General features: G+C 42.3%; 4 protein-coding genes and 1 pseudogene across 22 annotated transcripts; 3 read left to right on the top strand and 2 right to left on the bottom strand.

Moving 5' to 3' along the window:
- Positions 1-38,440: 38,440 nt before the first annotated feature.
- Positions 38,441-196,439, top strand: SLC45A4 (solute carrier family 45 member 4). 4 transcript variants are annotated; one of them, XM_072999399.2, is made up of 10 exons: positions 38,441-38,857; positions 83,993-84,038; positions 140,529-140,658; positions 147,819-148,473; positions 179,077-179,265; positions 182,930-183,109; positions 184,824-185,899; positions 187,806-187,905; positions 189,364-189,575; positions 189,905-196,439. In XM_072999399.2, exons 4-10 carry the CDS (start codon positions 148,233-148,235, stop codon positions 190,265-190,267), a joined length of 2,361 nt encoding a protein of 786 aa, XP_072855500.1. In that variant the 5' UTR covers positions 38,441-38,857; positions 83,993-84,038; positions 140,529-140,658; positions 147,819-148,232; the 3' UTR covers positions 190,268-196,439. The 4 variants fall into 4 exon arrangements, with proteins under 4 accessions (XP_072855500.1, XP_072855501.1, XP_072855499.1 ...); XM_072999400.2 differs by lacking the exon at positions 140,529-140,658 and having other exon boundaries at positions 38,554-38,857; XM_072999398.2 differs by lacking the exons at positions 38,441-38,857; positions 83,993-84,038 and adding an exon at positions 91,951-92,195.
- Positions 196,440-199,173: 2,734 nt separating this feature from the next.
- DENND3 (DENN domain containing 3) lies at positions 199,174-247,341 on the bottom strand. 5 transcript variants are annotated; one of them, XM_072999396.2, is made up of 23 exons: positions 246,619-247,341; positions 240,505-240,784; positions 239,559-239,674; positions 238,716-238,855; positions 237,584-237,695; positions 234,340-234,459; positions 230,838-231,056; positions 227,885-228,006; positions 227,445-227,600; positions 224,678-224,774; positions 218,325-218,428; positions 217,761-217,942; positions 216,029-216,550; positions 212,431-212,693; positions 210,553-210,723; positions 208,824-208,953; positions 208,235-208,342; positions 207,616-207,752; positions 205,222-205,382; positions 204,276-204,409; positions 202,159-202,268; positions 201,908-202,045; positions 199,174-200,659 (listed from the first exon to the last, which is right to left on the bottom strand). In XM_072999396.2, exons 1-23 carry the CDS (start codon positions 246,700-246,702, stop codon positions 200,459-200,461), a joined length of 3,807 nt encoding a protein of 1,268 aa, XP_072855497.2. In that variant the 5' UTR covers positions 246,703-247,341; the 3' UTR covers positions 199,174-200,458. The 5 variants fall into 5 exon arrangements, 4 of the variants coding, with proteins under 4 accessions (XP_072855497.2, XP_020660208.3, XP_078248141.1 ...); XM_020804549.3 differs by lacking the exons at positions 240,505-240,784; positions 246,619-247,341 and adding an exon at positions 236,117-236,487; XR_012087017.2 differs by lacking the exons at positions 199,174-200,659; positions 201,908-202,045; positions 202,159-202,268 and having other exon boundaries at positions 205,222-205,302.
- A 65,131-nt stretch (positions 247,342-312,472) lies between these two features.
- On the top strand, positions 312,473-569,426 carry PTK2 (protein tyrosine kinase 2). 12 transcript variants are annotated; one of them, XM_078391685.1, is made up of 36 exons: positions 312,473-312,612; positions 328,526-328,588; positions 356,161-356,187; positions 412,098-412,324; positions 414,970-415,136; positions 425,320-425,407; positions 439,870-439,949; positions 446,917-446,979; positions 455,271-455,325; positions 457,099-457,239; positions 458,421-458,498; positions 461,773-461,880; positions 462,659-462,776; positions 465,222-465,252; positions 468,269-468,321; positions 478,407-478,490; positions 479,839-479,856; positions 488,053-488,109; positions 491,109-491,129; positions 492,206-492,303; positions 493,156-493,240; positions 509,651-509,751; positions 511,403-511,518; positions 513,364-513,464; positions 516,033-516,122; positions 518,212-518,416; positions 527,291-527,402; positions 534,348-534,434; positions 535,818-535,955; positions 539,792-539,923; positions 554,855-554,917; positions 558,154-558,193; positions 558,680-558,786; positions 565,371-565,526; positions 567,055-567,135; positions 568,383-569,426. In XM_078391685.1, exons 4-36 carry the CDS (start codon positions 412,130-412,132, stop codon positions 568,593-568,595), a joined length of 3,282 nt encoding a protein of 1,093 aa, XP_078247811.1. In that variant the 5' UTR covers positions 312,473-312,612; positions 328,526-328,588; positions 356,161-356,187; positions 412,098-412,129; the 3' UTR covers positions 568,596-569,426. The 12 variants fall into 12 exon arrangements, with proteins under 12 accessions (XP_078247811.1, XP_078247812.1, XP_078247813.1 ...); XM_078391686.1 differs by lacking the exon at positions 356,161-356,187; XM_078391687.1 differs by lacking the exon at positions 478,407-478,490.
- LOC144589370 (U2 spliceosomal RNA) lies at positions 365,669-365,869 on the top strand (annotated as a pseudogene).
- A 2,348-nt stretch (positions 569,427-571,774) lies between the features above and the next one.
- RPLP1 (ribosomal protein lateral stalk subunit P1) lies at positions 571,775-576,336 on the bottom strand. The gene is made up of 4 exons (XM_020804558.3): positions 576,123-576,336; positions 573,862-573,936; positions 572,091-572,205; positions 571,775-571,902 (listed from the first exon to the last, which is right to left on the bottom strand). Exons 1-4 carry the CDS (start codon positions 576,192-576,194, stop codon positions 571,823-571,825), a joined length of 342 nt encoding a protein of 113 aa, XP_020660217.1. The 5' UTR covers positions 576,195-576,336; the 3' UTR covers positions 571,775-571,822.
- Between the last annotated feature and the right edge of the window lie 380 nt (positions 576,337-576,716).

Raw genomic sequence — 576,716 nt, 5'->3', positions numbered from 1 at the left:
TGGTCTTTGTGTGTCGTGGAGGATTTGATTGGTAAACATAGCTAATTAGCCCTCTCTCATTTTTAAATAAAAGTTTTCTGAAGGGTGTCCCTTTTAAAGAAAAGCACAAACCAGAGACACACATAGATCCAACGACTGATGCAAGGAAGGAAGGATATACGGTAACATGGTATGTCAATTATGTACAAATCTCAAATGAGAGGTCAGTTTCCAGGCTTGGATCTTCTGAAAGCACCGTTCAGACCTTTCCTCTGAAATAACTGATTGTTGCCTAGCTAGATATTTCAGTAAATCTACAGTGACTTTTCTTTCCCTTTTGTATATATTTGGGTTTTTCTTTTCCAGAAAGCTGCAAAAATACAAAGCAGAAGGCATTTCAGTAAGATATTAAGCGCAACAGCTTATTTGATTTGATTTGATTTGATTTACATCTCAACATTGTGCCAAGGTAGCTACCCGGTCACAGTCTTGTACATTACGACGAGCGGTAGCATATTTCCATTTCAATGGTAGTCATGACATGTAGTTGTGGTGATACAGTATTTGCATTAACATGCCATCTGATGTCTGAATTTGCCGTAACTAGACAGGTTAATAGCAGGGGACTGGATTCAATGGCCATATAGGTCCTTTCCAACTCTATGATTCTACGCTCCTGATCATTCGCTCCTGATCAGTCTACATCCCAATCCCAAAGAAAGGCAGTGCCAAAGAATGCTCCAACTACCGTACAATTGCACTCATTTCGCACGCTAGCAAGGTTATGCTCAAAATCCTACAAGGTAGGCTTCAGCAGTATGTGGACCGAGAACTCCCAGAAGTACAAGCTGGATTCCGAAGAGGCAGAGGAACTCGAGACCAAATTGCTAACTTGTGCTGGATTATGGAGAAAGCCAGAGAGTTCCAGAAAAATATCTACTTCTGCTTCATTGACTATGCGAAAGCCTTTGACTGTGTGGACCACAGCAAACTATGGCAAGTTCTTAAGGAAATGGGAGTGCCTGACCACTTTATCTGTCTCCTGAGAAACCTATATGTGGGACAGGAAGCAACAGTTAGAACTGGTCATGGAACAACTGAGTGGTTCAAAATTGGGAAAGGAGTACGGCAAGGCTGTATATTGTCCCCCAGCTTATTTAACTTATATGCAGAATACATCATGCGGAAGGCTGGACTGGAAGAAACCCAAGCCGGAATTAAGATTGCCGGAAGAAATATCAACAACCTCCGATATGCAGATGATACCACTCTGATGGCAGAAAGTGAGGAGGAATTAAAGAACCTTGTAATGAGAGTGAAAGAGGAGAGTGCAAAAAACGGTCTGAAACTCAACATCAAAAAAACTAAGATCATGGCCACTGGTCCCATCACCTCCTGGGAAATAGAAGGGGAAGATATGGAGGCAGTGTCAAATTTTATCTTCCTGGGCTCCATGATCACTGCAGATGGAGACAGCAGCCCTGAAATTAAAAGGCGCCTTCTTCTTGGGAGGAAAGCGATGACAAATCTGGACAGCATCTTGAAAAGCAGAGACATCACCTTGCCAACAAAAGTCCGAATAGTCAAAGCTATGGTTTTTCCTGTTGTGATGTATGGAAGTGAGAGCTGGACCATAAAGAAAGCAGACCGCCGAAGAATTGATGCCTTTGAATTGTGGTGCTGGAGGAGGCTCTTGAGAATCCCCTGGACTGCAAGGAGAACAAACCTATCAGTTCTAAAGGAAATCAACCCTGAGTGCTCACTGGAAGGACAGATCCTGAAGCTGAGGCTCCAGTACTTTGGCCATCTAATGAGAAGAAAAGACTCCCTGGAAAAGACCCTGATGTTGGGAAAGTGTGAAGGCAAGAGGAGAAGGGGACGACCGAGGATGAGATGGCTGGACAGTGTCTGCGAAGCAACCAACATGAACCTGACACAACTCCGGGAGGCAGTAGAAGACAGGAGGGCCTGGCGTGCTCTGGTCCATGGGGTCACGAAGAGTCGGACACGACTAAACGACTAAACACACACACACACGATCATTCGAAAGACAGTCTGGAGAATAGGAACTCACTCTGTCCTGTCTTGAACACTTCCCTAAAAATATAAGCTAACAGTTTTCATGTACTCCTGCATTCAGCCCTGAGTCTGCATGCCTGTATATTAACTATATAACTTACTATATTCATGCAAATGTCAATTTTCTTTACGGGAAAAGGAGAAATGTGAAATGGTATAGAAATGCAAAATGCGCCAGCAAAGCGATTATTTTTCATTTCAGAGTCCTTCAACAGTCTGTAACGGGTAACATATAAGCGTAGATAAATAGACTGAAGACATATATAGTGGAGAAAAGCACATGTTCAGAGAAATCCTTTTATAGAAGAAGTGCTCCCTCCAGCGGTGAAAAAGGTGCAATTGTACAAAAAGGAGAAAAGCCTGTGCCTGCTGACTTATCTCTGGAACCCAACCAATACCTTTCATTGTATGTCTCATCGTGTCACATCATGTCCCGTGTTAGTGATGGGGAAATAGAAAAGCTAGAAAGACAATTTTCTTAGAAAAAAATGCTTGAAAATCTTTTCCTGTGCTGAAGTCTGATACTGAAAAAGGTTACAGTGTTGGGCATGCAGGTGTGGTGAAGCTATCATTCCAATTAATTCTTTTTAAGTTAATTTCTAAGCTGTGATTGAAGTCAGAATTGCTTCTGTCATGTATAACAGAACACTATTGTTTTCAATGTTTAATAATAAGCTGCCATGCTCAGTTCGGCCATGGTAGAGGATGCTATTCTGATATCAGGACAAGCCAAGTTGGGATTTGTACATCACATGGAAGAGTGTTCTCATATGTTTTGCCTCAGGCAGCCAAATCGCTTGGGTCAGCTCTACTCCAGGCTGCATCAGGCTATAGTGGCTGATCTTTCATACTCGTTGTTCTCTACTTGACCAGCAGAGGGCGGCCATATAACGAGCTGCTTTATGATTACTGTAATTTACCAGTTCTGCTTGAACTGTCTCCAGCTACTGATTCTTTCCCTTAACTCTTAGTAAAGATAGTTCTAAAATGTATTAATGTATTGTTTGTGCTACTGAACAGAGTTTAAGAAATTTATCCTTCCTGACCAGAATTCAAAAATTGCCAAAGCCTGCATCACCCCGCCGGCTGACAAATTCTGTATTCCCTAAAGTAACTTTGCGTAGTTCAGAAAACGGTTCGATAAAGGCATCATCCGCTTCTCCATTTTCCTAATTTGGGTGTTTGAGACCACCTGGTGTCTAAAAGCTTGTTGTGACCTCTGGCACTCTCTTAGAATCGTAGAATGATTTGAGTTGGAAGAAGCCTATAAGGCCATTGAGTTCAATCTCCTACTCAGGGCACGTATCCAAATTAAAGCAGATCTGAGAGATGATTGTCCAGTTTTATCTTGAATGCCTCCAGTGCTGGAGCACTCACCACCTCCTGAGGTCATGGGCTCCATTGTTGAACTGCTCTGACAGTTATGAAGTTTTCCTGATATTCACTATCGGTGAATGCTGACAGATGGATGATGAACCCAGCCTTTAAAAAGTCCCTTCCACTCAGAGGGCAGTGTCTTTGAGTTGGACAGGGTCACTGAAGCAACCAACATGAATTTGACCAAACTCTGGGAGGCAGTGGAAGACAGGAGGGCCTGGCGTGCTCTGGTCCATGGGGTCACGAAGAGTCGGGCACGACTTAACAACTAAACAACAACAACTCAAAGAAGCTAAAGGCAGGATGCGAGGTTGTAAAAACTCCAACAGAGACTTTAGGCAGTGCTACTCCAGGGCAATGATGCCTGCTCCTCCTTGCGGCTCGTGGGGCAGAAGACACAGCAGCCAATGCTGGAGATGGCTAACCAGGTATTCATATCTGCAGGTAGATAAGCAGACAGATAAACAAGCAGGCATTCACTGCTTCTCACCCACCACATCCATGGGCTCCATAACTCGGTGGAAGAGTAGGACGAGAAACATTTTCTCCTCCTCAAAACACATTTAATTTTATTGCACATTCCCACCCACAGAGCATGAACGGGTGGGCTTGGCTGGAAAGGAATACAGAGAAGTGCTCAGTATGGACCCAGACAGGAGGGGGCTGCCTAGCTGGCAGATTTGGGGTAGCCAGACCCTCGTCTTGAGCAGTACTTCTTTTGCTATAAGGGAACAGCCAGCTACATATAAATTCAGGGCCCTAGATCCGTCACGGTCCTGGAGCGTTTGATGGCTCCTTAGTTACCAGACTTTAAATCATCAGCTGAGTGATTTCTGGGCAGGAGGTGGCATAAAACATTTCCTCCAAGGCCTGGGCGGCAGCTGGCAGACGCCCAGTCTCACCCTGCCCTAAAGCCCTTCTGAACCGATTCGTTCTTAATCCTCCAGAGAATGCCAACCGACAGCAAGACAACACGGGCAGAGGTAGAAGGTTTATTGCCTCTCCCTTACCTGGCCCTCACCTCCAGCTCACCTTTTAAAAAAGAAATTAGAATCTGGATGAATGACAGGCTGCAGGTGAGGCCCGAGTGAGCAGCGTTCAGGCAGGAGAAAGGGCCAAACCCACCAAACTGGACCGGCAGGCAGGGCCCCACGCCAGCATCTCGCTCGTGCAAAACAGTTTTCATGAAGAGGACTCCTCAGCCCAAAAGGCCGCCCACAACATGTCGTGTGGAACTTCAGAAAGGCACAAATTTGTTGTTTTTGTTTAGTTGATAAGTCGTGTCCAACTCTTCGTGACCCCGTGGACCAGAGCACACCAGGCCCTCCTGTCTTCCACTGCCTCCCGGAGTCAGGTCCAATTCATGTTGGTCGCTTCGGTGACACTGTCCATCCATTTCATCCTCTGTCGTCCCCTTCTCCTCTTGCCTTCACTCTTTCCATCAGGATATTTTTCCAGGGAGTCTTCTCTTCTCATGAGGTGGCCAAAGTATTGGAGCCTCAGCTTCAGGATCTGTCCTTCCAGTGAGAACTCAGGGTTGATTTCCTTCAGAACGGATAGGTTTGTTCTCTTCGCAGTCCTGCGGACTCTCAAGAGTCTCCTCCAGCACCACAATTCCGAAGCATCAGTTCTTTGGCAGTCAGCCTTCTTACTGGAAAAACCATAGCTTCGACTAGGCACAAAATAAGCAGCCTTTAATCTGACAACGCAAGAGAGGCAGAACTCCTCCTCAGAGGTTGGGAAACCTGCCTTTTTTGGGCAACAGCTCCAAGAATCCCCCAGCCAGCCATGGCAGCTGAGAGACCAGAGGAAGCTGGTGCCCAAATACTGTAATGAACTTCCCCAAACTTTGCTGCTTCTCCATAATCTAGAGAAGCCTGGAGATGGCAACTGGCTTCTTTTATACAATTTGCTTCCTGAAGAAATGATATGAGGTCGGCTCTCTATGTCAGCTCTGAAACGCTGAGAACAGAACTCAGAACAGTTCTCTGTCATCTAGTGCTCCATGTCAGTACCTCTATATCACAGTAGTGGATACACCATAAAAAGTGAATAGCTGGTCGATCCCAGCATTTGTTGATTCCATATATACTGCTCCTGGACATGGGTGTTCAAATTTAGTTATACCGGCATGAACAATTAATAGAATTATTTCATCATATCATAGAATCATAGAACCGTCATAGGGTTGAAAGGGACCTTGGAGGTCTTCTAGTCCAACCCCATGTCCAAGGCAGGAGACCTCATACCCTCCAGGACAGATGGCTGTCCAATCTTTCCTGGAAAAACTTCAGCCATGTGGCACCCATGACATAGGGACTCAAGCTGTTCCACTGCTTCATGGTCCTCACTGTCAGGAAATCATCTATAATAATGTGTAGATATTTGTGTGTTCAGGTGTTTAAAGCATTCCCATCACAAGCCTTCATAGGCTGTAACATTATTCTATATCTATACCTATACCTATAGATAAACCTAGAGCTATAACTATCTTTGCAGTCTCTGACCTCCTTAGACCAGTTCACACTAAACACAGTGACTGAAATTCTCTTGTTCAGTTACTTAGCAAGCGTAACATTTACAGGTGAATTGAGTCAAGAAATCCCACATTTCTTAAGTTATGCAACTAATAATGTTTGGGGAGATTTCTTAATTGAAACAATTTTGCCGTTAAAAGTTATGTGAAGAAGTAAACTATTGTGTATATAGAATGTAAAAAATAACGGGGAGTATGGAAAAAGAAAGTGAAAGTGCTTTTGAAATTCAGGCTTGAACAATAGTTTACTATAACCATTGTAAAACAATTAGTGAAGGTTGAGCAAGGTTGTTCTACAATAACAATCTTGACAGTAGAATCTGTTTATGTTACAAGTCATAAATATGGAGACGGCATTTGCAAGTCTTATAGTTTGCACACTCGGTGATTACAAGGTTCTGGTGTTCCAGAATCTTGGAATTACAAGATCCTGGTGTTACAAGGGCTTTATGCTACAGAATCTTATTCCTCTAAGCTCTGCAAACTTTTCATCAAAACAATGATACTATCATCATAGTGGCAGCCTGGCAGATTTTAAGTTACATACCCTTGGAATTCCAATATGTGCAACAATAATTGGTTTCTGTATTGAAAAAAAATGGGTAGCCCTGACTCCTGGACCTCCAAGCCCTGTAGAAAGGTTACTTATAAAATAATAAAGAGAAAATAAGGGTATAAGTAATGGCAAGAAAAGATAGTAAAGTGCAGGGAGCACAAAATGCCACGAGAGTACAGTACTATTAGAGGGTAGAAATCTCTGCTCCAGATAGGGTAAGATTTTTTCCCTCTAGGCTGATGTGATTTTATAATTGCTTATGCTCTAGTTTAGTTTTTTAATTACATCATCTGTTAAGAGACTTTTTATAGATGTGACTTAACTGAGAGTTAAATTTTTATATCTTATAAAGTATGCCTCTGTAACACCATGTTATTATTAAGTATTTTGTAACACTTTAAATACCATCTTATTATTTCCCTACTTAAGTACCATATTAATTTTTAGAACATTTTAAAGTTTTTATATTTCAGTTTAGTTGGTTAAGTTTTCATAATTATATTCTTATAACATGGTATGATGTTTTTATAGTTATGTATTTGTGAAGGCTTTCATGGCCGGGATCTAATGGTTGTTGTGGGTTTTTCGTTTTTTATAGTTATCTTGTTATTTTTTGGGATGAACTATTTGAGGATTTTCAGAAGAAGGGAGAGCTTTAAGGTACAAAATACTTTTCTGGGTCATAATGGGATAAACTATAAATGCCAGCTGTGACAAACACAGGTTTCTGATTTCCCCCCCCCCTCCCCAAACCTGGAGATCTATAATGTTCTATAAGGAGAGGTTTAGGCGTCAGCTTTCCCGACCTGATATTTCTGCCTTTTCTGTACCACGCAACAGGATTTCAACCAAAGAATCTTGTGTTAAAAACTACAGCTCTATCTTGTTATAGCACTGTATGCAGACCTTTGAACGAACTATTTCCAAACAACTACTCAGAGTGCGACTACACTGGTGTAGGATAGTGCAGTCTAAATAGGGTCACTTCAGGTCAGGAGGGAGAAGTACTATGGCATTTGGTGTGATCCCCACATCTAAGCAGCATACCAACCTTGAACAACATCTGGGTTTTCTAAAGCAGCTAAAAACAACTAATTTATAACTAATTTAGTAACTGGTTGAATTACTTTTAAAGTAATGTATGTTACTTTTAATTTGTTACCTCTTAAATGATAAAAATAGGTGGAAAAAAGTAACCCTACTACTGACTAACGACGTGGGGGAGTCTTGAGAATGTAACTAGAAGTAACTACTTTAAAAAGTAACTTTTAAGAGTAATTTCTGAAACCCTGATTCTACAGTGAAGAACTTGGTGTCTATTCCTGGATTCATCCCTCAGGTTTGATGCCCAGCTCTCGGTGGTGGCCAGGAGTGCATTAGCACAGCTAAAGCTGGTGCGCCAGCTCCACCCGTTCCTTGAGATGTCAGATCTGGCTACAGTGACACATGCCTTAGTTCCATCCCATTTGGATTACTGTAACACGCTGTATGTGGGGCTGCCTTTGAAGACGGTTCGGAAACTTCAGCTGGTGCAAAACTGAATCCCTGAACCCCATTTTAGCAGATCATTTTAATCTTTTCCACGTTTTCATGTTTTAAACTTTAATTTTATTTTAAATCATATATTGTTTAATTTGTTTTTTAATATTTAACTTATTGTGTTTCTTTTTTAATTGGGTGAATTTTAATGCTGAGAGACGCTTTGGGTCCCTTGTTGTGAGAAATGCGGCTTATAAATAAAACTAATAACAATAATAATAATGGCATACTTTCATTATTGCATCAGATGGGGCAAACACGTCTTGTTCCTTGCCCAGCACCCACTGAAAATAATTTTCCCAGGGCGTCTGTGAGGGGCTTTCTTCCGTTCTACACATGAAGTGTCCAGGCACTGAAGAAATAATACTATAAATCTGCTGTGGAGATTTATGTGTCTGTTTATTTTGATTGCTAGAGAGCAGAAGAAGGAAGACTTATTTGGTGAAATTTCTGCAGCATGCAAACTATCGTAGACTCGTAACCCATTGGTTCTGTTCAGGATCACTTCATCCGCTTGGTTTGATTTTGGTTTGCCTCAGAAGGTGGAACACCCACAATGAAAGCACATTTCAGACACTGAGGAAAATCACTGTCTCACAAAGTGGGCAAACATAACCCATTAACTATTTCCTCTTCGGCAAAATACCACAAAGCCCAAGAAAACCACTTCCAAAGCTAACAGAGTGTGAACAGGTTTTCTGTGACCTTCCTTCTCCTAAGCAACGCTTTTCAAAATACAGAAACTTGACAAATCAACAACATGACCAGGAAATCTAGGCATAAGCAGCAGCTATAAACAACCACACCGCCCTCTTTTTTGATATTGTTGATCTGGACTTCTTGTAATTTTTGTCCATTGGGTGATGACGACAACAACTCTCCTTCTGGAGGTTGAACTGTCCTCAGTGGCTAGTTAGACTTTGCATATGGCATCTTTAATCTTAGTTGTATTGCATCCAAACAGATGATCCTACAGTAGGATCTTGAATCAAGGCTCCCGGGTTCTCGAATCAAGAAGTTCTTTTCCTTCCTGTTGTAATTCACCCTCCTTTTTTTACCTTGAATTATCAGATGCAACAACTTATGTTTTTCTATCTCATTCAATGACCAAAATAGTCTAGCTTTCTCTCCTGCATGTTTTTAATGATTTCCTTACCCTTATTTATTTGCACTAGTATTTCTTTTTGGGTCCCTTATGCGTCCAAGAAGTTCTTAGCATGTTGCATCCTGCAATATATCCACACTGAAATGCTTATTTTTTTCATCTGTGTTAAAGTCCCATGCTCTTTACGATAGAATCAAGATTGGTGGTTGTGGGTTTTTCGGGCTCTTTGGCCGTGTTCTGAAGGTTGTTCTTCCTAACGTTTCGCCAGTCTCTGTGGCCGGCATCTTCAGAGGACAGGAGTAGGAACTCTGTCCATGCTCTGGAAGATGCCGGCCACAGAGACTGGCGAAACGTTAGGAAGAACAACCTTCAGAACACGGCCAAAAAGCCCGAAAAACCCACAACAACCATTAGATGCCGGCCATGAAAGCCTTCATGAATACACAGAATCAAGATAGCTTAGCACTGTATAGTATTTGTTCTTTAAGTCCTTTTTTATATTTAATTTATTTTAAATATTTTTACCTTCCTTAAGAAGGACCCAAGGCAGCTTAAATCATATTCACCCGATCTCCTGAATAGAACAAAAAGCTGATCGCACAGCAATAAATACTCAACTATCCCACAAACTGCACCAGAACACGGACAAGAGTTCTGACTCCTGTCCTCTGAAGATGCCGGCCACAGAGACTGGTGGAACGTTAGGAAGAAAAACCTTCAGAATACGGCCAAACAGCCTGAAAAACCTACAACAACCATCAGATCCCAGCCATGAAAGCCTTCGTTAAAAGCAATGCATTCAAAGCAATAAGGCACAGTCATCCACATAAAAAGCCGTATTTTTCCTGCATTCTTCATCTTAAGGAAATGATAGCAGCAGGAGACACCCTACTGAATAGACAAAAATGTTAACTCTTTAGTACGGTAGGACTCCCATGCCCACAGAGGATTGGTTCCAAACCCCCACATGGATGCTGAAAAACACGGATAATAGCAAATGCTACCGTATATATACAGTAGTATGATCTCTAGCTCCCTCTAGTGCCCAATTCTAGTAATGTCATCATTAAAAAAATTTTCAGAGAATTTTTAAAATATTTTTAATATTTTCAGACTGTGGATAAGTAAATCTGCGGATAAGGGGTTCCTCCTGTAATGACATCAAAACAGTGCATAATCTGGGTGCATTTTCTTTCCTAGATCAGCCTCAACGTCTAGCAAACACTGTACTCACCAGCCTGTTTAACAGGCACACTGGCTGGGTCTTCTCACCCCATAGGATTTCTCCCCTCCTCTTCCAAATAAATTTATTTATTTATTTATTTATTTATTTATTTATTTATTTATTTATTTATTTATTTATTTATTTATTTATTTATTTATTTTATTTATATCCCGCCTATCTAGTCACGGTGGACTACTCTAGGCGGCATAAAGAATGATGTTCTACATATGTATATTTCTGATGGCATCATCATTTTTTAAAAAGAAATGACTCTTTGGGCAGCCTTCCAAGCTGCGCAGGGTCTGAAACCAGCCTGGATTACATAAATCATTGATAAATTATGGTGTTTGGCATGAAGGATGTTAAGGAGAAGAGGTGGGGTTCTCTTGAGGATTACTGTCAGAGCAAGTGAGAAGTAAAAGTCACTGCCATCTTTCTCTACAGATGTTTTTCTCATTTTTCTGGGCCGCTTATTAAACACGTTTTATCTTCCCTTTTGTCGTGAAGTTAAAACATGTGTAATAAGTGCCAAGAAAAATGAGGGAAACATCTGTTCAGACAGAGGACAAGGACCTTTACTCCTGACCTGATCTGACAGTAATCTTCAAGATTCTCCTCTTAAATATAACATCTTCCAAGGACACGAAAACAGCCCTTTTCTTAGTAACATAATGACTGTGCAGTGTGTTAGCTTTTTTTAACTGTATAATGCCCAGTGCATGTGAAGAAAGATTCAGCAGTTCAAGTTCTCCCAGCAACCATTAACAGATTAATTTTAGAAATGTGACAGAAGAGTTGGTTGGTTGGTTGGTTGGTTGGTTGGTTGGTTGGTTGGTTGGTTGGTTGGTTGGTTGGTTGGTTGGTTGGTTGGTTGGTTGGTTGGTTGGTTGCTTGCTTGCTTGCTTGCTTGCTTGCTTGCTTGCTTGCTTGCTTGCTTGCTTGCTTGCTTGCTTGCTTGCTTGCTTGCTTGCTTGCTTGGTTCATTCGTTCATTGGTTCGTTCGTTCTTACACTTTTATGCCACATCATCTGGCTGGAGACCGCACTGGGCAGTATACAGCAAGAGCAAAACACAGTTAATAATCATAATCATAATAAACTGCGATAATAACATAATAAAATACAGTGAAAACAGATTAAAAAAATCAGTGAATAAAATTCTGAATTAATAAACATTAAAAACAGAGCAGCACCTATAGGTGTTAAGTATACACGCGTGTGTGATTTTATTAACAGGTATTAATATTTAATATTGCAATATTTACAAATATTGCTAAATAATGCAAATTAAATGCATATCAGTAGCAGCCAGGTCTCCGGCTGTGGAGCCCGAGGTTGGAAATTCGATTCGTCCCTGGGAGCTTCAGGGAGAAGAGCCAGCCTGGGTGGCCTTGGGCCAGCTGCACCATCCCAGGGCACCCCCTAGAGGAAGGGAAGGGTGAGCCACTTCTGAATATTCTTTGTCTGGAAAAACCTGAAAAGGGTCACCATAGGTCGTCATTGACTTGACAACACATTACTAATATTAATTGCTTATTAAATTACAGTATTTAATCTACATCTGATATTGGGTGGTTTTGTTTTCGTTTGTTCTTTGTTATTAAAAAAATTAATGAGCAACCTTTACAAAAAATGTACATAGATACACACAGCCTGGCTACTGAGAAACCTGTCATGCCGGGTCCTCCATCTTAATTGTTCCATGCCTTGAAGAAAAGATTTTAGTGACATTGCTTTAAGCTCTTAAATCCTTCTTGACCTTCTCAGTCTTGAAATCCATCAACATATTAACTTGGCAAGGGACGTGTTTCTACTATAATCTTTCATGCCTTCTATTGTGTTGTGGGAGCAAACAATCTACAGCACTTAATCGAGAGCAATTCCAGGATGAGGAACAAGGTGTGGTGTGACACCCACAGAAAGACACCGACCTACCTGTCAGTCTTTTCTCTTACATTGAATGCACACACACACACACACACACACACACACACACACACACACACACACACCCTTGTTTTGAACGGACGACTTCACTTTCTATCTGAAGGTACACAAACGCCTGATGTTCCCCATTATCTGGCACTGCTAACCTCACAGGAGAAAACAACAAGATGTCAGAGAAACAAGGAAGTCACATCTGAAGTATTTGCAATGATTCTGGGAGGGTGGAACTGCGGAGATTGTTACTGCAACTGCTGCTACAACGGAAAGAGTGAACAGCCATCTACAGTAAGCAGGCTTAAAATGATGATGATGTCCAAATATTACACAAACAGATTACTGTATACAGTTAGACATGATAGAGGGTCAAAAGTACAGTGGTGCCCCGCATAGCGAGGTTAATCCGTTCCGGATTAACCATCGCTATGGGGAAACATCGCTATACGGATCAAAAAAACCCACTGGAACGCATTAAACATCGTTTAATGAGTTCCAAATGGGCCCAAAACTCACCATTCTGCAATGTTTCCCCATGTTCCGGCGGCCATTTTGAGTGTTCTGGCGGCCATTTTGGGTGTTCCGGCGGCCATTTTGGGTGTTCCGGCGGCCATTTTGGGTGGTTCCGACAGCCATTTTGGGTGTTCCAATGGCCATTTTGGGTGTTCTGGTGGCCATTTTGGGTGTTCCGGCCCGCTGTTCCCCCTCGCAATGCGAGGAAACATCAGTATGCGATCACATTAGCGATCGCAAAATCCGCATCGGTATGCGGATTCATCGTTAAATTGTGCACTCATTATGCGAGGCACCACTGTAATGCACTTGTCATTATGCAAATATATAACTTGCCACCTCCAAAAACCCATGGGAACATCAAGTAGAGAAGGTGTCAGAAAACGACATCAAGATCTCGTGGGATTCACCCTGATAGACACCATGAGCATAACACACCAGACATAGTAGTGACTTGTTTCCCCGAAAATAAGACCTAACCTGAAAAGAAGCCCTAGTAGGATTTTTCAAGATGCTCGTCATATAAGCCCTACCCTAAAAATAAGCCCCAGTGAAGTGAAGGCCCACCCTGCACCATTGTGCAGCCACCAGAAGAAGATGACACAACTGTATTTGAATAACCGTAGATGGTTGTAGATGGAAAAAAATAAAACATCCCCTGAAAATAAGCCCTAATGCCTTTTGGAGCAAAAATTAATATAAGACCCTGTCTTATTTTCAGGGAAACATGGTAATAGAACAACGAAATGTTTGGATCATTGACATTGAAATTCCAGGGGATGCCAGAGTTGAAAATAAAGAATTGGGAAAACTCACAAAGTACAGAGACCTGGCAATTGAAACATCTCACCTCTGGAAGAAACACACTTCAGTGGTCCCCTTAGACATTGGGGCTTTGGGAAAAATATCAAGAAATTTCACGTAGCATTATAAGCAGTTACTCGGAGGGTGATGATTAATGGCTTTTTCTGAAACTGGGAGGAAATAACAATTGGCTCAGTCCTGGGTCCAGTGCTCTTCAACATTTGTACAGTGGTGCCCCGCATAGCGACGTTAATCCATTCCAGGATTAACGTCGGTATCCGGATTCGTCACTATGCAGGGGGGAAAACCCCATAGGAACACATTAAATGCATTCCTATGGGGGGAAACTCACCGGTAAGCGAAGATTCCCCCATCCAACCGCCATTTTCGCTGCCCGGTAAGTGAGGGCAGGGCGCAAAAACGCTGCGGGCAGCCATTTTGCTGATCCGGCGGCCATTTTTGAACCACCAATCAGCTGTTTTCTAAACATCGCAATGCGAAGTTTAGCCTATCTAAACATCGCAATGCGATCGCATTAGCAATCGCAAAAAACGCGTCGCTATGCGGATTTGTCGTTAAATGGTGCACTCGTTATGCGAGGCACCACTGTACCTCATGAGATTTGGAGACTATACTTCCGTTAATGCAGCCTAAAATAGCATTGGCCTTTTTTGTAGCCTCATCACACTCTTGGCTCATATTCAACTTCTGATCTGCAATGATTCCAAGATCCTTCTTGCTCATAGTATTGCTGAGCCAGGTATCCCCCATATTGTAACTGTGTGTTTGATTTCTTTTTCCGAGTTGCAGCACTTTGTATTTATCCCTGTTGAATTTCATTCTGTTGTTTTCAGCTCAGTGTTCAAGCCTATCCAGATCATTTTGAATTTTGTTTCTGTCTTCCAGGGTATTAGCTATTCCACCCAATTTTGTGTCATCGGCAAATTTGTTCAGCATTTCCTTCCTACCCAGGTCCAGGGCATTAATAAAAATCATAAAAACATTGACTGATATTATATAACAGATACAAGCTTTAACCGTAAACCTGAGCATTAAGTATTAATGTAGTATATATGCTGTTCCTCATACTGCCATTATTTGTAGCTGTAATTATGTTATTTCTCAAATCTGCAACTGCTTGAAAGGGCTGTCCTACAGAGGAGGGGCAGGATCTGTTCTCTATCATCCCAGAGTGCAGGATATGCAACAATGGGCTCAAGTTACAGGAAGCCAGCTTTTGGGTGAATATCAGGAAAAACTTCCTTACTGTTAGAGCAGTACGACAATGGAACCCGTTACCTCGAGAGGTGAGGAGTGAGTGCTCCAACAGTGAAGGCAATGAAGAGAAATTTAGACCAGTGGTTCTTAACCTTTGTTACTCGGATGCTTTTGAACTGCAACTCCCAGAAACCCCAGTCAGGACAGCTGCTGGTGAAGGCTTCTGGGAGTTGCAGTCCAAAACTCCTGAGTAACCCAAGGTTAAGAACCAGTGATTTAGACCACCACCGGGTAGATATCCTTTGATTTGTATCCCTGCATTGAGTAGGGGGCTTGGCCTTAACTTCATTATTCTATGATTCTATAATAAATGCAAAAACAATGCATTTATTATAGAATCAAATGCATAAGTAGGCAGAACTAGGAAACATAACATTTTGCATTTCCCAGAATCCATTAAATAGCATGATGGCTGGACATGATCAGCTGAGGGAGTTTGACACTTATAGTTTCTAAAAGGAATTTCTCACCCTGGCAAAACTTGCCTCTTCCTATTGAACTATCATTCTTGTTACCCTTCTTTGTTACGACACGTCCTCTGCTTCCTGGGAGTTCTTCGGCGTCCTCATGGAGTGCCATCCATTCGATTCTGTCTTCTAATCATTCTTTTCAAGGTTTCCAAGCAGAGAATGCTCAGACGTGGTTCTGCCGTTCTCTTCTTCTCCGGATGACTTGAGATTGTGCAGCTTGCCCAAGGTCATCCTGGCTAGTTCTACTTGCAGGAAGCGTTGGAAGTTATTGAGCAGCCCTTCACCCAGAAAAAGTCGTGGAAGGCCCCTCAAAAGCTTTCTGCAGCCGGTCCGCGCAATCCAATCAGGCAGTAAATTTCTTACAGATGATGACACAACAGATCCTGGTATAATCCAATGTTTCATAAATGCCTTAAGAGATTATAGCCTCATTTACTGTCCATCTCTCTCTTTCTCCCTGGGAAAAAATTGCGTCTCTGCAGAATAAATGCCAGCAACAATCTCGCGTAAGAGAGACACAGCAGAATTTGCAAAGTGCCTCTTTTGTGAATCTGGACAAGGGCAATTACATAATCAAGGCCCTCCATCTATCCGATGCAATCCTTTTCATTAAGCAAAATGGCCTGGAGAAAGAAAACAGACATGTGTCCATTCTGGGAACAGGCCAGAAGATGGAGATCAGGTCAGCTAAACAAACATTTAACCCTTAAGTGCGTGGTGGGACTTTCGCTTTTCATCTGAAGTATGCCTGTTAGTCCCTGAGACTAGGCTCCATTTTAATTTCTTTTCTAAGAAACTATATATGTTTATCGTTGAGTCCAGGCTCCACAGACAAAAGGTCCTGAATTCAGCCCCTGGCATCATCATCATCATCATCATCATCATCATCATCATCATCATCATCATCATCATCATCATCATCATCATCATCATCATCATCATCAGGAAAAGAATATCAAGGCTGGCAAACACACTTGCCCAAGGTAGCAGATACTATGCTTGAAATTGGAGTGGACTGTTCCTCAAAAACAGAAGAAACTTCTGTTTAAAGCAAAATGGTATGGTTGAAGATGTACTCTAAAATTCCAGACAACGGATTAACAGTCATCAAAATGGACATAGTGATGCACCCTTTTCGTGTAAGATGTGTGATGGCTCACTTGGCAGGATCTTTAGCAGAGGTAAAGGTAAAGGTTACCCCTTGACATTTAGTCCAGTCCTGTCTGACTCTAGGGGATAGTGCTCATCCCCGTTTCCAAGCCGTAGAGCCAGCGTTTATCCGAAGACAGTTTTCGTGGTCACGTGACCAGCATGACTAGACATGGAACACCATTACCTTCCCACCGAGGTGGTACCTATTTGTCAACTCGCATTTTTACATGCTTTCGAATGGCTAGGTTGGCAGGAGCTGGGAGAAGCGACAGAAGCTCATTCCGTCGCGTGGATTCGATCTTACGACGGCTGGTCTTCTGACCTTGCAGCACAGAGGCTTCTGCAGTTTAACCCGCAGTGCCACCACGTCCCTTCTTTAGCAGAAGGAGAAGCTAAATATGAGTCAACTGTGTGATGCCATGGCAAAAAGCAAAGAAATAAATACAATACACAATGACATCCAGAAGTACAGCATCCAGATCAGAAGAAGGGAGAGGTGGTACTCAATTCTGCTTTGGTCAACCCTCATCTCAAATACTGTGTTCACTTCTGGGCATCGTTGGTGAATAACTTGGACTTTATCTAGAAGAGGGCGACCAGGACAGTAAAAGGTCTGGAAATGAAATTTTGTGAGGGAGCGAGGCTGAGGGGGTAACAAGACAGGGTGGCTATCTTTCCATTTTCAAAAGACTGTCCCGTGGATGATGGAGCAAGCTGACTTGTGTGGCTCCAGAGGGTAGGTCCCAGAGGATGGATTCAAATTGTGAGGAAGGAGATTTTGGCTAAATGTCAGGGAGAACAAGAAAGATAGAACAGCCTGAAGGTGGTGGCTTCTCCTTCATTGGAGTTTTTTGAGGAGAGGCTGGATAGCCATCTCTCAGAGAGGCTTCAGCTGAGGGTTTCCTGCTTTGCAAGGGGTTAGATTTTGTTACCTTAGGGATCCCTCCCTTCTGGCTCTAAAACCCTCTTCAATTCTTGTCAACTAAAAGCCATGGCTTCTTTTATTCAGCCAATCCACCTCACATCCAGTCTTCCTCTTTCCCTACTGCTTCCCATTTTTCTTACCATTATTGTCTCATCTGGCCGCAAAATAGTCCAAAGTACATCAGCCTGGTTTTCTTCATTTGATAAGCACACCTTTATTTACATGGTAATGGAGTCTGAATGTGTCAGGGAAATGGAGAGCAATTCCATCAGAAAACTAGACAGGGAACATCCAGTCCCTTCAGGAATTAACATTTGTATCAGTATAAAAGATTCAGAACTTTTCAACCCCACTGAGGATGGAGAAATTCTGGAAGGGCAGCTATTGGTCAGTAGCAACAGTAATGGAAAGCGATGCCATGAGGGGACTTTTCGTAGAGAACACCAGTGGCATTTGTGCTGGCAAAATCATCACCCATCCCAACCGTTCCTTAAGAACTGTGACACCTAAGGAGGCCTGTAAGGAGACTGTATACAGTAAATCTGCCTTTTACTAGTAGTAGTAATAATAATAATAGGGACATGGTGGCGCTGCGGGTTAAACCGCAGAAGCCTTTGTGTGCTGCAAGGTCAGAAGACCAGCCGCCGTGAGATCGAATCCACGCTGTGGAGCGAGCCCCTGTCACCTGTCCCAGCTCCTGCCAACCTAGCAGTTCAAAAGCATGCAAATGTGAGTAGATAAATAGGTACCACCTTGGTGGGAAGGTAATGGCATTCCATGTTTAGTCGCGCTGATCATGTGACCACGGAAACGGTCTACGGACAAACGCTGGCTCTATGGCTTGGAAACAGAGATGAGCACCACGCCCTAGAGTCGGACACGACCGAACTAAATGTCAAGGGGAACCTTTACCTAATAATAATAATAATAATAATAATAATAATAATAATAATAATAAGAAGAAGAAGAAGAAGAAGAAGAAGAAGAAGAAGAAGAAGAAGAAGAAGAAGAAGAAGAAGAAGAAGAAGAAGAAGAAGAAGAAGAAGAAGAAGAAGAAGACATTTTTACTAACTGACCTGGGATGTTCAAATTTCTTTCAGATTTGCTTAATTTATTTAAATACAGGATTTATCCATTCAGCTAGGGACAGAGTGTTTTACTGTATTCATTGTATTTTGCAGGCTTGTTATATGACTGTAACCAACATGCTCCGGGAGCAGGGTTGTGGCTGCAGTTGGAAGGAAAATGGGCAACAACACTAGCACAGCCCTAATGCAGCACTATGTGCCTGTATGCCCACATGCCCAGATGGCTTAGAGGGAATGTTGATTGTAATTCTATTTTATGGGTGGTTGACTGTCTAGAGAGTGTTCACACTAATGGGACAGAAGGATAGATAGATAGATAGATAGATAGATAGATAGATAGATAGATAGATAGATAGATAGATAGATAGATAGATAGATAGATAGATAGATAGATAGATAGATAGATAGATAGATAGATAGATAGACAGACAGACAGACAGACAGACAGACAGACAGACAGACAGACAGACAGACAGACGGATGTGCAGGAGATGGCAATGGTAAAAAGGTTCTCTAGATTTATATCTCAAAACCTCTACAATGAAACATTTCAGACGAGATGCGCATATCTACCCTATTCACATATGCACATGCCCCAGTGGGGGGGAAAATCAGAGTGACAGGAAAAGAGCAAGGAGAGAGAAGGAGAGATGGAGATTCAAACAGGGAGAAAAAGGGTTTTGAATCCAAGCACTGGCTCACTGCAGGAGTTGCTTTCTGAAGCCTTGTCAAATAATCTGGACAAACAAGCATCAGTCATGAAGAGATTACGTATGGAGGCCTTTGCAGAAAGCCAGACAAGAGGGTCATTCAGAAACTGTACGAGTGAACCCAGTTCCAAAGGACGGGGGTCCCATCTGAGTAAATAAATATAGTGAAATATGACTGTTGAATCACACGATTCAGGATACGGCCACTGACACATAGAGGAGATTTGCCGGGAGGTGACCTGTTTCCATGCCACTCTGTTATTCTTTATGATCATTTGGATTTAATTTCCACCCCTCCCCAAAATTAAATTAAATAATGCTAGGGAGTCAATGGCATCTCCGTAAAGACTGAGGTCAAGCAGAAACACCTCCCAGGTCTGTGTTAACTGGAAGACCGGTTCACCGCACCTTTTTCCATAAATTCTGTCTTGAGGGGCCACGCCTTCACGGTGGACCCCATGCCTTGCATGTTGATTGTCATTTTCCGGCTCCTGCAGTTAAAAGGATGAGGTCATTAACCAGAGCTTGGAACTCTTACCCTTGTTTCTACTACGACTCCCAGAAGCCCCGGCTGGGGAATTCTGGGAGTTCCAGTCCCTGCAAGTCACAAGACTTGCAAGATCTGGCTCTTTCATCACTGACTTTTTTGAATTTTAATTTTATTTTACAGCTGGAATGTTTTCCACATACATGGAAGGTTCCCATTACTTGCTCTAATGAATAATGAATTCACGAATAATGAATTTATGATTTTTTTCCCTGCCAAATCGGTGAATCAATTCATCCATTTGATTTTGCCTTTAAACCCATACAAAATTCCCCCAGGCACCTAGAGACGCCAAAATCACATAGAAGTGTCTATTGACTTTCATCTACAATCTCTCCAAATTTGGTGAAGACTAGATTTCAGAAATCTAAGTAGTTTAGTCGTTAGTCGTTGTTTCAGACTCTTTGTGACCCCATGGACCAGAGCACGCCAGGCCCGCCTCTCTTCCACTGCCTGCCGAAGTTGGGTCAAATTCATGTTGGTCGCTTCGATGACACTGTCCAGCCATCTCGTCCTCTGTCATCCCCTTATCCTCTTGTCTTAACACTTTCCCAACAACAGGGTCTTTTACAGGGAGATTTCTCTTCTCATGAGATGGCCAAAGCATTGGAGCCTGAGCTTCAGGATCTGTCCTTCCAGGGAGCACTCAGGGTTGATTTCCTTCAGAATGGATAGGTTTGTTCTCTTTGCAGTCCAGGGGACTCTCAAGAGCCTCTTCCAGCACCACAATTCAAATATTCCCACAGCTATACTCCCACAAAGTGGGTCCTCTCAGGAAAGTGCCCTTCAGCAGCTGGCTTGGGAAAACCAATCTTCACCAAACTTGACAGGACTATAGAGGAGAATCACCAGAAGTGTCCCTGCAATTTTGGCATCTCTAGGTGTTGGGGGGGGCATTTTATAGCCCCCCAAAAATTAACAAATCAAAAATCACAAATAATTCATTAATTCTAAATTTGTTAGTGGCCATCAATTCCGATGATTATGAATTGACAGATTAGCAATTTTTGATGACTTTTGCCATTTGTTTTTTTAATCTGTGCCCATCTCTAATTAGTGGTAATGAGCTAGCTACAGCAAATTATGCAAGCTTGACACAAACACCAGCCGGATTGTGTTACTTTGTCATAATTGAATGTATTTAGCTGCCCCATAAGAGAAGCTTTGCAAGCGGCTGGAAAAAGCATATAGCATTAAATTTTAGTATTAATCCATGGAGATGATTAAAAACTATTACACAAGGCTTGTGTTCTTTTGGCAACATGGAAAACCCCAGTTTCTTAGAGAAAACCATGCTGGGATAAGGTGTGCTCCATCAAGATGATGAAACTGCTCACTGCATGTTCCATTTGCATATGACATTCAAGAGCATGGTACAACCCCCATCTGGCTTTCTCCATTAATCTGTGTTCATGAAGAACATTGCATTCAATACTATTGGTGCATGAATATTCAGCAATTATATTGAACTGCAGGTAAAGCCTCTTTTTTTTGCACTATGCAGTATTTTGGCTCACTGTGTTAGAATTATTTGGTATTTTAGTGACGGAGGCCAATGACCTCGTTGCTAAGCTTGTGACTGCAGATGGGCACAAAACACTAGTTTGCCAGTTCATGCTGGTTCATTTTTCATCTGAACAAGATATTTGGTGCTTCCGAGCCCTGCCTCCTCCAGCAGCCGCCTAATCAAAGGCAGTGCTCTGGCTTCATTTGCCCTGCCTCCTCTGGTTGCTGCTTTGGAGTGAGTGTACCACAGAGGGGGCAGGGCTGAGAAGAACCAAACACCTGTTCGGATAAAAAACGAACCTGCACAAACTGCCAAACTGATTGTTTCTGCCCATCTCTACTTGTGACTATTGAATGGAAGGAATCAAGACTGAGAGGAAGAACTAGTTATTGACCAAAGTCCTATAGGAGGGAAAATGTGTACATAGTACCATATTTTTCCATGTACAAGACCCCCCCATGTATAAGACACCCCCACTTTTCTAATCCAGAATAAAGAAATCTAAGTGGGGCTTAGCAAGTGTAGGGTGGAAGGGATCAAAGCGCTGCAGGATTGCTTTGATCCCTACTTTCCCCTTCACATTATTATTATTATTATTATTATTATTATTATTATTATTATTATTATTATTATTATTATTATTATTATTATTATTATTATTATTATTATTATTATTATTATTATTATTATATCCTGCCTATCTAGTCGTGGTGGACTACTCTAGGCGGCCAACAACAGAGATAAAATACAATAACATAAAACAGCATAATTACAACAACAATTAAAAATAGGGAGACAATAAAGGAGAGAAGAAAATCAAAAGTAATCTGGAGAGAAGGCCTGCCGAAACATCCAAGTCTTTAATAGGTTCTTAAAGGTGCCCAGCGAGGGAGCTCCGCGAATGCCAGGAGGTAAGTTATTCCAAAGGCGAGGAGCAACCGCCGAGAAGGCCCTATTTCTTGTTTTCTATTTTCGGGCCTCCCTCGGCGTTAAGCTCCTCAGCCTCACCTCCTGGCTCGCCCGTGTGACCCGGGTAGAACTTGGTGGGAGTAGGCGTTCCGCCAGGTATCGAGGCCCTAAACCGTTTAGGGCTTTATACGTAATCGTTAACACTTTGAAGTCGATGCGGAACCTGATGGGCAGCCAATGCAATGCGGCCAGAGTGGGCGAAATATGTTGGAATTTTTTCACTCCACTAAGTAATCTGGCCGCCGCATTCTGCACCACCTGTAATTTCCGCAGCAACCTCAAAGGAAGCCCCACGTAGAGCGCATTACAGTGGTCTAATCTTGAGATTACGAGCGCGTGTACTAAGACGGTGAGTGCCCCCACATCCAGGTAGGGCCGCAGCTGGGCTATCCGCCTGAGGTGAAAAAAGGTGGTGCGGACCACCGACGCCACCTGTGACTCCATGGAGAGCACCGGGTCCAGATGGATCCCCAAGCTGCGTACACCATCCTTTGCAGGGAGAGTCACCCCCCCAAAAGAGAGGGAGTTTCCCAAATCCCCAACTTCCGTCTTGTCCGGGTTCAGCCTAAGCCCGTTCTCCTGCATCCATTCCAGTATAGTCCCCAGGCAGCGCTGAAGGCACAGGATGGCTTCTCCTGCAGTTGGCAAAAAGGAGATGTAGAGCTGCGTGTCGTCCGCATACTGGTGACACGAAGCACCACCCCCCCTGATGACCCCACCCAGCGGCCTCATATAGATGTTAAATAGCATTGGGGAGATAATCGACCCCTGTGGAACCCCACAATTGAGGCTCCACGGGGCCGAGACTCTCCCCCCAAGCTGAACTCTCTGGGGGCGGTCCTCCAAGAAGGAACGGAGCCAGGACAATGCCAGGCCACCTATTCCCAACTCGGAGAGCCTCCCCAGGAGGATACCGTGGTCAATGGTATCAAAGGCCGCTGAGATGTCGAGGAGGACCAACAGGGACACTTTGCCCCTATCGGCCTCCCTCAATAGGTCATCACACAGGGCGACCAAAGCCGTTTCTGTGCCGTGGTGCGGCCTGAAGCCCGACTGGAATGGATCCAGGGCATCTGTTTCATCCAGGAGCGCTTGAAGCTGGTCGGCCACCACCCTCTCGACTACCTTGCTAAGGAAAGAAACATTGGCGACGGGCCTGTAGTTGCCAATTTCGTCCGCCGCCAAACTAGGTTTCTTCCTGATGGGCCTAATGAGTGTGTCCTTCAGGGCAGATGGAAATCTGCCCTCAAGGAGAGACCCATTTATTATAGTCGTGGCCCACTCCGTTGTTAGCGGCCTGGCTGCTTTGATTAGCCAGGCCGGGCAAGGGTCCAAAGAGGAGGTGGTGGCACGACAGCGGTCAAGCGCCCTGGAGACAGTGTCAGGCGTAACAGGCTGAAAGGTGTCCAGGATCACATGTTTTTGTTCTCTCCTCAGCTTACTTCCGTGTATAAGACGGCCCTCAATTTTTAGTCTAAAGATTTTAGACATAGTCTTATACATGGAAAAATACAGTAATCCAAGAGGAAATCATCAGTCACTTTGGGTGTGATCAGATAGATGCAAAGGGGCACAGTCCCATTCCACTGGGAATGATCTCCATTCAAGTAACACTTCCGTCTGCAGCGGAATTGCTCTAGCGTTGGCCCACAAAGTAGAAACCCTACAAGTGGACTCAAAAAGGTCCAGCTGGGGCATAGATCAGGGTTGCCATTCCCTGTGGATGATAGGATTGTTGTGAAATAGATTGCCACTGACTGCTCCACAAGCAGTCCTGGGAACTGTTTTCTCATGGGATCAGAAGTCTGTAGAGCTGGCTCCTTGGTTTGCATGTCTACTCAGTCCACGAGGCTCCAGGAAGTCAATGAAACCCAACCCCAATGTTGTAAAACTGAGTGAAGACAAAGTTCTCCACCTGTCTAGTCTGTCTGAGGCATCCATCCAAGCCCTCTTGTGAGGGTCACCCCAAACAAAGTTGTCAGCTACAAGTTCTCAGGTCCGGTTCTGGACACAGATGTTCGACTTGTTGTGTGTTGGAGAGCTCCCTGGTTTCCCATGGCCACAGGGCGAACTAAGGCTTCACTTCCACCATCCTACAAATATTGTTAGCTTCTCAGTGTCCAGATCAATGGATTCCTTTATCTAGCTCTTTGGGACATGTCCAAGAAAGACTGCTTAGGAGCCACTCAAGGAAGGAAAGGAAAATAAAAACAGGATGATGAACTCTTGGTTGAGAAGCAATTACTCTCATTAAACCATTAAACAAACACAAGGCTCTGTGTGTGTGTGTGTGTGTGTGTGTGTGTGTGTGTGTGTGTGTGTGTGTGTGTGTGTGTGTTTCATCCTTACTTCAAGGCAATGTGTGTCCGTTGAGTGGGTTGGCAAAGCGATTTGTGCTGCTCGTGAGTCATCAGATGCTAATCCCAGCCCTGCAATCAGAAGAGAGCAATGTTCGCTTTGCACTGGTGGGTAAATTGCAGAGCTTAGAAAAGCTGCATTTTTGTACTATAACCCCTGGCATCTCCTAACTCCCTGTACAAGAGATCCATCACAAATCTTTTGCATTACCTGTTCGGACTACATCTCTCAAAATTCCCCCAGAAGTGAAGCCACTGAGGAAGTCTGGGAGGTATAGTTTAAGAAAGAACATTTTCGAACTCTGGACCTTCTACACCAGTGGTGGGCGCCACATGGCCCAGGGCTCCACGAGGCCACTGAAGAACACCCACCACCCTGACACCCCCACATGGGTTAAAAACTTTGAAGGAAACGAGTTGGCTCAAAAAGTGTAGGAGCTTTTACAATCTCGCATGCTGCCCTAAAGTTTGTTTTGCTGGGAGAGACCTTTCTGGATCGGAGTGACTATCAATTTAACCAGCATTAACCAATTGTTTACCCCCACCTCTTTTTCTTTTCCCTCTGTTGGAAGCAAGTTGTTTAGTTTGCAGTCCATCCCTTCACAACTGTAAGTAAAGAAATGTTTTATTCGTTCTCCTACAAATGTGAGTTATTGAGACTCACATGAAAGCTAGCCTGGCTTGCTAACCTTTCAGGCTTGCTTTGTCAAAAGGCAGTGAATTCAGTAGGAACAGAGTAACAACATATAGAAGAAGTAATATGAACCAATTGTGTACAGGAGGACAGGAAAATAAAAAGGCCAGGCTAGTGTTTCCCTAATTGTCTTTTCTAGAGCTACATGTAAATTGCTATTAGTAGGCTTCCTTCTTCTTTTTCAAGCATCACTTTCCACTTCTTTCCTCTTCCTAGCTATAGGGAAAAAACCTCACCCAGATGCTGTTGAACAGAACTGTGCACGGAGCAGCCATATGTTATGGGAGAAAATAACAATCTCGCATGCAATCTAACAGTGGGGTTGAGGGAGAAGGGGGCTTCACCACCTAATATAATTATGCCTTTCCACTGACCAGTTGTTAAAATTTCTTTTTCCCTTCTCTGGCTTGCCCATCCTCTCTTCCTATTCGTTTCTTTCATTTCCACTGCTAACATCTCTTCCTCTCTGATCTCTGACAAAAGCAAATATGTAATTTTCTGCTCTTGACTTCTTAGTATGTGGTTGTATGATGAACTGAGTGTCCCCCATGGCTGAGACTGAAATTTCTTTCTTCCTTTCTTCTATACTTCTGACTGTAACTAAAGATAGAGCTTGTAAGTAAAGATAATTTTCTACTTAAGGTGCTTTTAATGTGATTTTATTATACAGAGTCATCTCTGAGACATGAGCTGTTCTCCTACACTTTTTATGTGAAGTTGTGGTTTGTACTTTAAACTCTGCTAATAACCAATTTGCACAACTCATGTACAGGATTCCATACTAAGTTTAAGGTTCGTTATCCTATTCTTTCCTTGACCATGTTTCCTGAAGTTAGAAGCTTATGAGATGCCAAAGTAATTAAGTCTTTCTTATTTTTTCTCTCCTTTTATGCCATGCCATCTTGGTAGTCTTCAAATTATTTGTTCAATTGTAATTCTAATTTTATTATTTTTATATTTATATATTATATTGTTCTATTTTATCTATGTAAGCCGCCCCGAGTAGACATGGTTTAGAGGGGCAGGGTAAAAATCCAATGAATGAATGAATGAATGAATGAATGAATGAATGAATAAATAAATAAATAAATAAATAAATAAATAAATAAATAAATAAATAAATAAATAAAGTAGTTACTCCCATTCAACAGCCTTAGCACTAGCTTTCTGCAGTCTTCGAGCATAAATCATAAATATTCTTGCATATCCACAGATACTTGTATGAAATGAGTATTTTACGATGCCTTAAGGATAGATTTGTTGCAGCAGGCTTACACATAGGTTGCTAGGTGCTCTTTGGTTAGCTACAAGGAACACCCATGATGGCTGTTGCCTAAGACTAACACTAGTGTGATTTACTACTTGTGAAACACCACGTTGTTTCCTTTTAACTCCCTCCTTCTAAGTTTTATTGAATGCTCAAGCAATAATCAGTGTGCTGGTCTTTAAAATGCTATGTGATGCATTGTTGTTTCCTGTTTTGTCATTAGAAAGTCCAAGAGGAAAATAAGCCCCCCAAAAAAGATTACCTTTGATGATGCCCAGAATGATTAGCTTCAAATTCCCAAAACTGCAATCTCACTGCAAAGCCATGCCCCCCGTTTTTAAAGTGTTCAGGAGAAGTCCAGATGTGGCTAGTTAATTAGTGCAGAGCAGTTAGGCTGAAAACATGTCACCATGGCAGCATAAAGGATGAAAATTTCTCAGCTGATTATAGGATTAAACTCTAACTGCCACAGAGGAACTAATTTTCATTTTTAATTGTTCCTTTCCCGCCCGCCCCCCCAGCCGTCACAGCAATGTTTATGTCAGAGTTCGGCAAAATCCTACAAAGACATTAGAGAGGGGTGTTGAGAGGGTCAAGAGGATGGAGGGCACTTTGGTGAACAACAGCTGGAACGTAAGCAAAGCACGGCCTGCACTGCTTAGGGATCTCACACTGCTAATATTTCGAATAAGTGCTGGAAATGTAAAAACCAAGAAGGAATCTATTACCACACATGGTGGACATGTGATATTGCAAAGAAATATTGGGTCAAAATGTATACATGGATTAAGCAAATGATTAAGCAAGAAATACAATTTAAACCAGAAACTTTTTTATTGGGACTAATACCAAATAATATAAATAAGCAAAGTTACTATTTAATATCACATGTCCTTACAGCTGCTAGATTAGCATGGGCACAAGTATGGAAAGAGGGAGACCCACCAAAAGACAAATTGATTATCAAAAAAATACTAGAGTGTGCAGAAATGGATAGACTTACAAAGAGACTAAAAGGGCAAGAAAAGTCAACTTATTATGAAAGCTGGAACATGTTCTATGAATGGTGGAAAACAAAAACTTTGTAATAAATAGAAAGTAAGGTAAAGGTAAAGGTTCCCTTTGACAGTTTTTGTCCAGTCGTGTTCGACTCTAGGGGGCGGTGCTCATCCCCGTTTCCAAGCCATACAGCCAGCGTATTTCCGAAGACAATCTTCCATGGTCACATGGCCAGTGCGACTTAGACACGGAACGCTGTTACCTTCCCAGCGAAGTGGTCCCTATTAATCTACTTGCATTCGCATGCTTTCGAACCGCTAGGTTGGCGGGAGCTTGGACAAAGCAACGGGAGCTCACTCCGTTGCGTGGATTCGATCTTACGACTGCTTGGTCTTCTGACCCTGCAGCACAGGCTTCTGCGGTTTAGCCCGCAGCGACACCACGTCCCTGGTGACCAAAATGAATAATGAGAAGACACTGCTGAAAGAAATGTGTTATTATACAAAAGGCTTGTAGGCTAAGCTTTACAGTATGTATTGTTTGTAGATAGAGATTTAGGCATACGTGTGTATATATATGTCTATGCATGTGTATGGATATGCGTATATATATTAAAAATATATATTAAAAAAGAAGGATGTTCAGAGAAGGACAAAACATTTAAATGTGCCACCAAAACCCATTCGAGAAAGACTGAGCTATCAATATATAAATACAAAATAAAAGGTGTCTGGACATTTTTTAAAAAAGGGATCTCACACTGAAGAAGGAAGAAGCTCAACTGGAGGGGGAAAAGGTGGAAGCAGTTAGAAACTCAGATTGTTTAGAAATGAGGGTGCTATGGCCACTAATGTATGCTTGTATCGTATCTCCCATTATGCTTTATTGTTTTCGTCATTGCCAAATTGCCTCCGACTTATGGTGACCGTATAAATGAACCATCTCCAATGTGTCCAGTCCACATCTGCCCTGCTCAGCTCTTGTAACTCAAGCTCTATGGAGCCAATCCATCTCAGATTGGGTCTTCCTCTTTTCCTGTTGCCTTCCACCTTTCCTGACATTATTGTCTTTTCCAGAGAACCCTGCCTTCTTCGGATGTGCCCAAAGTAGGACAGCATCAATAGCAACATTTTTGCCTACAGAGATTATCCAGGCTTGATTTGATCTAGGACCCTTTCTGCTAGTCCAGGGTATCCACAAAACTTTCATCCAGCATTTGAAATGAATCTATTCCAGTATTTGAAACGAATCCATTATTTTCCTGCCAACTTTCTGTATTGTCCAGCCTTCACACCGATACATGGTGATCGGAATTACAAGAGTATGGATGTGACTCCTTCTTTTCCTCGCTTTTTAATCTGCACCAAATTCAGATATACAGGGTGGTGGCACTGCGGGTTAAACTGCAGAAGCCTCTGTGCTTCAAGGTCAGAAGACCAGCCATCATAAGATCGAATCCACGTGACGGAGGGAGCTCCTGTCGCTTGTCCCAGCTCCTGCCAAGCTAGCAGTTCAAAAGCATGTAAAAATGCGAGTTGATAAATAGGTACCACCTGGGTGGGAAGGTCACGGCATTCCGTGTCTAGTCATGCAGGCCACATGAACGCGGAAACTGTCTTTGGACAAACGCTGGTTCTATGGCTTGGAGACGGGGATGAGCCCCGCACCCTAGAGTCGGACAGGACTGGATTAAATGTCAAGGGAAACCTTTCCATAAATTCAGATAGATAAGTATGAATCTTAAGGAGGAGGAGGAGGAGGAGGAGGAGGAGGAGGAGGAGAAAGAGAGCATGCAGTGCATCCAGTTCAACCTTAACTATTGCACAGATTTGAGACGGTCCGTTCTTTTTAACTAATACGTCCCAGATCTCCCTGGGTGAGGCCAGCCAGAGACTTCTGGGAATTGTAGTCAAAAAGGCTAACTCTGTCCAGCTCTATCATTGTCACATACAGCACTGATGGTACCTGTCTGTCATGGGTTTGGAGGGAAAGTTCCATCCTATGGGGAGTGGAAGGCGGGACATCAGGGGGGAGGAGCTGTACTGTATATATATTTGGAGCTGATGTGGAGAGTTAAGAGTGGGAATCTGTGTGTCAGACTGGGTACAACTGTTCGTCAGTTAGTATATACCTGATAGGTTCAGGTCTCTATCTAGGTAGCCAGAACTGATAGGTTCAGGGTCTGTGCGTTACCTTAAAGTGTTCTGTGGGAACCAAACTGTTGTATGTATATGATTGGGACTATGCCACGTTACAGTATCCTATTTACCTGATCCTTTTTATTTACCCTGTTTGTTATTTCAATAAACCTTGTTCTTTTGTTTATTAAAATCCATTCCTGGTCTGTGTGACTCCTTATAGGGAATGGTTGGTGGCAGCATAACTAAAAGGTGGTATACTCCAGTAGGTCTGGGGTTGCCACAATCATTACTACTCTCATTGCTGCACTTCAGTTCTCTTGTGTCTGCCCAGAATTAGGCTGCTTAAGTAGTCCACTTCTTTCGTTACTCCAGCAACATGACCTTTGCCCTCCTAAAACATCCAGACCGGATTTCCACTTAAGTTACCATGTGTAGAAACGTCCCGGGAATCACTGTGTTAGTCTCGAGATGCTGCAAGGGTCATTGCTACATTTGTTGCAAGAGACAGACACGTTGTATCTGGTGTCAGCTTTTCTGGAGTCCAGAAAAGCTTGCACCAGATACTTCATAAAATGTTCGTGGAGTGCTGGCAGCTATGCTTCATTGACTTGGCGGATGACTGTAATCAGCGGGACCCCAAGATATACAAAAAAAGTGATAATTCCCATAACAACAGACCCTTCCCCGAATTTATCAAGATATTCAGACCTCTCTGCTACGGCTCAAATCCCGATGAAAGCTTTTTAATCACATTTAAAAGTTTAATAGAACCTCTCCATGCAAGGATATCTGTATTATCACCAGCTCTTTGCTTATTAAAGGTCATTGCCATTGTCTGTACTTTCTGCACTTCGGTTCTGACCTTGGTGGTTGCAATCCTCCACCCACAGACTGGGAAAAAAAGTATCAAAGTTTTTTTATTTCATGCCATCAAGCTAAGCACCAAAGAATTATCCCTTAGGGTACATCCACACAAATTGTGTGGCCTGGCCTGAAACAAGTTGGAAGGGTATCCATCATTACAGAGAGATCCAGAACCAGACACTCCAAGCTTCCGCACCTCTTTTAATTTTTCCTTGAATGCCATCTGGATTCTTCCAAATTGAACTGCTATACCACAGGGCATCCCCTTGCTTCTTCCTCCCAGCAATCCCCCTCCTCCCTCCTCAGGCCCTCCCCATTCTCTGCCCCATCTCCATCCATCATCTCTTTCCCTTCCACAGCATGGGGGTCGATGCCTGACCCGGAAGTCCCACCTTAAAGGGGCGTGGCACCTGTAAAAAAAAACGAGTTTGATGAATGCTAGTCCCTTATAGTACTACTCATGAGGTCCTCGTAGAAGTAAGGCATGCCCACAGATGACATCACAGCTGATGTCAGAGGGGCTCAGATAGAAATACGAGACAAGGCTGACACATTTAGAATGAACCCCCAGCTGACAGACAGACAGACAGACAGACAGACAGACAGACAGACAGACAGACAGACAGACAGACAGACAGACAGAGATCACATTTCCCAGTAAAGAAAAACAATTCTGAAATAGAAAGGAAGTGGAGGGGATCAATTTTAGTCTCCAGTAATTGGAATCCATAAGAAATGGAAGCACCTCTTTCATGGACGCAAACAGGATGTGTGGGTGATCCCTAAGAAAGAAGATTCTGAAGGTAATTCATCAGCACCCAAAACAAACAAACAAACAAACAAACAAATGAAAACCCCACCACTTGCAACTACATATGGGAGAAAATAAGAAGAGATCTAGGCAGCTAGGTTTCCCTGTGTGAATTCACTTTAGCCAACTATACAGGAATCAGCAGAGAGAGAGAAAGGAGGAAATTGGCAATCAGCCTTATTTGTTAAGGTAGCCCTGCTGTGGCCATCTAGATCTGAAGCAGGCATGGCTACATCAGAGCTACCGCAACAACTCATTACTAATTTCCTCCTAACTAGGTCCTTGCTCCTTTCCCCTCTTGGTTTACTAGAACAATGGCACTCTTTTAAAAGTGGGTGGCAGAGGGAAAGTGGAGGAAGAGGAAAACAAGCACCAGGTTTGGAAAGGAGAGGATTCAATGGCAGCCAGTTTCCCACCTGCTGCCCTGCCTCACTGCTGCAGTCACTGGGTGGAATGGTTTAAAGGAGCCCTTCATAAAAGGGTCAAACTGTACGCATAGGGTTGTTGTTGTAGGTTTTTCAGGTTGTTTGGCCATGTTCCGAAAGCTTTTCTTCCCAACATTTCGCCAGACTCTGTGCCTGGCATCTTCAGAGGACAGGAATCAGAACTCTGTCTGTGTTCTGCTGCAGTGTGTGGGATAGTTGAGTAGTTGTAGCTGTGGGGTCAGCTTTTTGTCCTTTTTAGGAGATGGGGTGATGATGATGATGATGATGATGATGATGATGATGATGATGATGATGATGATGATGATGATGATGATGATAATAATAATAATAATAATAATAATAATAATAATAATAATAATAATAATAATAATAATAATAATAATAATTTATTGTCATTGTAATATTGTCACCATATTATCATCATTCTGGTGATCAGAGGGTTTTTTTTTGTTATGGGTGTATTGTTGTGATGGGGGGGGGAGATGATCTGTCACTGCGATTGAAGATGGCCACTGGGGAATTCTGTGAGCTGTAGTCCAGGAGCCCATCCTTGCCAAACTGTGCTTTTGTTGTTTTGTTATTCTTAAAACTTAATCTCAGTTTCATTTGAGATTATTCCCATTACACTCACAAATAATCATAGGAATTGTATGTTGGTACAGTAAAAGAGTTAACCAACTTCTTTCCGAGATGCCTAGCACCCCTTTCATGCTCAAAGATTTTCCAATGTATATTCATTCCAAAGCCAGTTGTAGCATTCAGCTATTCAAAGTAGACTTCAGCCAACCTCCTAATGCTTTTAATATTTCACGCCTGGGGTGCTGACAAATCAACCGAATAAATGCAAAGAATGTGTCATCTGGGATAGGAAGAAAGGAGGCCGGCCGCTCCTCCTTGTGCACCGATGGAGAAATGGCCGCTGGATCATGGTTTAACATGCCCTGTGAGTATATTGTTCATGTTCTACTAGGGAATGTGCAGCTGTTCTTTAGCAGATGTCATCGTCCAGAAGCAAATCTGGTTTGGCAGGTGCTTATCGATCAGTGAGGAAACAACTCTACCTTCAGTCCTCTCTCAACTGAGCTGACTCAGAGAATTTAAAGACACTGGAGTGAAAATTAAATGGATGTGACATGACCGGTTGCTCTAAAAGGATCAGAGGTGGCCCATGCCATATTATATCTCTAAGTACCTGTTTCATGGAACAGATCAAAGTCAAAGGCTGTTGCCTCGAAGTTAAGAATGTAAATATCCAGAACTATCTGCCTGGCTGCACTTCAGGAAAAGCTGAAAATTGAGGGGTACTTGGCTCAGTAATACTGTGAGCGAGAAGGATCTTAGAATTGTTGTAGATCAATATGGCTGGCCGAATATGAGCCAACAGTGTGATGTGGCTGCAAAAAAGGCAAATGCAATTTTAGGATTCGTTAACAGAAATATAGTCTCCAAATCCTTTGAGGTACAGTGGGGTCTCTACTTAAGAACTTTATCCGTATTGGAAGGTGGTTCTCAAGTGGAAAAGTTCTTATGTAGAATCTGCATTTCCCATAGGAATGCATTGAAAACCATTTAATCCGTATCTGCTCTTTTCCGTCCATAGAAACTAATGGGAAGCTGCTATTCCGCCTTCTACCACTAGAGGGGGATGTTTTTTTTTTTCCCCTTAGGTCAGGGAACAGTGTTAAAAGCACTTCTGACGAAGCTAATTTTGAAGCAATGGACTGAAAACCAATTAATCTGTTCTGGCTGTTTTTTTTATGTAGAGGTGCGTTCGTACATTGAAGCATTAGTTCCCATAGGAACTAATGCAAAGCTGGTTAATACGTACTCTACCACTAGGGGGAGAACTTTTTTAACCTAAGATGACCTAAGGTTAAAAAAAGAGCAGGAAAGTTTTTTTTTTCCTGTTCTTATCTGGATTTTTGTTCTCAAGTAGAAGCAAAATTTAGCAAATGGAGCTGTTCTTAAGTGGAATTGTTCTTAAGGGATGTTTTTAAGTAGAGACCCCACTGTACTAGTTTCCATCTATTAAGACACTGCTTGGGCCTCATCTTGTGCGCTGTGTCCAGTTCTGGACATTGCACTTGAAGAAGAATGCCAACAAACTGGAGCAAGTTCAGAGGAAGGCAACAAAGATGATCAAGGGACTGGGGGCAGGGGGGGGTAACCCGAGGAGGAAAGACTGAAAGAACTGGGCATATTCAGACTGGAGAAAATAAAACTGAGGGTAGATAGGATAGCACTTTTCAAGTACAGTGGTGCCTCGCATAGCAAGGTTAATCCGTTCCGGATTAACCTTCGCTATGCTGAAGCATCGTTGAACGGGGCAGGGAATTCCATTGGAACGCATTATACATGGTTTAATGCGTTCCAAATGGGCCGAATACTCACCGTTCAGCGATGCTTCTTAATGGCCGGCAGCCATTTTCGCACCCTCCCCTCGCTTAACGAGGGCGCGAAAACACTGCGCGTGGCCATTTTGGGCCATTTCCGGGCGAAATGCTTACCGATCTTCGCAAAGCGAATTTTGCCCTATCTAAAAAATGTTGAGGGATCGCTATGCGATTTCGTCGTTGTACGGTGCGCTCGTTAAGCGAGGCACCACTGTATTTGAAAGGTAGTCCTACAGAGGAGGGGCAGGATCTGTTCTTAATCATCCCAGAGTGCAGGACATGGGATGAAGCTACAAGAAGCCAGATTTCGGTTGAATATCAGGAAAAATGTCCTGTTAGAGCAGTACAACAATGGAACCAATGACCATGGGAGGTGGTGAGCGTTCCAACGCTGGAGGCTTTCAAGAGAAAATGGGACCACTCTCTGTCAGATCTGCTTTGATTTGGATTCTTGCTTTGACCAGAGAGTTGGACGCAATGGCCTTAGAGGGCCCCCTTCCAACTCCATTATTCTACGATTGTATAATTCTATTATTCTTGCCCGAAGGGGGAGACCACTTTGCCTGCAGAGCTGGGAACATCTGAACAGCAGCAACAAGGGATAGAAAACAGAGAATTGCCGACACTCTCATGCTCTGATGAGTTTCCAGAAGCATCTGGCTTTACACTGCTGGGAACAGAATGCTGGGTTGGATCGACCTTAACTAGCTTTAGAAGAGTCTTCCACCATGCGGTGCGCTCCAGCTGGGCTGGACTGAAGCTCCCACCCTTTCCAACCAACAGGGTGAACGACGCCAGGAAAGGCACCTTTTTTTGTGCTAGACTTCTCAGAATCCCTTATTTATTTGTTTCTTTCTTTCTTTGTTTAAAATACTTTTACCCTGCCTTTTCTATTTAAAAAAAGAGACCCAAGGGACCTTATATCACTAAAAACGCAGCACTAAAAGCTAAAAGCAGTCATAGAAACCATCGAAGCATTGAGCTGGAAGGCCATCAGGTCCAACCCCCTGCTCAAGGCAGGAATCCAAATCGAAGGAGATTTGCCAGTTGGTTGCCACTTATTTAAACAATTTAAATGAATTATATAATCATAATTATATTAAACATGTTAGGTAACAACGTTATTAAAACAGAATTAAAAACGGCAAAAATGCAAACCATCCCATGTTGAGCTTCTCTTAGACAGTCTGCCACCAAGGGAAAGCCTGCCTGAAGAGCAGTCTTCACCTGCTTGTGGAAGGACAGCAATAATGAGGCCAGTCTGGCTTCCAGTGGGAGGGAGTTCCAAAGTCTGGGACCAGCAACAGAGAAGGCCCTTTCCTGTCTTCCCATCAGACATGCCCAGGAAGTTGGCAGGAATGAGATAAAAGCCTCTCCAGAGGTTCATAACATCGGAGCCAGCTCATAATGGGAGACACGGCCTTTGAGAAAGCTTGGATCCAGGCCATTTAGGGCTTTATGGGTTAGAATCAACACCCTGAATTCAATCTGGAAACAGGTCAGCTGCCAGTGGAGCTGCTGTAATAGGGGGCTGTGTGATCCTTGTAACCACCCCCCTGTAACAATTCAGCTGCAATGTTTTCAAAGGGCTACAAAAACACATGCATGATTGCACCCAAAAGCATGGCTTTCATGGGACCAACCTCCTTTAAAGCAATCCTACCGTCTCCCGGTGAATCACTCCACTCCAGCCCCCCAAAACAGAAGCCTTACAATTCGGCTAAAACTACCCAGTGCAGGGTTGGAGCACGTTTCTTCATGTCTCATTTGATCATTGTGAAAGAGATTGCACTAGACCGATCCACTAGAGGTTCAAATTTTGACCTCTTTCCCAGTGTGATCACACATTTGGGTAATAAGATGTCTCTTGTCAGCCCTGGAGTGAGATTCCCACCTGCTCCCAGCATAGGTAAAGGTAAAGGTTCCCCTTGACATTTAGTCCAGTCATGTCTGACTCTAGGGGGCAGTGCCCATCCCCGTTTCCAAGCTGTAGAGCCAGCGTTTTTGTCCGAATACCGTTTCCGTGATCACGTGGCCAGGGCGACTAGACATGGAACGCTGTGACCTTCCCACCAAGGTGGTACCTATTTATCTACTCACATTTTTACATGCTTTTGAACGGATAGGTTGGCAGGAGCTGGGACGAGCGACGGGAGCTCACTCTGTCACGTGGATTCGATCTTATGACGGCTGGTCTTCTGACCTTGCAGCACAGAGGCTTTTGTGGTTTAACCTGCAGCGCCACCACATCCCCCTTGCTCCGAGCATACACACAGACAAATTTACTATCAGCCCTTTCAGATTCCCCTAAAGCCAACGAGGTATAGTGCTTAGCACACCCAGCCAGGACCATGCTGAAACCACCAAATGGCCATTAAACCTAGTTGGTAACTTTGACCTAATAATGCTCTCTTGTGCCTTTATTTACCAGAATGGTATTTGTTTGATCTTCATATTTATATATTATCTCCCCCCTCCCGGCTTTAAATATTGTCTTTTAATGATGTAATTTATTTATTTATTTATATTTATTTATTTATTTATTTATTGGACTTATATACCGCCCCATAGCGCTACAAGCACTCTCCGGGCGGTTTACAATTTTTTAATTATACAGGCTACACATTGCCCCCCCAGTAAGCTGGGTACTCATTTTACCGACCTCGGAAGGATGGAAGGCTGAGTCAACCTTGAGTCGGCTACCTGGGATTTGAACCCCAGGTCGTGAGCACAGTTTTAGCTGCAGTACAGCGTTTTAACCACTGCGCCACGAGGCTCCTTGGGTCCTTTTTAAAAGGGAAAAGCAAGAGGAAAACATATTTTAAATAAATAAATAAACCATATACACAATCTTGAACTCCTTCAAGGCAAGGGGAGATATTTATTTATTTATTTTATTTGTACCCCGCCCATCTGGTCTTACGACCACTCTACACGTGTTAATTAATCAGGATAACTCATCCTCCTAATGACACGGCTTCCATGTCATTTTTGTTTTGTTTTTATCGGCTAAAGAGAGCTGGTTTTGTTTTGACTTTCAATTGACTGATTTTTTTTACAAAAACTATAATCTCACCGTTTCTCATTGAACCCAATAAAAAGCTTCAGTTTATTTTATTTAAAATATTTTCACCCCACCTTTCTCCTTAAAGGGACCCCAGGGGTGTTCCATCATTAAAAGGACAATATTTGGATGAAGGCTAAGGTTAGAGCTGACCAGAAACATTTTGCTTGCTCCAGGTTGGTGGAGTAGCAACAGAGGCCCCCTATTTATTGGCTGTCTTGAGTTACTTATTTATTTCTTTAATTCAATTCCCTCCCACCATTCTCGCCTTGCAGGAGGGCTGTGAATTGACCAGATAATGTCTGTGCAGATGGGGAGGTGCAGAAGTTGAAAAAAGTAATAAATTAGGCATCCTTCAGTCTCGAGAGACTAGGGGAACGTGCTCTGAATAGAGGTCTTGGAAAAGCGTCTAGTGTGGCTGAGAAGGGCAATTTGAGAGTGACAATCCCATCCACTCTGAAGACAAATACAATCTGTCCCCTGTCCAGCTCCTTGATTTTGCTGCTTTAGGGACTGCTTCTTCACCTTGGCCTGCTGGACAAGGGTCTCTTCAAATTGGGAGAGGCCATGATGCACCGCCTGCCTCCAGGCTGAACGCTCAGAGGTCAGGGTTTCCCATCTGTTGAGGTCTATTCCTAAATCCTTCAGATCCCGCTTGCAGATCTCCTTGTATTGCAGCTGTGGTCTCCCTCTGGAGCAATTTCCCTGCACTAATTCTCCATACAGGAGATCCTTTGGAATCCGACCCTCAGCCATTCTCACAACATGCCCAAGCCAACGTAAATGTCGCTGTTTCAGTAATGTATACATGCTAAAAATTCCAGCTCATTCCTGCCAGGTGATACCAAAAATGCGTTGGAGACAACGCATAGGGAAGGTGTTCAGCTTCCTCTCCTGCCGTGCACAAAGGGTCCAGGACTCACTGCAGAAGAGGAGTATGCTCAGGACACAGGCTTTACCTAAGGGCTCCCCACGACCCTGGTCAAGAGGCGTTTCTCCAACAGCCAACTCAGCTCCTTGGTTCCAGGAAAAATCATCGTAGGGCAGGAAAATCCTCAGGGGCCCTGTTGTCTGGAGGATTGTGGGGTTTGTAGTCCTTCCCTCCGAAATGCTTTCCAACCTCTGAGCAGTCCTTTAAGTGTAGATGCCCCTTCCGGGGGTCAACGCACGTCCATTATATATTTAGCCAGCAATTATTTTTTAAAAAAAAAAACTAATATTGTGCTGCTGATTTCATCCATCAGCGAACGGGGGGGGGGGCGGAGAGCTAGGATGGGGGGGAGGACTAGAGAGGGGAGCATCTCCCGATGGAGAGACCTGCCGGTCGCCTCCAGAGCGGATCTCTGCGTCTGCGAGAACTTTCAAACGTGCCCTTCAAGAGGCGATCGGGGAATCTGGGGGAGGGATCTGGCGTGTGTGTGTGGGGGGGGGTGCCGTCGTCTTTCTAAGTCCCGCAGCTCAGGGTGATGCAAAGAGATGCAGCCGCGGGTCCTCCTGAACAGGGACAGAAAAGCGAAGAAAGGTGAGTCCCTTCCTCCAAGGCGGCTTCTTCTTTAGAGCATCTTTACCTGGGGCCGGATAGAGGGGAGGGCGGGAGGGGGCAGGATTGGATCCACCACCTCCCCTCCCTAGGCTGAGCGTGCGTCCCTGTCCCACCTGCCAAAAAAGGGGGGAAAGGGAAAACATCTGGCCGAAAGGAGCAGCTCCAGAGAACCCCGGGGCTCCGAGTACCGCGGCGCGGTCTTCCAGGGGGTCCGCCGGCGACGCAGGGCGGCCTCGTTCCTTCTGGAGGTTGTGTAACTGCGGGTGTGTGTGTATGTGTGCGGGTGTGTGTGTGTGTGTTAGTGGAAGGAGGCCAAGGCTCTGGCGAGGAAGGGGGTGTTCAACGCGAACCAAGCAAGGTCAAACCCCCAGAATTTTGGGGGGGCACACATAGGGTGTGTTTGTGCCAGTTGTGAAAAAAAATTGGGGGGGGGGTTTCCAGGTGTGTCTTGAGAGAGGGATGCTGAGCCGGGATTCAAGTCACCAGGGCCCAAAGAGCCTGTTTGGTGATAGGGGTGCCAAAGAGAAGGAGAGGATGATAGTTGTTCTCATCATTGAGTGGCAAGTTTCAGGGGTCCCCCCTCCGGAAGCCCCATGGGGAAGATGCTTTTACTTATTCGGTATAGGTAGATAGGCTGCTTGGATAGCTTGGTAGTTTAGGTCTCCGGCTGCGGGGCCAGAGGTTAGGAGTTTGATTCCACCCGCTGGGTCTCCCAGGAGAAGAGCCAGCCTGGGTGACCTTGGGCCAGCTGCACCCTCCGAAGGGTGCCTCCAAGGAGAAGGCAAGGGGGGGAACCACTTCTGTGTATTCTCTACCTAGAAAACCCTGGGACGGGTTGCCCTAAGTCCAAATGGCAATGAATTTGAATTATAATTAATTATATGTAGATAGGGCTGCAGAAACTCGATCAAATCCTGATTAATTCCATTGCTTGCTCTGTGTGTTCTCATACCCTACCAGAATTGAAATCCCCCGCTAAATCCGGTTTGTCAAAACAGCGGAAGTGGAATGATCCAGCATTTGGACCAAAATCCCCCCCCTTCGGGAAGTTGTGATCTAAAATGGATTCCCCCCCCCCAAGCTCCAGAATTGTCCACCACTAAAACCTTATTATTATGCTACTTTCTTGCCGTGGTTTGCAAATTGTTTGAATGTCTTGAAAAGAGTCCAAAATGAAAAGGCAATAAAATGCACCGCAGGAAATAAAACAGAGAACTAAATCAATGGCGCAAATGACAGCGTTTGGAGTCATAAAAAGCCTGTAACAACCACCTTCACTGCCCACTTGAAAACAGTCAGCAAGAGAACCAAGCATCCTTCTGTTAGGGATCTATATCCAATTCTAGGGCCCACAGCAGAGGAGGCCCTGCTCCACATACCTTCCCGCGTGACCTCTGTTGGTGGCAGAACTTGGGAAAATCCTGAACAGGACAAGAGATGGGTTGGGCAGGTTCCAAGATGTTCTGATCCAAAATCCTTTAGAGCTTTGAAGGTCAAAGCTAGCACCTCGAACCGAACCTAAGAACAGACCAGAACAAAAGGAAGCCCATCATGGATCAAGGAGATGTGATTGGAAAGGATAGCTGGATAGCTTAGTGGTTTAAGTCTCTGACTGTGGTGCCAGAGTTTGGGAGTTCAATTCCCCACTGTTCCTCCTGGCAAGGAGCCAGACTCATAGGTTTCCTTCCTGATCCAAAAGTTCTAAGATGATCATCATGACTAGCTCCCATCAGAAACCACACAGCTACATCTCAGACTAAGGGCAACCCCATATAAAATGTATCACAGTTGCCGAGTGAGAAGTTTGATATGCCTTTAATTGAGTTGCTGTTTTAATCGTATAACCTATCTGGTGAACATGCACCAGGATATTTTCCTGGTGCATTTTCTGACCCCACCAGAACCCCAGTGTACTGGGCAATTGACTGTAAGGTTAGCAGTGCGGCTAGGTTTAAGGGAATTCATGTACACCTGTCGTATTTGCTGAATGCACTGAAAATTTCAGTGTCCCTCCCAAATGGAGAATATATCCATGCCATTTTTTAAAGTGAACCATATACTATACATATTAAATTGCAATTCATCACATTAGAGGGGACAAAAAAAATAAATGGCATTAGGAAGGATAAGGGTTAGAAGCACACTCCCAAGAACAACGCTTGCTGATTTTTGTTGGAAAACTATCCTCGTTGGTACCTTCTCTTGTTTCCTTTTCTCTTATGACTTTTCCCCCCTTTCTCTCCTGCCTGTGTACTTGCTATAGTCTGCCACCTATGGTTATTCTATTGTGTATTTAATTTTTCTTCTTCTTAAGAGTTGCTTTTAGTATTAGCAATGCTAATTTTGAGAGCTTATGATGCTTTTCAAGGTTGTCTGCTGTTAATTTTATTATTGCTTTTGTATGTTTCTGTTATGTCATTTGTATGCCATCCCAGAATAGTGGCCTTACCACTAGTAGGGCAGGGAACACACACACACACACACACACACACACACACACACATGGAGGGAGAGAGAGAGAGAGAGAGAGACCATCTGCCCCAATCCTACAGATGATTCCTGGGAGAAACTGCCCATTGGGCAAGCTCTTCCACCCAGTGAGAGGGCATCTCAAGTGATCTTTCGTCTCCTTGCTAAGAAGGCAAAGTGGTAATGTACCAAATTCCTGAGCAAAGCAGGAAGGGTGTGTGTGTGAAGAACTGGCGAGCATCTCCTTGGCTGCCTCTTGTCTTGCAGGGCCTTCCAGAAAAAGAGGGTTGCCAGTTGAGAATGCACTTCCCGTCTCCAAAGTTGGCAAAACAGAGGCTGAAAGGGGGAGGGGGATCATCGCTATATCCATAAGTCACTCTGCTATTTTAATGCATGAAACCTATTTTACTGGAACATCTCCATGTTCGCCATAATCCTTGGCGATAAGAGGTGTAGTTATGATCTCAGTGACATACAACAATGTTCCCACCCCTATGCACACACAGGAGCGGTGACTGAACATCTCAGCGAGGATAACAGACGCGCCTTGTAAAAGTTTTGCTTTATGCCCAGGTAGGCTCTGTACACCCTTTTTGTGGGACTGCCCCCACACATGGCTTCCCTGAAGATATGGTGGCACCCCCTTTCTGAAGGCCCAGGATAGATCGCCTGTCCTCATGAACAGTTCCGTGGTTTTAGCTTCTGGCTCCAGAGCCAAAGGTAGGGAGTTCGATTCCTCCCAATCTCGGCGGGAGGAGGTGGAGGCTGGTCTGGCAGATATAAAGCAGGGCGAGGAGGAGTTACCACCAGCCTGGGAATGGTTCTGGATAGAGGACCCGTGGACGGGGAAGGTGGAAAAGCTAAGAATACCCAAGGAAGAGGCGGTTGCCAGGAGGAGGAGAGAGAGTAGCCCAAAGCCTTCATATTAGGGTGAGAGAGAGACTAAAGAGTGGAGGAGGAAGTTGAAAGAGGAAAAGGACATGGTAGAAAGAGAAATAAGAGAGAGGATAGAATGGAGGGTGAGGGAGATGCCAATGAGGGGAGAGCTTAGGGACCCTGGCAGGTTCCCACCGCCTCCAGAGAATTGGCCTGGCTGGAAGACCGAGACGAGGACACAGTCCCCTTACTGGAGGGGGAGACCGGACAGGTACTAAGCCGGGGAGGTGCTATGGACTGTCCGGGACCGTGGGATGTCCAAGGGGGAAACCCTTTTAAGGCTGAAGAATGGAAACCCCTGTCCGACCTGTTGTTGGAGGGGAAAAAAGGTTGGAATACGTCTGCAGACACAGGTTTTTTTTTGTTTTTTTGGTTAAGTAATGCAATAAATATCACTCCTATTTCTAAACCGCGCAAGTCTGATGATTTACTCGGAGCTGAACAAGAATTAAAATCTGAACCTTCCCATATGGAAAAATCGAGAAAATAATTTGACCAATCTCCCCAGCTCCATCTGGAATAGGCGAAATGCTTTGAAAGACAAGGTTTTATTCACTTAAAATGCCAAGAACTCTATAGTCTAAAACTGGGATGTAAATCCGTTTGCAGATTCAGAAAACAATGACTCCTGTGTGTAGGTGTAGACGTCCCCACAGGGCTTGGATGCAAGATGTGTTTCGGCACCAGGCAGACGCTGCAGCCTTCATGAGAAGAGCATGGGGGGGGTAGCTCTTTGATGCTTGTGAATGTTGTGTTCAGCTCTGTCCTTAGTACAGGGGAGGAAATCGGCAGCGTCGAGAGTTCCCGAGATCACACACCCCCATCCCGGCCACTTAGAAGGTTACGCCTCATCCAGCAATAGCGTTTTGGTGGGGTGTGTTTTTTTAACAAAAATGAAAGCAGGGCTATTGAAAGGAGCCCCCTAGTGACCAAAAATAATTAAATAATAAAAATTGCTGGGCCACTCAGGAAATATTGGCTTCTACAACCTCTAGAGCAGTGGTCCCCAACCTTGGGCCTCCAGATGTTCTTGGACTACAACTCCCAGAACCCTTCACCACTACCTCTGCTGGCCAGGATTTCTGGGAGTTGAAGTCCAAGAACATCTGGAGACCCAAGCTTGGGGACCACTGCTCTAGAGGGCACCCGGGGACCTTATGAGGTGTTTTGACAAAAAAAATTTTTAAAAAGAAGGGGAACATGGGGTTAGCAGGGAGTCGTGAGAGATTCTAGGGAGATGGGTTATACATCCCTGGGAACTATATATAGTGCAAACGTTGCGTGTGACCCTATGCCAATATGTGGTATATTCACAATTTTGCTTATACAAAGTTTTCACATTTTAAAAAATCCTAAATATGTTAGTTTCGGAGATGCCTGGTGTGGGGGTAGAGGATAGAGTCGATGGCATCCTTCAGTCTCGAAAGACTATGGTAATGTGCTCTGTATCGAGGACTTGAAACAGCGTCTAGTGTGGCTGAGAAGGCCAACTTGAGAGTGACAATCCCTTCCACACTGAAGAAAAATCCAATCAGCTCCCTGATTATGCTGCTTTTGTGACTTCCTCTTTGCCTCAGCCTGCTGGACAAGGGTCTCTTCAACTTGGGAGAGGCCGTGATGCACCGCCTGCCTCCAGGCTGAACGCTCAGATGTCAGGATTTCCCATCTGTTGAGATCCATTCCTAAGGCCTTCAGATCCCGCTTGCAGATGTCCTTGTATTGAAGCTGTGGTCTCCCTCTGGGGCAATTTCCCTGCGCTAATTCTCCATACAGGAGATCTTTTGGAAACCGACCATCAACCATTCTCACAACATGCCCAAGCCAACATAGATGTTGCTGTTTCAGTAATGTTTAAATGCTAAAACTTCCAGCTCGTTCTAGGAGTACTCTATTTGGAACTTTGTCCTGCCAAGTGATAATAATTAATGGGTCTTTCCTTGAGGGCAGATTTCCATCTGCTCTCAAGGAGACACTCATTAGGCCCATCAGGAAGAAACCAAGTTTGACGGCGGACGAAATTGGCAATTATAGGCCCGTCGCCAATGTTTCTTTCTTAAGTAAGGTGGTGGAGAGGGTGGTGGCCGACCAGCTTCAGGCGCACCTGGACGAAACAGATGCCCTGGATCCGTTTCAGTCGGGCTTCAGGCCGCGCCACGGCACAGAAACGGCATTGGTCGCCCTGTGTGATGACCTACTGAGAGAGGCCGACAGGGGCAACGTGTCCCTGCTGGTCCTCCTCGACATCTCAGCGGCCTTTGATACCATTGACCACGGTATCCTCCTGGGGAGGCTCTCCGAGTTGGGAATTGGGGGCCTTGCACTGGCCTGGCTCCGCTCCTTCTTGGAGGACCGTCCCCAGAGAGTGCAGCTTGGGGAGAGCGTCTCGGCCCCGTGGAATCTCAATTGCGGGGTTCCACAGGGGTCGATCATCTCCCCAATGCTGTTTACCATCTATATGAAGCCGCTGGGTGGGGTCATCAGGGGGTGTGGAGCTCGGTGTCATCAGTATGCTGATGATACTCAGCTCTACATCTCATTTCCACCTTCCGCAGGAGATGCCGTTCTGTCCCTCCAGCGCTGCCTGGGGACCGTACTGCAATGGATGCAGGAGAACGGGCTGAGGCTGAACCCGGACAAGACGGAGGTACTAAGGGTGGGTGCCCCCACAGTCGGGAACTTGGGAAACTCCCTCTCTTTTGGGGGGGTGACCCTTCCTGCTAAGGATGGGGTCCGCAGCTTGGGGATCCATCTGGACCCGGCGCTCACTATGGAATCCCAGGTGGCGTCGGTGGTCCGAACCGCCTTCTACCATCTTAGGCGGGTAGCCCAGCTGCGGCCCTAAATCGATGTTGGGGCGCTCACCACTTTGGTGCATGCGCTCGTAATCTCAAGATTAGACTACTGTAATGCGCTCTACGTGGGGCTGCCTTTGAGGCTGTTGTGGAAACTTCAGGTGGTGCAGAATGCGGCGGCCAGACTCCTCAGTGGGGTGAAAAAATTCCAACACATTTCACCCACTCTGGCCGCATTGCATTGCCTGCCCATCAGATTCCGCATCGACTTCAAAGTGTTGATGCTTACGTACAAAGCCCTAAACGGTTTAGGGCCTCGATACTTGGAGGAACGCCTTCTACCACCAAGATCTACCCGTGTCACTCGCGCGAGCCAGGAGGTGAGGCTGAGGAGCCTAACGCCGAGGGAGGCCCGGAAGGAAAAGACAAGAAATCGGGCCTTCTCGGCGGTGGCTCCTCGCCTCTGGAGCCTTCCCCCTGATATTCGCGCAGCCCCCTCGCTGGGTATTTTCAAAAAGCAATTAAAAACATTGATGTTTCGGCAGGCCTTCCCTCCTAGTTAATTCCTGATCCCCTTCTCTTTTCTTTCCTAATGTTTTAACCCAATTGTTGAAAGTTTTCTTTTATGTAATTCTGTTGTTTTTATTGTGGTATCCCATGTTGTAAGCCGCCTAGAGTGGTCTATCGACTAGATAGGCGGGATATAAATAAATAAATAAATAAATAAATAAATAAATAAATAAATAAATAAATAAATAAATAAATAAATAAATAAATAAATACCAAAAATGTGTTGGAGGCAATGCATATAGAACGTGTTCAGCTTCCTCTCCTGCCGTGCACAAAGGGTCCAGGACTCACCGCAGGACAGGAGTGTGCTCAGGACACAGGCTCTAGAGACCTGGATCTTGGTATATGTCGTCAGCTTCTTATTGAGCCATACTCAATAAGAGGATAGAGTGATGGACAAGGATTCGGGGGTTAAAGATGGGCATGAACTTCCAGTTTGGAAATTCGTCCAGGTACGTTTACAGGTGTTGGGTGGTTTGGCAGCCCATCCCGCCTCCAGCGGGGGGGGGCACTCAGAATCAGCACCCCGGCTGCACTGGCCCACTTCCTCTGGGCATCGTTTGTGAGTGGGCACCCACCCAAAGGGGCAGGGCATCTGTTGTGACAGTAAACAAACTAGGATGAACTACCAAACTAGCAGTCTGGGCCCATTTCTGTTCAGGAGGCCTGGGTTTAAATTCCCTGCTTAGCCATAGAAACTCGCCAAAGGAAGAAATGGAATGGTAAAGTCTATTGATTTCAAAGAAGTATGGACTTTATACTTTGAATGTGCCTTGTTGAAGGGGAAAAGGTATAGGCCAGCTGAAGAATCAGTGTATTATTTGGAAAGGAACGGGGTGAAAAGTTGCAAAATTATATTATTGGTTACCTCGTCCCGAGGGGGGAGTTGGCACGGCTGGGAAATGTTTATTGTGTATACTGTGTAGTTACTACTGAGTTTGCATATTAGTTTTAATTTTGTTATTTGCAATTTTCTTTTTCTACCGATTAATTTCTTTTTTAAAAAAAGGGTGTGGAACTAGTAAAACCACTCCTAAAATATCTTGCTTACCTTCAAAGCCCTGTTAGGATCACTATTAGTTGGTTCTGACTTGATGCTAAACATGTCTGATTATACCACCTCCATGTGCTTCAGACATCTGCTAAGTGGGAAGTTTTACCAGTTTTACCAGTGCAAAAACGCCAGCTTGCACTCCTCCTGCAAGCAGAATGTGGGTCTCCATCACAGAGATCACCGCTTGTCCACAAGCAGCCCCAAATTCCATGTTACTCTGCCAATGAGACTTTGCACTCAGCCGAAACTCAGGAATATTCTGGGCTTTGCTAGAAATGAAGCATTTTGTATTGCTAAAGCAGTAACGTTAAGTGTAAGTGTGCTCTGAACATTGATAGTGAGCATGTTTTATTCCCTCCCCCGTGTGCATTCTTCCTAAGAGGAAAAGTGTCCCCCACCTCTTCACCACCTGGCTTCATGATTTCCAGAAATGTTAGATGCCTACAGCCCACTGCGATCTGAACACATCTATCAGACACCATCAGAGACAGATGATCGGGGGGGGGGGGAGGAGGAGGGCAAAACGAGAAGAGTCAGTTTTGTGGACTCCGTTTGGCTTGTGCAAGTACTTTTGTAAACACTGTTGTAAATACCCCTATAAGCCTGTGACGACATGGCTGTAGCTGTAAAATGGATTATATAATATATACTGGATTCTGAAGACAGTGACTAGGAGAAAGGCAGTTACCTCTTTGTGTACAAGATAAACACAGGCTTGTTGGGTGGATGCTCCCCATAACTCTCTAATCAGTATATTATTGTCCCAGTGCTTTACTGGGTACTTTCCATTTACAGCATGTCCTCAAATTCTGATATGATAAGAAGGTCTCGTCATCGTGTTTTCTTCTCACTGGACAACTAACACCTTCACCGTCATCCGAGCTTCTGTAGATCTCTTTGGGGAGAGAAAGAACAGTCTCTGTGCCAGTGATCGGACATTAATCTCGTAATCTCAAGATTAGATCACTGTAACACGCTCTACGTGGGGCTGCCTTTGAGGCTGACACGGAAACTTCAGGTGGTGCAGAATGCGGCGGCCAGGCTCCTTACAGGAGTGAGAAAATATCAACACATCTCTCCAACGCTGGCCGCATTGCATTGGCTGCCCATCTGTTTCCATGTCAACTTCAAAGTTTTAATGCTTACTTATAAGGCCCTAAATGGTTTAGGACCTCGATATTTGGCGGAACGCCTCCTCCCAACAAGGTCTACCCGGATCACCCGCGCGAGTCAGGAGGTGAGGCTGAGGAGCCTGACGCTGAGAGAGGCCCGGAAGGAGAAGACACGAAACCGGGCCTTCTCGGCGGTGGCTCCTCGCCTCTGGAACAATCTCCCTCCGGAGATTCATGCAGCCCCCACGCTGGGCACCTTTAAAACCCAATTTAAAACATGGCTGTTTATTCAGGCCTTCCCTCCAGCCAACTCTTGATTTTTTCTTACTTTTCCTTGTTATTTTTACTGCTGTTCTTGTCTGATTATTATGTATTTGTCTATGTTTTATTATTTGATTTTATATTTGGAAGCCGCCTAGAGTGGTCCGGTGGGCCAGATAGGCGGGGTATAAATTAAATAAATAAATAAATAATATTTGGCCCAGCTGGGTGACGCCGACGTGTGAAGCCCTCCACGGCCTTATACAGAGACCCACTAGTGGTTTGTTCAATTTAGTATTGTTGGTTCTTTAGCACTGGGTTTACTGCGAAACTAAGGATGTGTTCAGACAAGGAAATAGCTTGCATTTTAGACCACTTGGGGTGGGTGTGAGTTATTGCTCAGTGATCCCATGGCATATGGACACTTGTGATCCACCCTAACCTTGATTCCTTCCCCCTTGCTGGACCTTTCGGGTGCAGTAACTAGGGTAGTCTTTTTTGGGGCTGAGATGGAGTCATTCCCCAAGAGAGAGAAAGATCATTTTAGAGTAGATGGCTCCCAGCAATACAACCTTTTCTGATATGATCAGACGTGCACTTTTCTTGCCATCCGAATCCCACCTTCTATAAGTTACAATCAGTGTCTCAAATTATGAGGTGCCTCTCAGTTAAGACTAGAGAGCCTGCTTCAGACCAATGTTTGACTTCATCGGGGAGATTCCTGGGAGTGCACCCCAACAGGGATAGGAACCTGAGTTGCAGGACTTGGCTGTCAAGTTGGATTTAAGTTGCGCTGGGAACTTGACTCAGTGTTGTTGTTTTTAATGACTGGGACTCAACTCATGACCCACTCACTCCCCCCTCTTTTTGTCTGGGGAAGAAAAGCTTGTTTTTTTAAATAGAGACTTGGGCTTGGGGCTTGGAACTCAGGACTTGGGTACAAGCTGCCAGTCCGGTACAGTGGTGCCTCGCATAATGAGCGCACCGTTTAACGATGAGGGCGCAAAAATGGCGGTGCTATGGAGGAACTTCGCTGAACGGTGAGTTTGGGCCCCATAGGAATGCATTAAACGAAGTTTAATGCGTTCCTATGGGTTTTTCCGTTCCGTTTAGCGATGTTTCCACATAGCGACTATTAATTCGGAACGGATTAACATCGCTATGCGGGGCACTACTGTAGTTCACGTTCATCTCTAAGCACTTGACTCCTAGTATTTATATCAGGTTAACCAATCCAGGGTCCCCGTGCTGCCAGCCAATGGCAGCATCTGATATTGCCCCTGCTGTTCTCCTCTATGCATGAAGACGTCTCTGAGAGCAGAGCCTTTTTGAACCCAAGCAGCAAAAGCTGCTCAACCCGGAACGTTCCTCTTTAGGAACATGACAAGCAGCCTGGCGCGCAAGGCCACGCCACGTCTCCGTCCACTGCAGTATGGTCTAACTGGCAGTGGCTCTCCGGGTTCTTAAGCAAAGGCCTTTCCCATCAAATGCAATCTGATCCTTTCAATAGGCAACACGAGGGATTGAACGGGACACCTTCTGCTTGCAAAGCACATGTTCGTACCACTAAAGCCACCTCTCCACACCTAGAAAATTCCACAATGCATGCTCAAGACCACAAAGGTCTAAATGCCAAGTATAGAGTCACAATGGCATTAATGATGTGACAGCGTATTTCCTTTTCATTTGTTTTATGTGTTGTTTTTTTAAATCCCAATCTGACCTGTAGAATGAAGAGTTATATTCCTGGCACTTCATGTTGTGGAACAATTTGTCCTTAGGATGTCCGTATTCCTGCTAGCAACTTGGCATGTCAATTATCTTTGGGCCTAATGCATTCTCTCTGAACTTCCCATTAATTTCTAAGTTTCTGAAGGAGCTAGATGTTCCCTTGGCCTAAAAGTCATTTTATCATCTACGTATTATGCAGGCTCCTGTTCTTGTCTCTGTTCCTTGTTCGGTATTTCAGCTGATTCTAATTAACCTCAAGGATATGAAAGTCTTAAAACCGAATCTCAAAAAAGCGTTGCTCTGTTGACTGTATGAGACATAAAGATAATGTTCAAGGGTGGAAGACAAAGACATTGCTAAGGAAAGAAACTCAAATAGGGAGAAAGCTTTGACACTGAGGACTCGCTAGGCTGTATACACTAAAGCAACTAAGCCAATTCTATAGAACAAGAGATGTGAAAAGTTCAGCTATTAGTAGTTTAAATCACAGACAATTTTCCAGTGGAGCAAGCTGTATTTGGCACATACACACCCCAGGCCACCAGGGATTATGTCACAACTACTGCTGCTGCCAAACTTAGGTGGCTGCTGCTTGGGTACCCGGCTCCCATTCCTGTTGCTGCCAAAATTCTTGTACCTTAACTTCCACTCCAAGTAAGCACAAGGAGTGAGCACCACACTATGGGCAAAATCCTGTTGCCATCAATTTACATTGGCATAACCTTGACTGGGTGCCAGAAATGATTAATTTAAGTGAATCGTAGATTCACTTAAATTAATGGAAGAGACCACAGGGGGCATCGAGTCCAACCCCCTGCCACGCAGGAACTCCCATCGAAGCACTCCCGACAGATGGCCATCCAGCCTCTGCTTAAAAACCTCCCAAGAAGGAGACTCCACCACACTCCGAGGCAGCCTATTCCATGGCCGATTAGCTCTGACTGTCAGGAAGTTCTTCTCTTTTCCATGTTGAAATGTTGGGCACATCATAAGAAGGCAGGATTGTGTGGGGAAAGACGGCAGCAGGGAAAGGTGGAAGGCAGCAGGAAAAGAGGAAGACCAAATATGGGACGGACAGACTCCATCCAGGAAGCCAAAGGTTTGAGTCTTCAGGAGCTGAGCGGGGCTGTTGAGGGCAGGACATATTGGAGGTCATTCGTTCATAGGGTCGCCGTGAGTCAGAGGCAACTTGACCAACAACAAGAACAGCAGGGAAGGACTCCATGCAGCTGGCTGTTCCTTTGACCAAAAAAACTGATTCTGAAAATGAAGGAAATCCACACACACACACACAATTTGTAGGGAAAAGATTTGCAAAAGACAGGAGAGAATGTGGGATCCCAATGGACTGTTCCACAGCTGACACTGAGGTTTGGATAAGCTTGCTTCTGCAGTGGGAAAGCAGAGTTGTTGTTGTTAGTAGTGGGGCTGGTGCTGGTGGTTTCCAATTATATTCCAGGCAGCATTGGCAGAAGGAAGGTTGCCGGCTACCTGCACCAACTAGGCGAGGATAAGAGACTGACGAGGCTGCCTGGCAGCCCCTGGGCCCCATGGTTGAGCAAAGGATGCCTTTTAAGTAGAGTAATCAATTAGGTTGCCAACATATTATTTGAATTAGAAATCAAATCAAGGGTTTTCAGTAAGAGCAGATTGGAATGGTGGCTTGGAACGGAATTCAGCCCGGAGAATATTGGGCACTGAAGCCTGGGAGTTATATAAGGAAGACGTTTGTGGCACTTTAAATATGTTAAAGATTAATGGGTTTTATTTGGCATACGCTCGGATGGACCGTAGCCCACCTCATCAGATACACAGAGCATTTCCAGAGCAGGCGCCAAATAAGACATGCTGGCCTTCAAGAAGCCATAAGACTCTTTGTTCGTTTCTGCTGTGACTAACAGACCCCCCGAAATATCTGCGCTTATATGGTATTTTTAAACAAAGCAAATAAAATAAAGGATAAAACTAAAGTGCCAGAATACTCAATAGGATGTGTTTTTTCTGCCCATATCTAATGAGGATGGAATCCTTAAGGATCCCATTATACCCATTATGGGCTGAGCATCAACTTGTGACTCTTCGGTCAGTTATAGGTAAAGGTTCCCCTTGACATTTAGTCCTGTCATGTCCGACTCTAGGGTGTGGTGCTCATCCTGTCTCCAAGCCATAGAGCCAGTGTTTGTCTGTAGACAGTTTCTGTGGTCACATGGCCAGCGTGACTAGACACGAAATGCCATTGCTGCTTGCATTACATGCTTTCAAATGGCTAGATTAGCAGGAGCTGGGACAAGTGACGGGTGCTCCCTCCGTCACCTGGATTCGATCTTACGGCATCTGGTTTTCTGACCTTGCAGCACAGAGGCTTCTGCGGTTTAACCCGCACCACCACCACGTCCCACTCTTGGTCAGTTATATCCACACCTAATTCCTGGCTGGTAGACCTCTGTGCCCTTTGTGAGTTTAGTGTGGCTTATTAGGTTAGACTGCCAAGTCCTGTCTTGTGTATGTGAACACACAACTCAAAATATGAAGACTTGCTTGAGTTTTTCCCACACATTTTGGCTTGGAACGACCAGCTCCCCCTGCTTGTTCTCCTGAAAGAGGCAAGACAGAAGTGCCTCAACAGAATCAATACAATCCTCTCAGATGACTAAAGTGAGTGTCCGCCAGGTTGTTATGCTTAGCGGGCCTCAAGCGGCCAAAGGAGACACACATGGTATGGTCTTGTTTTGTAATTCTGTGGTTACCTTTTTAGACCTTCTCACTTCCCATTTATAGAGTTGGCTTTCTTCGAAGGAAGATGTGTTAGAAACGTCTGCTTACCAAGAAACAAATTATTAATCACAGGAACAGAAAACAGCTCTGTCAGAAGTTCTGGTTGTTGATGATTCTCTCTTGGACATCATCATGGCATCCTTCATATTGGGAGCAACAGCATGATCAGCTGTAACAAGCTGTGTTCTACTGTTCTGCATGCTATGTGTTCATCATTCCTTGGTATGGATCCATTCCCTTCAGTAGTTTCTAACTGGTAACGTTCTTGGTCCAGGAAATCTTTAGCATCTTGCAATAAATCCATACTTCAAGTACTTTTTTTAAAAAAACAGTAGTAGTTCATATTAGAGTCCAGAGACCAGTGAAAAAGTGCATAGACCGTTGTGGATTTTTGTTGCACATTGTATTCATTATCTTAAGGTATGTCCTCTGGGCCATCTTGTGTTCAGCTTTTTATTGTGTGGCCAGATTCCAAGGTGCTTTTTATTTTAGATCCCTAACAACATTTCTCGGGCGGCTTGCTTCTTAACATGAACTTGGCTTTCTTAAAGTTCATTTTTTAGTCTAACTTCATTGCTTAACTTCAATGACTTAATTGAGTAACTTTTGCCAACCATTTAAATTGTAATACTATACTGTGTACGTTAGCCATTCTCAACTTTTTTTTAGCCATGGTCATAAACACAATATGAAAAAAATTACAGGCAAAAGCAAGATTGTATAAGTCGCATAACAAACCTTGTAAGCTGGTGTGTGAAGAACTGTTTCCGTTCTGTGGCCCCCTTTGAATGTGCCAAGGTCCCCCACAAGGCCCTATAGCCCCCATTGAGAATGGCTGGTCTATATAATGGATCGTGTTGATAACTTTCCCACCAACCATGATATCTTCATTTGAATCCACAAGTGCTTCTCTACAGATGTTCTCAGAGTAGAAATTGAAACCTGGTAAGAGTGTACATCTTTACTTTCCTTTGTATCTCAATGTCCTTTGTAATCTGAGTTCCACTATTCATGGCATTTTTTCTTGTTGCTGCTGATTGTTGTCGTTTAGTCATTAAGTCATGTCCGACTCTTCGTGACCCCATGGACCAGAGCACACCAGGCCCTCCTGTCTTCCTCTGCCTCCCGGAGTTGGGTCAAATTCATGTTGGTTGCTTCGATGACCCTGTCCAACCATCGCATCCTCTGTCATCACCTTCTCCTCTTCCCTTTACACCTTCCCAACATCAGGATCTTTTCCAGGGAGTCTTCTCTTCTCATGAGATGGCCATGAGTATTGGAGCCTCAGTTTCAGTTTGCCAATCCTATGAATCTCTCCTTGTGTGCTCTATTGGAGTTTCTCGTAGCTGCTAGGGCAGACGTACATATCCATGTTCATGTAATGGCCTATCTCCCCAAATTCATGTAGACAAAATATGATCAGTTTGATACTTCCAAATCATCCTCTGATTTTTACCTCTGACATCAAGTAGCAGAGATGTATTGCTGTCCATCATTAGCGGGCACTGTTGAGCATTGTTTATTTTTAATATATATATATATATATCTACGTTCATTGATCGATGGACATTAAAAGGAGTTTTGCTTCTTCTCTGGGTTTTCTATTTCGAAAATTAAAAACAAAGTGAGTAAATTTTAATTAATTAAAAGAAAATTAAAAGGGCCCAATCCTGTTCGCCAATATTGCATGCCCTAGGGCGCCATTTTCTCCCTCGGGTGGGCGGTCCTTTGCACAACCGGCCACATGTCCAATTTCACAACCAGCCGGCCAACCACATCCACAAAGGGGAGCCCTCTAGAAGGATGGAAACTCTTGGACCGTTGTCCTTCAGGGGTCATGTAAGGAAGCGGGATTATGGCCAAAATCTTTAAAGCATTATCAGGTTTCTTATCTGTATACAGTGGTGCCTCGCAAGACGAACACCTCGCAGGACGAAAAACCTGCAAGATGAATGGTTTTTGTGATCGTCTTGGTGACTCGCAAGACAGCTTCTTCTATGGCCGTGCTTCGCAAGATGATTTTTTCCTCAAGACCAATTCCTCACAAGACGAAAATAATTCATTTGTCTTGCGAGGTTCCCATGGGAAACCGCTTTTCACAAGACAAAAATTTTGCAAGACAGCACTACTCGCGGAACGAATTACTTTCGTCTTGCAAGGCACCACTGTACTTTCAGGCTCTGCCAACCTATTATAGAGGCTACATGAAAGCAGCAACCTCTTCTCTTGAGAATAGCCACTGAGAACATGAAGAACACAACAGTCATGTGGGAGGCAGAGCTAAGTACTGGCTTCTAAATGAATTTACACTGCTGCCTTTGGTAGGGTGTTGAAGAGGGCTAATGTCTGCTGCACCAGTATTTTGCACATCACAAACATACAGGTACTTACTCCCCAGCCTTGCATTCTTACAGTGAACTGGCTGGAGAACCTAGCCAGTTAGGAAACACGGTGAACACATGCTGGAGAACCTAGTCAATCAGGGATCCTTGGCACCAGATACAGTTTGCTCTTCACACATGACTTGTGTATTTTGCAGGCAACAGTAGTGTGACCACAGCTTAGATGATTTCAGGCACTGTGAAAAAGACCTTCCTAATGAGGATGGCCTATGAAGCAAGCAATTCAAGTAACTTCTTGGAAGGTTGTTACCTACCCCCAGCCCAATCAGATCTCTATAGCTTGCTTTCTACACATGTGACTTCGAAGTCCTTCTTTCTGCAGGGTTACTGTGTAGGAGTAAGCTTGGTTTCTTTTATAGATGCTAGTTTTGACACAATATTCCTCAGCCCCTGGAACTTTCCGTCCTGCAAAATCTCACACAGCGGGGTTGACCCAGACTCTAAATGGTATCTGCACGGACTCGCTCTCTCACAGGCCATTTTTAGCACTCTCAGTGTGCGCTTGAAGAGAACCAAAAAGGCAAATGGCTTGATGGCTGTTGTCCTGCAGCGATCTCAGCCTTTGTTCCCAATGCCAGCTGGCCGCTTTGTTCTCTGAAATACATCTCTTCTGATGCTGTTGAGACAGAAAGTGTTCAGAGGAAAGCGACACCCATACAGTTCTTTGCTGTTTTTACTTAGGAACCCAAATGACCTGAATGCACTACCACCACCACCCCCTGCTTGGAATTGCCACCTGCTTGCCCCATGCGGTAGTGATGCCTACTGGTTTATGCCACTGTGCTGGACTGAAATAAGAATACGGGGTGGGTCCAGAACTTGGTTATCTTTACAGATTGTTGTTGTTATGTGCAGCCACACTTAATAGCAACCCTAATAGGGTTTTCAAGGTAAGTGAGATATTTAAAGAGTGGCTTTACCAGTGCTAGGGACGTGGTCGTGCTGCGGCTTAAACCGCAGAAGCCTCTGGGCTGCAAGGTCAGAAGACCAGCTGTCATGAGATTGAATCCATGTGACAGAGTGAGTTCCTGTCATTTGTCCCAGCTCCTGCCAACCTAGCAGTTCAAAAGCATGTAAAAATGCGAGTAAATAAATAGGTACCACCTCAGTGGGAAGGTCACGGTGTTCTGTGTCTAGTCATGCTGGCCACGTGACCACGGAAACTGTCTTCGGAAAAACGCTGGCTCTATGGCTTGGAAACAGGGATGAGCACCACGCCCTAGAGTTGGACACGACTGAACTAAATGTCAAGGGGAACCTTTACTTTTACCTTTACCAGTGCTAGCCAGTTGCAGCCAAGAAATCAGAAGAACACTGAGACTCAGAAGGGCAGCAATGAAGGAACTAGAAAAGATCATCCATTGTAAGGATGTGTCACTGGAGACCAAGACCAAGTTCGTCCATACTCTTGTATTTCCGATCACCTTGAATGGGTATGAAACCTGGACAGCAAAGAAAACTGACAAGAAAAAAAACCGGATCCATTTGAAATGTGGTTGTGACATACCCCTGCGTGTCCCCAGATTATTTCACTAACCCAAGGGCCACGCCACATTCTCTCCTTTTATGCTGCCACCCGTTGATCTCTATTAACAATATTTATTAAGAAAGATGGAGGTCCATACTGCGTGTAGAGTTTAACTAAACAGGTTTATTGGTTACAGGTTTGTTGTTCACGTAAACAGATCCCTTAAAGACTTTGAAGTATTCACACTTCACTTGTTTCACGCTTAACCCTCTATAAGTTCCACACTCTCAACTGCCTCCTTGAACTCCTCGCAGACTAACTCCCTTCTCTGAGTCTCTAACTGACTTCTCACGTCAGACTCTCTCACGATCTAACTCTAACTGACTCACTGACCAACCGCTCTTCTCTGCCTCACCCCTCCCTTCTAGTGCCTCTGGCTCTTGTCTCCCAACAGCTACCATTGATGCATGCAAATCCTCACACAGGAGCAAAGGCAGGGTGATCGCTACCGTGGTGCTGGAGGAAAGCTTTTTGGATGCCCTGGACTGCCACAAAGACAATCAAGTGGGTCCTAGAGCAAGGGTGAAATATCTCTGAAGGCAAGAAGGTTGAAGTTGAGACGGTCCTACTTTCATCATGAAATGAAAGGATTCTCTGGAAAAGGCAATCATGTTTGGAAAAGGTTGAAAGCAGCAGGAAAAGAGGGAGACCAAATATGAGATGAACCAATTCTCTAAAAGAAGCCATAGGATAGAGTTTACAAGAGTTGAGCAGGGCCATGGACCAAAGGACATTTTGGAAATCGCTCCTTCATGGGTCACCAGAAGTCAGAGGTGACTTGAGAATACATAACAACAACCATCCCACCCACCCACCCCAGTGAATGTTTGTGGCTGAGCAAGGATTCAAACCCAGATCTCCTGAGTCCTAGTAAATTGCTCTATCCATCACACCATGCTGGGTATCCTATCTTTTGAGTAGACCCACTGAAATCAGTTGAAAATTGATATACTGTAAAGTCATTACCCTATATTTGTTCCCTTTGACTGGTTGTGACACTCCCAGGTCTTGCTCAAAGAGCTTTCTTGGTCATTCTACCCTTCGTTTGGTCCCTCTGCAGACAAAGCATGTGTTTTCCCCAACAATTTGTGACTCCTCTTCTTCTCTCTTGCATGACGTCAAGATAAAGACTTCCAAGCATTCCTTCAATGTCGGCATCCCGGAGGGCATTGCTAGCGATCTGCACAGTTGGAGTGTGACTGCTTTTCATATGGTTAAGATAATGTGAAGCCCAACTGTTTGCGGTTTCATGCTCTTACAGATGGGTTCAGGAGAGCCAGTCATCTGAACCTTCCCCGAAAAAAACCACAGCACAAATGCGGCGTGTAAATTATATTTATTTTTTTTTAAACCACTGGTTCAAAGTTTTTTCTTGTAAGTGACTGGAAACCCTGTGAAGTAAATCTCCAAAGTAATATTTCATGATGAATCATGCCCTTCTGTCCATCAGACCTAGGCAGATAAAGATTAGAAGGAATCAAACTTTCACAATGTCATCAAGTTAGATAGTAGTTTTTAGCGGATGATCAAGAAAGCCAGTTGGGTGCTCAGTAGAGATTGGAAAAATAACCGTTTTGGACTACAGCGGTGTCTCGACTTACGAACATCCCTACTTACGACCATTTCGAGTTACGACCCGCTCTGGCTGCAAAATTTTGCTTTTGCTTGCGAACGGAGCTTCCACTTACGAACAGAAAAAGGCGGTAAATTCAAATTTCTAACTGTAGGTGGCGACGAGGCTGCTTCTTTGTAGCTCTTTCACCCCAGCAGTTAGAGAGTGTGCCTTCTAGTCAGAGGCTTGGGACTGCCTCCCTCTGCTTCTGAGAGAGAGTGTGTGTGTGTGTGTGTGTGTGTGTGTTTGCAGGAAGGCCTCGGGCTGCCTGGTAAGGTAAGGTGTTGTTTTCTGCTTTTTAAAAACTGTTCTGGGTGTTTTTGCAGTGTGGTTTTGGACTGGGGGGTTATGTTTCTGTGCTGTGATGGGTCTTGGGGGTTTTGTTGGTTGGTTGGTTCCCCCCCATTTCCAATGGGTCTTTGGGGGGTTGTTTCTTTTTTTTGAGTGTTTTTTCCCATTTCCGAGGGTCTTGGGGGGTTGTTTGCTTTTTTGGGGGGTTCCCCATTTCCAATGGGTCTTGGGGGGTTTGTTTGTTTGTTGCCTTTCCCCGCCCATTTCCGATGGGTCTTGGGGGGGTTGGTTGCTTTTTGGGGGGGTTCCCCCATTTCAAATAGGTCCTGCATGCTTCCCTTGCTTTTTCCTTTGTTTTCTTTGCATTTCCGACCTGCCCCTTTGTTCTCTGTGCATTTCCGATCTGCTCCATTTGTTTTCTGTGCATTTCCAATGGGTCATGCATGCTTGATTGCTTTTCTTCTTTTTCCCTCCTTCAGCCGGAAGGGATTAATCACATTTCCAATGAGTCTTGCAGTGATTTTTTTTAATTTTTTTTTTTTCAGCCGGAATGGATTAATTGCATTTCAGTGCGTTGCCATCGGAAATGGTGCTTTGACGTATGACCACTTTGAGTTACATCCATCTTCTGGAGCGGATTATGGTCATAAATCGAAGCACCACTGTACAGTGACCAGAGCCCCTAGTCATCGTGACTATTCTGACTCCTGGATTCTGAGAGTTAGAGTCCAAAAAGAGAGAATAGCTCCAGGATTCTGTAATGTTTCTAATAGGCCAGTGGATTGATATGGAGTTCACCATTCGTACTGGATGTGATGTTATTTGCATTCCAACCCATAGCCCCCTTTCCTTCCTTCCTTCCTTCCTTCCTTCCTTCCTTCCTTCCTTCCTTCCTTCTTTCCTTCTTTCCTTCTTTCCTTCTTTCCTTCCTTCCTTCCTTCCTTCCTTCCTTCCTTCCTTCCTTCCTTCCTTCCTTCCTTCCTTCCTTCCTTCCTTCCTTCCTTCCTTCGCTGATCTGACAGGGAATGGACGGGGCACAAATACAGAAATAACAATGTCCCAGCAATACGGTGATAGGGTGATCTATCTCATATATGTAAGAATTTTTTAAAAAAAATTGGAAGATGATCGGGGAGAGGAAAGAATGCAGAGGCATGTTCCCCTGGATCTGAAGTTCATGGCCCAAATGCCTACTTTACCAAAATACAGACAAGCCATCATCTTTATAAGAACATATTTCAACTAACTACATGGGGGGGGGGGGACATTTGAATCATTCTGGCTCGAAAAAGTAGAAACCCTCCCCCTGAGTGGCAAAGAAAAAAAATCTGTTTTGGAAGCAAAAATGGCTGAACCAATTCGAATCAGCGTTTGCATTATGTAGCCAGTAAAAAAAAAAATACTTCAAATTTGCCCATTTTTATAAGTGGAGCAAACCCTGCAGTATTTGACCACGTAGTTGCATCTATAGTCCTGTTGGATTAATTCTTTGGGTTCGCCCCCCCCAACATTCTTCGCTTAAAAAAAGAGACTGATTCAGAAACAACTGTGTAAATCTTCTCCAAGAAGTCAGAGTATGGGCTGTCTGGGTGTGACTTGGATGGCAAATATATTGACAGCCCATGCTCCGGCTTCTTCCATTGTTCCTCATGCTAGCAGGGCTAGATAAGACGGACAGGAAAAGACACAGACTAAGGTCTTGAGAGTTATGGGCACATCATCCCTCCCATAGTCATTTCCTCCTTTTTGGTAGCAGCCAGTAGCCAGACACGCATGCAGCTTGAGTTTCTATCTACGCTACAGCATCATAGGACATTAAAACAATCCACTAAGATCAATGCCGCTTTTGGAAAACTGTGCAAACTACAGAGAGCGGCTCACTGATCTGGCTGCCTTTCACTCATGAGGTCACAATGCCAAGTGAAAGGTAATTCTAAGTGCAAGTAGCAGCAGCCGCTGAGCATATTTTGCCACCTGGCTAGTCACTGAAATATATATACAGTGATGCCTCGCAAGACGATGTTAATTCGTTCCGCGAAAAACGCTATCTTGCGAAAACATCGTCTTGTGAAACGCGGTTCCCCATTGGAATGCATTGAAATCTATTTAATGTGTTCCAATGGGGAAAAATTGTCGTATTGCAAAAATTGTCCATAGGAAACCATTGTCTTGCGAAGCGCAGCAGCGATCACAAAAACTAATCGTCTTGCGGATTAATCGTTTTGCGAGGTAATCGTCTTGCGAGGCAACACTATATATACATTTTTTGCAGGCTCTGGGTTGCCATGTTGCGGACATAACCTGGATTCTGAGCCCATTTATCCACATTCTCCTTGTGCCCATTTTCACAGTCTGATAGCCCAGAAGTTGTTCCGGCCCCGCACCACCCAACCTTTGCTTGTCTAGCCTGTATGGCATTCCATGGATCCATCCTCTGGCTGAAAGCACAGCCTGAATCTCAGCCAGTGGGGTGCTGTTGACCTGGCAACGCTACAGGAGGCCAGCCTACAGCAGATTAGATTATTTATTTACCCAGGCTAGAGCTACTGATTGTGTCCAACAGCATGTCTTCAGAGTCTCTGGGAGCAGTGTCTCCAGTAACCTCCAGCTTGGGTCCTCCCAGTGGGAGTGGATTCTGCCAGACATACCCCATACCTCTGAGGTACATGTCTTCCTTCAGACACTGAGCTAGGGCTTCTCTGCACCATCCATGAAGGAGTTGTGCTAAGAAGTGAGATTTTTTTCTCCACGAAAGCTTGAAATTTGTTCCATTTTCAGTGGTCCAATAAAAAAATACCGCCCACTCTTAGCTTTGAGTAATTTCTGGAGATCAGACAGCCTTTTCCTTGTTCTCCCTTAGAGGAGGAATCCAAGCTCCCATGCATCGTTTTCTGGATCTGGTGTATAGCTGAACCTTCCACCAGACAGAAGGAAGAAACGTCTTCTGTTGGTAGAGTTTGCCTTGTTTCCAAAGAAATGAAATGTGATATTGATCTAACTGGGTGTTTTTCTGTTGCCTGTATCTCTGTCTGAGTTTCCGGCTGCCCATTTCCTTGTTTGCCCCATCTCCTTGTGCATGACATTTGAAGCTACACAATCCCATTTTGCTACCTTTGATAGCGAAACATCTCTAGCGGGCCCTGGCTGGAGAAGTAGAAGAATCTTGGGAAGAAACCAGAAAGCCCTCTCCAGGGAGAAATCTAAGTAAAGCTGCCTCTGATCCCCTTCTGGTCTCTAGAGAGCCGAAAGTCGCAAAAATCCATATCAGAGTCTATCCCTGTCTGTTCAGGTCTCCTCTGAGGAGTTGCCTGTACATATTTTATGAGTGTTTGCTCGCCCGCTGTGCTCTGTTTATTTTGGTCTGCTTTCCCTTAGCCAGTGAAAACAAGGTGGCTGTTTTTTCCATTTCAGTGTCAGCCAGCAAATATTATTGCCGTTGGCTCGGTCCCATTGGTACCCGAGGGAATCCGATGTCGATGCACAGAAAGCCTGGGACCCTGCATCACCCAGAATTGTTCTTGGACATGATACACTTGACAACAGTTGCTACAGAACCTACCCCCCCCCCCCCCGCAGCACCCAGCTAACCAAAAACAGCTCAGTGGTTTAGTTATCTGACTGCGGAGCTAGAAGCCAGGTCCCCCATGGTTTCTCCTTGACATGGGCTGGATTCAAATGATCCATACGGTCCCTTCCAGCTCTGGAATTTTAGGATTATTATATATATAAACAGCACGCTTTTTATTATTATTATTATTATTATTATTATTATTATTATTATTATTATTATTATTATTATTATTATTATTATTATTATTATTATTATTATTATTATTATTATTATTATTATTATTATTATTATTATTATTATTATTATTATTATTATTATTTTATTTTATTTTATTTTATTTTATTTTATTTTATTATTATTATTGCAAGCAACATGGTGATCCTCTCATCACCAAAACATCTGTGATTTAAGATGATCCATGAGCATGTTTTCCTCCTGAACACCTTTGAGGTGTTACGTATTCCACTAGTAATGTGCCTGTTGAATTTCTTGGCAACTCTGACACATGGAGGTAAGTTGCTTTCGCATAATGGTGATTAGAAAACCCCATCTGATTGTGCTTCTTGGCCAGCACTGCCCAGCCCAGATTGATACGCTACAGCTGACCACAAAGTTCTCCATCCAAAACGCGAAACCATAAATTGATCCAAAATGTATGGTGTGGTGCAGAGCAAGAAAGGGTCTAAGCAGAGATGGGCACACACTGCTAGTGTTCAGCCAGATGGGTGTTTGGTGCTTCCGATGTAAGATCACTTTGTTGTATCACTTGCCTCCATTGGCTGCTTCTTGTGACAATGGATGCTCGAAATTGGATGGCATCACATCCTCTACATTAGTCCATGTGACAGAGGAAAAGAAAACAATAATATGGAAAGAAATAATGGCGTGCTTTCTGGGGATCCTCCCTGATCTGGAGGATCCCCAGAAAGCACATCATGAGAAGAGGACGTTTTGTGAGTGCTAAAAGCGCCCGGTGGTCACAAGAAGAGCTTTTCACATTACCTGTAATTTTCTGAATTAGTTTACTTCGTTTTTTTCTGGAGCTTCTAGACCTAAACACAGGCTTAATTTGCCAGTCCGATTTCTCACACACAAAGGTCTGACGGAATCAGGTCTCTGGAACGCTAATGCGATTTCAGCTAGAACAATGTGTTCTCTGATGGATATCTGATGTTTGCCCCCCAAAATATAACAAAACAGAGGAAAATCACCATTCTCAGATCTCCACTTTTCTCTCCTTTGATCCAGTGAAGTTTGCCTTGCTTACGGCTGGACTAAGCCCAGGTTAGAACTATCTGTTTTTTTTTTAATTGCAGATGACTAGACTAGTAGTCGCTGATGATCAGGACTAAGCTGGAAGTGTCCTGAGACACATTGGGTCAAAGGAGAGAAAAGTGAGGATGAAGCAAATGTCTGCAAGTAATATCACTTTGCACAGTGTTGGTTTCAGTGTTTTCCTGCCATCCAGCTAATGCAATGTTGGATCTAGTATCTCCAGTGACTTTACTTCTGCCTTCCCATGCTTTTTTGTCACTGCAGAGTGTGTGGTTTATTTTGCTCTAGGGATTTGTTCCGGAGTAGAATTTAGTGCCATGGCAATGACAATGAGAAGTTCATTTCCATTAGGGAGGCTTCTGACTTTCAATAAGCTTACAAATATGGGGTGCAGGACGAAGAGAGAGAGAAACGACTAGTTTTGGAAACAAAGCTCCAGTGGGAAAGTACATTTCAGATATTTGTATTTAAGGCTTTTATTGAATAAAACCTCTCCAGAGACACGGACAGTCACGGTTTGGACGAGAATATGGGTAAACGGCATGGTTTGGATGAGAATACGGGTGAATGGTGTTTTGTGCCAAACTGGGACCAACTGGGACTAATTGGAGCTGAACTTTTGCTCTGTCGTGGATAAGCCCCAAGTTTCAGTTAGAACCTTTAGACAACTGTGTGTTGACCCGTAGTGCTATGCACACTTAGTCAGACTTAAATCTGGTCGAGTTCCTTAGGACCAAAGCACAGAAACATGACTTTTTAAAGACTTTTTGTGGGAATTCTCCAGCCTGTATGGCCCATAATTTTTCTAAGCTTCCAATAAGGCTCAGTAATTGTATCGCTTGAGGAGGGGTAGCATCCAATGCAAGCAACGGTTGGCCATCACGTCCAGCCAAAAGTTATGGAAAGCTGGTCGTAAGTGGTGTGCTCTCTTCATTGCAGAATTTCACTTGGGTGGGGTGAAAAATAATTAAAACTTCCTCCTCCCAACAGAACAAAGTGTGATATGGGCTTGGCTGTTTTTTTCAGTGTAAGGAGCAGATGTGCTGAGAATTAATCAGAAATGGTCAGTTCTGATTATTTTGTCATTTCAACGGATGCGATTAGATCTGTCCCAGGTTCATTCAGCTCAATTGGAAATTTTCTATTGCTGTTGCCATTCACACAAAATGTTGAATTATCCTGGGCAATTTTGGTGGCAAGAGTCCGCACTGCATCTCTAATTGCTACAAATCTCACAATGCTCACCCTCCTCTGTCATTGACACTACCTTCTTCCCCACCATTTGTTTTACTCTTTAGGCATGTGACAGAGAGCTGAATTGATATTTGACGCCGGAGGCTTATCTGATATAGCACTAAATATTATAAGCATAATTTTTAAAAACTTAAAAATCGTTGAGAGGAGACATAAGAAGTGTGAGAAATGGAGTTTGTAATAGCAACTGAAATATCTTTATTTCCCCGTTGTTTCACAACGGAAGGCCAGTCACCTTGGAGTCAGAATTAAGTCGCAGGTTCCCTAACCATCCGACAGCATTGATCAGCACAAATAATCACTCAGATGATGTTTTAAGGTATAAAGAGAGAAAAACAACTATGTTTACTCACTGCTATCTATAGATTTCACAAAGGTCAGTAGAAGGAATGAAGAAAAATAAAACAAGTAAAAGCAAAGAAAGATCCCCTCTCTTGTCCCAGATGGCTGAGGAAAATGGTGGACATCACATGGAAATGCTCAGGAAACATCCATGCTTTTAGGCATCCCATTTGCAAGAGAACTACTCAGAAACAACAAACAATTAAAAAGTAGCAATAAGAGTAATTTTCTAGCCTACGAAATGAAGAGGTTTAGTAACTGGACAGTAAGGGACAAAGGAAAGGAGCTAGCAAGTTAGACGACAGGTTTCTTCCTCCCCTGTGACCATGCATAATATTTGCATGCAGGATTGTAACTATTCCTAACAAGAGGTACTCACTTGAGGGAGATGTTCCTGCTGAAGGGGCTGCTGATCCGTTTCAGGGCACAATTCAAAGGGCTGGTTCTAACTTACAAAGCCCTTAATGACTAGGGTCCAAGCCATCTCAAGGACTGTGTCTCCTTTATGAACCTGCACGAGTATTAAGGTCATCAGGTGAGCATTGTGAGATTTGGTCCCACCACCTTCACAGGAGCATTTGGTGCGAACACAGGAGAGGGCTTTCTCTGTCGCTGCTCCCAGACTTTGGAATTCCCCCCCACTGGAAGCCAGACTGGCTCTATCTTTGCTGTTCTTCTGCAAGCAGGAAAAAAAATTCCCTTAATGACTGATGGTCTGAGAGGGGTTTTAAATGGATTGTTGCTCTAAATGTGTTGTAATATCGATAGTATTTACCTTCTAATACAATACTTGTTTAATTCTTTTTAAACGTTTGTATACTTACTGTTTGAAGCTTTTAAATAGTTTTTTTTAATGATGTAAGCTGCCTTGGGACTTTTTTAAGGGAGGTAAAAAAATATCTTAAATAAATAAATAAGAAACCGTGCCCTGCTGAAGATGTCACTGTTACTCTCGGATACACCTTCATCTCCCCCTTTGGAGTGACATAGCCAGTCACACATGCTGGGGAAACTGGATGCTGGATAGGGTGGGGAGAGAGATGCGAGAATAATTGTTACCCCCCCTCTTTAAAAAAGCCCCTAATCTTGCCAGTTGAACAAAAAGCAACAAACGCTGAAGAGAAAAAACCCTGGCTTATTCACAGTTCGCTGAACAACTAATTTAACCAAGCCAATTCCTGCACAAAACACTGGGGAAATAAATAAATTTTAGAATTGCAAATCTGGACAGGAGTTTACGGATCAATGAGTCTAGCCTCTGTGGAGGAGGCACCACCGGGGAATCAAACTCACAACCAGACACCTTAATCCCTGAACTATCCAACAGTTCTACTGCAGTGCAGTCACACCCCAAGGACAATAAAAAAAATAGCAATTGGGGAGAGTGTTAAAATGTTCATTTATTCCTTCTTTTATGGTACAGTACTGATATTTCTGCCTTTCCTCAAAAACTGGGACCTGTTTTCCAAGAACGCTTTTTATGAATAATGTTTGCCTTCCTGCACATACCCCACAGACCCCCATTCCATTTGTTGGCACTCTTCCTCTGTCATTCCACCTCTGCCCCATAGATTTCATTTTCTTTTTTCACTATTATAGGGGTCACAGGAGATCCCAGTTGACCAGGATTACACAGTATCCAGGGTGACTTTGTAGGATTATGCAGCCAAACAGAGTTTGCTTACATGATCGTATCACTGAGGGTAAATGAAAGGGCAATTAGTGGTATGTGGTGGTTTTTTTTAATGAATCCAATGACAGCATCAATACTGCAATCTGGTTTGTAGCAATTTCCATCTGGTTAGCCAGTCTCTCTCACTCTCCCCAAATTCCAACCTTTCCCATCACAGATGATAATATTTCTCAATTTCTGAACAGGAGCTGAGAGAAGCCCAGAAATGTCTTATCTCCGATCATCCCCTGATCTGAGATAAGAGACTTTCTCTGCTGAATATCTCTTCTATCTGAATGCAAATTGAAGACAGGAAATTTTCCATGCTTCACATTTTCTTTGATGCATTTGGACTTTTCAAAGGCCTCAGATAGGGGAGATTTAATTACGCGATGGCACCATTAAACGGGAGCGAAAAGCGAGAGAGGGGAAACAAGGCGAGTAATTCTGGAAATGGTGCCAGAAAACAGTGGAAATGGGAAAGAGATGCTTAATGCTGCGGAAATTTTCCCAAGAAGGGTCAACTTTGTTTGGCACAACATTCATTCGGAGCCCTTCTCCTTTCCTCGATTTGGAATTGCAGCATATTTTAAAACCATCTCTTTTGCAAACATACTTGATAAGAATTCATGAATAAAACGGAGAAAAACATATGTATTAATTTCCATTTATGGAAATCTGTCGTTGCTGGGTGTGTGTGTGTGTGTGTCAATTGACACACGTATTGAGGGAATTTCACTGTTGCCACGGTAACCACTGTAACCGAACAGTTACATAAGAAATGGGAAGGTGAATTCATTGTCTCTTGTTTCTAAGGCAGAAATATAATTACTGAGAGAGGAAATGAGCAAAAAAGAGAGAGTTGAAGTTCTAGGTTCAGAACCCACCTCGGCTAAATAGGGCTCCTGAAACAGGCAGAAATTCAGCAAGGATGCTGCCCATCATCTCCATTATTGTGACCAAAACTGGGGGAAGTTACATCTGATTAATTTCCCTCCATCGCACACGTGTTCAGGATCCCAGTTGGATGTGCAATCTTCCTGGCACAGCCAACAGCTTTGCAAGGCACAGAATGGATAGGACGAAAAGACCAGACTGTTTATTTTTTTAATTTGGTTGTTTTATTTATATGCCGCTTTTCTCCCAATAAGGCGACCTAAGGTGGCGCGCTATATTAAAAGGAAGAGAGTTAAAAACAGAACCAATTAAACAAAAAATATATATAATTCAACTACCTGGTAATTAAAATATGATTGAATAATTCAAAGGAAGTGAGCATTAAAAGCTATCTGACTCTAAGAAGGCTAGATTTTAACATCCTAAACTAAATTTTAACTTCCTTTGCAGGATGCTCCGATGAGTTGCCGTTGCTACCAATGCAGACAGATGGGTGTAGTATCAAAGTTACCCAGCAGGCTGTGATGTTTTCAAATGTGGTTCAAATATCATATGAAAAAAATTTAATTTATTGCTAATAGGCAATGCTACTTCCACCAGGACTAGCTGCTACTATGAGTTTGTTGTTTTCATGGTCAGGTATAAAGGAAATGAAATAAAGCAAAGTGGCTGTCCAACAAGGCCTTACAAACAACAGAGAAGAGAAACAAAATGCAAGGGAGATAGGGAAAGTTACAGAAAATGGAATACAGACTTCCAAAGAATAGCAAGGAGAGACAAGAAGGCCTTCTTAAATGAACAATGCAAAGAAATAGAGGAAAATAATAGAAATGAAAAGAGCAGAGAAAAACTGGAGATATTGAAGGAACATTTTGTGCAAAGACGGACATGAGGTCCATTTTTGTCCTTTATCATGTCCATCTTTGCACAAAATGTTCCTTTAATATCTCCAATTTTCTTGAGGAGATCTCTGGTTTTTCCCTTTCTATTATTTTCTTCTATATCTTTGTCCTGTTCATTTAAGAAGGCCCTCTTATCTCTCTTTGCTATTCTTTGGAAGTCTGCTTTCCATTTTCTGTAACTCTCCCTATCTCCCTTGCATTTTGTTTCCCTTCTCTTCTCTGCTATTTGTAAGGTCTCGGTGGACAGCCACTTTGCTTTCTTGCATTTCCTTTGCTTTGGGATGGTCTTCATTGCTGCCTCCTGTACAATGTTAGGAGCCTCCATCCATCACCCATCTGGTGATGTCCACATGTAGAGTTGCCTCTTGTGATTGTGCCTCATCACAAACACTCTTTTCCAACAACGAGGTTGTCCTCTTGACAAAAGTCTATTAGTCTTTGCCTTGCTTTGTTTTGAACTCAAAGGCCAAACTTACTTGTTGTTCCTACTGTAACATTCCATAATGAGAAGAACATATTTCTTTGGTGTCAGTTCTAGAGTTGTAAGTCTTCATAGAATTGGTCAATTTCAACCTCTTCAGCATCAGTAGTTGGTGCATAAACTTGGATTACTATGATGTTGAAAGGTCTGCCTTGGATTCATATTGAAATCATTCTATCATTTTTGAGGTTGTATCCTATTACACCTTTTCCTGCTCTTTTGTTGACTATCAGGGCTACTCCATTACTTCTACGGATTTCTTGCCCACAATAGTAGATATAGTAATCGTCTGAATTGAATATGTCCGTTCCCATCCATTTTAGTTCACTGATGCCCAAGATGTCTCAGTGTTTATTCTAGCCATCTCTTGTTTGACCACATCCAGCTTACCAAGGTTCATAGATCTTACATTCCAGGTTCCTATGCAGTATTTTTCTTTGCAGCATCGGACTTTCCTTTCACTTCCAGGCACGTCCACAGCTGAGCGTCCTTTCGGCTTTGGCCCATCCACTTCATCAGCTCTGGAGCTACTTGTCCTTGTCCTCCGCTCTTCCTCAGTAGCATGCTGGATGCCTTCCAACCTAAGGGGCTCATCTTCCGGCATCATATCTTTTAGCCTTTGTTTCTGTTCATGGGGTTTTTTTGGCAAAGATACTGGAGTGGCTTGCCAATTCCAACTCCAGGTGGATTGCGTTTAGTCGGAACTCTCCACTATGACCTGTCTGTCTTGGGTGTCCCTGCACAGTATAGCCAATAGTTTCTCTGAATTACTCAAGCCCCTTCGCCACGACAAGGCAGCAATCCATGAAGGGGGATGGTGAGGTAGTCATCCTTAAATATTTGACGAAAGAAGATGGAAGATAGCAGAGGTAGGACCTGAATCAATGGGTTCAAATCATAAGAATACAAATTCTGACTAAACATTATGAATAATTTATTGACATTATGAATCATAGAAGCATGGAGTTGGAAGGGGCTTATGAGGCCATTGTGTCCAACCCCCTGCTCAAGGCAGGGATCAAAATAAAATCTGGCAGATAGTTGTCTAAGTTTCTCTTGAATGTCTCCAGTGTTGAAGCACCCACCACCTCCCGAGCTAATTGGTTCCATTGTCATATTGCTCCAACAATTAAGATATTTTTCCTGATACTGTATTCAGCCTAAATCTGACTTCCTGTAGCTTGAGCCCATGGTTATCTGTCTGGCACTCTGGGATGATTGAGGACAGATCCTACCCCTCCTCTCCCTCAGTCTTCTTTTCTCAAAACTAAACATGCCCAGTTCTTTCCGTCCTGCTCAGCTGGGGAGTGGACCACCTTAGAATGTAGTCGACTTTCCTTCCCTGGAGGTTTTCAAACACAGGTTAGATGGCCATGTGGCCAGGCTGCAGATTTCCTGCTTCATCAAGGATTGGACTCAACGTGTGCAGCCTCTTTGATCTCTAAAATTCTGCGAGTCTATGAAATAAGATGCTGGCCATGCATGGATAGGTAAAGGTGGTAAAGGTTCCCCATGACATTTAGTCCAGTCGTGTCCAACTCTAGGGGGCAGTGCTCATCCCCGTTTCCAAGCCATAGAGCCGGAGTTTATCCGAAGACAGTTTCTGTGGTCACGTGGCCAGCGCGACTAGGCATGGAACACCGTTACCTTCCCACTGAGGTGGTCCCTATTTATCTACTTGCATTTTTACATGCTGTCGAACTGCTAGGTTGGCAGGAGCTGGGACAAGCAACGGGAGCTCTCTCCGTCACATGGATTCGATCTTACAACGGCTGGTCTTCCGACCTTGCAGCACAGAGGCTTCTGCGGTTTAACCCGCAGCGCCAACATGTCCCTATGCAATGCACGGATAACAGTAGCCAAATATATTGTCTATGAAGGCTTGTGGCTGGCAGATGACCTAAGCTGGTGAAAGATGCCTTATGGAGATGGGAAGGTTTCTGTGTCTCTCAAATGTCTGCATATATGTAGAGGGTTTGAAGAGAATCAGAAAGATTGTTGGAACAGTTTTCTGTTTCAAGCGAAAGCCCACTGTCAAACCATTAACTTTGGTGGTAAGCATTCAGAATGTTTAGCTGCAGGCATGAAACAAGACCTTTGACAGGAGAATTACAAATTTTTTTGGAAAGATTTTCCACTCATCCCTTTTTTTGTGTGGGGTGTGTGTGTATTAATATAGCTCCTCACACTCCATTTCAGCTGCTGGTCCCTTCCCCTGAGGACTGCTGTGGTGTGATGGAAAAACCGGAATCTTTCCAGAGCTGTCTTGTGCCCCATGAGGAGCTGAGAAGCATAGTTTATGGGGTTTTTTTTTAATTATTGCTGTCCCTCACTGCTGCAGCCAAGTCTCCCTCTCTAAACCCCCAGCGCATCAAGCTTCCCAAAGGGGATTGCTTTTGTGCACATGTGCGTAGGCAGACAGTGAAGAAACAACCCACTTGTTCAAATCTTTGCCTTCCAGTGCTTAAAGCACCTCTGCATTTTCTAGAGCCAGGATAGAGTAGCAGTTGGTGTATTGAGTTCAGGAAGCTGGGGTTCATATCCAAACTCACCTATGAAGCTTTCTGGGTCTTCCAGCGATGGCGCAAGGTGTCCGAGCCCACATCTTTCTTTGTGAGATTAAAGAGGGGAAATCTTTTGTCTCTATTGGAGGAAAGGTGGAGTACCACAGGGCATGAAGGATGCAAATATCGTCACATTGTACAAGAACAAAGGTGATAGGGCTGACTGCAATAACACTGTGGCGTCTCTCTTCTCAGCATTGTAGGGAAGCTGCTTGCCCGTGTTGTGCTGAAGAGGCTCCAGGTGCTTGCAGACAGAGTCTATCCAGAACCACAGCAGGGATTCTGAGTTAATAGATCCACCGTAGATGTGGTATTCTCCCTCAGTTGCAGGAGAAATGCAGGGAACAACAACAGCCACTCTTTGTGGCCTCCATAGATCTCACAAAGGCCTTTGACTTGGTTAGCAGGGGCGGCCATTTTGAAATCCTTCCCAAGATTGGATGTCCACCTTGACTCCTTAACATCATCAGGTCCTTTCCTGAGGGAATGAACGGCACTGTAGTTTTTGATGGCTCAACATCAGATCCCTTTGACATCCAAAGCAGTGTAAAACAGGGCTGTGTCCTCACACCAACCCTTTTGGGGATCTTTTTTGCTGTCATGCTAAAGCACGCCTTTGGAACTGCAACAGAAGGTGCCTATCTCCGGACTAGATCAGACAGAAAGCTCATTAATCTCTCTAGATAGAGAGTGAAGACTAAAGTCCAGCTGAAATGCACGTGGGACTTCCTCTTTGCCGATGATGCAGCTGTTGTTGCCCATTCTGCTGAAGACCTAAAAACAACTTATGAATCGTTTTAGCAAGGCCTGCCAAGACTTCGGACTAACTATCAGCCTGAAGAAAACACAAGTCATGGGCCAGGGCGTGGATTCACTTCCCTCTATTACCATCTCCATGCAAGAATAGGAGGTTATTCATGACTTTGTGTACCTTGGCTCAACAATCTCTGGCACCCTCTCTCTAGATGTCAAGCTGGATAAACACATTGGCAAAGCAGCTAGCATGTTCTCTAGACTCACAAAGAGAGTATGGCTCAATAAGAAGCTGACAGCATAGACCAAGATCCAGGTCTATAGAGCCTGTGTCCCGAGCACGCTCCTCTCCTGCAGTGAGTCCTGGACTCTTTGTGCATGGCAGGAGGGGAAGCTGAACACATTCCATATGTGTTGCCTCCAATACATTTTTGGTATCACCTGGCAGTTCCAAATAGAGTACTCCTAGAACGAGCTGGAAGTTTTAGCATTTAAACATTACTGAAACAGCGACGTCTACGCTGGCTCAGGCATGTCATGAGAATGGCTGATGGTCAGATTCCAAAAGATCTCCCGTATGGAGAATTAGTGCAGGGAAAGCACCCCAGAGGGAAACTGCAGCTGCGATACAAGGATATCTACAAGAGGGATCTGAAGGCCTTAGGAATGGACCTCAACAGATGGGAAACCCTGACATCTGAGCGTTCAGCCTGGAGGCAGGCGGTGCATCATGGCCTCTCCCAGTTTGAAGAGACCCTTGTCCAGCAGGCCGAGGCAAAGAGGCAGTTACGAAAGCAGCAAAACCAGGGAGCTGGACAGGGGACAGATTGTGCTTGTGCTCAGTGTGGAAGGGATGGTCACTCTCAAATTGGCCTCCTCAGCCACACTAGACGCTGTTCCAAGACCTCTATTCAGAGCACGTAACCATAGTCTCTCGAGACTGAAGGATGCCTACATATGAAAGAGGGGAGGAAAAGATACATCTATGGTACCTTGAGGAAGGGTATAAATCTAGCAAATAAGTAAATAAATAGGGCTATGCAACCATATATTTGACTATGTAGCTCCCATTAGCATGAGGTGTAATGGCAATCGGAGACTGGAATACCAAAACATGTGACAAGTAACTTGAGCCAGATCCTGGCCACAAAAGACAAGCCAGGAGGAAGGGAGACTCGATTATCTTCATTTCTCTTGATTATCTTGGTTTCTTAATGACCATCTGATGATGTAAATTACATTACTTCCTCTACCTTCTCAGACACCTCGTTGTTTACCTTTGTTACACAGAGGGAACCACACAGAGCTTCATCTTCCTAAGGTCTACCACCATCACCCCATGCGTATAAGTCAGCTTCAGGGGTGTCTCTTAACTAGTTTTAGGTCCTCCTGCACTGACCCAGAACCGATTTCCTGAATCAATAAAAGTGTCTTTTCCAGTCTGACTTCATTGTGAGACGCTGTAGCTACAACCTCAACACCAGCATGTTGTTGTTGTTTAGTTGTTCAGTTGTGTCCGACTCTTCATGATCCCATGGACCAGAGCATGTAAGGCCCTCCTGTCTTCCACTGCCTCCCGGAGTTGTGTCAAACTCATGTTGGTCGCTCCGATGACCCTGTCCAATCATCTCTTCCTCTATCGTCCCCTTCTCCTCTTGCCCTCACACTTTCCCAACATCAGGGTCTTTTCCAGGGAGTCTTCTCTTCTCATGAGATGGCCAAAGTACTGGAGCCTCAGCTTCAGGATCTGTCCTTCCAGGGAGCACTCAGGGTTGATTTCCTTCAAAATGGATAGGTTTGTTCTCTTTGCAGTCCAGGGGACTCTCAAGAGTCTCCTCCAGCAGCACAATTCAAAAACATCAATTCTACCCTGTGCTAATATAAACTTGGGATGACAGCTCCAAGAATCTTTTTTGGATTGATTGATTGATTGATTGATTGATTGGTGGTTGTTGTGGTTGTTGATGTTATTATTGTTGTTATTATTGTTGTTGTTATTGTTATTATTTTGGATTACAACTCGTAAAGTCCCCCTGCCTCCGGCTCACACCCTGGGTGGCATGGACGAGCAAGCAAGGGTACGAGACGCTAGCTGGAGATGCCATTTCCAGACAGAGCCGCAAGTACGGATTTGCGGCTGCTGGTTCTTGTTCCCTGACATCTGGGGGCCAAAACTGGAGGCAAGAAGATGCGCCCTCACAACGCCATGAGAATGTGTCTTCAGAGAAACAGGACAAGTTTCAGAACGTTTCCTCTGCCAAAGCAAATGTTCTACATATTTGTTTGTTTGTTTGTTTGTTTGTTTGTTTGTTTGTTTGTTTGTTTGTTTGTTTGTTTGTTTGTTTGTTCGATTTATATCCTGCCCATCTGGTATATTCTACCACTCTGGGCGGCTTACAGAATATAAAAACAATTAAAAAACATAAAAACATTAGCATACAACAATAACAAATAGTGCAGGAATAAATAAATAATAAATAGCAAAGCAAAAGAAATTAGTAGTTGACAGGAGGGAAGGCCTGGATGTACATCCATGTTTTCAGCTGGCATTTGAAAGTAACCAGCGTAGGGGCATCACAAATCTCCGGTGGGAGGTTGTTCCAAAGGTGAGGAGCCACCGCCGAGAAGGCCCGGCTTCGAGTCTTTTCACTCCGGGCCTCCTTCAGCGTCAGGCTCCTCAGCCTCACCTCCTGACTCGCGCGGGTGATCCGAGTAGATCTTGGTGGGAGCAGGCACTGGTACGCTGCATCTCAGTCTTTTCGCTTTTCGCTCCCCGCCATCGCTCAAAGGCAGCCTCTTCTTCCACAAATTTCTTGAAAATTACATTTGACCTTCAGGCCGAAAACGTTTCCTTATTCTTTTTGCTCCCACCCCCTTCCATTCTGCTGCTTAAGTTGACCCACTGCCTTGCCAAGACGAAGGGCAGGGAAATTGCTTTAAAAGTTTGTTTCCAAAAAGCAATAATTATCAGTGTTTCTCTCCCCCCCCCCCCCCCGCCGTCCTCCAGTGGCAGTCGATTAATAGTTCGACAAAAACAGGATGCAAAGTTCTGGTTTTAAAAGAAAGAGGCTTCCAAAGGGAGTTTATAGAACAAGGCAATTTTAGCAAGTCAGAAACTGGTTTTATTTTCTTTAAGCTGCCAGTGTTTGCTGAGCATGCTTTTTTCCACAAAGGCTTGGATGGCTCTCCCTCCACTCTGGGGACTGAGAGCTGTTTGCTCGTTCGCTGCTTCCTTTCCTTCCGGCCTCCACACACACACACACACACACACACACAAACGTCTTAAGTAGTTTTTACCAACACGTTCAGGATCCCCAGAAGGATGATACAGGAAAAAGCGCATTTCCTTTTGCTTCACTTTCTATTCAAAAAGCGAGAGTGTTCCCAGCTTAACGTGTGATGGATGGTCATTTATCTGACCCTTGGGTTGCCTGCAATTATAGGAAGGAATTTTTATTGCCTTAGAGAGTGAGGAGCAGGCGGAGGGAGGAGCAGGCCTTTGGCTCCTGAACAAAACGTAAGAAGCTACAACAGGGTCGCCCCTTCCACCTCGGGAGATTTCACAAAAACACAAATAGACACACCAAAGAACCATGTTATTGGGAGCAATTCTGTAACTCTTGTTGGGGGGGGGGGTTGTAAAACAGGTGGTACCGGGAAAGATACCTTTAAAAAGTCATTTGCTATGTGACTTCCTAAAGTAGCTTGTTAACTGTTACAGGGTAGAATCCCATTAATGGTGTCCCATAGGAGTATCAGCGTACATCTTGACAGTGCCTGCTTGGCCACTAGGGGAGAAACTGGAGCTTTCGTTCGAGTTGCGTAGCAGTTGTGTAACGTGGTGCACAACAAAAAAATCCAGCAATTTATCTAGCAGCAATCTGCCCCTAAAATGTATGCCAATGGTTCCCCTTGACATTTAGTCCAGTCGTGTTCGACTCTAGGGGGCGGTGCTCATCCCTGTCTCCAAGCCATACAGCCAGCGTTTTGTCCAAAGACAATTTCCGTGGTCACGTGGCCAGCGCGACTAGACATGGAATGCCGTGACCTTCCCACCGAGGTGGTACCTATTTATTGACTCGCATTGAGCTGGGACAAGCGACGGGTCGCGTGGATTCGATCTCACCATGGCTGGTCTTCTGACCTTGCAGCACAGAGGTTTCTGCCGTTTAACCCGCAGAGCCACCACATCCCTGGACTTACACTGGTGTAATTATTCAGTTAGCTGGCTGGATATCTGAGCGTTCAGCCTGGAGGCAGGCGGTGCATCATGGCCTCTCCCAGTTTGAAGAGACCCTTGTCCAGCAGGCCGAGGCAAAGAGGCAGTCCCGAAAGCAGCAAAACCAGGGAGCTGGACAGGGGACAGATTGGATTTGTCTTCAGTGTGAAAGGGATTGTCGCTCTTGAATTGGCCTTCTCAGCCACATTAGACGCTGTTCCAAGTCCTCCATGCAGAACACGATGCCATAGTCTCACGAGACTGAAGGATGCCAATTCTGGCTGGATAGCTTAGAGGCTGAGACTTTGATTCTCCACTTTGCCTCCCTGTGAAAAGAATCAGACTGGATGGCCTTGGGCAAGCTGCACAGTCTCAGGATGCCCCCCCCCCCAAAAGGGAAGGGTAAACCACTTCTGTGTGTTCTCTACCTAGAAAACCCTGAAAAGGCTATGCGTAAGTCAGAATTGGCATCATATGGTTATTATTAATAATTTCATTGAATTCTGGCCACTGTTTCTTATGGCTAATTAGTAGTTAGTTACATCAATTGTTACATTTTTGTTTCTTAGTTTTAAAGTACTCCTTTAGGGAAGAAAAGTCTACTTGAAAAGTGAGAAAACAGCCTAAAACGGGGGAGAGGGGTATGATGTTCTGAAAATGCTCTCACAAAACGTTTTTGCCATTTAAAATAAGTTACAGTAATGAGAAAACATTACTTGCTGTGTTGAAGAAAAAAATACAATATTACGAGTTATCATGTAACATACACTTTAAAAAGTCATTTTTCTGACTTGTTACCAAAGAAAGGAGCATGTTACAGGTAATATCAATATTTATAATAGTTGAAATTCTTTTGGCATAACTGTCCCTGTAGAAAACTGAAGACATTATCAACAAAGGACAATTTTCTACAATAAAAAATGTCCTGTTCCACAGCTTTTTGGACTCCCTTCCATAGCATGGAAGCTGAAGGACAAGAGGAGGAAGTCTTTTATTATAGAAATTCTCCTCCTGCTGGAACTGTTATCAGGAGGTAGAAATTTCCAATAATTAAATACTGTCTTCCTATATCCTGTGGCTCCTGTGCGATGAAAGAATTACACAGAACGTGAGAAAGCAGAGGGACAAAAGTAGGAAGTTTTTGATGAATAAACATCACCCCCTACTGATAATGTCATCACCCTTCCGCAGGATTTCAGCCAGTGTGTTAGCTCCACACTCTGTACTGGACTTCAGATATTAACGGAGTACAGTGGTGCCCCGCTTGACAACGATAACGCCTTCCAGCAAAATTGCTGTACAGTGAAATCGCCGTCAAGCGAAAGTAAAAAACCTATTGGAATGCATTGAAAACCAGTTAATGTGTTCCAATGGGGGAAATACCTGCTCGTTTTGCAGAGATCGCCCATAGAGAACCGCCGAACAGCTGCTCTAATTCACTGTAATGCGAAGCTTCCATCTGGAAAACATCCATTTTGCGAAGGGAAGGTGCCCATTTTGCGAAGGGAAGCCATTTTACAAGCCGGGAAAATCGTCATCAAGCAAAAAAATGGTTCCTGAAACAAGGACCAAATCAACATCAAGCGGAAAAAAAAAACATAGAAACATAGTTTTGCAATCGCTATAGTGATCGCAAAAAAGTCATCGTACAGAATTTTGTTGTCAAGCGGGGTCATCGTCAAGTGGGGCACCACTGTAATCTAAATCTGATTCATTGTGGGCAACCACCAAGCCACTGTTGCATCATAAGTTCTGTCTGAACACAAGTAGTGAGGATGAAATTAATGGGTGCTTCTTTGTTATTTTTTCTTCTGGTGAATATTGGTCCCCTCTCCCCTCCTGTTGACCTCAGTGGGGAATTCTGTTGCCTCACGGAGGCATCAGGGGGCGCTAGAATGTGCCACTTGTTGCCAATAGGAAGAGTTCCCTTAAGTATAATTGATGCTTTGGGACAGAGAGGTGTTCTCTCAGATAACAGAGCGAACGGGAACCTCCATAGCCTCCTAACCTTTTCCAGGCATCAAATTGTAGACCCTTGGTCTAGATGGGTGGGACAGAAATCTAATAAAAAATAAATAAATAAATTGGAAGGTGGAGACTGCGGGATTCATTTGCCAGTGTCATATTTCTGAAGGCATTCTGCTTCAAAAGAGTCTTGTTTGAAATGCATCATGAGTAAAAAACAGTCTTTCCGTCCAGGATTACGACCCAGAACACTGTGAAGATTATTGTGATCGAGATACGCCAAACGGTTCGAAAAAGGAGCAGGGTGGGGCCTGCAAACCGGGCCTTATGCGAACATGCAGAATTACGAGTAGCAGCTGATGGAGAAAACGGCTGAACCCGGATGGCCAGAATTTGGTCTCCAGCAGAGCTATTTGGTTCTCAAAAAATATCTCTCTCTTCTACTGCTCCTCTTGACTGGGAGAATGCCTCCAGCTTTGTAGAATCATTTCAACAGCCCAGATGATCTCCAGATGCCTTTAAAATGTGCTTCTTTCAATCTCCCTTTGAGAAATACCTCTGCTATCTACTGACTTTTTCCTTTTTTAAACTCCTTTTCTTTCTGAGGGTTTGTGTAACCTGATCCCACTAGTGCAGGTCAGGCAATTGGTAATCTAATTACGGCAGACTCTGCTTCAAAGCCATCTGCTCTTCCATTTAAAGTACCAGGCCCTGGATAACTTTTTCTAATCAGCCTGCAAAATGGGAACCACTGCTATTTATTCCAAAGTTTGAAGGTTAAAAAAAAGAGCGTCCATCTTTTTCTCTTTTTCTCTCTTCCTTTCTTTGAGATGTGAGAAGCAAAGCAACGGGCATTGGTTGGTGAATAGAAATGCATTATTCAACAGTATTTGGAAGAGAATGAACAGAGATAACAAGAGCATTGCTCCTGGAAGAAACCAAGGGAAGTGCCTGTTATGATAGTAGCTGCGAGTGATCTGCCTGAGAGACATTGCATCAAGATTTTTGTCTGCCAATGGTATGTCCCCCCCCCCCCATCGCTACCAAATGCCAATTGGAAAATGAGCTTCATGATTAGGTAAAGGTAAAGGTTCTCCTTGACATTTAGTCCAGTCGCGTCCGACTCTAGGGGTCGGTGCTCATCCCCGTTTCCAAGCCATAGAGCCAGCGTTTGTCCGAAGACAGTTTCCGTGGTCACGTGGCTGGCACGACTAGACACGGAACGTCATGACCTTCCCACCATGGTGGTCCCTATTTATCTACTTGCATTTTTACATGCTTTCGAACTGCTAGGCTGGCAGGAGCTGGGACAAGTTCACTCCATTGTGTGGATTCGATCTTACAACTGCTGGTCTTCTGACCCTGCAGCACAGAGGCTTCTCCAGTTTAACCCACAGTGCCTCCACGTCCCCACTCATGATTAGGACAACCTAAACTGTCAATGGTAACTGCTCGGAGACAGAGCACAAACCTGGCAAAATATTGTGGGCCTCATCACCCTACAACTTAACAGTCATTCCTTCTTCCTGTGGAACATTGAGAATGATTTTGCCCAGCGAATGAAGGTGAACGATCTACTAGAGAAACATGTTACGGTCTTCATGCCGCTTCTTTAATCTAGAATTTATGGACAAGATTTGAAACATGATGAAGAAGTTCTGTTCTGTTTTCACCATTAATGGAGGGACCATCAGATGCAGCCCTGGCTTGGAAAGATTCTGTATCCAGTGACAAGGCTGAGCCATTGGGCCGTTGGTCTGATGGCTTTATGTTTCAGATAAGTAATGATCTGCATGAGTGAATAAATGATCAAAGACAGCCTTTCCACATCAGCAAACGCATCTCACAAGGATCTGGTCCACCCACAAATCCATGCAGATACTGAATAACCAGGAAAGATCAAAGCAATGTGCACGTAGGGGGGAGCAAGTTCTGTTAAAACCCTTTTCGTCTTGAACCAGCTTAGAATCATTCACCTTGGTTAATATCTGTCTGGCTATTCCTCTCTCCTTCCTACTTGCCCAGGTGCAGTATTGGATCCAGAGGTTGCTTCACTATTCACCTCCTCTGTCTTCACAATTCAGAGACCAGTTAACAAAAGGCTTATCCCCAATGGATAAACTCACGTTGTTGCTTCCGGAGTGGAAGGATCAACCCGCAGGTGGTGTAGTCAAATTCTTCAGGGACACTCCTTCCATATGAAGGGCTAAGATTTGCTTCCTGCCAGCTCAGGTAGGCCTGATGTCAACGGTGGTCTGACAACATCTGGAGAGCCCCTCTCTGCTATGAGGCCAGGTTAGGAATGATCTAAGGAAAGGTCAAGGCATGGGTGGCCTTTTTGACACCAGGTTTATTAACACAGCCAGCCCAAGTAGTTTTTGCTGCCTGAGTTAAAAGGTTTGCTGCCCACATACCCAACTGATTCCATGCCTAGAAGCCAACAGGATGCACAGTTGAATCTTGCTTCAGCAAACTATGGGATGCCTGAAAACTGTCATCTGTCTCCTCAGAGATCTGTCTCATTCTGTCAACTGGAAGACATGGCAGGGCAAATACCCTGTTTCCCCAAAAATAAGACCTAAACTGAAAATCAGCCCTAGTAGGATTTTTCAGGATGCTCGTCATATAAGCCCTACCCCAAAAACAAGCCCTAGTTAAGTTGAAAGCCCACCCTCCACCCTTGTGCAGCAACCGGAAGAAGAGGACAGGACTGTATTTGAATAAACGTAGATGGTTGTACATGAAAAAAATAAAACATCCCCTGAAAATAAGCCCTAATGCTTTTATTGGAGGGAGCAAAAATTAATATAAGACCCTGTGTTCTTTTTGGGGAAACACGGTAGCAATCAATGATCACAATTTAATTTTTTTTTAAAAAAATCAGTTTTTTGAATTAAACCATCAAAACTCCATTTTTAAAAATTTAAATCCACTCTGAGAGATGGCATTGTTACTTGGCCAGGAAAGCGATGCTATGCCATTATCTCCGCTACGCATGGCCATGCTTTTTCATTTTCATTTTTCCCTCTGAAAATGCTGCTTGACATCCAGAATTCTTCATCCCATCTTTTCAGGAACTCACAAGAAAAAGACAATCAGGCACACATGTACTTCATTTACTCAGCTCAGGTTCATCCAGACACACCGGCACACAGGAACATCCTGGTTTCAGTAAGCCTGTCATTATAAGAGGTCCCTGATGTGAATCCAGGAAAGCAAAGCAAACTTTGATCCTCAATATTTCAACAGTTTGAAGCCAAATCCCCTACATTTATTTATTTATTTATTTATTTATTTATTTATTTATTTATTTATTTATTTATTTATTTATTTAGTTAGTTAGTTAGTTAGTTAGTTAGTTAGTTAGTTAGTTAGTTAGTTAGTTAGTTAGTTAGTTAGTTAGTTAGTTAGTTAGTTAGTTAGTTAGTTACAGTGGTGCCTCGCATAGCGAGGGTAATCCGTTCCGGATTAACCTTCGCTATGGCGAAACATCGCTGAATGGGACAGAAAAGCCCATAGGAACGCATTAAACATCATTTAATGCGTTCCAAATGGGCCGAAAATTCACCGTTCAGCGATGCTTCCTGGGTCCGGCAGTCATTTGCCCGCCCTTGTTAAGCAAGGGCAGGGCGCGAAAACGCTGCGGGCGGCCATTTCGGGGCTTCCGGCGGCCATTTTGGAGCCACCAAACAGCTGATCGTCGGTCTTCGTTTTGCGAAGATCGGTAAGCGAAACGCTTATCGATCTTCGCAAGCAAGTTTTGCCCATAGGGGCCATCGGTATGCGATCACATTTGCGATTGCTGTGACCCCATCGCTATGCGATTTCGTCATTATACGGTGCGCTCATTAAGCGAGGCACCACTGTATTTATTTATTTATTTATTTATTTATTTATTTATTTATTTATTTATTTTATATCCTGCCTATCTAGTCGATTAAGACCACTGTAGGCAGCTTACAACAATAATATAACAATGTGAATAAGAACAGTTTTAAATAAGGGGAAAACTTTGGACAAATGGGATAGACACTAGAAAAGGTGAGAAAGGGAAAAGGAAAGGAGAGGGGGTTATAACAGCACTATCAGACTCTGTGCTCTAAACCCAAATGTTGTAGTTGTGATTCTAGCAGGTCGTGGTTAAGGGATGAGTTTGGATGTACAAGTGCTCACCAGGAACAATCCTTAACCCTTCCTCCCACACACAGAGGCAAAAGCTGGGTTGGTTCATGTTAATGAATGAGGAATGGCTCTTTTGTAAAATGGATGGCTTTTAATGGCCAATTCAAGACTAAACTGACTTCAAATCATCTTCATAGGCATCCTTCGGTCTCAAGAGACTATGGTAACATGCTCTGTATCGAGAAGTGTCCTCTCCAGAGCATGAAGCCTGGATAAAGTAATATGGAGGATAGGCTGTTACCCAAGCAGAAGATCCCCCCTCTCCACATTGCTGAAATGGTCCAATGGAAAGGCAAGAGCCAATACGACTGGTTCCAGCAACGTCGCAGGAGTTGGCAGAACGACACAAGTTGCCTTCGGGACTCCAGCTCCGGATTTTGCCTCTAGGTTAACTCCTGAAGCCTTTTCCATGAGTGGATATAGCCATAAGGCAGTGGAGGTTTGAAATCGGAGTTTTCCTTCTCCTAGATGGGCTGCCTTCCATGGCTGACAAGCCCCACCTACTCGGCCTGCTCTTTAATAGTGCGGAAGTATGATCCAACCCTTAAAACTTTCCTGCCTCCTCATAACAGGGTTGGTTGGGTACAATATACTCTTCCCACAAAAATCCATTTCTTTCCCAGCTGGTATGAGAACTGCTGCTAAACTCAGGAGGCACAGGGAAGTTGTGAGGTTTTGAGTTTGGGATCTCATGATCCCTAAAACCAGAAAGTCCAAAGATGTGTGAGCCCTGGCTCCATAATTCCATTGGTTACAGGACTTTCTTACTTTCTTCTAAGAATAATAATCTTAAAATGGAAGAACTGGAAGGGACCCTGTGGATCATCCAGTCCAGCCCCATCACGGAAGTGGTGTGGGGAATCAAACTCCTAATCTTCGGCTCTGCAACCAAAGACCTAAACCACTGGGGTGGCTCTAGATTTCATACTATCAGATGGAAAACGAAAATCTTCTCCTTATGCACTTTCTCCACGCTGCACGACATTTTATGTTTTTCTATCATACCTCCTCTCACTTGGCTTTCCCCTTTCAAGGAAAAACCCTCAGCTGGTGAAACCTTCTTTGCTCACGAGTAAATAGGTTCAGCCCAGTGGTCCTTCGTTCTGGTTCCCTTTTCTGCAAGGACTTTGGCGTTGTTATTATGTCCCATCAAGTCACCTCCGATTTAGGACGACCTTATGAATGAGTGATCTCCAAAATGCCCTGTCCTCGGCAGCCCCGCTTAGCTTTTGTAAAATAAAGGCTCTGGTTTCCTTGACGGCGTCCTTAGATCCTGTGTTCTTTATTGCTGTTCCAAAAGGCACTCCAACACTGTTCCTCTGAAATCATTATACTGTACTCTGCTTCTTTTCATGAATGACTTATTAACTCCTTTGATCAGTGAAGCATCAGGCAGCTATAAGTAAAGTACCCTTAAACAAGCGTATGGTTTAAAATAGCTAGCAACCTATTTACGTCCTGTAACACTTGAATTTATTCTCTTCTCTTCTCTCTTCCTTTGCAGGAGACCTACACGGGGCAGAAGTGGTGGATGGAGGCAACCAGAGTCGGTAGGAATAATTGGACAGAATCAGCAATCTGCTGTCTCCTGTTGTGTTTTATTTCATTCAACCAATGTACTTCTAAATTCCATTGTGCCTTTTTGCTCATGGAAGGGAGCCCCTGGAAGGCCATCAGCAGTAAAATAATAAACAAATTCAAGGCTGCCTGTAATGAGAAACTGCCATAAAAATAAAGTAAGGAAAGATGGATGACAGCTAGTTGGTTCCACCAAAGACAGGCTGGAGCAGTGTTGTATTTGGCTGCCCTCTGAATGCTGAAAAGGAGGCTGCAAAGCAAACTGTTTCAGAGTAGAAGAGTTCCACAGGCTAGGTGCCACCACTGAGAGGACCCCGTCTATATTATTGCTGCCTGAGAGTGCCGCCATAATCATGTGCTGGCACAGCAAGTCAGCAGTTTATAAGGCAATTATAAAAATGAGGGCAGCCCAGACAAAAAATGATAATGCTGGTCACAGAGATGGGCGAAACGTTAGGAAGAACAATCTTCAGAACACGGCTGAAGAAACCAAAAACCCCACAACCATCAAAAAATTCTAACTCTGAAACTGGGCTTCAGATCAGCACCTTTGGCACAATTGTAGCAGGCAGTCTGTTCGACCTCTGTGCAAAATTTGGGGAAGTGTGGGCAAAGGTTTTCTGAGTTACAGTTTTTAGAAGTAAAACTGTTTTATACCCGCTCCCATTCAGAAACAAGAAGCCCTAAAATTGAAAGAAAATTGGGGGCCCACCTATCTTCAATAAACATTATCTCAAGATTTCTAAGACCAAACAGCCTCCTCATGTAAGTATTCATAGGAAGAATCAGCTCTACCTCTGCAGCAATCTCAATGGACAGTTAGCTAACTTTTTAACTCCTTCCTGCCAAAGAGGTTTATCAAAATCATGCTTGCAAGGGGATTCCATGTCAGGTTGTAAGCTTGGAGACACAAAGAAGAACATTTGATTTAAAAAAAACAGATATTGATTTTAATATATATATATTTTAAAAGAATACAGAACAAATATTTGGAAGCTCACCTGTTTAAGCTGTGAAATTACTGTCTTTTGGTTTTGTAGCTGAGGGTGGTCTTACTTGGGGCCTATATCCTCTCATAGTCTCTGGTTAAAGTCTTCATTCCAACCATTTTGTCACTATACAATTGCTGAATGATTTTTTTAAAAAAACTCCAAAGATATGATGTGACATCAAGTCACTTCAGATGTGTGGTGACTAGATGAGTTGATGACTTCCAAAATGTCCTATCATTAACAGCTCTGCTCAGATCTTGCACACCGACATCATCTGATAGTAGGTCGTTCTCTCTTCCTACTCTCCTCTACTTCCTAACAATATGGTCTTTTCTAGTAAGTTCTGCTTAGTGCTTGCAAGCTAACTGTCGCATATTTTCTCGAGGAGAAAAATGGGATATAAATATTTTAGACAAACAAACAAATTAGTCCTTTAGCAGTGGTGTGGGCCTTTCCTTCCTGCACAGAAAGACCTTTGAGGGGCCATACAAATCATCCCATCTTCATCTTGTTCAAAGGCTGCGGGGTTGTGGTTTTGCTCCAAATTGTACTATTTTTCCGAACCCTCTGTATGTATTTGCTGCACGTACTTTGCTCTGACTCGCAAAGACAGAAGTGGGGCTGATGGGTCTCCATCTTCCATCCAAAACACATTGTGGTTGTATTGTGAAATTAAAAATTGGTAGCTGTCTTCCATTGACTCCACCTAAGATCAGACAAAAAGACAGAAGTCTAAAAACCGTGGTAAATTTTAGCCACAGCTAAAACTTAGTGCCATTCATAAGGACCAAACTCAGTACTTAAATGAAGGATTGGCTTAAAGCTGTCTCTTTTGGTTAATTCAGTCTTGTAAAAAGTCATAGGACTGAAGATAATTATACATGACTGACTACCGTAAACCCTGCTGGAACTGTGGTTTTTAGTTTTTCTGCCTTCGGGGAATCCTTTGTACACCCATTTGTCTACCCAGAAGCACCTGCTACAGAGACATGGAACTGCCAGGGCTTACAACCAGACAAGGTAATCCTTGATTGGTTCTTAAAACATTGAACACAGGTAAGATTTCAAGCTTTCCTGTCTTCCACTGCCTCCAGGAAGTACTGTAGTGGAAAACAGGAGAGCCTGGCGTTCTCTGGTCGATGGGGGTCACGAAGAGTCGGACACAACTTAACAACTAAACAACAAACAATAACAAGATTTCAAGCTCTATGGGGCTCTTCTGCAGGCTGTGCAGAATTTGGGTGTGGGTAGAGAGGAGCAGGAAACTCTTCTTGGCAGACTTCAGAAGCTATAGTTAGGTAAACAGAGCATTCAGAGAGAGAATGGTGCCCTTTCATCGGTAAAAATAACAACTGAATGTGGTCCAGTCAGTTCTGACTTCTGGTGACCCTTGCCAATGTGTTCTGGGTACAGAGTAATCGGAAGTTGTCCTGCACAGCTTGCCCAAGGCTACCTAGGCTGGCTGGAACTCATCTTCTCCTGGGACTCATCATGAAGAATCAAACTCCCAACCTCTACCTAACTCACTGAGCTGTCCAGCCAGCTATATGTCTTCCATCTATATAACTGGAGGAAGACACTTGACTCTACAGGACAAGGTAAAGGTTCCCCTTGACAATTTTTGTCCAGTCGTGTCCGACCCTAGGGGGCGGCACTCATCCCGCTCTTCAAGCCATAGAGCCAGCGTTTGTCCGAAGACAATCTTTCCGTGGTCACATGGCCAGTGTGATTTAGACACGGAACGCTGTTTACCTTCCCACCGAGGTGGTCCCTATTTATCTACTCGCATTTGCATGCTTTCGAACCGCTAGGTTGGCGGGAGCTGGGACAAGCGACGGGTGCTCATTCCATTGCGTGGATTTGATGTTACGACTGCTTGGTCTTCTGACCCTGCAGCACAGGCTTCTGTGGTTTAGCCCACAGCGCCAACACGTCTCCAGCCGCCACCACGTCTACAGGACAATCTTGATCCAAATGCTTCTCCAGCTGGTTTTACAAACATAGAGTCTCGTTTTGGGATTCTTAACTCCAGATCCCAGAGCCTCGACATCTGATCAGGTTGATTGTGGGATTTTTCTCTTCCTCCTTCCCCCTGCAAGCTTTACGGTGCTCAGCATGGAGAGGAATCCTACAACATTCAATAGCACACCAGTTATTTAAAAAATGATCCAATCCAATCATCACCCTTATTTTCAGATTTTGAATGACCACAACAGACAAGTACTGTTAGCACTTTATAGACTACTAGAATTGTTTCAGTGTAATGATCCAGAAAAGCTTGCACTTCCCCGAATCTGTTTATCTTTCAAGGTTGTCCTTTGCTTTTTCTCCGTGTTATTTTCGTTTCTGTTTTGCTTGTTCCCCTTTCATGCTGTTAGCAAGTCTTTTCAAAGGGCGGAAATTCAGGGACATTACCCACAATTCTTTTGGTGACAACCTACAGTATATCTTGTAGATATACGTTGCAGCTTCTTGTATTTCTTGGGATTTCCATTTCTGGCACATGAGAATTAATGCTGCAGCATACCCTGATATTTTTATAGAGGAAAATGTCTAATTGCAGTTTTCTTTGCAATTAAACCTCTGTTCTGCTTCATCATTTAATTGTCTGAAGTCTTTCATGCAAAATACAAATATAACACATATTCCACAAAAATAATTTTAACAACTATTATACATTTTTAAAAACCTAAAGAAATTCCACATATACACATAATGTGCTCCCCACCCCAACTAGGACCAATGGAAATACTCTCCTTGCTATTACAGAGCCCTCTTCCCCCTAACCAGGAATACATTGATTCTTGCAAAGTTACACAATCATTCCCCTTTGTTAATACAAAGTCAATAAATTCTCCCCATATCTCTCTAAGCGTATTCTTATTTGACATATCTTTTTTTACTTTAATATTGCAAGTTACTTTCTTTATTAATAACTCTATTCCACACTTTTAAAATACGATTCATATAACTCGGGATCACACTTACGGTAACTTTCCAAATTAACTTAGCCACTGTTAGTAGATTTGTGATCAATTCTTTCATTGTCCAATTCACTCTCAAATATCAATAAGTTTAGGACATATTCCTAGATTTAACATTAATATTCCATTAATTTCTTCGAAAAACAGCTTGCAGAATTTAAATATATATTCACCCTTCCCACCACATATGAAAATAGATGTAAAAGACATAGCAATTGTTGTTGCTGTTTAGTTGATAAGTTGTGTCTGACTTTTTGTGACCCCATGGACCAGAGCACGCCAGGCCCTCCTGTCTTCCACAGCCTCCTGGAGTTGGGTCAAATTCATGTTGGTGGCGTCAATGACACTGTCTAACTATCTCGTCCTCTGTCATCCCCTTCTCCTCTTGCCCTCACACTTTCCCAACATCAGGGTCTTTTCCAGGGAGTCTTCTCTTTTCATGAGATGGCCAAAGTATTGGAGCCTCAGCTTCAGGATCTGTCCTTCCAGTGAGCACTCAGGGTTGATTTCCTTCAGAATGGATAGGTTTGTTCTCTTTGGAGTCCAGGAGACTCTCAAGAGTCTCCTCCAGCACCACAATTTAAAAGCATCAATTCCTCGGCGGTCAGCCTTCTTTATCGTCCAGCTCTCAGTTCCATACATCGCTACTGGAAAAACCATAGCTTTGAATATGCGGACCTTTGTCGGCTAGGTGATGTGTCTGCTTTTTAAGATGCTGTCTAGGTTTGTCACCACTTTCCTCCCAAGAAGCAGGTGCCTTTTAATTTCGTGGCTGCTGTCCCCATCTGCGGTGGTCATGGAGCCCAAGAAAGTAAAATCTGTCACTGCCTCCGTATCTTCCCCTTCTATTTGCAGCAATACTAAATTTTAATTTCTCATGACGTATGTGGAGGAAGAACTTGTCAATCTGTTATGAGGACACTTTTCTAAAAAACAAGCAGCTTATCTTGTGTTGTCACACATGTTTTGAATTTGTCTGTCTGTCATATCCGGTTTGTTCTGTGGTTAAGCTTTTCAGCAGTTGCTTTACCACTGGGCAGGACTGTCCCTATGCGGTGGGAGGGGTGCAGCTGAATGGAATTTTTTTCACTTTCCTTGAAGGTAAGGGACATGCTTGCCTCGTGGCGCAGTGGTTAAACTGCTGTCCTGCAGCCAAAACTGTGCTCATGACCCGGGGTTCAATCCTGGTAGCCGGCTCAAGGTTGACTCAGCCTTCTGTCCTTCCAAGGTCATTAAAATGAGTACCCAGCTTGCTGGGGGGGCAGTGTGTAGCCTGCATAGTTAACTTGTAATTCGCACAGAGTGTGCTTAAAGCACTATGGGGCGGTATATAAGCAGCACGCTTTGCTTTTGCTTTCATTGACAAACTGTGCAGTGTAGAAACCCCGTAACCAGGATAGCAAGGGGTCAGGCATTGCATCTCTACCAGATGCATCACCCATTGCATCTGGGTGACGACAGTATCTGTTCTCAGTGCCAGTGTGGACATTTCTGAGGTATGTCCTTTAGACCATGCACAGAATGCATTACTCTCACTGCTGAATTACAATGCTCTCCTTCCTCGAGAGAGCAGTGATTCCCCACCTTACATCACCGGGGGGGGGGGGTGTTCTTGGACTGCAACTCCCAGAAACCCTGGACAGCACTGCTGGTGGCGAAAGCTTCCGGGAGCTGCAGTCCAAGAACCCCCAGGTGATCCACGGTGGGGAACCACTTGCTCTAAAGCATAGCTTTTCCAGGTGAGAGGACATATCACTTTCTGTACTTATCGAATTCCATTATCCTCTGAACGGTGTACACTTCCACACACACACTCCAACCCTGCATCTAAAGAAACTAATTCGAGAGAACACTTCATGCATCCATCAAAGCAGACTGTGGCCCCTGGCAGCTTACGTCATTACAGCTTGAATCCTATTGCAAACAAAATTAAGTAACAGTGTGATGAGGGAGCGATCTCCCTGAAAGCTGCCCTTCCAGGAACCAGCTCCAAAAAAGGACAGCATGGCAATTGGACCCGAACGGTCTGTCTTGGGCACAGAGTAGGTTCAGACTGGTTCACAATCTTCTGTATGTTGTCTGATCACTGGAAAAGTATCCACACTGGACTGTACCACAAACAATTCAAAATCTGAGCTATATCTTGATTGCTCCCTAAATATTGGCACTTGTTAATGAGGTGCTGGGTGCACTCCCAGTTTTATGCCTAAGGGTGCATGTTCAGGAAGGCAACCAGCACCTTGTTTATGAGCAGCAATGTGCCACAATAAAAGTGTAAATCAGCAATGCAATGATGGCCAATAAATGCAAACTAATGCAGCATTCAAATGCTTCCAAGTAGACGGGTGCTGTTCACCTCCCCTGCTATTCCTCTGTCTGTGGATTTGGTTTCTTCATTTAAAAAGAGAGAGAGAGAGAGAGAGAGAGGCGGGTGAAGCTGTGGAAAAGCAAGGTGGGGGGTTATCAATAGTGCCGTCTTCGCACCCCTCATGTTCTGTAAATGAGGCAGAAAATGGAAAAGAAAGCAAATTGCTACACAGGTTTGTTTGTTTGTTTGTTTGTTTATTTAATGGAAACTTTGAGGCTTTTTAACTGAGGAGAAAAAGGCCAATGAGGAAGGCTGTACTGCCAGTGTGTCTGTTTTTAATGCATGGCGTAGCTGGTGGTGAAGGCTTCTGGGAGTTACAGTCCAAGAACATCTGGGGACCCAAGATTGGGAACCGCTGGTGTTGAGAAATTGGCTAGGGAGGAAAAGGTCTTTCCTGTAATAATAGAAAACAGCAGGAACACCACCACCCCCAGTCTCGCCTCCACAAGGTGAAGGGGGGGAAAAATGAAATTTCTAAAGAACTATGAGGGATACAAGCACCTGGTGTGGTGTAATGGAGACAGTAAGACCCGGGAAACTCACTGGCAACGGGCAGGGGGCATAGAACTGGTAAAAAAAAAACCCACTCTTGAACTGGGTGGATTGTTAGTTCACTTGTGGAACTCACCAGATGCAGTCATCCTGACCAGTCTGGACGGCATTGAAAAGGGGTGATGGGTGGAGCGGACCCTAGAAAAAGGCTTTCTAGGGGTTTTCTATCCCTAACCCTTAAGTCTCCCATTGGGGGGCGGGGGGTTTAAGGCAGGGCGGGCTGCTTCTCTGGACTAGAAAAAGGCGGCTTTTGCCTCTCTTCCTTCCCCCCCCCTCAGGCGCGCAAGGACCACAATGGTTCTCTTCCCCCCCCCATCCCCGCTCATGGCATTCCGGTCCTCAACTTGCCACCCCGTGCCTCCCTTTTTTTGGGGGGGACTACAACTCCCAGAATCCCCCGCTCCCAGCCAGCATCCTGGGATTTGTAGTCCGAATGCAACGCCCTGCCCTGCCCGTTGGGATGGCTCGCTGTGGGCTGGGTGGTGGGCGGGCCAGACTTTACCTGGGCGACCCCACCTGTGATGCAGCTGATGCAACCTTTCCCCCCCTCCCTCCCTCGCTCCCTCCCTTCCTCTCCTCCTCCCCTCCTCCCCTCCCCTTCCCCAAAGACGTCACCACGAGCCTTGGCAGGTTCTCCCTACCTTTAGCCCTGCGCAGCCAATCAGCGCTTGCCTTCTGCCTCCCCCCCCCCTCTCTGCAGGAGAGGCGGGGCTAGGGCCGCCCTGCCCTGCCGCTCATTGGCTGAGCGTGCCCTCCCTCCGAACCTGTCTTTTCCCCCCCTCCCGCTCCTCCTCCTCCTCCCACCTTGGGTTGTTTGGTCGCCTTCGCTCCTCCTCCTTCTTCCTTCTTCTTCTCCCCCCCCCACCCGGTGATATTTGCATATTCATGAGGCGGGCGGGCGCGAGGGAGGGGCGGAAGCGGAAGCGTTGCGCGGAGACGGTTTCCGAGGAGCCGAGGCTATAAAAGCGCCCGCCCGCTGCTTCTCGGCTCGGGTGAGAGGAGAGTCCGTCGCTGCTTCAGCCGCCGCCTGGCCGGAGGAGTCCGGAGCGCTCCTTTTTTTCCCCCCCTCCCCCGTCCGCGCCTGAGGTGACCGCACCGGCCGCTCGACCGACTGACTGACCGCCCGACTGCCCAGCCCGTTACCTTGACCCGGACCCGTCCCGAGCGGCGCTGGCGAGGGGGGGTGAGCAGCCGGGCCCCGGCGGGAGCAGCGCGGTCCGTGAGGAGGAGCAGGTTAGCGGCTGAGGCGAGGGAAGGAGGGAGGGAGGGAGAAAGAAAGAAAGAAAAGGGTCGGGTTGGGCTGGTGGGCTTCACACGACACCCTCCCTCCTTCGGGCCGCTCCCGTCCTTCGACACGCATCTGCACGTCTGAATCCCCCCTTGGCTGGGAGACGGCCGTGTCCAAGGGGTCGTGGTTTTTATTTTATTTTTTTTCTCTCGTTCCTCGGCCCTTTGGGGAAGCCCCTCACAAACACAGCCCATCCCGCCTCCTTCTGGGCCTCTCTGAGGCTCGCCAGGTCCCTCAGAGGTAGACTGCGGCTGCCTCTGGCAGCTCGACGGGGGGGGTTGCCTTCGGAAGTGGTGGAGAGCTTTTTCCTCCCCCCTCAGGTTCTGCCCAACGGCCCCGAGGCCGTGATGGGTCTTCATTCGAAAGAGGCTCGGTCCTGGCGGGGGAGGGGGGAGGCTCATGTTCCTCAGGTGGACTGCCAGCTTTCAGACACGGATGTTAGGAGACCCGCTTCCTCTGGGTTTACTTTGCCTAATGGGTGTTTTTTTTTTAAAGCTTATGTTCCCGATGGATCAGTTTATTACACTTGTTTTCTGCTGCTGACCTGAAAGCAGCAGATTTCACGTAGCTTTTTAATGCTCCGATCCAGGGCTGGGTCAGGAGGAGAGTGTGGGTCCCCCCTACGAGTCTCCTCACGAAAGGAGGGTTTAAACCCAGGCCTCCTGAGTCCCATTAGGTGCAGTTTAGAGGTAAATCTTGAAGTGTGGGTTGTCACTGTGATAGCTCCTGTAGCTAGCTGGCTTCTCCAAGGAGAGCAGAAAAAAATGCAGACTGCTGGATAGCAACAGATGAGGAGCAGGTCTTTTATAAAGGCAATTGCTCTTAATTGCAAAACCAGGGAGCTGGACAGGGGACAGATTGTATTTGTCTTCAGTGTGGAAGGGATGGTCACTCTCGAATTGGCCTCCTCAGCCACACTAGACACTGTTCCAAGTCTTCCATACCATAGTCTCCCCAGACGGAAGGATGCCTAATCTGCTCTTAATTGTCCACTGGAACCCAGACTCCTTTCAGATACTTTATATTACAGCAGAGATAGCTAGCAGTGATAAGCTATTCTTGGGAAACAAGGTAGATTGGAGGTTGGGGTGAGGGATGGTGCCATAGTCCCTGCTGCTCAGAAAGTCCGAGGGGGCTGACTCTACGAGCCCGGATACCACTACCATCAGTGGCAATGTCACACTAGTTCTGCAATATAAGAAAGACCAGTGGTCCACCTGCCCCAGTGTTTGGTTTCTGGGGGGCTTTTAGGAAGCCTCCAGTTAGAACATGTAGGCAATGGTTTTCTTCTGATGCTGAGAGTATTATCCAGATACTGTATCTGGGATTCAGAGATATGCTTCTCCTCAAAAATGGGTATTGCACTGATTTATCCTGGTTAACAGCAACTAGTGTTTACTTGCATTTAGCATTCTTGGCACAGTATGGGCATTCAGAGCAGTGAAATACCAGCCGTGAGGGTGTGTTTCTCCCCCTTGAATGCAAGTCTCCAAATGGAGTTGCTTGCAGTGGAGAGAGCCTTTCTGTGTCCTCTTATCTGTTTTCCAGAGATGGATTGTCTCTTTACAGAGAGGTTCCATTTTTAATGTCTTGGTCTGTTAACATGGCTGGCATAGTCATCATGATGAATATATCACCAGTCCTGTTTTTCAGAAAGCCAGCTAAGCTGTTGGCTTGCTGCTCTGTGGTACAAGGGAAAAACAAACATCTAACCAGTAGCTTTGGTGCTTCCCTCCAGGTGGTGAAAATGAGATTTTAGAGCAGCGCCGCATAAGCTGTAAGGAACGGAGTGGTGGAATAAGGAGTGTGAGGAAGGGTCAGAAGGGGAAAGAGCTTGGCAGCAAGATGCCAAAGGGAGGGAGTGTTCTAGAGAAAGATGTGCGTTGATGTGATGATAATGAGGTCCTTAAGATGTGAAATGAGGGTGTATATAGGAAGTCTGGGAATATAACACTCTTGGAAGTGGTAACTCTGAGGGTGCAGGTAAGGAGGAAAGGGCCAAGGCAGGAGGAGAGAAGCGGCACCTTCTTCGGAGAGGGGCTTGATGGATGATTTAATAGCTAGAGAAAAGGGGGGATGCATAGCCCACTTGGGAGTGGTCCTCAGGAGAAGGGTTGACTTTGGGAGCTTGTTTTCATGGAAACATCAGAGAAGACTCAGGAGTGTGTGCTTTGGGAGGCAGAGGCAGCAAAGGAGAGCAAGGAGAGAAAGACAAGGGAACGTTCTGTATTGGCGGGGGGGGGGGCAAGCATTTCAAGCATAGAAAGGGAAAAGGCCAAAGTGAATACCAGACGAGGACGGTAGCTAGCCCTGATCAAGTCAGTATTGCAAAAAAGAGGGTTGTCTTTGAGGGATGGGTGTGAAGGAGCTGAAGTGCAAAAGGAAAGAGGGAGAGCAATGGGTTTGGGCCGGCAAGAGTGGAATTCATCCAGGGCTTCAGCGTAGCAGGCGGCAGGCGTGAATGAGGCAGCTTTGGTGATGTATCTTTCTGATGGCAGATGCCAAGGAGAGCGGTGGAAAGGAATTCATGCCAAGGTAGTAAAGCAGTGAAAGAAGGTTTAAAAAAAGATATACAAAGGCATAAGAAGAATAGATGCAACAGAGGATTCTCAGCAAACAGGGTATGAAAAGAGGAGAGGATTGAGGCTGCCCTTTGAGGGGAAAGAGTAGCCAAGGTGGGATTGAGGGCCGCTGGGAGTAATTTGAGAGTGCTGCTTTAGAAGACAGAGTGGGAAGGGGCACAAGAGGAGGGGCAGGGTTGTCTGGTTGTTAGATAAGAAGCAGTTGCAGAATAAAAAAGAGGGTTAGCTGTCAAGAGTCTCTGTTGTTGAGAGGAAAAATCAAGTGTGGGAGGAGTACAGGGTTAGACCCCTTGTGTAGGAGACCCCAGCATCTGTGCAAGGGAAGAGACCCTCTAATCTCCAAGGAGGGTTGTACCGGCAAGGATCAGGTGTGGAAGGAGCTGTAAGGGGACATCCTGAAAGAGGAGGAGATTGATTCTCTCTAGTCAATGTGGATTTTGGAGACTGATGGCCCATGCATGGTGTGGACGTTTACGGATATTTAGAGGAGAGGAGCAAATAAAGGAGATGTGGGGCATGAGAGAGGATTGGGCTTGTTTGAGGTGGATGGCTGAGGGCTACCAGAAAAGTCAGTTGCTTTCTGGTGCAAAAGTCCACAAGAACAGTCTTCCTTTCGACAGTCCTTTCGACAGCTCTGTTGTTCTCTTTGCAAGTGACGGGGGGGGTGTCTGTTTCTGAAGCTAGTTATCCAAACAGTAGAAAAGGGAAGACAAGAGCAAGTGCCAGGAATGAGGGGCTTTTCCCTTCAAAGTTCTTGAGTAGGCAACTGTCCGGACACACTTGTTGGGGGGGATAGGAAAAGGGGGAGAGACAGTCACAAGGAGGATCTGGCAGGGACTCAGGACAAAAGGGAAGTCTCGGAGGCAGACAGAAAAGCAGAGATCTGGAGCAGCTGGGCAGAGCAAGTGAGGACCTGGCCATATGCAGTATTGCATAACTTATATAGCAGGTGAAGTTGGCTGGATAGCTCAGTGGTTTAGGTTGGGAGTTACTGTAGATTCCCCACTGTGCCTTCTATGAGTAGAGCCAGCCTGCGTGGCCTTGGGCAAGCTGCACAGTCCCAGGGCACCCACAGAAAAAGGGAGTGGCAAACCACTTCTGAGAACACTCTACCTGGAAAACCCGGAAAGGGGTTGCCATAAGTCAGAACTACCAGCTGGAGTGGAGTGTAAGGTAATGCCAGTGGTGGGATAAACTGTCATTTTGGCAAGGTTTGGCAGCTGAGCATTTAATTTGGCTATTACCCTATCAATCTTTTTGTTGCAAGGCTGTCCTGTTCTCTGGGATGCTTCTCTGTCCAGTAAAAAAGACTGTGGGAAGTGGTGACTCAGTTTTTATTGCTGCATTTCAATAGATGAAATGCAGGAATAAAAAATGTGGTTTTCAAGTCCAAAAGGCAGAATAACTCCTGCATGCACCGAGTAGCATAGAAGAGGTGAGGTCCTTGAGCACGTTGACTCAGAACAAGAACTTATTCTGGGTTTCACAACAAGGCTTTTTCTTTTCCTTTTTACACACAAATCCACTCCAGCTATCCCACTGAGCTTTTTATCATTTCAACCACTTAATTTGGCACCTTTAACACCACCACCTTGTTGGTGGTGTTAAATGTTTGGGATGCAGCAGTTTTGGCAATGTCTTGAAGAGCACCCAGAGTTCTACCACCAGAACACGGCTTGCCTTCTGCCACTCCTGCCATTGTGGACAAACGGGGAGGGAATAGCAAAACAAGACCAGAGTCTGAGTGTGTGTGTGTGTGGATAAGTATCTTCTAGGAAAATCTATTGGCTTCTGTGCATTTTATTGATATGTAGCTTTAAATTAAGTGAAGTCTGTTCCTCTGTATACGTTCTACCTGTTTAAAAAAACGTTTATTATTAGTTTATAGTTGCATTAGTATTGTGCATTTCCTCCTTTAAACACAAGATTGTGTATACAGGGCCCCTCCTTAATTATCTTAGAATCACAGAGTAATGGGGTTTGGAAGGGACCCATAAGGCCATCAAGTCCAGCCCCTACTCGATGCAGGAATACAAATCAAAGTAGATCTGAGAGATGGTTGTGCAATTTTCTCTTGAATGCCTCTGACGCTGGAGCCCTCACCACCTGCCAAGGTAATTGGCTCCATTGTTGTACTGCTCTTTTAAGATGTGTTAACGCTTACATATAAGGCCCTAAACGGTTTAGGACCCCAATACTTGGCGGAACGCCTGCTCCCACCTAGATGTACTCTGATCACCCGTACGAGCCAGGAGGTGAGGCTGAGGAGCCTAACGCCGAGGGAGGCCTGGAAGGAAAGGACACAAAACCGGGCCTTCTCAGCGGTGGCTCCTCGCCTCTGGAATAACCTTCCTCCGGTGATTCGTGCGGCCCCTACGCTGGGCACTTTTAAGAGTCAACTAAAAACATGGTTGTATGTTCAGGCCTTCCCTCCTGTCAATATTTTTAATTCTTTCTTTATTTTTTCTTTCATTTATTATTTGTTTTATTATTGTATGTGTTATGGACTGTTTGTAAAATCCTTATGTTTCATCGTATACACCTTATTGGAAGCCGCCCAGAGTGGTCGACCAGACCAGATGGGCGGGATATAAATCAAATAAATCAATAAATAAATGTTTTTCCTGATATTCTTGAAATCTGGCATTATTATGTGTCCTGCACTCTGGGATGATGGAGAACAAATCCTGTCCCTTCTCTGTATGGCTACATTTCAAGTACAGTGGTGCCCCGCATAGCGAGGTTAATCCGTTCCGGATTAACCCTCGCTATACGGAATTGTCGCTACCCGTTCAGCGAGGATTCCCCTTGCCGGCAGCCATTTTCGTGCCCTCGCTAAGCGAGGGCAGGGCGTGAAAACGGCTGCTGGCAGCCATTTCCGGGCTTCCGGCGGCCATTTTGGAGCCGCCGAACAGCTCCAAAATGGCCGCCGCAATACCCGATCTTCGCAATGCGGGTTTTCCCCATTGCGAAGATCGGGTATGTTTCCGTATAGCGATCCCGAAAAAGGGATCGCTATACGGAAATATCGCTATACGGTGCACTCGCTAAGCGAGGCACCACTGTATTTGAAAAGTGCTATCCTGTCTTCCAACAGTCTTCTTTTCTCAAAGCTAAACATGACCCATTCTTTCAATCTTTCGACATAGGGTTTCGTTTCCAGTCCCCTGATCATCCTTATTGCTCTCCTCTGAACTTGCTCCAGTAAGTTGGCATCCTTAAAATACGGTGTCCAGAACTGGACACAGTACTGTAGATGAACCTAGAGTAGTGCCGAATTGATGGGAACTAGTACTTCATGGGACTTGAAGCCTATACTTCCGGTCATGCATCCTAAAATAGCATTTGCCTTTTTTGCAGCTACATTGCACTGTTGGCTTATAGTCAGCTTTTGATCTAGAACAAATCTAAGATCCTTCTTACTCATACTATTACTGAGCCAAGTGTCCACCATCTTGTAACTGTGCATTTGCGGTTTTTTCCCCTTATGTGTAGAACTTTGCACATACCTCTGGTAAATTCTATTCTGTTGTTTTCAGCCCATAATTGTCTCATTTGGAATGGGATTGGGGGGGAGAAATGGGGTATGATTTAGTTCAGTGTTTATTTGGAAGATGCCCCTGCAAACTTCCAGAGGGTTTCTGAGAAGTAACGCCTTGAAGAAGACATCAGCAATATAACAGGCAATCAGTCTTATTTTGTCACAGTACGCTTGTAATAAAAATAGTCAACGCTTTGTGATGATCAACTGAAGTGCTTGGGTTTGCATATCTGTGGTTTCGCCACTGCAAGATGAAATCCTTTGTCCTGTGTATTATAAATATGCAAGAGCAGAAAACATAAACTTGCAGATATAAATATGCAAGAGCAGAAAACATAAACTTGGAGTTACACAGAGAAACAGAGTTTTTGCTGACCTGCACATTCAAGAGACTTTTGTCCTATATGTTCTTGAATGCAGTACAGTACTATGTTTTTTACTTTGGGGAACAGCCGTTTCCTAGATTTTGGTCAGAATGGAGACCCTCCTCCTAAAACAATAATTGAAGTGAAAAATTCTCCTGGTCACAGGCATAATTGGCTATTATATGGCTGAAGTGCTTTTATTAAAAAAGAAAATTCTTTTTGGTATTTCACTCCTGATTTTGAGACTGTCTGAAAAAATGCAGTGGGTTTTCTTGATAAAACTCTCCACAGTGAAAGAAGTCTGAAAAACTATTCTAGCATAGTTTTTCCACCCTTTCCTTGACTGACCGTGTTCCCCCCCCCCCAAAAAGACAGGGTCTTACATTAATTTTTGCTCCAAAAAGGCATTAGGGCTTATTTTCAGGGAATGTTTTATTTTTTGCATGTACAACAATCTACATTTATTCAAAGACAGTCATGTCATCTTCTTCTGGTTGCTGCACAAGGGTTGAAGGCGGGCTTTCACTTAACTAGGGCTTATTTTGGGGGTTGGGCTTATATTACAAGCATCCTAAAAATCATACTAGGGCTTATTTTCAGGTTAGGTCTTATTTTCGGGGAAACGGTATTATTTTTTGGTTAACTGTTGTTACAGTGAGAGGAGGAACTAGGAGGCCCTGTTGAAGCATGTGGGTAATGAAACTGATTAGCTAGCTAGTTTATGAGAGAAGAGAAGCTGAAAAAAGCTGAACATTTGTGGACTGAGGCACAAATTGGAGGTTCTCTCCCACAAAAGTCAGTGAATGCGTAATTGGGAATTATCAGTAAAGATCTGGCAGTGTTCTTTGGCATTTTTTAATTTTTGCAAACGTGCATCCTTAAATCAGTTGCAATGCTTGCTCTTCTGGTCTTTAGTCTTTCACTACTTATAAAATATTATTGCATTACATTGCATTGCTTGGCTTAAGGAGTGCTGCTAACTTGTGTTTCAAATACAGTATCTGCCACCCATCTCCTCTTGATGCAAGTGGGTGGATAGTTCCTTGGCTTTGCAGCAGACGGGCGAGTGTAGCTCAAAACAGTCTTGATAACCAGGAGGCGTATACTGTACTGTATCTTTAAGCTATAGCGCTAGCTCTGCACCCTCTGCTCCCTGTGTTTATGTGTAGCTCTTCTCAGTACCTAATATTCTGCTGCAGGAATTAAGGTACAGTTAGTCATCTTTGGAACAGATGTAACATTGAATGCCTTCAATCCAAGGTTTCCAGCTGAGAGGATGATAGTGCAGTTCAGGGCCTGTGTTTTTAAATGGCTTGCCCATTAGTGACAAAGGCTTTGGAACCAGTCTTCCTTAAAAACATGATTTAAAAGGGAAATGGTTCTGTTGATGATCTGTGAACAGTTGTGTACTTCACAGCAAAGAGGGAAGTATCTTGAGGTTATTATTGGGGCCTGCTGCTTTTACTGGGGAGGCTGCCAAGAAGATGAAAAATGCTGACCCTAAAACGGGACCACTTAACCAAGGTAGCAAGTGGCAGCTGTTGTCTTGGCAAAAAGCATTCTGCTCAGCCTTTCAGAAGTGCAGTTTTACTCGAGTGGGCATTAATCATTTTTCTGGGGTGTCTTTAAAGGGCATTTTCTTCCAGGAGAATCTGAGGGAGTCTCAGAAAAGCTGATACTCCTATTTGGTGAATACTGATGCTGAACCTGTCAAGCTGCAGATGCAGAAAATCAGAGGGAGAAGCCTGTGGTGGCCGCACAGCTTCTGGTTGCCATTGGGGAGTAAGGGGAGGATGCCATTTTTAAACACTACTGTCATGAGAGGTAGGTAAATAAACAGAGCCGGGTAGGGAAGTGTTCCTGCCTCTGCCTGCTCTTCTGTATTAGCTCTTTGTTTGCAAGGAGGGTTTCTTGCATAGAATACGACCTACAACACAGGGAGACTGTTCTTCTGCCACTTCATCTTGAGTTTGTTTTCTCTCTCTGCTGAAACTGCAGACCAAATATAATGCTGTCCACTCATTAGTCTCTCTCTTTCTCTCCCTCATATTAATGGACTAGCAATGCTTTCATCCACTTTTGGGCCGGGGACTTTTCCTGACCTGCTGCTGCAGATTATTTCTCAGGGAAAACCGGTGCCTGGACCTTCTTAACCTCTTAACCTTCTGCAGTCAGAACCGAGTGTACCACCGCTGAGCTGTGGACCCAACCCAAATACTTATTATGTTTGCATCTTGCTAACAACCTTGCCAGGTAGTTTAGGCTGGATGTAACTGGCCAGGTGCCATCCTGCAGCTCACTGGCTCAGCGTAGATCAGTAATTGGACCTGCACGGCTGGGCAGCCACTACTACGCCGCTCTCTGTTTACAAGTTTGATTTGCCCATGCATCACTGAATAGAGAAGATCAAGGCTGATGGTTAGGCCATGGAAACAAAAAGGGCCCCTTCCACCTGCAAAAATTGCTTGTTCGGAGAGAGCAGGCTTGATTGGGGAGTAATTTAATAAGCAGTAGTAGAACCTCAGTAAAGTTGAAAGAGACTGTCCCAACTGTAAAACTCTGCTCTTCCAAAAACATGGAAAGGTTGCCTAATGTTTTCTCAGCTGGTGTTTACACAGTGAAGAAGCCTGAAGTCAGGCGTAGATATTGCTTATATAGACTGCTGTTCTGCGTGCTTCACGATTCAAGCTACTTATTCATGCGAAAGGGGCAGCAGGAGCAAGTAATCCTGTGTTTCTGTAAGTGTTTTTCTTGGGCTTTGCTGGACATGTGGCTTGCTCATAATGAAATCTTCCTTTGAATCTGGGTACTTTGTGTACAAGCTTACTTTTATGACTGAACTTCAGCAAAATTGCTCAGAGTTACTGCTTTGTGCAAGTTTAATTGGTTTATTCCAGAGAGTAATTTTTCTAATTTGGAGAACACTTATACTTGACAACTCTCTTATATAAGCTACTTGCAGGAATTGAAAATGTTTAAAATTCCATGTTGTTCTATATGGGAAGTACTGTTTAAGAAAGCTCCATTTCTGAGTAGAAAATGGTGTGAAACTAGAAGGAATTTGCACAGTTTAAACCATGTTGTGCAGATGGAGGAAGGTGAAGAGTTTCCAATAGGCTCAAGCGTTAATATATTAGAATCTTTTTTCTTAGTATTGGAGATACGATTACCAGCATAGGGTACGTAACAGTCTGTTTATGGAGAGTACTTCAGCTTAAGCTTTACTAGGAATTCTATAAATGACTAGTTAAAAGCTTAAGTTGTTAAATCCCAACCTAGCTGGGAAGGTGACACTGTTTATGCCTTCTGTATGCTTGGCAGCTCATTTAGATATATTGGTTGGTTGAAACTTCTACCCCACCCATTTAGTGGACACACCACTGCTCTGGGTGGTTTCCAGAAAATAACAAAAGTATTCATTGCTGCTCTGCTTTGCAAGCTAAAGTAGTCTGGTGTTCAACTGGTCTCCTTCCACTGGTTATCATAAGCTTGTTATGATCCTTCTTAGTTTCAAGCACCCTGCATTCCAGCCACTTGGCTGGTTGAGGAACTGAAGTTCACCCCAAGGTCTGGAGCCACTGCCAAGGTCTTGAAAAAGATGTTTGTTTATCCTGCAATAAGATGTCATGGGCTTGGCAGCTGTCAAACAACAAGCTGCCAAGCTTGGCCATGGGCTTTGATTGTCTGCATAACGTGGCCTTTTTTGTGCTTTTATTGGCCCCTTGCTTGGCTTTTAAACTCAGTCTCAAACGGAAACAGAGGAGAGATCTCATGATCTAATATTGCTAATCTTCATTAGCCACAAACTCCGGTTAGTGTTTTGTGCTCCTCTCTGTAATTCATCATTCTGAGCAGACATGGTCACAGTGTAGAGAGGCCAGCTGCTGCCCATTGGAAAGAAAGAGATTTTTCCGCCATAGCACAAAACAGTTTACAAGCTAGGAACGTTTGCCTAATCTAGTGGTTATGACCTAATCATAGGGCCATTGTGTGTGTGTCATCTTTGAAAACTGTCAGATGTATTTTGCAAGCAAGACTGATTAGACAGGCGCTGGCCTAATTTCATTCCCCATAGATCGCTTGTCTCTTTGCATATACTGTTTCCCACATCATATGCTTGAAGTCTGTGCATATTTGAAATTCCACCCTGCGCTCTTCAGCAAATCAAGTGACAATCCAAGATGTTGTTTTCAGCCACAGCTAGAAAAATGTGACGACAAGACCCCTCTCAGTATCTTCACCACTCTAGAGTATGTTTGGACAGTGAGAATTGAATGGTTAAGACAGCGATCTGTTTTTATGGTGTCATTGGCGCAAATCTGACTCCTTAGATTCTGTAGCTGTTTTCATTTGAGAATGACCTGTTGCAGTTTGGAAAGTAGATAAAATTTAGCAGTGAATACCTTTTGGGATGTTAGGCAATTAGCTGAGCTAATTCTTATGTTAACTAGCTGACATACTCTTTAACACTGATGATGATAGCTTACCCCACTAGTGACTGGGAGGGGTTTCAAACTAACCCTAAGGAACAGACTGGGCCAGAACTTAAATGCTGCATTACACCTGCAGTTTTTTTTTTACCATAGGAGGGATGTTGATTTTTATTGGAGTCTCAGTAGGTGACAGAGGGAATTTAATCCATCTCTCCTTGATTTTTTGTTCTATTAGCATCTAATTTGCCCATAATACTTTAAGAAAAAGCCAGGTTACATGGGATTTAAATGCTAAATTAAATGCCGGCGACAGAGTTTCGATGAGACCGTACTTCCATACTTAAGGAGTCTGGTTCCCAACTGGAGCATACTAAGAATTTTCCCATTTACAGATCTCTAATCTACTGGATGTGGTGGCGCTGCGGGCTAAACCGCAGAAGCCTGTGCTGCAGGGTCAGAAGACCAAGCAGTCGTAAGATCGAATCCACGCGACGGAGTGAGCTCCCGTCACTTGTCCCAGCTCCCGCCAACCTAGCGGTTCGAAAGCATGCAAATGGAAGTAGATAAATAGGGACCATCTCGGTGGGAAGGTAACAGCGTTCCGTGTCTAAGTCGCACTGGCCATGTGACCACAGAAGATTGTCTTCGGACAAACGCTGGCTCTATGGCTTGGAAACGGGGATGAGCACCGCCCCCTAGAGTTGAACACGACTGGACAAAAATTGTCAAGGGGAACCTTTACCTTTACCTAATCTACTGGAAAAGGTAATACTGTGAAATTGACATTTTGGAATTAAACAAGCCCATAGTTGTTGTTTTTTTAAACTTATTTTTATTAACTGACTTTGCAGAAAGAAATATCTCATCTCAACTGTCTTGGATTGGTACTAGCAATTATTTGATCCTTGATATGTAAACTATCTTCTCAGTATGCTTATCGTCTGTAGTTTCAGTTATATAATTCCCCACCTATAGCCAGAGGAGAAAACTCACCTTTTTTGTTATTGGTCTAGAAAGCAAAGCTTGTGAATTTGCCGTAACATAGGTCTCAAATATGTCAAATGGGAAAGCTTGCAAAAACAGCGATTATTAGCTTTATTTTGTTCCCTACCCATGCTAATTACGATTTTAGTTTTCAACAGCATACTTGGCACTGGTCAGAGTGCAGTATAAATTCTGCAGCCCCTGCCAAGGGAGAGGAAGAGAGAGAGAGATATTATGCTGTTCATTCCGGCAAGTTAACCGATTCCATAATTTATACAAACGCTAATCTTAGTTTGTATTCTCTGGTGCTGTTCACATTCTCTGCTGGTTAAACCTCCTAGTCAACAAGTGTCAGCAGCTAAATCTACAAGCACTCTCTAGCAGCTCCTGCTTATGCAAACTTGGCATTTATTTCTCTGTGTGCCAGCGGGATTGGGGGGGCACTGGTGCTTTGCCAGTTCTTTTGAAACCAAGGGTGCATGGCAGCCCGCCTCAGGGTTTCATTTTCTGTATTTAGTTGCAACTTGAATCGTAGGATAGTTATGTCATAGTCACTGCTTGCTTTGTAATTGGCACGTGTTAATGGCTTACCTGGAGGCTTACCAACTTGCATGTTCTGTGTTCTTACTAGAGATCATTTGGTAGGTTATTCCAAACCAAAATCAGCTGCAGCTTTCCTCAGAAGTGATCTTGCTTCTCATGTGCAGTTCCTTCCATTTTCTCCTGTAAAAGGTAAAGGTTCCCCTTGATAATTTGTCCAGTCGTGTCCGACTCTAGGCAGCAGTGCTCATCTCCGTTTCCAACCCATAGAGCTAGCGTTTGTCAGCAGACAATCCTCTGTGGTCACGTGGCCAGCGTGACTAGACACAGAACACCTTTTACCTTCCCACCAAAGTGGTACCTATTTATTTACTCGCATTTTTGCATTTTGCATGCTTTCGAACCGCTAGGTTGGCGGGAGCTGGGACAAGCAACGGGGGCTCACTCCGTGGTGTGGATTCAATCTTACGACTGCAGGTCTTCTGACCTTGCAGCACAGAGGCTTCAGCGGTTCAACCCGCAGCCTTTAATCTCTCAGACTACTTTCCTGCCCCTATTCTTTATTCCCTGATCCTTTGCAGCATGCCCTATTCCAGGTTACCTTCCCCAGGCTCTCTGTTTCTCTGAGCAGGGCCATCTTTCTAGGTTCAAGCTTGTTTATTTTTGTCTTGGCATTATCTGCCTTCCATGACCCTCACTAGCATTTGGGCAATTTAACCAGTGGCAGCTAGATCCTCGTGTAACCTGAAACTTCAAACACTGATGGCTAGACTATTCACTGTTACTCCCCCAGGGACTCGGGTTGAGTTAGCAAATAACTGCAGTCAGCACTGTAGATTTAAGGAGTTGAAAGTGTGCATGAGAGCTTGATCAAAGGTCAGTTTGGGCTTGCAGTTAGTTACAAGAAATAGGCTTCATAAATATCTGCCCAAAGCTCTTCCACCATACCTAGTCTGGGCTTGATCCAGATCTCCTGAAGCAACTTTAAAGCTTTGAAATGGTTCTAGCTAATATTGTGGCTTGTCTTAGTGTTCAGGGTGTGTTCAGTAGGAGGGCTACGAGAGTGGCTATTTCACTGAACCTTTTCACTTTTCTAGCAAGTGAGTGGTAAGGATGGGATCTTTTGCACTGCACATCCCATAATTCTCCATTCTGGTAGTTCCATCTGACCATAGAGACACCTAAATGTGGATCACCTGGGCGAAAGCCCTCAACTGGAAGGTTTTAGGACTGAGCTAGGCCTAGTTCCACCCAAATGTCCTGTTCCTGCCCCAGTTCTTTGTTGCTGAACAGGAAGCCATACAGAGCTAAGCTTTACTTTCAAGTAAGCCACATCTAGGTGTCTATCAGATAGAACTCCCAAAATGGAGAATTAGGGCAAAAACCCCATCCCTAGTGGATGGGTTGATTCAGCTGTGGATGCGTTAAAAACTTTAGCCTGTTAGAGGGCCATTCCTTTAAGTTTTACCCCAAAGAAAAGAAAGTGGACTGTCTGAAAATAGAGAGGAGGACCCCACAAAGCAAATAAGAAGACATTTTTAAAGACCCTGTTGTAAAATTGTTTAAAAACATCTAAAAAGTAGGATGTTATGTACCTTGTCATGTGTAAAATGGAGAAAGAAGATGTGTGTGCGTAATTTAAGGTAGGACATATTTCTGAAAGCCAAGCAGAGACTTTTAAAACTAAATTTGGCATACCCAGTTTGTATGCTGGGATCCACACATTAGTCTGCCTTGGTGGAGTTCATTCTCTGTTGCCTAGTGCAATATGATTCTGCTTCTCTCATTTAATCCTTAGGAAAGAGATGAGGAGCATCATCATTGACTTCTCTTTGTACAGTGGTGCCTTGCATAGCGATCGCTCCGTTTAGCGACAAAATTGCTTTGTGAAGCATTTTTTGCGATTGCAAAAGCGATCGCTTTGCAATGTTCCCTATGGGGGAATTTCCCTTTGCGATGATCGGTTCCCTGCTTCGGGAACCGAGCATCGCTAAGCGACGATTTTAAAACAGCTGATTGGCAGTTTCAGAATGGCCGCCGGGTAAACAAAATGGGATGGATTCCTCGCCTAAGAGGCACCAGAAATGGCCGCGCTATGGAGGATCTTTGCTGAACGGTGAGTTTTAAGCCCATAGGAACGCATTAATCGCGTTTTAATGCGTTTCTATGGGCTTTTTTATTTCGCATTGCAACATTTTCGTTCTGCAGCGATTTTTGCGGAACGAATTAACGTCGCAATGCGAGGCACCACTGTATATTGGAGCAATGCTGGAATGGCAGAAGATCCCATCTTTCTCCTCAAGATGGTGGAGGGTCAATGTTACAACAACCACATATTTGTACTAAAAAGGAGGTGAGCATAAATTGAAGAAATAAATGAAACCGTTCAGAGGCACTTTGGTGTGCTATGTTGATCGAACTGATCTTACAGCAGAGCTCAGATATAGAGTTTTCTACTGGAGTCTCCATTGCCTTTCATTGTTTGGGGAATGGTAATGTTTTTATAGCTGAATATGACACCAGTGTTTTGCTGACCCTACATATTTTCCCTTTTCAGCTGGCCAGATGTTGGCTGCAAGCACTGCTGGCTCATTAAAACATGCACACACTTCAAAACAAGTCCATTATCACCTTGAAGTGCCAAATGTCTGAAAGGGAAGGGGAGTTAAGGGGGAAAAATACCAAGGTTGTCTGTATATATTTTTCCTTCCCCACCCTCCTCTCTTGCCCTTGATTTTATCCAATCCTTCTGCCTTGCTGTGTTCCAGAAAGTGCTCCATCACTGGCTGCCCTTTTCTAGCAGACCACCCTGGCTCTTAATCTCTTTGAAACTCTTATCTTGTTGATTGTTTGGCCACAGTGTCCCCACACACACATAATATGTCTTTGCAGTACAAAATGGTGACTGAAAAGTAGGTGGCTGGTATGATTGGGGAAAGTCACAGGGCAAGCTCAGGCCAAACTCATATCTTTCAGCCTCCGTCTTTCAGTTGTTGGGTGTTGAAGGGGAAATTGTAGAATCACAGATTCATGGAGTTGGAAGGGATCCATAAGGACCTCAAGTCCAACAACCTGTTCAAGGCAGGAATCCGAAGCAAAGCAGATCTGAAGATGGTTGTCCAATTTTCTCTTGAAATCCTCCAGTGTGGGAGTGCTCACCAGCTCCCAAGGTCATTGATATCGTTGTTGTACTGCTCTAACTATCATAAGAAGCTTTTCCTGATACTCACTCTAAACTTGGCTTCCTGTCGCTTGAGCCCATCATTATGTTTCCTGCACTCTGGGATGACTGAGAACAGATCCTGTCCCTCCTCTGTATGGCTACATTCCAGGTATTTGAAAAGGGCTACCTATCTCCCCTCAGTCTTCTTTTCTCAAGGCTAAACATACCCAGTTCTTTTAGTCTTTCCTCCTAGGGCTTGGTTTCCAGTCCCCTGATCATCCTTATTGCCCTTCTCTGAACTTGTTCAAGTTTGTCAGCATCCTTCTTAAAGTGTGGTGTCCTGAACTGGATAAAGAAGATGAAGGAAGAAGATAACCTTGTAGGTCCCTTGATCTCACTGGGGGCGAGGGAATGGATATAACTGTAAAATAAATAAAATGGGTACGTTGTAAGAAACTGGTATTTAAATAGGGGCAGGAGCAAATGGAGATTGAACGAGTCGTGGTTACAAATTTCAATCTTTTACACTGTTTTTACATCCACTTTTAGCAGCCCATGCATAAAGGTAAGGAAGGATTTGTGACAGTCCAAAAGTCGAGGACTGAATTCAGAAATACCACTGGGCAAACGCAATTCCTATGTGGATATGATGGGATTTTCCCCCTCTCCACATCCCACATATTTTCCTCCCCTGGGCACCGTGCAGATGCACTTTAATCCAATTTACATGGCCAGCATTGTCCCATTGCCCAGGACATCTGGAAGCACTAGCTTGGGGAAGGATGCTATAGTGCAAACCCCCTTATGTCTGGCATAGCCTAGGTTAGAGTATGGTGTCATCATAGGCATCCTTCAGTCTCGAGAGACTATGGTAACATGCTCTGAATCGAGGAGTGTCCTCTCCAGAGCATGAAGCCCGGGTAAGGTAATATGGAGGATAGGCTGTTACGCAAGCAGCAGACCCCCCTCTCCACATTGCTGAAATGGTCCAATGGAAAGGCAAGAGCCAATACGACTGGTTCCTGCAACGTCGCAGGAGTTGGCAGAACGACACGAGTTGCCTTCGGGACTCCAGCTCCAGATTTTGCCTCGAGGTTAACTCCTGAAGCCTTTTCCATTGGTGGATATAGCCACAAGGCAGTGGAGGTTTGAAATCGGAGTTTTCCTTCTCCTAGATGGGCTGCCTTCCATGGCTGACGAGCCCCACCTACCCGGTGTATGGTGTACAGTACTTGTAAATGAGCTAATCCAAGCAATGTTGGAACTGGACCCCCGTGATCTTTCAATCTTCACATAGCTGAGGAAAGTTTGACCTGCTTCCTGGAATGAAGAGATTCACATAGGGATCTCTTGTTTCCCTAGCTTTCACCTTATCATTTCTTCTCTGTTATCTACATGTATGTTTGAGGATGAGAAAAGGGCAATCCTGGCTGTGTTCGAAAACAAACAAGGAGCCTTTAACCGCAAGCGAGCCACTGCAGTCTTCGTGCCATTCGAAGGAAACCAGCTCCAGCAAATACTTCATCTTCCTGTCTCCCTTTTGGCTATGCAGAGAGCAGCTTATACTTGGAAAGGCCTTGGCCACTTTTCAGAGAGGCTTAAGATGTTTCTACCGTTGCTTCATGTTTACTTATGAAGGGACAGCTGTGTGTGCCTTCCATGTGGGCCAGGTTAGTCCCAGATGAGTGACTTAGCAGAGTGTACTTTCCTTGCCTGTTTTGTAGATAAATAGAATTATATTCTATCAGTACAGTTTATAAGCACTAATTTTATAGCAATTAGGCTTAAAAAGTTCATCTCGCTTCTCTAGGAGCAGGTGTGTGTGTGTGTGTGTGTGTGTGTGTTTATGAGAGAGAGAGAAAGAGCAAGTGTAAACAGTCCAGCATCATCTACACCCCTTCATGTTTCACTTTTCGGAAAAAGATTGGAGAAGCATGATTGGATTACTGTTACCCTTCTCTGAATGGAAGATGATCAAGGGGGAATAACTGTCGTGAGGGTTCCTCTAATACCCCTGCCCCTTTCACCATGACACAGCCTTTGTTCACTTACTCGTTTTTGCGTTGGTCGGCTTCTGTTCCAAAAGGTTGACATGCCTTGGTCTCTTACAGATTATTTCCTGGCAGTTTAAGCTTTAAATCTATTTTAGGTCCTACCCTAAACCCCAGTCAGCACTAAAATCCAGCTCTATGACTTTTTCTCAGTCAAGTTGAAAAAAGTATCCCACTCTTTCCTTATTGCTGGGCTGTTTTAGCAGGTCTGAAGGTTTCGGTAAGTTTTGGTCCTTCGGAAATCCGTTTTGAGATGCCCTCCCAAGATGTAAAACTCCATTTGAAACAAGCTTGCTTTGAACTCATTAGAATGATTTCCTCTTGGTGAGAAGCATTTGAAGCATGCGATTGCTTGTTTGAAATGGTTTCTCCCCTGTAGGCTGCCACATTTCAGTGGCAAAATGTAAAAAGCCGCTTAAAATTTCCCCTTCCCTCATCTCAAGACTAGGCTGCTACCAGATTATGGTAAACCAGTTCCCTGGGATGCTGGGAGTGGTGCACAAGCAACCTAGGGTGGGGGGTAGGGGAGGTGCTTACCTGATTCCTACTCCTGCCTTGGAACGGAAGGTGGACAAACTAAGGGTAGCCTTAGAGAAACAGGGACACGCCATGTATTGTGCTGATTGATCCAGCGCTCTGATAGTCATAGTCTTGAGTAGGATGAGAGGGGAGATGCAGAGCAAAGTAACCCAATCAAATATTTAAATGTTTTGATTTTTTTTAAAAAAATATATCAACACAGGCTTGAAAGGAGAGTTGTAAACAGAAAAGCACCTAATACTGGTTTGGTAGGTGCCTGAGTAGCCCTTGTCTTAGCAGCGTATTTCTTTCCCTGTTTGCTTTAATGACCAAATGCCTGATATTTGGACAGCAAGACTGTTTGCCTAAGAATCCACTGGCTTCTTGAGCCCTCCTTTCCTGGAAGCTTTACCTAAGCCATCCAGTGGTTGATAAACCACACAATCTGTCATCGTTATAGATCAGTTGGATGAAAGGTGCAGCCTACCAGTATCTGTGTGGCTACTCAGATATGCTCTCAGACATGAACTCCTACACCTGAGGTACACCTGCAAAGGATCTTTGAACCATAGGGCATTTCCCTGCCCTGGCCTAAGCAATTTTTGACGTGATTTGGTTCCAGGCAGAGCTGAATAAAGGTGGAAAGGATTTGGTACAGCTCTTTTAGGTCTTGCCTGTTTTAAATATCTTTCACCCTTAGCCTTCTGTTGTTGTTTTCTTTCTTTGTTTTTTAAGAAGTTTAAATAGGATCCTGTGAAATCTTGGGCCTGGCAATGAAGCTGTTTGCAGTTAAAATCTAGTGTGTAAACTGATCGGTGTGATGGCAAGAGTAGTCCTGAATTTGTGGTGTTTTTTTTACTCTTGGTACAGTTGGATTTATCTCTTCGTTCTCATGCCTCAGAACATTGTCTAGCTTTAAGGCAGTCATGTTTAATTCATGGACTGCTGTTGGCAGCGCCCAGTTATTCAGCAGCAAAGACCGCATGGAAATTTACAGTAGTAACTGAGAAGTCTGCATATTATAGTTCCAGGTGATTGACGTCCATTGCAAGTTTTTAGGGAGGCGCAGGCTGCCAAGCTGCAGTTGGTGGACATGTTTATTCCACACTGGTTTGCTTGTTTGTTTTAATTTACAAATTCTTGTTAGATGCCCAAAGCATGTTTTTTTCTAACATTCTCTCTCATATAGGCAGGTAAAACAAATACTTGCATTGACACGACATGTGATAGCTGTTAACCTACAAACCTTTTGAGGAGGCACTGGTGATGTCAGACCATAGATTGCTGAGCTGTTGATCTGAGCTGGTCATTCAATACAGTTCTTTCATTCTCACTTCTGTTGGCAAAAAAAGAGAGTGTTTCTTAAGCAATCATCACATCCTGACTGGCCTGGCACGTGGTAAAACTAACATTTATCCTGGAAAATATCTTGAAAATGCTACACTGGAACGTAATGGAGTCTTGTGTATTAATCCTCTTGAATAAGGCATTGTTCCAGCGGTAAACTGAGGCATTGTTTACATGAACAGATACATTATGTCTCAGCCTCCAACCTTTTCATGCAGAAGTTCTTTTTTTGTCAACATTTTTGAGCTGGTCTTATAAATGTTCCTTTTATTCATGTGAGGGTGTGAGTTAAGGTTTAGTTGGCAGTGAGTTGAAGAAGTGGAGAATTTGTTGACCAGCCAAATAACTGAAGTATTTATCATATGTAGTTGCTTCATTTCCTGGGCAGAAGCCAAGTCTTCCTACTGTAAGTGAACCAAGATGAAGTTAAAACTAGCCCTTTGAACTCTGGGAGATAGGAGAAGCCTGAAAGAAATGACACCTTATTGTGCACTGGGAATATCAGATCCAATGACCTCGACATGTATTACAGAGTAAGGGAATTTCCTTGTTTGGCATCATTTTGCTTGAGTGTAGAGGGGCAGTCACCATGACCCTGAAGAGTAGCAAATTAGTCTTATCACCTTGCCCCAGGTTCTCATGCATCATCATCACCTGCACATACTCAAATTCTCTTCCACAGGCCAAAAAGCTTTCAAAACGGCTGGAGATTCTAATGAAGCTATATTTTGTATTTTTACTATGTGTACACGTTGCAGAGGTTTTTTTTAAATTGCAAGAATAGAAAATCCATTATTTCCTTAGGTAACATCTAAGTTAAAAACAAATGTTAGAATTTAAAGCATGTTGAGGCAAATGACGAATTTGCCTTATTGACTTAATAGGCAATAAAATTAGAGCAATTAGAAAAGAAGGCATTATATTGTTGCTGTTCTCAGTTTGCCCAAATATAGCTTGGCAGTTTAAATTTCACAGTATGTCCCTGCAGCATTTTCCCATTCAGCAAGAGAGAAAAAAATGTGTTGTTTTCTTTATCTAGCAAAGCAGCCTGTGGGTGCTCCAAAATATAAAATACAGTCTTGTGGGTTGGGGTTGATTTATTTCTCCTATATGCCCACGTTTATGAGAAAGAAATATTGCATCATAAAATTGTTAGGTACTGTACAGTGCCTAGAGAAATATATGGTATTACGACGCATTAAACAAAATGGGAAAGAGAGAATGCTAGAAGGCCTACAGTTAGTTTCTCCTCAGAGTGGGAATTTGATCAGTCAATAGAGAGAGAGAGAGAAGTAATTATTGGTAAAATACTTTTCAAGCATTAATTTTCTGTGAAGCAGTTTCCGTACCACATGAACAATATCCATGTTCTACAGTGCCCATTGAGCCCACCCCCCCTGCCCATTGCAGGAATCCAAATCAAAGCAGATCTGACAGATGGCTGACCAATTTTCTCTCGAATGCATCTAGCATTGGAGCGCTTGCCACCTTCCAAGGTAATTGGTTCCAATGTTGTACTGCTCTAACAATTAAAAAGTTCTTTTCTCGATATTCAGCTGAAATCTGGCTTCATATCACTTGAGCCCATTACATGTCCTGCACTCTGGGGTGATCGAAAACCACAGATCTTTCCCCCTCCTGTTTATGACTACCTTTCAAGTATTTGAAAAGTGCTATTATATCTCCCCTCAATCTTCTTTTCCCAAGGCTAAATATGCCCCTTTATTTCACTCATAGGGCTTGGTTTCCAGTCCTCTGTACATCCTTGCTGCCCTCCTCTGTATTTCCTCCAGTTTATTGGCATCTTTCTTAAAGTGTGCTGGCCATAACTGGACACAGAATTCTAGATGAGCTCTAAACCGTGCCAAATAGAGGGGGAGTGGTACCTATCTATATGCTGCTAGTATCTATCTATACCTGTGTACTGTATATCTATATAAAATGTTTTACCCCACCTTTCTCCTTAAAAAAGGCTCAAGGCAGCTTACATCATTAAAAGACAATATTTAAAGTTAAAAAAACAGTAAGTATACAAATCCTAAAAGAATTAAGCAGACACCACAATGGTAGATAAAAACGACATAAAAAAACTCAGTCAAAGCAGCATTCCATTTTAAAAACCCTTAACTTATGTAAACCCTGAACTGTTTGGGGCATCATTGCTTGTTGGAGTGCCTCTCCCCAAAAATATTTGTGCAGTCAAACCCGTTCACCCCAAGGGGAGTACAGAAACCCATCATGAGGAATCGGGGGGGGGAGTTCATTAGTGACACCCTTGGTATGGAACAAGCTCCCTTTAGAGATTAGACAGGTCCCCTCCTGATAGTATTTCAGAAGATTACTAAAGACAGAATTGCTTAGGGAGGCCTATGTCAACATTCATTGTTAATTTTTTTTAATGACTCGTATTTGTGGTATGGATTTGACTGTGTTTTTATTATTTGTTATTTATTGTTTGGCTATATTATATACAGTGGGGTCTCGACTTACGAACGGCTCGACATACGAACGTTTCGACTTACGAACTGCTCTCATAGGAATATATGGACTCAACTTACGAACTTAGATTCGGGTTACGAACTCTTTTTTTCCTTTTTTTAAAGCTAAGTCATCTTAGGTGAAAAGGAAAAAAGAAAAAAATATCTCCCTCTAGAGGCAGAAAGCGGAATAGCAGCTTCCCATTAGTTTCTATGGACGAAAAGAGCAGATACGGATTAAATGGTTTTCAATGCATTCCTATGGGAAATGCAGATTCGACTTAAGAACTTTTCGACCTGAGAACTGCCTTCCAATACGGATTAAGTTCGTAAGTCGAGACCCCACTGTATCTGTTCATTCTGTTATGGAGTTGTAATTTTGTTCTGGTTATTAATGGCAAGAGTCAGCTCTGGGTTGCTGTTTTTATTTTTGTCTCTGTTAATAAGATTAGGTTATTTGAGGGTATTTTCTTTGATTATTTTTAAGTTTGATGGTATGGTTTTGTTTTATGTGACGTAAACCACCCTGAATAGTGATTTCACTGAGTCAGGCAGTCTATAAGCTTTATAAATAAACAAACATAAAAAAACTGGCCTACTGGCCTACTCAGGCAGCCAGTTAATAAGGGATAGGTTGCTAGATAAATTCAGTTACTTACCATAGTAAAATACAAATACAAGAAACGGAGGTACCTTTAGAGACCACTAAAATTTCATCCTACAGTACACGAGCTTTCGTGAATTAAAACACCATCAGGTTTGTACCAGTGTGAAGAAATTAAAATGGGGAATTGCTGAATCATAAATTCTATTGAGCCAAATGAGCCTACTTCTAGTAGTGTCATTGATCTGAGCATAGTAAATTGCAACCAGACTGGGCCCATTTTGATCCGTGAAACCTACGGACTAGATTCATTTGACCTACTGTAATAGGCTCTACTCTACTACGCTGAGCAAAAGATTTCAGCCACAGTGTGTAATAACTACTTACTGCTAAGCTTGTATTTTTGGTGCATTTGTACATGCCTGAAGTCAGTTTTAAAACATTTAATGACATGCATTTCAGACATCCTGCTTAGGGCTATGTGTGTAAGTTGCTGTCTGCTCATGCCATTAATTAAACCCCTTCTGTATAATATTGTTACATAAGGAGAAACCTATGTAAAATGGTTGCAAAGTTCTCAGGGAAATCTTTGTTATTTAATATTAAACATGCAACATTTCTGTTGGAGGCCCCCCTCCCCTTTATTTGAAATGCACTTCAGTTGGTGCCTGATGTGAGGAACAATCCCACAACTTTGAGTTTAAAAAAATCTGTGTTCTTCTATATGAACTACCGTAGTTTTCCATAAGACAATTCTTTTGTCTAAAATCTTTAGACTAAAAATTGGGAGTCGTCTTATACATGGAAGTAAGCTGAGGAGAAAAGAGAATGAGCCCATACCATGCCTCTGCAAACAGGCTTCCTTCAGTCACAAGCCTTATGTAACTGATGTCAGCTGATGCTGAGCAATCCAATTGGAACACTCGTCATTGGATGTGATTCCTGTGTAGGCTCAGATACAACAGGGACTCATAATGTCTGAGCATTCTGAGCCCAGAGGCTGACTACTCAAAGTTACCACATTTTTCCATGTGTAAGACCCCCCAATGTATAAAATGACCCCCAATTTTGAACCTTGCCAGAGGCGGAGGCAAAGGAGCAGCCACGCTTGGCCGCCCCTCGCGGCTGCCCATTGACTGCTGCTGCCGCCGCTTGATCACCTCCTCCAGTGCGACTCGTGGGCTCCCTTCAGGTAGGGGACTAGGCGGTAGCGTGAGCTGGAGGTGAGCCCCGGCAGTGGCACTGGAGAAGGCGATCGGGTGGCAGTGGTGGCAATCAATAGGCACCCGCAAGGGGCGGCCAAGCATGGCTGCTCCTTCACCTCCTGCTGGTGCTGGTGCTGGTGCTGATGTTGCCTGATCGCCTCCTCCAGCACCACTGCTGGGGCTCACCTCCAGCTCACGTCGCCGCCTTGTCCCCTGCCCAAAGGGAGCCCGCGCGTGGTGCTGGAGGAGGTGATCTGGCAATGACGGCAGCAGTCAATGGGCAGCTGCAAGAGGCGGCTGAGCACGGATGCTCCTTCACCTCTGCCTCCTTTCGTGTATAAGATGACCTTCGATTTTTCCTCTAATGGCTTCAGGAAAAGTGTCATTTTATACACGGAAAAATATGGTAAGTTAAGATTTATTAATTTGAAGTTAGAAAAGGGGGGGCGTCTTATACATTGGGGCATCTTATAAATGGAAAAATACAGTACTTCTGTATGAACTAGCAGGTGCCAAGGGCTATTGGCTTATATTTTGAGATGTACACTATATAATTTTATCTTCACAGTAAGATTTTTTAAAAAATTTCAGTTGCTTGAAAGTCTTGTACAGTGGTGCCTCGCTTAACGAGTGCACCGTATAGCGATGTTTCCGTATAGCGATCCCTTTTTCGGGATCGCTATACGGAAACATCCCCGATCGTCGCAATGGGGAAAACCCGCATTGCGAAGATCGGGTATTGCGGCAGCCATTTTGGAGCCGCCGAACAGCTGATCGGCGGTTCCAAAATGGCCGCCGGAAGCCCGGAAATGGCTGCCGGCAGCCGTTTTCGCGCCCTGCCCTCGCTTAGCGAAGGCGCGAAAATGGCTGCCGGCACCTGGAATCCTCGCTGAACGGGTAAGTAACAAAGGTATTGGAACGCATTAAACGACGTTTAATGCGTTCCAATACATTTCCCCTACCCGTTTAGCGACGATTTCGCATAGCGAGGGTTAATCCGGAACGGATTAACCTCGCTATCCGGGGCACCACTGTATTAGAAAACAGCCCCCTCCAAAATTATACTCTCTTCAACAGAATTCATGTCTAAAATGTAACCTTATTCATTCACTCATTCATTCATACCACTCATCTGGCCTGAGGCTACTCTGGGTCGTTTACAACAAAATGTAGGTGTTCATACTGGGTAAGGATGGGAGGGCTGCTTTGCCCAAAGCCAGGTGCTAGTTTTTTTCAACAGTCTCTGTCTCTCTCTCTCTCTTTCTCTCTCTTTTGTGTGTGTGTGTGTGTGTGTGTGTGTGTGTGTATGAGAGAGAGAGAGAGATTTAGCACCACCACTGGTGATGTTTGTGTGCGTGTGAGGCTCCCAAGGTGGAAGCCTTGGTAGGAGTGCCGCAGCTCCCGAAGAGTAACAGCCAGACTCAGACAACTCCCCCACCATCCTCACCGCGACGGGAAGAGAGAGGTGTGGAAACCCCTGATTGGGAGACAGAATGCGGCGGAACCCTCACCCTGAACAAGGGGGTAGATACCCGAGACCTAGAGGAGGCTGTGAAAGGGTTAAAATTCACCCGCGAACCGGGGCAGGTTCAGGCGGGAAAAAGAGGGGAGGAGATAGAGGCAGGGATGGGAGATATAAGAGGGAGGGCCAGGGATATTCCAGGCGGCTGGGAGTGGGTTTGGATGGAGGATCCCTGGACCCACAAATGGGAGCAAGTCCGGATCCCTCATGAGGAGGCCGAGAAGCGTCGGCAGCTGGGGTTGAAGCCTCGCCCTTCCTATTGGGGAGAAACGGAGGCTAAAGAGTGGCGAAGGAAGCTGAGGGAGGAACGAGAGGCGGTAGCCCGGGAATTAGAGCGCAAACGGCAATGGCATATCGCCGAGTTGAAGAAGCTGGGGGGTTACCTGGCCCATGGGGCGTCGAAGGAGGAGAAGGATCCTCCTGGGACGGATGGAGCGGCGATGAGGAGACCCTACCGTTGATCTCACTAGAGGAAGAATTGAACCCTGGACTAGGACCTGTGCCGCCTTCAACAGGTCCTTGGAATCCAGAGAACACCAACCCCTTTGTACATAGTTTGTGGACTCCTTCCAAGCCTAACCTTGGTCTTCAGACCTCCCTTAACCCTTTCTTAGGGGTAGTTCCTGATGATGTTAATGTCGAAATAAATACTGTTCCGTTTGATGTTACTTCTGCGCCTCGCCTGTTTATTGAAGAGAAGACAGCACACACCAGCGAACCCTCACAGTGCGAGACAGAGAGGTGGGATTTAGCACCACTAGTCAATCAGGGAGTTTGAAGATGAAGAGAAGAGGAGGAAGAGGGCTCCATGCTCTGCGAATAACCAAGTCTGCTACTGCCTGGGTAGGGTGCAAAAGTTGGGAATAAGTTAATAATCTTAAGGAGGGGTGTCTGAATCTGAGCCACATACAGCCTTCCCAAGTAGTTATAGGCAAGTTGGAATATGATCTGCCTGTGAACACGAGAAGCCTACTTCCTACATGTGCTTTCCCAGATTAGTGTGCAGATTCACTCATGGACAGCATAACCCTGTAGTCTTGCTGTCTTATGAAATGGAGTCTTCTTTAGGGTAGGCGACTCACTTGCTGTGCAATACACCTGTGCGTCTGCTCTGCAAGCTGGCATGGTGTGTAGCATTTTGTGGGGATTTCTTTGCCAACCCTATTTGGCTTTCCCAGCTCTCCACCCCACTCCCAACGTTCAGAGAACTTGGGCCGGCTTTGAGGTCTTTTGCAATCGCGTGTATGCAATACCAGCCCTGTCTGCACAGGCTTTGTGTCTGTTTGCAACCTCTGCCTGCCAAAAAGGGGGCACCTCCAAGCTGTCTGTCCTTGCAAGGCTCCCTTGCTATATGTTTCGGTTCTGTTTGTTACAGCAGCGGAAGGAGCATGGAAGGGCAGATACAGACACAACTTGATTTGCTGGTCAGCACAGAGTTGGATACAAGGAAGTTGTGAATGAGAAGGTGCTTCAGAAATGCAACCTGGAAGAAAAATACTGAATCGAGCTGTATAGCATGTGCGGGCCATCTCTCGGGAGTAGCTTTTAGCTGTTACAGTTCACTCTCGCTGTGTTCTCCCTTCTCTCTTACTTCATTATGGCAAAATGTGGTTTTGATTTGCAGTCCAAGAATCAAATTTCTGGAGCAGTAGCCAGTGCAGTGGGATGTTTCTGGTCAGAGGAGGCAGGAAAAGAACTGCAGAGATTCTGTAATTGCTGACGTGTTACTCCACTACCAGATTACTGAATTCACTCACTCCCATCCGCAGCCTACTGGAGATTTGGGGAATCCAGACGGGCATCTGTCTTTAAGTGAGAAGGGCATTCTGTAATCCACAGAGCAGCACAGTTGGGAGGGCCAGGGCATTTAAAAAGTAGTTATTTTCCCTGCAGTTCGTATGGTTCCTCACGCTGGCACAGACATCGCTGACATCTAGTTTTCTGCAGCAGTTGCAAAATGTTCTCATTAAGATAAGCTAAATTTGTGATGAACAAATATGTGTGGATTTCCATGGGAACGTTAGCTAGAAAAAGCGGTCTTCTGTGAATACTGCAAATATCAATGCAAGGGCACTAGCTTTGGAATTGCAGAATCCTGGCAAACTGGAAATTGTGGTGGTTCAGTGGTTAGCCAAACCGTTGTGTGGAGCTGCAATATAAAGTGCATCCATAATCATAGCTGGCCTTTCCTCAACATCCAGTATAGACATGAAACCCTCGCAAAAGGAGTTTCCCCTTTGCCACCAGCATTGTGTTGATTATGATACTGTACTGCCTAACCAAGTTCTCACTTTGATTAAGTGTTCCTATTCCCATTTTTGAATGTGAACCTCAAGAGCTATAAATTGAAATGAGGGATATTTGGGAAGATTGCAAAGACGATTCCTGTGGTAAGAAGAAAACAAAACCTAGATGGGTGACAGAAAAAACACTTCAAATTGTAAAGGACAAGCAAGAAGCAAAAAGTAAAAGGTAATAGAAATAGAGGGAGAATCCTGAACGCAGCTTTTCAGTGACCATCATGTAGAGACAAAGAGAAACATTGCAAGAACCAGTGCAAAGAAATAGAGGAGGGCAACAAAGGAGAAAAAATAGAGATCTCTTTTGGAAGATACAAGAAATCAAATGAAAATTTAAGCTTAAATTAATAACCTTTGAGTCATACCTTTGAACTGCAAAGCTGGAAGGGATACTATGGATCATCCAGTGCAGTCCCTCTGAAAGAGTCACAGTGGAGATTTGAACTCCAAACCTCTGGTTCTGCAGCCAGAGACCTAAGCCACAGAGCTATGCAGCAGTTAGGAATGTGAATGATGAACAGGGAAGTGTACTATCTGACCAGGAGAAAATAAAAACAAGGTGGAAACCATACAGTATACTCAAAAGGATGATAGACTCCTTCAAAGAAGAATCCTGTGATGAAGAAAATGAAATGAAAGCTGCTCTGAAAACTTTGGGAAGAAATAAATCATAAGGGGTAGGTGGAATACTGATAGAATCAGTTTCAAGCTATAGAGGCTGAATCTGTCAAAATCCTAACAAGAGTTTGCAAACAAATATGGAAGACAAAATAATGGCCCACAGACTGGCAACATTCCAATCCCCAAGAAATGAGACGCCAATGAGTGCAGGAACTATAGGATCATTGCTCTAATTTCCCATGCACAGAAATTCACGGGTTTGATTTTGCAAGAGTTGAATGGGGCTGCTGAGGACACAGCACTTTGGAAATCACATAGGGTCGCCATAAGTCGCAGGCAATTTGACAGTACATAGCAATAGTGCCCTAAGGTGCTAGAGGTCTTTCAAAACACGACGACTTGGAACAAAAATATTAATATATATATATATTAATTGTGATGCTGGGGGTGACCCTTGGACGCATGTTCCCCCACTCCAGCACGAGACTATATCACTACTGGCAGATCTTCTTCTTTTTTTTTTAAAGGGCACACACTTCTGCTGTGTATGTGCTTTAACATACAGCTTGAGAATCGCCTCGTAAGCTTTCATGTTTAGGGGAAAACGTAAGGAGCAAACCGTTGCAAGCCTTCTGATTCTTAATACTTTTTTGTTCCCTTAAAGTTGGGGGTCCTTTCCATCTAGAGAGGAAATTGAATGTAGCTCGGTTGGTCCAGTGATCTGGCTCTGCAAAGCACTCCCATCTGCAGCTTCCTGGTTAGCTGCAGCTGCAGACGTTCCTGTTAACTACGTACTTTATCCTTCTCTGCTTTGCATCAGAGCTCAGTTCAGCCAAGTGTTGGCAGCATTAGAGAATCATTTTGCTCCAGGCTGCATATTAAAATAAGCCACCCACAGACTGATTCCTGGAGCATGTGGACTAGGCAGCTTCTTCCCACCTGTCTCTTCTGGCAGTATGGGTTGCCTAAGCCTTATTGGCGTCCCCTTGGCATTCAGTAGGCACACCCACATCCTAGCAGCGCCAGCCAGCGATCCCTGACAGGAGTTGAGCTCCTCCTCTCAACCCCATGCTTTTATTACCCTTTGAGCAAAAAAGGTGCAATGAAATTATTTTCTCAGTCCTTGGTTCACCACACGTTTTGGACTGCAAGCCTTCAGAATGCCCATAGAAAGTATCTTGCATTACACAGGAAGTATGTGCAGAAGGTTAAAGATAGGCTACCTGAACCCCTCTGGTCTGTAAAAGGCAAGAGACTGCATCTATGTGTATCACAATGTTTTATTTTCACACACAGTACTCCCTGCCTTAATAATTACAGTTGCTTTGACAATACATAGCATTACAGTTTTCCAGAAAAGCTGCACAGTTTTTTTCAGGGATATTTTCTGACTGAACACCTCCTTAAACTAGAACAGGAAAATCTAGGTTCATTTTCTGTCCATGGATTAATGAATTGTTCCCATATCAACCTAAGGTATTATGTTCAGAATGGAACAGTTTTGAGTAGCCTGCTCTGAAGATAGCAGTTGTTTTGATACTCATTGGGTCAGCTCAGTGAAGCGTATTTGTTTAATGGTAGTACTTGGGGAAGCAGATATAGAATTTTAAAATCAAGAGGGGGAAATCAGGGGGCCAACTGAAAAAAATCAAGAGGACAGATTTGAAGAACATTTGAAAATTTGCACTCTTAGCACCAAATATTAGACCTAAAATCATTTTTGTTCTTAGGAACATAAATAGTATTCTGTATAACTAGGTTTACTACTTGGATTAGAACATGTGGGTATATTAGATGTAAAAATGCAGCTTCCCTAGATTATATTTACACACAATTTCCCGTAGAAATTTCCATTTTAATTGTTTTCAGTTCCTATTGCAAATTGAACTGCAAGCTGTTGAATTCTAATAAATCTTAGCTTGGTGTGGTTTATGAGAAACTGGCAAAGAGTTGAAGTTGAAAAAAGAAGAAACTGTCAGCATTATAATGAAACAAAGAAAATTATTATGTATTCTAAACTTGGTCTCTCTGGTACTCTCAGGCAGATGCAGAAAACAGTCATTTCCAGAAAAACAATTTTTAAAAAAGAGAGACACATACTCCCAAGTCTCAGTGAATACTAATCTTGCTCCATGAAGCTGTTGAATCAGTCTATTTCCTGCACTACGATCATCAATACTTTCAGCTTTTTCTCTACCTTAATTTTTTAAAAATCTTTATGGATGTGTGAAAACTAGAGGTTTACCTGAATAGAGACAAGCTTCTCTGCTCTTCCTCTTGTCGATTTAGTTTTGATTTTTTTTATGTTCACCATAGACCCTTTTCTATTTGGTGCTTTGGGGCTACTGTTGGCTGTATTTCAGAACCAAATGTCTGAAGAAGTTCTCTGTTATACAGCATTTGTAATTTCCTCTTCAATAAAGTCTTAAGTATGCTTAGAAATCATTCTGGGGGAAAGTAAAGATTCTTTTTGACAGCTGCACAAGCTAACAATCAATTTCTAGACACAATTCCAAGTGCTGGTTATTATCTTCAAAGCCCCATATGACTTGCTTGGATTTTTAAGATCTTGCTGGGGTATATCTTCTCACAGTCCCACCACTTTCAGATGTCTGTTTGGGGAGAACTCAAGAAACAGTGTTCTCTGTGGCCACACCCATGCTCTAGAACTCATTGCCAAGACATGCCCAAAATAGGACCATCTCAAGTTCCATGGCTTTTGCTCCCAGAGGAAATTTAGACTTGATTTGTTGTGGGACCCACTTAATTGTCTTTCTAGCAATTCAGAGTGTTGGCAAAGCTCGTCAGTATACAAATCTATTATCTTCCTCTGAGCTTTGAGTGTGATTCCAGGCAAAGGGAATTTTTTTTTTTTGGCTGATTTTACAGGATCTTCAGATCTCTACCCAGGGGACAAATAAGTGAAGAAATTTGATTTCGCACCCTATTTATGAACTTTCTACAGACTTCTAGTTGGCCACTGTGAAAAGCAGAACACCAGCCAAATATTCTTTTGGTTTGATCCAAGAGGTACTGTTTTTTCCAGTAGCGATGTATGGAAGTGAGAGCTGGACCATAAAGAAGGCTGACCGCCGAAGAATTGATGCTTTTGAATTGTGGTGCTGGAGGAGACTCTTGAGAGTCCCCTGGACTGCAAGGAGAACAAACCTATCCATTTTGAAAGAAATCAACCCTGAGTTGCTCACTGGAAGGACAGATCCTGAAGCTGAGGCTCCCATACTTTGGCCATCTCATGAAAAGAGAAGAATCCCTGGAAAAGACCCTGATGTTGGGAAAGTGTGAGGGCAAGAGGACAAGGGAACGATAGAGGATGAGATGGTTGGACAGTGTCATCAAAGCGACCAACATGAATTTGACCAAACTCTGGGAGGCAGTGGAAGACAGGAGGGCCTGGCGTGCTCTGCTCCATGGGGTCATGAAGAGTCGGACACGACTTAATGACTAAACAACAACAAAGAGGTCCCTTGAGTTCTGTACCAACTTTCCAAAATGACATGCAAAAAGAGCTAGGGCAACACTATGTGGAATATGGGCAAGTTCCTTTTTTGGACTGCAACTTCCATAAACCACCATGAGCCATGATCAGTGGCCATTATAGCTGGAGGATTCTGGGTAGTCCAAGAAAAGAATTGCTAAGCGTTGACTTTGGATTTGCTTCAGATGGCCTTGACACTTCGTGTCACGCAGTTCTTTAGCAGGCTGAGGCATTTCTGTGCAAACAGGGGTTTCCTTTTCTTTATAAGTGGTAGCTCCTGCCATTCTTTTTTCTTACGGCATGAAACTATAGAAGCTACCACCAGCTAAGTGTTGAAGGAATTACCTGTGCATCTTTTAAATATAATGATGGTATTTCTGCCTTTGCATGTTCTAAGATGCTAACAGAGCACTTGATGATTAGCTTGCTTACATTAGCTGCATAAATAGCTGCCAAGCTGCTCAGGGTAAACCTGATATATTTCCTGACAGCGTTTGGTTCCATGTGGGATTCTGCGTCAGGGATTAAAAGGCTAGGATGGCTAAAAATATAAGCTCGTAGTGATAAACATTGAGCTCTAAGCCATTTGAACATACACAGGAATTTGTGCTGTGTACAGTATCTCCTCAGGACAAAAGTGCTGGAGTTGAGTGCTGATGGAGGCTGTTCTAGCTCTTATCTTTTCTTTCCAATATTCAGGACTGTGCTCTGCTTTCCTTTGATTCTATGTGTTGTAAAGGAACACACAGTTACAAGCAAGTTGTTGTCTTAGTATACAAGACCATTGAATGCAAAATTAAGAAGCTGGAAGGGGGGAGATGTTTATTCTCTGCTAACTAGGATATAAGGATGTGGTGTCACTGTGGATTAAACCGCGGAAGCCTCTATGTTGCAAGGTTGGAAGACCAGCAGTCGTAAGATCAAATCCACATGACGGAGTGAGCTCCCGTCGCTTGTCCCAGTTCCCGCCAACCTAGCCGTTCGAAAGCATGCAGGTGCGAGTAGATGTATAGGTACCACCACGGTGGGAAGGTTACAGCACTCCGTGTCTAGTCAAGCTGACCACGTGACCACGGAAATTGTCTTCAGACAAATGCTAGCTCTACGGCTTGGAAACGGGGATGAGGACCGTGCCCTAGAGTCGGACACGACTGGACTAAATGTCAAGGGGAATGTTTACCTTTAAACTAGGATGTGCTTCCCAGAATATAGTTCTCTCTCTCTCTCTCTCTCTCTCTCTCTTTTTCTTTTTCTGGGTGCCATTCTCAGTTTTATGGCAAGTTGAGGTCTTCCTAAGGCTGTATGGTTATATCTGGCCTTGACAAAAGAGGCAGGAAGGGCAGTAATGGTACAGTGTGGCACGTGCAGCCCTTCGACCCTCCCTAGTTACTCTCCTGAATTTAGAAGATACCATGGTCAGTGAACCTTGCTAAGTGGACGTAATTGAACCTTGCTAATTCCTTGTGATTGTTCTTCAGCACAGCAGTGATTCTGTAAAGACACTTGTGTGTCTGTTAGTGGTACTGATGTTCTTGGTCTGCCATTCAGTCAGCTGACACTGCAATGGAGGAGGATGATCGCTATATTTGCAGATACTTTGCGTTAAAGATTGGTTTGCTATATGTCTTACATTTTCCCAAATAACTCAAGGTGACATATGTCTTTCTGTCTGATTTCATCCACACAACAACTGTCTGTAGTTGTTCAGACTGAGAGATAATAACTATTCTAATCATAGGTCAGCTTCTGCTGCCACCTTCAGATGCTGAGTTTGGATGGGTGAGTACCAGAGTGGCTCAATATGTTGGGATAATCATTTCTCACAAGCTTGCCCGTATAAATCTCAACCGGCCACTTTTTGAGTTTAAAAAAAGTCGCCAGGCACTCCAGGGAGTAAAAAGGGGCCAAGAAGACGAAGTAGTACATTTTCTCGTTATCAGCAAGACACAAGCTTGTTGCATGAAAAACCCTCCCTTTTAATGACAGAAATCGGCTATGTGCACTGCCTGATTTCACAGCAGCCTCGTCTCTGATTTGCAGATGAGTGCGAGCTATGAGGGGCTATGTACGATTCCAGCCTTGGCTGTCTGGAGACAGAAGACAAATGTATGTAAGTTGAAGTCATAGCACACACGCACACGTGCAATCAGTGTTTTCTAATATGTAACATAAATCCTGTCTCTCCCTACGGATGAGGCCCCCTTTGTCTTCTAGGGGTGCCAGCTTGTTTCCTCGCTGCCCTTTTCTCATGCCCTCCGGTACTTTCCTTCATTCTGTGTCTGTGCTTTGCCCATTCCTTATCTAATGGAGAGGCTACAGACAGGACGCAACAGGAAGCAGAAAGGAAATGACTCAAAAGTTTTTATGTGAGAAGGTGCTTGGATTTAGGGATTAATAACGAGCCTGGTGCCAAAGACAGTATTTAAAATAATACATGCAAAGAGAGGAGAAAAAGACTGAACCATGGGCAGCTGCTGGACACTCCACTTTCTCGGTAGAAGGGTTTTTTTAATGGCAAGGTCTCTTATCAAGGAGTGTTTTGGATCTAGGTATGAATTTGAGAGGGAGCAAACAAAATGCCAGTTTGAAGTGTTTGAACTGTGTGTGCACAGAAAATAGAAATACTACTGTATATGGTTTGAACCGATCTCCAGCTTAGATAAAAATTCTAGGTCCATTGCCATTTGTGAATGGCATGTGAAAACTATATCTATTTACAGTTGGCAGTAGAGACAGACCAATATCTGTATCGCCTAGGGCAGTGATGGCTAACCTTTTGAGTCCAAGTGCCCAAAATGGGTGGGGGTAAAAAAAAACCCAGGGGGTGGCGCAAGGGGGAATTCCAGGCACAGAGGTGCCTCCAGACCCCACTCCGGATTTGCCTCCAATTGTGCCCAACTCCCACCAGCACCAGCTGCTCCAGATCCTGGCCTGCTGCCTGTCGGGGCGCTAGCCTCCTCAGGTTTGGCTGTCCAGGGTAGCGATCGGGTGACTTACTGCTCATCTGCCCGTAGAGAGGGCTGTGCGTGCCAGCTGTGGTGCACGTGCCATAGGTTTACCATCGCTGCCCTAGGGTATGATCTTTGGGTGTTACTCTGGTCTCACGCCATCTCAGTATTGTTCTGTGAACCCTGTTCCCTTGATCGCTCCATGCCACCGTTGTGGCACACATTTTTTAAAAAGCATCTTGAACATCAAAAACAATACTTGGTGTCCATATTGTGCTTCAAAATGTTTAACTCCCATTCCAGAAACCTTTCCACAAGCCTTGTGAGTTAGGTAAGAGGCTTAAAATTACCACCAGGTTGACACCATGATTTGCATAATGTAATTTACTGAATGAATGGATGTGGTAGGGTGTGATGTAAGAAACTGCCTGCTGGTGCTTTGCATTTTCATGCTTGCCTTTGTGCATCCTAGCCTCTGCAGTAGCCTCTGAAAATTCATGATAGAAATGGGAAAGGTAGAACTTTTCATAGGCTGACCTTAGCCTTCTTGCAAGCTCTTACTAGCCAAGGATGGAATGGAAAGTGTTTTCAGTATTGTCTGTGATAACATCCATTAGCTCTGGGCCTTCAACTGTTGCACAATATACTTTTTGTTACCTATCCAGATTTTTAAAGGTAATTCAATCACAAGCTAATAACTTGCATTAAGGTCTTGCAGAGTGAAGAGCTGGTTGTTAACCAGATGCAGATAATGTTTTCGCCTCAAATTGATAATTTTGTGTTTACAAGGAGCCTGTTTACTACTTCTGCCTTTTCAGAATGAAAAAGGAGAGCTGATTTATCAATCTGTATTTATCACTCACATCAGAGTGCTATCCTGGATTTTAAATGAGCAGGATAATAAGAAGATAAAAGGAAAAACCTGGACTGCTATTACAGCAGTCTGCTTTATTCAGACTTTCAAGTTAATAGAATAATTACCTACTCTTTATTACTGAAGACAGCACTGATAAATTGGGTGAGAGGTTGTCCTGTTCCACCATAACTTCCATGAAAGATTATTCAGCATGAGCCGCACACACTGACATTTTGTTGAAGAACATTTGGTTACCGGAGCTACGCTTGAAAAGATAAGCCACCCCCATATGTCAAATTCAGAAAAATAACTGTAGGGATGAATTTCGAATCTTACCTTGCTTAGTCGCAGAGGAAGCCTATGTTTAATGCACTGCAGATGCCATTATCTGCTTTAAATATCTGAAAACTTAAACCACTTTTGTGCTGTGAGTATTCCTTTTTTAAAATTTTATTTGCCCTGCCCTTTTTTTCTCTTGCTTTCTTCTCCCACCTTTTCTGGATCCTATTTCCTAGGGAGGAGGATTTCATGCCTTGAGGATAGTGGTGATGCCTGGGTGTAGAGACGGTTGAAGGTTCACCGAGCTAGACTTTTCCTTCAGTGCTTTTTCCTGTTATAGAGTGTCCAATGAGCAATGAAGGGTGACATTTGGCTCCAGGGTGAAATGGGGAGTTGGCCACTTGCCCAGTGAAACTGGACAGAGAGCTTGGGGCTGGTACCATGGAAGTGTTGGTATATGTAATTGCACAACTTTGTGTGCGTTTGTGTGGAGGAACTAGAATGTTGTATTTGCATAAGTGAAGCATGTTGACTAAACAGACAGAGAGATGTATAAAAAGCAGGTGTCAGCTAGTGGCCTCTCAGATCAGGACCAATATGAGATAGGGCCATATCATGTGATAGGGACAAATATGTGACCGATAGGGCTAAATATGTCAGAGAGGGTTGACATGAGAGGGTTTCATGGGGCCAGATAAGGCTAAATGTGTCATAGTGTTAGGATGTGACAGTTGGTTGTTTATGAGAAACAGTATGCCTGTCAGGTTTTACAGATGATATAATAACATAACTAAGACAAACATACATTTGTATAGCAAAACAATATGTCTAAGCACTGAGTTTTATTCTATTATGCATATGTTTTTAAACAGTGTAATTTTTTTCATGTTTTTAACAAACACCAAGTGATTATTTACTATCAACTGCTGGCACAAACACACACAAGGGAGAATATCCATTTTTGCTCTGAAGGTAGTTTTATTAATATGCTTGAAACAGCTGTGCGCAGACTCTTGACAGTTAAATTTTATATTTATTATAACCCAGATCAACAAAAAGTACCCGGGCAAAATGTTTAATATACAAGAGATTTTTCTCTCTCTCCAGTAGCTGATATTAATTTACTTCCATTCAGATCTTTGCATGCTGATTAGTAAAAAAATAGAGGGGAATTTGTGAGGCGTCTAAATGGAAAGCCTCTCTTAATTCTTTTTTGATTTTCTTGTGTTTTCACCCCTTTTATGAATAGTCGTATATAGCAAATGCACTCCCCAAGGTTTGCAGCATAGAGCACAGCTCAGTTCAACGGCTGATAGCAGCCTTCTGTCTGAAAAGCTGCTGTTGAATCATTCAAGATGTGCACTTCACACTCCCAAGAGCTGTGTTATGTGTGCCCCTAAATAAGCCTGGTATGAAGATTGTGCAAGCATTTGTAACCTTGGACAGTGGAGTGTAGCTAAAAACCACTGGGCGGTGTCTTTCTAAAGGTGACACTTGTAAATTATAAACTTCATTGTTCACCAGTTCACTTCTGTGTCACCTGCACATATGCCCTGTGCTCACATAATGTTGCTTTTTCCACTGGTTGGCTGACTTTGACATTTTTTTGCTGAGAAATGTCGCTGTCCCATTATCCCCTGCAAGTGACTGTGGAGATGTGTCTAACAATTTGAAAATGGCATGAGTCAGCTCTCTGTGTTCAGGAAATAGAATTGTTTACTTTCATTTGGAATTTAAAACGGTGCTGCTAGTTGAAAAATGGACCCTATACTCTTACGGCCATCTTCAACAGTCTGCCTAGCCCAGAACAACTATTTTAGAATGAGATATTCTAGATGGGGTGTGTGTGTGTGTTAAGTTAAAACAAATGTATGTAAATTCCAAGGTTTTAACCCATTGGGTCATAAACCAGTGGGCAAAACATACCCTCTGACATCAATACTCATGTTGCCCAGCCTATGAGACATGAGGAAACCTGTGCAGTAATGCCTAAGAGTCAGCTGTGAATTCATTGTGGCACCACATGGCGCTGTACAACCTTTGTTCTGCCGACTCCACGATATGCTTATTGCTGTTTGGAAACTGGGTCAGCTGTGTGTGCACTGCAGCATTTTGTATGACCTGTTTTGTGAAATCAGCAATCTGTGCAGGAATGCCTGTTCCTTATATTTCTTACCTTTCGAGAAAAAAAGTAATAGCTTCTTCCATTTTTTTAAAAAAAGAGCCATTTCTATACTCAAGCAGAATTGATGTACTCAAAAATGGTTATGAATGAAAATCATCGCCTCAGAGTTTGTGATCTGTTTCCACTTGGACTTATTTTAAGGAAGTAAACGCGTCATTTTAGACTGGCATACAGTGTCTAACCTGCCCTGCTGTGTAGTTTTTAACGGTATCCTGTATTAATTTTAATGGTGGGGTTAGTTTACTTGATTTTATTATTTTAAAGTTAAACTTGGTTTTACTTGCCTTCATTATTTTAAGAAGCTTATAAGCTACCTCGAGTGCTGGTTTTTTCCTAGTGGAAAAGACAGGATATAAATGTAAGAAATAAATATATAAGTAAATAAGTAAGTGGGATACCCAGTGTGGTGTACTGGAAAGAGTGACAGAGTAGGACTCTGAAGACCAGGTTTGGAATTCTTGTTCAGCCCTGGACCCTCACTGAGGAATGGAGCTGGTAAAAACACTTCTTTAAATATCTCCCTTACCTTCAAAGCCCTGTTAGGATTGCGATAAGTTGGTTCTGACTTGATGGCACATAACAGAGCTAATAAGGAAGGATGACTCCATTTGTTATGTGTGACCTGGATAATAAGTATTAGGTTTAAGATGGAGAAAATGAATAAATCAGGGAACATTGAGTTATAGGGTGCATACGTAGGATCCTAGGAATGATTTTTGATGCCTCCAGGTAGGGCAGAAATAGGACTCCTGTGTGAGTCACTGCCTGTTAATATAGACAACACCAGGTCAATAGGAGCTATGTTCCTACCCCATTAGAGCCCTTTAATCCATTTTCACACCCTTCAATCCTCTGCTGTTCAGAAATTTTGCTGGCAGTTTTCAAAAGGCTGCTTATAGTGCCAGGACACCCCCCACCTCCTCCCTGGCAGTTTTGGGGCTTAAGTCTCTTGAAATTCTTGAAATCTGAACCCAGACCGCTAGTAATCAGACGTTTTTACCTGGCCAGAGTAACTCTGCCTTAAACTTGGCCAGCATTACTTTGAAATATATCTGAGGCTGCCTTGCAAGTAAGATGAAGAAATGTAGAACAAGCCCTGTAAGGAAATACTGATTTTTTTTTTAAAGGACAGATTGCTAATCTGTCTTTTTAAAACTTCAGTGGCACAGCACAAAACCTAGATAAAAGGAAAAAAGTTAAAATAGAAAAAAAAGATGATATTCTGCTACCAATAAAGCATAGGACTTGCCAAGCTTCTCTTTGCACAAGCCACTTATCACAATTTTAACAGCTAGATCTGTCACGAATATTCACTCAGTCCTCATCCAGCAGTATGTAATATGAAATTATTGTTGTTTGCGTGGAGTAGCTTGAGAGAATATTTGTAATCTTGGCAGTGTTACTGCTTTACATTTGAGTAGTAGAGTATTCTTTCAAGGTCAGTCTCAACATCTATTTCCTTTATGTTGGGAGAGGGGCATAGACGGGTCTTGTACTAAATCTTTTATACAGTTCTGGGGCAGAATACTTCAGAAGAAAACACATTTCGCCACAATGCACAAACTTAACTCTTAAGTGCACATTTTGTTAAAAAAATAGGTACATTAAAATACATGATATATTCAGGTAACAAGGATTGAATTAAAGCGTTTAAGTTTAATAAGAGCTGCAGTCCATATTCATAGAGTTGTCGTATGGCTGGCGACAACATTATGTCATGTAAGGACAACAATGAGCTGCAGGGGATCTCAATTGATGATTCCTAAGTACTGTGCAGAGTGCTCATCTCTCCTGTCACTATCACTTCTTTTACGATTAAGTACCCAAATCAAATTTTAATTGTCTTTGCTGTCCTTTTTTTTTGTCTTCCTCACTGTTTCTTGAAGGAAGGTAAAAATGTAAAGGTTCCCCTTGACATTTAGTCCAGTTGTGTCCGACTCTAGGGCGCGTTGCTCATCCCCATTTCCAAGCCGTAGAGCCAGCGCTTGTCCGAAGACAGTTTCCGTGGTCACATGACTAGACACAGAACGGCATTACCTTCCCACCGAGGTAGTACCTATTTATCTACTCCCATTGTTACATGCTTTTGAATGGCTAGGTTGGCAGGAGCTGGGTCAAGTGACGGGAGCTCACTCCATCACATGGATTCAATCTTACGACTGCTGGTCTTCTGACCTTGCAGCACCGAGGCTTCTGCAGTTTAACCTGCAGCACCACCACGTCCCTTCATGAAGGAAAGGTAGCTCAAACTCTCTGAACATTTGTTTTGTCATTTAAAATGTATGTTGTCATTTTGAGGACTTTATACAAATGTGATCAGCTTCATGTTGTGTTTTTCTGACCACTAAGACTCTCCTTGTTAAGAGAGAAGCAGAGAAGTGACTAATGTTGCCACTGTCACCATGGGCTGTCTGTTATCCATTTCCTATTCTAATTCATAAATTTTGAGTCATTAATGAAACACTTTTTAGAGAGAGTGGTTCATTTGAAGTGTTCATCTTTTGAACAAGAAGGCAGAATAACACTGGCATTCCCCTGATACCATCTTTTAATTTCTTTCCTTCCTCTCTCAGGAAAGTAACTATTTTAACAATGGGATAATCTTTGAGTAATAAACATGGTTCTTTACTATAGAGTAGAATTAGGCATACGATTCCAGAAGATTGGCTGGCATCCTTGAAAAAGTCTTTAACTAAGAAAAGCACTCTTCCCAGGTTGTCAAGAAACTGGTCTTGTCTTACTGGAAAAGTTTATTTGTGTAAAATATGTGTATTCGTGTAATAGATCCTTGAAATTAATGCTCTAGTAAGATACCAAATTCATGCAGGGAAGGGCGGTTTTAATGGGCTTCTGGGACACCTAGGAACAGTGACTACTGCACATGAATAACCATAAAGGACAGATGTGATAAAGACACAGAGCTGTTCATGCAGGCTCACTCCTTTAAGGTGCATGGGGATAAGAGGTGTTCTAAGGCATGTGACTTAGCTGCTCTGCCTGCTTCATGCTAAAAGCTGTGGGAATAGGTGTGCCAACCAGTGGAAAATGGCATTAAGGAATCAGTCACATCTGTTTGTTCCTCTTAAGCCATTCTGCAGATGCAGTAAATTCCAGATCATGTTTCAGGGTGTAATATCCAGTTCGAAAGTAAAATTCAAGAAAGCATTGTAGTCCCGTCCCCCCCCCCCCCCCCGTACGTAAGCATGTGTTAGAAGATTTTGCAATGGCAGGAGAAAATGTTAGAACTCGATTAGCCTGATGGAGGGAGTAGGAAGGTGAGATTGACTGGTTGATTTTGGTCAGCCCAAGCAGTGGTGGTTTTGCAGCATCTTAGAAGGAGCTTTTTTGGCCAGGGTGCTGAAGATTGAAACTGCAACCCTCTGCATATGTATCATGTGCTTGTATGAAACATGACTGGTTTGCTTTTATAAATTGTAGGACACAGTAGGAGATGTCAATGTAGTCCTGTAGGACAGAGGTCCCCAACCCCTGGTCTGTGGCCCAATGCCGGTCTGTGGCCTGAGCCGGACTGGGCCACAAAGACAGATCCCCCGCACGCACTCACCCCCACACAGCCTATTTGTGCCTGCACGCACGCTCCAGCATGCCCGTGCAGGCATCATGCTACCGTTTGTGCATGTGCGAAGTACAAGCGTACCCAGACAAGCGGTGTGCTGCCATTTGTGCAAGTGCACGAGCGCCTGTGCGAGTGCCATGCTGTCATTTGCACATGCTCACAAGTGTGCGCTCATTTGTGCAAGAGAGTACGTGTGCTTGTTCGCGCATGCACACGAGTGTGGGGGGTGCCCCGCCTTCCCCAACCACTCTGTGGGGTGAAAAAGGTTGGAGACCCTCTGCTCTAGGACATCTTCATGTTTCATACAAGGAAGTGTTAGTGGTAATTCTAGTCAGACTTAATGCCTGTTCTTCTTTGACCATAAATAATTAAGGATTTTAGCAGGGACCCTGAGGGTACATATAGTGGAACTTTCTAGCCTGAACCCAAATTTTTATTTAATCTACTTTCAGATTTTTATTTAGTCTCCTATGGGATTCTTAAATGGCTAAAGGACTGTGCTTTGGTCCCTCTTCAAAGGGAGTGCCTGTTTCCAAAACTTGGCTTCTTGGTGTTGTGGGATGTGATGAAGGATGCCTTGACCCAAAGTTAGCTGTACATTGCTAACTGCTCTGCATTGCAGTGCTGGAAGTCACGTGATTTGGCATCGGTCCCCTTTGTTTCAAACAAGCCAATAGAGGAAGTTGTTAACACAGCCCACCACTTTTCGCCTCTCCACTTTGCCTTTAAAAAATAACAATTGCACTCCTACCAGTGTCTGCTAGAAAGGTTTCCGTCGGCCACATTGCCTTGATGCCACCCTTAAAAAGGCCCTAGAAATAGGTCGTGTAATGCTTGGTGCACTCTGGTTCGGGAATAAAATCCCCATCGAAACAATCAGCAACCAGGGTTTTACTTCAAAGTCGGGAATTATTTGTTGGGTCCCTAAAGCAAAATTACTTTGTGTCCTGTTTGAGAGTTGTGGCTGTGTTTGAAGTCATGTCAAGTTTGTGTGGGATTTAAGTGAGAGTCTTGACAGGAACATAAAAGGAGTAAATTCTGGAGACTTTACTTGAGTGTTGGCTCATCGTTATGAGATGCAGGAGGACATTAATGAAGAAACGGCAGGAGAGGAAGAAACAGTCTAGACTCTTCAAAGGGATACTTAAATCAATTTGTAAATTGCCTGTAAAGTCTGTACTGAAATTAAAGTAATCTTCAGCCCACAAACCTTGGAGCAAAACTCATTGGTTTCCTTTATGGCCTGTTATGTTATGTTAAGCCCCAACCAGTATTTTCCGCCAGCTCTTGCTTGGGTATTTTCTCTTCGGCATTCAGCTATAAATGCAAAATGCAGTAAACAGGCATGGCAGATGCTGAAGGTTATAGTGCAGGCTTCATCAGAAAATCATCAGATGGCAAAATAGGTTTAATCTGTCACTAGTTACTTGACCTTGGAGGTTCTAACTTTCCCTTTTAAAGACAAAATTACAAGGGAAAGGTGCCTGTTGCCATTGATAGCAACAAAATCTTGAGGCAGTTTTCCCATGAAGAATGGGGGTTCAGATGATCTGTGTTCTGTTTAGAATTCTCTTCCTGAGTTCCTGCAAACTCAGGGATTTGGGACAGGATTTAAAGCCTTCAAGTCATCTCTGGATCACACCCATTGATTCAGAATGGGTTTGATCAGTCAGCTGCTCTGTACATGCCATTGATTCAGCAAGCTGGGACTTATTATTGGATTTCCACCAATAGGTAGCAGTGTATATAAGATGAAGTTGTCTGTTGAGATATAGATTGTTGCTAAAGTTTTGCCATTTATGTAAATCATTATTTGATTGTTATGTCTGTTATACCTGTAGTACTGTAGTACTGTGGTGTGTACGATTCCGGGTGTTGCTGGATAAAAGAATGCCCTATAAATGAAATAATAAATGAATAATATGTTGAAGACCCCAAGCTCTGTAATAAATCTGAAGATGCAGACTGCCGTCTTAAAGGAATAGTTTGAGGGTGTAATGATACCACGTTTCACTTTAGGGCAGTGGTCCCCAACCTTGGGCCTCCAGATGTTCTTGGACTTCAACTCCCTGAAATGTTGGCCAGCAGAGGTGGTGGTGAAGGTTTCTGGGAGTTGTAGTCCAAGAACATCTGGATGCCCAAGGTTGGGGACCACTGCTTTAGGGTATGTAAAATCAGCTACCTGCTTCTTTTTCTCATTCAGTGTGCTCAGCATCACCTTTGGTTTTTTTTTTGGCTGGGAGTTGAAGCAGACATGGTAGTCTCCTAATGAAAAAAGCTGGAAACTAATTTCACATGATGCGCTAGGCAAAATAACCACTTGAATCCAAATGATGAGTGTGACCTAGTGGGTAGAGTGATGGAGTCTTCAGTGTGGTACACAGCCTGAATGACAGTAAGTCTCCTTGCTCTGGTGGCAGATGCTACTTGTGGTGGCTATTCATGGATTTTCCATAGAGACTCCCTGGAAAGCTCATATTGACAGAAGACTTTACTAGGTTGGGTACAAGGTAGTTTCCTATGTTGTGTCCCAGCCTTTTCCACTACAGAAGTTTGTACGTTTATACCTCAGGATACAATTGTGAAGTGAATGGTTTGTTTGCCCCTCTGTACTCATGCGAGGGCTCTTGAGATCACTTAGGTGGAAAACTGCTTATCCAGAAGCGAGAACTGGTATTTTAGCTGTGGGACAATTTCCCCCATCTGATAAAAGGACATGCTGTTTGGTAGTCATAAATATTCATGATTTGAGAACCAGACACAGAGAAAAGCTTTGTAAGATCAGAGGAACATAAATCAGTAGAATACGTGAGTTCAACGGGTGTTTGTGATAAAATTACAGGATATTGGCATAACCGCCATAGTATTTATAGTGATTGCTAGTTTCTGGATCCACTAGGAATCAACATGACTTAAATCTCAATAGGGAGATGGCCATATTCAAAAAGAATGTTTTTTTGTCATTGTTTGTTTTTAGATAGGAATAGTTTAAGAGAAATCTGAGTGTTAACATTTGTAGGCATTCATATGCTTTTTAATACAAAACATAAGTTTTAAAACCCAGTGATGCAGAACAGTAAAGTCCAGAATCCCATAACAATATCCGCTCAACCAAAAAAGTGACTATTTCTACTGCAGTTCAACACAAACAGTAGGTACCTGAAAAAGAGACATTTGAATTTCTCCTGTTTTCCCTTGCTTCGTCACAACTGAGGATAGGATGGGAATACAAAGACATTACTGGTTTGTTCTGTTTTTGTTTGGGGTTTGTTGGTTTGTCTGTCCTTTCCCATTTTTTTACCCAGCTCTCACGTGAATTGTTAAAGATTGCACATAATTTTCTGCTTCTGTTTTCTTTAAGTTAGCCTAACAAAGTTTATCACCTTATTATGGAATTAGGATTCTAAGTAATATTTTGAAGTGCTTGTAATTTGTGATTTTAATGTAAACTGTACAAAAATATTATTCTGCATCACTTTTGTTTAAAATCAAGTTTTATCCACCCTGTTCATGGGGCAAAGAGTGTGTTAAATTTTTTTGCTGGTTGTAGCAAGTGGCAGCTATTGTGTGTAATATGAATCAGTTTTGAGATTGTTGTCCTGGTTAAATGTAGAAGTGCTGGATAGCTTTGTGTTTTAGGCATCTGGCTGCGGAGCCAAAGGTTGGGAGTTTGATTCTTCTCTGTGCCTCAGCAATAGCTATGGTCCCTTCCAGCTCGGTACTTCTAAGATGATGATGATGATTAGACTGAAAAAGATGCTGTCTCAGGAATTGCTTGCAAGTGTGGTAGTATTAAAAGTCACCAAAGAAAGAACCATAGATGATTTTTGTGGGTTTTTCGGGCTCTTTGGCCAGGTTCTGAAGGTTGTTCTTCCTGATGTTTCGCCAGTCTCTGTGGCCGGCATCTTCAGAGGACTGGAGTAGGAACTCTGTCCATGCTCCGTAGAACCATAGATTTCAACCATTGTGGTTTGCTAGGGATTTTTTTTTCAGAAATACAGTGGGATAAACTAGCAGGTTTTTATATTTGGATTAGCCTTCGGCATGCCTTGTTACACATTAGTGATGATTACCTGTTATCAGAAAGGCTGACCACTAAAGAATTGGTGTTTTTGAATTGTGGTGCTAGAGGAGACTCTTGAGAGTCCCCTGGACTGCAAGGAGAACAAACCTATCCATTTTGAAGGAAATCAACTCTGAGTGTTCATTGGAAGGACAGATCCTGAAGCTGAGGCTCCAGTACTTTGGCCATCTCATGAGAAGAGAAGATTCCCTGGAAAAGACCCTGATGTTGGGAAAGTGTGAAGGCAAGAGGAGAAGGGGATGACAGAGGATGAGATGGTTGGACAGTGTCATTGAAGCTACCAGAATGAATTTGACCCAACACCAGGAGGCAGTGGAAGACAGGAGGGCTTGGCGTGCTTTGGTCCATGGGGTCACGAAGTATTGGACACGACTAAACGACTATACAACAACAACCTGTTATCAAGCCAACCGAGTCTTGTGGCGAGCCTTCCCAGTGTTTTTCAAGTATTAAATATTTGGGAGTGGTTTACTAGTTCCTCCTTCTGAAGGCACTCTGAAACTGTGTGGCTTGCCCACATTACCAGAATTAACATAAAGCAGTTGATATTATTAAATACTGTACATGGAAATGGGTACAGTACAGCCAGGTTGCATTGCAAAGGTAGAAACTCTCAGCTTTTCACAACCTTGCTCCCACCAAATGCGTTTGAAATGTGTTTGTTTGCAAATCTCATCATCCCCAGCTTAGAGTGCTTCAGTTGCATAGAATTTTTTGAAATGATGTTTGTGATAGAGAATGGTGGGTGAGGACCTCTTAAAAGTTCACGTAGGGGTAAGGTGGAGTGAGACATTGAACCCAGGATGGTGCATGCTATCAGAGCGAAGTGACCTTACTGTTGTCCCTTGAGATTCTACATTGTTCCCAGTGACCCATGTCTAGCTTTCTGCAAGCATGTACCTGCATACTGTTTTTTGCAGCATATACAGGCAATCCATCAGGTCTGCTGGTTTTTAGCTTGGAATGAAAATCTGATCTCCTCCTTCTGTAAGCATTTTTCCTAATCCAGGTAGTGAGTGGCCAAGTCGTGCCTGATGCAAGTACAAAGGCATAACAGCAATTAAATCCTGACAATACTGGGTTTCTGAAGCAAGTGTCTTATGCCGGATGGAACAGTTCAGTGTCTGTGATCTCATCCGTTCCTTTGCAACGTGCTTAGTCAATTAGGAGTGTTGCCCTCATACACCTACACAAACAATAGGGCAGCAATCTCCTGTTTAGTTAAAGTAAAGCAGGATTTTGACTGCTTGGATGAGACGAAATCATTTAAGCTGGCATTCTAGCAAGGTCTCAGCCACATCTGAGAGGATTCTTGTCTGGAATATTTCCCTTTGAGGTTACTTTGGTGTTAAATGGCAAAGGCAGCATTTTCTGCTTAGTTATCCAAGATGCAAAAAAGTTGACAAATGGCAGTGTTAACCATGTAAACTCAATGGGAGAAAATTTGAAGGACTGCATCACTTTCTGCTTTCTGTGGGGAAAGAGAGGACAATTCAGATGAGGAAAATGTACTTTCAGTGTCTTTTAAACTTGGAAAAATTTTCTACGAGTGAATTTATTCAGAGTTTGTTTGTTAAGGTTCCTCAACTGCTCAAATGGGAAGTTATTTTGCCTGATTTGTATCAAGCCTGCTGTAGAAACTGGGAGGTGTCAATGGCTTCTTGCATTGGCATATGTGCACGTACGCGTGCACACGCGCGCACGTGCGCGCGCGCGCACACACACACACACAGAGCGCCTTCAATATACAGTATATTTTAAGCCAGTGCTTTCCTCTGTGAGGACTTTGATATATATAGTGATTGGCACTATGCCCCCAAAAGTAAAGGCATTAAGATAAAAAATCACCCCCCAACTCAAAATGTTCGCAGACTGATGCTCTCTTTTGTACCTTAATATCTAGTGCAAGTAAATACTGTAGCTTAGCCTCACTAATCCTTCCACTGCCTGTATATAACATTACTATTGATCTGGATCAAAACGTCAACATTGGTAATGTCAGTATAGTGGTACAGTTAACGTAACCTGCACGAATCTGGTCTGGTTGATCCATATTTGAGGGAAAGAGGCCTTGCTGTATTAAAATGTGCTTAGTCTTAAGTAAGGGGACTCCCCCCCCCGTCTCAAGTTACAGGAAGCCAGATTTTGTTTGAATATCAGGAAATACTTCCCAAGTGTTAGAGGAGTACAACAAGAGAACCAATTATCTTGAGGGGTGGTGAGTGGTCCAGCACTGGAGGCCTCCAAGAGAAATGTAGACAAACCACCTGGCAGATCTCCTTTGATTTGTATTCCTGCCTCAAGCAGAGTTTGGTCTCTATAGCCTTATAGACCCCTTCCAACTTTATGATGCTATGTTCTCAATATTTGGTCTTTCAAATGTTTTTGATTTCAGGCTCCTTAGAATCCATGACGGTTGGCCTGTGGTTGGTCCTTCAGCCTCACAGGACTTCTAATCCATTTTCCCCATGAGGAACACTTCTTTAAATGAGAAAAAACCTTGAAAATTGGTGGAATAAGTAGAGAAATGTTTCTTAAGTTATTTTTATGTTACTATGAGCCCTGTATGTGCTGACTATCTCCTCCTTTTCCATTTAAGATGCCCTGAGGTTTGTCGGTCTCATCACTGTAGAAGTTGCCTGTGTAAAACTCTTTACTGTGCCTCGCCATTTGTACTGCGTGAGGAAGGGAAGCCAGCTGTGTTAATGCCTAGACTGCTTGAATGACAGGTAAAAATGGCCATGCAACGGGTGTTGCATGAATAATGTTGTCTGAGAATGCAGAGTCCTCTAACAAATATGACTGGGATTGAATTCTTTTGAGCTGTGCTGCCGTGCCAGTTCATAGTAACCATTAATTAGCTTGCTATTATACTGTCCTCTGTGTATGAGGTGAGAGCCCTTAATTGCTGGTCCCAACAAGAAACGATTGCATTAACTTAAAAAAGGGCCCATTATATACAATTAAAGCAGTTTATGTAATTTTGTCCAGAATCTTTCTTGGTGTTACATTTTTGTGGTATTGAAATAAACTGTATCTCAACATCAAACATGCTTTTAATTACGAAAGAGCTCAATTAAAATGGGAGTTCTGACAGGTGCTAACCCTACCCTTGGCATCCATATCCCTTTTGTGGAAGGAGAAAGATTGTTATGCCAGATCAAGTTCAACCAGGCAACTTGGTGTCCCTTAAGAAAATGTGCTTATTCTGCAGGATTTTGCATTATTTGCATGTTAAGAGGTCTCGGCACCATGTTTGGATTTTGTGGTACCTTTTAAGAAGGAGTGGAAGGTAATACAGATAAAATTAAACAAACGTTAAACCCCTGTGAAGGTTGTATCTAGATGCTTAATCTCTTTTAGGTCACATAATGGTTTTTGGCATAGATGTCACAAGTGGAACAGGAAGCAGAGACTCTGGCATTTCCTGCTAAATGAAATCTGTTAGCCTTAAAGATGATGATGATGATTCTGTAAAAAGATTACATGGAAGCTTGTCAGTGTATATTTTTATTTTGAAGGCACAAAGGCATGCTGACGGGACTGCCTAGCCTGTTCTTATGGTCACAGTAATTGAACACCCACTTACCACTTTTTGGGTAGGAGGATTTACCACTACAACAGAAATGCTAATTGCAAAGGAAGATATTAATCAAGAAATTGCACTGGCTTCCTGTTATGTGGAGCCAAAATATGTGCAGTAGGTGCTTTTCTGTAGTTTTCTTAAAGTATCAGATAGTAAGGTGGTTCTAACACTCAGGTATGTTACCATATGCAATGAGACAGCTTGTGCTCCCTGGCACTACACAGCTGTTGTGTCCCGGAAGTGCCCTGGTGAAGTGTTCTTATAGCTTTGAAATTCAGGTTGATACAGCCTCCTTCTAGGTTGCTTTTAGGTGGGAAGCCTCCTAAGAGCATCAGAACAGTGACAGATCAGAGTGAGACTCTTTTGATATCCAGGAACGCAAGAGCAGCTTTCAGCCACCAAGAAAAGCAAGAGGAAGGTCTTGGGGAGAATCTGGATAAGTTTTTTTTCCCGACTTGTTATTTAATCATTAAGTTGTGTCCAACTTTTCATGACCCCATGGACCAGAGCATGCCAGGCCCTCCTCTCTTCCACTGCCTCCCGGAGTAGGGTCAAATTCATGTTGGTAGCTTCAGTGACACTGTCCATCCATCTCGTCCTCTGTTGTCCCCTTCTCCTCTTGCCTTCACTCTTTCCCAACATCAGGGTCTTTTCCAGGGAGTCTTCCCTCCTCCTGAGATGGCCAAAGTATTGGAGTCTCAGCTTCAGGATCTGTCCTTCCAGTGAGCACTCAGGTTTTCCTTTAGAATAGATAGGTTTGTTCTCCTTGCAAGAGTCTCCTCCAGCACCACAATTCAAAAGCATCAATTATTTGGTGGCCAGCCTTCTTTATGGTCCAGCTCTCACTTCCATACATCACTACTGAAAAAACCATAGCTTTGACTAGGTGGACCTTTGTCGGCTAGGTGATGTCTCTGCTTTTTAAGATGCTGTCGAGGTTGCTTTCCTCCCAAGAAGCAGTCGTCTTTTAATTTCGTGCTGCTGTCACCATCTGCAGTGATCATGGAGCCCAAGAAAGTAAAATCTGTCGCTGACTCCATGTCTTCCCCTTCTGTTTCCCAGGAGGTGGTGGGACCAGTGGCCATTATCTTAGTTTTTTTGACGTTGAGCTTCAGACCATTTTTGGCACTCTCCTCTTTCACCCTCATTAAGAGGTTCTTTAGTTCCTCCTCACTTTCTGCCATCAGAGTGATATCATCTGCATATCTGAGGTTCTTGATATTTCTTCCGGCAATCAGAATTTTCGACTACCACTCTCAGAATCCCCCAACCACCACCATCATGGCCCTGGGTGGCTGGAGGGTTCTGAGGCTTGCAATTAAGAATATTTTCCAGGCTTTGTTCATGAGTTGCAACTGCATGGATGTAGAAAATAACAGGTACCGCTTTGTGTCATCAACCATCTTTCATCTGTGTCTTTCTCTGTTTCTGAAAGCTGGCCATTTAGGCAAGCCCTTCATCCTATAGTAATCAATGTTTTCTGGTACCCAGAGCCTCTCAAAGCAGAGACCCACTTGGGCGAGCGCCAACCAGACCAAGTTTCAGTTGCACAGGCTTTATAGTTTGGTTCACTTGGTTCTTTGCTGGAGTCAATTGTGAGCTGATGGACTTCTCTGCAGAAAGTTTCTCAAGGATTAGACAAAAGTCCAGCATCCTGCTTCTCACAGTACAACTAAATGCTTCTAGTATCCAGCTGGATGCTTCCAGAAAGTTGACAAGCCAGAGTATGAGCACAATAAACACCTCCTGCCCTTCTCTCACCACCCTTGACAAAGTGGTGTCATTGGTAGACTGCTGCTGAACTTGGAGATTCCTTATCAACTTCATGCCTGATAGCTGTTGATAAGATCTAGCCCTGATTTCTTGTAGTGGCTGAACAGCCCTTAGCCACAGTGGAACTGAACTGACTGTCTTCTTGCTTTAAAGCATTTCCTGGTGTTGTGCAACACAATGGTGTTGTGCAACACTATTGCTAGGGAAGAAAAACATTGGAATTTTTCTAAGTGGCCTTGCGTCAGTCCCCTGAGATTTGGATAGGTGTTGGGCGAAATTGCAATATTCATGTATTCTTGAAGTTTAGAAGTTTGGTGAATTTATTTTCATTGGGCACATATTTTGTCTGTTAGCAGTTTTAAAAACTAAGGTGGTATAAATTGGTTCTGTCCTTTGCAGCTTTTTGTATCTCTTGTTTCATTAAAGGTGATGCATTTTTCTCACCCTCCAGTTTCTGCAACGGCAGTTCTGCTCCAAAAATTGGGGGAAAAATTGATATCCTGGTTTTCGCTATTAGCTTTAATGGAGATGTTTTCCTCTTTTTTTCCAAATAATTAGTTGTAACCATACCTGCAATAAGGATAATGACTATTAAGGAACAATGTTAGGATCTGTAGATGTGCATATCCTCTTAATCTAGTGATATTGGTATGGTTTTATCAGAGAGAGTAGTGTCCTTACAGTGCATTTCAAAAGATAACTTGATACAATGTGGATTAGGTTCCAAAGAAATGCACCTATGAGCTGCTGGAGAGCTCAGTGGCTTAGCCATCTGGTTGTGGAGCCAGAGGCTAATCTACTATTTATTTAAAATATTTTTACCCCTTATTTCCCATTGAAAAGGACCCAAGGTGGCTTACACCATTGAAAGGCAATACAGTATTTAAAGCTGAAAGCAACCAGTATACAATGGTGGTTTGCCCCATTAAAAGACAATATTTAAAGTTAAGAACAATGAGTATAAAGAGGCAGCTTAGATAATTAAAAGACAATATTAAAGCAAAAGCAATAAATATTCAAATGTTAAGGAATAACCCTCTGAGAGATAGTAAACACAAGTAGCACTGAAGACCCAGTCGGAGAAGTAATGCATAACAATCCATCTAAAGCAGGCTTGTCCAACCCGCAGCCCGTGGGCTGCAGGCGGCCCAGGTCAGCTCGTAATGTGGCCCAGTGCAATATTATATTTTTTAAGAAATTCCAAAGGTTCAAGTTACACTGCCGGCACTTGCGGCCGGAATGCGACCGGGGCACGTCATAATGGTAGGAGGGGAGAGAAGGAAGGAAGGAAGGAAGGAAGGAGCGGGAGGGGAGGGGAGGGGAGGGGAGGGGAGGGGAGGGGAGGGGAGAGGGGGGCTGCGTGACTGCATTGCGCCATCCCCGTCAATAAGTGGACCCCCTCCCGGCCCCATAAAACCACCAGAGTCGAAGCTGGCAGCCTCTGCTGTCTGAGATCACAGCTGCCAGTAAGCACGCTTGGAGCGGGGCTGCAGAGAACGGCTAGGGCTGCCTCCGCATGCAGCCCAAATCAAATTTATGTGCGGCCCAAACCAAATTTTCATCTTTTAATGTGGCCCGGGCAAGGTGAAAGGTTGGACACCCCTGATCTAAAGGTTAGTCATGTAACCGGCCATGTGGCCAGTCACTCATGTAGGCAGTCATTGAGGAAAAATTTGCCTGAAGAGAAAGGTCTTTGCTTGTTATCAGAAGAACAGCAAAGATGGGGCCAGTCTGCCCTTCTTTGGGAGGGAGTTCCAAAGTCTGGGAGCAGCGACAGAGAAGGCCCCCTCCTGTGTCCCCACTAAACGTATCTGTGAAGGTGATGGGACCAAGAGAAAGGCTTCTCCTTATGATCTTAACACCCGAGCTGGCTGATAAAGGGAGACACTGTCTTGGAGATAGGTTGACAGTTCAGTTTCCCACAGTACCTCCTTGACAGGGTGTGGACCTGGTGATCTATAGGGTCCCTTCTAGCTCTGCAGTTCCAAGATTATTTCCATGCAGTTTCATGAGTTTTGTTTCCCAAACCTCAGCCTTCCCTATCATCCCCATCAAGCCTGAGGAAATTGTAGAAGTCAGTTCATGTGATCTGGGGGTCTTCTGTTCCAGGAGAAACATCTTGACCTTGTTAGGTATGCAATCTTGGCTGTCCCTAAAGTTATCTCCAGGAGGCTGCCCGTGCATAATAAGGACAAGGTCTTCTGTGCCAAGTGGGTTAAAATAAGCTAAAGTATTGGATTAGAAATACAACACTAGCTGCTAGTTTGCCTGCAAAAAGAGAAACAGCGCATGAGATGTAAAACCTTACAATGTGAGATGCATCATTTCTTAATTGGCATAATTGTTTGGTTCAAGGAGAAGATTCCTAATTTCAAGAGATGAATCCCACAGTGTAATTTCTGTTGAAAACTGGGTCAGAGTGGCTGGCGCTTGGAAACATGCCAACTCTTAGACTAGATCCATACTCAAAGGACAAAGAATTAGGTATTTTGCATGCATGAGAAATGATGGTCATATTTCAACGAAGGCGATGTCACCTCTGCAACTTGCCTCTGTACAAGGAGATTTCCATCTGAAAGTGTGTGAGAGTTCTGTGGCCTTAATATAACACTCACATTAGCAGTTCATTCAGTATTGATGACCTGCCTGAACAGTTATTGTACAGCTGTGCCGCCTTCATTGTGTATTATCGTTGCTTCCCAATTAAGTATCCTCTCTCCCACCTTCTAAGCAATTCCAGCCATCATTATGCAACTGTATGTTTCATTTGCCTTGCTGATATCTTGGTTTCAAGGAGGCTGATGCTGAACTTAAACAGCAAAGAAAATCAAGAACAAGGAAGTCTGCTTGCACATGTTTTGGACTCAAAATTACACCTTATTTTATAATGTTGAATTTACTATTGTGGAATCTGTCAAGATAAACAAAAAAGTTGATCTCTGTTGTGCAGTGGTTCCCAACCTTGGGTCCTCAGTTGTTCTTGGACTGCACTTCCCAGAAGCCTTCACCACCAACTGTGCTTGTCCAGGATTTATGGGAGTTTCAGGCCAAGGCCACCTGGGTTACCCAAAGTTCGGAACCACAATGTATACATTTAACATTCCACATACTGAATTTCTGATATTTGCCTCCACAAAGTAAGGGGAGTGGGGTGGGAACAGTAAATTGAAAGATGAAATTGGCTCCCAATCTGTCTTGCTTCAGCCCCACACCTGTATAGAATCTAGCTCCCCATAGATGGCATGTTAATTAAGGCACGCGAGATGAACAGAGGCCCATGAACTGGCCACTTTAAAACAGTCTTATTTATTATTTACAATATTTTTTAGCCGCACCATTGCCAGTGGCTTCTCATCTTTTAAAATCAGGGCTTTATTAAATTAAAGGGGCCATTTAGTTTCCTTTAAAATCATACTAATAAGTGAATTTCAGCTCTGAGAAGCACCCTTGATTCAATCAATTCCATTTGTATCACTGCCTTATCATGAGCATTATTGTTGTAAAGGACAGCCTGTCCGTTACACAGGTTGAAGACAGCTAGTATTGTGCTATGGACTGTAACTGAGCACTGCCTGAGTAAGAGAACTGAACTTTCATATCACTGTTGGTTTCATCTGTCTCAACCCATTTCCCAGTGGCCAAAACAGGGAAGAGGTGGAATCTCTGGATGGGGTTGAAGTTCAACTCCCATTATTCCTCATTGTTGACTAGGTTGACTATGCGATAGAGAAGGTGCCGTTGAACTTTCTAGATGGGCATACTGTATATTCCCTGCATATAGTCACATATCTTGATCTGGGCAGTCCCTAGGTCAGAAACAACCATGGAAACAGCCTTATAGGCTATGTTGGTATGAAATTATATAAAAGCTAATTAACATGGACCACATGGATTCACTGATGCTTTAATGCTACTTACGGTGGTAACCCTGTAGTGTGAAGAGATGCTTGCCTCCGGTCATTTAGTGGGCATGTGGCAAGCGCTGCACCCACTTTCATTTCTCGAACATGTGTTTGTCATGACATACACAGGTCATTATAAAGTACTTTATATAACGTAGTGTGCAATACAGGGGAGATAAAAATAAATACGTAACCAATTCCATTATATACATTAAAATAATAGTAACAAAAGTCTTTTAACAATGGTAACTAATTCATATGATCGAATCTATGAATAAACATGGGTCACAGCGCATTAGCTTCTCTGTCTATGCCTTTCACCTCTAGCTCATTCATTTCCCAGCAGATATTAGCTTTTGTTAAACTTAGTTTGGTGGTACCTACAAAAACTGTTTCTTTTGTTCCAAATCTCTCTAAAGCATTTTTTTTCTTGAAATGGAGAGGCTATTTTTAAATGTAAATTTAATGCAGCTGATGAGTTACATGCTATTAAAAATAATTTAGATTGGGTGACCTGAGCCTCTTCTGGAGGCGAGCCTTCCATCAATGAATTGAAGAGAGTGGAAAAGGTGTGGGGATCTCAAACCAACCTGGTGATCTGTGACTTACTCCTTTTCTTTGTTTCCAGATTAATCAGCCACTCGATGGGGATTACCAGTGAAGCAGCTCTTTGTGTCACCTTTCCAACTTTGTGTAGCAAGAAAAACAACTTCAGCAACTCTTCAATGATAATTATGAAACTGGTATTAACTGAATGGCAATTATGGATTTTTAACTTTAATTCACAGTAAACAAAAAAAAGCAAGCCAGCAAGCCATATGTTGAGTTCCAATTTCCTACCAAAAAGCTTTTTCTTCTGAATGTTTCAACGCCTGCACAAGAAATTGATGACGAAACCTGTTCGTAACGAGGGGAATTACAAATACTGCTTGCACAACGAACGCAACGCCATCAGAAAGAGAAGACATCGTAACTTATCGTTAGAGATGATAGTGTTATTTATAGATATATAATAATAATAAATATAAATATATATATTTTTATGGTAATGAAAATGGCTCCCCAGAATGCTGATTCGGAATCTATGCAAGTTCAAGAGCTACCTGTGGTACAGCTCCAAAAACCGGAAAATGAGAATGAGAGTAAAGAAGAGACTATAAGTGAAGGATCTATAGACCGGATACCTGTACGTCTCTGGGTGATGCATGGTGCTATCATGTTTGGCAGAGAATTTTGTTATGCCATGGAGACAGCTTTGGTCACACCTGTATTGCTACAGATTGGTAAGTAAGTCTTTGTTGTGTACATATTACCACAGTCAGTTGCCTTTGCTTTCCATCCTGGTCCCTGTGGAAGATTAGATGGGCAATAAGGGGTTGGTCTCAGGGCAGGACTGGGTGACGGAGACATATCTTCCCCCACACACACACACACACACACTCTCCACCCACCCACCCCACTCGCACACACGGCCCGCCAACCACACACATGGGGACACCGGCCACCAGTGAGCTCACCCATGTGGGCAGTATATAAGCAAAACGCTTTGCTTTGCTTTAAAGAAGGTCATATATACGCATACACGAAGTGCCCCCCCCTCCATTGGGACTATTTGAAGACATGTTACATTTATATTATGATGCTCCCTTTCAAAACTGCATTAATTATTTTGATAGTACATAGAGATGTAAAATTCCTATTTTTTCGGGAAAAAAACAGGGATAATTTTTTTTTAACACGGAAGTCAAAACTCTACAAATATATCTAAAGATACTTTTGTTTATCAAACCCTTTTTAAACTTCACAAGTTAGTTTATCATTAATGACAGTGTTCCATGCTTCCTTATTCCATTCATTTAATTGAAATTCATGCTTTAGTTCCCCATTTTAGCTATAATGAATCTTGCTGCAGATACTAAGTTTGTTATTCTTTTACTGTCGAAAGGCTATTGCATATACACCACAGTAATGCAGTTGCCACTTTTATGGTCTTTACCAGAGCACAAAGTCTGCTCTTTATATGGCTCATGCCTGATCTTGCCCCCAGCATAAGGGTACAAGGCAGCTAGCTCATCATCACAGGTATAAATACTGGCATATGTAAATAGGGCAAATGGGCCAGATCCAGTTGTTAGTCCCAACTATAGTAAACCTTGTCTTGAGTCATTGGAACTAACTTAAATGTCAACTTAACAGGTCCCATTCATTTAATCGGCTTACTCTTATTTCGTTAACAGCTAGATGGTACTCTAAACCAGTGATCCCCAACCTTGGGCCTCCAGATGTTCTTGGACTACAACTCACAGAAGCCTTCACCACCCTCTCTGCTGGCCAGGATTTCTGGGAGTTGTAGTCCAAGAACATCTGGAGGCCCAAAGTTGGGGAACACTGCTCTAAACAATTTCAGTGTTAAAGGCTGAATTGAAAACATACGTAAAATTATATCAGCAATATTTTAACGCCACCAATCAGTTTAAATCCCCCTTCCCAGTAACAAGTTAATTGCTGAAAGCCCACATCCAACTTGGAACCGTGCAGGCTGGGTGAGTGGTTTCCTCTCACAGCTGGGCTGCAGAGAAGTGTTGTCATGGGAAGTAGTATCATGCACCCGTCAAGCCCAGTTCGATCCACTTGCCACAGCTCTGGAAGCTAGACATACAGAACCAGCAGGGCGTGGTATGGAGATCTGTACAGGTTGGCCCTGAGATAAAAAGATGGGTTAGCAAAGTTTAGTTTCAAAGTGAAGGGTCCTTATTCTGCTAAATTGGTGTAGAAGGTAGGGAGAAAAAAAGTTCCTTTCCTGTCCACAAGTCCCGTTATGCATTAACAAATTTGGTTATGCATTTAACACCATCTGTTAAATGTAACTAATTTAGGAAGAATTGTGATAAGAGACCCAGCTTTGCTGATGCCAGTAGTAACGCCTTGCGTTGGTTAATAATTGTTTTCACTGACTTTTCTCCTTTCTGTGTCTCCCTCCTTATTTTTAACTCTTTTATCCTTTTTCGCAAAGTAGCTGCTATTTTTCTTTGATAATGCTTCATAACCTTAAATTTGTGACTGCCTCAGCCTTTGGTTTCATCCTGCTCTGTGTTACTGGGTGTAAGCCCAATACCTGGCAATACCGTATACCTTGCATTCTGCTCAGTGAAATTTTACTGTCTTCACCGATGGGGATAGGCAAGAAATGGTAGTGCTGTTGTGAAGATTGAAACAGGGCTCTTTCAAAAACACATGGGACTGATTCATAGGCTTCTGCTCAAGTGACCCTTATCTTTATCACAAAATGTTCAGCCATTCCAGCTGACTTTCAGGTTTGTTCTAGGTCACTGTAAACCCCAGTTCATGCAAGGCATCTCAGCTATTTTTTCAAATGTCACTGACTCGCCATGCTTTTAAACACCCATTGAACTGATTCTCCAAGGCCAAAGTACTCCAACACTCATTTGGTTCCTGAAAACTGCATTATTTGGTCGATAGTGGATATCTGCCTTTTCGGGATGCTTGTTATGTGCACAGTTGGTTTGTGTGCAGTCTGTGTAACATTTAGTACTAGACTTTAGATGGCCCTTCCCTTTGACATCTCAACTAATAGAACTCTGCTAGTGGAGTAAGTGGGCAAAACTTAATTTTATTTTAGTTTTTTTTGAGGGTGAGTGAGTCTTGTGGTGGATGGCCCTGTGTTCACATGTGCCTGAGCAAGAGATGTAAGGCATTGTCTTGTGTGGCCTTGCTCAAGTGGCTGCACCTTGTGTATTCTCAAAGAGCGTTATGATGAAGATGTATTCCATTTTGAGCCCTCAGCATAAGTCCGTGGGGACATGTGAACCAGTCGTCACATTCAAATTAAGACAAGGATGTCAATGCAAGTAATGTTAACCTTGAAGACTACCTGTAGCATCCAGGACTGGGAGAATTTAAAAAATGTATCTGAATTGAAAAAGACTACAAATACACACCAGTCCATAGTCTCTTAATTAGCTGCAGATCTCAAACTTGATTGTCCAGGCTAAATGAAAGTTCCAGCTGCTTTGGCTATATAATTTAAAACTCATCAAACCATATGGAGATTAATAGTCAACCCAGCTTGTGAAAGGTTGCCTTCAGTAAAACGCTCAGGTTGTGAAATACAAAAGCATGTGGGGTTTCTTGTGTATTAATTCTGTTTGGAAATCCGTAATACCTCCTTTGGCCCTGATTATGTTGTTATTTCAACGTATGTACCACCCCATAGTGCTAAAGCACTCTTGACGAGCTTAACCTAGCTCAAACTTGTCTGAAAACTTGGGTTGCCTGTATTGAAATCAAATTACAGAAGGACTTGTCCAGTCAAGAAAGTACATGTCGCTGTTCTAACATTGGCAAGGTAAATGGTCTTATTTATGGTGAACACCTTCACATTATTTTTTAAAAAAAGACAACTATGTCATCAAAAATGACACCTTTTGTATATACTAGTTAATATTTATGTTTGCAAAATTCCAATTGATCCTTATGAATTAAGAAGAATTATAGCATGTCTACTCACGTGCATGAGTGGGGAAGACCAACCAGGGGACCTGTGTGATCTCTAAGTCTGCTTGGCGTACATGGGCAGCTTCATGGTCCCCAGTCTTACTCCTTATGGCTCTTTTATCTTTGAACTTTGACTTGTCAACTCTTGAAAAAAGGGGAAAACTTCAAAAATAGGGATCTCCTGCAGCAACCTTTCAAATAGAGGACTGTCCCCTGTAAAAGTCACGGCCAACCTTGGGAGTTTGTTCTGTTGAGTCAAACTGACACTGAGCACAGATCACTACATGTAGTAGATATTGCTACACAAAATACCAACTGGGATACTGCTGTCTCCCAGCACTTGATAGCTTCAAAGTATGACAGTGAAAGGCATAAGCTTCCCTAACATTCTTGACCCCAGACAGCCTGAACCCTGTCACCCTGCTGTGTCTTTCTGAGTCTGTGATTAAAGGCATTGTGCATATGTGTATTTACCTACCACACACATGAAGAACAAGTAAGAACATCTGGAGAGCATCCAGATTGTCAGATTCTTCTGATCCAGGCTCTTAAAAGGAAGGGACCTCCAAATGCCAGATGCAGGGGAGTGATATCAGGAGACAGGTCTCTAGTGGTCTCATGTGCTCCCAGAGGCATCCGGTGGGGCCACTGTGAGAGATCGGAAGCTGGACCAGAGGGGCCTTTGGCCTGATCCAGCAGGGCTCTTCCTATGTTCTTATGATCACTTTCTCTCTCTCTCTCAAATACTCATTGGCTTTCTTAGGGTACAATTAGATGGGATTTTTGGAGCAGGCTAGTGTTGAGTTGTTTGGCAAAATTCCATTTGATGCAATCCAAATGGTATACAGACCTCAAGGGAACCCTGTTTGGCTGTTGAATCAAGGAAGTGAGCTCTGAACAGAGGGGGGGGTGCTAAGCTCTTCTGCACCAGCAAACTAAGCCGTCTTCTGCTTAGTTTACTTCCATAAGCCTCTCTCCATGCGAGTGGAGAACTTGGGAGGGGAGGGAAAAATTGAATCTCAATCGACTGAAATGTTTTCCTCAACGGAAGACTCAAGGCAGTTCACTGACTCATAGCAAAGTGAAAACAATAATAAAAACAAAGCAGTATAAAGGGAGCAGTAATAATATCCAGCTCACTGGAAGGACAGATCCTGAAGCTGAGACTCCAATCCTTTGGCCATCTCATGAGAAGAGAAGACTCCCTGGAAAAAACCCTGATGTTGGGAAAGTGTGAAGGCAAGAGGATAAGGGGACGACAGAGGACGAGATGGTTGGACAGTGTCACCGAAGAGACCAACATGAATTTGACCCAACTCCGGGAGGCAGTGGAAGACAGGAGGGCCTGGCATGCTCTGGTCCATGGGGTCAGAAAGAGTCGGACACAACTTAATTACTAAATAACAAAATAATATCCAGTCACGTCATTGGCTTCCCTGAAGCAGCTTTCAGAATAAATATACTGTATAGCCAGTAGCTTGTATTTCCCTAAAGAGTTCCTGAAGAAACTGGCTTGACACACTCAACTAAAGACCAGGAGAGAGGGAGTGGGTAGTGCACCTTCTTGGGAGGGCCTGTCCTGCAGTTCCAGAACCAGGTCCCCCCCCCCACAGCTCCTGTCCGCGGCTTCCAGCGACCCCTCCTCTTCTGATAATGAGCTGAAACTTTTGATAGTTCCAACACGGAAAGCAGGCTTTCTGATGTCCACAAGTCCCAAGCTGTGAGGTGTGCTGCTATTTTTAAGAGTCTGCAGTTCCTAAATATCTAATTGCCTGCTAATCCAGGATTGTCCTTGAGAAAAGTGCGGGACAAAATGGAAAAAGCTACAAGTGGCTTTCGGCCTTCTCTTTGGTGATCTCAGTGTTAGGGCTTCCCTCTACATTTCCCCTTGCTTTTCTTTACCCCTTGTGTCTTTACCCTGTTTCCTCGAAAATAAGACAAGGTCCTATATTTATTTTTGCTCCAAAAACGCATTAGGGTTTATTTCCAGGGGATGTCTTTTTTTTTCATGTACAGCAATCTACATTTATTCAAAGACAGTCATGTCATCTTCTTCTGGTTGCTGCACAAAGGTGGAGGGTGGGCTTTCAACTTAACTAGGGCTTATTTTTGGGTTAGGGCTTATATGACGAGCATCCTGAAAAATCATACTAGGGCTTATTTTCAGGTTAGGTCTTATTTTCAGGGAAACAGGGTAGAAAGAAAGAAACCATCCCAAATCCACCTTGGAAATTAAGAGGCAGCTCCATTTATATATGTTCGCGAGGAAGCGCATCCAGCACATCAGCCTCTGAATGCATCTTTGTCCCTCGAGTGAGGTTAGTTGGGGTGGCTTGACTGACTTCAGCCATCCCTGCTCCTTGCTGTGTTAAATAGGATGGTTCAAACAAATATGTAATCCTCACCAGAGATGGCGAGGATTTCTTAGCGGCACCTGGTTGAGTGTGCTTGTTGCATTGATGACAACTCCTGCCCTAGGCTGAACCGCTCTGTAGAGGGCTGTTTCCAAAACAGGCTCTACCTTGTGGCTGTTCCTCTGTATGAATTATTCCGACCAGAATACAGTGGTGCCCGCATAGCGATTGCTCCGTTTTACAACGAAATTGCTTTGCGATGGACTTTTTGCCATCGCAAGAGCGGTCGCTTTGCGATGGCCCCTATGGGGAAAATTCGCTTTGGGATGATCGCAGGGGAGCGCTCCCCCGCGATCATCCCAAAGGCCCCATTTTCGCACAGCTGATTGGCGGTTCCAAAATGGCCGCCCACTGTTTTGTCTCGCTTTAGAGGCACCGAAAATGGCCGCCCCTATGGAGGATTTTCGCATAAGGTGAGTTTTTAAGCCCATAGGAACGCATTAAACGTGTTTTAATGTGTTTCTTTGGGCTTTTTAAAATCGCTTCGCGATGAAATCGTATAGCAGTGATTTTTGCTGCACGGATGAACATCGCTAAGCGAGGCACCACTGTACTGCATTACCCTTCTGTTAGGGTTTTCCCCAGATCAGTAGCTAAAATGTGTAATCCTATCCAACCCTTAGCAGCACGGCAACCCTTTTTGTGGCAGGTAGGTTTTTCTTGTATAACTTGATTTCCTGATCTGTTCCCCTCCCACTTCCCAGTTAAAGCAGAGAAGGTCAGAGGGCAGCCTTGGAATGATGCCAAAGGCATCACCTTTGGATTAAATTTATGAGCTCATGGACTTGTTTTGCATAGCAGAATCAGACAGAGTCTAAAGTCCATCCACACCTAAAAACTATTCATGGTTACCTCCAAGAACTCTTTATTTCTGGAGTATACTTTACTGGGGGGCGGGGTAGTTTGTTCTTGACTTCTTATGGTGGAATCAAATGTCACTCAGAGAACTGGCAGTAGTTTCAAATCTACCTTCTGCACAGGACCATGTAGCATAAATGAATCAGGCCCGCCAAATAGGTAGCAGTTTCCAAAGGGGTAACTATATTAGTTTGTTCTTACTAAAGCAACTTAGAAATTTTGGGGGCACCTTTAGGACTTACAGATTTGTCATAGCCGGGGTGAATTAAAATCGATGGGTTTTTTTAAAATAGATTTTTAAATTTAAATTATTTTTTAAAAAATAAATCATATTTCTTTTAATGAAATGGTTTCTGGAGGAAAAATCTATTGAAGAATATATTGTAGTTGAAAGGTTATTCGGCATGAAATTGAGTTTAGTTATGTGGCTGTAAATTCATGCAGTAGTTGCATTTTTTGCAAACTAATTCAATTAATTCAAGTTATCCTAGGTGAGATAATATGCACTTTTTCACAGTAAAAATTGTATAAAATAAATTGTATAAAATAAAGTTCAAGAAAAGACCTTAATTCCATTGTTCTTCTGCAAATTATGTACAGACAGTGGACATATTACTGTAGGACCATGGTATCCATCGGGAATAAGTCGGAGGCCTCCCTAGAGATGCTGAAAAATGAGGATGTAGCAAATGCTGCATATCTCTGGATATCTTTAGTGGAGCCAGTTCTGGTAAATACATGTAAATATGTATTTTGGGGGGAGGAATATTTAGTATTTTCAGGCAGAGGATAAATGAATCGGTGGATTCTGATCCTGCAGATGGGAGTTCCTACTGTATTGTAAGATCGTTTGAAAGATAGTTTGCTTTTTAAAAATATATTTTGTTTAACCACGTCAGTTAATAATCATTGATGTTTAAGCAAATACAAGAATATGAATGTGATATAATGTTATTGTTTTAGTTAAATAAAACAATTTACGTAGTTCTCCACATATGAGTGATTAACCTTTTAAATTTAAAATCAGTTTTGTTATAGTTGTTTAACTCATCTGACAGGTTATTATTCTAAATATGAAGTCTTTATCAGGTTGCAGATATTATAACTGCTAGCAAGAACGAGTCTTTACATTTAAAAATCAGGATTTAAATTGAGTCTTAAGTCAGAGTCACCCAGATTGTAGCACAAACTTTTATGCCTAGTTTCATACACAGGACACTGAGATGTACTGCTGGTTCTCAGACATTTGGTGAATTTCTCAAGGAGGTACAGTATAAGTTCTTGCTGGGGAATCAAAGCCTCTTTCTGTGTCGTTCCATGCTCCTGGGATTAAGGAGGGTTTCTGGAAGGATAGAGTGTGTGTCTCTGTCTCCTGTCGGTTTAGAGTGCTGCAATCTATGTATGAAGAAAAGACCACTGCAATCTTTTCTTCACTGTTGCCTGTGTCTATTTCTTGTGGATACTCATTTACAAAATAGTTATGAGAGAGAAGTAAGACATTCCTTCTCAAATGGAAGGAATCCAACTTTTTTTTTAAAAAATGCTGCTTAATCCTCTTCAGCTATGCTTGGTTTAGTACATTTTATTTTGCTGTATTTGCAAACAAGGATAAGAAGCGGTCACTTTAGGTCCTGTACTTTGCTTTCGCATTAGAAGAAACATTAAGAGGTGCTAACCTCCTTAGCACAGCTGAGAACTAGATGATCAACTGCCATCTCTTATTTTTGAAGACACCCTCTATTCTCTCCTTTGAAACTTGAAGGATTGTTCAGTTATTGACTTACAACATCAGCTAGTGGTCCCTTACTTGCCCTATCTAGGTCTGTGTTCTGAGAATTGAGTGTCTGTGGTGGCCTTTATTTTTAAATGTAAACCTGTACTCGTTACGTGCTGTCAAGCTGCATCTGACTTAACAACAACCCTAAGAGGTTTTCAGATATTTAAGGAGCGGTTTTACCAGTGCCATCCCACCCAGCTGTGAGTTTTTGTGGCTGAGTGGCACAAACCTAGGGATTCAAACCCAGGTCCCATCAGTCCTATCCTGTTATGCCCACAGGTGGCTTTCAGACTTTTACTTACTTTGGTTCAAAAGCTGTTTCTGTATTCCATGACAGGGTAACTATAGCACAGCTGGTTCTCACTCAGCCTAAGCTATATAAATTCAGGTTTTCTGGGGGAGGCATAATGCAAGACAATTAAAAATGGTCTACCCTGGAGAGTTAATTGCTTTGATACTCAAATGTGAATTCTGGGCAGTGGCGGGAAAATTTGGTCCCTGCGGTCTCGTTCATTTATTAGAGATTTCTGTTTCTCTCTTTCCCCTCATAAAAGAAGCAATCAAGGCAGTGTGTGTGAAATCCATAATAAAATCGTTTGAAACATCAGCAGTAAACTTAGAGTGAAATAGGAAAATTAGGGCAATCAGAAATGACAGAGAGTTTTGGGACAACTTAAAGACTAGCATGTTTCCTTTGGCATGAACTTTCATGGATATAGCCCACTACTCCACTTGCCAGGATATACATGAATCATGGGATTCTGTCCACACATTTCTGGTTGTGAGAGTGGGAGAAAATGAACCACTACCCTATTACATGTGGCTTGACTATTCTAAAGCCATAACCAGCAGTCTGGGCCAGAACTGGTTTCCAGTAAGTTAAAAGCTTGTGGGGCTGCATTGTAAACCAGCTGAATGTGGATGCTTTTTGAAGACAGTGATCTCACTTTGAGAAGTGAGACCATGACCAGATTGACTGTTTCCAAAAAGAGATGCAGTTGGCTCACCAGCGTATGTTAAGCAAAGGCATTTCCCCTGCTCACTGTAGGAACCTCAGCGTCCTGGAGGAAAGCTGGATCCGGGGCTTCACGTGTTTGAAGTGGCTGTTGTGAACTGCTGGCTCTGTCCTTTCTAATGAAAAGTGTTTATGTAGCCCTAAGTACTTGCCATGCCAGAATCTATGCAGGTAATTCATTAATGCATTCCCGAAGGCTTTCATGGCCAGGATCTGATGGTGGTTGTGGTTTTTTCGGGCTTAGGACACGGCCAAAGAGCCCGAAAAACCCACAACAACCATCAATTCATTAATGTTTGCTTGTTTAAAAATATCTTTTATCCTGCTTTTCTCCTTAAAAAGGACCCAGAGCACTTACATCATTAAAAGCTAACAACAGTAAGAATACAGTTACTAAAAAGGATCAAGCGAATACATATTAAAAAGCATAAATGACATTCAAAGCAGTGAGATACAACAGTCCATTAAAAAAATCATTCAGGCAGCCAGTCATTGAGGGAAAGCTTGCCTGTTAAGAGAAAGGATTGAGAGGAAGGCCTCCCCTGATGATCTTAAAACCCAAGCCAGTTCATAATGAGAGATAACGGTCTTTGAGATAGCTTGGACCCCCCCAAGCCGTTTAAGGCTTTATAGGTTAGAAGGTTAGGTTGGAACTGAATTCATCCTTCAGTTGGATAAATGTCAGAGTCTCAGCCTATGCGGTATGTTATGTGTGCATGTGCACTACCGGCAAAACATAGCACTGAGGAGATAGAGTGTTCGTTGGAAAATGGAGTAAGGAGAACTCGGGTGTAATCATTAAACACTTGGAGATTACTTATTCTACAGCCCCCTCCATCATTAAGTGGTACAAAAAGCAGTTGACATACCTGAGCAATTGGCTGTTAGGAAATAACTGAAGGCGGTGGAATTTTCCACCAGTTAATTAGATTAAGAGAAGTATTATGCTTCTTTTGCAAGGCTTGAGCTAAAATGAGTTTTCAAACATTGTGTGACGGTCCGTAGACTGTGGAAAAATGTGTGTGTGTGTGCATGCGTGCACTTAAGCTGTTAACCATTACGTTCTCCATTCTTGATGTGGATTAAACACCAGTATTAACTTTGCTCATTTGTGATGCCATGCAGCAGGTCTTTGTCAGGCTCGTGAAGTTACCTGGATGCATAACTTCAACCATTAGCCCATAAAGGATTAAGGAAGCTGTACACAGTGTTCAGAGCAACCATGTTCTCTTATTCCTCATATAAACTCTTGAGTTTGCTAACTTAACAGTGGAAAGTACTTCAGACTGTAAGAGTCAGTGCCAGCTTTAACTATTCAACCTTGTTGTCACCAAGTCTGTCATTTCCTTACTGCAGACAACAAAGATCCATATGTGATTGTCTGTAACCACTAAATTGCTGCTGTGCTTGATTGCGCTGCCTTCCATGTGCATGCCAGGCTTATCACAGAATTATAGAATCACTGAGTTGGAAGGGGCCTATAAGGCCATCGATTCCAACTCCCTACTAAGTGCAGGAATCCAAATCAAAGAAGGTTGTCCATCAACCACCATCTCACAAGGTCATTGGTTCCGTTGTCGTACTGCTCTACCATGGGGCATGTTTATGTCAGCCCTGTCCCTCATTCTGCTTCAGAGACAGTATAGCCATGGATGATGATGATGATGATGATGATGATGATGATGATGAACAGTCCACAAGGAGCCAGAACTGCATGAGGATGAGGATCATTTAGACTCGCATAGATGATGTTCAGTTAGTCATCTGCTGCTTAGACATAAATACAGTGGGAGTTCCAGCCATTGCCAATACAAAACATCACAACGTTTTGTATTGGGCTGAAACATTAAAAAATATTAGGAAGACAAAAACGTTGTGACCCCTTAAAGCAGGGATCAGGGAACTTTTTTACCTTTTACGCCCCCCCCCAAAAAAAATTATATACGCCCTTGATTTGAAAGGAAATCATACATTATTTGAATTCAAAATCTTATTGAATCTATTCAAAATTACTTTGAAAGCTTCAACTTGGTACTTGAAAACTTCAGATTTTGGAGAAATGATGTTGCTTCATCTTGGATATGAGAGCATCAATATTAGGGCTCTGCTCATCCTCATTACCCCCAGGATTTTCATTTTTACCCCATTTGGGGTAATTTACCCCTGTTCCCTGACCACTGCCTTAAAGACTGACTGCTATATTTCAATGTGTGTTAATGTGAGCTCCTGAGTGTTTTAAGTGAACCTGTCTTTTTACTATTCTTTGATGAAGAACCTCTTGGCCACTAGATGGTGCGAGAGAATGTTTTAATTAAAAAAACATTTTTATAAGAAAAAAATTAGACAGTGGACCTCCAAAGTCAAAGAATGGATACATGTGGCCTCTGGAGGCTGCTCTCATCTTTATTAGATCTAACTGAGCTTGTACTGGTGTTTAAAGATCTCTTGTTCTGTTATGTATATGGGCTGAATTTACATTCCCAGACCACCTTTCCAAACAAAAATTACTTGAGACTAATTGTAAAACATGTATCATGGGAAACATTTTTAAAACAAGTAGTGATGTAGTTTCTTAACCTTTTGGAGAAGGCAGGCAGTTTTCCTTCTCAGAGCCCGTCAACAGCTCTGCTAGATTTTTCTTTTCCTGTTTAAATGGGGGCTAGTCAGGTTCATCTGACTTCAGCTTGGCATTTAATACCATCCTCCCTCAGAGGCTGGTGGTTAAACTAAGGTACTTGGGACTTCCATATTCCAGTTGTATGTGGATAGACGGTTTTTTGTCTGAACGCAGTCAGAGGGTTAGAATAGGTCAATATACATCTATGGTTCTCGGCCTTAGTATGGGTTCACCACAAGGCTGTGTCCTGAGTCTACTGCTCTTTACCCTCTATATACATATGATTGTATTTCTACTTATAACAGCCATACCATCGTTAAGTTCGCAGATGATACCACAGTAGTGGGGCTCTTCGATGAGAATGAGTCTGCTTATAGGAACGAGATGGAACGATTGATTAAATCATTTCACGAGAATAACATGCTTCTGAATACTTCAAAAACTAAGGAGCTTGTAATAGATTATAGGAAGAAGGGGATGGATATTCCACCATTATTCATTAGTGGAGACTGGGTAGAAAGGGTGAGGGTTTTTCATTTTTTGGGTTTCCGTATTGAGGAAAACATGACTTGGAGTGTCGTGAAAATCTATTGTTGTATCGTATGTGCACGTGGTCCACGGGTTGTACAGTGGCCCAGAGAAAATAGCTCCAGAGGGTGATTGATATAGCATAGAAGATTGTTGAGTGTCCCCACCCCATCTTGGAGGAACTGTACAGGTCCCGCTGTCTTTGAAAAAGCACAAACTATTAGAAAGGACACCTCCAACCACTCTTTGCTTGAACCACTGCCATCAGGAGGATGATATAGATCTATTAAAACAAGGACAAATAGATTTAAAAACAGTTTTTATCCAAGGGCGGCGACTTTGCTAAATTCAGTTAAGATTTAATCTGACTTTATTGTAGGGTTCCATGTTGAATGTATTTTGTTGCCGTTGTATTATGTTGAATTTTTGTAAGGAGTTTACATGGGGTTTTAGCTGAATGAGTAATGCACTTTGGTGGTTTCGTTGCACCTGCAATGACAATAAATTGTTATTCTTATCTGGACTTTTTATATTTGTGCTTTTGAGCTCCTCAACTATCAGGTTTATTCCTGTTTATATTAAAGGTGAAAGTTTCTTGGCCAATTTGACATTTTCTGTATTTTCCTGTTTTGTTCTATTAAACTCCTGCCGTTTTCATATTTTAAATCGATAGTGTTAAAAGGGATATCTTCCAGTTCATTTCTGTCTCTCTTGGGTAAAAAAAAAAACTAAGACAATGCTTTTAAGAAATAAACCTAAGTGGTTTTCCTGTTAACAGGAAATCTTTTCTTCCCGCTTCTTATATAGCACAGTGACCTACATTACTTTGTTACATCTCACAGTCCCAGGTGAGAGATGTGGGGCTTAAAAAAATCCTGATGTCATAGGAAGGGAACATTTTTATATACATCGTCCTATATATATACCATCTATGTTAACTAGCCCATTTTGTGCTTACAAACTGGCCTGATTTTGTGCAGAAACCGTGACATTTCAGAAAGAGAGGTTTCATCACATTTGAGCTGCTACTCCATTTAAAAAGGAAAAAGATAAAACATTACAGTATTTTTCCCCCGTTGTCAAATAATAACTGGGGGGAGGTCGTGGAGGGAGGAGCTGCCAGTGAACTCTAGCCAACGCTATTTTATTGCATAATAACATTCATCTCTTTTGTGAGTTGAATGAAGTGCTTGTTGGCACAATAGCCCTTTTAAGGCCCAAAGCACATATGGCCCTCCATTCATAAGTAAGCTTTCGAGTTAACAACCAACATACTATGTAGAGGTTTCCCAGAGCTGATTGGCTAAATTGCCAACCACGCACAGAATGAAGCCCACAGTTTTGAGCTAAATGGGATTTGTGTATCGTGCTAGAACTACAGGAAGCATTAGCTTCTATAAAGCCCAGGGACATCAAAGGGTGGTATGTATTTCCCCTTTTTAGAAGCTTAGTAGACATTATTTTAGGAAGTCCTCATTTCAGACTGAGAGTTGGGGGCTAAAGAGATGGATGGATCTGTCGGAATGCTTGGTATGGGTAAATCAGCAAATGCGTTTCCGTTGAAAGACAAAGAATTTGGGTGAATGGCTTTGTATGTTGGACAGGTTGGTAAAGCACCCCCAGAAGCCCAACATGGATAGAAAACATTGAGGGTTAGCTGTAGAGCGTTTGTCCCCATTGTCAGCCAGTTAATCTAACGCCTACAGGAAGGATCATAAAGATTGTGTTTCATAATCAGTTGACAAATCCAGAGACTTTATGTCAGAGGCTTTCCCTGCAGTTTACAAAAAAACTGTTAAATCTTCACTGTCGGCTAGGAAACATTAGTGGCTGTGCTAATACTTCAGTAGTAAACAGAAATATACATTAAAATATTAAGAAATGTAATGCATTAGTTGATGCATTGATTAATTTAAGTAATCAGGCTTAAAAATGCCACATAGAGTTCCCAAAAAGTGATCGTAAAGTGTTAACAGGAAACATTCTGATAGCATCATTTGGGATTTTAATGATTAAGATGACAAATTTGAGACTGATCACCAGCAAATTTTGGCAACAAATTAACTTTCAGCAAATTATTTGCCAGTTCCATTTTTGAGTTATACGGTAGCAATCTTTTTATCCTTCCTAGTTTGCTATATGGCAGAAAGCTTTCCCTCAGGTAATTTCTTCGTCATTTTTTAATTGTCGCCATGGTGATGCTTATTTATCTGCCACTGAAGGGCAGCACATAGGATTAGGCGGAGTTAGTGTAATAAGACCGTAGGGAGTGTTACATACAGCACTGATGTTACCTGTCTGTCATGGGTTTGGAGGGAAAGTTCCATCCTATGGGGAGTGGAAGGCGGGACATCAGGAGGAGGGGCTGTACTGTATATATATGTGGAGCGTGTGTGAAGAAGCTGGAGGAGAAGCTGGGAAGAAGAAGCTTGAGTGGGAGTCTGTGTGTCAGACAGGGTACTACTGTGTGTCAGTCAGTACCAACCTGATAGGTTCAGGTGTCTGTATGGTTAGCCAGAACTGATAGGTTCAGGGTCTGTGCTTCAAGTTAAGTGTTCTGTGTGAACCAAACTGTGTGTATGTATGATTGAGACTAAGCCATGTTACTGTATCTTATTCATTTGATCATTTTATTTTTCCCTGTGTGTTATTTAATAAACCTTGTTCTTTTATTTGTTAAAAATCCATCCCTGGTCTGTGTGACTTCTTATAGGGAATGGTTGGTGGCAGCTTAGTGAAACTGTGGCATATCCCAGTAGGTCTGGGTTTGTCACAGGGAGGAGCACGAATGATATCAAAAAGGCAGAAGACGCCCAGATGCTTAGGCCAGATGCGCCTCAGGGAAAATGGCCATGTTAAAGAGGAAAAGCTGGATTTCACCACTCTGCTAAAGTAGCTAATACAGTGGTGCCTCGCTTAACGAGCACACAGTTTAACGACAAATCCGCATAGCGACACATTTTTTGCGATCGCTAATGCGATCGCATTGCGATGTTTAGAAAGGCTAAACACCACATTGTGATGATTGGTAAGCGTTTCGCTTACCGATCTTCGCATTGCGATGTTTAGAAAACAGCTGATCGGCGGTTCCAAAATGGCTGCCGGGTGCAGAAAATGGCCGCCCGCAGCGTTTTGGCGCCCTGCCCTCGCTTACCGGGCAGCGAAAATGGTGGCCGGATGGGGGAATCTTTGCTTACTGGTGAGTTTTTCCCGAATAGGAATGCATTAAACGGAGTTTAATGTGTTCCTGTGGGTTCCCCCCTGCATAGCGACGAATCCAGATAGCGACGTTAATCCTGGAACGGATTAACGTTGTTATGCGGGGCACCAATGTACTATAGTGGACTTACAGTTTCAAGGCCATTTGACTAATATAAAACAACATTTTAATTAATTTGCCACTAATTTTGTGCAAGAGCGCATGGTGAGATAGGTACAGTACACCATTGCAGATTTTTGGTGTTGTTGTTTTTTTTCCTGAGAGGTGGGTTGTTGTTTTTTTGAGAAGCCTGTTCTGTTGCCCTGCAGTCTTTCCATGCAGTCAAATACACCAAAATCGCATTGCATAGCTTCCTAAAATATATATAGTACTGTGCCAGTTTCTATTCAGATCCTCCATATATACCTTTTTCCAGTGGCTTAATCTACCAGCTACCTTTTAGTTAACTTGAATTTAAAACAAGTGCAGACTGCTATAAAACATGAAGCACAGAACAGTATTCGTAGCTTTCCAGAATGAAATAGTCCACATCATCATGCTTTTTGGCTTCTGACTTTGAGTGCTATAACATTCAATTACTTTTCATTGATTCTAGGAAAGCACTCTCAAATTGCATTACACTGAACCTGCTTTGTTTGTCTTAGAATCACTTTTTACGGTGCTCAATGGGTTTTTGAAAATTATTTTGACTACTTTCCTCTGCCACAAAATCACACACAGATTCTTTCATGTCTTTCATCTGTTTTTGGAAAACATCTTCATTCATTTTTGCCCATTTCTGGACAGTTTTCATTGATTTCCCTCCCCAAATCCCTTTCATATTTTCTTTCATAAGGTAGTGGTCGCCAGGGAGCAAATATAGCTAACACATTCAGACCCAACAGAAATGCACAAGGCATTTTGTTCATTACATTGCAGCGGGAGAGGCAATTTCTGTTTTTAAGAGAGGCTGCTGCAAATGTGTGTGTGTGTGTCCCCGTTTTGCCTAGTGGTTTTATTAGTATTGACTCTCAGGGATTCCATATTAACAAAATCAATTTTTAGAACAACACAAGAGTTGGCCCAGAAAGCATTTTCATGGCAAACAATCATGCTATGTGTGTTACTCTCACGAGAACCCATTTCTAAATTGGTCGATATCCTTGAAATGATGGAGAGCCCTATTGAGCTTTGGGTAAACTGGGCTGCTGTGTGTCTCTGGGCGACACATGTCATTGTCACTGATGCCTAATCTGGCAGTGAGAGCACGGCTGGGTTATGTAACACATGAGGAGTGTAAGTGGGGGCCTCATATCTAGGCCCTGCATTTTAATTACAGCCTGCCTGAGAAGGAGAACGGGTGGGGGTGGGGGGTAGAGATTACAAAGCAGCTAACAACTGTGCAGCTGGGGTTGCATTCTACCACGTCACATGCTGCATGCATGCTTGCAACCCCCTGCCCAATTGCAAGGCAGCATTTCTCTTCAGCAAGAGATAGGGTTGCCAAGTATGTGCATGCCAGGCGAGCATTTCCTAACAATTTCAAGCAGGGTGGATTTGATTTAAATGGATATTTTAAATTGTAGTTCAAATGCTTGGATTGAAATCACAATTTAAATTTAAAAAATGGATTTTTTGTGATTTACATTTTAAACATTTATTTCATGATTTAAATCATTGGCTTTTACCCACCTTGAATTTTTCTCTGTCACTTGAGGAAGGCAGCTGAAACTCTTGCTGATCAAGAGTTTGAGCAGCCCAGTTGTGTTTTGTAACTAGCTCCACATGTTTGTAAGAGAGAGCTCCTGTCCCATGTCCTGTTGCCTCCTATAATGCTAGCTTTCCCCAACTTCACCTGGCCAATATTCTTACAGTAAACATGTACAGTATATGTGTATCCATTCTCAACATGAGTTGAGAGACGAACTTGGCTACACCTGGAGAGTTGGGACTCTGGTACGTCCTTTGCAACCAGCGAGTGTATCTGTAGAGAAGCAAGGCTAGTTGTGATGGTTGACATTTCTTTAGCCACACCTGGGGATCTTTGTCCACCTCTGGCATAGAATCAAGTGAGATTGTGCCAGCAGCGTGAATGGAAATCCATGGGCCAGCTTTTATAGATATATATTTCTTCCCAGTCTTGGTGCCACCAGTGCTTTGCTATGCCTTTCTCTACTGGCGGATAAACGAGTTATGTAAATGTCACCACTAAATTGGGGGTGGCCACTGGGTTGGGCCTGCAGTGTGTGAAGTGTGAGGCTGCTGTTATCTTTCTGAGCGAGGCGATTCGTGCTTTCAGACTGACTGTTGCCAAGAATAGTAATAATTGTGTGCCGCCCAATCAGTTGTGACTTACAGTGACACTGTCCAGAAATTTCTAGGTAGAGAGAAGTGGTCTACCATTCCCTTCTTTTGGGGTGGCTGGTGGGTGGGGGTGCCTTGGGACTTTGCAGCTTACTCAACGGTATGCAGCCAATATGAGGATCAGAAGTTTACCAAGAAGGTAACTGAGGACAATTTAGGGCAGCATTTCTCAATCTGCTTGAATTCTGGGTTGCTACTTAAGCTTAGGCCTGTCACCTGTGCTCCTGCTCCATTCCAAATCTTATTTAGGTGATGGGGAAGGTCAGGTGCATACAGTGTGCTTCTGTCCACCCACCCCTACTAACAAATGCTATGGGGCGAACACAGGGGCCTGTTTAAGCCTCCCAGGTTCCTTGGAATGGGGAAGGAAGACTCAAGATCAAGATTCTCTCCTTTCTTGAACCTCCCTTGCCTTGGCTCCTCTGCAGCCACATTTACTCTGTAGAGTAGGGGTCCCCAACCTTTTTCACCCGCGGACCAGCTGGGGAAGGCGGGGCACCCCCATGCTCATGTGCGAACAAGTGTGTGCGCACTGGCACAAATGAGTGTGTGCTCGTGCACATGTTCAAATGGTGGTGCGGCGCTTGTGCGGGCCTGCTGGAACGCCTGCACATGCACAAATCAGCTATGCGAGAGTAAGTGAGTGTGGGGGGTGGGGCGGGATTTAAATCATCAATTTTAATCGACCCTGCTAAATTCTTTGTCATCACAAGGATTAGTAACTTGCTTTTTGTAAGGAAAACAGGAATTCTTAGGCTGGCAAATCTGTCACCCTTTCCTACATTTTTTTCTTTTGTGCAGTTGTATACTTCGTGTGTTTCATCCTATCTATCATAGACTCAGCCCACTTCTTCAGATGCACAAAAAATGGGTTGCATCCATGAAAGTTCATGCCAAATAAAACATGGGAGCCATAAAAACTCCTTCTGGGTTTTTCTGCAAGAGACAAACATAGTTACCTCCCTTCTTGGAAAAGTCGTGTATCTTGCTGCCGTGTTCTAGTTTTCAGAGACGTTGCCAGGTTAGCCTGTTTCAGCTTATGTAACGGAGAAAAAGCAAAAAGTGTTGCGGCACCTTTAAGACGGCGGATTTGTTTCAGTGCAGGAGTTTGCGGTACAGTATTTACAATATTAATACAATTTGTCTCTTCAGACATGCACACTGTAATCCACCCAAGACCAGACTGAAATAACTCCGTTCGTCTTAAAGGTGCCATGATAGTTTGGTTTTGTTGAGATTTTGTTATGCTGACCTGTCTTGTCTGTCACTCGCATTCTTTACTGATAGTTCTGTGTTACATAACCGGTAAAAAAGAACCGTTCTTGATGAGCAGGGCAACATTAAAGCTGTCTCGACTCTTGCCAAGCATTGTATGGGAGGACAGAAAGAGCGAGGAAGGGTTCAAGTACTGAGTAAAGGTCACTGGCAGCAGGAAAGAAGAGGTCTCCATTCCTGGCCACTGGCGTTGTTGACCCCTTTCGTCTGCAGTTCCACCCTCATTGCTCCATCGTCCGCATCTGGAAACATTTTCTGCCAGCAGAGGTGGAGGAGCGCCACTGGATAGGGATGTTTCTGCTGAAGCACAAACATTTCTTATGCACTGGGACAGCTGGAAGACCCGAGGCCATCTCGCCTTCTCATTGTTTCTAGGCTTTTGCTTCAAAGGGAAGACTTTGCCTCCAGTCAGATTGGAGTTTGCCCGGCAGAGGTTTCACACTTGCTCACACGGCTAGTTTACCCCAAGTAAACCCTCTGGGAAGGGCAAAAAGCAGGCCATGTCTTCTCAGTGTTGGCCAGAAATATTTACATGATATTTCTGTTGTTTACTCTAGGCATGGGAACTTCCTCTCTGCACAGTTTTCCTTCACCTGTATATAGAACAGTCAAGGGTTGGAAAAGATCCTTTTTGGGGCAGCGTCAGGATCTCACCCCAGATCCTAGCCAGCATGCTGCAGATTTAAACAGTGTTCTGGCATTAGTTTGTGCTTGTATATATCCAGTTCCGTAAATGGATATGCAAACATATGAATGTATTTGTAAATATCTAATATCACAAATGGATTTGTAAACAGATATAAATTAGGGTTTGTTGGTTTGTTTTATAAATAGAAAGGGACTTTTGGAACATGCCATAAGGTCCTTCTAATAATTGGTTGAAATCCCAGACTTTTGTGGGTTGAAGTAACCACAACACTTAACTCTTTCCTCTTAAGTAACCCACAGGCAAATTGGAATGAAAACATATCAATGTAACAGCAATATAATTTGATAAATGTCTTCATTATCAAAAGTTTTTTTTCAGCTGCAAACTTATCTGTTTGTTAGACTTTACCCAAAGAAGCAGGCAATGAAAGCAGTTTTGTTTGCACTAGAGATGGGAAGGAACTGGTGGTTCGTGCGGCTTCGTCTGTCGGTCCAATAGGTGTCCCGCGGTTCTGAGCCCTGCCTCCTCTGGCAAGCGCCTACTCAGAGACAGCGCCTGGAGGAGGTGGGGCAGGGAAGCCAGGGCACTGCCTCTGAGTGGGTGCCTGCAGGAGGAGGCAGGACTCGGAACTGCAGAACACCTGTTGGGCCGACAGACAAACCGCTGGACTGATGGTTCGCGCACATCACTAGTTTATAAAGGTAAAGGTTCCTCTTGACATTTAGTCTAGTCGTTTCCAACTCTAGGGTGCAGTGCTCATCCCCATTTTCAAGCCATAGAGCCAGCGTTTGTCCGAAGATAGTTTCCATGGTCACGTGGCCAGCGCGACTGGACATGGAACACCGTTTCCTTCCCACTGAGGTGGTACCTATTTAACTACTCGCATTTACATGCTTTCGAATGGCTAGGTTGGCAGGAGCTGGGACAAGCGACAGGACCTCACTCCGTCACGTGGATTCGATCTTACAGCTGCTGTTCTTCTGACCTTGCAGCACAGAGGCTTCTGCAGTTTAACCCACAGCGCCACCACGTCTCTAGTTTATACCCTATTGTTTTTCTCTGCCTTATTTGCTTTGTGGGATTCTGGATGTTAGAGACACTGATATATGCACGCATATTTCTTGTTCTTACAATTGGGAAGGACCATATGGGGAAACGTCACAATACTGCTTCTGCTATGGCGTAAGTAGTCCACGGGTTATGGCCTAAGCACCCTGCTTGGCCATTTTTGCATTTTATATAACTGACAGTGCTTGCTGTTTCATGTTACCTTATAGAAGAAAAATAATTATTTACTCGTGTTAAATCCTGGAAGGTCCAGTCAGAGATTTTTGCTCTTTAAAAAAAAACAAAACCAAAAAAACACTGACCTTGGCTAGATTGCCATGTGTCAAGGTGGATTCTAAAGATATCTTGCTTGTCCATGATGGTGAGGCATCACCTTGTTTAAAAGAGGGAATACGTGAAAACTATTCACAGGAGGCAAAAAAGAACTTGACAGTCTGATAGATGGAATGGACCGCTTCGATTTACATGACACTTCAATGAGGAAAATGTTGGCACCTGCAGTCTTCCCGGGGGAGAAGGCATTGCAGCAGGACTTGACAGAATATGTAGGTGTGCACACCATTACTGCTTGTCCCTCTCTGAGTGTACAACTCAGCAATGGATTGCTCCCACTGCCATCCCACCCCTTCTGCACCTAATCACTTGCAGCAGGTGTGGAAACCATCGCAGGGCAGATTGCTGGCATCACAACTCTCAGGGCACTCGGTGTATAAGCTGGACTTGTTGTCACGTAGCAAGTTGTTATGTAAAAGCTTCTATGACAGAAGTTGCATTAATCCATCCTGCAAACTACATCAGGCAGGTCTGGTTTGTGCGTCCTGTGCAGGGAGCGAGTGGCCATCTCCATTGCCAAGCCTGTTTGGGGCTGGATTCATTCCGCTGGATGGTCACAAAGGGGGTGTGTGTGCATGCGCATGTGTGTGTTCTGTCTGTGGCAAGGTCGCCTATCAGATGTGAAAGATACACCCTGAGCAAACTCTGCAATTAAGCTGTGGCCGGGTGGCCTCACTTTGCACGAAAAGGGTGCAGTTGCGGATAAAAAGATTCTTGCCTCTGATTGCTATCTCACTAACTCGAAACAAAATTGTTTTTCATCCCACTCTCTTGTTATCTGCCGTCACGTCACACCTCCGACTTACGGCAACCCTGTGAATTAGCACTCTCCAAAATGTCCTGCCCTCAGTGGCCCTGCCCAGCTGTTTTAGACACAAACCTGTGGCTTCCTGTTAGGAATCAGTCCATCTCGTGTCTGGATTCCCTCTTTTCCTACTACCTTTCCCAGCATGATTGTCTTTTCTAGAGAATCCAGAGAATCCTGCGTTCTCAGGATGTCCCCAAAGTCAGGCAGCATAAAAAATATTTATGTCTCCAGAGAAAGTTCAAACTTGATTTGATCCAGACCCCCCTTGTTTGTCTTTCTGCCTGTCTTTTCTAGCCATCCTTATTTTATATGTATGGAAAAGGGGATCTATAGAGGTGCCTCGCTTAACGACGTTAATTCATTCCAGCGAAATCGCTGTAGAGCGAAATTAAAAAGCGAAATAAAAAAGCCCATTGAAACGCATTGAAAACCTTTCAATGCGTTTCAATGGGCTGAAAAACTCACCGTCCAGCGAAGATCCTCCATAGGGGCAGCCATTTTCGGTGCCTGTAGAGCGAGGAATCCGTCCAAAAACACAGCGTGGAGCCATTTTGAGCACCTGGCGGCCATTTTAAAAACCCGATGATCAGCGTAATGCGAAGAATCGGTTCCCGAAGCATGGAGCCTATCTTCGCATAGCGAAAAAAAACCATTTAAAACATCATTTTGCGATAGTAATTGCAATTGCAAAAACATAGTCGTGAAGTGGAGTCGCCGTTATACGGGGTAATCGTTTAGCGGGGCACGACTGTAATCTGTTTTTCCTTGAGAAGGATACATGTGGAATCAAAGGAAGCTGAGGGCCAGAGGTTCAAGGTCTTGGAGGTAGGCAAACCTACCTGTGAGCCAGACCTCCAAGCTGCCAGCCATCTTTGTATTTTCAAAACAGTAGGCCATGTCATATTCAAAAGAGTGGTGGGTGGTGTTTCAGCTGAGGCTTCTAGGGCTGCTGACAAAGCAAAGCACTGTCTAAAGAAGTAATTAGCATAATTAAATTATAGTTTCACCTACCACAATAAAACAGCAGTTCAGAAGAAAAAGATATATAGAGTATTTTGCCAGAAACTACAGAAGCTATTCAATCCATTAAAATCCTCGGAAGATAAAGTGGTCTTTATGTGATGAATGCTTCGCGGTAGCCGCAATCAAAATGACATGCCACCCCTGATAGGTGGGTGATCCCATCTCGGGTCACCCCTGCCGAAGGGCCACCCGGCCTTCTTGAATGATTCCAGCGAGGGAAAGCCGGTCACCTTGTGACAGTGTCTGTTACGGCTGCTGTTTTATCGTTTCCTGTGGGCCCTTTTTTAGGTAGGTGGTAAAACCCTGAAATAAAATTAACTGCGTGTTTGAAACAACACTCTCCACCTTGTGAACCCTGGAGGTCTGGTGGCCGAATTCTGCTTTCTGGCAGAAAACCTGGGGGAAGCCTGAAACTCCGAACACTTTCTCTCCTTAGAAATTCCTAAGGGAAGCAAGAGCAACTCTCAGATCTCCCGGAGTCCCGCAAAAATCATGAATGTTTTTCACAATACTGTATGACTTTTCTGTTTTTTGTCACTGCAGTGCAGTTTTGAGATTTCAATTTCCAGCGTGGATGGTTTCACATAGATTTGGTTTCTCATAACCGTGCTAAAATAAATATTGGGACTGCTGCTGAAAAGGGAAGGCACACATCAAACCCCTCTGGTAACCCATAATTTTCCCCCTGCATCTTGATACTCCTTGCAAGTGCCAGACTAGGTGGTACGACATAAGGTGCCTTTTAGCATACACCGCAGGGGGGCTGCGCTTCCTTGATCCATCGCTGCCACGTTTTTCCAGCAGTTCTGTGTTCACCATAAAAAGCTCTTTTCCCGAGGCCTTTGCCCCACTGTTTCAGAAATGCCGGTGGCTTTCGCATCCCATCGGAGTCAGATCGGGTGGGCAAGGGAGGCGGAAGTAGCAGGGTGGACTTAAGAAACATGCCTGCTCAATGCCAGTGTCCGGATGACACCTGAGCCTTCCTCCTGACCTTAGGCTTATTTTCCTGCCAGATGGACCCTCAATCATTTTCTGATCCCCTTTGTCTCAAAATAGCAGACTCGGCAAATGCAGTGTCTTGGTTTTTCTTTTCCTTTACTCCCCCCCCACACACTATGCAACAAGGCTCAAAGGGGATTGACACCAATAAGGGAAAAATAGAGATTCCTTAACAAGTAGGAATATGAGGACACCCTAAAGACTAGCAGGTTTTACTGGTGTGGACTATAGATCCCTTTTTCATACACTTCCAGCCCGGGGAGAAGTGAGGTGATGTATCCCTGCCTAAAAAGCTTAGTACAGTTCTGTAATTTTTAGGTAAAGGTAAAGGTTCCCCTTGACAATTTTTGTCCAGTCGTGTTCAACTCTAGGGGGCGGTGCTCATCCCCGTTTCCAAGCCGTAGAGCCAGCGTTTGTCCGAAGACAATCTTCTGTGGTCACATGGCCAGCGCAACTAGACATGGGACGCTGTGACCTTCCCACTGAGGTGGTACCTCATTTTTTAGTAATTTTTAGAGTGCTAGAAATCTCATTAGGCAAATTCCAAAGAAACCCAAAAAAAAGAAAAAACAAAAAACAAAAGCATGTGGCACCTTCAAGATTTTGACTATTATATTTTGATGTGAGCTTTTGTGGACAAGTTCACACACATGTGGAAACAAAATGGCATACTGGATGAGGTATCAGTTTCACAAGTAGAACATGTTCAATATTCATTGGCTGTAGGAGTCTTGGGCGTGTGATTCATCTCACCCGGCCTGCGTTTGGTGTGGAGTTCTATTGTAAACATTTCTGCAGGAGACAGAAAACAGATACCAGGCCATGAGCAAAGATGGTGGGCGGGGGGGGAGAGAGAGAAGACGTGTGGGGCGGGGTGAAGACTGAGGATTCCGTTAAAAACTCGAGAGAGGTGAACAATAATATATAAAAATAAATATAAAAATAAGATAGCAGAGGAACCATGTTTTGTTCATATAGGGAATATTGAATTTTTCCCTTCAAGCTTTGTGATGTAAGATGGGTTTGGTAGTTGTGAAGAAAATAACAGTAGTGGGTAGATAACAGCAGAACCCTTACACTTGGTCATGACTGGAGCCACCTCATTGTTTTGGCTGCCCCAGCCGTTCTGCTAGAGTTTGTGAAAAGCCCTTTCTTAAATTCGGAAACTTCCCTGGCGAATTCCCCCTCGGGTACTGTTGTTTGGGGCTTCCTTCTCTCTCCTTGTCCCCACAGAGTTTATCTCGAAGGCAATAGGGAGCGCATTTGCTTTTAGAACTCATGACCTTGCTCTCCAAAGACTGGGGCTAACGGTTTCCTGTGAACGGCAAGCTCCTCGGGTCTCACTATTGTTGACCAGTCTTTGGGTTTTTTGTTGTTTTGTTTTGTTTTGTCTGTGTGTGTTTTTTGTCTGGGGGGAGAAGAAAGAAAACTTATTTACTATAGGGCCATGTCCTGTTTGTTTGTAGCTTGCTGGGAAATGCCATTTTGCCCGGGTCTCAGCAGGACCAGCAACGGCAAGCGACCGAGATTGTTTTCTGTTGATTTGTGTGGGACGTCAAAGCTTTGTACCAAAGCAGGTTTAAAAAAAAGAAAAGAAAAAGCTACAATCAGCTTTCCTTATCTAGGGTGCATTTTGGTGACCTGTTTTTCCCAGATTGTTTTCCCACACTTTCCAAATAACTTCCAGTGGAAGGTATTCCATTCAAACTCCCAAACTCCCCTCAGGAGGTCAGTGGGAAGAAGATGGAGAGGAACAATCAGCCGCTCAACTTGGTTCATGGCACTTAACGCTGACAAATCATTCTGCAACAGGTTTCCCGATTCCTAGACTGGAATTAGAATGGCAAAGGGTACCTTTGGCAGGATATGGTTCTTTCAGCCTTTTGAGCTTTTATGTATGGGGCCAGCAACAAAATGTTGCAGTGGAGAACGCTCCCGTGCTGGTCTCCCCATCGCCTCAGCCAACATTCAGGTGATAATTCTTTCTCCACTCATTGGGCTTTTTGTGAGATCTTCCTTAAAGGTGATTTTCGTAAAGGTTTTGCTTGTGCCAACTGAAAATCTTGCCGTCCACAGAAGCCTCCTGATAACGGCCTTATTACATGAAGATGGTACTTCTTTGCCTTATATATATAAGGATAGACACTGAGAGAATGAGTTGTTTATTGTAGGTTTGTATTTAAGAAGGGGAGAACCATGAGAATGCAGAGAATAAATTGAATTAAAGAGGCAAAATCCACTGCCCATACATAGTACACCATGATCAGACAGTAGATCCTTATTCCTCATTGCATGCTGTTGGTGAGAGCCTCTAACATAGGAGGAAGCTGCTTGTTGGGTGTGCTGAGCAATTTCCAGACCTGTGAAATCCCTAAATCTGGGCCAAAACGAATTGAGTCATCAATAAAAAGAGAGTTAAAACAACCGGTTGAAGAAATGTCCAAAGGAGTTGTAAAAAAATCAACTGGTCAAGAGACCCTCTGAGTGAAGTAGTTCATTTCACCCATACTAAAAGCTTGGGAGGTATGAGCTTAATTGGGATTGTTCTTTTGAGAAAAAGGGCCACCTTAGAGAATATTCCCCTATGTTTTCTCCCATTTCCTAGCATTTTTGTCATCAGTTGTAAATTTTGCTTTTGAGAGCTCAAAGGCTGAAGGTTTGGGCCTCTCGGGATTTTAACGAGTCCTGGGGATTGTCTCATAAATCTTCCATGGGCATGATCTGTCTTTACTGTCAGGGCAAAGAGGCAGGTGGAATTCTTCGCCCTTCTTTGTAAGATGTGGCAAGCAAAAGGAACTTCTTGACAAGGTTGCTGTTACTTATGCCTCCATCTTCATGTTTCAGATATTGCCATTCCCAGGTTCCAGACAAGTGCACATTCATATCGACAGCCGAAAGAACATTTCAAGTGGGATTTAATTTTGTGCTTGGTCAGCTCGTATCAGATTAAGAGCCATTCTGCAAGCTAATGGTGTATAGAGCCTCTTTCTCTTAAAAGGAGTCTGGAATTCAAAGACAGAGTTCTCCTTTATTTCACTGCACTTGGATTGAAACCTCTGGCTGTGTTTGATCCATGTCAGATGAAGTGATAGGGTTGGCGACAAGCAGCGTTTTAGAAAGTCCTAGCACAGCTCCACAGACTGTTTTTTTTTTTCTCCTTTTCATTATTCCTTGTTTGAGATCCTAAGTGTAGCTAAGGGGGGACTAAAGGACAGGGCCAGACTCCAGTGTTCCATCGGTGTAGGTGCCTCTGTGAAGTTTTGGATGTGCACATGGTTAAAATACTTAAGTGGGGTAGGGAGGCGGTGTAGAAAAGGCAGGTCAGAAAATGCACTTTGCATTTTTAAAAAATGAGGTTTGAACAGCAGGCCGTTCTCCTTGTGCAGCACATTTTGCTCACTTTGTTCTTTCATGAGCAAAATTGTCCATGATGACTAGAAACTGAAAAAAGTGCAGTGTTCAAGTTCACTCATGCTGTGCCAGATGGCATAGCATAAGTCCAACCATGAGGATTTCTGAACAGAGGTTAGTAAGAAGAAATCGGTTTGGGTTGGGTTTTGTGTGGGTGGGTGCCCTTGTCTTGTTCGGGCTTCACACAGGAAAAGCCAAACTTGAAGTATTTTTTATCCGTGGGTGCTAGCGTTTAGAAATGCAGAAGGTAGTATTCCTATACAGTCAAGTGAGCCCTGGAAAAAGTTCCCATGGGCATAAACATTTTACGTGGAAGACTTTGCAAAAGTTTTTATTTAGAAGTGTTTCGATTTGTTTTCAGACGACAGCTCCTGGAATTCCACAGGCAACATGACCCCTGGAATTATGGGAGGTATAGTCCAGAAACACAAGTCTGGTCATTTTTACTCTCTCCTCCCACAAATTCCATTTTTTCTTCTCTCCCCCCCCCTTTAAGCTTTTAAGTGTAATCATTCATTTATAACAAGAAGGAGGGGGTGTAGTTATTTTCCCCTGGAGTCGCATGGCCATGCGGTATTCTGCAGCAATGCAGCCTTGAATGCTGTTTGGTAAAAATATGACACCCAAATTTAACAGCTAATAAATAGCATGCCACCGATCTATTGTTGGTCAAATAATAAGTTACTGATCATGAAAACAGATATCAGAATCATAGAATCATGAAATTGGAAGGGGGGTATAAGGCCATTGAGTCCAATCCCCTGCTCAAAGCAGGAATACAAATCTCAGGTCTCATTTTGGAAAACATGTCTCTAGTCCTCAAGGACATGTGAACAGACTCAGAATAGCTGAGCACCACAGGGAAGCTGAACTCAGAGGGCTCCCAGGGCCAGGGAAAGCTCAGGTATGTATTCCATCCGGGCAGGAGCATTCACATTTCCGGACTACTTAATAAGACTTCGTGAATTTCTGCCTGTTTTCCTGGGCTGTTAAATCATTGCATATAAAGGAAATGAGAAAATAGCTCAGTGGTTTAGGTCTCTGGCTGCGGAGCCAGAAGTTGGGAGTTTGATTCCCCCACTGGGCCTCTTTGAGAGGAGCTGGACTCCGTGATCTATAAGGTCCCTTCCAGCTCTGCATTTCCAAGACTGTTGTTGTTGTTGTTGTTGTTGTTGTTGTTGTTACCACTATAATTCTGTGCACACAGATTGTTCTGAGAGGTGCCTTTAAACAAGCATAATTTATCTGCAGTAACTCAAAATGCTACAGGACTTATTCGAAGTGTTGGCTAATTATTACATGGAGCCGGTCTGGAGAAGGATTAAGATTGGTCTCTGCTTTAAATAGCAGCACTTCAGCCCTCCCTAACTTGCTGCTTAAACTTATCTCAGTCCTGGATTGTGTAATGTCAAAGCCAGGTACAAAATGGACAGCGTAGGTGAACGCTGTTGTTCATCATGGCTGCAAAGCCAGTCCCATTCACAGCCTTCCTGAATATATATCTGTAAATCTGCAACATTAATGGGATTTTTAAAGACTGATCTGCCTGTGCAGATGATGACTTGAAATGGTCAATTAAGAATTGCATTGTGGGGGGGAGGGGATACTGTACTCTGTAGCAGTTACTCTGCCGTTAGCACCATCTACTGGCTCCCGTTTGGAGTTACTCATGCAAAATAACCTTTGAAGTGTTCCTTTTCTCTCTCCAGGACTGTACATAAGCACCCCCCTCCTCCATTCAAAAAGAGGAAAAGTGGTTATTTCATAACAATGAAAATAGCAATGCTAGCACAATCATCTGTTTGTTGAGTTTATAAATTATCCTTGTGAAGGTTAAGACTTGAACGTCAACTGCATAGCGTTGCTCCATGCTTTACCTTCCTTACGTTGCAGCAAGAAGCTAAGAATGTAGGACGCTAATCTGTATTATATCAGAGTCCTGGTCCCACTCAGCCAATGTTACCTATCCAGATTCTAACCAGGCCTGACTTTGTACTTTGCTTTAGCTTATGAAATCTGACGGGGCCACTTGTGTTGGCCCCCATTCAGTCCCCAGAGGGGGAGCCTTGCATCCCAAGAGATGCCTGAGCCATCCGTCCGTCCCCCTACTTCCCCCACCGCCCCGAATACACAGGCACCCCTTGGCCCTTCCCCAAGCTTCAGTGGCCTTTCTGTTCAAATCATTCACTCCCAGGAAGAAAACATCAACATGAAACAAAATGATCCATAAAAACAGGGTTGAGGCAAGCAACTACAAAGACATGAAGGGCAAAAAATATATACTAATAAAATCCGTGGACTGGCCTTGTCCCCCGCACTGTGGTTGAGCTTTGGAAGTACTCCACATACTCTTTACTCAAATTTCTACACTTATGTGTTTGTGTTGGAGAGCCCGTGAAGCATAGTGGATGTTGTGTTTTACTAGCATCTAGGGGAATTGGGATCAAAAACCTTGCAGAGTCATGGAAGCTTGGGAGGAGGCAATGATAAACCACTCCATGAACATATCTCATGCCTCGAAACCCTATGAGAGTTTTCCACACCGACCCCATTTGACTTCAATTTTATGCTTCCCTTTGCTACCATCATTCAGCTAATTAGCCTTGGAGCCGCTTGTCCTTATTTTATTAATGTCTTAACTTTTGTGTATTCACTATGTAGCATTGTATGTGTTATCTATTGTTGTAAAGTACCCAGACTAGTGCTTTGCCGCGTATGTGGCAGTATATAAATCAAATGCCAAAATACGAAGATCACTCTAAACGGGAAGTGACTTGACAGTATATAACAAAAACAAGTTGAACGGAATCTCCTTTTCTCCTAAAACTGGATCCCAGGGCAGTTTGCCAGATTAAAAACAGGCACGCATAAAGCCACAAAAGGTGACATTAAAATGTATTTGAGCAAATTAAGATACTGTATTCAGCATTTTCAGCGTCTTTAGCAAGGTTGGTCAACCTGGCATTCGGTCGACGCCGGTCGCTTTCCAAAATACGGCCGCCTAACCTGCTTTGTCTGTTCTTTCCCCTTTAGGTCTTCCTGAACAGTACTATAGCCTCACGTGGTTCCTTAGTCCAATTCTGGGCCTCATCTTCACGCCTTTGATAGGGTCAGCGAGCGACCGCTGCACCCTCAGCTGGGGCCGCCGGCGGCCTTTTATCCTTGCCCTGTGCATCGGAGTCCTCTTTGGAGTGGCCCTTTTCTTGAACGGCTCCGATATAGGTACGTGAGGCCAGCTCTGCTGACTGTTCTTTGATCGCCATCCGTCCAGGATCGTGCTGAGTAGTGTCCCTTTAGAAGCAATGGGCATTTTCTGCAGGACTAGGGGGTAGAATTCTGCTATCAGATGCCAGAATTCTGTAATCGGGACAGGCAATGTGGCTTCGCTGGCTTGCTCTAATTCCACCGCAAGGATTATTTCGTCTGTTGAAGGACATCTGAATGATGCTCTTATAATATGGCGAAGGGAGGGGCAAGACTGACCTATCCCAGAATACTCACTTGGTGGGCAACCTAGGTTGGCCCAGAGCTTGGAATTAATTTTTCTTGGACTCCACATCCCAGAATCCTTCAGCCGTGGTTTCCTTCTGATGCTTGCCAAAATAGTATCACCTGGTGGTTTGCGGTCCTGGTTTGTATAAAGTGTGGGAAGGTTTTTTCTTTCCTCCTAGGTGAGGGTGGCTGGTTTTCAAACCAGGATGTCTGCTGGGCACAGAAGAGGAAGGAGTGGAAAGGAGCTTTATGCGCTCAACCTCATCACTTCTGGACTGAGATTCTGCAGAACGTACAGCCAGGGGTTGCCTTAAACCTGTGCCCAGCTCAGGAGAAGCCAGAACCTGAATTAACAAAGTACTGGAAAAAAAAAACATAATTAACCCCCTTAGCTAGGGAGTCCACTGTCTTCAGCAGCTCTCCCCCCCACCCCTGGCCCAGCCTTTGTTTCGTTCTCATTCAGAGCTGGTGCCCTGTTTATCCCAGCCCTCGTGAGCTGCTTTTTTGCATGTACACCTTCCCGTTCATACAATCGCTGCCAGCAAAATATCAGAAGGCGCTGAAATGAATCCCGCCAGCTCTTGGCATGGGAAACCCGTAGGAACCTGTTCACAGGGAAATGTTTCCTGTTGTGTTCTGATTTCCCTTTAATGCATATCTAGCAAACACATCCTGTTTCCAGCATTATTTTAAAAAGTCAGGGGAGAGAAAAGAAAAATCTTTTCACCTTTTCTCATTGTCGTTCGTAGAGGGCTGCCTTGACATAAGTGGGGGGGGGGGGAGATCATAGCATGAGCTGAAATTTGTTTATTGAATGACTAAATGGAGAAAAATGTTTTTTTCGCTCCCTTATCTGTGTCAGCGTTCCAGGGAAACAATTGAAGCTGTGAATTTCCCATCTTTGGGAATTCAGGCTGAGCGCAATTCTGCAGCAAAAGCTCAGTTCGAGAAAGATGACTCGCTCCCCTTTGGTGCCGTTATCGTGCCGTGAGACGGCACAGATTTAATTTTGTAGTTTATAAAATGTACCTAGATCAGGCTACTGCAGAATGCCTTGATCCCATTAAGCTGCCTTCTGCAGAGTAAGATCGTTTGTCCAACAACGACAGGATTTCTGCGCAGATCGATTTTGTGGGGTTTCAGAATACAGCTTTTCCTCATCATTCTTGGAGGGTCTGGGGATTAAACCTGCAACCTCCGGCTTGCAAAAGACTTGAAAGGACTGAAAGGGCTCCTTTTCTGCACCCTATTCCTATCAAGGCCAGTGGGAGTTGTAGTCCAGAAGAAAAACATGTCTGGGCTCAGAGCCTATCTTCAGGTCACTGAGATCTGGTTCTTCCCTCGATGAACTGAAGCGCTCAAGCTTCATGCACTTGACTTCCTCAACCTGCAGGTCTTGGTTTTTGCGATGATTGAATAGAGAATACTTTAATGATAGGCTTCGATTTTCAGAGCATTCTCCACGGATGAGGACTAGAAACCTAGAAGCCCCTCCTTCCATCATATATTTAAAATATTTTGCTCCACCTTTCTCCTTAAAAAAGGACTCAAGACAGCTTACATCATTGAAAAAAAGACAATATTTGAAAGTGAAAAGCAATAAGTTATACAAATATTTTAAAAGAATTAAATAAACTTTATATTCAAAATGGTAGATCAAACATCCCTAAAACAGATTTAAAAACAATAAAAATACAAACCCATCCCATTTTAAAAACACCTGTCAGACAACCAATCGCTAAGGGCGAAGAGAACGGTCTTTGCCTGCTTGTGGAAGAAGAGAAAGGATGGGGCCCGGCTGGCCTCCCAAGGGAGGGAGTTCCAGAGTCTGGGAGGGAGCAGCTGCACAGAAAACTCTGGTGGTCAACACTGAATGTAATGGACAGCCCCAGCCTCATCCAGCCAAGCCTCTGTTGTGCAAGCCAGGTCAGCGCCCTCATCCAGGATCGGGTCCTGGGAGGTGGTTGTTTTCCCATTTACTGAGTAGCCGTACTTTCAGGCCAGGGTGCTTGACACACACACACACACACACACACACATAGACACCACCAGCCCCTCAGGGCTAGCCAAACAATTTAAATTATTGAGCAAATACTCTTTGTTCTGTGGCAGCTCTCTGTATTTGTTCTGGCAAAACATTGTGTTGTGTCATGGTAGCCAGAAAGATGTCAATAATTCATTCTCTCTCTTTTCTGCTCCCCAAAGAATGTTTATAAAATTTGTGTCATTTTGGGGGGGGGACACACACCATCTTACCCGTTTTGATCTTCCTCTAGTTAGCTTTTGTCTGAAAGAGGATGAAAGACTTTGCATCCAGAATCCTATTGATTCTGGATGCAAAGTGTTTCTTGTACCTAAATTTAAGTATTTTGATCAAGTGGCAGGGTGCGTCTCATATGTGCATGGGGTGTGTGTGTGTGTGTGTGTGTGTGTGTGTGTGTTTGTGTGTGTGAGAGAGAGAGAGAGAGAGAGAGAGAGAGACTAGACGCAACCAAGAAGTGCGCAGCATCTCAGCCACTACCTGCAATGGGTAGTGTCACGTTATGCAAACCTGGTGTTAAAACCTCTTGTGGGGTTCTGGCCAACAACAAATCTTTGACAAGGGACCCTTTTCAGGCAGGCTCTTAACAATCATGATTGAGTTCCAGAGCGGCATTTTTAAGTTAAGATCATTTTTTGATATTTACCTGCTTTTATTTACAGTAGGCCTCCTGTATCGGTGGGGGATTGGTTCCAGGCCCCCTACGCACATGCTAAACACTGTGGATAATAGTGAATTGATATACATAGCATAGTAACAACTAGACATGGGGATGAATAAAAAACGGATCGTGATATTCGTAAAAAATTGCTGATTTATTAAATATTCATCCCTTCATATTCGTCAGTTCCAGAGACCCCAGCAAATATGAAGAGATGAATATTTCTTTTTTTATTCGTCCCTCATTTTTATTCAGCCCCCTATGGCCTTCCCATTCTGCCTGTGGGCTCGCCAATCAGCAGCCAGCCAGCCAGCCACCCCCACAACCTATTCCCCCTTCCCTTCCCTACCTTAGCCACGGCCGCCATCCACCACCTCCCAGCGCCGTCATAATCTAGTGCCCCTTGCTGCTGCCGCCATCCATTGCTGCCCACTGTGGTGGCTTCCACAGCCATGGCCTTCCGAAAGGGACACTGGCCGCCCTTTGCAAAGATGGCAGCTGCGGCTTTCTTTTAGGGCAGAAAACATGCTATTCAATCATAACATGGGCCACAGGGTTGAAACGGCCATGGGAAAGAACCCTGCTCGACACCAGTCTGTGGAAGGGATGTCCCCCTTTTGACCCCCCTAGACAACACCCTCCTTTTCGAATTAAAAACCACCCCCCGTGTGTTTTGGTTCCTTCTCTGCCAGGTCTGGCCATTGGAGATGTTCAAGACAAGCAGCCCATCGGCATCATCCTCACTGTGCTGGGAGTGGTGGTCTTGGATTTCTGCGCAGATGCAACAGAGGGGCCGATCCGTGCCTATTTGCTGGATGTGGTGGACAGTGAAGAGCAGGACATGGCACTCAATATCCATGCCTTCTCAGCTGGTATGCCGTTCTCCTCCTCCTCGTTGTCCCACAGGGCTCAGAACAATATTCCCACTTTTCTCCAAAATGTCAAGTTTGTTTAAGGCTACAGCCTGCTTCCTTATGTAGCTCAGTTACACCACAAAGTAATTAAAGGAAAATTTCACTGTTGCTGGATACACCTGTGTTTTTTTTATTGTCTAGAAGATTATCTAGAACCAGAATTGGACTTGAAATGCATTTGAAAACCAAGGTGTAATGTGATGCTTGAATAACAAGTAATAGCTGGGGTTCTGTTGCGGCTGTGTTTCCAGAAATAACGGCGCCCAAGGTTTCAAAGGCTAAGGAGAGGAAGAAAGAAAATGATCTAAGCAGGTTTTCTGTTTGGGTTCTTAAACCTTTGTTTGCACTTTAAACTTCAGTTGTCCTTAAATAATCGTTTAGTGTGATGTCAGCAATGAGCCAGTGAGTGCTCTTAGCGTCCAGCTCCATTGCCTGGTCAGCTATTGTGACAGTAGGTTAAAAGGCAGCCTCTCCTTTCTTGGTAAGACGCTTAGAAAGCAAGCTGGAATTTTCAGCTGCATAAACAAGCCAACCTTATCCCCTTACTAGAGCTCCTAGTGGCTTAAGTAACCCTGAATCTGCCTGCAGAGTTAGTGTCAGCAACCATGTTACTATTTGATGGAAGTGAGGCTGGACTTCCTAGAAGTGAGAAGGACATGGCACTCAGTCTCCATGCTGGAGATTTGCAGTTAGGCCAGCAGGACAGATGTGGGCGAGGTCCCAGGACAGATGTGGGCAAAGTCTCCACAAGCCCAGCCTCTTGAAAGATGAGGAGCTGCCTTCTAGGGAAGGGGCCAGAAGGTGTTCCCAATTACAGCTAGCTGAGCAGTGAATTGGCCTTTGGAGCGCTTGGCTTGGAAAGGAAATACGGTTCTACAAGGATTGTGCCCAAGCAGCAGTTCAGAGAAGCCATTAAAATGTACTCTGGTCAGTCGGCAACCACCTCTTTAAAAACTTGTGGTTTGGAGCTGGTTGCAGGGCTAATAAAAGGTCTGAATACGATGATGGTTGAGAGCAAGCCAGCTGTGCACACATCAAAGGATCAGGGGTTCTGTTTGGTTGCGGAGTACATTCTAAGCAAGTTGGCTTGACGACACGGGAGGCCAGTACTGGGTTAACGTGTAATGCCAGGTCCAGGAAGGCCCGAACCCATGCCTGACTCACGGCATGTGGCCTTGAGCCTGGCATTCTCTTTGACCTGAATTTACAACAAATTGAGTCCAGGAGAGAACCGAGCCTGCGGCTTTGAGCTTCTTGGAAAGAAGTAAAGGCTGTAAACAAGCTAATCCAGTATTTTTGTCGGTCTCAGCATGCTCCACGAGTGCTTTGATCCTCTGGTAGCCCAAAAAAGAGCACACAGACAACATGAACCCTGACACAAGTGAGCCACCAGGGGACAATTTACATCGTTAATTACCTATCACCAGGCTCTTTGTGTTGTCAAGTCCATTACCTGTGATAGAGAATACCGTGCCTTTTTCAAAGTTAAGCGGGTGCCCCATTTCATTTGTTCCTCTCCTCCCATAACGGTGCCCACTCTGTGAATGGCAACCCTGAGGGAGTCAAGAGCCACCTGTTAAAACTCACCTGAACAGGTGGCCTCGTGCCCGTATGTTGTTCTCGGCCTGTTCAGAAAGTGGCAGGCTCACCACCTTCTCTTTTACTTCCTTAGGTCTTGGAGGAGCCGTTGGCTACATGCTGGGGGGCCTTGACTGGATGCAGACTTTCCTCGGGTCTATTTTCAAATCCCAAGAGCAGGTCCTGTTTTTCTTTGCAGCCATTATTTTCTCCGTCTCTGTCGTCCTCCACCTTTGCAGCATTGAAGAAGAGCAATACAACCCTCAACAGGACAGGATTGACGATGAAGCCGACACCTTGTCAAGCATCAAGCTGAGCGGGAGCCTTCCACCTCTGAACCGGCTCAACGTCATCAGCGAGGAAGACCCTTATGGGAACCCGGCCTTCCCAGACGAGGTCCAGTCTGAACAAGACCTTAGCATGGACTTTCTGGATGTGGACATCGTACGGAGCAAGAGCGATTCTGTCCTGCACATGCCCGACGCCACTTTAGAAATTGAATCTGAGCTCCTTTTCCTTCACGACATCGAGCCTTCCATCTTTCAGGACTCTTCTTACCCAAACACCCCTCACAGCACCAGTCAGGAACTCATGAAATCCAAATTCAACCGCCTGTCTGCTTTCCTCAGGGAAAACGAGAAGGAGGAGGAGATGTTACTTGATAATCACTTGAACGAAGCCAAAGTCCCAAATGCCAATGGTTCTCTACCAAAAGATCTCCTGAATGGACATGCTAGGATTGGCATGAAGCAGTCAAGCACTTCGAACTCCATGCGCCGACGAAGACACATGTTCTACCGCCAGCCCTCTTACACCTTCTCCTACTACGGCAAGGTTGGCTCCCACCGCTACCGCTTCCGGCGAGCCAATGCCATCGTCTTGATCAAGTCCTCTCGGAGTATGAACGACATCTACGACATGCAGAAGAGGCAGCGACAGAGGTATCGGCACAGGAACCAGAGCGGCGCGACCAACTCCAGCGGCGACACTGAGAGCGAAGAAGGAGAAACTGAAACCACGGTCAGGCTCCTGTGGCTGTCCATGCTCAAGATGCCCAAGGAATTGCTACGGCTTTGTGTTTGTCACCTGTTGACCTGGTTTTCCATCATTGCTGAAGCTGTATTCTACACAGACTTCATGGGGCAAGTCATCTTTCACGGTGACCCCAAAGTAAGTGCAGGATCAGCCTCAACGGTAGCTTAAAACTTGCACCATGCAAATGGTGATGGTAGGAATTTAGCTTAAGGATGGTGAACGTAGGTCCCGCCGTCTCTTGCCATCTTCTGCAGTTTGATCTTCCTGCTTTTCTGTGTTGCACCTGGTGTTCTTTGTTGGAGCCAGGAGCAAAGGGAGCAGTGAAGAGAGATCTTTGGAGGGAGATAGATGGAGAGGACCCAAATGGGGGATAGAGGACACGCTTTACAAGCCGAGGGGCCCAGGCTCAATCCACAGCAGTGCCTGGTAGGACTCAGTAAGCATCCTGTCTCAAACTTGAGGAAGTTGCTGCCTGTCAAGAGTTTTTGGTATTGGGCTAGGGGATCAAGAGTCTCATCCGGGATAAGACAGTGCTCCAAGTTCTGCCTTGCCACCTTGGGTCCCTTTGCTGGAAGAAAGGGGGCATAATCTGCAGTTAAGAAAACAAAATAAGTTCCCATGATAGATGAGGAGTGGTTTGCTTGTAATGGCATGGGACTTCAGATGGCAAAGAAGCTCGCTTGCAGGTGGACACGTTGCTTGCTCGAACCAACACATGGATGCACCTCTACACAGTAAAAATTAATGTGGAGCTTAAAGCTTACTTGGGTTTGTTCTGTATTTACCCTCAGACCAGAAAGAACTGAAGTGAATCTTAATGGGCTAAATCCAGTTGTGTGTCCCAACCAGAGCAGACCCATTGAATCATGTGTTAGCTTAACAAGTCCCCTTGATTCTGTGGATCTGCTCCGGCTGAGCTTAACAGTTTGATTCAGTCAATCAATAAACTAAATTGCTTGCCTCCTTTCAGTTCTGTAAGCTACTTTGAAAATCACCCTCTAAAAAGTTGAAAATAAAACTAGATTACAGAGGAAAAAGGAATGGGTATTAAGCATGGCCCGAGATGCTGATGTATGTTCTGTGTTTTGGGGAATTTTGGTTACTCTTTTTAGTTAGCAGGATAGGAGGGTGAAAAACAATACAGAAATAAGCAGAGATCAGTGCAGTCTCATCTCCCCCCCCCCCAGTTTCTTTTGCACACGAACTAGCACTCTGTAAGGTAAAAATCGCTCTACAAGCATTTAAGGTAGAAAAGGGTATGTTTGGTTGTTGTGGGTTTTTGGGCTATTTGGCCGTGTTACTTTGGAACACAGCCAAACAGACTGAGAAACCTACAACAACCATCAGATCCTGGCTGTGAAAGCCTTTGAGAATGCAAAGGTATGTTTACTTACAGTTACCATGTGTAGTTACAGTCAGAAGGGGTAGGGGAGGAAAATAGAATTTCTAGTATGTAGGAAACCTTAGAGTATATGCTTGCTGCTTGGTCAGAGGAAAAAAGAAGGCTATCAACAGCACAAACCAGGAAGCAAGTAAACAAACAGGAAGAGGGGGCAGAGGCTTGCCTCAAAAACCAGAGGCAGGAACATAACTCTACCAATCAAGTTCATGCCAAAGGACAATTACAATAGGCTGTAAAGCCCCTCCCACTGATACCCAATGTTAGTTCAGGCAAGAATTGCTGCTGTGTTTCCCCGAAAATAAGACAGGGTCTTATATTATTTTTTGCTCCGAAAAAAGCAGGAGGACTTATTTTCAGGGAATGTTTTATTTTTTTCATGTACAGCAATCTATGTTTATTCAGATACAGTCATGCCATCTGGTTGCTGCACAGTGGCGGAGGGTGGGCTTTCACTTAACTGGGGATAACTTAACATTTTGGGATAGGCCTTATATTACGAGCATCCTGAAAAATCCTACTAGGGCTTATTTTCAGGTTAGGTCTTATTTTCAGGGAAACAGGGTATTATTCCAGCACTGTGGACTTGTCAGCAAGATTGCCATATTATGCTTAAATAACCCCTTTTTTCTTTTCCTGCAGGCCTCTTCTAATTCTACTGAATTTCTTGCCTACAATTCTGGTGTTCAGATGGGCTGCTGGGGATTAGTCATCTATGCTGCTACAGCTGCTGTGTGTTCAGGTAAGAGATTGTGTACCAAAGACCATCTCTTCATTCAGAGGGGGAGGGGATAGTGCATGTCTAACACTGAGCTAAAATGCAGGAGTTAGGTCGGAGTCGGTATCTGCCTGCCTGCTTACCTGTTCCACCCACCCACCCTTTAATCTAGTGGCCAGGCCGTCGCTCTGCGCAGTATAAGGAAGCAAGAGGTGAGTGAAAGGAAGTCTGACATTCAGATGCCTGGATTGGGAGTGAGCAAGTGCCAGGTGTAGGTTCAGAGCCTGGGCCAGTTCACCAAGTCACCAAGCTTTTTTTACAGTTAGAAAATAACCTCTCTTTGGATGGAAAGCTCACCTGGACATTGGCCTAAACTCAGTGGCTAACCCCAACTAGAGCACTTGAATGGAATCAATAGATTTCCCTAAAGTGTTGATTTATCATTTGGAAATTGATTCAGTGGCTGGGTTCTGATTGGGACAGGCAGACGGACTTAGGCCATCATATTTGACCAAGGGTGAGAGTAGCGTCTTTGGGGCGACTCCATTGCCACCCACTCACACTGCAGTATCCTCTGGGAAAATGTGGCAGAGGACCTGGGGCTGCTCTGTTTCCAGGTTCCCGTAAGAAAATGCTAGTGATGATCAGGAGTGGGGTGGAGTGGTAACAGGCTACAAAGTAGAGACATACTGTATTTTTCCGTGTATAAAATGACACTTTTTCCTAAAATAATTAAAGGAAAAATTAAGGGTCATTTTATACACAGAAGTAAGGAGGGGGGAGGGATCAAAGCACCTTGATCCCTGCTTTCCCCCTCCACATTTTGCCAAGAAAATGGAGGGGGAAAGGAGGAACCGCTTTCCCCCTCCATTTTCTTGCAAAGAAAGGTTGAGTAGAAAAGTGGGGGGTCTTATACATGGAAAAACATGGTACTTAAATGCCACTATTGTAGCAAAACCCAGAGGCTTAAGAAATTGCTTTATACTGTTAATTTTTGGGAAAGGGCAGTAGCCCCAGTGGCAATGCTGGCTAGGGGGTTTCAAGAGTTGTAGACCCCAAGCTCTGTTTTTTTGCTGGAAATGTTGAGGATTGAACATGCGACCTTCACTCTGACCAGCTTCCTATGCGATTTAAGGCTGATGCCATTTAGAAGCTGAGTCATCCTCCTCTTCTTCTCCTCCTTCCCTTCCTACCAGAGGCTGCATCTTGCCATGGCCATTTTGACTTTGGAGGCAGCCACTCTATAAAGAACTGCATCCCACCTAAATGCGTGCTTTGGCAAATTTCTGGCAAGGGGACTGGAAAGGGGGAGCAGATGGTGGCAATGGGAAAGGGAGGGGAGGGGAGGCGTGGCGGCTTTTTGGAATGTATCCTCCTGCTGCAGAGTCTCTGGGCCCCGGACGCTAAGCAGCCCAATGGGCTACGCGCATCAGGAGTGTTAAGGATTTTCCCACAGCCTAACCTTCTTTCACTCTTTTGCAGCCTTACTGCAGAAGTACCTGGACAATTACGACCTTAGCATACGAGTGATCTACATCCTGGGCACGCTGGGGTTCTCCATAGGAACCGCGTTCATGGCCATGTTTCCGAACGTTTACGTGGCCATGATCATGATCAGCACCATGGGCATTGTCTCCATGAGTATCTCCTACTGCCCCTACGCGCTTCTCGGGCAATACCATGAAATCAAGCAGGTAGGTGACGATTCCCGCGGTCTCCATCCTACGAACCTTTCCCAGGAAGGCCCAAGAATTGCTCGGCAAAGCCGCCGGACGTACAGCAGCATTTGAAGGAGCTGTCGTTTAGTGCCTCGGGGAGACTGGCGCAGCCCACGAGGCCCTGAGGTAGCTATCTCAGGCGGCCGATTTCAGGTGTGGTGATGGGGCTGCAAAGTGATAGTCGTTTGGCGGTGGCTGTTCGACAGCTAGGAAAAAGGATATTCTGCTTTGTGTGAAAGCCACAGATAGAGAACTGGAAGGCTCGTTCTCTCCCTTAGTTACCATGTCTTCTGTGTCTCTTTCAGTATATTCACCATAGCCCTGGGAACTCCAAGCGAGGATTTGGCATCGACTGTGCCATTCTGTCCTGCCAGGTCTACATCTCCCAAATCCTGGTGGCCTCTGCCCTCGGAGGTGTGGTGGACGCCGTAGGCACAGTCCGGGTCATACCGATGGTGGCTTCAGTGGGCTCCTTCTTGGGCTTCCTGACGGCCACTTTCTTGGTCATCTACCCGGATGTTGGTGAGAGTTCCAAGGAAGAGCAGAAAGGACTGGCTCCTCCCAACGTGGCGGAAAGCAGTGGCCTGGACGAGGAGAAACCAGCCGTGATCAAGCTCTCTCGGAAAGAAGTGGCCACAGCCGACGTGGAAAGCGAATCCACCGTTTGAACAAAACACCCTCTTTCGCATACATTCCAAGCAGTTCCGGTGCATGACTTGGAACATGGTTGAACAGGCAAATCTGAACTTTTGGAAGACATCTTCGCTGTGAGACTTGCAGCCATGGATTAAAATGGTTCTTTCATGCAAGTGTCGTTGAAATCCCATAGTGCTAGGATAGGTCGCTGACATGCTGATTATTTTTCTCTACAGTCCCGAAATAACTTGGTTCTTAGAGGTATGTTTAATGAAGAGAAATACACTGGGGTTCCCAGGTGACCTCCCCCCAGACAGAAAAGCTCTTCCTGCATGTGTATTCTGGGCTTTTTTTGTTTGTTTTTCTACATTATCCTGGCATTCCCCCCCCCCAAATGTCTCAGATGATTAATTTGGACAGTTTATTTTTCGTGATTTATTTTAGATTGTAACTGAAAATGGAAAAGCCATTCTGGTTGCAGTTATTGAAGAGGCTCATTTTTTTTCCTGTCTCTTTCTTGGGCTTGGTCTAAACTCTTTGGACCACGAGGTTTCAGTAGGAGAAGCCCTACGGTTGCATCAACCAGACTTGACGTTAGACCTGATGCAGTCTTAAAATAACAACTGCAAGTCTTGGGTTTTCTCCCTTTTTCAATCTTAGCCTGGATGTCATCGTTTTGGGTGCAATTGATATTTCTCCTTGAACCCATTGCAAGCAATAACTCCCAAAAATTGCTATCCTTTTTTTTCCAATGAGTTCCTTAAAACATTTGTCCCTAACAGCTATCGCTTGTCATAGTTTCTGAACTGTGATCTTCTTTGCTAAGGAACTGGGGGAAGCGTCTGTCCCTGGGAAGAACTTTAATTGGGCCTCAGATGGCCTTTGGGGTTTGAAGGAGAACATGCTGTGACTCTTTTGACCAACTCACTGGTCATTTATTGGACTATTCTTTTCTTGGACTCTTCCTTTCCTTTTGAAGGGTGTTATGTGTGGCCTTTGAAAGTCAATCATCTCCTTTGTGAGGAAGCTGCTTTGAGTTTGGGGACCTCCCTTGGTTGGTTTCTTCACTATAGAGGGGGAGGGTTTCCCTGGTTTGGAAGGGCCTTTCGATTGCACTTTTTCTGAGCTTTCTGGGTGGGAAATGGTGATAGCTGAGTTTTAAAAGGTAGTCTCGCTCTAACGAGCAAAAACCAAAGGCCTACCTCTGATCCCACAGGCTAGTGTGTGTGTAGGTGTGGCTGGTTTGTTCGTTCAAAATATATATATATATCTTGAAACAGCTTTGGGCCTTAAAGAATCCAACATTTTAAAAGATGCTGTATCTTTTTTCTTGGTCTAGGAATACAATTACTAGAATCTTACCAGATTCTGTCTCCCCCCCCCATCCCTTTAATCCCAAACTCTTCCACCCCCTCCTTCCCCACTTTTGACTTAATGCTGGTTTCAAGATAGTGGTAGTTAACACGTACTGGAGACTATTCTTGGAAGATGGGGGGAAAGAGTCCCCCTTTTTTTTCCCAGCAAGACACAGGTCATGGGCAGGCCAGATGCCGATACCAAACCAAGTCAACGTTAGGAGTGAGCAGCCTCTTACAGGGATCTCACAACACAGAGGACTTTCATTAGGAACTTTCTCCAGTGGAAGAAGGTGTTGGCCTTGGGCCATTCCAGTTGGCTGGCAGCAAGCCGAAGCGGTGGCTCTGGTTCACACAGAGGAAGGGTGGCAAAGCCAAGCCTGCTCTTTTTTTGTGATACTCGTGGCCACCTCAAAGACATCTACATAAAAATGCAGTAATTTAAAATGCATGCCTCAAACCATGCTGTAAATGTAATAATTCAAAAGCCAATACTTTTCTCTCTCTTTATCTATCCATATATATATCAGAATGAATCTCAGATATATATATACAGTTCTCAGAATGAAAAGCAGTTTTTAATAAATTACTTGAATCGTCAATATATTGAAAAAAAGAATATGTATGTTTTACATGGCTAAAGCGATAATCGTCTTGCTGGCACCTTTGACTAGTTTGGCAGCATCTTCTGTTTGTTTCTTAGCTGAGCTTTTCAGACCAACGATTTACCGTTCTGACCTCCATCAGGGGAGCGAGGACGTTCTTTGTAGACCAGGGAGTTTTCATAAATGCTCATTTTATACAGGGTTTCACAGATTTATTTTTCTAAATACTGTATCTGAAAGGGGGGAAAACACGAAGTTCCTTCCCCCTGGAAAAAAAACATGATTTGGGGCATTTTATTTGAAACATGTTTCCCAAGGAACAGTTATCCTCCCGCTGGAAGCATTCAGTTTATAAAGTTCATTTTGTGAGGGACCCGAGCCAGGATAGGAGCCTTTCCTGTCTACAGGACAGCTTTTATTTAACTATAGAAGCAGCTTTTCTTCAACATACTAATTTACAGTAATTATATTAAGGATCAAATTGTACCTGGAAGGATCTTACTTAAAGGGTGGCAAACAGGGCGTTTGCCATTTCAGGCTTGATCCTACCTTGTATCATGAAATTTATTGGGGGGGGGGGGAGAACTGATCCTTCATTTGAACTCCCCCCCCCCTTGGTGCGATTTGAACTGCTGCCCTTCCCTTATCAGAGGGAATCAAAAGTAGGAAACCCCATGATATTTGGCAAGAGTCCGAGAACTTTGCCATTCCTAGTTGAACAAAGTGGCCGGGGGGGGGGGTCTCCATTTTAACTGCACTGTTTTTGGTTCAGAATCTCGAATGCCAGACCCCCAGGTGCATTCTAAATATTGTGACCAGTAGCCTGTCTAATTTTCGTCACGTAGAAAACAAGGGCAGAAAGCAGTTTTCCGCATTTCATGGCATGTCTGGTCACGCCCTTGGCTCTGCAATGGGACATCCTGGGAAATGGGGGGAAACCGCGTGTGCAGTTGCGATGACAGAACTAACCGCTTGTCAAGATTCGTAGACCAGAGAGAGAAATAGGTATCAGAATGTGAAGGGGCTCTTTGTAGTGGGACCTAGCCTGGTGGCTGGGCGTTTCTTCTCGACTTTTAAAATTCTTGATAAAATTTCTTTGTTCCACACACTGCTACTGTCTCTGAAATATAACCCAGAAGCAGGAAGAGAAATTTTATCAAGAATTTTAAAAGTAGAGAAGAAACGCTTGTATATATGCTTTCCACGTGTCCTGTAAAAACTGTCCGGAACACCCCGTGTAAATTCATTCCCAGGTTAAATGCAGATTTGCCCTTCAAACTCCATATGATTTGGCTTTTATGGCTTCTTATACAAGGCACGCTGGATTTTAAGTTGGAACCTCTTAATAGAATTCTGGAATCTTAAGTCCTAGCGATCCTCGTGGGAAGCCGTGGCAGAGGCACCACTTGTTTTGATGGAAGCGCACGAGTGCTTTGTTTTATTTTACTTGCCTCTTCCAGAAAGTGTTGTGGTTGGTTTCCTTTGGTGCCTCCCCACCTTTACGGCCAGAGTGTAAGCCAGGTTTCTGGAATACCTGGCTCGCCAGCCATGTGTGTCAGTGAAAGCCTTCAGCCTTCAGCTTCGGGTGGCAGGTTATTATTAATATTTTTTGCATAAGATTTTAGACAATTGAAAGTTTCCCTTCAAAAATTAAAAATAAATATAATTGATAATCCAGGGGCAACATCCATCTAAGGCATTTCCCCCAGGTAGTCTCCATAATGTTCTCCTCTTTCACCTGCTCTGTTTCACCAACTCTGTTATCCAGATTTGCAGTAGGATTACTAACCAAGGCATGTAGAACTCTGTTCCTCTTTTAAGAGGAGAAGCTATTGTGGGATGAGATACGCAGTCTGCCTTTGGGGGTTGGCATTCACTGGATTCTTCCAAATCCTATCCAGTGCTTTTACATTTAGGCTATTGGTTGAAAAAAAAAAAGGGCATACTGTAACTTCTTGAAAGAAGATGAGCCCATCATGGCCCTCACCCCGTGTTAGGAGTTGCCCTTTCCTTCTTGATTCTTCCTCCTCCTTGGTTCTCATGGAGAAAAAGCCTGTGGACAGTTCCTGGCTGGATTTTAAGGAGGATAGGCTTTGGCTAGAGGGGGGCATTGTAATCTGTCCAGGCCTTCCTTTGAACAGATCGAATGGAAAGCTTAGAGAGGGCTGTGGCAGCACCGGAGCAGAACTGAACTGAACGGTTTCATTAATGATGCAATACCTCATCTGCACAGAAAGCCATAATCTTAAAAAAAATGTCTGAAGCAGGTTGGAGCTGTTTTTATTCATTTCCGTGGTTTTTAAAGAGGCATACGATATCCCTTGGAGGCACTGTTTTGTGCCGTGGTGGGAAAGAATGTAGTAGATGTGCTCCAGGATATTTTGGTTTCTGGTGCTGGGAGGCAAGAAGCCAAGGCTGCTGCTACTGGTGGATCCCTGCCTTGTGAAGCCCTTTGTGATCACTCAAAAGATAGCCACACATTTTGATGTGTTCCTTTCTTTGCAGCTCAACCTCCTGGCCATCAGACACTCTCCCCCCCCAACCGCATCTCTAAAATCCTTTTCATAATTTAATAGTTGGGCCCCAAACCCCCTTATTCCACACTGCAACATTTGGGTTTTACTACAGTTCTTCACCACCAGCTAACAAGATGTAGTCAGCTATGACCTAGAACCTTTTGTTGCTTTGCAAAGAACCGAAAATCCTGCATGACTCCCTTCCGAGCACATGTAGTAACTTGAGTACCTGAAGTGTCTTTTGTGGCAAAACATAGTTTGGTTATTCCTTTGCAGCTATCCTCGTTTTCTGTTATTAGGCCAAATAAATATTAACAGACACCAAATCTCCCAACGGAAATGGAAAACAATTACTTTGTTGTGAAAAGGGGAGGGGAAAGATACCAAACTTTTTTTAAAAAAAAAAACCCTTCTCCTATGCATTCTTAGGATTCTTAGAAAGCAGTGCTTTCTGCTAGAAAACACCAAACTGCAGGATTTAAAAACTACTGTGAAAAATATTTCATTTGCAGGAGAATATTACCTATCCAGAGTTGTTTCCATGTTGCCCAAAAAAGTTTTATTGCAGATGTATCTTTTACAAGAATGCTTATTTTGGCCCCCTGCCTTTTTTTGTTAACTTGGAGGGCCACAGGAACTAGAAAGATTTCAGGGGCACAGAATACTTACTTATGCACAGAATCATAGGATATGTGCTGGTAATAAAGTTGAAAGGAAAAAAAATGTCAACACAATAATCCGAGTGCACATTCTTTGACTCTTTAGGACAAGAAGCAACTCAGTGCACTGATCAGATTTAAAAATGGTAGCCAGAATGCTATAGTGGATTTAAACCTGTGGAAGTGCAATTGCTCAAAATACGATGGCAAGTGGTTGTCACTCACATTCCTAGTTGTATGCCATTCGTACAACTTGCATATGATAGGAATGCTGGTGGCAACTCATTCGTTGGTTGGGAATTCAACTCAACGCTGGGAAAATTCTGGCCGGTCTAAATTCTTCTGAAAATAAGGCTGCACACTGAAAAGACTTTAAACCGCCAATAGCTTAAGTTAGTGTTCATTTTGAAACATAGTCTTTAATTCATAGAAACATACTATCTTGTTGGGTAATACGGTCCAACCTAACTGTTCCAGATTGTGTGCTTTGGTTTCTACTGCAACATGGACCTGAAATCTACTTGGTAGGTAAAACGGCCAGCTGAATTTTGAAAATGCTTCACCTACTGAAAAGCTGCATATAGGCATCTCATAATGAAAAATATAAGTAAATATATATATATATATTTAGTTCCATTGTGAACTGGCCATAAGACAACTTCTTTTTTATCAACTTATTAAGTTGGGGCATTTTACTAGCTCTTGCTGAGTTTAGCAGTGTTTATAAGCGTGTGTTAAACACATAATGTTTCAAGTGTAATGAAGAAAAAAGGGATAACAAAAAAAGAAATGTGACAGATGAATGTGTCTGCGTGAATTAATTGGCATAATGTTCTGGGATTTTGATTTCAACACAGCTTTCTTTTTCTGGTTTTTAAGACAAAGACTTGTTGCATGAGAAACAGTTTTAACTGTTCTGCACTTTTGGTCTGTTTGTATTGGATTTTTTTTCCCCATTTATATATAGAAATGGCTGAATGTAGACTTAAAAACATAAACCACTATTTCACATTTACATGTGTTCAATCCATTGTTCTACAGTTCAATCTTAATAAATATTTCAATACGAGCTGGTGTGTTGTGGTCTTGTGTTTGTGGGAACAGGAATAATCTTGCTTTCCCTCATGGTTTTTCCTAAATGGGAACAGTGTATGAATGTGGATTATAGAACCAGGGAGAGAGTTGGAACCCAAAACGTGGAGAGTACCAGGTTGGAGAAAAGTGGTCTCATCCAGCAGTGTTCCCCAACGTTTGCGTGTCCTTATGTTTTTCTGTCCATACTCCTTGCTGCTATAGCATATTGATCCCTCAGGTCCTGAGGCCAAATATGGAGTTTTTCTATACCTTTTTGGGAAAATGCACATACTAAGACCACGGTAATCCATTTTACACTGTCTCTAACCATCCTGCATTAGGACAGCCCTGACTCTTTAAGAAAAACAGTAAGAGGTGAAAATAGTGTAGAATGGACCTCAGCTGTTCCACTGGACATTTTGGAGGAAAGTGTGATGCTATGCAATTTGTTCAGCGAGGATGGTGTGCTGTCGGTCTACTTCACCCAGCTCTTGATTCATAAGAACGGACCTGAACCTGCGATTCCATTCAAGGTGCTTTTTTAATCAGATGCCTTTTTAAAAACATGACACACAGGATTTTGTAGGATGGAGGCAGACAAAGGGTTTTGGAGTGTTAAGCACACCTTAATACTTGCATGAAGCATTTCCTCAGTCATTAGAAGAGAAGGTCTCAGATTATGCTCCTGCTGAAGTGGTTCAGTATACAAAAGTCTTTTATGATGTGGAGCTCGTACAGTAACAATGGAAAGTCTTTCTTGAGAACAGATATAGCACAATGGCTGACTCTGTGTTGAATCAGACAACACGTTCAGATTTCACTTCTCCCTTAAACTCATGGCATATCCATCATGACTGGATGCCTGAAGCCAGCTCCTGTTGATCAAATAAACCGCCTAGCAGGCTCAGCACACACTGACACATAAAGGCAGCAGCTAATAGTGAGAGATTCAAGGCGCCTACATCAAATGTGTAGCTATCCTCTCGCTTCTCCCAGGTTAGAAATCAAAGAAATGTTTTGGGGGTTTTTTGGACTTTTTTGTTTTGTTCAGAACACCTGTAAATCTTGGAAGAAACTGCAGCAATGCCAGGACTATAATGGAGAAAGTACAAAGAGAGTAGTGGGGCGGGAGGGAAGTTACATTTATAAATGATCTCTACATGCTGCCCTTAAACAAAAAAAAAATATTTTCAAAATAGCTTACAAATAAACCATTAACGTATTTCAGCAACAGGGAACGATGGGAAATGGCAGAATAAAGCTAAGAGCAAAAAAGTGTCAATGAATTTTAAAAGGTGTTCAGCGGCTGCCAACCACAGGGGTCTCCCTGGGGAAACTTCCACAAGTAGAGCCCCCCCCCATGTGAAAGCATGTGGGTGAAGGGTCCTCGCCCAATTGACAGCGGCCTTCGCTGCGAGCACAGAACGGGAGTCTCTAATTTGCCGTGGAATCTGTTTTGTTTTTAAATTTTGGAATTTGCTTAAATGTTTGTTAGTCACCTTTGGGTCTAGGAGAGAAGCTCAGCATCTGTTTTCAATTTTTTCTCATGATTCCTATCAGTGGCCAAATGTTTGTCTGAAGAGAGGTGTCTCTGAAAGGGCGTTCCGCAGCTTGGGTGCAGCCAGTGAAAGGGCGCCTTCTCGATTTCTTACACTCACATGTATTTTAAAAGAGGTGGGATTAAGAGAAGAGCCTTCTGTGAAGAACTTTGAAGCATGGGAGGCAAACCCAACATAAACCCATCCTTGGGCACAGGGCAACTGCATAGTGAAGGAAGTAATACCTGCAGCACCAGGGGTTACCTTTTTTTTTTTAAGTCGAGGGTGGCTTCTGTTCCTCCTCTTGCCCATTCCTTCTGCCTGCGAGTCACAGAATTCTTCTATATTAAAGTCTGCCTTCATGTTCAGCTGCAATCTTGCTTTTGAAATTTCTTAAAACTTTTTTCAGTGGTGGTTTCAATCATGGTTGATTTCTGTCAGTAATACAACCGCTCCGCTTTTTGGAATGCAATGGCTCCAGACAGCAACCTTGTTGAATCTTTCTGCCCCTTATATCTATTATTTACATCTGATGGTGCTGCATACCAACAGTATGCTGTTCTCCCTTTGCAAGGAGTCCCAGAATGTTCTGGAAGCAATACAGGAGATGCTCGCACTACCTCCGAATTCAGCAGAATGTTATTTTGTAAACCAAAAGCACCCCCTGCTGTTAAAAATAGCCAACGCATTTTAAACGTCAAATCCTACTGTTAAAGCAGACTGTGACAGAGAAGCAACCTGATTACAGAAGAGCCAGCAGGGTATAAAAAGGAGGTGCTGATCTCATACTCATGCTTCGCCCCTCAGCCACAAAGTCCTGCAGAAGGAAGCAGGCGCCACTGTCACCTCACAGGCTCATCAATGACCACACCAGCACAGTGAGGAGGCTTCAAAGACACCACTAAACTGAATGAACTATGGATCTGCAGCGATACGCCTGCTGCCTCATAGCAAGCAAAAGGGGAGATTTACATGTCTTGACAGAGCAATGCAGTCTCAGTTTTCTCACATCTATGAATAGAGATGTTCTAGATCAGGTACTGGTTATATCTGAATTAAGTCCTTCTGAATTTCATTTATGTTTCCGTTGTTACATAGAAACACAAAGTTATAAAAACAGACTTAAAGTTCCGTTATCCCTTAGGCATTTAATACTGATTTTCAAGCATCTAAATAAGTTTCAGTTTCAGCTGCTTCCAAGGAACATGATTTTATCAAAATACCAAAGTCTTTCTTTCCATTACATACAAAATGCATAATTGAAGTTGCTTACAACTATTTGTGCTGATTTATCATACTGATATCCAACAAGTTTTATTACAAAAGAGCAAAGAAGGCTTACATATTTACAATGTTTTATAGTACTGTACTATTCAACACCCTGTCCCAATATGACACAGCAGAAGTCCCTTTAGGTCACAACATCGTTACCTGGAATTCTGAAAGGAAATTCATTAGGAAGAATTCATTAAAATTTTAGCTGTACAGACTCAATGTGGGGTGAGGTGAGGGAACATTTTTAACTACAGATATTGGAAAAAAATATATAACAAAGGGAAAACAGCAGAAGCCTATTTACTATACACCAGCATTTGGAAACATGCCTGAGCTCTTAAAAACCAGAACACAAGAGCATTAGTTCAGGGAATGGAAGCACTTTAAAAATAAAGCTCTAATATATACTTTGTTCCATCTAACTGGAACACATACAACCATTACGATAACAGTCCTACTTCTAGGCACCTGAGAAGACTACCTGCTTGGCATTTGTAATAGCAGCTTTTTTAAAAAACAAGTAACCTAAATCCTTGGGAAAAAAGACATTACTTCACTGCACCAGTGCTAATAGAGAATATAACACCATTTAGAAACAGGTAAATCCTTCATCTTATGTGTGGATAGGTTCCTTTTAAGCAACAGCATCCCCATTAGTTCTGAATGGAGAAACCACTCGTACAGAAGCGCCAGATGCCACCATGTACGAGGCCTGGGATCACAATAACAATAAGTTTGAGGAGACCGTGTCTGTAACAATTTGCCTTATTTAAAACTTCAAGTGGGATCTAAAGACAGTGTTCCTCTTTTAAACAAAATTAAGCAATGCAATTTTAACAAATTTTGCCCAACAAACTGCACTATTAGCTAAAGGCGTCTCTGTTTCTGGAAGCACAGAAATATAACTCTTAAACCAGGCTGTCGAGTCTAAGCAAGGTGCACTTGTTCATTCGGCATCCGTGAAAGTAGTAACGTAAAGTGACATTCATATTTTACTATTAAGAATTATCCAGTGACTTCCAACCAGCTTCCCCATTCAGTGTCCAGTCCATAGCCAGAACGATCAGATATAAACAGAAATACACATAATGCTGCTTCCAAAAAAATATAACAATATACTTTCTCAGAAAAGTGGCCTAATAAGTTAGGGACCTTACAAAATCCCAGCTGATATTGAATGAATGCACTGGGACCCTGATCTCTATTCAACCTTCCAGATCGCGACCTTCCCTTCCTCCTTCCCAGAGCCACTAAGAACATATCTGTTCTCCGCGGAGCACAGAGCTTTCACCGTATCGCTGTGTCCAACCAGTTCTTTTTCCACCGTCTTCTTCTCTGCATCAATCACATAGATTTTCCCTTTGATTTTGCCTTGGGAAAGTCCTCTGCCACCAAGCCACATCTGAAAGGCAAAGCTGTCCATGAACACGGTTTTCTCTTTCTCTTAGAAGCATACAAACGGCACCTCTTTGTATGGCATTACGTAGCAGGAACAGAAGAGCTCAGAGCCTCAATTGCACACGGAAAAAGAAACTATGTAGGTAAGAGAGTTACAAGATCAAAAATGAGTGATGAGAAAATAATTAATTAACGGTACCTATATCCATCACTTTAGAGCAGCAAATGGTGGGTACTGAGGGAATCTGACAATCGACCAGCCTTTTATATATATATAAACAAAAGTAGTAAAAAGATACATTTATATGTATTTGCGATTCCCAGTGTGACAGACTAGGACTCTGGAGAACAGGGTTCAAGTTCTGTGCAGGAGTAGAACTCGTAAAAAAAACCCTTTAAATATCTCACTTACCTTGCAAACCCTATTTGGGTCACTGTAAGTCAGTTCCAAACTGACAGCACAGCTCACACGCACACACATACACACACCTCTAATATGGTTTTAGATCCTCAGTTGTTTCAGTGAGGGGAGTCTCAAAAGAAACACGACCTGTCATACAGTAGTACCTCGGTTTACGAATGCGTCAGTTAATGTAATTTTCGGTTTATGAACGGAAATCCATTGAAAATAATTCCTCGGTTTACATTTCCCCCCAGTATTTTTCAGTATGCGAAGACAGTTTCCTCAGGATGCATTGTGTTTGGAGGTTTATAGTGCTGCCCCCGTTCCTATGGCAATCCGCGTTCTGGTTTACAAATTTTTCGCTTTACGTAACATCCTGGAAAATGCATTAATTTCGTAAACCAAGGTACTACTGTACTGTTTTTTTGAGAAAGCAGTTGGTTGGAGTAGGGAGAATAATTACACCATGGATGAAATGACACTTCATTTGATTAAGGCTGTCAGACATAAGCCAACTAGAAGACAGCAAGAATCACAATGTATCAAAGACCTTTGAAGGCACTCGAGCCCATTAAAGGAAAAATATTTCAAATGTGATTATTTCATAAGGCACAGAGAACATAACAGCTCTAAAAAACACCCCACAGCTAGTTCTAGGAGTCTTGGTGCTTTAGATTAATTTGCTTTTAAAACTGAGCGGAATTTCAGTTTTGGTATTGGCTGTAAAAACAATGGTATTGGCTGTAAAAACAATCTGTGCTGGCAAATGTACACAACGTAAGCAAAAACAGAGCGCTAGATCTTAAACAATAAGCTAGGAGAAACAGTGTCCCAATGTATCTGTTTTACCTGGTCTTTTACTTTCATCATGCATGTGATCTCTGAACAGTCCTGTAGGTTTATCTTTTGCACAGGTGCAGAGGGCTCAGTCATATTCCAGATATACAGTTCAGTGCTGTTAGAGCAAGATGCCCAGACTTGATCTTTCTAACGTTAAAAATACGAAAGATAGAAACACGCTCAGTTCAGGGCAGAAAATTCTCTTAGCACACACTTATATTTCAATAATCAATCTCAAATTACTATTTACTATGAAGTACCTCGGGGAACATCTGGAAGCAGCACAAGGACACACTGACATTGTCTTCCATTTCTATCTTCTGCCGAACGGACCCGTTTGTGGTGACTACAAGGATACAGCTGCCTATACCTTCAAAGACACACAAAGAAGTTGGTGTCAGAATGCTCAGAAGCCCCACATCTCTGTGTGAACCTCTTGAATATTCACGTACGGCACTATCCTCCACTATGTTCAGAGCCCTTCATTGCTTCAGGCACAATACTTGAATAGGGTGAATGTATCCACCTCAAAAAAACGCTATACGAATGCTATACAAGAGAGTGAGAGGCACAATATCCTTTCTACCTCTGGCATCTATAGCATTGCCACTCCAAAAATGAGAACTGGTCCATAAAGAAGGCTGACCGCTGAAGAATTGATGCTTTTGAATGGTCGTGCTAGAGGAGACTCTTGAGAGTCCCCTGGACTGCAAGGAGATCAAACCTATCCATTTTGAAGGAAATCAACCCTGAGTGCTCCCTGGAAGGACAGATCCTGAATCTGAGGCTCCAATCCTTTGGCCATCTCATGAGAAGAGAAGACTCCCTGGAAAAGACTCTGATGTTGGGAAAGTGTGAAGAGGAGAAGGGGATGACAGAGGACGAGATGGTTGGACAGTATCATCGAAGCGACCAACATGAATTTGACCCAACTCCGGAAGGCTGTGGAAGACAGGAGGGCCTGGCGTGCTCTGGTCCATGGGGTCACAAAGAGTCGGACACAACTTAACAACTAAACAACAACAACTGAAAGAAATCAACCCTGAGTGCTCACTGGAAGGACAGATCCTGAAGCTGAGGCTCCAATACTTTGGCCATCTCATGAGAAGAGAAGACTCCCTGGAAAAGCCCCTGATGTTGGGAAAGGGAGAAGGCAATAGGAGAGAAGGGGACGATAGAGGATGCAATGGTTGGACAGGGTCATCAAAGCAACCAACATGAATTTGACCCAACTCCGGAAGGCAGTGGAAGACAGGAGGGCCTGGCGTGCTCTGGTCCATGGGGTCACAAAGAGTCAGACACAACTTAACAACTAAACAACAACAACTGAAAGAAATCAACCCTGAGTGCTCACTGGAAGGACAGATCCTGAAGCTGAGGCTCCAATACTTTGGCCATCTCATGAGAAGAGAAGACTCCCTGGAAAAGACCCTGATGTTGGGAAAGTGTGAAGAGGAGAAGGGGATGACAGAGGACGAGATGGTTGGACAGTATCATCGAAGCGACCAACATAAATTTGACCCAGCTCCGGGAGGCAGTGGAAGACAGGAGGGCCTGGCGTGCTCTGGTCCATGGGGTCACAAAGAGTCGGACACAACTTAACAACTAAACAACAACAACTGAAAGAAATCAACCCTGAGTGCTCACTGGAAGGACAGATCCTGAAGCTGAGGCTCCAATACTTTGGCCATCTCATGAGAAGAGAAGACTCCCTGGAAAAGCCCCTGATGTTGGGAAAGGGAGAAGGCAATAGGAGAGAAGGGGACGATAGAGGATGCAATGGTTGGACAGGGTCATCAAAGCAACCAACATGAATTTGACCCAACTCCGGAAGGCAGTGGTAGACAGGAGGGCCTGGCGTGCTCTGGTCCAAAGGGTCACAAAGAGTCAGACACGAATTAACGACTAAACAACAACAACAACCCCAAAAATATACAGGCCTCTTTCAAGCCTCCTAAAGAATATGGAGAATCTTGCCAGGGTGTATACAACCCAGTCAGCAGCACTTTTTGAGGGCTCTGTGCAGGCTAGCACTGCCCTCTTTTCATTCTACTCAGGAGAATGCCAGGACCTTCTTCTCCTCTTACTGTGTCTGACCCAGGGGGCTTCTTCCTCTTCTGCAGAAATGCCTCTGGCAACACATTTACATTTCCAACTACATCTGCAAATATATTTCACTGAACTACACTTTAACTAAACATCCAATAACTTGAGCAAACGGACTGATGAGAAAGCACCCAAAAGAACAGGGCAAGATGAAAGAGAACAATGTATTAAGAATGAAGACAAGGGCATGGATGAAGTTCTTCTTCCTTTTAAACCATATTCTTTTCATTAGAAATATCTGAGAAAGCTAGACAAGGAAGAGAAAACTTACAGCACCAAAGTCGGTTATTGTGGAATTTGATAGCAGTTAAAATGTCACAGGGCAGCTGAAATCGGCGGTTGACTTTCAAGGTGCTGACACTCCACGCAATCACTGTCCCATCTAAACTGCATGAGTATGCCTCACTGCCCAAAAGCAAGGATATCCAAAAAAAAAAAAAAAGAGCAGACTGTGTTACAAAATCTATGCAAAATTCCTAGCAGTTGAAGAAAATCTAAACATACAATCTTTAATCCACTTCATGTGACACTTTGGCCACAGAGGCATTAAAGGGCACCCTCTTTGTAATGGACACCATGTAATTTAAAATTCAATAAATGTATTCTACAGCAATGTTCTCCTACGACTACTCACTTCTTTTATATCTGTTGATCAACAGGCTTTTGTTTTTGGTTAGTTAGTTAGTTAGTTAGTTAGTTAGTTAGTTAGTTAGTTAGTTAGTTAGTTAGTTAGTTAGTTAGTTAGTTAGTTAGTTAGTTAGTTAGTTAGTTAGTTTGTTTGTTTGTTTGTTTGTTTGTTTGTTGTGGGTGGGTGGGTGGGTGGGTGGGTGGGTGGGGGTGTTTCCTATGTTGCTCTCCTTCCAAAGAAGCTTTCTGGAATCCATGAATCATCTCTCTTCCTGGATGGAAGGTTCTGGGGCAAGGGGGCTGATCCCATTTCCCACCATGTAAAAAACTATATCATGAGAAGTTGAAGGCCATAGAAATGGTCAAAGAAATGAAGGCTATAGAAATGACATCTGCCACTGGGGGAGGAGGGGAGGACATCAAATTGTCTACCCATTAGTACCTGGCACCTAGAATAATTCTTGGTGCCTCTACAACAATTCTTGGTAAGCGCTATATCAGCGACAAGTCTTCAAAATTAACTATGGCCCCTTAATTTGTCTTATAGTAACATCGGCCCCTGAGGCACCCCCACGTTGCAATCAACTGACCTGGACACACTCTCTTTGTTTTCCAAGATGATGTCCACAACTTCAGACCGATGGTCGTTCAGCTGCTTATTACAAGACATGCTGTGGGTATTGATTAAATAGATGATAGAATCTTGAGAACCGATCCAGACCTGACTTTGCTCTGCCATTACCATACATTTCTGTGTTTACAAGAATAAAAAAAATCAAAACAACAACATCATGTAATATAAAAAGGTCTTTTTCCAAAAAAAGAAAAGGGTGGATCAATTTTTCTTTTCTTCAGTTCAGCCATTCTCAATGAGGACCATAATGGCCCCTCTGGGAGGCCCTGGCACATTTGAAAAGCCCCTCCCCCCAAGACTGGAGACCATTCTTCACATACCACCTTATAAGATTCAGTGTGCGAATTATACACTCCTGATTTGGCTTCTGTTTCTTTCTTACTGTGTTTATGTTCATGGCCGAAAAAGGGTGAGAATGGATGCTTTTGCCCATCTTTCTCTCAAGAAATGGAACTAAAGGCAGCTAACAATAAAATTAACGCTTTTAACAAATAAAAAATATAGTAGACCTGCATTAAAATCAATGGCTACAGAAACGTTAAAAACAAATCAATTAAAAGAAAAATGGAAACGAAAGAAAAGGGAGCACCCCACTCTAAGGTCTCTAGACCTTAAGCTTACTGCCTTTTCTAAAATCTCCACCCACCTCCGTCTCTCTACAAAGCTTGAAGTACAGTATTCCTGCTTGCTCTGAAAGCAAGAAGGGTGATGTTTTCCCTTCCCCCCCCCATCCTAAATGTAGCACATCTAGCCAGAATTAATATACATGGCAGTGGACCAAACAAGATAAAAGAAAACATGATATAACGGCTAAAACAAAAACTAGCAGGAACCAGACATTTTGGGAAACTTGAGGAATTAAAACATCTAAGTGCATTTTGGTAATATTTATTTTATTTTAATTATTTTATTATAGAGCTTACAGACCACCTGACTTTGTGAAACACTACCGAGGCAGTTTATATAATTAAGAGAGCCTCGTGACGCAGTCATTAAACTGCAGTACTGCAGCCAAAACTCTGCTCACGACCTGGGGTTCAAATCCCAGGTAGCCAGCTCAAGGTTGACTCAACCTTCTTTCTATCCTTCCAAGGTTGGTAAAATGAGTACCCAGCTTGATTTGGGGGGAGGGGGGAGAGCAATGTGTAGCCTGCATAGTTAACTTGTTAACTGCCCAGAGAGTGCTTTAAGAGCTATGGGGCGGTATATATTTTTGTTTTTTTAAGCAGAGCATACAACCAACTTAAAATACAAAATAAGAGAAGGCATAATACCTCAAACTAAACAGGAAAGGCAACCTAAGATTAACACCTGGTAACTTTAATCAAACCAAATTACATGAAATATAATAAACAAAATATACTTTAGTATAATTTTTTAAAAATCAATGACCATAGTTACAAATATAATGCATGGGTCCCATAAAGTAGCCAAGGATGTTGCCAAAGGCCTCTTGACAGTTCTGTCTTTAATCGTCTTCTAAAGGGAGGTGACCGTCTTTCCAATAGAAGTTTGTCCCACAGCAAGGGTGCCACTGCTTAAAAAGCCTGAGTCCTGTTTTTTATTCCCCTTTGGGGTAGGCATTCTCAATAATGTGGCCTGAGAGGAGTGGGTTGAATGGACAGTTGTCTTTGGAGAGAGGCACTCTTGACAGGGAACAAGGTTCCAAATTGTTAAAGGCTTTATAAGTGATAACTAACACCTTAAATCTCACACAGAACCCAACAGGGAGCCAGTAAAGGAGAGGCAGGACCGGGGGAGAGGTGATCATGTCTTCTAGACCTGGCTGTTGTAGCTTCCTTATCATTTTGAAGGGAACCACCACAAAGAGAGTGTTACAGGAGTGAATTCTGGAGATTACCAATGCATGGATCAAAGTCTTCAAATTTTCAAATATTTGAAAGGCCATCCTACAGAGGAGGGGCAAGATCTGTTCTGGACCATCCCAGAGTGCAGGACACGCAACAATGGGTTCCAGTGAAAGGAAGCCAGATTTCGGTTGAATATCAGGAAAAACTTCCTAACTGTTAGAGCAGTACGACAGTGGAACCAGTGACCTCAGGAGGTGGTGAGCACTCCAACGCTGGAGGCCTTCAAGTGAAACTGAGACAACCACCTGGCCAATATCCTCTAATTCGTATTCCTGCGTCGAGCAAGGGGTTGGACTGGATGGCCTTGTAGGCCCCTTCCAACTTCACGTTTCTATGATTTCTATGATTCAGGGATCTGTCATCCAGATAAGGACACAATTGTCAGGTCAGCCCCCCAGCAACCAGATCTCCATTTTATCTTTTGCTCTTGTTCGTTCACTAGTGCATAAAAGCGTCTATGATTTCTCTAAGTTACTTACCAGTTTACAGCTCCCCACTTTAAAACAGTGTTGTATGGACCACGTAGACGCATCAAACACCACAACCTTCCCGTCATTTAAAGCACACCATAATTTTGGATGAGCATCACCATGCTTTTCTGATGGATCAAGTTGTCCTAAGTATTAGAAAGGCCAACACATGTGGTAATAAATAAACTTGTAGCGACCACTAAGAAAATGTATTAGCTAAGAAAGATCTAAACCTGGTTACCCCAAAGTGACTTGGAAAGAGCATAAACAGGAGCAGTATTTCTTACACATTCAACGCCGTTTCTGCCTCCCTCAAACAAGATGCCTTGCCTAGAAAGCATCTTCTGTTTTATAAAACCTAATGTGGCCATGTCTGACAAGACCTTTGGCACCAGTGCAGTTGAAGTACATATCATAATTAACTGAATACTGTTCTCAGAGTGGGGATTATCTGGACCCACATGCCATTTTGCCATAAAGCTCATTAAGTAGCCCCGGGCACAGGTCCATCTATCACACCTTCTAGAGTTGCTAAGAAGCCACAAACATCACTTCCTGGTCATTTCTGAGAGAAGTAACATAATTAGATGCAGTCCCCTCCTCTCCAACCATCTACTACACTCCACACCTGGTGTATAAAGCAAGACTTCCACGGCCTGTGGAAACGTTTCACCAGCTGACGGGTTGATCTTGTGTTTCAGTGTTTCTGCTGTTGTTTTGGGGACCCTCATGGGCACTGAAACAAAGCAAACAAACACATGTTCAAGTTACTGCCATGTACTGGGGAGGCAGAATTTATGAAAATGTGAAAGAACACAGGCATGTCAAAAAAGATAAAGAGAAGACACAACAGTCATCCCACGTCCTCTTCTTCTGCCGACAGACTTGGACGGAGACAGTGAAGGACACTCAAAGAGGGCCACGCACTATCCCAGTGCCTAAGTATTCCTCATTTACGCCAATGGTTGCCAACCTCAGATAACTCAGGTGTTCTTGGACTGCAACTCCCAGAAAACCCTGACCAGCACAGATGGTGGCAAAGGCTTCTGGAAATTGGAGTCGAAGGACGTCTGAGTTACTCAAGGTTGGGGACCACTAGTCTAGACTACCCAAACAAATGGGTGAGGATGGTCGCATCGGTATATCAGGGTTACGCATACCATTCTTTAAATAGAGAGCAACATCTCCATCAGAATAATCAAAAAACCCCAACTTACCTTCATTTCTCATCTTGTCAAAATAAGATAGTTTTGAAGCAGCATAAATTATTTTGGAAGACTGCAAGGCACCCACTACGGCATCCATTAGGAGGACATTGGTAAGTGCTTGCTGAATATATTGAGGATCCTGGGAAGAAAAACAAAAAGGCAGATGAATAAAGCCATGATTTTATTTTGGGTTGTGCCTTTAGTTTCGTATTGTGAAAGAGGTCCATTCTGCATTTTTCCTTAAGAGCATGTATAGTCCTGTCTGAAACCCTTTCAACCCCAGAGTATTTCAAACAGATGGTTTTCTGTAAATCCTATGGTTCCATTTGGATATGAAATAAAAATTGCATTAAACTATTTTTGGTTTTTTATTATTAATTTTTGGGGAAAAAAGGGAACTATTATGCAAGGCGACTTAAAAGGCAGGTGTCAATGGAACTCTTGGAAAACGAATCAGTTAATTCATGAATCATGCATGAAAAATTGATTAAGGTAGTACTAGTACAGAATATTTGGCAACCAAACATCATATATACCTTCTAGTCTGATCATCACTGATATAGCTAAATGCCTTCCCGGACAAACAAAGAAGGCATGAAATTAAAGATTCTCCCAGCAACAAGTCAAGGGCAGAAGGAGATGTTTAATCCAAAATGAGGTTGAGACTCTCCAGAAATACCTCAGAAGCCTTGACATACAGCAGGAAGACCATATTCACAGTGGATTGGTTCCAAGCCCCACCCCACCCCGCAGATGCTGAAAAACGTGAAACGCTATTTTAATAGGTAACACTCTATTTAGCATGGTTCCCTCTAGTGGCCAGTTCTGGTAACTTCATTAAAACATATAATTTGGGGGGGGGTCTTTCTTTTAATATTTCCAGATTGTGGATCAGTGAATCAGCAGATACCAATCCCACGGATAATGGGGTGCTGCTCTATAACATTAATAGGAAGTGTATGAAGGTCACTCTCTGGAAATCTACCATGCAGAAACCCTACAATAAGGGGTAGATAGCTTTTTAGAGCTGAAGGGGAATTCTAATTAAATTAGGGGGCTCAAAGGCTACACCCCAGAAGTGTCAAGGCATAGGTCCAAGGACACAACAGGTCAGGTGAAATGTAGTTCTTACCAATGTGGAACCTCTCACCAAGCATACAAGGTACAGCTCAAATGTATGCCACACCTTTTCTGCCTGCAAATCACAGTTCTGTTCAAGGCAGCCTATTTAACAACAGGAGATTTGAAGTTTAGATGACTTCCCATATCCCTCTTATCTCCAATCACCGATCAGAGATAAAATAAGCACGCTGAACCAGATGCGAAACCTTCAGGGACCACATCCGAGACACAGGCTGGAAATTCCTCATCTGTGTTCTGTGTTGATCATTCTTATTCTGTTCTCAGATCTGAATATACGGTGGGCAAAGGGAATAAGAGGCTAAAGGAAATAAAGGAGTATTTCGCAAAGGTAAAGGGTGTGTATGTTTAAACCTTTTGACCCCTTGCTTAAAACTCAGATGTCAAATAGAACAAAGGAAGTATCGTATTTTGCACCGTTGAGGCCTTCACAGGTAGAAGTCTGAGAAAAATGAGTCATTTGGCTGTTTAAAATTATTAATCTTACAGTTGAGAAGGGCTTGGAAGATGTGAATCTGTAGATCAAGAATGTGGTCAAAAGTATGATTTTAAAGAAACCATTAATGCATATGATAGTTGCCAACAGAAAGTGCCAGACCTTGTAATCATCAGCCATCTTTTTCCCGGCCCACATCTCTTTCACCATCAAGTACCAAAGATCACACTCAGATTTAAGGTTTGCTTCAAAAACTTCCTTTTTGGACACCGTCTTTATCTTCAGAGTGGGAATCCTGAGAAGAAGAAAAGTGACTGTAGTGCTCTTCACGTCCTGTTTTGGAGGAAAACAGAACAATGGAAAACATGTAATTGATGTGAAGCAAAAATGTGGCTAATGGGTTTTGTTGTTGTTGTTGTTGTTGTTTTGCTTTTTCTAGCCCCTTCCTCCCTAAACCCATCAGTTCCCAAACCCTCATTGTCTCATCTCAATTTCCTATATGCTAACATCTTTATACGTATATACTTGCTCTGCCCAGATATGGGGCAAAAGCAGAGGCAGTGAAAAGCAACATGGCCAACTGAGTTGTTTATGTACCCTGTGAGAATTTATTAAAGTCCCTGCTTTCATCTGAAGTAGACCCAGAGGCGAATTTCTAGTCTTAGTTAGCCCCGTGAAATGACAGCAGGAATTTATAGTCTATCAAGTTGCCAAAATGACCCCAGCACTAGCTGCAATAGAACTGAGAATAAAACAAACGCGCTATCATTAAAACTAATGTCGTATTACATATCAGTCCTGCCCCAGATTATAAGGACTACTTGATATATGTTGCCTATTTATTTATTTATTTATTTATTTATTTGATTGCTTGACTGACTGACTGACTGACTGACTGACTGACTGACTGATTGATTGATTGATTGATTGATTGATTTCTATCCCGCCCATCTAGACCAAAGGTCTACTTTGGGCAGTTTACAAATTTAAAAACAATAAAACTAAAAACATATATTATAGATCCAAGATGGCAAAAGTATAAGAAATTAAGATATGGCAGGAGGGAAAACCTGCCCAAATAGCCAGGTTTTTAGTTTTTTTTTCCTGAAAACACCCAGAGAGGGAGCCAGGTGGATCTCCACTGGCAAGCTGTTCCAAAGGTGAGGGGCCACTGCCGAGAAGGCCCTGTTCCGCATTCTTTCTTTCTGGGCCTTGCTCAGCATTTGGCCCCTCAGCTGCCCGGCCTGGCTGGAATGAGTGACTCTGGCAGAACTGGGTGGGAGAAGGCGCTCTGCCAGATAACGAGGTCCTAAACCATTTAGGGCTTTATATGTCATCGTAAGAACTTTGAAACCAACGCAGAAACGAACGGGCAGCCAATGCAAGGCAGCCAGCGTGGGGAAAACATGCTGGTACCTTTTCACACCTGTAAGAAATCTGGCCGCCACATTCTGTACCATCTGAAGTTTCCACGTCAGTCTCAAAGGCAGCCCCACGTAGAGAGCATTACAGTAGTCTAATCTTGAGACTTCGAGCGCATGGACCAAAGTGGTGAGCGCCCCCACATCAAGATAGGGATGCAGCTGGACAATCTGCCAAAGGTGGAAATGTGTGGAACAGACCACTGACGACACCTGGATCTCCATGGTAAGCGCTGGGTCCAGATGTATACCCAAAATGCGAACCTCACTCTTCGTGGAGTCACACACCCCCAAAGGAAAGGGAGTTTCCCAGACCACTGATGCCTGGGGCATCACCCCAAAGGACCTCCATCTTGTCCGAATTCAACCTCAGTCCTGCATCCATTGCTGAACAGCCCCCCAGGCAGCACTCAAGAGACAAAACAGCATCCACTGTTGTTGGAAAAAAGGAGATGTAGAGCTGAGTATCATCAGCGTACTGCCTAAAGACACTCCTGGCAGATGTCTCGTGTAGGGAGCCCCAAACATGATAGCAACTTTTATCTTTACAAAAACCCTAGACCAGAATCAAGATCTCAAATCTCCAAAGACGTAATCAAGCTATTTCTGTCATACTCACTTCTATATCTCTAAAAGTGGTGATCTCTTCATAACCAGGCCGTCCTCCTTCAGTCAAAAGGAACAAGCGCTTTTGAGTCATTGCTATTTTCCCAACTCCTTTGCTGGTTTTAACGGAGCTCGATAATTTGTAGACACATTCATTTTTGTCTAACTGTTCTATCACACTGGGTGGCAGGTTTACTTCTTGAGCCTCCGCTTCTGTTTCTTTCCAATAATTGTAGAAGTCTTTAAATGTTTCCGGGTCTATTTGTTTCTGTTGTCCTTAAAATTAAAGAACCGTATTTTACATTAGTATTTTTCTACACAATCTTTATTTTAAAAGACTGGAAGACTCTCTGAGAAAAGGTACACAGAATGAGCTCGGAAGCGTAACTCTAGAAGGCATGTGAATACGAATGACTTCTGAGCAGGAAAAAATTAATAGAATTCTTCAGCACTTGAGTCGGGGAGATCACTGGAATTGGTCTGTCCGCATTTCGAGCAACTTGAAGGGAGCCACATTTTGTCGCCACATTTTTCTTATCCACTCACATTTAAGGATTCAATTAAATTCAATTTTCAGATGGTAAGAAATGTGCAAGTGAAGGATGTTAAACTGTTAGTCCCTTTCCTCTCAGTATTAATGCTTCGAGAGCTTTAGATACCATACTGGAAGAAAACACTTGAAATAATCAAATGCAGTAAGATGAATTAATAAGGAGAATAATTGTACTCACAAATGTTAGACATACATCCACACACTACCTCCTGTTTCTCATGGGAAGGATGGGTCTGTTCCCATCCTGGTTCAATACATATAAAACAAGCTTTCTTTCTTTTTCTTTCTTTCTTTCTTTCTCTCTCTCTCTCTCTTCCTTTCTTTCTTTCTTTTTCTTTCTCTCTCTCTCTTCCTCTTTCTTTTTCTTTCTCTTTTTTCTTTCTCTCTTTCTCTCTTTTTTCTTTCTTTCTCTCTCTTTTTCTTTCTTTCTCTCTTTTTGTTTTTAGAAAAGAAACTAAAGCTAAGTGGAATTTGTCACAGTAAGCCACCCAACATACTTTTCCAGCCACACCGTAAGAAAAGAAAATGCTTGGCAATCCTTCACATATGGCCATTATTTTAAAGGACATCTGTCGTTAAAACTAACAGCCAGTATCCCACTGCATAAGGAAAACATTTCACACACCCACCTTGCAAGCAGGCTTCCTTAACATATTCAATCTCACATTGCTTGTGATACCGGTTGTGCAACCAGTTGCATGACTGGTAACACAAGAGGGGCCCTTCTGGAGCAGGGAAACACACAATTGCTCTTACACTCTAAACATGATATTGAACAATGATGTTAAGTTTTAAAACTGAAAAACAAAAGAAATACAAACACAGGAGTGCAATACTTGGCAAACAGGTAAGAAAAATAAAAGAATGATATAAAATGAGACATCCCCATGTCAGCCAGGATTTTTGACCTCATCATGTAGTATCAAAGTCTTCATTATACAGATAAAATTCCACATCCTCCACTTTAGATAAAGTCTTAATTGCAAAACAGCTTAAACCACAAGTTCTTACAGCAAACATCATGACCCCCCACCATGCCATCCGCTGTCTCTGCTTCCATAGGAACCCCATTCCCAAAGATCTTAGTCTGCTCCCCCTGCTGTTAACAGCCCCTTCATCTCTTTCCCTTTCAAGAATTCTCATCCTTTTTTTTCCCCCCCATGCAGCAAAAATGGCTTTGTGGTTACATATTATAAGCTGCAATCCAGCAAAATTGAGTGGCACAGAATGTGGTCACCCAGCCAAAGAAAAAGACGGAAGAAATGATTGGTTATAAACACTTCTGCTGTCTTCTTCATGGCTGCACCAGAGAAGGGCAAAGGCAGGGAGAAACCAAGCCTCCCCAATTGTCTTGCTCCCATCATGCCCAACCGTTTAGCATCGCCTTTCAAGGCTATCCTATGATTTCAAAGAATACTTGAGTCAATCCAATTCAATTGAATATTGGCAACGGCAGATTCATGGCAGTTCACAAGAACATGTTTGCTTTCAATAACACATTTATGTCAGTACAGCTTTAAATTAAAGCCTTAATTTTGTTGTTGTTTAGCCCTTAAATCATGTCCGACTCTTCGTGACCCCATGGACCAGAGCACACCAGGCACTCCTGTCTTCCACTGCCTCCCAGAGTTGGGTCAAATTCATGTTGGTAGCTTCGATGACACTGTCCAACCACCTCGTCCTCTGTCATCCCACTTCTCCTCTTGCCTTCACACTTTCCCAACATCAAAGGCTTTTCCAGGGAGTCCTCTCTTCTCTTATGAGGTGGCCAAAGTACTGGAGCCTCAGATTCAGGATCTGTCCTTCCAGTGAGCACTCAGGGTTGATTTCCTTCAGAATTGATAGGTTTGTTCTCCTTGCAGTCCAGGGGACTCTCAAGAGCCTCCTCCAGCACCACAATTCAAAGGCATCAATTCTTCGGCGGTCTGCTTTCTTTATGGTCCAGCTCTCACTTCCATACATTGCTACTGGAAAAACCATAGCTTTGACTATGCGGATCTTTGTCGGCAAGGTGATGTCTCTGCTTTTTAAGATGCTGTTGAGGTTTGTCATCGCTTTCTTCCCAAGAAGCAGGCATCTTTGATTTTCGTGGCTGCTATCACCATCTGCAGTGATCATGTAGCCCAAGAAAGTAAAATCTGTCTAAAAATGAGGGAAGCCCAAATAAAAAATTATAGCTTTAAAAGTTCAGATCAGCCCCAAATGTGGCACAATCTGCTCTTGCTCTGTGCCAAACATGGGGAACTTTGGGCAAAAAGGTGTTTTAAACACGATATCCCACTTTCATAAACTATGTTTTTTTTTTAAAAAAAATGAATATAAATACACACACACACATCAGGGTCACTGCCATTAAAGGCAACTATTAATGTAAAATTGATTTTGTAATCAGTATTGCAACCATGGACTCACAGAATAATTGAGTGAGAAGGAGCCATCAAGACCATCAAGTCCATCCCCCTGTTCAGTGCAGGAATCCAAATCAAAGCAGATCCGACAGGTAGCTGTCCAATTTTCTCTTGAAATTCTCCAGCGCTGGAGCACTGACCACCTCCCAAGGTTATTAGTTCCATTGCTGTACTGCTCTAACAGTTTAGAGGTTTTTCCTAAATCTGGCTTACTGTAATTTGAGCCCATTGCTACCATATTACAACCATTATTTTACATAGACGTGATACAACAGGAAACATCTTTTCTTTCCATTGTAGAGGTGAGAAACAAGTAGAAACATATCACATATGTATGAAATTACTGAATGAGCCCATCATCTGTAATGTCCAGTTACTGTGTGAGAAGATCACCTCCACATCTCATTGAGCCTGGGTACCTTAAAACCTACTCATTACAGTCAACAAAGGGATCTGAAGTCAAGCCTCAGAATCAAAAACCAATGTTCTCACTGGACAACACTAGTTTACTGACATATTTACCAGCAACACAAACATACACCATAGATACTAACACAGAGAGAAAGAACCATATTCAGGCAAAAAGAAGAAGCATAAGCATCAAAAACTCTGATAAAAACATCTCCATGTAACCAGCCATTCTTGCTTACCTACTGTCAGAGCATCAAATAGCCGATGTATAGTGTCTATATCTTTAACAATGCCGGATTCTTGAATGCGCTTCACAAAATCATCTAGCTGCATGTGAGTCTTGGGCAATTCAAATTTTTTCACATGGTCATCCACTTTGGTTATTTCCCTTTGCTTATCCAGCACTTGGCTTATCAACCTCTTCAGTTCTGGCTTCTGTTCTGCTTGGGAACGATCAACGGGGGCAAGCGTTTCCACCATTTTCCTCACAAGGTCAGTAGGGAATATCCTTATGTCTGTCTTGTACAGATTCTGGAAGTCTGAAAGTGCATTGAGAAGTTTTCCTTGCATCAGAGCAATAAGTCCACGGAGGTAGAAATATCTTGCAAGAAGTGCAGAGTTTTCGGGAGACACAATATTTATTGCTCTGCTGAGATGGTTCACAAAATCCATATAGTAGGATTGGACACACTGGTTCAATAGAGGAAAGTGAATTTCGGGAATCTTGAAAGTGCTCACTGGCTTAGCCACTGGTTTAATCACTAGAAAAGAAGATAAAGAATCATTCATAAGTAACTTCCAAAAAGCCTTTGACTATAGTTGTACTCTTATTGAACCATGATTTCAAAGAACTTTACTTGCTTTTATTGCTTTCTAGTTCTTCCTCCGAAAGAAACTGACTGCTGATGGGCAGGACAAATGAAATAGGACGGTGCAGAGGGGTAAACAAGCTTTTAGGGTTTGACTGCCATTCCTTAACACAATCAAGGAAAGGTTACAAATCTAGCTTGATAAAATAATGAACACAAGAAAGAATGGGAAAGCCACCGAATCTGACCTTCCGTGGGCAACTCCTTGAGACAGTGCGATGACACATTCCCTCAAGACCCTCATATAGGTGATGACTAAAATTTAAAAAAAAAAAAAGAAAATTGAAAGCCTCATGAAGAGCTGTAAAGTACTAAAATTTGTATCTGCAGGCAACCGAAGTTGAAATTGGTTGTTGTAGGTTTTTTGGGCTGTTTGGCCATGTTCTGGAGGTTTTTCTTCTTAACAGCCCGAAAAATCTACAACAACCATCAGATCCCGGCTGTGAAAGCCTTCAAGAATACATTGAAGTCCAAATTATTCGACAAAACTGACTTTTTAAAGAACAACCAAAGTGTAATACAAACCAGGGTATGTACTGTTTCACAAAAACATGTCACAAGTCACAGAGTTATTTATCCAACAAGAGATCAGCTTGCTCCAAGTTGGGGGAACAAAGAAATGGCACAAACATCCTTCCCCCTCCATTTACATCTTTCACCACCTACTAAGTGTATTCTTTTTGAAACCTAGTCATGAGCAACTAACTCAAAGCCTCCCAAAGACACAATAAGAAGCAGGCTGCCTTTCCCATTTCTCAACATAGTTTGTATTGGGGGTGGGAGTATTGACCAAGTACCTTTCACAATGAGATATTGCACATTTTGGGTAGTTATTTGCACTTTCTTATGTGAATAGACTGTTAACAGTGAAGATCAATGGACCAACCCTCTACTCTAAAGCCTCTTCTGTAACTTGATAACTTCACTGTGGATGTGGCCCCACAGTGTCACTTCTACAGCTGCTACTTCTCCCTCTCCTCCAACCTTGAAATGTACAGACATGAAAAAGGCACTGGCAAATTCTTCTCACCCAAGTTATGAAAGCCGCCTTATGAAATTCTACCTAAAAATAGTAGAACAACGATCATGACGGTCAGCTTACCATGCTTAGTCTTTATACTTCGATGGGACGAACTCCTCATTGGACCACCTCTGGGTGCAATATCTTGTAGATTAGGCATACTCATTCCCATACGCTTGCTGATCATATGCTGAGGATTAAATCCTTTTGAAACCATTTTCTCCATGGTCAGTCTCCTGGGGCTATCAAGCATTGAACCAAACCTAAAGAGCAAAGAGCAAATCCCTTAAAATTATTTGATGCAAGTACTCCTTTATAATAGCCACATTTCCTAACCTGTTATTTTCATGTTTTTAAAGTAATTCTCTGCAGTCATAAGCAATAGAAACCTGATGCTAAGATCTTAGTGCTAAGACCAAGTGTCAAATTATTGTTCAGAGAACTCCTAGATGCCCAGAATTTGCAAAACATAGGCAATAATATAAACCAAATTTTGTTTTCTCCCCACAAAACTGATTATACATATTGCTTGTACTTCTATTACAAAACATCATCAAGACATTACATGCTCAGCGAGCACAAAAAGTCATTTGCCATACAATCTCATACAAGCAGAATTAAAAATATATAGTGGAAACACGTTACCTGTCTTCTTCAGTTTGAGTGCTCAGCTCTAGGCGAGCAAAAGCATCCATCTTCCTGTTAAGGCGGGCTTTAAGAAAGGAGTGAAACATATAGGTCTCCAACACCTACAAGACACAACAGTAAGACAATATTTTATGTTTACACATTCAAAGCCCCAGGTGCTCACTGGCATCCAACTTCTGAACAGTGTCCCCTTAAAACTGTGCACGTCCTTACACATACTTAAATTAGAGCTGTACTGAAACTCCTTGTGTCTCCAGTAAAAATGTTTTCAGGGGAATGTGAAGAAGGTCCTCCACAAAAACCCCACCTTAACGCCCAGTATGTGCATTTTTTAAAAACACTCATTGACAAAGAATGCTTTGCCCATTAACTGCTGCTCTGAAACACTTTTAAAAAGCCAAAACCAATGGGTCTTCTACTTAGGGGTGGTCATGTGGTCTGCCACCCAAACCAGGATTATCCTCATGCGCAGAGAATGACAGGAGCTGCCTTTTTTATTGAACTCATTGAAGATGCCTATGTACTGATCTCACTGGCCTTCAATGAATGCATCTGCTTGTTTTAAGACATATAGCCATGCTTCAACTTAAAGGACACAACACCCCATTTTCAATAGATAAATTAATACGTATACAAAACATCTGCCGAAAGTGAGCAGTAATTGAAACTTCTGCTGAAAGTGAGAAATAGCTGAAACAACAACCAAACCAGAGCAAGATTAGACCAAGAAATAAGGGACAGTAAATGAATCCGCATGCCGGCTGGACAGCTCAGTGAGCTGGGTGTCTGGTTGTGGAGCCAGAGACCTAGAATTCAATTCCCTCCTGTGTTTCCCAGGAGAAAACCCAGCCTATGTAGCCATGGGTGAGCTGCACAGTCCCAGGGTGTCCCCAGAAGAAGGCAATGGCAAACCACTTTTGGGCAATCTATACGTAAGAAATCCTTGCCAGACTTTGGGAGTTGACTTGATGGCATATAATTATTATTATGAAATGAATCAGCAGAGACTACATGTCTGAGAAGATAATCTTCACTGACTCATAAACTTATAACGGCTGAATGTCTTTCTCCTGAATGGGACAGTTTTGGGTCTGAGAACCAAAACCAAGAAGCTGCACCCAGTGGGCCCTCAAGTCGTACTTCAAGATAGTAGTGGGCCATAAAGTACAGCACATTCACCTCTGTGGAACTGAACTGGCAGGCAAAGTCAAGTGGGGCAGGGTTGTAGATTAGGGGTGAAGCACAGAAGGTCTCTGGTTTAATCCCTGGCATCTCCAAGCAAACTCTGGAAAGTCCCTGCTTGCAATCCTGGAGATTGATTGATTGATTGATTGATTGATTGATTGATTGATTGACTGATTGATTGATCGATCGATCGACTGATCAATCCATCCATCCATCCCTCCACCCACCCACCCACCTATTTATTTACAATATTTTTTTAGCCGCGCCATTACCAGTGGGCTCTGAGTGGCGTACAACAATATTAAAACTTTAAAAACATTAAAACCATTTTTAAAAGACAATATTATAATACTTATTATATACTATATTAAAAACAATCATTAAAACATTAATATTATTTACTTATTTTATTATTTATTTGATTTATTTGACAACCACTCTAGGCGTAAATACATAAATTAATAAATACTACGGCTCATATAGCCAGCTAAAGAATACTATTTAATTAAAATGCTGGTGAAACAGAAAAGTCTTTGCCTGGCGCTGAAAAACCAAAAGTGTCAAAGCCAGGCGGATCTCTATAGGGAAGGCGTACCAAACTGATTTACCATCACTGTAACTTAGTACTTGCACTAAATAGACCACCCTTTTGACTCTGTTTGTGACAGCTTCCTGTATTCTTCCACTATCCATGTTCCTAAAACATTGAGGGCTTTGAGGGCAACAACCAACACTTTGAAACCGACTTACAAATAAACTGGGAGCCCATGCAGATCAAAGTCTGCTTTGCAAATCTTTCCTAACTACAGTACTGTAATTAATTCTCGTTTCGTTTTCAAATACAGTTTGCTGCCCAAATTTAGCCATTAGGTGGCATATGCACCCAAGGACATGGATCTTGCAATAGTACAGTAATTTATCCAGGATTGTATCAGAGAAGCAATGAATTCAGGGATGGCGACTCGAAGAACCACAGTTACCCGTGAGGGATGGCGACTCGAAGAACCACAGTTACCCGTGAGTAACCTGTCCTCCTTCATGGCCTCCATGAATCACACACTTGGGTAGCTTCCAAGATTACTCACTTGTTGATGAGATGTCACGCTAACGCTGTAGACAACCCCGTTCGACTAAATGGTGCCTTTGTCTTTGCTCTTTCATCAAATCTACGAGGGGGTGCTGATAAGTATTGAGCCTTTCCCAGAAAAAAAATGAGGTAGGAAGCTGTAACTGCCACACTGTTCTACATATTCCCCCAGGACGTCAATGCACTTGCGATATCTGTCCTGCAGCTTCTTAAGTCCCTACAAATAAAATTCTTCCGACTGCTGGTGTAACCACTAATTTGCAGCATTAGTTGCCTCCAGAACACTCCCAAATCGTTGTCCCTTTAGGTGTTTTTTGAGTTTGGGGAACAGATTGTAGTCAGAAGGAGCCAGGTTGGGAGAATAGGCTGGATGGGGCATCACTTGAAAGCCTAAGGAGGTCAGTTTTGCCATTGTTTCACCTGCAGTGTGTGACGAGGCATTCTCATGCAACAGGATGACACCTTTAGAGCGCTTTCCTTGATGTTTTTCCTTGATGCTTTGCCTCAGTTTCATCAATAAAGCATAGTAATATTTTGCATTGATGGTTGAACCCTGTTGGAGATAGTCCAGCAGCAGAACTCCCTTCTTATCCCCAAAAACTGTTGCCATTTGCTTCTGCACCAACCTTTCCACTCAGAACTTTTTTGGCCTAGGGGAACCACTATGCCTCCATTCCTTAACTGTTCCTTTGTCTCAGGATCATAACAGCTGATCCATGTCTCATCACCAGTTACCAGATTGCCCAGGAAATCTGACTCATTTCTTGCAGAATGTTCCAAAATAGCCACCGATGACTCCACACGTTTCCTCTTTTGTTCAGTTGTCAAAAGTTTGGGGATCCACTTTGCTGCCAGCTTTCTGATTTCCAAATTGTTGTGGATAACGGTACCAACTCTCTCATGTGATATTCTCAGATATATAACAATACTTTTGGCTGATATTCAGCAGTCCTCCATGATCATGTCATGGATGGCTTTCACATTTGCAGGCACAGAGAAAGAAACAGGCCTTTCACTAGGTTTCTCAATTTCAACACCGAAAATCCCAGTTTAAAAATTGACAACCCAACATTTAACTGTTGCATATGAAGGGCCACTGTCACCCATAGTTTGTGGCATTTCATCATGGATCTGCTTTGCAACTTTCCCTTGGAGAAACAGGAACCTGATTATCGTCCTATGATCTTCTACATTGAACTTTTCTGGAGATGCCGCCATGTTCACTTTGGACCGGAAAATGAAAGTTAAGTTAAAATCATAGGTAGTTGATTTTTGCACCGCTGAATACAGACAAATTGGCCAATACACCCTGCAATTCATAGCTTCCTAGCTCAATTTTTTCTGGATAAGGCTCAAGACCTATCAGCACCCCCTTGTATAATGGTTCACAACAGTCATGGGTTGAGACCACACTGCAGCCTCACAAATGTCCTGCAGCTAGACTCCCTTCAAAAAGGCGGCTGGTGTGGAAGGCCCTTTTAAAGTACCTGGCAACGGGCAATTTGCAAGTGTATAAGGTAGTGAAGTTGCCTTCACAATCCATTTGGAAAGTCTCTGGGAGGAGACAGCTGCTTTCTTCTTTTCCCTTGATAGCAAACAAATTGGTTTTATAAATTTAACTTGTTCTATCTATATACAGTAGAAAACTAAAGCAAGCCTCACGTCTAAAATCTGAAGAGTTTTTTTTTCCAAACTGGAGGTTGGATTTAGAAAGTTGATAACAGTAGTAGTTGACATGCATGAAAATGGGTAAGTACCTTAGGTAAAAATGAAATATCAGCAAATAAAGCCGACTTTGTCTTTATGGAACTGGAGATAGGGCTTGCCACAGTGCAAAGCTGAGTACTCACTTGCCCTCCTCACTGAGGTTACAGTCGTGGCCTGCTTTACAATTGCCCTGCATTACGATGAATCCGCTTTACGACAATCTTTTTGCAACTGCAATTGCAATCGCAAAACGATGGTCTAAATGGGGAGATTTCACTTAGCAATGATCGGTCCCCTGCTTCGGCAACCGATTTTCGCTTTACGCTGATCAAAAACAGCTGATCGTCGGGTTTTCAAAATGGCCACCGGGTGCTTAAAATGGCTCCCCACTGTGCTTAGGGACAGATTCCTCTCTATACAGGCAGCGAAAATGGCCGCTGTATGGAGGATCTCCGCTGGACGGTGAGTTTTTATCCCACTGGAACGCATTGAATGGTTTCCAATGCGTTTCAATGGGGTTTTTAATTTCGCTTTACAATGTTTTCGCTTAATGCAATTTTCCTGGAACGGATTATAGTCGTTAAGTGAGGCACCACTGTATGACATGCACAGTCTTACACAATAGTAGACTTAAGTTTGCTGTGGCCATTGGTTCAATCAAATGGGGAGCTTGTTAGTTGGTTTAACACTAAAAACAAAGACTATTGATGTGTCAAAAATCTCGGGTCTCGATAAATATTGTTTAACCCTCTCAAAACTCTCTTAACCAATGAATCTGAGAATAGTTCTGAAGAAGTTAAGCCCTTCAGTTGCTGAACACAACTGTGGACAAATATATTTTTAAAGAGGACTTTTCAAAAAAAGATAACAACTATTTAAATAGGAAAGTAAGAATTGGAGAGAAAATACTGTACAGGTAAGCAATACTTTTCAATGAAACTCCAGACATTCTGAGGAAGCTGCCCTGGCAGTGGTTACAGGGAACTGAGAGGATGCCCTTGGGAGACGCAGCACATGAAAGAGAGGGATAAAGCTCTAGGGTCTCAAACATGCGGCCTGGGGGCCATTTACGGCCTGCCGGATGATAGTTTGTGGCCCCCGCCTTGCCTGCCCCCCCCCGAAGCACCCACATATCCTCTGCTGTCAAGAGTCAAAAAAGCCTCGCCTTGCTTGCTGGCTGACTGCCAAGACAGCACATCTTGCACCCTCCATCCGGAACTGCAGCCTGCCAGCCAGCCTGCCTGAGTGTGCCTTTTTTTGAGGGGGGGGGCATCAGAGGAAGGTTGCTGGACATCCGTGTGTGTGTGTGTGTGCGTGCATGCACCTGTAGGGGGCCCACCCCATTCTGTTTAATTTCACGGGTACTGATGGGGGCTTTTCTCCTCTGGCAAGGTGATTCTGTGAGGCTTTTTTTAAAAAAAACTTTATGCCGTGCCCTCCTCCCCCCCGCTAGGCGGTCGCCGGCGCTCCCTCCCTTCTCAGCTTCTTTGTGCTGCTGTTGCTGGTGGTGGTGGTAGTGAAGAAGGAGCCAGAGCGGGTCGTGGCTGGCGACGATGGCTCGCACACTCCTCCTCCTCAGAGCCCTAGCTGGGCTAAGGAAACTCCTGGGCAGCTTCCTCGGGCTCTTGCTCCGCTTGGTGGAAAATCTGATGCGGCCCAGCCTCACCCAGACTCTGCCTCCAGCGGCCCCCAGGTAAATTGAGTTTGAGACCCCTGCTCTAGAATGACAGAGGGACCCATGGGGATGATTCAATGAGACCACAAAGAAGAATTTGTATGTACATGTATTACAAACGTCACTCTGTCATTGTTAAAATGCAATTATTATGAAGGATGCTGAGATTAATATAGGTATGCTGTAACATATATTTTGCTTCTGTTGTTGTGTACTGCCAATTTGCTTCTAACTTATGGCAATGCTGTGAATTAATGACCTCCAAAAGGTTCTGTCATTAACAGCCCTGCTCTGGTCTTGCAAACTCAAACCCGTGGCTTCCTTTATCTATTTCATGTTCAGTCCTCCTCTCATCCTTCTGCCTTCAATTCTTCTAAGCATTATTCCTAGTCTCAGCTTTAGGTCACAGAACTTTCACCAACGAGATTTCACCCATTGTCAGATGGCAATTTAACAAATATGTCAAGTAATTACACAAATGTAATAATAAATACCAGCCAAAATATAGTCTAACCAACAACCTAAGCTGTCTAACAGCAACTGTCTTAAGAGAAACTAACAAATGCCTAGACTTTCCCCTTTATATAGGAAGTAAGTTAAAGGAAGCTACAGATCAAATCCAAAATATTCTTCTTTAAAAGCCAGTTGTCATTGTAAAACCGGGGGAAATGACTTACATAAATTCTGAAGATTTACCTTTCTGTAAAACAGCTGATCACCTATTGCTCTTGTTTTCATGAATTCTTCACTATTAAATACTCTGTGCTCATAATTCAAATGGTCTTTCACCTCCCTGTTGGTAAAAGAGGATTAAAGCAAGGTGAAAAAAATCATAAATATAATTTTTCATTGGGGTAGGAAACATTATGCATACAACGGACTGAACTCCAATCAAAACCCTCTTCCAGAAATTTCACGCAACAGTCTTTTCCCACATGGGTCAGCACAGTTCAGCAGGAAAGGCCCACGTCGTATCAATATCAAGAACCAAAGCAAATGGCATAAATGTAAACAATATGTTGTTGTTGTTTAGTCGTTAAGTCGTGTCCGACTCTTCGTGACCCCGTGGACCAGAGAACGCCAGGACCTCCTGTCTTCCACTGCCTCCGGGAATTTGGTCAAAGTCATGTTGGTCGTTTCAATGACACTGTCCAACCACCTTGTCCTCTGTCTTCCCCTTCTCCTCTTGCCTTCACTATTTCCCAACATCAAGGTCTTTTCCAGGGAGTCTTCTCTTCTCAGGAGATGGCCAAAGTATTGGAGCCTCAGCTTCAGGATATGTCCTTCCAGTGAGCACTCAGGGTTGATTTCCTTCAAAATGGATACTCTTTGCAATCCAGTAAACAACATAAGCAACATGATTCTGATCATTTTAACGACTACAACTATAAACCTCATTTGAAAAGCAACATCAATTAGCTACAATGAAAGGGAAGTACTACCGTACAGGAAAAGTCCTTGACATTCCGGTATTTAAAAATGCAGTGTTTGTATTTTACAAGTGAGGAAAGCAGATGTATTCATACTGTGTCTACATTCAGTGGGAGGACTCTTGTTCCCAGGCAGAGCAGGGAGCATGAACAGAGAAGCTCTCACTATCCACAGGATTTTCCATGGGAATGGAAACACTGGAAAATCAGGTTTCCAAGTCATATGGACTCATCAGCCTCCACGGATTAAAGACAATTAAGGGGTTTAGACTGCTCTCCCTGAACATGGGGTGAGAATTCCCTAATAGGAATGTCTCAAAATGGCTTGTAATTCAATACTTTTGAAATGGGATGTGGAGCAAGAACCTTACACATACCAAAGACAGTCTGAAAGGAAAAAATGGGGGAGGGTGCTTAATCAACCATGAATTCTCACTAGAGTAAAAATGAGTAAAGTGAAACTATCCTACCATGTATTTAATAATGAGAATACAGAACCGACCAGAAAATATAATATTGCCAGGAAGTTTTGGGGAAGGAGTAGCAAGAGAGGAAGACCTAATGCGAGGCAGATTGTCTTAACAAAGGAAGCCATAGCTAGTTTGGAAGACCTGAGCAGAACCTCTGGAAAGGTCAATATTACTAAGAAAGGGGGGCACAGAAGAGAGAACAAACTAACATGAGATACCGTTGGTTTGTAAGATCTGAGCAGAGGTGTTAACGATAAGGACCTTCTGGAGGCCATTCACTCATCTATCTCTGAAGATTCTCAGTCATCCAGGTGAGGTTATCCGGAAGATGAGTCATCATGGCAACTGGACTTCTTTCTTGTTAGGTTGAAACGTTTCGCTACTCATCCAAATAACTTCCTCAGTTTGACGGGGGTTGTCAGGAGACCCCTGATATACCAACTCTCCTCAGACTGAAGAAATTACTTGAATGAGTAGTGAAGCATTTCAACCTAATAAGAAAGAAGTCCAGTTGCCATAACGACGCAACTTCCAGATTCACTCATATAGTCACTGCACAAGAGATGTGACTTGACAACACATTACATATTTGGAGTTTTTTTCCTTAATTATCAGACAATTGTATAGTGACAAGATGGGTAGAACGGTTGAATTTATAACAGGATATAGGCACCAAAGCTCTGCTAATACTGAGTAAGACCATCCCGAGGACAAAGCAAAAAAACATAATTTCACAACTTAAATGAGTGAGCTTTGGCAGATTTGTACTCTATTCTCTTTTTAATATCTTTTAAAATATTTTTACCCTTGCATGCTCTTGGTGGTGAGCCTGTTCAACATGTGTTCAATTTATAGCAAAGCTGACTGCTTCATGCTTTTGAAAAGGCTCAGTATTTTAGTCTCTGCAGCCTGGATTCTTTCCAAATTAAAAAAAAAAGGTGAGACCAACTATTCTCTTTCAAGATATTTTCAATTTGTGTGAGCTATTTTTAATCTGGGAGCATATAAAGGTTGCTTGTTTCTTCAGGGGGAAAGGAGCAATGTATTTGTGAAGGCTTTCACGGCTGGAATCTAATGGTTGTTGTGGGATTTTCGGGCTCTTTGGCCATGTTCTGAAGGGAAGGGAACAGTTTTTAGCAAATCATAACTTGAAAACCCTGAAAACCTTTTGCTCATGTGTCAAACTTGGTGCCAATCTGAAGTCCAGTCTCAAAGTCTGAAAATTACAAGTTGAATTTTTTTGTTTGGGCTGTCCCCATTCTTAGAATTGCTTTGTAGAATGCTGGTGTGCTCTGCTGCACAACAGCAACACTGCACTCTTGTGCAGCGATAATGATGGACTCCTCACTCATATGGAAGCCCTAGGAGCTCATGAGCGCAGCTGCTGTGAAGCGGGGCCATTTTAACATTCAGGGAACATCAGATTCAAAGCCTCACTTATTCTTTTACTAATACCCAGACTCAGCTTTGGTACAGAAGACAAGAAAATAATCTTAAAGGCATAAAGCAAGTGCTACTGATATTCAGGATTGTGCATTAAACAAGAAATCCCTCTTGACTTACCTGAAGATATTGACTATTAACTGAAGAGTAATCTGCTGAATTTCTGCATTCAGCCTCCGCTGCCAGTTCCTTCTATGCAACTGTACTTCACCAAGGTCTATGCAGGAACTGAGATGGCAGAGTTCTAGATCATAGTGCATGGAAAGATTTTCAGCTCTTTAGGAAGAAAAAGAGGAAAAAACAAGGTTTTCAGGGGATGCTCTGGGCTGCAAAATTGAAGATGCAGCAGGATAACCATGGTCTTTAAGATAAACAGCCCTTTGGAGCTATCTCATTGCATAAGTGGAATGAAAAGAAAGTTAAATTACATTACTATGTAATACACACAAATTTAAGCGGATATAATCTCTTTTGTTCTGTTCAAGGCTAATATTTCATTTCCTGAAGAAAGCAACATATGCTTAACCATTTCAATGTTCATTTACGTCCATTCCTCTTACCTTGTTATAAACTTTCTTCCAGCTTCTAGTGGGATGTCTGGAATTTCAGTCTCCTCTTCAGAGGACTTAGATTGTGCAATGTCCCCATTGTCAATGTTAATTAGAATTAAATCATCTGCCTCCTTTTCATTTAAGAAACAAAGATGTTAAGAAACAAAGATGTTAATAATTTAAGACTGTAGTATTTCAAAGCCCCCTCCCCTTATATACCACCCCATAGCACTTCATGCACTCTCTGGGCAGTTTACAAGTTAATTATGCAGGCTACACATTGCCCCCCATCCCCAGCAAGCTGGGTACTCATTTTACCAACCTCGGAAGGATAGAAGGCTGAGTCAACCTTGAGCCGCTACCTGGGATTGAACCCCAGGTCGTGAGCACAGTTTTTGCTGCAGTACAGCGGTTTAACCACTGCGCCACGAGAAGCATTTACTCATGCCAGTTCTCACAACGGAAATGATTTAAACTATAAATTATGCATCTTGTGTATCATTATTTGTAGATTTAGAAATCTAGCATTCATACTACAACTTTATTGAAACAGCTAGGATACATGTGAAGGAGCGGTAGACCCAAAAGAGAACGAACAGAGTGAGCCGACCCCTCAGCTAGAGACATCTGAGCGGGAGAGAGATATAGAAGGAGAGAATAGAAAGGGAGGAGTTGAGTGTGGAGGAAGGGAAAAGAAGGGAATCAAAGGGGAAAGAGAAGATTGAAGTCTGTCTAGTGGAAGAGAGAGAGGGAGAAGGGGAGGAGGAATTAATTTTGCCCATGTGGGAGGAGGATATAGGGGAACAAAATAGGAGGAGACAGTTCAGTGTACCAAGAAGAGGGAGAAAGAAGAAAGGGAAGGGAAAAGAGGGGGAGAAAAGAGAATAAGAATATGATAGAATGTGTGGTTTGTTCGAGGACTTCCCTAATTTGAAGGTAGGAGGGTTGCTACCTGACCCGGACAAGTCTAAAGAAAAAGGGACATCGGCAGAAGCTCTAGAATGGACGGTTGTGGTCTTTCCACGGGGACAAGGTCACTCGAGGAAGGTGATCCAGCTGGACCCTTCCTTGAACCATCCACCGCCGGAGGGAGATTGGGCCAGACACCCTTGTTGTGGGACTATATGCGTGGTCCGGAGTGCTCCGCTGAGGAAGCCCACCGACCAGGAACGTTTTGGGCCAGCCCCCCAATGTATCTGGTCAATTTCTAGACAGAGTTATCATCATCGCGGTATGTCCATCATTTGGTCAGTTACCAGATCTTAATTGTTTTGAACCAACAGAAGTTGTTGTAGACTCATCTAAGGTTAAACTAAATAAATCTGTTAACGTTCAAAAAGAGACTCAGTCATCATTTCCTGCCAAAAAGGAGGAGCTGCTTCAGATCTTTAATGAACCAATGAACCCAATCACAGTACATGTTTTACCCACAACAATTTTTAATATATATTCATCTATTGGTGCATTTTATCTCTGGATAAAATAAGAAGAGACCAGACTTCAAAACCTTTTCGTCACACTCATTTAAGTAGTCTGAATCCAAAGCAGTGTACACAACACTTTTATTTCTAAAGGAAGTGGCACAAAACCTAAGATCCTGGCCTCAAGTTTGATAAGGGGCTGCTTCCAGATATGACAGCCACATCCTGCAGTACAACCAGGAAATGATTGCACATAGGCTCATCTGGAGGATGAACAAGCATTATTTTTGCAAAATCTGCCAGTGTTTGCAGCGTCGTTCCTAAAGAAGCTTAGAACCCAGGCCAGCACAAGTCTGACTCTCAAGATAAGTCACCCAGCGCAAGCAAGGCCACCAGCCTTAGGCAGCAGAATAGCATCAAGGAAGGGCAACCAACTGTTATTTGTTATGGTTCTCTTTTCACTGCCAGAATTGAGGAAATTATCTCCTGCCTCGTGCTTAAGCAAGGTTGCTAAACGTTGTGATTTTGCGCATGCTAGCCAAAAGTCTAAGTATCTTTGTAAATATAATTGGTGGCAGGTTTGCATGAGGAATGGCTCTAGGTGCTTTAACAGCACGCATGCATAGGCTCAGTGCTACTCGTTAGTATGACTGACACATGGACAGTAGAAGGCTGAGTGCAAAGCTAAATGTTGGTTGGCTGATGTGACTGGACTGTGTCGGGAGCTGGCAGCTGAGTGAGAGCCTGTTTTGAGAGCCAGGGCAGTCAGGGACTGCTGAAGAGTCCAACAGAGGGTAATCAGAGTCAGAGAAAGAGTTAATGAGACAGTATTGTGATGGAGAGTTGAAAAGAATTTTATTGAGAGCGTGCTGTTCAGAGAATCTGTGAAAAATAGTTATTTTGCATTTGAATACAAAATAATATTTTTATATGTTACAATAACTTTGCAACAACAGACGGCTTGCTTGGTTGGTTTTTTAGCAGTCTAATAAACGTATCACCTGCTCCTGCATTTGTATAATTTTACCCTTTATTTGATATATCCTAGAATCTACCTTTCTCTTCTCATTTGCCTATGATATCTGAATAAAAACCTTTTGATTGTTCCAAACCAAACTTTCCTTAATATTTAATTTTACATGAATCTTAGAAGATATTTAGCTGTCAACAATAAGAAAGCATTAGACCCACATCACAAAAGCTATATAATACCAGAGGCAATAGAGGATATTAACTAAAAGAGAGAAACCTTTTCGTACAGAATCTGAATATAAAATAGATACCATTCGGGGGGTAAGGAGGCTTCAGCTGGGGCACAAAAAGGGGGGGGGGCACCAAATCCTTGGCAGAGGTTTTGGAGCTCGATGTCCTTTTAGGCTAACGCCTGTTGTAGTAGTAGTCTCCAACCCACACACCACTCATTTCTAAAGCAATTTGCATCAGGAAGCATAAAGAAATATACATTTCACTGAAGTCCCCATAAATATCAACGTGAAGACAAAACATGAGTGAAGGGAATCCGGAAATGACTGGCAACAGACCTTGCAAACTTCATCGAAGTGATCCACGTGGCACCCCATGAGGAAAGACGTCGGTGCCATTACAAAATCCAACATCTGACGAGACAGAATTGGCACAAAAGTATGTTGCCACTGAATAGGATGCACGTACAGCATGAAGCATTCAGATATTAGTGTTAGCAACGCCCAGTCAGAAGAGAAGAAAACAATCTTCCGCTCAGTCAAAATACAAGTTATTATCTGGGAAGAGAGAGAAAAATTGGTGAAGGTACAGGGAAATATAGAACAGAAGGGCATCTAGTGTTTTACTGTTCTGTTGGCTCACTTGAAAAAAATCAGCACCATCTCATTCATATGGAAACAATGAACTTCCCTAAGCAATAATCTGCTGATCTAGCATCCTCAATAGTTACCACAAGCACTTGGCCTCCAGTGAGGCTGCTGCATTAAAGAAGAACAAATTTTCACTCCAAGAGAACAGATTTTCAGGCCAAGAGCATCAGCCCAGCATTCAAACATGGATAAGTTGTACAAAAGCTTATCCATCTTTGAGATGAAAAGGCCCCTGCGTGGTCTGGATTACCTTTGCCCAAGATTTTAAAAGGCTTTGCACATTTCCATGTAACAGTCAATGATTCTGTTTTAGACTTGCATCAGCTTTTATTCGAAAACAAACCTTTCAGAAGACAAACTTCTGAATTAAAATCCAGTTGCCAGAACGTGTTCCCTCAATTCAACTTCAGAACCACAAGAGTTTTGGTGATAAGCACTGAACTGTGTCAGATTATATCATATGATTAAGCAACAACATCTATCACTGGTAAATGGTGTCAATATTTACTCCAGGTCAAAGATGTCCACACTAAGCCCTCAGCCAAACTACCCTGATTGTCCTGGTATGGGTAAAACCCAGGAAGGTAAAATATTCTGATATATTTTATTAAAGGTAATGAAAAATCACATGGAGAAAAATGTCAAAACATTTTCAACATTTACAGAATAGTCAAAAAGGCTGGAGGAGCAAAATAAGCAATCAAAAGGTTGAGGCAAGAACAATTTCAGAACAATTCCACAAGAAAATAAGAAAGCTAGCTAACCTATGCTAATACTTACATCTTGACAAAGCTTCAGCATAGCCTCAGAGTATATATGAAATCCAAGTCATGTAGTAAAGCAGCAAATGAGCATAAAGTTCTTCTAAGAGGTAATTAGGCTAAACTAAATAACTTCTCTCCCCAATTTTATACCCAACATTCCAGTTTCCAGACTCTTCCAGAAGATCTGCTAATCAGACATCGAGTTTCCCTGAAGGTTCATGAAAAAGAGAGTAAGTTCTTCCCCCTTCCCTCATTTCAGCCGAAATCATTCTCCTAATTAACTCTGTATCAAAGAGTAAACTCAGTCTGGCCTTGCAGTTTCATTTCTCATAGAGATAGGATGCAAGTGTTTGCTGCTTACCAATTACCAGTAAATATCCCCCACACACACAGTCGGCTCCTCTTCTGCACAAACTACAAGGTCTAATTTTCCAGAAAAACAACAGAAACGGTGATCCCTCATTTTCCCAGTCTCTTGACAAGTGGTTTCTTTTAAACTATTATAATGACTCTTCCTAACACTAAAAATAACACCTATTTCAAAGAGTTCATCATGCACTTGGATGTTATGGGAAAGTCAGGCCACATTTCAACTATATATGTGCAGAGAACTCTTTTAAAGTTCATACGGATTGTTGTCACAGTTCCCACCTGCTGAAAATGACCCAAACATGAAAAGGAACATGGGGGACAGGGGTCAGATTTTACAGAGAGAGGAGGAGAGGTGTCAGATTACTGTCAGCAAATATGCTACAGCCACTATCCAGTTATTCTACTGCTGCCATGTCCATCCCCTTGTCCTGTTGAGAGAATGAAGCACACTTCAGCCCATTGTTGGTGATGATTAAAATATGAGAAGAGTCATGTTGGATCAGACCAAGGCCCATCTGGAATACTAAGCAACTGCCCTCTCCCAGTGTTGTTCCCCGGCAACAAGCTCTTCATTCAGAAGCCACTGGACCCTATTCCAGATTTAGCACAGACCCTTTGTTGTTGTTAGCAACTGATACCTTTATTCTTATTTATTTATTTTTTCATTTATCTATTCATTCATTCATTCATTCATTCATTCAACCCACCATCAGCTCCTTCCTTCCTACTGACCACCATTCTACTTAAAAGGACCCAAGGCAGCTTACATATTTAGACACAATATTAAAGCTAACAAAAGCCTAGCCTCCTGCAGGAGGGAGTTCCAAAGTCTGGGAGCAGCCATAGAGAAGGCCCTCTCGTTCTCCACCAATTCGAACCTTTGTCACCTAAACTGGTGTCCTTTACCATAATTTACAGAAGTGAACTCTGCAGTTTAATCATGTACTATGTTGCTTTTGTCTTTCTTGAACGCACGCCATTCAACATTTAGCTCTTTTTACTTTGTCCACACCATGCATAATTTTATATGCCTTTAAACAAGAAAGTAATTTATTATGTCGAAGGCCAAAATTCAGGGTGGGATGCCTCACTACCTGTGATGGAGGAAGGGCCCTCTCCCATGTTTACTCGCCCCTTCTTGGCAGTCTCCTCCTGAAACTCCCAACACTCCACAGAGAGAGGACAGAGAGAGGTAGAAACGTGAATGTTAGGTGTTATTCATTCTTAATACTGCTGACTAATTGTTAGAAGCCAGAATTCAGAAAACTACCACCTTCCAAAAAGACAGGAGCGGCTGTCCTGGTGGCTTCGTGACAGGGTTGCCAGCAGCACTAAAAGAGTCTGCAGAAAAACTGGGACCCTGCTGAGAATCATGTTCACCAAGAGCGGAAAGAAAGGAAGGGGAAGAAAAATAAAAAGGGAGCCATTTCTTAAAAAAATAGAAACAGAGGGGAAGTTTAAAATTGAAGCAAAAGTGGTTATTGAGAAAGAGGACAAGGAACTAATCAGAGCAAACAGAAGAAGCAAACTGGACTTGCCACACTCAGGAGATGGCCAGTGCAAGCCTCGCAGTGGGATTCTTTGTGACAGCTTTAGGATGTCCTCGTCAACTGCATGAAAATTCTTTCTTTCTCAGGTGACTCACCTGTGACCTCTTCTTCTGGCCATTTCCTCCCACTGCTGGGAAAGGAAGTGCCCCCACAGTAAAGCCCAACAAGGAAGCAGTTCAATCGTTTCAGGAAGTCAGGAGTGGCATGCTTCATAACACAGAAGGCAGAAGGAGAAGGGAGAACTGATAAGGCAGCCGGATGGTAGCAGTAGAAGAACTTTATTGACACACTAGCAACATGCAGAGTAGAAAGATAAAAGCAGATTCACAGCATCCGGTACCTCTCCTTAATGCATGTAGGTGTTCCCTCACTCTCAATGTCCAGATCCTTCAGGGAGCTCATTCCAAACTTTGAAAACAATGAATAGGCTGAAGTAATGATCTGCAATTTTACAAACAACATACGAGATAAGATTCTACCTGCTTGGAACAATTCATGTCATACCTGTAAAACCTGCTCTGGTTTAAAACAAAGGAAGGGAAGGTGTAGATCCAAATCAACAATTGGACTATCAGGATCTTCCTGAGATGGAAATATCACTTGGATAGGCTTCATATTAAATACCTAGTACAACAGAAATACGATAGTTAAGTTTGTTTGGGTTTTTATAGATAACGTCATTAAACTGTAACAAAAAGTGACCATTCACTTCTTAAGCCTAGGACTCCCAAGAACAAAGAAAAATGATTTTATATGCAAAGGAGACACAAATCAGCTTAAGCACCACATGCTACATTATCACATTTACTTACAAACTTTAGCATTTCTTTAGCTGAGACACTGACTGAAATTCTATTTGCTGTATCTTACACTGGATTAGGCTGATGGTGTCGTTGGCAACTATGATTTTTCAGAGGTGACACCCTTCCAAGTGCCTTCCAGAAGCTGCTGGATCATCTCTTTCATCAGTGGGAACCTGTGGAAGCTATAGGGTGGTAGGGGGAAGGTTATAATTATCAAAACCTGCCCCTGGAGAGTCCAGAGTTTTGGTCATGAAACAGTTCTTCTTCCTGTAGCACAGCTTCTGCAGGTTCCCAACAATGAGATAAATTATCTAGGAGCCTTAGGAACTTTGGGAGAGCAGTCAGAAATGCTTAATTTTTTAAAAAAAAATCACTACTGCCGATGACATCATCACCCTTAAGCAGCATAGATTATGGCAACAGAATTTCAGCTACTGGTTGTAAATAAAACTTTTCTCACATCTGACATTATCAATAGCCCTGTTCAGACATACAAAATCATGGTAGGGTAAATATATGAAGAGAGCGTGTTCCTCTACCTTCTGATTGTACATTTCTATCACTCTCTTCATGTGGGGAGTAACTTTTTAAAAAAATAAGCGCTTTTTCTCTTTGAGGAGGTCCCCCCCCCCATGATTCAGAACATCAATGTTTCATGGCTCAGGAATGCCTCCATGACTAAAGAAATTTTTGTTCTTCAGAAAATACCAATTTTTTTAAAAAAAGCCATGTGATCCATCCATAGCAATCCAGTCTGAGATCACTTTCACTGGTCTGCTAGAAAGTCACAAGTAAGTTGAGCTTTTGAATTCTTCAGTCATTTTCCTCAAGAAACAACTATATAAAATGGGGGATAATGCAAACAGGTCAAAAACTGGGCTAGATATAATGCCCTCAGCAGTTTGGTTTCATTAAACGAGGGCATCTGGTCAAATTCTGGAACATTCAAACTTAACACCACATTTCATACTGGCTGGTTTACTGTTTTATTGTTCTGCACCACTCAAAGTGACCATTTGGCCAGACGGGTGGTCCAGAAGTGCAAAAATTAAAAAAATAAATCTTTGCCTGACAATAGTTCTAGAGAACAAAAGAGCTTATCTTATTTTTAACTTTTTAATTATGGAAAAGATGATTTTCTTCTTCAGAAAATCATCTTCCCCACAGAAAAGATGATGCAGCTGCGAGATGCCCAAGCAGAGGGCAAATTTCTAAAACATATTCCCAGATCCTGAATATCCCAATAGGGACCAAGTAAGAATACTAGATAATCTATTCTAATACATTACATTTTTTATCAAGACATTTTTACTAATTCCAGAGATATTAACAGTTTTACTACTGACCTGATCAACTAAGACAATGAATGCCAATGATAGAATTACATAGAACATGAATGTGTGACTCTTTGCTACAGAAATATCATTATAAGCAGTTGCTATAGAAGTTCAATGGTATAATGCAAACAGAAAACTTACATCAGTTATCTCATTCAGTGATATGTCCTCATGCAGACTAGTCCAAGAGAGGACTATACAGAACTGTCCTGCACTCTAATGTCAAGATAAGTCCCCTGGAACCTCTTGTGGTAAGGCACCAGCTGACAAACACTCAACCAGTCCCTAGGACAAGCTCCTGACAAAGAGAAAGTATGAGGACTGCATGTACTGTATCCTCCAATACCCTGCACTGAGAACAAAACCTTCTGGATACATTCCATAAGCAATGCCATCTTTTATAAAGAGATTGTACATTCTGCAGTTTACCATCTTGGAAGGAAGTTAAAATCAGTTTGACCGATGGGCAGGCACAGAGAGGCTGAAGTGGAAAAGCAGAACAGGAAGAGGTCCTAGAAAACAGGGAAAGGAAGGAGAGAAATAGAGTGGTGCCTCGCAAGACGAATGCCTCGCGGGACAAAAAACTCGCAAGATGAATGGTTTTGGCGATAGGGTTGATGACTCTCAAGATGAATGTTCCTATGGCCGTGCTTCGCAAGATGAATGTTTTCTATTAGAAGACTTCAGCCTCACTTGTTCACTTTAAAATGTGAAATGTAAAAAGTTTCTGTACTGTTGGTTTCTGTATGTTTACATGTCTTGAAAATGCACTTTCTAAAGAGTTTTGCACAATCTAAGGACTGTTAGTGGCTGTTTCTGTTCAGTTTCAGTGAAGGCAGATGTTCCTGCCTCATGGTTGCTGATTTTTAAATGTTTTTCTATGAGGTTTAAAAAGTTAAGTTTTCTGATTGAAATTTTTGAAATCGTCTGCACAATATGTATGGCTTTAAAGAGCACTTAATAAACCATTTGTAAACCAAATTTGACTTTGTTCTAACTTTTTTTGCCCATAAGAATGCATTAATTAGATTTCAGTGCATTCCTATGGGAAAACGCATTTCGCAAGATGAATTTTTCACAAGACAACATTAACCACGGAACTAATTAAATTCATCTTGCGAGGCACCACTGTATACAGGACAGGAACAGGTCTGCATTTTCAAAAACAGGTTAACACTCAACAGAAGTAAAAGAGCAGTTAGGGCCCTTTGCAGTGGTTTTAACAGGAGTTCTAAACCCTTCCAACATGTACTACTATTTTCCTTGCAACTCTCCCACCTCAGCTGTTTCTCAAACTGCCAGGTTCATTTCTGTGAAAATGGCTTGGTGGGAGGGAAAGTAGAGGGAAGGATAAAAGGTAAAGAAAGCTTAAATATGTGCTTCCCACCCAACACTTCTTCACTGGAATTCAAGCGCCCTATTTGACTTTGCTGGTAACAATGACTTGCATTTGAATTAGAGGTGTGCAGGTTTGTGTTTTCTGGACTACATGCTTGGGGAATTATTAAAATCAACTCAAAGGGTAAGATTTGAAGTTTCTTGTTTCACATAAATCCATTCAGGAAACTACCATACGGCAAGATCAAACATAGAATTCTAAGTATTTACCAAGTGGAGTGGTCCTGGAGGAGGACTGGGTATCAAAGACAGTTTTGCTGCAAATTCTTTTATATGGTCATTGACATCTAAATCTTTGTAAGGTTTCAACTGCACCAATAAACTGCAATAAAGGAAATGATAGCAAATAAGAAGAAAAATGTTTAAACTGGAGACCAACATTACTTTTTAAGAGAATCCTCATTCCTTCCAAACATTTATCTCCTGTATTTAACTACTACTTCATTGTATCACTTTTTTCTGTCTGTGTCTCAGTTTGATTTTGTATGATTAAATTCTAATACATTTTGTAAGTAAACAAATAAATATCTAAGATTCCAGAAATTTCCTTTCCAGAAACTCCCTCCAGAGCTTTGCCAATTCATGGAGCCAAGTTTAAACCAGTTTTTCAGCCTTACACTTGTAGGCTCATTTACTAGCTATAGTCTGAGGAATCTACAACTTAAAAAATTTAGAAGTTGGATATTTTACAGTACAAGGCAACAAGTAATATGCGATTGTATTTCAGAAAAACTATATTTCCACCACTACACAGACTATAGCTAAAATACTGTTGCTTAATGTAAGAGGTTGCACTAGGCCCATAGAATCAGTAGGGAGTTGGTAAGTCAGCTCCTTCATAAGACCCATAGATTCAGATGGATCTAGTCTAATTGCAACTTACTATGCTAGGTAACAGGATTTCAGACTACATACTGAATACAATTACTCTCCTCTCCCCCGCTCCCCAACATAGTCTGATCGAAGAAATCTGCTACATGAGTTCTTGTCCTTTAGGCAACTGGCTCAGAATGAGTCAAAAAGAAATTCTTTCTTCTACATACTGATTTATTTATTTTATTTATTTTGCCTCCTTTGTAGACTGCCTTTCTCCTGCTGAGAGGTGTCTCAAAGAGACTCCAGATTTAGAAACAATCTGCAGTAAATACCCGCAGCATTATCTACATAACATCTGAGGATGATTTTGTTTCCTCTGCCTCCAAACATTATAAATGTCAGTACAAACTTCTGCTATATTATATACGACCACATATGCAGAGAGTTCCTACAATTGCACGCACACACAAAAGCTAGACAAACACAAGCTAGACGAACCCTATGTAGCATAAACTACAGTTCTTACCAAGACAGACAATCTTTGAGAGCACTATAGTAAGGATATCTGGATATGACACAGACAGCAAATGGTACGAAATATGGAGTGGCTCTAAGCGTCTGCACAGCTTCCCAATGGACCTGCCCATTGGAAGTGATGTGCCCATCCTGCAAGAAAACAGCATATTGCTTCAATTACTTGCCAAGAATTACCAGTGAGGAAACACAGAAATTGTAATACATTTACAGAATACAAAGTTTAAAATTGTCCTTTAGGAAACACCTATGATCAATTTTAGATGCACAACTGTACACAGTAAGCAGTGAACAACAATAGCAGTCTTTCAGATCTTTGGTTAACGGGAGTACCCTGTTTTCCCGAAAATAAGACCTAACCTGAAAATAAGCCCCAGTAGGATTTTTCAGGATGCTCGTCATGTAAGCCCTACCCCCAAAAATAAGCCCCAGTTAAGTGAAACCTCACCATCCACCCCTGTGCAGCAACCAGATGAAGATGACAGGACTGTATTTGAATAAATGTAGATAGTTGTACATGAAAAAAATAAAACATCCCCTGAAAATAAGCCCTAATGCGTTTTTGGGAGCAAAAATTAACATAAGACCCTGTGCTATTTTCAGGGAAACACGGTACGTTTCCTCAGGTTAAGAACAGGTTCTCTGTGTTGACAAGAGACACTGTTCTCAGCAGTTGCTCTAGCTATTTCATCTTCTTCTTCAGAGTGGTAGGCTTTGAAACTGAAAACCATAACAAAAATACAGATCCTAGAAAATTACAGCAATTAGTTAAAATTTATCAATAAACTACTTTACACTGAAATTAGCTTCAGGAGTAGAGCAGGGGAAAACATACCTGCATAGGCTGGTAATAATGTGCAACAACGCCGTATGTTCTGTTACCACAGACATCAGTGAAAACAAGAAAATGAAATTGGTCCTCCCTAGATTCAGACGTTATGTAAAATCCTCCTGCATCAAAACAAACATTGCACGACATATTGCTAATAGAAGGTGGCAACTCCCATTATAGGACACATATGTATTTATACATCCTGAAAACTAACCTATGAAGAAAATCAGGAGAGCTGACAAAATCAAGCTCTCAAAGCCTGTGACAATTTTGAGTAAAGTGGTGCCTCAACTTATACACTTCTTGGTAAAGGTAAAGGTAAGGATTCCCCTTGACATTTAGTCCAGTCATATCCGACTCTAGGGCGCAGTTCTCATCCTTTTTTCCAAGCCATACAGCCAGTGCTTGTCCAAAGACAGTTTCCGTGGTCACGTGGCCAGCGTGACTAGACACGGAATGCTGTTACCTTCCCACCAAGGTAGTACTTATTTATCAACTCAAATTTTTACATGTTTTCGAACTGCTAGGTTGGCAGTAGCTGGGACAAGTGACGGGGGCTCACTCCATCGCATGGATTCGATCTTACGACTGCAAGTCTTCTGACCTTCCAGCACAGAGGCTGCTGCTGTTTAATCTGCAGTGCCACTACGTCCCTATGAACATCTTGACATGCGACCAATTCGAGTTACGACCACCTCCTGTTACAGAATTTTGCATGTATGGGGATGTGCATGCGGCCGTGCATGCATGAGTAGGGCACGTGTGAGTCCATACATGTATGCGGGGTGCGTGCGCGGGGGACGTGGCGTGCGTGCAGGGGGTGGGAGATCTGTCTTTACAGCCTGGTCCTGCCAAGGTCATGGCCCGGTAGCGGGCTGCGGAATGGGGGTTGGGGACCCCGGAATTACACAACCCAAAACAGTTTTAAAATAAAGGGGGAACACAAAACCTGGAAAACAAAGCTGTGGCAATCCATTAAGGTCAACATCCTTAGGGACAGTAACATCTTCAGTCTCAGGAGGATTCTGGGCTCCATTTGAAGTCCTTGTATTTTCAATCTTCGATTTCTCTTTCTTTCTTCGAAAGGAACGGCGATTTGTTTTTCTGAAAACATTATTATTGATATTTGTTGCTTTTAATTCCTCCTTGCTGATAAATGGAGGCACAAAAACAGAAAGAACTTCTGGTTCCAGCTGAGGAACGCTTCTCGCGTCTGTCTTCCGAGCAACCTAGGAACAATTAAAACAATTAAATCGACATTTTGTACCCGAAATGACAGATAATGTGTAAACAATTTTATTATTATTCTGCACCAATTTATATCTCATGCTATACTTTGCCAGTCAGTACAGTATTTAAATTTTAGAAAGAACGTTACCGACATTGCTGAATATTCACAATTACTTCCTGTATCTAGATGTTACCTTCAGTTTTTTACATATAGAACATTTTATGCTGAATTCCAATCAAACTATAAATCTGGTAATAAATTCTAAGCACATAGAATTTACTTCCAAGTAAACAAAGATATGAATCAATTTTCTAACCATAGCCAATCACTGTCTAATGGATTAAAATTAAAGCCAGGAGCAGTTAACAAGGAGTAAAAGTCCACTGGGTTATTTCTGGTCTTCTTTATATTTTCTCTGCCAGTTTTCCATTCCTTCCACCCTGGGAAGAATTTCATAATTGGAAAAAAAGCCCTCAAAAATTATCCAGAAATAGACATGGGTCCTAGTAACAGTCGAAAAAATTGCCAAAATATTTATTTCATGGTATTTGCAAAAATACACCTGTCCAGACGTTGTGGAGGCATTATCACTGGTTTATCAGTGACATTCAATTTGTTCCTTTTCAACCAATTCAGGTTTTCAGTCCTGGGATTTACAACTCTGCGGGTTAAACCACAAAGCCTCTGGGCTGCAAGGAGTGAGCCCCCACCACTTGTCCCAGCTCCTGCCAACCTAGCCATTCGAAAGCATGTAAAATGCGACTAGATAAATAGGTACCACCTTGGTGGGAAGGTAATGGCATTCCATGTCTAGTCACGCTGGCAACGTGACCATGGAAATGGTCTATGGACAAGCGCTGGCTCTACGGCTTGGAGACGGGGATGAGGACCGCCCCTAGAGTTGGACACGACTGGACTAAATGTCAAGGGGAACCTTTACCTTTATATGGTACAAAATTTAAAACTAGATCTTGACAGGCCAGTTCAAATAAAAAACTGCCAAGACAAAATATTTATTTTTTATTATTTTTTATTTATTTTATTTATATCCCGCCTATCTGGTCAAACGAGGACCACTCTAGACGGCTAGAGTAATAAACATTTTTCCTCATGATAGGAAGGAAACTGGCCTGCATTATTGTTACATGAAGAATTTCTCCTTTGTTATTATTTCATGTTGCAATTGTTCTAGCACCAGTGTTTTTTATAAGTAACAGGAAGCTCCACTTGTTTCACAACTGTTGACCTTGTCAGAGTGCTTTCACGTCATCATCATAAGCACAAATTCTTTATAGGAAAAATACAGCAGACACTGAAAACAGGGCTACAAGAATTTTACCATTAAAGAGAATATTCCTGACTAATTATCACCACACTTACTTTCTACAGTCACATCTGGACCTCCAACATGTGACTAGTATAAACTCTGAACAGCTTGTACTTCATGTCTCATTTGCTGGTAGTCACAGAAGCTCTTGCTTGTATCAATATAGAAGTCTTCTAACATGCAAGGCATTTAGCACTCATTTCCCTTAACACTAGAAAAAAACGTGTGTCCAGATCTACTCTGCTCATAGTTTGACGCCTTCGCCTAATGAAAACTCGAACTACTAGACTGCTCACTCAGAGTTCATCTGCCTTCAACATACTCCTACAACCTGTTCACACATCCACTAGTGTTCCTACAGTCTGTCGGCACATCAGATTACAGTCTGCCTTTAAAAAAAAAAAAACACACCACAGAATTAAGTAACTTCTTCACACAATTTATTTACAATATTGCCACAAAATGCAGTGATATTTCTTGGCTATGATTGTTTTAAGGGGGCATTAGATTAATGTGCACAGAGTTGGTGTCCCAATGGGTCTGAGTTATCAACTACATGGAATCCCCATGTTCAAAGTCACTTTGCTATGGAACATGGAGAGAAAAGACAGACAAGACAGGTTAAGAACATAAAGGTGTAAGAGCACAAGAAGAGTCATGCTGGGGTAGAGGCAGACTAAAGGTCAAACCAGTTCAACGTTCTATTTCTCTAAGGGGTCACCCAGCTGCCTATGGAGAATCCATCATCAGGACTAGTGTGCAAGAGCCCTCTCCCACATCGATACCCCAGGAAGTGTCCTATAATAACACACCATCTCTGATACTAGAAACAGTAGAGAGATATTCTGACTAGTAGCCATCAGTGGCCCCAACATCCAGAAATGTATCTAACTCCCTTTTAAAGGACGTGGTGGCGCTGTGGGCTAAACCGCAGAAGCCTGTGCTGCAGGGTCAGAAGACCAGCAGTCGTAAGATCGAATCCACGTGACGGAGTGAGCGCCCGTCGCTTGTCCCAGCTCCCGCCAACCTAGCGGTTCGAAAGCGTGCAAATGCGAGTAGATAAATAGGGACCACCTCGGTGGGAAGGTAAACAGCGTTCCGTGTCTAAATCACACTGGCCATGTGACCACGGAAAGACTGTCTTCGGACAAACGCTGGCTCTATGGCTTGAAGAGCGGGATGAGCGCCGCCCCCTAGAGTCGGACACGACTGGACAAAAATTGTCAAGGGGAACCTTTACCTTTACCCTTTTACCCTTTTAAAGCCATCCATGCTGACAGGCATCACTACATTTTCTGGCACTAAATCCCACAATTTCACTAAGTGCTTATACATTTCTCAGGACCATCGGGTTGGACTGAATACCTGAATCTGAGTGTAATCCAACATTCTATCCTCTTTCCAAATACAAAGTGCTTTCTTACTGATTTCATCACAATTTGTGTTTCTTTTCTGACTTCCCAAAATATGCTTCATAAAATAGAACATAAATTTTGAAAAATAATTCATGTAGCTGTGTCCCAAAAAGAAGACTTATAATTCTCTGTTGAAAATAGCTACAGAAATACAAATCAACAGAGGGGGGAATTAATCATACTGATTAACAGCAAACAAGAAAGTCATGTTCAGGAATTACTTGATTACTATTTTATGCCCTTAACATTGTTGGGGGGAATATCACAGGCTACTAGGATATCTGATATGTTTAATGCTGAAACATATGCTATGAACATTCTTCTGAAAATGAAAACAATTTGAAAACCAGTCAATCATTCCATTTCTTGATAATAATAAGCCATGCAAAATGCACAACAAGAAACATTTTTCCTCACATTTTACAATGCCAAAGATCTTACAATACTATCTATTGGCCTTATTATCCCTGCTGTGGCCACCTCTACCTGGTGACTCACCTTTAAACTGCCCTTAGTTTCACTTACTTTCAGTGAAGCCCAAAATATAGGCGCCAAAGCAGTTTTAAGATTGAAACATAAAAATATGATCTTTATTTAAACATAACAACAACTGGTGAAACTAAACAAAGTTCAAATTAAGGTTACACTCCATTGTATGCTAGCTCTCAAACATTCCAGATACAAAGCAATTGTCCGAAGTTACAGCCCCCAGTCCTAAACATGACTTCCCTCCTCTAGATAGAATTTAACTCTCAATTCTCACTCTCCTAACTTCCCACCTCCCTCCTTGGGAGATAATTTAACTCTTTTCTTCTTCTTCTTAACTCTCCTTCTGATCTCCATGTTTATATCCTGCAGGCTCTTCTTGACTGGCTGTCCTCTTGCCTTCTTTCAGACAATGAGTTTATTTCTGAGGTTACCAGGTAAACTAGGTGAGGGTTCTTGTCACGTGGTTGTTGTGGGTTGTTTTGGGCTCTTTGGTTCTTGTCACATCTGCCATCTTAAGTCCAATGGTTCAAATGCCAACAGCAAAACCACAAGTTGAGAACTTAAGTTTGCCCACACCAGCTTTAAAACTGTTGGATAGCTCAATGGTTGAGGTCTCCAGCTGTGGAGCCAGAGGTTGGGACTTGGTGATCCAGAGGGTCCCTTCCAGCTCTGCAGTTCTAAGCAAAAGAAACTTGCTGGAATCTGCAACCAAAATTTCCGCCAGTGGAGTGACACTCATGTAATTTTTCAATTGGATTTCAGCCATTTGATAAAAATCTAAATACTGTACATATAAATGTTTATCTGTTTAGAAATGCAGAAAGTTGCATTATACATGGTTACAACAATTATGCATCTAGCCTCATATAATCTACTCTGACTACAATGCCTTCTCAGGGTTGGAGCAGAGGTTTTATCCAGTCCTTCAGGCATTAGATCTGTAACCCTCTGCAAGGTTACAGGCTTATGTGCCTTTGTTAACAGAAACATAAGGTATAAAAATAAGCAAATACATGTTCTCCATCACTGACGCATCCACCAAAACAAGAAAATGGAAAGTGAAATGAGCACATTAATTTGAAAGGTTATGGCTTGCAAGCACATCTCACTGAAAAAAAGGAAACCAGTTAGAAAGGTAGGTTAGAATGTGTTTCTAAAAGGATGGCATTATACTTCAACTCCATAATCTCTCAGAGCTGGCTGTGTTCACTAGGACTCATAGGTACTGCAGTACAAAACTTCTAGTGTACAGTACATTGGGGAAAGGGGATACCACTCTGCCATGTTATTCCACATAGGCTGCCTTGACTCCTTTTAAGGAGAAAGGTGGTGTAAAATATTTTAAATAAACAAATGAATACCAACCTATTCCAAAATGACAACCTCTAAACCACAACTGAATTCTATGACTCAAAGCATACCTGCTACACACAGCTACAACCTATACGTTTGTGTATGAACACAGCATGATATTGGATTCATTCATAGCTGAACATAGTGTAAGCATGTAGAGAACAATATGTCTACTAACAACTAATTTATTCATTATTTTTCTATGATGTGAATGAGTATCTCTTTTCAGTACAAAACAGTACAGAACTTTCAATACATAACAAAGAAAAGAAAAGCATTACTAGAACCATCAAAAGGATGGAACAAGTCTAAAGAGTAGCTAGCAAAACAAAATAACATCAGCAAAGTACATTAAGTTATGTCCAGTTTATTTAATTAATGCACAGTCAAGGGAATATGAGTTTCTGCCCACTACTATTGCAATATGTCACTTGTAATACAAAACTGCCACAGTAATGTGGTTTATTAGTTTAAGTCCTGTTGGTGCTGGAGTTTGACACTGCACACACAATAGTCATGAAAAAAATATTAATGTCACATCTATTCTGTAGACATTTCCTGTTCATTCTCCTGCAGCGCCCCCGCCCCCAAAACTCCAAACCTTAGAAAGAAGGATTTACACAGAGATTGCAGAAAACTGAAGCAACTGAACAGGAAGATAGTTATTCACAGATTCTGCTCAAGGTGCCCACACTGGAGACAGTTTCCCAGGAAATAGGAAAATATGTATTATATCAGCTTGATGAGTAAGATATTTCAAGTTGGTGACGTGCCCACTTCCAAGGAAGTGGCACCTCTCTTATTTCACAACTTGTTCTTTCTGTAAGAACAACTCACTCACAACACACAAGGCAATTAACCCTTAAAACCGTTCACAACCTTCAAGGCTGAACTTTATAAAATAAAACGGGAAGGAACAAACTGAAACAGAAGAGAGCTTTCTAAGCTCCTGTAATTTATTATGAAATAATAAATAAATTATGTGGAAGCGCGTCTTGTTTTCCTTTCCAGCCTCAGGGCGAAACACTACATTAATACCTCTACACAATCAGATTGCAGGAAAATGTGGCTACGATGGTTCAAACGGATCTGGGGATGAATGAAAACTAGGGGACATCTGTCCAACAGGTCCTCTCAGTTATCTTTTTCCTGTTTGTCTTCTATTGTTAATAACCCTAGCCCTGCAAAAAAAAGAGAGAGAGAGAGAGAGAGAGAGAGAGGATCATCTCACCCATCCACCCTGTTTACCTGGTAAACTTCTTTTGCCTTTTCTCGGGAGACGCCAACCAAGACGCAGAGTTCCAGGACGGCAGAAGGCAGCACCTCTCCCATAGCAAGATCACAGAAGCCAAGAGGAGAAGACGAGGTGCAGGAAGGGCTCCCGGGGTCCTCTTCCCAAACAGGACGATCTATTTAGGGGAGCCGGGTCTTATGCCATCCCCTCTAAAAATGGAAGAAGAAAGGATATGAAGACAGCTGCTCTGAGGCTTACCTAGAAGGAAGAAACAAGGAGGTCTGTCTCAATGCAGGAAGGAGGAGCTTCCTAAACGGAAAGTCTTTCTCCTCCCCTCCAGAGCTAATAAAAGTTGGGGGAACCTACTAGGGGGAAAAAAAAAGAAACATATCAAAGATAATTCAGAAAATGCAAGAAGTGGGGTGCAACCTCCCTGGAGCCACTAAAAAAAAAAATCAAGCTTTTGTGGGCAACATGAAGGGAGAGTCAGAAAGCTTCCAGTATGAAACTTTTTTTTTTAAATAAAATGACTCTGCTCACAAACAAAGGGCGAAGAGGGAATTTTGTCCCTGGTCTCCCTTGCTCCCAAATTAAGGGCAAATGGGGCTGATGAGTCTCAGGGACCCCAGGGAGAAAAGGGTGTACTGTACTTGGTCTGGAGAGAGCACCCCATCCTAAAAGGAGCATTAGGGGGTGGGCTCCCTCCTCGCTCCCCCCCCCCCCAATATCTCTCTTCACAACCCTCAAGATCTCCAGGAAACACAAGCCTCTGGGACCCTAAACCTGTGGGGCAGGAGGCCTGGCCCAGAAGGTGGCCCCAAGGCAACCCCGTTGGGCAGCCAGGGGAGAAGGCGTCTCCCCAGCCCCCCAGCCCAGCCCCACTTTCTTTGCAAACTGGAAAAAAAACTGGGGAAAGGGGGGGGACATCCTTTACCTCTCCTTTCCAAGGAGGTGAGACCCTTCCTCACCAGGGAAGGGGGGGCAAGAGCAGCATCACCCACCCACCCCATGGGTCTGAGGCAGGAGCACAGCAGCCCCCCGCCCCTCCCTAATCTCCCCCCCTTTTTAAAGGAGGGGGAACCTCCTGTCCCACAAAAAGTATATATATAAAAAACATCTTTCCCCACCCATCAAAATAAGTCACAACACGGGGTTGCAAATAAGCTCCTCACAAAGGTGGGTCACGGCCCCCCCTTTCACTTGAGGGGGAAACGACGACACCCCCCCTCTTTTTTGTGGGGGGGTCTGGCTCTGCCTCTCATTATGTCTGGGGGGGACAAAATGAGGGACACCCCAAAAAAAATTTCCCTTCGGGGGGGATAGAGTGGCAGGCAGAAGCGTAGTCGCCCACTTTTTCTGAGGACCCCAAGGGGCCACTCATGCCCGTCGCCCCCCCGCCCCACACAGAACCTCGCCCTTGGTGTGAGGTGGGCGGCTTTAGGACCCGAACCATCCCGGAGTCGTGCTGCCGCGCGTCCATCCAACGCTAGCGCCTCTCTGATTGGATAGGCTCTCCCTTCACTCGCCTCAGGGTCACGGAGTGGCGGGGACGACGCCCAATGAGAACTCCCCGGGCGGGGCGGGGGCGTTCTTGCCCGGCCTTTCTCTTGAAGAAGAGCAGCAAAGTAGGCTGATCGGCCTGGGAAGGCGGGCAGTTGCGGTGGGAAGTTTGGTTGACCCGTGCAGCATCATGTGGAAGTTAAGCAGGATCCCTGAAGCTATTTATTCTTCATTCATGTTAATTGAAATGGTGGCAGCGACTCGTGCACAGCCGTTCCGTGTTTTCAAAGCTGTTCCCATTGTTTCCAGCATTCTTCCCACCAGCCCTGCAGAGTTGGCATGCTCCTCTCCCGAAGAACCTTTTTTTGGCCATCATCTGTTGCTTAAAATAAATCATCCCCCAGGCGCTGCTGTGGGGCTTGCTCTCAATTTTGCAACTTCAGCGAGTTGAAGATCCAACTCCTGACTGTGGGACGAGGAATTATCTTTCTCGCCCCCCCCCTCCTCCCCCTTCTTGTTAATATGAAGCCAAGTGTTTGCAAATGCAAGAACAGGCAGTTTTCTAGGGCTTGGTCTGCTTCCTAGAAGTACAGCCCATAACTACATTGCCGCTATTATGGACACCATTGTACCTGACCAAGCCTGCCCCTGCTCCAATATACAGTATTCTCAACCATATATTGTTCCTTTGGTTTTTGTTGTTTAGTCGCTCAGTTGTGTCCTGACTTTTTGTGACCCCATGGACCAGAGCATGCCAGGCCCTCCTATCTTCTACTGCCTCCCAGAGTTGGGTCAAATTCATGTTGGTTGCTGTGACAAACCCAGACCTACTGGGATATGTCACACAGTTACACTAAGCTGCCACCAACCATTCCCTTTAAGAAGTCACACAGACCAGGGATGGATTTTTAAACAATAAAAAGAATAAGGTTTATTTTAAATACACACAGGGAAAATAAAACAATCAGGTGAATCAGATAAAGTAACGTGGCTTAGTTTCACTCATACATACACACAGTTTGGTTCACCTAGAACCTTAACTTAAAGCACAGACCCTGAACCTATCAGTTCTGGCTGACCAACAGACACCTGAACCTATCAGGTTGGTACTCTGACACACAGTAGTACCCTGTCTGACACACAGACTCCCACACCAACTCCTTCTTCCCAGCTGCTGCTTCGTCTGCTTAGCTTCTCATCAGTGTGTGTTCTCACCACCCAGGCATCACATATTTATACAGTACAGCCCCTCCTCCTGATGTCCCGCCTTCCACTCTCCATAGGATGGAACTTTCCCTCCAAACCCATGACAGACAGGTAACATTAGTGCTGTATGTAACACCTCCCCTCTTTAAAAGTTGTTTTGTAGGGGGAAAGCTAAAAGTGCTTTTCACCAAAAAACAACCTGTATAAAATACACAACAACAGTTATACATACCATATTATACTTACTCATACTTACACTCCAAGTTAACCATAGCAAATATGCATTTAAACATTTTACCATATACAGTACATCAATTTACCTTTATTAATACAAACCAAATTCAAAACCAGGTACATTTTACTTTTTATCAGCATTATATACACATAGTCCATGTTCTTTCGCCGTCTTCATTCTTCAGGTCTTCTTGATAAGGCGTCAGCAACACAGTTCACTGACCCTCTGACCACCTTCACTTCAAAGTCATAGTCCTGTAGGTTTAAAGCCCACCTCATAAGTTTGCTATTGTGGGTTTTCATTGTCTTTAACCATTGCAATGGTGAATGGTCAGTACACAGAATAAAATGTCTTCCCCAGATGTAAGGCTTGGCCTTCTGGATCGCGTAGACTATGGCCAAACACTCCTTCTCCACGGTTGCCAAATGTCTCTCACCTTTTTGAAGTTTCCTACTCAGGTAGGACACTGGATGCTGGTCACCATTCTCATCCTCCTGGCACAGAACTGCTCCTACCCCGCTGTTAGACGCATCGGTGTAGATGATGAACTCCCGGTCGAAGTCTGGAGCACGCAGGACTGGATAGTTGATTAACGCCTCCTTCAACCTCTGGAACGCCTCCTCACAGTCGCTGGTCCACGGGATGCGGTCATCAGCCTTCTTCCTCGTCAGATCGGTCAGCGGAGCCACAATCTCGCTAAACCTCGGGATGAACTTTCTGTAGTAGCCCACCAACCCAAGAAATGATTTGACCTTTTTCTTGGTGTTGGGTCTAGGCCAATCACGAACTGCTTCTATTTTGGCCTCCAGGGGTTTTATCATTCCTCCCCCTACCATGTGACCCAAGTATTTTATTTCTGGGCTACCCAGCTGACACTTGCTGGCCTTTACTGTTAGCCCTGCTGCACTTAACCTCTGCAGCACTAACTCCAGGTGTATTAGGTGATCTTCCCAGGTATTACTGAAGATCCCTATGTCGTCAATGTAGGCCACTGTAAAGTCACTGAGCCCTGCCAAGGTCTGGTCCATCAGCCTCTGGTATGTGGCTGGTGCATTTCTGAGACCAAAGCTCAGGACTCGAAACTCATAGAGACCAAAAGGGCTGCAAAAGGCAGTCTTTTCTTGATCCCTGGGATCAATTCTTAATTGCCAATATCCCTTTACCAGGTCCAATGATGAGATGAACCGACAACCCCCTATGGTTTCAATCAGGTTGTCTAGCCTGGGCATTGGGTAGGCATCAGGAGTGGTTACACGGTTTAATTTCCTGTAATCGACACAAAACCTAATGCTCCCATCAGGCTTGTCCACAAGGACTATCGGAGAGGACCAAGGACTAGAAGAGGGGACGATTAGGTTCTCCCTCAGCATTTCGTCCAGCTCCTTCCGCACCTTGTCCCTATAGGGTCCCGTTACTCGGTATGGGGATACTGCCTGCGGGGGTGCATCCCCTGTGTGGATCCGATGCATCACTCCCTTCACTATCCCCGGCTTGTTGGAAAACACCTGCTGATATTTACTAAGCAGCATCTTTAGTTCTTGCTGCTGGTCTTGGGTGAGTGCAGGACTGATCTTTACCTCCTCTGGGTTGTATTTTACTTCCCCTCTACCCTCCCAGAAGGGTAATTCCGCCTCCTCACTCTCAGCTGCTTTTATCGCGAATAAAACCCTCTGTTCCCCTCTGTAGTAGGGTTTTAGGGCATTCACATGAACCACCCTCCTTGCTTGGTTCTCCTCCTGCTCTATTAGGTAGTTCAGGTCTGACATCTTGGAAATGACCCTATATGGTCCTGCCCATTTGAGCTGCAGTTTATTCTCTCTGCAGGGCCTAAGCCAAAGCACTTCCTCCCCTGGGTCAAAGTGCCTCTCTCTAGCTTTGTGGTCATACCATGTTTTCTGTCTGACCTTCTGAGCTTGCAGGTTTTCTGCTGCCAGCTCTAGATTTCTCCTTAGGTCATTCATCAAGGTGTCTATGTAAGTCACAACGTCTTGTGGGTCATCCTGGGTGATCTGCTCCCAACTTTGTTTGATCAAATCAAGGGGCCCTTTCACCCCTAAGTGTGCAGCAAATATGTCAGAGTGACCCCTTTGTAAGATCATGGGGCGATACTTTTCAGGTACCACCAGCTGACTTGTGATCCCATCTCCCCCTTTTGAGATATTCCTCAGGGTTTCTCTATATAAAATCCCCTTTTTCTCCAGAATTCTCACTGGGGTTTCAGGTGTTAGCTGGGCGTCAGTCACCTGTTCAAAACACTTTTGGAGAGTGGCGTCTGCCTTTTGCTCCTGTCCAAATCTGCTGTCTGTGGTTAAGGTTTCCACCACAGCTTCTGAACTCCCCTCTGCTTCCGTCTCTGGCTCATCATTACCCCCCTGAACTGTCCCTGTGGTGGCTTGTGAGCGTGTAATCACTAGCACCCGTTTCACATGTTCAGCCAGGTCATTTCCCACGAGCACGGCTGCTGGCAGAGTAGATGAAATCGCTAGCCGCCAAACGCCCCTCCAGCCTTGAAAATTGACAGGTACCTCTGCTACTGGCAGAGAGATTACCTGCCCCTCAATCCCTGCCACCTTCATGCTCTCATTTGGGATTATAAACTCCCGAGGAATAATATCTGGATGGCACAGGGTTACCTGGGAACAAGTGTCCCGCAGCCCCCTATACTGACGGTCAAGTATTCCTACGTCCACCCCGGCTGTCTCAAACAACTGAGAATCTGTTTTTATCAGCAAGCAGCGCTTTACCTCCACAAGAGGACCATTTTCCTCAGCCTGATCAGCATAGGTAGCTGTTCCAGACTGAGTAGCCATGGCAACAGGCTCCCTCTGTGACACTGAGCCTTGCTCTTTCTGGACACAGAACACAGCTTTTGGCTTGGTCCCACTAGAATTCTGAGGCACCATTCCTTTTAGCTGCTTTAATTTCTCACACTCTGAGATTAGATGACCCTTTCCCTGACAGAAATAACATTTTCTGGTGTATTTTGATTCTCTCTCATCTTGTTTTGGTTTTCCCTCCAAAATCTGAGGTCTTAGTTTCATGTCTGAGGGCTTCCCTTCACCATGGGCCCCTCCCCCTTGCTGGCTTTTCCCTGGTCCCTGAGAGTACTTGCTGTAGGTTTCTTTGGGTTTACCTACAGATTTCCCCTCACCCAAGGGCTTTCTTATTTGGGAAATAAAATCTGCGATTTCTGCGGCTGCTGCCACAGATTTCGGTTTCCTTTCCCTCACCTGGAATTTCAATTCCCCATGCAGGACTGAATAGAACTGTTCCAGTGCTATCAAATCTTTAAGCTGCTCATAGGTCTCTGTTCCCTCCTGCGATAGCCATTTCTCAAGCAGCCTCACCAATTGGGCCCCCACTTGGGTAAAAGTCTGTTCTGGCTTTTTGGTTAGGGACCTGAATCTTTGTCTCAGCTGCTCTGCATTTATCCCATGTCTGGCAAACACCAGTTTTTTAAACTCTGCAAAATCTTTCATCAGTTCCTCAGGCATCTCGGCATAAACCTCAGCCAGGCTACCACTGATTAAAGACCGCATGATGGTCATCTTCTCAGTTTCCCTCACTGAGAAGTCCACAAACGCTCTTTCCACTAAGGAAAAGAACACCTCGGGACAATCTCCCTTGTGGTACACAGGGAATTTCTTCAGGTCAGCTTTAGACAGTTGGCCTCCCTCAGAATCCCTATTGTTATTATTGTTCTGGTTCATCATTTCCAGTTTTTTTAATTCAAACGCCATTTTCTCTCTCTGCAATGCCAATTCAAATTGTCTCTGTCTCTCTCTTTCCCTTTCCTCCATTTCAAATTGCCGCTGTTTCTCTCTTTCCCTTTCCTCCATTTTTTCTCTCTCTAACCTTTCCTCCACTTCAAATTGCCTCATCCTCAGTTCATGCTGTTGGGCTATGAGCAATTTTCTGAGTTCTGGGTCTTGCTCTCCTGTGCTGTCACCTTGCACTGAGCCAAATTCATCCTCAGAACCTTGGTCAATCTGGGGGTCTTTCACTTCACTCATGTCTGCTATCTGGCTTCGAGTCAAGGGCATAATCCCCCCTCAGAACAGGCTGCTTTAAAAAGTCAAGCCTCAAAATAAAACGTCCACTTTTTTCCTTCTTGCCTCAGAACCAGCTCTCCCTAGAGATTGCTGCTGTTCTTCAGCACTACTTGCAACAGTATCGAGTCAGAGCCTACCCCCCTCTGCTGGGCCTCTCAGCTGGCAAGCTAGCTCGCTGTTGCTACGCAGTTTTGCCTCAGCTTTTTCCCGCCAAAACTAGGCTGCCTCAGAGCACCTTAATCTAAGTCTCCCCAGTTGGCACGTTCTTCTACTAGCGCACCTCCCCGTGAGGTACACCTAGAAGATTACCTACGCGCCTCAGACTGTCCCTGACTAGACCCCCCTTGCTCTGGGCACACTTGCCAAGGCTTTGCTGGACCGCTGGACAACTGGACCAGTCGTATCCCACACGCTGGACACCAATCAATGTGACAAACCCAGACCTACTGGGATATGTCACACAGTTACACTAAGCTGCCACCAACCATTCCCTTTAAGAAGTCACACAGACCAGGGATGGATTTTTAAACAATAAAAAGAATAAGGTTTATTTTAAATACACACAGGGAAAATAAAACAATCAGGTGAATCAGATAAAGTAACGTGGCTTAGTTTCACTCATACATACACACAGTTTGGTTCACCTAGAACCTTAACTTAAAGCACAGACCCTGAACCTATCAGTTCTGGCTGACCAACAGACACCTGAACCTATCAGGTTGGTACTCTGACACACAGTAGTACCCTGTCTGACACACAGACTCCCACACCAACTCCTTCTTCCCAGCTGCTGCTTCGTCTGCTTAGCTTCTCATCAGTGTGTGTTCTCACCACCCAGGCATCACATATTTATACAGTACAGCCCCTCCTCCTGATGTCCCGCCTTCCACTCTCCATAGGATGGAACTTTCCCTCCAAACCCATGACAGACAGGTAACATCAGTGCTGTATGTAACAGTTGCTTCAGTGACACTGTCCAACCATCTCATCCTCTGTCGTCCCCTTCTCCTCCTGCCTTCACACTTTCCCAAAATCAGGGTCTTTTCCAGGGAGTCTTCTCTTGTCATGAGATGGCCAAAGTATTGGGGCCTCAGCTTCAGGATCTGTCCTTCCAGTGAACACTTTCCTTCAGAACGGATAGGTTTGTTCTCCTTGCAGTCCAGGGGACTCTCAAGAGACTCCTCCAGCACCACAATTCAAAGGCATCCATTCTTCGGCGGTCAGCTTTCTTTACGGTCCATCTCTCACTTCCATACATCACTACAGGAAAAACCATAGCTTTGACTATTCGGACTTTTGTTGGCAAGGTGATGTCTCTGCTTTTTAAGATGCTGTTGAGGTTTGTCATTGCTTTTCTCCCACGAAGCAGACGTCTTTTAATTTCATGGCTGCTGTCCCCATCTGCAGTGATCATGGAGCCCAAGAAAGTAAAATCTCACTGCTTCCATCTCTTCCCCTTCTATTTCCCAGGAGGTGATGGGGCCAGTGGCCATGATCTTGCTTTTTGATGTTGAGCTTCAGACAATTTTTGGTGCTCTTTCACCCTCAATAAGAGGTTCTTTAATTCCTCCCCACTTTCTGCCATCAGAGTGATATCATCTGCATATTGGAGGTTGTTGATATTTCTTCCAGCAATCTTAATTCCGTTTTGGGATTTATTCAGTTCTGCCTTTCACATGATGTATTCTGCATATATATCCCGCTTATCTGGTCGTAATTGACCAGATAGGCGGGATATAAATAGAATAAATTAATTAAATAAATAAATAATCCAGGGGACAATATACAGCCTTGCCGTACTCCTTTCCCAATTTTGAACCAATCAGTTGTTCCATATCCAGTTCTAACTGTTGCTTCCTCTCCCGCATATAGGTTTCTCAGGAGATAGATAAAGTGGTCAGGCACTCCCATTTCTTTAAGGATTTGCCATAGTTTGTTGTGGTCGACACAGTCAAAGGCTTCTGCGTAGTCAATGAAAGCAGAAGTAGATGTTTTTCTAGAACTCTCTGGCTTTCTCCATAATCCAGCACATGTTAGCAATTTGGTCTCTAGTTCCTCTGCCCCTTAGAAATCCAGCTTGTACTTCTGGGAGTTCGTTTGGTATATCATCCCAAATTGCAGACATTAAAACAAAACAACGGTGTTCCTCTTCCTTTAGCTGGCTGTATGCTTTTGCTTGTCTGTGTTCCTCTATTTTAACTTAGCTGCAGAATGGACAATAGGTTTTCTCAAGGCTATATAGAGTTGAGAAAGCCTATTGTCCATTCATTGTCCATATATATATATATATATTTCACAGGAATAGAAGACCAGTGTGTGTTTTTTTCCATCACAGTGGAAACAAGGACTCTTGAGAACTGAAATAGTAAGAAATTGTTCCCTTTTTTTTTAAGGAAAGGATTGCTCATACAGTATTGGTATTTCAAGGGCAGCATGCTCTCTCTCTCTACACCAGGGCAGGGCAAGTGCAACTTAATGGGAAGCATTGCCAGAAGCACAGACAGGACACTTCAGCAATTTCCACCTACCAAATGCCAAAAAAAAAAAAACTTTTGGGAGAATCATAGAACAGTGAAGTTGGAAGGAGCCTGTAAGGTCATCAAGTCCAACCCCCGCTCAAGGCAGGAACACAAATCAAAGGAGATCTGCTAGGTGGTTGTCTAAGTTTCTCTTGAATACCTCCAGTGTTGGAGCATTCACCACTTCTTGTGGTAATTGATTCCACTGTCATACTGCTCTAACAGTTAGGAAGCTTTTCCTGATATTCAACTGAAATCTGGCTTCCTTTAACTCCTGCTCCTCCTCTGTATATATCTAAAGTAATTGAAAAGGGCCATCATCTCTCCTCTTAGTCTTCTGCCCTCTGTGCGATGTTGGAGGGAATTTTGACTTGTTTTGAGGCATTCCAGAGACCACACACTCCCAAAACTAACTTTAAGTTGAGGAAGGGGAGAGAGAGACCGTCATTGGATACATTGACCAGTATGATGTTGAGCTTCTGTTGAGCAGAAAATCCTGTCAGTGTAGCAATGTGGGATCACACAAGGTAAAAATTCCCCTTGACATTTAGTCCATTCGTGTCCGACTCTAGGGCACGGTGCTCATCCCCATCTCCAAACCGTAGAGCCAGCGTTTGTCCAAAGACAGATTCCGTGGTCACGTGGCCAGCACAACTAGACACGGAACGCCGTGACCTTCCCACCAAGGTGGTACCTATTTATCTACTCACATTTTTACATGCTTTCGAACAGCTAAGTTGGCAGGAGCTGGGACGAGCGACGGGAGCTCACTCTGTCACGTGGATTCGATCTTACGACGGCTGGTCTTCTGACCTTGCAGCACAGAGGCTTCTGCGGTTTAACCCACAGTGCCACCACATCCCTTAGGGGATCACACTACTGTTGCACCTATAGTGAACTTCACAAAGAGACTCCAGCCTCTGCTTGCACAACAGTACTATTGTGTAAGCAGCTCAACCCCATGCTGCTACAGTGCCAGGACTTTGTGGCCAACTGAAAATCACTACAATGCTGGCCCCAGAGAGTGGAAAATCCAGTAGAGAGATCAACAGTTGACGCTAACAAGAGCAACAGTCCACTTTGTCAAATACACCTTCTGTAAGTGTTCAGCCCAATGATAAAGCACATTGAGTCTCCTATCCCCGGGGACTATGCATGCTGAGATTCCTCCAAAGGGATCAAAAACTCAGTGCTGAAACCTTTATAAATACAAAATACAGCCCCCTTTCAACCAGTGTCAACCATGTACCACCCAGGAGTGTGTGGCTGGTCTACTTCCTCTCTTTCCTCATCCTAAGGACAGAATTAGCCCCTTCCCATATCTAAACCTGAACGTCTGAAAAATGTTTCACGATATGTTCCATCTTCCCCCACTGCCCGCCTCGTCCGTCTTGATTGCTTGTTTATTGTCCTAATGTGAACAAAGTGCTAGCCGGCTGAGAGGCAGTAATGAAAAGGAATAACTAATATCTTTTAAACAGTGTTGGGTCAATCTGGGGAAGGAGAACAACTGAATGCAGTTGTATATTCTCAAACAAGGTAGAGTCTAAACTGGAGTTTAGAGTCACTGCTGCTTGTTCACATTTAGACAATCAGCACTGTGAATTGAGTAGTCATTTTGTGCAATGTATATGATATGGACTGGACTGAACAGAATTCCTTGTGTTGTCGTGCACGCTAATCTTCTGTGAATGCAAATACTTACCTAAATTGAGATAAACCTGCATGGCAAGGTTATACAAGAAGGTCATTCTGAGCCACAGCTGTTGAGCCAGTCCACTGATTAGAAACGTTTACATTTGGGAGTCAAATTCACCCATGACTATAAGAAGCAGCCGCTCTGTTGTTTTTTTCTGTATGTAAAAGGAAGTGTACTATGTTTTAATCAAGCACACATTCTAACCAACATTAAATATTATACTTCACTTACAGGAGCAAGAAATTAAACAATATGGAAATGCTGTATGAAAATAGGTTCACGATAAATTCAAATATGGGGTGTGTGTGGAGAGGACATAACGTACAAATGACCCAAAGAGAAACCGTATGTGTGTGTTTGGTCACATTTTTATGACTCTTTTATGGTCACGTTGATATCATGCCTCGTGTTGTTGTTTTTCAAATGCCCAAATTTAAAAGGGTGTAGAAATAGATCCTTAGATCCAGAGGGATACCCCATTCATTTCAATGGAGAAGGCTCACCCTCTGTTTGCACCCTCAAAGGAAAACTGAACTGGGACGCCAGCCCCCAAGAGCTTCATACAAGAGGATGGATCGTGGCCTCTGTTTGCATCTGTTCTGTCAACTCCTGCTTCAGCTGCGTTGTTTTCTCGCCACTTCCGGATCGTCCGAAAAGCAATGTTGCTTTGCTTAACTGTTTCTGTTTCTCCCCTTAGTGGCTCAATAAAGGGTAGGTTCTCTTGAAGGTCAATTATTTCATAAGGCAGAAGTGGTTTGGTGGCACGTGACAACAACAACAATAATATAGTTGCTGAGAAAAGATAGTAGCCGATACCCTTTTGTGTGGACATGGGGGAGTAAGTCTCATTGACCTCCATGGTGCTTACTTTTGAATAGAGACGTGTTTGTTGTTGTTTAATCGTTAAGTCGTGTCCGACTCTTTGTGACCTTCGTATACAAAGACGTGTAGAAACGTACTGTTAGTAGATCAGTTGTTCCTGAAACCGGTTTGAAAGATTGTTGTTCCTCTCTCTCTCTTTTAATTGATTGATTGTTTCTAATTCGGTGCTTTAGATTCACAATATCTTGTTATTTCATGTATTTTTCTGGTTGCCCCTTCATACTTTTGAAGAGAAGAGTGAGATATCATTTGTTTTAATTAACCCAGCTGTACGAACCCCCTTTAGAATGGGCTGCAGCTTCTTATTTTTTCTTTATTTTCTTTCTTCTTTTATTTTCTTTTTTCCTTTTATCTTTTCTTTTTGGTTCATAAATTTATCCTCTAAACAACCTCTGCACAGTCAGAAGTTCTTTGAAAAGCACACCTTTTCTTCCTAGACTTAATTGCACCTTGATTTTATTTTTCTGCAGCTATTTTCTCAAGTTCATCAAAGAGCAAAGTTATATCGTTTTATTCATGAAAAGATGAATTATTCATCAAAGTTTTTTTTTATCAGGACACAATTTTTGGACTCATCTAGACTTCCTTCTTTCTTCTCTCCCTATCTCGCCCCCTCCCCCGTTGAGTATAATTAAATCTTCTTCATTAAGTGGCTCCATTTCATACTTGGGAATTCTTCCCAATCTTCATTTGTCTCAGCTGGCTAGTATGCCACTAGTATTCACATTTTTCTTCCCACTTCAAAAGCTCCTTGTTATCTGTTCTGTTATTCCTTCAGTGTCATTGATGTTGATCAAAATTATCGGTTAACGTTTTCTATTCAGACCCTTTTTTCAGAGTCACCTAGACTTCCTTTCTTCCCCTCCATATAGAGGGAAAAAGGCTGGTAATCATCTTCCTAAAGTACCTCTCTATAAGTGTTGCACTATGGCTCCCATCATCCCCATGCAGCATGGCCTTGAAGATTATGGGTGTTTACAGTGGTGCCTCGCTTAACAGCGATAATCTGTTCCAGGAAAATTGCTGTTAAGCGAAAACATCGTAAAATGAAAATAAAAACCCCATTGAAACGCATTGAAACCCATTCAATGAGTTCCAATGGGGTAAAATCTCACCGTCCAGCGAAGATCCTCCATACGACAGCCATTTTTGCTTCCTGTATAGTGAGGAATCCATCCCTAAACACAGCAGGGAGCCATTTTAGTTACCCGGCGGCCATTTTGAAACCACCGATCAGCTGTTTAAAAATCATCGTTTTGCGAAGAATCGGTTCCCGAAGCAGGGAACCGATCACCGCAAAGCGAAATTCCCCCATTCAGACCATCATTTTGCGATCGCAAAAAGAACGTCGTTAAGCTGTTTCGTTGTATTGCGGGGCAATCGTAAAGCGAGGCACCACTGTAATGCTGAAATGTACAGTTTCTTGCCGCAAAAGGAGGTCTCATCAGATTGTGGGAAGATCTTGGGTTTGTTTCGCCATATCTAATTTGCATGAGAGAGCCTGGTATATCTTGTTCATTCAGTAGCATAGCAGCTGAGCAATCTTGATGTAAATAAGGGGCCTGCTTCACCATGTTGTCCTGCCACATCGGTGTTGGTGATCTAAAATGTCTTGGCTCAGGGCCAATGGTCCAGCTAGGTTGGCATTTTCTTTCCAACCAGATGAAACAAACCTCACCCTCTGTGTTGTTACGATGTCATTGATCGATCATAGAACTGTACAGCTGGTGAGGATTCCAAGGATCAATTTAATCCGGCACCTCGATGAATCGAGAAATCCAGAGCTAAAGCATCCCTAGCAGATAATCCGCTCCCAACTCTGTTTAAAAACCTCTAGTTAAAAAAAAAGCCATTGTCCTCTGAGGTGGCCCATTCCATTGCCAACCAACTCCTACTGTTGACTTCAAATCCAATTCCTTTGTCCATCATGCTGCTGGAAATGCGGGAAGGAGGCACAAAATCCACTGGGAAATCTTCTGTGCAAGCATGATCTGCAGAAGGCTTTTTGCTGCACAAGGCAAACGACAGGCTGGCAATCCCATCCCATTTAAAGAAGCTTACTCACTAAGCAAGGTTGTTCTTATGTGCTCTTAAGTCAGAACTGACTTATTAGTGATGTTAATATGGTTTTCAAGGTGCAGGAAGCATTTAAGGAGCGGTTTTACTAGTTCCACTTCCCAATAAGTTTCCATGGCCAAGCAGGGATTAAAACCTGTTCTCCAAAGTCTTCCTGGTCCATTTCTTTATCCATAATACAGATACAGATATATAGATGTATAGATCCTTGCATGCCATCAAGGTCTATTCCACCTTGTGGTGCCCCTTTCCAGGGTTGCCTTGATGTAGATTAATGTGATCCCTGCCACCCTTTCCTGGGCAGAGGCGGTGGGGCCAACACCTCCATCATGGGCTCACTAGCCCAACGGACAGGCTTTCCTCAACAACAGATGCTTTGTCCTCCAACTCTTGAGCCAACTGTATCAACCACTGACAGCATTGGCAGCATTGCCTCCAGCATCATTTCTGGGTTGGGGTGGGAGGCCCTGGCTGTAAGAGAGAGATGCACCTGTGCTACCTTCCTGCTGATCTTGATATGGTGGGTTCACCAATTCTTTGCTGGTCCTTGTGCTGAGCTCACAAGCTCTTGGCTCCAAGTCAACATTGTCTGACCCCAAGTCCCAGGGTCCTAAAAGACAAAGGGCTTGTCATCCTCCTCCCTGGAAGCACAGAAGACAGGTGGCTGCTCCTCTAGGGCCTTAGCTAGTCCCCTCCTCTTTTATTTCTTCCTCCCAACTGGTTGCACCTGTCCCCTTCTACGTGATAGCAGCCCCTTGGGACAGTGGAGCCATCTTTCTTGCAAGCACTCAGAAGTAGTTTATCACACCCTTCTCCTAGGGGCGCCCTGGGGCTGTGCATCTTGCCCAAGGCCACACAGGCTGGCTTTTTTACTGGCAGCAACAGTAGGGAATTGAACTCTCCAGCTCCTGGCTCTAGAGCCAGGAATCCAAATCATAGAATCATAGAATCACAGAGTTGGAAGACCCCAGATGGGCCACTGAGTCCAACTCAATGCCGTGCAGGAACTCCATCAAAGCACTCCCGACAGATTGCCATCCAGCCTCTGCTTAAAAATCTCCCAAGAAGGAGACTCCACCACACTCCGAGACAGCATATTCCACTGCTGACCAGCGCTGACTGTGAGGAAGATCTTCCTGAGATTCAGGTGGAATCTCTTTTCCTGTACTTTGAAACCATTGCTCCTTGTCTTAGTGTCTGGAGCCGTGGAAAACAAACCTGTCCCTTCCTCGACATTCGTTTTCGTTTCATTTAGTCGTTAAGTCGTGTCCGACTCTTTGTGACCCCATGGACCAGAGCACACCAGGCCCTCCTTTCTTCCACTGCCTCCCGGAGTTGGGTCAAATTCATGTTGGTTGCTCCATTTCTTACTCGATATTACATCCTTTCAAAAATTTAAACATGGCTATCATGTCCCCTCTTAACCTTCTTTTTGTAAGGCTAAAGATTCCCAGCTCCCTAAGCCACTCCTCATAGGACATGGCTTCCAGACTTTTGACCATTTTGGTCACCCTCCTCGGGACATTTTCCAGGTTGTCAACATCCTTCTTGAACTGAGGTGCCCAGAACTGGACACAAGACTCCAGGTGAGATCTGACCAAAGCAGAATAGAGTGGTACTATCGCTTCCCTTGATCTGGACACTATACTCCTATTGATGCAATCAAGAATTGCATTGGCTTTCTTGGCAGCTGCATCACACTGCTGGCTCATGTTCAGCTTGTGGTCTACCAAGACTCCTAGATCCCACTGACAGGTACTGTTGTCTAGCCAGGTGTCTTTCATCCTCTATCTGTGCAGTTCATTTTTTCTCCCTAGGTATAGGACCTTACATTTCTCCCTGTTGAAATTCATTTTGTTAGTTTTGGCCCAGGACTCTTTATCTTTCAAGGTCATTTTGAATTTTAATCCTGTCGTCTGGGGAATTAGCAACCCCTCCCAATTTAGTATCATCTACTATCATTATGGTGATCAGCCAATGTCCCGAAAAGGACAAAAAGCTGATCCCACAGCTATAAATAAACTATCCCACAAACTGCACCAGAGCACAGACAGAATTCTGACTCCTGTCCTCTGAAGATGCCGGCCACAGAGACTGGTAAAACATTAGGAAGAAAAACCTTCAAAACACGACCAAAGAGCCCGAAAAACCTACAACAGGCATCGGATCCCAGCCGTGAAAGCCTTCGAGAATAAATTGGTGTAGAGTGTGTAACCTAGGTTGCAGGTGGAAAAAAAGAAGTGTCTGCCTTTAGCTGTCATGCGTTTGTTCTGCAGACTTCACACAACCAGTTTTTTATTTAAATTACATCAGTTTATTCAGACTTGTGTATTCAAGTCAAATAAAAGATCAGTTAATATGCTAAATTCTGGATCATAAATTGGCTGCCCACTTTCCCCCTGCTTGGAGGCTAAAGAAGGAAGACATTCACATGCCTGTACACAGCAACGTTTAACATTTTCAGCGGCTTGTTGAAAGCCATCCAATGAAAGCAATCCTCTGGAAAGAAACCACAACCAGTTTTTCTGAGCCAAGCCGGGCAGACAAGACAACGCTGTCAGAAGCACTCGGTCGGTTGTGGCATGAATGATTGTTTCAGGGCACTTATGCAAAAGAGGTTGTAACTACTGGGTCACAGATTTCTCTTTCCTGCTCAAGTGGAACGCGAGGAGCCAGACTACAGGGGAGAAACCAGGTTGGGGGCAATGTTGGAAAACTGCTAAAGGACTGCAAAATCGCCCCAAAACAATCAATCACCACAGGTTCTGCTTGGAGGTCTTAACCTTCAGGTGTCAGAGCTTGCCACCTTTTACATATTGAAAGCCTTCCAGCTCTACCAAACATTTACTTGAAGAACCCTCAAGACGTAATTTTCTCTTGCTGCCTCTTCTTTTTACGGTTCTTGAGGCAAGTGAGAACAACAGTCTGTTAGGATGATGGGTCGGCATTGACAAACACGGCAGATACTGGACATGACAGATAATCTCCAGGGAGCATCCTGCTTAGATAAAATCCATTAGCACACTCTAATTGTTTAAAATATTGCTAACATCATGTGCTTCCTGTTTGGCGTAGGTGTATTTGCTGCTATAAATCAGGACAAAAAGAATATTTGTTTGTTTTTACTTTGCCTTTATCCTTTAAAAGGACCCAAGGTGGCTTACATTCTTGAAAGACAATATTTAAATGTATTCTTGAAGGCTATCATGGCCGGGATCCGATGGTTGTTGTAGGTTTTTCGGGGCGTCTGGCTGTTGTTCTGGAGGTTTTTCTTCTCCTAACGTTTTGCCAGTCTCTGTGGCTGGCATCTTCAGAGGACAGGAGTCAGAACTCTGTCAGATTATATTGTTAAAAGCTAAAACAATAAGAATGCAAATACTAAAGAGTGTGGCCCACACAATGGGATGAAACAAATATCACTCTGAGGGGTATTTGAAACACAAGTACTGTAGTACTAAAGACCCAGTCAGAGCAGTAGTGCAAAAGCTAAAGGTTACTCATGTAGACGGCCGTGTGGCCAATCACTCATGTGGGCTGTCATAGAGGAAAAGCTTGCCTGAAGAGAAAGGTCTTTGCCTGCTTGCAGAAGGACAGCAAATATGGGGCAAGGCTAGCTTCTAGTGGGAGGGAGTTCCAGAGTCTGGGAGCAGCAACAGAGAAGGCCTTCTTCCTGTGTCCCCACCGATGGTGGTGCTAGGGCTGTGATGATCTTAACACCTGAACCGGCTCATAATGGGAGACGGTCTTTTGAATAGCTTGGACCCAAGCCGTTTAGGGCTTTGTAGTTTAGAACCCGCACTTTGAATTGGCAGCCAGTGGAGCTGCTGGAAGTAACTAGGGCATGTGTTATGACAGTGACCAGGTCAGATATCTCCAGATACCTGCCTTTCGACTGACCAGGACAATCTCTCGCCTGGATTAAGTTTCAATTCATCCTCATCCAGTCCATTACTGATAGCAAACACTGATCTAGAGCCAAAGTAGCTTCGTCAGATTCAGGGGGCAAGGAGAGGTAGAGTTGAGTGCAAGGTGTTCCAAAGTTGGGGGGCAACAGCCGAGAAGGCTCTATTTCGACATGCCATCCCCCTCACCTCTTTCAGGGATGGCACCTTCAGAAGGGCCTCCTGGCCTGATCTTAGAGGACGGGCAGGCTCGTATGGAAGAAGGTGGTCCATGCAGCTTTCTTTCCCCTCCGCATAATGATCATGTTCAGCCTATTGGGTTCCAATGGCGACCGAACTGTGCTGGCAGGGGAGGCAAAGTGGCACACGCACACAGGGGCAAAGGCGCATACGAGAGAGGTGAAGACCCGCTCAGTGGGGCTGAAAATTAGAGGGTTCGTTGGTTGGGTGTCATCTGCCTACTGATGACACCGAACTCCAACACTGGATAATCTCGCCCAGTTGTTTCATGTAAACGTTAAAGAACGTAAGCGACAAAATAGGGCCCTGAGGCACTGCACCAGATTTCAGACAGGAATTCCTCAGCACCACCTCCTGAGTTCTCTCCTCCAGGAAGGACTTGAGCCACCGTAAAACAGTGCCCCCAAGTCCCATTCCAGAGAGATGGGTTAGGAGCATACTGTGGTCGATCGTATCGAAAGCCGCGGAGAAGTGCCGCAAAACCAGTCTCCCAGCCAAATGGCCAGTTGCCACGCTGGCTGGGGAGATTCTGGGAATTTTAATCCAAAAGAACATTGCCAAGCCCTGCGTTGATCTGGTCTTGTCTGTGCAAAAGGGGAGCTGCTAAAACTCCACAGACAACCAAGTCCTTCTTGGTTCTGCTGCCTTAGATATGTGCAACTAAAACAATGCCCAAGATGGAGGTTGGCTCAAAATGTAGAACAAGTCAGGTTTAAAAGTGACCTTATCATATTGACACATTGCATTTGGAAGAGAAAAAAAACCATCAGGATAGAACGGGGACCACATGCCCTTTCAGCCTGTAGTATATAATTTGGCCCACCCTCAATAACCCCCTATCTTACATGTATCGTTGTATCTTAGTCTTGTTTTTCAGGGATGTTGTGAATAAATTGACCGCACGGCAATTAGTAGAACTAGCTTTCCAAGTTAAATAGAAATTCATGGTACGGCTTTACTCAGGGCAATAAAAAATCTGAGTGTCTTTATTAAGCAGATGGCAAGTTATTGAGCTTTTTGAGCAAACAGTGAACGCCCAAGGCATTTTCCTGCTCTTTTAAGTCAAAAGGAATGTAAACACTGCTATGGCTGGGTCCCACAGAGAGCGAGAGAGCGAGAGAGCTGCAGAACATATTTGTGCCTACCCTCTGGTTCCACTTTCTCATGGCATTTCCTTCATTGAGATTCAGAAAAATCTGGAAATCGCTGGGGCATATCATGCACTTTAATGGCTTTGTCAGGTTGGATTCCGGAAGGCTAGGCATGTCAGTCGCTAGCAGCAAACAGACAGGAGGTGTTGTGTAACTTTAGAATTTTGTTGTCTAAGAGAGAAACCCGTCCTTCTTACAAAGCAGGAAGTGCAGGAAAGGTCACCTGGAAAAAGGTGGCAAATCTTAACATGGGGATGGGAGTGACTTTCTTTTTCAAAATTGTGGAGAAAACCGCAATGAGGTGGCCGGTCTAGCTCTTGCTAGGGCAGGGCCAGTTGTTAGGTTGGGCAATGCCCTCATTTCAGGTTGCACATACTGGGGGTGGAATAGTAACAGTTATGCTCTAGACAACTTTAATCTTGTTAACCGCTCAGAGTATTGCTTGCCGTCGTGGTGCAAGAGCCTCGTGGAGCAGTAGTTAAACTGCAGTACTGCAGCTGAAACTCTGCTCATGACTTGGGTTAAATCCCAGATAGCCAGCTCAAGGTTCACTCAGCCTTCCGGTCTTCTGAGGTTGGTAAATTGAGTACCCATCTTGCTGGGAGGTAGCTTGCATAATTGATTTCTTAACCACCCAGAGAGTGCTTTAAGTATTATGGGACAGTGTATAAGCAGCATACTTTGCTCCCCCCCCCTTTTGCTTCACACTCATGGGGCAGTATATAAATCAAATAAATAAATGAACAAATAAACCATTCCTCCACAAAACCCTGGCCATTCCCTTCTTTTATACGTACACAGGTCCTGTCCTGCAGCCTCTGAACTACCTTATGCCCTTGGGGGGGGTCACAAAGGATACATCTTTCTTGCCACCGTTGATAAGGCACCACTGACAGTCTTGTTTGCTTCTGCAGCTAGAATGGGGAAGGAAGCACCAATTTCGTCCTTTGCTTCAGGCAGCAAAAGTCTGGAGTCATCCCTGTTGCTTGCTTCAGGGTATGTTCACCGTCCTTGTTTATCTCCTCTTCCTTCATATAAGAACCAGGGACACTGGGAAGTAGAAACCTCTGGGCTATCGGGTGTTCATTATTGGGATGCTGCTGTTATGGGATTCAAGGTGACAGGTAGGATGATGGAGGGGTGGGAACAGAGAAGGTGGCATTCAAATACTTGTGCAAGGATGTGGACAGGGGCTGCTAAGATCTTGATAAGCCCTAGCCAGCTCTGGGCAAGAGCATGGAAAAGAAATGAGAACTCCCAAAATATTCCAGCCAGCATGGTAACACCATCATCACCACACATCATCATCATCATCATTATCATTGTCATTGTTGTTGTGGTCATTGTTAAACACCAGGCACAGCCACATTTATAAAAACATCGACTGGTATTATATAACATATACAAGTTTTAACCAAAAACCTAAGTACCTGTTAAATATTGGCACAGTATGTATGCCGTTCCTTATATTGCAATTTTTTGTGGCTCTGATGGTGCAATCTTCTGTGCAATCTTTGGACATTCGCAGATGAGGTGTGACACAGTCAATGTTTTTATAATTTTGATTGACTGTGCCTGATACTTTTGAATAACAATAATATTGCTGGACTCCATGACCAAACATGGTCGTTTTCTTCAATTGCCTTACCGTGAAAGAATTTGTATCTCCGGTGCCCCCGCTATTGAAGATATTATAATATTTAGTTTGATGGTGAGTTATATTCCACTGCTAGACAAAGCTATTTATCCATCCTGTTGGAGAAAACAGCCCATTAGAATGTGAACTTTAGACTTTCTTATTTTCTTCAGAGTGCCAACATGAAAGCTGTCCACAATACAGTGGTGCCCCGCATGACAGCAATAATCCGTTCCTTAGAAATCGCTGTTTAGCGAAAACATAGTCTTGTGAAATCCGTTTCCCCATTGGAATGCATTGAAACCCTTTTAATAAGTTCCAATGGGGAAAAATCGTCGTCATCCAGCGAAGATCGCCCATAGGGAAGCCATTTTGCGAAGCACTGATCAGCTGTTATAATGGCTGCCCTGCAAACCATCGGTCCCAAAAACACCCGTTTTGCTAAGTGCTGATCAGTGGCAAAATCGTCATCTTGGGAAAATCAGTTTGCGAAGCAGGGACCCAAATATGGTCCAGCGAAAATCGCCCATTAGAATCACTGTTTTGCGAATCACTATAGCGATCACAAAACTTCATTGTCATCCGGATTCGTCGTTTTGCAAAGTCGTCCTCTAGCGAGATACCAATTTGCTGGCAAGACAAATTCATATCTAAGGCAATGGGCAAAAGACCTAACTACATTGATCAAATAGGGGTTCTCTGCAGGGTTGACTCACTCAATTAAAATAGGTGCATGTTGTTTTATATTTTACTATTGAAATGTATTTATCTCTTTTAACTGTTTACTTTGACCCTACAATATCTGTATGCTTTTGATATGGTTGAAATGACTAATGTAAATAAATAAATAAACAAACAAACAAACAAATAAGAATAATATGTTGTCAAGTCAATTCTTACTTATGGCAGCTCTTTCCAGAGTTTTCCAGGTAGAGAATATTCAGAAGTTGTTAATCCTTCCCTTCTTTTGGGGTTGCCCTGGGACTGTACAGTTGGCCCAAGGCCACACAGACTGGCTGTACTCACAGGGGAGAGAGTGGGCAGTTGAATTCCCAGCCTCTGGCTCCACAGCCAGGTAGCTGTCATACAGAGGAGGGGCAAGATCTGTTCTCGGTCATCCCAGAGTGCAGGACACACAACAATGGGTTCCAGTTAAAGGAAGCCAGATTTCAGTTGAATATCAGAAAAAAACTTCCTAACTGTTAGAGCAGTACAACAATGGAACCAGTTACTTTGGGAGTTTATGAGTGTAAAACTGGAGGCATTCAAGAAAAAACTTAAATAATCACCTGGCAGATCTGCTTTGATTGTATTCCTGCATTGAGCAGGGGGTTGGACTTGATGGCCTTGTTAGGCCCCTTCCAACTTCACTTTTCTATGATTCTATGATTCTGCCACTGAGCTATCCAGCCAGCTATGGAATAATGCTCCTGACAATATTCTTAGCAGTAAGGCAGAATTTGATTTTCAGAATTTGGGGTATGGGGCAACATAACATTATCAGACAGTTGTATAGGGAGAAACTTATGTTAACCTAGTTTATTCTCATCACATCAAGGGCAATTCCCCATGACTAGAAAGGTTGAATCTGAGTAGTAGTGCCTGCAGCTTGCTAGTCCACTGAGCCGTTCTCTGTCCCTTGTGGAAATAAGCCTGAGAATTCAGAAGACCGTTATCTGCAGAGGGCACTGACACCCGAGAGAACTGCAGATGGCTTTTGCTGGCAAGGCAATTTTGCTTTTGATTATTATTACTGTTTCCCCGAAAATAAGCCCTATCCTCAAAATAAGCCCCAGTGAAGTGAAACCCTGCCCTCCACCCTTGTGCAGCAACCAGAAGAAGGTGACATGACTGTATTTGAATAAATGTAGATTGTTGTACATGAAAAATAAATAAAACATCCCCTAGAAATTTTCCCTAGGAAAGACCCTGATGTTGGGAATGTGTGAAGGCAAGAGGAGAAGGGGAAGACAGAGGACGAGATGGTTGGACAGTGTCATCGAAGCAACCAACATGACTTTGACCCAACTCTGGGAGGGAGTGGAAGACAGGAAGGCCTGGCGTGCTCCGGTCCATGGGGTCACGAAGAGTCAGACATGACTTAGCGACTAAACAACAACATAAATAAGCCATAATGCATTTTTGGAGCAAAAATTAATGTAAAAGCCTGTCTTATTTTTGGGGAAATGCAGTACAAGTAACCAGGCACAAGTAAAAGTTGGTGTCCAGGACGCATCCCACAGTTTTCCTCTGCTAGTGGACTGGAAGCATCAAGTGAAGTAGGGTTGGCCACCAAGAGTTCCTGAGCGTTGCTTGGCAACTCTCCCCCTGTCAGCTCCTGTAATATGTCCAGAAGCAGAAGTAGGTCAGATCTAAAGAGAACAATGAAACCATGACCCAGAATGACCCCCCCCCTTTTTTTTTGCATCCTTGTGTAAGCTTCTTTCTGCTCCTGAGCCATGGCTTTTAGGTTGACAAACCTTCTGGATGTAGCTTTCCTTTATGAAGAGCCAAAGGAGGAACACTCTGCTAGCAAAAGCTATACTACTGGTGCCACAGAACGGAGACTTTTGTCCTGCGTTGGAGCCTGTAATTAAACCTGAATTTGATATGAGCTGAGATTAAGGGGGATGGATCCTACAGTCTCAGCCAGAGAATACCTCCCCACAGGTGGGGAAAGTGTAGCTACTGTGGTAGAAAAACGAGTCATCCACAACTGAGGAGGCAACTACATTGGCCGTTTACACGGCCGTTTACGTCAGATTGGGCACTGATGAAATTAAAGCAAAGCCAAAGCAAGTTGGTTATTAATTTTTTCCCAACCTCAGAAGGATGGAAGGCTGAACCAGCCTTGAGCCAGTTACCTCAATCTGTTGGGAATGAACAGGAGCAGAGTCTTGGCTGCAATACTGCAGTTTAACCAACTGTTAACCACTGTGTCATGACATAAAGCTCAATGTGGGAAAAGGCTCTTTTTGAGCAGGGAATTGTCTCGTGTTTTTGTTGTTCAGCCAGGAAGGGCGGCTTAAATTTGCCCCAGTTGATTTGACATTGCTTTTGTCTGTATTCTGCCAGTCATCCGATGCAGAGACTCATGTGGTTTTAGTTTTTCTCCATCAAGCACTCCTTGTGTGCAAATGATTTCCTTCCTTCAACTCAGTATTGGAATGTGTGTGTGTGTGTGTGTGTGTGTGTGTGTGTGTGTGTGTGTGTGTGACAGAGAGAGAGAGAGAGAGAGAGAGAGAGAGAGAAATTGCCAATTAGCACTTGTTACTTTTTCGAAGTACAGATCCCAGAAAATCCCAAGCAGAAGGGGTTGTTTATTAACTTGCACTCTGCTGTAACTGTGGACAGGATCATATTTTCTCCGTGACTCGGTTTCACCAGGAAGAGAAATCAAGAAAAGCCAGCATTCCATTGGATACCTACAAGTTACAACTCTTTCTGTTAGTCGTTCCACTGTTTCTTTAGGGACCTGGTAAATGTGCTATTTTTCAGATGTGCAAAAGCACATATCAAGAAAATGACAGATTTGCAGACATACTTCTGTCAAGTTATGTATTTATTTTCTCCAGGCTATGTGCCAGAGTCTACATGAATCTGCCCGCTTCTTTGCCAAGAGATACATATTTATGCGCTTAAAAAAACTATCCCACTTTCCTATTTCAGTTATGAAATGGTCTGGGCAGTTAGGAAGGAAGGAAGGAAGGAAGGAAGGAAGGAAGGAAGGAAGGAAGGAAGGAAGGAAGGAAGGAAGGAAGGAAGGAAGGAAGGAAGGAAGGAAGGAAGGAAGGAAGGACCTAGAGCCACCGTTAACAATACAAAGCAACACAGTTGGAGATTCAGTTAAAAATCAGCCAGCACGGGAGAATAAAACAGATGAGGCTACAAGGAAGTACAGTGGAGGTACAGGGCAAGGAAAATACAAAAGGAAGATGTACAATATTTAAGTGACAGCTTCTTCTGTGTTTTTTAAACTCCAGATCTGAGACATTACAAAATATGTGAAGTTCCTTTTGCCCAGCAGAAGAGAAAGTAACAAGTGTTGCTGATAGACAGCACTGGCTATGGAGCTCTGCTGCAATGCCAATGTCAAAGAAATCCCAAGCAGCAGGTTCCTAACGTGCCAACGTTTTGCAAAAGTGGTAGGTGCTGGTGGGAAAGTCCCTCTCTGAAACCAGAAGGCGAAAATGTAACATCTAACCTCTAATTGTCAAGAAACGTCCTGAGAGTAAAAGATCTGCTGGAAAATTCCCTGGGTAGATTGCTGTGTCCATTTTAAGTTGGCAAGACTTTATTATGACAACTTTTGTTGAAGATGTTTTTTAAGGAAACAGTATCTATTTTTCTCAAGTCTCTGCTCTAACAATTTTAGGGGTTTTTTTACATTTTTTGTTGTTTAGTGATTAAGTTCTGTCTGACTCTTCGTGACCCCATGGACCAGAGCACACCAGGCCCTCCTGTCTTCCACTGCCTCCCAGAGTTGGGTCAAATTCATGTTGGTCGCTTCGATGACCCTGTCCAACCCTCTCATCCTCTGTCATCCCCTTCTCCTCCTGCCTTCACCCTTTCCCAACATTAAGGTCTTTTCCAGGGAGTCTTCTCTTCTCATGAGAGGGCCAAAGTATTGGAGTCTCAGCTTCAGGATCTGCCCTTCCAGGGAGCACTCAGCGTTGATTTCCTTCAGAACCGATAGGTTTATTCTCCTTGCAGTCCAGGGGACTCTCAAGAGTCTCCTCCAGCACCACAATTCAAAAGCATCAATTCTTCGGTCGTCAGCTTTCTTTGTGGTCCAGCTCTCACTTCCATACATCACTAAAGGAAAAACCATAACTTTGATTATGTGGACCTTTGTGGGCAAGGTGATGTCTCTGCTTTTTAAGATGCTGTCTAGGTTTGTCATCATTCTCCTCCCAAGAAGCAGGTGTCTTTTAATTTCGTGGCTGCTGTCTCTATCTGAAGTGATCACGGAGCCCAAGAAAGTAAAATCTGTCACTGCCTCCATGTCTTCCCCTTCTATTTCCCAGGAGGTGATGGGACCAGTGGCCATGATCTTAGTTTTTTTGATGTTGAGTTTCAGACCGTTTTTTGCACTCTCCTCTTTCACCCTCATTACAAGGTTCTTTAATTCCTCCCCACTTTCTGCCATCAGAGTGGTATAATCTGCATATTGGAGGTTGTTGATATTTCTTCTGGCAATCTTAATTCCGTTTTGGGATTCATCCAGTCTGGCTTTTTGCTGAATGTATTCCGCATATAAGTTAAATAAGCAGGGAGACAATATACATTTTTACATTTGCAGCTACTCAGTTAACAGGAAGTTCCCTTGTTCGGGAAGTTCAACGACTTTCCAAATCCTCACTCTTACTAAGTGGAAAATAAGGACTGCAGATTTCTGGGTGGATTGGTTAGCTGATTCGCAAACTGCTGCGATGAATATTTTGTGGAGTGCAACTCTCAGCCCTGCCCAAACCTTTCCATAGGATGTGACTTCTGCTTTTCCTTCTCTTCCTAACCCCATTCTGGAAGCAACACTGTTGTAATTTGGGGTGTTTTCTCGTTTCCTGTTGCACAATAAGTGGAACAGAGGCCTGGCAAGTGAGTCACCCAACAATATTAAACTTCACTGTTAGCTTCTATGCTGAATGTTTTTGCACAAAATCAATGAGCCTTTTTCTTTCCATCATGCTTCTCTTCTGGTTAGGGGCTCTTTGCTGCCCTTCATGATACATGCTCTCATATTCTCACCAAAGGTGCAACCTAGGGGCCCAAATCTTGTCACTTAAAATAGTAAACCACACTAGAGTAGTCCCATCAAATTAATTGATTAAAATGCCCCTACTGGAATATTGACTTGGGGTACAATCAGACTGGTGTGATGCCCGCTGCTTGGTCTGTTGCAGGGATGGGTTGGTTCATCCTTTTTTCCGGTGATCATCGATCTGAGTGCTGGAGCAAACCAAATCATCCCCTGAGCATCCCTGCTTGCACCTTTCTCAGACCCTGTCAAAGGCTTCTCCACCCTTGCTGCAGGTAGGCTTGCTCTAGTTTGGTCCGTTTCTAGTGTGTGTGGTTGCTGGGAACTAACCAAAAGTGAGCCTTCTGGATGGCAAGGCTCCTTCCATTTGGAATTTCTAATACAGTACTGTGAAGTGGCTTAATATTTTCTTTGCTCTGCCTGTAAAGGACTGGTCGAGAAATAGCCTGCAGGCAAATCCAGGGATTTGGCTGTGGGCAATTGGTTGACCTTCAGCCTTTAGACAAGGCTAATTCTTTTGTGGGTTGTTTTCCTTTTGTGGTTATAAATAATGCTGTGCATCAACTATGGTCTACTCTTTCCCTCTCTTTCTTGGATTGGTGCCAATCTGTTGCTTGTTTGCTGCTGATTTGTTCAGTTGGTTGCTAGATATGAGTGTAGTAAAGAATTTATTTATTTCTTTGTTAGTTCATATGAGTGCACAGCATACACAAGTCTGTAATTTTAAGGAACTTTAAATAAAGAATTGCCTTTTATTCTTTCTACTACAAATGTCTCAGGGTGGGTTATTGAGACTTTTATGCCAGTTAATGAGAAAGGGGTGGACTGCTTAGGGAACTTGTAGCTAGTCTCCTCTGTGAGCCTCTGTAGTTCTATTGCATAGCAGAAAGGAATGTGACCAGAAACTCAAAATTCTACAACAGTTTTCCTAGTTATCTAGCCTACACTCTTTTTCATTAAGGGATCGCACTAATAGTATCAGTTTTTATTATCATGGTACATCACTTTCCTTCTGTGGATAATGGAGAACCTTTCAACATTCAGTACACATGAACAAAGCCTTCTTTGTTGCTGCCCCCTCAGTTTTGGTTCCCCTCCCTGGGACAAAGAACTCCCAGTGGGCTTCTGGAAGGGATGAAAAAGGGTTTTTTTTTTGCCAGAACTGACTTTTGACCTCCAAGAACAGGGTGGAATTAAGAAAGAAAGATGGGGGCTTTGGAATCTGTATAAATGGAAGTTCTGCCTTGAGCTCTGCTCTTCAGCAACCCCGTCTTCTTTTCTCAAGCAGATGGCTGGTTAAGAACCTAGAATGGCTGGATCATAAGAGAAGACAATTATAAGACAGTTGGGAGTCTGCAGGTTAAATGAAAGTTCTCCTCAGAGGTTGAGAAAATGAAGGGGATCTGTATGTGTGTAAAAAGCAGTAGCTTGAAGGCAAAAAAAAAGAGAGCGCTGCATAAAGAAAGAGTGGGTGTTTGTACTCTTGAGTTGTTTTGGGGGAAATTTGATGTCGTTTACGGATTTTACATACAATGGCCAAAATCCTGTTGGTTAGCATAGTAAATCACACTAGAATACGTCCATTGAATGTATGCAAATGTAGTGAATCACCTACTCCATAGGTTCTAGTGATTCAAATGGGCCTATCTTCACTGTGCTAAAGTAAGTCGCAGTTAAAGTAGGCCCATTTATGAAATAGCTGACCCCACCCAATTCCTTTTGAGTCAACAGGGCTACTCTAGTGTGATCTGCTACTACACTAAGCAAGAGGATTTTGGCCGATGTGTTACAAAAACGTCTTTAGTTAGCTATGGAAAGCATCCCAGACATATTACAATTTGGTGTTAAATATTGTGGAACTAAATTATAAAACAGGTCTGGGGGGGAGAGAAAGAAGTGGTGAAACTAATGGAGGCAAGGAAGTATTCATAGCTGAGCACATGAGGTCTCTGGCTGCAGAGCCAGAGGTTGGGATTTCAGTTTTCCCCCACTGTGCCTCTAGGGAGAAGAGCCAGCCTGTGTGGCCTTGGGAAAGCTGCACATTGATCCCAAGGACCCCCCCCCCCAAAAGAAGGGAATGGGGAAACTACTTCTGAGTACTCTCCACCAGGAAACCCCCCCCAAAAAAAGGCTCACTATAAGTCAGAACTGACGCGATGGTGCACGGCATGGTTGTGAGTTATTATTAGGGTAGCATTCATAAAGGATAGTTGCCAGTTAAATGCAATTTCCGTAGTTGGTTGGTTATCTCTGCACGTGAGATTAGGGTGACAGAGGCAACATGGGGAAAGCTGCAGGCTTTCTAGGAAGGCTTTTTAAAAAAAAAAATCAGATCATTAACACAGAACCAGCTCTGTGGGAAGAAACATTTGGGTCACACGCACATCTGACATCTTAATCTGTGTTCCACTCGGAGCTTGGAATAGTTGCTTTTTCGTGGACTGTAGTCCAAACATCCTGATGGTGCTCTAACAACCCTAACCCATCTAAGAGAACACGCCACGCTCTCTCCCGCTGCATTTTCAAACGGATCACTAGGTGGAGCTAAAGTTGTACAAATGGGCCACTGAGCCAGATGGCAAGTTCACTGCCTGTAGCCAGGAGGCTCCCTGGATCACCCTTTGTCTTTTTTTAGCCCTTTTGGCTCTAAAATGTTAAGTTAAAAGCAGGCCATAACTTGGGGAAAGAGAAACTGAGTATGATCACCCTTATTAACACTCTTCGAATCTTCCACAGGTCAAGCCTGTAAGTTATTTTGCAATAAAAAAAGCACACTCTTGGTTTGGTTAGACTTATTTACGGCTGCTGGTCCTGGTTTCTTGCTGACTGTCTTCTGCCCCTGTTGGGTCTCTCTTGTCCTTCCTGTCCTTCTGACAGGATGATGAGTTAATTACGGCACCTTCCTTCTGGCCAAGATCGTCCCCCCATGTGGCATAGCTCCAAAAACGAACTCTGCAGCAAAATCTCTCCAGGCCAGCTGCAACTTGGCCTTCTGTTTCCTTGTGCAACACCTCCTTGAGAATATCCGTCTCCAGATGTCCCGTTCCAGGGAGCCTCCCCGGGTCTTTTCAGCCTCTGTCCTGTACCTTATTCTCCATTCCCTCCAACTACGAACATAAATCCCAGAATCTCACATCTCTCCTTGGTTTCATCCTTCAGGAGAAAAGAGGGTGCCAATTTGCATAATACTGCATATCCTAATTTATATGGAGGGAGGGGGAAGTGCAGGAATTGTTTTTATAAACAACACAGCAATACATCTCACTTGAGGAGGGAAACCTGCTGAGTCTACCACCCAGAGGCAAACACAGGTCTGCGTGCGTCTCTAATTCAGGTCTCTTTTCCTTTGGATCCAACTTGGGTTGGACAGCTCTTCAAATGGCAGATCCGTTCACTAAGAGGACAGCTCTCTGGCAGAGGAATAGAGGGCTGCCCTCCATAAAAAAAAGAACCCATGTCATCTGCTCTGTGACACAGCTCCTTCTAATACATTGGTGCCTTGCTAGACGATGATAATCTGTTCCACTGAAATTGCTGTTTAGCGAAATCATTGTCTAGCGAAAAGCATTTCCCCATTGGAATGCATTGAAACCTGTTTAATGCGTTCCAATGGGGAAGAATCGTTGTTGTCTAGTGAAGATCGGCCATAGGAAAGCTGCTTTGTGAACGGCCGATCAGCTGTTTAAATTGCTGTCTTGCGAAGCTTAAGTCCCGAAAACACCTGTTTTGCGAGCACGGAGGGAGCTGTCAAAATCATTGTCTAGTGAAAATCGGTTTGCGAAGCAGGGACCAAACATTGTCCAGCGAAATTCCCCCATAGGAATCACTGTTTTGCGGGGTAACTGTCTAGTGAGGCACCACTGTATACCCACAACTTTAGGGTTTCACTGAACTGGCTTCTCTTTGAGCGATGCCATCACCATGTCTCTGTTCATGGACTACCAGACTAAGGGAACACTTCTGGATCACACTAACACATGGCTTAAAAGGTGTGCGCCCTGCCAATCCCCTTGCCGGTGAAAGCAGGGTTCCCTGTCAATACCTCCATGGGCATTCAATGTCAACAGCCATTTTGATTGGGCTGTCTGACCCATTTCCGCAGATCTCTGCGTAGGGCTGCAGGAGAGCGAGCGAGAATGTCTTTAATACAGAAAAGCAAGCAGACAGGGGAGGTCATTGGTAAGTGGAAACATAGGAACAGAAAGCATCCTCAAAGCACAGGAGACTAGAGCAAAGGGGTGAAAGGGGCTAGGCACAGCCTGTTTCTAGTCTCAGGGAAATTGCAAAGTGAAATCTTCTCACCTGTCCCTAAATTACTTGCAATGAGATACCAATGTATAATTCTTAAGACTGGGCTCTGAATATATTTTGGTCTCCCCTCTTTTACCCTGACAGAGAGAGACCCTGTACTCTTTTGAAAGCCGCACAAGAGCCAGAAATTGCATAGGTTTAGCCTAGAGTTTGGGAATGTAATTTTGGGGATTATGACACCCATCTTCCCCTAGCTAGCACAACCGCTGCCCATTCTGGATGAGAGATGGGTATTGTAGTTCCCAAAAAGTATTCTGCATTTCTACATTTTGGAGAAAAGCCGTCTCAAAAAGGAAATTTCCTGAGCTCTTGTCTGACCTTTGAATGCTTGCACGGCCGTGCCATTTAATTTTTGCCTTCTCCAGCTACAAGAGACCATCCACCTTGATGGGGAGGAAGCAGCATTCTCTGTCTTCCTGCCTAAAGCAGCAAATATATATAGATGGATGGGTCTCCTCATTTCTATACTGGCCATTATTAGAAAGTTCTCTAGGCAGGAAACAGAAGGTTTTAAAAAAACCATATGCTTATATACAAACACACATACATTTTTTAAAAACAGACAAAACGAGCACAAAATTAAAAGCAATTTAAAAAAACATCACACGAGGGCTAAAAGAGCAAAAAACACATTGTGAAACTGAACAGAAAAAAAGTCTTCACCTGGCACTCAGAGCTAACTAAATTATTTATGACACACGAGGCACCAAACCCTGGAAGCACCACTTCCTAGGTGCAGAAACACAACAATAATAAATCAACGAGCAAAGAGCTGGCCTTCCATGAGCTTCCAAGTCAGTTGCCCGAGGCGACCGTCTCTCACCCTCCAGAAGCATGGAGGCCAGCCTTGCAATTTTCCTTCTTCCGTTTAGGGGTTCAGCCCTGGGATAATATCCTTATCTGTAGCTCAGGAGTGGGCAATTAATTTCTATGGGGGGGCCAAAAATCTGAACTGTGTTCGGGGGCCCCGAACCAACTTTACTTAAATAGTGATGTTATGATTGCTTTTATTTTAAACTTGTTAATCTTCACAAATACTAAAGAGTTCTTTTTTGTGGTATGTTGAAGATAAGCAACTTTAGACAAAAAGCTATAAATGGTTTTGATATTCAAAACTGTCCACAGGCCGGGCAGGAGCGGCTCGTGGGCTGTATGTGTCCCTAGGGTCGCACTTCGCCCAGGTCTGCTGTAGCTTCTGTTTGTCGTTTTTGACTGGTATCTTTATACAGAAATACTGTATATCCAGTTTTTAATTCCTCCTCCCTGTCTTGCCCTCTTTCATTTATGCTGTCTGTGTTCCTTCACCAGTTTGCCTTCTATGAAGTGGGTGTTTCGTAGACCTTATAAATGTTGCTCCAGAATCTGGCTTGAAATTGCTGGCAGTTAATTTTTAAAAAAAGTTATACTTCCCTATTCTGGTATCTTGTCATATCTTGTGTAGACAAACATCATATTTGGTATTTGAGGCTCAGTCCCTTATGTTGGGAGGGTTAAACCACAGAAGCCTCTGTGCTGCAAGGTCAGAAGACCAGCCGTCGTAAGATCGAATCCATGCAATGGAGGGAGCTCCCGTCGCTTGTCCCAGCTCCTGCCAACCTAGCAGTTCGAAGCATGTAAATGTGAGTAGATAAATAGGTACTACTACGATGGGAAGGTCACGGCGTTCTGTGTCTAGTTGTGCTGGCCACGTGACCACGGAAAACTGTCTTCGGACAAACGCTGGCTCTACGGCTTGGAAACCGGGATGGGCACCACCACCTAGAGTCGGACACGACTAGACTAAATGTCAAGGGGAACCTTTACTTTTACCTAACCCTTATGTTAGCTGGTTCTCAGCTTCTAAGTTATTTATCCACGAACCTCTGAGTTTGTTTCCTCTGAACCAGAAGAAAACTTTTCGTTCCAAAATGTAGTTTTGTGTTTCAGAGCTTAGCCTTTTCCTCTGCCATGTAGTACTTAGGTTCTTGGATTACATACTTTTATCTTAGCCTCAACAGTTTGTTTTTCAGTGTTGTCAGGCTGCTTTTTTCTCTTGATGCCAATTTTATGAATTAATGATCTTCGGAAAAGCCTGTCGTGAAAAACCTTGGGCAGGCCTTACAAGCTCAAGATTGCAAGCTTCAGCGGTTCACCTCCTGGGAAACGGATATTCTGTGATCCCTGCAGCAGCCGTCTTCTGAGGGCACCCATCACGTGCACCGTTCAAAATGGGCCCGCCAGCCCCAAAAATGTTGGGAGCCCTTGGTCTGCTTGTTCATTGGCCATCAAAGGGAGAGCTTCCAAATCTTGTTTTTCTACAGTTCCAAATAAGATTGTGAGTTGCTTTTTTTATTGCAGAAGTACAGTCATGTTCTGCACATTGTCATCTTCAAGAAGTGTTTAAACTTAGGTCTGCTCTCTTTGCGTAGGTCTTCTCCCTATAAACAGATCCCTTGTGCCTTTCATTTCCAGACTCAGAAAGTAAGCCTGTGGGCAGTTGTGCTCCCTCTTTAATCTCTGCAGGTTTCATTCCTAGTGTTCAGTGTTCAGTGTGTGTGTGTGTGTGTGCGCGCACGCCCCCAACGCATGTGCTAACAAGAGAGAGCAGAAAGAGCAATAATTATGACAAGTGGAGCCAGCTGATCTCCCCACATCTAAATTGCATCTAATTAGTTAGAACTGGGCGTTAAAAAGGGGGAGTAAAGAGAGACATTTTGTTATAATGTAAAAGCAGTAGTAACAAGATTTATAATCTCCATAACCTTCAAATAGACAAAACGTCTGGAGCAGAAAAAGATCCTCCAGATGCATTCAGAGTTGCTCAATGTCTCATTATCAAGTGCTTATTTATAGCAAGATAATTTCCCCTGAAAGTTCTTGTTGGATATAGATTTTTAGTCACGCCACAAACCATTAACCATCTTTTAATTGTTTTTTTAAATATTTTTTTTTAAAAATCAGATCTAGTTTCACGTTTAATGCTTGCTTTAGTTCGCGGATGCAATGCCCTAAAATCATTTTAACAACGATTTATCATTTTGTCTTGTTTTATTCTACACCCGTTTTTAGAAAAGGTTTAGTTTTTCCGTTCAAGATGGATGGAGACGATGCATGTGTATAGACACACAGAAGGGTACCTACAAGGGAAATACAGAGGGGTTTGGGATTCGTATCCAGTTCTTGGGCCAAATCACCATAAGGCCCATTAACTTTCTGAAAGCTAAACTAATAGGAATTTAAATCCTTTTGGATTTCCTCAGTTTGGAAACAAAATCTCGAGGCTTATACATATCAGGAATGGGAATTCGAGTTACAGAACCTGCTGTCAAATCAGACTTCAGTCACACCTGTGACTTGACCCGGAGTCAATTTGGGCTTTTCTTTCAATGACCCGGACTCAGCTCGTGAGTCGAAACCCACTCTCCCACTCCCTTTTTTTTCCTGGGGAAAAAAGCTTATTTTTAATAGGGACTTGGGCTTGGAACTTGGACCCAAAGACTTTCCAACATCCCTGGCTTGCAGGATATATCGGACTATATTTCACACCATTTCGAGCCATGTAGAATTATGGTATTTGTATCTACGTTGCAGAATGGGGGGGGCGAGGTTGGGGGAATCTTAGTAAAGCACCAGCGAATTTCAAAAGTAGTGCTAAATTATGGTTGATGATGATGATGATGATGATGATAACCATTTGTCATCAAGTCAATTCTGACTTCTGTACTTTTCTAGGTAGAGAGTACAGTACTTAGAAGTGGTTTACCAATCCCTTCCTCTAGGGGGCGCCCTGGGACTGTGCAGCTGGCCCAAGACTGCAGAGGCTGGCTCTAAGGAGGCCCACTGGGGAATCAAACTCCCAACCTCTGGCTCTGCAGCCAGATACCTGAACCACTGAGCTACCCAACAAACAATGGTTAAAGGTTAAAGGTTAAAGGTTCCCCTTGACAATTTTTGTCCAGTCGTGTTTGACTCTGGGGGCGGTGCTCATACCCGTCTCCAAGCCATAGAGCCAGCGTTTTGTCTGAAGACAATATTCCATGGTCACATGGCCAGTGTGACTTAGACATGGAACACTGTTACCTTCCCACCAAGGTGGTCCCTATTTATCTACTCGCATTTTTACATGCTTTCAAACAGCTAGGTTGGCGGGAGCTGGGACAAGCGATGGGCACTCACTCCGTCACGTGGATTCGATCTTACGGCTGCAGATCTATAGACCTTACAGCACAGAGGCTCCTGCAGTTTAACCCACAGCGCCACCACGTCCCTGGTTAAGTCCTGTGTAAATTAAAAGTATATATTTTCCAGCAAAGTCCAGCTGCTTTTACAAAATTGGTACATAATTTAGTTGGAATGATCACATAGCAGTCAGTAATTTCTAGGTTCACATGAGGCGACGCCAATGGCCCCCAATAAAATACGATGAACTTACAGGACAGTCAATACTTCCCAGCTAAATTTATCCAGTTATTCTTTTTAAATGGTTCTGGTACATTAAGTGGAGTCTAGATGCTAGGTTAGCAAAAGCAATTTCAGCTATAAACTTCATGGCTTACAGAAATCAATACAGGAGAGATACATTATTGAGAAATATCCGGGAAAAAATTCAGTGGAGGAACGTTGATGCTTTCTAAACTTGGAAGACCTGCAAATTTAGACTACCTCTCCCATAAACTCTTAGCCAGTATAGTTCTTCCACTCTGCATTAACCGGGGGATTCTTGCAGACCAAATATGTAATTTTTCCAAGCACTGGTGACATTCAAGTCCTAACAATGTGCAGACATGCTCGTATCTACAAACCCACCAATTTCTTTATTGAAAATATTTTTATCCCACCTTTCTTCTTAAAAAGGGCAGCTTACATCAATCAAGAAGACAATGTTTAAAAGCCTAAAAGAATATGTATACAAATATTTAAAAAGAATTAAACATATGTATTAAAAAGAGTAAGTAAAATCAATACTAAAACACATTTAACAGCTTAAAATTCAGAGCATGTGCTTTCTACAAAGGACTATCTGGAAAACAGCACACTTTCTCTTTGAAATGATGGTTCCTGGGTGGTCCCATGTTGTTGAAAGATGTTTTCCTAGCTAAACTCTTCTTGGAAGCCTGATCCATGCAACACAAAGGAAATGGATAGAGGGAGTGTGTCCCTGTTGGTTCTTCTGGGCCTCTCAGCACCTTTCGATACCATCAACCATGGCATCCTTCTGGCCCATCTCTCTAGGATGGGATGTGGAGGCACCTGGTGGCTCCAGTCACTGCTGGAAGGGAGAACTCAGAGGATAGTGCTGGAGGACTCCTTGCCCTGGCTATTAGCCGATGGGGTCCCTGAAAATTCTATTTTGTCTTCTATGTTATTTCACATCTGCATGAAACTTCTGCAAGAGATTGTCTGGAATATGGAGGTTCTAATTCACTAGTATGCAGATGACACCCAACTCTATCTCTCCTTGCCATCTAAATCTGAGAAAGATGGTAGGACTGAGGGAAAAAAAGACTCATCTGATTATCTTTAAGACTCAAGCAGGCTCATCAAGGGAGATGTGGTCCTTGAGATAGCTTGGGTCCAAGCCATTTAGGGCTTTATAGATTAGAACCATCAATATAATGCTTTTTAACTTTTAAATTATTTGCTTTAGAGATGTGTTCTCTGTTTTTTTTCAATATGCATAAGCTGCCACATTTTTAGAAGGTCATTAAAACATTCTCTTATTTTTGTATGCCATTGTACCTTTTTGTGCTCCTGTATTTTGGATTGAATTATGACTTAAGTACAGTACTTATGACTTCGAGAGGGACGTGGTGGCGCTGCGGGCTAAACCGCAGAAGCCTGTGCTGCAGGGTCAGAAGACCAGCAGTCGTAAGATCGAATCCACGCAACGGAGTGAGCTCCCGTTGCTTTGTCCAAGCTCACGCCAACCTAGCGGTTCGAAAGCATGCAAATGCAAGTAGATAAATAGGGACCACCTCGGTGGGAAGGTAACAGCGTTCCGTGTCTAAGTCGCACTGGCCATGTGACCACGGAAGATTGTCTTTGGACAAAACGCTGGCTCTATGGCTTGGAAACGGGGATGAGCACCGCCCCCTAGAGTCGAACACGACTGGACAAAAATTGTCAAAGGGAACCTTTACCTTTACCTTACTTATGACTTCAGTGTTTGCCAGCAACCTACGTTTAGTGTTTGCATATTTTCTGAAATTTTCCATAGCTGTAAGACTTTCAGATGTTTTCAACCACTCTGAAGTGTGGGACACAGAAGCAATGTTGAAGAATAAAGCTTGTAGAATTAGACAAGGTGGTGTTGCCTGGAATCATTGCAACAATGGAAGACAGGACTTATACTTTGAAAGCCAGGTGAATTTTGAGGCGATTGGAAATGGTTGTCTGGTGTCATTCTGGAAGGATAAATGCTAGCAGCGATGATTACAGGCTTCTGATTTTTTTCCGAGCAGTCTATAAGAAATTCTTCAGGTGTGAGACTCCTTAATCTAACAGCCTGCATTGGCTGAATTTAGCCTTGCACACAAGCATCCCCTTCTCGCATCCTCTTCCCACATCCTCATCAACTAACTCCTCAGTTCTGTTTCTTGTCCCAGCTTCATTTGACTCCCATTATGTTGCAGGCAAGGAAATGTTAACCTCTGCCCCAACACTGACCCCACCCCAGTCACTATGCATGGCACAGGTGTGTAGATAGTTTGACAGCCACTCATTCAGTGAGATTTTACAGCTCCCTGTAGCTGTAAGATGTAGGATGCAAGCTTAGTGGGGAGTAAAGATGTTCGGTATCGTCTTCTACCTTGCTGAGATGCACAGTTAAAGGTGTCTCTGGTTTCAAAGAGAGAAACATTGTAGTGCAAAAATGTCTCATGTACTGTACATAGATCAAACAACCTTTCTGCAGGAATCTTTTTCTTTTTCTTTCTTTCTTTTCTTTTTTTCTTTTCCTTTTTTCCTTTTTTGCCTTTCTGATAATTTGTGCAGCAAAGATTTTTTTCCTATTTAAATGTTTTATTTTTAAACTACTAGGAATAGGGTAGGGAATACAAAAGGTAAAAGGAAGTGTAAGGGATGGGGAAAGGGTTTTGAGGATAAGAGAACACAGAGTATACAATCATCCAATCTATTCATATTACGTATACATGACTCTGATCTGTTCATTTTTCAATGCAAAAAACAATTTTGTATTCTTTTTTTATATACATATACTGTTTGGTTATCTTCTAAATATCAGCTTATATTCATAGTTTAATTTAAATCTAAGTTATTCCAACTCTATCAAGAAATTGAGACCAATTATAAAATACATCCCCTCTTTCAATTTCCTTCTGCCTTGGACGTATGCAAGATGTTAATTATTTGCCCAGGAATATATATTTCTGTAGGGAACTGCATCTGTTTGCAAAGCTTTGAAAAGTTACCTTTTGGACCTCATGCTGACTGTGGAGTCTGGGAGTTCCAATCAAATCAAAATCAAATACATTTATTGTCATTGTAAGTATATACATAATATACCCATACAATGAAATTCACACAGACACCCAGAGACCAGACCCACATGTACTGTACACACATAAAAAAACCCCCGAACACTCTCCACCCACTAAAAGGTTGTAGAAATAAAAGCTAGAAAAGTCCTGGGAAGATTCCTTCCGCAGCTACAGGTAAACTCAAAAGGTTTCAGAACATGATTCTGTTCTATACTATTTTATGCCTTCCCAGCTGAAATTACAGATGTGCATAGATGTGGATCGTATATTAGTCCATCCGTCAATCAGACGGTCTTTCCTCCCATTCTTCCAGTGGGTGGTCTCTTTGCTTTCATTTTTAAAAGTGTTGCTTCAATGTCAATGTGTTCATTGTCTTTATTACTGTTTCTTTAAAAGCTAACTCCTTTAAAAAAATCTAGATTAATGTCAGGACTGAAGCCAAAGGTCCCTCAGTGACAGGCGGTCAAAACTGTCCATACCCTGCGTTAACGTCATGAAGAACTGAGTGTTTTCAGTGCTTAACCCTAGAAAATCATAATAAAAAAAAAACTATTTGGCCTGAGCTTCTAGTGGGGTCTTTTCTTCCCTCTTGCTGACTTGATGGCTTGGTGAGATGAAGCCCCCCCCCCGGCTGTGGAGCCGCAGGCTGGGAGTTTGATTCCCCATTGTGCTTTGTTGGAGAAGACCCACACTGTGTGGCCTTGGGCAAGCCACATGCCACAAGAACACCCCAAGAAGAAGGTAAGGGCAAGCCACTTCTGAGGATTCCATACCTAGGAAACCCCGGAGAGGGTGTCATAAATCAGAATCAACTTGACAGCATGGAATTAAATTAATAAGAGGGATTTTGCAGCTTTTTAAACAGTTGCATTTGTTTTTCATCTTGAAAAGTTAAATGTTGGACTCCCATATCCTGGAACTGTAGTCCCCAAAGTAACTTTTCGGCACCGTGTTCTACCCATGGGCCCATAAAGATGAAACCTTCCAAGGGTGAGAGAACCAACCTGCAGGTTTGGAGGAAAGGTATAAGATCCATCAACGGACTTCTGTGTTGGGTGGATTTTCCTCACAGTTCAGGAGAATTAGGCTGCAAGTGCTTACCCAATAAGAACATCCATAGCTTTATATGGGCGTTAAGCTCTATTGGGCTTCAAAATGGCTTCCAGTGAACACCCTTTGAACACACAGAGAAGGGCTTCATCTGCAGCCGGTCTTGTTTATCCGGTGGCCGGATGGCATCAGGCAGGGAGTCCAGTGGTGGTGGAAGCATCAAGGAGCAGGTTGACCCCCTCATGGGCATGTTTACTGCTTGCTGCTGCCACCTCTGACATCCAGATGTGTGAAACATATGCATTAAAACAGCAAGCGTTTCAAGCAGTTTTGCTTCCCGTTGGGGATCCCAGCAGTAAAAAACTTACTGCAGGTTATCTACAAACATGGACTGTATTTTTCCATCTATAAGATGCCCCCGTGTATAAGATGCACACACTCCACTTTTCTAACCCAAAATTAAGAAAACTTAGCTTTGAGCAGTGGTCCCCAACCTTGAGCCTCCAGATGTTCTTGGACTACAACTCCCAGAAGCCTTCACCACCAACTCTGCTGGCCAGGATTTCTGGGAGTTGAAGTCCAAGAACATCTGGATGCCCAAGGTTGGGGACCACTGGCTTTGAGAATTCATCCTCTGGGCTTAGAACACTTGGACATTACTTCCTACAGGCTCCACCTCCAACGAGGTGTGTTCCAGTTGGTTTGTATAGTGTCAGTTGACATCAGTTCCATAAGGCTCATGATTGGAGGCAGCTAAGCCTCGTGACTGAAGGAAGCCTGTTTGTAGAGGTTAGTTATGGGCAGTTTTGCAACCACGTGGTTCTCTCCTCGGGTTACTTCTGCATATAAGACAACCCTCAATTTTTAGTCTAAAGATTTTAGACAAAAGTATCATCTTATACACGGGAAAAATATGGCAGTTCCTGTTATTATCAGGACCCTATTGATCTCTATCAGTTTCCTGGAGCATAGGGAAAACTGTTGTAAAGATGAAGAAGAGAAGGAATTACAAGATGAGTTGCAGGGTGGGTGGATTGTAATACTCTTCTCAGTTCTTAATCAGTTAATTAGCTGCTGTTAATCTGCTCACTGTATAATAAAATACAGGGTGTGTGAGGGAATTTAATTCCCTTAAGGCTGCATAATACCCCAGACCACCCTGCATTTTCCACCTCTTCTTTCCAGCTCCCTCATAGACAAGAAATTGGTTTAGTCAGCTATGTGATTGTCCCTTTTAACAAATTTAACAAAGGCCAAAGTATTTCTAGGCCCATTGGGAATCTCCTGAGTAAGACTGGATTAATTGGTCCAAATTTCTGGGAGCACCTAATGATATTCACTCAGAGGTCGGTGAACCAGTGCTATGTGTAGAGAATCGCTATAGCCAAAGCAAAATTGTAATCCAGCAGAAGTGCACGACACTTAGAAGGCTAGGAAGGAAGTTCTCAAGTTATTTTGCAAACAGAGCAAATAAAATATGCCTTGGGGGGAAAAGTGAGTGTTTTGTTGTCCATAACACCAGGGCGGGTCCAACCACAGATGCAAACTTGGCAAGGTTTGAAGAAGCACAATATCAACATGTGTGTAGAATTTTTCTTGTCTGGGATTGGAAAAAGAGTTGTTCTTCACCTTTTTGAAGAAGCACGGGGACTTGGCTTAGTAGCTTATCAGTTGGGTTTATATTGACCAGAAGATGGAAAATACATTTACATGCTAACCCTTCCAGAATCTCCCAGATATTCTGGGAGTCGTCAACCCATACAGGAACATTTCCAAGCACTAATAATGACTGGCCAGAATCCTGTTGCATTATGCAATCACAGAAGCACTGTCTACATTCTGGCAGGCCATTGTGTGCCCAGTCTTGCCCTTGTTGTGTGATTCATTACACAAGTGAGTGCATGATCAGTTGTGCAACAGGCTGCTTGCCATAGCAGGAAAAATGTACACCATTTCTTTCATGCTGCGAACAGGAAACAAGCTACTATATTCTTGGAATCATAACAGATATTTTTTATTGGGGTGACCCATGTGTTCCCCTCCATCAGCCTCGCTGAGGCCAAACATAATGCAGCAACCTTAGCTCCTGGAACTGTTATGCAGCAGCCCTAGTACAGTCACTGGATTACTGTAAAACGCTCTACATGGGGCTGCCTTTGGACCGTGTTCAGAAACTCCAGCAGATCCAAAGTGCCATAACCAGATTGTTAACTGGGGCTGGTTACAGGGAACATATAACTCCCCCATTACAGCAACTCCATAGGGGACATGGCGGCGCTGCGGGCTAAACCTCAGAAGCCTGTGCTGCAGGGTCAGAAGACCAAGCAGTCGTAAGATTGAATCCACGCGACGGAGTGAGCTCCCGTCGCTTGTCCCAGCTCCCGCCAACCTAGCGGTTCGAAATCATGCAAATGCAAGTAGATAAATAGGGATCACCTCGGTGGGAAGGTAACAGCGTTCCGTGTCTAAGTCGCACTGGCCATGTGACCACGGAAGATTGTCTTCGAACAAACGCTGGCTCTATGGCTTGGAAATGGGGATGAGCACTGCCCCTTAGAGTCGAACACGACTGGACAAAAATTGTCAAGGGGAACCTTTACCTTTACCTTTACCGCAGCTCCACTGGCTGCCAATCTGATTCCAGGCACAATTCAAAGTGCTGGTTTTAACCTATAAAGCCCTAAATGGCTTGGGTCCAAGTTATCTCAAAGACTGTATCTCCTTAGGAGCCTGCTTGGGTTTTAAGATCATAAGGGGAGGCCTTTCTCTCGGTCCCAACACCCTCAAGGGCACAACTGGTGGAGACACGGGAGAGGGCCTTCTCTGCCGCTGCTCACAGACTCTGGAACCCCGTCTCCCATGGGAAGATAGGCTTTTCCCATCTCTGCTGTCCTTCCACAAGCAGACCTTTCTGTTCAGGCAGACTTTCCTTTAAATAGCTGGCTGACCAGGGGAATTTTTTAAGAGAACATTTTATTCTGTGGTTGTTGTAGGCTTTTTGGGCTGTCTGGCCGTGTTCTTGAGGTTTTTCTTCCTAACCTTTTGCCAGTCTCTGTGGCTGGCATCTTCAGAGGAACAGGGGTCAGAAATCTGTCTGTGTTCTGGTACAGTTTTACGGGATAGTTGAGCAGTTATAGCTGTGGGATCAGCTTTTTGTCCTTTTCAGGAGATTGGGTGATTATGGTGGCTGGGTAGATTATGGAACTCTAGCCAGCCACAAGGACCAGTGATCAATGCACACAAAAGACCAGCTAATGACACCTATCAGTCACAGTGACGGATCATCTCTCCTCCTTATCACAACAATACACCCACAACAAAAAACAAGCTGATCACCATAATCACCTAACCTCCTGAAAAGGACAAAAAGCTGATCCCACAGCTATAAATACTCAATTATCCCACAAAACTTCACCAGAGCACAGACAGAGTTCTGACTCCTGTCCTCTGAAGATGCCGGCCACAGAGACCGGCAAAATGTTAGGAAGCAAAACCTCAAGAACACGGCCAGACAGCCCGAAAAACCTACAACAAACATCAGAATTTGGCCGTGAAAGCCTTTGAGAATACATTTTATTCTGGGCTTTACTTGTGGTTTTTATACTGTTCTTATTATGATTTTTAATGTGATATTTGTTTAATGCTTTTTAAATATTGGAATAATTCATTATTTGGCTTTTAACTTTGTTTATTTTAAATACTGTAAGTCACCTCTGATGCTTCAATAGAAAGGCGGCATATAAACATTTTCAAATAAATAAATAAATCTGGATTTTTCCATTTTCTTCACCTCTCCCAGCCCTTTTTTTAAATTTCATTCCATTTGAATAGCAAACCATTATTTAGAGTTACTCTGAACGCTTTGGGGGAAAGGAGACATATAAATGAAGTAAATTATGTATATAGAAAGATAAATAAACTCAGATCAGATGTATGATGAAACATCACAGGCTTGCTGAAGTCAACATTTCAATTTGCCTTGGGTAGCAAAGAAACCTCAGGCCACCCCTGAACCACATTCTGTTCAGATAAATATCTCATCCGGTTGTATAGTGAAAGCAGACAAACAAAAGTCTCACGACAACGTTAACCAATCTCATTTCTGGCGTGTTTTTTTGTGGATCACCATTCTTCAGGCACATCGTAGTCTGGATTCTGGTTAGGGGTGAATTTAGGAGTGAAATATCAGGAAAAGGTTTGAAACTTCCCTATCTGCATGCTACGGTGCACTTAGAATTTTTTTTTGACAAAAAACAAGGCCCAGCTGCATGTTATGTATTTGCCGGATCCTATTGTTTAACTCTAAAAAAAGGAAGTGTGGTCAGTTTTGGAACAGATACGTGTGCTGGGGAGCAGATAAATATAACAGATAAATACATAAATCAGTCCACTAACAAATGTCAACTGATTGCATGAGGAAAATGAGATGCTCAAACACAACTTGAATAAGAAACATGTGTATATGGGGAACTTAAATTATGCATAAAATTCATTACAAAATTCGACTATTCGTTCTACATTAGGGTGAAGCCACTGGGATATCTAAACTTTCACCTTTATTTTGGAATAGTGTCTATCTAACTGCCGTGGCCATCAAGCCATTGTTTGGGAACCATGTATGGAGATTTTTCTGGCATTAAACCCAGATGTCTCCAGCTACTAGGAAAATGCAGGGGTATCCTGTCAGGAAATGCCATGTCATTAATGACAATGGCCAATTCTTCCAAAGTCCTTGAAACAATGGATCAAAAAAAAGAAAGTGTGTTTATATAAAGGCGGAGTCGACTTTGTGGAATACCCATATATGAGTCACAGCTCGACAGCCTTGCCGTCTTGAGTGACAGACAAGGTGGGCTGCGGACTTCCTTTAATCTCACCCCACAACAAAAGTTATCAATGTACGAATTTTTCTACTTCTGAGCTGCTCAAATGTGCAGAAAGAGCTCTGAAGATGCCGGCTTCAGAGACTGGCAAAAAGATTAGGAAGAACAACCTTCAGAACAAAGAGCCAAAGAGCCCGAAAAACCCACAACAACCATCAGATCCCGGCCGTGAAAGCCTTTGCAAATACAAAAGAGATAATCATTATATATTACGGTGATATTGGGATTGGAGGGGGAAGAATCTACAAAGAGTGTTTATAAAAGAGAAGAAAATTCAAACCAGGTCTTGATTGGGCACAGGAGAAAATGTTGCTGGCTAAGGATTTGACTTTTAGCTAAAAATGAATGAAAAAAACAACATAGAAGAGGGTCTTGGACTCGTTTTTGGCTTATTCTGTCACAGTCTGAATGACAGCCTCAGAAATACAGTACTAATTATCTCTTTGGGAGAATGAGAGATACATTGATCTTCCATGTTCATCCATGTTTCCCCTAATTCATCACCTTCATTCACTCATTTGTATAAAACTGCATCGCACTGACATTTCTCATAGCCTGTTCTACCCTTCTCTCTCTCTCTCTCTCCTTCCCACTGTTGCTATTATGTGCGTCCTTTTTCTCGCTCAGCCAGTCCCACCCCTTCTCCTTTGAAAGGGGAAAGTGAACCCAAAAGACCAAAAAAAGGCACTGCCTTTCATAGTAAACAAAAGGAATCTGTGTAGGCATCCTTCTGTCTCAAGAGACTATGCTAACGTACTCTGTATAGAGGTCTTGGAACAGCCTCTAGTGTGGCCAAGAAGGCCAATTCGAGAGTGACCATCCCTTCCAAACTGAAGACAAATACAGCCTTTCCCCTGTCCAGCTCCCTGGTTTTGCTGGTTTCAGGACTGCCTCTTTGCCTCAGCCTGCTGGACAAGGGTCTCTTCAAATTGGGAGAGGCCGTGATGCGCCATCTGCCTACAGGCTGAACACTCAGAGGTCAAGGTTTCCCATCTGTTGAGGTCCATTCCTAAGGCCTTCAGATCCTACTTGCAGATCTCCTTGTATCGCAGTTGTGGTCTCCCTCTGAGATGCTTTCCCTGCACTAATTCTCAGGAAATCTTTTGGAATCCAACCGTCAGCTATTCTCATGATATGCCTGAGCCAACGTAGACAAAAGGAATAGTGTATGGGAAAAACAGAAACAAAAATGGAAGAGGCACCCTCTGAAATGAAAAGAAAATGGAACCAATATTTTCACGGTGTACATTCCTTACTGTCAACAGTAAAGGCCACAAAGCTGCTTTTTGCATTCTGAGTGCATTGTGTCTTACTGTGCTAGACTGTGGAAGACTCCCACTTTCACACACAGTTCACTAGTATAGATCACCTTACATTTCATTTAGCATAGGAAGCCAAGATACCAATGTCAAAGCGAATGAAATCTGGACATTTCCTTGGAGGATATGTTTCTGTTAGGGACAGTATTCTTAGGGATTATTGCAATTTGATCCCTAAGACTATACAATACAAAGGAAACATAGTAGTGAACAATGAATTGCAAAAAAACATTAAACTCGATTAAGCAGCATCGTGTAATACCATCAAAATCACATAAGTGAGAGTATTCCAGGGGCTTTGAACACTGAACAATAAAGGAGTAAGAACTCACAATGTGGTACAGTATAGGGGCTATGAAAGACACAGCCTTTTGATGCCAGTGTTTGAAAAGACACTTTGCCATTTGAAGAACTACCTAGAATCAGTTCTTTCCTCAAAACTCTCCTACATATGAAAGGGTGTCCAGTTTGAGTGTGGATTAAAAATGAAGAGGTGTAAAGAGAATCATCGACGTTGAAGCTGCTCATCCAATGTTAGAATCAACTGGACAGTAGACTTAGCCAGCACACAAGCCGCCCCGTATTCTTACTCACTCAAGCAAGAGGCATTGTTATACTTTTCAAATTAGAAAAAAAGTTCTACATTTTTATCTGTGTACATGAGCACATGGAAGGACAGATCCTGAAGCTGAGGCTCCAATACTTTGGCCCTCTCATGAGAAGAGAAGACCCCCTGGAAAAGCCCCTGATGTTGGGAAAGTATGAAGGCAAGAGGAGAAGGGGATGACAGAGGATGAGATGGTTGGACAGGGTCACCGAAGTGACCAATATGAATTTGACCCAACTCCAGGAGGCAGTGGAAGACATGAGAGAGCCTGCTTTGGTGACAGTTTTTTTAAATTTTATTTTTATTTATTTTCTATAGGGATAGGATTGGGGATAGTGGGACAGGGGGCCTGAAGGTGTGGACATGGGTAGGGGAAGGGTAAAATTCCATAGAGCGAGAGGGTACTTTTATATCCACTTATACAATTCTACTAGAATAAAAAGAGAACAAAAACAGAACAACTTAACAGGTTTTACCAGAATTACTATAGTGACTAATCCCTTCATTCCCTGATTGGACCTTCACATTCTTCTTTGATCTATGCTTTCCAGTCCATACTTTGAGTCCAGCAATAAAATCTCTTTTGGTGACACTTGTCTTCCATTCTGGGACATGTAGGTGGCCATCCTACTGGAAAAGGTTAGCTTTTGGACTGCAGCACCTGTTACTCATGAGCAAGAACGGCCACTGCCCTGCTGGTTGGGGGTTATATTCTGAGGGTTACAGTCCTGATGCCAAAATTATTTCCTTCCCTGAGATCCATCTTTGGGATTTTAAGAATGTGCAATCAATCGGAAAATGTGCCATTCCAGGAACAACTATGAAGTCCAGGGAAAAGGTGTTCAGTTTAAAATTCAAATATTTTAAAGTTGTATTATGTGTGTTGATGTATAAAGGTGATTAGTGAACCATCCAGCCTCCTCAAAAACCCAGACCCTGAGGAAGCAAGCCGCATTGAATTCCCTCTGCTAAAGACGGTCTCTGCAAATAGTTACTGCTACTCCCAGGCAGGGAGGTATGTGGTGGCACTGCAGGTTAAACCGCAGAAGCCGCTGTGCTGCAAGGTCAGAAGACTAGCAGTCGTAAGATCGAATCCACGCGGCGGAGGGATCTCCCATCGCTTGTCCCAGCTCCTGCCAACCTAGCCATTCAAAAGCATGTAAAAAATGTGAGTCGATAAATAGGTACCACCTTGGTGGGAAGGTCACGGCGTTCCGTGTCTAGTCGCACTGGCCACGTGACCACGGAAACGGTTCTTTGGACAAACGCTGGCTCTATGGCTTGGAGACGGGGATGAGCACCGCACCCTAGAGTTGGACACAACTGGACTAAATGTCAAGGGGAATCTTTACCTTTACCTTACTCCCAGGCAGCATTCACTTCAACACTCAAGTTGAACAAAATACTGTTGAACCTCCTTTCCATGACACGCCATGTGATCTAGCTAAAAGGATAAGGTGAGGGGTGCAGGAGATTATGTAATATGACCTTCTTACCAGGGCATGGCTGGGGCAAAGCAACAAAAGATGTGTGTCTGAGATGTTCATCCAAGCACAGCCACTGCAGTGGTTCAAAATGCAAACAAATACAGGTCCTTAAAGATATTTCAAAGATCCACGAAATGCAGGAAGACAGCGCTCAGGGACAAAAAAAAAAAAAATCACTTTGGGGAGATCTTCTATCTAGATTCATTGCCATAATGAGAAGTCAGCCTTATGGGTGCATCCACAAGGAAAAGGCTTGGGTGGACTCACTTGTTTGAAGATCTGGTTTAAAATGGCTTTTCACCAGTCACCGTTGATGCTCTGTACAGTATTTGCATTACCTGGCATTTATACTGGCAAAAGGCTGTGCTCTTAATTAAGAAGATAAGCACTCACTTGAGATGCGGGAGGGAGACGAAAGCTTGCTTTTTCTTGTCCTACAAAATTTATTTGTGTATAGAACTGGAGGAAAGATTGTTAAACTGATTTACAGAAGCCCCCGGAAATGACTTCCATGTTTGTGAAATGTAAGCATGTGAGTCTTCCTTTCTCTAACTACCATGAGGGGAAAAAAGGGTTGGGGGAGTAACTGTTTATGTTAAACTGCAAAGGGTTTAGTTTTACTCGTTGGGGAGCATATTAACCAGAAACACAGGCGTATCAAATAGTTTGATGAAAAGTACTTCTTTATTCTTTTCACACATGCAAAAGCACATGTCATCCGAAAAATTCTGAACCACCAGTAGGCATTTATAACAAAGCATCTTTTTGTTTCTGGGTGACGCATGTGCAGGGCTTATCACTGATTTTAAAACGACCATCCTATATACCATAAATGGGGAACTGGAAGGGCCCAAGGAGCTGAATAGCTGGATGTAGCTGGGGGGGGGGAAGTAACTTTTCTAAGCTCTGATGTGATTCAGGTGATGTAAGGGGAGAGTCACATCTTCTGACATAACTCTAGGGAAGCCATCTCAGTAGTCTCCTGTTTATTGTAGCAATCAGTGTTGGCCTTTTTTTCCTTTTTCCTTTTGATAACAGATTTTTATTTGTATCTGTTCCAAGCCGCATAAGCACAGTCAGTGAAACAGGAAGGTCGTCTCCCTGCAGTCCAACACAATCTCAACCCGCTGCATGTCTCGCAATAATTCCCTGCCTTCGTCCCTCGTCTCATGCCCTCTCCCTCTTCCTCCCTTTCCCTGTCTCTTTATGATAACATGATTCTTTCTGCAAAGCCCACTTTGCTTTAATTGTAATTGAAGGTTAGCAGTGATAACATTTCTAAATCCCATCGCAGATAGCAAAAGATTAGAATATGCAGAACAGACAGAATGTCTGCCTCCTGCCTCCAGATTGTGACAGATTTGATGCCACGAAAGACCAAAGCAATCTGCAGGAGTCTGTAGACCACGATGAAGGCTTAACAGAACAGCCTTCGGACGCCACATTATTGAACTTCTTCTAGAAGCTGGTGGCAGTTTTCACTGTATCTTCCTTTATAAAACAATAATAATAATAATAATAATAATAATCATGGCATTCATGTGCATTAGGTTAAGAGACAGTGACCTGCACAATGTCACCCAAATCACTCATTCTAACTCAAAGCATATTTGGATGCTATGGCATGCAGAATATACTAGATTTGGTCCTCATCATTTCCAGGTAGGTTTAGATAGTAATTTTTCGTAAAATTCTGAAGAGTTTCTGCCAGTCAGAGTTAGCAGTGCTAGTCTAGATGTCCTAATAGCCTGAGTCGGTACACTTCTTATCGAAAGGAGAACATTATTATTATTATCATCATTTTTTCTCTTTCCTTTTTCCTTCCTTCCTTCCTTTGCTCCGCTGATATAATGGAGTCCGATGGGCTGAGATAGTGATCCAGATAATACAGTAGGAATTTATTCTGGGTTTCATCTCCAGAATTGTGCCATAAACAATAAACATTTACTAGCAAAGTAGTACCTCTGAAATGCTACTACATTTTTCATTTGGGCAAATAGATTAGTAGGAAAACCTCCATAATCATTGTTTGTATCATTTTATATAATTAATAACAGCTTCTCTGAACATGGCTATTGATACATTTATGTCTTGGTAGACAAGGATAAAAGATAATAGTTTCTGATCACTCAACAAGCTTCATCGCTGAAAGGGGGTTCTGACTGTAGTGTTCCTATGTCTAGTCTAACATGGTATCCCTGGGCACAGAAAAAATAGCTACTATTACTACTAGTGGTAGTAGTAGTGGAGGAGGAGGTGAAGGTAAGGATAACAACTAGGAATTCCATACAATAAGAATGATTTACCATCAGGATTTGCCGGCAGGTTTAAGGAAAAGGTTCCCCTTCACATTTTAATCCAGTCGTGTCCAACTCTACGGTGCAGTGCTCATCCCCTTCTCCAAGCCGCAGAGCCAGCGTTCCTATTTATATACTTGCATTTTTACATGCTTTCGAACTGCTAGGTTGGCAGGAGCTGGGACAAGTGACGGGAGCTCACTCTGTCGTGTGGATTCGATCTTACGACAGCTGGTCTTCTGACCTTGCAGCACAGAGGCTTCTGTGGTTTAACCTGCAGCACCACCACTTTTACTTTTACTTTTTACTTTTATTAGACTTTTACCACGACCCCCCTAGACAAAGTCTATTTGGGGCGGCTTATATACATAATAAAAACACAACACGTCTCTGCCTGCAGGTTTACAACCTGGTAAAAGACAAAAAGGAACGAAGCTAATGAGATGAGCATTGTTCTTTTAATATACATAGCCTAGGCTGGGGATAAGCAGGGTGCAGATATCATGGGCCACCCGGAGGCCCTGCCTTCTCTCACAATCGTCACCCCCACATTTTTCTTACAAAATATGTTTTCTTGCACCCTCTAGTGGCTGAAAATGATTTTAATTAAAAAATTGAACATTTTGGGCTACCCCCCCCAAAGGTAATCAGATCTACCCCAAAACACTGTAAAAGTTCACACCACAACCCAAGAGAGCACAAGAGTAGGTGGAGGTTTAGTAAGGGAGGGAGAAGTGGGGAAAGCTGTGTCTGTTGAAATGATTTCTGGCTGAACTGGTAGAAAGATGTGGGCCCTGCCCTTCTTTGTATCAACTCTGTATGCAGGGAGCAGCTTCAATGGGATCTTCTCCAGTGGGGCTACACTCGCATAGCATGAATGTGCCCAGCCTCTAGGTCTGAACTGACTGTACAAGTCTCTTGAAATGAGATTTGGTCCTCATCATTTGGTCCTCATTTCTTGAAATTAGACTTGTACTGCCTGCTTCTCTACACTTGTGTAAAGAAGCAGCACTTTGAAGTTCAAAATACCAACAAAAATTCCTGAGCATGCCAGTGAATGACCTATTGCTTTTCCTTCCTTCCATCCCCAGTTCATTACCACAAAAAGCATGTGCTCTCTTTTAATTCAGCTTCTAGTAATTAATCCCCTCAACCCCCCTGCAAGAAGGCCTGACATTACAGATCGAATGTTGTGCGCGGACAAAATGCTTCTTGACTGTGTGGCTGGATTATTTTTCCCCTTCAGTAACACTGTTAACTAATTCCTACTGTGGGTGGCTGGCCTTGATAGAATGAGCGTTTTCATACAGGAAAGTATGCATATAAAGATACAAATGGGTCTCCTATAATTGCATTCTAGGCTGAGTTGAAAGCAAGCCTTATTTTGGGTGATTTCTAGCCTGAGTTGGTATTGTCCCATTTATAGTATTTGTTCGGGCACTTGCTGCTGAATAAACCTTGCTTTGGCAATGAAAGTCACTCTAAGAAGGAAGCCCCAGATCTGGAGGCGTTTTCTAAACGCATGCAAACACAGCTTGTTCTTGGCACTATCTTAGAACTTAGTATACAAAGAAATATTATGCATGTTGTCAAATATGTCATTAAAATACATGGCCCTGGATAACTTGGATTTGCAATGCTAAAAACCTCATCTATGCATGTATTAAAAAGAGAGAGAAAAATAAAGCAATAGAAATACATCTACTGGCTTCTTTCTTCAGATCTTCTGTGGAGTTTAATCGATAGGCTGAGTTGTTACCTTCAGCGATCTGTCTGGATAGAAGAAGAAGAAGAAGAACTGTGTGCCATCAAGTCTAACTTACTGTGACCCTTTCCAGGTTTTCCTAAGTACGTAGAGATTGCTCAGAAGTGGTTTACCATTCCCTCCTTCCAGGAGTGTCCTCAGACTGTGCAGCTTGCTGGCTCGACTTACAGGAGTCAGAGTGGGGAATTTAACTCCCAACCGCTACTAAACCACTGAGCTATCTAGTCAGCTTCTCTAGATACCGTATTTTTCGCACCATAAGACATACTTTTTTCCCACAAAACAGGGGGGGTGGAAAGTCTGTGCGTCTTATGGAGCGAAGAAAACAGATTATATTTTCCTGTTTTCTTCTCCTAAAAATTGGCGCGTCTTATGGAAAGGTGCGTCTTATGGAGCAAAAAATACGGTATACTCAGGTTCAATGACTTCAGGCGTTCTCGATTAGACTAGAGCTGAACGGCCAAAGAAATTCTCATAGGTTTCCTTTTCTCTAAAGATATTAAAATACAGAAGAACACGGTTCTCCATCCCATTTGGTCACCTTCCTCTGAAGCATGGCTTTCAGAATGGATGTCATATATTGCGGCTTGCCATAAGTTCTCACCTGTTGGCTACAGTTTGTCCTGAATGGTCCCTCTCTGTTCCGGGTGCCTGCTGAATGACAAAATAGAGCCCACCTCTCCTTGACTGTATAGTCTCACTGTTCCCAAATAAATCTTACAATCAAGACATTTGATTCTTCAAATCAATCTCTTGTAAATTATGAGCTTCCAAGAAAGAGAACAATACAAGTACAGTACATAGATCAAGTGAAAATGCCTCTCTTGATACTGAAGCTAGGAAAGACCTTTTTGCTTTCTTTTTCCCCCTTCTGTCACCCAAACAGGTGTCAAGAAAAGCCCATGGCTTCTTATTCTGCAGCAACGACTAGGTACTGTATGATCTTTTTGCTATTTGCTAGACGTCAGTGATTTGATCTCACAGTTTTCAAATCTTCTGCTAAGACTGGGTCTAATCATACATCCATGTGGTATTTGTCTTGTGTAGCAGACATCTCGATACCTGTTGTAAAGCTACAGTTCTAAAATACCCTCTTGCTCATAAGTAAACCCCATTCACCTCATTGAACGACATGTTGATATACTCCTGCTTTTGCATCTGGTTTGGCACAGTTGAAAATGAATGGAACTGTTAGATAGCTCATTGATTTAGATCTCCGGCTGTGGAGCCAGAGGTTGGGCGTTTGATTCCCCACAGAGCCTCCTTGACAGGGGCACTGATCCATAGGGTCCTCTTTCCAGCTCTCCAGTTCTAAGATGATGATAATTAGTTAAAAATCTCCAACAATGCAACATACAGCTAAGCACACATTTTTGTTCAGTCAAGAACTAGGTTTTTTTTTATGCCCGCTTGGGGGTTGTGACGTTCACTCCTTCAGGCACCTACGTTTTGTGCCCTCACAAAGGTTCCAGTCGTGTTTTCCTTTCACTGCCACCAGTGGATTACCTCAATCCACAAAATAAATGACGTTTGATCAGACACTTGAATTGCGAATACAAACAAAACTTATTTATTAAAGTGAAGCCAATTTAATGATCACAGAAGTTCTTCAGATGTACATACTATGCTCTTGCCATATAATTTCCACCTTCTCTATCTATTTATCATAACCAGCCTCTAACTCTATTTCTATCTCTTCTGACTCTCTTTTGACTCTCTCTGACTCTCTGACTCTGACTGACTCCTCCTCTCAGGCTCCACCTTTTAACCTCTCTCTTGGCTCCGCCTCTCAACCACATTAGCATAGAACATGAATAAATACATGACTTATATCTAACAACGGGTGAATGCTACAGGGGTTGTTTATTTTTAATCGATTCTGGTCACACTTAAGTGCACTTGATTTGGCATCTGCAATTGCTTGTGTCAGAGTTAAACAATGTCTGGGGGGGGGGAGGGCCCTGCAAGGTTTGCAGAGTACCATGGGTTTTGAATTGCAGAATGCCCAGCAGACTAAACATTGTTCCCTGTGGATGCACCACACTGACACAAAAGCCACACAATGTTAAATCAAATTTAAAAAAACCTGAGCCAGCTCTTGTTTTAATTCAAGACTAAGTCGCACCCTAAGACCCATTTGTTTCCTGAAGTACTGGCAAAACATTTGGGCAATTGTTACTGACGCACCTTGTCTATCTACATGTGCTACTGCGTAAAGGACAAATGCATTAAATTTGTGGTTGCTATCTAAATCCAGGCAAACACCTAGCGTTCCGGAATGATGCTTTGACTGTTCATGTAATATCATAATGAATGTTTGAGTAGATACTATAGTGTTGCCCTTTCAGTCACAATACATATCTAGTTAATTGGCAGATTTCTTAATTTCTTAATGTATGATATCTCTAGTAAAAGTTGGGAAAGGGGAATCAGGGATTTAGAGCTGAGAAAAGTATGCCCTCATCTCTGATTTCATAATACTCATTATTATTTCAGCCAACCAAAGAATTGATCTTTAAATACTGTATAACATGAAAAGGCTCTGATTTGTTTCTGGGTTAGGAAGGATTCTTAAAAACCCATTTCCTTTCTCTGCGTTCTTAAGTACTGTACTCACTCCTGGGCAGGAAAAGAAAAGAGAGCATAAATCACGGTTCAGCTGCAAATATTTCAGGTTGCTTGACAGTAAGCCACTCTTTACAGGCACATAGAAGAGTGGGTGGCAGACAAAGATTATTCTATCAGTTTTATTCTCGGCATCAAGAGGACTGAGAAGAATAAACAAACACTTGTCCAGATCAAACTACCAGACTCTGTTATGATAAAATAGTGCAAATAAAGTAATAAAATCTTTGTGTGTTAATTTTAATCTGCATAGCTATCCTATGTACAGTTGCCTTACAGCCATGTTTCCCAACTTGGGGGTTGTAAAGTGTTTTCCAGGGGGTCAGGGTGACCTTATATATATTGCCGTTTTGTTGTTTAGTCATTCAGTTGTGTCCGACTCTTCATGACCCCATGGACCAGAGCATGCCAGGCCCTCCTGTCTTCCACTGCCTCCCGGAGTTTGGTCAAGTTTGTGTTGGTTGCTTCGATGACACTGTCCAACCATCTCATCCTCTGTCATCACAATACAATACAATACAATACAATATGTATTGTAAAGGTAAAGATTCCCTTTGACAATTTTTGTCCAGTCGTGTTTTACTCTAGGGGGCGGTGCTCATCCCCGTTTCCAAGCCATAGAACCAGCGTTTGTCCTAAGACAATCTTCCATGGTCACATGACCAGTGCGACTTATACACAGAATGCTATTACCTTCCCACCGTGGTGGTCCCTATTTATCTACTCGCATTTGCATGCTTTTGAACCGCTAGGTTGGCGGGAGCTGGGACAAGCGACGGGCGCTCACTCCGTCGCGTGGATTCGATCTTACAGCTGAAGATCTACAGACCTTACAGCACAGAGGCTTCTGTGATTTAACCCGCAGCGCCACTACGTCCCTATGTATTGTAGACCTGGTCAAATAATTTCTTCCTTAACCTTTTTGAGCAAGATATAAAAGTTAGTGAGCCTGTGTATGTATGAGAAAGAGGCCCCTTGGGAGAGAAAGGTCTACCTTCTGAGAAGGGATGACTGGGACTATCCTCTCTGCATGAAGGTTTTGCCTTTTTCCTGGGCACTGCAATGTCCTTCCACCTCCTGGCCCATCTTTGAAGTCCTTTCCTTTCTCTTGTCCATACCCTTAAGCTCCCTCAGCCTCTTCCCTCCTAAGTTTTGAACTGGTGGTGGCAGCAAGTGCAGCAGGAGGGCAAGCAGCAGCAGGATGGACAGTGCCACCATGTCAGGAAACGGCAATGGCCGATGTCTGCAAATGTGGCAGGGCTGGGTTTGCAAGTTACAGTACCTGGCTATGATAAAGGGGGGTTGTGACTTGAAAAGGGTTGGGAACCACGGCCATAGAGTTAGCCCAACCGAGTACATATCGGATCGGATTAGGCATCCATCAGTCTCAAGAGACTAGGGTAACGTGCTTTGCATAGAGGTCTTGGAACAGCGTCTAGTGTGGCTGAGAAGGCCAATTTGAGAGTGACCATCCCTCCCACACTGAAGATAAATACAATCTCTCCCCAGTCTGTCCCCTCTCCAGCTCCCTGATTTTGCTGCTTTCGGGACTGCCTCTTTGCCTCGGCCTGCTGGACAAGGGTCTCTTCAAATTGGGAGAGGCCATGCTGCACCGCTCAGAGGTCAAGGTTTCCCATCTGTGGAGGTCCATTCCTAAGGCCTTCAGATCCTGCTTGCAGATATCCTTGTATCACAGCTGTAGTCTCCCTCTGGGGCGGTTTCCCTGCACTAATTCTCCATACAGGAGATCTTTTCGAATCCGACCGTCAGCCATTCTCATGACATGCCCAAGCCAACGTAGATGGCGCTGTTTGAAACTTTGTCCTGCCAGGTGATACCAAAAATGCGTTGGAGACAACACATATGGAACATGTTCAACTCCATCTCCTGCCATGCACAAAGGGTCCAGGACTCACTGTATTACAGGAGTGTATTCAGGACACAGGCTCTATAAACCTTGATCATGGTATATGCCGTCAGCTTCTTGTTAAGCCATACTCTCTTTCTGAGTCTAGAGAACATGGTAGCTGCTTTGCCAATGCGTTTATCCAGCTCGACATCTAGGAAGAGAGTGTCAGAGATCGTTGAACCAAGGTACACAAAGTCATGGACAACCTCCAATGCCATTAATTAAAGATAGAAAATATGAGTTACTTTTAGCAGATGATTAGCAGGTCATTATTTTGTTGCAACAGATGCAGCAGCTTTGTGAGGAGAAGAAATATTTAGCTTTGCACAAGCTCCTAGGAAACCCCCAAAAGTAGGGAGTGGTAAGCCCCTTCTGAGTATTCTTTACCTGGAAAACCCTGAAAAGAGTCACCGTAAGTCAGAACTGACTTGATGGCATATTATTATTATTATTATTATTATTATTATTATTATTATTATTATTATTATTATTATTATTATTATTATTATTATTATTATTATTATTATTATTATTAATATTATTATTATTATTATTAATATTATTATTATTATTATTATTATTATTATTATTATTATTATTATCATCATCATCATCATCATCATCATCATCATCATCTTCTTCTTCTTCTTCTTCTTCTTCTTCTTCTTCTTCTTCTTCTTCTTCTTCTTCTTCTTATTATTATTATTATTATTATTATTATTATTATTATTATTATTATTATTATTATTATTATATACCAGGCACAGTCAATCAAAATTATGTAAACGTTGTCTGGCATTATATAACAGATACAAGTTTTAACCAAAAACCTAATTATCTGTTAAATATCTGTGCAGTATCTATCCTGTTCCTAATATTGCCATTTTCGTAGCTCTGATGGTGTTTTTCCTGAGATCTGCAACTGCTTATAATACTGTGTGAAGTTTCTTGACATTGTTTCCCATGCCCCAATGATGATTACGGGGACCAATGAAGTGTGCTTGTGCTTCTCCTCCTCATCATCATCATCAATGATGTTGATCCAGTTAATACATAAGACAATTAAAAGAAAGCCAGTAAGGATCACATGACAAGACAGAGGTCTTGAGGGTGGGTGGTCCTTCCATCAGCGGTATAGGTAACTCCCTTTCTTTTGGGGGGATAACCGTTGCTGCAAAGAGTGTGGTCCACAGCTTGGGGGTACATCTGCACCCGGCGCTTACCATGGAAACCCAGGTGGCGTCCGTGGTCCGCTCTGCCTATTTTCAGCTATGGCGGATTGCCCAGCTGCAACCCTATCTTGATGGGGGGGGCTCTCGCTACTCTAGTCCACGTGCTCGTAATCTTGAGATTAGACCATTGTAATGCACTCTACGTGGGGCTACCATTGAGGCTGACGCGGAAACTTCAGATGGTTCAGAATGCGGCAGCTAGGCTTCTCAGTGGGGTGAGAAAATACCAACATATCTCCCCCACTCTGGCTGCTTTGCACTGGTTGCCCGTCCGTTTCCATGTTGACTTTAAAGTGTTAATGATTACATATAAAGCCCTAAACGGTTTGGGACCTCAATATCTGGCAGATCATCTTCTCCCACCCAGATCTACCCGAATCACCCGACATAGCCAGCAGGGATGGCTGAGGGGTCCGACGCCGAGGGAGGCCTGGAAGGAAAAAACGAGAAACCGGGCCTTCTCGGCAGTGGCCCCTCGGCTGTGGAACACCCTCCCTACCGAAATTCGGCTGGCACCCTCGCTGGGCGTTTTCAAAAGCCAACTGAAAACTTAGCTGTTCAAGCAGGCCTTCCCTCCATAAGTGATGCTTATTTCTTATTTCTTTCCTTTTAACTCGTGCCATCTTAGGACTCTTTACTTTTAAATTAATTGTTAAAATTGTAAGTTCTTTGATTTTATATTTCTCTGTTTTTATATATGTAAATTGTGTATATTTTAAATTGTTTCTATTTCTATGTTGTGAGCCGCCCAGAGTAGACCATGTCTAGATGGGCACCATATAAATGCAATAAATAAATAAATAAATAAATAAATAAATAAATAAATAAACAAACAAACAAACAAACAAACAAACAAACAAACAAACAAATAAGATAGAAAAGTAGAGGCATTATAGGCAGCAGTCAGCAAAGAGGAGGAAATGCTTTGGAACAATCCATGTTTTGAGCTTAAAGCGGTTTACCAGCTGTTTCTTCTCCGGTAAAAACCTTGGCTTTCTCATCCCCCACCCAGGAGAAACACCGGTGTAGGTGGCACAGAAAATGTCTCATTTTGCACATGACTCCTGTTTTGTTAAACGAAAGGAAGTTAGTTTCCCGGTGTTACCTTTTATAGGAAGAACATTTGTACAGAAATAGCAAGGATCAATGGGTCCTCCGTGTATGTCCCAACAACAGAAGAGCTGACGTTGCTTGGTTTTTGTTCATTCCGCTGTTATTAGGCACGAGCCCAAGCCCTCTGTAGTCGAGCTGTGCCAAATTACATCTACATGTTATCTTTCACAAACAGAATGAAATCAAGCAGCGTGTTTTGCTTTGCAAGCAACAACTCGGCTGCTTAGCATCTCCTCCGGTGGTTTGACTGGATAGACATTTCAAGCTAAAGAAACAGAAGCCCAAGTTCTCCTCTTTGGGAGAGTTTTTCTCCGCACTCCCACAGATCAAGGGGAACTGGAACATCAGCAAAATACTAATTGGTCATTGTTTACAGGACCATGAACCCAAAGAGCTTTTTGATGCAGCGCCACATGGACTGTTGGTGGTCACAAACAAAATGGCGGAGTATTATTTAAATGGGGCTCCTTCCTGGGAGTTGCTAATTTTTCCTTAAAAGTTTCTTGGAATAAAATGATTCAAGCCACAGAATTTCTCCGGGAAGATCCAAGGAGTTGGAAGATTTTGTTCGTGAGGGAGGTTGGTCTCTGCCCTCTCTTAGGCAGGAGAGCTAAAATGTTTTGGTGAGGGAAAAAAAGGAAAGACATTCAGAAGCCTTTTCTAGGCAGGTGTTTCTTCATCTTTCCCCCCATTTCAATTTCTTCATTGTCAACAGTAAAGTTGTGTAGCTCTTCTATAGCCATTATTTCTTAGCTTCTTAATGTTCAACTACAGTCCTGCTTTTGCAACTTCTTTTCTCACTTTCATCAGAAATTAGAACAGAAGGGCATACGTACGTGACCACAGCCACACACCTGGAAGAAAGGCAGTGAAGAAAAAGGAATAGTTTGGAGAAAATTCTTAAAATTAATTGATATATTATTGTACAGTATAATCAATAATTATTGATCTCAGTGGGCCATTTCTGAGTTGAAATGCATAGGATTGCATCATGTGGTCTTAACTGACCAGATAGGTGGGATATTAAATAAATAAATAAATAAATAAATAAATAAATAAATAAATAAATAAATAAATAAATAAATAAATAAATAAATATTTTAAATTTGACACTGTTTTCTACTAGTGGTGGTTTGAGATGTGAATAACATCATACTGTTTGCTTCTTCAGCCCTGCCATAAGGTGCCTGCCTGTTTTACACTCACATCATTTTGGCCCTGGAGTTCAGAGAAATAGCCCTGCCATTCCAAATAACTTGTTTCCCTTTGGCGTGATGGGCTTCAGTTGTTTAAATGAATATTTTCTTTTTTGCAGTAAAACTGGAGATAGCCGGCTACTGCTAAGCTGTAAAATACTAGATTGTTATTTTTCATTTTCTGCATAAGGCTATTCCCCCTCCACATCGCCATTTGGTAACTGAAAAGATAATGAATGTTATGCTGTAATTAAGTTCATTATAATTCTATTGTTTATACCAATACGGCACAAGGATTTACAGGTTTATTAAGTGACTAGAAAATTAAAAAAAGATAATGGTATGGGTGGGAATACTAAAAGTGGTGTAAATTCAAACTCTCTACTACAGCATATTATTGCAACTAGTCAATCACATTCCCATTAATTCACACAGTTGCTTGTTCTTTCACCTGTTACATTTCGTATCATGAACTTCAGCATATATGCAAAAAATGCCCTATGAAAAGGCAGGGGCAAAAACGTACAGATGTTAGGAGTTGTAGCCATGTGGACTTCATTGTAGAACCAGATTCAACATAACTGCCATGGAAGGATAAACAAACTGGTAGGATTTCCTGATTTAGGTGCCAAAATCACTTAGCCTGGGGAAGTATATGACCCCTGATTTGTACTGGTAGTGTATGGAAGAACTATTTGCTGTTCCACCACAGGCAGCAACGCTTCTTAGGCTGGCTCTGATTCTTATTACTTCTTCCACCTTGTTCTGCTGCTAATGTAGAGCACACCTGCATTGAGCTACTGTGAGTACAGTCTGATTTAGATGAAACAGATCCTATGAGTGCAATGGGAATATTCAGTTCTCCAGGGGAAAAAATTGACTTTGTGAATGTGGGATATTGTGCTTCTGTATCCATGATGCCAGGAGATGGCCAGATATTGCTGCACAGTATCATGCCTGAATTGTCAGCAGGAAGAACGATTCCAAACTTTACATAGCAAAGGACAGCCTGAATTTTGATGACACCAAGGGCAGCAGTCAAGATGGTCTACATAGCCCTCTTGTGCTCATTTGCCACTGTAGAAAATTAAGGCTGCAATTCAGTTTATGACAATAGAGGCTTTGTAAGAAATCCAGCTAGATAAGATATTCCACAAATTGCATGAGACTCTGGACTCAGATGCTTCTTTCATGTGAGGCCCACCTTGAGTTGTTCCATAGCTTCCATGTGACAGGAAAAGACCCTGAGTCAAACAGCTGGAACTATGCCAGCCAAAGCAGGCATCCTGAGGCAGATATGTTAATAAGAATCATATTTATGTGCTATGAAGTAGTTTAAAATTTAAGTATTAAAAGGGTACATAGAATGGATTTAAATTTGGGTTTCTAAGTTGTTTCTTCTCAGATATCAGTGTAGTTGCATTGTTTGCCATAATTTAAAGTACCAGTATTTTATATTCTTAAGAGATTTTACACCACTTAGAAAACTAACTAAAGTTCTTGCAACAAACTGTTGTTGTTATTTGCCCTCAACTTGCCTCCCACCCATGATGACTCAAGGAGTGGCCTCCAGACTGTCCTGTCATTAACAGCTGTGGAGACTCAAGACTGCGTGAATCCCTCTCAGATTTGGTCTCCTTGTTTTCCTACTGCCTGCAACTTTTCCTAGTATTATTGTCTTTTCCAGTGATTCTTGTCTTCTCATGATGTACCTAAAGTATGACAGCCTCAGTTTTGTCATTTTTTTGCTTCCAGATAGAGTTTAGACTCGATTTGATCTAGGACCCACTTCTTGATGATATTTTTATTTATTTCTTTGTTTAAATTATTTATACCTAGCCTGCTTCCTTAAAGAGGATTCAAGGTGGCTTAGCTCATTGAAAGACAATACTGTATTTAAAAGCTGAAAACAGTAAGTATTTAAAACAGTAACTATTTAAAAATATAAAATACATTAAAATGGTAAACAAAATCAACACCAAAACACATTCAAAGCAACAAGGCACAATGATCCATTTAAAACCTCCTCTCATGCAGCCAGTTATTCAGAGAAAGCTTTCCTGAAGAGAGGGAGTCACTGTTCGCAAACTCTGGAACTCTCTCCCACATGAAAGCCTGCTTGTGAGAGGAAATTTAAGTCTGGGAACAGTGGCAGTGAAGGCCTTCTCCCGTATTCCCAATGAATGCACCGGTGAAGGTGGTTGAACTGAGAGAAAGGCCTCCTCTAATTATCTTAAAATCAGGCTCATAAAGGGGGGACATAGTCTTTGAGACAGCTTGGACCCAAGCTGTTTAGAGCTTTATAGGTTAAAATCAACATTTTAAATTGTGCCCAGAAATGGATCAGCAGCCACTGGAGCTGCTGTAACAAAGGGAGTTCTGTGATCCCAGTAACCAGCCCCAGTTAACAATCCGGCTGCAGCATTTTGGACCCGCTGGAGTTTCTGAACAGTTTTCAAAGGCATCCCCAAATAAAGAGCATTGCAGTAATCCGGCCAGGATGTAACTAAGGCATCTGTCACAGTGGCCAGATCAGATCTCTCCAGGAATGGGTGCAGGTGGCACACTTGTTTTAATTGTGCAAATGCACTCCTGGCCATCACCAAAACATGGGCATCCAGGCTCAGAGATGAATCCAGAAGCACCCTCAAGCTGTGCACCTGTGTTTTCAGAGGGAGTGTCACTCCAACCAGTATAAGCTGCATCCCCATTTCTCGCTCCACATTTCGGCTGACCAGGAGGACCTCTGTCTTGTCTGGATTAAGTTTCATTTTATTGACCCTCATCCAGTCTTCTGGAGGTCCAGGGTGTTTTGAAAGATATCCTCCAGCACCCTATTTCAAATGAATCATTTTTTTTCCTGTCAGCTTTCACTGCCTTCCAGCTTTTGCAGCTGCCGTACATAATAATTGGAAATACAGTACAGTACAATAGTGCTGATGATCATGGTAGTGCTGATGATCATGGTCTTTGTCTTCCAATGACATATCTTTACACCATTCTGTGATGAGGCAATCCAAAGTGCAACAAACTACCCAATGTTTAGATATCTGCTAAAAGTACTTTGAGCACCTATTTAGTACATGTTACAAGAACTCTGTATTTTCATCTAAGTGGAAAATTACCATAAAAGCTCTAAAGCAGCCCTCCTCCACCAAGCGGAATTGCAATTCCCATTATCACTGGCAGCATAGCCAACTGATATGTAGGAAGGAGTTTAAAGGATTTGTAGTTTAGCACAGCCAGAGGGCAGAAGTCCGAAGAACCCTGCTACAAACTCTAGTTCATTCTTAGAACTGAACTGTCTCATTTCAGGTTTCAGTAGTTTTGTCTAGGGTGTCTTCCTCTTTGTAATTGCAAAGGAGGATGCCTTAGGGTCTGTTATTTTTTCCAGAGCCTGGAAACATTCCTTTTTTATTTTCTTTTTTACACTTTGCTGGCTAGAAGATTATGAGAACTGTAGTCTCAAAGAAAGCAGAATGCCCAAACTCTGTCTCCCTCCCCCAGTGCTTTATGCCTCTTGAGTCTGGTGGTATTTCTATGCCTCTAGTTTTTATATCTCGTTTCAATTGTCGGTAGGTGTTGCTTTCTGGATTCGGTGGTCGTATTATTGTCATAATGCAATAGCAGCATAAAAGCTGGTGGCATGTGCAATCTTATAGACGCTTCCTGTCGAGTTCACAATGAACTCAAGGGATGTGCTTCTGAGGAAACTTCCACAGCCCTGTACATCCTGCAAACAGCCCTGAGGCATCTGGTGGTTGTCGGTGCGCCGCATGCGTTTCTTGGACTTGGGAAATCTGAACTTAAAATTCCCATTTTGTCATGAAAGTGACTTTGTCTCATGGCTGGCTCTTTTTTCTGCCTAACCCTAACCCAGCCTAACCATCACCAGATGGTTGTAGTGACGACCTGTGTAAATGTGCAGAACTCCTTTTGTTGTTGTTTAGTCGTTAAGTCATGTCCGACTCTTCATGACCCCATGGACCAGAGCACGCCAGGCCCTCCTGTCTTCCACTGCCTCCCAGAGTTGGGTCAAATTCATGTTGGTCACTTTCATGACCCTGTCCATCCATCTCGTCCTCTATCATCCCCTTCTCTTGCCTTCACGCCTTCCCAACATCAAGGTCTTTTCCAGGCAGTCTTCTCTTCTCATGAGATGGCCAAAGCATTGGAGCCTCAGCTTCAGGATCTGCCCTTCCAGTGAGCACTCAGAGTTGATTTTCTTCAAAATGGATAGGTTTGTTCTCCTTGCAGTCCAGGGGACTCTCAAGAGCCTCCTCCAGCACCACAATTCAAAAGCATCCATTCTTCGGCGGTCAGCCTTATGGTCCAGCTCTCACTTCCATACATCACTACAGGAAAAACCATAGCTTTGACTATGCGGACCTTTGTCGACTAGGTGATGTCTCTGCTTTTTAAGAGGCTGTCTAGGTTTGTTAAACCCACCACAATGTCTTCCAACTGTAGAACTCCTTAAACAGGTAATTTACAGCTCTGGGCTCCTAGAAAGCAAGAAATGGGAGCCAGAAGTTGGGAGTTCAATTCCCCCATGGTGCCTCCTTGACATGGGGTTTGGTCCATGAACCGTAGGGTCTCTTCCAGCTCTGCAGTTCGAAGAGAGTGATGGTGGTGATGATAAGAAACCAAAAAAGAGAAGGTAATGCAAGAATCCTAAAGCATCTGGTGGCCCCTGGAGGGTTAACAAAGTTTATTTGGCTTAAACTTTCTCAGACCCCAGCCCAGGTCTTCAGGCTGCTCTCCACGGAAAATCAAGCGACCCTCCTTAAGTCTTTTCGGGCGTTGACCAACGGGTTTTCCTGCAGCTGAAGCACGAGTGGATGGTTGGGATGAGGCGACACGTGAACTCTAGCCTTCCTTCCCTTTTTCACACCGTCTTTTAACCGTTGCCCCCCAAAAGGGTCCACGCCAGGGACACCCCCCAAAACCCCACCGCAAGGACTTCCACGTGTAACCAGTTCCGAGGGGGGGGTTAGCCTCAGCGGGCCATCCCGTGACTCCGTGCACGTGTGCATCGGACCGTCTCCCTCGGCTGCGGGAAAGGCCACCGGACCGTCCCCCGTTTCCTGAGGGAAAGTTGCGGTTTGAAGGAGGATTCCGGGCCAGAGAGATGTCCTTTTCCCCCCCTTTCCCTTTTTTATTTATTTTTTAATTCTTAGACCCGTGATACCTTCCCCCCCTCCCTTCCCGGAGACCCATGTCTCTTGACGGGGTTTCACGCCCCTCATCCCTGTGAGGAAAAAGAAGAAGAAGAAGGCGGAGTAGGACTTGGGGCGTGTGGCGCCTCGCCGTCATGTTCCTGTCAGGAGACCCGGGAAGGCGCCCGTAGCCACGACCCGTGAGGGAAAGGAGGCGAAGAAGGCGGCGGTTGGCGGCCCGTCTCCCAGGGTGCAGCGCGCCGGGAGGGAGGGAAAAAGGAGGCAGGCAGGCGGGCGAGCGGGCGGAGCAGGGAGCGAGGCCGGGAGGGAGAAGGGGAAAAAAAAGGGGGAGAGGCCTGGAAGTGGCCCCGGCGAGAGGGCGCCTCGGCGGCGACGCCTCCGACAGCGGGCCGGGTCGGTCGGTCGGTCGGTGGGTGGAGGGCAGGACGGACGGACCTGACGGAAGGAAGGCAGGCAGGACGGAAAGACGGACGGGAAAGCCAAGCCGTGGCCGCCGCCGCCGCCGCCGCCACAACCGCCCCTCAGGCGACGCGAAGGGCTCTCGCTCTCCCTCCTCGGCGGCTTTTGTTGTGTTGTGTTGCCTCCGGCTAGCCACCCACTCATCCACCCGTGGAGTTGCCGCCGCCTCCTGCCGCTCCGGACCGGGGTCGTCGGGGCTTGGTAGGGGAAGCCCGCCCGAGCTCCGGCTTGGCAGCCCCTGGTGAGTGAGGGGGGGGAGAGGAAGAGGAGGAGGAGGAAGAAGAAGAAGCAGCAGCAGCACGGGGGGGGTCGCCCCAAATCTCAAGAAGGGGCGCCGTGAGGGTTAGGCGGTGTGGATCCATCCTGGAGGGTGTGTGTGTGTGGGGGGGGGCTGGCCGCCGCCGCCGCTGTGGGGCGACCCCAACCCTAAAAGACCCGCCCTTCTCTCAAGGCTGGAAGAGACCCCCCTCCCTCTTCTGGTCCAAAGGGAGGAGGGTTTCCAGGCGGTGTGCATGTCTGGTGTGTGTGGGGGGGCTGGATAAAAGGCATCCGATACACGTGAGCATTGGGGTGGGTGGGGATACTGACAAAGGACGGCTTAATAAGTATACATTTTTTTTCGGGGGGGGGAACTATGTGTTCGTGGGCGTCTTAATAAGCCTGGCGAAGGATTCCCGAGAGGGCACCTAGGGTGCGTGTGTGTGTTTTTTTTTTTGGGGGGGGGAGAGGAGGTCAAGGGGTGGCCCTCTGGAGAGAGGTGGGCCCTTGGAGGGACAGGAAAGGGCGCCTTGACATGTTTTCCTCTCCGACAGGGTTGCTCCAGGTGGTTGTGTGTGTGTGTGTGTGTTTTTAATTTCTCTCTCCCCCCCCCCAATTTATTTATTTTAAGCAGGTTTCAAGCCTGTGCCTTGGTGGGCACCCCTGCTTTTTGCTCGCCTTGGATTCTTGAAGATTTTTTTTTAAAGGGGGGGGAGAAGAGAGAGAGAGAGAGAAAAGGAAATCAAGTCACTTCCCTCTTGCGGTACAAAAGGGGGGAAAAAGGAGAGAGGAAATGAGGCTGCCTAAAAATAATAACCCTGCCTTTGGATCAACCTTCCACCCCCACCCCCCCAAATCTCCATTCTTGCTAGAGTGTTGTGGGAAGGGAGGTCAGTGGAGTTAAGGGGGGCAGTAAGGGAACCCAGGTTTAAATGTAGGCCTACTGGTGGGTCTCTAAGGCTTTTCCTGTTTGGGCAAAGAGCTGGTTAAAAAGTAAACAGAAAGGGAGGAATGGTGTGCTTGTCTGGTTGCTAGTGCATGTACAGTACACACCAATAGTCCATGTTAAATCTGTGTGCCCTAGAGCTTTGGGGTGGAAGAAAAGGGAAGTACTGTAAGTGGTTGAGGTCCCCCCCCCTTGCTCTTTCCTATGTAGATCTTTCCTTTTGATGACTTTCTGGTGGTTTGATCCCCAAGAGAAAGGGTAGTGAGGTCTATTGTAGTCATACACCCAGGCTAAAGAGACAAGTGTGTTGCTCATTCATGAGAGATTTCCGTTGAAAGTTTTTTTTTTTTTTGGAGAAAATACTGTGGATCCCATGCAAATTGAATTAAAGGACTTTCCCCCACCCACCCCCCACCCCCAGACAGGCCGGCCAAACCTCAGTTCAGGCTCATGAATCTACTGTATATTGGAACTTATCCTGAACTCAGTATATTGCCTGTTTCCAACCCACTCCTGTCCTGTTGGACTGTTGGTTTTGCATTGAGTTCCGTTCCTGATTAATACATCTTGCTAATCCTATTAAGCATGGTTAATAGAGCTCGTGAATTGGACACTTGTACTAGTTGAGTGCAGTTTTATAGGAACTATGTTTCTGCCCTTCTTCATATTGTTTAGAGAGCCACCAGTATTGGCCTCTTACACAATGAGCTTGGAAGTTTGCTTTCTGGTAATTCTGTAATAAAGATTTTGGAAGAGAGTTGAGCTGAAAGGAGAAAGTTTGCCGGTTCTGATTTTGGAGTCTATTGTTCATGATGAACATCCGCACTGCAAACTACTCCACTCCCCTTCCCCATCCTCACATCTGGAAGTAGTTAGTTTTGATTTTCTTCTTCTCCTTCCTCTTCAAACGACAGCCTCTGTGTACATGAATTGATTGAGTTTATGAATTGACCATTTAATCTCAAAGGATCAAGGAAGGGAATGTATTAATTTGTTCAGCCTGGCAGTTTGGCATCATTTTTGTGTGTTCTTGTTTTTTTTTTTAAAGAGATAATGCTCTCCATTTTCCCCTTTTTTCTTTTCTCCCTTCCCTATAAGTTTATACCTGAACTAGACTGCACATCCAGTTTCCTCTGGTCTGTTCTACTTAGTATTTCACAGTTCTTTTCAAACCAACTGCAACTGTATTGCCACCCTTGGCTTAAGTATTAATTATAGAGAATCTGTATGTGCAACTGATGTGGTATAAGAGTAGTCTTCCTTGTATATAGAAAGACATTTTTGTAACCAAAAATCAGTTTGGTGGATCAGACTCCTGTGACATGACCATGGAATTACCTGTGGTGCTGCAGTTTTTGCAGTTGAAAAGTGTAGTTTTGGTGCAACAGCAGTAGTTATCTCACATTTCGTTTAGATTAAATGCAATTTACACAACTGAAAAATCAGTGACATACACTAAATTTATTCTGACTATAAAACCCCATGTGCTCACTAATAAAAACAGAGTACTGTATCAATGAATAGATATCTGGTGTGGTGCAGTGGATAGAGTGATGGAGTAGGACTCAGGAGACGTGAGTTTAAATCCCTGCTCCACTAAGGACACTCATTGTGGGATTGGAAGGATATTCCTTACATATCTCACTTACTTTGGAAGCCCTGTAAGGTTCACTATAATTCATTTCCAAACTGACGGGATATAACACACATCACATCAGTGGACAAAGGTTAGTGTAGGAAGTATATTAATAATGCTCCCAGATGTGAGAATGTGTTCACTTGGTTTGAGAAGATGAAAGTTGTGTTTTTAATTAAGTAGATGAAGGAATGGTGGCACATGTCACTTTTTTGCTGCTGTGATATGGTCAGGAATTTCACCTGGTGAAATTCAGTCTTCTGTGCAACCATTAAGTGCCTAAAATCTCCTGATTTTGATTGCATCTAGTTACCCTGTCCTGTTTCCAATGATGATGTAATCATATCCTGTTTTTCAAGTAAATGGCATGGTATTAAGAGTCTATTATCATGTAAAAACTGTCTAATTTTATGATGACAAATCAGGAGACTTTTCTGTTTTGTATCATCTTAGGAGCCATTCAGTTTGTGGAGATTGCAGACATCTGACTGACAAAGGGGAAAAATTGCACTAATTTTGTTTTACTTGTGATATATACAAACATTCTAGGAACTTGGAATCTTTACAAAACATTATTTGCTTGCCTGTTGTAGGAACACACAGATATCTCAGTTTTGAAATGCTAGATGATATTTGATGTACCGTTGACTACATATTGGAGATAACAGGATGTTGCTGCTTCCTTCATACCCCTTGGGATTTCTGAGTTTGCCTTTCCTCCAGATATAACAAACAATGGGTATTATGAGTGATAGACAAAGGTCTGACAATAGAGTTTAGAGAAGTGTGATGGGATCAGATTGTTTCCTCAAGAATTAACCATACTGCATGAAGAAGGGCTGGCCAGCAGCAAACAGCTTAATATTTTTTAATAATTAAAAATATTGAATTTATTCCGGCTGTTGCTTAATTGTACAATAGTTCTTTCTTACATACCTGTTACTGGCTCTTTTTAATGGATATTACGTGAAGCCGAGAATAAAAATAAATATCAAAAAATGTTTTCTTCCATTTTGAAGTTAGCTTTGTATTGGAGTCACACTAGTGAAGCTAACTTAAACTTAAAAAAAGAAAGTTCATGAGCTTTGGTGCAATATATTCACAGAGAGACCTGGTGTACTATATAGTAAGTGAGCTATTCTTGTATCTTTTAGCCTGTCTTGGTAATATTCACTTCAAGATATCCTGTGGATATTTGAACATAGTATCTCTTGCTCTGTGTGTATAGCTTTCTAGATATTGGGAAGATCATATGTACAATAGGAAGTAAATTGCATCATATGCAAATAAACTGTGGTGCACTCCAGGCTTGCTCTGTTTCCGTTTTCAGTCTCTTTTGCTTTTCAGGGGAAGAGATTGGAAGATTCTGATTTTAAACAAATCTCAGTTCCCTGTTAAGTCTGCAGTTAAGAACCATGGTTTGTTTAAAATTTGGCTTGTTGAAATAAAGATCAGTCTATGGCATCACAGCTTGTTTGAAAGTGAAGCTGGTCTGCAAGAGAAACTCTGCTTGTGTTCAGTTGAACATGCTTACAGAACCCCACGCAATTGGAAACCCTACATTATCATGGCCTCAGATCATGAGGAAATCTTTATGCACATTCAGTTGAACACAGTTACAATGTCTTTGTAAACCTTCCCCATCAACACAGGGAAGTCAGAAGGGGAGGGATTGGAAGACATGTCTCTGGCTCTTTCTGCATGCCTAAATTCCTGTAGAGTGTAGACTGAGGATTTAACTCACAGAGGTATTTATCTGTGGGCACAGGATGGTGTGTGTGTGTGTGTGTGTGTGTGTGTGTGTGTGTGTGTGTGTGTGTGTGTGTGTGTGTGTGTGTGTGTGTGTGTAAAAAACTTAAATGTGGGCACAGAATGGGGTGTGTGTGAAAAACTTTTAAACATGTGCCAGGTAAGCCTTCTCCAGCAAGGTGCCTCCAGATATATTCTGTTACAACTCCTATGATGCAAGAAGATTGTGGGAGTTGTAGTAGAATAACTGGAAAATATCAGGTTGGAGAACGCTAAGTTTAGTGATCTTAGGGTAGTATGTAGTTGTGAGGGTTGCTGACCTCCTATATGAGGTTGGCTTTGCACCCTTGAAATGTACTTTATAAACAAGACTGTCTTTGTTCACTGATGGAAAAGTATTCTTCATGTCTTCTGCAAAAGTTTAGAATTACTTTGTTTTTTGCTGTTGAGCAGGGTTTTAATCTTCTATTAAGAAGCAGGAATTTTAAGTACTTGTTGCTGCTGATTCCTCCTTACACTGGTCTCAAGAGAGATTTTGTGAAAGCTACTGCAGATTTGATCTGTAATTTCAACAGTAAAGGCATATTTGTGTTCCTGCTTTTGGTAGTCAACTCTCTTCTCACAAAATTTAGAATTCAGAAATATTCCAGTCCTTTTTCTTATTCTGTCACCTCTTTCTAGAGTGTTTTTTAAAATTTATATTTCTACTTTAAAAACAAAACTATTATTGTTTGTCTGTCTTCAGTTCTACAATATTTAATTACCATGTAATAACTCTTAGTGGGGAAATCTACAGGATTATTATTATTTCCCCAGGAGGATTGTTCAGTTTCTTTTCTGCATCAGAATGGTATCATCTTTTCACTGGAACAAGGAATGGACAAAATTAATGAGAAAGAGTCTTTAAAATGATGGGTTTCAAAAGTCTATAGTTTTTTTTCTCTTTTTCCACATAATTTTCTATTTGGAGAACTCTTTGAAATAGTTTTCATTTCCCTGTGGTGAGGTACTGCCTTAAAACTTTTTTCATTAGCTAGAGAAAGATGAACAGGAAGTGATAGGAGCAATCCCATCTCCGAGGCTATGCAATAAGTGCCTTTTCTGTTTGTTGGGTGAAACTGGAGGGGAGGTGGCTTCCCAGAATTCAGTTCTTTCCCTTCTGTATTAAACTGAAAGATTAGACTGAATTGATGAGAGCTAGAGCAGAACAAGGAAGCAAGTTATTATCATCCATCCCTCTTTTGAGAAATCTTTTTTCTTTATTCTGTGAATTGCAATCAAGGTAAGAGAAACTGTAATGCTCTTCTCTGTAAGAAAGGCTGCAGAAATGCTTAGTCTCCCAATAAATGAATGAATGAATGAATGTGGCATTACTCCACTACTCTGCAGTTAAAAGATTATACTATTCTTCTTGGTTTAGATGTCCTGTAGAGCCTGCCTTCTTGCCTTAGGAATCTTTGCTTCAGATTTCCTTTTTTTTGTGGATTCTTTTACATGTGCCACACCATTCTGGTTTTTATAGTCTGATGGCTATAGATGAAGGCTGATGTAATGTACTACAGCATAAGTGATTTTTCTTGTGACATAGAACTCTTCTTCAGGTGACCTGTAGAATTAGGTTTAAAATGTTCCGTACTTTTCTTCTACTATGCTTTCTCTATTGCAGCTGGTGTTGCTTTTTTCTGATTGAGGGGATGTGGAATTGTCATTCTTCCTAAATTTAGCAATGAACTGGGACCCTTCACAAAGCCAGGAAATTGGAAAATGAGCAGGTGCCTTCTCCTCGTCCCATGCCAGAAGTACACTCAGAGATGCATTTGTGCTCCCTGAGTGTGCTTTTATATATATAAAATTATATATATAATTGTGGTTAATTCTGTTGTGTTTTAATCCTATACTGTAGTTAGGTTGTTTTTCATTGTTAAAATGTGCTATGTGTTAATGTGTATTTGTTTTTTTAATGTTCTTATCCAACTTGAGTGCCAGTTTGTGGAGAGAGGTGGGATGTAAATCAATCATATGCCTTAACAGGTGCACCCTTACATGTGCTCACTTACAACTCACCCTACATGCAACCACATTTCATCTTGTTCATTCAGGCCCAGGTTCTTCTGGAAAGTGTCAGATACCTGGGAGCAGCAAAGCTTCCTCACCTTCTTGTGGCCCAGTATTCACTTGTGAAGTTTGTACTGCTGGCAGAATCCTCCAATGTGTTAATCTAAGCCTGTTTACTGATGTCAGTATATCAGTGGTTGGCAGAGCGAGTTCATCTTTAAGAGGAGGCCTTCTCTTAACACCTTTCAGCATCATGATGCTTCAAAATGAATTATAAATGTCTGGTAATTCTGGTTCCAGGGCTTTAGGTAGAGCTCTGATCTGTTGTATATTCACAGATTCAAAGGCTATTTGCAAATTTGTTATAAATTTCATGACCCTGATGTCACAGATGGGATTTTTTTTTACCATCATCTTGGGGAAGATGTCTGTGCAAAGTAAGAGTGACATTTTGAGTTGTACTGTGGAAGAATTTTAAAAGCAAAGAATAGCAATTCTTTTTGAGGCTATAGACCTCAGATGTTAGATATTTAGTGTCTTGTATTCTTGCTTCATGGCCTACGTTTACATTTTGTGGTGAATATGTGGGTGGTCCCTTCTCAACTTTGTTCCACGAACTGTAGTAAAAATAAATCTACAATAGATATTGTAGTAATCGGGTGGTACCAGTCACACTTCATGATAAAGTTGTTTTTGGCATGGTAAGACACAATGTTAAATTGTGTCTTTTTCTGATAATATTCCTATCATTATTTTTTATGACTTTTATTCAGCTAATTCATTCATTTTGATTATTTTTTTCCTGTGGTTTCTTCCATCCCCACTGAATTTAAAAAAAGTAACTATTATAATACAAGTGACAACTTCTAATGTTTTGAAAGGCTAAAACAAGTAATAAGGGTAGAAATTTATACATTGGCCAGAATCATATTGGTCAATTACCTAGGCATAAGTGTAGCGGCATAAATTGCAGAGGTGAACTGCACTGTGGCTCCATGATAGGAGCGGGATTCGGTGATCCAGCGGGTCCCTTCCAGCTCTGTAGTTCTAAGATGATGATGGTATGTAATTGGCACTTGTATCATTCATTGTGTATCAGGTCACACACCTGGTGTACAACAAAGAATAGAAGCAATTACTTGATAACTGCTGGCAATTTACGCCACTGCACTTACGATGGTGTTACTAACTAGTAGAAGTCTGGCTTACATAACCTAAGCGTGAATAAAATTTTCCATGTTTTGTTGCCATGAAATGACATTATGCAACTTGCCAGGAGCAACAGAATATAGGCCAGAATTTGCATGAAGAACTGATGAGGAAAGGTGAATAAATATCCTTTTAAAATGTCTTAACTTGAGTGACTCAAACACAAAGTTGCATTTGCTGTAACCTTGTGTTCTGTGTGCAAAACTTCATCCAATACTGTACGGCTGTTGTGATCCTTATCCAAAGACATTGTTTCTTAAAAAGTGAGCTCAGATCCAAAGTGATCACTGGTAATTCCAAACTGTTGTGGAAATTATTTCCCTGTTTAATTATAGCACATACTCTCAACTGTGTGTTACCTTCTATTGTTCTTTTATAGTAGGTGTCTTAAGGTAATGCAGTTTAGCATGCTTGTCCAGAGCATTGTGACCTGTGAGAAGACCATGAGACCATAAGGTTAATGGATGATTTGATTATTCCATCAGACCTCAACAATGCAAAATTGTATTTTGAACTGTATTCTAGGGATGGAATTTTTGGATTTTTGGAATTACGAATCTCATAATTCTCCATTCTGGGAGTTCTGCCAGACAGACAGCTTACAGACATCTGAATGTGCTTGACATGGGATAAAGTTTTAAACTGGAAGGCTCTGTAGCCAAGCTAGCCCTAGCTCTGCATAGCGCTGTCTGTAAATCCTATTCCTAATTCTTAAAGACAGTGGTAAATCATAAAGACTGGTGGTTTCATTATAAGAATTCTCTAGTTCGCATATTTTTGTTGTGGCTGATTAAGCTGCTTCTCTTTAACATTAAGAGGGTAAATTACTATAATTCCAAATAATCTGTTCTGTGCCCTTGTAAGAGAGAAGTACGTGTATGGTTAACGAACAGGATGCAGTTCTGTCATAAGTGATCAGTTATCAGTAACCTCCTGCAATATCTAATCAGAACATGTATTTCTTTAAGGAAAAGGAAGTTGAAAAAAACAATATTTCTCAGTAAATAAACTTGTTAAACATATTCAGAACTGAATACAAAACATGGTAGCTTCCTCATTTGCCCATAATACTTGGGAGGTCTTATAACTACTCTTTTAATTGCTGAAAACTCACTTCTCCCATTTGTTGAGGCAAAATGTCTTCCTGAGACTGGGTACAAGCTGGTACCAAAGCCTTAAAAATGTAGATGAGAATGGTTGAGATGCTTGAAGATAAAGGGTAAAGCTTTACGACAATTTCTTGAACTTTATGTATGCATTTGTATATTTCAAACGTTAGAAATACATGCAGTCAGGAGCTGCAATTTCAGAAGAAGTTAATCTGAGGTTTGGTATAGTTTATTTCACTAGAACATTGGTAGCTTTAAAAAAATATTTATGGGGTTCACGTAAAATATTAAAATATACATGAATCAGTTCAGTAAAAATAGTATGCCCAGTAGAATAAGTCTTGAGAAATATGAAACAGCAGTCCAATTTGAATGATTACTGAAAACTGGAATGACTACAATGGCTGAGCATTCCTCCTTTGTTTCTATCATATGCTGCTACTGTAAGAAGAAGATCTTAGTTTGCATTAAGCCTAAGTTTCCTGTTGCACTGGAGCAAAGAGATTCTGGTTTAATGTTGGTAATGAAATCATTATGTGTCATTATGAGCTGATATGCAGTGAATGGTAGAGAGGCAGAGAAAGACATCAGCTAGCTCTGTTGCCTGTTCACAACTTAGGAACTTGCTTAATTTTGTTTAATTAAAAAAAAAGCTTATCTCACTTTCTGAGATGAATTTCATTCAAGGCAGCATAAGTAATTCAAGCTTTGCTTGTTTGTTTATTTCTAGGCAGCCTTTTTCACAATTATGGGACCCGAAACAGCTTACAAATTATTAAAATACCAGACCAGTACAAAACACAATGATTTATTACATTAAAAAAGAATTAAACATGAAATATTAAGTGCTCAGTTAAAATTGTTAAAAACTCCTTAAAAGCAAATTAAGAAACATACATAACATAGTATTTAGGCAAAACTCATCACTGCCCAATTAACTGTTAAAAGCCTGCCTAAAGAGTATGGTATTCATTTGTTTTTGGAAGGATAAGAGGGAGGGGAACAACCTAGCTTCCCAAGGAAGGGCATTGTGTAACTTGTGAGCATCTGCAAGAAAGGCTCTCACTTGTGTCTCCACTAAACATGCTGCGGGGTGGCTCTTAAGAGTCAAGAAGGCTAATACAGGGTGATATGGACCTTCAGATAACCTGAACCCAAGCTGTATAATCAACACTTTGGAAGTGGGCCTGAAAACAAACCAGCAGCCTGGGAAGCTCTTGTAGCAAGGAGGTTGTATGGCCCCTGTAGCTGGCTCCAGACAGCATCCTGGCTGCAGCATTCTGAACAAACGGAAGTTTGTGAACCATCTTCAAAGGCAGTCTGATGTAGAATGCTTTGCAGTGATCCAAGTGGGATGTAACTATGACATGTATTACTGTAGCTGCATCAGGTATTTCCAGGATCAAGCGCAGTTGGCACAATAGCTTTAGCTGTATAAGTGCACTCCTGGCTACTGCGAGGACCTCTGTGTCGAAGCTCAGGGATGAGTCCAGATGTTGTCGGGGGAGTGTAGCCCCATCCAGCATAGCTGAGTCCCTATTCCTATTCCTTGATCTGCTTTTCAATTGACCAGATCACCCTGTCTTGTCTGGACAAAGTTTCAGTGTGTTTGCCCTCATCCAGTGCATTATTGGTAGCAGACATTGGTTTAGAACAGGAACACCTTCCTTGGAGCTGAGTGGAAAGGAAAGAGAGAATTGATTGTCATCTACATTCTGGTAACATGAAATCCAAAACTCTGGACAACCTTTCCCAGCACTCCTGCGTATATATTAAAAAGCATGGGGCACAAGACAGAACCCAGATGGGCAGAACAGTCCAACAGCCAGGACATTGAATAGAAGTCTTCCAACACCACCATCTGAGGTCACCCCTCCAGGAAGGACAATAGAGCCTCCAACTTTGTCTCAGATATGACCCAGAAGGATATTATGGTTGATGGTATTGAAAGTGGCTGAGAAGTCCAGCAGAACCAACAAGACCCACTCCCTCTATGAAGTGAAAAGTATTTGGAATAAATAAATCACCAGGGATGTATGGTATTCAAATAGAATGATTTCAAGCCACAGAGACAGAATCTGTCAAAATCCTAATAAGAGTATGCCAACAAATATGGGAAGAAAAAAACAAAACAGTGGCCCACAAATAGGAAACATTCAATATACATTACAACCACAAGAACAGTGATGCCAAGGAGTGCAGTAACTATAGGACCACTGTGTTAATTTCCCATGCAAGCAAAGTAATGCTCAATATATTGCAACAATGCTGTTGAATTTAAATGGAGTGAGAAATGCCTGATGTTGAAGCTGGATTCTAAAAAGAAAGAGACACTGAAGATCATATTGCAAATATCTGCTGGCTACTAGAGTGCACCAAAGAATGAAAGAATTTCAGAAGATCACTCTGTGTCTTATAGACTATAACAAAGCCATTGACCACATGGCTCATGTGAAAGAGTTATTCTGAAAGAAATGGGTGTGAAATGAAGAAGTTGCAGCATTGTAGATATTGTAGGAGAGCCTCTCCTATTATGCAGAGACTACATCTCAAAGATTCTCCAGGCCCTTGAGAGATCTAGCTTCTGGCCCAAGAACCATCATGGCAAATGCTGGAGGCTTTTTTTGTTTGATTTCTGCAATTTGCGCAAAATACATTTAGTGTAAAATTCCAATCCCTCCATAGGAATAGTGTATTTTCCATTTTGTGAATTTAACCACATACACAGGACAAATAGCAAACAGCAGGCTCATGGACTATAAAGACACAAAGAGTCGATCGAGTGTGACTACTTTGGTTACTTGGGACAATGGTAATTGCATTGTCCCATGTTGTGCATTTTATAGAAATGTACACGATCTTGAAGGCGCAAAAAACTTTGAGAGATAAAGGAGGATTTTTTAACGGAGCATGTTTACTGAGTGAGGGTGAACCAGGTCAGAATTTATATCTTCAACTCTGCAGCCTATCCCAAATAGCTGACACCCAAATAGACATGAAAAGGGTTGCATCTTTAATTCTGTTAATTTTTAGGAGCATTTATGTGATTGCCTGTATAAAAATAGTTCATGGCATTGGCTTATATTCACACTGTATATCACATGATTGTTTAATACTATACTTCATGACTTGAAAACATATGAACTGGATCTATTGGAAACAAATAATTTGGTCTGAAAATGATTGATAGCCAAAGACGAATGGTCACAGTAACACATGCCTTAGTTATATCCTGGTTGTTGTTGTTGTTGTTTCTTCTTTGGCATGTTGATACACTGGGTGGCATCAGTATATGCAGATATGCATTGTTAATACTAACATTAATACACAAGAAGAAGAAAATTATTCAAGAGCAAAGGATTGGATCCCGATGGTTGTTGTAGGTTTTTCGGGTTGTTTGGCCATGTTCTGAAGGTTGTTCTTCCTAATGTTTCACCAGTCAACAGGAGTCAGAACTTTGTCTGTGCTCTGGTACAGTTTTGTGGGATAGTTGAGTATTTATAGCTGTGGGATCAGCTTTTGTCCTTTTCAGGTGATTGGGTGATTATAGTGATCAGCGTGTTTTTTGTTGTGGGTGTATTGTTGTGATAAGGGGGAGAGATGATCTGTCACTGTGATTAATGGGTGTTAGCTGTTCTTTTGTGTGGCAGTGATCACTGGTCCTTGTGGCTGGCTATAGTTCCATAATCACCCAAACTCCTGAAAAGGACAAAAAGCTAATAAATACTCAACTATCCAACAAAACTGCACCAGAGCACAGGCAGAGTTCTGACACCTGTCCTCTGAAGATGCCAGCCAAAGAGACTGGAAGAACAACGGCCAAACAGCCTGAAAAACCTACAACAACCATTGGATCCTGGTTGTGAAAGCCTTTGAGAATAGATCCAGAGTTAATCATGTTTGGATTAGTCCTGTTGAGGTCAGTAGTACTTAAATTAATCCCAACTAAACTGTCCTATTATTTGTCTTTAAATACAACAACATTTGAATTCATTGTCAGCATCTTCAAAACTTTGTTTCATGTACAGGTTGTATGTTGATGAAATATTCTTGATACTTCAAAGACTACGCTGAGGTCGTTAGAATGTGTGAAGCATGTATTTTCATGTCCTTTCTCCTCCATTTTTATTTTTAATTTTTAATTGGAAGGGCAGCACTCTGGCCAAGGGAAGTATGGCTGGTTCCAGGGATCACATCATCCCCCTGTTACAGCAGCTCCACTAGCTGCCAGTCTGTTTTAGGGCGCAGTTCAGAGTGTTAGTTGTAACCTACAAAGCCCTAAGTATCGGGTCCAAACTGTCTTGAAGACAGCATCTCCTTCTGTGAGCCTGCCCGAGTGTTAAGATAATCAGGAGAGGCCTTTCATTCCCCCCACTGTCCTCACAGGTGCACATGGAGAGGGCCTTCTCTACTGTTGCTCCCCGACTTTGGAACTCCCTCCCACAGGAGGCCAGGCCGGTTCCCGGTCCTTCTGCAAGCAAGCGAAGACCTTTCTCTTCAGGCAGGCTTTTCCGTATTTGTCAGACTGTCGAGGAGAGGTTTTAAAATGAGGTGGTTTGCTCTTTGTTTCTCGTAAATCTGTTTTAGTAATGCTGTACTTACTGTTCTTAATATAATGTTATTAATTCATTTAATATTTGCATAATTCACTGTTTGTAGGTTTAATATTGTGTTTTAATGACGTAAGTCACATCGGGTTTTTTGTTAGGGAGAAAAGTGGAGTAAAATATTTAAAATTATAAAATGGGATTTCTCTTCTGAAACAATGCTTGTAGGAGGGCAGAACAGATGGAGTTAGAGGTGCATCCCTCATTTTAGGGAGGAATAATGTCTTGGGACAGATGGGTTTTCTTAGCTGTCTGTTTGACAGTGGGCATGTTTTTCCTCTAATTCCAAAGCATATTATTATACTTTCAGCCTGCTGAAGTGCTTCCTATGTCCAAATTGGCTCTTAGCCATTTCCTAGTTTGCTGTCTCCTATCATGTTTTATGGTACAAGTTGAGGGTTATGTTTAGCAAAGAGTACTGTACTTCAATCTGTCTGTATATGCTGTGTTAGCAACTGAAGCAGATAATAAAGCTGAAGCATTATTCACAATTTTGAAACTGAATGATTAGTGTTCTTTTATTATAAGGTCCTTGTGGTAGGTAGATGGTTCTTCATTCTCAGCAAAAAGGGAAGGATAGAAATGAAAAACAAGGGCTGTGACAGCAAATGTTTATGAAGATGGTGTTAATTAAATGCCCATACTGGTAGTTTTGGAGTTTCCCTGGGAAATAATACAGATAGCTAGAGGGAGCGGCTGGGCAACAGGCCAGACGTAGCTGAGGTCAATATAGAGACAGAGCTGAAAGCAGTGAGTCATAAAGCATGTTTTGTGGGCAGTGAAAGTTAAGTAGTGTGTGTTTCTGTGTGTGTCTGTATGTGTGTAGTAAGCATAGTAAGCATAGGACTTGTCAAGGCTACAGCAACTGTTACTTGTGAAATTATTTCAAAAATTTAAAACACAGGAGAACTTCATGAAGTTGCAGCTTTTCAGTATACTCTGAATTGTTAACTGTGATCTAGAAGTGCCTGTTCTGTAGCTCTATTGTTTTTATTATTTTCTTCTTCCAAAGCAATCTTCCTTCCTTTGCCAGTTAGTTTTAAATGTGAGAGTGTTAAATATTAGGTCAGTAAGAGTGAGATGGGTAGGTGAAATGTTCCTCCTTGGTTTTCGAGCATTGCCATTTCTGTTGCCACATTTGTTTACTCCTTTGCATGCAGACTGTGCTATTTGATATCTGTAAAGTGTCAAATGGTATTGAGGTCCGTTAATGGCATATATCATATTGGAAGATGAACAACAGAATGAATGTGTAGTGTTGTGGATGATGTTTGTTGATCCACTAACATATCTAGACTATAACGTAGGTCTTTGGGTAATGGATAGGTCTTGCAGGTTGTGGACTTGTCTAATGAAATACAGGCTTGCTGTCAAAGACCTGTGTGAGATTGTGTCCCTCTCCAGGGTGTGTGTAGATTAGTGGTGCCCAGAGGGGGGTCCCCAGATGTTCTTGGACTGTGCCGCCCAGAAATCCTGGCCAGGATGGCTACTGGTGAAGGCTTCTGGGAGTTTTAGTCCAAAAACATATTGGGACCCAAGTTTGGGAACCACTAGTGAATATCATTGATTTTATATTTGAGTGGGTTTTTTTTTTGGATTTGTAGACATCCGTCACTATAGTATATGTTCTGTTTATTTATACAGTCTTACCAACAGCTAAGGCATATGCATTAAGGTACAGGTAGTGTCAAACTATGCTAACTAGTAGGGTTAGAAAGTCCAATACTGTCTTATCTAAATGACAAGCCATGTATATGGAGAAGAACAGTCCTGTGAACTACCTCTGTGGTGTATGGGATGACTTTTTGCTCATTAGTATTAATTTTCCTTTCATAGCTTAGAAACAACTTTCCAGATTGCTTTTAAAAGCTGGAAATGTAAAATGCTACTAAGTGCATTTCTGCAGATTCAGCTGCTAAGAGAAATGCTAAGAAATATTTAGTACTGTGTGGAAATGTTGCATAGTCATTGTTCTGGACTGTGATACTTCATCTCAGAGAAATTTATTTTAGGTTAATGAAGTTGTAATGTGCATGTGCAGGACCATAAACCTGGATGGGGTGTAGTGGATGGAGAGACAAATTAGGAGGCTTGGGTTCAAATCCCCGCTCAGCCATGGTTGTGTGGAATTGGGTGTGTGGAACTGGTAAAATCACTCCTTAAATATCTCACTTAATCTTGAAAACCCTATTAGGGTCACTATAAGTCATTTTCAACTTGACGGCTCATGACATAATAAATCTGCTGCTTTGCTCGAGTCTTATGTAAAATTTTACAGCTTCTCTTGGTTTTTCCATCTGATCAGCCGTTATTTGTAAAATGGTTGATGCCGTTTCATAGAATCATAGAATACTGTAACGGAGTTGAAAGTGGCATATAAGGCCATTGATTCCAACTCTCTGTTAAATGCAGAAATCCAAATCAAAGTCTATCTGATAGATGTTTGTCTAACTTCTATTTGAATGCCTTCAGCACTGGAATGTTCGCCACCTCCGGATGTAATTGGTTTCATTGTCTTACTGTTGTATTTCGTTATTTATTCCGTGTCAAGAAAGATATCTAATAAATTTTAATTACTATTACAGGTTTCAAGACGAATCTTACTCCTAGAAAGCATCTGGATCTGAGAGCTGGAAAATCCTTTTAAGGTAGCTGTTTTGCCTGTAATTCTTTATCTGTTACTATTTATGAATATGAATATGACTAAAGCCACAGTAGGTGGCACTTTTAAAGGTGCCACAATAAGAGTTGTCTCTGATTATTTTTGTCATGCAACAAATGTTCATGATTTTAAGACTTCTAGACTAGTGCTGGAGACTAATAACTATCTTAAAGTTACTGAAGGATAATATGCTATACTGTTTTGGCAGCAGTGTATGAAATGAGAAGAATCTTTAAACATGGAGGTCCAAATGCTGGGAATCTGGCAGTTAGGTACATAAACTGGATATGAAAACTGGATGAAGGTTTTGAATTCAAAGCTGTCCTGTTGGCAACATAGGGTACACCTTTTTCTCTTGTTATTTCTTTGATCGCAGTAGATTAAGGGTTGTTGATGTTCTGTTTCCATTTCTTTTAAAACATAGTTTTAGCTCTTTGCTTTCAGAAGGTTATAGCAGGATTAACACTGCTGAGCATTCTCCTTAGGAATCAAGACCTGGTGATGACTTCTGGTTTTATTAGGCCTTTAAGAAAAGGGTGAGGGCAAGGCAGCATTCATGTGGAATGAAAACTTTGAGTAGGGAAGAGGGAATTTATTGATTTGCCATAATACCTACTGGAAATTATCTTCTGAAAAACAGAATTCCCTGAACGTCGTGACCTAGAGGTGCTTGACACTAGATTCCATTGAGAATGAGCAATTCCAGCAAAGTCTGACTATAGATTTCCTTATAAATATAAAAATTAAAAGTATGCTGTTTATATAGCGCTTAAAGCAGCAGTCCCCAACCTGTTCGGGGCTGCGGACTGGGTGGGGGTGTGTGGGCTCTGTGTGCTAGGGGGACGGTGGCTGGGTGGGCGTGTCGTGCTTGTGGATAGGTATGTCATGCTTGCGGAGGGCGTGCCATGCTCATGTAGGGGTGTGTAGAGTTTGTGGCTCTGTATTTTACGCTCACGGAGGGGGGTGTCGCGCTTGCGCGAGCACAACATACCCGCAAGCGCAACACGTCCACTCGTGAGCACAACATGCCCACTGTGCGGGGGGGGGCAGAGATCCATTTCTATGGCCCAGTTCCAGGAAGCCCACGGACCGGCACTGAGCCGCAGACCGGGGGTTGGGGACCCCTGGCTTAAAGCACTTTCTGGGTGGTTTACAATTTATTGTGCAAGCTACACATTGCTCACCCAGTTAAGCCAGGTGCTCAGTTTGCTGACCTTGGAAGAATGGAAGGCTGAGTCAACCTTGAACTTGGCTACCAGAGCCCATCCGATTCTGGTTGTGAACAAAGACTTGACTGCAGTACTGCAGTTTAACCATTGCTCCATGGGGCTCTAATTTTAATTCATTTATCTTGGTTTGGATTTCCCAGTGAGGTATACCTTCAGCAGTTTGTACTTTACTGGTGGTATAGCACTATAGAAGATAAAATGAATGAAAAGCTTTTGGAAAATGTCTCGTTTCTTTTGTGTCCTTCTTTTCATTTTCCAAACTCTAGACCTGGGTATTTGTTCCAGCATTATTCTCTTGTGCTTCATTGTACCCCTACTGGGTCTAGTGACCTACCCACAGAACTTTATGACTCATGGAATTGTCATTTTTTGGCCATTTGAGAACTGCTTTCAGCTGTTTTCAACTTACAAAAAAACCAGAAAAATCTAAAAGATGAACCAGAAACAGTTTTCCTCTGAAATTTTGTCTTTGTTATTTGTACTCAGAGCGATTCGCATGTAGATATTTTTGTTCTGTTGAATTTGAGATTATTTGGAAAGCATTCAAAACATGTCATGATGTCATTTACAAATGTGTTTTATTCGGGCGTCTTGGTGAACTGCAGCCTCCTGTTCTCCTGAACTCTCCCTGTGTAACAGATTAAATGAGTCATCAGCCAACTGTGTAGTCATTGGTTTGTTGAGCAAATAATTTGTAGAATGCTGTGCTGCATCTTTTCGGATCAAACTTTGTAATGGAATTCCCATTTCGGGTTCTATTCATGGCCACATTGTTAAAATTTAATTGTGGGGGGGGGAGTATAAATATGCCAAAGAAACATGATAAATATAGTATTTTCTTTCTGTTTTAAAAAGACCGAGAACATGAACAGTTTTCCAACCACACAGGAATAGTCCATTTAACAAATTTAATTTTATTTGGATATCACTCAATGTTAAATTGGTATACCTTCCCAAGGAGGTGGGGAAATATTTGTACTAAGTTTTGATTTATAATAATTTTTATTAAATTTCTGGGTTACCTTTAATTTCAGTACAGATGGAATGGATGATACTGGAGATGTGGGGAAAGTTTCTCAAAAATCAAAACAGGGTTGCGATGCTGGAAAGTCTGAGAACCACAGACTTGATAGATAGCACAAGCAACAGCAAAGCCTGTTGTGTTTCCGCATTGTTCTTGGCAGCCTCAGTAGGAAGGGACTTGCTTTACTGAAGAAGTAAACGAGAGTGAAGTAAACAGTGAGAGCTCAGTGATGCCAAACTGTGCACAATTTGGACTTCAATGCTTGTAGGGTAAACCAGAAACATGCAAAATTTGTGTGGGCCTGATGTTCATAGAATAGTGAAGTTGGAAAGGGCCTCTAAGGCCATCCAGTCCCACCCCCTGCTCAGGGCAGGAATACAAGTCAAAGGATATCTGCCAGGTGGTTGTCCATGTTTCTCTTGAATGCCTCCAGTGTTGGAGCGCTCATCACCACTTGAGGTAGTTCGTTCCACTGTCACTAATTAATGTGAATTAGTGGAATTCATGTACAATATATTCCTAATCAAATCATGCCATTTGATTAGTCAATTTTTCTCCATTCTATCTCTGTTGATGAGTAGAACATTGATGTGGAGGGTCTGTACAGTACTTCAGTTTGATTTGCCGTGGCCTGAAAAATCGGGCAGTGGTCCACAAAGCCTTATGGCAAACAAAACCTATCAGCCTTTAAGGTGTTACAAAACGCTGTGTTGTTCTTATTGTAAAGACCAACCTCCTCATTCCCCCACCCTGCACCAAGGGAAGGAACTTTAGCTTGTGATAAATTGTTAAGTACATGGTGCTGGTAAAAGTATTGATATATCTATCTACAAATCATCTGTTAGGATCCATATTTTTTCCCTCAGTCCAGTGGTGATGTCAAGTTGTGTAAGAAAGGAGCTTTTGTAAAAATACTAAACTCTGAACCTTACAGATGTCATATTTGTTCTCATTCTTAGAGCAGTTAACCTCCTTTCTTGTCGTCTGTATTTGAAGTGCATGCTCAAGGTTGGAAGAAATGGAGCAGCAACTGGGCAGTTTCTAGGGAGCCAGATATTTGCTTTGCTTGACTTGTTTTCAGTTATTTTTTTCTAGGTCCTCAACCAGCCTGTTTTGTTTGTGTCTGTATTTTTTTTCCTATGCTGCTTTCTCTGAAGGAGACTGTCAGAAGCATTCCAGTGAACTTCTGATCCTTTTTATTTTTATTTTAAAAATCCCTAAGTGGTTGCTTGCTGAATGTGTGCAAAGATTTGGACGACAATAAGAAAGACCTTGCCCAGTCAGTAATTTCAAGAGTTTAATTTGCACTATTTGTTGGGAACATTTTCAAGAAAAGCCTTCCAGTTGAAGCAGAACTCATCTGTCTTCTATGGGTAGAATTTTCTGACCACCAAATTATGCATGATGTGTGTTGTGTATGATTGTGTGCACTCATGTAGAGAAGAAGGCTATTGCAGGCAAGGCCTTTATGTAACTATTTTATGAAATACCTGCATATAACAAAGGAGAATTACACTGTCTGTACTAAATTTACATGTCTGTATCCTCAGGCATATCAGTCTGAACAGATTAGCTATGTGGTCTTCTATTGCACTTGAGCAGAGGATGACCCAGAGCTTTTTTTCTCTTGCATCCTACGGGTATTCTGGGGTTACCTAGACATCTCATTGGAATATTCCACCAAAATGTTAAAAGGTCAACTGGTAGATAATAGAACTGTTGACAGATCTTCATGTGTAACATTGTTGATGGGGGTAATTTAAAGGCAACATGTTTTTTAAATAAAATGTATTTAGCTACTATTAGCTAAATAGGTACAATTAATGGTAACATGATTTTTGTTTCCCTCTCTCTCTGTTTGGTCTTCCTCTTTTCCTGATGCCTTCCACCTTTTCCAGCATTATTATTTTTCCTGGAATTATTGACTTTTCCAGGGAATCCTGGAAAAGTAAGACAGCCTTAGTGTCAACATTTTTGCCTCCTGAGATTGATCAGGCTTGATTTGATTTGATCACCCACTAGTTCATCCTTCTGGCAGTCTAGGGTAAAGACATTAAACATTAAAGACAGTATATCCACCTAAAACCCCACAATAGGACTCTTATGAAGCATGTGACTATTGGCCCTGTCACAATCACAGTGTGATCATCCCACACCTTCTTCTCTCCAGTAGATACCTCCACCATGCAACAGCCACCTCCTACACTAAATTTGAGGGTTGTCATTTTAACTTGTAAGAGAGACTTCCCTTAGTTATGCCTTTACCAAATCACTCAAACAGCTAGCATTCCCTTTCGACTGCTGCTTAAACGCTGCTGCAACTAAGGCTGTCTATACCCCTGTTAGAAAGAGTAGAAACATTTTTGGTGAAACACATACAGTCTGTGTTATTTTGTTGACATGTCCTTGATTGTGTGACCCAGTCTTGGCTAGCAGCATATATTCACTAGTGGTGTAGTGTCTTGTGACTGCTATTTTTTTTTAAAAAAAGAGGATTTATAAAGCAAAAACGTTATTAAAACGTGCATAATATAAGAAGGTTCAGTATAAGCTGTCAAGTTCTTACATAGCTGAAATATTTTTCTTTATTCTTTTTCCTCATAGTTCAAAAATAGAGCTCTTATTGGTGCGTAGATATGCAGATAAATATACAGCCTTCAAAAAAAGTAACTATGTAGTCTGTGCAAACATATCAAGACAAAACCAGGAAATAAAAATAAGAAAAACCTTGTGGCATCTTAAAGACTAACTGCTGTATTGCAATGTGACAAGTCCACTTCCATAGACATGGCTGTCATATAGTTTCAATATCTGAGGAAGTGGACTTGATCTATGAAAGCACTCATTAAAATATACCAGCTAGTCTTTAAGGTACAACATTTTTGTCTTTTATTTTTTTGTTTTGGTCAGGTATAAGTATTTCCACACTGTATTTCCACAGCTTCTTTACAAGAATATATCCCCTCTGCTCTCCTTAACAGCTCAACATTATCTCTCTTTTCCTTAACTTCCAGTCTTGCTTAGACTTTATTTCATTATAACCAGTCTCCAGTTTTTTTTTCTGTGTCAAACTGAACTGCTCTTTTTCTCACACATACCTTCCTTGTATATCAAATATCATCTCTATAGAAGTGCAGCAAACCAGCCAGTCAGGAGACAGTTATATTTGCACACAGGCCGTCCCATCTCTCAACTGTTTTAACAGACTCTACTGATGCACATCCAACTTGCCGCTGATCCAAATCCAGTTACTCACTGAGCATGCCATTGTTTACTTATGTGTGGATATATAAAATGTAGAATTGGCACAACCCATTTCCTATTTATTGGATGGTTTTTTTTTGTTTTCTTTTTTGAGGGGGAGAAAGAAATTCCCCAAACTGCCAGTTTAAGCTGGGAAGACGTTGTGCTGTTAGCATAACTCCACAGTCTTACTACCACACCATTTTTTGCCTTAACCCAGCATGTGATGTACATGGATGAAAGATCTGATATACAAGTGGGACTGATCCATCGGCTAAGGAAATTGTCTAATGAATTTTGTGTTTCTAATTTAAATTGCTGTTAGAATTTAGAGAACCTAAATCTTAACAAAAGTTAGGTTCTCTAAATGAAGGTTCCCTGAATCTTAACAGTAACATTCCCAGTGTGGTGTAGTGGATAGAGTGATGGACTAGGGCTCAGGCATAGATTTGAATGGCCCACTCAGCCATGGAAACTCACTAGGGGTGTGGAACGGGTAAAACCACTCCTGAAATAACTCACTTACTTTGAAATCCCTATTAGGCTTTCTGTAAGTCGGTTCCAACTTGATGGCACCTAACAGCAACAGAATTGATTTACATGAAAGTGGGGAAAACATGAAAGTAACATGGCCAATCTTATCTCTATTCATTTATTTGAAATATTTTTACCCTGATTTTATCCTTGAAAGGACCGAAAGTGTCTGCCAGACATACCAGTACTGGTTTAGGTTCCCCTAGGTCTGGACTGTAGACCTAACTAGGAGGTTGCCTCTCCCCCCATCTCTGAAATATACGTTTTGTAGCCATTACATTTGACCAAAAGAACAAAATTCATTTAATCAGTTTTTTTCCCCAGACTGAATGCACACAGTGCTTTAAACAAAGTGGGCATTTGGCAAAGTTTAAAGGTTTGATTTTCTTTTTCTCTTTTGTCTTTAAAAAGTTACCCTCTTTGGTATGGACAGGAGGATTTGAGCAGCAGGATTTTCAAAGAATAAGCACTTCTGTAATGAAGGCCTTGGTTGAAGCATTACTTAGCAATTGTAAAACTTCTTCTGGTTTCACCCTATTCCCTCTTATCATTAAAGACGTGTAAATTGTTTTTGAAGCAAGGCTGTGTTTTGATTTGTGCTTACTATGAAATTTGAGAGCTGCCCAGGGGTTTAGAGATTTGACAGAAGAGTAGACATCTTGTCAAGAACAGTTGCAACAAGGGAATCCGCTATAACTTTCCATTTAGGGATTTCAAACTGCTGAGGAGAAATGCAGGTTCTTGGATTTCTAAATTGTGCAAGTAATGGTATGTACTCATGGCATTTTTCAGTTAATTTAGTGGGTGGGCAGTTGCTCGATGAACTAGCACTTCTGGAAGAAAGTGATTGTAGAATGTAGGGTGGTTTCAGCTCTTTGCAGGCAATAGCTGAGTTTGTTTGTTTGATTTTCTATTGAATGTGTTTTCCCAAATTATATATAGTAATATCTCAGCATTTCTGTTGTAGAAGAAACTTTACAGTGACCCAAAGATTGTATGGTAAACAGAACTATATCTGCAGTACTAGAGGGTTGGAAATATTAAACACTCCTTGTACATCTTACATTCCTTGAAAACTACATCCAGTTTGCCGTAAGTCAGAAGTGATTCGATAGCACACAACAGCAACAGAGAGGAGACATGAAGAAAATTGTTTTGAAGCTTACACAGAGAATGTTTACTACTGAGTTCTTGATTGCCAGGCAGCTGCTTAAAAGGCTAAATACTAATGCATCTCAATGCTAAATTTTGTTCAGATCTAAGCTGGTGCATTATTCTTGATTTGTTCCATCCTTCCTGATTGCATTGTTTCCTTCCAGTAAAATGTTAAGGAAAATATATTGGTATATTAAGAAACACACATTAGCTTTTAATATCTGAATACAGTAATATTATTGTACACATTTAGCTTATTATATAATGTGGAATCATTTTGCAAGTGTATGACAATGGCTTAATTCAATTCTTCAAAAAACCTCTAGTTTATGAATGTGGGACATTGTGCGTCTGTATCCATGATTCAAAATGCCAGGAATTGGCCCAATATTGCTGCACAATGTTGTCCCCACATTGCCAACAGGAAAAAGGATTCCAAGCTTTATATAGCAAAGGGCAGCCTGAATGTTGACAACACCAAGGCCAGCAGTCAAGATGGTCTATAGCAGAGGTCGTCAAACCCTGGTCCGTGGCTCAGTGCTGGTTGGTGGCCTGAGCCAGACGGGGCCGCGGAGACAGACCTCCGGGCCCCCGCACGCTCTCCCCTCCCCACAGCTGCTTTGCACATGCATACGCATGCCAGCGCCAGTGTGTGTGCTCCCCCACCCCTTCATGCATGCACCTGAGTGCCTGCATGAAGGGGTGGGCATGTGGGTGGGTGGGGAGTGCTCATGCTGGTGCTGACGTGCACACTCACCCACCGCTTCGCGCATGCACCTGAGAGCACATGTGCAGCGTATGTATGCTCTGCCTTTCTCATAGGCTCAGCCAGTCCGCTGTCCCAAAATGGTTGGGGACCGCTAGTCTATAGGATACAGTTGTGCCTCGCTTTACAATTGCCCCACATTACGACAAAACCGCATTACGACAGTCTTATTGCGATTGCAAAACGATGGTCTGAATAGGGGTTTTTAGCTTTGCGATGATCGGTTCCCTGCTTCGGGAACCGATTCTTCGCAAAACGATGATTTTCGGATAGTTGATCGGCGATTTCAGAATGGCTGCAGGGTAAATAAAATGGCTCCTCGCTGTTTTCTGGGACGGATTCCTCGCTGCACAGGCACAGAAAATGGCTGCCCCATGGAGGAACTTCGCTGGACGGTGAGTTTCCAGCCCATTGGAATGCATTGAATGGGTTTTAATGCGTTTCAGTGGGCTTTTTATTTTTGCATTATGACGTTTTTGTTCTACAGTGATTTCACTGGAACGAATTAATGTCGTAATGCGAGGCACCACTGTATCATTTTGTGATTATTGCTGATTACAAAGTGACGCCAAACAAGGGAAAATCCCAGAAACTGATTCCTTTTTTCCTCAGTTAACCACTTCTCATCTAAACACCAAATTGTCAGTGCTGTTTTTCAATTACTGTGGATGGTAATTTCACAGCTAAAATGACTGAGCTTCTGAATATTTGTTCTCTATTCTCTTTTTAAAGTTTTAAAATATTTTTACAAACAGAAACAGAATCCTTTCCCCAGCCCTAATGCTTGTTTGGCCAGGTAATAATTTTAAAATTCTCTTCCTGAGAGTCAACTAATGAGACCCTGACTGGCAGGGTCAACAGTTCAGATTGCCCCCAGTTCAGTTTGCCCCAGATCAAGAACTGATTTCCTCTTGGGGAAGCCAAGGTCTCAGAAATCCTGAGACAATGGTTACTGAAAGTACTCAGGCAACATTCCCTCTAAACTGTGTGGGCATGCGGGCTTGTGCTGCTCCATTGGACACTTGCAGCCAAGCTCTGCAAGTTTGCTTTTGCTTGCTGCTGGAACTCTATGCACAGGGGGCAAAGCCTCTCCGCATAGTTTGGGAGAATTAGAGGGAACATCACACTCAGGGCTGTAACAAAACAACTGCTCTGTGCTTTTGCATTGCAGAATGTGCCTTACAAAATTGTATCCTAATTCCCTAGAGATACATGGCAAAATGTTGTGCTTTCTGGAGGATTGTCACTCCATTACTTTCTTTAAAGCAAGACTATTTTTAAAAAATTCTTAAGAAAAAAATTGTCTTGTGACTCTTTCTGTGACCTTTCTCCACCCTGCCCATGAACTGCAATAATAATTCTACTTTGGATAGAAAAGGGGGTAAAGCGGTTCCATGCATACTTAGTTTATAAGAAAGCCACTATTTTACCCTTTTGAAAGGCCTGCATTGAGGATCAATGTTTCAGTCCCTGCAGGTTGGATTTCTTCCAAATTAAAAAAGCAGGAGGAGTCAACCGTTCTCTTTCAAGATAAGCAAGGTTGGTCTTTTTAATTTATTACATCTGTTTTAAATCTGGGATGTTGAAGAGTGCTTGTTTCTGCATGGGGTGGGTGAGACAATTTTACATTTAATAACACCAAAACCCTTTACCGAGGTTTGGCATAGAGCAGGAGCAGACTGTGCCAAATTTGGTGCTGATCCAAAGTCCAGTTATAAAGTTATAATTTCTTAGAATTACAATTTAGAAGGTTGTTTTGCTCTGCTCCACAATAGTACAGATTATACTGTACAGTATTCAGTAACATGAAGCAATCAAAACTACAGTATGTAGAAAATACTGCAAACTAAAAGAACCTAACATGTCATAACTATAGTACTATAGCTTCCTCAACAACAAATTTCTTTGTTTATGGCTGTTGGAGTTGTATTTTATACATGTTTACTTCCCATTACAACAGAAAACAGCATCATAATAAAATGGGATAAATATTGTTGAAACTGACATCCTAAATTATTAGAACTGAGACTTTTATGTTTCGTATAGAAGCGCTTCTGTTAGTATAACCACGCTTGCAGCCCTAAGCACATTATCTGAAGATAAGTCAAGTTGAAATAGGAGGAAATTACTTCTGGGTAAACATGACCTAATATAAAGTCATTTATATGTTCATATAAGCTGCTTGAATTGGACTAGCCTTGTCCTATCACACACATGGTTACTGTGGAAAACTTGTGGCATTGATACGGAAAATTGTGGTTTTATGATCTTCTGCCTGGATCCCTGTGAACTAGTCCTGTTAGGGAAGCCCTTTAGGCTTCATGGTAGTGCCATGGACTATTTGGCAGCTGCAGCCTCTGAAATTGTGGCGAGTTCTATTCCAAAAAAGTTGTGAATGTTTCTATGTTGAGCTTCCAGCCTCCAAAGCTATTTATTGGGCCTCAATGACAACCGCAGATTAGTCCAGCTAATGTGTTTTGGTATTCACTGGAATATGTCTGCTTTAAGGTAAGAATACTCACGTTGGGGTTAATGAGAAATTCAAATTCAGTGTGTGAAATGGTTGTCTTTCCTGCTGGTGGAAAGAGGGAAACACTGCTTTAGTAAAGTGGAACAGAGTAGCTGCTTTTTCTATAAAAGCACTGGTGGAATAACTTGTCATACTCGCCTCTCTCTGTTATTTCAGAGCAAAAATCAATATTTTTAATGCTCTGCGTTCTTTGGTTTGTATCTGGGTTCAGCCCTATTTCAAATGACTTATTTTGCTTTTCAGTTTATGTATTAGGTATTTGGTGCTTCTTTATCTCTTAGCTCCATCACTCTGAACAATTTATAACTTTACTGTAAACCTGCTCATAGGGTAAAGGTAAAGATAGATTCCCCTTGACATTTAGTCCAGTCATGTCCGACTCTAGGGAGCGCGGCTCATCCCCGTCTCAAAGCTGTAGAGCCAGCGTTTGTCCGTAGACAGTTTCTGTGGTCATGTGGCCAGCACAACTAGACACAACGCCGTGACCTTCCCACCGAGATGGTACCTATTTATCTACGTGCATTTTTACATGCTTTCGAATGGCTAGGTTGGCAGGAGCTGGGACAAGCAACGGGAGCTCACTCTGTCACGTGGATTCGATCTTACGACTGTTAGTCTTCTGACCTTGCAGCACAGAGGCTTCTATGGTTTAACCCGCAGCATCAGTCCCTTGCTCATAGGGAGGGCTACTGATTAAGACAGATAGAGGAAGACCTATTTCTTAGCAGAGGAATGTTGCTTTTCATTTGTATCAGCTGATCAACTCTCTGATCACAGGAAATTAACATCAAAGTCTCTGCAGAGTGAAATAGCAGCTGCTTATCAGGTTTTCTTGTATAAGCAATTTTGTTCTCAGATGTTTGAGTGGGAGCAGGGAAGGATTTTCCTTTCCCTATGATTCTCCTTCTAGTCTTTTGCTAACTTCACTGTGACTGCCCAGACAGCATAAACTAGTTCAGTATTGTTATGTAGGTCTTCTGACAAAAACCATTCCAAACTAGTTGATGTTTTGCAGTATTTGTTGTTCTGTGCCATTAACTTGCCTTCAGCATATGAGAATCCTGTGAATGAATGATTTCCAAAATGTCCTGTCCTCACCAGCCCTGCTTAGCTCTTGTAAACTCAAGAGTGTAGCTTCCTTAGGGAGTCAATACATCTCATATATATTACATTGGTGCCCCGCTTGACGACGATAATCTGTTCCAGGAAAATCGCTGTTAAGCGAAATCGTTGTCAGCGGGGGGAAAAAAAATTGGGATGCATTGAAAACCGGTCAATGCATTCCAGTAGGGAAATACCTCATTGTCCAGCGAAGATTGCCCATAGAGAACTGCCGATCAGCTGTTAAAAATCGCTGTCTTCCCAAGCAGGGGTCCAGAAAGCAGCCATTTTGAAAAGGGAGGGAAGCCATTTTGCGGAACTGGAAAAATCATTATATAGCGAACAAACAGTTCACAAAGCAGGCTCCTAATCAACGTAATGCGGATTTCCCACATTGGAACCATCATTTTATGATCGGATTAGCGATCGCAGAAAAGTCATCGTTAAGCGATTTTGACATGCGGGGTAAGCGTCTAGTGGGGCACTACTGTACTCCTCTTCTGCTGCTGCCTTCAGCTTTTCCTAGCATTATTGTCTTTTCCCAGAGAATCTTTCCTTCTCATGGTGTGCCCAAAGTAGAACAGCCTTAGCTTTTGCCTGCAGAGATAGTTCAGGCTTGAGTTCATCTGAGACCCACTTGTTTGTCTTTGTGGCTGTCCATGGTATACACAAAGCTGTACTCCAGCACCATTTTTCAAATGAGTAATTTTTCGCAATCCAACTTTCACACCCATACATAGGGATTGGAATACAAGAGTGTGATTAGAGTTCTAATAAGTTTATAAGTTGCCTTAGTTTTTTGCACTGAGAGAAAAGCAAGGTATAAATGAAATAAATAGAATGAATTTACAGTACAATGAATTCTGACTCTGTTACTCTGACTGTGGGCCTCTATGAAGTGTTGTCCATGTATGTTGTCCACCAGTGTATATTACTGTACAGTGGTGTCTTGCAAGACGAGCGCTTCGTTTTACGACGAAATCGCAAAAGCGATCGGAAAACGATATTTCCTATGAGGTTTTTTCACTTTGCAATGATCGGTTCCCTGCTTCACTAACCGATTATCGCAAAATGACGATTTTCGCACAGCTGATCGGTGGTTTCAAAATGGCCACCGGGTTAAAAAAAAATGGCCGTTTTCTAGGACGGATTCCTCGCTGGACGGGCAGCGAAAATAGCTGCGCTATGGAGGATCTTTGCTGGACGGTGAGTTTCAAGCCCATAGGAACACATTAATCGGTTTTTAATGCGTTTCTATGGTCTTTTTAAAATCGCTTTACGATATTTTCGTTCTACAGCGATTTCGCTGGAATGAATTAACATCGTAATGCGAGGCACCACTGTACTTGGTTGGGTTTCTTATCACCAGTACAGGTAGGTGAAATTAGATGTTACTTAACCTTGAACTTAAGATTGCTTTACATATGTTATCATTTGTTATATCTCTTGCTTGACTGGACTTAAATTCCAAGTACAGTAGGTTTCACTTCTTAAAGTCTTTGGCTGTTACACCACCAAGTCAACTGGAGTAAATTGCAGTGTCAACAAAATTGCAACACTTATTTGATGTGTAGATGTTTTAAATGGTAATCCACAGAGCTCAACTTTTCTAAAAAGGAAAATCCCTAAATGTATTAAATAATTTGGTAAAACTGAATATTCATTTCTTATGTCATCAAAGAAAAAGATTTGGACTGGTGGGAGACATTAGTGGTCAATCTTTGTGGGAAGTTCAGTATCATTAGCATTAAAAAAATCTTCCTTATCTCATTTTTGTTTTAAGCTGTTTCCTCTCTCTTATGCACAGCATTACTTAGCAAAAATCAATAAGTTCTTCCAGAAATTCTCTTGAGGAATTAGCCACCATATTTTATTCTCACAACTCTGTGCTTGTTCCACTGATTTCATAAGCATTTTCCCCCATGTCCAAATTGTGTTTCTCTTATTTTACTTTGTGCTGTTTTCTCTCCCCCACTCCAAACTTCCTGTCCCCTTTTCTTCCTCCCCAGTACTGGGTGTAAGCCTTTGTATCGCTGTGTCCCAGGAGGGTAAAGTTTCATGCTGTGACACCTTCCAGGTACTTCAGTACTGTTGCAGTACCTGAAGTAAGAGATGCTTTTATGAATAAGCACGTGTAGGATTTTCGTCACAGACGTTCCCATCCAATCTCATAACATGTCTGGGAAGCTGTTTTATAATGCTGTAGACAAAGCTAAATTGATAGTGTTTTGTCTGTGGAGCTGCCCTAGGGTGAAACTTGCAGCTGCAAAGGAGTCTGCATAAAGGTGAGACAGTCAAGAAAAATGAAGACCTTGCCTCCCAGATCACAAGGAGAGAAATTTAAAAAAGGAATCTGTACTTTGTTTCCCTTGCACCCGCTGCTGTACATGCTTCCTCACAAGTAAACGTCCCCAAGGTTCAGCATGTTTATTGTAGCGTGTATAAGGTTGTAACTCAAGGTCGTTAAAAGTGTCAGTGTAGGAGATGTTCAGCTGCACTTGCCCACCGTGGTGCCTCTAATTTCACTGCTCATGTTCTGACGGGGCTGGGTGGCTCGGGTCTGGAGAAGAAATAAGTTCACAGCAAGACAGGAATCCTAATAAGTCCTTCAATCTCTTGCCACCAAGCAGCTTTTTTTTAAAGGAAGGCAAACAAAGTGCTGTTTGGAAGAACCATCAGTCTCCTGGTTGAGTTGCAGTTTAACTTTCTTAATCCCAAAATGTATGATTTTTTTTCTTCTGGCTTCCATATGAAAATTGTAGGTTATCCCCAATACAATACAGTGGTGCCTCGCTTGACAATGATAATTGGTTCCCCAAAAATCGCTGTTAAGCGTTTTCATCACTAAGCGAAACACGGTTTCCCATAGAAATGCATTGAAAACCGGATAATCCGTCCCAATGAGAACAGATTGCTGTCCTTAAGCGAAAATCGCCATAGGAAACATCGCTAAGCGAAACACGATTCCCCAATTGAAATGCATTGAAACCTATTGAATGCATCTCAATGGGGGAAAAATTACAACAGATTTAAAAAGAGTTGGAACAAAGTCAAATTAGTTTAACAAAGGGTAAGTGCACTTATGATTTCAAGCATTCTAAACATTTTAAAAACATTTTAAAACATATAAAAAACAGCCAACATGCGGCTGTCAGAACCATCGTTAAGCGAAACAGGGGGACCCAAACTGTCATCGCTATGCGAAGCATGGTCCCAAACATTGCTATCCGAAAATCGCCCATAGGAACCATCGTTAAACGGAGCACAAGATCGCTCCGAAAAAGTCATCGCTAAGCAATTTCATCGTTAAACAAAGCAGTCGCTAAGCGAGGCACCACTGTAATTCATAAATGAGTTATATTGCAAATACATAATGGACACCCAACATCCAAGGGGCTTGCCCTTGGCAACTGTTGATATTTGTAAACTTCTGTGCTGAAGGCCTGCTGTCAGGTGTGTTATGCTCCTTAGCTTGCATTTGACAATTGCTCTTCTATTGAGATCGTCACAGAGTTGGATGTCTTTCTGGGGAATATCCCTAATTTTAGAATTATTGGGTATTAACTCCTGTGAATAGTTTTGATACCAAATTTGATACCATATGTTACCAAATAGCTTGTATTCCTAATTTGATATCAACTATTACACTGATAGTAGACAATCCCTTAGATTTCAGTGATGAATTTCTGGACTTGCATTTCATAAGAGATAGAATTTGTTTTGGATCTCAGATTTGTGGTGTGGTGTGTAAAGGGATATAAAGTGTGTGGTGGCATCAGTGCTCTGTAATGCCTTAGTAGCTGGACTATTCAGAGGAGATGATGGGTTTTTTTAGGGGGTTCAGCTGTTACTTGTCTTCTTTGCTGCCAGAAGGTCAGTCTTTTTGATTGCCATTGATTGTTCATATCCCTGATTGTGGTTAAAAACTTCTTAACCCCATGAATGCCAAATTGGGCACAAAAGAACCATGGGGAGTTGCTCAACCTGTTGGTTGGACGACAAATGGCTCTTTGCTCCATCCTATAGTTATGTCAGATTTGCACAATACTGCTGCTGGTCTTACACTTTTGTTTAGATAGTATACATCCTTAATTATAGTACGTATCATATTTCTTTTTAATTTGATTTTCTCATTCAACTATCCTGTTACATGTACTTTTCTCTGCTTCCTTTTTGCATAGATTTTTTCTTCATAAGTAACTGGTTTGTTTGGGGTTTTTTTGCAACTTTTATTGTGGCTTCTTTATACTTGTATCTTCAAATCAGCTAAAGTAACACTCAATATATAAATCTGTGAACAATTCAAACAAACTGTAAAGTTTAACTGTTAACTATGATCTTTTGTCCAGTTGAATCAGTTCAGTAGTTCTAGAATGCAAAATTTGTATCTTGTAATTTTTCTTCTAAAGTCATTTTTCCAATATTTTAAATGTTTGCTTGGTGGTCCATATGATGTTTTTTCTCATTTTGCAAATACAATGCAATTGTGTGTATTTTGTTATGTGCCAAGTTCAAACTATTAGTGACCCTACAGTTCCCTTTCAGTGAAATTACCAATTGTTATAATTTTTGTTTTTTTTCCAGTTCTTTTTACAGTTGTTAACATATGCCAGCTTCTCAGATAATGCTATTTCCCACAAAAGGTCTGACCACATATCTCACTATTACAGTGTGTGCTGATACTATCATAAATAAAATTAATTATCTATGATTTACTTCTTTTTGATGTCTGTAAAGATTGATAATAATAAAACTTCACCCACAATAGCTGATAGTTTACTGTGTTACTCTGTTTCCACAAAAATAAGACCTAACTGAAAATAAGCCCTAGTACAGTGGTGCCTCGCATTACGATGTTAATTCGTTCCAGCGAAATTTGCTGTAGAACGAAAACGCCGTAATGCAAAAATAAAAAGGCCATTGAAACGCATTGAAACCCCTTCAATGCATTCCCATGGGCTGGAACCTCACCGTCCAGTGAAGATCCTCCATAGGGCGGCCATTTTCGGTGGCTGTCTTGCGAGGAATCCGTCCCAGAAAACAGCAGGGAGCCATTTTATTTACCCGGTGGCCATTTTGAAACTGCTGATCAGCTGTTGGAAAATCGTCATTTTGCGAAGAATCAGTTCCCAAAGCACGGAACCGATCATCGTAAAATGAAAAAAAAAATCCTATTCATCGCAAAAGCGATCTCAAAAACATCGTAATGCGGTTTCGTTGTAATGCGTGGCAATCGTAAAGCGGGGCACGACTGTATGATTTTTCAGGATGCTTGTAATATAAGCCCTACACCAAAAATAAGCCCCAGTTAAGTGAAACCCCGCCCTCCACCATTGTGCCTCACCCAGAAGATGACATAACTGTATCTGAAATCAAGCCTGAGTGCTCACTGGAAGGACAGATCCTGAAACTGAAGCTCCAATACTTTGGCCATCTCATGAGAAGACTCCCTGGAAAAGACCCTGATGTTAGGAAAGTGTGAAGGCAAGAGGAGAAGGGGACGACAGAGGATGAGATGGATGAACCATGTCACCGAAGCGACCAACATGAATTTGACCCAACTCCGGGAGGCAGGAGGGCCTGCCGTGCTCTGGTCCATGGGGTCACAAAGAGTCGGACACAACTAAATGACTAAACAACAACAACAACAACAAGATTGTTTTACATGAAAAAAATAAAACATCCCCTGAAAATAAGCCCTAATGTGTTTTTGGAGCAAAAATTAATATAAGATCCTGTCTTATTTTTGGGGAAACACGGAAACTTTTTCCAGAATGTCATGACCTTTGAGCGTTCTAGCCATGTATGTATCAATGTATCTCTTGGGCTGCCCTTCTTCTAGCACAGTGGTTATATATTATTACAGTATCCTGACATTGCTGTAGTGAGATGACTTATTAGGACTCAAGGACCTTGTATGTATGATTGTTATTTCTTTAGCTTCGGCTGATATTGATGTGTATGGGTTGAGGCTTCCACAAATTATTGCCCTCTGTTTCTGGTATTGTTGGTCCTAGATTAACTTTCCATACTATTTTCCATCCATTTTTATTTCCATAAAGGTAAAGGTTCCCCTTGACAATTTTTGTCCAGTCGTGTTCGACTCTAGGGGGCGGTGCTCATCCCTTTTCCAAGCCATAGAGCCAGCGTTTTGTCCGAAGACAATCTTCCGTGGTCACATGACCAGTGCGACTTAGACACGGAACACTGTTACCTTCCCACTGAGGTGGTCCCTATTTATCTACTCACATTTGCATGCTTTCAAACCGCTCGGTTGGCGGGAACTGGGACAAGCAATGGGAGCTCCCTCCGTCATGTGAATTCGATCTTACGACTGCTGGTCTTCTGACCCTGCAGCACAGGCTTCTGCAGTTTAGCCCGCAGCACCACCACATCCCTTTTTATTTCCATATTGCTATTCAATTAGGTACAAATATATTTGAGAGATGTGCCCCTTGTTTTTAGTTGAATCCATATCGAAGGTTGCACATCTCATCACTGAAATTGGTGGAGCACATTCTGTCAGCATCATTCTTGCAGGCTGATATATCTGCAGCTTACATGTCCAGTGTATGCTCCTCCCTTTTATGTTGTTTAAATCTTCTGTGTTTATAGGGTGGTCCTTTTAAAAGCATCTCTAATTCACTAAAGCTCTTTCTTGCACCATCTAGCACAAGGTATTAGTTTGTCTGGGTGATAGAACTTTGAGCAGTATAGAAATGGCTGTCGTGGCAATATATATTTTATTTATAGTTAAAAAGAAATCTGGATGGCATATTTAATTGCCCTGAATGTTTAAAAAAATCTGGAAAAATATGAATAACTCCTGCTAGAAATATTTATTTAAAATAACTTTTAAAATATAAGAATTGAGAAGCGTTGTGAGGTGAGGGAAGCAACGTTAGTCTAAAAAGAAGTAATAGTGTTATTTAACTTTAATTAAATACCAGTATCTCACTAAGCACATGCACTGAGTAAGCAAAAACAAAGAGGACACAGTGTTGTATTTTAGAGGCAAACATTCCTAAAATTGCTTGATCTTTGAAGTTACAGTAGGCTGCTCCACCTGACATTTTGTGCCGTTGCAAACTCGTGTTCTGTCTAGTAGATTATCAGTATCAAATTTAGTTCAGTTCTTTATATCTGCATGCAGGTGGGCACTCTCAGGGTTTGCTGACCTTTGAGACGACTCAGTTCTTCTGACTACTAAAACACTTCAGTAAAAGAAGACATTGCTTTTTTCTGTAAAGGGAAAAAAGAGATTCGTCTCATTCTGCTTGTTGCAAAAAAGAAAAAAAGAAAAAGAAAAAGAAAACGGAAAGATGGATTTGCTTTGTTGTTTTATTGTCGCTGGTTTAAAAAGTGACTGAAAATGAGTGTTTTATTGTGAGGGATTTCATGTGAACATAATGGGCTTACCGGTACACGCAGAAAATACTGGAATTGAAGAGATTCAGAAGGCTGATTGCTGTGGCTCTTCTTCTTTTAGGATTTATTGTGGTTGCAGCCAGATTTAGCAAAATACGTTAACCCATCTGGCAGCCTGAAATTGTCTCGTCAGCTGAAGCTAATGGACTTAGTGATGGATGCCTTTTGTTTGCCCGGCCTGACTTTTGAGTGAAAGGAGACAAAAGAAAGCTCCCCCGGCTTCACTGTACTGTGTGATAAGCTCACAACCAAAGGCTACCTCATTCTGTTGTGTGTGAAGTCAAGGGGTGGGGAAGATATTAAATGACTATTTTATGAATGCTGAAGCTGTACTGAACATACAGAGTGGAGCAGCAAAAAAAATTTGTTTTGTGAGAGCATCTACATGGAAAGACTGTACTGTGGTAAGTAGCATATAAAACGATAGGGTCTTCCACTGGTTTAATATGAACATTAAATGCACTTACTGCTTTGCTTTGATCTTGAATGTCTTCAGTAGTTTAGTGGTAACTACAGCTTGTGTATCAACTTAATTGTTGGGACTTCTCTGATGTTTCTATTTTCACCACACAAGGTACCCTGAACTTTGTGGTGCTATTTGTTCATTTATTAAATATAACCCTGAATATTTTTGTTCTTGATTACAAAATTATTATTTAAATTTATTTTATTTATTTAAAATACGGTATTTCTATCCCAACTTTCTGAGTTTAAGAGAGAAATTCTTTCTGAAGGCCTTTCTTGCATGCTGAAATATATGTATGTTGGGGCAATGCCTAATTTTAAAAACTTTGCACCAGGTTTCTGTTAAGTGTGACCTGTTCTGAATTGAACCCAGTGCTTTAAAAGTGTGCCTAATTTATTCTGTTTCAAGAGTGTGATCTGCTACGACATAAATCACCAAGTGATTTTATTAATACATAGAATTGCTGTGGGGCTTCATTCATCAGTCAGTTGTATCTAAGCAGTGTTAACTGTAATAAGTTTTAATTTCATTTTCTTTTTTTACAGATATTCACTAATTTAAAGATAACGAGATAGAGTAAATTGGAATACAGTGGTGCCTCGACTTACTAACATCCTGACATACGACCATTTTGAGTTATGACCAGCTCCGGCCATAAAATTTTGCTTTGTCTTGTGGCCAGAGCTTGGAGTTACAACCAGAGAAAGGCAGGGGAAAAGGCGGGGAATTCAAATTGCTAACCGTTGGTGGCGAAGAGGCTGCTTCTTTGTAGCTCTTTCGCCCCAACACTTAGAATGTGTGCAATTGGAGGAGGCTTTGGACTGCCTTGTAAGGTGCTGTTTTCTGCTTTTTAAAAACTGTTCTGAGTGGGTTTTGCAGCACGGTTTTGTGCTGGGTGGTGGGATTATGTTTCTGTGCTGTGATGGGTCTTGCAGGGTTTTTTTGTTTCTGTGGGTTTTTCCCCCATTTCCGATGGGTCTTGCAGGGTTTGTTTGTTTGTTTGTTTTGGGTTCCCCCCCCCACTTCTAATGGGTCTTGTTGGGTTTGTTTGCTTTTTCCTTTTTCTTTCTTTCTTTCTTTTTTTTGCATTTCCGAAGGGTCTTGCTTAGTTTGTTTGCTTTCTGCTTTGATTTTTTTGTATTTCCGAAGGGTCTTGCACGGTTTGTTTGCTTTTCTTAGCCCCCCACGTTTTCGATGGGTCTTGCAGTGGTTGGTTGTTTTTTTTTTGGGGGGGGTGATTTTTTTCCTTCGGCTGGAACACATTAATTGCATTTCAGTGCATTCCTATGGGAAATGGTGCATTGACTTACGACCATTTCGAGTTATGACCAGAGTTCCAGAACCAGTTAAGTTCGTAAGTCGAGGCACCATTGTATAATATATTTTTATGTATTGTTGTAAGCCTCACAGAGTAGTGGTTTCTGCTGCATGGATGGTAAAAAATTTTTAAATCTACCAATAAATAAATTAAACTACCCCTTCTCCCCAGTATATTGTTTGATAGAATGACTTTGAATGTTGAGGCTTGATAAAATATACAGGTCCACAATTTGGTAGCATGGTGACTGTGGGTCATTACATCTTGGGTATTGTGACCAGTTAGATCTGTGAGATTATAAATTCTTCCTTGTGAATTCCTTTAGGGTGTTGTCCTAAAGGCTGTGGTAGTGAGACCACTTCTGAGAACAAGCATCACAGCATCTGGAAGATGCACACAGTTGTATGCTGGTGTTTGGTATTTCCTCCATGGGTGAGGTGTTTGAGAGGGTAATGGCCAGACTGTTCCAGGAAGTCTTGTATGAAACAGATTATTACGATCTATTTCAGTTGAAGTTTAGGCCTAGTTTTGGCATTGAAACTGAATTCGGGAGGGGGTCTTGTGAGGAGGATTGTTGCCACAAGAGAGAAAGGGAATACAGTTCTGTTGATGCCTTTTGATACCATTGGTAGTCCTTTGGAAGAGATTGTCTGATTTGAGTACAACTTTGTAATGGTTCTGCTCATGTCTGGGTACAGAGCTGATGCCATTTAATCTTTGTAAGGTTCCTTTAATCAGTTATTCCAAGACCTAGGAATACTTATAAATAAACTAAGGCAGATTCCAGAACAGAAGAATTTGATGAGCGAAGAAGCTTATTGGTTACGCTATTCAAAGGCAGTACTTATTTCATTACCAGTGTATGATCCAGGACACCACAGAGGTTTTCAGTCAATGAACTACTCACTATAAACCAAGTCCTTCTTAGAATAGCCATTTGCTTTTATTAACACTTTAAAAACACACCTGGCTGCTTCTGTGGCCTTTCCTCAGCCTTTGGGAAATGTTCTAGGTTAACTTTGCCTGACCAACCAGCCTCCTCCCAACCTTAAAGTTCTATGACTTTTCTTATATTCAAGCCCTATCTGGCTTCCTTTTCTCATAACCCGGCCCCATCAAGTTGCTATACGTTGGTTCCAAATTAATGGCACATTAAAAAATATGCAGAGATTTAAATAAGTTTTAATTTAAAAGCTGTTAAGTTCTATTTTTCTAAGCTTCAGTTTAATTCTGATATTTCCCAAAAAAAAAACCTTCACTATCTATAGTATCTCTAGTTTCTGGAGACTATTTATTTGTTAAATTTAAGAGATAGCGATACGCTTAAATTCTCTGTACTGCCCAGTATCGGAAGTTGCATGTGACTTTGGCCTATCACTCTTTGGTGAATGTTTAATCACTATCTGTTTCGAAGATAAGTCAAGGATGACATTCAGTGCAAACAAGATTTGGTTGATTGATAATTCAGTACTAGGCGTAACAAAACTAAGTTCTGTATAGTTAGCTGAAAACCATTCAGGTTGTTCAGTTTTGTGTTGATATGTGTGAGCCTTTTCCCACTTTTTACATATATTTATGTATTTTACAATACTAAGCATTCAGAATTACATGTCATACTAAAAAAAATAACTTAAAAGATAATACAAACATAAGCGTTGGTACTTCTGCAACAGCAAGTGTGACAAATTAATTTTGGTTAATTGGTTAAATCCTAAGTTGATTTCAGGTCTGGGAACTCATATAATATAATAACATGGACCAAGTGTATTGGTTTCACACTTAACACTGAACATCCTGTTCATGTGAAATTTGTGTAACATGCTAAGGCCAAAGCAGTTCTCTCTAGGGTACCTGGTAATGCATCTGATTGCATAACTGAGATGCACCTAGGCACATCATCAGTTCACTCCCATTATACAAACTTTAATGAACACCAATCAGAATCTGATGTCTGACTACCGACGGTAGGCTCATTTTTATTTCAGTAATGTTTAAAAATAAATTTCAGATGACTATAGCGAAGAAAGTTCATTATTCTCCATAGGGGCATGTGATATGTTTTTGATGTTTCTAATGTGAAACCCTTTGAATGCCTCCATGTAGGCTTCAATGGAGTATTTTCTAGTATGAATTTGCCACTTCATAGAAATGTTTTAATAATGGACAAACTAACAGATTTAAAGGGTTAGGGTTAGGGTATTCCTCTGTTTTGTACCTTTGCTATAGAATAAATGCAATTGGATTAGAATGACCAATAGATTCATTGATTTAACAGTTCTCAAAATGTGCCTTGCTGAAGGAAAATAAATCAGAGGGAATGTATTTTCATTAGAACAGTATGTGCCTTTCTTTTGGCCTCAGAAGTTTGAGAAACTGCTGCTGGAGGCAACTTGAGACTTCTTTCCTGAAGTTTGTGGTGCTCCTTCCTGCCTGCTTCTTATTTCCTTCTCATTACATCACTCTGTCTTGGTAGTAAGTGATGATTTGGAGAAGGTTTTTCTCAGTGAAAATGATGTATGAAAGTTCTTATGAAAGACATAGGTATGGAGACCATGAACATTCTTCAGCAAATCTGAGAATATTTATTAAGGTGATTGTCAGTATCCAGTGAAGTCTCTTCCCAAAATTTGTAAACTGAGTGCTGAAGATAAGCCCCTGTATAAGGTGGGAGCCCAAGTGCAAACAGTGAAATACCTTAAGTAGACTTCCAGGTAGCCACTTGCAGCAAACCCAGTACCCTGTTTTCCCCCAAAATAAGACCTAACCTGAAAATAAGCCCTAGTAGGATTTTTCAGGATGCTCGTAATACAATGGTGCCCTGCTTAACGATTATCCCGCTCCACGACAAATCCACTTTATGATGGGTTTTTTGCGATCGCTTTTGCGATCGTAAAACGATGTTTCAAAGGGCAATTTTCACTTCACAACGATCGGTTCCCTGCTTCGTGAACTGATTCTTCGCATTACGATGATCTAAAAACAGCTGATTGTCGGGTTTCAAAAAGGCCGCCCACTGTGCAAAATAGCTCCCTGCTGTGTTTACGACGGATTCCTCGCATAACAGGCACTGGAAAATGGCTGGACAATGAGGTATTTTGCCCATAGAATGCATTAACCGGTTTTTAATGCATTCTAATGTTGTTTTTTACCTTTCGCTTGACGACAATTTAGTTGTACAGCGATTTTGCTGGAATGGATTATCGCTGTCAAGCGAGGCACCACTGTATAAGCCCTACCCCCAAAATAAGCCCAGTTAAGTGAAACCATGGCCTCTACCATTGTGCAGCAACCAGAAGATGACATGACTGCATCTGAATAAACGTAGCGTGTTGTACATGAAAAAAAAATCCCCTGTAAATAAGCCCTAATGCATTTTTGGAGCAAAAATTAATATAAGATCCTGTCTTATTTTTGGGGAAACACAGTAGATGCAGGCCCCAATCATAAGTGACTGATATTGGTGAATGTGGCTGAATTCCAAGAGAGACTGGGCCTTAGGATATAAAAAAGATGTGATAAACTTTATTCTTGTTTGAAAAGCTTGATGTGTCTTTTTCAGGAGCTGAACATAAAAATAGAAATAAATTAGTCTATAAACAGCAAGCAAGGGACAATTGCAAATAGTATAGTATTAGTGAATATGCACACAACATGATCTAATGTGGTTATATAGCAACATTTTTTACACATATGTGAGCGGGTGCTTGCTTATGCGGGGCATGCGGGCACTTATGTGCATGCGTGAAGGAGTGGGAAGACGCTTGTGCGCATGCGTAAAGGGTGATGTGACACTCGGTATGCTCATGTGCATGCGAGAAGGGGTGGGGGAGCACTCGTGTAGATGCGGGCGCGCACGCATGTGCAAAGGGGCTGTGCAGGGGGGAGTGCGTGTGGGGGGGAGGTCTGTCTCCACGGCCCGGTCCGGCTAAGGCCATGGGTTGGGGATCTCTGGGCTAGAGTGTTCAGTCTCAGTATCCAGTCAGTTTCCTTTCTCAGTAAGGACTTCTTGTACTTTGCAGGAATCACATCTACAATCCACTTTATGGAATTTAATCATTCAGAAAGAGATCTAACATTCTGAGTTGTATACATTTTCCATCTCAAGCTCTAAATATTAAACCAGAAGAGGGTAGGCTAAATCTATGAAGAGCAAAAACAACACACCTTACTGAATAGGTGAATGCTAAAGAGTGTCTCCTACCAGGACAAGATTCTGGCTTGGACCATCAGGAAGTCACTTAATAAGACTTTGAAAGAAAGTAGGAAGATTAAAAAAAAAACAAGTAAGGATACAGGGCAAATTTTCTGCGAACATGGAGAAATTCAATGAATACAGCATTTATATGCATGCAATTTATGCCCTACTACATGTATTTTTATTTATTTATTTATTTATTTATTTATTTATTTATTTATTTATTTATTTATTTATTTATTTATTTATTTATTTATACCCCGCCTATCTAGTCATTTCGACCACTCTAGGCGGCTAAAGATGTACTAAAGATGATGTAGTAAATGGCCAACATAATGCTATTAAAGTACCCCACTTCTGGTCAAAAATAGTCTAATCATGTTAATATTTTAATTTTATTTCAACTTTACCTATATTTTATACAAGTTCATAATTTTAAATTATTCAAATAATGCTGCAAATAATGAAGAAATAATATAAAAACCAGTATTAGACTTTCAGAATGGGCTATGATTACTATACTCTTTTTAAAATTATTTTTGCATCTGTTCAGCATTCTGAGTATTATGGCCCTGGAGTGGCCCAGTAATGATAAATGATAATGATCTGTATCAGTTCTAATGTCACATCAAAATGAAACAGCCATGAACAATGACCTTGTTTGCATGTTGCCTTTTTTGTTGAGTTAGCCAGGGTTTATTCTGCACATGGCCAGACAAACATCGTTTTATTTTAATTGTTTCTCATATTTTTGTTAGCTCAGATTGTGGCAAAAACAACTGTGGAACCAAGCCAGAGATAACTCACAGTTTGGGGTTTACAAAGAAGAAACTGTGGTTTAAAAAAAGCCAAGGTTTGGAAGCCAGTAATAAACAATAGCTTCTAGTTACTATTTGTGGCTGGTTGACAGACTATTTTGTTAGTTGGGATGGGCTTGGACAGAACAAGGCAGAATTCTGTAAGTCACCGTCTGGCTTATTGTGGTGTGTGAACTTAAAAAGTTGCCTATAAGTATACTTACAAGCAAAATTCTTTCTTCTGGTTTCCAGTTTGGTTGTAAACTTTGCCTGTCAACACATATACCACAAATAAAGAGTAAACTTGGAGACTGGAATGATGTCTGAATTGACATGTTTATAATTTGTCTGCTGTCTATTTCTATTTCCATCTTGAGTTAATGTTGACTGCTTCATTATTATTTGAAGCTAATGCAACTGCATCTTAAAACTAGCAGTTTTTCATAGGCTTCATTTAAAAATTTCTGGTTAAAATGTCTCCTTTTGAAATACCTAATAGTTTCAATCTTCATCATATACTGATAACATCATAAAAATACTAAAGTATGTGATGGGAACAGATTTTTTGTTACATTTAATTGATGCTTTTTAGCAGTTATGAAATAATACAGTTGTCACACACACCCAGTTCTGCTGCCACTGTATATAGGTTTTAGACTTGGGCAGTGCAACCTCTGAGTAGTTATGTGAGCACTGTGTAGTTACTCTCTTTCCTCTCCTCTAATTATCAGTAGCAGAGTAAGATACAGTATACATATTTCCAACTTCAGAATTTATATACTTGTTTTTAAGAGTATTTTTAAACTGGTTTTAAGAGCCAATTAAAAACTTGACTCTTTAGGCAGGCCTTCCCTCCTGTCAATACTTGACTTTATTTTTATTATAATTTTCTGTTTTCCCATCTTGAGCATTACTAAGCATTACTAATCACTATTGTTTTGAATTGTTTTTAACTGTTTTAGTTTGCAATGTTTAATGGAACCCGCCCAGAGTACACTTTGTCTAAAAGGGCGGGATAGAAATCTGTGTGTGTGTGTTTAGTCGTTTAGTCGTGTCCGACTCTTCGTGACCCCATGGACCAGAGCACGCCAGGCCCTCCTGTCTTCTACTGCCTCCCGGAGTTGTGTCAGGTTCATGTTGGTTGCTTCGCAGACACTGTCCAGCCATCTCATCCTCGGTCGTCCCCTTCTCCTCTTGCCATCACACCTTCCTAACATCAAGGTTTTTTCCAAGGACTCTTTTCTTCTCATGAGATGGCCAAAGTACTGGAGCCTCAGCTTCAGGATCTGTCCTTCAAGTGAGCATTCAGGGTTGATTTCCTTTAGAACTGATAGGTTTGTTCTCCTTGCAGTCCAGGGGATTCTCAAGAGCCTCCTCCAGCACCACAATTCAAAGGCATCAATTCTTCGGCGGTCTGCTTTCTTTATGGTCCAGCTCTCACTTCCATACATCACGACAGGAAAAACCATAGCTTTGACTATTCGGACTTTTGTTGGCAAGGTGATGTCTCTGCTTTTCAAGATGCTGTCCAGATTTGTCATCGCTTTCCTCCCAAGAAGAAGGCGCCTTTTAATTTCAGGGCTGCTGTCTCCATCTGCAGTGATCATGGAGCCCAGGAAGATAAAATTTGACACTGCCTCCATATCTTCCCCTTCTATTTCCCAGGAGGTGGATAGAAATCTAATAAATAAAAAATATATATACTAAGGTAAAAAAAAAGAATACATTAAATTTTGGTTGCATTAATACAGCTTTCTTTTTAATTATTTCAGATATTTCCAGACTTTCCTTTTCAGCAGGTAAGATCATGTTTTAATAACATGTGGTAGCTTATCTATTTCAATTTCAAAATTTTGAAATTTGGTCGTTTTGTTATTGTTGTTGTTGCTTGTTTTGTGTTTCTTGTTGGACTCTAGGTAGTGTTCTGTATTGTAGCCAGATGGCACCCTTTCTCCTAGATGAGAAGATACTAGAGTTAATATGCATAGCCAGAAAAAGTTGAGAGTACAGCCCCATTTCAGAAGCATGGATAGAAGTCAGCAGAATTGTGCATGAATCAGTACTTAAGTATTTCATCAGGAATAGTTTTTGACCCTGTGGGCAGGTCGCTGAAAGGCTGCATCTGAACCGGTTTTTCCCATCTTTTACTTCTGCTGCCCATCTTCTGTTAACAATTGGAAGTATGTTGTCATCCATTTGGTTGTTTCAGGCATCTGTGTGTTATAAGCAAATTGTTGGTTTTGTAAAACTCTGTGATTCACTTTCCTGCTTCATTTAGTCCAAATTCTCTGGTGATATTTGGTTCTACTTTATTTCGTACTTTTACATTTCAGTTACTAACATTTGTCAGCACAAACTGTCTGCATTAAAGCTTCTGTTTCTTCTTCAGTAATGGGGCAGCGTAGATTTATTAGTAGACAGCACTGCTTTGTTCTTCCACAATGGCTGATTAACCTTTCTGACCTGGAAGCCTTAATTTCTAGCACAGTAGTTCCCAACCTTGGGCCCCCAAATGTTCTTGGACTACAACTCAAAGAAATCCTGGCCAGCGCGGCTAGTAGTGAAGGCTTCTGAGAGATCTGGGGACCCAAGGTTGGGAGCCGCTCTTATAGCGCTATCTTTTGATTTGTTTTGGTTTGTTTCATGGTTGATTTTCAAAATATAATATTGTGAGATGCAGTTCATCATTGTTGTCTTGTTCAAAATAGACTTAGATTGTGTCCCACTAACAATGTCTATAAAAGATCCTCCTCTAGTGTGACTTTATTCTACTGCTCTTTCTCAATAGCTGCCCTTCTCTGTAGCTGATGGGTAGCGGATGCACTCCTGAGATTTTAGATTCTCTTGTACTCGTGCAGTCATTAGTTCCTTAAGAAGTTGGGTGCATTTTGAATCTCAGCTTTGACATTTGTCCTTAAGTGACCCTGCTAGAAATCTAAGTGTGTAACAAAATTTAACCTCCTGATGATATTACTCTCAACCACTCTTCACATATAAACCCCTCAGTTACATACTGTATACAACATCATAATAAAGAAATGCTCAGATAGTGGTTTGAAGGTATCTGCTATGATTTCATTTTGATGATCTGGAATGCCTAATATTGCTATTACCACACCTTCTGCTCAGGGATGTCGTGGCGCTGCGGGCTAAACCGCAGAAGCCCCTGTGCTGCAGGGTCAGAAGATCAGCAGTTGTAAGATTGAATCCACGCAACGGAGTGAGCTCCCGTCGCTTTGTCCCAGCTCCTCGCCAACCTAGCAGTTCGAAAGTATGCAAATGCGAGTAGATAAATAGGTACCACCTTGGTGGGAAGGTAAAACGGTGTTCCTTAGTCATGCTGGCCATGTGACAATGGAAATTGTCTTCGGACAAGTGCTGGCTCTACGGCTTGAAAACGGGATGAGCACTGTCCCTTAGAGTCGGACACGACTGGACTAAGAATGTCAAGGGGAACCTTTACCTTTACCTTTACCTGCTCAGATTGGGTTATTTGAGAAAAGTCTCATCTTTAGCAACTATCAAGTTGCTTTCAGTGTACGGTGGTCCTATGAATTAATTGCCAAGCTCCATGGGAACTACAAGGCGTTGTGGGACTGATAGTCTCTGTGCTCATTAGGCTTGGTACATTGTGGCACTTAAAAACCTAACAGTGAAGTTCCCATGGAGTTTAGCAAGTTCCACACACTCTCTCCCTTTGCAGTGGCTGCAGAGAAGAACATCAGGTGTGTGTATGTGTGCTGAAACTCCTCTAAAGGCCTGGATTTTTTGGCTACAGCTGCCAGAATTCTGGCTAGGTGAATTGTGGTAGTTGTGGGGGCGGGAAATCTGGAAATCTACGAGAGAGAAACAGACCACAGAAGAGAAATTTCCTGTTTTTGGAGAACACGCTAGACAAACTTTAGAACAAAGCCTTGTGCTTAGTTTAGCAGTTCCTGCTGCAGAACGCCCCATAATGCTGCTTTTAGCCAGTGAGCCTGGAGTCCTGAAGCTTAGTTGCTTATACTGTAATATCATCCGAACTAGCCTAAGGAAGCAACAGCACTTTAATGGCCCTCTGGAGTTTCTGTCAGTTTAATGGGCTCTGCTAGTTACAGTAACAGCTAGTGATTCCTCAGTATGTATTTGAAGGCCTTCATAATTTCAGTAGGCATGTTATGGAGTTTGAATGCTGAACTGAAAATATTAGGTTTATGTGGAAAATATGGACTGAAAATTTCAGGCCTATGCAGGAAATATTGCATGAAAGGCAGTATTTGATGTTTAACAAACAGAACACCTAGTGTTCACATAAAATAGAGAGTCTTCTGTTTTTATCATTGCTAAACTGTGCACTAGTAAACATAGCAAAGATCCTTTAAGCCTTCATGAAACCACAGATTTTTCAGGAAGTGGGACCCCCATCACTCAACAGAAAGTATTGCCAATTTTGACTTAAAATTCAAACTTTATCCTGACACTTCTCAGTGCCTTCACTGCAAGTTCAGAAATGGCAGAACCGCCACAACCTCCAATGAGCGCTTTTAGATCCAACTCTTTATGTAAGCTTGCTTTCTGTTTCACAGAACCCTGTATGTAGTTTTTCTCCATATCAATTCCTTTGATTTTTGTGGCCAAAAAAGAACGTACAGCAAACAACAAAATTGTAATGCAGTAATTGCCTCGAGATTTTTGTTTCGTTTTGTAAGATGCGGGGTGATTTTAAATTGAACAATGTGTTGTCATAGTTTTTTGCACTTCGTGTAGCCATGGAATAGGATGAACATTTTTAAATATTTCAATTAATCCTGTTAACTCATCAATGGGCAGTATGGTCTGCCAGTTTGTGGACTGTGACTTCCTTCATCCCTTACCGTTTGATATTCCGTTTGGGGTTGGCAGGGAGTTTCAGGTTGCCCATCCTTTATTTGTTCTCTGTTATAATGTCCTTCAAAATATTATTAAATATTCCAAACACACTTTCTCACTGTACTATTCATTCTCATTCTGGCTGCTCTCCCCCATTTATGTCTGACTTGTGAGATCTTGTTCTTATATCCCATATCAGTCATTTCAGTCAGCCCTCCCCTATAAGGGGGTAAGTCCTTTGTGAGGGAACTCCTTTATGGAAGTTTTCTCTTTTTCTCATTCTCTGCTTTAAAGTGAGCTGCCTTTCTAACATAACAATATACAGTAATTCTAGGGAAGGTACTTCCTTGCTAATGTTTGGTAGGCAACAGTGCCCGTGCATTGTCTGTACTTTACACATGTATCATATTGAGTGGCAGGAAATTAAAAGAGGTTTATGTAGCCACATTTTAGATCTTTGAATTTCTGAGATCTACTTGAACAGGTGTCTTTAGTCTCATCACATTTCCTGCTCATTCAGGCATTTAATGCATCTGTTGGGTTCCCAATTCATATTTGATTATAACCCTCATTTTCTAGGTACTCATTGGTCTTTGAAACTCTATCGCAAAAAGTGTGTGTAGAGAACGATCCAAATTTCCTTATGGAATGTCAGGTTTTTTTTTTAAAGTGGTCTTAAGGGACTGGCACTTTTTGGGACAACACGTCCCTCGTTCCTGCTTGTCTCATTCTCTGTCAGATGCCATCCATTCTTCTCCTTACACTTCCATGAATAATTGTAAGGAGATAATAAACATCCCTTAATGTGCAGCTATATAGCAACAAAAATATTAAATGATCTATTGTGGATTTGCACCTAGGAAGTCAGGTTTACCTGGAAGAATTCACTTTAGCTGAGCAGTCAGGAGAGGGCAGAGAGAGGGGAGGAAATTAGCTATCAGTCCTTTTTTGCTGCAGCTTGTTAAGGCAGCTTCTACTGTGGCTGTTCATACTTGCAAGAGACATAGCTAAAGCAGAGGTACCTTAACAAGCTGCAAACAATTTCCTGATCTCTCTCTCTTTCCCCTATGGTCTTCTTAGTGATATAGTGCAACTTTGTTGCAGCTCAGACACCATCTTAAAAAAAGGGGCATTAACATTAGGAGCAAAGATCTCCTAAACTGGATCCTCAGTGCCTTGTAGTTCAGTTCTCTTGAACAGGTGCTCAGTTGAGTGGAACTTTGCTACCTCTCTTCCTGCCCTACCAACCACCAGCACCCTCGCACCTGCTTTCCTATAACGGCTGAAGCAGTCACATCACCTGAATTGCTGTGATTACATTCTCTGCAAATAAAAGTAGACAGAAGAGGGAAAAATAGGATCGAGGAGAAAAATCCTGAGCCGATTCACATTGACTTGTATGTTGTATAGCCAATGGGAAATAAGGCAAATCTGACCATCCCAATCCTGGAACAATTCCGGTATTATTTGCCAGTGTAGTTGCTTCCTTACTTTCTTTCCCCCTGCAAAACTGAAAACATTTTTTGGTGATATGATGGTGCTGCAGAGACACTGTTGCAGTAACAAGAGGTGCATTTTCGCGTCTGTTTTGTGTGACTTATTTTTGTTACATTTAGTAGTATTCCTTTTTAAGGAGAAAAGTGGAGTAAAAATATTTTAAATAAACAAATTGCATTATATTCCTTTTCCATCACTACTTCGAACTGAATTTGGTTTTTAGAAGATACTAAAGGCACCAAAGCAAATGGAAGACAAAGAGATGTTCTTTCTCACTCATCCTGGCAGTACTTCTTACCAACCAAGTTTAGCTCTCTTTAGTATTCCTGTCTTTTCTTGTGAGGAACATTTCCATTACAATGCACTTTTGCTCTATGGGGAAGCAATGTAGCAATTGGGACTTTTCCAATGCTCCTCGGTCATAGTGTGCAGTTGACAATCGGATTAAATATAGATGCTGTTGTTCTCCTTGTAGTTGCTGGCAGATAAAGGTCATCCTGAACATTTCCGTTCCTCTTTGATTTCATAGTTAAACCTTTTTGTAAGAATGATTGAGTATGTGCTGCTGAATGCATTACTTGATTAGGTACTGTAGTTTGTTAAACCATCACATAAGGGAGTTATCCTACATTTCTGTAATCTCTGTGATGGCTTTGATGTCTTTGCCACTTACTTTGCTCTTGCTTTTTAATTGAGGCCAAGAATATGAGACTTGAGGATTTAAGAGTGCAAGTCACTGGGGGCTTCTGAGGGCAATTTGTTAAAATTTTATCACTTTAGAGCTGCATTGAAGGCTGAGCTCCAGTGTTTTTATCCGCATGTAAAGTTTCCTCAGCCATCTTGTAGCATGCACAGAAAAATTGACGATAGAAATTTTAATTTAGCATCTGGCTCCGTTTCTGAGCTTTATTTTTGCAATAGTGCGGATTAATCAAATTAATCCAGTGGGTGATCTTGCTTCTATCATCGTCTCTATGTAAAATATCATTTTTAAGGCCGTGTTTTTCTCCATTTTAATTTTTTTTCATGTCTTAAGAGAACACCCGAAGTATTACAAATAGGTATATCTGTCTAAAATACCTATAGCTGTCTCTTTGCACTGTGTATGTGTATAATACAAATATAACTGAATAGTGCCTAACAAATATTTAACACATGCAGGAGTGTTAGCACTGAGAAGCCACTTCTTACTAGAATGTAGAGACCTAAGGACCTAAACCCATGGGTTTATAACTTCATGGATTGGATCTTAATGCCAAAGGAGATAAATGAGTAGCCAAAAGTGGAGATAGCTTTATGAGTAAGGTTTATATGATTAGCCCCTTTTAGCAGCTTCAGAAGTTGCAAATTACCGTATCTTGCTTTTGTTTTATGATGTCTACACTGATTTAGTGGGAAAAAGCAACTTTATAGATGCTCTCTAGGGAGATTAACATGTTATCACTTTGCTCGCCATCTGTTTTAGCCCCTTTTTTTCTTGAAATGAAAAAAAAGTATATATTGAAAGTATATGTGTAAGGGTGATCCCCAGGATTGATTTGGCTGATCTGGCTGGCTAGGCAGGTATCACTGACCGCTCCATGTATGTCCTTATTGAAGCTGCATGGTTGGTGGAGGAGGATGACCATCCCATGTAGAAGGAGTGTGGCTTTTTTTGATCAAGAGTGCACAATAGCTGTCCCCCCCCCGTTAGAACCTCCAAACATGGTCAAGTATGTATGTATATAAATATCAGCACTGAAAATATTGAGTAATCTGAGTAAATGTAGGACTCACACTGTTTCTGCCAGCACTAATATATTTTATTTATTTAATTTATTTATTCGATTTTTACCCCGCCCCTCTAGACAACGTCTGCCCGGGACGGCTATATGCAAACATCCATGAGTATTCTTGCTTTCCTCTTCATTCCACTGTAATTTAATTTTTACTTCCCTCGCTCCCTCCCAGAATGCAGTGTCCCATGATGATTTGCAGCTTTTGACCTGTTGGCAACCTCACTATGTGAACTTATGACCATAGTCTCTGTGTGTCGTTCTGCCAACTCCTGTGATGTTGCTGGAACCAGTTGTATTGGCTCTTGCCTTTCCATTGGACCATTTCAGCAACGTGGAGAGGGGGGATCTGCTGCTTGGGTAACAGCCTATCCTCCATTTTACCTTACCCGGGCTTCATGCTCTGGAGAGGACACTCCTCAATTCAGAGCATGTTACCATAGTCTCTTGAGACTGAAGGATGCCTATGAGTCTCTGTGTGCCAGTCAATGGAAACCAAGGCCTTTTCTACATTAAATAGTGTACTGGGTTTGAGGTGCGGCAGATTCTGAATATAAATGGAATTTTTTTTTTTTTGCTGCATCTTGTGGGGCTAGCATGAAAGAAAGGAGCCAGATGCAAGAGGCTGTGGCTGTAATGAACAACTTTTAGTGTAGTATTTGAAAGCACTGTTAAATAGTTTGTGGGGTTCTGACTTTTAAAGAAAAAGAGGTTGAAACAAAGCTGCTATGTTTACTACCACTTGTGTGTTTGTGTTTGTGTGTGTGTGTGTACACAGTCAAAAATGACCCCACCCTCAAAGTTCAATTTTGTTAAAACCGGATAATAGCATTAAACTACATTTCTGGGTTCTTGTAAAGCACTTGCTTTCAGTCCTGGCCATAGGGAGCTTGGGATGGGAGTAGGGGGACTGTCCCGAAATTGGGGAAGAAGCACCCCCATGCTCAGTTTATAAGCTGTCCCGAGTCACAACCATCCTCCTTAGTAATACTGTCACCACAGTAGGAGACTGATATTTCCTCTGTTATTAGCGAGGCATTTTTTTGGCGAAGAAGGGCAAATTTTGTGCAAAGCAGTGCTTGAGTCAGTGTACAAACTTTCTGGCTTTCCATTTATTCTAAAGGGGAAAACGTGCTGCCGCCAAGTAAGATTCTGAATTTCCCCACGATTCGCTGTGGTAGGCATATAGGAAAACCCGAAAGAAGGGAAGAGAGCAAAGGAGAAGAGGCTTTGATAGGATGTCTGATGGGAGAGAATAAATGAGAAGGTGAAAGAGGAAAATCCTGAGATTTGAAGAAGGAGAGAGCTCTGCTGTTGTTTTTCTCCAAGCGTGTACAAAGCATGAAGTCCTTTGGGTCGCTGTGGCAAAAGGGGGTGGGTGAAAGTATTGGAGCAGCTGTTACACAGAGAGACAGGAGAGGTTTCCATTGAGAAGCAGTTTTGTCTCACTAAAGCCATTCAGAGGCTTTTGAGAGGTAGAAATGAGCACAGCCTTGGAAGGGAAAAGGAGGAAATGTATGGGCAGCTGGCTTGTGTCTGACCAAAAGCTGGTTTAGAAATAGGGCCGATTCCCCACCTCCTGGTAGCAAGCAAAAATGTTGGATGCTGCACCTTTTAGAGAAGGACATTCAGATATTAGGGTAAAGTTTGGAAGATGCTTCCATTCCCTTTACTGTATTGCCCTGTGCCCATAACTAGTGGCTCATAATCCATGAAGGAACCAGCTACTTGATTTTTTCACACACACAGACTGAAACTGCAAACCCTTCAAGGGGCCTGTCTTTTCAGAAGGGACAACATTCTTGTCTTCAGCCTGCCACCATTCTTCCTGGCTGTGGTACACCAGTCCTGCATACACAGCTGAAAACACCTCACACTGTTATTGTGAGGATTAAATATGGTGTATTGTATGAATCTGAGTTCTTCGATGGAAAGGCAGGATGTAATTTAATAAATACATCTCCTTTTTTCCCATCCAGAATTCTACAGTTCTGTATCATTAATAGTTAGTTGTCCAGTTACTGATACTTTCCCACATTCTCCTTTGTGCTTTTGATTACAGTGGTGCCTTGCTTAACGAGCAACTCGGTTAATGACGAATCCACATAGCGACGGATTTTTTGCGATTGCAAAAGCAATCGCATTGCGATGTTTTTAATGGTAAAAAATCATGTCGCGATGATCGGTAAGCTGTTTCGCTTACCAATTTTCGCATAGCAATGTTTTAAAAACAGCTGATCGGTGGTTCCAAAATGGCCACCGGAAAAAATGGCCGCCCGCTGTGTTTTCGCGCTGATTCGTCGCATACTGGGCAGCGAAAATGGCGGCCGTATGGAGGATTTTCGCTTAAAGGTGAGTTTTAAGCCCATAGGAACGCATTAAAGGGGGGTTTAATGCATTCCTATGGGCTTTTTCTCTTCACATAGCGACGAATCCTGATAGCGACGATTTTTCCGGAACGGATTATCGTCGCTATGCGTGGCACCACTGTACCTGTATTGCTTTTTTAATGGTGCAGTTATTTTAGCAGTGTTAGATATTACTCTGCAATCTTATTATTTTCCATCCATACCACAAGTAATGTTTCTTTTGCTTTGAAAAATCTTCTGATATTTTATTCACAGGTCTTCTTCATTTTGATTAACGTCTTATGTTAGCAGTTTTTCAAATTCTGCAGCAAGTTTATTATTCCAGATAACTGAACATTTCTGTATGGATAAGCCTTATTGGGATTTTGGACTGAGAATATGACATTGAAAAAGTGGTACTGACAATATCCTTATTCTGAGGGCACTTTTTTCTTCAATAATCAGTGTGTTTAAAAGTGCAGTCTAGACTCTAAATGCTACCTTCTCACAAATCTCAGTTTATAAATAGATATGCGAAAAGAGCCTCCATTCTGTTCAAGTGGGATTGCATTAATTAGCTATTTCTTGTCTTTTTTCTGGCTTCTGTGTGTTCTATATTTACTTGTTATGACCGTAGCTGAGCATTAATAGGCGTACAAGACTAAAATACAATAACAAATCACATTATATTTATGATCATTAAAAAGAGACTGAAATTCAGATTACAATTAGGTATGAACTCCTAATGTGATTACGGCCATGATTTAATCACTTGTTTTCTTACTGTATGAGATACTATACAGAATTTTGCAATCATTTCTCAGTCTAATGGCTAAGATCAAGTGTAGTGTCTGTTCTTATATCACCATATGTGTTTTAAAGCTAGCTGATGCAGTTTCAAATCTCTATATTTACTAGTACAGTTAAGTTGTTTTATTGAATTTCATCTTTTCTTTACATTTATATATATATATGCTCATCCCAAAAGATTTTATCTTTTGGGATGAGCATGCAGTGTTAACATTTTCATTAAAGAAATAAGTGAGCTGCTTTTGTATTAAAATGTAAATCTGAGAAATCTAAGAAAAAATGGCTTTTAAGAAGGAGTTATGGTAATCTGATTGCAAACTATCTGCCCTTGCTCAAGGGATGAAGTTATATAAAGAATACTAGAGTTGACTGAGTTAATATTTCCTGCCAGGGCACCCCCAGAAGAAGGGAATGGTAAACAACTTCTGTGCATTCTGTACCTAGAAAACCCCGTAAAGAGTTGCCATGACTCAGAATTGACTTGACAGCATGCAGTTAATTTATTATTAACCACTGTTGTCAGTTTCGGATTTCTTGAATGTTCCATTTTGTTCAAACTGAGATCTCATCCCTAGCATTGTTAACATAGTCCATTCAACAACTGTACAGCATCATTCCTCTTGTTTTGTATAGATATTCATATGGATATTGTAATGCTATTGTAGGTCAGTGAAAAGACAGAAGAAACAGTGGCCGGAATCCTGTTGTGCAACTCTGTACAGCCACTCCTCGTCGGTCATTAAGTGAAGAGTGGCTGCATATGTCAAGGCTGATGATGACATCAACCATAGACATTAATTTTTAATGTTTCCTATCCACTGCAGGCTTCAAAGCTTCTTAGGGATCCTTTTCTACCTGTAGAAGTCATTGGGAGCCTCAGGATGGTGGAGAGCAGCCTTTTACCTCTGAAAACTGTCACCACATGGCCCACCAGTGATATCTGAAGTATTATAGAAAGCTTTTCTGGCCACATCCAGCAGGATAAACAAAAATCAGTCAATTTGGCTCTATATTGCTTAAACTTACATCTTGCCTTTTTGTCAAAAAATGTGTGTTCTGGACACCTTACTCTTGGAAGATAAAAACAAATTAAAACATACCAATGGGTAAATAAATAACAGCACTGAAAAAGTTAAAAACCTCTTTAGGTTCAGACTAGTATAAGTGCCAAAGTCCTGTCTGAATGAAAATATCTTTGGGTGCGGTTACACTAGCTTCCAAAGTCAATATGATGAAGTGGCATAATAAGCGAGCCACTTCCAGATATTGGCAACCTTACCCCTGCTTGGCGTGGGGAAGTGAGAAAAAAAAGTGAGGTGGGGGAGGCAAGGAGAAGGGGCAAGAAATTCAGATGGAGCTGAGTAGGGCCCATTGATCTAGTGATGGAACAACATAGGCACAGAGGCTCTGTTAGAGGTGATTGGTGTGTTGCACACACAGATATGTACACACACATACACTCTTCCATGCATATTTTTTCCTGCTCCATCACCCCATTTCACCCTCCCCAAAAAGCTTTAAAATTATGCACACTGGCTAGCTGTAATGACTAAACCCCACATGTCCTTGCAACCTGGACCGCCCCCTTCTATGTGTGCACACATCCACATGTGTAAGTGCAAAAAGTGGAATGGGGTGGGAGAACAAAGAGATCTGTCTGATTTCTACTCCCCTCCCCCCTTTTGTGTGCAGGAAGAACACCCCTAAAGTCCCACACTGGAACTATCTACACGAAGAAAACCATGTTTATCTCAACTGATTCCAAATAAACAGTAGACTTCAATCCTGGAGCATTCTGAGACGATTTGGTCCTCATTAGGGATGGGTTGGAACGCCCTAATAAGAATATCATGTAGTTGACATTTTTAAAGAGTACTTCCAACCATTCCAGCAGGGAGCTACAGAGTGTGCTAAACCCCTGTGTAGCCAACCTCTTTGTTTGCTGGCAGAAGAAAAAGAATAGAGAAGAAGACAGCCTACATTTTCTTGGCAGAACTTCTAGAGCTTGGCAGTGGCCACTGAGAAGCTCTTACATCCCTCCAAAAGTGCTTGAGGTAGGCTGTTAAGGGGACCTAGAGTTTTTGCAACAAAGGAAACACTGAAAGAGAGAGAGGATGTAAGATGTCTACTTATTAGTTTATTTGCCTGGCTTGTTGACCCTCCAAGGCTATATCTCTTTGTATCTACAGTACTGCATTAGCATACTAACAGAGTCAGTACTGTTCTCAGATTATCTGGGAAATATTTCTTTTAGATTTTCATCAGATAATTTTTAGCCTGACTTTACACAAACAAGGTCAGGTCCATTGAATGATTAGATTTCTTCACATTATCTTTTAAAGAAAAACTGGAGGATGCAAATTTAAATAAAATTTAAAAACACGCCTTTTTTGCTGGGGGGGAAAATAGGGAGGTCATGAAAGTGGGTGCAGCCTTCCAGTTACCGGGCGAGGGGAATGTATGGCTTCTGGACTTCTTAAGACCTCCTTTCAGCAGTGATTCCCTGCTGCATCCAAGTTTCCTTGGTTCTGTGGAGAGTTTGTTTTAAACAAACAAAAAGGAGTTTATTGAGGGACCACAGGTAATTGGAATAAAGGAAGAGGTAGGTTCTAAGGTATGAATGATAAAGATCAAAACAACAAAAAATGTAGAAGTATTATTTCTATAACTCAAGATCAGAATAACTTCTTCACAGTCTCTAACTTTTTGACACACATCCTCTAAGCTCTCAAGACAGACTTTTACTGATAAACTGTACCACAGATTATTTCTCCTGAATGGCTCTAAAACAAACGTATCTTTCTGTTTACCTTTCAGCTCTAATTCTACTCTAACCTGTCTCACAGACCAAACCCCAATACTTTGTATCTTGGCAGTGAATGAGCATTCAGCCATTCATCTGCCAGTCACTGCAAGTCACTCTAGCAGCGCGCCACTCCTGTGTATCCACTGAACAGGCATACAAAGCTGTTCCCATACAAAGCTCCTGCAGCCAAAATGCTGTTCTTCTTTCATTTATTGCCTCATTTCTTTTACCTTGATTGATCAGCTGTAACCTTTTCATGTCACATATCATGACTAAAATATTCTAGTTTCAGTAGTTTATATAATTTTCTGGTCTTTATTAATTTTCCTTAGTGCTTCTTCATTAGTCATCCTCTCAATTTGAGAAATACATGAGCATTTCAGATTCTTCCATTTTTCTGGCTACTATTTCATACCATATAGGGGAAATCAGAGTAGTACAAGCTGCATTCTTAACACCAATTTTAGGTTTTAGTTGCCTAGCACATTTTTATCTTAAAAGAGCTGTTCTGGGTCATCTCTGTTCTGTTATTCTGTGCTTCTGATTCCATTGTTCCTTTAACCAAATTCCAAAGTACTTATATCTGTGAAAATCTACCCCATTTTCATTTTGGATCTTAATCTCTCTTTCTTGTGATGCTTCCATTTGACTGATTATTGTGAACTTGGTTTTCTTTATTTAGGCTGTGTTTGTAATTTACTTTATAGGCCTTAGTCGTGGATAATATTTGCTACAAAATTGTTGGCTAGTAATACTTTGTTGTCTATATTTTGAATGTCGTTGATAAGCTCTCGACTGACAGTCATTCTGTCCTTTGTATCATCAAGTGCTGTTGTATAGATATTCTTAGAGTACAAATTGAAAAGCAGTGCTGAAAGTATGCATGTTTTTGTACTCCTTTTCTGATCATGATTTCCTTTGACAGCCAGCTTTCATTACAGTTTTTTGTTGCCAGGACATGTTGCTAGATATACGGATATATTGTGAATCAAGTGTCTTTTGTTTAGCAATAGCTCTATCAACTGCTGTGATGAACTTCATCATATTTTTTGTAGTCAGTAAAGTAAGTGTACATTATCAAAATGTCTTTCCCCAAGTATTCTCCTTCTTTGTTTGCAAATCCTCCTCTGAATCCAGATTGTATGTCTTCTGTTCCTTTGCATTTACTGAAAATTCTTACATGAGAGATCTAGAAGCTGCAGTCTCAGTCTAGATGAAACACAAGGGTGCCCTCACATGAAACACATTGGAGTAAACTAAGTTACCTGCGTATGGACCACAGAAAGCTGCCCCAGTCAGGAAAGGGTGCAGTTGGTGTATCAGTAAAGGCTGGCAATAGGTGCTCCTTGCCACTGAAATCCCTTGAACGTCTCCTAATAGTGAGGAATCTAAGACCATCTTCCTTCTGAGGGAGTACAACCACATCTAGAACAGTCATTTTTCTCAGTAGGAGCATTCTGGAAAATCCTGCCCATATATTCAATCTCAGTTCTTCAAACCATTTGATTTCAGTTTTTCAAGCCTTTATTTGATCTCAGTCATTCAAACTATTGCTGCCTCTAGGCACTGGGTCGTAATGTCACTATGTAAGATTTATTAGAGTGGGAAAGGGCTGCAGGATGGCTAATTGAGAATCCAGGAGTGATGGGCGAAAGACATTTTCTATGGTGCCCTCACTGTTACACAGTAGGCAGGATTGTTTAATGTTTGTCCAATCAGCCTTTTTAAAATTGAGCATCTGTGACTTGGAGTTTTTTTTTTTTTTAAATAGTTGGTCAGTCTATTAACAGGAACGTAGAAGCTGTGTTTCTGAGATTTGGAGGTAAAGAGCAGTTTGTTTTTCAGAGTTCTGAAGAGGTGTGGTTGTCTATTTTGATTTGTTTCAACTAGGATAGAAGTGGAAACCCATAATTTTGAATTAGAGTGCCTGGCTAAGCTGGCTCTATTTTTGTGTTTGAAATGATCTCCAGCAACAAATGGTGTGTTTTCTCTTCACTTTTGAAGGCCTCTGAGGCATTTAGAGTCTAAACTCTAGTTCAAAATATGTCATTGGAGGAATTAGCTCCATTAAAGACAGTAGAACTTAACAATAAAAGCTACATAGGATTCCATTGTTATTTTAAAACTCATCCCTCTGCATAGATGAAGGGATGTAACAAGTTATCCAAGTTGCGTACTGCAGTTTGGAAGGGAAACTTTGAAAATACTATACCTCAGTGGTCCCCAACCTTGGGCTTCCAGATGTTCTTGGACTTCAAATCCCAGAAATCCTAGCCAGCAGAGATGGTGGTGAATGTTTCTGGGAGTTGTAGTCCAAGAACATCTGGAGGCCCAAGGTTGAGGACCACTGCTATACCTGATAAAGGGGTGTTCTTCAAGAACTGTTTAACTGGTTATGATGTTTCCATAATCTGTCTTTATTTATAAGCAGCAACTCTATAGTTTGAACATTGAACAAGTTTTCTTTTTTCATTATTTAGTTCACTGTGAATTTTTCTTAACTCTCTTGTTAGCTGGTTTTATCCAGCAGGTGGAAAAATTCCTTTGGGGAAAAAATAAAATGTATAATCGTAATATAACATCGGTCTGGGGAGTCTGGCAGATGCACCTGCTGTAGCTTTTAATTGCATTTCATTAAAAAACAAATGAAATCGACTCAGTCCCTCTTAAAATATTCAGTTATGTAAAAAAGTAAAATATGAATGGAGGTTTTGTTTTGAGTTTTACAGTTTCTTGCACCCGTGGCAGTACTCCACTGCAAAAGATTTTATTTGTTTTGTTTTTGGAAGTTCTTAAATTTTGCTCTTGCAGATTTCATGTGGGAAAGGTGGGTGGTTGCCATGCCATCTGTTAATGATTCTGCTTGGTGAACATATTTTACCTCAGGGGCTGGTTGCTGACAAGAGTCCAAAACACAGGATGTCTTAGAAAAATATTCGGGTGTCTACCCTAATTTAGCTGGGCATATTCAGTAAATGTGAGTTGGTGAGATGACAGCTGTTGTCCTTCACTTTCAAGGCGTTTTTAAAGGTTTGCCTATTCATTTTTTTAGGTTTTCAATTAAAAACTTGGGTTGTCTTTCAAAGACCAAAAAAATACATTGGAGCATTTGCAGTCTTCCTTACTAGAGAGGGAGCAGAATTTCAACGGTGTCTCCAAAACCTAAGCATCATGGTAGACACATTATCTGTGTGCTGGTTTTGAAGACCCTGGCTCCATCTGACTACCCAGAACCCTCCCCGTGATTCTCTCTTACCTTCCCCCCCCCAAAAAAAAAATTATTGCTCCAGGAGCAGTAATTCATCTGTCCTATGGATATTCAAAAATACCAACTTGTTTAAAACTGAAAGTGGGCTTTTGGTACTGTCCATTTCAATTTTTTCATATTTTTTGGTGGTCCATGTGGCTCCTTAAAGTATCCTGTATGTTGCACGTTGAACTTGCACTGGTTGAAACTGTTTACCTTTCTTGTGCATAAACTGGAACATACGTGCATGTTGAGAGCTGTACTTTGTGATTTAGTTCACTACTCAAGAATGCACAAAAGCACATCTGTTAAAGAATGCATAAAGCCATATTACATTGGGAAAGAACTGCTTGTGAAAGTTACACGCACACACAAATCTTCACAGTAACACCCGTACTAGGAGAAACATATCTTTGTGTTGGCTTTTTTGGTGCTAAATATGCAAATGTAAGCAGAAGTGGAATGAGAATGAAACAGTCAGGAGAATGATTTTTTTTACAGATTTGCCAGTCTCTTGTCTTCACTAGAATGTATACCTCAGTTTTGATACCCCTCTCATGCCTGAACAGCAGAAATCATGTGGTCATTGTCTTTCCTTGCTGCCTACCTCATGGTTCATGCGTTTAATATGGTGTTGATGGTATTAAGGTCCTGTGAATTGATAGTTAATACTTCATTCTAGTGATCCATCGCTTGAAACTAAGAGACGTTTAACTTTTCATATTGCTGTTATTCATTTCTTCCTAAAGCCTTGGCCTTCGCTTAATAGATATGCATACCGTGGTGAGGGATGACGGCTCTTTTTCCCTTGGGTTATGTATGAGGCGTAATCATATTTGGAAGCAAAAGACGTGTTCCTTTTGAAAGGACATTGTGGGATAATTCAGCAGAGTTTCTTAATCAGACACACTCTGGAAATTTCTTACTGGGAAACTGTTTTAAAAGAGGCAAAGAAAAAATGGTATTTTGATGCACAGCCAAAATCCATCTTGGAAGGTTGGTGTCCCGCCCCCCCATCAGCCCCTGTAACAGCATGACTATAAAATCTCAACTGTTTTCAAAGTTTCTGATGACAATGTGGATATAAAGGAAATGTGATAGAAGTAATGTAAGGAGTGGGAGGAGGGACTTCCAAAAAGGGAAGAGAAGGGGGACGAGGAAAGTCAGGCATATCTGTAGCATTGATCAAGCTGCAGTTGCGCAATTTGTTTTGAGGCAGGGCAGCTACAGTTCATTTAGAGAGCGTTCCTTGGAAGGTCAAGCGCTGGGCTGTAGTGCGTATATGGCCATAGCATTGGCCTGTGACTTGATGGACTTTGATTATACACAATAGCTTTGGAAAATGTTGGTATTTTCTCCCCCCCCACACACACCCCGAGACAGATTGTTGACAGATTCTGTATAACTCTTGAGATCAGGAATGGATTTCAGTTGTGAGCAGCTTTATTGTTGTTGAACATGCTCTTAAAGAAAGGAAATGTTTATAGTGCTTGGTATTCTTGGTTAGTGTGTTAATATTTATGTCACCATCTTCTAATGCCCTTCTGTATATTGCATCTCAGAGCCCCAGTTTTGTTCTGCACAGATGTTTGTATTAGTTCATCCTTCAGTGGCTATTTCTAGTTCTTTCTTTTGTAATCTCTCATATAAACATAATGTTTCTCCTTACCTTCTTTCTATGGCTTTGGCCTTAAGTTCTCATTGTGGTGTTTTTAATGGAATTCTATTGAGAGATTATTTGTCAAATAGTGGGGATGTCTTGTATATCAAGACTCGCAGTACTTAGGACTTAACTTTTTCTTCTGTTGCTGATGCAGGTCATGGGAAAAAGGCAAATGTATTACAGGCAATTAGGTGTGTAGACCTAACTAGCCAGGCTGACTAAACTGACATTAGTCCAGCTGAGGTTGCGCTCAATCAAATTCTCTTCCTCCAAATGATTTTGGAAATTAACTAGGACTGCCTTGGCTTTGACATATCTGTGTGCCAGCAGAATGGCTGTGACTCTGACCTGTGACTGATTTGCATCTTAATAATAATTATTATAATAATCTTAGAACTTCAGAGCTGGAAGGGACCCTATGGATCATTGAGTCCAGCCGCTATCAAGGAGGCACAGTGGGGAATCAAACTCCCAAACTCTGGCTCCACAGCCGGATGCCTAACCTTCTGAGTTATGTAGCAGTTCTCTTTGTGCTCCTTCCCACTCCTCCCCTTCCCTAACATTTTTGGGCTCTTCTTCCAGCCTTTCTTAGCCTGCACAACAGTTGTGTCAGCAGATCCACTTTTGCCTGCAGATGTGGGATACTATCTAGTGCAAAATCAGAGGATGACTCTTCATAGATTGCCCAGCAGTGGTAGAATGCAGGTATTCCAGTTTTTTCTTTCCTTCTGAGAAGTGAGAAGCAATGCTGCTGAGGACAGTGAGAGTCTGATAGCAACTATAGATACGATTGAAATTAAGCAGTGGTATCATAATTTACCGTATTTTTTGCACCATAAGACGGACTTTTCCCCCACAAAACGGGGGTGGAAAGTCTGTGCATCTTATGGAGCGAAGAAAACAGATTATATTTTCCTGTTTTCTTCTCCTAAAAAATTGGTGCGTCTTATGGAAAGGTGCGTCCTATGGAGCAAAAAATTCATCTTGGTACATTTTAAAAAACAGTTGTGTCCAGAAGATTGTGAAATTTCAGCAGTCACTTATTAAAAAATGAGATCATAATTACCGTAGTTGCCACCAGAGGCCCAGTGGACTTGGAAAATTCATGTTCAAGTCTCTGAAAGCTGTGAAACGTATTGGGTGACCTAGGGCTACACCCTCTTTCTCAGCTTGACTTTCCTCATAATGTGGTCGTAAGGATAAAAGGAGGAGTGACGTACATTGTGTTCAGTTCATTGAGAGAAAAGTAGAGTAAAAAGATAAATATTAAATAAATAGTATAAGCAAACATCCATCCAGATTCCAATTAAGTTATACATGTTTAAGTGCATATTTAAAGCTTTAGCTTGATTTGAAAGTTAATTCATGAACTGTAATATCATGCACAAGATTTTTCAGATTCATTATGATGAGGTTTTTAAACAAGTAATGTAACATAAATTAAAACACTAACTTAAAATTAACTGTTTGAATCCCCATCTTTCAGTGTGAACATACATAAATTATTCCTCTCTTCCCTGGCATTAAGTCTTTCCGGCTGCCTTCAACTTTTCCAGTGTATCTGTTCTTAGAATCATAGTACATAATGGAATTGGAAGAGGTCTGTAAAGCCATGAAGTCCAACCCCATGCTCAGTGCGGGAATCCAAATCAAAACATATCTGATGAGGTATGTCTGTCTTAATTTTCTCTTTAATGCCTCCAATGTTGGAACACTTACCACCTCAAGTTTTCCTCCTTCATCTGAATCTAGCTTTCTGTATAAGTTCTGTGTACAGATTGAACAGATAGGGAGATAAAATGCATTCTTGTCCAATACCGCTGCCTATAAGGAACTATTCTGTCTTAACGGTAGCTTTTTGCCCACAATATAGGTTATGCTTCAGGACAATCAAGTGGAGAGGCACATCCATTTCTTTGAGAACAACTCATAGCTTGTCCTGATCAACATAGTCAACAGTTTTGCTGTAGTGTATAACACATAGGCCGACTTTCTTCTGAAACTCTTTGGTGCTTTCCAGTAGCCAGTGAATCTTTGCAATATCATCTCAAATGCTTTTTCTTCTGCTTTTTTGAATCCAGCTTGAACATCAAGTGTTTCTTGCTTCATTTAAGGTAAAATTCTTTGTTGCAACACTTTGAGCATCACTTTGCTCACATGGGGAGTTAGAGCATTGGTTCTGTAGTTGCTATACTGCTTGGCATCTCCTCTCTTGGGGACTGGAATGTGTACTGAATGGTGTGAGTCTGTGGGTCATTGTTTTGCTTTCTATATTTGTTGGCATATTCTTGTTAGGATTTTGAAAGACCCATTCTCTGAAGTCATGCTGAAGCACGCTTTTGGAACCTCAACAGAAGGTGTCTATTTATGGACTAGATCAGATGGCAAGCTCTTTAATCTACCTAGAACGAGAGCGAAGACCAAAGTCCAGCTGAAATGCATGCGGGACTTCCTCTTTGCTGATGATGCAGCCATTGTTGCCCATTCTGCTGAAGACCTCTTAACATGAATCATTTTAGCAAGGCCTGCCAAGATTTTGGTTTAACAATCAGCCTGAAGAAAACACAAGTCATGGGCCAGGGCGTGGATTCACCTCCCTCTATTACCATCTCTACACAAGAATTGGAGGTTGTTCATGATTTTGTGTACCTTGGCTCAACGATCTCTGACAATCTCTAGATGTCAAGCTGGATAAACACATTGGCAAAGCAGCTACCGTGTTTGCTAGACTCAGAAAGAGAGTATGGCTTAACAAAAAGCTGACGGCATATACCATGATCAAGGTTTATAGAGCCTGTGTCCTGAATACACTCCTGTAATACAGTGAGTCGTGGACCATTTGTGCATGGCAGGAGAGGGAGTTGAACATGTGCCATATGTGTCATCTCCGATGCATTTTTGGTATGACCTGACAGGACAAAGTTCCAAACAGAGTACAGTAGTCCTAGAACAAGCTGGAATTTTTAGCATGTATACATTACTGAAACAGCGCCGTCTGCGTTGGCTTGAGCATGTCATGAGAATGACTGACAGTTAGATTCGAAAAGATCTCCTGTATGGAGAATTAGTGCAGGGAAATCGCCCCAGAGGGAGACCACAGCTGCAATACAAGGAGATCTGCAAGCGGCATCTGAAGGTCTTAGGAATGGATCTCAACAGATGGGAAACTTTGATCTCTGAGCGGTGCAGCCTGCAGGCAGGTGGTGCAGCACGGCCTCTCCCAATTTGAAGAGACATTTGTTCAGTGGGCAGAGGCAAAGAGGCAGTCACAAAACCAGCAAAACCAGGGAGCTGGACAGGGGAGAGATTGTATTTGTCTTCAGTGTGGAAGGGATGGTCACTCTCAAATTGGCCTTCTCAGCCACACTAGACACTGTTCCAAGACCTCTATTCAAAGCACGTTACCCTAGTCTCTCGAGACTGAAGGATGCCTACAGAAACAATTCTATTGTTATTCTATCTGCTCTGGTGATTTATTTCTTCCTAATGCTTTTAGAGCAGCTTTCACTTCATTTTCTAAAACTTCATATTCTTCACCATAGGCTTCCTCTTCAAATGAGTCTGGCCTCCTTTTGTTCCTTCTGTATAGGTCTTTGGTATATTGTTTCCTAACTTCTCTTAATAAGCAAATATCTTGGAAATTTCTAACAAAAGTATTTGTGCAGTTGCAATAACAACCCGGATGGCAGTAGCCATGGGATGTTAGCAGTGCATGTCCTGTAAAGGAGCGAGCTAAGTATGCTTAATTATAATTAAGTTACTAGTTTGCTGCCTGAATCTGTTGATTGAAAATCTATGTAAAACCTGCATTTTGGGAACAAATAACAGAATTAATTAAATTGTTATTGTTTAATCAGAATACATGTTATGTGTTGTCTGGTCAAGTCAGAGACAGCTTATAGCGACCTAGTCGGGTTTTCAGTTTAACTGGTATATTTTAGGAGTGGTGTTACCACTGACATCTCCTCCAATGAGTTTCCATGGATGAGCAGGGATTCAAACTCAGGTCTCCTGAGTCCTAATCTGTTCACTATACTACACTGGGCACGGAATAATTGATGCAAATCAATGGAATGGTTGGTGCAAACAAAATGTTGCTGTAGATAGGTGTGATGGCAGATACATGTTTTTAAAACAACTTGCAGAACCATTTGCAGTTCAACACATACAACTTTAAGTTAACTAGTAAGCACTTTCACATTTGGGAGCAAGAAGCAAGGGTTTTGTAGTATAGCTACATTTGTAAAACTGCATTTGGACACTTCTAAAAGAAGCCACCTAAATTCAGCAGTTACTAGAATAACTTTCTAAAAAGGTGTCTTATATTGTACAAGTAGAAAGATAACAATTTTATACCTATGCACTTTGTGTTGTTTTCTGCATTATGTATTTAAATAACTGATTTATCATAGCTATTCTCTATTCCAGTGTGTGCCAAACTGAAGGAACTCTCTCTTCAGCTAACCTTTTTTATTTCCATGGCAGTGGGTACAGATAACCATATGTAAATGACCTTTGCTTCGTTTTAGCTATCAGAGATTTTGAACTGTGGTCTGTTTCAGGAAGATGAATAGACATGGTTTCTTTTCATATGTGCATTCTTCTTTTCATGCATTCATATTCTTACCTCTTGTCTCCATTCTCAACTTAATTTTTTTAAAAAAAGTGAGTACATAAGGATTTTCTTACAATCTTTTCTCTAGATATACCTAATAATATTTTGAAACCCTTGCACATTGTATTATTTAGAAAACATGGTGCTCTTAATTGAATTGTTTTTAAGTGAAACATAACTATGTAATTAAGCCCTTCATTGTTCAATGCAAATCCTTTCCCTGCTCTCCTTCAATTGTTGTTGCTTCATACTTGGTGCAAATCAAATGTTGCTGTAGGTAGGTGTGAGGCCAGAGGCATGAATTTAAAACTGAAATGGTTACAGGAGAGGAGCTACTGCTCTGACCTGGGTCAGGCTTGATTTGCAGCTTAGTCAGTTTTAGAATCTGCTGTCAGTTTTGTAAACAGGAGTCTGCTGGCTGAATTGAACAGAAGGGTGAGATTAGCATATTAATAAGGTTGTTGCTAATCGCCCTTCTTCCCTCCCTCCCTCTTGCCTCTCCCGCCTCCCCTGAATGAATCTAGGAATACAGACGCGCACAGTCACACTGCTGGCTGGTTGCATTCTGTTCACTAGCTTGTCCAGGGAAAAGGATGGTCTGCGTTTTAAATTGTCGAGGCATGAGACGACTCTGAAACTGAAAGGCATTCTTCATGCTGTCAGAATATATTACAAGAGGAGCACTATGGAATGGGGTGGAGTGTGTGTGTGTGTGTGTGTGTGTGTTTTCTCCCCTCCCTCCCCCTTTGGCTTCCACCTCTGCAGCCAAACCTGAATGAAAGAGACTAAATGTGAGGAAGGTTAGTAGTTGATTCTTCCTGCTCCTGACCACATTCAAGTGGCTGGCTTCCCAGCCCCCCTGCTGGAGCCCATACTACTTACTGGAGAGCTGAATTGGAACATTGTATACTGGAGCCTGACGTGATCTCTATACGATTGTGTGTATGTTGTTCTTGGAAATAACAGGGCAGCAGGCCCCGAAAAAAGCAGGTGTTATCTATATGGAGAAAACCGGCTGTAGCCCATTCCCAATATGCTGGGCTAAAGGTACAATGAACTTAATTTTTTTCTTGCAATATATTTGGTTTCTGAATTCATTTTTCCCGTTTGCTTTTGATGAATGAAGCTGCTACTGTTGAGCGTGGAGGACTGGCATGAAATTGAAAACAAAACAGTTGTATTCTGGTCGTGTATGGAAGCAATCAGCTGTGGGTTTCCCCTCCCCACCTGACCGGAAACATTATTTTTAAATGCATGCATGTTTTTGGGGGGAGACAAATGAATGGGAATTACTTGAATTTTTTTTAGCTTGACTTTTTCTGTTTCATTTCACTGCTTCATTTAAAAAAGGTTACCTCGTCCACTTGGTGGCTTTTCTGCATTTTAATCCTTATTCAGCTGTTTCAAATGTTGTTGATTTTATTTCAATATGAGTTTTGTACGCTGAAAGGCTAACTTCAGTAAACAAATAACTGTGAAATTGGGGTAAATGTAGGCAAGATGGGGATTTGATGAAGAACATCAGCATGGTTTGCTTTTTAAAAGCGGTAGTAAATATAATTGGCATGTGGTTTGTAACTGACATACTGATAGAATCTGACTTGAAATCCAGGTTGCACAATAAGTCAGGCACAAATACAGACCTCTACCCAATGGTTGTGTGTTTAGTTGATTCGAAGGCATATTTACATACTTGTCCACTTATAAAGGTGGGGCTCCATGTAACTTAATGTTAATAGGATATTCATTTTATGAAGATGTGGTAACAGGAAAATCACAGCGAGAAAAGTTGATTTCCTAGAGGAAATGCAGTATCATGTAGAATTGAACACTCTGCCCTTCTCTGATACTGGTGATTGTGATCACGTAAAGAGATGGCAATCTTTAGTGTCCAGCTGTGCAGAGACAAGAATATATTGTCCATTCCAGGTAGCTAGAGTGTTGCAATCTTCAGTTTGTGGCTGGAGGCTGCAAATGACCACTGTGTTCTGAAGGGAGCTTTCAAACTGCTGCCATGCTCATACACTTTAACTTGTATGCAATCCCTGACATCTCCCATTTATATGTTTTAAGGAGCAGATCTGAAAGAGACTGATGTCTGAGACTTTGGCTATCACTGCCAGTCAGGGTGATGTAAACCCCCCCCCCTTTCTTGAAGGAACAGTATATTTCTCATAATTATTTTCACCTTTGCACAGTAGATTAGGTTCAGAATTGACAACTCACTCACAGTTGCCCTGTCAACATTGTGGGTGAATGAGAGTTTCAACCCAGGTTTCTGTAATTACACAACAGTTGAACTGTTGGGCCAAAATTCTTGTGATGGTCAGATGATTATTGAGTTGGATTAATCTTCACATAGCGTTTTTTTTTTGTCAGTTAGGGATGACATGATTAATTGTTTGGGGTTCTGGGACTTATACATTGAAACATCTGCTGGGCACTATATCTGGGGAAGATGGATTATAAGGACCATTAACTATTGAACTTCATTATCCCAACACAGTGTATGAACCCAGGTATCCAAGGATGTGCTGAAGCGGGATGTGCTGAATGCTGTTGGCTTATGTAAAATTAATGCTAAGTGTATTTTTGATGAGATTCTTAAAAATAGTTCAACGTAAAGAATGCATTGGAGTCTAGCATTCACTTAAATTAAGAAGTAGGAGAGTGCAGTTAAAAATTAAAGAGTAATTTGTTATTGAGCTGCTTTATATTCTTAATCTGTTAAACAGAATGTAAGGGTTAAGATGCTGCTATTTGGGATTGGTTCATCCACCTTAAGTGTTAAACTTTGTAAAATTTCACATCTCAATATTTCAGAAATGATCAAGAAACCTTAGGAGAATTATGGAGAGATGCTACCATCTCATGTCATTCACTTGCAGTTTATAGAAAGCAATTTTTTTGGTGATGACATCTCCAGTCCGGGTCAAATTCAGAGTGAAATCTCTTGTTCTGTTTAGGTTAAAGTAAAGCACAGAAAAAACATTTCCACCTTATTTTGAGACATGTGGGTGTGGGTGTGGATGAGTGTGTGAGAGAATCCACCCAGTCCAGTAACCTAACCATTCTGATCATTGCAGGTTGCAGTGCTATACTACTTTTATACATTTAGTACCTCCTCTTTGAGGAGAACCTCCTTCACAGATCAGCCAGTGCTGACATTACCTTCAACCCCTTCTCCCTTTTTCTCTTCTTCCATTATACTGTATTTTGATTCTTCCATTATATTTTGACACACAGGGCTATGGGTTCATACTTCCATAGTTAGCGAAGGAGAACATTATTGTTGTTTTAAATTGCTGGTTTTAATTGCTTTTATGCTATTTCTGTTGTAAGCCACCCAAAGTAGATGTTGTCTAATTGAGTGGGGTACAAATTTAATAAATAAATAAACATTGTTCAAGAGTGAACAGTGTAGCACAGTGACCTGGTCAACTGTTGAGTGCATGTAGGTCTTCCTCACTGTGGAATACTGGCTTGGAATTAGACTTCTAGAGCCACATTCTCCATGACTCATGTGTAATCTCTACTTAATTCATTTCATTTTCAAATTGATGTTTTTGAATTTTTGCACTATCTCTTAGGTATTTTCAGGATAACTCACATATAAAAGAATCAAAATAATAAATGCATAATTAAACAATAGCAGGAAGAAAATAGCCTAAAGTCATTAGATTTACCAAATTAAAACGTGTAAGAAGGCAAAGAGAAGAAGAGAGAGGGAGGAAAAACTAAAAAAGAATACATGTGACTGAAAGAAACTCTAGGCAACCCCTGATTTGCATTGAATTGCAGTGGCCACTTCAGGAGGGCTTCTGAAGATGCTTTTGGTGTGCAGTCCCTTAGTACCTATTCTCGAGCTGTGTAAAACTTTCAGAGGTTAGTACCAGCACTTTGGATTGGACTCTAAAATGGACGAAAGCAGTTATTTAAGTATAAGGGTGGTTACTCGGAGACTGGTCCCAGTTAGCAGCCTAGCAGCTGAATTTTGGGGTAATGGCGGTTTCTAAGTGCTCTTTAAAGGTGTGCAGCGTGTCACCATGATCTAATTACAGTAGTGCATAAAGTACTTGTGATTACTTTTAAAGTCACAAATAACCTAGAGCTAGCAAGGATAATATCCTTCCACATCATCCTGTCAATACCCTAGGATAAGGAAGACAATCACTTGTTTGAGTTCCATCTGTGTTGGAAGCGCTTTGAGTGAAAGGAGGGCCTTTTCAACGACTGCACCAAAATTATGGAATGTCTTGTTCCATAGTTGACACCTCCCTCCCTTGTTCTGTTTTGAATCTTGCTGAAGATTTTTTTTTTTTGGTCCGGATTTTGATATGTGTGACAAACGACTGACTCTGTCTCCTGAGCTCATTTCCTGCCCCTCCTTGTTGTTTTTACAAAATTAAAATTCACAACTTTGCAATCTGCCCTAAGTGGTTCTCTTTTACTAAAATAGTAGGATTTAAATGTTTTAATAGAAGTAAATAAAAGTTATGATTCCGTACTGCTTTGGTAGTTCCACTTTCTCATCTGATGTTAGTGTTTGGAGGGGTGGGAGGGTTTGCTCTTGGTTGTATATCTGCTTTTGTTATTGCAGTTGGAAAGGCAACCTTGTATTCTTCCTTCTGCCTGCATAATAATAGATGTTTTTGTTCTTGAATATGTTTATTGGGCCATTTTAAAACCATCCCAGCATATTGGGATGTTTGGATGAGAGGCAGAACTTGAGAAGAGGTTTGTGAAGAACACCCCAGGGGCTCACCTGATACGGAAATGTGGTTCTTTTAGCCCAGAGCTTTTTGCTTCATTTATCCTGTCTGTAAGAGCGGTGGCATTGCATCTTGTTGTTTGCCTATATTTGCTGCCATCTTCCTTCAGCTACGTTTAGCAGATTAGATTTCTCATGTTTGCCTTCTTTACAAATGAAGAAGATTTATCTGTCAGAGATATTTGGCCTCTGAGTAGCTAAGACTACCTTTATATATGCTGGTAACATGCCAGCACAGGTTATTCCTAATAAGATACAAAGATCCTTGCGTGAGATATGTTTAATTTGGGGTAATTTACAGATATGATTACTGCAGGTCAGCAGTAGAAGTTGCCTTTTTAGGCATGCCTTTGTCGGTATAAGTGATTAAATAAAATAAAATAAATAAATACAGTAGATAGATAGATAAATTAAATAAATAAAAAAGATCGTGAGCTGATGTGGGGCTGCACATGTTACTGGTTTCATGGTAAATAAAACAAGTAAATCCACCCTAACTGACTTATAATGATATACTGTACACCTTTAAAGAAAATAATACAGGGATCACCAGATCCCTGCTGGAAAGCCTTCGGGGAAAATACTGTAATACATTTCTTTAGCTACATGGAAAATGGCCTACTAGGGCGATTCTGGGTAAGAACAAGTGCATGTGAAAAGGGACGAATGGGTGTTTCAAAGGTGTGAATTGGAGAAGTCTGATCTGGAAAGGTCTGCTTTTATTGCTCTCTGGAGAGAAGGTGCAATGAGTCTCTTATTTGCAATTGAATAGCGACTAGTCTTTATCTGGCAAATATGCATGGGCTGCTTGTCAGCTTAACCTTAAGGGAACAGAACTGGATCTGGCCAGCTCTGATAATAAAGAGCTGAAGATTCAGCCACAGTAATAAAACAATGAAATAATTAAATACTAAGATTTTGAGCCTACTGTACAGTTTTGTTTGGCACTAACCACCTCCTTTCACTGTTTGTCACAGATCTCTGTGTAATTTATATTTTGCTGCTGAGAGACTAAGAACCACTATCTAAAAGCTATTTACTTTATTGCCTGTTTATTGCCCTTGTCAGTGGTACTATTCATTTTCCCTCATTCACTAGAATCCCCACCCTATTTTGGGGACACTGTTTGCACGGAAGTAATACCCTTTTTAAAAAAACTGAGAATCTGCTATCTTCTCAGTGACCTAATTATACAATTTGTACTCTGGGGTTTTATACATTATGGCTGCTGCCTTGTTGCTATAATTGCACGAGAAGTTTTCATTTTTCTGTTCCGATATGACAATGTTTCCGAATTCAGCCTTTTCACTCTAGTTTAAACCTATTACAATGCCAATGGGTCTGATTTGAACCAATAGCATTATTTTCTTATCTTGAGTTGCTCTGGATTCAGCTCACTTCTCGTGATGGACACTCTTTCCCTGTGTTTAGAAAAGCATGCATATAATTAGCTTCCAGTGATGGTGGTAACAGGCATGGACATAACGGAGATCTGAGTTTAAATCCTTACTTACTTATTTACTTACAAAGTGTTTGGGGAATTAGGAGTGCAGTAATTCAGTGCCCCAGTTTTCAGTATGTGAAATGGAATACTGTAATGTTATATGCAGTCAAGTTGCCTCTGATTTATGATGATCGTATGAATGAGTGATCTTCAAAATGTCCTCCTCAACTGCTGAAAACTCAAGCCTGTGACTTCCTTTAGGGATTCAGCCCATCTCATATTTGGTCTTCCCTGTTTCCTGCTGCCTTCCACCTTTGCCATTATTACTGTGTTCCAGAGATTCCTGTCTTCCCATTATGTGCCCAAAGCAATACAGCCTCAGTCTCAACATTTTTGCCTCCAAAGATACTGTAGTTCAGACTTGATTTCCTTTAGAACTCACTTGTTCATCTTTTTGGCAATTCAGGGTATCTACAAAGCTCTCCTCCAGCACCACATTTTAAACAAATTATTTTTCCCCATCAGTTTTCTTTACAGTCCAGGTTTCACACCCATACATGGGTGAGGATTTATGTGACATTTCACATTTTCTCTGCAACCTACATTTGAACCCATAAGCAAGTTCAAACATGTTTATGAGTAATCTGGCCTTTCTCACTAGGTTACTCATAAACAGGTTCAAACCCACTCATAAACCCAAACATAGGTTGCAGGAGAAAATATGACGGAGAAATCCTCACCCTAGTGATCAGAAATGCAAGATTGTGGATAGTACTGTGGCTTAGATATCTTGCTGTGGGCTCTTTATTATAGGATTCCTCTCCAAAGGAGTCTGTCATCCTTTTATCTCTTCTTTATACATCTTCAGTATATTGCTTTCACCTGAGAAGAACAGACTTTTAGCATTCCTCTTCCATGCAAACTACCTTTGGTGAATAAAGTACAGTATTTGTGAGACAAGAATTATTTTATAATGGAAAACGTAGCAATCAAAACCTTGGTAAATTTAGGAAGATCTGGGTCAGTATTCTTGGAGTTAAAGAAATTACTGCTTGCACATGTCTGTCCGGCAGATTCAATTGATTTACTACAGGAGTGGGCAACTGGTGTGTCTCGAGATCTTGTGGGACTGTAGTTCTCATCAGCTTTAGCTAACAAACTAGTGGTGAGGCATGTTGTAAGTTGCAGCCTAACAGTATCTGGAGGACCCAGAGTTGCCCATTCCAGCTTTCCTGTATTTCTCTGGGAATTCAGAGTGAACATATTTGCCTTGTGTGGGAGAAGTGGTTCCTTTGTCTTTCCAAAATTCTTTATGGGATGTTCATCTGGTCTGCTGGAATGAATTTTTTTTTTTAAAAAAATCCATTCAATATTCTGTTTATCTTTGTGGTTTTAAGTGCAGGTTTGAAATTGTGATGGCAGAAATATGTGCACAGAACGAAGCAGTGAAAGACTTCAACTCAACCAAATCCTATTGTTTCTAAAGTATGCAACTTTTTCTCCTGGTTTATTTTTTTAAAAAAATTCCCACCCTTCTCAAAGAAGAAAGACCAATAAAGGGTGAAAGGGACCCAAGATGATTTGTAAATATTAAATTATTTTAAAAGAAGTATGTGTATAATGAAAACATTACGTTGACTTGTTTTATTTTGGCATCTGACATGACACTTTGATGAAAATAAGTGAATAGTTAAGTCTTGCTCTAAGGGCTTAATTTACACAGTCCATTACTCTAGGGTGCCAGCCCCTTAATTCACTCCTGGATTGTTTATATTCAGAAGGTTCATCAACAACGGAGTGTAGGAAAAGCTGAACAGTACCATACCAAGCTTCCAGTCTGACAGCTCACCATAGTAACAGAACGAGTATTGTTTCTGAAACTACTGTTTCCCTGTGGTATGAAAATCTGTACCTGGTTAGGAACTGTTTCGCAAGAAACTTGGCCACTTGCAGCTATGTGGTGTCCCTTGTCTTTGATTTTCTCCCATTACTGATGTATAAAATATTTTCTTCACTTTGTTAGGTAGACTGTAGTGAGATTGCTAAAAATCTGCATTTGTGTCACTTAGCTGTCGAGGGACAAAAGGCTGAACTAAATATTTTTTTTAAAAAAACCTGTCAGTGTGTTGCTCCAGGTTCTACTATGACCAATAACCTTATTAACTCACCATAGTAAAGTCACTTAAGTTGAAGCTTAAAAGAGAAAAGCAGGACTCTTGACTTATCTTCCTAACTCAGAGAATATTTTGCTGCCAACTCCAGATGTTCCTTGAGTTGAACAAGATCCCCTCACTGGTATAGGCTTTATAATGGTCACAGCACATTACTGTACTTCTTTTAGTAGTGGCTATTCTGGATGTGCCTTTAAGTCAAAGGCAGGATGAAAGCAAGTGACTAGATCCTTTGTGTTGGACAGACTTCCAGACATATACAGGGGGAATCCTGGTTCAAGAGGATAAATGGGAACATTCTTTGAGCCTGCATGTGCAACAGAAAGAATAGGGCAAGAGTAGGTAACTTCAGACATTGGTAATGAGATGGCTGAATCATAAAACAAGGATGAGGCTTGCTGAATGGAATCCTAGAACAAGGCTATAAGCTGAACAAAAACTGGATAATAGAAAATTTAGGAAAAACTGTCACTATATTGACCATTGTGTTCCACCATGAGAAACAGCCTTATCTACCACAACTAAAATGAAATTGGAGCCATTTTTCTGCTCAGCAGAACCCATAACCAATAGTGTGTACAGTGGTGCCTCGCTTAACGATTGCCTCGTTTAGCGATGAATTCGCATAACGATGTGTTTTTTTAGAAAATAATATGCACCGTATAACGATGTTTCCTATGGGCGATTTTCGCTTAGCAAAGTTTGGGACCATGCTTCGCATAACGAATGCGATTTTAGGTCCCCTGCTTCACTTAATGATGTTTTTTTTCAATTAAAAAAGTGTCTTAGAAGGGTCCAAAACGGTTCTAAATGCTTGGATTCGTTAGAGGACCCCTTAAGTCATGTGCAAACCTGATTTGGCTTTGATCTGACTTTTCGTTAATTTTTTGTGAATTTTTTTTTTTTGGCCCATAGGAACCAGTGGACCTGTCAAAATCTGACAGCTCCATGCTTTCCTATGGGGGAGAAAACAATTTACAAAAAATGAACGAAAGTTCAGATCAAAGCCAAATCAGGTTTGCACACAACTTAGGGGGTCCTCTAATGAACCCAAGAATTTAGAACAGTTGCTGAGTCTTCATTAATTTTTTGTGAATGTTTTCTTCCCCCATAGGAAATAATGGAACTGTCAGATTTTGACAGCTGTCAAAAGTTGGGGGGAAAAAATTCACCATTAATTAACGAAAAGTCAGATCAAAGCCAAATTAACTTTTGCATCCGTTTTAGAGGGTGCAGAAGCTAATCCAAGCATTTAAAACCATTTTTGACCCTTTTATGACACACTTAATTTTGCAAAAATTGACTTCGCAAAGCCATTGAAATGTATTGAGTCAGCTACAATACATTCCAATGGAGGATACATTGTATCGTTTAACGATGTTTCCTATGGGTTTTTTCGCTTAAGGACGGCAATCCGTGCCTATTGGAACGGATTAACCGGTTTCCAGTGTATTCCTATGGAAAATGGTGTTTCGCATAACGATGTTTCACATAACGTTTTTTTTTGGAACCAATTAAAATCGTTATGCGAGGCACCACTGTATAGTCAGTTTCTAATGCATGATTCCCTAGGCCTCATTCCTCAGTGAGACAAGGAACATTTGTTTTGAAATTTCAGTGGTGGTTAACTTTGATGTTTTTTTAATTTAATTTTTTTGGTAAAATTTTACATCTAAGTTGTTTTTTCTCCTGAAATCTTTTTCTCATGTTGAGATATTTTGTTAGATGTATTGGTAAGAGTCTGGGCTAGATGATTAATTTAGCACTATAATTCTGTGGTCCTGTGATGGCCTTCTTTGGACAGCATAGGAAATTACTTAAGAAAAAGGCATTTCTCTGGTTTTTATTCAGGCTGAGTGAATAGAAATGGATTCCAAACATATGTATAAGCTGGTCTGGTCTAACCAGTGTGTTAGTTGGTCGTGTGAGCTAGGGGAGGAGGGCTTAGGTGAAATATGAAAGTGGGGCTATTGAAGGCTCATCAAAAAGGAGATGTTTCAGATCAGTTTTTATGAGCCCTTGGCTTTCAGCAGTGCCATGTGCTTACATTGTTTCTTTCCATTTCTTGTCAAATGAACTATCTGTCTACCCTTGAGGGTATGGTTTACAACTCTTGGCTCTCCTGATATTTTGGACATTAGCTTCTAGAGGTTCCAGCTAATGTGGCCAATTATCAGAAAAACTGGAAGCTGAAGTCCAAAAATCTGAAGAACCAACAACTGAGAGCCAATCAATGGTCTAATTGGAAAGTTGGTTAACAAAAACATAAATGGGTGAAGCAAAATACTCTCTAGAAATGAAATGTAACACATGCACATATCTGTCTTGAAATGGACCTGGGGGGGAATATCTGTTAAGAAAAGGCTATAATCTACATATAGCGATGCCACCACAAGTACTACCACAGTGTTAGAAAATAGTGAGTAGAATTCTTCACCAAGGTTAGGTGTTGATCTCCAGAGACCTGCAATTTATAAAAGTCTTATGAAGTGTAATAGGGGTTTGGCAGAAATAATTAATTAGCTTAACTAGGTGTTGGACACTAGCTATCCAGAATGTTGTAATGGGTAGGGTGCATGGAGGCCTGGGTTTGAATCCCTGTTCAGCCATGGAAACTCACTGTCTAAGTGGAGTTGGCAAAACCACTCCTAAAATACCTTATTTAGCTTGAAAGCCCTGTTAAGGCCTCTATAAGTTGGTTCTGACTTGATGGCACATAACAGGAAGAAGTTGGACAAATTGAGAAGCAGGGAGATTATCAAAACTTTTTACAATCCCCCCCAAGTTAAGTTTAAAATTAATGTTTGTTGATGGCTGAAACTAACAGCCTTAATTTTGAAACAAAAAGAAAGAAAAATGGGTTGAAACTGAAACACAGATTTACTGTACAACTACAGTGCTTCCACCACAAATATGCACTGGATGCACAAATGTAACATCACTGAAAATGCATAGTTTTGATAATTTTATTTTCATTGTACAGTGCTTCCCTGTTCTTGCTTATATGAACAAATATCTACTCTAGTGTTTAGGTAACTAATGTCTTTAAAAAGCAAAAGTGCACTTTTTCATCTAATGAAAGGATCCAGCAAGCCAGCTGGATGGGATGTGTGGCATTTATTGGTAGGATTGATGTGATCAAAATAAGAGGTTTTAGCTGAGTTATATTTGCCTCAGTCTGCTTCTATAATACCTTACATTTGTTGAAGTTTTATTGGTAAAGTAGTTAATAATCTATCTTTATCTATTAGTATTATGCCCACATGAAACTAGTCTGTGTGCTCATTTGTCTTTGACTTTGTGTCAGTTATACAGGGACGTGGTGGCACTGTGGGCTAAACCGCAGAAGCCTGTGCTGCAGGGTCAGAAGACCAAGCAGTTGTAAGATCGAATCCACGTGACAGAGTGAGCGCCCGTCGCTTGTCCCAGCTCCCGCCAACCTAGCGGTTCGAAAGCATGTAAATGCGAGTAGATAAATAGGTACCACCTCAGTGGGAAGGTAACAGCGTTCCGTGTCTAAGTCACACTGGCCATGTGACCACAGAAGATTGTCTTCGGACAAAACACTGGCTCTATGGCTTGGAAACGGGGATGAGCACCGCCCCCTAGAGTCGAACACGACTGGACAAAAATTGTCAAGGGGAACCTTTACCTTTACCTTGTGTCAGTTAAAAGGAACTTTTTTGATAGTTATCAGTATTTCCCGTATCCTCTGGAAGGAGATCATCCCTAAATTATCTGGTATATCAATGCTCCTAGTTTGGTCTTCACTGCAAACTACTGCAGGTAAATAACTCATGTGCCTCTATGACTGAAGAGCACTTGCCACTAAAGTTAAAGCACATTGCCTACTGGCATAAAACGGGCAGAATTTAATATCATATGAGAGCAAAAGGGAAAAATCATGATCAAGTCTGAAGAGTTAAATGAATGAATGAATGAATACTTAATTATGGTCAAAGACCAGTAAAACCAAACCAATATAACTGAAGAGTTGTTTTTATACCTGTTCTGTATCTGGTACCTTTTTTCAAGATAGTGTTCAAATGCACTAATAAAACAACAACAAAGAGACTTTGATGCCTTTAGAGATTTAAAAAAGGTATCTAGACTATAATGTGTTTTTATCAGACGTGAAGTGTTGTTCAGAGTTGCCTGGAGAAAGGATATAATCTTTGCTTGCTTTCATCATGAAATACAAAGCCAGGAGAAGAATATGTAAAAACATATTTTATAGCTTGAGTCATTTTTATTGCTGTAAATGAGTAAATTCCTACACACTAAAGGATGATTTCCAGAGTTTAATCATTTTATTGGTAAACCATTACCCAGTCATAGCAAACATCTGCTTTCTCTGAACTATTGGAGTTGTTCTTACCACCGTCTGAAGCAGGCATGGACAAAGTGCAGCCCTTCTTATGTTGCTGAGCCAGACAACCCATCTGCTCTAACAAGGATAGCCAGTTCTGACAAATTCTGGGTGTTTTAGGCCAACAGTGTCTGGAGAGCTGTATTTTGCTCACTCTGGTCTAACATGAAAGGATAGGGTTGCGCAGATACATGATAGGTTGCGCAGATGCCACATCGTTCACCTCCGTGTCTCATACTGATGCAATTTTTTTAATGGAAAAAAAATCTGTATGTACCTTCTTGGACATGTCAGTGAAGCATTCAGCCTGATAGGTCAGTGGTGTTGCAGTTGTATGTGCAAGTTACATTGCTATGCAATACAGTAATGCCCCAATTAGTACTCAGAATACTTTCCTAGAATGTGGACCGCTAACTGAAAGGTCGATAATTTGGGTTATTATAATATTACGCTTTATTAGTTAGGCAAAAATATAAATGAAAGTTTGATCTGGTTCTAAGTCTGTGGTACTAAGAGGAAGAGGAGGAAGAAAGAGTGAAGGTCTGCGGGAGAACTCTTGCCTACCTGCTTCCACATGTGTGCATATGTGGATGGTGTGTGTGTGTGTGTGTGTTTGTCTGGGAGAGTACATGTGAAAGGAGGTAAGGGAGGAGTGGGGTATGAGAGGAGCAGAGAGAGAGAAGAAGAGGAGGAGGAAAAAAAGAGGGGCACAATTTTCTCCAACCAACCAAAGAATCACTCACGTTTGAGAGAGTGGTTGTCAGAGTTTGGTAGAAGAGGCGCCAGGACTGAGTCCAGAGCAGGACCACAGGAACAAGGTAGAACCAACGCCAAGGCCCAAGCAGAGACCAACCAGCTAGGGTTTTGAGTCCAAACAGCAGCTGCGTAGAAGGATGATGCAAATGGTGGTCAGACAGTCCAGGGGTCAAAGCCAGGAGGAACCGTATCAAGGCAGCTGGGTCCAGGCAGAGGTCTGTGGGGAAGGCCTGTTCTTCTGTAGCCCAGTCCTGAGCTTCCCCAGGTGGCCCTCCTGAGAAGCTGGGCAACAGCTGCAGGAAAAGGGCCCAGTCTTGCTATCCTTAGAGCAGTTCTCCCCAGAGAGATGGGGCCGATCCTGCCTGCACTAAGGTTGCAGGGTTCTGCCATGGCCAGTGGTGAAAAGCACATTAAAACAAAACAGTGCTAACTGTTCAGCATTAAGTGGGGTATTGCTGCATATTGCGCATAAAGAAAGGTGAAATGACTGATTGCCATTTGGACGTTTTTGACTTAAGTTTAATACAGGTTTTAAAGAAAGAAGGAATAGCTTTTTCAATTGCAGATATATTTGTCTGTTATTTAAGTGTACTGAGAACAAGCTCTATGGTTTGGGTGTGATCACCTGTTATTCATTTGGTTTTATAAAGAAATGCATACAAAATGCTTGGTATCCAGACTTCCAGCCTTTAGGGAAGGATGGAGTAATTAATTTTTTTATTTGGATGATTACTGCAGTTTGTTTTTAAGTCACTTCTGACTTATGGTGATCCTATGAATGAGTATCTATGAAATGTCTTGTCCTCTAGATCAGGAGTCCTTAAGCGCCAGGCCACGGACTGGTACTACTGGTCTGTAACCTTGAAAGGACCAGGCCACCGGGACAGATGAGTGGCGAGAAGGAAGTGAGTGGCGAGCAAAGCTCCGCCACCTGTCACCATGCTCCTGTTAGGTTCTAATGCCACTCCTGATCTAACAGGAGGTGGAGCTTCAATTGCAGCTCACCTCCTGCTCACCGCTCATCTGTCCTGGCATGATACATGTAATGAACTCAATTCAAAGCTATCCTCCAACAACCTATTGCATAACAAGTAACCCCCTTCCCAATTCCTAGGAAGAATGGTCTTCAACTAAACCAGTCACTGGTGTCAAAAAATGGGGACTACTGCTGAGTCTAGATTACTCCCATAAAGGTAAAGGTTCATCTTGACAATTTTGTCCATAGCTCTATGTAAATCTGACAAAATCTTTGAGGCAACAACCTTGGTGTTGTTGTTGTTTAGTCATTTAGTCGTGTCTGACTCTTTGTGACCCCATGGACCAGAGCACGCCAGGCCCTCCTGTCTTCCACTGCCTCCCGGAGTTGGGTCAAATTCATGTTGGTCGCTTCGATGACACTGTCCGTCCATCTCGTCCTCTGTCATCCCCTTCTCCCTTCACTCTTTCCCCACATCAGGGTCTTTTCCAAGGAGTCTTCTCATGAGATGGCCAAAATATGGGAGCCTCAGCTTCAGGATCTGTCTTTCCAGTCAGCTTGGTACTTTAATTCGATTTTCTCCATCAGTTTTGCTATTTGAATATGAAGTTAATTGAAGAAGTATCAAGTACTTCCTGAACTCAGGAATTCTTAGCACTTATTTGCTAAACTATATTATTTAATCACGCTACCAGTTGTTTATAATAGACACCTTCAGAGTTCAGTACCTGTACTAAGAATGCTATAGTCACTTTCATTCCTTACCTGTATCATGTCCCGATTCACTTGGTCTCCACCTCCACAACCATGGATGTATATTTGTGATCTGTGTGTGTACACAGGGCCCAGTCTTTTTTGGGGGCCCCAGTGGTTTTTTGTCACCCAAGTGATTCCCATTGTTTACCAGTGTTCCCCCCATGGTCTTGGTTAGCTGTCATAGTGTTGAATTTATAGACAAATTTCAGTAAGGCCAGTAAGGAGGCCTTTTTGTCAGTGTAAAGGAAGATAGAAAATTTCTATTACCACACTTCTTTGTGTGTTTTCCTATCATTCTCTTCTTTAAGCTTGAATATTAATTGTACAGTATTAATCCTTTTGTTATTTAAGAGCTAAGTGTTAATTATTAACTCCAAAGCTTATGTCTAGGAACTGTTAATGATCGGAGGATCGTAGATCTGTGATTCTAAACTACTGCTGTTGTTAAAGAAATGTGAACATATATTTCAATAGGGTAGAAAGCAGTGAATTATGTCTATTAAATGAATTAATATCTAATTAGTTATTGTTTAATGAATTAGCCTGAAGGAATAAATCTTATTTTCATCGTATGAATGATATTTTGCTAGGATTTTTTAAATATTTACTGAGTGCTCAAATACTATAATTTATTTAAACATTTAAAAAAATAAACAAAAGGAGATAACCTATTTAGCAATGTTGTCCCATGAGCTACGTCTTAGAACAGGGTTCAGCCGTGCTGAAATTGTGTGCCCCAATGTCTGTTCCTCAGTATAGTAATTCATGTGTCTTCAGAAATAGATTGCAATCCATGAAAATGCACACAAAAATAAACCTATTAAGTATGTCAGTACATTTGCTGCACATCCTGAACTAGACCATGACTACTTCTTTAGAGAAAGATGAAATCCATTGAATTTTGAATCATAAGAAATCAGAAACACGGTTTCTTTAAACCTTCAAGGATCAGTTGCATTGCACTACATATTAATGTCCAGCTTACTATGACAGTTCTGTTTTGTGTTGATTAGAGTAGATAAAAATCAGTGATTTTTTTTAAAATTTAAACCAGATTTTAAAATTCTTTATTGTTAGAGTGTGTTTCCTTTTTCTTTTTTTAAAAGGCCCCATGTGATTATAGTTTTAGTTGACAAAGTAAGAAATAGGCGGTTATAAATTCTAATTTTGTATTGGGAGGCAGTGACCTGTAGGGATGTGACTGGTGTAAACATAAAAAAAGGGCACAGAAAAGCTTCTTCTTTTTCTGTTCTTTAATCAAATTCTCAAAAAGAGCATCATAAACGTGAGTAATTTGTTTAAACCAAAAAGAGATACATAAAAGATTGATGTTCTGTGTTTTCTCCTTTAGTTTGCCTTTTTAAAATTTTTGCCTATCAAACCAGCCAGGAAGTTTTTCATCCATTACTCTTGTTAGGGCTGCTGTCAGCGAGACAGAACATCCTGCAGCAGAATTTTGTATCTGTAGAACGGCCTGGATTGGTTAGAATCCAGCGAGAAGGACTGCTTTACTGTAGTTCTTGTTGTTGGAATCCGCGTCCTCTGTATCTTGTGTTGGGCTGGCTGTGCCTGTCAGCTTGGCTGGTGGAGTCAAAAGAGGAAGAAGACATCAAGCAATGTGTATGATGAGGGAGAGAAATCTTACCATATTCTTGTCATTTTGTTTGGGAGAGCTGTGATTGTATTGTTACCTGTTCCCCTCACTTGTTTGTTTATTGTGGGGAGGTATGCTTTCCCAGTTAGGCATATTTGTGCAGAATTGTTGTTTGGTTAATTTCCCATGCATTTATTCTGTTAAAGGTGTATACTTTGGTGAGTTTATTGGGTTGTTTTTCTTATGTACCATTGCTTTTGAAATAGATTGATTCTTCTCTGTTGCCTTGCCCCTCTCTGATTCACAGATCAGTTTTAAAGGTCCCATTGGGGCTTTTGGATTTATTCTCTGTTGCTTGCCTTGCTCCTTCTTTTTAGAGTAATTTTAAAATGTTCTTCAGGGTTTTTGGACAAATACCAGATTGAATACAAATGGGGGTGGGGGAAAGAAAGAGTCAGTCCCCTTCATGTTTAACAAAAAGACCAGTAAATAAAACACATGAAAATGAGAGCAGCACCCATGAAATTATCCAAAGCAAAACAAACATAAGAGTTTTCTCTGCACACCTCCCTAGTAGCATGAATCTTATTGATCTGTTATGCTGGTGTGAGTGCAGTGCTAGAAACTGCAACCAGTTAACAAGTCAGTACTTGTATTCTTTGTCACCCGTCAGTTTACATGTGACAAAGGATATGATGCATAACATGTTAAGTAATGGCTGTTAGCTGCTGTAATTTACACCATTGAATTTATGTTGTTATAACTTGCCAATCGTTCCTGGCCATTGTGTTCGTTTTTACAAAATATTAATAAGGTCCACCAGTTCTTGGATTTGGGTCTCAATTTTCAGTAAATTCAAATTTACGCAGCTTTCTGTATAGATTATTTAGGTTAGTTTTTTCGATCTTACCTATAATTCTCAGTCTCTTTTCAGAAGAATATATACTTTCAAACAGTTTTGACTCCAGAGAATGCTTTTTTTTACAGTAATAGAGAAAAGATGAGAAATAAAGGACCTGAACTGAGCCCAATTCTGACTAAGGTTATTCCTGGAACTATGCCCCCATCTTGATATAATTTTGGAGAGTCCAGGAAATCTGTGATTTCTTTTAACAGCTCCTTTCTGAGTGATGCTGGTACCTTTAGACTGATAACCATAGCTGTTATTCCTCTGCAACTTTATGTTGAAGAAAGTAATGTAATAATCTTAGTACTGCAGAGCTGGAAGGGGCTCTATGGATCATCGAGTCCAACCACTGTCAAGGAGGCCCAGTGGAGAATTGAACTCCCAACAACCAAAGCCACTGAGGTTTCCAGCAGTTCAAAGGGAAATTCTTCTCTATCTGAAAGTGACGTTTTGGCAGCAAGTAGAGTGGCTTTGGATTTAATCCTGTGGCTGCCAAGCTTCACTCTTCCTTATTAGGCCATTCATACAGATTTTTCATAATCCGTATTTTTCACAGTCTTCTTGCCCAGCTCCTGCAGTACTACTCTGTTCATGGACATTTTCAGCCTCTGAAAATGTACATATTTAGCCACTGGAGTGCAAGTGAATAGAAGATGATTAGAGTTGGGTTCAATCTGAGTAAGGAAATTGTGAAAAACATATATTGCTAGAACAAGCAGGAGTGCACTTTTTCAGAGTAAAATAGAGTTCTTCTGAGGAAAGATTTAAATCAAATTCACCGTGGTCCAAATGAATGTTAGTTACTTTTGATCCATATTGGCAGACCAGGACTAGTAGAAGCCATGAATTGGTCCTGGTTTGCCAAGCAACAACAACATGTTACCCTATATGGTATACCACAACCCAGGAAGACAATAGCAAGTTGGAAATGATCTTAAAAGGCACTTGAAAGTTTATTTGTACTGTATAGTGCCAAAACATGGCTTGATAGTTATGTAAACCAGTCCAGCAAGTTACAGATTCATAAAACTTCAAACTTGTTATAAATCCAGTACTTCTAAAACTTTGTTTTCTCTCCCCCCCCCCCATTGTGTTATATGGTTTGATCCAGCTGTGGTTGCTGTCTCATGCTCTAGTTAACAATTGCATAGTTCGCTGACTAAATTTGTATTCTGTATTCATGTACCTGAAGGCAACATTGTTCTGTGAGCATCATTCAGGTTATTGACCAGTTTTATGCCCTCAGATGGTCTCATTCTTCAATGTCATCACACTTTGCTGTGCAAATTTTTATTCATTTCACTCTCCTCCATGAATTGGTCTTCAGCACCAGCTTTAGGCCCAGTGGTATAAACACTGTGTATCATCCTTGACTTAGCTTTTTCTTCCACTGTACGGTTTGCTCACTGTTTCTGATCTGTATCTTGACTTCTAATTTCTTCTGTGTGTCTCTTGATATGTCAAGGTTCATTTCTACCATTGTTCCCTTAAAAATTATTTTGTAAGAAAGATTCAGTAGGTATTAGCTTTTGAGTTATGTTACATATAAGTAACTTGGAGTTTGTTTGGCACTGTGAGGGGGTTCAGTCCATCCATGAGTAGATGGGCATTGAATTAGACCACTAGGCATGCTGGGCAACGTAAGAAAGTCCAACAGCATTTACAAGCAACAAAACTGTATTGTAGAATGGTTTGCAAGGGGCTCATTAGACTCTTGGACGCTACTCTCAACCCTTCTCTACCACATAGTTAGGTTTTTTAAGTCAGTTTCATGTGCTTTCACTTTGCTCCTGGTGACAATACATCTCCTGCACAGACAAAAGGGAGAATAGCTTATGGTATATTTTTCTTTCAAGCCCTAGGTAGAGATGGGGTAGTTATGTCCCCTGCACAGGTGGACATAACGATGGTCCAGCCCCATGGGGCCGGATGGCTCACTCACTGATCCACCACAGCCATGGGCTCTGCTGAGCCTTCCAATGGTTCTGGAGATCGCGTTCGGCGAGCCACTCTTCAACCTAGCATAGAGGCTTGTTGTCCCGCCTCCTGCCAGGACTGGTGAGCTGAACGTGATTTCCGGAGCCATTGGAAGGCTCCGTGCCACCTGTGGCGGATCGGTGAGTGGACCGTCCGGCCCCATGGGGCTGGACCGTCGTTATGTCCACCTGTGCGGTCATATTTGTACTTGTATACAAATACCCCTGTCTCTAGTCTTAGGCCATCAGGTGTAGTCCCTTAAACTATCTCTTACGTTTCCACCTTCTCCACTGGATCATAGTTGGGGACTTGCTGGTTCCTGCTTGCGAACCCTCCTGTTGACTCACAGTAGGCTCTTAACTTTTGTATATGAACTTAAGGGAACATTGCCTTGTATTGCTCAGTAAACTCTATGACTAAAATATGGGTTGGTGAGAGTAACCATGCTCAGTTCATACTCAGAGTTCCTGATTTCATGGCTATCTATTCCATTAACAACATTTATCGTGTTTCCCTGAAAATAAGACAGGGTCTTATATTAATTTTTCCTCAAAAAAACAAACAAAAAACAAAAACAAAAACAACATATTAGGGCTTAATTTCAGGGGATGTTTTATTTTACAGTCATGTCATTTTCTGGTTGCTGCACAATAGTGGAGGGTGGGGCTTCACTTAACTGGGGCTTATTTTGGGTTAGGGCTTATATTATGAGCTTCCTGAAAAATCATATTAGGGCTTATTTTCAGGTTAGGTCTTATTTTCAGGGAAACAGAGTATCTATATTTATATATTTTTACACACACCACTGAAAACATTTTTTTGGTGAGACAATGCCTTTATCTTATTGATTTGGATATTTGTAGTGAGTGGAGGTGGTGAACCAAATACAGGCTCTACGAGTATGTAGAACATATTTATCAGTGAATGCTGAACAGCTGTCTTTAGATCTAATTTCCCCTTGACACATGCAGAACTACTGAGAATGGTGTGAAATGTATTAGTTTCATTATTCCTTGTTCTCCTGTGCCCTTCTTCTTATGTTAATCTCAGCTTTAGAAAGTGAGCTGTTCAAAGCAGATCCAATCTATATGTGAGCATATGTATCTGGATTCCCCACCCCCCTAGTCTGATTTAGATACTTGTCAGTATTTACTGCTTTTAATATATAGTGGTGTTGGTCTTGGTGAAATGACAGGATTGTCATTCTGATAAGGATAAACTAATTTAGAAAAAAAATCTGCCATATGGCCTAAATCTATGATTCTAATCTGGTTATAGATTGCATTGGAGTGAATGGGTATGTGCTTCTTAATGTGTGCTACAATCTTTTGGAGAGATGATGTATCTGGTTATACATTTCTTATAAAAGATCTGTACTCATATTTTGGTGTTCTAAGTACTTTCAAAAATGTTATTTAAAACCTCATAGCTGTGCGGTATTGAATGTTCATGTACAATCAGTGGGAGTTTTTGCTTTAACAGCATTAAATTGGATTTAGACTGTAGTCTAACTCAGTTTTCCCCCTGCTGTACATTGACCATGTACATGAAATAATTGGGCAAGGTTTTCTGGAATTCTGTGATTATGTGCAAATGATACAGAACTCTTATTTGCTTTGTATGTCTAAATTCAAAGGAGCTGTTCTAACTGCAAATCAATGTCTGATGTCAGTAATGGACTCAATAAGGGTAAGTTAAAACTTAATCAAGTTGAGACAGAAGTGCTCCCAGTCAGCTGAAAGGCATATAAAAGAAATATGCATATAACCTATACTGCCAGGGTTTACAGTCCTCTTAAGAAACTGAAGGCTAAAACCACATGCAATATTAAATATGTGGCATGTCAATTAAAATCCATACCTTTTCTATTTTGAAGGATTAAGCCCATGTGCAGGCATTGGGTTTCTGGTTTTTAATTTAAAATATTCTTCCACTGGGGATAAAAACAAAATCACCTATGACACCATTAAAATCTTCACTATTTTTAGTGCTGTCTAGAGGATGGCAAGTTTGAGAATAAAAACCAGCTTGCGGAGGAAGAGATAAATCTCTACTGCTTCTCTCCCTGATTATTCTGAATTGGAGCTGCACAGTGCATGCTTGTTTTAGAGTTTTAAATTAATAAAATAAAGGGGGGGGGGTGACAGAGTAGCAGTAGTTCAGGTATACACCAGGGGTGATAACCAAAAGAATCTTCCCTGAGATGATGAATATGCCAAGCACCAGAGTAGTGTTGATAGCAGAGATTGCATTATTTGCAAAATATACAGTTATATTTACAACTAAGTCTTTGTTCTCAGTTCCACAGTAATGCACAACAGTTTCCACAGAGTTTAGTGCATATATCAGAGTCAATGTCCAGTAAATAAGTTCAGTAGTCGTATACCATACGTTCCATCCAGGTAGCCAGAGTTCCTCTTCAATTCCAAGCACGTAGACACGGCTTCCTCCCCGATTCTCCAGCACAGGAACACGACGACACTTCTCCACGAACACACCAACTAGCATCACCACCAACAACCCACAGATTGTGTGTACTTGTGCTGCTAGTTTTATCCCAGTATTGTCCAATCCTATGATTGCATTCACAGCTGTAACAATCACCTCAGCTGTGTATATTAAAGCTTTGCTTCACTTTTCCAATACTGATCCTGACAATACTTATTGTCATCTTACAAAACTTGATTTAACAATTCTATCCAGGTTTAGCCCAAACCTGTCAGGGGGAACCTTAAATTCTGTGCTGTATGTTTTATGTACCATGTAATTAACCCTTATGATCACAGTTTGAATGTGTTGAGGATTCAGTGCGTAATCAAATCTTGATGCCCAGGTTTTGATGGTGACCAAAATTGTATTAAAGCTGGATTCTGGATCTAGCCGTGATGATACTTGCTCTTGTTATGTCTTGTTTGAACTCCATAATACACTTCATGTAGAAGTTACTTTTGAAAGAGTCTAGAAGATTTGGTGGTCCCACAGTGCTGTGGCTAGACTGTATTTATTGGACCAGTTTTAGGGGCAAGTATGTGACTCTCTGTTAGAACAGCTTTGCTGCCCAGCACTTTCACTTATCCATGATTTGCCACAGCCCTATATTCAATATACAAGAGTGCCCACTTGTGGCCTTTGTTCCGTCCCCATGTGGCCTTTATCCTGCACCCTTGTGTGCTGTATATAGGGTTCCCTCATATCAGTGGTTTCAGTCATCCATAGTAGGTAATAGAACCAATCCCCCGCAGATATGCGTGTCCTACTGTGGCCAATTTCTTCTTTCATAAATTATCCTCATGGCAGGTTGATGATGTCATCAGCAGGGGAGATTTTTGAGAACTGAAGACTTTGTGCTTCTGTCCCATAGCTTGTCTGGCTATGTAATCAGTTTCATTGCATGTGAGCCATGAGAATTCCGGGATGGAAGGGAAAATCTTTAACTACAAAAAAATCTCCCTTTGCCAGATGACATTACTGGCAGGGAGAGATTTTTGGTAATTAGAGATCTCTCCCAGGGGTCCCAGGGGGCTCATTCAGTGGAACTGAAAATGCTCCAGTCACAGATGCCATGGGACAGAAGAAAGAAGTCTGTAATTACAAAATTCTTTTTTGTGTGTGTGTCTTTGAACTACAACTCCCAGAATTCCACAGGCAGCTATGGTCATGTGTATGGACTATTACTGGCATGATAACAGTACACTTGGCAGTGTTAAGCACCCAAACAGTGGTGATTCATGCAGGACGCTGGACTGGTGTGGGTGACCACACAAAGCTATCTAGGTGTTATGTTTCTCCTCTCTCCTGCCCCACTGCCTTATGCAGCAAATCATGAGTGCTGCAATTCTATCACCTGTTTTCTCTTTGTTGCTAAATGCAGGTTTCAGTATTACCCATCATATATATCAGGATTTTGTTTCGTTTTGTTTGGTCTTTTCTCATAGACTAAAAAAGAAAATGACAATCAGGTGGTACAATCAGAAGGCAGTATAGGATCATGTTTGGTCATTTTGGAAGGCGTCTTGGTTACAGTGGGTAACAGTCTCCCTTGATGTAGACGTACCCCTTCTGTGCACACAAGCATGATGACCGTCCATGTCTAAAAAAGGAGTAGCTCTCTGTGAACGGGTTCGCTTCCTGCCATGGGCGGCCCCCCAGAAGGCGCAGCAATAAGTGTAGGAGGCTGGCTGGTAACATTAACAGATTCCTTTTTATTTAACAAACTTTCTTCTTCAACAGCTTCGAATGGGTCTATCAAACTCAACTCAGGCAAAACTTTATAACTCTTTACTCTTAACTCTGGCGTGGTCCATGAGCTTCTTACATTGGGGCTGGCCCAAACCGCTCGTGATCCGTCATCTGCCTCAGCGGGGTGGTCCTGACCGCACATATAGTCCCACAACAGGGATGTCTTGCCCAATCCCCCTCGCGCGGCTGCTGTTGTACTAAAAAGGGATTGGGACGAATCACTTTCCGTCCCCCACGCTGGTTGCGGGGTTAGACGACCACCATCCATTCTAGAGCATCGAGTTCCCCTTCAGCACCCCTCTTCTCCACCGGATCCGGCAAGAGTCCCCCTCCGGTAACCAGGTTAGGGAACTCCTTCAGCAGACCGGCAAAGCCCTCCGACTCTCCAACTGGCTCAGTCTGCACTGCCTTTTCCACCCTTCTCCCTTGGTGGTTCAACCGTTATCTGAAAAGCCCGCACATTCTCCCCCTCACTTAGGACCTCCTCCCAGATAATTAAATCTCGCTCCACCCCCTCTTCATCTGCCAGTCAAACCTCCAATGCCCACCTTCCTGTTTGTCCTTCATTCTCGATCTCCACTAGTACTCCCTCTACACAGCTGCGGTCTTCTTTAGGGGTAGACGCCTCAGAGGACGGCACACTAGCCGCTCCTTGATGTAGATGTAACCCTTCCGTGTACGCAAGCATGACTACCGTCCAGGTCTAAAAAAGGAGTAGCCCTCCCATCTGCCCCAAAAGGCCCAGACTAGGCACAGAGCAGGGTCGGGCTGGTTCATGATCTCCTCTGTGTTATATTTATTTTATTTTATTTATTGGATTTCTATCCCACCCATCTAGACCAAAGGTCTACTCTGGGCGTTTATATGATTGCTGGGAAATAGCTTGCACCAGACATGCCACAGGCGGCCCAGTAGTCAAGCTATTTCTCTGTCTGGTTGCATCCTTGGTTGATTTGTATTTTATTCAAGTATTATTTTATTATATATTTATCTATTGATGTACAGTGGTGCCTCGCTTAACGACGTTAATTGGTTCCAGCGAAATCGCTGTAGAGCGAAAACGTCGTAAAGCGAAAATTAAAAACCCCATTGAAACGCATCAAAACCCAGTTAATGCGTTCTAATGGGCTAAAAACTCACCGTCCAGTCAAAATCCTCCATACGGTGGCCATTTTTGGTGCCTGTATAGCGAGGAATCCATCCCTAAGCACAGCGGGAAGCATTTTGAGCACCCAGCGGCCATTTTGAAAACCCGACGATCAGCTGTTTTGATCGTCGTAATGCAAAGAATCGGTTCCAGAAGCAGTGAACCAATCTTCGCAAAGCGAAAAAAACCCATTTAAAACATCGTTTTGAAGCGGATTCATCGTAATGTGGGGTAATAGTTAAGCGGGGCACGACTGTAATAGATGCCTAGTACAGATGGGGGTATTCGTATCCATATAAGAATATCCCCCCCAACAGGTGAAGATAACAAGGGACTGTCCACTTATGATTCCGCCGCTGACACAAGCTTGACAGAGCCTTCCTATCGCTCTGTTATCCACAGTGGATTAACCAGTCCTGGCAGAAGGCGGACAATGGAGTGATAGGAAGGCTCCGTTGAGCTCGCATCAGCAGCTGAATTGTGTGTAGACAGTACCTCGTTATCTTCCCCTGGGGGGGTATTTGTATACAAATACCCCCCATTACTCCCATCTCTGATACCCAATGTGATGTAGTGCATAGAGTGATGAACTTGGACTCAGGAGGCCTGTGTTCAAATCTCTGCTCAGCCATGGAAGCTCACAGAGGGCGTGGAACTAGCAAAACCGCTCTTAAATATCTCAGTCGTCTTGAAAGTCTTTTAGGGTTGCTGTTTTGATTTAATGGCACATAATAGAAACCTTAATATAAAGGTTACTTTTAGTTTCTTTATTTTTTTTGTTATAGTGACTTTTAACATGGTATGAACCACTTTAGTGGAAAAGTGGAATGATATGGATTGATGATTTGAAGGACATCACCATTTTCCTCAACAACTGTATACGAAATGTGTTCACTAAAGAGATTGTTAATAAGGCTTCCCCCATTTTATTCATGACAATAGATTCCTAAAATTTCAGACTGATCATTCAAAAAGAGACAGGCATCCTTTAATTGACATGCAGAGGTGAGAAATAAGGTGATCTCTTGGAATAAACAAGAGGCTTTCTGTGAGCTTTTCAGAAATAGAATAGAGGTTAAATGAGGAAGTTCAGACAGCATGCTGCTGCTGCATTTGGTGAAACTAATCCTTTGTAAGGTTAATCTGTCTCAGCCTGCCACGCTAAACATCATTTCTAGGTTTGCATTGATTTTGCTTAGAATTTATTAGATCCTATTGTAGTGTTTTTACTTTAAATCAAAGCTTTGAATCAGAACTATAAAGGTTCCTTTCCAGAGTTCCCTAGCCAGGATAAACAGTAGCCATGGTAGCTGGGGGATTCTGGGATTTTAAGTCCAGAAACTACTGTAACCCTTACCACTATTTTTCAAAGAATCGAAGTGTGTACAGTATATGTGAAGTGATGCTGCTATAGATTCTTCAGTATATTAAAATTCTCAGACAATGTGTGTTTGGAACTTTTATATGTTAAAAAAGGCTATTGTATTTATATGGATTTTTTCTGTAGGTTTCCAATTATATTTTGGATACACTGGTATAGTGACCACATCAGTTTTAATTTTTTCTCAATTTGGCATTTGTGTGAAATACAGCAACCGTGACACTATTGCTGGATGTTTCTGTGAATAGTGAAATTGATGGGGCACCTGTTTTTCAGACAATGATTCTAAAACTTAACAAAGAATTTCCAACAGACTTTTGCAATTTATTGCACTGTTAAAGTAAAAATGTTTCCAAAGTCTGAATTGGTCTGTGCCCTCTGAGCCGTGGTGTCTCCGCCACTGCAATAAACAACTATTTTGAAATTTGAAAAAAGCTTCATATAAAGGTTTTTTTGCTGAAATCTTGGGCAGGATTGCTTTTGTCTGGCTCCAGATATAGACTTAAATGTTTGTGTAACAAAAATAAATTGAGGAGTTAGAGTACAATGATTTAAAAATCTATATGGGCTTAATTTATTAAACAACTTAAAGGTGAGGGAGCCTTCTTTGAATCAGTAATTAGCAGTCCTGTGAGTAATGCATGTAAACTGCAGTCTCCTAATTTATATCATTTACAAATGTTGGCTTCAGAACCATTCATTCTTACCTCTCCTGCTTTTGGCAGAAGTGGTTGCTCAATACTGTACATTACACTTAAAAACAAATCCCAATTACACAAGTGGTTGTGAATTGAACAGTTATTAAAAGGAGAGCCGTAATACTTTTTTGCTCAAGAACTTCTCAATTTTCACAATTGCATTAATTAAAGAACCACACTTTCAAAATGTTATTTTTCCCCAACACGTCTTTTCCTTCTAATACAAATAATGAAATCTATTTCCCACCATTCTCTCATAACAATTTTTGTTGTAATATTCTAGAGAAAGGTGGACAACCATATGTCAGATCTACTTTGATTTCTGTCCTGCATTGAGTAGGGGATGGGTCTCCATGACCTTAAAGGCCCCTTCTAACCCCATTATTCTATGATTCTAATCTGATTATAGATTGCATTGGAGTGAATGGGGTTCATTCTGAATATGCTCCAGTCACAGATGTCATGGGACAGAAGTAAGAAGTCTTTAATCACGAAAATCTTCTTTTGCTGCTGATGTCATCACTCTTCCACAGGCATAATTTATGCAACAGAATTTTGGCCAATGACTACTGGCTTGTGCATTGTCTTAATGAAAATGTGGGCTATTCACATGTCATAGATATTCTAATAATGAAACAAATCAGTGATGTTGTATCTTCATGTTAGTACAGTATAACAAACCCCAAGATTTAAAGACTTGGGATATATATCCTTGTAAATGTAAATTGCATAGTTGGACATGAGGCAAAAACATATCTGTGAAGAGAGCCGCTGGCTTATCTCTTGAAAATGGAATGTTTTCAAAACACCATATTGGTGAACTTGCAGGTTTTTCTGGTTGGTTATGCATGAAACTTAATGTACTAGATACTGAAAACATTCAGCTATTCCTTTGAAATCAAAGTGTGTTTTTGGTCATGATAGTCAGCTTTTTATCATAATATTATGACTGTAGAGTTTGTTTAGTATACAAATGCTAGTTGATATATTTGGATAATTCAGTATGGTCAAAATTACAGTGCTTTCCCTACTGTGTTACATGATAAGTCACTTGCTGAAAGTACTACATAGAACAAACAAACATTTTCCTAGTGCTTCTAAGTAAAGTTTCTGGATGATTTTAGGGTACTATGAATTTGTTCTCTAGTTGGCTAGACCTTGTAGAGGCTCTTATTTGGAAATTGGATTTAGATCAGTTGGCATAAATGCAGATCAATTTGCAGTCTGGTAAATGATAGTAAGACTTTGCAGCTGGTTTCAGGGCAGGAGGAAATATAGGAAAATGAAATAGAACTACTCTTTCTATACCTTCTTAATTTAGAAATTTATCTTTAGGAGATGGCTGGTAGTGGCTAACTGGTTGCTCTTTGGGCAGTGTTGATTGGAGACTCATTGTGGTGTCCTTTGCTGGCAGTGAGCCTACAATAGACCATTGATTCATAGTTGACTGGGATGAAAACTCAAAAGTTAAGGTAACATATTTCAAGAGTACTAAATTATAATTCTAAATCCAGATTTAATAGTTGGATTAATTTTTTGATGAAATATCAATAAAAGGAGAAATTATGTTGCTTTATTCTTCTTCTCATGCTGTCAGCTTAGCTTATGTTGTCATTACTGTATTTGTAAGCAGTCTTGGTGGAAAGATGGAATAGTAATATTTTAATACAGGAGAAGGAAGAATGAAGATCCAATAAACATATAGGGCTCAACTCAGTTGCTAGTTCAAAGTCAATCAGAACCATTAATTCCGTTGCTCAGTAGCAAGTCAACACTTATGTAAACCTCATTGATTGTACTCTGATTTGGAAATTAGATTTAGATCTTTTGGCATAAATGCAGGTCAATTTTCCAGTCTGGTAAATGATAGTAAGACTTTGCAGCTGGATTCTGGGGGGGGGGGGGAGGAAGTACAGTATAGGAAAATGAAATAGTAAGAACTGCCCTTTCTCCCCTGGTTTTAAACAGAACTTCATACTGGGCCTTCTTACTCCTCTACCTCATTTTCCTAAAAATGAGTAAATAAGCAATTCAGCTGTTTTCAGCTGTGAGGCTTTCCTCATATTGACCCAGCTATAGCTGCTGAGCAGTAAATTCCAGTGAACTCGATTTATCTTTTGCAGAAGCAATAATTAATTAATTGAGAAAAACTTTACTTCTTTCCCTTAGAAGGTGTTATGTTATGTGCTGTCAAATTGGAACTGAATTATAGTGACCTTCATAGAGCTTTTAAGCGAGACATTTAAGGAGTTGCTTTACCAGTTCCACTCCTTCCACCCTGAGTTCCCATGACTGATCAGGATTCAGATCCAAGGCTTCTAAGTCCTACTCAATCACTCTTTCCACAATACCACATTGGGTCTCTCTAAAGAATATCTAGCATCAAGTCATCCATAACATCATTTGCTTTAAACGCATCTTCTCTTCAAGCCTACATAAATAGATAACAAGACTATGTAGTGGCTGCTTAAAGACTGACACATGGTCAAGTATATATGGCACAGTCAGACTATTTAAATGTAAGTAATTTATCTTGTGTGCTTCTTTATCCCCTTTCCCATTCTATTTACCACCCCCACTTGCTTCCTGATGCATACTAACCAGCTTGAATTTTAAGTGTATGTTGTGTGTTTCCATTTTAAAGCGGTATACTGTATTTGCTAAGCTTTGTCAATGCCTATTGTTCTTGGTTGAAAGGTTTCATGTACAGGAGAAACCCCCCACCCTGTTTTCAGTAATAACCTTTCCCTCTTGCACTACAGCTGATCCCATTCTGTATGGCCCCTTGCCTTTTGCATTAGCATTCTAAAGTACAGTACTGAATGGAGTATGAAGGACAAGTGGAGACTGAAAGGGACTCCAAAGGGAAGTGGAGTAATGAGTTCCTTCCTAATCTGGATCCAGTGCTATATCTCTAACACAGAGCTACTCTTATCTCCTGCTTTCCCCTCTTCTCTGCACCAAGGTGTCAAAAGATTTCAAAACTTCTATTTCAAGTATAAACTTCGAAATTCTTAAGAGTTTCTCTCTTCCTGAGATTGAATATTGTAAATCACCTTAATTAGGAATCTACGGTACTTTCTGTTTATGACATTCCTAACAGCTATGACCTTTTCCTTTTATATGCAGAAAAATGCTTCTAAAAGAAGCTTGACTCTATATTCCTGCAGTTACTAAAACTTCTTTGAAATAAGTTTGATAAATAGGCACAGGAGTTAATGAGTTACAGACTTGTTTATGAGGCCATTCCTTTTGTCTGTTTGCGTGCTGTCTAATTGATGGCTGTTTTCTCCCCTGCAAATGCCCAGATAAAACACAAATGATATTTTATGTCATTCTGATATGCAAAGGCAAGAAAATTGCTTGGATGTGTGCTAACTATGCAGATGCCAGACAACTCAGTCTTGCCCTTCAGAAAGAATGAGAGAGGGACTGCCTAGCATTACTTGTGAAGCACAACCTACCTGTTGTGCCCTTATTTCTTGTGTAGGGTATGGTATACCTTGTGATGATATTCTGTCATAATATGTAAAAAGAATGGACCCCAGCCCTGGGCCTGGACATCAATCTTTCCCTAAACTGCTTAATCCATCTGACCCTCAGTATTTGGGCTGTTTGGAGCCCACCACTTCAGGGCTTCTTTGCAAGGCTGACATTTCTTTTTAGATCTTCTGCCACATTCTTTCAACCCTTCGAGACAGAGAAATCTTCCTATGGAGCAGCAGCACTGTGATGTAGGAAAATATTGAATCAGAACCATTTCCAGAAAAAAAAAATCTGGAGACTTTACTGCTGCCTTGAACAGAGTGTGAACTGGGGGAGCATATGTATTGGACTTGATTTACTAAATTAAAAATAAAGTACAGTGGTGCCCCACATGACAATGACCCGGCAGAACGACAAAACCGCAGGACAATGCCTTTTTGCGATCTTCATTTGAAATGGAAAGTAAGCACACCGGCTGCTGGCTACCTGCGTGCAGCCCTGATGGAGCTGTGGGGAAGAGCACATGGGCACAACTTAGATGGAACACTGATCTGGAATACATCTCTATTTAAAATAAGAAGTTTTCCTGTGGTTTTGTCATTAAATGAAATTGGTTTAGTGAAAGATTCCAACTTGTAGCAGGGCAAGATGAGCCAGCTGGTCTGAAAGCATAGCAAGTAGAGAATTCGGCCTGTGGTTCTCAGTCTGATTGGCTGTGGCATGGCATGATACTAAGCCAAGAAAGAAATTTGTTGCATTAATCAGACAATTCATTTCACCTGAGTTTTCTTTTTAACACTGAACTATGAGTGGTGGAAAGAGTGCAGGAACACAAGGCTGTGAGGTCAGCCTACCCTGAGTTAATTATGTTTGAAGTGTCATCCCTCAGAAGCGTTTGGTTTGATATGAATTAGTTCTTTCTAATGATCATCAGCTTCAACTGTTCAAGTCACTTTAGACTTTACAAGTAGTGCTTTAACATTTCCTGGAAGGCTATAAAACGTGATAGCAATGCAATAGAACGCTGTATAGGCCATTACTCTACTATATTACACTGGATATGTCTTTCTGGCAGAAGTGCTGCCAGCCTAGCACTTCACTGCTGCAAAGATGACTGTGGAAGCACTGCTTTCTTCGAACCCTGCTATAGAAGGTCAGAAGTGTTTCTTTAGATTAGATGTTGTATGAGGAAGTAGCACAGAATGTCAGGGTAGGATTTAAAAAATGTTTAGATTTACCTGCACAGTTTAATCTTCATACAGCAGTGACAGCAGGGCCTTGGCCACCAATTGCCCATTGGCAGCTGCCGTGAGCGATCCTGTTGGTTGTTTTTACATATATGACTCTGAGAAGTCAGACTATTGATTGTGATGTGCCTTAAAGCCCAGTATTAGGAGGAGGGAAGCATGGGTGTCTAAATTGCCGACCAGAAGAAAGTGCTGGATGTGACTTTCTCAAGCTGTAGAAAATCAGGGCAGCCATTCATAATCAGGTTTCAATTTGGAGGAAGACCACAGATGTTTTCTTTGTAATAATGTACTCACAATTGTGCAACTTGACAAGTTGTTGTTTCAGTGCTGGCACAGACATCCTAAAAACCCAACTTTCTTTTGCCTCCCTAGAGAAATTTTTCTTCTACCACTTCTTATATTTATTTTTCTTTTGTTGAACCTGGTACCTTATAATTTGTCAATCCAGTCTTAAGATTGCCTCCCCGCCGTGAAAATACCTGTTCTGGTGTGGCTTTTAATCTACATCTTTTGCAGTGAAGATCAGCAAAAAGAATTCATTCAACTTTTTTGCAGTTTATCCTTCTTTAATTCTATTGTCATCCTACAGTCCAGCTGCCTCCCTAGGAGCAAGGAAGTTCTTTGGAAGAACTTTTTTTGGAATGCCTCCCCCCATAATATGTTATTTTGAGGAGGGCATTCATGTTTGTAGACTAACATTTCTTTTTTCCAAGTTTGTGTTAGCTTTTCCTTTGGCCAAATTTCTGCCTTCTGAAGGAAGCCGTCTTTGATCCAGTACTTTGGTTGTTGTGGGTTTTTCGGGCTCTTTGGCCGTGTTCTGAAGGTTGTTCTTCCTAACGTTTCGCCAGTCTCTGTGGCCGGCATCTTCAGAGGACAGCACTCTGTGCTCTGGTGTAGTTGGCTTGGGAATGCAGTGTTTAAGGCTGTGAGATAGGGTATTGTCTTTTTCTGTAGATGGGTGATTAGTGTGTCTTCTTGTGGGTGTATTGTTGTGCTAAGGAGAAGAGATTATCTGTCACTGTGGTTGATGGGTGTCATTAACTGGTCTTTTGTGTGTAGTGATCCCCTGTCCTTGTGGCTGGGTACTTTATTTCACTGGTTCTTAACCTTGGGTTACTCAGGAGTTTTGGACTGTAACTCCCAGAAGCCTTCACCACCAACTGTGCTGGCTGGGGTTTCTGGGAGTTGCAGTTCAAAAACATCCGAGTAACAAAGGTTAAGAACCACTGCTTTATTTGACACTAGCTGTTAACCATCCTGGTGATCTCTTTGATTTTCTGCTACTTTTCCTGACCTGTGCTGTACTTTCCAGCTCAGTTTTGATTTTGAGTAATTCCAAAACTGGAGCAGCTTTTATGATATATGGAAGTCAAAACCTTTTACTTTTTTACTACTTTGTGGTGCTGGAAGACACATTTGTCCTGTTCATAGTAGTGCTGTCCTCACAGAAAGCCAACATTACTTCATTTGGTTAATTTGGCAGCTTTCCATTCCCTCACCTCCAGTTAAGGATTCCTGCGATGTCCTTCACTTCTGCATTTAAAGTTGCTTGGGAGACTCTGCCATTAGGTAGTCCTGATTGTTACATGGTGTTTGGTCTTTTGAAGTGCCCCTACTGACTTTACTTGGTCATAAGTGTAAATTTCATGGCTTTGAATGGCAGAATTTGTAGCATAAATATATGTGTGTTTACTGTACCATAGACCTTAAAATATTAAAAGAAGGCTTAGTCACTGGAGCTATCAGTAAAATACAAAAACGTAGTTGGCCCATACCCATATTGGGACACCAATACATTTTACGAAAATATTTGAAAAAAGGCACATGAGCTGTCAGATCCTTGGAGATTTCTCATCCAGTTGAACTTCATTTTCCTGCTTTGTACTGGTAGACTTCTTATACACAGTAGATGGATTAGAAGGAAAAGAGGTAGAGGCAATATACTTGTGTCTTAACTTTTTTGATTTGGGATTTTAAATTTTTTCCCCCTTTCCATTATACCATTTGTATTGTAGGACCAGATTTCCTGACTTGCAGTGTTGTGCTTTTCAGAATCTATATATAGTTATCTTGGTAGCATTTTACTTTGAAAACAAATATATGATTTAACTGAAAAAGTTGAAATGTTTGAAAATGTTATTTTAAAAATTGAAATGTTTTATTTCTTTTTTATTTCAGAATATGACAGATACCTAGCATCTAGCAAAACCATGGCAGCAGCTTACCTAGATCCAAACTTGAATCATACACCAAGTTCAAGCACAAAAACGCATCTCAGTTCTGGAATGGAACGTTCCCCAGGGACAATGGAACGTGTTTTAAAAGTTTTCCATTATTTTGAAAATAGCAGTGAGCCAACAACATGGGCCAGTATTATACGTCACGGGGATGCTACAGATGTTTGGGTAAGTTGCTATTAAATACTTCAGATATGGGTATATGAAGGTCATTCTTAGAATGTGAGCTGGATGACTTGAGGGTGAAAAACACAGATGGCCGAATGTTTACTTTGAAGGTCTTTTATTCAGGACATGCTATGAGTCATTTCAAGCAAAGCCTTAATTTTTTTTAACTATTTTTCTCAAGAGGATAGGAGGGATGCAGATGTTTTATATGCCAATTTAACTGACCTATTTGATGCTATTGTTTATTTCTGTGCCACCTTGTCTACTATGGGAAGATCATAGCTGAACCACAATCGGTATTCAGATTAATTTTCACCTGCATTAGTTTTGGCTTTGAACCAGTGGGAGGTTTGAAATAGTCCTTAAGAGAGGGAAGAAAGAAAAAGATGGAGTACTTTTCATTCTCTTGCACTGATAAAACAGTGTTTAATCCAAGTGCTAAACAGACCAACCAGGTCTGTTTTACTGAACAGCTTTTATCTGAGTGACTGGAAACATTTTTCATTATTAGGGAAGTATTGTCCATTTGAAGGAGTGGAAAAGGAATGAAAAAAACCCTCCAAAGGCAGGAAATATTTTACATTCGAAATGGACCCTTTAAACATTTGGTTCTTCCCTCTGAAAGAGAGCACAGAATGATTTTTGACATACTGTTAAAATTGTGTGCTCATGACTCCAAGTTGTAAATCAGCATGCCTTTATTCAGTACTTCTCGACAATAAGATAAGGTGAAAGAGCAAAACACTGGTGCACATTTACACAATACTCACCCAAGGAGCCACCCCGCTCCCACTAATTACCTGCAGCTGGCCAACAATCCAACAGCACAGGCAACAACTGCTCCCACTGCTACACTTACTACACAACACATACTATAGAACATATCAGTGGCCAAAACCCTATTGTGTAGATATGCAAGTGGCACGACCTTTAGAGGCAAGTTGTCTCAAGTTAAAAAAAATCATTGTAGACATTATCAGTTGCATGCTGAGTCATGCAACCCACTATGGAAGTTCTATAATTTATGGTGAGTTTCTACCTGGGAGCAATTTGCCTCTGAATGTTATGCCATATGTGCTGTGCCAGGATAATTAGGTGATAGGATATGGCCCAATGTTAAGAGGCTATTAAAGCAAAGCAAAAAAAGCAAAGTGTGCTGCTTGCATACCGCCCCATAGCGCTTCAAGCACTTTTTGGATGTTTTTACAAGTTAGTTATGCAGGCTACACATGAAAAAAATGGACGTGGTGAATAAGGAATCAATTTTGTTCAAAGACAGTATGTTAAGCTTTGGTAGAGAATGGGAAAATAATTGGTGTCTTAATTGAGATGAGATAAAAATAATGACTTTAATCCACTTGCTAGTTCTCAGTGGAATGACCCCTTCAATCAGTGAAGTTTATAAACATTAAGCAGTTTTAGAAGAGGTAGCCATGTTAGTCTGTGGTAGCATAGAGAAAAACAGAAGGAAAAAAAATGAAGAAGAGAAAAATGTGGTGATACCTTAAAGACTAAATGCTATATTTTAATGAGAATCAGTCTGAGGAAGTGGACTTGTCCATGAAAGCTCACATTAAAATATACAGTAGCAGTTAATCCTTAAGGTGCCACAACATTTTTGTCTTCTTTATTTTTTCTTTTCTTTTGTGTTTGCCTGATATATTAAGCAGTTGATTCAGTGGGTCTGCTTCATTTCGAACTAACATTTGGATTTACGTCATTTTCTTTAACGTATCCCAGCTAATCAGCTAATGTTTGAATCATGTTTTTCACATTGCTTTTAATTTTGTAAAATAAGGTACTACACTAATATAAAAAGAAAAAACAATGCCTGCATGTAGAGTGTGTTTGATATTTGGAATAAAATACATTTATTAATATAAAACAGCTGTCAAACCTACAGTTCAAACCTACAGTTCAATGGGGGGGGGAATTCACAAAAAATTAACGAAGACTCATAACAAAGCCACATTAAGTTTGCAAAGGTTTTACAGGGTGCACTAACGATTCCAAGCATTTTAAACAGTTTTTGAACATTTTAAGACACTTTAAAAATAGTGAAAACGGACCTGTCAAAAACATTGAAATGCATTGAAACCTAGTCAATGCATTCCAATGGGGGAACCACGTTTCGCTTAGCAATGTTTCCTATGGCGATTTTCGCTTAAGGACGGTAATCCGTTCCCATTGGAACGGATTATCCGGTTTTCAATGCATTCCTATGGGAAATGGTGTTTTGCTTACCAATGTTTTCCCATAGCAATGTTTTTTTGGAACCAATTAACATCGCTAAGCGAGGCACCACTGTAAATGGGAATCTAGTAACAGCGCTAGCTGAATAAAATTTTAAAAAGTCATTTTCATCGTCAGCAAAGTACTGGAAGAATGTACTGACAGTTGGCTCCCCTTAGCCAAAACTTTATTAAATGTCGCTATAGATTTATTTAAACATCTATAGCTAATGTTTATTATCCTTAAACTATTTTATTTTATTTATAATAGAGGAAGATCAGTTATTAGTTACGTTTCTGCATTTTAGTAGAAAATATTAATTCTTGAAAGGTATGTTCAGAAGACATATATCGATTGAAAAAAAAGTTTGCGTTTCATGTAAAATCACATATTTGCATTCTTTCTCTTTTTAGGGCATAATCCAGAAGATAGTGGATAGTCACAAAGTAGAAAATGTAGCCTGTTATGGTTTACGACTCAGTCATCTACAGTCTGAAGAAGTTCATTGGCTACATCCAGACATGGGAGTATCCAACGTGAGGGAGAAATTTGAACTAGCTCATGCACCAGATGAATGGAAGTAAGAGTAAACATATCACTACTGATTAAATGTGTAATTTTGGAGATGGTGTTGCTTGCTTCTCACTGGTTTGAATGGAAGAATGCAGTAAGATTTCAAAGAAATTATTTCTCTTTAGCTTTTCAAGAAATAATAATAAAAATGATCTGTTGTCAAGTCATTACCAATTTTGGCAGCCTTTTCCAGGGTTTTCTAAGTTTGAAGTACTCAGAGGTGGTTTATTGGTTTCTCCATCCGTTGATATTCTGGGACATCCAGCTTACTGAAGGCCACAAAAATGTTAGGGTGTATGACCCTGTCAGGCATAGATAGCCTATGTGATATCTGGGTCCCAAAGTGGAGTCTGAACTTCTGGCCCTGGCTCTGAAGCCAGGAGCTGCTGTGGCAGCTCTTGTATTCAATAAATTAGAATAAAATAACTGAGCGAAGCCAGGTAAGGGATGTGGTGGCACTGCGGGTTAAACCGCAGAAGCCTCTGTGCTGCAAGGTCAGAAGACCAACTGTCATAAGATCGAATCCACGTGACAGAGTGAGCTCCCGTCGCTTGTCCCAACTCCTGCCACCCTAGCAGTTCAAAAGCATGTAAAATGTGAGTAGATAAATAGGTACCACCTCAGTTGGAAGGTAACAGCGTTCCATGTCTAGTCGTGCTGGCCATGTGACCACAGAAACTGTCCTCGGAGGAACGCTGCCTCTACGGCTTGGAAACGGGGATGAGCACTGCATCCTAGAGTCGGACATGACTGGACAGATTGTCAAGGGAAACCTTTACTTTTATCTAAGCTAGATGATTTATAGGAGGGGGAATATCTGCTGGGTACCAAGATTACCTCCCCCCAATGTAGAATGTAGCTAGCAGAAGTATAGGAGAGTGAATGGATGGTTGGCTTAAATACACAGTTGTGATAGAGAACATGCCCCAGATGAGTTATCTGCTTTCCTAGCAGTCTGACAGAGGAAAAAATGGGGCTGTTTATCTGCTGTGCATTAATCCGACTGACAAGGCAAGGAAAGTGAATCTAAAATGCAGTCAGCTTAAGAGGAGATACATAGAAGGAATAAGGATAAGTTAGGAAGAAGTGTGAAGTGTTTGAATGTTGGGCTGGTGAATTTACATTATTTTAAATGGATCTAGGGCTTAAAGGACAAGTAATGAAGCACTGGCAATTGGATGAAATGTTGTAAACTAAATAAAAGTTTTGCTGGATCAGACCAAAGGTCTGTTCCATCTAGCATCCTCTTTCCCTCTTTGGTTAGCCAGCTACCCTGTTTCTCTGAAAATAAGACCTAACCTGAAAATAAGTCCTAGTATGATTTTTCAGGATGCTCGTAATATTAGCCCTACCCCAAAAATAAGCCCTAGTTAAGTGAAATCCCACTCTCCACCCTTGTGCAGCAACCAGAAGAAGATGGCATGAGTGTATTTGAATAAATGTAGATTGTTGTATATGGAAAAAAATCCCCTGAAAATAAGTCCTAATGCATTTTTGGAGCAAAAAATAAAATAGGACCCTGTCTTATTTTTGTGGAAACACGGTACGATTTGAGGGCAATTGCTGCTTGGGATCACTCTGAATTTTTTTAGATTCTTATAAAGGCTACAGCAGTAAGAAGGTTTTATGAAAAATGTGGAGAATCTATGGTTGTCAACACTAAATGCTCTTATCATGCGATTTGTGTTTCGACCTTTGGGAGAACTGCCTAATTTAAATTTGATGTGGAAGCAACAACTTTAACTGAATAGTAAATTAGAGATTCAAGAAACTGTTGGTTCCTGTATGATTCTGCCCAATCATCCAGATTGTGTTCAGGAGCCCAGCTTACTGTCTTGAAGGAACAAAGGGACAGTGTGTGGGAGTAAGAAAAAAGGACTGCCTCCTCCGTGGCATTTAGCTATAGAATTCTCTCTTGTGAAAGGCCCCTACCCCCAGTATTTAGCCAGTGTTGAAAACTTTTCCATGGAGCCTTTGAGGACAGCAGGTAAGTAAGGGTCTTGTTCTGTTTTGTTTGCTCGCTGCTCCTTATCTTTTTGGTTTGTTATATACCACCTTGTGGCTCATTGTACTGGAAATTTCCATCACAGAAACATGTTAAATGAAGTAGCAATGACTTATTTGATGTGATAGCACAGAAGGAGTTAAAAATCCAGTGCAAACACTATGAATGTTGGTTGATTCAGGATTAGCAACACCCTAGCCTTTGCTTGCTTCTGTAAACAGTGGCTATAGATTGAAAATAAAAGCTCTTTGAATGACCAGCTCTTGGAACCGTTCCCTCCATACATGACTCTTTAAACAAACTCTGAATGAACAGAGTGGGCAAGTTGCAAGATTCTCTGTAATTTATTTTATCTTCCACATTTGCATCCACACATACTTTGTGAAATAGGGGTGGACTGTATGACAGCTACAGACCGTTTTTCTGCTTTCTTTGACATCTGTTTGTTAGCAGCCTGTTCAGATGTAGGGCACATAGACATTGTTCAGACTTGATTGTCTGTGTCAAACATAAATAAAGTAGTCTCCGGCCATGTATCTCAGGCAGATGTGGCAACAATGGCAGTATGCAGAAGTGATGGCTCCAGGCTTGTGGACGGGTAACCATTTGTACACTGAACTTCCATACACTGGAAAAAGGTCTTCAAAGAGTAACAGGCTGAGTTTCAGTTGTCTGGGCTTAGCTTGATAGGTTTTCTACATCTGAGCTAAAAACAGTTCTGTAATAATGCTGAATGCATTGCAGCATCTCTGGTAAAGTATGCGTACAGTATGAATTACCTCTGCAGAGACCTCCTTGTCTTAGCCACTCATATAAAATGAACGGATATAAAATTTGAGTGAACAAGTTGCTATCCTCATGACCCCAGCTTCTTGAATTTCACTGTGATGAAAATGACTTTTCCCTCTCTCTCTACCAAGAAAATTACCATAAAAATCTACAGTACACCGCTGTGCATTTGACAACAATCTTTTAAAAATCCTTTTCTTCTGGCTAGCATTTAATGTCCAAAATGCTTCTAATTTATGCTGTAGAAATCAGCTGTGAAAAGTAAAAATGCCAGTTTCTTTTGCGGTATTCAGTGGCATTCCCATGTCCTAATGCATTACAGAACGAAGGTAATAACCTTTAAAAGCAAAGTTAGTTCATTGTTCCGATGTTCAGCTGATCAGGTCATATAAAATCCCACATGAAATCATCATGAGATGGTGTAATTTATTCAGCATCTTCCCAAAGTGTCATTACATTCTTTATCAAAGTTGCACAGCCTGTCTCTCTCTCTTAAGCGGTAAAGCCTTTCTGGAAATAATGAAAACACGGCTGTCATAATTTTTTTAATACCGTGAAATACAGCGTTTCAGATCAGATGACAGTGCTTGTAAAAATGTTTAGATCAGCTATGTAAAAGATGAACCCTGGAAGAGTACTTCAATTTAGTTATTACACAGTAAAAATGTATAAACTGGGATTCTTTTTAAAATGGCTTTAAATATGTTGAAACATGCAGGATGGAAAAGGGGGAGGGTTACTGCTGTCAGGAAGAATGAGGAAATAAGGCCACTTAATTCTGTCATTAATATTAGTAATCACTTTTTCCAGTACTACCCTATAGTAACGGTTGCAGTAGTTTGAGTACAGAATTACACTTATTTATTTTATTTATTTAAACATTTATAACCTGTTGGTTGTTGTGGGTTTTTCGGGCTCTTTGGCCGTGTTCTGAAGGTTGTTCTTCCTGATGTTTCGCCAGTCTCTGTGGCCGGCATCTTCAGAGGACTGGAATAGGAACTCTGTCCATGCTCTGTTGGTGTTTGTTGGATAGTATTTATAGCTGTGGGAACAGCTTTTGTCTTTTTTCAGGAGGTAGGGTGATCAGCATGTTTTTGTTGTGATAAGGGAGGGGGGAGGGAGAGATTATCTGTCACTGTGATTGATGGGTGTCATTAGCTGATCTTTTTTGTGCAATGATCCCTTGTGGCTGGGTAGAGTTTGTTGACCTTTTGTAGGTTGTATTTTTCAGAACGGGGCACCAGGCTGTGTTTAGTTTTAGGCCTTCTTCTTTCCTGTTGAAGTTTTGTTTATGTTTATGGATTTCAATGGCTTCCCTGTGCAGTGTAACATACAGATTGGTGGTATTGTCCAGTACTTCAGTATTTTGAAATAGAATTTTATGTCCAGCTTGTTCAACGACACCCATCAATCACAGTGACAGATAATCTCTCCCTCCCCCCTCCCTTATCACAACAAAAACATGCTGATCACCCAATTTCCTGAAAAAAGACAAAAACCGTTCCCACAGCTATAAATACTATCCAACAAACACCAACAGAGCATGGACAAAGTTCCTACTCCAGTCCTCTGAAGATGCCGGCCACAGAGACTGGCGATACGTCAGGAAGAACAACCTTCAGAACACAGCCAAAGAGCCCGAAAAACCCACAACAACCATTAGATCCCGGCTGTGAAAGCCTTTGCAAATACATTTATAGCCTGCCTGGTATCTCAGGATCGCAGGACGGGCTACAAAGCTATATAATGCATTTTTGACACATTAGATATTTAAAACAATTCAGAAGCATTCCACACAAAATTAAAGCATTTGAACATTAAAAACGTTAAAACCTTTGTACTAAAACCTATGCAGATCATGATCTTCAACCCCCCCAAAGGCTCTAATAAATAAATTCATCTTGCCTTGGCACCTGAATGATGGAATCATTTGAGCCTCCAAGGAGAGGGCATTCCATCATTGGGGGTACTTATGGCAAAAAAAAAAAAAATCCCTTCCCTGTATCTCCACAAAATGAACTGTTCTCAGGGGTGGGACACAGAGGAGAGCCTCCCCAAGAGATCTTAGTGATCGGGCAGGTTTATATAGGGAGAGGTGCTTCTTTGAATATCCAGATCCCAAGCTATTAAGCTTTAAGCTGTAGTCCATGATTTTCAAAAATGCCATGCTTGGTTACGTCTTTTCTTTATAGCTTTTCCCAAGTCAATGGGTAAACTCTAAATATTAATATACTCTGTATATATAGTAAGCTAAGAATCCTTGGTCTTTATTGAATCCTTTTGAGGTATACTGGAATCTGTGGATATAATCCACTTCAGTGCTCCCTCCTCCCCTCTTGCTGTACGTGTCTCTCTCATTCCTTTTCTCCACAGAAGTTACTTTGACATCTATAATAGAGTGTCCTGGGAGGTTGAAGTGTTCTGAAACAGGATTTTATGTGTTGCTATCTCTGATGTCAAATCTGAGTCCATTTACTCTCTTTGGTAAAGATTTCCCTGTTCTTCCTTAATGTAACGTAGAAGACCACTGCTAGGAAATATGACTTGAAATCAATTAGCAGATGAACAAATGATTGGGTAGATCATGAACATTAACAGTGAAACAATTTTGTTATCGTTTCAAGGTGCTACACTTGTATTTGCAAATGTTAATAAATGACAGTTATATGAATGGTGATAGCTTTATGTAGACTGTGAGGGCATTCTTGAAAATAACCATTAGCGCAGATTGAGTAATACTGCCCTCAAGCAAAGCATTTAACCTCTTGCTTAGTGACTCATATTTGGCACACAAGTGAGCTCTTTTTAAGGAGGCATAGCGGGGAATCAAACTCCTGACCTCTGGTTCTGCAGCCGGAGACCTAAAACACTGGCCTGTCCAGCCAGCTTCTTAAAGTATATACCGTAGTTGTTTGTAATCTTTCCATATGACTTATATGTGTGGGCGTCATTAACTGGCTATGTCAACCTATATTGTCCTGAGATCAGTTCATAGCAGGTACTCTCCTGACAAAGCCATCACCCATCATTTTCACATTGTTGCTGTTAAGGATAGTCTTCTTTTAAAATGTTGAGCAGAACCTTTCACATGCTTATTATTTTGTTCTTTTTGAATTTTCACCACCACAAGCAAGATGTTTAAATTGCCAGGTCTCTGTATTTTGTTAGTTTTTCCAGTTCTTTATTTTCAACCCCTGGAATGTCAGTGATTCAGACTATTCATTCTGTTACTACTATGTCTGGTGTGTTATGTTCAAGGTGTCCTAATCAGTTTTGGATTCGGATATCCCACAAGATCTTGACTTTCTCATTTTCTGACACCTTCTCTCTCTACCTGATATTCCCACGGGTTTTTTGAGACTTTTTTTTGGGCCAGTCTATCATGTCTGATTTTGTAATCTGTGCAGTCTTTGGACATTTGCAGATGAGGTATGACACAGTTTCATCTTTTTCTTGACAGAGTTGGCATTTGCTGTCAGCACTAATTCCTTGGATCCTAGCTTTCATTATGTTGTTTTGGAGTTCTTGTTCTTGTGTAGCAAAGATCAAGCCTTTGGTCCCCAGTTTTAGCCATGCCCATCTTGAACTTCCATCAATATTTCTCAGGTGTTGTCCATGTAGTGGTTTATTTTTCCATTTATTTATTTTCAAAGTGTTTTTTTCTTATATTAAGCCTTTATTTCTGTCATTTTCAAAATATTCTCCATTTTCACTGCCTTAAGTAATTTTCTCTGCTTGTACAGATATAATCATTTAGGCTTCTTTTTTCCTCCTCTATTCCCTGCTGTATTTGCAGTAATCCACAGCCTCCAATTTTTCATGGTAAATATAATCTGTCCACATCACTTTTTGGATGAGTGCATGATGCATGTTTATTAATTTCTATCTTTTTCGATCCAATTCTTCTAATTCATTTTGGATCCAAACTTTTGTTTTACCTGAATATCTAATTACTGGAACTGCCCATGTGTTTATGGCTTTGATTGTATTTCCACCACTTAATTTTGATTTTAAGATTTCTTGCAGTCTTTTGATATGTATTCCCTTTCTGTCACTTCTTTGACTTTTGTGTGCATGATGTTATCTGCTTCTAATATTCCAAGGTATTTATAATTTTCATCACTTGATAGTGATTTTATAATACTACCATTTTAAACTCAATTCCATCTAGTTTTTGGATCTTGCCATGGTGCATAGACAGAGATGCACATTTGTCAATTCTAAATTTCATTTGGATGTCTTCACTAAATATTGACACTGTGTTTAGCAGTGATTCTATCTCCGTGGAAATTCTCGCATATAGTTTTAAGTCATCCATGTATGATTATTGATTTCCCCCCAGCTTGTTGTGAAATATGGTAGCCCAATTCAGTTTTATTTAAAATTATTGACATGGGGATTTGTGAGAAGTTACTGTATTTTTTGCACCATAAGACTCACTTTTTTCCCACAAAACAGGGGGGTGGAAAGTCTGTGCATCTTATGGAGCAAAGAAAACAGATTATATTTTCCTGTTTTCTTCTCCTAAAAAATCGGTGCGTCTTATGGAAAGGTGCGTCTTATAGAGCGAAAAATACGGTAAATAGCAGTGGTGACAAAGAACCCCCTTGAAATATTCCTCTTTTGATGCTAACTTCCCAAGTTTCTTCACCATGGGCAATTAAGACAATTTTTCATTTTTCCATGTTTTTCTTGAGGAATTTCTGAATATTTTTACTAATCCCAAAATGCTTTTTAATAGTCTATCCAGGCCATGTTAAGGTTTGTTTTTCATCTTTTTGCCTTCTTCAGTATCATTTTATCAAAAAGCAGCTGATCTTTTGTGCCTCTTGACTTTTCGAAGTTCCCTTTTCTGTTCAGTTGGGTATAGGGGGTTTTCAGTTAAGTAATTATATACAGTGGTGCCTCAAATTACGACATTAATTCATTCCAGCGAAATCGCTGTAAAATAAAAACGTCATAATGCAATTTTCAAAAGCCCATAGAAACGCATTAAAACCCGATTAATGTGTTCCTAGGGGGTTGAAACTCACCATCCAGCGAAGATCCTCCATAGCGCGGCCATTTTCGCTGCCTGTGCAGTGAGGAATCCATGCCAGAAAAGAGTGGGCGGCCGTTTTGTTTACCCTGCAGCCATTTTGAAACCGCCGAAGCAGGGAACCGATCATCGCAAAGCGAAATTCCCCCATAGGGAACATCATTTTGCGATCACTTTTGCGATCGCAAAAACATCGACGCCTAGCGATTTCGTCGTCAAACAGAGCGCCCGTTAAGCGAGGCACCACTGTATTGGTTTTGCGGTTACTCCTGTGAGGAGCTTGAACATTGTTGGAAGCCATGTAATTGGTCAATAGTTACTGGGTTCATTGCCCTTTTGATGATCTTTTATTATCATAAATGTGCAACCTGTTGTAATCCAGTGTTCAATTGTAGAATTTTTGAAGTAAGTGATTAAATTGCACTGCTATATGTTGATGGAAACTTTGTTAACTGCTTTAGCCAAAATCCGTGCCACTCATCTGGACCAGATACACTCCAATTTTTCACAGCCTTTAGTTGTCTCTTAATCATTTCAGTTGTTATTACAATATCATACATGCTTTCCTTGAGTTTCTTTACAAATGTTTTTAATCCATGAGGCCTTTTTGCTATGTCTGGTTGGGCTTTACATGGGACTGATTTCTTTTGCTCTGCATTGCTTCAAGAGTCCATCATATCTTTCAGTTTTCTTTGCATCATCATCATCATCATCATCATCATCATCATCATCATCATCATCATCATCATCATCATCATCATCATCATATTATTATTATTATTATTATTATTATTATTATTATTATTATTATTATTATTATTATTATTATTATTATTATTATTATTATTATTATTATTATTATTATTATTATTATTATTATTATTTGGTTGAGAGGGAACTGTGAAAATGTTTAAGAGAAATCTGGCCTTTCTCACCAGAATACTCATAAACATGTCCAAACCCATGTATAAGTTAAAACAGGCTGCAGAAAAAAATACAACATGTCATAGAAATCCTTCCCTAGAACCGCTTCCTATTGCAATATAGTACTTTCTTTGCTTTCTTCCAAACACTTCACTTTGCAGTGAAGGAAAATATAAGGGTTGCACCAGTGGGAGGTATGTAGCATGTCAAATATATTATAATTAGTTTACAAATTTTTGTATAAATTGTTTGTGATGCTTTATTAGTCGTCCATCTTTTCTTGAAGGAGTTCACCACCTGAATACTGAGTAATTTTAATGGCACAGTCAGCAATCAAAATGTGTGTATTTTTAAAAGGTACATGCTAGCACCTGCCCTGTTATTTTAAAAATCATGCTATATAGGAATGGGAGGTTCAAGCCTTCTATCTCCAGCCATAATCTGTGTGACAAGTCGTTTGTTTCTACTGCACATTCATTAGCACTGAGAAATACACATTGGTATTAGTGAAATGATTTCTTAATACTAATTGCTGCACCAAGGTGATGATGGCAGATTTCATAGGTGAAATGTTCTGTCCACATGCGATTGAATGACCCAAGTCCTCATGTGATTTTAATAATCCAGTCCACGATCTTGTTAGCCCTGAAATTAATGTTACAACCAAATAGGTCCTCTGAATGTTGTGTCGGCATCATACTGTTGCAGAGACTAAGCTGGAAGGAAGTGACTTGCTGAAGGCTAGTGAGTGACCTTCGTAGTAAAGATTTTAAGCTCATTCTCAGATAACCAAAGCAACGCTTTAGCTGTTAATGTACATGAGCACTTTGTTCCAAAACACTTAAATGATATCTATGCCTACTTCTAATAATAATGTTATACTATTTTAATAACATAATGATAAGATTTTATGAATTTCATAAAACTATAAACGGGATTGTCCAGGATGAATTTAATCAGCATATCCATTACTGTACATGTGTATTAAATTCAAAGAAAAATTGTGCATCTCCACAGCAGAGCTGAAGCTACAGTCAAACATAGCTGAAGCAAATACAGTATTGGGCTGAATGTATTGCTGTTAATGCTTAATATAGGTCAGGATCTGAGGATGTGTGTATGAATGGTAACAATTTCCCCTTTTGGCTATACCCCTATAGCACATTAGGTGATACTCCATGAAATATCCCAGCTTTCAGGAATAAATCTATGGCTTGGGATGGCATTGAAACCCAGATGCATGTGGTTGAAATGTAGTAATTACAGGCAGTTCCTGGCATCCTTATGAGATAATTTTCATGGGAGTACATGATAACTATGGAAGGTACCAAATCAACAGGTTATTATCTAGTTCTGTTCCTTTTTCTTTAAATATGATGGTGGCTTGTAATATACAGAATGTAAGGTAAATAAATTATCTGTGCTTTCTTCCAGATATGAACTGCGAATCAGATATTTGCCAAAAGGATTTCTGAACCAGTTTACAGAAGATAAGCCAACGTTAAGTTTTTTCTATCAGCAGGTAAAAACCATCCTAAATACCTTAATTTAATTTTTTCCCAATATTTTATGTAATGAAAATGTTGGTGCAGATTGTAACAGTATGTATCATCCAAATGCACAAGAATTAGATGCGAAGTTTTTTCTGTTTTATTAGGTGCCTGTTAATACTTCCCTTGTAAAATACCTTCAGGTTTTTAGGCGTTAGTTTTTGGAATCGGGATAAACTATACAAAATTTGCAGATGGTGGATCTGTAATGTTTTCCATTTTATGTTAGACTGGGTAGAATCAGACATATTGCCTGGAATCCCGTTGTGTTTGTTAATTTTCATATAATACTGCTGAGGCTAATTTGGGCATGTGACTAAGCATGTGATTGAGATGTATCCCAGCATTTCATCAACTAGCTGCTCTCCATGATGGCTACACAAGCCTTACACAAACAGCAGGCTTTTTTGTGTCGTGAGGAATACAAACGTGCCATTGACTTCCCGGATCAACTTTTAATTTTGTAGAGATTTGGAGCTAAATGTGCTCTTGAGAAAGCAGAAGAGCAGATTTCTTTTGGCAACATTACCTTTTGTGGTTATACAGATCATGTAAAGATACAGTTCCTCTCAGCTAATGCTTATGTCATGAATGGTGAGGGATGATGGAAGTATCAGTTCATCAACATCTGGAAGGTTACAAATTCCCCAACTTTCTCTCCTAAGAGCATTGAGAGTTAAATGGACAAAAGATGTTAAATGAACCTCAGTTGTTGATTTCTAAGCTATTCAGCGTGTACAGCAGGGGAGGGGGGGGAGACAGCAAAGCAGTTCCTGCAATTTTTAAAACAATAATAGCTGACTCAAAAAATGTTCCAGAAAAACAGCAATATTGGGAACTTTGCTCTAGTTTAAATTTAGAGTGGATGGATCATTGCATTAATAATTTGCAGGTTTTGCTTGATAAAATTTATAATAGAAACAAGCAAATTGAATAATGTTTTAATTTACTAACTTAGGTGTTTGAGACTATTTGTTCAGAGTTGAACCAAGATTGTTCTCAACTGTGGTTATATTTTCCAGCTTGCTATATAATTACAAGCTTGTTTTCCCAGCAAATTTAAAACGTTTTTACTGTTTTACTAATAAGAGAAAACTGATGACAAACTACAATTTGCACTGCAAACTTATTGTGGTTTTACAATAATTCAGCCGTCACAACTTCCCTATAGAATCCTAGGAACAGTAGTTTGGAGATGGCTGGGGTGCAATCAGATACCTAACAGCCCCACAGAATGGTGGTTCTAAAGTTTTTCTAGGGAGTGGGCAAGTCAAATAAGCCAGTTTTAAGTCACAGCTGTATAGTGGTGCCTCACTAGATGTTAATCCGTTCCATTGAAATTGCTGTCTTGTGAAAACATTGTCTAATGAAAAGCGTTTCCCCATTGGAATGCATTGAAACCCGTTTAATGTGTTCCAATGGGGGGGGAATAGTTGTCGTCCAGCAAAAATTGCCCATAGGGAAGCCATTTTGTGAAGCACTGATCAGCTGTTTAAATCGCTATCTTGCGAAGCATTGGTCCTGAAAACACCCATTTTGCAAAGATCGCCCATAGGGAAGCCATTTTGCGAAGCTGCTGATCAGCTGTAAAAATCCTCGTCTTGCGAAAAAACGGTCCGCGAAGCACAGACCAAATCATCGTCCAGCGGAATCCCCCATAGGAAAAACTTTTGTGAATCGCTATAGCAATCGCAAAAAGTCAACATCTAGTGAAAAAACCGTTTTGCGGGGTAATAGTCTTGCGAGGTACCACTGTACATGCATGTTTGAGAGAATTACTACCGTATTTATTGGGTTTAGTTTGATCCTGTCATTATGTGAATAGTAATGTTTGCTCCCTGGTCCTGCTTGTGGTGTTCAAAGACTTGTGGGGTAGAAGCATTTGGGATGCTAAAAAATGTGTAAAGGTCAGTTATTACTAATGTGTAAAGAAGATACCATATTTTTCCATGTATATGACCCCTCCAATGTATAAGACGACCCCCTAATGTTGACCCTTGCCGGAGGTGGAGGAGCAGTTAATGGGCAACTGCTCCTCCACCTCTGTCTCCTGCTGCTGCCTCCGCTGCCCTATCATCTCCTCCAGTGCAACTGCTGGGGCTCACCTCGAGCTCACGTTGTCGCCGCCTTGTCCCCTGCCCGAAGGGAACACCAGAGGAAGCGATGGGGCAGCAGCAGCAAGAGGCGTTGGAGCATGCGCATCTGTCTACTCCTTTGCCTCTGCCTCCTTCCGTGTATAAAACAACCCTCAATTCCCCCCTTAATTAATTTAGGAAAAATGTTGTTTCATACACAGAAAAATACGGTACATGCCTTGCAAGCACATGCACATTTCCCCCACTTGATCACAAAGATACTCGAAAGGTGCTGTTAAGGGGCACATAAACTGTGCCATGAAGGAGACTTGATCGTCAGTGGAAAGATTGTGGCTTCTCTAAAAGACATAGAGGTGAATCAAGTTAGATGTCACGTGTTTCAGACTTACGTCTTGTAAGCATAACTTTGTCAGCTGTCTATTTTCAGAATAGAAAGTTTCTGAGACATAACATTTGGAAAGAATTGCCACTATTACAACAGAACAATGTTGAATTTCTGTAGTTTTCATTTCTAACAGCATGCTCACTTTCTTATATTTCTGTTTAGATATTTAGATATTCCTGTGCTGTTTCTTGTGTGTTTGGTTAGATAAGCTTGCTTGTGATACTTATGCTCTGTAGTAATTTACTAGCCTATACTGAATCTTGATTTTGAAGGAAATTTTAAATAGTATTGTCTCTCAGATTGCTGTGTCATGCTGGTAATATTACTGGGTTTGCTCTTGCTCTTGGATTCCCAGGGGGAATGTGGGATCAAGAACAAATTTGATCAGATCTCATAGGGTTGATTGTTAGGCAACAGACTGCTGGCCTTCTGAAAAGAAATAATGTAAATAGATCATATTCTAGTAGCATATTGCATTAGCCTCCTGCCCAAGTAGAGCTTAAAGACTAAAATGTTACCAGGTATCAATCTGATGGCCATTGGAGAGGATATGAACAGAATGAAAGAGCGTTCACTTGCCAGTAAAATTAGTAAGCTTGTATATCATATTGCTTATAAAGATTATCAGGACTAAAAAGACTCACAGCTACTGAACATGTTCAGCAATATATGGTTCCCACGTGTATCATCTGACTTTGTCAATACTTTCAGAAGCTGCAGAAAACAGAGACAGCTGGGGATCTGCCCACCATAACAGAAGGGATAATTTTTAAGTCATTCTGCTTTTCACAGTGCCCTTTCAGCAGTCAATTCCCTTCCCCCATCCACTAATGTCCTTATTATCAGTGAGAGGTTCTGTGTAATTAGTGCAGGATGTCAAAGATCAACTTGCATTAATGTTGCAACTGTGACCTTTTTTTTTTAATAAGGCAGACCCGCGGCTGAGGGCAGATGGTGGATGAGTGTTACCCTAATGCCAAATTGTGCTTTTAAGAGCTGTAAAGTAAAGCAGCAGCTTCTATTTTCTTTGGAGGAAGTAAACCTTGTCTAATGAGTCATCTGCTGTGAAGATGGCAAAACAACAACAAAAACAACAACAAAACGATCCCTCTCACACACGCCCAAACAAAGGGAGGGTCTCACCAAAAACAGAATGCAAAGGGAGAAAACTGAAATAAATATAGAGAGGCAAATACACTTCCCCAACTTTAGAACCCATAATTCCACAGAACAAGAAAAGGCAGTTGAGATTGTGGCAATAATTGCAACCAGGTGGTATTCTAAATCACTGGAATCAGGCATTTGATGCTGTCACTGAGCCAAGACAGGGAATGTGGCACATAGGGAAGAAGTTGCACAGAGCAACGTCCGGGCATGGCATGGAGCAGTAAAAGTGACTGACCTATATATAAAAAACATAGCATTTTCTGCAGTTTTAAACGTTGGTGTGTGTGTGGAGTTGTTGCAGTGATGTTCATAGAACTGTTCTAAATCATGGCGGCAAGCACCCCTTTGTGTTCAGCTACTCCCTTTCACATACAGTGCGATCTCTGTTACTGCGTTGACAAAACTCTTGTGTTTTGGGGAGGGAGACCTATGAGTAAAATTCTGCAAGAAAGTTACGAACCATTTTCAGCGTTCATACATTCAGGTGGAAACTGTGTTTATGGTGTTTGAATTAACCTTAAACTAGGATCTTGCAGTCGGATCCTGACTGTCGTATTGATAATTTTTGAATTTGTCATTAGCAAATTAGTGACAGTAGGGTTGCAGCTTTGAGTGCTGGCTAGTGACTGAATGCTGCGTAGTTAGTTGTATGCCATGAAAGCGGAATATGGAGCCAGTTTAAACGCTTGTCTATTCTCAGAGCTGCTGTGGTGACCCTTTCACTTCCTGTCCTCCTAAGGCTTCTCAGTTATACTCACTCCTGTGTGCTCCTCCACCATGTCTTCTGTAATTGCTTATTATCCCCCATCTTGCACCTCGTTGTGATTTTGCTTGTTACAAAATGACTTAGACTACTTTCACATCTTGTTTGAAAGATAGATCATAGGCTGTAGGCTGTTGCAAATATTTCTCCACGTGATTGGGTTTTTACTTGAGGGGGAATTGATTCTGACAGAATGTGTGCCTTCTAAAACGTAGCAGCTAGTACATAAGACAATGGATTAATGATATATTTCTTATGCAGCAGAATAAATGTGTACATTTTGGAATGTTCACATACGAACCTTCCATTGATCCCTTCTTCTTTATCTTGTGTCATCATCATATTTGCCAGGACGGCAGATTCTTGGAGGTTTTATTGCTGGCCCTGGACAAATGTTTTGAAGTTTTATTTATCTCTTCCCTTCCTGCCTTTCTCCCAGTTCAGCAGGCATGCCCAACAGAAAGGGGGACAAAGAATAATAATTATGTGCTGTTATGTCAATTTCAGTTGACCCGGCAACGCATTCCAGGGCTTTCTAGATATAGACTACTCAGAAGTGGTTTACTATTACCTTCTCTGTATAGTTTGCCGAAGGCTACATAGACTAGCTCTTCTCCTAGGAAGCACAGTGGGGACTTCCTCTCTCAATCTTTAATCTGAAAATGTCAAGGTTAGAAGGGACCCTCTGGATCTTCGAGTCCAGCCCCTGTCAAGAAAGCACAGTGGGGAATTGAACTCCCCTACCTTTGGCTCCGCAGCCACAGACCTAAACCTCTGAGCTGTTCAGCCTCCGGGCTCCCTTTCACCAAGAATTATCAAAAAGAATAAAACAAAATAGTATCAAAAGACTGATAAACGTAAAACAATTTGAAAACAAAAGCAGCTGGAAAAAAAAAGATATATACACCTATTAAAAAGTTATAAAGAAAAAAAATACAAGCTCAGTATCCCTGTTAAAAACTCATTCGCAACCTGATAGACGGCCAAAACCTTAACTAAAGAGAAATATCTTTTGTCTGCCACTGGCTCCCTCTGGAAGGGTGTTCTACAGCCTGGGAGCAGTCAGTGAAAAAGGTGGTGAAAGAGGTGATGTTACAGAGAGAAAAGCCTCCTCAGGGTAGGCTCTCGTGAGAAGATGTGACTCTTCAAAAAGTAGGAAATGAACCTACTGAGAGTTCATATTTCTTGAATTTAATTCTCCTCCTCGTAAGCATTTGTGTCTGTGAAAGGAAGCTGCCTTTAGGCTTTTTTTGATTTTTAAGAATCTTCTGAGAAGCGCACTGTTGCAGGGTGGTGATCCACAGTTTGCTTTCCCATCAACTAAAGAAGACCCAAACATTACTATTCTCACCCCATTTCCAGGGGATGCTCTGTTTCCTTCCCACCTTTTTGGTTATAATTCTTTCCTGGACAGCCTTTGCATGTTTTAGAGGAGGATACAGTCATTAGCTTTAGGTTTGCCACTTTCCCACCTGCTGGCTGAGATGGGTTCCAGTCCGGGCTATGCGGAATTCACTTCAAGACCTGTAGTTCCCTTTTGAGAAACGTAGTAGCACAAAAAGGAAATCCTTTCCAGATCAACAAGATTTAAAAAATGTGTGGCAGTCCCAGCAGGACATCGAAGGGGTAGCAAAGGTACCATTATACAGTTATGCCTTGCAAGACGAAATTAATTAGTTCCGCGAGTCGTGTCGTATTGCGGAAATTTCATCTTGCGAAACGCGGTACTAAAGGTTGTGTGATTTAAAACAAACCAAAAAAAAAAGGGGGGGGGGAAATCATCTTGTGAAGCACGGCCATAGAAAAATTCGTCTTGCAAGTCACCAAAAAATTGCAAAACGCTTTCGTCTTGCAAGTTTTTTGTTCCGGGGGGCATTTGTCTTGCGAGGCATCACTGTAATTAAACTGATTTCACACTAATGATAAAGTTTGTGGCTTTCAACCACATGACACTTTCTAGAAGGTTGTATTAGTATCAGGTGTGTGTGTGTGTCTGTCTGTGTGTGTGTGTGACAGTCATGGCCCTGGAGAAGTACTGTATTTCTTCTCCCAATAGATGAGAAATTAATGGATGACTGCACAAGCAAAATGTTGAAGGAAGTGTTTGGTACATGCATGGTTGAAACCAAGCACATGCTCATTCATTCTTCAGTGCTTGCTTTTCACCTATGAAATTTTTCCTTGCTTTCTGCTGTAATCCTTTTAAAGCTTTTAGGGAAGGAGGGGGAAGGAGGGTTCCATGTTTTTAAAATCTGTGCTGGGGAAGCAGATTGCAGCTAGCAAAAATTAAGAAAACAAGCTACTTAGCAGGATTTAGACCGAGTGGAAGTAGCATTTTTGTTAGTGTTTCCTGTGTGTAAATTACTTTATTGGCCTATATTATTATTATTATATTGACTGTGTGGACCACAGCAAACTATGGCAAGTCCTTAAAGAAATGGGCGTGCCTGACCACCTTATCCATCTCCTGAGAAACCTATATGTGGGACAGGAAGCAACAGTTAGAACTGGATATGGAACAACTGATTGGTTCAAAATTGGGAAAGGAGTACGATAAGGCTGTATATTGTCCCCCGGCTTATTTAACTTATATGCAGAATACATCATGCGGAAGGCTGGACTGGAGGAATCCCAAACCGGAATTAAGATTGCCGGAAGAAATATCAACAACCTCCGATATGCAGATGATACCACTCTGATGGCAGAAAGTGAGGAGGAACTAAAGAACCTTGTAATGAGGGTGAAAGAGGAGAGTGCAAAAAAACAGTCTGAAACTCAACATCAAAAAAACGAAGATCATGGCCACTGGCCCCATCACGTCCTGGGAAATAGAAGGGGAAGATATGGAGGTAGTGACAGATTTTACTTTCTTGGGCTCCATAATCACTGCAGATGGAGACAGCAGCCACGAAATTAAAAAACGCCTGCTTTTTGGTAGGAAAGCGATGACAAACCTTGACAGCATCTTAAAAAGCAGAGATATCACCTTGCCAACAAAAGTCTGCATAGTCAAAGCTATGGTTTTTCCTGTAGTGATGTATGGAAGTGAGAGCTGGACCATAAAGAAAGCTGACCACCGAAGAATTGATGCCTTTGAATTGTGGTGCTGGAGGAGGCTCTTGAGAGTCCCCTGGACTGCAAGGAGAACAAACCTATCAATTCTAAAGGAAATCAACCCTGAGTGCTCACTGGAAGGACAGATCCTGAAGCTGAGGCTCCAATACTTTGGCCATCTCATGAGAAGAGAAGACTCCTTGGAAAAGACTTTGATGTTGGGAAAGTGTGAAGGCAAGAGGAGAAGGGGACGACTGAGGATGAGATGGTTGGACAGTGTCATCGAAGCAACCAACATGAATCTGACACAACTCCGGGAGGCAGTGGAAGATAGGAGGGCCTGGCGTGCTCTGGTCCATGGGGTCACGAAGAGTCGGACACGACTAAACGACTAAATGAACGATGATGATGATGATGATGATGATGATGATGATGATGATTGCTATTGCTATTGCTATTGCTATTGCTATTGCTATTTATTTATTTATTTATTTATTTATTTATTTATTTATTTATTTATTTATTTATTTATTTATTTATTTATTTATTTATTTATTTATTTATTTTACTTATATGCCACCCACACCACCCGAAGGTCTCTGGGTGGCTTACAACATTTAAAATACAATAAAAAGGCAAAATAAAAGGGCAAAATAATTAAAATGCAATTAAAAATATGTACTCTAAAAATTGCCATGAGACCCACAGCTGATATTATTTCAATTAAAAGCCTTTTGGAACAAGAAAGTTTTGACCTGGCGCCGAAATGTCATCAACGTCAGGAAGAATTTGCAGTTATAATCCTTCTTTGTCTTACATAAGGTAAAGGTTCCTCTTGACACTTTGTCCAGTCATGTCCGACTCTAGGGGGCAGTTCTCATCTCCATTTCCAACCCACAGAGCTAGCGTTTGTCCGAAGACAATCTTCCGTGGTCACGTGGCCAGTGTGACTAGATTTGCAGCAGGTTAGGATCTCGGCATGCTTAAAGCAGGCACTAGTAAGACCACTGTTGAAAAAGCCCTCTTTGGATCTCACAGTGTGGGATAATTACGAGCCTGTCTCTAATGTTCCATTCATGGGCAAGTGTGAGAGCAGGTTGTGGCTTCTCAGCTCGAAGAGTTCCTGGATAAGATGGATTGCATTGATCCATCCCAGTCTGGCTTCAGGTGTGCTTATAGGTCAGAGACTGCTTTGGTCGCCTTGGTGAATGATCTACACTGGGAACTGGACAGGGGGAGTGTCCCTGTTGGTTTTTTCTGGATCTCTCATTGGCTTTTGAGGCCATCGATCATGGTATCCCTTCTGGGCTGTCTCTCTGAGATGGGACTTGGAGGCACTGTTCTGCAGTGGCTCTAGTCCTTCCTGAGGGGAAAACTCAGAAGGTGGTGTTGGGGTATTCCTGTTTGACACACTGGCTGTTGGGGCCTGTGGTGTCCCCCAGGGTTTTGTTTTGTCCCCTATGCTATTTAATATCTTCATGAAACAGTGTGGGAAACAAATTTAAATATTAATATACCTGAAGAAATTTAGACAGGAATCTGGAAAAAATATCCATATAAATCTATTTCAGCAAGTGCAAAAGAAACGGTTCTAAAGGTAGTGCACCATTGGCATCTATGCCCTACAAAACTACACAGAATTAATAAAGATATACCTGATAAATGTTGGAGGATCTGCGGACAAAAGGGAACTCTGGAACATATGTGGATCTCTTGCCCCCAAATAGAAACTTTTTGGCTGGAGGTAATTAAATGGATAGAAACACTGACTAATCAAAAAATAGAAATTAATGAAACATTATTGTTATTTTCATTATTCACGGAGGGAAATGAGAATCTACAATATAAAGAATTAATTGCAAATCTCATAGGCACCGCAAGATCTGAAATAGCTAAAAATTGGAAAAAAGCCCAAGATCTCTCACTGCAAGCATTCACAAGTAAAATATGGCATACATTGTTGATGGAAAAAATGACGAATAAAGTTAGAGTACATAGAGGGGAAATAAGCCGTAGTAAATTCACGGAAAACTGGAAGCCATTATTAAAATATGCCGATAAAATAGAGACATGTGGTTTGAAAAGAGACTTAGATTGTTGGTCATTTTTTCTTTAAAAGGTGATGGGGAAAGGTATATATGTGATTTGGAGAAATGTGGGGAATAGTTTTGTATTTAATATTTGTAAAATGGTCGATTGTCTTTTCATTCTTTAGAAATAAAAAAAAATCTTAAATAAAGAAAAAAAATTATATCTTCATGAAATTGCTGGGAGAGGTTGTCCAGAATTTTGGAGTTCACTGTCACCAGGATGTGGTTGACAACAACTCTCCCTCTCCTTTTCACGTAAATCCAAGGAAGTTGTTTCGGTTCTAGATCAGAGTCTGGTGTTGGTAATAAACTGGATGTGAGTGAATAAATGGAAAGTTATTCCAGAAAACATGGAGGTGCTTCTAGTCAATTGAAAGACAGAACAACGAATAGGGACACAGCCTATGCTGGACGGGGCTATACTTTCTCTGAAAACACAGGTAAGCCCATTTGTTGAGTCAGTAGAGAAGATGCAAACCGCAGGGAAGTCAGAGAAGCTACTAATAGTACCTCAGCATGACTCTGTTCTATGCCTTGTATCTAATTACCGGAAAGAGTCGATCACCAAATTATCTCACAGATTTTGACAGTGAAAAGTAATGAGACTTGAGAGGTTCAGGCAAAGGAGACTAGGAGAATTGTGCGTTCCTTCTTTAAATCTGTATAGGTCCCATCCCATTCATTTTAGAGATGCTTTAAGAGTGTTAGTTTCTATTTTGCAGGACACAAATTGCTTTTTGATTTAACTTATAACATGACTTAGCTTAAAACACAAAGCTACAATCTATTACAACATATATTAATAATATATTAAAAAGAAAATGTTTTACTAGTCTGTTATCATGCCCTTGGCATTCTAATTGATATTTTCCTTTGCACGTTCCTTTAATTATGGGATAATATGCAACACATCTTGTTTATATGGCTGAAGGTTTAATGTGATATGGATCTGACAACAAATACAATCCTTAAATATCTACCAGTTAATCTCTTTTGAAAGAAACAAGATAAGAAAAAATAGTTCTGCATGAGTACACATTAATTGTCTGCCTTAATTAATGGGCCAAATCTTTTGCCTAGCATAGTAGATCATACTATGAGTAGACCAATTGTTTTGATGACGATTTAAAGAATCAACCCCATAAATTTTGTTGAGTCTAATGAGCCTAATCTAACTACAGCTTATATTTGCATAGTAAGTCACAGTTAGTGTAGGCTCTTTTGAATTTATAGACATTGACTCACTAAATTCAGTGGGTTTAGTCTAGTGCAATGTACTATGCTAAGCAATAGAATTTTCGCCAGTATCTTACGTCTTCAACCCTGTGCATTTCTTACACTAGAGGAATGAGATAGAGGGGCCCACAGAGCTGTAATCAGTAATGGACATTGAAATGGAGGAATTGTATTCATCTAGGTATCTGTAAAGCATATACAGTTAAATTCTCTTAATGACACCACATTCTAGCTGGATAGAGTGACACTATGGTACTGTAGTCATATAGCATGACCTCGGAGACTCATATTAAAATCTCACATTTGAACTGAATTTGGAGTCGTGTTCATTACAGTAGAACCCATTTACTACTATCTGTGGGGAGGGGAAGGGCAAGAGGAGCGTGACCGTACTGCAGTGTACGTGTGCGAACTGCAGGGTGAGTGCACAGATAACCGGCTCTGTGGATACAGGATCTTACTGTGCTGTAAATTGTGTGGCAGAAATGGATAGGCTATACCCACTGTGGGAAGGAAGCTCCTCTATTTGCAGACCCCAAATCGATGCCACTGCATCTCCAATACATTTCATTTGGATATACCAGTAATCTTGAAATTGTATCTTATTTTGCTCACAAATTATCATCTTAAAAACATTTGTAACCTACCATAGGAAGCTGACCTCCAGTGTTCGAGTGGTTAAAGACTAAAGTCTCTTAATTCTGAAATTTTATATGTATAATTACTTGCATGTGCATGTGACTTGCACATAGAGTGCAAAATGGAACCAAAAATACAGTAATCACATTGGAAAAAAATAGAATCATTCATAGGAATATTGTGCATCAGGCAGATGTTAAGTTATGTGTGCAGCTGCAATCAAAAAAGCAGCTGTGCATTTGTGTTTCCACTGCAGAACATCCGTTGCAACTTCTCCCATTTATTCCCCCACGTCCATGTAACAGACTGCCTTTGGTGTGGGTCTGGGTAAGTACGGGATACAGTGACTCTAACACTGGCAGTTGATTTTAGTCATTATTGAGGTGAAAAGGAAGCTGAATGCAGTTTGGTTTTTTGGATCAGAACTCTGTTTCTGTCTACACACCATGAGTTTTATCAGAAAACACTGTTCCTTTATCTTGTGTTCTTCCTTTTTAATATTATTTTTGTCCCTTTATATCACACATTCTAATATTTCCCTTCTCAACCATTTTTCTTGTTATTCCAAATGAGAATTAAAGTTGGTGTCATGCTTATTTGTTCCAATTTCACAACACCTGAGACCAAGGTAAAAAAAGTGCTTTGAGAAAATGTGAGGGAAGGGGCATTGATGCAGTTCTCCTGTCTTAAGAAGCAGGAGAGAATTGACTGATCTCCCTCCATGAGCCTGCCTGCACTTTAAAAACATCAGGGGAGGGTTTTCTGTCAGTCCCACCTCCCTCACAGGTGTGCTTGGTGAGAACATGGGAGAGGGTCCTTCTCTGTGGCTGCTCCCAGAGACTGTGGAACTCCCTCCCACTGGAGGCCAGGCTGGCCCCATCTTGGCTGTCCTTCCACAAGCAGGCAAAGATCTTTCTGTTCTGGCAGGCTTTCCCTTAATAATTGGTAGCCTGAGAGGGGTTTTTAAATGAATGATTGTCCTCTGTTGTGTTAAATGTGTTTTAGTATTGATTTTATTACTCTTTTAAAGTAATACTTGTACAATTCTTTTAAAATATTTATATACCTACCATTTTTAGCTTCTACATATTGTCTTTTTAATGATGTAAGCTGTCTTGGGTTCATTTCAAGGAGAAATGAAAGATACAAATATTTTAAATAAATATATAAATAAATAGTTAAGGATAAGTGAAACTCAACTGCTGTTTTTGTTATCAGTATAGTTGAAGTAAACAAAATACTGGCTCTAAAAAGAGAACATAATTTAGGAAATAGTGAAACGATATTTGCTCTTGAAGTGAGAGGAAACATGCAGTAATTTAATTGGAGAAAAGTGCTATGATAGCATTTTGTGACAAGAACTGTAGAGTTTGTAAAAGTTACCCTGATTTAAATAAGCATGTTGATCCGATTAATATAATATGACTCTTTTGGCAAAGAAGCTTACAAGGATTTTAAATCAATATACTGACTTCCTAGGGAAATTGCATCATTATAAAATTAATGTAATTGAACAGCAGTTGTAATTAGTAGATATTATGCTCACAGTGGGTTTCAGAAGTCAGTAAATATCTACCAATAAGTGTAGAAGAACTAGCTTTCACCGTAGTCTTGTTAAGCTGTGCTTTCTTATCAGTAAAAAAATTAAGTGTTTTGAAAAGGAAAAGCTTAATCAGGCCCAAGTATTTAATCATAACTCTTTTTTTTTCTGTAGGTTATCTCTGCTTGAATGGCTTTCACTGGTTATTGGTAGTCATTTATAAAACTACCAGGCTATTTGAAATGATTTGTACTTAATTGATAAAGGTGAAATACACTTCTCTGTCAAAATGAAAAGAAAACTAAAACATACTATGAAATGAATTACTGTATATTTTAACTTACTTTTATTAATAACTATTCAAATTAGATTATTCCTACCTGTGGTTTGCCTGGCCTTTAGAAAGATCTTCAGTCTCAACTTCAGAAATGCTGTCAAAGCGAGCAGAAAACTGCTTAATTTAAATGGTGCTGAAGGATATGAGGTTTTGAATCATTATTTATAGGTGGTGGAACTTGTATGCAGCCTACAGTAAAGGCCAGCTCCCTACGAACTTGTTTCTGCGAAGCAAATGTTAGGACAGAGTGTTGGGAATCCCTTGATGGAGTGCGTCTGCACATTCACTTGTTTCAGCCAGCCACTCTGCTCACTGGACAATTGTCTCTGTTTCCTCCAACAGTTACACACACTTACGTGGTTCTGTCAGAACTGGAACATGTCTATGAATCTTCCCAGTCACTCAGCCAGATGTTATGCAGATTGTATAGGAGAAGGACTTCCGAGAAGCACAAATTGTCATCCTAAATTTAGCTGATTTTTTATATTTCTGTGAAAAATAGCAGCATTAACATTAAAACTGTTCTATCCGAATGTAAATCTTTGGGGACAGCAAATACATGTGGACTTATTTGCACTTGCACATTTGAGTCTTACAGTTTGTAAAATGTAACTTTAGGCTAGTATGGGAAAGATGAGGCATATGCAAAGAGAGAGGTTTGTCAAGTGAAGTCTGCAGCTAATACTGTACTCAGAAGTGTGTGCTGAGGAATGCAAGTAGTCCTTCACCAGGGCAGCATTTTATGTACAGTATGTAGGGTGGGAAAGGGAAGACAGATGGCTTGGACTTTTGTCTTTTTCTGTGCTTGAGTAACAGCTGATATTACCAATAGTGACATGTATGAGGTTCAGATCCAGGGCTTGCTTGGACATCTTTATGCAGGGGCAGTGCAGTTTCTTTCTTTTGAACTGGCAGACGAAGCTTGCCAAGACTCTCCTTCCGTCCCTTTCTGTTGGTGAAAATACGTATAACGATTTACAGAAGTGATTGCTTGCTGTTTCAGAATACTTTACCCCAAACACAAAAAAGTTACTGCAACTAGCAACTAGCAATGAATATGATCTTTTAATGAAGCACTATTTATACTGTTTTTAATGTGTGAAACATTCTCATTTGTTTTACTTCAGGTGAAAAATGACTATATGGTAGAAATAGCAGACCAGGTGGACCAGGAAATTGCCTTGAAGTTGGGTTGCCTTGAAATCCGGTAAAACAGCCATTTTAAATTTATTTTATTAAACTTTTATTCAAAATCTGAATAATTCTTATTCTTGAAGCTGTGTTCAATATTAAATTACATTTTGTTGTTATTGAAAGGGATTGTTCTTAAGAGCCATTCTGCAAAAATTGCACAGTGGCTGAAATCAGTAGAATTGAATCAGTAGATTTTATAGGGGATTTGACTCACTAAATCCTCATTGATTCAACGGACCTATCCTAATTGCAGTTCACTACTGGATTTCAGCTTGAGTGTTTTACTAAAACATTAATGCTTTTGAAGCTTTGGCTTTAAAAAAATGTTATGCATAAATTATTTTTTACCTACAGCTGTATAGGTTAGGTCGCTGAGGAATAGCTGTGATTTTGAAACAAAAAATATGTTTACTGAAAAATAATGTTGCACTGACTGATCTTGCAAATAATGACGAATGCATTACCAAACTGCCCCAAATCCTCTTGCATAGCCGTGCAGATGGCATCACTTTTGGAGGCAAATTGTCCAAAATTAAGAAGACAGGTACACTGTTCAGTATAGAATCGGTAATGTCTACAATGATTTCTTAACTTGGAACAATTTGCATCTGGAAGTTCTGCTATTTTTGCTGTACCAGCATAACTAGGTGGAAGGATTTGGGCTACTGCCCCCCTTCACCTATACAGTGGTGCCTCACATAACGATGTTAATTGGTTCCAAACAAAACATCGTTATGTGAAAACATCGTTATGTGAAGCACCATTTCCCATAGGAATGCATTGGAAACCGGTTAATCCGTTCCAATAGGAATGGATTATCCGGTTTTTTCCCTCTCCCCGTGGCTTGGATCTGACCCACGGCGGCTAACTCAGCCATGGCTTGACTCCCTAGAGTCCGGCCATGGCTGGGGTAGCTGCCGTGGCTCGGATCCAAGCCGCGGGGGGAGGGTGGTGGGATTGGAATGCCTTTCAGGCATCCCGGGTTTGGATCCCACCCGCCGCCGGTTAGGGTAACCGGCGGCAGGTGGGATCCAAACCCGGGATGCCTGAAAGGCATCCCAATCCCACCACCCTCTCAGCCTGCCCCCACAGCTTGGATCCAAGCCGTGGGGGGTCGCTGGGAGCGGACACCCCCCCACCCTGCAGCCGCCGCTTGAAGCCTCCCCGCGCTGCTTTCCCCAGCCATTCTCGGACGTCCAGGCGTCCGAGAACGGCTCGGGTAGGCGGCCCGGGCAGGCTTCAAGCGGCGGCTGCAGGGTGGGGGGGTGTCCGGAAGGTTTCCAGGCTTTCACCTGGAAACCTTCCGGATACCCCCCCCCCGTCCCCGCTGCTGGTAGCTTGCCCGGGCCGCCTACCCCAGCCGTTCTCGGACGTCCAGGCGTCCGAGAACAGCTCGGGTAGGCGGCCTGGGCAGGCTTCAAGCGGCAGCTGCAGGGTGGGGGGGTGTCCGGAAGGTTTCCAGGCTTTCACCTGGAAACCTTCCGGATACCCCCCCCTCTGTCCCCGCTGCTGGTAGCCTGCCCGGGCCGCCTACCCCAGCCGTTCTCGGACGTCCAGGCGTCCGAGAACGGCTCGGGTAGGCGGCCCGGGCAGGCTACCAGCTGGGGCTGGCTGACGCTTCGGAGGAGCCGCGGGGAGAGGTCTCCCCACAGCCGCTCCAAAGCGCCCGCCCGGAGAATGCCGGCAGGCTGGCCGGCGATTCAGAGCGGCTGCGGGGAGACCTCTCCCGCGGCTGCTCCGAAGCGCCGGCCAGCCGGCCGGCATTCTCGGGGCAGGCGCTTCGTAGCAGCCGCAGGAGAGGTCTCCCCGCAGCCGCTCCAAAGCGCCCGCCCGGAGAATGCCGGCAGGCTGGCCGGCGATTCAGAGCGGCTGCGGGGAGACCTCTCCCGCGGCTGCTACGAAGCGCCGGCCCGCCGGCCGGCATTCTTAGGGCAGGCGCTTCGGAGCAGCCGCGGGAGAGGTCTCCCCGCAGCCGCTCCAAAGCGCCCGCCCGGAGAATGCCAGCAGGCTGGCCGGCGATTCAGAGCGGCTGCGGGGAGACCTCTCCCGCGGCTGCTCCGAAGCGCCGGCCAGCCGGCCGGCATTCTCGGGGCAGGCGCTTCGGAGCAGCCGCGGGAGAGGTCTCCCCGCGGCCGCTCCGAAGCGTCCGCCGGGGGCCTATGGGGGAAACATCGCTATGCGAGTTTCCTCCATAGACTGCCTCGCTATACGAGGCAGTAGTTTCCCCCAGAAACCCCCTCGCTATGCGAATTCATCGTTAAACGAAGCATTCGCTAAGCGAGGCACCACTGTAGTTTATGTTTCAACAGGTCTTAATTACTTAGATAACAGTGTGTAAAGACTAGGAAGATAGGATCCTGACTGATGGAAAAAGATGGGGCTTCAGGATCATGGTTGCCTTTCTCCTATTTTCCTGAGCCTGAAACTCAACTGGGGGGACGTTTTGTGTCCTAGAATTAAGCTACGGATTTTGGAGGCTGGCAGACAGCCACCTCACTGACAAGAATATAATAGTGTTTTCATTTGCTTGGCCCTTAATAAAGGTTTTAGATTGCCATGTCCATGAGTCTTGTGTGTGTGTGTTTAGTCGTTTAGTCGTGTCCGACTCTTCGTGACCCCATGGACCAGAGCACGCCAGGCCCTCCTGTCTTCCACTGCCTCCCGGAGTTGTGTCAGGTTCATGTTGGTTGCTTCGCAGACACTGTCCAGCCATCTCATCCTCGGTCGTCCCCTTCTCCTCTTGCCATCACACTTTCCCAACATCAGGGTCTTTTCCAGGGAGTCTTTTCTTCTCATTAGATGGCCAAAGTACTGGAGCCTCAGCTTCAGGATCTGTCCTTCCAGTGAGCACTCAGGGTTGATTTCCTTTAGAACTGATAGGTTTGTTCTCCTTGCAGTCCAGGGGATTCTCAAGAGCCTCCTCCAGCACCACAATTCAAAGGCATCAATTCTTCGGCGGTCTGCTTTCTTTATGGTCCAGCTCTCACTTCCATACATCACGACAGGAAAAACCATAGCTTTGACTATTCGGACTTTTGTTGGCAAGGTGATGTCTCTGCTTTTCAAGATGCTGTCCAGATTTGTCATCGCTTTCCTCCCAAGAAGAAGGCGCCTTTTAATTTCAGGGCTGCTGTCTCCATCTGCAGTGATCATGGAGCCCAGGAAGATAAAATTTGACACTGCCTCCATATCTTCCCCTTCTATTTCCCAGGAGGTGATGGGACCAGTGGCCATGATCTTAGTTTTTTTGATGTTGAGTTTCAGACCGTTTTTTGCACTCTCCTCTTTCACTCTCATTACAAGGTTCTTTAATTCCTCCTCACTTTCTGCCATCAGAGTGGTATCATCTGCATATCGGAGGTTGTTGATATTTCTTCCGGCAATCTTAATTCCGGCTTGGGTTTCTTCCAGTCCAGCCTTCCGCATGATGTATTCTGCATATAAGTTAAATAAGCTGGGGGACAATATACAGCCTTGCCGTACTCCTTTCCCAATTTTGAACCACTCAGTTGTTCCATGACCAGTTCTAACTGTTGCTTCCTGTCCCACATATAGGTTTCTCAGGAGACAGATAAAGTGGTCAGGCACTCCCATTTCTTTAAGAACTTGCCATAGTTTGCTGTGGTCCACACAGTCAAAGGCTTTCGCATAGTCAATGAAGCAGAAGTAGATATTTTTCTGGAACTCTCTGGCTTTCTCCATAATCCAGCGCAAGTTAGCAATTTGGTCTCGAGTTCCTCTGCCTCTTCGGAATCCAGCTTGTACTTCTGGGAGTTCTCGGTCCACATACTGCTGAAGCCTACCTTGTAGGATTTTGAGCATAACCTTGCTAGCGTGCGAAATGAGTGCAATTGTACGGTAGTTGGAGCATTCTTTGGCACTGCCTTTCTTTGGGATTGGGATGTAGACTGATCTTTTCCAATCCTCTGGCCACTGTTGAGTTTTCCAAACTTGCTGGCATATTGAATGTAGCACCTTAACAGCATCATCTTTCAAGATTTTAAATAGTTCAACTGGAATGCCATCACCTCCACTGGCCTTGTTGTTAGCCAGGCTTTCTAAGGCCCACTTGACTTCGCTCTCCAGGATGTCTGGCTCAAGGTCAGCAACTACATTGTCTGGGTTGTCTGAGATATCCAAATCTTTCTGATATAATTCCTCTGTGTATTCTTGCCACCTCTTCTTGACGTCTTCTGCTTCTGTTAGGTCCCTCCCATTTTTGTCTTTTATCATGTTCATCTTTGCGCAAAATGTTCCTCTAATATGTCCAATTTTCCTGAACAGATCTCTGGTCTTTCCTTTTCTGTTATCTTCCTCTATTTCTTTGCATTGTTCATTTAAGAAGGCCCTCTTGTCTCTCCTTGCTATTCTTTGGAAGTCTGAATTCAAGTTTCTGTAACTTTCCCTATCTCCCTTGCATTTTGCTTCCCTTCTCCTCTCTGCTATTTCTAAGGCCTCGTTGGACAGCCACTTTGCTTTCTTGCATTTCCTTTTCTTTGGGATGGTTTTCGTTGCTGCCTCCTGGACAATGTTACGAGCCTCTATCCAAAGTTCTTCAGGCACTCTGTCCACCAAATCTAGTTCCTTAAATCTGTTCTTTACTTCCACTGTGTATTCATAAGGGATTTGGTTTAGATTATACCTGAGTGGCCCAGTGGTTTTTCCTAATCTCTTCAGTCTAAGCTTGAATTTTGCTATGAGAAGCTGATGATCAGAACCGCAGTCAGCTCCAGGTCTTGTTTTTGCTGACTGTATAGAGCTTCTCCATCTTTGGCTGCAGAGAATATAATCAATCTGATTTCGATATTGGCCATCTGGTGATTTCCATGTATAGAGTCGCCTCTTGTGTTGTTGGAAAAGAGTGTTTGTGATGACCAGCTTATTCTCTTGACAAAACTCTATTAGCCTTTGTCCTGCTTCGTTCTGAACTCCAAGGTCAAACTTCCCTGTTGTTCCTTTTATCTCTTGGCTCCCTACTTTAGCATTCCAGTCCCCTAAAATGAGAAGAACGTCTTTCTTTGGTGTCAGTTCTAGAAGGTGTTGTAAATCTTCATAGAATTGTTCAATTTCAGTCTCCTCAGCAATGCTGGTTGGTGCATAAACTTGGATTATTGTGATGTTGAATGGTCTGCCTTGGATTCGTATTGACATCATTCTATCATTTTTGAGATTGTATCCCATTACAGCTTTTCCCACTCTTTTGTTGACTATGAGGGCTACTCCATTCCTTCTACGGGATTCTTGTCCACAATAGTAGATATGATAATCATCTGAGCTGAATTCGCCCATTCCTGTCCATTTTAGTTCACTGATGCCCAGGATGTCGATGTTTATTCTTGTCATCTCCTGTTTGACCACCTCCAGCTTCCCAATGTTCATAGATCTTACATTCCAGGTTCCTATGCAGTATTTTTCTTTGCAGCATTGGATTTTCCTTTCACTGAGTCTTGACATGGCTATTAGTTCTTTCACTCTTAACATCTTCATATGCTCATTATGAAAACATTTAATACTGCTTTAATTGAGGTTCCATTTGAGCCCCACCTGTTAGCATGTCTCACAAATGTTTGGGAAACTGGCTTCAGTGAAAAGAAAGCATAGAGGTTCTTTGGCCTTCCCCCTTCAAAGAGAACAGCTTGGGGGCATTTTTCTGTTTAGCTCTCATTTTATAGTCTGTTTCGCAAAACAGTTTTTAAAAGAATGTTAACAAGCTTGACCAAACTACAGAAAAGGACATTTTGGAACAAGGCATGTTTTCAGAGTTCTTTCAAATGTTTTAGTAGAGAAAAATGCTTCAAGTTGTGCTATTGTTTTGCACAGCAATGCTGAGAAAGTAACAATCAATAGACAATAAATGATAAATCAAGCAACAGAATAATAGAGGGAAAACCATGTTAAGATTTAATTGGATGCTGTTCTATGATAGGAATAATAACAGCAGCCAGATAGCAGTAGGATTGCGCGCTTTAAATAGGTTTACTGAGGGGGAAGGGAATCATCGTCACAAGCACAAAACATGGTGTAAAATGTGGAATTTGGCTTCTTGGAATTTCTGAAACCCTAGTAGTGCAGAAGTGTAATTAAAGGTAAAGAAGCCGAAAAACTGCACTGTGGCATGAATGTGATATCTAATGGCCAAAGCTTGGCTGAGCTTTGGCACCTTGACAGAGGAAGATGAGGCCTATCAGAGAAGTTGCAGGGTGAAGTTAATCCTTAGTTATTTACTTCAAAGGGAGACAGAAGCCTGACAGTTAGATTCACTGCAAGATGACTGGGTTAGTCTGCGGGATGCATCCTCAGGAGAGTGGAGCTACTGTAGCCTTTCCTAACCTGGAGTCCTCCAGATGTTTTGGACCGCAACTCACGGCATGCCTGCCCATTGGCCATATTGGTGGGAGCAGATTAGAGATGGCACACAGAATATCTGGAGGACGCTAAGTTTGGGAAGGTTGCGTTAACATTTTCGTGTCCTTTCCACTGCAGGCAGTGTGTAGGCAAGTGCACAAACATAGTATTAAAACAAACACAGTAAATAATAGAAGTAGAAACAACAATGACCACAGAACGCCAGATTTCAAGGACAGCAAATCCAATCAGGTTGCTTTTTGGCAAGTCTTCCTCTTCTTGAGCATTTTCTTGAGCATTTTCTCCTTTCGGCTGCTCAGGGCAGTGAAAACAGTATCACAGGGACTCTGGCACCCCATTGGGCACAGTATGTTTGGGTATGGTTTGGGTGTAGTGTTAGCATAGTTCTGAGATTCTTAATATTCTTGAACCTGGTAGATGAGAAGGATTTATTACATGCCTGCTTTAGTTGACATCAAGATTTAGGAGCATTAGGACTACTTGCTTCCTGCATGCTTAGTCAAACAACAGAGATCTTTTATTTGTTAAGTTACTGTGATCTGTCTGCTTGCAATGATAGCTTACTTTTGGGCTTGCCAAGGCAAGTAATCACATATTTTCTTTGCTGATTTCAGGAGATCGTACTGGGAGATGAGAGGCAATGCGCTAGATAAGAAGTCAAACTATGAAGTATTAGAGTAAGTATATCATCTCAGCTGAAGCCCTGAGTTGCCCCTTGCTTAGACAGAAGAAGATAACTTTAATTAAGTACTTACTTAAAACCTTTATTGGCATTAAAAGGGGATAAAACAGCAGTAACAATTTATGTCATAGTGTTACAAACCAAGAAGGACGGGCGTGAAGGTAAGAACTGGGAGGGTGATGCGGGGCGAGGATGGGGCAGGGGTTTTGACTTGGAGACCGCTAAAAGAAAATCCGCTACCACGCTAGTAATGGTCGCCGAGTAATCGCTTAAAAGGGTGGGGAGGGGGTCAGCTAGGGAAACAAAAAGGGACGACAGAAGGGGTTCAAGGATGTTGTTTCTTAAATGTTGATGAGTCGGGCAGCGGAATAATATGTGGTCTAGGGTATCGGGCTCAGATGAGCAAGAGAGACAGAGTCTATTGATGCGTGGTATGTTTGCGAATCTTCCAAAGTGAACAGCTGATGGGAAAATGTTTAGTCTTGCTAGCATAAAAGCCCTCCTTTTACTTGGATTAATTAATTTACTAAAATAGTTTGAGGGTCTACCGAGTGAAGGGGAAAGGCCGAAAAAGTGAGGGGAACAAATAGGATTTAAATTGGGGAGTAATAAATTGAGTTCCTGTTGCCAGAGTTTAGATTTAATGATTTGATGGGCTCTGGGAAGGGTGGTGTCTGAAAGAGATTCGGGGGAGAGGTCCAAGGATGCGAGCTTAGCATCAAGAATATTGAACCACTTGGATGAAAAGGGATCTTTTAGTAGGTCATTGAGTATGGAATCTGGTTGGGTATTGAGGTGTAGTCTAAGCCAGAACTTGAAGGTTAGGGACCAAGCGATAGTAGAGGGAAGGTGCATGCCTAATTCGAGTATCAATGTGGACAATCTAATTAGGTTTGGGACTCCAAGAATCCTTCTGAGAAAGGAGGCAGCGACTTTATCAAGGTCTTGATTAGCAGCCTCGATCCAGACTGGGGCTCCATATAGCAGCTGGGAGAGGATTTTGATTTGAAATATATGGAGAGCAGCTGGAATGTACTGGTTGCCACTACTGAAGTGGAAACGGGCGACTGCATTTAAATGTGGCATGGCAGACGAAATGGCAGCTTTACAATGGTGAGTCCAGCTGAGTCGGGAGTGGAAGGTGATCCCCAGATATTTGAAAGTCTGGACTTGCTGGAATGATAGATTACCAATCTTCCAGGCTGTCGGGGCCCAGGATTTCGAGAAAACCAGGATTTTGGTTTTCTCGGGATTGATTGATAATTCATTGGAGAAGCAGTATTCTTGGAAAGAGGATAGCAGAAGTCGGAGGCCAGGTTTAGTGACAGACAGCAGCACTGCGTCATCTGCATAAAGAAGAATAGGTACAGGGACACCATTGAGAGAGGGAGGGGAGGTTCCAGAGCTAGGAAGAGCGGGAGGCAGATCTGCAAGGAATAGATTGAAAAGTGAAGGGGCAAGTATACACCCTTGGCGGACTCCTTTGTTGATAGGGATTTCGTTGGTCATGGAGCCTGTGCCATCGAGGCGAATCCGGCACGAGTTGGAAGAGTGGAGGCGTTGGATCAGGAAGAGAAGGCGGGGGTCGATCCCCCAATTGGATAGTTTCTTCCACAGTATGTCCCTATTGATTGAGTCAAACGCTCCTCTAAGATCAATAAAGGCCGTGTACAATCTGGCTCCATAATGAACAGAGTATTTTTCTGCGAGAAAGGATAGTGTGAAGGCGTGGTCAAGTGTGGAAGCACCTGGGCGGAAACCTATTTGTTCTCTGCCCGGGAGGGCTTTTGAAACTGCCCAGGTTGTGAGTCTGTTGAGTAGTAGTTTGGAATAAAGCTTCCCAATGGATGAGAGGAGGCTTATTGGTCTGTAGTTATTCGGTGAGGCAGGGTCGCCCTTTTTGTAAATGGGTACAATAATTGAGGATAGCCAGGCGTGAGGGAAAAGACCTGAATGGTTGATTAATGTGAATAGGTTGGATAAAGGCCCCGACCACCATGAGGGGTTGCTTATGAGGATTTCGGATGGAATGTCATCAGGACCTGGCGCTTTCCCAGTTTTCAAAGTGTTAATAAGTTCTTCCACCTCATACGGGGTGACCGGTGGCCATTCCGGTAGGTCTGGGGGATGCAGGATCGGGTCGTTATGTGTAGTTGGAGCTGTAAAGATTCTAGAAAAGTGAGTGGTCCAAGTAGAGGCAGGAATGGGAGGTGAAACATTACGAGCTAAGGGGGAGTTAGTGCGGGAAACCAGGGACCAGAAAGCTTTATGGTTGTTGGAGTGGATTGCATCATGGAGTAAATTCCAGTTGTGTTGGGCAAATAAGTGCTTCTTTTCTTCTAGGAGGAGTCGGCAAGTTTTCCTCAGATGAAAGTATGATTTTAAAAGGGCCGGGGAAGGGTCACGGCGGACTAAGAGGAAAAACTGCCTGACACACTTCTTGGCATTCAAGCATTCTTTGTCAAACCAGGAAGGAGGATGTTTATGGGAATTGGTAGAAGAGGATGCTCTAAGGGACTGGACGAGTGCCTTGGCAAGGGACTCGTAAGTCGCAATCGCTGTAAGGGGGGAGTTGGTCTCAGTCAGTTTCCGATTAGAATTAGTAGAGTCTGTCGTACTCAGCCAGACGTTGAAAGCTTCCTCCATCTTAGGGGACCATTTGAGACGAGGTGCTGGTTTTGGTCGAGGGTCCTTTGATCTCATGTTGAGGATTTGAAAACTTAAGACAAGATGAATGGGTAAATGGTCACTTTCAGAACGAGAGTCAATAGTGAAGTCTGAAAGGTAAGGCAGGACGGCTGGAGAGGTAAGTGCATAATCAAGAACGCTAGACCCCCTAGAAGAGAAGTGGGTTAATCTGCCTGGGATGTCGTTGGCGGTGGAGCCATTGAGTATGGTTAAATTGAATTCAAGGCATAAATCAACCAATTGTGAGGTGTAGTTGTTGAATGCGGAGTCTAAAGAAAGTCTAGGGCCTTGGAACTCAGGTGGAATCAGCTCTTCTGAGTCCCAATTCATGTGTAGAGACAGGGCTGAGTTGTTGGAGCCCATTCTAGCGTTAAAGTCGCCCAAGAAAAGAAGGGGGATGGATGGATCGGACACCAGGTATTCTGTTGTAAAGAACTTGACCTCGTCCCAGGGGGAGGGGGTATCTGTATAGGATGGGGGAACGTATATATTAAAAACTAATATCTTAAGGTCCTTGCATGCAAGCAAGAATGCTTGGAAGAACCTAGATTGGGAAACAATGGGAGTTAAAGAGTACCCAGAAAAGGGTCTATACAAACAGCAGAGGCCGGCACGAGGGCGGCCCATTTGTTTAGATTTGAAAGCTGGAAGATGATAGGGAGTGAACCCTGATATGTATGGAGGGGTTAGGGACCAGGTTTCTTGAAGAAAGATGATATCGAAGGACGAGAGATAACTGATGAGATCGGGATCCGTTGTTTTTTCCCCCCAACCTGCAATGTTCCAAGAAACTAACTTAAGACAGGCTGCTGGATTTAAGAAGGTCTGCGAGAGTGCAGGTAGTCAACAGGGAAGGTTGGAGTTAGATGAGCAGGAAAGGGAATCGATATGGGTTGGGTAACTGGGGTCCCCATTGAGAACTTGATTGTTGGCTAAAGAGGGAGCTCTCATGTGTGTTCCGCCTGATAGGTGGGAGAGAGATTTGGCAACTAAGGCTGGCGAAGAGTCAGGAGGGGTTAGCGATATGGTCTCGGGCTCCTTGGTGCAGACCGAGTTATCCCCCTTGGGGTCGGGGTTTATGAGATTAAAGTTAAGAGGAGGGACAAGTTGTGTTGAGGCATCCACTGAGAGGAAGGAGCCATCAGGGGAGTGTCTATTCACAGTACAGGTAGGGAATAAGGGGGTGGGAAAACCATTGTTATCAGGGAGCAGGGGAGGGATTGGGTTTTCACAGTCAGGGAGAGTCCTTGGGGGGCAATTGGGGATCCAAGGTTCAGGTGCAGGTTCCAGAATGAGGGGGTGACAATTGGAGGTAATTCCAGTCAGCCGGTCGACTGGGTTCGTCTGTAGCTTTGTCTTGCAGTCAGGGTTCACATCGGCAGAAATCGGAGGAGAAGGAAGGACGGTTGGAAAAGACAAGTCCAGAAGACAGTCCCTGGAAGCGGGAGAAGGATTGGGACCCAGGCCGGTATTTGAAGGAGGTTCTGGTGCAGGGGCCGGCGTCATGTTGTCTTGCAATTTAGGCTTGACCGGTAAAAGGCTCGCAATGGTAGTGTTCCTAAAATGTCTTTGGGGAAAGATGCCGGCTCTTCTCAGGATTCCTGCACGTGAGAACAGCAGACCCGGGATGTGCTTGGAGTTGAAAAACAGCAAAAGACGGTCCATAGAATGAGCAGAAGGTAGTTGCTCAATTTTAATCAGGTCGATAGAAGAGAAGGCTACTTTTAGTAATAACTTTAATTAGAATCTACAGTTCTGCCACTCTTCACAGGAAGGCCACAATATGAAGTCTCTTACTATTGCTTTAATTGAGATAAAATGGGAAACCTTGAAGCCAAATACATTTCAGACCTTTCAATTTATTGAGCTCATCAGCTCCTGCTTAATCAAGACAAATTGGATTGTTCATAGTAGGAATCTGTTGATATGCAACATCATAGTTCTTTCAGTCACCCGCATTCCGTTAACACTTGCAGGATCGGCCAGTCTGGTTCTAAAGATTTAGGAGTGCTTTGTACAAAATGGATTTTGTGTTTATGATTACATTAATCAGTAGATAAATCACACTAGGAACTTTAATTACCTAGTAGCTCTTGGAAATATACTGTTTGTGGACAATATACCCTTTTCCTCTTGTACAGTACTACGTTATGATGCAGTTGGTGAAAATACAAATTGATCAGCAGGTATTTGAGAAGTAACTTGTCACTGCATGCCAAAACTTAGATTTAAACAAACTATGGGACAAATTTCATCAGAGTGCTTTACATTTCATCCCACCCCACCCCTCAAAAAAAAAAAAAAAAAAAAAGACAATACTGCTATACAGTGGGGTCTCGACTTACAAACGGTTCGACTTACACACTTCTCCGTCCGCAAAATTCCATTTCGACTTGTGAATGGAGAATCGATGTACAAACCCCCGGGTGGCCTGGTCTACTGCCCGGGGAAAGCTTGGTAGACTGGGTCTCCCAGGGGAAGCGGTGGCGTCAGTGGCGGGGACCTCCGAGATGCCTTCCAGGGCTTCTCCGCCGCCATGGGAGGCATTTTGGACCCCCACCCCCACCCCCGATAGTGGCTCTGAAGACTTGTGTGGGTCAGGCATTCTGGCTTGCAAAGACTGGACTAAGGTGTGACCTCCAGACTCCTATCTCTGTGTTAAATATGCTTTAAAATTGGCTTTGTTGAAAAAAAAATTCAAAAGTGTTTTTAAAACTGTTCCCTGCCTCCCCCTCCTTTCCTGAACTTTTCTTGACCTAAGAAAAAAACAAAATATCCCCCTCCTAGTGGTAGAAGGTGGAATAGCAGCTTCCTATTAGTTTCCCATTAGTTTCTATGGACGGAAAAGAGCAGATACGGATTAAATGGTTTTCAGTGCATTCCTATGGGAAATGCAGATTCGACCTACAAACTTTTCAATTTACAAAGTGCCTTCCAATACGGATTAAGTTTGTAAGTCGAGACCCCACTGTATTCTTGCTGCTAAAGCCTTGCGAAAAACAGAGATGCTCAATAGGGTGTAATATAAAATCACTGAACAATATTCAACTCACTGCATGGGGCTACTGAAACAACAAAATTTGAAAATGCATGTAGTGAAGATAGATAATGAGGGTCTCCCCAAAGCATACAGGTCTGTTGGTCTTTGTAACATATTTGGAATATGATTATAATTTCCCCAGGAAAGCCTCATTGTAGGATTTGTGGAATGGGAAGGAGGAAGGTTTTAGAAATATATGAATCTATGTATTGATTAATATTTGATAATGCATTAATATTGTTAATATTGTCATTTTTTATATTGCTGGTAAAAATTAATTTAAAATGTGTAGCGGAAAGTACAGAATTGCTTAGAGATGCTATGTAAATGGAAAAGTTACCAACATTGTTCAGTATTGTAGAGTTCAGCTTTCTGTGCTGTAACATTGTCATGTGATGTTTTCTTTACAAACTTGTTTTGAAATAGATAGTTCGCTTAGGCTGAATCCTCTTGGTGTAACTTAATGCCTGTGCCAAGATGATTTTATTAGCAAGAAGTGGTTTTCAGTAATTAAATACTTCGTGCTTCTGTTTCTCTGCGTTTCTGGCTCTCATGTACGCCCTTTCATAGTATGGAAGCTGTAAGAACTATGGGATGGACGAAGGAAGTCTTTAATTACAGAAAAGTCTCCCTCTGTTGGTATTGTCATACAGTGGTGACAATTTTTGATTATTAAAGACTCCTTACCATCCAATATCTATCATGGCTTACACATGATAAAAGAAATTACTGTATACAGGAGTCGGAAAAGCTTTGGGACAGAAATAGTAATTTGTTATTTACTAAAAATAGCCACCGTCAGATGACAATACCATCGGGGAAGGCTTGCTATAATTAAAAGCTTCCTCATGAGGATTTCAGCCTTTGTCAGGACATGGGAGAGGCTGCAGTCATTACAAGAGAAGAGACCTAATGAGCATCAAAGGCAGATCCATCTAGTGTTCTGCTTCCTACAGTGGCCAATCAAATACATCTGAGTAGTCGCCGTGTTAACACCGATCTGCGTGCAAAAGTATATTGCTGTAAAATGTTCATGCTTATTCGTGGCAACCCTGTACTGTAATAATACTAATGTAACATTTTTGTAAATACATCTAAGATGTGTGATGCAGTCTCTGTTGGATACTCTTGCATGTCATGTATTCTGTCGGATTTCTCTAATCCTAAATAGGAAGATGAACTGCATGCAGTTTGCATCTGAGGAAAAATACATCAAAGGGCTTAATATTTATGAAAGTTTTATTAGATTCTTTCCCAGTTCAGCGTCTCTGTGGGCACTCGAGTGCTTTTTGCTGCAAAAGAAAGTAGGCTGTTGGCTTTAATCTTATTTTTACATGAATTAGAGAAAGATGTCTTTAGCAGACTCTGCATTTTTTTGAAAAAGAGGCCTACGGGTCCTTTGCAAACCACTCTGCTAAGTGGTATCCGATATGTACTGTATGGTGTTTTGGTTTAATGCAACATATTGTGAGGAGCAGACTACTTAATCATTTTGCATAGCAAAGAATTTCCTTCACTTTAATTGAGACGTTGCTTTTAAGCCCAAGTACATGCTCAGTCCTGGATATTGCTGCTAGTGAAGCATGTGATGCCACTCTGGGAAAGCATGTACAGCCAGCTGGGAAAGTGGCTGCCAGAGGGGCTAGAATTATTGGGCTGACAAGTCAAACTAAAGAAGTCACATCCAACTGTCTCCAGCCCTGGGCCCAAGTGTTGATTTTTATAATGAAACAGGGCAAATGGAAAGAACAGAACACTTGTCAATCCTCCAGGAAGATTTAAATCAGACCATCCTAACAGGTTAACCAGTTGGTCCAGAACAGACAACCAAACAATAGGGAGCTTCCTGCACTAAAGACGGGGGGGGGGGGGGGGACAGAAGCACTGTAGAGTGCTTGATGGTGGGAGGCACCTAGAATGCAGTAGCCTAATTTTATGCGGTGTAGATTTTAGTAGTCGCCGTTGCCCTCTAAATCAGGGGTGGGCAGCGGGTGACCTTCCAGAGACAGTTGGACTGCACCTCAAATCCAAGGGGGAGAGAGGTTGAAATCTCTCTGATGCAGGTTGAAATCCTATTCTATCTCGAGGGCTACATGTTCCATTTCCCTGTTTTGAATCAACATTAGATGGCTTGGGTAGTGTGTAGCCAATAAGATAACCATTTAGATAACTGCCTAATAAACATACGATTGCTCATATTGAGGGGTTAATTGATTGGGCTAGTGAAGAAAACAGGGAATATTGACAAAGGAATGCCAGTTTTGTTCTTCTTACTATATGTTTCTTCGACTTCCAGTTTTTGTCATAGAGAGACAGAGCGAAAGGGTTATAAATTTATTTTTAGAATGAAATGTGTCCTGAAGGATATGTAAGTTAGCACTGAAGTAGTTTTTTGGGGGGTGGGTTGAGTTTAAAAATTAACATAATTTCTCTAATGGCATATCAATTTATAACATTATAGGTAACTGAATAATTTCTCATAGTGATGCTTTATTTTATATTTCAAAGGGACAGAACATTTGTCATGAACATAATTCATTTTGTTTAACTAATTTTAGGAAAGATGTTGGTTTAAAAAGATTTTTTCCGAAAAGCTTGCTGGATTCAGTAAAGGTAATCTTACATTCCACTCAGATGTTTTGAAATTTTTGGATGGCATGTCTTGATCATTCTGTGTTCTGCTTTGTGCACTGTACGCAGTTCTTTATTTCACATCATCCAAGTATATCACATTTCACAAAGGTTAAGATGATATACTTCTGATTGGGGCGGGGGGGGACACTCCAAATCTAGAAAGTAGTACAAATAGTATCTGACATTTTACTGTGTCATGCAAGCAAGCAAGCAAGCAAGCAAGCAAGCAAGCAATAAGTAAGTAAGTAAGTAAGTAAGTAAGTAAGTAAGTAAGTAAGTAAATAAATAAATAAATAAATAAATAAATAAATAAATAAATAAATTTAGAATTGACATATTTAAATATTCAGGTATATATTTCATGCTTTAGGTGCCAGAATTAAACAAAGCATTTATAATTGTTCTTCTCATCATTATCATCATCATCTTAAAACTGCAGAACTGGAAGGGACCCAGTGGATCATTAAATCCAGTCCCTGTCAAGGATGGGAATCGAACTCTCAACCTCTACCTAAACCACTGAGCTATACAGCCGTTCCATATAATTGAATCTTATAACTAAAGAACTTTTTGTTTATAAATATGAATATTCAGTCATTTCTGCTAATGCATTTGGATAGTTGTCTGTAAAAACAGTTCTAACCCAGTTTGTAGCGATAATATCAAAAGAAACCAATTTTGGATCGGGGGGGAGTTTTACCCTTAGGAGTCGCCAAAAAAAATGTTGCATAGATAAATGTCAGTAATAACACTCATGTTCTGTATATATAAAACTAGAATTTCAGGTTAGCTTAGATTCAGTCCCTACAGCATCATGTTAAAGGCAGGGGGAGGCTGGAGGGCTGGAGACGTTGGAGACCTGCATTGCAAAATATATCTGGGATAGGCAGATCAGTGGTATAACTTATTCTAAGCAAATTTATGCCTTCATTTGGTTTCCATGACCACAGATCACGAGCAACGAGGGATAAACATAAACAAATTATGGTGGAAGGTAGAAGTGGCTAAATTTCCTTAGCTGGATTATTAGAATGGTTTCCCGTATTAGCTGGTAAATAGAATTTTAGGGAATTTTAGTACAGACAGAGCAAGCTATGAGGTTGTTCTTGATTTAAGGTCTTAACAGCCACATTGCAATTTGGATCCTTAAATTGCTGTTAGGTATTTGCTTAAAGAACATAATAGCAGTTTCAACTATATTGCCTACTGGTGAAAGAATGTCATCGTGGTAATGCCCCCATATGACTGAAACATGCTGAGGATAGCTTCTGTTAAAGATAAACAACAGTTTATTTAAGCTTCTGATTTCACTTGTTTGTGATATTTGAGTGTGCAAAGGTTTCTGTGCCTTTGCTGCTAAAATGCAGACTTTTTTTAAAAAATCTGAATATATTACATACATAATAGAGGCCTTGCATCCCAGTATTTATTTTAGGAAATAAGATAAAAGTTGAGAACAATAGCAATTGTTTTAAAGTACATGATAATATTCAGAGTCCTTTAATATTATGGATTGGTTCATCTACATCAATACTTATTAATACAAGTAAAATGAATTTTCCCTACAATGAAGCATGTAAAGTTATATACAGTATTATTAATGCTTGACAACTCTGTCAGATTTAGGTTTGTGAATATTTATGCTTTTGCAGTATACAGTTACTGTACTTTGGTTGTGTTGATGGGTGTAATTAAGATTCATTCTTCCTGGCCAAATCTAACCATGATATCCATGAATATTTCATTACCCAGGCCAAAAACCTTCGAAAAATGATCCAGCAAACATTCCGCCAATTTGCCAACCTCAATAGAGAAGAATGTATTTTGAAATTCTTCGAGATCCTCTCGCCAGTGTACAGATTTGATAAAGAATGCTTCAAGTGTGCCCTTGGGGTAAGTAGGCTTCCTTCAGCTCCTAGAGCATATTATGAAAGTATCCGTCTGATTATTATTGCTTAGCTCAGCAGTTCATTGCCAGCTTTTAACAGGCAGAAGAAATTACAGCTGGCAGTCTTCCTGCATATAGTGTGTCTTTTTGATTAAATTCACATAAATCTTTTTTCATTATGGGCAATACTTCTGATAGAGTTTTTTTCCAGATTAGATAACTGGTAACAAAAATTAAGAGTTCCGCCATATTAATAAACTCATAACTAATGAATTGTACCTTTTGATTTACATAAATCTGTATTTAAAATAAAATACTCTTCAAAAAACACTGGGCAATATCCTGTTCATGCAGGCATAATATCATGCCTGTGTAAATGGTCTGAGTGTTACACCCAGCAACAAGGAATTGCACAGTTCGATTGGCAGTTAGTTGTGTGTCATCAACATGGCCGTCCCGAGTAGACGCTGTCTAGAGGGGCAGGGTAAAAATCGAATAAATAAATAAAATAAATGGCCAATTGCACAATATGCTGGCAGAAGTAGCTCTTATCATAATGTTGAGTTATGCCCACATAGTTGACCTATGCCTTTACAGGCACCATTGTTAAAAAAAAGAAAAGAATTATTTCCATGAAGAATGCCACATGCTCAGTTGTGTCCCTAGCAATCTAGGTAGCTTTGAAAGATGGAGGGTGTCCAATGCTGCTGCTCCATTTGTAGAGTGTGTTTAGGTATGTCCATTCATTCCTGTTTGGATTCGAGATCTGAGAATTCTCCATTCTAGGAGCTCCATCCATCAGAGGAACACCTAAATTGTGCTCACCTAGAGAAATGCTGAGTTGTAAGGCTTCATGGCCTAGGATAGGCCAAGCTCTGGCCTAGCTTTATGTTAGAAAAGAAAGTTCCCCCCAGTGTTTGTTGGGACTAAGTTCAGTTCACCTACTGAAAAATAACTTCCTTTCTAGTAATGTCCAGAAATTGGGGATTTAAAATCATTTCTTGCCATACAGGGAAAACTTGCACATAAGTAGGTGGATAGGTGTCGTTTCAGGTGTTCAAAATAACATTTTTCATTTGTTTGAGTTTACTTTACAAATTGGATAGTGCTTATTTTCTTTATCTAATTTTAAAAACTGTTTATTTCCAAATGTTCATCGTTTCCATTGTACCATTGAATATAAAAGTCAAGCTGGATTATTTCGGTGGAGTTGGCTATTGGTCCAGAAGAAGGAATCAGCTACCTTACGGACAAAGGTTCTAATGTAAGTCTGACCATCCATCAACTGTTGCAGTGTGCTTTGGAGTATGGAGTGTAGTGAGGTGTGAATGAATTCCAAAGTGAGATTAATAAAAAATTGGGCCTTTAAGAAGAACTGAACACTAGCAGGGAACACAAATTACATCTGGCAGTAATAGTGTGGAAAGTGGAACAGAATCTTTAAGAAATTAAAGTTACAGGTGAATCTTTTTGAAATTAAAGTTAGGTTGGAACTACAGGGGAACCCATAATAATGTGTACTTTTTTGCCTTGCTACTTAGATTTAAGGAAATTGGAATGATTGTTGTTATGTATCAACAAATGCAATTTCTGGTAATCCAGAGGGTTAATAATCTCCCAAAGGTTCTGCAAATAATTGTCCTGGCTCAGCTTTTGTAAACTAAATGTTACGGGTTTTCACTGCGGAATGTATGATGATTGCAGAAAGAAGTTAATCTCTTCATTATAGTGTCTTGTGCATGGTAGCCCTACAGATTTGTTACTGTCCCGTTTAGTGGGTGCGTTACTTATATTACTGACAGGGTGTCTAAATTTTTATTGATTGCTAAAACGTTGCAATCACCTTGAAAAAAGGATTCCTATACTCCAACTAGTTTTCTGTACATTCTACCTTTTATAATCTTGCTGGTCTGTGACCGTAATAAAGAACGACGATGATGATGATGATGATGATGATGATGATGATGATGATGATGATGATGATGATACGTGGTGCATGTGTTTCTTTTAAAATAACCATAGCTTTTTATGATCCATACAGTCAAAGGCTTTGATGTAGTCTATAAAGTACAAACTGATTTTCTTCAGGAATTCTTTCATATGCTTCAGTAGCGGATACATTTTTGCAGTATGGTGTCTCATGAGACCAACTTTTCTGACTCCAGCCCGGTTATCTGGTTTATTTTGCTTCCTATGTGATGAAAGTCTTTCTTGTAATATGTTCAGCATTGTTGCTTCCATGAAAAATTAATGTGATGGTCCTAGACTTTGGCATTTCTTTTCTTGTGCATTGTGATGCATATTGAACATTTCCAGTCTGTGGTTCATTGTTTGGTTTTCCATATTTTTTGGCCTATTCTCATTAGGATTTTGATATAGTCTCTATAACCTCAAATAAAGTATATTGATGTCCCACCTATACTTATTTATTTCTTCCAATTACATTGAGAGCAGTTTTACTTCCTAAAATTACTTTTTTTTTTCATGAAGAGTTTGTTCTTTGAAGGAATCTGTAATGCTTTGATCTCTAGCCTCCTGTGGGAGGGAGTTCCAGAGTCTAGGAGCAACAACAGAGAAGGCTCTGTTCTGTGTCCCCACCAAAAGGACCTGTGAAGGTGGTGGGATCAAGAGGAAAGCCTCTACTAATGATCTTAACGCTTGAGCTGGCTCATAAAGGGAGATGTGATTTTACATGGACTTTGAATTATTCAGGAACATTATTGTTGGCTTTATTGCTGTAGTGTTCCATTTCAGATTTTGTTCTAATATTTGATATGATTAGTTGTTTGATCTGTATCACAATCTTCTCCTGGCCTTTTGTTTGCAGGTAACCTAATTATTTGTTGGGTTACCTTAAATATGCATTTATTATAAAGAAATTGTTGGTTTCACTTAATTGAATGCATCACTATCTTTATTTCTTTCTGACAATTAGACCAAATTCTCTAATGATTTTTTTGGGGTATTGATGTCACCTGTAGTTACCAGGACCTTCTGTTTTGGTGTATAATCAGTTTTCATCTGGACATTTGCACAAAACTTTAAATTTCTTCTCCAGTTGCTGTAGTTCAAGTATAGATTTCAAGGGTGATTATATGTTGATAACATTTTCCAAGTGTCTGATATTATTCTTTCAGACTTTGCCTTAAAATATTTTAATTGTCTAAGTTCTGTCTTGCCATATTATTAAAGCCAGACAATTTCTTCTGAGTTTTTCGTTTCTAGAGTACAACAGTGTGTAATTCACTGATTAAAAATGTTCCACCATCACAACTGAAGCTATCAGTTCTCTTATGTGGAAGTTGAGTAATGGCAACTGGACTTCTTTCTTACTAGGTTGAAACATTTCACTACTCATCCAAGTAGCTTCTTTAGTCAGAGGAGACTTAATAGGAGACCCAGATATATCTTCCGTATTAGTTTCGCTTCCTCTTGGTTTGAATAGGCTGGTTGGATAGACAAAGGACAGAGAGTGAGCACGCTTTGCTTTTGTTCATCTAACAAGCCTATTCAGACCAGGAGGAAATGAAACCAATGTGCAGGATATATTTGGGGTCTCCTACCAACTCTCCTCAGACTGAAGAAGCTACTTAGATGAGTAGTGAAACATTTCAACCTAATAAGAAAGAGGTCCAGTTGGCACTACTCAGTCTCCATATAATCTCACCTGGATGACTAAGAATCTTCACAGATACCAGTTCTCTTCTGCTGATGCAGCCATTAATACTGACAGGATGACCCTACTAAGAGACCAGTCATGTAACAGACCCTCACCTCCTTTTAGGGTTGCTCTGACCTTCCATGATGCACTCGAAGTGTTTCACCATGTCAAGGTGAGCATCCAGGAAGCAGGTGTCATGATTTACTTCAATAAACAAAAGGCAGAGTCCGATAAGTCAGTCCAAGGTCAGAAGTCAGAGAACCAGTCAGAACCAGCAGTAATGATGCTGGAGACAAGGAATCAGGAAGAGATGTCCAGGTTCTGTGCAAGGTTCAAGATAGGTGCAGGAAATACCAAGGCAAGTTGCAAGTAAAGACAACAGTTGTTTCCTGTACTAATTGGGCGCCTTCTCTTATATTGGAAGTCCATGTCTTTACATTGCTCTCAGATGAAGTCCTTAGTTAGGATCCTTCAGTAATTACACATTGGTCTCAGCTGAGCCCTTAACTGAAGCACTACAGTGGGGTGGAGGAACTGAAGTACTTAAAGCAGATGAAACTGTGCTGGTTGTTCATTATTCTTATTCCCAGATTGAGATGTTGTGTCCGTTTTGTTTGGGCTCTTAGTCATTGGCTTCCATTGCTTAAGTGCTTTCTGTAGGCAAAGAAACTCCATTTATATTCTGTTTAATAACCTTTTCTGGAAAAAGCATCATACTTTAAACCAGAGCTGAGATAAAAATGGAAGAATAGTGGGAGGAATGGGAACTTTTAGGCAGATACTGGTTTATTTTTCTTGTATGGTAAAGCCTCTGAGTCATAATGGGATATTTCATAGCACTTACTAATGCTTTCCCCTTCCTTTCTGTTTTTTGCAGCCTACCCATTTGGCTGACTTCCATCAAGTGCAGACCATCCAGTATTCAACTAGTGAAGATAAGGACAGGAAAGGAGTGCTACAGATGAAAATTGCTGGAGCACCAGAGGCAAGTAGTTTACTTTTGAGTTTTCTGTTGAATCATCAGACAGTGAGCTTTACATCTTTATGAATGTTTTGTGAACAAACATGGGTATGGTGGTCTGTCCTGGGTGGCATAAATGTTTAGGAAATGATTCAGACGTGTCTTTGATTGGACAGTGCTGTCCATCATTGATACAGTGCTGCTCTTACAGGTTGGGTGGATCCAGAGTGGTATGAGTTATGTCTCCATTATTAGCTGGGATGGATCACACATTCATAGTTTTCCCATTGTTGTAGCTTTTGCAATAACTTCTACTGCTGTTTGCAATGAAAAGCTGTTTACTGCCTTCTGTGAGTGCTTATTCTTCTTTTTGGTTTTTTATTGCAATTGCTAGCTTTCAGAGTTTTGGAGTGTATTTGTCAATAGACAGAATAGATATTAATTAGTTAGTTTGGTCAGGCATGGTTAAGAACCATATAGACCATTATTGTCTCCTTACAAAGAGAAAAATTGAGAGAGCAAAACTATACTGCTGCATTCATGGGAATTGCTGTTAGAAAGCAATATCTCTCTCTGTGGTTATCCTTTGCTTGCTCATTAAATCTTCTATAGGGCCTGTTTCTTTAGGAGAATTTTAAGACCTAGGAACCAGCACATTTTAAATCTATGCACTTTTTTCTGCTTACTGTTTCGCCGTTTCATGTTCCTCTCTGTCTTAACAACTGAGCTGTTCTGCTAAATGTTTGTCTGCAAATAATACTTCTTTGTTTTGTGCCTTTGCCCCCCCCTTCTCTCTCTGTAGCCTCTGACAGTGACAGCACCGTCCTTAACCATTGCAGAGAACATGGCTGACTTGATAGATGGCTATTGCAGACTGGTCAGTGGTTCAACACAATCTTTTATCATCAGACCCCAGAAAGGTAAGATGCTTCTTTTTGTTTGTCCACACCTGGTATTATATCTAGTCAGGTTTGTATCATACAGCTTGAGAAGAAGTGAGAAATAAGAAGCCAACAAGTGTAACCTTTCCCTGTTCATTAGGACAAAAATATATGGTTCATATAAAGGAACATAATAATGAAAACAAGCATTTGACATGGCAATTCAAATAGCTACTGTCATATAGGTGATTCTTGAAACAATGTAACTGTAGTCTCATTACATAACTGTTCCTTGGTTGACAATATGCCAAGTTACTAGCTAATATTCCCAAATGCTTACTCTTTCCCCTAGAAATCTTCTGTTTTGTTAGTATAAGGCATCCTAAAGGGAATCACACCTCTTCATGGGTTCACTCATGCTGCTTATCCAGTTACAATTTTTCTTATTAGATTTTCCCATTCTTTCTCCAAACTGTTCAGAGTTACATACATGTTTTCCCCTGACCTCTGATTTATTGCTGGATCATTCCTGTGAAGGTAGTTTAGGCTGAGACACACTGATTGGCCCAAAGTAAGCTATGCAGTTGAGCGCAGATTTGAATTTGGAAGATCCGCTGTTGAAGCTGAGCACTGGAACTGCTACAAGACTATCTTAGCTTATGAAGACTTTTAGATTTGATGGTTGTTATGGGTTTTTCGGGCTCTTTGGCCGTGTTCTGAAGGTTGTTCTTCCTAACATTTCGCCAGTCTCTGTGGCCGGCATCTTCAGAGGACAGGAGTCGGAACTCTCTCTGGGTCCATAAGTATAATAAGTTTCTAATTTTTGCATGGTAGCAAACTGTTCTCTCTATGCGTGCCATGGGAAGGTGGTGTTGGGATTTGTCAGCTGACAGGGTTAGCTCTACCGATTCCCGGGCAATAAAACATGAAGAGGTACAGAAACGAGTGTGGTTGCTCTCTTCGGCCATGCAGTGGTGAAACATAAATAGGATAGCTAATCCTAGGAGAAACAGCAGTTTTGGCCGTGTCAGAATCAGACATTGTTAAATGTAATCTCTTGGGAAAAACATTAAATGCCTTAATGAAAATCATTGCTGTGATATTGCTGAAAGAGTAGGGTCTTTTAATGGAAGGGTAATAAATGACACACACTGAACCAATGCTACAGTTTGTAATGACTAGCATCTGGAACATTTCTTCTGCAATTTAGCACTGAAGTTGACTCAGAAATTCAACTACAGTTTAGAAAAACAAGTTGCTTTTTATGCTGGATTGATGCCATGCGTGTCAGCAAAACATACATCCTAGAGGCTTGTGGGGGCTCTGTGTGGTTGTCGTAGCATCAGTGTTAGCCTTGCATAGTTTGGGGCTGCTGTGTGAAAACTAAGTTGATGTGGGCGGGGGATATATACATGAATTTGACAAGTGAACAATTTGTTAGGCTGTCTGTAATGATAAGGCACAAGGAAATATAACACTTGATGATGCATCTGAAATGCAGCCACTGGATGTTCTGGTTTAGACCAGGACTGTAAGATGGGGTGATCCTCACCTAAGTTTATTTTCTCCATGTAACTGTTGTTTTGCCTTATAACTATGCTTTTGGCCTATGTAGCATCTTAGCAAGTGCGACCAAACAGCTACACTAATATTCTTCCAAAACTTCAGGAGATTCCATCAGGTTGTCCCACCACCATGTTAAGTTTCCTTGTTAGATGCTTAAATGCCCCATCTCACTATCACTGGTCTCCATTCCCAAAATATTTGCAATTCTCATGCTTGAATTCACATGAGTTTTGTATGTTTTGAGGAATTTGATATTGGACCCTGACATTTGAAAGTTTTATGTCGGTTATAGAGAAAAGTATACCATGAAATTTAAAATATAATGCAAAACATATTTATTTGGATGTGAACAATAATGCTAACAAGAAGAATGGTGTGGATTTTAGCACGTCCACATGTTGTTTTTGTTGGTTTAAGGACTGACTGATTTGGACTGGGAGTCAACAACAACAACAACTAGACATTTATGTTTATTTTGTCTTGAATGCATATCCATGATTACTGTATATCTTATGGACTGATGCAACTAAAATAAAATAAAAATTTTAAAATACTGGTCAAGTAGGAGACATTGTCAGATCCTGATTCCGATTAGATCTGCTAAATTATGTCAAAGAATTTAACTATGATTAGAAGCTTCCCTTACGGGAATGTTCTGAAATATTTTACTGCTTTTTGTGTGTAGATGGCTTCTGTAGATTTTTGGTGAATTGCATGAGAAGTTAAAAGAAAAGTCAGGAATTGGCCTGCAGAGTGTTTTATGGAAAGTTATTGGGGAAACTGTAATATTGTATAACTTCATTTTACAACGTGAAAAAGTAATTAACTTCAGTTAGCAATTTCTTTATAAAGTATTTTATTCTATGCATATCTTTTAATTGAGAGTGACATTAATTTTGTGTTTCTGTCTTCATGCAGAAGGTGAAAGAGCATTACCATCCATACCAAAGTAAGTTCTATTATTTGGTGTTGGAAAGTTGAGTAAATCTTCGGCTTAGAAAAATATAATTTTAAACTATATTTTGGTTTATATAGCTGAAGACGCTAAGTGATATCAGAAAGCTATTATATTGTTGAACCCTTTCTTGCACCTTTAAACATAATGCATGTAATTACTTCTGTGGCATTATGCAAATGGTAGATGAAAACAAAGAACATTAAGCTTGCTATCCCATTGTGATCAAACTTCCACTGAGTTCAGATTAGATGTGTTGGGGACATGAATGTGAATCTGGTCCTAGAAGAAGGTTCATAGTTCAGTCTGCTTTTATTGTTAGTCCCACATAGAGAAAACGCATTCAGGACAGATACCTGCACTTTTGTATCTGCCTGTTTTCTACCATCCCAACAAAATGCACTTCTGATGCCTGCCATGAATACCTGCTTTGAAAATACATAACTTAGATGCTCTAAGAATAATATCATCCATATTTGAATAGTTCATAAAATGCTCTTGTTCAGGGCATTATACAAATTTAAATAAGTTAGACCTAATTGCTTGACAAAAGAACCAAACTTTTTTTCCAACCACCCAGCCCTGCCATTATCATGGTCGACCAGCCCCTCAACAGACTTGAGATGTCACCCAGGCTTCACAAATAGATTCTGGGGACAGTAGCCCAGCATTGTGCCATGCGGCCTGCTTTGCACTGCCTAAGTTGGCAGGCTAGCTCTCGATGCAGTCGGGGATGCCATAGGATCGTAAGTGTCAGAGAAAGATTAATCTGCCAGTCTGCTTGGCTGTGCCCATAGAGCAGGTGGATGACCTCATCTTGTTCTCCTCCTCCAGCAGCAAAATGTTTTGTGATAGAACCGCGTAGGTTCAACACCCTGGAAAGGCTTGCCAGTAGAGAAAGGGATCACAGTTTGTTTGTTTGTTTGTTTGTTTGTTTGTTTGTTTGTTTGTTTGTTTATTTATTTATTTATTTATTTATTTATTTATTTATTTATTTATTTATTTATTTATCTAGCTTGTATGCTGCCCACACTACCCAAAGGTCTCTGGGCGGCTTCCAATAATTTCGATACAGTATGCTTTACTCTGACATTTCAAATCTGAAGGGTAATGCATGTGGGAAGGGGGGAGAAATGTTTTAAACTTCTCTCAGAAAACCCATCCTACTACTTGCCTCTAGGGTTCCCCTCCCACGCCCCATGAAAGAGGGGAAAAGTTTTCTAGTTTTCTGTGTTTGACATACTTGTTTTAGTCAGAATGCTGTTTTTTTTAAATGGTTTGCAAATGAAGCATAGTTACCACACACTATAGGAAGGCTTTATAGATTATGACTGTTAAGATAACCTGGTCTTCTGTATACATATTATTGATAGGCCTGTCGCAGATCAGCTAAAAAAGAAATTCACTTCCTCTTAAGGTTGAGCTGCAAAATATGCAGCATAGGGAGATTGTGTTGCTGCTTTCCTCCTGCTTGTGGCTCACTGCTTCTTGAACAAGATTTAAAAGTATAGTGCATTTTGTGATGTTTTGCTTTGTCCAGGTTAGATTCTTTTGGTTCAGATATTAAGAAATAGCCAAGTTGTGCCTTGGGCGAAAACCTATTTGGCTGCCAGCTTGATTCTTTTCTGGCCTGCTTTTAATGACTGTATTGCACTTATTCTATATTTAAGTAGCTGGAGACCAATTAAGTGATGCAATTACACAGCAAAAATAAGAATGTTTTACAACATTTCCTACAGTTCAGTGGAGAAAGACCGATCTTCATTTACATATATATTAAAAATTCAATTCAGCATAGTGGGTCATATTTTCGCCGCCCTCCCTTGTTACCTTTCCCTTCTCCTCAGGTTTTGGGTTACTTTAACCGTTCACAGCCGTGCTGATGCTGTTAGCTTTTCTAGCGGAAGTGGTGGAAGTAGTTGCCTAGCATATCTGGAAAGTTCTAGGTAGGCGAAACAGACTCTAAGCTTTAGTGGACCCTGTATATGTTTACACTGCAGTACGTCTCACTGAATTCAATGGGCCTGCTTGGAAGTACAGTGGTGCCTCGCTTAGCGATTGCTTCGTTTAGCGATGTATTCACTTAGCGATTTTTGTTTTTTGAAAAATTCACCAAAAATTAACAAAGACTCAGAACAAAGCCAGATTAAGTCTGCAAAGGTTTCACAAGGTGCACTAACGATTCCAAGCATTTAAAACAGGCTTCAAACATGTTAAGACACTTTTAAATGATCAAAAATGGACATCGCAAAGCCACTGAAATGCATTGAATAGGCTTCAATGCATTCCAATGGGGGAAACATTGTTTTGCTTAGCGATGTTTCCTATGGCGATTTTCGCTTAAGGACAGTAATCCGTTCCCATTGGAACGGATTAACCGTTTTTCAATGCATTCCTATGGGAAGTGGTGTTTCGCTTAGCGATGTTTTCCCATAGCAATGTTTTTTTTAACCAATTAACATTGTTAAGCGAGGCACCACTGTAAATGTACACAAGATAGTTTGGTTAGTTTGTATCATTAGTTCTGTTTAATTTTTAAAACTATGTGCAACCTCCAGCAAAGTTGATAGTGAAGGAACTTTGCACAAAGCTGCTGTTCATAATTTGTGCAGGGGTAGAATCATACTTAGGAGAGTTATGCCCTGTTTACCTGACTAAAGATATGGAGATGCCAGGTAAATATCTGACAGTGCTTTCCTCTTTCTTATTGCATAAGGAACACATTGTTGAATTGGGATTGCTAAACCAAGAGACCATAAAAATGTCTTCTGTCTTGTTCGAGGTGAATTTCTTTGTTACATTTACAGTACTTTCCTCAAAGCATTCTTTTAAATGTCACTTCTCTAGGTGAATTTGGAACAGTCATCTTCTCCCTCTCCCTGCAAAAGTTATCTCCAGAGAAAATTGACTGACCTTGATAATTGCAGTGCTTGACCTGTTAGAATGAATTTTCAGTCTCTTGGACTGTGTATAATGTATGTGTTCAAGCATTTTAATTTCTGTGTTGCAGGCTGGCCAATAACGAGAAACAAGGGATACGATCACATACGGTCTCTGTATCAGGTAGGATCCTTGTTTCTACAGAGGCATTTCTGTTTGGACAGCTTTTCAGGCATTTTTTGTCTGGAGTTCTTTTTTCTGTTTTAAGATATTGAATGTGTTATTAAAAAGGACTTGTGAGAAATGGAGAAAAATTCATTAAATGTGAAAGCAAATCCGATTTGAATTTCTCCAACTCTGTATGTTGATATTGAAATCTGTTATTATATACTGTGGGTGTAATTCTCTTGTGATGCTATGCAAAATGCGTAACTTTTGGAGGTGAATTGCCTCAAGAAAGAAATCTCTTATCTATTGCATACTGAGTCACGTGATGCATGCAATGGGTAATGTATATGAAGAGTCTTTAACTCTAGTCATTTAGTGTCCAAATGTTACGTATTTTGTGTAGCATCACAGCAGATTTCAGCCTATATTGTAATGCTTTATGTGCAAAATGTTCTTCACAGTTCATTGTTGAGAAAGCTATTGTGTTGATGAAATGGCTGGTAAAAAGTCCAGCATTTTCACATTTGCACTAAAAAAAATTCTATGTTGTCTTCAAGTGTGTCCATGTGTAGGTGTGTACATAAACACATCCTGCACCTGCCTGGATTTCTTGTCAGTTCCAAGAATTGATACAGTAACTGAATTAATAGCTTGCTGGTTTTTGCTTTATTTTAGTGTGCCTTAGTTTTTCCCTTGTTAGAATTAAATCACTGCATGTTAGGATCACTTTTGAATTTTTTTTTCAGAGTGAAGCATATGGTGACTGAGAGAATAACTCAGTTCACTGTTGATGTGCTAATGGCTCAGACAGAGAGTGTTTACAACTTTCTGCATATACTGTTTTACAGCAGATAATGTGTTGTACTTGGCCTTGGGCTAGAATCCAAACGCAACAATGGATTTATTAGAAAGCATTTGGCAAAGTCCATCCTTTTTCCTTTTCATACATATTATGGAGATAAAATGGTCCGTACACCTGAAAAAACATGTAAACTAGAGATATATAAGGTGCTTGGGTAATGCGTTTAGTATCTGAAAGTGGAAATGTGGGTGGGTGCTTTGTGGCATCATTTACAACGGGTTGACTATGTTTAATCTATCTGGTATTTTTTTCAGTGAAACATTTGTATGGGTTGACAGAAATGGGTAGCAAAGCTAGTACTGCAATAGTTTTTTTTTAATCCTTATTCTGTTCTTATTCTTTCTTGTAGTTTTGTTGCTAACATCAATCTTTCCATTGACTAGTGCAGCTGGATTTATTTGCATACAATTCCTTAAAAAGCAATAGTACAAAGTGATTGTATTCCTTCATTTCTCTATACAGTGGGGTCTTGACTTAAGAACGGCTTGAGTTAAGAACATTTTGACTTAAGAGCCGCTCTCATAGGAAAATATTGACTTGACTTACATACTTAGATTTGAGTTAAGAACTGGAAAAAAAACCACGTGGGAGGCAGGGAAAGTGCAAAATGTGAACTTTCAGTTAACTGTTGGCCAGTGAAAAGGGTGCCTGTCTGCTTCCTGACTCTTCCCAGCGTTTAGAGAGTGGATTGGGAGACAGTCTTCGGACTGCCTGGTACTGGACTGCCTGGACTGTATTTTCCCTGCCTTCCCTGAACCTTTCTTGACCTAAGGAAAAAAGAAACAAAATATCCCCCTCTAGTGGTCGAAGGAGGAATAGCAGCTTCCCATTAGTTTCTATGGACAGAAAAGAGCAGATACGGATCAAATGATTTTCAATGCATTCCTATGGGAAATGCAGATTTGACCTGAGAACTTTTTGACTTGAGAACTGCCTTCCAATACGGATTAAGTTCTCAAGTCAAGACCCCACTGTACTAGTCTTAAATACAAGCCTTATTAACAACACGGGTCACAACAACAAAGGAAAACTTTAGATTACTTTAATTAAAATTTGATTTTTAATTTGGGCTTTGGGCCATTAAACTGACATCTTTGTACAGTTCTGTTGTGAATTATCGAAGTCCAATTTGTGCAGATGTATATTCTAGGTTGTTTCTGTAAAACCATATACAATTCAGCTGGTTACTCATGCCAGTTTTTGTGACTTCCACACATTTTCTAACCATTTATATGAAATAATTTCCAGTCATGGTATGGTTCCTTCCTTTATGGACTACTGTTCCATTGAATTTGTGTCATGGGCATAGACAGTTAGTGTAAGAATTACATCGTGATTCCTTCATTTTCCCCCCGACAGGGGGTACATTCCCTTTGTGCCATCCTCTAACTGTGTCAACTTGCTTCAAAGAAAGTTGTGCTTTATGTAGTTGCATAGATGAGGCATACTTTGCCATGAACGTGTATGAGTGGCATTGAACACTGAGACCAACAACTGTGCACAATGTACAATTAAAACTGACTTATAGCTGAGCACAGTTTTGACAGTCATAGTCTAATTTGCATAGCCAGCTGTGGTGATGCTGTTGTGAACTACAGAAAAGAGCCCTGCTCTTTGATGGTATTTGAAGTGGCTTGTAGCCTGGAGGGTTGAACTCAATGTCGATATATATTCATAGCTGGCAGATACCTGCCTTTCTCCTCTGCAATGAAAAAACATGCAATTAGCATTTAGCTCTTGGGTTGTATCAGCATTTATATTATTTATTTCAGTGTACAAAGGCCATTGCTTATATGAAAAAAGCATATTCTTTATTACACATGCTCTACAGGTGTAGAAGCGTAATTATGATCTCTTTAAAAAAAAGATGAGTAGACACTTAAAATGTCTGCAGAAATCACCAGCCCAGTGCCTCTTTTTTTCTCTTAGTTGAGAACATTATTTTTAGTGTGATCTCTCAGTCAAAGTAACAAGTTTATTATAAGATCAGTGAATACTGTGGTCATTTCATTGGAAAAAAGCATGAATAGCATTGCTCTGGCTTTTAAGGTGCAGTTCGATAGATTTTGCATTCATTGCCTAAAGAAGCAAAGGAATGCATCAAAAATGGAGGAAAATACTCTGGCCATTCTAATTGGTGCTTAGAATGCTTCTAAAAAAGAGTGGAATAATTTTGTGAGTACAAACTTCTCACTGATGGCAGTCTATAGTTGTGTGTTAAGAGTCTGCTTGAAAATAAGAGACTTTTCATAAAAGCATAGACAAGCCACTTCTTAAAAACAACAACCCTACAACTTCCAGAATTCTCCATCCTGACAGAAAAAGTTAAAAAATAACATATTTTTTTGCTCCATAAGACACATCAAATTTTTAGGAGAAGAAAACAGGAAAAAATAATCTGTTTTCTACTCCTAAAAATTGGTGAGCCTTATGGAGAGGTCCATCTTATGGAACACACCCTAGGACCCTTTGGAGGCTCACCCAGCCCCCCTGGAGGCTAGAGTGGGTGAAATCGCCACCTTCTGGGACTCTTCTAAAGCTTCCCAAGCCTCAAAAGAGTCCCAGAAGGTGGCGATTTCGCCCCCTCTGGCCCGGCGGGGGGGCAGGGTGAGCCTCCAAAGGGTCCTAGGGTCTGTTCCAGGACCCTTTAGAGGCTCACCCTGCCCCCCAGGGGTCAGAGGGGGCGAAATCGCCACCTTCTGGGACTCTTTTGAGGCTCCTTGGGGGTGGGATGGGGGGAGCGTTGCAAGGGTCCTGGAAGGCTCACTCAGACCCTTGCGACGTTCCCCCACACACACACCCACTGGGCCATTGGGGCAAAATCGCCCTGGAAGCTGGTGATTTTGCCCTCGCTGGCCCCATTGGTGGTGGAGGGAGTGTTGCAAGGGGCTGAGTGAGCCTTCCAGGACCCTTGCAATGCTCCCCCCACCTGGAAGCTGGCGATTTCGCCCGTGCTGGCTCCGTTGGGGTGGGGGTGGGGAAAGCGTCGCAAGGGTCCTGGAAGGCTCACTCGAACCCTTGCGATGCTCCCCCCCCCCACGGGGCCAGCAGGGGTGAAATCGCCCTGGAAGCTGGCGATTTCACCCATGCAGGGGTGGGGGAGCGTCACAAGGATCCTGGAAGGCTCACTCGGACCCTTGCGACGCTCCCCCCCCCACGGGGCCAGTGGGGGTGAAATTGCGGCCTCTGCTCCATAAGATGCACAGACTCCACCCCCCACTTTTTTGGGAGGGGAAAGTGCGTCTTATGGAGCAAAAAATACGGTAGTCCTTTGGACTGTAACTCTCAGAATCCATCAGTTTGGTGAATTTTTAAAATCCTAATTCTATAAAGGAACTTCTCCAAGCTCTGTCTTTTACCTGGAGCTAGATTACCAGATTCACTGCTACCAAGAGATTTTTACAAATGTTTGTAGAATTATAGTTAACTCTCTGCCATATACCTGCTCCTTAAGAGAGAATGAAGTATTTTTTTATCGTTGAATTAACACAATTGTTTGGTTTAGCTTCCTTTCATTATCCTATTGTCTTGCTTCTTGAGTGAATTCTCGCCCCATGTTGCAACTCTTGTGCAATTCCTACAAATGCATCATTCTGACCCAGGAGCTCTGTTCTTGTATCAAGGGAGAAGGGGAAAGGAGGAAGGGTTCCTGATGTGACCCTGAGTATGCTCTGGCTGGCCAAATTCATAAAAGCGGAAGAGTGAGAAGGGGACAGACACTATAGGGGTTCTTTTAATCTGTATCCCTTCATGCTCTATGCAGACTTGCATTTTGGCATCTTTTCCTTTGGGTTTGTCATCGCTCAGCCACAGCCAGAAAGAGAGGGCATGGTGTGAATTTCCTGTGTGTTTGTTTACTGATTTGGTAACTCTCAGCAGTGTCCACAGCTAGGGAGCAAGAATAGCAGATCTTTGGGAGTTGTCCACTTGATGTTATGCTCCCTTGTTAAGAGCTAGGAGGAAAGACAGCAGAACAAGGAGTTGCACTGTGTTTCTCTTTTCATTGAATAAAAGAGAGGGAGAGATGTCCAGTATAGCAGGTAAGATTGGCAAAAAAAAGTGGGGTAGTGAGAGCTGAGAATTTGAGAAAGAGTAAAATTGCTGGCAGGATAGCTCCGTGGTTTAGGCCTCTGGCTGCATAGCCAGAGAGTGGGATTTCAATTCCCTATTGTGCCTCCTGTAAGTAGAGCCAGCCTGTGTGGCCTTGGGCAAGCTGCGCAGTCCCAGGGTGCTCCCAGAAGAAGGGGATGGGGAACCACCTCTGCATACTCTTTACCTAGAAAACCCTGGAAAGGATGGCCACAAGTCAGAATAGACTTTATGGCTTGTAACGAACTAAAATTGCCTTATATTTTAATATCTCTCTGCAGGTCTACCCTAGAGGAATGCTCTTTGGCTAGTTTTGGAATAGCAAACATTAACTTTGAAAAAGCAGACCCAGAGAGATTATTCTTCTTGTCATAGCGCCAGAATTAATTTATATGCTGTATATAAGGGTGAAATGGGCATCAGCTTGATACAGGTATGTGTAGCAGTTACTGTTAGTTATATTTTGTCGGCATTACTGCAACACGCTCAACATGGGGCTACCTTTGAAAAGTGTTTGGAAACTTCAGCAGCTTCGAAATGCTGCAGCCAGACTGCCCACTGGTGCTCGTTACAGGCAGCGAATAAGCCCTTTATTTCAGCAGCTTTACTGGCTGCCAGTCTTTTCCAGGCCCAATTCTAGGTTATGACCTATAAAAGCCTATACAGTTTGGGTCCAGGCTATTTGAACCATCATGTCACCCTGTGGGGTCTAGGAAATACTGTATTTATTAAATTTAAATTTTAAAAAAAGTTTTAAAGTTGTTTTTAATCTTGGTTTTAATAGTTAATGTTTTACTAAGTAAGTAAGTGGTGGCGCTGTGGGTTAAACCCCAGAAGCCTCTGTCCTGGAAGGTCTGTAGATCTTCTGCTGTAAGATCGAATCCATGTGACGGAGTGAGCACCCGTCACTTATCCCATCTCCTGCCAACTTAGCGGTTCAAAAGCATGCAAATGCGAGTAGATAAAGAGGGACCTGTGGAAAGGTAACAGCGTTCCGTGTCTAAGTCGCACTGACCACGTGACCATGGAAGATTGTCTTCGGATAAACGCTAGCTCTATGGCTTGGAAACGGGGATGAGCACCGCCCCCTAGAGTCGAACACGACTGGACAAAAATTGTCAAGGGGAACCTTTACCTAAGTGAATAAGTAGATCTTCCCCACCCGACCCCCATGAAGAAGCTTTCACCTGTTCGGGATTTTCTCTGGTGGTTGGTCATAGGACCTATTGTTAGTCCATGTTAGAGGTGTAGAGAATTGTGTGTGTGTTTAACAACACCTCTCAAAATTCCCTTGGTGGTAGTCCAAAAAAACACACATCTTCACACCTCTGGCTCCTGTTAAGCTCTATGTAGCATCCGTGCTATGCAGAACAGTCCTTCGTAATAGTCATCTACACACAGGATCAGTACAAGATTCTTTTATGGGGTGCTTAGTTCTGAAGATGGCAGTGACCATTTTGAATGATATTAACAGAGTGTAGCCATCTTTAGACCGGGACGTGGTGGCACTGCGGGCTAAACCGCAGAAGCCTGTGCTGCAGGGTCAGAAGACCAAGCAGTTGTAAGATCGAATCCACGCGACGGAGTGAGCGCCCGTCGCTTGTCCCAGGTCCCGCCAACCTACCGGTTCGAAAGCATGCAAATACAAGTAGATAAATAGGGACCACCTCGGTGGGAAGGTAACAGCATTCCGTGTCTGAGTCGCACTGGCCATGTGACCACGGAAGATTGTCTTCGGACAAACGCTGGCTCTATGGCTTGGAAACGGGGATGAGCACCGCCCTCTAAAGTCGAACACGACTGGACAAAAATTGTCAAGGGGAACCTTTACCTTTACCTTTAGCCATTTTTAATCATTTCCCCCTTTTTGCTATTCTGTCAGCAATCTACGTAGCCATCCTATGTGCCTTTAACTTACAGCAGCTCCAGGTACGGCTGCAACCAGACTTTGTGTCTTTTAGAGTACATGGGGGCTTGTCCTAGAGGACACGCTCCCTTCACACAGGGCACTTAGATTTCAAAGTTGTGAAATCATACAAAGGATCATACACATTTTCCGTCTGTATGCACAGGTTACTGAAGGGGAATAACTAGAAGATTAATGAAATAGCTAGGATGACTCTGTCACTTAACAAGTTCTAGTGTGCACTTCAATAACTGAGTTTTTGTTTTCATTTGCACTTCCTCATTTATGCACAACTAGAAAACCAAGAATCAGGGAAATCTAGATTAAATCATACTTTATTTCTTTTCGTGGCTGTTTGGGAGGAGGAAGCAGATGAATACGAGAAGCGAAGGCTTTGTTCAGGCTAAAATAGGTTTATATGCACAATATGAAATCTGAATTAAATGCCAAAGTGTAAACAAGGCCTGAATCACATTTCAGCTGCTGAAAGGTCAGTAGAACCCAACAAGGATCAATGTGGGTGAAAACATGGGGCTGCATTGATATGAGGAGGCTTGGGACATACCAGAATGGACTTTTTTTATTCGTCCGATGTGATTAGATGATTTCTCAGTAGAAAACAAGTGGATTTTGTTGCACTTCATGTCTTGTTGCAAAGAAAGTAAAATCTGCTCCTGCCTCATCTTTGGGAAGAAGCCTCCTCCTTCCTTTCCAGTCCTTTCTCTACACACTAGGGCTATTATAATGAAAGCCATTTGGGGAATAACCCCACATATTTTTTTTAAATATCAGTGATTTTTTTTGTACTATTGACTCGTGATTTTAGTGGTGTTTCCTGTTTCAAATTGATGATTCCTGTAAAACTGTAACTTGGAGAGATTTATATCTGTATCTGAAAGGTGGATGCAGGTGCACACACATTTCCACCAGTTTTTGGTTGGCTTTGGTCACCAAGCCAATATGGATGTCAGACCCCTCCCTTTCCACTTGTGCCCAGCCTTGCAATGCAATGTGAGTTCAGGAATAATTTACTCCTTTTCATTCTGACTCCAGAGCTTGCTGCAAGAGCATGGAGCATCATTTCAGCAGTTGCAGAATTCCAGTTCAGCTGGAGAGATGGATCCACTCAGCCTCTTCAACGAGTGGAGCTGAATAGAAAAATGTTTGGATACTGAGCTTCCAAAAAAACGCTCAGGAGATACTTGGCACCCCAGTGCATAGACAGGCAGCCTAGTGCCTCACTTCTAAGCAGGAGGAGAAGGACTTTGATGCTGGCTAAGGTGATATTTTTTTGCTAGGTCACAAAACACCCAGCCCACAGTGGCAGCCAGAAGGATGAATGTTGTTTTGATGTTGGAAGAGCAAATGTTCCAAAAATATATGCTGCTGCTCAGCACAAAGAGAGTCAAACCCTGTCTCTCAGTCCCTGGCTGAGGGCTACTTTAGGGCTTAGGTTGCAGGTGCTCTGAGCATCCACATCGCTGAGCACTAGAGTGTGTAGCTTTAGGAGTAGTTAGCTTGCCAGACCATCAGAATTATGGGGATGATCCCCATTACGTTTCTACAGTGAAAAGAATCTGCTGTAAGGCAAAAAGCAACTGGGTAGAACCAAACTGATTTCTGTGCTTTTGTGGGTACTATCTGAAGTGAACCTGTGTTTTTACTGTTGGCACCAGAGTGATTCCGTACGAGCCAAGACACTGGCTAATTTCAGGTATACATCTTTGGCAGAGTTGATTAGACCTTTAGATACTAGTGGACTCCAGCTGCCACCAGCACAGTCAAAGGTCAGAGGATGCTGGGAACTGTACTCGACATCTGGAAGACCAATATGCCCCGAACCAGGGCTAAAAGTATTCTTCCCTAGACCTTCTCCCTGGGATACTTTCCACTGGAGATTCCAGGACTGAACCTCAGACCTTTGGCATGTGGATGTTATTCTACCAGAAAACAGTAGCTGCTCCGGTCCTCTCTGTTTTAAACTGTGTTTTAGTGAACACATATAATGTTAAACTGTGTGTGAATACAGCAAGGACTTTCATTTTACCATCTCCTAAACAATATTTGAAGACAATATTTGAAGAAAAATACGTAAGGGACGTGGTGGCGCTGTGGGTTAAACTACAGAAGCCTCTGTGCTGCAAGGTCAGATGACAAGCGGTTGTAAGGTCAAATCCACGCTACGGACTGAGCTCCTGTTGCTTCTCCCAGCTCCTTGCCAACCTAACAGTTCGGAAGCATGCAGATGCGAGTAGATAAATAGGTACCACCTCGGTGGGAAGATAACAGTGTTCTGTGTCTAATTGTGCTGGCCACATGACCACAGAAACTGTCTTCAGACAAACGCTGGCTCTATGGCTTGGAAACGAGGATGAGCACTGCGCCCTAGAGGCGGACAAAATTGGACTAAATGTCAAGGGGAACCTTTACCTAAAGCTACACACACACACACGGACACACACACGGACACACGGACACACACACGGACACACACACACACACACGGACACACACACACACACGGACACACATGGACACCTTTCTGGACTCTTTTCTGTATCTTCTTACTGTGCCATTCTGGTTATAATTGTCCAGTCCTTCATTTTTAAGAACCAAAATAATTTGTGCCATCATTTTGGTTGATTTTCTTCAAGTAGTAACAGAGAAAGACATTTGAAGTAAATGTGTTGAGTGAAATGAAATCCCCGGGAGTTAAAAATGTGGTTGTTTTGTAGCAAGCAGCTACTCCAAGATCTCTTTTCCCCAGAATGTGTGTTGTTGCCTATTCAGAGAGAAAGAAAATATATATTGTTTTTACTAAAAAAACATTTTAGGCCTTTGCATTTATTCTTGTGACTGCATTTTACACATCTGTCCATCACTGCAGATTTTCCAAAAGTTGTCAACTCAACAAAGTGTTTGGGTGTATGCACCAAAATGACGTGTTCTCTTTTATAATGTGAGTGAGAACTGGCAGATGTTGAGCTATCCTGAACCCCTTTTCAAAAAGCAAAGTGAAAGATGTACTTTTGTAACTTTGATCTCTTTGAGGAACATGTAATTACATAAATGTACGGCATTCATGTAGTTACATGTTCTTCGAAGAGATCAAGCTGCAACATTGAAATTATGCTGCATTATGTTTATTCCTTGCAGATATGCTCACAGGTTTATCTTCTTTTCATTTCCAATAATTTTTTCTCTCTTTCTTTTCTTGATTTTATTTTCTGCTTCTTGGTAAAGAAGTCAATCACTGTCAGCATAAAGGAAAGAAAGCCAGACGCTTTCTCCCTTTCATCTTCTGTTCACATGAACCTCCACCAAAGGGTACTTCGTTGCTCCTTCTTTAGGCTGCCTGATTAACCCCAAGGCTGAACATTACTAACCCCTTTCAGGTTTTGTTCACCTGAGGTCGCAGTAAAATTGTAAGCAGAGATCCAAGAATTATCCAAATGAAATTTTGGACCAACACACACAACCCCCCGCTCCTCAAATTAGTTCTTTAATATATATTATTCACCTAACTATTTTAACTTCTTGTAGCCTTTGCCATGTTGTTCAATGAAGGCAAAACAACTGAGTCTTGTCAGTGGAGAAAGTCTATAAACTTTTTTGCTCAGTGGCCTATTTGGCCAATGCATTCTTGGACCCCTGATACCGCATGCAATTGGTTGTCATAGAATAGACGCTGGAAAAGCTTGCTGAGATCCTTTACATTCGCAAGTGACTGTGACATTGCCGTCTTCCGTCTACAGTTTAAGGGCTTGTGTAGGCATTACTATGACATGATTATTAATTTTTTTTTTTTACTGTGGGATACCTATTGCTCAGTTTTATGCGAGGGCTCAGCATTCTCCAGTAAAATAAATTGATTCAAGGCAATGAACCACACTGTTGCTGAGAGGGAGGCTTGCACTGATCCAGGAAAAATTCAGCCTCCAAAGTTTTTTTTTTTTTAAATGTGCCGATTACCCAAGCCCTGAATATTTGACCTAGACAAACCGAGCTGGCTTGAAGGTGCAGTGTTGAAGGGCGTGTTGTGATCGTGCTTCTAACAAACACATGCTTGCAGCACAGCACCACTGGAGGTGGCTGCATGTGGTGATGTTTGTAAAGCCAGTGTCCTAAAACAAGATGGATTGCATTTTGTTACTGCAGATGCTAGTCTCATAAGGCAGCAGGATCTTGCTTTCAGTGCACGGCAGTTCATACTAGCATTAAACAACAGCTAAAAGGGATGTTTACATCACAGGACAAAGCTCTCATAAGCATCAGGGCTGTTTGCACGTTGGCTTAACTCATCCGTTGGGGGCAGTGTGCGGGAATGTGTGTGTGTTTGCGTGAGTGCTGTAGTGGAAGACATTAGTGTTACCAGTCATTAAAAACATTGTTGGCTTAGTTTCTCTCTTTTGAAGCTTCATTGATATCACTGTCACTATGTTGTTTGCTTGGATTTTGTCCCTTGTGGTCAGGAACTCAAATGCTGGTTTCCAGTGGTCACCTTCATTTCCTGTGCAAGGCATGTAAGATGATTGCAGATGAATTTGCTATTCTGTTCCACTTACCCGTGATTCTAATATCTTCCCATTCCTTTCCCCCTTTTCTCTCTGTCCCTACCCTTCCCTTCCTCCCCTATCCTGTGTTCTTTCTCTTTGCATGCCACCTGGATCGACAGATGAAATTAGTGGGGACGGTAATATGTGGCGTTATATCTCTCTATATTTGTTCTGTGTTGTTACTGACGTGCAATTTGCAGCCCTTATGCTCATCTGCTGCTAAAAGTCATGTTTGGTGGAACAAAGGGGGCCTAAAGCCAGCTTGCGTTACAAATTTCTTGATGCTCTTCCATATTCCATTTCTAGAATAAAGTGCCTTTAACAAAAGGGGGGGGGAAGCAACCACGATTTTTAGTGTCCAACTAGACATTATTTCAGATTTGTGAACGCTGAAAATGACAGCTTGGTGCACAGAGAGTATCTCTTCTCTCTAATGTTTGGTACAAATCAGTGCATGCCTTGGTATTACGTGCCCCGTGCCACCATTGTCTTGACAGCACTGTTAACGCTAATGGTATAAAGCAGAATTAAGGAGACGTGAAGAAACAAACATTTTACTAATGGGTAAGGAAGAAGGCTAGATATATAGCTGAAAGTGTTGTTTGGCTCTCAGTGACTGGAATTCTGTTACATAGTAAGTCGTACCGAGATTCGACTCATTGAATCAGTGGGGATTTGGTGAGTCAGCTCCTCTATATGTTCCACTGATGGAATGAGCATACTGTGGCTCCAGCTTACCTACACTAAGCAACAGGATTTCAGCAAATGGCTAAAAAGCTATCATATTTTTCCATATATAAGACTATACTTTTGTCTAAAATCTTTAAACTAAAAACTGAAGGTCGTCTTATATATAGAAGTAAGCTGAGGAGAGAAAAAAGTGGAGGGGAAAGCAGGGATCAAAACGATCCTACAGTGCTTTGATCCCTTTCGCCTTACATTTGCTAAGCCCCACTTAGATTTCTTAATTTTGGGTTAGAAAAGTGGGGGCGTTTTATGTATCGGGGCGTCTTATACATGGAAAAATACTGTATATTTCTTTGCCTGTGTGCTGAGCTTGAAATATATCAGCAGTGCCAGTGTTTAGGCTGAACCCCACACGTCACTTCTGGAACGGTTCTAAGAATCTGTTTAGCTTTTCAAGAGACTGTGTTGCTCTTGCTGCAGCTGGGAATAACTAAACACATATAGAAGAAGCAGGCCCAGTGGGTGGTTCAATGAGAAGATCTAAACACCAGCTAGAGGCTGCTGCTTTAAAAATGTTCTCCGCCACTGACGCTTTTCTGCCTGACCCTTTCTGCCATTGCCACCATACATCCGTAGAAATAATTGAGTCATCAAGCCTTCCACAATGAAAGACTAGAATCAGTTACCTCGGAGACATCAATATTATAGACAGCTAAATGTTTCCTTTCCAGTAGACGTTATTAGCCTTCCTGGAGTGAACATGAATCTTCCCATCATCATAAAAACTGGAGCAAAAATAAGATACTCAGGACAGCACCTGCAGTGTTAGTGTCCAGGGCAATAATATAATTACATTTTTTATTAACCAAAAAAAAATTCTCTCCCTCCCCCCCCCCCCCTTGGTGTGGAATGTAGATTTTTAGGGCTAAAATCGGTTCTTTGTTGTGGTCTCAATGCGTTCTGGGCATGGAATCTATGTCTTTGTGCAGCTCCATTTTAAAACCTCCCTGAATTTAGAATTGTGTTGGGAACTCTGTCCTTTTATTTCCCGCAATGTTTATTGGTCAGTTTTTCTTAAAAAGCCAAAGTGGGAGGGCATATACAATATTGGTTGTTCTGTTTTGTTCTTTGTTATTGTTATTTCATTATTGGTTATTTTCGTTTCCTTTGGGAGCTTATATTTCTAGTTCTTATCTTTCTTTCTCTTCCTTTCTAAAATCCCTTTTTTGTTGCTGTTGTTGCAAATTTATTAGTTTTAACCCTTAGGAGCTATTGGCCTCTAAGGTTTTCCATAAGTGTCGTTTGCTTGGAAGAACAACATTGTGTTGGTTCCAGCCAGCATTGCCTTAGTTTTAGGTTGGAGACTTACTGTTAAAAGGCTAGTAACAGTGAAGAGTGTTTAAAAAGACCTCCAGTCTGTTAAAGAGTTCACTGAGCTCTCTGCTTTAAACGTCTGCAAGATTTCAGTGGATTAAAGAACCTGACTACAGAGGCAGGGGTCAGGAGTTTGATTCCCCACTGTGCCTCTCTGGTGAAGAGTAGCAAGCGTGTGTGCCCTTGAGCAAACTACACAGTCCCAGAACTTCACTGGAAGGAGGACTGGGAAGGGTTGCAGTAAGTCAGAATAATTATAATAATCATTATTATATTTCCAGCTATCTTGCCATTATTACTGGCGTCACCAGATAAATTATTGGTTAATTTGATACCAAGACTTCTGAATCAATTATTGTTGCTTTGGTGGGGCCTGAAGCAGTAGCCCCTTGAAAAATGACTACAACCCAACTTCCAAATGGCTTGGAAACAGAAACTAGTGCATTTCTTGTACACTGAGAAATGTAGAAAATAAAAACAGCGTGAATACTAGGGTTTGCCAGAACTGCATAATTAGGAAACAACTGTTTACTATTCCTTTTGTAATCCTGACTTCCTTCAGAGATTTTTGATTCAGAGGATTGAGTGTTACTCATTCTAGAATGCATGGTTCTCCACCAGATAGAAGGATCAACCTCAGAGTAGGAGATCAGAGAAGCATCAGTAACAAGAAAAACAAGCAAACATCAAGGCAGTCCTACACTCTTGGATGGAGGTCTTTCCTCTTGGAATCCCTGATTGTGCAATACAGGTTGAGACCTAAAATTAAAAGGAAATGCTTTCCATCTTCTTGCTCTTTCCAGAGTTCATACCATGAATGGAAACAGTGTCAGGATTGACACTCCCACTCTGAGCAGACTCCAGTTGAATATGTGCATTGATATAAATGCAAAGGCATCATTTAGGGCACCAATTAACAAGTTCCTAATTGAATTTCTGGTTGTGTGTTGAGTTATCCATCTGGTGTGTAACTAGGAATTCAGCCAGAGATTTTTTAAAAATTAGTACTATGTGTTGCTCCAGTTACACCATTGCACTTAGCTGATGTAAATATTCACTTGCATTCTGGTCTGTATCTTGATATCTTACTCTCAGTTACCTATCCACAATAGGTACAGGTCTGAGCAGGTTATTCTGTCTCTCTTCTTTTATCCACCCCTGTACTGGGATTGTCTTCCAGACTTTCTTGAGGTCTTGTAGCTGGTCACTATGCTATTCATTCATCCATAGGATGACAACTGTACCTTTGCGTTGTGCCATGAGTATTCTGGAGGTGTTGACACATTTACCGTATCCAGATTACTTGCTATACTGCTTACATGCAGAGCTGATCAAACATGCTAATACTCAAATGAACATCGTGGCAGGAGGATTGGAAGCAGGTTCCCAGATTTAGAGACATCTAGAAAAAGTCTACTAGCTCTTCTTATGTTACAAAATTGACAAGTTTTTGTGCACATTCCGAGAGCCAGAGATTCAGTCCTGCATATTATTCTGCTGTCAACAATTTTTTCACCTATCTTTTGTGAATAGGTTGGCTTAGCTTTTTTATCCATCAAGATTTATTTGGCAGAACTACATCCTTAGTTCTTTCAACTTCTAATACCTATCTCTTCTCGCTGCCAGAGGCCAAGAAGGTTGTTCTAGTTCTTCTGTGTCTGTACCCACCGATCTTAACAGCTATAACGTCTCGGCACTTCCCAGTGCTTCTTTCATAGTTGTCTGTGGGTGCTGTTTGAGTCTCTAGTTCGTGCCTCTGTTGGCTTGTAGTCCCTGAAAATTGTGTTTCATAAGGCTGTAATCTCAGCGATTTATATTATGCCAATACACTGTGTGTTCTGAGGATGGATTAACCTTATTTTGTGAGGCCCTGGAATAAGGTAGTCATTATAATGGATATGTAATTTCTGCCTGGCTGGCTAATGCTGTGAGGTGGGTAGTTGTCTGCAAAGCCAAAGGCTGAGGGTGGAGATCGCCACTGTGCCTCCTAGGAGAAAATCCCATCTGTGTCACCTTGAGCAAGCTGTACGGCCCCAGAACACTTCAGAGCAAGAGAACAATAAACAACCTCTGAGTACTCTGTACCTAGGAAACCCAGGAAAGGGTTGCCAAAAGTCTGAATTGATGGGAAACAGTTATAATTATTTTACAGTGGGGGCATGTCTTTCCGAGTTTCCAGCTCCCACTTCTCTCAAAATACAGTTGTGTCATTCTGCCGCTGAAACCCGCTAATTTATCTTGAACATTCCCTAAGCATCTTGAACATTTATCCTTCATAGGCCTTTTAGGTTAGACCAGTTTTCCTAATGTAGGAAGACTCCATAACTTTCCATTTGCCCTTCTGGGGCCAGGACGGATGAGATAAGCCCTCTCAGGTGTATAAGCCCTAACACTGTGAACACCCATCGAGCAGAGAGCTTAGCACTCCTCCTCTGTGTTGTCATATTCATCACAGTTTGAGTACCAGGTCCTAAGAGGAAAGACTGCTGCTTCTATAGGTTCAACAAAGTAAGAACCCTGGTAAATCTGGATTCTTTTTTTTTTTTTTTTTTAGTTTTTTTATTATATAAAATCCATCCATGTTGATCTAACATCGTGCCACCTGAGTACAACTTGTAAATCTGGATCCTTGCTTGCATGTAGTACCTGTATGCAAGTGGATCCCCTATGTATGTATGTATGTATGTATGTATGTATGTATGTATGTATGTATGTATGTATGTATGTATGTATGTATGTATGTATGTATGTATGTATGTATGTATGTATGTATGTATGTATGTATGTATGTATGTGCATATGCTTCCTTTCCAGACCTTGTGCAGAAATCATGAAAGATCCCACAGAGGAGGAGGTGTGGCTATGTGTTCCCCTCTATTATGATCCACACGATGAGGTTGAAGAACACTAGAATAAGACTCCTGTCTCTTCTCAGTGGTTTGCAAAGTAAATTCTAAATATTATATCATTTGCTTACCACTTAAAACTAAATTGCCACTACCTCAGTCATTTCAATCAATATTTCTACAAGACCTGTTGCAATATCTGCACCATTTTCGAGAGGTGTTTAATGGTTTGATCTATGTAAAGGAGCTACATGCTTGCAAACATTCATCACTATTCTTGACATTTGTTCCACATCCTGCTTCTGACAGAAGAATCCTTTAATTTCCCCTGTCCTGCTACACCTTTCCACTTGTTCACTTTTGTGTGATACACAGTGATCACTGTGAAGAAGTGCTGTCACTGGTTCTTCAGATGGTCATCCTAGCCATGGAACCTGGTCTTCCTGTCCCTGCAGCAGGTCTTGAATTATATTATTAAGACCACTATCTGAGTGAAATTATTCAATTGGCAGATAGCTTCACTTTGGGGTTTAAGCAGTGGAGCAAACGGGCTTTCTTTAAGATAGTTTGGAAGTGTTTCTCCACAGGCACAGATAGCCACTCAAAGAACCACAGTGAACAGGCAAAGAACCAGTCCTTATACTGATTCCATGTGTGCCTTTCTTCATATTGTTCCCCAGTGCAGAGAGAGGACAAAACTTAAACCGAGCTGGCAAAGCTGTCATAAGACTGGATAACGCTTTGCGTTGTTTAGTGGTCTCCCTAGAACCTTTGTTGATGGAAAGGAGAGAAATGTTGTAAACATAAGAAAAGGGAAAAAATGATTTGAAGCTGATAAAAAGATACTTTTTTTATGTTTATTGTGCCTAGAAAAATCATTTGTGCACCTTTTAAAAACGCTTTTTATCTTGAAAATGCTATGTGACCAGAATTGTGCACAGTTAAGTTTATAGAGCAGTAGTCTGCTTAAGGGTGGCATTCAACTGGCAAGATACTAAACTTTCTTACTGACAAATAAATGCTACTGACTACTGTCTGTAGTTCTGTGGCGGGAACCTTAAGTACGGTAATATGTCAGTGATGAACTTAATAGAAGAGGAAACAAGAAGATTTTTTAAAAACATTCTGTATGTCATGTTGGTATGTTGCTACTTCCCTAAGGAGTACAGGCTTGCATGAGGTCAATTACAGTTCAGAATAGCCATAGAGGAGGCTGTGTTGAGAGAGACACGAGAGCAAGTCCCCTTTTCAACACTCCAGCATTAGCAGCCCCGAGTTCTTCCATCTATTCAGAAGATTTGATCCTTGGGAGAAGAGATTGTAGTTTGACAGGTAAAGCAGGAAAAGCTCAAACATTCAATCTTAAAGGGAGTGTGAGAGGGTAGATGAGGGTGAGATGGATAATGAAAGGAACTGGTAGCAAAGAAAGGAGAAATTTTTACTCTTGAGTTACAAGAGGAATTCTGGGAGCTCTGAATGACAGAATAACAGCCACAAAGCAGAATTTAGGTTGAAAAAATCATCCATGTCTTCACCATTTTCAAATTGTAAAATAAGTGGGATACTCAAGAAGAAATGTCAGTGTGACACAGAGAAAGGATGGAAAAGAATCAGCAAAGTGAATGCAATGAAGCCATGAGGACAAATGGGACAACTTTGAACATGTGGTGGTGTTAACACCTGCTCATTAGTTTAGGAAAGGCAAAGCAAGAATCAGGTAAAAGCAGGAGAGAAAGAATGATGATTAGAACTAGCAGAGACAGGCGAGACAGGGGAAATAAAGGGTGGTTTCATAGGTGCCATGCTTGAACATTTGTTAAAGAGAAAAGCAGTTGAACTATAAGTAGGTTGAATCCATCTGATGAACTGAAAAGAAAAGATTGGAAGGAGTTGACTTTTTTAGTCCCTGGTACAAAATGTGTAGGAGTTTTAAGTGGGGAAAAAATACCTTCAGGGTTGCTGATTTTCAGTGGCTTCTACAAAAAAACACAATAAGAGCTTGCCAAATTGATAGCACTACTGTTTTACTATTAGGATTTATTTTGTATGTCTGGAAAAAAAACCAAAGTGTGAATTTGATACCAAAGCATTGTGATTATTTTCTTGGTCATACCAACATAGGGAAAGCCAGTTAACATCTGGAAGAAAAAAAAATCTAACTGCATTTCTTAGTCCCAGTTAAAGTAGGTCTATTGAATCAATGAAAGTTTGCTAATCCAACATTTATGTTAGATGTCAAATTAGACAGCCTTCTGTCAGATACACTTTAATTTGGATTCCTGCCATGAGCAGAAGGTTGAATTCAGTGGCCTTATAGGCCCTTTCCAACTCCATTGTGCTGTGATTCTCTCTGAGTTCCATGGATTCAGTGGAGCTCCTCTGGGTGGGATTAACTGTTGAATTTGAGCTCTTAGATCTGGCGTAGTAGTCGGTGAGCTATAAACGTGGCACCACCACCACCACCTTTGTTTTATAAACAATGAAATTATTTAGTGGAGGAAGAGATTTTCAGACATTGTGGTCCAAAACTACTAGGTGTTATAGAGGAAACATTATAGCACCCCAGTGAAAGGGTATGAGTTTTATAAGTGTATCCTATGTTCTGTATTTGCCAACTCCAGTTAAGAAGCATGTGATCTGTCTACTCAATTTTAGATATCCCTTGACAGGAATAGCTTAGATTTGTCATTTTCATCTATGTCAGGTTTCTGTAAACTGCATGTCCCCTTTTAATTAGCAGAAATGAATTCTTGCTGAACTAATTTTAAGTGGGTTTCCAGTAACCTAGACAAATATGGGCCATAACATTGAATTAAAAGTAGAATTACTCAAGAGAGGACTTGTGATATTTCAAGAAACCTATAAAAATAAAATAAATGTAAGCTAAAACAATACTGTACTGTAACACATTATAATAGAATAACTCAGACTTTTGCTGTTTGCAGATTGTGCATCCTGAAGCCTTCCTAGAGCTTATGCCTTACAAAATTTATCCTTGTTTGCACCTCCTACAAACGTTTTTCGTTAGGGTCTCCTCCTCTGCCTTCTGAATTGTAATGAGTCAGTGGCAGAATTTTTCTTTTGATGGTATGGATGGGACGTATTGCTGTTTCGATTAATGGATCTAAATAGGGAAGCTGTATCTACTGATTAATAAAAGATGCATTCAGTTTGTCTCACTAACCCCTGAGAAAGAGGTTTGTGGTGTGTCATGCAGGGGACAATGAGGTCCTCTTTGCTTCCATGAATAACTTGTGCATGGGGAGGATTTAGTCACAAAGGTCTGCACAGACTTATAGGGAGGTGAAAAGGTTACGGGCTTGGTGGGGGCATGGTTGGATGGGGAAAGAGGGGAGCAACATTTCCTCCTCCCCCTTTAAACTGCAATTCATTTTTTCTGAAATACTTGTGATTCCTTCCTTTCAGAAACAGATGACTATGCAGAGATCATAGATGAAGAAGATACTTACACAATGCCTTCAAGTAAGTACACTCGTTTGTTATGGAGGTTTCCATGCCCATGTCTTAAATGAATAAGAGAAGCAGTCTGACAAGCTATTTATCAAACATGTTTGCAGTTATATTATCTTGATCCTGCTGGCTTCAGTGGAGCTGCCATAGTTTTTCGGTATCTTGTAAGTCACATAGTGAATCCATTTAAAAATTAAAGAATGTTATATGGGCGAGATTCACATTTTGTTCTTTCCCATGTTTCATGAAAGAAAAGAAACAAACTATTACTGCCTTGCATAATTTAATGAATATCCTAATTACCTAGAAAGTGACTTAAGTGAATATTGGAAATGTACTTAGTAACCTAGATATTAAAATGCCTGAGAAGTTCTACACAATGTTATCTGGTGTTGGCTTTCCTGTTTCAGATACCAGAACGGTTGGATGCTTTTCCTAACGTAAAAATCTCCCTAGATGTATACAGACAGCACCATCAAGAAGCACTCTATTCTGAAACACATTTTTGTATGTGAAATTTTTGAGGAGAATATAGCCTTTAAAAAAGCAAAAAGCATGCTGCTTATATACCGCCCCATAGTGCTTCAAGCACTCTCTGGGCAATTTACAAGTTAATTATGCAGGCTACACATTGCCTCCCCCCAGCGAGCTGGGCACTCATTTTACTGACCTCAGAAGGATAGAAGGCTGAGTCAACCTTGAGCCGGCTACCTGGGATTGAACCCCAGGTCGTGAGCACAGTTTTGGCTGCAGCACAGCGGTTTAACCACTGCACCATGAGGCTCTTTAACCTCCTGTCTGTAGTCTGAAATACAGTACTACCTTCCCTCTGGTGATACATAGCACCACACTTAGGGAAATTCTGGTTGCTTCCTTATTTCTAAAGTCCTGCAACAGGATGCTGTGACGTTGAACAGCTCCTCTTGAGGACTCTAGTCACTCTGTTCTCTGTGCCCCAGCCCACATTCCAAGGCCATTGCACATACTGTATCACCATTCGGACATGTTGGTGTTTTGGCCCCCATGGTCCCTTCCACCCTTCTTAAACATATTGCTGTAAAAGCAAAGCATGGCTGCTTATATAACAGCCCAAAGAGTTTAAAGTATTCTCTGGCCAGTTTACAGTTTAATTATGCAGGCTACACATTGACCCTCCTGCCCAGCAAGTTGGATACTCAATCTATTGACCTTGGAAGGATGGAAGGTTGAGTGAATCTCGAGTCAGCTACCTGGGATTGAACCTGAATCATGAACAAAGATTTGACTGCAGCTTAACCACTGTGCCACAAGTCACCTGTACTTCTGTAGATTTCAGGTTTCCCCTGGGCCTGTTTATTCCTTCCTCTTGATCCTATGGACTTGTGTGCATTCAGTGGGATTTTGACACCCCCTTTAAACAGTAGATGTACCAAAACACAGTTCAAATAAGAATTTTCTTTTGACATTATCTTCAAACAGTATAGGATACAGGGAAGAGACATTCTGGTCTTCCAGATCTTCTGACAGAATTAGCGTGCTGATAGAATTAACGTTTAAACACTGGGAAGGTTTTAGACCCCATACTCTGAAAAAAGAAAAGGTGCTTTATAGGAATAATTATCTTTAGGGACACACTATTAATGAATAATGAATAATATAGGGGATGTGGTGGCGCTGTGGGTTAAACCGCAGAAGCCTGTGCTGCAGGGTCAGAAGACCAAGCAGTTGTAAGTTCGAATCCACGCGACGGAGTGAGCTTCCGTCACTTGTCCCAGCTCCTGCCAACCTAGCGGTTCGAAAGCATGCAAATGTGAGTAGATAAATAGGGACCACCTCGGTGGGAAGGTAACAGCGTTCCGTGTCTAAGTCGCACTGGCCATGTGACCATGGAAGATTGTCTTCAGACAAATGCTGGCTCTATGGCTTGGAAACGGGGATGAGCACTGCCCCCTAGAGTCGAACATGACTGGACAAAAATTGTCAAGGGGAACCTTTAACCTTTACCTTATTAATGCATAATATGAATGTATCAATCTTGCTGAAACTAAGTAGGTCTTGGTTTAATGAGTGTCTGAATGAAAGCTTCAGTTCAGTGCATGGCTCAATTCAGGCTCAAAACAACATTCCTCTCTCTCCAAGCCCCTGTTCCTTTGCATGGTTAGGAGAGGATATCAAAAGCTCCGTGTTGAGGTTTGAATTGCAGTTCTCCATTAGTTCTGCATTTGGAAGAGTATGGTGTATTATGAGTGTCATGGTTCCAGGGCAGATTTGATTTAAATCATGATTTAAATTTTAAAAACTGGATTTTTAAAAATGATTTTAAAATGTTTGAAATTTTTTTGAAATTTACTTTTTTGAAATTTACACGATGATTTAAATTGATTTTTTTTAAAAAATCATTGATTTTAATCCACTTTGTGTAGTTCAAAGAAACCGATATCTGAAAATACCACTATATAACAACTACAGTGTCCAGAGCTCAAATAGTAATTTCAAATAGTGGTGGGCAACTTGGGTTCTCAGCACCTTTAACCATTGACTGTGCTGGCCAGGTTGATCAGAGTTCTGGACAACCACAGGTTGCCTACCCTTGGTTTTAAAACAATAGATTTTAAGATTTAATTATTTCTTCCTTACCTGTAAAAAGGAAAGGGAAAACAATGTGTTAACTGGAGTTCATGATTGTTGCTGATGTACAGTATGTGAGTTGTTTGGCCGCTATTTATGAACATTAATGAGACAGTTTGCAGCACATATATGTAATAATAACAACCTGATCTTGAGGCTGTTATATTTTCCAAATAAAGGCTGGGATAGAGGTAATGGATCATGACTGTACCTTTCCAGTGTTAGGGAAATTACTGCGCAAAGCAACATAGATTTTATACACTGGGGAGCTCACACTAACTTCATATATGAAGTCTATGTGTGCTTGGTTTTATAACTACTAGAATTTTTTTCCCAAATGTATTCTGAATTTAAACAAGCAATTTCTAAGCAAGTGTTTGATTTTTCTCTTAATTGCACTGCAGAAAGCTATGGAATAGATGAAGGTAACAGGAGATCCTTTAATAATCTCTGTGCTTGCAACTTTTGAATGATGTGTTTTAAAAAAAGGACTGTTGACTTTGTATTAATAAAGTGTCCATTGGTTTAACTGTGTACAATTAAGCCAATATATTTGATAGCTTTGGGATTTTAAAGAGGAAAATGCATTGTTCCACTAGGCACTTCAAGCACATTTCTGTAGCATCAGCCATTCTTGGGTTTTGCTTTGTTTTTTTTACAAGTGGCGTAATGTTCTGGCATAAGACTTATAATAATTATGAATCATATAAAATATTGCTTCCATTGGAAACAAAAAAGACACCAAGTTTCCAAATAAATATTTCATATCAGTTATGGAAACAAAATCATTTTGATTGGAAATGGAGCATACGAGAAAGCCACTGTTTTTCCTAGGAACAAGCAGGTTGGAAAATAAGCAGTTAATGAACATTTCCTATGTCAATGTTATCTTAAATATATATAGATTATTATGTTAACAATAATTTAAGCCAACTGTATTATTTAGAAGTACATTTTATGCCCTGCTTGGTTTCCCATTTGTCTGTGCACCTCTTTAAAAAAACACCTCTTGGCTGACTTTCTAATTAACAGTGCAGTCCTATGCATGTTTACTTGTGTTCTGTGGAATACAGTATGCATAGGATTGCTGCCTCAAATGCAGAAAATACCGGCTAGTGGGAGACTCTTAAATATACTGTTTGCAGAGGTTAACACATATAATCTGGACTACTTGCATTTTTCCATGTGGTCTTCTAGATCATAATCCAATTGTTGTTTTAATTAATTTATTTCATTAATATAACTAAACACACCAGAACTAATTCAGTATGTCTAGATTCCACAGCATCCTTTCCAGGATTTTCATTAGAACAGTTGTTTAAGAGGATTCCACGGTGCAGATGGTATTTCTATAGATTGTGCGTGTTGACTTCTAATCTGTTTTTCAACTGCCAGTCATTTTGTGGGAGTTTACTTTTGAAATTTTGAGGATCTTGTGGATTATCTAAATTCAAAGCTTTTCCATCATGGATTGACATTTAAATGCATTGTGTTCTGATAGCCAGGGATTATGAGATTCAGAGAGAACGGATTGAACTGGGACGTTGCATCGGTGAAGGGCAATTCGGAGATGTTCATCAAGGTGTTTATGTGACCCCAGTAAGTATTCTCAGTACTCACATATAGTTTCAATACTGTGGCCTAGGGTCTGCTGAAAACTCTCACATTTCCTGCAAATGTGTTGTGTGGATGTATCTGCTGTCTTCCCTGGTACAAAGTAAGCGAACTATGAACTACCATAATTGCTGGAGCCTTCTCTCTGTTCTATCTGCTCACCTTGGTAGTGAAAAACCACATTTTCTAATGTGCTGCTGCATCTCTAGTAGGATGGATTAGCTATGTGAAACCTTCAATATTTTTCCTTAATGTTTTGAGAAGCTTTGGATATCTTTTATTAAATTAGTAACAGTGAGAAAATGTACTTGCAGGATCATTTAGAAACATAGAAACATATATTATTGTAGTGATTGGGCATTGTGTGCCATTTTCCCACTGTCCAAAAAAGAAAAAAAATGACATTAGATACTCGCAGTTTGGTGAATTTGGTTTATCTTATTTGTGTTGCCACATGGGCGAAATTCTATCGGTGCAGTTCTGCTGGCATAAATTGGGTCAGGGCACTGGAAAAAATTAATTTAACTTAATTTAAAATGTCCTATATCTTTTCCCATCACCATTTCTGCTTTGGAGGCTCCCTAGGGCTCTCTTTGGCCCTGAGGAATCCTTTGTGAACCTCGGAACATGGGAGGAAGATTTCAAAGAGAGTCAAAAATTGGGTCATGTGCCATGGTTTTAGAAGATAATAGCATCAGTGCACTTGAATTGAACTGGATGAATTCATACAAAATTGTACTTTAGCATAATTTTTGGAAGGGTTTTTTTTGTTCTCGTTCCAATTAAGTGAATGTGTGATGATGTTTGTTTGCCCAATATGGGATTTATGTCTTGCAGGAGAACCCTACCATGGCGGTTGCAATCAAAACATGTAAAAACTGCACCTCGGACAGCGTGAGAGAGAAGTTCTTACAAGAAGCCTGTAAGTCATAAAAGTGTCTTCCTCTTGCTAACCTTTTAGTAGGCTTAGAATGTACAACTTACAGTGTGTGGGACACAGAATGTAAGATGCTGCCACAGTCTGGACATTTCTGATCTAAGAGATTAGAAGGCAAAAGTCATGTCTGAGTATCAGAGTACATCACAGAGAATAGTTTATTACCATCATATATATGATTCTGCATTATTTCTCTTGCTCACAATCCCATCCAGTTAAATAACATTTTTGTCAAATCCTGCTGCCTTTATAAAGGCTCCTCCTAACATAAATCAATAGCACTCTTTTGAACCCATAATTTTCCGCTATGGGAGATATCTGGTGTACAGAAGGCACACTGGTGAGACTCAACGGGAGGTTACTTGCTCAAGACCCAGATGATGGGGTCGAACTTGGAAGCCAGAATCCATGCTTGTAGGCTACGTGAGTCAGCTCTGCTGGTCAAAGAGTCTTCAGGCCAGTGCCACATATTCCAGCTTGCAGCTAGTGCAAGGAATTTCCACATGGTGAGTGGCCTTGGCCAATTCACATTTGAGATGCAGAATCCTGTTGGTGTGGTAGTCCTTCATTTAACAGCTCCCATAATGCAATGCATGTGCTTGTGACAACAGTGTTAATGCCAGTAAAATGGTTCAGAGGAAAGAGATGGGAGATGGATATTACTTGTATGTACAGCCAGGAGATCTAACGCAGGTCCAAGCTTATTTCTCTGGAATTTTAGAGAGGGAAACCCCCCCCCCCCCCCAAATTCCACTTGATTCTTAAGGGATGGTTTTGTGAGTTGGGGTAAAAGATATGAAAGCTGTAGCCATTAACATTCTAAATATGCTAATCACAACAAATAAGTTAGTGAATATTTAGAAACTGTAACTTATCCCCACTCAAACATGAAAACTCATTGGGAGTGTTAATGCTAATACAACTCCTTAGATATCTCCTATGCCTTGAAAACTCTATTAGGATGCAACTTGATGGCGCATAACAGCAGCACCACTAAATCATGATAATTATTGAGTTGATTCTGACTTAACTATGAGTATTTCCAGAGTTTTCTTGGTTTAGAATACTCAGAAGTGGTTTACCAGTTTTGGAGTCCTCTAGGACCACATAGCTGCCCAAGGCTACACTGGCTAGCTAGTCTTCAACATTCCCTGTAATGTTTCAGTCCATACAAAGTACATTTGTATTACCATCTTAGAAATAACTCAGTTATTGCACATATATTCTGCATGTCATTTCAAAAACATCCATGTTGAAAGAATCTAGCCACTCTTCTGGTATTAGGTAAATGCCCATTAATTATTGAGAGCTGGGGTTTTGTTTATTTAGATTTCTGTAACACTATATGTGCTGCTAATTTCATTAGTGTGTTTATTACAGGTATGTAGCAATTCATTTCCATAAATGTGCATTTTGTAGTTGATTGTCATTATTGGATTTGAATCATACGCCCTGGGGTCAATCAGTTAGACGTATATATAGATTTATGTGCAGTCTTGTTCCTCTATGTGATCTTAGAGAGTAACAGGTTGCCGTTACACTTACCTTGCTACACACAGCCTTTCAGTTTCTGTATACATACATGATTGGTATGTGGTAAGATTTTTGTGGTGCAGATTCTTCTTCCCGCACATCCCAGGAACATTGAATTGAAGAGTGTCTTCCAGATGGAGAGACTTCTCCTTCATTTTAGGATGGTGGCCTGTATTATGAAGTTGTGTTAAAGCTGCCAGATTATGTATAGTATTTCCCCAAACTGTAAACCATGGTGGCTAGAGTCTCAATAATATAGCAGACCTTCCTCTATTTTTGCAGTTCTTTATCTGGGAGGGGGAAAAGCATGGCCCTCTGATCAGTGGCAGAGCACATGGTTTGAATGCTGAAGATCTCAGGATCAAACCCCATCATCTCCAGTTAAGGCAAGGGAAGAATCTTGCCTGAAACCTGGAAGACTGCTGCTAGCCAATGCTAGCAATGCTAGCTTCAATGGATCAAGGGTCCAACTCTTTATACGGCTGCTTCCTGTGTCTGCCTTTCTCGCTCCCAATATGCCTAGTATTTGAAGTGACTCAGTGTGTAATTATTGCATGCAAAAGGGAAGGCTTTGGCTTTGTTGCAGTGGTATTTGTCTTCTGGTCTTACCTTGATGTTTGATTAGGGATCTGCAGCATTAATCAGATATTTTACTTGTTTGTCTGAATTGGTGTTTTGTGCAGGTGCCTATGCACATGCTTTTATGGATCTTCTGGATGATCACTTAGAAAACAGGGAGTAATTAAGTCAAGGATCACTAAAAATGAATACATTAGAATTTCATTTTTTAACATCTACAATGGTTCTTAACCTTTGGTACTCAGGTGTTTTTGAACTGCAACTCCCAGAAACCCCAGCCAGCATAGCTGATGGTGAAGGCTTCTGGGAGTTGCAGTCCAAAAACATCTGAGTAACAAAGGTTAAGAACCAGTGAACAGATTATACCTTGGGAAGAAATAGGCATTGCCTTATCACCAAACTTGAGTGAGTGAGTGAGTGAGTACTTACTTACGTACTTACGTACTTACGTACGTACCCTGTTTCCCTGAAAATAAGACAGGATCTTATATTAATTTTTGCTCCAAAAAACGCACTAGGACTTATTTTCAGGGGATGTTTTATTTTTTTTCATGTACAACAATCTATGTTTAGTCAAATACAGTCATGCCATCTTATTCTGGTTGCTGCACAAGGGTGGATTAGTTTTGGGGTAGGGCTTATATTATGAGCATCCTGAAAATTCATACTAGGGCTTATTTTCAGGTTAGGTCTTATTTTAGGGGAAACAGGGTAATTAAATAAGTGTGTTTATTATATCTTACACCATTGAAAGACAATATTTGAAGTTGGAAACAATGAGTGTACAACGGTGGTTAACATAATTAAAATATATTATTTAAAGCTAAGAACAATGAGTATAGGGGCACCTTACATCATTGAAAGATAATATTAGAGCTAAGAACAATAAGTATACAGTTTTTTAAAATGCCACTCTGAGATATGGAAAATACAAAATGGAAACTACAAGTAATACTAAAAATCCAATCATAGCAGTAATGCATAATGCACTATGGTGGTAAGGAATTGTTTATAATGCCTAGATTGTGCCCCCACTTCTCATTTCCTCTTGTCTATGTAGACCGTAACTCAGTTCTAACTCTCCTCTTTTGGTGAAAGTCATACAGTGTCTCTAACTAAATAGTAAATTCATATATAAAGCTAAAATGCCTGCTGCTGGTTCTTTCAAGTATTAATGTGTATGAAATGAAGGTCTTCGCCATTGTGAAGAAAGCCAGACTGGTGATGGATGTTACCTGACAGGAGTATTTGATGCATGTAGGCACTCTACCAGCAATGATGTCTGAAACAGAAGGGTTTTGTAAATCTTCACCCCCATAGCATTTGTAGGGGGAAGTTTGGGAAAGCCAATTTAATGCAAACTTTAGAACTTGGTTTTGGGCCAAACGTATTTGGGGAAGGGGTGCTTACCAACATGATAGTGGCTTTTCCCTTTCTCTAAGCAGTGTAATGTCTGCATAGCTCTGCCAACGGTTTTGATGAAGAGAGGAGCAGTGCTCTGGCTGCTTCATCCTCAGAGTGTTCGTGGAAGGATGCTACTGTAGATGTGCCAGGGTCATTCAAGATCTCCGGGGAGAAAACATGGTGGGTGGATAAAAACACATTTTTGCTTTCCTTTAATTTTTTTTTTTTTTTTTAAAGGGGAGAAGGGAGTCTCACACACACCAAACCGTTTTGGCAACAAATCGGTTTTGGCAACAAATCACCCTCAAACATGTGGCCTGCTTCTTGCTTTAGTGATTTCTGAAACTCTCCCACCCTCTAGTTTGAATGAAACAAGAATTAAAAGGTCGCTTTTTGCCCTACTGGCTATTAGTCTATTTTTGTATGGATTTTGAAGATGACTTACGTCTGGGTTGCTTAATAAAGTATCTACTCCCATATAAACTTAGTTGGCATCGTCTGGAAATTAATCCCTATAATATATTGGAAGCTTCCCATGAAGGGATTCCTTCTCCATGGAAAACTGGAATTATTGGGAAGACTGGAAGAAAATCTTTTGAAATCCTTTATCTTTTGAAATTAGTGAAACGCTTTCTAAGATAAAATTTTGCTCACGAAGAGTAAAAATAGTGTGCTTATGTAAGGCAACAGCATATTTACAGAATAAAAATTCCTGTGTATACTGTAGGTGTATACAGTAGGACTCCGTATCTGCAAGACTGGTATCTCATCATCATAGGCATCCTTCAGTCTCAAGAGACTATGGTAACATGCTCTGAATCGAGGAGTGTCCTCTCCAGAGCATGAAGCCCGGGTAAGGTAAAATGGAGTATAGGCTGTTACCCAAGCAGCAGATCCCCCCTCTCCACATTGCTGAAATGTGTGGTATCGCTTATCTGCAGTCTGAAAATATTAAAAACATTAAAAAGAAAAAAAAACTCACAGAAAGTATGTATTGTCAAGATGTATTTACCAGAACTGGCCAATAGAGGGAGCCAGTTCTGGCTTTACAGTACATGGTGAAAATACTTTTTTCTGGATTTTTTTTCTTTTACCATGCTATGCATTTGCTTTTTATTTGCAGTTTTCAGCATCCGGGGGGGGGGGGGGGGCTGGAAAACAATCCCCCATGGATATGCGGGTCCTGCTGTACAACGTGAACAGTCTAAGATACATTTCTACATCCAAGTGGGTACAGGTAGAGTTTTGAGAGCAGAGCGCAGGGACTTAGTTTTCTTTTGTGTCGCTCCTTGATACAATCAAGTGGTATTTCCTGTAGATGGACATAGTAGAAGCTAGTACTGTAAATTCATTGTCACTTTGCTTGTTCAGAATTAAAGCTGCTGCCCTTAGAGACTTACTTTGTAATATATCCGTAGATTATTTCTGACTAGAACTATACAGGACTGAGTAAGATATTTTTTCATTCTCTGTATGTGTCTCTGTGTGTGTATAACTGCTGGATAGCTCAGTGGGTGAGATATCTGGCTGTGGAGCCAGAGGTTGGGAGTTCGATTCTCCAGCGTGCCTCCTTGAGAGGGGCTGGGCTCGATGATCCATAGGGTCCCTTCCAGCTGTGCAGTTCTAAAGTTATTCAGAAGTTATAAAATTTCCCTCGCACGGAAAAATTTACCATAACGTAAACGTTTTGGAAATGTCGTATCTCCATCTCCATTGGCAATCAGTAGCCCATTGCTTATTCCTGGCTTTTTAAAAAGTGGAATGTGTTGTCATTTCTCCATTTAGGGCTATTTAAGTACATAATTGTATTGTGTCCTTTTTTAAACAGGCTGTTAATTCTGAAGTGTCCCAACATATAGGTTAGATTTGTGCTGTTTGAAGGCTGCTGATACTGTATTGCATTTGGCCCCAGATATTTTGATATGTGGTTTATTTTGTCTTTGCTGTTTTCTGATATTGAGCTTTGGCTTTGAGAATTGATTGGGTTGAAAAGCTGATTTTTTAGTCATCAAATATACATAACTGATAAACAGCTGAAGAACAGAGTGGCAAAAGCGACCGGCCATTCACATCTGGATTGCAGAACATCTTACAATGCGTTCATGAGGGGAGCAAACTGGCACACATATAGCATGTTGTAGACTTGTTTGTACACATGTTGTGTTTTTACAGGCTGCTTGAATGTTTTTGCACCAAGGTAGCCCGTATGATTATTGATGAAATGTTTTAGTGCAATCTCTTTAGATTCTGAAGACTTGATGTTGCTTAATAAGCATAACCCCTGAAAAGTAAAACTTGATTTAGCAGTTCTTTAAAATGTAGGTGTCTATTTCACTCATAACGTTTCAGTAAATGATTTAAATTGACAATAGTACACATAATTTATAATAGCTACAAAAACAGAAGTAGTCAAGATAAAACGGCTGCTTTAATGTATGTTCTTGGAATGTTTCTGTGTATGTCATCAGATAAAAGGGTGATATTCTAGATTCTACTAAAGAATGCCATCTCTTCCACAGCATGATTAAATAGATGCGCATTTCATTGTGCGCAAGCTGTTACTGCTATGTGTTGAAGCTGATAGTAATTATGCTCATAACAAATAATATCTGATATAAAACCAAAGTACCAAAATATTTCTTGTGAATACTATATGCAAGTCAGTGCATGTGTTCCTACGCTAACTGCTATAACATAATCATGTATCTGTCTGCTTAGTGAACCACTTTTTCTTCCTTTATTATAATGAATGAATTATTCATAAATACTATGAATGGATAGGAGAGCTAAAGCTCTAACAGGTATGAAAGGCTGCAATACAGCTCTCTGGGCCTTCATCACTATCAGGTATAATTTTAATTTTCTACAGTTTTCCAGTTTGCAGTTTAGCTGAGATTTTGTATGCTGCAGTACATAGTTTAGAGCTGGTGAAAGACATTAACTGAAGACAATAAATTAGCTCACCCTGTGCATTGTTCTAACAAGTGTAACACTTCCTAATTTTCTAGGTATGATTGTGGGGACTCCATGAGCTTGTATACCATATTTTTCCGTATATAAGACACAACTTTTTCCTAAAATCATTACACTAATAATTGAGGGGCATCTTTTACAAGAAATTAAGCTGAGAACACGGAGAGAACAAAACAGCCCATACCTCGCCTCTGTAAATAGGCTTCCTTGAATCACGAGGCTTAACTTCCTACAGTCAGGAAATTTAGCTTCCTCCAATCACGAGCTTTATGGAACTGATATCAGCTGATGCTGTAGAAACCAATTGGAACACACCTCATTGGAGGTAGTGCCTGCAGGCTCAGATTCAACAGGGACTTCTAATGTCCAAGCATTAGTAGCCGAGAAGCTGAATACCCAAAGCTATATTTTCTTAATTTTGGGGTTAGAAAGGGGGGGGTGTTTTATAAACAGGCATGTCTTATAAATGGAAAAATACAGTACTCTTTTCCCTTTCTTTATAGCAGGGACAATGCTGCTGCTTCATAGTCACTTGTGCATTTACACATGAGTTCTGCAGTTGTGAGGAGGCCTGTTTCAGAAACTTCTTACCATCCCTTTCTTTTAGTAGAATCACAGAATCATAGAATAATGAATTTGGAAGGGGCTTGTAAGGCCATTGAGTCCAGCCTCTTGCTCAAGGCAGGAATCCAAATGCAGAGATAGGTTCCATTCTTGTACTGCTCTAACAGGAAATTTTTCCTGATATTCAACTGAAGTCTGATTTCCTGTAACTTGAGCCCATTGTTGTGTGTCCTTAACTTGGAGATGATCAAGAACAGATCCTGCCTCTCCTCAGTATAACAAACTTTCAAGTATTTGAAAAGTGCTATCCTATCTCCCCTCAGTCTTCTTTTCTCAAGGCTAAACCTGCCCAGTTCTTTCAATCTCTCCTCCTAGGGTTTGGTTTCCAGCCCCCTGATCATCCTTGTTGCCCTCCCCTGAATTTCTTCCCACTTGTCAGCATCTGTGACAACCCCAGACCTACTGGGATATACCACAGTTTCACTAAGCTGCCACCAACCATTCCCTGTAAGGAGTCACACAGACCAGGAATGGATTTTTAACAAATAAAGGAATAAGGTTTATTTAAATCACACACAGGGAAAATAAAATGATCAAGTGAATAAGATACAGTAACGTGGCTTAGTCTCAATCATACATACACCAGTTGGGTTCACACAGAACACCTTTCAATAAAGCACAGACCCTGAACCTATCAGTTCTGGCTACCCATACAGACACCTGAACCTATCAGGTTGGTACTGACTGACACACAGTAGTACCCTGTCTGACACACAGACTCCCACTCCAGCTTCTTCTCTCAGCTCTCCTTCAGCTCTCTCCTAACTTCTCCACACACGCTCCACATATATATACAGTACAGCCCCTCCTCCTGATGTCCCGCCTTCCACTCCCCATAGGATGGAACTTTCCCTCCAAACCCATGACAGACAGGTAACATCAGTGCTGTATGTAACAGCATCCTTCTTTAAGTGTGGTGTCCAGAACTGGACACAGTACTCAAGATGAGGTCTAACAAGTAATGAATATAAAGGAGTTAGTATCTTGTGGGATTTGGAGACTATACTTCTGTTAATGTCGCCTAAGATAGCATTTGCCTCTTTTTCTGGCATCTTCAGAGGACAGGAGTCAGAACTCTGTCTGTGCTCTGGTGTAGTGTGTGGAATAGGGTATTTGTAGCTGTGAGATCAGCTTTTTGTCCTTTTCAGGAGATTGGGTGATTATGGTGATCACACACTACACCAGAACACAGACAGAGTTCTAACTCCTGTCCTCTGAAAATGTCAGCCACAGAGACTGGTGAAATGTTAGGAAGAAAAACCTTCAGAACATGGCCAAACAGCCCAAAAAACTTACAACAATCATCGGATACTGGCCGTGAAAGCCTTTGAGAATACCTATCTAGAATGTTTTGAATTTTGTTTCTATCTTCCAGGGTATTACCTAGTCCATCCAATTTTGTTCCATCCACAAATTTGATTAGCATTCCCTGGTTCCCCTGATCCAGGTCATTAATAAAAATGTAGCAAAGCACTGGGCCCAGGACTGAGCCCTGGGGTACTCACTTGTTACCCCCTCTCAGTTTGAGAAGAAGCCATTAATCATCACCTTCTGAATATGATTCTGTAGCTAACTACATCCACCTGACAGTTGTTCTATCTGTTACATAACAGCACTGATGTTACCTGTCTGTCATGGGTTTGGAGGGAAAGTTCCATCCTATGGGGAGTGGAAGGCGGGACATCAGGAGGAGGGGCTGTACTGTATAAATATGTGATGCCTGTGTGGTGAAGAGGAGATGCTGAGACAGACTGTGAGACACTGGGATGTGACGAAGCAGCAGCTGGGAAGAAGAAGCTGTTGTGGGAGTCTGTGTGTCTGACAGGGTACTACTGTGTGTCAGAGTACCAGCCTGAAAGGTTCAGGGGTCTGTTGGTTAGCCAGAACTGATGGGTTCAGGGTCTGTGCTTTAAGTTAAAGGTTCTAGGTGAACCAAACTGTATGCTTGTGTGTGTGAGAATAAGCCACGTTACTTTATTTTATTCACCTGATTGTTTTATTTACCCTGTTTGTATTTAAAATAAACCTTATTCTTTTATTGTTTAAAAATCCATCCCTGGTCTGTGTGACTTATTATAGGGAATGGTTGGTGGCAGCTTAGTGTAACTGTGTGACATATCCCAGTAGGTCTGGGTTTGTCACATTGATTGGTGTCCAGCGTGTGGGATACGACTGGTCCAGTTGTCCAGCGGTCCAGCAAAGCCTTGGCAAGTGTGCCCAGAGCAAGGGGGGTCTAGTCAGGGACAGTCTGAGGCGCGTAGGTAATCTTCTAGGTGTACCTCACGGGGAGGTGCACTAGTAGAAGAACGTGCCAACTGGGGAGACTTAGATTTAGGTGCTCTGAGGCAGCCTAGTTTTGGCGGGAAAAGCTGAGGCAAATCTGCGTAGCAACAGTGAGCTAGCTTGCCAGCTGAGAGGCCCAGCAGAGGGGGGTAGGCTCTGACTCGATACTGTTGCAACTTTAGTGCTGAAGAACAGCAGCAATCTCTAGGGAGAGCTAGTTCTGAGGCAAGAAGGAAAAAAAGTGGTCGTTTTATTTTGAGGCTTGACTTTTTAAAGCAGCCTGTTCTGAGGGGGGGTATGCCCTTGACTCGAAGCCAAGTAGCAGACATGAGTGAAGTGAAAGACCCCCAGATTGACCAAGGTTCTGAGGATGAATTTGGCTCAGTGCAAGGTGACAGCACAGGAGAGCAGAACCCAGAACTTAGAAAATTGATCCTAGCCCAACAGCATGAACTGAGGGTGAGGGAAATGGAGGAAAGATTAGAGAGAGAGAAAATGGCATTTGAACTAGAGCGAGAGAGAGAGAGAATGGAGAGGGAAGAAAGAATGGAGAGAGAGAAAATTGCTCTGGAAAAAGAAAGGATGGCGTATGAGTTAAGAAAACTGGAACTGATGAACCAGAACAATAATAATAATAGGGATTCTGAGGGAGGCCAACTGTCTAAGGCTGACCTGAAGAAATTCCCTGTGTACCACAAGGGAGATTGTCCTGAGGTGTTCTTTTCCTTAGTGGAAAGAGCGTTTGTGGACTTCTCAGTGAGGGAAACTGAGAAGATGACCATCATGCGGTCTTTAATCAGTGGTAGCCTGGCTGAGGTTTATGCCGAGATGCCTGAGGAATTGATGAAAGATTTTGCAGAGTTTAAAAAACTGGTGTTTGCAAGACATGGGATAAATGCAGAGCAGCTGAGACAAAGATTCAGGTCCCTTACCAAGAAGCCAGAACAGACTTTTACCCAAGTGGGGGCCCAATTGGTGAGGCTGCTTGAGAAATGGCTATCGCAGGAGGGAATAGAGACCTATGAGCAGCTTAAAGACTTGATAGCCCTGGAACAGTTCTATTCAGTCCTGCAGGGGGAATTGAAATTCCAGGTGAGGGAAAGGAAACCGAAATCTGTGGCAGCAGCCGCAGAGATCGCAGATTTTATTTCCCAAATAAGAAAGCCCTTGGGTGAGGGGAAATCTGTAGGTAAACCCAAAGAAACCTACAGCAAGTACTCTCAGGGACCAGGGAAAAGCCAGCAAGGGGGAGGGGCCCATGGTGAAGGGAAGCCCTCAGACATGAAACCAAGACCTCAGATTTTGGAGGGAAAACCAAAACAAGATGAGAGAGAATCAAAATACGCCAGAAAATGTTATTTCTGTCAGGGAAAGGGTCATCTAATCTCAGAGTGTCAGAAATTAAAGCAGCTAAAAGGAATGGTGCCTCAGAATTCTAGTGGGACCAAGCCAAAAGCTGTGTTCTGTGTCCAGAAAGAGCAAAGCTCATTGTCACAGAGGGAGCCTGTTGCCATGACTACTCAGTCTGGAACAGCTACCTATGCTGATCAGGCTGAGGAAAATGGTCCTCTTGGGGAGGTAAAGCGCTGCTTGCTGGTAAAAACAGATTCTCAGTTGTTTGAGACAGCCGGGGTGGACGTAGGAATACTTGACCGTCAGTATAGGGGGCTGCGGGACACTTGTTCCCAGGTAACCCTGTGCCATCCAGATATTATTCCTAGGGAGTTTATAATCCCAAATGAGAGCATGAAGGTGGCAGGGATTGAGGGGCAGATAATCTCTCTGCCAGTAGCAGAGGTACCTGTCAACTTTCAAGGCTGGAGGGGAGATTGGCGGATAGCGATTTCATCGACTCTGCCAGCAGCCGTGCTCGTGGGAAATGACCTGGCTGAACATGTGAAACGGGTGCTAGTGATTACACGCTCACAAGCCACCACAGGGACAGTTCAGGGGGGTAATGATGAGCCAGAGACGGAAGCAGGTGGGGGAAGTTCAGAAGCTGTGGTGGAAACCTTAACCACAGACAGCAGATTTGGACAGGAGCAAAAGGCAGACGCCACTCTCCAAAAGTGTTTTGAACAGGTGACTGACGCCCAGCTAACACCTGAAACCCCAGTGAGATTTCTGGAGGAAAAGGGGATTTTATATAGAGAGACCCTGAGGAATATCTCAAAAGGGGGAGATGGGATCAGAAGTCAGCTGGTGGTACCTGAAAAGTATCGCCCCATGATCTTACAAAGGGGTCACCCTGACATGTTGGCTGCACACTTAGGGGTGAAAGAGCCCCTTGATTTGATCAAACAAAATTGGGAGCAGATCACCCAGGATGACCCACAAGACGTTGTGACTTACATAGACACCTTGATGAATGACCTAAAGCGAAATCTAGAGCTGGCAGCAGAAAACCTGCAAGCGCAGAAGGTCAAACAGAAAACATGGTACGACCACAAAGCTAGAGAGAGGCACTTTGACCCAGGGGAGGAAGTGCTTTGGCTTAGGCCCTGCAGAGAGAATAAACTGCAGCTCAAATGGGCAGGATCATATAGGGTCATTTCCAAGATGTCAGACCTGAACTACCTAATAGAGCAGGAGGAGAACCAAGCAAGGAGGGTGGTTCATGTGAATGCCCTAAAACCCTACTACAGAGGGGAACAGAGGGTTTTATTCGCGATAAAAGCAGCTGAGAGTGAGGAAGCGGAATTACCCTTCTGGGAGGGTAGAGGGGAAGTAAAATACAACCCAGAGGAGGTAAAGATCAGTCCTGCACTCACCCAAGACCAGCAGCAAGAACTAAAACTGCTGCTTAGGAAATATCAACAGGTGTTTTCCAACAAGCCGGGGATAGTAAAGGGAGTGATGCATCGGATCCACACAGGGGATGCACCCCCGCAGGCAGTATCCCCATACCGAGTAACGGGACCCTATAGGGACAAGGTGCGGAAGGAGCTGGACGAGATGCTGAGGGAGAACATAATCGTCCCCTCTTCTAGTCCTTGGTCCTCTCCGATAGTCCTTGTGGACAAGCCTGATGGGAGCATTAGGTTTTGTGTCGATTACAGGAAATTAAACCGTGTAACCACTCCTGATGCCTACCCAATGCCCAGGCTAGACAACCTGATTGAAACCATAGGGGGTTGTCGGTTCATCTCATCATTGGACCTGGTAAAGGGATATTGGCAATTAAGAATTGATCCCAGGGATCAAGAAAAGACTGCCTTTTGCAGCCCTTTTGGTCTCTATGAGTTTCGAGTCCTGAGCTTTGGTCTCAGAAATGCACCAGCCACATTCCAAAGGCTGATGGACCAGACCTTGGCAGGGCTCAGTGACTTTACAGTGGCCTACATTGACGACATAGGGATCTTCAGTAATACCTGGGAAGATCACCTGATACACCTGGAGTTAGTGCTGCAGAGGTTAAGTGCAGCAGGGCTAACAGTAAAGGCCAGCAAGTGTCAGCTGGGTAGCCCAGAAATCAAATACTTGGGTCACATGGTAGGGGGAGGAGTGATAAAACCCCTGGAGGCCAAAATAGAAGCTGTTCGTGATTGGCCTAGACCCAACACCAAGAAAAAAGTCAAATCATTTCTTGGGTTGGTGGGCTACTACAGAAAGTTCATCCCGAGGTTTAGCGAGATTGCGGCTCCGCTGACCGATCTGACGAGGAAGACGGCTGATGACCGCATCCCGTGGACCAGCGACTGTGAGGCGGCGTTCCAGAGGTTGAAGGAGGCGTTAATCAACTATCCTGTCCTGCGTGCTCCAGACTTCGACCGGGAGTTCATCATCTACACCGATGCGTCTAACAGCGGGGTAGGAGCAGTTCTGTGCCAGGAGGATGAGAATGGTGACCAGCATCCAGTGTCCTACCTGAGTAGGAAACTTCAAAAAGGTGAGAGACATTTGGCAACCGTGGAGAAGGAGTGTTTGGCCATAGTCTACGCGATCCAGAAGGCCAAGCCTTACATCTGGGGAAGACATTTTGTTCTGTGTACTGACCATTCACCATTGCAATGGTTAAAGACAATGAAAACCCACAATAGCAAACTTATGAGGTGGGCTTTAAACCTACAGGACTATGACTTTGAAGTGAAGGTGGTCAGAGGGTCAGTGAACTGTGTTGCTGACGCCTTATCAAGAAGACCTGAAGACTGAAGACGGCGAAAGAACATGGACTATATGTATATAATGAAAACAAAAAGTTAAAATGTACCTGTTTTTAAATTGGTTTGTATTAATAAAGGTAAATTGATGTAATGTATATGGTAAATGTTTAAATGCCTATTTGAAATGTTTAACTTAGAATGTAAGTAAGTATAATATGGTAGGTATAATTGGTGTTGTGTGTTTTATACAGGTTGTTTTTTTGGGAAAAAGCACCTTAGCTTTCCCCCTACAAAACAACTTATAAAGAGGGGAGGTGTTACATAACAGCACTGATGTTACCTGTCTGTCATGGGTTTGGAGGGAAAGTTCCATCCTATGGGGAGTGGAAGGCGGGACATCAGGAGGAGGGGCTGTACTGTATAAATATGTGATGCCTGTGTGGTGAAGAGGAGATGCTGAGACAGACTGTGAGACACTGGGATGTGACGAAGCAGCAGCTGGGAAGAAGAAGCTGTTGTGGGAGTCTGTGTGTCTGACAGGGTACTACTGTGTGTCAGAGTACCAGCCTGAAAGGTTCAGGGGTCTGTTGGTTAGCCAGAACTGATGGGTTCAGGGTCTGTGCTTTAAGTTAAAGGTTCTAGGTGAACCAAACTGTATGCTTGTGTGTGTGAGAATAAGCCACGTTACTTTATTTTATTCACCTGATTGTTTTATTTACCCTGTTTGTATTTAAAATAAACCTTATTCTTTTATTGTTTAAAAATCCATCCCTGGTCTGTGTGACTTATTATAGGGAATGGTTGGTGGCAGCTTAGTGTAACTGTGTGACATATCCCAGTAGGTCTGGGTTTGTCACACTATCCAACCCACACCTAGTTAGCTTGTTAATCAGAATATCATGGAGCACTTTGTCAAAAGCTAAGTGAATTAGATGCGTAGCTATGAAGTCAGAAATCAGTAGGTTGGTTATCCTCCTTTTGCACTTTGTTCTTCAACCATCCTCACTAGTTTCTAGTCTTTGCTACTTTATGTCCGTAATAGGGTGTTATCCACATATCTTAAATTATTTATATTTTCCTCTCAAGTTTCACTCCTCCTTCATGTTCGGAATCCAACTTTTTGTATGGTATATTCTGCATATAGAATGAACAGGTAAAAGATAAAAGACACCCTTGTCTAACACCTTTGAAAATGGTAAATATTCTGTTTCTCCATATTCTGTCCTAACAGTACTTTTCCCCCAAAGTATAGGTTGCATATAAAGACAATCAGGTGAAGGGCACACACATTTCTTTTAGAACAACACATCACTTTTCATGATTGACTCAGTCAGAGACTCTACTTCAGTGTCTAAAGCAAAGACTGGTTTTCTGTAGAAATGGTACACTTCAGCAACCAAAATATATCTGTAATATGATCTCTAGTGCCTCATCCTTTTCTGAATTCAGCTTGGAGATCTTTTATTTTCACTCCATGTGTGGTCAAAGTTTTTGTTGTAATATATTGACCATTACTGCTTGCACAAGAAATTAATTTGATAGTCATATACAGTAGTTGTTGCACTCTTTGATGCCTAATTTCTTTGGCGTTGGTATTGAAGCTTTCCAATCTTTTGTTTTCAATATTTGTTGATAAGCATTTGTTAGGATTCTGATAGATGCTTTATCTTCAACTTGAAATAGCTCTGCTGGTATCCCATTTACTTCCTCCATGTGCTTTAGGAGCACCTTCTAGAATCGCAGGTTTTCCATTAAAAGACTTGTCTTTGAATAAATCTGCTATTCTCCCACCTCTTCCTCCTCGTTCTTTATAATATGATCACCATCTACCCTTTTACTTTATCTCAGTTGTATAATATATTCCCGTTGATCTTTCAGCACCCCAATTTCCCTTTGATTTGTTGGATTTTATAGAAGAGATCTTGTGTTTTTCTTTGTTTGTTCTCTTCTGATATTTTGTAAAGTTTGTTAGATTTGTTCCTTATAAAAGTCTTGGGATATTTACATTTTACTTTTGGTTTATTAAAAGTTTATGGCCTGTGTTACAGTCTGCTCTTGATCTTGTTTTGACAGACATATTCTTTTGATCTAGTCCATTTGATTTGATCTGGAGATGTTCATCTGTTTGACTGCCTCAGGCACATATTTGCAATAAACAAATTATTGGCTCTGTAAAACTGAGAGTTGCTCTCCTTTGTCTCCTTTCTGACTCCTGCGCCAAATTTTCCAGTCATGTTGGTTTTGGTTTATTTCCTACTTATTTATTCCAGTCATTTATGGTTATCAACGTCCTCTTTTGGTGCCTGACCAGTTTCCTTCTGGACAATTGCATTAAATGCATTAAAACTTTCTGTTTTATCTCCTTCAGCATCTATACTTGCAGCATAGATTTGAATGATCACTATGTTGACAATTTTTTCAAGAAATTTGAGATTACTGAATCTGAAGTCCCTAACTGCCTGTGCTAGATATTGTCTCATTATTAGGATCACCCTATTTTTTTTTTATCCAGAGCAAAAACACTTCACTAGTTGAAAATATCATGATACACTGGATTTAAGTTTGATCACACAAAGTAATACAAATTTTCCATCTTTTCCTTTACCATTTTGCATTTACCTTCATTAATGCTTCTCACATTCCTTTTTCTAGTCACACATGTCGTACATTGCAAGGTAGGAGGTGGAATATGGCAACCATTTGCCAGATGGTGTAGCTGCCACACAGATGTAGCAAGGCTGAGAAAGGCTGCATACAAATTAAAAAAATAGAGAGGCATTACAGTATTGGATGAAATGCTTCTGACTATTCGGATTGTTGCTTGTAGTGAGCCCATAATATTCCAGATTACTCTGTGCCTCAGTATAACAAGTCTTGTCTTTTTTTATTATTCTAGTAACCATGCGTCAGTTTGACCACCCCCACATTGTCAAGTTGATCGGTGTTATCACAGAAAACCCTGTCTGGATCATTATGGAACTTTGCACACTAGGAGAGGTATGACGTTTTCATGAGCACATGTCTACCCTACCACCCTTAGAGACATTATATAAGGAGTTCTGGGAAGGCTGTTTATTTTGTATATTGCATTCCAAGGCAGTGTCATCAGAATTCTGCAGGTGCAGAATCACATATTCTGACTTAGCCCTAGAGTAACTGATTATACTGTAACTTCCCTCTCTCCACTTAATCCATCCCCTGCATAATTTGATATGTCTCAATCATGTGCCCTGTCAGACGCCTTTTCTCTAAACTCAAGAGCCCCAAACGCTGTAGCCTTTCCTCATCAGGGAGGGGCCCCAGCCCAGTCCTCATTTGAGTCGCTCTCCCCTGCACCTTTTCTATTTATTTACCGTATTTTTCGCACCATAAGACACACTTTTTCCCCACAAAACAGGGGGGTGGAAAGTCTGTGCATCTTATGGAGCGAAGAAAACAGATTATATTTTCCTGTTTTCTTCTCCTAAAAAAATTGGTGCGTCTTATGGAAAGGTGCGTCTTATGGAGCGAAAAATACGGTATTTATTTCCACAGTGTCTTTTTTTGAGGTGTTGCGACCAGAACTGTACGCAATACTCCAGGTACAGCTTTATCAGCATTTTGTACAATGGCATTAGAATGTTGGGTATTTTATTTTCAGTCCCCCTTTTTAATGATGCCTAGCATGGAGCTGGCCTTCTTCACTGCCGCTGCACACAGCGCTTACACATTTTATCGAGCTGTCCACCAGCACACCCAGATCTCTTTCCTGATCCATCACGGACAGCTCAGAACCCATTAGCTGATAAATAAAATTTTGATTTTGGTTTTTTTCCCCCCCAAATGTGCATTATTTTACATTTTCTATTCCTAATGTTCTTGGGGAAACCAATTTGAAGGAATTGGGCTAAGGTAAATGTGACATTATACTGCTGTTTGCAATTCTGTGATTTTGTCCCCTTAAAGCTGTATCAGATTGTTCTTCTTTTCAGTAATTCTTTGCTTCAGATTTTTTTAAGATAATGAAATCGTTACTAAATTTAGTACAGCTGACCAGTTAATATAGGCAGAATGCAAGCAATTTAGTCTCCGTACAGTCAGCTGGATATTATCACTCATGGCTGAGCACTAGGTCGTATCCTGGGACAGTGCTTTTGCTGTACAGTTGGGTGGAAAGCCTAATCCCTTCCCAATGGCCTCTTGACCTGCTTGCACATGTGCCACTTGGAGGTGTGTGGCGGCAGTGATGAAACATCATCATCATCATTGGATCCTTTGAAATCCAGTGAAATGGCCTTAAGCAGGCAAATTCAGCTGTTGAGTGTTTATGGCCAAAAAGAAAGGTGGCACTTAGAAACACTATATTGGAATAATCGTGAGATCCCCCCCCCAAAAAAAACCCCCTCAAGAATACAAAGATAGCCCCACAAACAGCCAAGTAAGTTCTAAGTGTGGCTGGTACTAAAAAGTGTAAAGTTTGTTTTTGGGGGAAACCATTACATTAAGGCAAGGAAGATCCCCAGGAAAGGGCATGGGTGGCTGAAATGATAGACTGGAGTCTTTTGGTCTGTTGAATTTACAACAAGTCTTACATATTCAGTATACTTGTGTTTGATCTGACGTTTTTTTTTCTTTTCTTTTTTCTTTCTTTCTTTTTTAATTCCTGAAGCTGAGATCATTTTTGCAAGTAAGAAAATACAGCTTGGATCTGGCCTCTTTGATACTATATGCTTATCAACTTAGCACAGCACTTGCCTACTTAGAGAGCAAACGATTTGTTCATAGGTAAGACAGTGTTAATTGTTTTTTGTTATTATATGCCATCAAATCAGAATCCATTTACAGCAACCCCAGCAGTGCTTTCAATATAACGGAGATATTTAAAAGAATAGCTTTACCAGTTCCACTCCACCAGTCAATTTCCATGGCTGAGCACCGATTCAAATCCAGGCCTTCCAGGTCCTAGCCCACCACTCTATCCACTACACCACACAATATCAGAATACAGTATTTTATATATAAGACATATATATGGTTGTCCAATTTATAGGGTGGATAGAATACTGACTCTACCACCATGGGAACGTGCTTTAAATCTAGAACTGCACTCTTACATTGCCTGGGCCTATTTAACTGTTTTGAATCGATGTAATAAATGAATAAAGGTTTGTGAACAATACTCTAGCATTTCAATATCTATTCTGCATCTTTGAATAGTTCCATTTGTATTAACTTATTTATTGACAGGCTAGCTGAGCCTAAGAGACTTGGCAAAGGGTGACATCTGCTGGCCTGCTGTCTCTAGTGTTTCAAATACATATATATATTTGGAATGAATGAGTCAGAAAGTGGGTCTGCCAAGACTGCTGGTGGTTTGCAAACGACATTTAGGAACCATCTGTAGTCTTCAAAACATGAGGGCTTAACTGTAATTTTTTTTTAAGTGAAGGGTGAGAAGAATACTAAACAGGCAGCTTCCATTTTTGTTGCATTCAAGTTGAAACCCAGTAAAGGAAGCAACTCTCTGCATTTCTAAGCTGTTGTTAGGCTGAAGAAAAGATTGCATTAATTATGGATGGGAGAACCACTTATGAAACATGCAATGTCATATCATTTTGGAATGTTCAGAGGAGTGTCTCTTTTCTTGATCTCTTTCCCATAATCGAGTTCTGTTTTGCTTAATTGGGAGAAACAAAAATGGCAGAAAGCTAAAGGCTCCTGTGTTTCCTGTTTCATCTGCTTTTTCAAACATCTGGTACCACTGGCACAAGCAGTTTAGTGGGTGGGAAAATCTTTATACTTTTTTTTTAACCTGCAAGCTAGCCTATTATATTTGCTCTGGTGGTGGGGTTGAATTATGTTTGGTTAGCTCCCAGATGATTCGTACGCTGGAATTGCTGTTAACATTTTCTATTCTGCCTTCTATAGTGAAGCAAGGTCTTGGGGAGTGTCAGAGCTTGAGAGTTTTATGCAAAAATTATGTGCATAATGTCCTGGATTTAATTATAAAGTTAGAGGACTTCAGGTAACAGGGAGCTCTGTGTGATGCTCCAGAGAATTCCCTGTCAGTTAAGTTGGTTAATACTAAACTAGATGAACATCAACCCGTCCTCACATTCAGCTTCATCTGTGCCTTTGAAGCAGACTTTCATATAATATGGACATGAGGGATTTGTGGCCCTCGAAATCTTGGGAGAATGCAACTTCCATACTACCCAGCTAGTAAAATCAAAATGGTGAGAGGGATGGTGGATGTTGCCATCCATCAACACCTGGAGTGCCACAAGTTGTGAACAAATCATCTACTGCAGTGGTTCCCAACTGTGGGTCACCCAGGTGATCTTGGACTGAAGTTCCCAGAAGGCTTCACCACCAGCTATGCTGGCTGGGGTTTATGGGAGTTACAGTCCAAGAACACTTGGGTTATCCATGGTTGGGAACCACTGATCTACTGTATTATATACTGTTTAGGATGATGGTCCCTTTTGGTCAAAGCTGGTAAAATAGGTAAGGAAGGGAAATATGGATAATTTGTTTTCCCATAAAAACGATGTGGCTGCAGGATTTCTAGTACTGTACTAGTGATGTTGTAAATCCATGAAATGGAATAACATTTGTATCCTCTGGCAGGGATATTGCTGCTAGAAATGTGTTGGTGTCCTCCACAGACTGTGTGAAACTAGGCGACTTTGGATTGTCCCGATATATGGAAGACAGTACTTATTACAAAGGTAAGGAAGGAGGTACCATGTTCACAGAGCTGGGGTCAACGGGTCAAAAAGAGTTGACCTGAGTAGCTCTATGTCTGTGAAACCACAAATATTGAGAATAGGTTCACATGAAGGGAAAAAAATCTATCTTTTATCTTGCTGTTTGGTGTCCTTTAGACATCAGTTTCCAGAACTATTAGTGAGAATAGTAGGTGTTCATGCGAAGTATATTCTGGAAGTAACACAGTGAGTGAGTGAGGGCTAGTGTATTCTCCAGCATCTCCAGATGTCTCATGAATGAGCATAGGAGACAGGATCTTTTCTGTGGCAGCGCCAGGCCTTTAGAAGCAGTTTTCACATGAAAACATTCGAATTACATTTCATTCATTCATTCATTCATTCATTCATTCATTCATTCATTCATTGGATTTCTGTCCCACCCATCTAGACCAAAGGTCTACTCATTTTGGCAAAAGTCAGCAAAATCTTTGGTGTGAGCTAAGCTGCTGCCTTTTTTCACAATTTTGGGTAGTCATAAATTGTTATTGGAAGGTATGGATATTGGCTAATGTTTAAAACTCACTGAAAGTTGAAAGTAATAGAGCACAGGTGTCAAAAGCAAGGCCCGCGGGCCAAATCCGGCCCCCCAGACCTCGACTGATGGCCCGCGGAGCCGCCGCCAGCCTTGCAGCCTCCCCCCCTTTTTTTCAATGAATTTACTCCGTGGAAGGGAGCAGTGGGAGTTCCTGGCCGGGCTCCAAGGCGGAGGGAGGAGATGCTGGGGGGACGCGGGAGGCAGCGGCCAGCGCGGCCCTGAGGAGAGGGAGAGAAGAGGGAACGCGGAGCGATGCGCCGGCCCGGTTGGGTAACGTCGGAGGCGGCCGTCCGACCCAGCCGCGGAGAGAAGGGAGGGAGGGGTGGCTGGTTGCTCCCTTCCCTTCCCTTCCCTTCCCTAACGTTCCGTTCTCTCTCTTGCTCGATTGGAATGCCTGAGGATTTGAAAGGACCGAAGAATGTGTTTTTTTTGCGAGATCCAAGCAGAGTTGCATATACTAAATAACTCTCTCTCTCTCTCTCTCTCTCTCACACACACACACACACACACACACACACACATACACACACACACAGACCCCGGCACTTTCCCTTCCTTCACACACACATACGCATTCTCTTCCTTCCTGTAACTCTCTCTGTCTCTCTCTCTCTCTTTCTGTCTCACACACAGAGAACCCGGCACTTTCTCTTCCTTCACACACACACACACACACGTTCTCTTCCTTCCTGTATCTCTCACACACACAGAAACGCACACACACACAGAGACCCCGGCACTTTCTCTTCCTTCACACACACACACACACACACACACACACACACACACACACACACACACACACACACACACACACACACGTTCTCTTCCTTCCTGTATCTCTCTCACACACAGAAACACACACACAGAGACCCCGGCACTTTCTCTTCACACACACACACACACACGTTCTCTTCCTGTATCTCTCTTTCTCACACACACACACAGGCACTTTCTCTTCTCACACACACACACACACACACACACACACACACACACACACACACTTTCTCTTCCTTCCTTTTCTCACCAAGTCGGATGGGGTCCTTGCAAGGCCATCAGTACAGATACAACCGGCCCTTTGATGGGGACCAAACTGCTGATGCGGCCCCCAATGAATTTGAGTTTGACACCCCTGTATAGAGGAATGAAGCTTAATTCACTTCTGAGAGATAGAAGCTACTTGTTGGATTTAATTGTCATTCTCTTTTTTAAAAAACTGCTTTCCTTAGAATTGCTCACCTGATTTCTCACAGTGGAACCAGTTAGATAATTAGTTTCTGTCTTCTGTACCTTTAATATCCACGTAGAGATGGAATTTCAGCAGCTGTAAGTTGCTGAAATGCTCTTTCTTCATACAAGCATAAAAGGTGCAGGAACACCCTCCTGCTTATTTTCATATGACCACCGTAGCTCAGTTGTATCAATTTTCCCCTCTTAGCTTCTGTGTTATATGTCCAACAACTATCATTTAGCTTTTCTCAGTGTGGTAAAAATGAGGTGTGTAAACTTGACACATGGAAGAAGGCATAGACGTTCCAAACAAATATAGAACAGATAAGGTGGCAGCAGACTCTGCTTGAAGTCGGTCACAGTGAGGCTGGGTGGTGGAGCACCAATAAAATGGCAATTAGAGAGGGATTATAATCGGCCCAGGAGATGGTCTGATTCAGTGTGACTCTAGTTTTTGGTTTTCCATACGTCTTCTAGAGATAGTAGCCAAGGACAGCTATTTGGTTCGTTCGTTCGTTCGTTCGTTCGTTTGTTCGTTCATTCTATTAGACTTGTGTACTACCCATCTAGAATGTATCTACTATTTGTTACCTTTGCCACTTGGTGTCTCTTCCTCTATCCAACATGTGAGGTGTGGCAAGAAATACTTTTAGCAGAGGGCCACTAGGATTACTGCCTGTGTGTTACTGAAGCTAATTGATTGGGTACAATTTGACAGGGGTATTTAAGAGATCTTCAGAATCATTTTCTCTGCCCTTTAGCTTCCAAAGGAAAATTGCCCATCAAGTGGATGGCACCAGAATCTATCAATTTCCGACGTTTTACCTCAGCCAGTGACGTCTGGATGTTTGGTAAGTGATTTATTACTTCTCTGTGTGGTGCAAGGTGCAGAAAGGTTCACATTCATCTTAAGGGATCATCCCTTACGATGATGAAGCTAACAAGCAGCTATGTTAGTGGGTTGGTTTAGAAAGAAAACCAAAGCCACAAAAGACGAGTGCAGCATACACAAAACAGTATCTTTAATCTTCATGGTAATTACTCGGTACAACATCGGGAGCATTCTTTCTTGGATCACGCTTGTTTGCATAGTTTCGAGTGAAACCCTTTGCTTCTGGATAAAGCCCCCGCCCCTTTGAAGCTTAGATTACAATGCTCTTTTGAATTGCTAACAGGTAAGAACAAGCCTCAGGGAATTAGGAAGGGCAGCAGCTGGTTACCCTTTTATTGTTATAAATAGGATAGCAGACAGTCTTTTTTTTTTGTAGAGGGATCAACTGGGGCTAATGAATTAACTGAAAACCAAGATAAGGCATTTTTGAAATACTGTAAAATCCGTTTTGAAAAAAGAAAATGTAGGATATAGCCTTTCATCCTAGCTGTGGGCATCTACCTTAGCAAACATAACCATTTCAAGCTACTGTGCTTGAAAAGCAAAGTTGCTGGGTTTCTAAAAAGGAAGCTTTATTAAGGCTTAGGGTAAAATTGATTTATAAAACATAGTCACTTAAGTTACAGATTATGATTTAACAATCATTGTTAGGCCTCTGTGTTCTCTTGGAAGGTAAGAGATGGGGCTGACAAAAAGCACTCCCTGAACCTCCAGGAGCTGGACTGGGTGGCAGATCATTTCCAGATGGCACACTCAGATAGATTGTCTGTCATCATCTTCCTTAAATCCTGCTATATTGCTATAGGTGCTCTGCAGAGAAGACAGAGAATCATGTGACTAGGTGTAAAAGTCGAAACAAACATTTTGTTTTTTGCTTTCTTCAAATAATTAGGCTTCACTTTAGTAAGAGGGTTTTTTTTTTCTTTATGGATTTATGAGTGGTGGAAATAAGAGTTAATATTAATACCTGTTGGCCAACTTTCCTATTGTGCAGAAATGAACTCGGTTGTCATATCTGGGATAACACCTTCTCTTGGCTGCCGTTGCGGTACTGTGGTTAGGGAAACAAGGAGTGAAGCTATCCCATTTCCTGGACCAGTACTGTGAGTGCGGAGTATGTGGCTGACCTTATGAAAAAGGGAAAACTTTAAAAAGAAAGGGAGTCACACCTCTCATTTTCAAAATGTACTTGCCCTTTCGTTAGTTCTAAGTGATTTGAAAACGATAACCTTTGTACAGCCACAGAAGATGCTAAAAGTACTATGTAATGCTGCCATTTTATATAGTCCTCTCTCAGCTCAGGAAATTGTGTTCATCAAGCAAGAGCCAAGCAGTGGGTGGCTCATGCTAGTCACTCTTCATAACCTCATGGGTAAGGAATGTGTGTTCCTGAAACAGAAGCCATAAACACATGAATGGCTGTCTCTCTGCTTTCTTGTCTCTTGATCATAACAATTTTTCATTGCACTCTGATGTAAAATTTATAGATTTTTCCAAACAAAAATTATATGCAAGAAGCTAGTTACCCACTTTCCTAATACAATAGCCTTTCCCATCCTGGTGCCTGTCAGGTAATTTTTGGGGGGGGGGCACGTGAACTCCCTTAATTCTTAATCATTGACCGTCCTAGCAAGAACTGATGGAAGATGTGATCCAGAAAATTTGGATGACATGACTTTTGAGAAGATCAGTGGCATGCTTCCTGGCCCTGAAGAAGTTCTTGAAGACAAATGTTTAAAGAAATGTTTGGTAAAGTGATTTAGAATCATAGTAGAATAGTGAAGTTGGAAGGGGCCTATAAGGCCATCAAATTCAACCCCTTGCTCAATGCGGGACACTGAAAAAAGATTTCTAGTGGCAGATGGAATGCAACTTGATATTGCTAGACAACTGAGTCACCACCACAATAGCTGTAAATGAATAAATATTCCTTTCAAAAAATGGTATTTTGCCGGTATTTAATCCAGGTGTTACCTTTCCAAGAGACTCATTATGACTTTGACTAAAACCATCTGCTCTTCTTCCTCTTTCCCCGACCTCCTTTCCAGGTGTGTGCATGTGGGAAATTTTAATGCACGGGATAAAGCCTTTCCAAGGGGTGAAGAACAATGATGTGATCGGTCGCATTGAGAATGGTGAGCGGTTACCGATGCCGCCAAACTGCCCTCCCACTCTGTACAGCCTTATGACCAAATGTTGGGCCTATGATCCCAGCCGGCGGCCAAGATTTACAGAACTTAAAGCACAGCTCAAGTAAGAATCCCGTTTCTGTTCACGTTGGGTCTGTTCACGTCTAATGTTTATGTGCAAAACTTCCTATGTGAAATCATAGGGTTTGGGCGGTTCCTTTTCAAGGGAGGGCACAGAGCAAGGATGGATTATGACGGCTTTCTCTTGCAAAGAAGGTTCTTTTAAAAATAGGTTCCTACTTGGAATATCTCGGTTTGAAACTAAAGCTATAAAAACAAACCGTCTTGGAATAAATGATAGCTGAATCCAGAAATAATAGTATAATGATCATGTGGTTTTATGCCCTTCCACCAGTAATTCTAGTGTCAATGGAGCTTATTAAATTCCTACCATGAGCCATTTCTGGCTAAAATGTTCAGTTTCAGCCTCTCTTTTTTTGGCTCCAGACAGCTCTGCTCTTAAATCTTTCTTGCTTTCACAGATTCACCAATCACTAACTTGCTGGTTGAAATGTATTTATTTGCATAAAGTGCTGTGAAATTCTGTTGCTTAGCACAGTAAGTTGCACTAGAGTAGGCCCAATATATCAGTGGGGATTTGATGACTCAACTCATCTGTAAGTGCCATTCATTCAAATAGGCCTACTTTAGCTGTGACTTACTTTAGCATAAGGAGTCACAACCACAGTAGACCCATTTAAATCAACATAGCTTACAGAAGAATTGACTTGCCAAACCCTCATCATTTAATGGGCTTACTCTAGTGTTACTTACTACACTGAGCAAAAGGATTTTAACCACTGTCTCCAGTGTTTTCAGTGAAGGGAGTTCCCCATAGTTGAAACTGGCCACAGAGACAACATGCACGCTATATTTTTGAACTTGTATATTAGCAGAGTGTGGATGTACATCCAGTTTGTTCTAGAGCCTCCCAAAGCATCACTTGTTTGTTGAAATAATTAAAATAAATAAAATAAAATAATTCTTATACTCTTTTTCTGTCCTCAAGATTTCCAAAACAGTAGCTTCCACTAATGATAACAATAATGGTGGTATTCGCAATTTGCAGCATAACGATATAGCACATATTACAGAATTAATGAAATTAAAGATCTGGCCAGTTTACACACCACAGGCAAAATGAGAGCATAGCCACCCTTGCAGCTATACATTAGTGGAATCAGCAGTCCTTCCTTGCTTTTTTATAAAGGTCAGCAGTGGTGGGGCTAGGTAACTTTCTTCTCACAACCACCCCACCTTACTGGGGGGGGGGGGGGGGAAACACACACAATGTGTACCTGAAAATAGGTTGTCCAATGTGTCTGCCTGGGACTCCAAAAATTCTAGGATGTCCAGTGTGCCTTCAGAAATTGAATGGCTTGAAGTCCGCGGTAGCAGAAATTCTGTTGAGTAGTTATGTAGGCATAATGGGACATTGTGCCTGTGGTAGTTACAATTGTGCCGTACTAGAAGGGCTATCCACATTGTGCAATTGTTTGAAATGGAACCACAAAACCAATTTTGCAATGGACCCGTGCAGTCCTTGTTGGTATGGGTGGAATATCTGGCACATTTGTGACGCTGTTAGATTATGTTATGCCTCTGCAAACAGGATCCTGGCCAGTTTCTTTCCTCCTTGCTCTGCACAAAGATCTTTCGGACTTGCTTTTGCTGCATAAAGGCTTTGTCAGCCCCTTTTAGTTACAAGGGTTGGGAATTCTCTTCTGATGCAACCTGGGCCATCCTAGGAGAGTGGATTGCCAATCTTAGTTTCCTGTGTGCTTGCATAACAAGCTGTTTCACAATTTTCTTTGTTGCATTTGTTGTCCTTCCCTGCCTCCGCCCCCTGCTTTTCCTTCCTTTCTGGAGAGCTTCCAGGAGGTAGGAATTCTTTCTTGCTGCAGTTTTATATATTTATGTGTCTTGGGGGAGAAGAGAGAATGTTGACAATCATATAAGTAGTGGAGGTTTCTAAGATAAATGAAAAGAACAATAAATAAATATTTAAATAGAAACCCCTTGTGTGCAGCTAGGCAAAGGTTCCTCCCCTTAGGCAAGGATCTACTTCTGTGAGTTTAAGTGAGCCTAGGAGGGACATGAAAGATGAGGAGTTGAACCAACATTTGAAACGTCTCAATGTTTGCCTGCCTGTAGGGACACTTCTTGTTGTGGAAAAGCTTGAGACGTTTTTACAAAAGCAGCTACTGCTTCTACTATCCACATGTGCAGCAATTGCACATAGTAATCTGTATGCTTTGTGTTGATTCTAATGATATAAAATTTTTGTCAGAAATCAGTATCTTTCAAGGGGATATCTTGAAGTAAGTGAATCTTGGGTCTTCCAGGGAGGAATAGGCTATGTCAGCCCTTTTTGTTACAAAGTCGAAAATTCTCTTTGGATGCAACCTGGACCGTCCTAGAAGAATACACTTTAGATCCTATATTGCCATGCGCTTGCATGACCAAGCTGTTTCCAATTGTCCACAGTTCTCTGACTCTCTCTTTTGCTTGTATTTAGTTAAAACTATTCTAATCCTAAAGTGCTGTGGGTTAAACCACAGAAGCCTCTGTGCTGCAAGGTCAGAAGACCAAGCAGTTGTAAGATCGAATCCATGCGATGGAGTGAGCTTCCGTCGCTTGTCCCAGCTCCTGCCAACCTAGCAGTTTGAAAGCATGTAAATGCAAGTAGATAAATAGGGACGACCTCGGTGGGAAGGTCACGGCGTTCCATGTCTAGTCGTGCTGGCCACGTGACCACAGAAACTGTCTTCAGACAAAAAAAAAAACCCGCTCGCTCTATGGCTTGGAGATGGAGATGAGCACCGCACCCTAATCAAATACTCTCAAAATCTAAGATATCAACGCAGCTGCAAAAGACCTCTTCTGTTCTTAAACTACATTTCTCCAGTTTTCCAGTGGTGAAATATGAATAACAGCTGCCTTGATTCATTTTACTGCCTAGTGAGCTACAGAACTTCCATTGTATTTTGGTGGCCAAAGGTATGTATGAATGAAGTGTAATAGCTCATTCTTTGTTTGATTAGAAAATTCACCTTCATCCTTATTTTGCAGAGTATAAGCTGAGGCTGATGAAGAATATTTTTGACAAATGGTTCATTCCTGAACAAAAATTTAAAGATCTCCATGTTATATATCCAGTCCTGCTGTCTTGCCCTCACTTCAGTGCTCTAAAACACAACTAAATATTTCACTCAAAAGAGTGCTGATCATTGAGGAATAAAAGGAAATGAGATTTTTTTTGAGGGATAGAGTGAATTGTGTAGTATATTAAATTCGTTGGGATGTTATAATTTTGACCAAAAATGCATTTGGCTTTGTATCACAAGTATAAACATCTCTAAGGAGCTCAACTGTATGCCTTCAAGTTGTTTTAGGATCTGGCAGAGACAAACTGCGTGACAAGGCCTTGTTCCCTGAGTGACTGATGCATTACAATTAATGTTCACTTTGGGAAAATATGGCTTAATCTGACTTTCCTGACCCTGGGGACTCTTAGCCAAAAAACTACTAAGAATGCATTAAAACAGCTGTATAAAGTTTAGTTAAAAATATCTCAAGCCATTGTGCTGTTCCCATCTATGGACTGACCCTCCCAGTGGCTCAACAAAGACAGTTTTATGTGTTATTTTTAATCCTTTGCTCTGAGCAGATTTTAGCTTTTCGTAAGACGAAGGGGGCTTGCTGAAGGCACGAAAGTAGACAGAGATGCATGCTTTCTTCCGTCCGCTTCACTCTCGACCTCCCTGTGTTGATGGAGAGTTCTGCAAAGGTGTTTAGTTCCGGTGCAGAAGACCTAATAACTCAGAGGTCTCAGTTATGCAGAGCATGAATGCATTCAACCAGTTCTCCTAGTTATAAAAACATGTTGTGTGCTTGGGAAGCGAGACTACAATGGACTCGGCACTGAGCAGAAGTTAGACCAGGGGGAGCATGGAAGGCCACTCTGGGGAGGTAGCGAAAAAGATGGTATTGGCAATAGGCTATCTGACAGTGGTTCTGTGACAGTGCTTCTCCGTTGCAGCCTCTGCCCTCCTGTCTAGTTTGTTGGCCAAGGAAGTTGTGTTTGAGCTAGGAAATTAATCTTCTGAAGTAGAGGAAGGCCTGACCTCCAGACAAGCCCGCTTGTGGGATTTTGATGGCTAATGAAAGTGCAAAGGCTATTTCGCACCTTTTGGAAATTATTTTCACAACATAATAACTTCTGAAAAATAGTTTGGCCGTAACCAGGGCAAAGTCAGTGTTAGCACTTCTTTATGTTACAAACCAGAAATGTGTAACTTGACTTTAAGAAAGCATGTTTCTTTTTCCTGCTTGTGTTTAGTGTTAATAAACACGGTTATGCTGTCCAACACCAGGGCAGACTAGAGGGTCGGGGGGGGGGGAGTTGCCATCGTTTATAAATCCAACCTGGAAGTAATTAGGCGCTCCTCGGTGGTAAAACCAGGTCTTGAGGCTCTCCACGTGTGGATCGGGGCCAGGGACGGTATTGGGATCTTGCTGGGTTACCGTGCTCCCCGCGACCCAGCCACTTCCCTACCGGAGCTGGTGGACTTTGTCTCCGCGGCACTGCTGGGCTCCCCGAGATTATTGGTCTTGGGGGACTTCAACGTGCATGCGGGGGCAGAGCCCGCTGGACCAGCTCTTGAGTTCTTGGAGACCATGGCCTTCTTGAACATGTCCCAACATGTCAACGGCCCTACGCACGTGGGCGGCCATACATTAGATTTGGTTTTTTCCACCAATGGGAGTGAGAGTGGACCGATGGTGACTGACCTTGAGTCGGTCCCCTTGTCATGGTCGGATCACCACCTAATAAAATGCTTCCTCAAGATGGCCCTCCCCCCTCGCAGGGAGCAGGGATCTATTGTCATGGTCCGCCCTCGAAGGCTACTGGATCCGATTGGATTCCAGGATGCCATGAGAGGGGTTACGGCTGACCTGGCTGGCGCTCCTGTCGAGGCCCTGGTTGACGGCTGGCTCACCGCCGCGACTAGTGCCGTTGACACGATCGCACCTAAACGCCCTCTCCGCCGCAGAGATCGCCCGGCGCCCTGGTTTAACCAGGATCTTCGGGTGTCGAAGTGGGTCAGGAGACGGCTGGAGCGCAAATGGAGAAAGGACCCGACGGTTTTCAATCGTATAGCTGTTAAGGTCGCAACCAACCTTTACCAGTCTAAGGTAAAGGCTGCCAGTAGAACTTACCTCGCTAACCGGATAAGTGAGGCATCCAACCAGCAGGCGGAACTATTCCGTATAGTACGTGACCTATCCGGAGTTGGCCCGGGAGATAGGCCTCCCCCTAGTCTTACCCCGGACCAATTTGCAGCATTTTTTAAATCCAAAGTGGAGGCCATCCGCCGGGATCTCGCTCCTTTTTTGAATACAGTGAGTCGAGTTGAGATGTCCAGCGCTCCGTCTTGCCCGGTGTCTTTTGACTCTTTTCAGCCCGTATCGCCCGACACTGTGGCCAGGACGCTTGATCGCTGTCGTGCCACCACCTCCTCTTTGGACCCCTGCCCGGCCTGGCTAATCAAGGCAGCCAGGCCCTCAACAACGGAATGGGCTACTGTAATAATTAATGGGTCTTTCCTTGAGGGTAGATTTCCCTCTGCCCTCAAGGAAACACTCATTAGGCCCATAAGAAAGAAACCCAGTTTGGCGGCGGACGAAATTGGCAACTATAGGCCCGTCGCCAATGTTTCTTTCTTAAGCAAGGTAGTCGAGATTGTGGTGGCCGATCAGCTCCAGGCGTTCCTGGATGAAACAGATGCCCTGGACCCATTCCAGTCGGGCTTCAGGCCGCGCCATGGGACAGAAACGGCATTGGTCGCCCTGTGTGATGACTTATTGAGGGAGGCCGACAGGGGCAAAGTGTCTCTGTTGGTCCTCCTCGATATCTCAGCGGCCTTTGATACCATTGACCATGGTATCCTCCTGGGGAGGCTCGCCGAGTTGGGGATAGGTGGCCGGGCTTTTGCTTGGCTCCGTTCCTTCTTGGAGGACCGTCCCCAGAGAGTACAGCTTGGGGAGAATGTTTCAGCCCCGTGGTGCCTTAATTGTGGGGTCCCACAGGGGTCGATCATCTCCCCAATGCTGTTTAATATCTACATGAGGCCGCTGGGAGGGGTCATCAGGAGGTGTGGAGCGCAGTGCCATCAATATGCGGATGACACACAGCTCTACATCTCCTTTTTTCCAACTGCAGGAGATGCCGTTCTGTCCCTTCGGCGTTGCCTGGAGGCTGTACAGGAATGGATGCAGGAGAACGGGCTGAGGCTGAACCCGGACAAGACGGAGGTACTGAGGGTGGGCGCCCCCACACCTGGGGACATGGGAAACTCCCTCATTTTTGGGGGGGTGACCCTGCCCGCCAGGGATGGGTTCCGTAGCTTGGGTGTCCATCTTGACCCGGCGCTCACCATGGAGACCCAGGTGGCGTCCGTGGTCCGTTCCGCTTTTTTCCATCTCAGGCGGATAGCCCAGCTGCGGCCCTACCTTGATGTGGGGTCTCTCACCACTCTGGTGCATGCGCTTGTAGTCTCGAGATTAGACCACTGTAATGCGCTCTATGTGGGGCTACCTTTGAGATTGCTGCGGAAACTACAGGTGGTGCAGAATGCGGCGGCCAGACTACTCAGTGGGCTGAGAAGATACCAACATATCTCCCCCACTCTGGCCGCATTGCATTGGCTGCCCATCCGATTCCGCATTGATTTCAAAGTGCTAACGCTTACTTACAAAGCCCTAAACGGTTTAGGACCTCGATACTTGGCGGAACGCCTTCTCCCACCTAGATCTACCCGTGTCACTCGCGCGAGCCAGGAGATAAGGCTGAGGAGCCTAACGCCGAGAGAGGCCCAAAAGGAAAAGACCAGAAACCGGGCCTTCTCGGCGGTGGCTCCTCGCCTTTGGAACAACTTGCCCCCTGAGATTCGCGTGGCTCCCTCGCTGGGCATTTTTAAGAAACAACTAAAAACATTGATGTATAGGCGGGCCTTCCCAACAGAAAACCCTTGACGATCTTTTTTCTTATTCTGTTCTTTATTTTTTTTTTATTTACGTTTCTGCTGTAAAGTCTTAAAATTACATTGTTGTTTTTACTGTAAGCCGCCTAGAGTGGTCTAATATGATCAGATAGGCGGGATAGAAATAAAATAAATAAAATAAATAAATAAAAATAAATAATATTCTGAAGGCAAATGTCAGCAGAGACGCCATGGCAGTGAGCATAGATAGATGGGCCAGACAAGTGGCTAAGAATGTGGAGCCCTTTTTAGCTAGCTGTGGGCAGACATTTTTGTGACGTGCATGTTTTTCATGTTCTTGGCTGTAGTCTGTCTCCCCTACTTGTGACATTTAAAGAGCCAGTGCATTCTTCACAACATACCCCTGTTGTCCCCACTGCTTTCCCAAATAGACAAAAGATTCTATCCAGTCTTTGAAAGCAAACAGTAATCTTGAGCAATAAATGGATTGGAGTGGGCAGTTTCTTGGGTTTTATGGTTGTCTGCAACATGCGGGAGAATAAAACGGCGAAGTTATTTGTGGAACTTTGGTGTCAATGAAGGTATTGAAAAAGAGGGTGCAGATCATTTAAAGGGAAATGAAATGGGAGTTTCTCGCAACAGTTCCATAAATTAAATTAGGCAGGTGGCCTTTTTTTCTCGAAACAGTGTTAAAGAGGTATTTGTGTCTATTCTCTTTTTCCAGGGTTTTGTGTTTCTAGAAAAACATACCAAATTTCTTTGATCATGTGAAACACTGTGTGCGTACCATGATAAACATGTGTTATTTCCAAGCACAATGAATGATGTCAGGCGTTTCATTATTCCACACAGTTAAATGAGGGAAATTGTTTTAAAAAATGTGAATTTGAGCAGTCTGAAAACCTTCTGACAGACATCCAAAGCACAGGGCTTGCTTCAGTGCCAGGCTGTTCTGCCTTCAGCTCTGGAAAGACCAGTATCGAAATGATCAGATCAGCTTTGAATTACTAAGAATATATGTAGGATAGGATTCTGTAATTGCTTGGCAAGTCTAAAAAGCTGCAATTCAAGTCTTTTCAGGATGGCTGATATCCAGCTTAGTAATTTGCATGGCAAGAGGGGGATGGTTTTTTGTGTGTGTGTGTTTGTGTGTGTGTGTGTTTTGGAGGAAGCAGACAAACTTGCTAGCTTCAAGTGGTGAAAAGGTGGTGAGTAGCTAAAGATTAGTGGTTAAAACTCTTCTTTGATTTATTAGAGAATTTGCCCCCTCGCCCCATTTTCTCTTAAAAGGCAAGCAACTGGCATAGTTCTTGTTTGGTTGAATATATCTTCTGCAAAAGGTTAAAAGTAAGCACAAAGATTATAGCTAACATTGCTTCTTAATTAGAAGAAGGGTTTCCTCCTCTCTCTCCCACCCCCCCTACTAAAAAAAGGGTCTGAAACTTGTCTGACTTTTCAGAGATGTGGCGGTCTTGTTTTCTGGGTTTGGATGTTTCCAAGCAAGTATGCACTTGATTAATTGCCTGAGAATAATTACGCTGGTGCCATTAGATGAAAAGGAATGTGAATATATATATATATATTTCTTAAATATTCTTCAGCAAGATCACCCGTAACTTTCTAAAAATATCTCTCATTGCCATATGTCTTGGTGTTTTAAGAGTCTTATGTTTCAGTACCCAGTTGCTAATTTCGCAAAGGCATGCTCCCCACCGCCCCCACTGCCCCTCCCCATCACTCATCTTATAATGCCTAACCATTTCTATTGCCGTCTCAAAAGAAGACGTATTTGTCTAGTGAATTCCTTACTAGTCTGCAGTCTGGAACCATTGGTTTGGGGAATGCGCTTGGAGGAGACTTGAGGACGACATCTATTAAATTCTGAGCCAGAATGTCATTTATCTTCAGAGCACCATTCATTTTTCCCTTAGTACAATCCTGGAGGAAGAGAAGCTGCAGCAGGAGGAGCGAACGAGAATGGAATCAAGACGACAGGTTACGGTGTCCTGGGATTCCGGAGGATCAGATGAGGCTCCTCCGAAGGTACTGAAGATGGGTTTCTCTCTGATCCTTTGTACTAACCCAGAGTGATTGTTTTTATTCCATTCGCCTGTTGAGATGGGGATGGGGGAACACACAGGCGATATACTGATGGAATGTTGGGTTCAAAATTAGATGGAAGGTGTGAGAAAACTCTTGTGGGGTATGGGAGAGTGGAGGAAAAAAAATGAGATATTCTAACGTATTTTTGTGGTACATATTATTGGTAGAATTTAGGATTCCTCGAGAAAAACGTTTCATGCTTATATTAAAAAAAAATTAAATTTTTGCATTTATGTTTGATCTTAAATTATGAATTGATTTTTTTTTTTTGTTCAAATGAGGCTGGACAATGGTAAAGGGAACACGATGAAAGGTGAAATGTTGTGGAACCAGTGTTACAGAGCCTTTAAACTCCTCTTAAAATCTAGATAAATGCCATTAAAAATGGATAGCTCTTTCATTGTTTTAGAGATACTTCAGAAGAAGAAGACTAGTGGAAAGCATGTTAAAGATAGTAAAAGTATAAGAGTACACAAGTGAACTCCCATCTAAGTCCCATTATGCCTAGACGTATTTTATATAAATAAATAATATCTATAAATTACTGACGCTTTTCCACAGTCAGGAATGAAAATGTAAACTTTTAAATTTTAATCTACTGTAAAATTATATTAAAACAATATACAAATTATGCTAATTACATGTAGCATCTAGAAATTCTTTTATTGAAATTTGGAAGCCAAATATTCAGCTAATCTTCACTCACAGAATGTTTCTGGTGGCATCTTTTGACTTCTCTCATGTTAGATACTGTTCTATAGCTTGGTACAGCTGTTGGCAAATCCACCCTAAACATTTATAGAACATTCATTAAATCTTATAGCCCCTATTCTCTCCATTCATGTCTTCTTTTTTCGATTTCCACTTCTCAAAGAGCACCTAGCATGTGATAATACTGCTTCGCCTTAGGATTAGACATTTTTCTTTTTATCTTGTCTGTCTTCTCCTAAATAACTGAGTGCTGAGAGTCTTGACTCCCATAAAGTTACCTTTACAGCATGATAGCAAATCATTTAGAAATAGGTTCATTCCATTCTTTTTTTCTTCTTTTCTGGGACAGATTCCTTCTTCTGTGGATAATGAGACCATTAGCTGATGGTTTGCTTACATCTGTTTTCACTCCCACCCTTACCATTTCTGTAAATTGGTGCTTCTCACTGCATTTCATCTTCTCAACTGTGTTTCTCTAATGACTTCCCAAAATATGTCTTAAGAACTGAGAAGTAGGACAGGCAGTACTGGGTTTCAAGAGCACTTCAAGCATCCTTTACACAATTTGAGATGCTTGGCATTGCAGGAGAAAATCCAGGGCAGAATTTAAATGGAATTGGGTTTAGATGGAACACCTGGAATGGGATGTCAACTGTGTTGTAGTAGGTAGTGTTGGATTAGGACACCAGAGGCCTGAGTTTGAATTCCTGCTCAGCCATAGAAGCTTTACTGGCAAGACAAATGGATAAAACCACTCCTTAAGTATTCCACTTACCTTAAAACAAGCTGACTATGATAAGTTGTTTCTGACTTGATAACCCATGGCAATAACACCAGAATGGGCAAACTTCTAAGACTGGGCACTGGCATTTGAAACCATGTTGTGGGACCATGGGGTTTGGAGGCGCGATAAAACATTAAAAACTGGGTTTAGCACTGCCAGCTTCTGCACATTTTAATGAAAGTTAACATGAAAGATCCTAAGCAAGTCTTGCCTTTCACTTCTGCTGCTGCATGGTAGCTGTCCTTTAAGAATTTCTGTGCCTCCATTACCAGTGGAACATTAAATCCTCACCTCCTGATACTACTACTAATTGCTGAGGTGCAATGTCTCTATTTTGATCATTCCGTCTTGGGTCATTGGGTTAGGAGTTTAGACTTGTTAATGTAGCTTCCTGATGGTGCTGCACTCAGCTTTTGTGACACACTCAAATCTCATCACCAGGTTAAGTATGGAAGAGAGGAATACCTAATATGAAATGTATTGACTCAGTAAAGGAAGGCACAGCCTTTTGTGTACAAGGCCAAAGCAGCGCTGTAAATGACAGAACCTCCTGAAGATCATTAATTCATAGGGTCACAATAAGGTGGAAATGATGGGACAGCAGTGAACAGCTTTTGAGTCTTAGAAGATCTCAGGGTAGTGGGAGGGTCAAGACTAGACATGAGTAGGCAGTTTCCAGAGTGAGGACAGAAAGCTGTTTATGGAGGTCAGTCAGATGGTGGTGAACTTGCTGGCTGTTTTACGGTTCCAGGGGTTCTTTTCCACTAAAGTTATGCTCAACAAAGTAGTTAAAGAATGGATGCAAACAAAGAATACTACATGTTTGATGTAGATGCCTTCAGTCTTTCACTACAATTTGTTACTTCCCCATTAGAGATAGGCACAAACCTCTGTTTGGAGGTTCATGTTGGTTCATACATGACACCACAGGTGCAACATGTTCCTTTCCCCTGCCTCCCCAGCTGGATCCCCCGCTCACTAGCTGGGGTGTGCTCCTCTCCTCCTCCTCTTCACCTTTTGGACCAGTCTCCAGCAGGAACACGGGCTTCCCTGTCCTGCCTCCTTGGCTGATCACCCACTCAGACAAGGAGGCAGGACAGGCAAATCTGTGCTCCTGCTGGGGACTGGTCAGCTGAAGAGGAGGAAGAGGAGGAGTATGCTCCAACTGGTGAGTGGGTCAATGGCTGGGGAGGCAGGAGAAGGCAATGTGTGGCACCTGTGCTGCTGTGCATATGAACTGGTACGAACCTGCAAACTGAGGTTTGTGCCCATATGTCTCCATATGTCATTGAGTGCAGTGGCTGCTGGGTAATTGATTTTGTCAATTCGGGTTGGCTTCAGGCCATGACAGTCAAGATGATCAAGTAATGAATCTGCAGCTTGCATTGATGCTTTATCTACTTGTTTTGCATGAGCTGAACTGTAACACATTGGGTTGGCATATTTGCTTGCAAAATAGCATAGAGCCTTGACGTCTAGAGGGAAAAAAACCCAGATGTGTAAGTATAGAATGGGTGACAGCTGGCTTAATGGAAGTACATGAGAAAATGATGCAGGCGTCTTAGTAGACCTCTGTCTAAATATGATTCAACACCATGATGTGGGGTGTGTGGAAAATTAATGTAGATCTACCAGAGGCATCGTGTCCAGATCAAGAGAAGTAACACTCTTCCTGTGTTCTGCTTTGGTTAAATCTCACAAAGAATTGTTCCCTGTTCTGGGCTTTACGATTGAAGAAGGATATCAACAAGTCAGAAAGTGTGCAGAGGAGGACAACAAAGATGGTAAAGAATCTGGAAACTATGATCTGTGAGGAATGTTAAAGATGTTGGGCATGTTTAGCCTGGAGAAGGCAGAAGACTGAAAAGATAGGCAGCCCTTCAAGATAGCTTGAAGGGCTCTCAAGTGGAAGATGGAGCAAGCTTGCTTTCTGGTGCTTCTGAGGGTAGTGGCAAAATCAGTGCCTTCAACTCACAAGAAAAGGAGGTTTCGGCTAACTATTAGGAAGAAGTCTCCAATGGTAAGAGATGTTCTGCAGTGAAACAGACTAGTTGGGACTTAGCTGTGGTTTTCCTGCATTGGCAGGAATTCTATGGCTGAATTCTATGGCTCTTGGAACCCCTTCCAACTCAGCAGTTCTGTGGTATTCTGGAATGATTTCAGAGATATTGTAAGATTTGGGCACGGTTTGTATGGTTGTGGCTAAACTAGGAAATCCTTTGTCATGATCTTAGCTATTGTAACTGCATTTTAATAGGGTATTTGTATGTTCCCTTTCTAATAAGTAGTCACCTTTGCTTAACCCTTCAGGACAAAGTGCACCATAAGTTCAGACTGTAGTTGAGCTGTCTGATTCACTGACGGGGAGTTCTGAATATATGCAGTTGCATAAGTAAATAAATGGTACATGGGGTAATAACAAGCTGACACTCATTATCTCAGACGATTGTCTAAAGACATTAACTGTTAAAAATCCTTCCCACAGGTCTTAAGTAGATTTAGTAGTTTTCTTTAACTTTTAATGTATGGTGAATTACAGCTTAAGAAAAGCACAAAGCTAAATCCTTTGAAAGCTGTGATTAATGAGCAGTAGAACCTGATCAGCACTTAATGGTTTTGAAACTGGCATCTGTGCTTTTCTTTGGGTTCAAGATGGGCTCAAGCTTGGCTGAAAAGAAAGTATTCTTGGTTGATTGTCTCTTCCCCCCCCCCTCCACCTTCTGTTGTGAATCTAAATGTACTGAGTCTCATTACCCATGATCTCCACATATAGCAACATGAGGGTATATGGAAGCACACACTGGGGTGTAATTGCGTTTCTGGAGTACTTAATCACAATTTATCGGACACATAGCCGTGCCAAAGTCAAACTGCTTTTTTTGGCATCCTGTTAGCACTATTAAGAAGGACATGGTGCTGCTGCGGGTTAAACTGCAGAAGCCTCTGTGCTGCAACGTCAGAAGACCAGCCGTCGTAAGATCGAATCCATGCAACAGAGTGAGCTTCTGTCACTCGTCCCAGCTCCTGCCAACATAGCAGTTTGAAAGCATATAAAATTGCGAGTAGTTAAATAGGTACCATCACGGTGGGAAGGTCACGGTGTTCTGTGTCTAGTTGTGCTGGCCACGTGACCACGGAATCTGTCATCAGACAAACACTGGCTTTACAGCTTGCAGAGGGGGAAGAGCACTGCGCCCTAGAGCTGGACACGACTGGACTAAATGTCAAGGGGAACCTTTATCTTTACCTAGCATTATTAACTTTAGCCAGGTTACAGATAAAATACTGAAGGTGTTTTTTTTTTGTTTGTTTGTTTTTTGACAAAACTGTACATATAACAAGAGTTGGTGCGGGTATCCGGCAAGGTATTGTTTGGCCTGAATTTAAAACAACACTGCAGACCTGTAGAATACATCAGTTAGTTTTAAATCCCACTGCGTTTAGTGGAACTTAAGGGGGTGCAAGTTTTCAGGATGAAACTGTTTGGCATTAAAATCAAATGTATTTCAAAATTACTCGAATTCTGGTTTTCTTTCATTAAACATCCATTAGTTGATGATTCAATATGCATTGAATCAAGGGCTGAAATCTTTAACGTTAATTTTCAGACTTATCTTCTTGAATTACCTGTGAGAGTTCTATCAGTCAAAATACTATATTTCCATAGGCTCTCTCCACTCCAAAGTTTTGCAGACATTTTGCAGTTTAAAGGTCACATTTTGGATTGCCATAGAGAATGGTGGAACTGATGCTCTCAGTGCTGGGGCTTCTTGAGCACCTCAAAAGCAACATTGACCTTTCTGTTCCAAGCTTGTGTCAGCATTTAGCATTTGTTTTTGCAGCTTCTCTAACTTGGTATTTTGCAGCACCTCCGAAATGATGAAACCCCAGCATGTGGGCAGAAAGATTGCCTGAACACCATCACTGCACATACACACTGTCACTGTTGTTTTTGCTCCACACATCTGCCAAAATTTTAGGGGCTTTTGTAGGGCTCCTACCGCGAACTAGAAAAATGTGGTATAACATGCTGTGATTCACATGCAAATAATGTGGTTTTCAGGCAACATGTTTACATCTGTTGAGAACTAGTATATACCATATTTTCTGTCTATAAGACCCCCATGTATAAGACACCCCCCACTTTTCTAACCCCAAATAAAGAAATCTAAGTGGAACTTAGCAAATGTAGGGTAAAAAGGATCAAAGTGCTGCAGGATAGCTTTGATCCCTGCTTTCTCCCTTTGTGCTAAGCCCCACGTGGCTTAGCAAAAGGAGGGGGAAAGGGATCAAAGCAATTCCATGATTGCACAATCATTTTGATCTCTTTCCCCCTTATACAGCCATGGGATTGCTTTGATCCTTCCCCCCTCCTTTTGCTAAGCCCCATGGGACTTGGCAAGCAGAGGAGAAAGCAGGGATCAAAGCGATCCTGCAGCACTTTGATCCCTGCTTTCCTTTTGCTAAGGCTTAGCAAGTGGAGGGGAAAGCCCTGCAGGATCACTTTGATCCCTGATTTCTCTTCCACTTGTTTTTTTCCTCCTCAGCTTACTTCCATGTATGATGGCCCTCAATTTTAGTCTAAAGATTTTAGACAAAAGTATAGTCTTATATACGGAAAAATACGGTAGTCATCATTTTCACAGGTTGGGGTTATGATGAAAAAGAAAACAGTGAATGTTCTTTTATTGGGAATAACAGACGTATTGCTTGTCTGCTGACTTGGCTTCTGGGAAACCTGCTTTGTGAACCTCCCATGTCTGCTTTCTCAGTGTTTGTGCCCAAAAATTAGTAGGAACATTCCCCAATTTCTTACACAACTTTAAACATGAGCATAAAAAAGTAAGACTCCTAAGTGTTGAAGATGAAGAAGGAGCCAAACGAAGATAAATCCTCAATAATTTCCACAGAATTCACGGAGCTCTAGCTAGGAGACCTAACTGCAGCAGTGGAAAAAATGGAACTGAGCTAGCTGTTAGGGTGGGCGGACCATGAGGTCCTGGGGGGTGGAGCCAAAAGTGTTACTTTAAGCTCTAGAATATTCCGACACCCTCTGCGCAGGCGCAGATTAACCCATTAGTGTGAATTCACAGAGGACCACTCGAAGAACCAAAGTTACAGGTAAGTAACCTCTCTTTTTTGACCAAACACAAAAACAATTTCTGGCTATAAATTCATGTGGTTTTCTTTGGACATGTTCTCCTCTCGGTTAAGGTCTAGCTTCTGCCTGTTATGTAGTTGAATGATGGGAACCTGGGGCAGATTAGGATGAGGATGAAATGCATGACTAAATAAATGAAACCAGCCACTCTCCGGGGATTTTCTATGTTGAATTTCGTTACAGGGTTTTGTTTTGTTTTGTAATGACAGTGGTTTCTTTCTGTTTCTAGCCCAGCAGACCTGGTTACCCCAGTCCAAGATCTAGTGAAGGATTCTATCCCAGTCCACAGCATATGGTACAACCCAATCATTACCAGGTGAAAAGTTGTTATTTTACATCATTGTTTTAACATATTATTGTCTTAAATACGCGCAAGATGAAGGAAGATATGGCTGATAATGTTATATGGATGATCAGTAGATGCTCTGTGACATAAAACAAAGTCCAGACTCTGAAATCCAAAAATCACAGGTAGGCAATACCTTTATTTGACTCAATGGTAAATGTCAGATTTCAGGAGTTAAGTAGTTGGCCTCAATTGATTCCATGTCCTACAGTTTAAATTTTATATCTAGCTTTGCTAAATAATGTGATTTATTTTCAACTCCACTAAGACTTACAATGGATGCTCTGTGTTTTGCTTGTGGCTACATGCAGATACATGTCTCCAACTTGTCCCCCTCACCAGTGGGTTTTGTCAGATGTTATATGACACCTGCCTGACTGTCTGAGGGTGTGATCAAATGTCATTTGCCCCGTTGTTTAGTCTACTGTGGAGACGGCCTGGTTCGCTCCTTTTTCCTGTGAGCAAACACTGTAATTTTCGGACTGAACCAGAGCATTCTTATCTGTGGTACTAATATTTGGTGTAGATAGGATTGGTGTATTTTGGTTCATTTCCAGTGTGTGCAGTTGCTGGGATCAAACCAAAGAGAGCTTCCTGCTTTAATTTCCCAGCTGGTCTTAATATCCTTATTAGTGGCATAAACAAGTCATCTGAACCACTTAATTTTATGGGCAGATCAGGAAATTAAATAAGCATGTTAAAAACTTCCTTCCTCTACTTCTGCATGGAGTTCAGGGGGGAAGAAAAAAAAACCCTAGACAATTAGGGCTGTGCTGATGTTCTGCATTACTATGAGCAAGGTGGAGAAAAATATATTTTTTTAAAAAATAAAAGTCCAATTTTAATGGAGAAACTTGTATATTCAATTATTTTGTCCCGTAGTATGTCTTAAGTGGAAGTATTACTATATGTTCTAAAGTGTAGACTCACTTTAAAGTGGTTTGGAATCACAATAAAACAATTGTTGCCATATCTTCCAGCTGCTTATGCTCATTGTGTGCTGTCAGCCCAGATGTATAAGCTGGTAGGCTATATTTAGCAGAACGTGTAGAAAAATGTAGATATAATGATTATTCATGACAATTAACTCTGTGTGTTTCTGTAAAATCCATTAGTCAAGTGTACCAATATGTGCTTAATCGAGAGCAGCATTTTAACATGAAGTGCATGTTTAGACAACATCGAAAGAATATGTTACAGTACCACTGAATGCTATGTACAGTCTCATTTCTCTTACTTGGAATTTATACTAGCAAGTGCCCTACAGCTTGATTTAAGATGGCAGATTCTTCTAATGTAAAACACAATTAACCAGAAAACCTAGGGTTAAACATTTCTTAATGTTTTTGGTAGGTCTCAGGCTATCCCAGTTCCCATGGAATTCCAGCGATGGCTGGTAGCATTTATCCAGGCCAGGCCTCTCTCTTGGATCAAACAGATTCTTGGAACCATCGGCCTCAAGAAATTTCCATGTGGCAATCTAACATGGAGGTAATTGTTTCTCAGATATTTGGCAAGTCAAAGGTAATAGAAAAGGAACTGTAACAGACCAGTCAACAGCTCACCGTGGAAATTTGCATAGCACTTTGCAGATAAACTTGTTTGAATTTGTTCTGACTCAATATTTCCTTGCAGTTGGGAATCCTGTATTTGGTATTCTGCTGAGGCTTTTGAGTGCATTTAGTTGAGTGTGCACTGAATCACCCTCAGAATTGTATGTTTAGCACATGGAAGCCTGAAACTTCCTCAATGGGCAAAGAAGTTAAGGCGGGGGGTGATAACCTGTCCATTCCCCACTCTTCCCCTTCATACACTCAATTCAAATGCTTTAGGGAGCCTTATGTTTCTGATAACAGCCATAATGCTTCTAAATAGAGATGGGCATGAACTTCCAGTTCGCCCTTTGGATGAAAAGGTGTTTTGTGCTTTCCAATCCTGCCTCCTTTAGCAGGTGCCCACTCAGTGGCAGCGCCCGGAGGAGGTAGGGCAGGGAAGCCAGGGTACTGCCTTTCAGTGGACTGGAGAGAGTAGGGTTGGAAACTGCCAAATCCCTGTTCGTCTGAAGAATGAACCAGCACATATGCTCTGAACTGGCAGTTCGTGCCTATCTCTACTTTTGAACTATGTTGCTTCTCTGAGCAGTTGTTTAATTGTCTCAGAGAATTTTCGGAGTAGTGAAAACATGCTACAGTGGTGCCTCGCTAGACTATGATAATCCATTCCACTGAAATCGCTGTTTAGCTAAATCATTGTCGAGGGAAAAGCATTTCCCCTTTGGAATGCATTGAAACCTGTTTAATGCGTTCCAATGGGGAAGAATCATCATTGTCTAGCGAAGATCGACCATAGGAAAGCCGCTTTGCGAACCGCTGATCAGCTGTTTAAATCGCTGCCTTGCAAAGCTTAGGTCCCGAAAACACCTGTTTTGTGAGCGCGGAGGGAGCTGTCAAAATCGTCTAGCAAAAATCTGTTTGTGAAGCAGGGACCAAACATTGTCCAGCAAAATTCTCCCATAGGAATCACTGTTTTGCGAATCGCTATAGCGATCGCAAAAAGTCAATGTCTAGCGAAAAAACTATCATGAGGGTTAACTGTCTAGCGAGGCACCACTGTACAGTAATAAAGCACGGTAGACACAGGCAGATGACAGTGATGGATAGGTCACAAGACTGCCATCTGCCTTGAAAGAAATAAGCGCCCATTATCAACCTCAGTGTCTTCTCCTCCTCCTCCTCCTCCTTTTTCTTCTTCTTCTTTTCTTCTTCTTCTTCTTCTTCTTCTTCTTCTTCTTCTTCTTCTTCTTCAGGGAAATGCAGAATATTTTTGAGAGTTCTTCTCCCTCTTCCCTCCTTCCACAGAAAAGCCTGTGGCATGCTCTTTCCCAGGCTCTGTTTCTATAAGAGTTCTTACTTGCTCACCGCTAGATATTATATCTGAATCTTTGTCTAAATTCTGGTGTTCCCAGAGCCTGAATTGGACTACAGTTCCCAGAATTCTGCAATTGAATAATGATTCCACATATTGGGTATTTTCTTGGATTTACAAATATCCTTGTCATGGGTTGGGGAAGCCAACTCTTCCCTAACAAAGTTATCAATTCAGGGATTGTAGTGGCATACAATGGCTGTATTCAGCCCTTTCTTCCAAGTGGATTGCTGGTCCAAAACCTTTGTCCCTTCTATTTTATTTTTAAACTAGCTTGTACAGTGAGCAACAGACTCTCTGACACAATGCATATTAAAAATCTGACCAATGCCAACCATACTCTGAAACTAGATTTCCTAAATTCACATTTTTGAAATTCATTCAGTTTTAGCAACAGTTAAGCTTCTCATAGCCTTTCAGTTTGTGACTCCAAATGATGAAAACTGCTGGATATATGAACCCTTGGTTTTGACAGCTATCGTTCCCTATTATGACCCTGCCTTCGGATTGTTCCTCACCCACCTGCCTTTTTCCTACCTGATCTTATAATAGTGTTGAGATTCTCTTACACTAGGGAAAACCCAAGAATTAGGAGCCACTCCCACTTGTTCCTATAGTCACCCGGTCTAAAACTACACTTTCTGGGAAAAAAACTGATTGAATCCACAGCAACTCCTATTTATATACAGCACATGATGTCAAGCCATATAGCATTTCAGAATAGCGCCCAATCTGGCTCCTTTCTGGTTTTTAAGGATACACGAGTTGAGTTTTGGGTGAAACAGAACTTACTCCTTCCTTGCCCACTCCGATCACCCCCAGCTCCTCCCTCGGCCATCATCATGGCTTTGATTTCTTTTCTCCATTCCACCTCCATTTCATTTAACCTGTAATTAAAACTGCACATCCAAAACTGCACATAAACAGGAAATAGGGCGTGACGTTCTCCATCATGTGCTATCAATTCTAGCCTCCAACATGCCCATCTACAAAATGAACAAAACAAATAATTTTTTTTAAATTACAAGTGGGGTCACACTTGTTGATAACTAACCCACAGCAGATACATTTTTCTTTGTTTATTGCAAAGGTATAATTCCAGCCCTAGAGGGTTTTTAATCCATAGACTTCCTTAGACCTTCTGTGAAACTTGGGTTTCTTTAGAGTAGGTTTCTAACACATATGCATTGCTTTGAAGTATCTTGTCTGACTTCTAAAATTCTGTTCTCTTTATGGCCAAGTTTTCTCTTTTTTTCTTTTTTACAGCTGTGTTTTATTTTATTTTCTTCTATTTTTAACTTTATTGAAAGACCATGAAAACAACAAAAGTAACATCACTTATATGACTGAAGAAGTGGACTTTTTTTTGCTTTGGTTTTGTTTTTGTGTTTCTTCTTGAAACAAAATAATAGTACAGGTCTTTCACAAGGAATGTGTAATCTGATATACATTGAAGCAAAAAATGAATAAATGTTCATACACACCATTGCATTCTGTATCAGATTAGGATATTGCACCAAAGATTGGCATGGGAGGTTAGTGGAAAATAATACTTGTCATTATTTTTAGCATAATTAATAAAAGGAAACCATGTGTTGAAAAGATCATGTTGGGAGTGTGGTTGGTTACGTAATCTGATCTGGTGAGTTAATTTTTCTGTTAGGGTAATATGCCATATTCTGTTTCTCCATGCATGTAAAATTACATGTTCCCTTCCAGTCTGTGGCAGTTTCCAAATGCGCTGCCATGCAGCAATAAACAATAATCGGTTTATGAATTAGCAGTTATTACCTGAAAATAAAGACAGAAGGGATAGATCTGGCTGCCTTATACTTCCTGTCATTAATTCAATTTGTATAAAAACCCTAGATTGGACTAGAGGCCATGTCAGACACCTTTGAAAATATATTCTAGCTCCCTTTTAAGTCCAATAGATACTCTTTGTTTGACAGAAGAAGGCTTTTTTCTCTCTGTTGTACAAATTTTCTAGCAATATTATTTATATTTGAAATAATAATTAATCAGGTTAGTTTTGAGACCTAATGTTATGACTAAGCTGAGACTTGAACCCAGAATTCTATCATAATAATTAACAACAATCTGTGTTAGTTAATTCTGAATTCTAATTAAAATTGGTTGTTGTGGGTTTTCCGGGCTGTTTGGCCATGTTCTTAAGGAAAACCCACAACAACCATCGGATCCCGGTCGTGAAAGCCTTCGAGAACTAATTAAAATTGTTTCAAAGCAATATTTAAAAAAAAAATGAATGTGAAAAAGGCTTTTTCTTTAGGAAGAAATGAAAGTTGTACCTTGGTGATGAGCATGTTTAAAAAAAAATTGTATCACTTATTTTAAAGTTCCCTTCTGGTCTTTCCCACCTCACCTCCTGCTTGTTCTGATAGGACTCTGGCAGTTTGGATCTGCGAAGCATGGGGCAAGGTCTACCAGCCCATCTAATGGAGGAGAGATTGATACGGCAGCAGCAGGAGATGGAGGAAGATCAGCGATGGCTGGAAAAAGAGGAGAGATTCTTGGTAATACCTTCCACTATGATGCTTAATCCTTGTCGCAAATTCTAGTGTTATCGCTTGTGCTTCTGATCACTCTTGGAAAACAGAGTGCCATAAATCCCTCACTGTGATCCATAAATCTTCATCTCCAAATGTTATATCAGAAACCTAGCTGGATTATTTTTTTTGTTTAGCTGGAACAGAGCTTGGGAAAGCTGCAATTTTTTTGGACTACAAGTCACTGAATCCACCCAAGTAGCAAGAGAACTTCTGACTGTGGTGGCTGGACAGTCTGGGAGTTGCAGATTGTTTTGCATATATATAAAAAAGTAACTTTTCTAATCTCTGTTCTGGAGGAAGGTCACTTCATAGAGATCCATGTAGGCCTTCTGTTCGTATTATGTGTATGCATGCAGGAGTGTGCGTTAAATATAATCTAATCAGGGTTTCTGAGAGAAAAGGTAGGATGTACCTTTAAAATTAGAATTCAAAGGGGTTAGTTTCACACGAGCGCTCGACTTTAAACATCAGTTTTCATGCTATATGAGAAATGTGCATTTTGATCCTGTTGTGAATGTCAAAAGCCAAATTTCAAGTGATTTGTGGGACAGCTGTTGTGGGGAACAAGGGGAAAAAAGGACAAAATATTTGGTGCAACGTTTATGAAGTTTTGGATATGATTACAACATTTGCAGGTTCTCTGTATAAGTAGTTTGCGGATTTAGGTCCCTCTGTGGGGAGCAAAGACAGAGGACAAACTACAGAGAAGAAGAAGCATCTTGGTTGAACTCCAAATGACTTCCTGCTGTTGTCCTCAGCAGACAGACGTGTAGGATCCCTTTCTCTGTGGGATTGATGGTTTCACTTATCAGCAGTTTGCTGCAGCCCCGTATACAATATACAAGGGTGTTGATTTGTGGCCTTTGTCCCATCCCTTGTATGTTGTATCTAGGGTTCCCTCGTATCCACTATTTCAGGCATCCAAGATAGATCCTGGAACAAATCCCTCACAGATACAGTGGGGTCTTGACTTGCGAACTTTTTGAGTTGCGTACTTCTCCGTCCGCAAAAATCCATTTTGACTTGCGAACGGAGAATTGACATACGAACCCAAAAAGGGAGGGGGAAGCAGGAGAGGCGGGGAGAGCCAATAGGGCAAAAGCATGTGGAGCCAGGTCCTTTACAGTATTTAGCTGGGTGGCTGAGCGGTAAGGAACAGTAAGGAACTGGGGAAAAGCTTGATCGGCTGGGCAGACGCGAGGGAGGCAGTGCACCAACGCGGCCGCTCGACCTGGCTGCCTCCTTTTCCCACCACCGCTCAGGCCGGCTGAGGGGGAGTCCGTGCTGCCGCCGCCACGCTCGGCGCCTCCGGGAGCCGCGAGGTGAGTCCGCCACCCATCCCTCCGGAGGCTTCGCGGGGCCGGGTGGGCTGCCTTCAGGGTCCCACCCGCTCCTTCCCAGCCTCCGCGGCGCACCCTCCCTCCCTCCCCTCTCGGCTCCCGCTCTCCCCGGAGGAAGCCCCGCGCCTCGCCGCCCTTTGTCAGGCTGGCTCTTCCCCTGCCCTGCCCTCTGAGATGCCCGCCCAGCACTCGGGCAAGGTGGGCTTCAGGCTTCCTCTCCCCTCCCTCTCTCCTTCCTTCCTTCCTGTACAGGCTCCCCTCCCCGCCCGCTCTTTCTCCCCTGCTTTCCTTGCCTGTGCAGGTGTGTGTCTTTCTATTGCCGGAAAAAAGCAGATACGGATCAAATGGTTTTCAATGCATTCCTATGGGAATGCAGATTTTGACCTGCGAACTTTTTGAAATGCGAACCGCCTCCCAATACAGATTAAGTTCGCAAGTCGAGACCCCACTGTATAGGGGTTTTACTGTAATTGATCCCATCCTTTTGAAGACGGAGCAGTGTTTTTGTCTTGCACAGCCCTTGAGAGGAGCCGTACAGTGCAAGCAGTGGCAGAATTGTCTCCTTTTTTTCCTGGTAAATGTAAATACAGAGAAAATCACTATCAAGAAGTCTTTCACCCTCACCCGTAGGCTAGTAGACCCGAAGAGACAACGAATTGGCAAAAGTTAATTGATGTTCTGCCTATGAAATAGATGTTCAGTTGAAGCTCAAAACGGAGTTCCAAGGAATAGTTTGTGGTTCACATTCCACCTCAGCCGTGTACATAGGTTTTGTGGGAAGAAAACGCCCTCCCTAGACCATAAGATGAGGCCTCCATTCTCGTTGCATTCATTTAATGGTCTCCTGGGTCTTGGGTTATACAATTGAACCTCCCCCACCCCATTATATTTAAAGCAGTAACCTTGACTAAAATTCATTTTTGTAACCATGATTTTGTAAGATAATGGGTGCTAGAAAGTGTACACCTTTTGCCTAAAGCAGTGGTTCTCAACCTTGTTCTTGGACTGCAGTTCCCAGAAGCCTTCACTACCAGCTGTGCTGGCCAGAATTTGATTTCTGGTTTATGTGAGCACAGTGCAGAAGATGCCAAATGGACAGTGCAAGGTGATTAACATGCATGGAATAACCCTTTTTTCTTCTTCAGTTAAGGGAAACCTGCACTATATGCCCCCCTTTCCCCCTGCATTTAGTGAGCTGTGAGAAACACTGCAATGGAGTGTGCATTATGAGTGAACTACCTTCTTTTTTTAACAGCAGCAAAATTTACAGCAGAAACTGCAATGCATGTACTCAGTTTTCACTGTCTGTTAAGGAGTTAAATGTCTGTGCACTGATCTTCTCAGAAGTATGCCTATGGAAAACAGAGTATTTTTCATGGAGAAACATAATATTTTCCTTATTTGGCATAATAAGGAAACATACAGGCTAAACGCTAACAAAAACAAAATAACCATGTCCAAAAATCACAGTGTCCTAATCAAGATCACTCTCATCAGATACCCCTTCCTTAAGGGATTAATTTCTCTTTCATACTGAGTTCCAGTTGTGAGTACAGGTCAGTGTTGTCATGGAAGTTTCACATGTCTGCATGTATACCATGTGTTCCCTGATAGAGCTGTGGAAAAAAATTGTTGTTGTAGGCATCCTTCAGTCTCAAGAGACGATGGTAACGTGCTCTGAATAGAGTCCTTGGAATCTAGTGTGGCTGAGAAGGCCAGTTTATTTATTTATTTATTTAATTTATATCCCGCCTATCTGGTCGTGTCAGGACCACAATTCAAGAATGACCATCCCTTCCACACTGAAGACAAATACAATCTCTCCCCTTTCCAGCTCCCTGATTTTGCTGGTTTGGGGACTGCCTCTTTGCCTTGGCCTACCGGACAAGGGTCTCTTCAAATTGGGAGAGGCCATGATGCACCACGTGCCTCCAGGCTGAACGCTCCGATGTCAGGGTTTCCCATCTGTTGAGGTCCATTCCTAAGGCCTTCAGATCCCACTGGCAAATATCCTTGTATCACAGCTGCGGTTTCCTGCATTCATTCTCCATCCAGGAGATCTTTTGGAAGCCAACTGTCAGCCATTCTCATGACATGCCCAAGCCAGCGTACACGGCAATGTTTCAGTAATGTATACATGCTAAAAATTCCAGCTCGTCCTAGGACTACTCTATTTGGAACTTTGTCCTGCCAAGTGATACCAAAAATGCGTCGGAGACAGCGCATATGGAATGTGTTCAACTTCCTCTCCTGCCATGCACAAAGGGTCCAGGACTCACTGTACTACAGGATTGTACTCAGGACACAGGCTGTATAGACCTGGATCTTGGTATGTGCTGTCAGCTTCTTATTAAGCCATTCTCTATGAGTCTAAAGAACATGGTAGCTGCTTTGCCAATGCGTATATCCAGCTCGACATTTATTTATTTATTTATTTATTTATTTATTTATTTATTTATTTATTTATTTATTTATTTATTTATTTATTTATTTATTTATTTATTTATTATTTGATTTATATCCCGCCCATCTGGTCTGGTCTACCACTCTGGGCGGCTTCCAATAAAAATATATACAGTAAAATATAAGAATGTCACACATAGAAGTCTGCATTCAATCAGAACACATACCATAATAGAACAAATAAAGAAAGAAGAAGAAAAAAGAGTTAAATATTGACAGAAGGGAAGGCCTAGACGTATAACCATGTTTTTAAATGACTCTTAAAAGTGCCCAGCGTGGGGGCCGCACGAATTGCCGGAGGAAGTTTATTCCAGAGGTGAGGAGCCACCGCTGAGAAGGCCTGATTTCGTGTCCTTTCCTTCCGGGCCTCCCTCAGCGTTAGGCCCCTCAGCCTCACCTCCTGGCTCGTGCGGGTGATCCGAGTAGATCTAGGTGGGAGCAGGTGTTCCGCCAAGTATTGAGGTCCTAAACCGTTTAGGGCCTTATATGTAAGCATTAACACTTTGAAGTCAACGTGGAAACGGATGGGCAACCAGTGCAGCATGGCCAGAGTAGGAGAGATATGTTGGTATTTTCTCACTCCAATAAGGAGTCTGGCTGCTGCGTTCTGCACCACCTGAAGTTTCCGCGTCAGCTTCAAAGGCAGCCCCACGTAGAGTGCGTTACAGTGGTCTAATCTAGAGATTACGAGTGCATGTACTAAGGTAGTGAGCGCCCCCGTGTCTAGGTAAGGTCGCAGCTGGGCAATCCGCCAAAGATGGAAAAAGGCGTTGCGGACTACCGACGCCACCTGTGTTTCCATGGTGAGCGTCGGGTCCAGGTGTACCCCCAGGCTGCGGACCCCACTCTTTGCGGCCAGGGTCACCCCCCCCAAACGAGAGAGAGTTACCCAAGCCGTCAGCCACAGGGCCACCCACCCTCAGAACTTCCGTCTTGTCTGGGTTCAGCCTCAATCCGTTCTCCTACATCCATTGCAGTACGGTCTCCAGGCAGCGCTGGAGGGATGGGACGGCATCACCTGCAGTTGGTGGAAAGGAGATGTAGAGCTGGGTGTCAACAGCGTATTGATGACACGATGCTCCACACCCCCTGATGACTCCACCCAGCGGCCTCATATAGATGTTAAACAGCATTGGGGAGATAGTCAACCCCTGTGGAAGCCCACATTTGAAGCTCCACGGGGCCGAGACACTCTCCCCAAGTTGAACTCTCTGAGGACGGTCCTCCAAGAAGGAGCGGAACCAGGTCAGAGCCAAGCCACTGATTCCCAACTTGGAGAGCCTCCCCAGGAGGAATCCGTGGTCGACGGTATCGAAGGCCGCCGAGATGTCGAGGAGGACCAACACAGATATTTTACTTCAGTCGGCCTCCCTCAACAAGTCATCGTACAGGGCGACCAATGCCATCTCCGTACCGTGGCACGGCCTGAAGCCCGACTGAAATGGATCCAGGGCATCTGTTTCATCCAAATGTGCTTGAAGCTGATCAGCCACCACCCCCTCGACCACTTTACTCATGAAAGAAACATTGGCAACGGGCCTATAATTGCCAATTTCGTCCGCCGCCAAACTAGGTTTCTTTCTTATGGGCCTAATGAGTGTCTCCTTGAGGACAAGGGAAACCTGCCTTCAAGGAAAGACCCATTTATTATAGCAATGGCCCATTCTGTTGTTGTCGGCCTGGCTGCTCTGATTAGCCAGGCCGGGCAAGGGTCCAAGGAGGAGGTGGTGGCTCGACAGTGGTCAAACACCCTGGCCACAGAATCAGGTGTGACCGGCTGAAAGGAATCAAGAGTTCCCGGGCAAGACGGAGCGCTGGACATCTCTGCTCGATTCGCTGTGTTCAAAGAAGGAGAGAGGTACCGGCGCATGGCCTCCACTTTAGATTTTAAAAAGGCTGCAAACTGGTCAGGTGAAAAACTAGGGGGAAGCCTATCACCCAGACCAGTTCTGGATAGGTCGTGCACTATACGGAATAACTCCGCCTGCTGGTTGGACGCTTCGCTTATCCGGTTAGCGAAGTAAGTTCGACAAGCAGCCTTTACCCTAGACAGATAAAGATTAGTTGCGACCCTGACAGCTATCCAATTGTAATCCGTCGGGTTTGTCCTCCACCTACGCTGTAGCCTTCTCCTATGTCGCTTCAGCGCTCAAAGCTCCTGGTTGAACCAGGGCGTTGGGCGAGCTCGACGACGGAGAGGGTGTTTAGGCGTGATCGTGTCTATAGCGCTGGTTGCAAAGGTGGACCAGCTATCAACCAGAGTGTTGATAGGAGCGCTAGCCAGGTCCACCGTGACCCCTCTCATGACATCCTGGAATCCAACAGGATCCAATAGCCTTCGAGGGCGGACCATAGAAATAGGTCCTTGCTCCCTGCGAGCGGGGAGAGCCACTGTGAGGTTACATTTTATCAGATGGTGATCTGACCAAGACAGGGGCTGAGCGCTGAGGGGACCCCGTCCGGAGTTGGTGGTGTCCATCGGGTGGGGAGAAGACCTGCAGTCCGGTGCCTGACACTCCCCCTCCCTGGAGAGCCAGTCCCAACCTGTGTGTGTTAGCGCTGAGGGGAATGCGCCTGGGACCCAATCCGAGCTGATGGTGGCCATCAGGAGGGGAGAGGTCTTGTAGATTGGCGTCTTGTTGCCCTCGCCCTCCCCCTCCCTGGAGTGCAAGTCCCAACCGCGTGTTTGATCCTGCTGCCTGGGGCCCTGACTGCTTGGTTTCCTGGGCTGGAGGTGGTGGCTGCGAGCTCCAGGAGCCCTGCGAGCCTCGGGTCCTTGGTGAGGTGGAGCAGACCAACCCAGGCTTGGAAGTAGGAAGCTGGTGGGAAGACCTTGGGCTTGTAAAGAAGAAGAGAGTGCTATCTGTTGTGGTCTCAGCTGGGCAGTCGCCATGTTGGATTCTCCAGCGGCGGCCCCCATCCTAGGATCGTACTGTTTAGCCTGCGCTTCCTGGTCTAACTACAGTCTCGCCTTACCTTCCCTCCAAGGAAGGGAAGGCAAAATGCCAGGGTCTGAGTCTCTCCTAACCCGGACCTTATTTCTCTGGACGCTCCCTATATAGATTATTAAGACCTTCATGCTATACCCCGGGATTAACATCTTCACTCCGACACTTCTATTGCTGTTAACATCAGTTTTATTAAACCCAAAAGCAACATCAAATTGGGCAAAAGTCGGAAGGACAAGGCTATGAGGCGGAGGAGGACTGATGTGGACTTTATGTGGGGGTTAGCACTTGGGTGTTTCATATTTTTATTTATTTTCTATTATGATGATGATTATGATTATGATGATTATGATTATTAATTTGTATTTATTTATTCTTTAATTTTTCTTTGGGGTAATGTAATTGGGATTCTTTTACTTTGTAACATGGCATTTTGTGTATGTAGTTTTTGTTTTAGAAGTCTGATATTATTTAGTGTATTTTCTCTCTCTCTCTTTTTCTTTTCTTTTCCCCCCTTCTTTTTCTTTTTCTGTTTAGTTTGACATGGAGGGAAAGGCCTGTCTGCCCAGCGAGGGGCCCCTGAACATCCTGGTGATCACGGGTAGAGGGAGATATGGCGTTGGCACAGTCCCTACTCGTGTTAGAAGAAAGATGAACAGATGTTTGATGGCTGTTCATTGTTCTGAGACTGTGTCCAACCCCCAGTATCGAGGTAGCCAGCCCAGCCAGCCTTCCACTCTATCCCTGATACTGTTGAATGCCAGGTCTGTGTCCAGTAAGGGCCAGGTTATCCACGACTTTATCCTGGAGGAGGATGCAGACCTGGCATGCATAACTGAGACATGGATTACCGGGGAGGATGGTCCTCCCTTGGCTCCGGTCTGTCTGCCTGGTTATGCTGTCCAGCACCAGGGTAGACTGGAGGGGCGGGGGGGGGAAGTAGCCATTGTCTATAAACCCAATTTACAGGTTACTAGGCGCTCCTCGATGGTAAAGCCGGGTCTAGAGGCACTCCACGTGTTGATTGGGGCCAGGGATGGAATTGGGATTTTGCTGTGTTACTGCGTTCCCCGCGACCCAGCCACTTCCCTTCCGGAGCTAGCCGACTCTGTCTCCGCGGCATTGTTGGGATCCCCAAGGCTTTTGGTCTTGGGTGATTTCAACATGCATGCGGGAGCAGAGGCTACTGGGCCAGCTCTTGAATTCCTGGAAACCATGGCTTCCTTGAACATGTCCCAACATGTCAACGGCCCCACCCACGTGGGTGGCCACACATTGGACCTGGTTTTTTCCACCAGTTGGAGCGAGTGTGGTCTGATGGTGACTGACCTTGTGTCGGTCCCCTCTAGGGAGAAAATGTCAGAGACGGTTGCGCCAAGGTACATGAAATCATTAACAACCTCCAGTTCTTGTGTAGAGATGGTAATAGAGGGAGGTGAGTCCACGCCCTGGCCCTGTGCTGCTGTGCATATGAACTGGTACGAACCTGCAAACTGAGGTTAGTGCCCATATGTCTCCATATGTCATTGAGTGCAGTGGCTGCTGGATAATTGATTTTATCAGTTCGGGTTGGCTTTAAGTCATGACAGTCGAGATGATCAAGTAATGAATCTACAGCACACAAAGGCTTCTGCGGTTTAGCCCGCAGCGCCACCACGTCCCCACCTACAGTACTGTGTATAAAACTGCTTTATAACTACTATGTATAAAACAATGAGCAGGCTTTCAGAGGGTCAGTTTCTTCAGCATGTAACCCTACGTTTTTACTTTTCTTCTTTAACTTAAAATAAAATTACTCCCATCACTATACTTTTAACTTTTAATTTAAACAGCTTTCTTTTCTGTTTGCTTATCCGTGTATCTATTTGCTTAAACTGATACTATGACTGCACTTCTATTCAGTCTCTTACTCAAGTCTCCTCATAAACTCTGCCCACACAAATATCACTTAACAGCTCATTATTAGTCACATTCTCTCCTTCTAACATAAACCAAGTAACTCATGCATGCCTGCGCACACACACGCAAGCTTTCATACAAACAGAATCTGTCCATCGAGAAACAACACAAACTAATCAACTCACAATTCCATTCATAAACATTTTTTACACTGCTTTACTGTGATAATAGTCCCTCCTGGCACACATCACACATATAGCTACCAAACCAGGTGCTTATCATGCGAGCAAACACAAACCTCCGCACAAAACATGCATACAATGCAAAATTGCACCATCATCCCATTGACCTTCAATTGTACTATAATGCTGTCAAAATTCGTTCTTGTCATTTTGACTGTTTCTATGAGTGAAATTATAACGATGAAATCGCTTAGTGATGACTTTTTTGGAGCGATCTTGCGCTCTGTTTAACAATGTTTCCTATGGGCAATTTTCGCATAGCGATGTTTGGGACCATGCTTCGCATAGCGATGACAGTTTGGGTCCCCCTGTTTCGCTTAATGATGGTTTTGACAGCCTCATGTGGGCTGTTTTTTAAATGTTTAAAAATGTTTGCAATGCTTGAAATCATAAGTGCACTTAATAAACCCTTTGTTAAACTAAATTGACTTTATTCCGACTCTTTTTAAATTTGTTGTAATTTTTCCCCCATTGAGATGCATGGAATAGGTTTCAATGCATTTCATTTGGGGAACCGTGTTTCGCTTAGCGATGTTTCCTATGGCGATTTTCGCTTAAGGACGGCAATCCGTTCCCATTGGAACGGATTATCCGGTTTTGAATGCATTTCTATGGGAAACCGTGTTTCGCTTAGCGATGAAATCGCTTAACAGCGATTTTTTGGGAACCAATTATCATAGTTAAGCGAGGCACCACTGTATATCTGTATGTTATAGAAATCATCAAAAAACCGTCCTTGAAGGACTTCGTTTATATATAGTGACAATAATTCTGTGTTGTGTAGAGCGTATTATTTAAGGGTACATACAGAAAAACCTATTTTTGTGGAGAAGACATCTTCATTGTGATCAACCGCATGCTATGTTGCCTTCCAAAATGATCAACATAGGAAGATAAGAGTAGCCTTTGAGTTCCAAAGCGATCTGTGGCGTTCTAGTAACAAAGCTGCTACCCAAATCACTTGTTTCTGGAGGTTAATTTTTGGATTACAACTCCCAGAATCCCCAAGTAGCCCTGCTAGCAGAAGAATTCTGGAAGCTGAAGTCCAAAAAGACACACACACACACAGAGAGAGAGATCCCAGAAAACCTTTCTTGAGTTCTGTATAAAACCTAGCGTGGCATACATAAGAAGTTGTGGTAGCAGTGAGTACCGTAAACTGATTCACTTCTGTGAGCAAGGACTTCCTTTGCCTGTCTTGATTGCATAATTTCACAAACCTCTCTCCTGTTCCCCACATCTCTTCCCCCCACAACACTCTACGCAACTCCCAAAGTTTTAAACATGTCTCATAGGAAAGCTGCTATAATCCTGCCATTGTTCTGATGGTCCTTTTCTGCACTTTTTTTCAATTTGTTGTTCTTATTGCGATGAGATGTACAAACAGATCATGCATTCCAGATATGTCTGAGCCATACAAGGCATTGTTATATCGGCTGTTTTATTTTGAAGTTTTTTTTTTAATGATTCCCCAACACAAAGCATGCTCCCTTCATGTATGATAAGGACACGCAATTCCTTCTGCTCTTTCAGGATATTTAGCCAAGATGTGTTTCTGCGTTATACTTCAGTTAAGGAAACTCTGTTTGGGTTTTAACGGAATCTAGAGACTTTTGGCCAGTTTTGGGTTGTGCATTCTATAACCAGGACTAGCTGTGTACAATGCCATGCTATTTCATAACATGCGCAAAGGAGCTACTTGTTTTTTTGCAGAAGTCCTTGGAGTTAGCTAGGTGGACTGAAGTGTCTGTTGTACAGTGGGGTCTTGACTTAAGAATGGCTCGAGTTAAGAACATTTTGACTTAAGAACCACTCTCATAGGAAAATATTGACTTGACTTACATACTTAGATTTGAGTTAAGAACTGAAAAAAAACCACGTGGGAGGCAGGGAAAGTGCAAAATTTGAACTTTCAGTTAACTGTTGGCCAGTGAAAAGGGTGCCTGTCTGCTTCCTCACTCCTCCCAGCGTTTAGAGAGTGGATTGGGAGTCTTCGGACTGCCTGGTACTGCCTGGACTGTCTTTTCCCTGCCTTCCCTGAACCTTTCTTGACCTAAGAAAAAAAGAAACAAAATATCCCCCTCTAGTGGTCGAAGGCGGAATAGCAGCTTCCCATTAGTTTCTATGGACGGAAAAGAGCCGATACGGATCAAATGGTTTTCAGTGCATTCCTATGGGAAATGCAGATTTGACCTGAGAACTTTTTGACTTGAGAACCGCCTTCCAATATGGATTAAGTTCTCAAGTCAAGACCCCACTGTATTTCTTTCTGCTTGGAAATGAGAAGTTTGGAGATCCTGGGTTACTCTCTGCCTTCTGTGGGAGAAGAAAGAAATACATCTGATCTGGTCAATTTACCTCTAAATCTTCCTTTCCATGTATGCATTGGGGTGTTGTTGTTGATTAACCAGATTGTGTAGGACTGAACAGGCTACCCACAATGTGGGCAAGTGGGAAGTAATGAATAGGAAGATCTAGAAGCTGAGATACAGAAGATAAACCGTTCCCACCATCAGTATAATGTTATATCCAGATGTCTACAGTCTTATTTTTCTCAAACTATTATTCGCTGGGTCTGTTTCTTGATTCTGTTACCACTTTGGATCCTTTTCTGTCAGTGTCGTACTGAAAGATGTGTGTATGAGTTATCCCATGATTTCAGCAAAGTGTCTATGTTTATGGCAGAGGGGAAGGGCCGGGTTTCATGCTAGGGACCCTGTGCAGCCTCCTTCTGGCCCCTCCATCCCTGAGGGATAGAATAACTGACATGGAATGATCTCCTTTGATTATTTTATTTATTTATTTACAGGGGTGGGTGAATTTACAAAAATTCCCACATTAACAAAACTCAGTATTTGTCCTAGATTGACTAAGACCATGGAAACAGGAACAGGGAAATTAATGGAACTTTGTGCTAAACTTGGTTTTTATTTTAAGAAGAAGGGCAAAAAAAATTAATAAAGCCTGTAGTTCTTTTCCTTTATTGAGAATGGTGTATGCATTTTTTCCCACTGAATTAATGAAAGACCACATGGAATGCAGTCAAGCTCTCCGCTTCTCCTCACCAGAGAGGGGTGAGTCGGTGCTAATGATATCCTTGACATTCCCAAAAGAATTCAGCTAAATGAGGTCTGTGCACATTTCACTTTTCTGACGTTTGCCCTGAAGTAGTGGATGCCAGTTTTTGCCCTGTTAAGCAGAGTGTTACTTACTCCTGGAGAATAAGCTCAGGAAAAAAAAAACAGAGGGTGCTTAAAGGATACTGGGTGGAGAACTAATTGCTCCAAATCAATCATGTGGGTGAGGCCATGGAGTCAGTGAAGAGCAAATAGACTGGGTAAGATTTTCTTTAAACTATCAGAGGGTGGCAAAGCAAGCTAGAGTCCTAGGTTCTAGACTGTAGATCCATCCAGCAGCTCTCCTTTCCCCTGATTTCCCTTTTATATAGACTCCTGAGAAGCTGGAGCCAAAGTCAAAGAGAGAAACGTTCAAGCAGCCGCAGGTTGAATTCTCATTTGAATTCCCCAGGAATGAAGGCTGAAGGATTGTTATTTCTGATAAGCTCACAGGCAGGATACACTTTTCTTTCTTTCTTTCTTTAAAAAGAAAATAGCGTCAAGAACATTTTAAAGGCAAAATATTACTATTAATTGGATTTTCCAAAGGAAAATTCCCCAAATCTCCAGGGAGGTCTTGAGTGGAAATGGGACATATTACATGTGGCAGGCAGAGCAGAAATGGGTGAGGAGAGGATTCAGGAAGAGATCGAGAACTAAGCACGTTTTAGCATTCTTCTTGCAAGACGTCCCCTTCCACTCATTACACTTTGTAATGTGGAGTCCTTTTTTTTATTTTTATTTTTTTTTGAGTAGAGTCCATTTGTAGTCAATGCATTACAGTTTTAAAGGATGCCCTACCTAAAGGTGAACAAATTGGGTCATTTACCCCTGTAACCAATGTTTGGATATTTCCAGTATCTTAATCCATAGGTGGAGATGTATGGGCCTCCAGAAATCGTTCAGCTCTCCTAATTTCTCTCTATGGGCCATCCTGGCGAGGGTGGGTGGGAATTGTATCCAGAGAACTATAATTCGCCCAGCATCACTTTATTTGCACTGTATAGCAGCGGTGTCCAACCTTGGGCCTCCAGATGTTCTTGGACTTCAGCTCCCAGAAATCCTGACCAGCAGAGGTGGTGTTGAAGGCTTCTGGGAGTTATAGTCCAAGAACATCTGGAGGCCCAAGGTTGAGGACCACTGCTGTATAGGAACAACATCATTCACCGGGGAGAAAGAGGAGATGTAGCAAAGGAGTCTAGGTTTTTCTTCACAAACATCCTGTGAGGACAGAATAGTTAGCGAAAGCTACCTGATACATTTTACAACTGGACCGAGGTTCCAGCTTGGGTCTCCCTGGTTCATATCTATGTCAAATACAGTGGTATTTGACGAACGTCCCGACATACGGCCATTTCGAGTTGCGACCAGCTCCGGCTGCAAAATTTTGCTTCGACTTGCGGCCAGAAAAAGGCAGGGGGAAAAGGTAGGGAATTCAAATTTGCTAACCGTTGGTGGCAAAGAGGCTGCTTCTTGTAGCTCTTTCGCCCCAACGGTTAGAGTGAGTGCGTGGGAGGAGGCTTTTGGACTGCCTGGAGCTGCTTTCTGCTCCTGAGTAAGTACATTTACTTTGTTTTGCAGGGTGGGTTTGGTTTTTTTGGGGGGGGTTATGTTTCTGTGCTATGATGTTTTTTGTGTTTTGGTGTTTTTTCCCCAGCCCCATCATGTTCCAATGAGGCTGGCTGTGTGTGTGGATGGGTGTTTTTGTGTTTTTTCCCCCAGCCCCATCATGTTCTGATGGGGCTGGCTCTATTTGTGGTTTTTTTAAATGAGATTTAATACAAGAAATAAACTATTGGAATCAACCATTCTGTTCTTCCAAAATGCTGCTGAAGATGTTTTAGCCTATCTTTGACCTCACATTTTATTTAATAGCCTTTTTTTTCTTGTGTATCCACAGTGGAGGTTTGCATGTGCTTTTATAGCAATCATACAACACTGCTGAATAATCCTGTTGTGTGAAGGTGGTTTACAGTGAATGATAGCTTTTAAAACAATATTTTAAATATCAAGATGTTACCTAAATTATTTTTGATCTTTGATTTGTTTTTGAAAACAAATAAAAGTGTTTTTTTAAAGTGTTTTGGATATTATTTTCCACCCATAAGTACTGCAGAAACTCTGTTCCAAACTTCAGTTTTGAATATTGCACAATCCACAAACCCTTTCATTTTTAAAATCCAGCAGGCTTTTCTTTATCTCTCTGGCTTTTCAGAAGAGGTAATGAAAAGTGAAGCTTGCTGATTTCTCAGCCTGCTAATGGAGGAATATTCTGTCCTGGCTGCCTAACAGAGTTTCTGCGTCTCTGTGCTTTTAAAACGCTTTTGGTAATTGGCCCCATTTGGGAAGCTTGGAGATGGAGCCAAGTACATTTAAGCCTTCCTCAAGCAGGAAACAGGAATTAATGTGCAGCGTTTCTCATCCTGTGGTTGAAAATTTCACTGTTAGGAAGAAAAGGGCAATAAACGTCGGCTGTGTTGGTGGTGCTGCTGCTCCTCCTCCTCCTCCTCCTCTTCTTGAGAGAATTAAAATGCAGGTTTTCCAATGTTGTATTGGGGAAATGGTACTATCAATATTTATCTCAAAAGTCTTATTTTGTACAAACAGAAAGAGCAAAGTGAGATATTCTTTAGAAAGCTGCTGGAAAGTTGAGTCGCAGGATTTTGCAAGAGCCTGCTCTGGGGGATAGGGCGGAAGCATGAATAGAAGGAATGTAATAGCATCTGTATTAGTCAAAGCATAACGTGTGGGTTTTTTTTCTTTCCTTTTTATTTTCAGCAGAGCTTTCTTTAATGCCTTTAGTAAGAATTCATATTGCTAGGTTGTTTGACTTGTGAAGCTCTTTAAACCCCCCAGTACAAAACCACATCTCTTTTCATTTCCTCAGAAACCCGACGTGAGGCTCTCCAGAGGGAGCATAGATCGAGAAGATGGGAGTCTCCAGGGTCCGGTAAGCACAAAATGCTATCTTTTTATCTATCAAGAGAAACGTTTGTTTGATGTCCTCAGTGGAAAATGCTGTTAACATCCCACTGATCATGGGAGATGAGATTTGCTTTGCTTAGGCTTCCGTGATGATTATGTTTCTGCGAGAGATTTTAGGAGGCTCGGTTTCTCCAAGAACACTGGTGGCAGGAAAATCTTGTTCACGCAGCACTTTTCTGGGGCTGCTTCCTTTCCTTTTGCTGCTGCTGGAATAGATGCAGTCTCCTCTTGCGCATGGAGCCATTAATTATATTTAAAGCAGCTGCGTGGTACTCAACCCGTCTGGGCTCAGTGTGCAAAAATCAAGTTTGCCTCGCTGCCTCTGTTAGAGAAAGTAAAATGCCAATACAGTGCTTGAATATGTTGGAATAGAGAGCATTTCTCAAAGTAACGGGAATCTGGAGTAGAATCTTATGGGTGGTGATAAGTGAGCTTGATTTACTTTCAGAAAACATCTGCCTTGTTCTTTAAAACTAATCCAGACCATAAAAGTGTAGTTAGATGGCTGGTGACCTCTTTCCCGCTCGCCCCTCTGTTCATGGTTATGTTAGGACTGTTTTTTTAGTTCACCTCTCTCGTTATATTGAGGTACAGCTGTAACACTGAAAAGGAATGCTTCAGAACTCATTCCTTACCTTGGCTTTACTGGGCAAGAATTTTTTTGCTTTCACAACGGAGATAAAAATGTTGTAACTGGCGAGACAGGGTATTGCCTCAGGGCCTTGCCGTTAGTACTGGAGATTGTCTGCCTCAACTTGTCTATTTGCCAACCTAGTCTTTCTCCGTGTTGACGAGTTTCTGCTCATGTATTGTGAGCCGAAGGCAAAAGGGCAGGCCTGCTTTCGGTTTTTGGTCAGTGTGCCTTTGACTCCTCCTGACTATCTCACTTGGAGATTTCAGGCAGGAAGTTGACACAGCTGTATTCTGGGATTATGTCTGTTGCCGAACAGTCCTGGGGGTGGGGGATATATCTGAGATTGCTAGTAACTGCTGAGGCTCTCAACAGAAACATAGCATAGGTAGCAGGAGCACATGCTAACTAAATGGGTACATATATAGAATGATGTCAAAAGATGTGCAGTATTTATCTTGTGGAAGTTGGCATATTACTTTTAAGGAGCGCAGCTAAAAAAACCCAGACCTATTGTATCATTCTTTGTAGCAAAAACAACTTAAACAGGGGATTGGTTCGACCTGTAGTGTCTTTTGATTTATGTGCAAAAAAAACCCCAGCTATACGATCCATTCACGGAATCAGAGTTTAAGATTTGGCAGTACCCATATCTCGGATCACATGATGTTACAAATAAAGTAACTGTTTGATTGATCCACAGGTCATCGAGTAATTTATTTTCCTATTTTGTTGTAGTTTCTAGTAATCCTTCAAAAGTGTTGCCCAGCTTAAAACTGTCCTTCTGTACCACAAGATGTAGTATGACTATAAAAAAACAGCACACTGGCAGAACATTTCTGTGTTATTTAAAAATATGGACACAGTTAACCAGAATTTGTAGCCATGTTGGTTGACAAGACTAATCAAAGAGGAGCTTTGTGCAGTTGAAAGCAGGCTGCAAGGGCCTGAATCCAGTTGGTAGTCCCAGGTAGGAGAGGTCCATTGAATGATGGGATTTGGGCAAGACAGACAGAATCTTTATCGGTTGTTGTAGGCTTTTCAGGCTGTCTGGCTGTGTTCTTGAGGTTTTTCTTCCTGACGTTTCACTAGTCTCTGTGGCCGGCATCTTCAGAGGACAGGAATCAGAATTTTTATTGCTTAATCCAGAGACCATAGCAAAATAATTTCGGCAAGGGTTGACTCAACTGTTCTCCAGTTGATTCCGTTGTCTCTCCTTCAGCAGTCCAGTAGCATTTGGACAAACCCATCCTGGCATGTTCATGTAGTCCTTCCCAGCAGTATTCTGTGAATCCAGAGCACCAAGAACTGGAACCCTGGAGCCAGGTGGTGGCTTGTGCTGTCTTGAAGGAAGAAGAGTACAGAATAAGACAGCAATTGTCTTGGCTGGGGGGGGGGGGGTTGGAAGCTGCCTGTCATCCAGGGGGCACATGGATGAGAGAGGTTGAAATTTCCTTATTCCCCTGCCTTGCTTCTCTGTGATTCATTGCCCCATGTATTCTCTTCTGTTAACACTTTAGACCAGCTCTTAGCTTTGCAGGTTTTCACATTTTCTCTGGAGAGTTGTGAGCATTCAGTATATTCCATCAGTATGTGTTTGCTGTTACTAGAACAGTGGGTTAGAACATGTTGAGTGAATCGGTACAAAGAATTATCCTGGATTAATTAATTGAAGGGGGCAACTGAGTTTGTACAGATGCTGCAGTTTGGCTTTATTTTACAGGGTAGGCACCGAATGGTAGATTAGTAGATAATAATTTTTGTAAAAAGATTTGACCAGTCCAATGCATGTGTGTTTTGCTTTGATAGATTTAAGATCCTACAGCTGTGGAAAATCTGTCTTTTTCTATCCCAGGTTGCTTTTTCTGCAATAAAAATGCCTGGCTCAGATTTTCTGTGTAGTCTTGTCCATGTCAGCACTTCTGATTTGCAAAAGAAAACTTTTTTCTGTGCAGACGCCTTCCCATAAAAACACACTAGGATTTTCTAAACGAATGTTTTCCAAGAACTCAGTGACCACATGGCAGATACAAATGTCATATTGTGCGTTAATTGATCAGGCTTTTATCTCAGCTGGCAGAAAAGTGATTAGATTGCAGCCCAGTTATATAGCTTCCCTAAACTAGCAGTTGGGGCTCTTTGTGTCCATTGTTACGAAGTCAAGCAATAATTTGGGAGACTAGAGCCATGGACCTCTCAAGATGAAGATTTCTATGCATACATTCTAACAGATACCTTGGACTGAACATGCAAATCACGGAACAGCATGTCATTTTGTCTGAGTAACAGTAGCAGTGAGAATGGATGTACCACAGAGATACAAAGAAAGAGAGAGAGAGAGAGAGATGAAAGAATTTTGTTTTATTTTTTAAAAACATGATTTGCATTAATAGTTGGTTTGCCCTGAAATTTAAGAGTGATGGGAGAGGAGAAATATGCTGGAAATTCCTGTGCTTGGATAAGCCTGATGTTTGTGGTTGTGGAATGCAGGGAGGGGGGAGAGGTAGATGGAAGGTTTTCTTTGTTCATAAACAGCAAAGAAATGAATTAAATCCATTTTCCCTTTGCAGGTCTCTAACCAGCATATTTATCAGCCTGTGGGAAAACCAGGTAAGCCAAAATATGCTATGTCACAGTCAAAATATGGACTCTCCCTTTGTATCACTTCTGTTTTTCAGAAAATACAGTATAGGGTAGATAAGCAAAAATAAGGATTTAACCACATTTGTATGAAGTGGCAGTGATGCCTCCTGAGTAATACAGTATTTTAAAGGGGCTTCCCAAGCTAGTTTGAGAATTGTGGCCTAGATTTTTAAAGGGAAGAGGTAAACATTCTTTTCCCATTACATACCATACAAAGTCTGTTGAAAGACATCAGAGTCTCCTAGAAACTATAAAGGGCTCCTAATTTTGGGATTGTGGGTCATGATCTTTTATTGTGGGGATTGGATAAAGGAGTAGGTGGGTTTCTGCTACATGAGGATGGCATTTTCAAGTGCATTTACATTTAGTACCCATAGGGCCATAAACTGTGTCAGGTTTTAGAGGAGGATGGCAGTTTCTTTTCTTATTCTGTGCAAAATATTTTGTCACTAGATCACTCTGCCCCACCAAAGAAACCTCCTCGCCCAGGAGCGCCAAGCCATTTGGGCAGCCTTGCCAGCCTGAACAGTCCCGTGGACAGCTACAACGAAGGGGTTAAGGTAGATTCAGTTGCTCTTTCTGATCAAGACACCTTCTAATCAAAACATTACGGTTGCTAATTGAGAGGTGGGTCAAAATACCCAAAGGTGGGATGGATGGATCCGTTCATTTGCAGTCTATCTGTTTGATACACCTTTAAATTGGAGTATGTTCCCTCTTCTCGTTTGCACATGTGTAAATATTTTACCCCAAGTTATGTCTTCTGTGTGAATTCTAACAAAAAAGATATATACAGTATATGGACTTAAAATACACATTTTATATGCTGTTTGGTACATGTGGTTTTTTAAGCCAAGAACTGTACTGGAAAATACAAGAAGTGCAAAAACCAAAGGATTGTGGCATTCCATTTTGCGTATCCAGGAAGTATGAGTTGGATTGGCTTGCTTTAAACTGCAGAACAGATGAAATCCTTGAATATCCATTAACTAAACCCCTTCTTGACCAATCAGAATAAAAGTGTCTATGTCATTTTCTTCCGTATCCATAATACATGATAGTTGAGACAAGGAAGTGTTCACTGTATGCTGTGTCTAGTTAATAATAGATTGCAGCTAGTTAATAATAGATTCAGGATGTCGGGGCCCGACTGACTCTATTGCCGATGGCTGTAAGATCCACCTGCAAGCCAAGAGTCAAACCTTTAACTTTCAAAATGAGGTCTTGTGCCCAAAGTTCATGGCAAACCTACTTTTCTTACTGCCAATAACGAATAAGAGAATGTCGGTCTTATGATATACCATTGATATTACTTGTTCCATTATGCCAGTTGTAACATAGATTTACCTTTCCTGCTGATTGGTGAATGCTTGGTACATTTTAGGTACACCAGTATTGTACACTTATACTGTTGAATCTTGCTGTTCTGTTGTTCAGAGGTTTCATAATAACTTAAGTATCAAATACTATTGCCACCTTCTTCCGTGAGGCTTCTAAACATGTGAAGAGTTGCTTTTCTATAAACTGCCCATATGAAGAGCTGAGCATCTTTTCTGGTTAACTGCCCAGGAATCCGAGCAGAGCAAAGCAAAACTTGCTTCAAAGCAAAGCATGCCGCTTATATACTGCCCCATAGTACTTAAAGCACTCTCTGGGCAGTTTACAATTTAATTATGCAAGCTACACATTGCTTCTCCCCCCCCCCCCTCGACAAGCTGGGTACTCATTTTACCAAGGTCAGAAGGATGGAAGGCTGAGTGAACCTCAAGCCAGCTACTTGGGATTGAACCCTGGTTCTGAGCAGAGTTTTGCCTGCAGTACTGCAGTTTAAACACTGTGCCACAGGGCTCCTTCAGGACCAGAATCTTCCCCAGACCCTCAATAAGGTTAGAGTTTGCTGTTTGTTGTCTCCCATCATGGTTACCCATGAATTAAAGAAGCATTTACTTCCAACTTTAAGGTCGTTGGCTCTTTCCTTCTAACAAGTAGATTTCTGTGCCATACCATAATTAGGTTTCAAAACTTATCTTCAGCTTCAGAGATGGTTTGCCGTGTGCTTGAGAAATGCAAACCCCATATTCCCTTGACTTTAGCAGGAATAGGTCTTTGAACCCAAGCTTTATAACCAAGGTTGAAAGTCTCTTGGCTTCTGTGAGGAATCCAGTTTTCAACCCTCCAAGTTCTACTGAGTCCTTAAGGAAATGAGTGTGGTTGTGTTCTACCTTAGTTGGCAACTGAGACGCAAGTTGCACATGTACCTGGAAATAGGCTGGAGGAGGAGGCTAGGTCCTGCTCCCAGCAGGGATAATTTTCAGGACCACATGGGATGATGATCCCATTTCTCTATGGGCTATGCGTTTGACACTACCTTTTCTATAATGGCAGTTCCATTTTATGATACACAGACTTTTTTTTCACTGCTGTCCTGACTGGGGATTACTGTTTTTCTCATGTGTATTCAGTTGGGGTTTTGTGTGTGTGTGTGTGTGTGTGTGTGCCTCTCCTCTCTGAAGCTGAGGATGGATAAAGCCTTTAAGACACACATACAAACTATGTTTAAGCCACGGTTTTATTCTCCATGTTAGCTTAAACGTGGCCTCTTGGAGGCTCTCGGAAAAAAAAAGCCAGCTGTGTTTTTGAAGTCTGCTTATTCTCTGGCCATGGGAAATCTAAAGCCGTAAGAGGCTTCCCTGTTTAGGGTGTTGCTCTAACAACTGTGCTCTTGTTTGAGTAGGTTGTCTTAAATGTGCTGTTTCCTTGTTCAAATGAACTGCTAAGAGGAAAAGTGGGTGGAAAGGGAGGTGGAGCACATAATAAACTCATACACTGGCTATGATAAATCTGGGCAGAATGTAACTGAGTTTTAGAATCCCTTCTAAAAATGGATATTAGATAGAGGCACACAGTACACATCTACTACCTGGGCTTATGAGCCCGGAAAGGAAACTCCGTGTGGTTTCCTTTCCTTGTTGCCAGAGGCATTATGCCTTGGTGTAGCTGCTGCCAGAGGCGGAAACGACATGGGATGACCATTGTCACCGTATGCTGGCTCCTGAGCCAAACCTTGGTTTAGAGGCCAGCTGTGAGCATCTTGTAGTCTTGCTCCCGTAAGACAGCTGCTTTCCATTCAAGGTCAGTTCGTTTATTTCTCAAGAAATGAAGGGACCCTAAATAGAATATCCTAAGCTTTCCCAAGAGTTCTGTTCTTGTTTGGTGAGGAAAACGGAGATTCTCATTAAGTAAAATCTATTTTAAGTCTTTGGCTGGAGGACTTTAAGGAAGGCCCAATTTATTTCCATCTGTGGAATGAGCAAGGAGGCCGTTGTCTCGGTGTTTAAAAGTCAGCATGAGCAGACACAGCTGGCTCTCTTATAGAAAGATGGTTTTGCTGCAAACTGTGCTCTCAAGCTGCCAAGCTTCAGAACTTCTTGTTTTGTTATTTTCAGGACGATTAACTAATCCCAGGGTTTGAGTCTAAAATTCCTGCATAAACATTTTTTGTTAAAAAAAATGGTAGATAAGAGATGTGGAAAAGAGAACATAGGAGCAGTCTTCAAATTAGAATAGGGAGAGAGTGGATTCTACAAATGACCAGCAATATAGATTTACTTGGTTCTGGTTTCTGGAAAACTGGAGTTTCAGTGAGTGGCTTCTTTTCAGATAAGTGGAGTAGCTTCTTCACTGCCTGTCATCCTGGAGTGAATTTTCTGATCCCCCTCCCTCAGGAAGCCACAAAACCTTCTGTTTTAATGTAACGTGGCTCTGTGAGAACCTGCCAAGCTAAACACAGAAGCTTTTCCTGAAATTTTTAGTTTGTATGAAACCAACCAGTGCAAGGCTTGACTATACAAATCCCTCTCCTCTCCCCCCCCCCCCCAAAAAAAACACAAGTAGAAATTACAAGACTCGAGCTGAGCTTCTTAATCCGGAAGAATTTGAAGTTGAGTGCATTTTTAAAGTTTTTTTTAAAAAAATCAATGTTATTTGCCAAGGGAAAACCAGCCAAGCATTGCGCAGATAACCCTGGCCGTTTAGTTTGTGGTAGAATCCTGTTGTTGTTGGCTCCAGAAAGGGCAGGGAAACATTACAAAAATGAGCTGCTAGCCAGGCAGATTAACTCTGATGCCAGAGCCATAGAATTTCAGCATAGCAATCAAGTGGGTTGTTAGTGAGTGGCCTCCAAACCCCATCCCTCAGTAAAGAATCTGGGCGAGGGATTGACCAACCAGGAGCAATGCAATTAGATGACTAAATGGTTCCTTCTCCTGAGTGCTTCCCACTCCCCCCCCCCCAATGCATCCCAAGAAAGGCCAACATGACCTCAGCTTTTGTGCAGGGAGTTCTGGCACGTCCAAAGCAGGCCCATTTACTCCCCCCCCCCCAATTTGAGAGAGGAACCCTAATGCTGTTAATTCTTTTGCGACTCTCCAGAATGGTTGGTCCCTGCTTTTGTTTGCATGCTCACTTTTTAGGGGTGCATGGCAGATCCTGTTTCTTTCCAAGGGCCCAGACATTGCTTTGAACGGTGGGGGGAGCAGCTAACATGACTGAGTGGGAGGGGGGGACTGGGGGCACTTCGGGCCAGGAGCTTTTTAACAGGTCTCTCTTGCTGCTGTTCTCATATTTTGGACTCCCCCTTGCCCTACTGCCATTTATTAACATTGTGTTTTTCTTTTGTTTTCTCTCTTTTTCCTTCCTCTTCTGATAAATTTCTTTAACCACCCCTCAAACTCTGCTCGACACTAGCCATGGCGGGTAAGCACACATGTGTATTTGTGGTCTCGTATGAGTACTGTGTGGCGGCCCCTCTTGCTTTTCACAAACACCATTCTTTGCACGTACTTCTGTTGCAGGGATAATGATCCAGATCAGAATAGAGCAGAAACCACCTCCCGTTCCAAGACTCTTAGCAATGAAGGTTTTCTCTTCAGAGCAGGAGGGGCGGCGTAGAGAGTTGCCAGGTTCGAAGGATAGGAAGGTTTAGGCCACAGCTGACATTACACAACAGGGACTTACGAATTTTCGGAGGAGTTTCTAAAATTACTGTACAGCTAAGGCACTGTAAAGGGCCAAGGCAGCAGTATCTTTATGAGTGATGCAGAGTGCTGTGAATGAGGTTTAAGCTCTCTGTTCAGTGTAGTTCTGTACCATAGTTGTTCATCTAATTCCGTCATGTCACAGACATTTGCCCGTCTGCTTGCTCTCTTGTTGACTTAATATAACACCCCCATGGCCAGTCCCTTTGAGAACGGAAGGAGGCTCTAGCGGTAAGGCAAGAAAGACTGTTTTTCATTCACACCCTTCTGTCCTTTCTCCTTGCCATCCCAGGAAAATACTTGTAACTTGTCTATCTATCCCCTTTATATGGCACGCTGGACTTTTGGAAAGTGAGGTCATCCCCTCTTCCAAAAGTGGCTGGCCAGCCCAGATGTTTTATAAGACCCAGCATAAGAACATTGCAATCGTTTTGTCTGGACTATCAGAAGATTAAGGGGCCCTTCACAGGTTCTGGGATTACGACTTCCATGATGCCTCACTGCTAGCTACAATTGATGGGTGTTGTAGTCCAGCAGCATCTGGAGGGCCACACTTCCCCCAGTACTAGCTAGGCAAAGTATGGTTCAGATGGGGGGGGTTGTCCACCTGCTACATACATGTGTTGTCCTGTTGCCATCACTGTCAGCCTTTTCCCTCCATCCTTTCCACTTTTAGGGTGCTGTGGTAGCGCTGCGGGTTAAACTGCAAAGCCTCTGGGCTGCAAGGTTGAAAGATCAGCAGTTCGAATCCACGCGACGGAGTGAGCTCCCGTCGCTTGTCTGAGCTCCTGCCAACATAGCAGTTCGAAAGCATGTAAAAATGCGAGTAGATAAATAGGTACCACTACGGTGGGAAGGTCACAGTGTTCCGTGTCTTCTTGTGCTGGCCATGTGACCTCGGAAACGGTCTACAGACAAACGCTGGCTCTACGGCTTGGAGACGGGGATGAGCACCGCGCCCTAGAGTCGGACATGACTGGACAAATTGTCAAGTGGAACCTTTACCTATGAGAAGTACAAATGGAAACACAATGTCTAGAGTTTCTATTCCTCCAAATGCCACCAGCTGTCTCATGTCTGGATTCCTCGTTTGCTTGTTAAATGTCAGTGGCTTGAGTAAAGAAGTGTCCAAGTCGCATTTGGCCAAAATCGATTGGACATGAGTGGAAGGAAACGGTGCACTAGTGGAGTTCTTTTGCTTCTGCCACATGCACAAGTGGAAGTGCCATTGTTCTGTGGTCTGAAGGCACACATCTGCTTGTGCAACCAGTTGTACAACTGGAAGCTGCATTGAATTTCCCACGTTTGATCCCCTCCCCTCCCAGGTATATGCAAGCACCATGTTGTTGGTTCTGTATTAGTTCTAGCCCTGAGGCTACCATCCTCGTTGTGTCAACCCAGAGGTCTTACTATCCTATGTGTCCTTTATTGATCTACGGTTGTTGGCTAAGCTTTCATCAAAGGAGTGATGATGGATGTATTTGCCTAGGTTTTCAGAAAATGTTGTTGGGACACCTACATACCTTTCCGTTCCACAACAGGGAGCTTAATGGGAGCCCTGCACACAGAAAGGTTAGAAAGACACTGTATGTGGGATTAGGCCATGTTGTTCAAGAGAGGGATACGTTAAGCAGTAGGCTGCCCACCTGATCCAGCGTCGGAAGTGTTGTGGGCTGGATCCACGCTGTGTGTGTGCTGAAATCTGTGAAATCCTTGAGGTGTGACTAACTGGCTGAGAATGTGCACTAATGGCATCCTGCAAAACTTATGAATTGATATGTATAGTATCACATCATCAGTCTGGATGCAGTCCAGCGTCTTCCAAGGGCTCATCAGTTAGTCTGTGAGATGGATTGAAAGACAACAAAACCAGCTTGGTCCCTCTCTGGTTTTAAATTTTTGCTCAGCTTTCTTTCAGTCCCCAGTTTTTTTGGCATGGTGTCCTAGAAGCCTTTCTGGGATTCCATCAGCCTGCCCCCTGTGCCTTAATGTGTGCCTTAACGGGAGGGAAGAATTCCTATTGCAGCAAAAAGGCTTCCTAAGATAGTAGATGGACAGTGCCATCTGGTGGGGAAGAATGAGGGAGTAACCCATCTCCTTCCTTCCAGATTCAGCCTCAGGAAATCAGCCCTCCCCCAACAGCCAACCTGGATCGTTCCAATGACAAAGTGTACGAGAATGTCACCGGCCTGGTGAAGGCAGTCATAGAGATGTCCAGCAAAATCCAGCCAGCACCGCCAGAGGAGTATGTCCCCATGGTAAAGGTAGGAGAGCTTTTTCCCCCCCTTTCTTAAAACATCTCCATACAGGGCTACTAACATGTCCAGTGGAAACACGGAAAACTGTGCCAGACTCACAACTGTGAAGGGGTGTGTGTGTGTGCATGAATGTTTTACATTCCGTTTGTACATTCAGTTGCCCATGAACAACTTGTCTAGATTCTTGACAATCTCCAATTCCTTTGTTATTTTTTTTTCTCAGCATTTATGTAGTGCTTTCAAAAGAAAAAAAAAGGATGAGTTAGTGCTGCAGGTTAAACTACAGAAGCCTCTGTGCTGTAAGGTCAGAAGAGCTGCAGTCATGAGATCGAATCCACGCGACGGAGTGAGCTCCCATTGCTTGTCCCAGCTCCTGCCAACCTAGCCATTTGAAAGCATGTAAAAATGCGAGTAGATAAATAGGTACCACCATGATGGGAAGGCTGTGTCTAGTCGCACTGGTCACATGACCACAGGAGATTGTCTTCGGACAAACGCTGGCTCTATGGGTTGGAAACAGAGATGAACACCACCCCCTAGAGCCGGACATGACTGGACAAATTGTCAAGGGGAACCTTTACCTTCAAAAGAAAGCTTTTCAAGTAATTCTGTTTTCTTGTAATCCTTGTCACCTTCAGGGGGATCTTTTCTCTGCTTCTCGCAAGTGTAACAACAGCAGGTTTGAGTAACAAGATCCATCGTGAACAGAACATTCTGTATTTTTAAGACGTTTTATTCAATGGGATAGCCTTTATTTTGGGCCCTCTTTGATTGCACACTTCCATGGCCAGAGGTTTCCAGAGCCTTGCTTTGAAACAATGGCTGCTTCTCTAAAATATGGAACAAAACGCTGTATCTTTCCAGGCCGCTGTAACTAAAGGGTGCTGCTTACAGCTATTGTGTGAATCAACGGTCAGTTCAGGCATCAAAGGCTAAGGTTTCAAAAGGCAGGAATACTCTTTGCATTTGAGGAGCTTGCTGAATCTAATTGGCAAGTAGTACAATTGCATATTTGACAAGGCAGTTGAGACTATAGATGGGATTTTTGGATATTCTGGACTACAAGTACCGTAATTCTCTGTTCTAGTTCTACCTACAGTACAAAAGCTTTGAGGCTGTGTTAGGCCTAGCTCTGCCCAACCTTCCTGTTTCTGCCCCGCTGCTGAGAGCTTTCTTCCTGAGCCAGGAAACGTGGGTGGAGCTGGGCCCAGCGTAACCTCAAAGTCTCTCAAATTTGGGCCTTTTCCCCAGATGCATCATATGTGTGAACACTAATAGGATGCTAGCCCAAGTCTTCAGCAACATTCATTCCCCTCCCCTCCCCAGCTCAATACTAAAACTGGTTTTGCTAACTGTGGTTGCAGGGCCCTGAAGACTATGTGGAGATTTTTAAATAGCTTTTAAAACTTGGTGTAAATTTTTCTTAATAACCTTAAAGTCAAGTGTATGTTTGTGTCTTTGTGTACATTAATCCTCAGGTATGGTTCTCGGTCTGTTACTAATTCATTGTACTTCAATTATTGTCTGTAACTAGGAGGTTGGTTTGGCCCTGCGAACTTTACTGGCAACCGTAGATGAGACCATCCCAGTACTCCCAACAAGCACGCATAGAGAGGTAAGGAGGTGCCCGAGTCATTCACACTGTAATTGCTGGCCTTCAGCCTGAGCTGGAGGCCAATGAATTGCTCATCAGTTTTGTGGTGAGCAGGTCTGAAACCACATGTAGCTTTGGTTTCTTTTTGCATTCTGCCATCTTGCTCGGAGCTCACTGGAACGGCAGTTAAGCAGCAGACATTGTGAGAACAGCAGATTATTGTTGTTGTTGCTTAGTCGTTTAGTTGTGTCCGACTCTTCGTGGCCCCATGGACCAGAGCACGCCAGGCCCTCCTGTCTTCCACTGCCTCCCGGAGTTGGGTCAAAATCATGTTGGTCGCTTCGGTGACACCGTCCAACCATCTCGTTCTCTGTCGTCCCCTTCTCCTCTTGGCTCCACACTTTCCCCACATCAGGGTCCTTTCCAAGGAGTCTTCTCTTCTCACACGAAGGCCAAAGTATTGGAGCCTCAGCTTCAGGATCTGTCCTTCCAGGGAGCACTCAGGGTTGATTTGTTTCAAAATGGAAAGGTTTGTTCTCTTTGCAGTCCAGGGGACTCTCTGAAGGCTTCTGCCGCATAGCCTTTCCATAGTTAAGTATTGGGACCAGTTTTTACATAGCCTACATCGACAATTCACCGTATTCATTCGTTTGCTCTTGTGTATTCTGGAATTTGTTATGTTGGATGGCTGATCAGAATACTCCCTGGAACCTTTCATTCTTACACAGGGACAGGGGAATGCCTCCTATATTCTTTCACATTAAACCATTGTATGGTTACTGTTTGTGCTTCTTTTAAGAGAGAACTGTTTAAAGCAGGCAAGCAACTGTATACTAGTCATGCTGCTTGTATTAGGTGTTGCCAAATCAGGAGTTTTAAGACTCCTCGCTGACCATGAAACTCATTGCATGACCTTGGACCAGTTATACACACTTACACTCACCTGCTTCACTATTTTTTTTCTGAGAGAATGAAAGGTCTAAGATTATAAGTGTAACAAACATTACATGGAGAGTTATAGTTCTGCCCGTTTGAAATATATAGGGTTAAGATGCAAATCAGTTTTCTCATTTGAGTGTTTTTCTGCAATTTTTGTTTAAACCATAGGCTAACATTGTTTGGGGGACAGCCAATAGGAAACCGTTCCTTGAGCATTTCACATGACTGGAAAACCCTCTTAAGAGTTGTCAGAAGTTGGAAATTACTTTGAGAGCCTGTAGCAGCAGTTGCTTTTGATATTGGCCCTTCATGAATCTTCTCTTTTGCAGATTGAGATGGCTCAAAAACTCCTGAACTCTGACCTTGCTGAATTGATTAACAAGATGAAGCTGGCTCAGCAGTACGTTATGACTAGCCTCCAGCAAGAATACAAAAAGCAGATGCTGACAGCAGCACATGCCCTGGCTGTGGATGCGAAAAACTTGCTGGACGTGATTGACCAGGCCAGACTAAAATCTATTGGTCAGTCCAGGACCCACTAGAGGCACAGAAGGTTGGGTTTTACATTGTACAGTTTGAAGAGTAGCGCTCATTCACAACAGGCAACACTTCCGCCTTCCAGCAAACGTGAGAATTGACTGGTCTCGTTCAACGAATTCCCATCCTGCCTAACAGAATGATAGATGGTAGTGCTCTTCAGTCTTCAAACAATATTTCTTTTTAAAAAAATCAACAATGCCAAGGAAGACCCAGGTTTGAAAACAGAATTCTTTTGACAGTCGAAACCCTTTGGAAATGTTTCGCAGCATGTGGAATGGACATCTCTTCCAATGCCCGAGGCTTCTTAAAACTTTTGCAAATGAAACTGTCCGAGCTGCAGAACTGAGAGATATTGTCAAGTGAAGAATTCTGGGAAACCTCAGGGCTGAGGATTCTTGGCTTACAATGTGTGAACTGTTCAGACTGGAATTCTTTTTTTAATTATTATTATTATTAGAACACTTAGTGCCACAAAACGCTAATCACAATTTACAGAGAAAGATTTAAAAGCTCTATTTTCAAAATGTTTCCTTCAAAAACTAAAGTCCTCTTCATCTGCTTTCCTGCCCCTTTCACTCGGACTTCCGTGAACCATGGGAGCAGAAACCAGTTGAACAAAACACAACAGAGAACTTGTCTTTTTCACCAGAATAACGTGCCACTTTTTTGTAGCAGTTGTTTTCCTTGGAAGTGGAAAAAAGGAAAAAAAGAAGCTGCTTTGTACCAGAGCAACTTGGAGCTGCAGTTAGAAGAAAAAGTTCTGTAACCATACATGTTCCCCATTTTTTATATAATTTATAAAGAAAGATTAAAGCCATGATGACTATTTTAAATATGTTTTGGTTTTTAACTTATATAGCAAGTAAAAGCACAGTCATTGTAGAGTACTTTCTAGACAGTTGGTGTAGGACTTGTGTGGTCTGAATTCAAATTCCTGCTTAGTCGTGGAATGGGTGTGTGTGTGTGCATTCCCAAATCTTAATAGCTCAGTGGTTTACATACTGTATCTGGTTGTGGAAGCTAGAGGTTGGGAGTTCATTTCCTCACTGCACCTCCTGCGGCAAGCTGCATAACCCAAGGGAAAAGGACTTCTGAGTTTTCTCTACCTGAAAAACCCTGAAAAGGGTCCCCCCCCCCCCAATAATTCAGAATTAACTTGATGGCACATTATTATCAAAACCCTTCTAGTAAGTTGCAACCAACAGCAAATAACACAAGCACAAATGATACAGATAGTTTCTAGGGGCAAAAAAATACAATAGGATAACCCCCCCCAATCCATGGGTGTCGCTGCCACCAAGCCTGAAGTCTGCAGACACTTATTACTCTTGGTCTCTTGAATGGATCCACTAGCTGTGTTTCCATGAGTCGGGGGGGGGGGGGGAGGGAGGGAGGCTTTGAACCTATCCCCAGGAAAGGGTGGTCCTACTGCACCAAGTCAATTGGAAGGGCAAAGGGAGTGGGGAGTGCTTCTTTGCCCAGCTTCTCTCTTGCAACTCATGTCTTTTAAAGGCAGACATACCTTTTTATGTGGTTTCCACTTCTGTGTATTATATAATAAAGGCTACTTAAAGCAGGGGTTCCCAACCCCCTGTCCACAGCCTTGGCAGGACCGGTCCATGGAGACAGATTTCCCGCCCCCCCCCCCATACATGCAGATGCACGTATACCCCACAGATGCACATGCACCTTGTCTAAACACGGATGTGGTTTAAAAAAGGTTGGGAACCACTGACTTAAAGGATGATATATAAGCATCTCTCTCCTTATAAGAACTGTTGTTTTAAGCTGATGGAGGCTAGCCCGAGAGACGCAGAGAATCTTACCACTAGAAAAGAGGGGCAGCTTGACAGCAGAAAACAGAGGACAGGTTAAGCAGTTCATTACTACTCTCAATTTTGTCACTTTGCAAAACCAAATAACCTCCCCGAGCGAAGAGGGAAAGAGTGTTTTCCACCCATATACCGACAGACATGGATTTTAGACCCGTGGGACCTATGGAGCTACTATACAAAACCCAGAAAAATGTAACCATTTAAGGTAAGTTAAAGGGGCATTTCATATTTCTTTTTTGGGAAGTCATGAAGATATCTGCTGTAAATGCCAAGCATGCATTCTGTAATGCCAACCAGTAGCAAATTTCAACTACTGCAGTTCTAGATTTGCCCTTCTAATGTATTTTTTTAACGTGACCATTGCTTTCTGCAAAATTTTTACTAGGGAGTATTAGTTTCTACAATTGTTTGTATAATTCTAGATGAGAATTTACTGAAGTACCTGATTGCTTGCAGGTGTTTATTATAAGTAACAAGTACCTTTATAGGAAATAAAGCACTAACATAGCACTTACTAGCCAAAACACTCTGAAATCCACTGCTAAGATACACATAGCAAAAATGAATACAATTTCAACTGCAAGTCCTAGTCAGTTTGGAAAAAATGCTGAAGTTCTGAGTAATCTTCCTGGTCAGCCAAAATCTTTTTTGTTGTTGTTCACTGTTCTATTGTTTCAGAGCAGTCTCCCAAACTAAGACTAACTACAGGAATTATTCTCTCAGCCCAGACAAAACATGATATCCTGAGTAACTACCATATTTTTCTGTGTATAAAACTATACTTTTGTCTAAAGTCTTTAGACTAAAAATTGAGGGTCATCTTATACACGGAGGTAAGCTGAAGAGAGAAAAAACAAGAGGGGAAAGCAGGGATCAAAGTGATCTTGCAGGGCCTTGATCCCTGATTTCCCCTCCACTTACTAAGCCTCAGCAAAAGGAAAGCAGGGATCAAAGTGCTGCAGGGCCGCTTTGATCCCTGCTTTCTCCTCTGCTTGCTAAGTCCCATGGGCCCATATAAGGGGGAAAGGAATCAAAATGACTGTGCAGTTGTGGGATTGCTTTGATCCCTTTCCCTCTCCTTTTGATAAGCCACGTGAGGCTTGGCACAAAGGGAGAAAGCAGGGATCAAAGCCATCCTGTAGCACTTTGATCCATTTTACCCTACATTTGCTAAGCCCCACTTAGATTTCTTAATTTTGGGTTAGAAAAGTGGGGAGCGTCTTATATATGGGGCATCTTATACATGAAAAAATATGGTATATGCTGGATCAATCTTCAGCAAATTAATATTATTCAAGTGTAAACCTTCATGTACCATCCCCATAAGAGTTTAAAAAGCAGGCCAGTTTTTTCATTTATATGTATCTTTATTATAAAGAATACACAACGCTGGCTTAGTCAAAAAGCCCAAAGCCCATATCATCATCAGATTCTTCAGATTCTTCCTTCTTTTCTTCTTCCTTCTTCTCCTCAGCTGCAAAATAAATCAGTACTGGTTAAAGGATGGCAATCCCAGCCTACCATATAAAAATGTCCACATGCGGCTTCATACTGAACATACAGCTTTACCTTTCATCATCACACCTACTTCCAGAAACTGCAACTGAGATCCCAAGGAGAAAATCCCACACAGAGAGACAATTTAAAAAAAATCTAACTCACCAGGAGCAGCGCCACCAGCAGGCGCCCCGCCACCAGCAGGGGCTGAAGCCGCCGGAGCCCCACCACCAACGCCTACGTTACAGATGAGACTTCCAATGTCGATGTTGGCTAAGGCCTAGTCATTAAAAAAAAGATCGTTATTACAAAACAGTCCTATCCATATGAGCCTCGTGGCGCAGTGGTTAAAACGCTGTATTGCAGCTAAAACTGTGCTCACGACCTGGGGTTCAAATCCCAGGTAGCCGGCTCAAGGTTGACTCAGCCTTCCATCCTTCCGAGGTCGGTAAAATGAGTACCCAGCTTGCTGGGGGGGGGGGGCAATGTGTATCCTGTATAATTAAAAAATTGTAAACTGCCCGGAGAGTGCTTGTAGCGCTATGGGGCGGTATATAAGTCCAATAAATAAATAAATAAATCTCTTTGAGTAAGCTAAACTCTTTTGTAGAAGAAAAATCTAAGGTGTATTAAATCTTCTAGAACTGCTTACTTCAAGTAAGAAAATACATGTGGATGTTCTTCCACTTAATTGTAACTTAATTGTTACGCTTAACTGTAACATACCTCACAGAAAGAAACTTACTCATTCTTCCACAGTTTAAAGTAGGGGTCCCCCAACCCCCGGTCTGTGGAAGGACCGGGCCACCGGGACAGATGAGAGGTGAGCAAAGCTCCACCCCATCAGCACCGTCCTATTAGGTTCCGATGCCGCTGCTGATCTGACAGGAAGCGGAGCTTCGCTCCCTGCTCCGCCAGCAGCTGCTACATCAGCTGTGCCTGTGGCATTAGAATCTCATAGGAGCCTGCACTCCTCTTAGGTTCTAATGCCGGTACTGATCTAACAGGAGACATAATGCTAATGTAATGATAATAGAAATAAAGGCCACAATACATGTACAGTGGTGCCTCGCTTAACAATTACCTCGTTAAATGACGAAACCGCTTTACGATGAAGTTTTTGCAATCGCTATTGCGTTTGCAAAATAATGTTCCTATGGGGAAAATCGCTTAACGATGATCGGTTCCCTGCTTCGAGAACAGATTTTTCGCTAGACGAGGATTTTAAAACAGCTGATCGGCGGCTCTAAAATGGCTCCCCGCTGTGCAAAATGGCTCCCCGCTGTGCTTTAGGATGGATTCCTCACTTTACAGGCACCGGAAAATGGCCGCCCTATGGAGGATCTGCGCAAAATGAGCAGGTATTTCTCCCACTGAAACGCATTGAACCGGTTTTCAATGCATTTCAATGGGTTTTTTTTAATATCGCTTGATGAGGATTTCGCTTAAGAGCGATTTGAATGGAACGAATTATCCTCGTCAAGCGAGGCACCACTGTAATGAGCTCAATTCAAATCTCTCCTCCAACAATGTACTGCATGACAAGTACCCCCCCCCCCAATCCCTAGGGAGAATGGTCTTCAACTAAACCGGTCCCTGGTGTCAAAACTGTTGAGGACCACTGGTTTAAAGGCTTTGGAATAATTCAGTGCTAACTACAGTTCAGCATTAGGGATGTTTATTTTAACTGTTATTTTTTGACAATACTCCCAAAAGATCATAACCTAAACAATGTCATTAAAAACCCCCTACCACACCCTAAATGAAAGTACTAAAACACTCAGTAGTTGCTTTCAATTCACTTTTAGGAGTTGGTAGCAATCTACCAGCCTCTCCGTTATGTGGTTAGTAAAACTTTCAAACCTCTTGAACATTCGGATAGAGGTGGTTACATGAAATCTGTTATACCGGATCACATTTTTTTGACTGGTCTTACCTTTGCAAACAGACCAGGCCAGAAGGGTTCGACATTGACTCCAGCTGCTTTGATAAGAGCATTGATTTTGTCCTCCTAGATGAAACATATCAGCAGGATTAAGTAAATCATAAATCATCCTGTTTCCTCTGCCAAAGAAATATGCACTGTCTCTGAAAACCAGTACTGCTCAATATGCAGTTTGAGACCTATAACTCTGCTAGTAGAACAACCTCATAATTATTAATACCTCCCTGATGTTATTGCTTATATCGCATTTACCAGAGATGGGCACAAAATATGGTTCACCAGATGGAGCCCACAGGTGTTGTGTCACCAGTCCGGCTTCCCTGCCCTGCCTCCTCCTGCAGCTGGCCTCCCTGGGGAAAAGACAAGGTGGGGAATCCAGGGTACCAACACAACACCTATGGGCCTGAAATGCCAAAACACACCAATTATTGCCCATCGCTAGTACAATAGTACCTGAACTTAAGAACTTAATCCGTATTGGGACTGCGTTCTTAGGTCAAAACGTTCATAAGTCAAAGCACCATTTCCCATAGGTATACATTGAAAACCATTTAATACGTATCTGCTGTTTTTCGTTCTTAAGTCAAGGCGCTGTTCTTAAGTCTAAGCATTAGTTCCCATAGGAACTAGTGCAAAGCCGGTTCATCCATATTCACCACTAGAGGGTGAATTTTCTTTATGTTTTCTTCTTTTGACCTAAGGTGAATTTAGGTCAAAAAAAGGGCAGGAAAGGTTTTTCCCCCTGTGGTTCTTAAGTCAAGGCTCCGTTCTCAAGTCGAAGCAACTTTTTGCAAATGGAGCTGTTCTTATGTAGGGACATTCTCAAGTCGAGGTACCACTGTATTGATTTGTTGTGGGAGATGAGGCCTTGTAATAGCATTTAAAAATATTCTTGTTCTGTTCTTCTGAAATGGCATCTTCCCCCTACTAGCCGCTACAATACATATAACAGAGCATCTTTGGTTTGATGATCTATGAAGCTAGTGCCCCTTAAAGTGGTGCTATGACTGTAGATCTTCTTAGCCATGGTGAGCGCACCATGAGTAGCGATATAAGAACATCTGTATTGCCCAGCTGTTTTAAAGTCTCAGCTCAAGAGGACCTGACAGTAACTATACTGAGCATAAGATCTGATATTTTGTTTGCTAAAAATACATGAAATTACTGGATGTCTTGTTCCAAACTCTGCAGGCTGATGAAAAACCATTGTTTCACTCATTATTATACACCATCATGTCTCTCTCTCTGTTCAAGCCAAGAGGAACATTAATTCTGGGACTTCTTAAAATAAAGCCTCTTACTGCCCTTTTTGGCAATGCAGTTAGCTAGAATGTATCCTCAAGACAAAAAGAGCAAACTGCATCCAAAAAGATGGCCCTTCAGAGAAGCAGAACCCCCAAGGCACATTTAAACATGTCCTTACAAGACCTCTTGTCCCACAAGGCATGAATCCATTGCAACCAGCATAATACAAAACTCAACCTTATGAAGGCAATTTATCTTTCTTCATGGGCCTCCTTGACAGGAAGCTGGACTCGATCCACAGGGACCCCCCTTCCAATGCTGCAGCTCTAAAAGCTTGAGGCTATTACACAGTTTACATTTCTGGGCATATATATATATATATATATAGGAAACATATACATATATACAGTATAGAAAACGTAGTTTCAAACACAGTTAAAACGATTTAAACTCCTTTTTAACCAGATACAGTCCATGGCCTGGTCCACTGACAAGGAGGTCCTCTTTAGGCCACGTGGTGGGGCCTCCATTCTACCTCTAGGCAGAGCAAGGCAACCCAGAGAGCGGCTGCTCCGTTTTGGGCTCTTCAGCCCCCAAGGAAGATTCAAGCTCTCTCTCTCTCTCTTGCCATTCCTCCCCCCTCTTTGGAAATCCACCCGTGGAAAGCGCTTCAGGAAGAGAGGCGCTCGTGCTGGACGGGGGGGGGGGGGAATCCACGGGGGAAAGCCGTCCCAGGTCCCGATCCAGAAGACGCGCCCCCTTCCTCAAAGCAGAAGGAGCAGCAGCGGGGGGGGCGGCGTCGCCCCCCCCCCCGAACCAGGAGAGGGAAGCGGGGCGTGGGCCTCCCTTTCCGGGCCTTCTGCTCGGAGGGGGCGCCACGAGGTCCCTCTTCTTCTCCCCCCTCCCCAAACACCCACCCGCGTCCCACGAAGCCCGACCCGACCCGGCTCCTTCCTCCCTTCCCTTCCCTGCCGGCCTCCCCGGCGGAGGCCTTCGCGCCGCCTCACCGTGACGGTGACCTCGTCGTCGTGCAGGATGAGGGCGGAGTAGATGCAGGCGAGCTCGGAGACGGAGGCCATGGCGGGTCTGGTCGGGTCGGGGTCGGTGCGCGGTGCCAGTCGCCGAGGGTGGGGAAGTCGGCCTTAGCTTCGGCTGAAGGACCGAGCACCTTGTGCGCTGCCAGAGAGAGGAGAGCGGAAAAAGGAAGGGCCCGCCCGCCTGACCCCGTTTATATAACGCCGACGCCGGCCAATCCGCGGCCGTCTCGCTCCGGGGACTCTCCGGCTGCGGAGCGCTCTGAAAAGCAAAGCCCGCTCTGGTTGGACGCCGGCGCGGACCACAATCCCGCGTGAAGCCAAGGAGCCAATCAGCCTTTGCGAGGCTGCCTGGTGAACGAGGGCCGCGTGGCCGGTCTAGAGGATTCTCCAATCCACGGCAGCGTTGTTAGGACCGTGGAAGCTCCACAGAGACAGAAAATTAGATACGCTCCAAGTCCGCTTCTATGGTCATATTCCGGGACCAACGAAAAATGCGCCTAGGCAGCCTCCTCTTCCGCACTCCGATGGATGCCCCGGAAGCTGAGCCCTACGTAGTCGCCCACT

The sequence above is a fragment of the Pogona vitticeps genome, chromosome 4, assembly GCF_051106095.1.
Source record: "Pogona vitticeps strain Pit_001003342236 chromosome 4, PviZW2.1, whole genome shotgun sequence".
Taxonomy (NCBI): Eukaryota; Metazoa; Chordata; class Lepidosauria; order Squamata; family Agamidae; genus Pogona; species Pogona vitticeps.
The sequence above is the reverse complement of the archived record's forward strand: the minus strand, read 5'-3'. Positions and strand labels throughout refer to the sequence as shown.

What these genes read in the sequence shown, in the direction of transcription:
- SLC45A4 (XM_072999399.2), top strand. Translation starts at nt 148,233, where the DNA reads ATGGTAATGAAAATGGCTCCCCAGAATGCTGATTCGGAATCTATGCAA. An exon ending in TCTTTCACGGTGACCCCAAA is followed by an intron (nt 185,900 to 187,805) that starts GTAAGTGCAGGA and finishes CTTTTCCTGCAG; the next exon opens with GCCTCTTCTAATTCTACTGA. An exon ending in AATACCATGAAATCAAGCAG is followed by an intron (nt 189,576 to 189,904) that starts GTAGGTGACGAT and finishes TGTCTCTTTCAG; the next exon opens with TATATTCACCATAGCCCTGG.
- DENND3 (XM_072999396.2), bottom strand. Translation starts at nt 246,702, where the DNA reads ATGGGAGAGGTGCTGCCTTCTGCCGTCCTGGAACTCTGCGTCTTGGTT. An exon ending in GCCACAGCTTTGTTTTCCAG is followed by an intron (nt 239,675 to 240,504) that starts GTTTTGTGTTCC and finishes GTTTTGATGCAG; the next exon opens with GAGGATTTTACATAACGTCT. An exon ending in CAATAACCGACTTTGGTGCT is followed by an intron (nt 202,269 to 204,275) that starts GTAAGTTTTCTC and finishes GTGTCTTTGAAG; the next exon opens with GTATAGGCAGCTGTATCCTT.
- PTK2 (XM_078391678.1), top strand. Translation starts at nt 378,942, where the DNA reads ATGTTGTTCTTGGAAATAACAGGGCAGCAGGCCCCGAAAAAAGCAGGT. An exon ending in GAAGTTCTTACAAGAAGCCT is followed by an intron (nt 493,241 to 509,650) that starts GTAAGTCATAAA and finishes TTATTATTCTAG; the next exon opens with TAACCATGCGTCAGTTTGAC. An exon ending in CAGATGAGGCTCCTCCGAAG is followed by an intron (nt 527,403 to 534,347) that starts GTACTGAAGATG and finishes TTCTGTTTCTAG; the next exon opens with CCCAGCAGACCTGGTTACCC.
- RPLP1 (XM_020804558.3), bottom strand. Translation starts at nt 576,194, where the DNA reads ATGGCCTCCGTCTCCGAGCTCGCCTGCATCTACTCCGCCCTCATCCTG. An exon ending in ACGACGAGGTCACCGTCACG is followed by an intron (nt 573,937 to 576,122) that starts GTGAGGCGGCGC and finishes TGTTTCATCTAG; the next exon opens with GAGGACAAAATCAATGCTCT. An exon ending in TGCTGGTGGCGCTGCTCCTG is followed by an intron (nt 571,903 to 572,090) that starts GTGAGTTAGATT and finishes TTTATTTTGCAG; the next exon opens with CTGAGGAGAAGAAGGAAGAA.